This window comes from Dipodomys spectabilis, unplaced genomic scaffold, assembly GCF_019054845.1.
Source record: "Dipodomys spectabilis isolate Male_0828 unplaced genomic scaffold, ASM1905484v1 ptg000416l, whole genome shotgun sequence".
In the NCBI taxonomy this organism is placed as follows: domain Eukaryota; kingdom Metazoa; phylum Chordata; class Mammalia; order Rodentia; family Heteromyidae; genus Dipodomys; species Dipodomys spectabilis.
This window is the reverse complement of record NW_024871093.1, coordinates 363099-924716: the sequence shown is the minus strand read 5'-3', so window position 1 is coordinate 924716 and position 561618 is coordinate 363099. Positions and strand designations below refer to the sequence as shown.

The 561618-nt window shown below is 43.5% G+C and overlaps 2 protein-coding genes across 3 annotated transcripts; both read left to right on the top strand.

Moving 5' to 3' along the window:
- The first annotated feature begins 115495 nt into the window (after nucleotides 1-115495).
- On the top strand, nucleotides 115496-463857 carry Ttc28 (tetratricopeptide repeat domain 28). The gene is made up of 21 exons (XM_042667697.1): nucleotides 115496-115815; nucleotides 238375-238522; nucleotides 246559-246831; nucleotides 248021-248151; nucleotides 345443-345950; nucleotides 400149-401490; nucleotides 402678-403201; nucleotides 407474-407583; nucleotides 409140-409269; nucleotides 410974-411192; nucleotides 412961-413126; nucleotides 442383-442523; nucleotides 447675-447819; nucleotides 453682-453861; nucleotides 454406-455126; nucleotides 455793-455917; nucleotides 457564-457795; nucleotides 458694-458770; nucleotides 460356-460485; nucleotides 461313-461420; nucleotides 462281-463857. The coding sequence occupies exons 1-21, from the start codon at nucleotides 115789-115791 to the stop codon at nucleotides 463846-463848; spliced, it is 7005 nt and encodes a 2334-aa protein (XP_042523631.1). The 5' UTR covers nucleotides 115496-115788; the 3' UTR covers nucleotides 463849-463857.
- A 41483-nt stretch (nucleotides 463858-505340) lies between these two features.
- Nucleotides 505341-561400, top strand: Pitpnb (phosphatidylinositol transfer protein beta). 2 transcript variants are annotated; one of them, XM_042667660.1, is made up of 12 exons: nucleotides 505342-505399; nucleotides 512004-512034; nucleotides 515046-515191; nucleotides 522801-522892; nucleotides 523395-523402; nucleotides 523861-523935; nucleotides 525490-525573; nucleotides 544111-544188; nucleotides 554361-554471; nucleotides 555986-556108; nucleotides 558597-558681; nucleotides 559653-561400. In XM_042667660.1, the coding sequence occupies exons 1-11, from the start codon at nucleotides 505380-505382 to the stop codon at nucleotides 558642-558644; spliced, it is 816 nt and encodes a 271-aa protein (XP_042523594.1). In that variant the 5' UTR covers nucleotides 505342-505379; the 3' UTR covers nucleotides 558645-558681; nucleotides 559653-561400. The 2 variants fall into 2 exon arrangements, with proteins under 2 accessions (XP_042523593.1, XP_042523594.1); XM_042667659.1 differs by lacking the exon at nucleotides 558597-558681 and having other exon boundaries at nucleotides 505341-505399.
- Nucleotides 561401-561618: the final 218 nt, after the last annotated feature.

Below are 561618 nucleotides of genomic sequence, written 5' to 3'. Positions count from 1 at the left end.
TCTCTTTCTGGTTCCACTTATTGGTTAGCATATTGGATACTCCATTCCTCATTCCAATCCCTACATTTAACTTTTTTTAAATCCAGTTTCTGTGTTCTTTAAAATTTTTGCAATTGTGTGTGTGTGTGTGTGTGTGTGTGTGTTTTGCCGGTCGGTCGTGGGTCTTGAACTCTGGGCCTGGGTGCTGTCCCTCAGCTCTTCAGCTCAAGGCTAGCACTCCACCACTTAAGCCACAGCGCCACTTCCAGTTTTCTGAGTGGTTTATTGGAGATAAGAATCTCATGGACTTTTCTTACTCGGGCTGGCTTTGAACTGTGATCCTCAGATCTCAGCCTCCTGAGTAGCTAGGATTACAGGCGTGAGCCACCAGCACCTGACTGTGTGTGTATTTGTGTGTGTGTGTGTGTGTGTAAGTAGTAGTATAAAGGAGTTGCCATTCACCAAAGCAGTTTATGAACACAGTAAATCTTGTTCATGAAATACTACATTCACATATTCACCCCACATATTATTTATTTATTTATTTTTTTTGCAGGGCTTGAACTCTGGACCTGGACATTGTCCCTGAGCTTCTTTTGCTCAAAGTGAGTGCTCTACCACTTGAGCTATGGCACCACTTTGGCTTTCTCTGAATAGTTTATTGGAGATGAGTCTCATGGAGTTTTCTACCCAGACCAGCTTTGAACCACGATCCTCAGATCTCAGCCTCCTGAGCTAGGATTACAGATGTGAGACACTAGTGCTCAGCTTACCCTGTATACTTTTAAATATTACCCTCCATACTTAGAAAAGAAAAAAGACTGCCGGGCGCCAGTGGCTCACGCCTGTAATCCTAGCTACTCAAGAGGCTGAGATCTGAGGATCATGGTTCAAAGCCAGCCCGGGCAGAAAAATTCGTGAGACTCTTATCTCCAATAAAGTACTAGAAAACCAGAAGTGGTGCTGTGGCTCAAGTGGTAGAGCGCTCGCCTTGAGCTGAAGAGCACAGGGACAGAGCCCAGGCTCAGAGTTCAAGCCCCACGACCAACAAATAAAAAAAAAAAAGAAAAGAAAAAGGAAAAGCTGGGCTCTGGTGGCTTATGCCTGTAATCCTAGCTACTTAGGAGGATGAGATCTGAGGATCACAGTTCAAGCCAGCCTGGGCAGGAATGAGACTCTTAACTCCACTAAACAACCAAAAAATCTGGAGATGGAGCTGTGCCTCAAGTTGGTAGAGTGCTAGCCTTTAGCAAAAGAAGCTCAAGGAACAGCACCCAGGCCAAGTTCAAGCCCCAATGCCTGAAAGAAAAGAAGATAAAAGAAAAAATAAAAGAAAATGACTGCCAGGTGTTGGTGGCTCATGATTGTAGTCCTAACTATTCAGAACTCTGAGGTCTGAAAATCTTAGTTCCAATCTAAGTTCTTGAGTTCATGCCCCTATTCCTTCTGCTTTTTAGTTATCTTTTGTCTTTCAAATAGAATTGTTTTTGTTTTCTTTGCAAGCCAGGAAAAGGGTGGAAGGAGACAAAAGTCAGGTGAGACGTGAATAACTACTAGATTTTTTTTTTCTCATTTACTCATATGCTTGGTTCCTTATTCACTTATTAGTATTTTAATCCCAAACTGTTAATTATCTTTCTGATTATTTTTGCCCAGTGCTAGCATTGGACTCTGTCCTTCTACCAATGCTCCCACTTATCTGGGATTACAAGAGTACACCATTGTACTTGGCTCAAAACTGTTTTTAAGTCAGGTGTCAGTGGCTCATACCTATAACTCTAGCTACTCAGGAGTCTGAGTTCTGAGGACTCCTGTCCCTGGGCAGAGAAATCTGTGAGAATCTTATCTCTGATTAAACAGCAGAAAGCAGAAGTGGAGGTATGGCTCAAGTCTGAGAGCTCCAACCTGGAATGAAAAGAACAAGAGCTTGAGGCTGTGAGTTCAAGCCCCAGCACTGGCACAAAAACAAACACACTTTAAACTGTTAGCTATGCCGTGTATATCTCAGTCTACAAACCTAATTGTTTTTAATCATTATAAATATGTCAATTGGAATTATTTTGAGTTTTAGATAAAAAGAAGATAAAAGCTGACTTAGAAACGAGTGCTCATTTGGCAATTGGTGAAGGCCAGCCTCTTCCACTTGTGTACTGTAATCAACCCTGAGGTAAAAAGTGGTAGAAAAGGCACATGTAAGGAAAACAACAAAGTAGTCTTTGTTTCTTTTTACCTAGGAAAAACTGCAAACAAAAGTTTTCTTGGTAGTTTTTTTGTTTGTTGTTGAAATGAGTCCCAGGCCTACTTGTCATTGCTTAAAATAGTTATGCATTTAATTTTTATTTTATTATTGCCGATCTAAGAGGAGAGTCAGTTTTTCTTTCTTTCTTTCTTTCTTTCTTTCTTTCTTTTTTTTTTAACCAAGAGGGGTTTTCCTAAGAAATGTCAGCCTAAAAAAATGTGAGAGTCTAGAACATCTCCTTGGAGACCAGCCTTTTGTTGGATGGAAACTACTCTGAGATAGATATAATGTCCTTAAGAAATGATTCAGGGAGTCTGGCAACAAGAGAAGTATTGCCATAGGAAATCTAAGAAATAGAAGCTCATTTGTTTAATTTCTCTGTTTTAGTTTGTCATAATTCAAGAGTGGTCTATCCTAGTGACCAAGTTATAAACAAACATGTAAGTAACAAGTATTACTTCTAGCTTTTGGATTATGTCTTCCTCCTGAATACATTTAGTTATTGGTTAAATTTATGATGTTTTTACAGAGATGGGCTATATTTTAGAAGTGATACATTGTTTTTATTTTGAAAAGGGTTCTAGAAGCAGTTTTTTTTTTTTTTTGGTTGTGGGGCCTGAACTCTGGACCTGGGCACTGTCTCTGAGCTCTTCAACTCAGGGCTAGCGCTCCACCACTTGAGCCACAGCACTTCTGGCTTTTTCTGATTATGTGATGCTGAGGAATCGAACCGAGGGCCTCATGCATGCAAGGCAAGCACTCTACCACTGAGCTACCTTCCCAGCCCCTAGAAGCAGTTTTTGTATTATCATAGTTTAAAAGTAACTTGCAGATAACTTTGTAGAAAGTTTGCATTATTGTCTTTATTTGGGTTTTCTGAAGGAGCACCTTCAAATTGAATTTAAGGGAGATAGTATTTCTTGCTAGTTGAAATCCAGTGAAGTGTTAGGAACTAAAGTTAGAGTGCTTCATATATTTATTAGTGTAAATGATGTTTTGAGTTGTACTATACTGAATTGTGAAAGTATTTATTTTTTGAGCTTTTTATTATTTTGAATTAACTCATTTTATTAGCTTAGATACATTTAAATAATTTGTAAAAGCATTTAAGATTTTATACACAAAAACATATATATATATATATATATATATAGCTTTAAGATGTGAAAATAAAGAAATGATAGGGTTTAAAGGACTCTGTATGTGTTTTGTTTAGCTCCCTTACTTATTAGCATTTTATTGTTTTATTATTATCATCTCACTTTTGGCATTGTTGGGTTTGTTTATCTTTGGCCTGGGCACTGACCCTGAGCTCTTTCGCTCAAGGATAATACTTACCACTTTGAGCCACAGCTTCACTTTTGGTTTTCTGGTGGTTAATTGGAGATAGGAGTCTCATGGACGTGGCTGCATGGGCTGGCTTTGAACTGAGATTCTCAAATCTCAGCCTCCTGAGTAGCTAGGATTACAGGTGTGAGCCACCAGCACCCAGCTGAGCATTGGCATTTGTTCAGACAAATAGAATAAATTGTAGACCTGGTGTCTCATCACTCTGAGCCCTTCTGTGGATATTGAGAACACCAGCACACAGTTGGTTCAGTTGTCCTGAGATAATAAGACAAAATAGAAAAAAACCAACAACAAAAATCCCATACTGGGGTTGGAGTTGTGGCTGAGTTGGTAGAGCACCAGCCAATGAATGAAAGCACCAGGTACTGAGTTCAGGTCCTGATCTCGGTCCTCAAAAAAATAAATAACCCATTGCTGGGAACCAGTGGCTCACACCTGTAATCCTAGCTACTCAGGAGGCTGAAATCTGAGGATTGAAGTTTGAAGCTAGCCTTGGCAGAAAAGTCCCTGTGAGACTCTTAGCTGCAATGAACTACTCCAAAACTGGAAGTAGAGCTGTGGCTCAAGTGGTAGAGCACTAGCCTTGAGCATAAGGAGGCTCAGGGACAGTGCCCAGGCTCTGAGTTCAAGCCTCAGGACCAGAAAATAAGTAAATAAACAAACAAACAAACAAATAAATAACCTATATCTCCTTATGTATATGACTAGTTTTTGTGTGACAGTATTGAGGTTTGAACTCAGTCTGAGTGCTGCCCCTTTGCTTTTTTTGCTTAAGGCTAGAGCTCTACCACTTGAACTATAGCTCTACTTCCAGCTCTTTGGTGGTTAATTGGAGATAAGAAACTCACAGACTTACCTGCCCAGCTGGCTTCTTACTGTAATCCTCAGAACTCGTTCTCTGGAGTAGCTAGGATTATAGGCATGAGTTACTGGCAACTGGCCTGTGTATATGACTTAAACATTAGTTTAAGCCACCTTTCTGTACTATTTTGGCTTGGAAGATCACTTTAGAAACTAATAACTCTTAAAATGTTTATTTTCAGAATATGATTGGAACTTAGCCATTGAATTAGAATTTGATAAACTTGTAGGTGACTTTTAGAAATTTATGCAAATGTGTATCATGCTGCTGTCAGATAGAGGTAGTGGGGTATGAACACAGGGCTTAGTTAGTAGGCAGGAAGTCTCACTTGAACCATATCTCAGCTCCTGTTATTTAATTCTTAAGCCACAGATATCCTCCCTATAATGTTTTACTCTTGAGAATGCCTGTGATCCAAACATCAGGCCGTGATTCATTAGTTTACTCTCCCATGAGATAGCAAGCCATCACCTATCAGATTGTACACTAAGATTATTGTATACTAAGATTATAAAGCCCACAGGCAGACTTGAAAACCCAAAATTATTCTGGAGTACATTCCATGTGATCTTAAGATTCAGAATAGATCATATTCTACATACATGTAGGCTCATCACATACACAACCACACCTACATATGAGTAAGTTCCAGGTGTGTGGCCCTCTTCAGTATGTATTTTATAACCTTAATGCTAACAGGGCCTATCAAATTCTCTTCTTCTTTTCTTTTGTTTGGTTCTAGTCCTGGGGCTTGAACTCAGGGCCTGGGTTCTGTTCCTAAGCCTTTTTACTCAAGGCTAGCTTCCTACCACTTGAGCCACAGCTCCATTTCCAGATTTTTTGGTAATTAATTGGAGATAAGAGTCTCATAGACTTTTCTGCCTGGGCTGGTTTTGAACCATGATCTTCAGATCTTGGCCTCCCGAGGAACTAGGATTATTGGTGTGAGCCATCAGCACCTGGCCCCTATGAAATTATTATAACTGTCAACTCCTATTTTAGCATTTTATGCCTAACCCCTGTAAAGAAGCACCAGACACGAAGACTCTAGATGAACATAGCACAAAAATACTACTCATCCCTTTAAGCTATCAAGTTAAGGGAAAAAAAAGCACAGAAGGCTGGGAATGTGGCTTAGTGGTACAATGCTTGCCTTGTATGCATGAAGCCCTGGGTTCAATTCCTCAGTACCACATAAACAGAAAAAGCTGGAAGTGGCACTGTGGCTCAAGTGGAAGAGTGCTAGCCTTGAGCAAAAGAAGTTCAGGGACAGTGCCCAGGCCCTGAGTTCAAGCCTCAGGACTGGCAAAAAAAAAAAAAAAAGAAAAAGGAAAAAGAAAAAGAAAAAAAGAAAGACTAGCTGCTATGAGGAAGAGATTTAAGTAGGCAATCTGAGCTAGAAAATGAGGCATTAATGTGTGAAGGTCAAGCACAAAGGATAAGAAGTATGTCATTATAGTGGTACAAGGCACCAAACAAGGAAGTGGCAGTCAGAATCTCAAGAGTGGCAAAACTGAGTAAATTTTAAAGTCAAAACATGAGCAGGTGGCATGGATCTGGTACTGACTAGAAAGTCCTTATCTACTTCTTGCCAGCTAATTCATCCTGGGCCAAAAAGGAAAAGGTGTCCATAAAAGTCAGTACTAGAGGGCTGGGAGATGGTAGAGTGCTTGCCTTGCATGCATGAGGCCTTGAATTCAATTCCTCAGCACCACATAATCAGAAAAAGCTGAAAGTGGCACTGTAGCTCAAGTGGTAGAGCTCTAGCTTTGAGCTGAAGAGCTGAGGGACAGTGTCTAGGCCCAGAATTCAGGCCCATGACCGACAAATAAATAAATAAATAAATAAAGACAGTACTAAAGCAGTCACTGATATTTGAGTGAGGTTTATGGACAGCAGTATTTTTTTTTTTTTTTGTCGGTTGTGGTGCTTGAACTCTGGGCCTGGGCGCTGTCCCTCAGCTCTTCAGCTCAAGGCAAGCGCTCTACCACTTGAGCTACAGCGCCACTTCCGGTTTTCTGGTGGTTTATTGGAGATAGGAGTCTCAAGGTCTCTCTTGCTTGGGCTAGCTTTGAACCGCGATCCTCAGATCTCAGCTTCCTGAGTAGCTAGGATTAAGGCGTGAGCCACCAGCACCCGGCTGACAGCAGTATTTTTTATCAGTGTTAATATCCTGAGGGTTTTGTTGTTTGTTTGTTTATTTATTTATTTACTTATTGTGGTACTGGGGGGGGGTTGAACAAGGTTGCCTCATGCTTGCTAGACAGATTCTTTACGTTGCTTAGGTTGATCTTGAACTCCTGGGCTCAAGTAATCCTGCCTCAGGCTTCTGAGTGGTAAGTACAAGTGTGTACCACCACACCAAGCTCCTCATAGTTTCTTTTAATGATAAAACATTCAATTTATGTTTAAAGTCAATTTAGATAAGAAATTTGGGATTTTAGAGTGATTTGAGCTCTGAAGAGCATACTGAGAAAGAGGAATATTTTTAGTGCTATGTTTCAAATATGTACAGAAAGAATCTTTTCTTAAACAATACATGTGCCCATACATTAATAAGAGTTGCAAATTATTAAGTAAATGCAAATTGGCTTTGGCTGTAGAAATAATTTCTTAGACTTGTACGCCCTCTGGTGTTCAATTTATAGCCAAGATTCGTATGTGGCTTTTCAGTAGTTCTATAGTTTGAATTGCTACATGTGTTTTCTTTGAAGAAACTATAAATTTTGAACTAATAATGATAATTGTTCAGTACATATTTCTTGATCTCATTTTTGTAAGATCTTATAGCGTGTTTGTAGAACTGTGTAACTGGAAAGAATAATGTTCCCCTGGTTATGTTAGCTACATTTACTTTCACATACTCTATATCAATACTGGTTATATTTAAAACATAAATTCTTTCCCAAAAGTCTATGATGAGGCTTAATTATAGTATTTTTTCAGTACTGGGAATTGGACTATAGCAATTGGACTGGGAATTTTCTGTAGCATTTGAGCTATGGCTACCAGCCTCCCTCCTCCCCCCCAACTTTTTTTTTTTTTGGTGGTTCTGGGGTTTGAAGTGAGGGCTTCATGTTTGCTAGGCTGATGCTTTACCACTTGAGTCACACCTCCAGCCCTTAATTAAACTATTATTTTTATATGGAGGTTTGATAGCAGTTGTAAATTATGTTGAATGGTCAAGCTAGCATACCTGGCATATTGTAGGCCCCAATAAATTTTTCAAGGTAAATAAAAAGGAAAAATAGAAAAATTTGAGGCTGACAACTTGTATTTTTAAATGATTGAATGGATTGAAATAAATAGAATGGTTGCCAACCTTGTGAGTTCTGAGGCATAGTTTGTTAACTAAAAAACCAAGAATTTTAGGGGAACAGATGACTTTTAACTTTTGAGACAACATTTAATTGGAGAACTTCTGCCTTTAGAGATTCTTATAACCAGTTAGAATATCAGTTTAAGCTGCCTGCAGCTCATTCCTAGCTACTTAGGAGGCTGAGGATCACTGTTCAAAGTCAGCCCAGGCAGGAAAGTCTATGAGACTCTTATTTCCAATTAACTAGCAAAAAGTTGTAAGTGGAGTGGTTTCTTAAGTCGTAGAGCATTAGTCTTGAGCAAAAATGCTCAAAGACAGTGTCCAGGTCCTGAGTTCAAGCCCCACTACAGGTTCTTGTGCGCGCGTGCGCATGCACACACCCACACCCACACACACAACTAGAGCCTCCTTTTTTACAAGTTGGATCATGGACTGAATCAATTTGATTCTGTGGATCTCAGAAAAATCATACAAATTTGGTGCAAGTTTATAAGTCACTGTGACTGATTGTAGAAGTTTAGTAAATGAAGTCTTAGGCAAGCATCTCTTTCAAATGGGGGAAGAATTTAAAAGGCCATTCTAAACACAAGAGTTTTCCTGTCTACCAGATCATTGGCTCAAAAGCAATAACCTCGGGGAAAAGTTACTTTTATGTAGTATATTTTCCTAACGATTTGTTATGTGTGTCATAAATAACCATATCCAAAATCCTGTTCCTGCACTTTTTCTGGTTATATGTGTCATATAGATTTAGATTGAGATCATCTTTTAGCTTTGGCATCATCTAAGTAGCAGAATTAAGAGTTTGTTTTTATGTCCTAAATCAATAGAGGAAGTTCTACTGCCTTTTCACATTAGGGTACTCTATAAATTATTTCACAGATATCTAGTAAATAATTGAATGCATAGCAACTTGTCACCTATTCTTTAGTTGTAAAGTAGTGCTTTTTTTGTGGGTATTGTACTTGCTAGGTAGCCACTCTACCACAGCCCTGCCTCCTGCTCCTTTTTCCACTGGCTATTTTATGGTAGGGTTTCCTTTCCTGCCAAGTTACATGCCTAAACAGTGATCAGACTATTTGAGGTTTCCCATTGTTGCTGGGGTGCCAGGCACACACACCTGCATCCCATTTTCCTCTGTGGAAATGGCATTTCAAGAACTTTTCTGCCCAAGCTGGTGTGAAACTGTGATCCTCCTGATCTCAGTTTCCTATGCAGTTTGTGATCATAGGTATATGCCTATCACACCATTGAGAAGGGTCTCATATACTTTCCTGCCTAGGCTGGCCTTGAACCCTTATCCTCCCATTCTTGGCCTTCCAAGAAATTAGTATTATAGAAGTGAGTCTAGCAATGGGTTTTGAAATCTGTGTTTGCATAATTTACATAATCTACAATGTGGGCTGGGAAGGTGGCTCAGTGGTAGAGCGCTTGCCTTGCATGCATGAGGCCCTGAGTTCGATTCCTCAGCACCACATAAGCAGGAAAAAAAAAAAGCCGGAAGTGGCAATGTGGCTCACAAGTGTTAGAGCGCTAGCCTTGAGCTGAAGAGCTGAGGGACAGCGCCCAGGCCCAGAGTTCAGTCCCCACGACCGGACCCCCCATAATCTACAGTGTTCAAATTGTGTTTACATTTATTGTCTCACCACTCCTCCACACATCAGTTTAATCCTATTAGATCAGCATGGTAGGTATTTTTATCCCTGTTTTATAGATAAAGAAAACTGAGTTATGGGAGGGATTGTGATTTGCATAAATAAATTGTATATGTGGAAATTCCTTAAAACATAAAAAGCCTAAAAATGACTTTTTTATTATTGTCTGTTAAGCGTTTTTTCAATCATATTCTTCTCCCTATGAGTTTTATTCTTTTCCAGATTCATACCTCATACTGTATTGGCTAGTTGCCATACAGGTGGTTAGCAATAGCTCCTCTTCTCTGTAATAGTTTGATGGTATTCAGAACAGGTTGGAAATAGTAGTATTACAGTAGAGTTCACAATTACTTCTTTGTTTTTAACTAAATATGGAAGATAATTTTTAGCCCTTCCTGCTATTTTATTTTGGTTAAGAGAACAGGTGAAAATGTATTTAAAATATTTAAACTAAACTCTACATATATAGTATATGTTTAAAGTATGTAATATATACTTAGTTTATATATGCTATATAACATATAACATAGAATATATTATATTATAGCCGGGCGCTGGTGGCTCACGCCTGTAATCCTAGCTACTCAGGAGGCTGAGATCTGAGGATCGCGGTTCAAAGCCAGCCCGGGCAGGAGAGACTGTGAGACTCCTATCTCCAATAAACTACCAGAAAACCGGAAGTGGCGCTGTAGCTCAAGTGGTAGAGCGCTCGTCTTGAGCTGAAGAGCTGAGGGACAGCGCCCAGGCCCAGAGTTCAAGCCCCACGACCGACCAAAAAAAAAAAAAAAAGAATATATTATATTATAAACATAGTATATGTTTAAAGTTTTAATTTTTTTTTTTTGATCCGGTCGTGGGGCCTGAACTCTGGGCCTGGGCGCTGTCCCTCAGCTCTTCAGCTCAAGGCTAGCACTCTACCACTTGAGCCACAGCGCCACTTCGGGCTTTTTTTTTTTCCTGCTTATGTGGTGCTGAGGAAGTGAACCCAGGGCCTCAAGCATGCCAGGCAAGGGCTCTACCACTGAGCCACCTTCCCAGCCCAAAGTTTTAATTTTATAAGATGAAAAACGCTGAACATCTGTTACACCCCAATGTGAATATACCCAACATTTAAAATTGGGTATATTTAAAGATGGTAAATGTCATGTGTTTTTATGGTAATTAAAAACCATATTAAAATGGTAGAAAACACAAGAAATTTAACAAATGTGAACAATCTGCCATCTACACTGAGAAATGATCATATTTTCTGCAGTTATTGTGAGATGCTGAGTCCTAGAGTCATGACTTGGCACAGCCTTGAGCCTTCTGCAGCCTATGTCACACAGGTAAAATATGAATCTGGCTTTAATTTTTAGTTAATATGGTGAGAAGGAGCTCAATATGCTTCTTTTTCATTCGTATTTCCCTGGTATGAGAGGAAGATTTATTATGTTTAATGATTCTTCCATACTTTTACTAGAACCTCCTCTCCAGATGTCTGCCTGGCACTCATTGTGAGCTATTTGGAAATCTCTTCAGCTTTGCAAAATTAATAAGTGATTAGCGTAAGATCCTAGGATAGTCATCTATAATGTACAGAGGTTTATTCAGGAGCTCTTCAATTTCTTCCAGTAATGACTGTCCAAATCTCATTACTCTGTCTTCTGCTAAAATGTTAGTAGACATTGTGGTTTTATCCTTGAGTATGATGATTTAATTATAAAATAACTTTTCACTGGAAAGTAATTTATTAAAACAGAATCTCCCTAACAAATAGCATAGTAATTTCCCCAAGTATTATTTTTCCTTTTAGAACTACCTACTAGGAAAATACAGCAATCCAAATACACAACTGTGTATGATGGAACTTTAACTATCCTATCACTTACAGTAAAATTCTTTTTTTTTTTTTTTAGTAAAATTCTTATCATGTCCCAAGAAAGCTTGATTTCAACTTTTCTTAGTTGCCCTTTTGCCTACCATACTTTAGTTATCCTTTTCTCTGCCTATTCCTTATATATTTTCATTTTGTCCTCACTCTGAGTCGTTTATACTTGCTACCTGGGATTGTTTTTTTTCCCCATGGAGCTACAGCTAGTTCTTTCTTAAAGTCAGTTTGACTATTACTGCCTAATCTCATGTAATCACTTAGGTATCTTTAGTTACATTTTCTATTTGGACTGTCCCTGTGGCTTTTCTTCCTGAGTTTTTTTTTCCTGAGTTTTTTCAATCTACCTTTCCTTCTAGAATAAATGCTCCAGGAGCGTGGGGGATCTTGGCTTCGATGTCTATCACTGTTTCCCCTGTACCTAAAATAGTAGGGTAGATACTTAATAAATAGTTTGTTGAACAAATGAGTTAGTGGTTTTTTTTTTTCTGTGCCCTGCTATGTTCTAGGACACTGCTACCCCAAGTGGGAGAACAGAATTTATTCAGGGGATTGGCAATGCAATAACTGTAATGTGAGAGTGCTAAGTCCTATATTAGAGCAACCTATAAATGCTGTGGGATCACAGATAAGAGAATAATTAATCTCTCCTAGAGATAGGTCAGGGGCTATTAGCCATGAATTAATGTATTGCTGCTTTATATTTTACATTAAATCATTCTCCTGAGGCACTTTGCTGATTAGTTACTGACTAGTTCTTGAATTTCTGGTACTTCACTTAACCTTGCCATTTGCTCTTCTGTAAAAAGATGGTGGTAATATTGACCTGGAGAATGCTATAAAAATTAATCGTTTAATGTTGACTAAGTGCTTTGGAAATATAAAATGCTGTATAAATTCGGTTGTTCTTAATCATATTAGCAACCACTTTCTATAATTAAGTTTTACCATGTACTTAGTTTTCAATTATTCAGATAAATATACATGTCACTTTAAAAAAGAGGTTATTTTGGAAAGTCTTGCTTTTAAAAGGTTGACATGGTATTTGAATTGTGTTATTAGTGGAAAACAATGTATACATTCTGTATTTCCTCTATTATTTTCTCAGAAGAGTAATAACGTACTATAACCCCCAGGAGGCAGTAGTATACCATGAAGAGCATATGCCTGCTGAGCAGGGGCCAGTCTGTTAGTGATTAGGGACTTGATTTAATATGCAGAGACTGTCCTTATTCATCAGATAGGGAGGAATTCAGGAGATAGTTTAACTTTCCTCTTCCTATAGCATTATATAATCTTGTGTTTAAGAAGTTTTTCCTTCCTTAAAGAGATGATCTTACCTTTTTCAATATGCAGAGTATAATGATGTCTAGGGATTGTTTTGTATGTAAGAGGACCTCCCTTTATTCTATATTGGTCTTGAGATAGATTTCCCTCTAAAAGTTATGAATACATTAAAATTCATATACATTGAATCTTACTTTATTTTTAAAGGATTTTTATTAACCTACGTTAGTTGTACAAGGAGAGTTACATTGTGACATTTTTGTATATGCATACATAAACCTTACCCCCTCTATCACTCTGTTTTATCTCCCCTTCCTCTTCCCCTTCTCCTCCTTTTCCTCCTCCTCCTCCTCCTTCTTCTTCTATTTTTTTTTTTTTTTTTTTGGTTGGTTGTGAGGCTTGAACTTAGAGCCTGGGCTCAGTCCCTGAGTTCTTTTTGCTCAAGGCTAGTGCTCTACCACTTTGAGCCACAGTGCCACTTCCGGCTTTTTTTTCTTTTTGCTTATGTGGTGCTGAGGAATCGAACCCAGGGCCTTATGTATGCAAGGCAAGCGCTCTACTACTGAGCCACCTTCCCAGCCCATCCTTCCCCCTCTTAAAACACTTTCAACATGTTTTTTTTTTTTTTTTGCCAGTCATGGGGCCTGAACTCTGGGCCTGGGCACTGTCCCTCAGCTCTTCAGCTCAAGGCTAGCACTATACCACTGGAGCCACAGCGCCAATTCTGGCTTTTTCTGCTATGTGGTGCTGAGGAATTGAACCCAGGGCCTCATGCATGCGAGGCAAGTGCTCTACCATTGAGCCACCTTCCCAGTCCTGATTTTTAATAAGTTTTTTATTGTGAAAATACTGTACAGAGGCGTTACAGTTACATGAGCAAGGTAATGAGTACATTTCTTATCCAGCATTGTTGCTTCAACATGTTTTATTGTTCTATTTCCTTTGCTCCTTCCCTTCTTCCCTCCCTTTTTCCCTCCCTTCTCCCTCCTCTCTCTCTTTCTTTATTGGTGTGGGGCTTGAACTCTGGGCCTGGCACTGTCCCTCATTTCTTCAGCTCAAGGCTAGCACTTTACCACTTGAGCCACAAAGCCATTTCTGGTGGTTTATTGGAGATAAGAGTCTTATGGACTTTCCTACCTGGGCTGGTTTTGAATTGTGATACTCAGATCTCAGCCTCCTGAGTAGCTGGGATTATAGGTGTGAGCCACTGATGCCCAGCTTGTTCCATTTTCATACATGTATATAAAACACTTCAACTATATTCACCCTCATTTACCCTCTCCATTCACCTTTCCCTGTTGGAGTCACCCAACAGTGCCTATTTTAATCTCCTGCCATTTATTTTTTAGCATGTAGTAATTGTACTATGGTATTTCCATGAGCATATGTCATATTTTAATCAGAATGGCCTTGTCTGTTCCCCTCTCCTTCCCTGCTCCCCAGTTGTTTAACAGCTTTCAGTGAGATTGTTTTAATGCTATCTTTATACTTAAGATATACTTTGAGTTGTATATTTATTTGTTTCTGCTACAGGGAATCTAATTTATGGCAGTTTTTCCTCAGATCTCAGAGGATTTCATGTTACATTGTCTAATTAAAGAGTCTTGCTTTAGAGAGTCAGAATTAACTGTCTATGTGGAATTAATAGTCTTTGAAAGAATATGATTCTTAATATTTAACCCTTCCATATCACTTATACTTGAGCTTTAAGAAATTAATATACTAGCAACAGTGTTTTCCTGAAGTGTGGAACATTTATAGGTTATCTTTGTGAACCCCTCATTTCTCCCATTATTTCTTCTCTAAACACTGACCTATCATACAATATTAAAACAGAATATTAATGTTGTCCATGTCCCTACACTGTAGTTTATTGAAGATTATGACTTGATCTTGAACATGAATGTGTTCAGGTTCAATTTTTCAACACATATAAAGTCTTCAACAAGTATTTAAATAAATACTGGATAAACTGAAATAAAAATCATATTATTTGGATAATATAGAGATTAGAAGATTGAGGACTACTGGTAGTTTTGTCTTTGAGGATTTCAAAATGCTTGCAGTAAAATTGAAGCATCTTATTGCAAAAAATTTTAGTGCTATTTTATTTTCCTTGACTAATAAAAGAAACTGGGCCTGTGAAGGCTTATTTATGGCATCCGTATTAAGTTAGGATGGTATTCAGTGAAAGATATATGGCTCTTATCTCTAGGACCTGGAAACATGAAATTCATATATTAATATCTCATAAGTCATTTTTTGAAAAGATAACTTAAAAAATATTTGCTTGAAGACTCTATTGTCTGGAAGAGAATAATTAACCAAAAGGCAGATTTCATTATATAGATATTAACTTATAAGATGAATTCTCTCTCACACTCTCTCTTTCATGCGTGCGCGCACGCGCACACACACACACACACACACACACACACACACACACACACACACACACTTTTTTTTTTTTGTCGGTCGTGGGGCTTGAACTCTGGGCCTGGGCGCTGTCCCTCAGCTCTTCAGCTCAAGGCGAGCGCTCTACCACTTGAGCTACAGCGCCACTTCCGGTTTTCTGGTGGTTTATTGGAGATAGGAGTCTCACGGTCTCTCCTGCCTGGGCTGGCTTTGAACCGAGATCCTCAGATCTCAGCCTCCTGAGTAGCTAGGATTACAGGCGTGAGCCACCAGCGCTCAGCCCTCCCTCACACACATTTTTGGGTGCTAGTCCTGGAGCTTGAATTCAGGCCTTAGTCCTATCCCTGAGCTTTTTTGCTCAAGGCCAGTGATCTACCATTTGAACCACAGCTCCATTTTGGCTTTTTGCTGGTTAATTGGAGGTAAGCATCTTCTAGACATTCTTGCCAGGGCTGGCTTTGAATCACAATCCTCTAACTTCAGTCTCCTGAGTAGCTAGAATTACAGACATGATCCACTGGCACCTAGCAATGCTGTGACATTTTAAAGCTTATGGATATATAATATTTTCAGTTCCTGAACTTCCACAAGATGGGCCTGTACTGAAGGCAGCAGCTGTAAAGTGAAGATGCTGACAAGCGGGAAAACAAAGAAATTTCACAAGGAATTGTGGGTATTTAAAGTAGTCTAGCTCACTGTTCAGTAAACATACTGTTTTGTAGTAGTGCATTCTACACTAACCTCTTGTCCTATCACTCAGCTAATTTTAAGGAAGATAATGCAACATTTGTCATCATCTACTTGATGTCTTGTGTTTTAACTTTCTGTTCTCAGGCCTCAGGAATTCTACTGCTCCAGCACAATTTAATCTATTTTTTTAAAAGTTAGCATCATATAGTTTGTAACTTTTACTAACTGATTTATATGAAAGCTTGTCTTTTATCCTGATTGTGAAAGTAAAAATAATTAAGAAATCATGAGTGAAATTAATCTTTTATTTACATTTGTTTTATATATGTTTTCATGATGTCCTTTTAAAAAATGACTTTGTAAAGTGAGAATATTGAAGTGCTGCAGGAGGAAGGGTGGGTGAAGGGCCAGTGCTGAGATCACTGGGCAACCGTGGTGACTGTGGAAGAACTCGTGGAGCCTGACCTGGCATTTCCTTTAATCAGGTTCAGCTGTTGGTCATGTGATCATCTCCTTGGGACATTAAGGGTGCTTCCATCTTTTCTGAGGCATCTTATTAAATGGCTTACTTCCATTTCATTGGGAATAGAGTCCTGTACTTTAGGAGCCCCTCTTACACTGTTCACTTTTCTTAGTGAATCACAAGTAAAATGCTCACCCCAACTTGCATATAAAAACTTCAGAACAAAGAATGTGACTTGAACCATAAATATTATTATTTTTTATGAATAGAGTTCTTATTTTTAATTTGATGAGCATGGAACTTTCCAACTCTAACTCTCTCTTTACAATCTGTCTTTAATTTGCAAAAAAGATACATTCCAATTTTCCAAACATAAAACTGTTTAATGGATTTTTTTTTGATTTGCTAGTTCTGCAGTCATGCAGGGTTATCCTGGAATTCAGCATATATCATTTCACGGACATCAATATCCTTTTCTCATTTGCACATAAACAGTTACTATTTTGATAGTAAGAGTAATTCAGTGATATCTGTCCTTGGTCTTTCTTTTCCTTTCCTTCCTTTTTTTTTTTTTTTTTTTTTGGGGGGGGGGGGGTCCGGTCGTGGAGCCTGAACTCTGGGCCTGGGCGCTGTCCCTCAGCTCTTCAGCTCAAGGCTAGCCCTCTACCACTTGAGCCACAGCGCCACCTCCGGCTTTTTTCTTTTTGCTTCTGTGGTGCTGAGGAATCGAACCCAGGGCCTCAGGCATGCAAGGCAAGCGCTCTACCACTGAGCCACCTTCCCAGCCTCCTTTCTTTCTTTCTTGCTTGCTTGCTTGCTTGCTTGCTTGCTTGCTTGCTTGCTTGCTTGCTTGCTTGCTTGCTTGCTTGCTTGCTTGCTTGCTTGCTTGCTTTTGCTTGCTTGCTTGCTTGCTTTTTGTTGGTTATGCGGTATGAACTCTGGGCTAATGCTGTCCCTCAGCTCTTCAGCTCAAGGCTAGCCCTCTACCACTTAAGCCACAGCACTGCTGCTGGCTTTTTCTGTTTATGCGGTGCTGAGGAATCCAACCCAGGGCCTCATGCATGCGAGGCAAGACTCTACCACTGAACCATCTTCCTAGCCCCTGTCCTTGGTCTTTCTTAAAGAACACACAAGTAAATAAAAAATAATAAAAAAAAAACACATACAGTTGCATATATTAAACTATCTCTAGATGCTACTCCAACCATATCTTCTTTGAAAGAAATAGGAAAAATTTTCCTTACCCTCTGTCAGATGTAATCCGTTTGCTCCTTCTCTCTGTGTTAAATATACAGATCTTCTGTTCAGCTATATATACATTTTTGGTAGCACTAAGAAACAAATATTTTCCTTTTGTTGTTTAGGATATACTTCCTTCTATTGCCGTTCAATGCTGTAGCAGTGTGGCATTCTATTTCTAACACTAGGCACAGTTTTGTTAATCATCCTACTATATAAAATAAATCTGAGGAAGTAGTGCTGTGGCTCAAGTGGTAGAGTGCTTGCCTTGAGCTGAAGAGCTGAGGGACAGCGCCCAGGCCCAGAGTTCAAGCCCCACAACTGACAAAAAAAACCAAAAACCAAAAACCAAAACAAAAAAACCTTCTCCTTGCTAAAATAAATCTGAAGACATATATGATAATGATCTCTTATTTGCTGAAATTTTGCTTTGTAGACCATAAAATTATTACAATAGTGTGGCTTTATTATTTTTTAGAGCAAAGAACTTTATTTATTTTCTTACTTATTTATTTATTGTGCCAGTTCTTTGGCTTGAACTCAGTGTCTGGATGCTGTCCTTGAGCTTTCTTTGGTCACCTTTGGTTCTATACCACTTGAGCCATAGCTCTACTCTGGCTTAAAAATTTTTTTTTGGTGGTTAATTGAAGATCAGAGTCTCACAAACTTCCCTGCCTCGACTGTCTTTGAACCCTGATCCTTAAATCTCAGTCTGCTATCTAGCATTTTAGGAGTGAGCCACCATTGCCCAGTAACAATTTTATTTTGAGATTTAAAACATTGTAGTGCTGGGGTTGTGGCTCAAGTGGTAGAGTGCTAGACTTGAGCAAAAGAAGCTCAGAGACTGTGCTTATGCCCTGAATTCAAGCCCCAGGACTGGCTGGGTGCTGGTGGCTCACACCTGTAATTCTAGCTACTCAGAAGGCTGAGATCTGAAGGTCATGATTCAAGGCCAGCCCAGGCAGGAAAGTCTCCATGAGACTCATCTCTAATTAACCACTCAAAAACCCGAAGTGGTGCTGTGGTTCAAATGGTAGAGAGGTAGCCTTGAGTTGATGAGTTGAGGGAAAGCACACAGGCCCAGAGTTCAGGCCCATGACCTACCAAAAAAAAGAAGATAATTTGACTTAGTGAGTGTACAGGGCCTCATACCTGTAATCCTAGCTACTCAGGAGGCTGAGATCTGAGGATAAAAGTTAGAAGCCAGCCCAGGCAGGAAAGTCTGTGAGATGCTTGTTTCCCATTGACCAGTAAAAAGCTGGTAGTGGAGCTGTGGCTCATATGGTACAGTGTTAGCCTTGAGCCCAAAAGTCAAAGGATAGAGAGACTCGGAATTCAGGCCCTAGTACTGGTACCCTTGTGCACACACGTACACACACACAAAATTTGATTCTATTCCTTATTGGTATCATTATTCTTCTGTTTGAAAATACTAAGTATGTATGTGTTTGATAGATATTCATGGTTATTTACATCCTTAAATATTCTTTTTTCCCCCCTTTGGTCTTGGGGCCTGAACTCAGGGTCTGGGTGATTGTACCTGAGCCTCTTTGTGCTCAAGGCTAGCACTCTACCACTTGAGTTGCAGTACCACTTCCGTTTTTTTTAGTAGATTACTGGATATAAGAGTATTATGGGGACTCTTCTGCCCTGGCAGGCTTCAAACCGCTATCCTTAGGTCTCAGCCTCCTGAGTACCTAGGATTACAGTTGTGAGCCACCAGTGCTCAGCTTAAATATTAAATATTCTTTATTTAGACTTTCTCTGTTAAATCAAAACATGCTATTTGTTTATTCCTTGGAATTTCTTGGTATAGTTTATTCACTATGAAACCTCCATTTTGTGACATTCTGTAGTGTAGCAGAAATACATAAAATTATTTAGAAATGTTGGGTGCCTTGAGCAAAAAGAACTCAGGGACAGTGCCCAGGTCCTGAGTTCAAGCCCTACGACTGTCAAAAAATTACTTAGAAATTAGCAAGCAGTAGTGGCTCACACTTGTAGTCCTGGTTATTTAGGAGAGTGAGTTCAGAAGAACCTTGGTTCAAGTCCAGCCCTGGCAAAAATTCACAAGATGCCCATCTCAACCAAAAAAAAGCTAGGCACAGTGTTGTATGCCTGTCATCCCAGCTATGCAGGAAGTATAAATAGGAGGATCATGGTCTAGGCTGGATGGGTCAAAAGTGACATCTTATTGGGAAAGTAACCAAAGAAAAAAGTCTGGGGACACGATTTAACTGCTAGATCATCACCTAGCACACTTGAGTCCCTGAGTTCAAACAACCAAAAGTAATTAATTTTATCTTATTTTATGTAAACATTTTTCTTAATTATTGAGGAAGAGTACTATTGAAGAGTTAAGCCATTATAGAATATTTGAATTAAATATATGCTAATTTTATTTAGTCTTAGAATATGTAGTTTGAGCTAGGTGCTGGTGGCTCAGTCCTGTAATCTTAACTACTTGTGAGGTAGAGATTGGGAGGTTACAGTATAAGGACATTCAGGGCATAAAAGTTTGTGAGACTCCACTTTCACTAATGGCTAGGAGTGTGGTGTACACCTGTTATTCCAACTGCAGAGAAGGCACAATGGCTGGGTACAGTGGCATGTACCTGTCATCCCCTCCAGTAACACAGGGAAGCACATGTAAGAGGCTCACAGGTTAAGCTGGCCTGGGCATAAAGCAAGACTCTACCTCAAAAATAACCAATGGAAAAGCGACTGCAGATGTCACTCAAATGGTAGAATTCCTGCCTAGTGATGCTGAAGCCCTGAGTCCCAGGTACTGCCTGAAAAAAAAATACATAGTTTGAAACTCTTAGGATCTATCTATCTGTCTGTCTGTCTGTCTGTCTGTCTGTCTGTCTGTCTGTCTGTCTGTCTGTCATGGGACCTGAACTCTGGACCTGGATGCTGTCCCTCAGCTCTTCAGCTCAAGGCTAGCACTCTACCACTTGAGCCATAGTGCCACTTCCAGCTTTTTCTGCTTATTTGGTGCTGAGGATCAAACCCAGGGCCTCATGCATGCGAGGCAAGCATTCTACCACTGAGCCACCGTCCCAGCCCCTATTTATTTATTTTTATCATACTGAGGCACCTTACTAGGCAGGCGTTCTACCACTTGAACTCCACCACACCCTTATTTAGTTTCTTTTTTTCAGGTAGGGTTTTGCTTTTTTTTTTTAAACCAAGGACTTGCCAAGGACTTTGATCTTTCTACCTGTAGTCTCTCACGTAGCTGGAGTCATAGGCATATGCCACAATGCTTGACTTGTTGGTTGAGTCTCACTAACTTTTTGAATGGGTTAGCCTCAAACCACAATCCTGTTTATTTCCACTTTCCATATAGCTAGGACTACAGGGGTGAGCCATTACTTACAGCCATTTTAACTTCTTAGTACAGTTTTAAGTACTTTTAGAATAAAGCAGCTATCTGAAACCCGAAGACTCAGTTTTCTCCATAAATGTCATATTGTATGAATTGCTTTGGAAGTTAAAAGTTTACTAGATTTTAAAGGAAGACCAAATAGACTCAGATAAAAATAATTATACTTAATAGAAAGTATTTAATTTTTGATTTTATAACCTGTTTAGTAAGTTACTGATATTTTGAAAGTATTTTTATTTTTCGTATAAATGTTTAAAATAACATTTGCGCCGGGCGCTGGTGGCTCATGCCTGTAATACTAGCTACTCAGGAGGCTGAGATCTGTGGATCGAGGTTCAAAGCCAGCCCGGGCAGGAGAGACTGTGAGACTCCTATCTCCAATAAACCACCAGAAAACCGGAAGTGGCGCTGTAGCTCAAGTGGTAGAGCGCTTGCCTTGAGCTGAAGAGCTGAGGGACAGCGCCCAGGCCCAGAGTTCAAGCCCCACGACCAACAAAAAAATAAAATAAAATAAAATAAAATAACATTTGCTCTAAGCAGATAACTTAAATTCAAATAAATTAAATATAATCTAAGTAAATAAATAAAGGACATCTCTATAGAAAGGTAAAGAGATAGTACAAGGCAGAATGGTAATACAGAAGATTTGGAGAATAACCTTATAAAACAGTGAACTGTAACAAAAAAAATTAGGAAAGTGCAGTTCTATGTTCAGCCTGTATAATCACCTATTATTTGGAAGAGAGAGAATATTAAATCAGAAAGTACCTCTGGGTTGGACATTGCCTCTTCTCTTCATTTCCTTATGATGCTTCCTTATTACTGGTTTTATAACACAGCACACTGAAATGATCTGTTTACCTACATTTGTATTTTAAAGAAATAATATAAAATACAGGCAAAAATGTTTCAAAAAGACATTTGTTATAAAATTATTTTTTATTTATTTATTTATTTTGGGTCCGGTCGTGGGGCCTGAACTCTGGGCCTGGGCGCTGTCCCTCAGCTCTTCAGCTCAAGGCTAGCGCTCTACCACTTGAGCCACAGCGCCACTTCCGGCTTTTTTCTTTTTGCTTATGTGGGGCTGAGGAATCGAACCCAGGGCCTCAGGCATGCAAGGCAAGCGCTCTACCACTGAGCCACCTTCCCAGCCCTTGTTATAAAATTATTTAAAAATAACAATAAAATCTGAAAACAACCTCAATGTTCTATGCTAGAACATGGAATAGATGGTCAGATGAACTTTCCTAAATGAATGTGGACTTATCCTCTGGCCACAGCAATTCCAGGCATGATAATGTCCAGAGAAAGAAGGAAAAGCTTTCTTTTTTGGTCTTTCCAGTATGTCAGAGACATACTTTCGTTTTTGCTATAGCCAGGATAAGGAATTTTGTAATGACCAAGATAAGGAATTTACTTAAATGTTTATCAACAAACAAATGGATAAAAAGTGTGGTACAAGTGCTCAATTAAAAAAGGAGAAACCTTGTGTTTATAACAACAGAGATGAACCTGGGGTATATATGCTAGATGAACTATGACAGGCATAGAAAGATAGGAAAACACATGTCCTCATATAAGGAATCTAAGAGAATTGATACAGCCCAAGAAAAAAAAGCCAGCTTTAAAATTCTGTGACGTGGTTTTTATATTGGGTCCTCAGTTTTATCAAGGTCATAGACAGACCTCTTTTCAAAATGTAGGAAGCCCTGTGCCATTGCAGTGCTCCATCTGTCTGCCTTCCCCCCCCAGCTCACATCTTTGAAGTTTTGCTGCTACCTTCTGTATGTTTGTGCTGTTCCTTTTCCTTTCTATTGTGCTAAAATATTTCTAAGAGAAATTTACCATTTTAGCAGTTCTTAAGTTCTGTGGTATTATTGTGCAGCTGTCACCATCTCTGCTGTTACTTCTTTGTTTTAAAGTTTCTGTTGTCTTTTCACAGAGACACATTTTACTCTTTTTCTACTTTTTAGAACACATGTATACTTTCCAATATCATTATATTATAATAGTGTATAGATTAGAAATGGTTAGCATTATTCTGAAAAGGTAATTCACAAATGAATTGTCTGGTATACTATGATTGCTTTTCTTGTGAAACCTTGAGTTAACAATAATTATTTCTCCCCCCTGCCCCATTTCTTTCCGTTCCTTTTTTTTTGCCAGTCCTGGGACTTGAACTCAGGGCCTGAGCTCTCTCTGAGCCTCTCTGTGCTCCAGTCCAGTGCTCTACCACTTGAGCCATAGCACCACTTCTGGCTTTTTCGGTTTATGTGGTACTGAGAAATCAAACACAGGGTTCCATGCATGCTAGGCAAGCACTCTACCACTTAGCCACATTCCCAGGCCCTTTCCTTTCTTTTTAAAATCTTCCTTATTCAATGCCTTGTGTATAGTTAAGACATTCTGTATCACTGAGCCACATCCCATGGATTTGTCACTAATTCATTTCCACATTACCCCAGTATTACCAATTTCCTCCTCTCATCCATTTCAGATGCATTGAGAATTCACTGTTTTCTACCTTCCTGAGGACATCTTCTGACTTGGTTTAGTTGGATTGGCTGCTGTTCCCTGTTATCTTGGAATCCCTTTGTCTGAGTGTCTTTTGTGTATGTTTCCTGTGAAATGATCTTTTGCATGTTGTTTGTCTTCTTCATTCATTTCTTTGTTTTGGTGATGTACTTCCTTCACCAGCTTTCTTAGAAAGTGGACAGGGGAGGCAAATGGAGACTCAGGGAGTCCAAAAAAATACCTTTTTCTTCTGCTTTACACTTGACTGGTATGTCTGTCTGTCTGTCTGTCTGTCTGTATCTATCTATCTATCTCTTTTTTATTAGGATACATTAGTTATATGGGGGATTATTGTGACATGCTCATTCACATATACAGTGTGTTCTAATCAATTTTATTCCCTCTATCATTTAGTTTGACTTATAGAATGATATATCATAAATAAATTTCCCTTAAAATTTTGGTTGTTTTCTGCTTACTCTTTTACCAGACTTGCTCAATCTAAAGTCTGGATTAAGTTTGTTTATAACTTTATTGGCATATTATTTCTCTTTCTGTCTGTGCTGTAAATTATTAATCTTTTAATCTGTACTATATATGAATGTTTAATTTGTTGAATACTAAAATATTGCATTATTTTATGTAGCAAATGCTTGTTGTTTACCTGTTTATAACAGAGCAAATTTTCTGTGAAGGGTTCAATAGTAAATGTTTGGTTTTGTGGACTATGTGGTCACAAGTACTCAATCTTGTGGTAGTACAGAAACAGCCACAGACAACACAAAAACAGATGAGCATGTCTATGTTCCAGCAAACTTTATTTACCAAAACAGACAATGAGTAAGATTTGACTCATGGATTGTAGTTGGCTGACTTTTGCTTTAGGTACTGGGTATTGATGGGTTCAGAACATGCTTCTTCAAAATATGGTACCTTGGCATTTGAGAACACAAGGGCAGCAGTAAGGTTACTCTCACCTTCTTCCTGTCCTTTTGCCTAGAAGTAGGTTATAAAACCTAGGAAGGGCTGGAGTTTGGCTCAAGTGTTAGATTGCTTGCCTAGCAAGCTCAAGAGTTCCAATTCAAGTGTTACTAAAGCCAAAATAAAGAAAAAATCTAGGAAGGATTTGCAGAGCTTTTACTGAAGCAGCTTATAAGAGATGCCCTTTCTAATAAGGTCTGTCACCGAGGAAAGATGGTCCTTACCTCTGAGAATGAAAGGCCTTCTAAGGTCTCTAAGTATATGGCCATCAGATCACATCCTTTTGCCCTATTGTATTTCTCCCAGCATAAAAATGCTCAGGTTGGGCTGGGAAGGTTGCTTTGTGGTATAGTGCTTGCCTTGCATGCATGAGGCCCTGGGTTCGGTTCCTCAGCACCACATAAGCAGAAAAAGCCAGAAGTGGCATTGTAGCTCAAGTGGTAGAGGGCTAGCCTTGAGCTGAAGAGCTCAGGGACAGCACCCAAGCCCAGAGTTCAGGCCCCACGACCGACAAAAAAAAGCTCAGGTTTTCTTAGGAAGGCTCCTTTGTTATGTAGAACTGGTGTTAGGTAAATTTGGCAAGTGGTAGAGCACTTGCCTAGCATGCTTGAGTCTCTAGGTTCTATCTCTTAACACTACAAGAACAAAAAACATACACACAATTTTTCAAAATGCTTTGTCTTGTTAATGTCTTTTGTTTATAGGTGCCTTAGTCATGAGTCTAGGCTTTGTGAGGGAAAAGATCTTTTTGTTCTTCATAGTATTGAGTAGTGAGAAAACATACAAACATCCCACTGTAATGAACCTTACATCCTAGCAGGAATTGGAATAGTTCTGAGTTGAGGGAAGAGGTCCTACATCATCAAGTTGTTTGGAAGGAGAATTAAGATATTAACACTAGATTCTGTTGAATTATGTGTGTATAATTTTATTTCAATGCTTACAGCTAAAGAATAGAAGTAATTGAGGGAGGAGTAGGAAATAAGAAAAAAACAAACAGAACTCTTTATTTTATCTATAAAAATAACATTTGGATCAGGAGTAAGTTTAATGGATCTTTTGGATGTCCTACCAAATGTTATTTATATCCAAAAAGTATTCAATGTAGACAGATGTTAACTTTTGAAAACTAATAACCTTTACTTTCCTGGAATAATTCGAGTTTAATCAAGGAAATAAACACTATTGTATTTGTTTCACAGTAAAAAATGTTGCTACAACCAATTTGCAATCAGCAGAGAATTTCAGAAATACATATGGATGTATGAGTGTGAGGGATCTTTTAAAACCAAAATATGAATGCAGGAAATATGTATAAATATATTTAAAACACTTAACAGCCAGGAGCTGGAAGGTCACACCTGTAATCCTAGCTACTCAGGAGGCTGAGATCTGGGGATTGCAGTTCAAAGCCAGTCTGGGTAGGAATGTCCGTGAGACTCTAATCTCCAATAAACCACCAGAAAACTGGAAGTGGCTCTGTGGCTCAAGTAGTAGAGTGCTAGCCTTGAGCTGAAGAGTTCAGGGACAGCGCCCTGGCCCATGACCACTACCAACAAAAAAACCAAAACAAACAACAAAAAAACCCACTTAACATAGGTATATTTAGTTTGTCATCATGTTTATTAAATATATAATTACATATTAAATATAATATTTGAAACAAGTTTATATTTTACTTACATTAAATAACTTATTTAACTATTAAGAACTACATGTGTTGGGACTGGGAAGGTGGCTCAGTGGTAGAGCGCTTGCCTTGCATGCCTGAGGCCCTGGGTTCGATTCCTCAGCACCACATAAGCAAAAAGAAAAAAGCCGGAAGTGGCGCTGTGGCTCAAGTGGTAGAGCGCTAGCCTTGAGCTGAAGATCTGAGGGACAGCGCCCAGGCCCAGAGTTCAGGTCCCATGACCGGACCCAAAAAAAAAAAAAAAAAAGAACTACATGTGTTACCTAGTAAATCTATCTATGGGATTCTGTCAAAGCATTATATCTCTTGTGGCAGTCTAGGTCTTTTAAACCTTTGCATTGATATTGTTATACAATAAAATGGAATTTAAGGAACATGGATACTTGTTATTTTTTAATTTATTTTTATTTTTATTTTTTTGTCAGTTGTGGGGTCCCTCAGCTCTTCAGCTCAAGGCTAGCGCTCACCACTTGAGGCACAGCTCCACTACTGGCTTTTTCTGCTTATGTGGTGCTGAGGAATCAAACCCAGGGCCTCATGCATGCAAGGCAAGCGCTCTACCACTGAGTCACCTTCCCAACCGGAACAGGGATACTTGTTAATGCTTCATTCTTCTCTTTTTAAAACTTTTCATAGAGAAAAAAAAAAAAGTTTGAATTCACTTTCTGTATTAGCTTTGCTTCTGCCAGCAGTGTGCATTCCTGGTGGAAGTGTGGCTTTCTGGAGCTTGAATGTCATTGCAGTGTGGCTTCACTCACGGCTAGCGCTCTACCACATGAGCCACACCTTCACACCCAGCATTTTGGTGGTTAATTAAAGATGAGAGTCTCATCGACTTTCCTGCCCAGACTGGCTTTGAACCATGAGCCTCAGATCTTAACCTTCTAGTAAGCTAGGGTTCTTGAAGTGGAAAATATCTATTGAACTGTTGTATCTCAACACTAGACAAACCCCTTTTCATTGAGTGACTATAAAGAAGATGGCTATAGAAGATCATAAAATGGATTGCACACATCTTTCTTGCACTCAAAGTTTTTTTTTTTGTCGGTCGTGGGGCTTGAACTCTGGGCCTGGGCGCTGTCCCAGCTCTTCAGCTCATGGTGAGCGCTCTACCACTTGAGCTACAGCGCCATTTCTGGTTTTCTGGTGATTTATTGGAGATAGGAGTCTCATGGTCTCTCCTGCCCGGGCTGGCTTTGAACCGTGATCTTCAGAGCTCAGCCTCCTGAATAGCTAGGATTACAGGCATGAGCCACCAGCACCCAGCTTTGCACTCAAAGTTTTGAAAATTAAAGTATAGACCTTATTTTATTGTGGGCAAGAAAAACCTAAATAAAAACTAAAAGCTTTGGTTTGCTAAATATAGAACTGTGGAAATTTGGGGTATGAGATAATCATTTACAATCATATTTTATGAAATCAATCATTTCTAATCTAGAAATTAGCAAATTATTCTCATTTTAAAGTAGCTGAACTAAATAAGTCTTGAACTACATGCTCTGTTTTTGAGTATAGGATCTAAACTGTAAGGCACAATTGTTATGCATGTATAATTTGTTTTTGTGCCAGTCCTGGGATTGAACTCAGGGTCTGAGTGCTGTCCCTAAGCTTTTTTGCTCAAGGCTAGCACTCTACCACTTCAGTTACACCTCCATTTCTTGCGTTTTTGGTGGTTAATTGTAGAGTAATATCTCATGGACTTTTCTGCCTGTACTAGCCTCAAAACGTGATCCTCAGCTCTAAGCCTCCTGAGTAGTTAGGATTATAGGTATGAGCCACTCATGCCGGACTTGTATTTATAAATTTAAAAATGTTCTTATTCAAGAATTGGCAAATAAATATCAATATTGTACGAGGTTGTATATAGGATTCCTAATATAATAGGAAGTAAGACAGGCTGCAGGATGAATAGGACTTTGAGAATGGTTTTGTTCTTAGTGTGGAAGGCCTGGCACCAGTCAATGTTCCTTAAATGTCATTTGAATGAAGAGATGAACTGGAAGGACCCAATAGTGCCCTCAAGGAACTTAAAGGCCTTTGAAAGAATAACAGAAAACCAGAGTGAAGAACAGACAATAATTCTGTGCTATTTAAATAATGAGAGTTTAAAGATATTGGAATTCAGAGGAAGAATTAGTTTCTAAAGTGGTATTTGGAATATTATTAGAGATTTGGGTTGAAGTGAAGTCTTCTGAAAATGTGGGATTTGGTGTAGACGTAGGAGGCATTCATCATTGTACGTGAGGAGGACCTCATGATTAACATGGGGGTGAGAAAGCCTATTTATATGGCAATGGGAAGATGACTGAAGGGGAGTACAATGAACTATAAAGTTGGATTGGTAGGTGAGTTTAGGCCCTAGAGTTTAGATTCCTAAATGGTACTTTTGCCATTTACCACCAAAACTGAGCTGCTGAGTTCTTCCAGCCACTTTTATCTGCCAGGAGCCAGCTTGGCATATTGCCTGTCAGCTGTTTGCTCAGATGGTTTGACAGATGCATAGGTGGTAGGAGACAAGGACTGTTAATGTCAGTAAAGCTGCCCTCTGTGAAAGCTAGCAAATCAGCACAACTTTGAGCTTCATAACTAACAATTTGTAGTAATGTTACAATAAAAATATGTCACTTTAACTGCTGTGTGGTAGCTGGGCTTACCCTTAATTATTCAGATATTACCAGTGTGGTCTGATACCAGGCTAGAAGATCTTTCTGCTTAACCTACTTCCTCAGCACCCTGAGGCTTCAGAATCAATTGTTTATTTTCGATCACTGTTTTATATATATTATTTATAAATAATATGAGTAATATATATTATATGTATCTTCAGAGAAGGGTCCATGCTTGACTTCTCATGAGTGCATTTCGCAATCTTTCCTGAAGAGCAGGATTTAATAGAAATATAGACAAAAAGGAGAAGAAGCAAAGAGGAATTAGGTAAAACAGTATGGGAGGATCACGGGATGGGGAACAGGGCAGAGAGTGGGCTGAAAGAGCCAGTTGAAAGTTTCATCCGTATTACAGTTTTTCTCAGAGCTTCACCCTGGAATTATAGCCTGGCTTAATGTTATCATATATATTTGACGTATGTTAGGATTGAAATTTGTGATTGGTTAGAAAGATACGCTATGAACTAGTTCTTTGAGTCCTCTTTTATTCCCCAGTGTTGTGAATCTGTGGGCAATAGAGAAGTATAGCTGGGAGTTAAATCTATAAGTGTGCATAATAAAATGCCTGACAGTTCCAAAGTGGAAAAGCCACTTATTTTTCAGGAAGTTGGTGACGAGGTCTACATTTTTATAGGCAGATGTCCATCTTCCTGCTGTGTTGCTCAGCTCCTGGGTAGCTTTTGGTATTTGTAATTTTATTGATGAGTCTATTTTTAATTTTTAAACTATTTATATGAGCTTCCCAGGTTCAAAGTATTGCTGATTGATTTGAGTTCTGTACTAATTTTTAGTCATCTGATAATAGAATTAAACTGTGGGGTGATTTCTTTTTTTTCTTTTTTCTTTTTTGTTGGTCGTGTAGCTTGAACTCTGGGCTTAGGTGCTGTCCCTGAGCTCTTCAGCTCAAGGCTAGTGGCTCTACCACTTGAGCCACAGTGCCACTTCCAGCTTTCTGATGGTTAGTTGGAGATAAGATTCTCACAGACTTTCCTACCCACCTAGATTTGAACCGTGATCCTCAGATCTCAGACTTCTGAGTAGCTAAGATCACAGGGGTGAGCCACTGGCACACAGCTGTGGGGTAATTTTTAAACTGAATGGTGAGATACAGTAAGAATATAATACTGAATATACCTTTCAACAGATACTTACTTACAAAGTCTGGTTCATTTGATAGAGCCTCGGGAATGTTGGTCCATGGTAGACTAGGTCTGGGATGCTTCGAGGAAGATGTTTTGGTTGGTTACTGAGCCTGGGTGATTGTCCAAGTTTACTATAAATTCTTTGTGCTGGAGTCTCTTTGTTCTGCACCAGAGCAGAGTTCAGTCCCCCCCCCCTCCCCCGCCATTTGCTTTGGAGTTACTTTGTTATTCTAAGATTCTAAGGAACCAGACTGTGTCCTTTCATTCTGTAACTCAGTGTTAAGAGCATGGTGCTGCTGCTGCTGCTGCCAGGAAGAAATCAAATGCCACTTTATAGATATGTTCTTTTAGGACAATATTATTTAATAATAATAATAAAAAACTAGTATGGTAAAATCATATGACATAAAAAGAACTCCAAAAGAGAGCAGTGGTATTGCATTATAGGTATAGATTAGAGACCTTCAGTTTCTCAATAGTTTTGAAAAGTGCTAAGAAATTAGAATTAAAAGGCTGGGAAGGTGGCTCAGTGGCAGAGTGCTTGCCTTTCATGCATGAGGCTGTGTGTTTGATTCCTCAGAATAACATAAGCAGAAAAAGCTGGAAGTGGTGCTGTGGCTCAAGTGGTAGAGCACTAGCCTTGAGCTGAAGAGCTGAGGGACAATGCCCTGGCCCAGAATTTAGGCCCCACGACTGACAAAAAAAAGAAAAAAAAGAAAAAAAAATTAGAATTAAAGATATTCTTACTTAGAATGAATTATTAGTGTTTAATTGTTAGCTCTGGTTTTGCATAGCTTTTATTTTACTAGAAAATGTTAAAAAATACATGTCTCTAAAATGATTTTATGAATGGGGCACCAATGACTCATACCTATAATACTAGCTAACTAAGAGGTCAAGATAAGGAGGATCGGGTCTGGGAAGTTGGCTCAGTGGTAGAGCGCTTGCCTTGCATGCCTGAGGCCCTGGGTTCGATTCCTCAGCACCACATAAGCAAAAAGAAAAAAGCCGGAAGTGGCGCTGTGGCTCAAGTGGTAGGGCACTAGCCTTGAGCTGGAGAGCTGAGGGACAGTGCTCAGGCCCAGAGTTCAGGCCCCACAACCGGACCAAAAAAAAAAAAAAAAAAAAGATAAGGAGGATCAGAGTTCCAGACCAGCCCTGGTAGAAAAATTCACTAGATTCCATCTTCAAAATGACCCGCAAAAAGGGGGCTAGAGTTGTAGCTCAAGTAGAATGTCAGCCAAGGAAGCTGAACAAGAGCTTGATACCCTGAGTTCAAACCCTGGTACTGGAAAAAAAAATATTTTAGGATACTTTCCTTAATGTGCCTCAGCATTGAAGTATCTTTTAAATTATTGCATTGTATCATAGGAGTCTGACTGTGGGCGGAATGCATATTACAAGAATATATTTTTCATGACTACAACCCATGGATGTTAAATAAAAAATGACAACTTCTTGGATTTGGTTGCAGTGCAAAACTGTGACTCAGAATCATAAATTCTTAGATGAGGGGTGGGGGAAACAACAGATAGGATACTTGGTATGAGAAGCAGAAAATATCTTACAGACTTTGTAAAGAAAGGAATGAAAATATTTCCCCCTTTTAACTAAGTAGGTATCTATTTCTCATTCATATAATGCTCCTCCAACACCCTCCCCCCAAAAGAGGGAAGGTTTAGGGATGGAGGTCTCTGCTCGCTCCAGTTTTCTTCTTCTGTCTTAAATCATAGTGATTTTTTTCTTGCTTGTGACTCCTGAGGTTATCTGCAGTTCAGTCCCAGAGATGAGAATCTTGTGTGTAATTTTGCATCTTTTATTAATAGTAGAAACATTTTGTGGAAATGGGTTAAATGTGGAGGTATATATTCTTTCATCTTCATTCAGCTGGAGTTGAAGAACATGAGTATCTTGACTATAAAATAGTCAAGACTTAAAAACAAAAATCTGAAGCTGGGTTCTGGTGGCTAACATCTGTAATCCTAGCTACTCAGAAGGCTGAGATCTGTAGACAAGAGGTTCAAAGCCAGTCTGAGAAGGAAAGTCCATGAGACTTATCTCCAACTAATCATCAGAAAACTGGAAGTGGAGCTGTTCCAAGTGGTAGAGTGTTAGCCTTGAGCAGAAAAGCTCAGGAATAGTGCCCAGGACCTGAGTTCAAGGCACACAACTGTCAAAACAAAAACCAAACAAACCATAAATCAGATTATACAGATTAGTATATGTGTTAGGTTCATTGAAATGTGTTTTAAAATGGGTATTTTATTTTATTTTTTTGGTCTTGGGGCTTGAACTCTGGGCCTGGGCACTGCCCCTCAGCTCTTCAGCTCAAGGAGAACACTCTACTGCTTGAGCCATAGTGCCACTTCTGGTTTTTCTAGTGGTTTCTTGGAGATAAGAGTCTCACGGACTTTCCTGCCCAGGATGGCTATGAACTGTGAGTAGCTAGGATTGATTACAGGGTGAGACACTGGTGCCCGGCTAGGTATTTTATTTTTTGAGACAGAGTCTAACTGTGTAGCCCAGGCTTTCCTCAAATGATTCTGTTGCCTCACTGTCCTAACTAGCTGGCTCTACAGATGTGCACCACTGCACTGAGCTATAATAATAAATAATCTCTTCTTCTTCTCCCTCCTCCTTCCCCTTTTACATCTATGCCCACACCTATGGGGACATGGTATACACACATACACGTGCACATGCACGTGTGCATGTACGCACACACAACAACATTCCTAGTTGTGCTACAACTTTCTACAGTACAGAGACTGAGACTGCCAATAAGTGTTCCCCTTGCCTTGTTGCACTGGCCAGAATTTGCCAGCATTGAAGAAAATGCCAGTAACATATATACTTGCCTGTTTCTGGCTGTTGGGGAGAAAACTTTCAATCTTTCACCATCAAGTATGATGTTGATGGTAGATTTTCTTGTAGAAGCCCTATAAGATGTCCAGAGAATTATCTTCTATTCATAGTATGAGGATTAAAATTTAAATCATGAATAATCTTTTTTTTTTTTTTTGGGTCTGGTCGTGGGGCCTGAACTCTGGGCTTGGGCGCTGTCTCTGAGCTCTTCAGCTCAAGGCTAGCGCTCTACCACTTGAGCCACAGCGCCACTTCCAACTTTTTTTCTTTTCGCTTATTTGGTGCTGGGGAATCGAACCCAGGGCTTCATGCATGCAAGGCAAGCACTCTACCACTGAGCCACCTTCCCAGCTCCGATCATGAATAATCTTGAGTGCTAACACTTTTAACTTTTTTTTTTTGTCGGTCGAGGGCTTGAACTCTGGGCCTGGGCGCTGTCCCTCAGCTCTTCAGCTCAAGGAGAGTGCTCTACCACTTGAGCTACAGCGCCACTTCCGGTTTTCTGGTGGTTTATTGGAGATAGGGGTCTCACGGTCTCTCCTGCCTGGGCTGGCTTTGAACCGAGATCCTCAGATCTCAGCCTCCTGAGTAGCTAGGATTACAGGCGTGAGCCACCAGCGCCCCGCTCACTTTTAACTTTTATTTGATTGATCATGAGGCTTTCTTCTAGTGTAATAAGGTAGTTCGTAATTGACTCACATTCAAATGTTAAACCAGTTGTACAAGAAACATTCCAGGAATGCAAGTTTTGTTTAACATTTGAAAATCAGTTCCACCTGGTCATGGTGTAGTATTGCTTTTTAGATATTATTGCATTTGATTTGCTAAAGTTGCACTCAGAATATTTTCATCTGTGTTTGTGAGAGGTATTAGTTTGCAATTTACTTTTTTTTTTTTTTGTCAGTCAGGGGGCCTGAACTCTGGGTCTGGGCCCTGTCCCTCAGCTCTTCAGCTCAAGGCTAGCGCTCAACCACTTGAGCCACAACACCACTTCCAGCTTTTTCTGCTTATGTGGTGCTGAGGAATCAAACTCAGGGCCTCATGCATGCAAGGCAAGCACTCTGCCACTGAGCCATCTTCCTAGCCCAGTCTGCAATTTACTTTTATTATATGTATGTTAACTGGCTAAAGGAATTTGGCTGGTGTTCTACCACTTGAGCCATGCCTCTATTTCCTGTTTTTACTGGTAAATTGGAAAATTGTCTGCTCCAGCTGGTTTTAAACCTCAGTCCTCAGATGTCAGCCTCCTGAGAAGGATCACAGGCATGAACCACTAAAGAAATTTGAAAGTATTACTTCTTATACATTTTCTTTCTGAAAATGTTTATGTAGCATATTTATTATTTAAATACTTGGTAGAATTAACAGTGAAGCTGTCTGGATCTGGGCTTTGTTTTTGTGAGAAGACTTTTAGATCACATATTCAATTGTTTTAATAAATAGAGGTTTCTTTAGATACTCCATTCCTTCTTGAACCAGTTTTGGTAATTGTGTCTCTCAAGGCATTTGTTAATTTCCTTTTAGATATTGAATTTTTGGCATAAAATTGTTTATAATATTCTAGTCATTTTAATGCCTATGAGCTCTGTCATAATGTCTGCTTAGACATTTCTGATATTGGTATTTGTGCCTTCCCTGTTTTGCTTAATGAGTTCAGTTAACATTTTATAATTTTTTATTGATGTTCCCAAAGAACAGCTTTTGGTTGAATTGATTTTTCTGTATGTTTTTGCCTGTATGATTTTTCTGTATGTTTATTTTATTGACATTGTTCTTATATTTTACATTATTTTTTCTATTTATTTTGAGTTTACTTTGCTATTAATTGTGTATCACTGATTTTGGATCTTTGAAGTTATAGCTTTTTCTTCAACAGGGGCTTTAGCTGCATTCAAGTGTATCTTAATTCAAATATTTCAGGAACTTCTGGAAAAAAGTTATTAATTTGATAATTTTTATTGACTTATATTGATTATACAGGGGGGATTTCATCATTACATCTTCATACGTGTTTATACTGTTTTCTAGTCACTTAATTGGGTATTTTTGATAACTACATATTGTAATTTGGGCAAAATATACATAACATAAAATAACTTTTAACCAGTTTTAAGTATAAGGCTCATTGGAAGGTGGCTCAGTGGTAGAGCGCTTGCCTTGCATGCCTGAGGCCCTGGGTTCGATTCCTCAGCACCACATAAGCAAAAAGAAAAAAGCCGGAAGTAGCGCTATGGCTCAAGTGGTAGAGCGCTAGCCTTGAGCTGAAGAGCTGAGGGACAGCACCCAGGCCTAGAATTCAGGCCCCACGACCGGACCCCCCCCCCCCCCCAAAAAAAAAGCATAAGGTTCATTGGTGTTAAATACATCCAGATTATAATATCACATAACTACCATCATATCTAGAATTTCCTTGGTCTTGCAGAAATAAAACTATACCCCTCAGCAAGATTCCCCACTCTAGCATGTATTATTCCATGGTATGTTTTTTCTGGATCACAGTGTTGTACCAAGGTCAGATTAGTTGAGTTGGTTGATTGTGAGAATCAAGTCTTAGATAGCCTATTGATTTTCTTTGTCACTGCTCTATCATTAGTTTGAGAGACAGGCTGAAATATCTAACTGCAACTGTAGATCTGTCCATTTTTGCTTTCAGTTCTGTCAGTTTTTCCCAGGTCTAATTTGAAACTTTTTTTTAGGTGAGTATCCTAATCTAGTATTGCTCTGCCTTATTAGTGAATTGTCTCTTTATTGTCTTTTCTTTTTGTCAAATGCTGTTGCCTTTTCCTACTTTCTCTGATATTAATATATATCTAATATTAAGTAAATGGCAATTTACTCCTCTTCCCCCTTTTTTTTGGTGCCAGTCCTGATGCTTGAATGTAGAGCCTGAGTGTTGTCCCTGAGCTTTTTCACACAATACTGGCAGTCTACTATTTGAGCCATAGCTCCACTTCTAGCTTTTTTGGTGTGGTTAATTAGAGATAAGAGTCTGTCTGGGTTGTCTCGCAATGGTGATCCTTAGTATCTAGGATAACAAGTGTGAGCCACTGGTACCAGCTTCAATTTTTTTTTTTTTGCCAGTCCTGGGGCTTGAACTCAGGGCCTAGGCACTGTCCCTGAGCTTCTTTTGCTCAAGGCTAGCACTCTACCACTTGTGTCACAGTGTCACTTCTGGCTTTTTCTGTTTATGTGGTACTGAAGAATCAAACCCAGGGCTTCATGCACCTAGGCAAGCACTATACCACTGAGCCACCTTCCTAGACCAATACATTTTTTTTTCTTTTCAAACACTTTTAGTTTCCTCATCTCCTGATTTTGTAATTTCTATCAATTTTGGCTTTTTTTTTCTGCTTTTTCAAGTTTCTGGGATTAAAAAATAGATTATGGGCCTTGTTAACTATTTCCTTCTGTGTATTTATTTTTTATTGTCTTCCTTTAAGAAGTATTTGGTTGATTTGTCAGAGGCAGTTATTTGCAGATTTGTGGGTCTCCTTCAGTGTGTATCTTCCACTTTTGGGGACTCCCCCTGTGATTACAACTGCCTAGTCTTCCACTCTTGACTTCTGACTCTAGATTAACGTCACCTTTGCTTTCTTTTGGATTTCCTTTTTCAGAATATTCCTAAGATGTAGAATATCGAAAAAGACAGAAAGCCAGGGTCACCATTAGGCTCACTTCTTTTATATTCTTTCCCTCGGTTATCACAGTTTTGGGCTGCTTATTGTTCAATTTCCATAGATTTTGCTCATTTTGTAGTCATTATGGCAGAGCACAATGTGGTCTCTGTTATTTGCTCATGATCCAAAGTGGAAGTCATGCTAGTTTTAATGTAAGTAAGTCCTTACACTAATGAGGGTGTGGAATAATAGAAACTTATTGAATACAATTTTTTTTTTTTTGGGTCCGTTTGTGGGGCCTGAACTCTGGGCCTGGGCGCTGTCCCTCAGCTCTTCAGCTCAAGGCTAGCATTCTACAACTAAAGCCACAGCACCACTTCCAGCTTTTTTCTTTTTGCTTATGTGGGGCTGAGGAATCGAACCCAGGGCCTCAGGCATGCAAGGCAAGCGCTCTACCACTGAGCCACCTTCCCAGCCCCTTGAATACAATTTTTATAAAGATTTATCGTAGGCAATGTTTATGATGATAGTCTGATGTTTTTGTTGCTTAATTCTCCATATTTTGTGGAAATGAGGCCAGGAGTGGGAAGACTGAGCATGACTTAGAATGATGTGGGATCTGAAAATCACATTTGGCTACTGACTTTTTCTGTGTGTCTTCAGACACACACTATTCAGATATTCATCCTGCCTCTGTAAATGAGGGAAACATGTTAGACTGAGTTGTGTCTCAAGTTTTATTCAGCTGTCAAATTCACTGATTCTGTATTATGTCCATAAGTGTTACTGAAGGTTGAATACCAAAGTTCTGGAACTAAACATTGTTTAGTAGTGAAGAATCTGCATTCTGGCAAAGTATGTTCCTAATTTGATCTAGTTAAATAATAAATCAAGGTTGAAAGCATTATTAAAGTACTGGAATTTATAGTACAAAGGATATCTATTCATAAATATTGCACATTCTTGCAGTGTTTTATGCAAATAGATAGTAAAGTCTTACTTTGATATCTCTGGGTTTTTGTGGGACCTCATTTAGAAATAGCTTCCTACAGGGAAAAACATAGCACAATTGAACATATAGATGTTAAATTCTTAATCCCCATCACAAATTCCACCCTTGTCCTTTTAAATATTAACCAGTTTTGGTTCTTTAAAATGTGAGCATAGCTCCAAATATGAAAAGTACTAAGGGAAATTCAGGGAAATACGTTTATTTCCTTACCATATCATCTCACTCCTTGGCATCCTGTTTTCCCTCTTTCCTAGACTCCTTCTCAGAGACAAGTCTTATTATTAATATTATTATTTTTTTGTGGGTTGTGAACTCTGGGCGTGGGCAGTGTCCTTCAGTTCTTCAGCCTAAGGCTAGTGCTCTACCACTTGAGCCTCAGCCCCACTTCCGGCTTTTTCTGGTTATGTGGTGCTGAGGAATCAAACCCAGGGCCTCATGCATGCAAGGCAAGCACTTTACCACTGAACTATCTTCTCAGCCCCATCAGAGATAAGTTTTATGACTAGCTTCTTGTTTATACTATCACAGATAGTCTGTGCATTAAAAGATAGATCATGATGGAAGTGGCGCTGTAGCTCAAGTGGTAGAGCGCTCGCCTTGAGCTGAAGAGCTGAGGGACAGCGCCCAGGCCCAGAGTTCAGGCCCCATGACCAACAAAAAACAAACAAACAATAAAATAAATAAAAGATAGATCATGAATATTAAAATTGTGTGCTCACAACTACATACAAGCACACATATGCAACTGAAGTTATATGAAGTAGTATATACATTCTACCCCATATCTCTTTTCCTTCCATAGCTTTGTTTTTATTTTTTGTTTCTGTTGTTGCTTTTTGGCAGTACCAAGTTTGAACTCAGGACTTTGTGCTTAGTATTCAGATGCTCTCCCATTTGAGCCATGACCCCAGCTCCTTCTATGCCTTTATTTTTTTCTATAATTGCTTATTAAAATAATTGCCTGACTATTAGCTGCTTGATTCTTAATAAAGTATAATTTAATCCATCAGTGAAATATTTCTAAGCTTTTGCTGTTACAGTTAAGTAATGGATATATTTCCCTATAAGTTTTTTTTTTTCTAAAGATAGACGCAGTTTATTGCCTTTTTTCCTCCAAAACTTTTTTTTTTCAAAATTTTTATTGTGATTAAGTGATTACATAATTCCCCAAATTTCACAGTATTGTGGGATAGTGAAGCTTAGTTAAAGTCACAAACACATTCTAACTTTCATAGGACAAATTGTCTGTCATGGTCTATAACATTTATGAGTTCTATGAGCTTTGCAATACAGTTATTTCTTCCACATTGGGTGGTATGTACATTTCTTTTGTTTTGCATAGCATCAGCTCTTCCCTCTTTCCCACTTGTTCCCTCCTTCCCATCGCTGCCATTGAGTTGCTTAGTTCATTTTGATTAATGTCCAGTGCAGTTGATGGGTCCCGCTGTTGTATGTTTTTCCCTGATTCTCTCTAGTTCTGTGTTGTCCTCCTGGTTTCCCTCTGGTTTGCACATATACACCATACATGTGATCAGCAGCATGGGGGTTATTTAGTAGTGATTCAGCCAGATGAGTGGAAGTCCTCTGTTAATTTTGTCGTATCACCTAACGTTTCGGATTTAACATCCACTTATCAGGGAGACCATGTGCCATTTGTCTCTTTGCACTTGGCTTACTTCGCTCAACATGATTTTTTCTAGCTCCATCCATATCCCTGCAAATGCCATTATTTTGTTGTTTCTAATGGCTGCATAATATTCCATTGTGTATAGATACCACAATTTTTGGATCCATTCATCTGTGGTGGGACATCTGGGTTGTTTCCATATCCTGGCTATTGTGAACAGTGCTGCAATAAACATGGAGGTGCATGTATCCTTGTATACTGGTTCCTGTTGTTCAGGATAGATGCCTAGAAGTGGTATGACTGGGTCATAAAGGAGGTCAATATTTAGCTTTCTGAGGACCTTCCAGACTGCTTTCCAAAGTGGTTGTATAAGTGTACATTCCCACCAGCAGTGTAATAGGGTTCCTTTTTCTCCGCATCCCCTACAGCATTTGTCGTTGGCTAACTTGAGGATGTGGGCCATTCTGACTGGGGTAAGGTGCTATCTCAGAGTTGTCTTTATTTGCATTTCCTTCACCACCAGGGATGGTAAACATTTCCTCATGTGTTTCTTTGCCATTTTTATCTCTTCTTCTGAGAAGTCTCTCTTTAGTTCCCTTGCCCATTTGGTAATTGGTTTGTTAGGTTTGGGAGGGATTAGTTTCTTGAGTTCCCTGTATATACTGGATATTAACTCCTTGTTTGATATACTGCTGGTAAATATTTTTTCTCAGTTAATTGGTTGTCTTTCTAGCTGGGTTGCTATAGCTTTAGCTGTGCAGAAACTTTTTATTTTAAGGTAGTCCCATTTGTCAAGGCTCTCTCCAATTTGTTGTGACCCTGGGACTCTGTTCAGGAAGTTCCTGCCTGTGCGTATAAGTTCAAGTGTCTCTCCTACTCTGTCCTCCAATAGTTTCAGAGATTCAGGTTTGATGTTAAGGTCTTTAATGCATTTTGAGTTGATGTTGGTGCATGGTGAAAGGCTGGGGTCCACTTTTAGTCTTCTGCATGTGGCTGCCCAGTTTTCCCAGCACCAGTGGTTGAAGAGGCTTTGTTTCTTGCACTGTATGTCTTTGGCTCCTTTGTCAAATATCAGCTGACTGTAGGTATGTGGTTTTATTTCGGGATCTTCTATTCTATTCCATTGGTCCTCGGGTCTGTTTTGTGCCAGTACCATACTGTCTTTGTTATTATGGCTCTATATTAGAGTATGAAGTTTGGCATTGAGATCCCTCCCATGTTGTCTTTTTTTCCTAGAATTGTTTTGGCTATTCTAGGTCTTTTGCTGTTCCATATGAATTTTTGGACTGTTTTCTGTATTTCAGAAATGTACATCATTGGGATTTTAATAGGTATTGCATTGAATTTGTATATTAATTTTGGCCATATTGCTATTTTCACTATATTGTCTGCCTATCCAAGAGCATGGAAGGTCTTTCCATTTCCTAGTGTCTTCTGTAATTTCTTTCTTTAACTTTTTATAGTTTTCATTAAATAGTTCTTTTACATCTTTGGTTAGGTTAATTCCTAAATATTTTATTTTTTTGAGAGGTTATTGCGAATGGGGTATCCCTATAAGTTTTTTTTTTTTTTTTTTGGGTCCGGTCGTGGGGCCTGAACTCTGGGCCTGGGCGCTGTCCCTCAGCTCTTCAGCTCAAGGCTAGCGCTCTACCACTTGAGCCACAGCGTCACTTCCGGCTTTTTTTCTTTTTGCTTACGTGGTGCTGAGGAATAGAACCCAGGGCCTCAGGCATGCAAGGCAAGCACTCTACCACTGAGCCACCTTCCCAGCCCCCCTATAAGTTTTATATTCATATTAGATTGTTTTTCTGTCATTTGGCTTTGTTTTTGCTGTGTATTGTCTTCGGACTTTCTCCTATATATTTGTTTTTAAATTATACTCATCATTATTATATGATATATACTGTAATGAAAAAACATTTTTTTGGTGGTGGTTCTGAGGCTTGAACTCAGGGCCTGAGCAATGGTCCTGACCCTTTTTTCGCCCTCAAGGCTAGCAGCACTCTACAATTTGAGCCACAACTTCACTTCCATTTTTTTTTTTTTGCCAGACCTGAGGCTTGAACTCAGTGCCTGAGCCCTGTCCCTGAGCTCTTTTTGCTCAAGGATAGTACTCCATCACTTTGAGCCATTAGTTTAAGCTTCTGGTTTTCTGGTGCTTAATCGAAGGTAAGAGTCTCACAGATTTTCCTGCCTGGATTGGCTTTGAACCATGATGCTCAGATCTCAGTCTCCTGAGTAGCTAGGATTACAGGTGTGAGCCACCAGTGCCTAGAAGACCTGTGTTCTTTTTTTTTTTCCGATCCTGGGGCTTGAACTCAGGGCCTTGGCACTGTCCCTGAGCTTCTTTTGCTCAAAGCTGCACTCTGCCACTTGAGCTACAGTGCCACTTCCTGCTTTTTCTGTTTATGTTGTACAAGGAGTTGAACCCAGGGGTTCATAAATGCTAGGGAAGCACTTTGCCACTAAGCCACCTTTCCAGCCCTTCACTTTGATTTTTTTGTTTTGTTTTGTTTTTAGTTTTTTGTCCATCATGGGGCTAGAACTCTGGGCCTGGGCCTGGGCACTGTCCCTGAGTTCTTCAACTCAAGGTGAGCACTCTACCACTTGAGCCACAGCACCACTTCCATTTTCTGGTGGTTAATTGGAGATAATTGGAGATAAGAGTCTCATGGACTTTCCTGCCCTGGCTGGCTTTGAACTATGATCCTCAGATCTCAGCCTCCTGAGTAGCTGGGATTACAGGCATGACCTACCAGCACTCAGCTGTAACATAATTATTAAAAATTAGCAACAGAATTGTACATAATGTAAGTACATGTCACTATCTAAATTGGATACATCTTTAGTACTCCTTCTTCTAATATACCAGTTTAGAATCAAGTTACCTAATTAAAAAATTCTACTGGTATTACAGGCATGAGCCACTGGCACCTGGTGATAACCTTATTCTTATATCACCTACGTTGGGGCTCTCATATTTAGAATATGTAATTTCTTCCTTATATTTTCTAAATAGTGTTTCTTATATATTTTAAGGCTGTTTTTTGTTGGCTTTAAAAATAAAGCTTAAGGGGCTGGGAAGGTGGCTCAGTGGTAGAGTGTTTGCCTTGCATGCAATAGGCCCTGGGTTTGATTCCTCAGCACCATATAAGCAGAAAAAAGCTGGAAGTGGCACTGTGGCTCAAGTGGTCGAGCACTAGCCTTGAGCTAAAGAGCTGAGGGACAGCGTCCAGGCCCAGAGTTCAGGCCCCACGATTGACCAAAAAAAAAAAAAAGTTAATTTCAAGTTAGTTTCTCTGTTTGCCATGAACTCAATCTTTTCTTTTCTTTTCTTTTTGGTTGGTCATGGGGCTTGACCACTTTGAGCCACAGCTCCACTTCCAATTTTCTGCTAGTTAATTGGAGATAAGAATCTCACTGGACTTTTCTGCCTAGGCTGGATTAGAACCATGATCCTCAGATCTCAGCCTCCTGAGTAGCTAGGATTACAGGCGTGAGCCACTGGTGCCCGGCTATGAACTCAATCTTACTATTTGGAACTATAGATTTACTTTCTTTTTCCCATGTTTTATACTTTTATTCTCTTATTCTCTTTTCTAATTGCTTCAATGGTTATTTTTTAGAGCAGTGGCAAATAATCATATTAAAGATGGATATGTTTTAGCTTTTTTTTTTCCTGATTTTGATGGGAATACTGGACTTTTGTTATTAGATGTGATGCTTGTTTTTAGGTTGAGAACTACATCTTTAATTATGTTAAAGAAGTAGATATATCCTTTTAATTTAAAAATTATAATATTATTAAGATGTGTGCAGAGTGATTACTATTTCATAAGTCAAATAATGAATACATTTCTTTTTGGGGGACAGTGTCATCCTTTCTTTCACTTTCCCCCAGTTTCTCCCTCCCATCAAGTTGTGTAGTTCATTTGTTACAAAATGTATACTGAGTAGCATCCTTACTGCCACAACTGCAAAGTGTAGGGCCACTGGAATTTGACCCATTTGCTTTAGTGGGCACTTTATCACAAACAAGCACAGGTAGTATTTGATTAATTGTGATGACATTCCATGACATGCCTATCAGCATCTAAATTCTCATTATATATCCCTCAAACCTGTGTTCAACCCTAGCAATCTCAAAATCTCTTCTTTTACTATTTCCTGTGACTAAACCCCATGAAAGGTATTAATTACATCTGATACATACTGAACATTTACTATATGTCAGATGAGATATTTTTATTCTGTATCATTCTGTGTCCAGTTAGATTCATTTAAACAAGTGAAGTTTGGTAAACAGAATTATGAAGCTATCATGTAAATTTATTAATAAAATTTAAAATAACTTTCTAGGGTACCCTAAAGCTTAGTGAGTATCCAAGAAAACACAAACTTGGGAAGATATCTCTTATTCAAGGTATAAACTTCATTGGAAAAGATGTAATTGTAGGTCATAGGATGGAAGAGAATTCTAGTTTGTCTAGGTCAGAACTGATGTGAGGTTGCTTAGCTGGCATAAAGCAACTCTCTGGGGCACAAGCCAGCCTCAGCTGATGAGTACATGGGCGTGCAGAGTAATCATTGCAGAGCACTACCACACAAAGGAGGCTGGAGCACACGATGTTCATGGCAATGTTGCCGGAGCTCCAGTGTAGTGTGCATGGTATCCATGGGAGTGTGGCCGAGCACCGGTGCATGCAGGAAGCTGGAGCACATGGTGTCCATGGTAGTGTTGCCATTATATGTGAGGGTTGCCAGCGACAAACCACTAGGAGGAGTTAGCTTAGTGAGCCAGGCACCAGTGTGGGTAGGAGGCCTGGGTAGGAGGAACATTCAATGACTATATGGGCGGGGTTACAGGAAAGTGACCACCAGGCGGAGCTGGAATTGTGAGTTTGCTAAAGTTCTCAGCACTTGGCTGACACACTGCCTCCACTGATACCCCTGATCTCATGTCTAGCAGCCAGAGACAGCTAGGAGAGTGAGCAGCTGCTTCCTACAGTGCCCTCTGCTGAGGAAGGGCCATATCATGTTCATTGTAAAGAAGCATCCCATCTACTATAGAGAAGCCACCAATTGAAAGATACATCCATCACCTAACCCTCCAGGTCTGAAAGACCATGGCTTTCTGCCAGAGGTCTAACTTCCTCATACTGTACTGGGAGAATTGGGAATGTCACAGACATGTAGCTACCTACATACAGTTCTTGCCAACTGTGGTTCCATCCTTTCAAGGACTGAGTCTTTGACCATTTCTCATTGGTTTAGGTTGTCATTTTTTTTTTTTTTTTTGGCCAGTCCTGAGGCTTGAACTCAGGGCCTGGGCACTGTCCCTGAGCTGCTTTTGCTCAGGGCTAGCACTCTACCACTTGAACCACAGCGCCACTTCTAGCTTTTTTTTTTCTTTCTGTTTATGTGGTACTAAGGAATCGAACCTTGGACTTCATGCATGCTAGGCAAGCACTCTACCACTAGCCATATTCTCAGCCTGTCCATTGTCTTGAACTAGTTATTTTTAAACATTTTGTTCAGGGCTTATAAAGCTTATCTTTGGAGGATCTACATAAGCCACTCTATCATAATTATAAGTGGAACCTGCATTTTTATGATGGAAGAGAAAAATCAGGCTGTTTGAGATACTAGATTAATTATATCTAATACATTCTGAACATTTGCCATATATTAGATGAGATATTTATCTTATTTCTAGTCTAAAACTAAGTAGTTATTATCCTTAGTAATTTTATAGATGAGAATGTCAGACCACAGAGCAGTCCTTATTTTTACTGTGCTCATATGGCAGGGCTAGTATTTGAATGCAAATGTGGCCCACTCCACAGCCTGTATCCTATTTGGGAATAAGGACACCTTTGTTCATAGTGTTAGTATAAGACGTAAAAAAAAAAGTTCTTGGTTTTTCATTACAATTCTGATTCCTCAAGGGTAGAAATGGTGTGCCATCTTATTGTGATGAATTCATACGTTATATGGACCACAGCAGATAGTCTAGAGTCATTTGCAAAGCTGAATTAATTTTAATCTGAAAAGCCATACAAATACTTATAAGTATTATATTATGAAATTACTAAATAAAAGTACTGTAAGGTTTTTAATAGGTAAATTAGTTCTTAAGTTTTAATTTTGTCAGTTTTAGACTTACTTTCATGTTCATGTTCAAGATACAGCTGGGTGGGGTGGGGTCTGTAATCCTAGTTACTTGGAAATAGGAGGTTGGGAAAAGCATGGTTCAAGGCCAGCAGAGGCAAAAAGTTTGTAAGACCTCCTTCTCAACCAATAGATGGGCACGATGGTGCATATCTATCATCCCATATATGTGAGAGGCTGAGATCAGGAAGATTAGAGTTCCAAGCTGGCATGGGAAAAAAAAGTTTGTGTGACTTCATCTCAACAGAAGCACATCATCTCAGCTGTCACAGGAATCGTAAATACAAGAATTGTGGTCCAGGCATGGGCCTGGGAAAAAGGCCAGATCCGATCTCAAAATAACCAGTACAATATTCAGAGACATAGCTCAGTGGTAGAGCATGTGACTAGCAAGTTCAGTGTTCTGAGTTCAAACCCCAGTACCATCACACATAAAAAAGATTCAAGGTCTAAATGAATTTCTTTTTTAAAAAACATTTTATTATTATTATAATCTTTAAGTAGTTGTACAAAGAAGTTCCCATTCTACAAAACAGTATATGAATACAAGGTGTCTGACAACATTGTCACCCACTAAATTAATTTCTTATATCTGTGTTGTCTGCACAGACTCTATTTTGTAAAATTTATATAATCTTTTCTTAAACTTTATGTAATACATTTTATCAGGCTATTCATAAGAGAAACAGCTGGGTATTGGTGGCTCACACCTGTAATCCTAGCTACTCAGGAGTCTGAGATCTGAGGATCACAGTTTGAAGCCAACTGGTGCAGGAAAGTCTGTGAGACTCATCTCCATTTAAATCACAAGCAAAGAAAGCTGGAAGTAGCCTGTGGCTCAGGTGGTAGAGTGCTAGCCTGGAGCAGAAGGAGCTCAGGGACAGTTCTTTGGCCCAGAGTTCAAGCCCCAGGACTTTGGCGGGGTGCAGGGTGGAGGGTTTTGGGGAGGAAAGAAAGAAACAGAATTCTAGGCTGGGCTCCATGGCTCATGGCTCATGGCTTATGGCTCACTCTTATCAATTAACAACCAAAGCCTTACGTGGAGCAATAGCCTTGAGAAAAAAAAAAAGCTCAGGAATAGTGCTTAGGCCCTGAGTTCAAGTCACAAGACTGGCACTACAATTCCACTTTTGGCTTTTGGTAGCTAATTGGAGTCTTATGGACTTTCTTGCTCAGGCTGGCTTTGAACTGTGATCCTCTGATTTCAGCTTCCTGAGTAGCTAGAATTACAGGTATGAGTCATTGCACTTGGCCTAATTTAACTCTTTCGTCAATAATCCCTGGAAACATTGTTTTTCTATTTCCTATGTCCCAAGCACTTTTTAATGGCTATAGAAATATTTGAGAAATCTGATTTTGAACGATAAAGTATTATCTCATTTTCATTATATGGGAATATAATTCTAATTATTTTGCCAATTAGGGACTTGAACATTGCTTCAGATTTCAACATTAAAATAATACTTGCATGAATCTTTGCCTATGATCATTCCTTAGTATAAATTTCCAGAATTGGAATTACATGGTCAAAGACTCTTACAGTTTTCTTTTGGCCAATGATATCTAATTCCAAATTCCCCTCCAAAAGCATATATGTGAATTTATATTTTCATCAGAAACATATGAGAGTACTTATTTCACCATGTGTTTGCCAACACTGGAGTTTATAATTAAAAAACAAACAAACAAGCAAAATGAGACAGGCGCCGGTGGCTCATGCTTGTAACCCTAGTTACTTGGGAGTCTGAGATCAGAAGAATCATGGTTTGAAGACAGCATAGGCAGAAAAGTTAAGAGATCCCTTCTCTACTCATAGTTGGGAACAGTGGCACATGCCTGTCACTCTAGCTCTATGTGGGAGGCTGAGGTTGGGAGGATTTTAGTGGTTCCAGGCCAGCCTGGGGAGAAAAGAAGTTGAGTGTGTGCCTACCATTCTGGCTCTGATAGGAAGCCAAAAATAGCTGGATGTGGTCCAGGCATATGCCTGGGCAGGAAGTGAGACCACATCTCAAAAATAATAAATGGCTGCGTGTTGGTGGCTCACACATACAAACCTCATGAGAATGGGGATTATAGGTATGTACCACCATACTGTGCTCTGTCATATTTCTTTAGAACCCTGTGTGTTAAGATTTTAGCTCTTTGGCAAGGGATGTAACTTGCTTTAGAACACTTATCTACCATTCACAAGTCCCTAGGTTTGAACTTAATAACACAGCAATCAATCAATCAGAAAAAGAAAAAAGAAAAAACCCATAAAAGTGTCACCTATTTTGATTCTGAATTCAGGCAGATACAGCTGCAGTTCACTACTTAAAACTATAACTTTGAACAAATTACCGCATCTGAGACTCTCTCTAAAATGGAAATAGTGCGTGTCTCAGGTTTCTTGTGAAAGTTGAATGTGAAAATAAATAGTTTAGTGCTATACCAGCACGTTGTATATGACCAATTCATGCTTGTGTTTTAAAAGATAGTCTTAATTTAATGGGCTAAATCTCACTAACCATATGTTTTCATTATTACTATTGTGTCTTTCTGAAAACTGTGCTTCCATCCAAGGAGAAACTTCAGCAGGAGGGCTTCAGATATGTGGCAGGTGATAGAGGAAGCTGAATAAGCAGCACTATCACTTTTTTACGTGATATTCATCCTGAGGATCAAGTATTCTTTCTCTGTCTGGTGAAAAGGAAAAAGATAATTCAGAGAAAAACATCATGGGAAAGCTGACTTATTTCTGAGCTTACGATGGCAGGAACATGATAAAAAATGACAGCATAGATAGATAAGAGGGGGCAAAATTTACAAATTAATGGTCTTGGTAGTGTTTTTTTACTTCATTTTTATTGTTATAAAGGGGATGTACAGAGTGATTACAGTTACATAAGTCAGGTATGAATACATTTCCTTTTTGGGCAATGTTACTCCTTCCCTTACTGTCTTGTTTTCTTTTTCTAAAGCAAATCCTCTAAGGAGGTTACTTGCTAACGAAGCTGGACAAGATGAATTATCTTAATCTAGGCTCTGATATAATAGATTATAATTATTCTTCATATATCTCTGCCACATAATATTATAGATGTAAAAGTTTTTATTGATAGTAGCTTCTAAAGGACATAGGGAGATTGTCATATCAATAATATTTGGCTATTTAATACAGCTTCTCGTGATACTAAACAGACCTCAGGCCTTGGTAAATTATAAAGGACTGAAACAAGTGAAGAAAAAAGAGGAATGAAGCTCATCATTAGCCAGTTTCTTATTAAATTATTATTTTAATTAGTTTTCTGCATGATTTTTATTAGATTTGATGGGCTTTCAGTCAAGGGAAACCGGTCAATTCTTGGTGATTTTCCTTTGTAAAAACATACTTTTGCTGGGTGCTAGTTGGTGGCGCATACCTGTAATCCCAACTACTCAGGAAGCTGAGATCTGAGGATTGTGGTTTAAAGCTAGCCCAAGCTGGCTTATCTCTAATAAACCACTGGAAAAATTGGAAGTGGAGTTGTGGCTCAAAGTGGTGGAGCATTAGCTTGGGGAAAAGAGCTCAAGGACAGTGCCCAGACCCTGAATTCAAGCCTCATGAATGACAAAACAACAACAATCTTATAATTTTAAAGCTGGAAATGGTGATGGGGCATGGTGATGCAAGCCTGTAATCCCAGCACTTGGGAAGCCAAATCAAGCTGGGTAGGAGAATCAAGAGTGCAAGACCAGCCTGGACTACATTGCAAATTCCAGGTCAGCCTGGGCTGAAGGCAAGAATTGTCTAATTGTCCTTCCAAGAACCTCCCAATAAAATCCCAAACCTTACACTTAGATTCTTTATCCTTAATTTCTGATTTGCTATATTTACCAGCCAGCTTTTAAAATTCTGTACTTTTCTGTTGAGAAAATAATAAGATAATAAAGACCATTCTCCCCTTTCTCTTACTGCACCTAAGATTTTTACTTAAGATAAATTGTGTGTTTCTCTGATTTTTGTAAAAACATAGTTTATTACTTCCTCTTGGGGAATTTATCCAGAGCTGGCTACTGTGACTGGGAAGATTCTTTTCATGTGAATTTTGCATTTTACTTACCCATAACACATTGGTATTTGTCTTAATAGCATGTGATTCAGATTAGTTTTCCAGAGGATAAAACTGATACTACAGTAAGATGCACCAAGCTTTTACTGTGGTCTAGGTTTCTTCTCCACCAATGCATTTTTTGCTAAGCCATTCAGTTTTGGAAATATATACATATATATACATATATATATATATATATGCATACACACATATACACACACATAATGCTGGTCCTGGGCTTGAACTCAGGGTCCTGTCCCTGACCTATTTTTGTTCAAGGCTCATCCTCACTTGGCTTGCTTAATTCACTGGCACTGTACCATTTGAACTACTCCAGTCCAGTATTTTGCTAGCTACTTGGAGATGGAGTCTCTTGGACTTTTCTTCCCAGGCTGATTTCACACTGACATGCTCTGGAACTCAGCCTCCTGAGCAACTATATATAAAGCCTGGGCTTGTATGCTGGATTACAAGTATGAGCCACTGGTGCCTCGCTTGATTTGAGTTTTTAAAAGGCCATCTTGGAATTTGGGAGAATGAGTATTGGCAGGGAAGGGCTATGAATCTATGCTAGTATCTAAGTGAAATGTAGGCTGGAGTGTACTGTAGTATCTAAGTGAATGCCGATCTTTGTTCTAGGGAATGGTGGCCCCAGAGAAGATGAGCTGCAGAACATCTGCTCACCTATGTGTTGTTTTCTCCACTTTGGTATCTTGGCTTCTAGGTTTCAAAGAGGAGTTGCTTAATCACCTCTCTCTGATGTCTTTAAATGGATTGTTTAAAAAATATATTAGTCGATTTAGGCAGATAATTTTGGTGGGAGAACTGGTCTGCGATAAATACTCTGTCATACTTAAGATCAAGAGAGTTTGACCTAAGTGGATAATATTGTGCTTTTGCTTATGAGGGAGTTGAACAGTGTAGTAAGGAATTCATGAGCTTTTATAATTTATTCCTAACTATGTAGTCGGCCTCCAGCTATTCACTTTTGGGAAAGTTTTTTTGTATGAATTACTAAGGCCTTGGAGATTTATAAGATGCATGTATGAGGCACTAGTTTGTGAAAACCTTTTTATGTAATTACAAAACACTTTCACAGATGTTAATTCATTTGATCCTTCCAGTTTTGCAAGGACAAGCATTATCATCATATTTAATTTTCCAGTTAAGAGTTGAGTTTGGAAAGACTGACTTGCTTTCTGTCTTTCATTTGCTGCGTTGGGGGAGAGTTAAGTTTCAAACAAATCATATTACATTATATTTAGTATTTTTTAAAAAATATCTGCATCTATTTGGAAGTTTAGGAACTGTTTTTGGCCATTTCCCCTATGCCCAGTCTTGCAGTGTGAAGTATTAGAGCCATAGAGGAGGGCATCAGTTACAGGTATTCTCTGGAACCTTCTCTCTTTCTCTGTAGTTTGTTCTAAGTAAGAACAGAAAGCTCACAAATTGTTTTGTGTTTTTTGCTTTAACTGTTAGCATTGAAAAGGATACATTTTACTCCTATTTTCAGTTTTCCTCTAATAAAGTGATTAAAGTAAAATTGAAGTCAGAAGAAGAAAAAGGCCCTATAATAGAGAGTTTACTTCTATTTCGGAGTTGGGGGCATGGCTCAGTTGGTAGCGTGCCTTGCTAGTGAGCGAAATGTCAGCTACCAAGTTTGAGTCTTGGACTGAAAAGAAAAAAGAAATAGAGAGGGCTACAGAACATCTGCTCACCTATTTGTTGTTTTCTCCATTTGAAATAGTGGCTTCTAGGTTTAAAAGCAGAGTTGCTTAATCACCTCTCTCTGATACCTTTAAATAGATTGTTTAAAAATTATATTATGTGGATTTTTAGGTAGATAGTTTTGGTTTGAGAACTGGTCTGCCACAAACTACTCTGTCCTACTTAAGATCATGTATTTCTATTTCTAACAGATCCAGGCAGGCTCCTGTGAGACTCTGATTTTTAATGTTTACAGCCATTAGTTTTCCTTTATCAGTGATTCACATTTCATTATGCCTCTCCCCTCTCTCTCTTTCTTCTTCTTCTTTTTTTTTTTTGACTGGTCATTGTTGGGAAAACTATATAGCCATGGTCATGAAAGTTGTCTTAAAAAAATAAGAATACTATCCTAGAACTTTAGTGAGTAGAGTACCTTTTTGTTTTTTTAAACATTTTATAGGTAATGAAATTGAGGCAACTTATCCAAGGCATGTAATCTTCTTAGTTTATATAGTTGGAACAAGAACTCCATCTTCTTGATGACTTTTTTAGGTCCTGGACGGGAACTTAGGATATTTTAATGAATAAAGTCTATTGATCGTGAATGATTAGAGATCTTTTTACTTCTTTCCTAATTGATAGATAAATTCTGCCAGAGTTGTAACTTCAATGTGTTTGGCTTGTTTGTATATGTAAGTGTTTACACTTACTTCATTTCATATACTAAATTTTAGAAATTTAAGCCAATCATCTCTAATCTGTTAACACAGCAAATCAATTAACTTCTTTATTTTTCATTATTTTGTTTTTGTCCGTTATGGGGCTTAGACTCTGGGCCTGGGCGCTGTCCCTGAGCTCTTCAGCTCAAGGTGAGCACTCTACCACTTTAGCCACAGCCCTATTTCCGGTTTTCTGGTAGTTAATTGGAGATAAGAGTCTTGTAGAGCCTTTCCTGCCTGAGCTGGCTTTGAACCATGATCCTCAGATCTTAGCCTCCTGAGTAGCTAGGATTATAGGCGTGAGCCACCACACCCAGCTCCATTTTAAAATTTCTGCTTAAAATTGCTAAACAAAGTATATATAGTATTTGTTGTTGATGTATCATTAATAATAAACATTTGCAAAAACGTCTGTCTATAAACTTTTTTTTTTTTTTTTTGAGTCCGGTCGTGGGGCCTGAACTCTGGGCCTGGACGCTGTCCCTCAGCTTTTCAGCTGAAGGCAAGTGCTCTACCACTTGAGCCACAGCACCACTTCCGGCCTTTTTTTTTCTGCTTATGTAGTGCTGAGGAATCGAACCTAGAGCCTCATGTATGCAAGGCAAGCGCTCTATCACTGAGCCACCTTCCCAGCCCTATAAACTTTTTATAGAAAGTTGAAAGAGAAAAGTTGCTTAGCAGTCACTTTGAGTTCATGTCGAATATATCATGAAGCCTTGAAGCAATGTTGAAGAAAAGAGTTGAAAATATCTTACCCTGCAGTCCTAATTAGAATAGTCAGAATGGTGCCTTAATAAATGTTTTTAGCTAGCTTATTCAAGGAATTTAAATGACTATGAAGTTTTTCAGGTAGGATATATTATAGACTTTAGGTTAACCTGCCTGTTTGGAAAATAGCTTTGCTTTAGATTTGTATACTGGACCTAACTGGAAGTGTACTGGTGGTAGTTCCGTGTACCCTTACCATCTGAAGAAATATCCCTTGTCTGCATTCCTTTGGGGGGAGGTAGAGGCAAGTGTCAGTATTTCAGTACTTGACTTTTTTGTGTAGCTTTCCCTCTCCTTTTTTTTTCATGTTGGGTATGTCAAGTCTTTAATGATGCTCTACACTTTGTCCATAGTTGGGCAAAAGCTGATTGGAAGAAATGGTTCAGTCACTTATTTATATTTGATTGTTTTAATTACTAGATGTGTTAGTGTTAGGTGACTATTGTCCTCAAACACTGGACAATAAATTGACAAGATTTCAGAAAAGGGATCTATCAGGAAACACAGCAAGCACTATGAGTTGACGAGTAGTTTATTATTGAGTAACTTATTACACAAATATTCATTTGTTGTATTTTCAGAGATTTCCAAAGGATTTCTACTTTAGCCTGTGTGCTTTTAATTAGTGAAGGTGTAATTTTGGTCTTGTATCCTCTATCTGACTACATTGGTTTCTCCTTATCTGTGCTTTTTTTCCCCTTGATTTAATCAACTCTCAATCAACTGGCAAATTCCAGAAACAATTTGTTAATTTTAACACACTATTCTGGGTAGCACAATGAAATTTTGTATGTCCTGCTTGGAAGTGGTAGTAGTTGTGTTGGTAATTTCACTACACTGCATTTTTGTGGCTGTTTTATCTTACTATTAGTGATTCTATTAATCTTTCTTTGTGCCCAACTCATAAATTAAACTTCATCATAAATAGGTATAGAAAAAAACCTAGGACAGTTCTGTGTCACTTAAAGATAGGGTACCTTCTGAGCAATGCACCACTAGGTGATGCTGCCATGGTGGGAACCTTATAGAGGGGGGGCTAAATAAACCTAGCCATCTAGATGGATCACATGGTGTGGCCTCTAAATGCAATGAAAACAGGTGATAAGAGGGGTAGGGCTATGCCAGTGTAATGTGAGTGGAAGGACTGTACTTTAAAATAATGATGGAGGGGCTGGGAAGGTGGCTCAGTGGTAGAGTGCTTGCCTTGCACGCATGAAGCCTTAGGTTCAATTCTTCAGCATCACATAAGCCAGAAAAAGCTGGAAGTGGCACTGTGGCTTAAGTGGTAGAGTGCTAGCCTTGAGCTGAAGAGCTGAGGGACAGCACCCAGGCCCAGAGTTCAGGCCCCATGATGAATAAAAAAAAAAAAAAAAAAAAAATAATGATGGAAAGAAAGTATAGTAAACATGGTTGCCTATTATGGCTATCAAGTAATATGAGATGTGTATAATTTATATTTGTGCCTTCATAAGTTTGTTTATAGGAGCCTTGTCCCAAACATTGAACTCTAGTGTTAAGATGTCAGGAATTTTTCAGCTGCTTTATAATTTTTTCTCTTTTCTTTTCTTTTTTCTTTTATTTTCTTTTCTTATCTTTTCCCCTCCCTCCCTTCTTTCTTTCTCTCTCTTCTTTCTCTCTCTCTTTTCTTTCTTTCTTTCTTTCTTTCTTTCTTTCTTTCTTTCTTTCTTTCTTTCTTTCTTTCTTTCTTTCTTTCTTTCTTTCTTTCTTTCTTTCTTTCTTTCTTTCTTTCTTTCTTTCTTTCTTTCTTTCTTTCTTTCTTTCTTTCTTTCTTTCTTTCTTTCTGTCTGTCTGCCTGCCTGCCTGTCTGCCTGTCTTTCTTGTTCTTTCTTTTTTCTTTGGTGGTAATGGGCTCTGGATGCAAGACTTAGCACATATGAGGCACTCCTCTAGCCTTCTTTGCTTCAGTTATTTTTCAGATAGAGTCTCCTATTTATTTTTACTTAGGGCTAGTTTCTGACAATGATCCTTGTAACCTGTGCCACTTGTATAGCTGTGGACAACCATAAGTACTGAGACCTTTGTTGGTATGGGATCTTGTTAACTTTTGTCAGGGCTGGTTTTAATCCATAGTCATCTCACTATTCACCTCTCAAGTAGTTGGGTTTACAGGAATGACCTATGCTTGGTCTCCCTTATAATTTTAAGGGTTCACCATTGTATATGTATGTAGTCTGTTGTACACTGGCAAGTTCTATAAAATATGACCATACAGACAGATTTCTTTCTATATGTAGCTTCAGGCATCCACTGGGGGGTCTTTGAATGTAGCCATTATGGGTTAGGAAACTATTTTAGTCCTTTGGAAACTTCAGAGCTTTATATACTTAGTGGCTTTTTCAGTGTGGGCAGTTTGATTTTAGAAGGCTAGCTTTGCCCCTCACAACTGTGCATCTCTGGGTATAATACTGTCTGCCCAAGTTCATCAAGAGTGTGAATAAATATTATTTACTCACTACAGGGCTTTGCATTGTGTTACTATTATTAATTAGTTCAGTAAAAGTGAGAAATGAAAACTTTATATATTTGTGGCAAAGAGCATAATTTTTTTTTTTTTGGTCTGTCATGGGGCTTGAACTCTGGGCCTGGGCGCTGCCCCTGAGCTCTTCAGCTTTTTTCTGGTGGTTAATTGGAGATAAGAGTCTCATGGCCTTTCCTGCCCGGGTGTCTTTGAACTGTGATCCTCAGATCTCAGCCTTCTGAGTAGCTAGGGTTACAGGCATGAGTCACCCTCGCCTAGCCAGTGTAATGTTTTGATACATCGTACAGTCATAGTGTTTTGGTATATCATACATGTGGAATGGCTAAATCAAACTGATGAATGCACTTTGTATTTTATGTACTCATTGTTTTGTGGCAAGGAGTAATTACTGGTAGCCTTACTCTGGAGGTTTTACAATTGAATCACTGATTTTTCAGGACCATTTTTGTTTCTTTCATTTCTGGTTGAAATGCTTAAGTAATCATCCTTCTTCCCCTCCCCCTCCCCCTCCCCCTCCCCTCCCCTCCCCTCCCCCTCCTCCTCCTCCCCCTCCTCCTCCTCCCCCTCCCCCTCCTCTCTTCCTCTTCCTCTTCTTCCTCCTCCTCCCCTCCCCCTGTTCCTCTTCCTCTTCCTCCTTTTTTTTCTTTTTTGTTAGTCCTGGGCTTGAACTCAGGGCCTGGGCACTGTCCCTGAGCATATATAGTGACTAGCAGTATTCAAGCCCCTGTGAAAAGGGTTAACTGAAGGGTGCTGGGGCCTTTCAGAGAGAGAGAGAGCTCTGCTCTGTTGAGTTGCCCAGACATTAGGTTTCTTGTCATTTATCTTAAAACCCTGAACACTTTGTGCCACAGAGCTCTGCTATTTGCTCAACTACTTTAGAAAACACATGAAGGAAGACCCTTACCTGAAACCTTTCAGGAACATTTTCTTATTTTAGTTTTCCTATGGTGTATTTATATTGTAGACCACTGGGGGAAAATATTTGATGTAATATTGCTTTTTCTTCAAAATTTTTACTGATTTAAAAAGTAAAGAAAACCTTTAATACATCTTTGAAATAATCATCTACACTTTTAACTATTTTGTAGGATTATAGAGTCTATTGTATAGTCATTTAAAAATCTTTTAAGTACACTGTTTCACTTTAAATTAGAAAATCAGAACATTATTGAAAGCCTTTCTTTGATAGAAAGGCTGCTTTGATTTTTATTTCATAATCATTAATGGAAAATATTAGTTACATGAATTAGGTTTTATGACTCACATAGTAATTTTCATCTGTCTTCATAATAAAAATTCAGCCTGTAATCTCTGCACAAAAACACAGCAAACAGCACCTGCCAGAGCACTGTCGCTACAAGAGCCATCAGTTTATATTCACTTGATTGTGTGAAACAACCCTGAAAGAGTTAATAGAAGCAGAATACATTACAGCATTACAAAGGTTTTTATTTATTAGGGGATAGGGAGGGTATGGAATATATGGGATGAAACATTAATAACCTCTCCATTCTGTAGCACCGATCTATTGCCTTGGAACTACTCTCTTAGCCCCACAGGGACGGTGAAACTGTGTTTTGGTGGTCTAGAGGAGAGGTTAAACTTGGCAAATGTAGTGGTGAATGATGTCATTGAATGCATACCATATGTACTGAGAATTGGTGAATGCTATTCTCACTGTTGTACGCAGGCATATGTAAGTGTTGGAATGGAAAAATCATTTTAATGAAAATATAGAGAAGTAAAACAGGAATGTTCTGTCCTGAACTTGATCAGATCACCAGTAGCTGCCAAGTATGAATACTCCCTGTAAGGTTTTCCCTTCTTAATTTTCCAGCTTCCGGCCTTTAGTTGGCTCTCAAAAAGTAGTCCATTCGGAAGGCCTTATTCAGCATGTTCTTTCCATTGATATGATATGAACACCGAATGAAAGTTCCATTTTCTCAAAGTAATGCTGGCGAGTATTTCGGTATGCATGTTTGCAGCAGATGGAAATGATTAATTGATTTAGCTAACTCACCAAATTGTTCTCTTTTTTTCCCAGCAGAGCAGGGCTGTTTCAGAACCATACTGCTAATCATTGTTCCATTCATTAATATATCAGTAAGAGTGGAATTGTTGTGTTTTAATGATTCTTGTTACTATTATTTAAGATGCTATATTCTAATGCTGCACTAATGGATACATCAAGTAAAGTCATTTCTTTCTTCCCTCCCTCCCTTCTTCCCTCTCTCCCTTCCTTCCTTCCTTCCTTCCTTCCTTCCTTCCTTCCTTCCTTCCTTCCTTCCTTCCTTCCTTCCTTCCTTCCTTCCTTCCTTCCTTCCCCTCTCCCCTTCCCTCTCCTCCACTTCCCCTCCTCTCCCCTCCTCTCCCTTCCCTTCCTTCCCTTTATTGGTGGTATACTTTTTTATTTGCTAGGCAGGTGATAAACGACTTGAGCCACACCTCCAGCCTATTTTTGCTTTTGTTATTTTGGAATAGAGGCCCACTTTTTGTCCAGGCCAGATTGGAATATGATCCTCCTATTTATACTTCCTGCATAGCTGAGGTAGCAGGCATATGTTACCATGCCCAGCATTTATTGGTTGAAATAGGGGGTGGGTTTCAGAAACTTTTTGTCCAGACTGGCCTCCTGGCTATCTTCTCAAGTTGCTATGATTACACATGATCCACTTGTCCTGGATCCTTCCCTCCCTTCCTTTTTTTCCCTCCTTCCCCCTCCTCCCCCTTCTTCTTCCTTCCTTGTTTTTTTTTTTTTTTTTGCCTTTCGTTCAGCCTGAACTCTGGGCCTGGGTGCTGTCCCTCAGCTCTTCAGCTCAAGGCTAGCACTCTATCACTTGAGCCAAAGCACCACTTCCAGCTTTTTCTGCTTGTGTGGTGCTGAGGAATCAAACCCAGGGCCTTATGCATGTGAGGCAAGCACTCTACCACTGAGCTACCTTCCCAGCCCTCTTTTTTTTTTTTGGTCGGTCGTGGGGCTTGAACTCTGGTCCTGGGCACTGTCCCTCAGCTCTTCAGCTCAAGGCGAGCGCTCTACCACTTGAGCTACAGTGCCACTTCCGGTTTTCTGGTGGTTTATTGGAGATAGGAGTCTCACGGTCTCTCCTGCCCGGGCTGGCTTTGAACCGCGATCCTCATATCTCAGCCTCCTGAGTAGCTAGGATTACAGGCGTGAGCCACCAGCGCCCGGCTCTTTTGTTTTTTTTTTAAGACAAGTTTTGCTATATATCCCAGGCTGGCCTCAAACTCATCCTCCTCTTGTTTCCACTTCCTAAGCACTGTGATATAGGCTAGTGTCTTTTTTTCCAAACTTGAAAAGGTATAATTTTAAAATCTTAAGCTATTTTTATATTCTATAGAAAGACTATCTCATATAATAGTATGATTTAATAATAGTAGTTATGAAAAGAAAAAAATTGTCCATTGTAGAACATTAAAATATATAACTATAAAATTATATTATTAGAATGTTATTAACATTTTGATACCTTTTGGGGGTTTCAGACTAAAAGATGTTTTCCATACACACATAAATGTATCTATATATATTTAGATAAAAGTATAGAGATGGTCCCTGATTTATGATTAAGTTACAATTTTTCAGGTTTATCATGATGCAAAAGTGATACATTCAGCCTGAATCCCACTATGCAGTTTGGATTTTCTTGGTCTTGAAACATGGTATTTGGTATTATCTGGGGATGTTATAGCTCCTAGTCATCCACAGGATCATGAGGCACAGGCTCTGATACTCCAGAGTATACTAGTGCTAGTGGTTTTTGGATATTGCATTCAATAAATTATATGAAATATCCAACACATGGTTATAAAATGGATTTTGTATTAGATACTTTTGTCCAAGTATATGTTAGTATAAGTATTTGGAATATGATTAAGTTATGCCAGGCTAAGCTCTGATGTTTAGAAGGTTTGTGTTTTTTGCTTAACACTATTTTCAGCTTATGATAGATCAAAACATATAAACCATCCTAAGCAGAGGAGAACCTGTATGCCTATCTATCTATCTATCTATCTTTTTTTTGGTTAGTTGTGGGGCTTGAACTCAAGGTCTGGGTGTTGCCCTTAAGCCTCTTTGTGTTCAAGCCTAGTGCTCTACCACTTGAGCCACAGCATCACTTTTGTTTTTTGAGTGGTTAACTGGAGATAAGAGAAAAGTCTTTTCTGCCTGGGATGGCTTCAAACCACGATCCTCAGATCTCAGCATTTTGAGTAACTAGGATTATAGGCATGAGCCACCAGTGCCTGATGAACCTGTATATTTTTATTTTTACAAAATCTGGAAATTAGCCAGGCTTATGTCTGTAATCCTAGCTACTCAAGAGGCTGAGATATGAGGTTCATGGTTCAAAGCTAGTCTGAGCAGGAAAGTCCATAAAACACTTATCTCCTATTAACCACCCAAAAGCCAGAAGTAGATCTGGGGCTTAAGTGGTAGAGTGCTAGCCTTGAGCAAGAAAGCCCAGGGGCAGCACCCAGGGCCTGAGTTCAAGCCCCAGGACTAGCACAAAAATGAAAAATCTGAAAACTGTCTGAGGCTAACCTTTTCTAGATGATTTGTACTTAATATTATAGCTTAGTATTTCCTCAAGTTATTAAAATGCTTTCAGAAATCTTGTATTAATGATAAATGGGATTTTGTTTTAAAAAGAAAATACTTTTTTTGAACTGAAAATATCCACACATTTCTTCCATTTTAGCTTCTACAATTTTAACAAGGAAGTAAGGGTAGAATTAGTGGCATGACTTTTCATTCTGTTTTGAGCATGACTTTTACTGGTAAAAAGCAAGAGGAAATATTTTCCTGATTTGGCATTAGAAATTCAAAATGCAGGCTGGTTAACAAACACTACTTTTTTCCTTCCTTCCTTCCTTCCTCCTTCCTTCCTTCCTTCCTTCCTTCCTTCCTTCCTTCCTTCCTTCCTTCCTTCCTTCCTTCTTCTTCTTTCTTTCTTTCTTTCTTTCTTTCTTTCTTTCTTTCTTTCTTTCTTTCTTTCTTTCTTTCTTTCTTTCTTTCTTTCTTTCTTTCTTTCTTTCTTTCTTTCTTTCTTTCTTTCTTTTCTTTTCTGTCTGTCTGTCTGTCTGTCTGTCTGTCTGTCTGTCATGGGGCTTAAACTCTGGGTTGCTATGCCTCACCTCTTCAGTTCAAGGCGAGCATGCAACCGCTTGAGCCACAGTCCCACTTCTGATTTTCTAGTGGTTTATTGCAGTCTCACGGACTTTCCTGCCTGGGCTGGCTTTGAGCCATGATCCTCAGATCTCAGCCTCCTGTGTAGCTAAGATTACAAGCGTGAGCCACCAGCACCTGACAACAAACACTACTTTCTATATTGTCCTGAGATGAATATTGAGAGAAAAATTTCACAGTGGTTTTTGTTGGTCATGGGGCTTGAACTCTGGGCTTGGGTGCTGTCTCTTAGCTCTTCAGCCCAAGGCAAGTGCTCTACTACTTGAACCACAGTGCCATGTCTGGTTTTTTGGTGGTTTATTGGAGATAAGAGTCTTACAGACTTTCCTGCCTGGGCTGGCTTTGAACCGTGATCCTCAGATCTCAGCCTCAGCTAGGATTATAGAGATGAGTCACTAGTGCCTGGCTTGGAAAAATATTTTTTTTTAGTTTTTGACTTTTATAATTTTTTTCATTTAAAAGCAAATAGTTGAAATATTTCAACCATATAAAAAGTAGACTTATATAATAAAATCTCATATACACATATCCATTATATACATAAAAATAGTGAACTAAGGAAGTGGCGCTGTGGTTCAAGTGGTAGAGCCTTGAGCTGAAGAGCTCAGGGACAGCGCCCAAGCCCAGAGTTCAAGCTCCATGACCGACAAAACAAACAAACAAACAAACAAACAATATATATTGAACTATATGATACAAATATATAATATTCAATATACATAAAATATTAAAAAGTGAGCTTATATATGATCCCATTTTAACTCTAAATGTCCCTGCCATCTCCCTCAGGATTTGTTTGAAGCAAGTAACAGACCTTGTATCAGGAAATTAAATTTTTTTAGGACTCTTCCTTCAGAGCTAGGAATGGACAGCTCCAGAAGCCAGCTCTTGGGTAGTGTGAGGTAGGCATCAGAAAGATGTTAGAATGGGTATTAGAATTGTAAAATCACTTAGCAGACTTCTTTGAATCCCTAACATGTTTAGCAACTACAGTATGTACCAGTGTTCAGATGGAAAAGACAGTGATTGCCACATACAATTCCACTTTCTAATGAGATTGCAGGTTATACAATGAAGCAAGTTTAATCTTTCATATATATGCATGTGCGTGCATGCACATGCAGACATGTGTATATACTGATATATCTGTATATATGTGTAAGTATATATGCACAGCTACACGTACATACACACCTATGTAGGCTACTAGAGGAATACCCAGGGGAAGTATATAGTCCTGGGAATACAATTATATGTGATTTGTGATTAACCTGTGTATATCTGCCTTTGGTTCATTACATATGCTTTTTTTTTTTTTTTGATTGGTCATGGGGCTTGAACTCTGGGCTTGGGTGCTGTCTCTGCACTCCAGCTCAAGGTGAGCTCTCTACCACTTGAGCCACAGCGCCACTTCTGGTTTTCTAGTGGTTTATTGGAGATAAGAGTCTCATGGACTTTCCTGCCTGGGCTGGGTTTGCGTTCCTCAGATCTCAGCTTCCTGAGTAGCTAGGATTACAGTTGTGAGCCACTGGTGCCTGGCTACATATGCTTTTGAAAAAAAAAATCTACCTATGAAGGCAGTTACCAGAGATACCTGAAAAATGTGAATGAACATTTTAGTGTGTATTTATTATACAGACAAGAGGAAATCAGCTTTTTCCTCTTTACTATATTCAGGATTAGATTACTGTAGAACACAGGAAAAGAGATGTGTGTTGGTTTATAGCCAGGTTTATATTAAAGATCAAAGTGTGTGTAGCAAATATAACAAATTATTGATTTACATGAGTCTATTGACTCAGGCGTAGTTGTGAGTGAATTGGAGAAGCTCATCTTTCACTATTGATCCACACATTAACTGGTGTATTTGTTCATGCAGCTGACTCCATAGGAAATGCTTCTTTCTGAAGCATGAATTATACTGGGCTGGCCAGGCTTTTATGTGAGATGGACAATTATTATGAAACTGGCAATCATTAGATCAGTGTTTGGAATCTGTCATGGGCTGCTGCTGACTGGAACTAATGACTGCTTATTAATTTTTGTCAGATCTATTATTTATTAGTATCTTTATAATCAGTAATATTTTTAAGATCTTAGTTAATCTTATTAAGATATAGCTAGAACCATCATTAAGTGTAAAATATCCTTGCTGAGAATAATGAATAGTTTTACATAAAATTTTAGATGCACCATAAATCCCAACAACTCAATGAGGCTGTGTATTTATTATCCTTTTTTCATAGATATGGAAACTGAAGTCTAATGATAGTAATTTGCCTTTTCAAATTTACCTAGTAAGTTGTACAGCTACTTTAAAACTCAGTTATTCAACACTCATTTTGAGTTGCTTTCTAAAAGTCACTCAGGATAAAGATGTGACAACTGTGGCACTTACATCCTAAGGGAGAGCTAGATATTAAAGCAATCAGTCATGGAATTAATTATTTAATTACAGTGGTGATAAGTGGAGCTAAGGAGGACAAGGCAGGATGAAAACATGGAAAAGAAGACAGGAATGATCTGGCGAGTCCATGAGGACATATTTCATTTGAGTTTGGGAGAAGGAGGAAGAAGAGGAGGACAAGGATGAGGAGGCAGAGGATAAGGATCTCAGAAGGAATGGCATGGGTAGTTCTGGGGGAAGAATATTATTAGTTTTGGAAACTAAAATTAGGCAACTGTGTTTGGAAGATAAGGAGTGAGGGATCAAAATGTCTGTTGAGATAGTCAGAGACCAGTCCAAATCTCATGCTTTTTGTAGAAAAGTTCAACAAATTGTTTAGCAACTACTATGCCTCAGACACTAAATGACCCAATATGAAACAACTTCCAGGCTAAATTAAAGCACACACAGACAAAGCTGACATGTAGTGGTCAGGGCATGAGGTAGGTATATTGCATTATATGATTATTTTTGGTTGGATATATAACCCAAACTCTAGGAATTGCTTGTTTTTATCCTTTGTTTTTAGGAGCAATTCTTTTTCCTCTTTTGTGAAAACTGGAGATGTGTGTTACTTGCGTTACTCTCCAGTGATGATCTAGGACTAGAATTTTGTGGAAAGCTCTTTAAGAAGGCCTTCAGAAAGCTGCCTTCACATTTTCTTTTTATAATCTCTTCAAAAAGGAGTCTACCTGATTTCTACTGTGTGGGTAGTCAGTAAGTGATGTCTTAATGGTATTGAACATTGTCTGAGCTTCAAACTCTCAGGTGCAGGGAGAATGGGGATTAAAGTCCATTTCTTAGATATTAGTGCTTCACTTTAGAAGTGCCATTATCTCTTTGCTGATTATTATCAGATGGATTTTGAAGGCTTTGCTTATACAGCATCATCAAAAATAGTAATTCTGTTGTACTTGGGAAATATGTATGAAAATACTATGTTCTTTTTTGGGGGGCGGGTACGGTCGTGGGGCCTGAACTCTGGGCCTGGGCGCTGTCCCTCAGCTCTTCAGCTCAAGGCTAGCGTTTTACCACTTGAGCCACAGCGCCACTTGTGACTTTTTCTGCTTATGTGGTGCTGAGGAATCAAACCCAGGGCCTCATGCATGCAAGGCAAGCACTCTACCACTGAGCCACTTTTCGCAGCCCCATGTTCTTGATGTAATCCAATGTTTTTTTCCCTTAGTACTTTTTATTATGCTTAAGAAACTTTTGGAAAGGGATGTAGTTCACTGTTAAAGTGTTTGCCTAGCATTTGTGAGGCCATGTCCACACATAAGGGGTTGGGGTTGGTGGGAATGGTGAAAAAAGAGAGAATGAAGAAAAGAAAACCCTATTCTACTTCATGTTCATGAAGATGTTACTATTCTAAAGGTTTTGTTATATTATCTACTTTTAGATCCATAATTCACCTCAATTGATTTTTTTGTTAGAAAGTTAAAGAAGTTTTATTTTTCCCAAATATGAATATTTATCTTTTCTCTAAAATTTTGTGGGTGGCATTGCTGTCATAAATATAGAGCCCACAGATGTGTGGGTATGTTACTAGATTTACTTTAATAATTGATCTTGCCTACTCTTACTTTGAAACTATGCTATCTTATTCTTGCTTTAAAATATGTCTTCATATCCAGAAGAAGTGCTCTACTTTCTGCTCCTTCAGATACCTGTGAACAGTGACATTGTATTTTTCTTTTACATACCTAGTGCCCGGTACAGTACTAGCATGTAGTAGATACTCTGTAAAAAAAGATACTCTTTTATACTCTGTATAAAAGATCTGGAAATGTTCTTCAGAATGTTCAAATTTAATACCATAAATAAATATCCTTGGGCTGGGAAGGTGGCTCAGTGGTAGACCACTTGCCTTGCATGCCTGAGGCCCTGAGTTTGATTCCTCAGCACCACATAAGCAAAAAGAAAAAAGCCAGAAGTGGTGCTGTGGCTCAAGTGGTAGGGCGCTAGCCTTGAGCTGGAGAGCTGAGGGACAGCACCCAGGCCCAGAGTTCAGGCCCCACGACTTGACCACCCCCCCAAAAAAAAGAAAGAAATATCCTCCTAGACTATGAAATTTTATCAAATAAGTTTGCCATGTTCTGCCATTTGCAAGCAAATATAAAAGAAGTATTATGTTTTTCAAAAATTTATTCAAATGATTCAATGTCTCCAGTGATTGACCTGTTTCTGGTGTTTCTTTCTTTTTTCTCAGTTTATGAAACCTTTATTTTTGTCTTTATGCTGCTTTATGAAACTCAGGTTATCAGGGACCACGTAGAAAATTGTTACTGCTAATAAGTAGATATTGTTACTGCTAATGAAAATTATGGGATTACAGTGATAAGGAATTGTCTATTATAAATGTTAAGGTTTCTGCATATCATAGACTTTAATGTAATTAGCTATATCTTAGAAAGATTATATATTATTCAGAAGATAACGCTAATCTGAATATTAAGGGCAAATGGAACTTACATACTACGTCTACTATTACTGTAGTATGTAATCAGTTTCTCTTTGTACTGGTGACCTCTTATATAAGAAAAATATTTTTACAAGATTATTACATGTACCTAACATGCAATCTTGACTTCCTGTTTTAGGAAATTCTTAACTTTTTGTTTAGCAGAAAGATGGATAAAGCAGATGGGCATAATGGTGAAAACAAATTATCTTAAACACACTGAAGTTCAACAGCAAACATTGGAGTGGGGCTAGTAGATGCACCACAATTATCAGACTGCTCACGGCAGGCTTTTAGCTTAAGGTGATGATGCTATTTCTAGTATTGATGTGATAGATGTACAACTCTGTGACAATACTAAAATCACTGAGTTGTATATTTTAAAAAGGTGAATTTTATGTTGTGAATTATATCTCTTTAATAAAGTTATTATTTAAAAAAAATCATAACATATTGGAGTTTACCTACTGGGCTAATTTAAAACTATAGTCTTACTCTGTATCTTATCTTTACAATTACATTTTAATTTCATTCAGGATAAGGACAATGAATTTGTGCTTCCTTTTACTTCTTGGACTTTGAAGTCTCCATGTTTTAGCTCAGTGAATTTTTATTTAATGAGATGACTATTACTTTATTGTATTGCACTAAGGGAAAATAAAATATTGTTATAATGTAAGTGGTAATTTTAAGATGGAGCTAAGAGATGGACAATCTCCTTGCCAGAAGAAGGCAACAGACATTAGTCAGCAGATGTGGTTAATGAACAGTGTGAACATTAGTTTCCCTATAGTTCGTATTCTTTTCATAGTTTATGTAGTTTGCTTTTTCTTTTAGATATTTAAAACTTTTGAAACATCTTGGATCATCACTTTCATCTTTGCCTTCCTTTGCAGTCACATCTTCCTTATCAGTGGTCTTGCAAGGAATAAGGAAAACAGTTATTGAGCATGGAATAAATTGTTGATATCTTATGTATATTGGCCCACTAAGGAAGATCTTCAACATTTCCTATAAGAGTTTACATTGGAGCTGCCCATATGGTAAATCAACAGGAGTGAACTCCCACTAAGTATATGTTTGTGGTAGAATTGTGTAGAAAGTTTTCTGAGGGCTTTTTGGAGCTCAGAAGAATGGTAGATACTCTGCTTCCCCAAAGGAAGGCTGTTTAACAAATGGAATGGGACTTTTTACAATGTAGTAGTTCTACTGTGATACCAAGGGAGCCGCTCACAGTGGCTCACAGTGTTTATCCACTGTTTGTCTGACACTCACTCTTTGAGTCTATGGGAGCAGTAGAAATACAAGGGGAACGCTTCCTTGAAAATGCCCTTCTCTTCTCTTGGACACCTTGCTTAGGGAAAAATAGGTCGTTAGTTATGCATGTGTACTTCTGATTCCCAGTGTGCTTTTGAAAACCTTCACACTGGGCCTGAGATTAAATTTAAAATTTCCCACATTTCCTTTGTCATCTGATAAGAACAAAGGTGGAAAACATAGAAAAGTATACAGCATTTATTGTATTCCTCGCTGTGGCCATAAGAGAAATTCCTGGCTGGGTAGGGTTTCATTGAGGAGCCTCCTGCTGTTGGGAGAGGTGCAGTTTCCCATTACCACCACCACCACCACCATTACTACCACAGGCTTTGGCATTTCTGTTTATTTATTTTTTTAACTGAAGGCTTGGGTCATATTCTTTTATTCCAGGTGTCTTCAGATGGATTGTAAATCCTTCTTTCCGTAAATTATTTGCTATTCTGAAATTGAAGTCCAAGAGTTCCAAGTTAGATTGGGCCACGTGCCCCCATCTGCCAAATTAAAGAGACATGGTGAAAGGTAGAGAAAGGGGATTTATTACCTGGTAGCCATGGGAATTCAGGACTTCAGCACAACTTCAGCCATCTTCTAAGGAATAGACTATGGCCTCAGGTTAAGAGAATTGGGACAGAGGAGTAAGAAAGACATGCATAGTTAAAACAGTCCTAAATCTTCCCATCACTGGTAGCTCACCTGTAATCCTAGCTGCTTAGGAAGCTGAGACCTGAGGAAAGTCTCCATACTCTTATTTCCAATTAACCACCAAAAAGCTGGAAGTGGAGCTGTGGCTCAAATGATAGAGCAGTAGCCTTAAGCAATAAAATAGCTCAGGGACATCCCATAGGCCCCTGAGTTCAAGCCCCCAAGACCATCATAAAACAAACAAAAACATTCTCAGGTATGGTCTGGCTTTGTCTCTAGTGGAATTCCAGAGAAATTATCCCTTTACCCTTGGGACAGATCAGAACAAGTTACCTGGCAGGGAGTTTCCTGAGTTTTTTGGCTGTTTCCTTTAAGATGATAAGAAGACATTGTTTGTTTGGGGGTAGTTTGCCTTTCACACAAGATACTTGCAGTTAATTTTATTTTTCAGAGCTCATGGTAGTTGTAGTGACCTCAGCAGAGGATAGTTCAGATCAGAGAGCACAGATATGAAATTGGGGGATTTTAGTTAATTCGCAGGATCAGCAAAAAAGCATCTTTCAGTTTGCCTCTTGCAAAACTGGAAGTTTGTCTCTTTTCAATTCTGAACTTCCTTGTCATGTTACTTAGACCTCACTCTCCCTTTTCTTCCTTTGTTAATTAATTCTTCCAACTTAAACATTTTGTTCTTAAACTCTTTTTAGCTTATTAATAAAATTCATATGAATCCAAGTCTAAAAGTCAAACATTCAAGTTGGCTTTTTTTTTTGGGGGGGGGGGGGGGTCTGGTCATGGGGCCTGAACTCTGGGCCTGGGCGCTGTCCCTCAGCTCTTCAGCTCAAGGCTAGGGCTCTACCACTTGAGCCACAGCGCCACTTCCGGCTTTTTTCTTTTTGCTTATGTGGTGCTGAGGATTTGAACCCAGGGCCTCAGGCATGCAAGGCAAGCGCCCTACCACTGAGCCACCTTCCCAGCCCCGACTTGGCTTATTATAAACAGTAACCTTTCTCTGTCCTGTTTCCCATTTCTTCCCAGAAACAAACACTTTTCATCTCTTGCAGCTGATTATTCTTGGATAATAGTATTATTTATTTATTTATTTTTGCAGGTCCTGGAGCCTGAACTCAGGTTTGGGCGCTGTCCCTTAGCTCTTCAGTTCAAGGCTAGCGCTCTACCACCTGAGCCACAGTTCCACTTCTGGCTTTTTCTGCCTATGTGGTGCTGAGGAATTGAACCCAGGACTTCATGCATGCAAAGCAAGCACTCTACCACTGAACTACCTTCCCAGCCCCCTGTTATTTCTTTTTCTTTTTAAAATTTTTCTTTCTTTCTTTTTTTTTTGGTTGGTTGTGGGGCTTGAACTCTGGGCCTGGGCACTGTCCCTCAGCTTTTCAGCTCAAGGCTAGCGTTCTACCACTTGAGCCACAGTGCCATTTCTGGCTTTTTCTGCTTATGTGGTGCTAAGGAATCGAACCCAGGGCCTCATGCAAGCAAGGCAAGCGCTCTACCACTGAGCCACCTTCCCAGCCCCAGTGTTATTTATTTTTCAATTTTGACATTATCTATTGAATTTGGATTGTGGAAAAATGAGGATTTAACGCTTATTCACACCCTTTCTTAACACCTATATGTTTATATAGATGAACACACACACACACACACACACACACACACACACACACACACACACACACACACACACACACACACACACACACACACACACACACACACACACACACACACACACACACACACACACACACACACACACACACACACACACACACACACACACACACACACACACACACACACACACACACACACACCCTTCCTTCCTTGCTGGAAAACTCCAGCCAGGAGTTTATGATTTTGGTTGGGTGAGTAATTCTCAATCACTGTGAAACTTTAATGAACAAATACAGACACTTAAGGTTCACCTTCACTAATTTTCCTTTTTATATTAGGGGAGGATCTTGTGTATCAATGTTTAACTGAAACTTCTCTTTGCTTCTAATGTGCAGTGAAGTTTGAGAACCATTGTGTTCTATCAGCAGTTATTTATTATGGTTGTATAAATACTATTCATAGTTGGGCCATGAATATGTCATTACTTTTCTTTCTGGCATATATTTTCCTTCTAGTATTAATAAGTGCTTTATTTTTGTATTTGTTTAGCTTTCTTTGTACCTTTTTGTTCACTCAATAAAAGTATATCAGACATCTTCTGTGAACAAACACATCAAATTTTCCTTGTCCTCTCAAAGCCTGTATTCTAGGAGGAAAGATGTTTACTAAACAAGACAAGTCAAATGCATAATATATTCAATGTTGTTAAATTCTGTGGAGAATATTAAAGCAAGAGATAGAGACCATCAGGGGAAACCTCATCTGGAAGGTTATATTTGAGATGACCTGAAGACTATGCAAGTGATCCTTGCAGATGATCTATCTAAGGTTGTGGGGATTCAGACAGAGGTCAGCAAGAACACAGGTTTGAGAACACAAGAGCCACCTGTGTTCTCAAAGTGGCCAGAGACAGAGTGGCTAGAGCAAGTAAGGAGGGGAAACTAAGGGTTAGGTTGGCTAAGAATTTACCAGGCTATTGTGGTGATTTGGTTTTCATTTGAGTTAGATGCAGAATGATTATGGACTTTTGGGCAGAGGAGCAATGTGATCTGATTTTTTTTTTGTTTGTCATGGGGCCACTTCCTGTTTTCTAGTGATTAATTGGAGATAAGAGTCTCAAGGGGACTTTCCTGCCTGGGGTGGCTTTGAACCATGATCTTCAGATCTCAGTGTCCTGAGTAGCTAGGATTACAGGTGTGAACCACCAGCACCTGGCTTGTGATCTAATTTTGAAAAAGACTTCTCTGACTTCTGCATGGGCTGAGTCATCTTGGCTGGCTAAGAAGAACCTAGACAGAGGCAGTGATGGTCTGGACACAGTGGTATTGGAATTGGTATGAGGTGAACATCTTTGAGATGTATTTTTGAGGTTAAAATAACCATATTTTCTGATGAGTTGGATTAAATATATGATTCCTGCTTAGAACCAAAGTTGTTAAGAATATTTCTTATTCTTAACATTAAGACAGAGATAACAAATTTTTTTTAATAGGGCCATTTTAAAATCAAGCTTAAACTTATGAAGCATACAGATTTTTAAATGCTTTAGGTAAAATTTTGGAAGAATATGTTCCTAACAGTCAATAAGTACTGTTGAATTATAAGACTAAGAAACAAAGGTTTTGGGGGCTGGGAAGGTGGCTCAGTGGTAGAGCGCTTGCCTTGCATGCTCGAGGCCCTGGGTTTGATTCTTCAGCACCACATAAGCAAAAAGAAAAAAGCCAGAAGTGGTGCTGTGGCTCAAGTGGTAGAGCACTAGTATTGAGCTGAAGAGCTGAGGGACAGCGCCCAGGCCCAGAGTTCAAGCCCCACGACTGGACACCCCCCCCCCCCCAAAAAAAAGAAACAAAGGTTTTGGATTCTGGCCTTGTGTTAAATAATGATTATATATATATATATATACATATATATATATATTATTGTAAAGATACTGTACAGAGGGGTTACATTTATATGAACAAGGTAATGAGTCCATTCCAATCAAGCATTGTTACCCTCTCCTAAATAATAATTTTTTAACATTGAGAGAAAATGTATTTCTCTCTTGGGAAACTCTTAGTCTATTGGGATTATTTTTGGGGTTTTGTTGCTTATAGTAGCTTGTTTCTTTTTTATGGCCTAATGATTTTCTTTTTTAAATCCAGGGAACTATTTGAATTTTGTGAGAACCTTAAATAGCTGAATTTGGGAATTATTTATTTCACGAAGATTTGCATTTAATTCTTTGAATACTCAAGGGTTCTATAGACCAATCACTACTTTGTCTTAACTGGGGGGAGGGAAGTGTCTCATTCAGTGTCGTTATGCACCCATTCTGTTTCAGCTTACTGTTCCTCTTAGCTCCCTGGGGTGATCACCTGTTCACAAGCCTAGATAAGTCATTAAAACATGTCACCAAAATTAAGATGCTGCTGGGTACCAGTAGCTCATGCTTGTAATCCTAGCTGCTCAGGAGGCTGAGATTGAGGATCAGGGTTCGAAGCCAGCCTGGGAAGGAAAATCCGTAAGACTCTTATCTCCAATACACTACTCAGAAAAAGCTGGAAGTGGCACAGTGGCTCAGGTGGTAGAGCTTATTCTTTTTTTTAATATTCATTTTTTTTTATTGTGAGAATACTGTACAGAGGAGTTACCATTACATGGGCAAGATAATGAGTACATTTCTTTTTTTTTTTTTGGTCCAGTTGTGGGGCTGAACTCTGGGCCTGGCCGCTGTCCCTCAGCTCTTCAGCTCAAGGCTAGCGCTCTACCACTTGAGCCATAGCGCCACTTCCGGCTTTTTTCTTTTTTGCTTATGTGGTGCTGAGGAATTGAACCCAGGGCCTTATGCATGCAAGGCAAGCGCTCTACCACTGAGCCACCTTCCCAGCCCATGAGTACATTTCTTATAAGCATTGTTGTCTTCTAGTTATTTCCCCTTCCCTCCCCTTCCCATACTCCTCCCCTAGAGCATTACTCTTGAGCACAAAGAGGCTCAAGGACAGCGCTTGAAGCCCTGAGTTCAAGCCCTAGAACTGGCAAAAAAAACAAAATTAAGATGTCTTTTTATAGAACATCCTGGATCTAGTTGTTTAACAAAAAGTATTTGCCCATAAGAAACAGATGTTATACATAATAAAATTATTGTAATATTCTTGTATAATATATTGTGTTCCACTGACAATAATAGATGGTAGAATTACATAATTTAGGGTTATACACAGTTTTCCCATATTTTGTCAAGTTTAGCCTACACATCAACAAAGTATGAAAAACTTAAAAGAAAAGGTCGCAGTATTTGTTATTAAGATATATCATTTCCAAGAATGGGGAATTGGCCTGGTAAATCATGATCAAGAAAGATATTTTGATATTATTATTTAATATAATATATCATCTTCATTATCATAAGATGGATTATTATTGGATATTATTATTGTAAACCACATCATTTGCATTATTTGATTTAAATACTTTAATGTGGCAGCATAAAACATGCTTAAAATGAATAAAAGAATATAAATTGTATCTTTTATGATAACAATTGCATAATTTTAAAGTCACATGGGTAACCAGTAGAAACAGACATGGCAGAAATAAAAACAATTGTTTTTGATATAAGAATTTTGGAAATGTCATTATATTCTGGTATTCTTGTGTTTTTGTGCAGTTAATAAAATACACACAGTCTATTCAATAGGCATTAATCTTCTAGTTTTTATTAAAAATCTAAGTATGCATTTATATAGAAAACAGTCTGTGTATTAATGTATGCATTTATTTGTATCAAAACCTTAAACACAAGCATGTTTATTTCTCCATGGTAAAATTTCAAGTAATTAAAAAATTATCCTCTATTTTTGTAAATTCCAACTTTTGTTTTTTTTTTAATTCTATTTTTATTATATTTTAGTTGCACAAAGGAAGTTACCATTCAACTTGTCAGTTTATGAGTACAATGCATTTTTATTAATATCACCCAAATTCCAACTTTTAAAAGCTAATATTATTTACTAATTTTATAATTACAAAAATGCTGAAGCTATTTTTATTTTGGAAAAAAGTTTCATGTGCTATGAAATCAAGGCTTGATTAAAACATTTATCTTTCAGTAGGCTGTGTGTGGGGAGAAGATTATGTCTCAAGGGAAAAGGTCATAATGATCTTTATATGAATCTTAACTCTGTGAAGTTCATGGAAGCCTGAGGACCATACACTTGATTCCTCAGTTAAATGATGAGACTCATTGGCTCAGAGGTCTCATACTGCACTCCAGTTTAAAAAATCGCTTCACAGAAAGGCAACCATTTAAGTAAATTGGCCTGGCTTTTGTATTTATTAGAGGACATAATATTTATTATGTTAGCAGAGCTGGGCTCTTTCTATACAATGATGTTCCATGTCCCAATGGTCTTTCCCTTCACAGCTGCCTTGTTGTTCTTGTATGTCAGCCATCGTCCTGAATGTATGAGACAGCTGGGCTGCAAGAGAAATAAGTGGGAGTTATGTAACAAGGTGAGGAAGAGGCAGAACTTAAACCCAGCCCTGGAAAACTTCAGAGGCTTTTCTCAGTCCATAGTATAGCATGGCCTCCCCTGAAGAGTTGGCCTTTCCTGCTCTCTATCTTACTCTGTTTGCTCTATATTTATACAATTTCTCTTTTTCACTTGGTTATTTCAACAATAAGTAAAAAGATAGTGAAAAATTCACATAAAAGTTGATTAGTTGTAATCTTCATAAGATTTGAGGAATCCATCCCCCTCCCCACATAAACTTTGGCAGTCTGCAAATGGTTAAACTTGATGAAATACTAATGAAGAATTACAGAGTTATTTGTTTGACTTTGCCACTTGGGACACTTGGCAAATGAGACAATTCATCTCAGTGTGCAGCTAGTCTCATTTCTTAAAGAAAATTAATTAATGCAGTTTGTCTTCCTCCATATCTCTGATTATTGTCCTTCTTTACTCCTCCAGTTTCCTGCTTTACTTTCTTCCCCAGAAAGAGTGGCTTTTCAAGCTTTTCTTGTTTCTTTTCATCTTATAAGTAAAAGAAATTTTCCTCATTGTGAATGTGTATTTGTAATTTTAGAACACCTTAGATAAGACAAAGACATTCACATGATATTTCATAGGAAGGAAATTCCATACTGAAGAATCTTGCAGGCACCAATGCCTTTTTTGAGGTGACTCAATCAACTTTCCCTGTCATTCATTGTCTTTATTTCTGTCTGTCTTTTCAGCAAGATGAGTTAGTATTGTGTCTGTCTTACCAGAACAGCTCCTAACTTACATTTGTTGATACCATAATTTTGCTCTTAATACCTTTACTCTTCTCATAATAATGCCTATGATTTTAGAGCTATATTTTAGTGGTTTCTGAAGAACAAGGAGTTGTTTTCTGTAATTTTAACAGTTACAACTTGAAATGCTATTTCTTTTCAGGAAATGGCTTGAGCAGTTTGTTTCTCTATCTTTGAATATATTTTTGTCTATTTTCACAGTGTGGACTTCTCTTTTTAAAGGTAGAATGACTGAGGGCTCATTTTCTTTCTCTTTTGATACTTTTCTGAAAAGTAGGATTTCAGAAAATCTAGCTTTTAAATCACTTTTAACATTTTTTCCATCCTACAGACCTAGCAAGAAATAGTTTGAGAAGAATAAGATAGTTATCAATCATCTCCTATACCAATGTTGTATAAAAAATTTTAATCATACTGGCAAGAACATGGAGAATTGGCATGAATATAAAGCAAATGAATGAAAAAAGATCTGGGCAAGAAAGGATGGAAGCGAAGTTAATTAGAAATAAAACAAATCCCTCTTGCTAAGACCTCATGTTAAGGTAGCATTTTGTACATATATATTAATATTTAAATAAAGGCAATATAAAATCACTGCTATAGGTTATTTTATACGACATATACAATATTGACCTCCATGTAAATAAGAATGAAATGACTCTATTCAGTTATGATATTGGAAGCATTTTATTTTTCCTGAGATTTTTTTTTTCTCATCAGACTGGTTTTAGAATTTTCAAGATTATCTCATTCACTCACAACCTTTAAAAATGTTGGCTCCATGTAGATTACAGAAATATTATTCTATTATTTGCTATGATGATAGTTGATGTGTGGCAGCTGAAAGGATGGTAACCTTTAGAATGAAATAACCCTGTCATAATACCATGGCAGAAAGCTGACAAGATAGTAAAAATACACTGGACTTTGTGGGCCATCTAGGGGAGCAGGTTATAGATGTTTTTATTAGGGAGATTTACAGATGCTGTGCTACTTGGCACACTTAGTGTCAAGCTGAGGAGATAGATCAGACATAAAGCATGTTTGAGAATTTTAGTGATAACCCAGAAGGGCTTTCAGATATCAGAGAATGGTCTTGAGGCTGGTTGGTTATTCTTTTCATATTTTGCTTGTTTACTACTCTTTTTCTTTCCTTAAATCATTTTAATGTAGGTCTATACAGTTTTGCCATTCTAGGTTCTTCAGGAGTTGAATTTGTAGAAGGTTTTCCCTGGTGGTTCTGTTGTATTCGGGAGGAGACATCTTTGTAGAGGACCTGGGATGCACAGAAAGAAAAAAATAGTAGAGGTAGCACATGAGTACAGGGGACATTTTGAGGTTGTGTGCCTTAAGGTCTTCAAGGAGGACTCAAAAGGAGTTCTAAATAAAAAAAAAGGCAAGTCCCAGGTAGAACTTCCAACGAACAAGAATGGAAGTTATTATTTATTAGACCTTATAAAGGTGTCATGTGTACTGTTGTCCCTTGGTCTCCATAGGGGACTGGTTCTATGACCTGCTTCAGGTACCCAAATCTGCAGATGCCAATTCCTTCCTATAAAATGCCACAGCACTAGCATGTAACCTATGCACATCTCCCATAGACTTTAAGTCAGTTGTTGTATAAATAGTTGTTATAGTGTATTGTTTAGAGAATGATGACCAGAAAAAATAAATCTGCATGTTTTTCCCAAATATTTTCAATTCTTGGTTGAATCCATGGATAAGGAACCCACAGACACAGAGAGCTGACACCAGCCTTTTGTGAGGTGGTATATCACCTCTTCCATCCAGAGGAGAGGTTGAGGCATGAGGTACAATGTGGCAGTTGTACCATGTAGATGGTAGGACTGAATGAATCCACTTGGGGAGGGAATGCAAGCGGAGAATGTATCAGACCTACTATATTTCTACAATGGAGAATTTTGTCCCAACAAGCTATGTGGGCTCTGAAATAAAGAAAAGCCAGTTACATAGAGGGAAACTGGAATTTGTAATTTTCTTGGAAGAAACAACAGAGGCAACTTTTGAGTGAAGAAAATTAGGAAACTAATTTCATTTTAACTAGGATTTTTTTCTGCATCTTGGATTTAGTTATATAAATAAAATACCAAGAACTCAAGTAAAGAATGATATCATTAGTAGTTCTATTAAGATTTTCATTATAATAGTAGACTTTGAATCACTCAGTTATCTGGCTTAGGATCCTGCTTGTACTGTGTATGTATGTAAGACCTCTAAGTTTAAGTCTTGTCTTGATTTCTCATGTGTACAATGGGAATGCTTACTCATCGAAGATATGCATTTCCATGTGTGTCTTATACTTGTATAGTATGTATGTAATATATATATTTTGCCTAACTGTTTTGGACATACCCTAGGCACTGGAAAGACAATTTTATGATATTCTGTTTGAAATTAGTATTTTTCTTTATACAATTGCCCTTCGGTATATGTTTAGCCTAATCCAGATGGTGATCCTTGGGTTGGGTAAATTTCTGACTTGTCAGCTTCTTAACTGGGGCTATCCTCCAGAGTAGGGTTATGAGTAGCCATCTCTTCACTAAAATAAAATAAAATTGGCTTAAAGAGTGGCAAGGTTATGTGGTTACAGCTGTGTTTGAGTCTTTAGCCACCCTTGGGGCTTGCAAATGTATTGTTCAAATTGTATTTGTTGTACTTGGCACTGGAAAGATCTTCCTACCTTCCCACCCAACTCCCACCCCTACCAGTTTTTAAGAATTGAGATCTAAACAAGGTAACAGACTTACTTTTTTTGGGGGGGGCAGGGTAGAGCAGAAACTAAGACTGAAAGAAATATTTGCTTCAAATTTGGGGTTTAATAGTTTATTTTTACACTTTGTGACTTCTGGCTTTGAAAAAGGATCCTCAGATCTCAGCCTCCAGAATAGCTAGGATTATAGGCATTAGCCATGGGCATCTGGCTTAACATTTTTTTTTGTTGTTATTGTTGGTTGTGGGGCCTGAACTCTGGGCCTAGGCACTGTCCCTCAGCTCTTTAGCTCAAGGCTAGCGCTCTACCACTTGAGCCACAGTGCCACTTCTGGCTTTTTCTGCTTACGTGGTGCTGAGGAATCAAACCCAGGGCCTCATGAATACAAGGCAAGCACTCTGCTACTATGATTACAGGCATGAGCCACTGGCGCCCAGCTAAGCACTCTGCTACTAAGCCACCTTCCCAGCCCCAATAAATTATTTTTTAAATGCTTGAGGAATGTGATTATTTTGTTTTGAGTGCTTGACATGGGTAGGTTATTGTGTGTAAATGTAGCAATTACTCTCTGTTATCTGCAACAAAGAATGGGAACAAGCATTGATTATGCTAACATATCTGTTGTAGTGTAGATTCTTATTTGAGGAGGAAGACCCTTGATTGACATGCAACACTCTTAGAAATAGTTCCTAAAGTCTGATGTAGTTTGAGGGACAAGAAAAGTAAGATTGCTGATGCATGTGACTGCTCTGTGCACGTGATGTTCACTTGTCAGATTCAGAAATGCTAATTTTTTGGCTCTTTCTTTCCCGTGGGACTGCCTGCCTGTGTGACAGAACTCATTTTACCCATTCCTCCTTACTTTATCCAATTGTGGATCCCACATCAGAGCTGAAATCCTTTCAGCTTGGGGGTGCTGTAGAAACGCTGCAGCCCCAAACCAACCTTTAATTGGTTAGAACTATCACTGCAGAGTGACATGATCATTCTTCCTAGGGGAATGAGGCGAGAACAATACCAAGAAATTAATCCAAATTCGGTATCCCATCGCCTCACTTAATTTCATTCTATAGATTGCTTGGGCTCCGCAATGATTGTCATAAACTGATTTTATGCATGTGCTAATCAGAATCTAGACAAATTTGGACTACTGTAAATGATAATAAAATGAGGACTTGCTGTTTTACTACATAAGAAAATGTCCTTTTCGTGTTCTTTTATGTATACTCTGCAAAGCCCACAAAGTGATTGTTAAAAAAAACTTTAAAAATTTACCCTTGTTCTCAAAATTTGCAGTTTGTATTCCCATGTGTTTAATTATTAGCAATGTTGTCTTTATTATAGGCATCTTTGAAAATGAGGAGCCATCTAAGCAGTAAGCCCAGAATTATTCCCAAATGTAGGTTGCAACTGCTTTTGTGGAAATTAATAATGAACAACAAAAATATCTATGATATGGCACCTGTCATATTCTTTTAACAGTGCCTGTATTGATACTTCCCCCCAGTACTGGGGCATGGACTCAGGGCCTGGGTGCTGTCCCTTAGCTCTTTTGCTCGAGGCTAGCGTTCTGTAGCTCTACTTTCAGCCTTTTGGTAGTTAATTGGAAATAAGTCTCACATACTCCTGCCTACGGTGGCTTTGAATTGCAGTCCTTCAGTACTCAGCCTCCTGAGTAGCTAGGACTACAGGCGTGAGCCACTGGTGCCTGGTGCAAAATAACTAGATTTTTATGTTGAGTAAATTTTATAATGCAATACAATATATAATAAAGTACAGAACAGCAGAGCAGCAGGGAGCATGGTCGTGCATTGCTGTAATTCCAGCACTTAAGAAGCTGATTAAGAATTGTGAGTTTAAGGCTAACCCTGGCTGTAGAGTGAGTTTAAGCCTAGCCTGGGCTAATGTAGGGAGACCTTACCTCAAAAAAAAGCAAAACCCAAATAGAGTAACAGAGTGCATAAGGGATGGGAGTTTTAGAATCAGTCTTCCATCTGTGCTATTTGCTGGCTGGAAAAAATTTATCCCTAATTGTCTGTAGTTTACCCATTTATAAAATGAGGATGATCAACCTCTTTGATAAGCCCTTTAAAAGGTAGGACTTGACTTACAGTCAGAGGTGATTATCCTTTTAAGTTCATGATTCTGAAAATAGAATGAGAAAATTTGTCAGATAACTTTTTTTTTTCAGCTGTGAGCACTTGACTGTGTCTTTCCTTCTTTGCTTTCTCACTGCAGACTTGATAGAAACTCTTAAAAAGCCTCTTAATGAGATGCCCTTCCTCCCCGTCCGCCAGCTTCTGGAACCCCAGCTTTTAACTTGTTCTTATATGTGCATGTAAATGAAGCGTTGAAGAACTGTAACGGGGATGTAAATAAAACATTGGTTTACAATCATCAGATTGTTAGTATGCTAGAGAAATGTGCCAGACTGCTTTTGACAGAACCACAATGAAACCTTTTTAAGAAGCACGCCAAATACTAATTAATTTTCTGAACATTTCAAGATTCCTACTGAGTTTATATTCCTGAATCTGTAGAGTCTGTGACCTGAGATGAGTGCCAGAAAGTAGATGGTGAGGTCTCAAGTGCAAAATTCCAGTTTTAAGGCAAGATAGTTGGCATAGGATCTATGCATAGCTTAGTTACAAGAAACGAGTGGCTGAGAAACAAGAGAAAGAGCAAATTGTCGGAAAAGCATTTGTGAAAATCTCCCCAACTCTCATTAAACCAATGCTTTTAGAATGAATGCTTGTAGCAGCACTCTGGTTTCCCATATAGAGCCATTGTGAGATTGCTGTGGTAATCATTGTGACTGACAGTAAAATCTGCATATTGATAACCCCCATTTGGCTTTGCCTGGTCTTCTGTGATGGAAGCTTGCTGCTTGTCTTTTTCTCTCTCAGAGGAGGGGGGTGGGGAAGAGATGCTCATTCTGATGGGTAAAAATGGCATTTCTTTATTTTTTGTTTTTTATATTATTCAATAAGCCTTCTAAAATTAGGAATGATTTCTGTTATACTCTAGGCATGGGAATGAAGGGAAGAGAGAGGGGGTAAGAGATCAGAATAGATGTGGAGAAAAGGAATATGAGATAAGTTGGGAATGCGGGGCAGTTGATGTGATAGGATGTGGGATTTAGGGACGGGGAAATGGGAAAAGAGAACGGAAAATTATTTTGAGTTTGGTGTCAGTGAGCATTCACACACTTTGGTTTATTTAATTTTTGAGATTCGGATCATCACCTATTATCTACTGTCCTTTAAAATGCTTATTAATTAATTATGACTCATTAGATCTAATATTTAAGTCATTAAAGGTTTCATTTCACATGGGAGAATCAGAGTAGCCTACCAGAATGGAAATCTTGTTAGATGTAAAATCACGTTAAGGTCATATTTATCACCCTTAGATGGTTAGGTACATCTTAATTGTTCCAAAGAGAAGCAACAATTTTTTTTTTGGGTCCGCTCGTGGGGCCTGAACTCTAGGCCTGGGCACTGTCCCTCAGCTCTTCAGCTTAAAGCGAGTGCTCTACCACTTGAGTCACAGTGCCACTTCCGGCTTTTTTTTCTGCTTATGTGGTGCTGAGGAATCGAACCCAGGGCCTCATGCATGCAAGGCAAGTGCTCTACCACTGAGCCACCTTCCCAGCCCAAAAATTTTTTTTTGTTTGAGCATTTATTGTGAGAGTTCTAACAGAGCTCTGGAAGTCCCCCTCGGTGGGCTGCAGTCATTCATCCTGCAAATATTGAGATTTACTAGTTGTGAAACCAGCCTGTGGTTAGCCACCTGTGCCTAAGTGGCTTTCTTCATCCCATTGACTGTGTGTGTAAAGGAGAGAATTTGGTTGGTTCAGCCTACTGCTTGGTGCTGGATACCCTTCTAGTTGTAGTTGAGTGAGGGCATCTCAGACATGTTTACACTCCTTGTGTTTAGCCCACATACATTGCTCTGACCTGTGCATTTGAACAGTAATTGTGTCCTGGTTTCTTTATTTTTTCAGCATTTACAATGAGGCACAAGTGTGCTAGATGCTGGGAAATCAGGAGTGAATGAACAAGTCATTTCAAGTGTTTTTAAGTCTTAAGAAAATCAAGTCAGGATGAGGTAATACAAAGTGATTTAGAGAATCTGTTTTAGACAGGGTGCTCAAAGAGCTTTCTGAGAAAAGATTTTAACTGAGGCATCAGTGAACTGAGGCAGAGGAAGCAGCAGTAAGTACAAAGTCCCTAGAGTTGGATGATTTGGGATTTTCTCCTTTTTTTCTACTTTTTGTTATGGAAAATACTAAACTTGTGTTATTATCTGTTTCAACAGTCATCAATTCACATCCTACCTTATTTCATTGATGAATCATTGTGCCCCACTCCTATATTATTTTAACATATCATTATCTAGACATTGCAATGTCTTATCTAGTATATTTCAATATATATATCTAGAACATTTTTTGAAAATATATTATAATGCTATTGGGATATCTTGAAAAAATTAACAGTGAACAGCTTAATATCAAATACTAGACTTTATTCAAAAGTCTTAATTACCTCAGACATATTTTTCAGTGGTCTATTGTCACAATTATTCACACAACCTAAACCTAAACAGTATATAGTATATGAGAATAAGTAGGGAATCTAGACCACTGGGTGGTTATTTGAAGTAGGGCTCAGAGGGACTCACTCAGATATCTTGGATCAGCCGTGGACTAGGTGGTGGTGTGGGTCTTGGTTAGACTCTCATATGTCTGGGGCTTCAGTTGAGCTGAGTTGATTTTGCCTCATGTCTTTTCCCTTAGTAGGCAATCTGGTTTAATTTAGTTCTAGCATAGAAATTATTTTTCCTCAGAATTCTTTTTTTAATAAGTTTTTTATTGTGAAAATATTGCACAGAGGGGTTACAGTTACATGAGCAAGGTAAGTGAGTACATTTCTTATCAAGCATTGTTGCCTCCTCCTTTGTTTTTCCCCTACCATCCCTTCCCTCCCACCTCCACAACTACACTCCCCCCCCCCCCCCTTCCTCAGAATTCTTAAGTCATTGATTTATCTTTTCCAGTTTTCACTGTGCAATTGAGTAGTCTGGTGCTATTTTGATTCCTAATACTTTGTGTGTAAGTTGAGTTCCCCTCCTTTCTCTTTTTTATTCTTATCCTCCTGTAAATTCATGACAATTTAATATGGATCTGTGTTGGCTCTGTGTCCAGGCAAAACTTTACAGAGTTTACAGGTTAACTATAATAGTTTGCCTTTTGCTATTTTTCCCTAACCATCTTAGAATTTCTTTTTTTTTTTTTTTGGGTCCGGTTGTGGGGCCTGAACTCTGAGCCTGGGCGCTGTCCCTCAGCTCTTCAGCTCAAGGCTAGTGCTCTACCACTTGAGCCAGCGCCACTTCTGGCTTATGTGGTGCTGAGGAATCAAACCCAGGGCCTCAGGCATGCAAGGCAAGCGCTCTACCACTGAGCTACCTTCCCAGCCCCAAGAATTTCTTTTCTTTCTTTCTTTCTTTCTTTCTTTCTTTCTTTCTTTCTTTCTTTCTTTCTTTCTTTCTTTCTTTCTTTCTTTCTTTCTTTCTTTCTTTCTTTCTTTCTTTCTTTCTTTCTCTCTCTCTCTTTCTTTCTTTCTGTCTCTCTCTTTCTTTCCTTTTTCTTTTTCTCTCTCTTTCTCTCCCTTCCTCCCTCCCTTCCTTACTCCCTCTCTCCATCCCTCTCTCTGTCTCTTTCTCTCTTTTATTCTTTCTTTTCCTTTCTTTCTCTCTCCCCCTCTCTTATTCCTTCCTCCTTCCCTTTCCTCCTCCTCTTTCCTTTTTTTTTTTTTGCCAGCACTGGGATTGAACTCAGGGCCTAGGTACTTTCCCTTATCTTTTTCACTCAAGACTGGCTCTGAACCACTTGAGCCACACCTCTGCTTCTAGCTTTTTGCTAGTTAACTGGAGATAAGAAGTTTGTCTCTTTGAGGTTGACTTTGAACCACAATCCTCAGATCTAAGCCTCCTGAGTAGTTAGGATTACAGGAGTGAGTCGAAGTTACTGGGCTTATTAGATTTTCTGCTCCCATGATTCTAGACTTATTTTTAGTTTCCTTTTGCTTTCTCCCTCTGCTCCCAATATCATGTCTTCATCTTTTTTTTTCTTCTGTTTTTGGGAATTTTCCTAAGCCTTGTTATAAAATCTACTATTATATTTGTTCATTTCTTCTATTTTATTCATAATTTCAAAAAGTCATTTTATTTGTTGAGATTTAATTCACTTGCCTTAAAATTCACCATTAAAATGTACAGCTAATTGTTTTTTAGAATATTCACTGGGTTGCGCAGCCACCACTACTACTGAATCTAGAATAATTCCATCATCCCCAAAAGAAAGTCTCACCATTAGTCATACTCCATTCCCTGAGCTCCTGGGGTAGCCAGCAGTTGGAGCCACTAATATATTTTTCAGATTAGAACTAATTTACTTTTTGCCTATGTGGATTTGCATTTAAATGGAACCATAAAATATGTGGCCTTTTATATGTGGTTTCTTTCATTGAGTATAATGTTTTGAACATGAATCCATGTTTAGTTATATGTCTTGTTTTTTGAATGTTATTTTTTAGTACATCCTGTTTTTGTGTCATTGAAGCATTATTCTTTATTATCTTTGAGGGTTTTAATCGAATCTTTGCATATATTCTGTTTTACTCATGGGTTTTGCTTCCTGTCTTTTATATTAGATGTTTTCCAGAAAATGTTTGCCCTCCATATTTTTTCTACTTAGGCTTAAAAGTAAGGAGCAGTGAAACTTACTCCAAGTTCTCTGAGCAAAGGGAAGATTTGTTGACTAGATTACCTCACTGGGATCTGACTGGACTCTAGCCCTCAGAGAATGTCCCTCCTTCCCTATTCAGATTTTGTTTTATTCCCTCTCCACTTGTACCATCTTCTGGCCCAGAGACCTTTGTGTCCCTTTCTCCAGCCTTCTGACCCAGAGCAGCCTCCTGGTAGTGTAACTGTTCTCTCACAGACTTCCAATTTGTCTTCCTGTGCCTAGCCTTGTCTTCATCTTAGTGCCACAGGCACATGGGCTTGCCACTTCCTGAGCCCATAGGAATTCATATATAAGTCAATTTGCTTCTCAGCTTTCCTCCCTGGCTTCAGTTTTGCCTCTGTTGAGTCAGTTACTACTTGTCTGTGTGCTGTCTAGCTTTGAATTTTTTTTGCAGTTTTGGCATTTTGATCTTTTTCTGCATAAATTTATAACTTTTATAAAATCATTTGAATACTATTTTAGAAGAGAAAAAAATTTAAAAGAGAAAAAAAGTATCTAAAGGCATGTGCTGGAACCATTGTCTTTTAACAAGCAGTAATTATTATAACAGAGTATATAAAGAAAATTTGATTAGTTGCTGGGGCTGCCATAACAAAGTACCACAGATTAGGTGGATAAACCAGAGAAATTTATTTTTTCAGTCTGGAAGCTAGACAACCAAGATCAAGGTATAAATGGGATTGATTTCTTTTGAGATCTTCTCCTGGCTTAGAAATGACTGTCTTCTCACTTGGTCTTCATGTGGTCTTTCCTCAGTATGTCTGTGTCCTCATCTCTTCTAATGAAGACATGAGTCATATTGGATTAGGACTTTTAGGACACACCTGTCCCCATTTGCCTTAATTATCTTTTCAAATGACCACAAACAAGGCCATACTAATGATACCAGCACAAACATGTTCATTGCAGCATTATTTACCATAGTAAAGATATGGAACCAACCCAGATGCCCCTCAGATGAATGGATCAACAAGATGTAGTATATATACACAATGGAGTTCTACGCTTCCATCAGAAAGAGTGACATTGTCCCATTTGTAAGGAAATAGAAAGACCTGGAAAAATTATATTAAGCGATGTAAGTCAGGCCCAAAGAAACGCAGGTTGCATGTTTTCCCAATTTTGTAATAATTAGAATATGTCTATGATATTCTTAACAAGGGATCTCAATAGCACAATTGTTAAGTGCATAGAACCATATATAATAAGGTATATCAACATGAACCCCAAGAATTGGAAAGAAGAGGCTCTTATTATATCCTGTATGCAATTATTTCTTTTTTTTTCCTGTTTTAGTTTTCTGCACCCTTTGTCTTGTATATAAGTTTATCCAATCTATGGAAGGGAAAGGGAATCACAGAGACAGCAGGACAAAGGATGATCTAATGCAACAATGATGCTCACTTGACACTATGTTGGAAGTGAACTATACAACTTGGAGGAGAGGGGAGTTGAGAGGGGTCAGCAAGAGAAATGAGGGAGGGGTGTTTAAAAAGAAATGTACTCACTACCTTGCTTATATAACTGTAACCCCCTGTTCATCACCTTTATAAAAAATATATAGAGACATACATACACACATATAAGTCTAAAGAAAATGCTGAAGAGGGTGACACTGATTAAAGTGCATTGTATTGATAAATTGCTTTGTTACATGACATCTCCTTTGTACAACTACTTAAAGATAAAAATAAAAAAGGCCCAGTCTCCAGGTACTATAGTATCCTGAGGTCCCAGGGATACTTCAACTTGGGAATTTAGTCATAACAAGAATACTTTTGACATTTGTTAAGTTAATGGATTTTTGTTATATTCAACCCATATAAGTTTTTCATTTTAATTTCATTAGAGTGTACAGATATGTTTTCTTTTTATAGGAATGATTGTGAGTCATTTTCTATTTTTACTTTTTGAGTTATGCTTTTTTCAAGTCAATGAGATTAATAGTATTTTTGCTAAGACTCTATTGGTGGTAAGGGATAAGGAACCTAAACTAGCTTAGAATATTCCTGTTTACAAGTCTGAAGTCATTCTCATTTCAAGTCCATTTTTTTCATGACTTTTAATATCTTGCTTTTACTCAAGGCTTGTAAGATTTCCAGCATTTTGAAATTTATGGACATTACACAGTCTTAATGTGAGTGTATGTTCGTCCATTGTGTTAGGTACTTAGTGGGTCTTTTTAATCTGAAAATTAATAACTTTTGAAAGTTTTCTTGAAACATTTCTTTGATAATTTCTCTCCTAATTTTTCTTTGGTTGGAATGATTGTTAAGAAGATAATGGCTCTGCTGTGCTGCTGCTTGAATTTTCCCCCTATCTTTATTTATTTATTTATTTATATTGTGAAAATACCGTACAGAGGGGTTACAATTACATGGGTAAGTTAATGAGTACATTTTTTATCAAGCATTGTTGTCTCCTCCTTTGTTTCCCCTTCCTATCCCTTCCCCTTCCCATCCCTTCCCATTCCTTCTCATCCCTTCCCATCTTCCTCCCCCTGCTTCCCCCCTCCCCCCCTGCTTCCCCCCTCCCCCCCTCCCCCCCTGCCAAAGTTGTGAAGTTGGGTTTTCGACATAATATCTTGTACATCTCATTGTTGCAATGGGTCCACCTGTATCCTTATTTAAACAATTTGTTTTTTTTCCCCTTCCCCTCCACAAAGTATACCAACATCAAATACAGTGAAAACAGGGGTTATATCGTGGGGGAGGGACATACAAAGCAACAAATAAATCATCTTATAAATGTGTTAGAAACAATCTCAAGAAAGAAAAACCATTTGAATCCTTATCTTGGGGTTCATTTCGTCTAACATCAACTTACCTGTCTGTTTCTGCTTGTCTCAGACATATACTAATAATTACAAATAAGGGAAACCATGGGACCTATGTTTCTTTGGGCCTGGCTTACTTCACTTAATATAATTTTTTCCAAGTTTTTCCATTTCCTAACAAATTCCCCTATCTTTAATTTCTTGCTTTCAAGTTCTTTTCTGTTTCACTCTATTTTCTGAGACTTTTGTAGTTTTATCTTACTATTCTTCTAGTGATTTTTAGTTTATTTCATCTTTCATCTTTCAATTTTCCCTAGACACTGTCCCTGAGCTTTTGTGTTCAAGGCTAGCATTCCACCACTTTGAGCCACAGTTCAATTTCTGGATTTTTGGTGGTTGGTTATGGATAAGAGTCTCACGGACTTTCTTAACGGGGCTGGTTTGGCACTATGAGCCTAAAATCTCAGCCTCCTGAGTAGCTAGGATCGCAGGTGTGAGCCACCAGCACCCAGCCTGAAGTTGATAAAGTAGTATGCTCTTATTTCACGGTTGCAGTTACCTTTTTATATCCTAGAGGGGACACGCATACACACATTGTCACAATGCAATCTACACAAAGGTATACAAAATAAGTTGCATAATTTAGTGATTTACCAATAAGAAAATATCCGAAACTACCACGCAACACAATAATAGAATGCAATTCTCCTTTCCTCTCATTTTTTGGCCTGCAATTCCCAAAGGACTATTTTCTTGCAGCTTGAAGCTTATACCCTACTGATTGTTTAGTCATCATTATTTATTATAAAGAGATAGATCCCAAAAGAAGTGTCATTGTACTTTTTTAATGATAGAGACATCAGGAAGAAAATCATTCAGGGTGGAAAATTAGAAATAGAAAGGTTAGATATGATATCCGATATAAGTTAATAGAATCATAGATAGAAATAGATGCTGTTTGTGTTTCTTTGGTTAGTATGTGATTGTATCTGGTGATTTCGCTATAAAGGAAAAGTAGAATCTTTGATGCTACTTTGTGCCATTCATTTTTCAATCAACTGCACATCATTTATTAAGCACTGAAGATTCAGAGATGCACTGACACAGTCACTGCCCTCTAGATGCTCAACGGTATTCTCCAGCTTCAAATGGACCTTTTCTAAAACGCATATTTTAATAAAGGTCAGAACTTGAGGCATGTTTTTATCTGAGCAAAAGAGATGTATCTGAGACTGGCCTGACAAGAGATTGGAATATTATGTTAATATTCCCTGTGTTCTTTCTGGTGTTATATAGAAATCACACTTCACTGCTTCCAAGTCTGAGTGGATTAGAGGAAAAATCTTAAACCTGGGAAGATTAATTCAAATCCTGTATTAACCTATTTGATCACTTCACAGTATTACTGGGTAATTTGTAATTAGTGACAAGCATTTAGAGTTCACCAATAATCTTGTTTGGGTGATTGCTCCCTTGGTGTGACCTTCCATATTCCCTGTTGTTTCCAGGTGATAAATGAGTACCTTAGTTATCTACTGTTCAGAACAATTCTTTTTCTTCACCAAATAGTATAATATCTTTCCAGTTTATGTTAAGCATGCATTCGCCCTCTAGGTCTTTTCTTTTGTCACAGAGTTTTCTAGGTAAGCATATCATTATTTCTTAGGACATAGCTGTCGCATTTCAACCTGGATTAGATTCTGTTATGCTGGGATTTTGCTTTTCTGCATCACCAATCAAACAGCTTCTAATAATATTTTGTCTTTTGATGTGAATAGAAGACCAAAGTACTTACTAGAAGTTCTAGCACATAATTATCTGTCCCATAAAGGTATGTCATGGAAGGAGAACCTCTTTTGGGGAAAAGAATTGTGCTACATACTGTTATGAATTTCTAAAGGCAAAATGAAGACTGCTAGAATTGACTAGGTGTTCACATAAGTTCAACTTAACAAGCTTTGAATCAAAGGACAGGATTGAAAAACTTGTCCATTTCTTTTGTTGAAAATAGAAGATGGCTTCTCTCATCCTATTGTGTGTGGGATTCATGTTTGGAGAGAGTAATTTCTGTACTAAGCTTTTAAGTTAGGTTTGATTTGTGGAGTGTATTTTGGTTTCTCTCTTGGTCCTCAGAACCTGTAGCCCTCAGGCTACAATGTAAAAATCTGTTCCTGTCATTTCCATGTTTTGAATCAAGCCCCTCAGTATCCTTCTTCTTGTTCTTTCCCTGTTAAAACCTCCTTCTTTTATATCTCCACTTTTGCCTTTGCACATGACTGCTTTACATTCTAGTCTTCCAGTTTCCCTCTTGCGAATGTACCTTTTCTTTGTTGTTTTTCTTTAGGGGAAATACAAAATTTTATTACATTATTGACAATCCATGTGTTTTGATGCAATTATATTTGAGAGTTGGTAAAAATGGTGTTACATTTTAAGGCAGTATTTTAGAGGCAATATCTAAATCTCTAAAGCTGTGAGAGTGATTCATGTGGTAGAAATTCTGAGCATTGTTTTCACATTTGGGAACAGATATGTATTTTCTGGAGATCATGAGTTATAGTACTTTTAAATTATACAGTATAACTTTATTCTTTTACTTTATTGAGTTTGAATGTGTATTAGCCAGGACTCTAGCTGGCCTAAGCAAAATGTTGTGTAATGAACAAACACAGGTGTCTCATGGGTGCCAATGGCAAGACATCAAGCTGAGCATATGAAAGAATAAAGTAGAATGCGGCAGGGAACCCAGCTGCCATTTGCCAGTCTTTCTGTCTAAGGCCACATGATCTCTGTTAGTTTACTATTGCTTCTGTAATGAATTACCATACACTTAGTGGCTTTAACAACACAGATTTAAGCTCATAAAGATCTGAGGGCTCAAAAGCATAAAATGAGTTTCTGTAGGCTAAAATCAAGGCACCTCGTCAGGACTGCATTCCCCTGGAGAACGGGAGGAATCATAGCCTTTATCATCTTTGAAAGCTATGTTTTAATGGGACAATGTTACTATTAAAAATCCTGAAATAAAAAAATATTTTGAGCTAAAATATGAGAGATCATACCTTGGGAATACAAACTCAAATTACCCAAAGGAGTATAGGCTCCTGAGGAACATGGTCTCTGTGTGAAGACATTATGTAAGTTTTCTGTAGTTGCTAAATAATAAATCATATGAGACCATCAGGAAGGCAACTACAGAGTCGAGCAAATCTTCCACAGGATTCAGCTGTTGTTCTCAAAAAGGCAGGGAAGTAAGCCAGGCCCAAAGAAACAGGTCCCATGGTTTCCCTTATTTGTAGTAACTAGTATACATATGTCTAGGATAATCTTACCAGACAAGTAGAAAAGGTCAAAAGCTATGCACATATGACCATATAAGATAGTGCTAAGCAAATGTTCTTATAATGTACTATGTGATGTATCCTGTTTCTTTTGTATGTTCTCCCATGGTATAACCCATGTTTTCGCTGTATTTGATTCCCAGTACCCTGCATCTTGTATATACATTTTTCTAACTTGGGGAGGGGAAGGGAAATAACAAAATGCTGAAACAAGGATACAGATTGACCCATTGTAACAATGAGATGTACAAGACACTGTGTTGAAAATGATCTTCACAACTTTGGGGGGCAGGGACAGAGGAGTTGGGGAAGTGGGGAGGGAAGGAATGGTAGAGGAAAAACAAAGGAAGGAGTAACAATCCTCAATAGGAAATGTACTCATTACCTCACTCATGTAACTGTAACCCCTGTGTACAGTGCCTTTATAATAAAAAAAACAACAACAAAAAAAAAAGGCAGAAGAACTTCCTACAAAATTCAGGTGTCAACTCATTCCCAGCCTTATGTTGACAGAGGCCAGAGACCTGTCAGGCCTGTCATATATTTTATCCAGTAGTCACAAAAGTGCTAGGCCATACACAGAGGTTGCTAATAAATGGTTGTCAAAAGGAAGTAAAAATAGCCCAATGCCCTTTTGGCTTCCTGATCTCCATTTCATCTCTCCACAAAGTCACGCTGCTATAATCAGTGGAATTCAAACAATCTGGAAGGTCTTAAATACAAACGCAGCCTCTCTGAGAACCCCGGGTCGCTCTTTCCTCACCTTTCTCAGCTTCTAGGATGAATGTTTCTTGCCTTTTTTGCATCACAGCCCTTTTTCCTCCTTCCAAGCAGTGTGGCATTACGTTGCTTTCCTGCTCCTACAGTAAAATCTCTGCCTCCTTAGAAGGGCATAGATGATAGATTTAGGATATCCATGTGGATAATCCTGAATGTTCCCCCTTTAAGGAGCAAAAAGAAAGAAAGAAAAGACCCACAGATTGTAGGGAGTAGGGCCTGAATATTTTTATGACCATAATTCAGTTTACCAGTCTCCTCCTGCTCCCCTCTGTGCAGTTATTCAGGCTTCTCTTTTTCTCTGAGGACCAGCTTTCTCTATTTTCATACAGGTATCAAGACTATTATACAGGAGAAAGGTTTTCTCAACCCGCTTAGGGCTCCTGGGTAGGCCTAAAATTAAACTGGTGAAGGCAGAATAACAGATGAGAAGCAGAAAAAATTATTTCAGTAAAGGTTTACATATCATGTGAGCATTTAGAAATGAAGACCCAAAGACGTGGGAAAAATTCTCTGTTTCTCTGCTTGGATGAAGAATAACAGCCATGGAGAAATGTGATTGCACAATAAGGCACAATCTAACAGTAATAATAGACTTGGGTGCAAGGGGACCAGTAAGGCCTGTCTGTTCTCTTTAGCCTCTGTGTTCTTCCTTCTTTCTTCATGAGCATAGAGCAGGACTCCTTCTGAAAGGTGTGTCTTGTGATTTGTGTTCAGACAAGATAGGTCAGGGGCTGGGAAGATGGCTCAGTGGTAGAGCGCTTGCCTTGCATGCCTGAGGCCCTGGGTTCGATTCCTCAGCACTACATAAGAAAAAAGAAAAAAGCCTGAAGTGACGCTGTGGCTCAAGTGGTAGAGTGCTAGCCTTGAGCTGAAGAGCTGAGGGACAGCGCCCAGGCCCAGAGTTCAGGCCCCACGACCAGACCAAAAAAAAAAAAAGATAGGTCAGAGAAATCTTTATGGCCATCCCTTATACAGGAAGGCAGGGGAATAAATGGAACTGTGGCTCAAATGGTAAAGTGCCAGCCTTGAGCAAAAAACCATGATAGCATGAGAGAGTGTGTGTGTGTGTGTGTGTGTGTGTGTGTGTGTGTGTGTGTGTGTGTGTGTGTGTGTGTGTGTGTGTGTGTACATGAGCGTGCACGCATACACACAGGGAAAAGGCAAGGCTAGAGTAATTTTTTTTGTGGCTGACGTTGAATGTTCTGGTTTCTGTAACCTGCTATGGAAGAGGAATTCTGCTTTCTATGGCTTGACTTGGGAAGGAGAAAGAAAGGCAGGAAGCTGTGAGAAAGATCTTGTTCTTGTGTTCCTTTCTTTCAGTTCAAAGTATTTAGATTGCTAAGGCACTAAATGTCAAGTTATCATGTCCTGAAACCTCAACAATATCTAATTCACAATGGCAGCCTTAGATCCTGGGTTCACAGTACATAGTTCAGACTAATAGGATAGTGGAATTTCAATCCCAGATCCTCATGAGATGTAGTCGGAAGCCCTTACGTGGTGTTTGGTTCTGGTTCAGTTATCAAATGCAACTTTAGATTTCTCAGTCTTACTTGGAAGGTACAGTACAGGTTTAAGAGAAAAACAGGGATAAGCAGGAGACCTCAGCTGAGGTTATTTTGGCAATAGCTATAGACAAAATATATATGTGTTCTTGAAAATTCTAATTGAAGCATTTTGCTTGAATCAAACAAGGTGAACTTCATACAAAATAATAGATGATGATTATTATCCCTTTGGCCTCAAAATGATAGCCAATCCTGTAATCTTGGTGTCTTAAAATAGCAAAGAGGTGAACTATTCATGTAGGAAAGAAGAGGATGAAAGGAATCCTGATTAGCTGAGTTTAGAGGAAAAACAAGACAGAATCTGAGAAACAGATAGTTGTGCCACTCTTGTTTGTTTTCCTCGGATTGTTGAGTTAGGTAGCTTGTGCTACCATCATTCACATAGATTGTGTGAGTCTTGGGACTATAGGCTTGGGCCTAAACCTGAAGATCCCCTTCCATAACTACTCCCACCATTTGTAGTCCAGCTGCAGACTTGTCCATGGGGATCCAGTTGGCTTCTTTTTAGGGAGATTTATGGCTGTAGCCTTAAATCATGCTTGCATTCTTTCAGGATATTTTCTTCTCAGACATATGCTCATATTTTCATTTCATTCTTACTTTGTACCTTATTTCTCTAACAAATAGATCTCTTCTGGGATCTCTCAGATGTGTTTCACTGTCCTGATATAATAACATTTCCAAGATTGTTAGTGCTTGAGACATGTCTTTATTTTTATATTTGTCTGTCATGTACTATCTGTAATAGAACAATTCCATAGTGAAGACTGGCTTGAGGGTCCATTAACTGATGACTTCTGAGATAGAAGAAAATGGCCATATTAAACAGTACATTGTTAGTCCAGAAATAAATTGCACTTCAGCTGACTCACTGGCCAGGCTCACATGATGTATCTGCTTGGAGCTAGATGCCACAGATTAATAAGCATAGCATTATCCTAACAGTATTAAATTAGTATTAAAAATTAATAGATAAACCCTTAGTTTAGGACTTTCATTAAATTTTCAAGAATTCCAGGTATTAGTATAGACTTATTTTTCAAGATAATAGGATTTACACTAGCAAAGTATATGATCCCATTTTTTTTTTTGATAGGAGGAATTCAATTTTCAGGAACAGAGCAAAACACTCAGTTTTCAAAGTTAGCTTCCTAATGTGTTCTAAGTTAGAACAGGAGTTGCCTGGCATGATTTCCTAGCCAGGACACAACAGTTATTGCCACAGGTACATGTGCTGGGTGAAAGAGTACTGGGTCTGGGAAATTGGGAAAAATAACAAAATGGTTTATGCTAGGAAACTAATGAAGGATGGAGGTTAGGTGCTACTCAAGCCTAGGCACCCATACAGTGCAGAAAATGTGAGTGCTGACCCACAAGTATGTGCAGAGTGCTAGCCATCTGGTGTAATGCATTTATATGAGCCAATTAGAGATGTAAATGTGGCCATGCAGGATTAATGGAACAGTGCATTGCTCTTTGCCAGTTCCAGTGCCACACCACACTCACATTCCTAGTAGTCTGTATGAGTTGTTTAGATTTATTACTTTTGTTTGCTATACCATCTCTTATACAGTATTAATGCTCTGCAGTGGAATTTTTCCATGTCTGTACCTGTAGCACAGAGGAAGGTCTCATGGGGAAAGAGGAAACAGAGCTTCAAATCAGCATTGTTGTATTTCCTTTCATTCTTTAACGCTACCTAGAATCCCTCATAAATTTACAGCTACCTCTATGCCAAGAGAATCTCTTGGCATTCTCAGCATAACCCTATGTTTGCTGATTTTTTTTCTACTTGATACTCTTCAAGCAAAGTTTTTGTGAAAAATGCAAAATGACTTGTTCAAGTTTCAAGTTAGGTCCTGGTACTCAAAACCAATGAAATGTGATTATCACTGTGGCAGAGATTGCTAGCTGTTCTGAGTATTCACTTCTCTTTTCACATTTGCAATAAGTTGTGCATTTATTATCTGGAACTTGGTCTTCCAAAATAAGACTACATTTCTCAACTTTGTAGCTGGTATATAGTAATAAAGCTAAATTTTAGCCAGGGCTTGTGAGCAGAAGTGTCAAGTATAATTTCCAGAATATATCTTTATAGGGAAAGGTTTGCTTTTTTTCTTTTTCTTTCCTTCTGGCTGGAATGTAGATATGACGGCTGGTGACTAATAAGACATATTGGACTGTAGGCTACAACTATGTGTTCATAAGATGAGGGCAAGGGAGGAGACTAGGCCAGGAACCAGTGGATTATGCCTGTAATCAATTTTAGCTGTGTAGGAGGCTGAGATTAGGAGAATCTCAGTTTAAGGACAGAAAAGTTCAAAAGCCTCCATCTCCAAAGATGGAAGCTGGATGTGGTGGCTATACCTGTGATCTCAGCAACCAAAGGATTCCTAAGGTTGGCAGATCAAAACTCTGGCACACATAGGAACAGGATGCAAGATCCTATCTAAAAATAAAAAATGAAAACTGGAGCTAGAGACTTGACTCCAGTGGTAGAGAACTAGCTTTACAAGTGTAAGGCCCTGAGTTTAAACCCCATTACCACCTTTATCCTCAAAAAAGGCCTGGGATGTAGTTCAGTGGCAAAGCACTTGCCTAGCAAGTGCAACATCCTGGGTTTGATCCCAAAAAGAAGACAAAAAATACAGTTAGAAAGAGAGAGAGAGACAGACAGACAGAGGCAGAGAGACAGAGACAGAGAGAGAACTGGAGGATAGGTCTCTGATGATAGTTTAGATGATAGTCTTGTTGGCTTCTGATATAGGGACTTCATATAGAGGAAATGAAACTGCTTCCTTAGTTTAGTCATTGTTATTTCTAGCTATGTCTAGTACCTGCTGCTAAATCTATAAATCTATTTTTGTGCCTAATTGCCATTTCCTGGAACGTACACACACACATACACACACTCACACACTTAAAAATTCCTCTTCTAGTTCTCTGCTTCTTGTCCATGTCTAACCTGTTGTAATCCTGCAGCTTTCCTCTCTGCTGAATTCACCCTGATAATGGTGTTTCAAGAAGTCAGATGAAAGCTAATACAGTGGTTCAGGCCTGTAATCCCTGCCCCGAGGCAGAAGTGTTCATGGCCAGCCTGGGCTACACAGCAAGACCTTGTCTGAAATAAAGGAAAAAAAGAGACAGCTGAAGAAAATAGTTTTTTTTCTAAACTGAGAGAAACCAGAGTTCATAAATGTAAGTCAGTAACCAGAAAATGTAAATCTCTGTTTTATAGTTCTGCTGGCTGTCTGTGATCATCGGACACACAGAGGTACAAAAATGCAGTCGGAAATCGAGGTTTTTGGGGAGTCTGTAAAATGGAAAGCATCTGGTGCAAAGTCTATAAAAGACCATAATATCAGGCCATTTCAGGTTCTTTTGTGCATTGAAGTCTGGCCTCACATGAATGGCTTCCAAGTGGTATGGCTTCCCTCTGTTCTGGAAGAGAACAGGAGAGCCATGAAAAATGTGTAGATCAGTCCTGGGAGGGTCAACACTGGGTAAGTGCCCTCTCTGCCTGAAATGAAGACGAGGTGATGACAGAGAAATGCCTAGAAATAGGACAGACTTTAGAATTAAAATACAAGCCTGGATAGGGACAGGTGCCATGCGCTCCTTCTGGGGGGAAATATGGCTCCTCTAATAAACCTTATAATAATCTTCAAAAAATACAAGTCTGGATAACTAATGAGGATATTTCACTTTAAATTTTGTTGTAAAGAAAATTCAAGTCCTAGCATTTTAACCTTTCTGAAGTGGGGACAGTCTTATCATAATTTAGTTTTTTTTCATAATAAGAGAAACCTCTTCTACAGAAAATTTAAAAGTAAGTATAAACAGATAATGAAAGATAGGCACACAATCAGGAAATCAATGGTGCCAGTGTGGTAAGTGGGCACCTGAGTTCCTCTCTAGTCTTACGATGTACAACTATGACATGCTTATCTCCCTACAGTCAGGTCTTATAGTTATGTACTGCTTGGCTAGACCCCTCTCTCTGGACAGCTTCCAGATTCTACAACTTTCTTGTCTTTTAGATTCTATAGTTTTTATTTTGGGCTAATTTAAAACTCCAGTTTTGCATTCAATGTAAAGTTCTTCTTTTCTCAGTTTTATAGAGCCAGTGGCCATTCAGTCTTTAATATGAGGTAACTTTAAATAAAAATATCTCATCCCCCTCACTTCTAGGTCTTCAGCTTTTCCAGCTGATTTGTGTGTGACGGAAGACATTGGAGGGGTTAGGTATCAGGTATCTTTCTTCTCAATGCTGTTGTTGTACTTCAGTCTTTTGTAGTTTTGGGGGTCAACATGGGCAGATATCCAAATATGATTTCTCTTACAAGAGCATGGATATTCATTTTCTAGAGGACCCTTTAAGGAACCTCCCTATCACAGTTTCTCCTGCTTTCTTTCCTTCTTTCTTTCTTTTCCTTCTTTCTTTCTTTCTTTCCTTTCTTCCTTCCTTCCTTTCTTCCTTCCTTCCTTTCTTCCTTCCTTCCTTCCTTCCTTCCTTCCTTCCTTCCTTCCTTCCTTCCTTCCTTCCTTCCTTCCTTCCTTCCTTCCTTCCTTCCTTCCTTCCTTCCTTCCTTCCTTCCTTTCTTCTTTTCTCTTTTTCTTTCTCTTTTTCTTGGTCATGGGTTTTGAACTCTGGGCTTGGGCACAGCCCAGTCTTCAGCTCAAGTTGGGCACTCTACCATTTGAGCCACAGTGCCTCTTCCAGTTTTCTGATGGTTAATTGGAGATAAGAGTCTCACCGATGTTCCTGCTTAGGCTGGCTTTGAACTATGATCCTCAGATCTCAGCCTCCTGAGTAGCTAGGATTACAGGTGTGAGCCACCAGCGCTTGGTGTCATCTTAATGTGAGAAAGTAATTTTCAGTTGTCTCTTCTACTCTCTTTTAGTATCTACCTTTAAAGGATAACTGGAAGTCCTCTTTGAAGTCTTCCACAATCTCCTAGTGCTCAGATACTTCTCTTGAGTAAGGTCCCAGGATGGTGTTCCAAGCATCTTCTGTAGTATCTGAATTTTAGAAATCTAAACCTCTTTGCTATGCCAAGTGATAGTTTAAACTCTCCACTATTGTGACCATTCTGCCAGTTGTCTCAAATTATCAGGGCATATTTCCTACTCAGGAGTTCTCAAGATGTGGTGTCTAGACCAATACCTGGAAATTTGCCAGACATGTAAAATAGTTTTCAATCTCATGCAGTGATCCTTTGGCATGCTAAAATTATAAAACTGAATATCAAAATGGTGACAGAGATACCAGGTCTCTCTTGCTATAGGTAAGCTGAATAATTTAAAAAAAATTTTTTTTAGCAATACTGAGATTTGAATTCAGAACCTCAAACTTGGTAGGCAGGTATTCTACCTCTGAGCCATACTTCTAGTTCTTTTTTGCATTGGTTACTTTTAGATAGACTCTTACCTTTTGCCTGTGCTTAGACTGAAATCCTACTACTTTACACTTCGTACCAGTGTTAGATGACAGGCATTTGACTATCTTCTTTCAATGAGATAGTCTCTTTGCCAGTGCTAGTCTGGAATAACTGTCTGCCTGGTCTCAGCCTTCTATGTAGCTGGGATGACTGGCTTGTACCACTACACCCAGCTATATATTGGTTGAGAAGGGGTCTTCTGACTTTTTGCTTGTGCTGGCCTGGGCCATGATCTTCTATTTACATTTCCCATGGTAGCTAAGGATGACAGGTGTCCACCATCATATTCAGATTATTTTTTTCTGTTGTAATGGAGTCTTGTGCACTTTTTGCTTTAGGTCAACCTCAAACTGTGATTATTGTTATCTCTGCCTCCCTAGTAGCTTGGATTATAGAAGCCCTACTGGGCCTGCCTTACTCTAAACTTTTTGAGTTCATCCTTTTACACAGAAATACATATTTTCATATGGCATACAATATACTATGTTACATAAATACATATTTATTATATGCACTATGTGATACTATATATAATATTAGAATACATTATAATGTTATCTAAATATACATATATATATTTTAAGAATAACTGGGACCAGTAAGCTGTAAGTGGATGGATTTAAGCTTAAGCATGCACCTAGTTGGGAAGCAAGACACTATTCTGAAAATAACCAGTGAAAAACAGGGCTGAAGATGTGGTTCAGAGGTAAGCAAACATGTAGCCTGAGTTCAAAACTCATTACGGCCAAAAAATTGAGACAAGAACATAACATTTATATTGCACCTAGTAAGTTAAAATAAGTTAGCTTAGAGTTGACTTAGTAAGAATTCAATAAATAAATAGCATTTAATTCACATTCTAACAGCATCCCATCCATTAGAAAATAGAAAGGAGCTGAGCACTAGTGGCTCATGCCTATAATCCTAGCTACACAAGAGGCTGAGATTTGAGGATCACAGTTCAAAGCCAGTCCTGGTCAGGAAAGTCTATGAGACTTTTATCTTCGATTAACCACCAGAAAACCAAAGTAGTGCTGTGGCTCAAAGTGGGAGAGAACTATCCTTGAGCTAAAGAGTTTAGAGACAGTGCCCAGGCCCTGAGTTCAAGCCCCATGGCTGACAAAAAAAAAAAAAAAAGGAAGGAAGGAAGGAAGGAAGGAAGGAAGGAAGGAAGGAAGGAAGGAAAGAAAAAAAGAAAAGAAAATAGAAAGAGAAAAAGTCTCATTTACAATGAGCAAAAATTTCTTTTTTTAATTTTAATTTTTATTGTGAAAATACTGTACAGAGGGGTTACAATTACATGAGCAAGATAATGAATACATTTCTTATCAAGCATTGTAGCCTCCTCCTTTGTTTCAAAAATTTCTTAAGAGTAACTCAAATAAGAACTATGTATGACATTATATGATGTAATTTTTTATATAGAAACTTCATTTACAGATCTAAAGAAAACCTCGAATGAGTGGATGTGTTCTCTATCTTTTGGAAATAGATTGTGCTATAAAAATTTCAACTTAATTTTTTATTGGAATTTTGCATCATTCATTTGAAATATGTGTAGAAGAATAAATAGATAAGACTATAAAATTATTTTAAAAATAAAATGTAGAAAGGGATTAGTTCCATAATATATTAAAGCATAATTTAGAAAATCAGTAATAAAAATTTTACTATTTAGCCAGGTGCTGGTGGTACATGCCTGTAATCCTAGTTACTGAGATCTGAGAATCATAGTTTGAAGCCAGCCTAGGCAGGAAAGTCTGTGAGACTGTTACTCCAATTAATCACAAAGGGAACTAAAAGTGGTGCTGTGGCTCAAGTGGTAAAATGCTAGTCTTGAGCAAAAGGAGCCCAGGGACAGCACCTAGGCCCAGTGTTCAAGCCCCAGGATTTGGGGAAAATGACAAACAAAACAACAACAACAAAAACAAAAACTATGCTATTTGGAGGGATTGTTTGACTTTCCAATTTATTTCAATAGAAATAACTGTGATAAGAAACTAGACATTTCTGTAGACAACTTAGGGTTTGGATTTTCAGATAAAGAGTTGGTTATCTGGGGCTGGGAAGGTGGCTCAGTGGTAGAGTGCTTGCCTTGCATGCACGCTAGCCTTGAGCTGAAGAGCTGAGGGACAGGACAGTGCCCAGGCCCAGAGACACACGCACGCACACAGGCACGCACATGCACAGAAAAATGAATGGGTGGGTTATCCATGAAGATGGAATTGTGTTTCAGAAAGCAGTTTCCTGAAAGGTTTCCTTTCTTCCTTTGTTTCTCTCTTTGTTTCTCTTTCTTTGTTTCTCTTTCTTTCTCTCTTTTTCTTTCTCTCTCTCTTTCTTTCTTTCTCTTTCTCTCTTTCTTTCCTTCCTTCTTTCTTTCCTTCCTTCTTTCTTTCCCTTCCTTCCTTCCTTCCTTCCTTCCTTCCTTCCTTCCTTCCTTCCTTCCTTCCTTCCTTCCTTCCTTCCTTCCTTCCTTTCTTTCTTTCTTTCTTTCTTTCTTTTCTTTCTTTCTTTCTTTCTTTTTGTTTGTTGTTGTTGGTCATGGGGCTTAAATGCAGGGCCTAGGCACCCTGAGCTTTTTGCACTCAAGACTAGCACTCAATCACTTTGAGCCACAGTGACACTTCCAGTTTTCTGGTGGTTAATTGGGGTTAAGAGTCTCACAGATTTTCCTGCCCAAGCTGGCTTCAAACTGTGAACCTCAGATCTCAGCCTCCTGAGTAGCTAGGATTGCAAGCATGAGCCACTGACACCTGGCTGTGAAAGGTTTCTTTTTAGATTAAAGATGATTTTGAAATGTAGGAGAATCACTGTGTTTTACGGTAGGTTTTTACATTGTACCTTTGAGGTGATGGTGTTAAATTTATTGGGGATTATATAAAATAATTTCTACCTGCTTTTAAAGGAGAATTAAGGAAGGGTTATACAGTTTTTAGTTTTAAGAGTTTATGGTTATAGATGAGCTAGGTTAACATGTGCTGTTATTGTGGTCAGGATTATCTCTAGATGCTCTAACTAGCCTTATTCTAATCAGACACCATGTAGAGCCATGGTGTTCTTAGAAGATAGCTTAAAATACTGGCATATTTTATTCTGTCTTTCAAATGATAATCATAAAAAATTAAGATACATACTACAATAAATACATGCCATCAGCCCACATTCATGGATAAAACAAAGCTTTCATCTAAGAATGTTGCTTTGTGTCCCCTATGTTTCATGCCAACAGTAGTTTACTACAGAGTGATTTTCATGGTCTAATATAGAAGAAAGCAGAAGACAAATGGAAGCTTAAAACTGTGATTCCAAATATATAAGAAGTCAGGTGGAGGTTCATACCTGAGGCAGGAAAATGGCTTGAACCCAGCAGTTCAGGGCCAGCCTGAGCGGCATATCTCTTAAATAAATAATTAATGAGAGAAAAAATTTTAGTTGAGAGAATTAAATGTAAACTTATTTTTTAATGAATTGAGGAACAATGAGTGCATTCTTCTTTTTCCTTTTTTTTTTATTGTGAAAATACCGTACAGAGGGGTTACAATTCTTTTTCTTTTCTTTTCTTTTTTTTTTTTTTGGGTCCGGTCATGGGGCCTGAACTCTGGGCCTGGGCGCTATCCCTCAGCTCTTTAGCTCAAGGCTAGCGCTCTACCACTTGAACCACAGCACCACTTCCGGCTTTTTCTTTTTGCTTATGTGGTGCTGAGGAATCGAACCCAGGGCCTCATGCATGCAAGGCAAGCGCTCTACCACTGAGCCACCTTCCCAGCCCCTAATGAGTACATTTCTTATCAAGCATTGTTGCCTCCTTTGTTTCCCCTTCTCATCCCTTCCCATCCCTTCCCATCCCTTCCCATCTTCAACCCCGCCCCCCCAAAGTTGTAAAGTTTGTTTTTCGACATAATGACTGTATATCTCATTGTTGCTATGGGCATTCTTTTTATATACTCCCTTCCTTCCCTCCCTCTCTCCCTCCCTCCCTCCCTCCCTCCCTCCCTCCCTCCCTCCCTCCCTTCCTGCCTTCCTTCCTTCCTTCCTTCCTTCCTTCCTTCCTTCCTTCCTTCCTTCCTTCCTTTTATTTTTGTGCTGGTTCTAAGTCTTGAACTCAGGGGCTAGGCACTGTCCCTGAGATTAGCATGCTACCACTTGAGCCACAGCTCCACTTCCAGCTTTTTGGTGGTGAATTGGTGATTATCACTTCCTGAAAGCCTTTGACACTTCTATCTTGGTGAGTTCTTCACTGATCACCTATCAAATTCTAAAATTCAATCTTATAATGATTTTTCATATTCCTCTAATATTCTTTTAGTTTTCTTCTCCTGGATAGTTAATTATTTTATATTGCATGGCTTATTTATTTAGCTTATTTTTTAATTTAAAGGTGATGAGGGGGAGGTTACAGTTACATAAGTAAGGCAATAAGTACATTTATTTTTAATCATTGTTGCCCTATCCCTCATTATCTCCCACTTATCCCTATTCCCCTCCCCTACAGAATCACTAAAGAAGAGGAGGAGAATTAATGGTACTCACTAGATATTATGTTGGAAATGAACTTTACAACTTGGGGGGAAGGGAATGGGGGGAAAGGGAGAAAATGAGGGAGGGGGTGACACTGTTCAAAAAATATACTCATTATCTTACTTATGTAACTGTAACCCCCTGTATATAACCTTTTTAATAAAAGACAGATCACCCCCCCAAAACAAACAAACAGACAAAACAAAGAGTATCACAGTCTTGCTGCCTGAGCTGGCTTCGAACTACAATACTCAGATCTCAGCCTGCTGAGTAACTAAGATTACAGATGTTAACCACTAGCACCTACCTTCAACAGCTTTATTAAGATCTAATTCATGGGTCTGGGAAGGTGGCTCAGTGGTAGAGCACTTGCCTTGCATGCATGAGGCCCTGGGTTCGATTCCTCAGCACCACATAAGGAAAAAGAAAAAAGCTGGAAGTGGCACTGTGGCTCAAGTGGTAGAGCACTAGCCTTGAGCTGAAGAGCTGAGGGACAGTGCCCAGGCCCAGAGTTCAGGCCCCATGACCAGACCCCCCCCCCCAAAAAAAATATCTAATTCATATAGTATGTTATTGATTTATTTATTATGATTTATTTATTATTGAACTCAGGGCCTGAGTGCTGCCCCTTGGTTTTTTTGCTCAAGGCTTGTGCTCTATCACTTGAGCCACAGCTCCATGTCCACCTTTCTGGTGTTTAATTGGATATAAGAGTCACAGGACTTTGCTGCATGGACTGGCTTTGAACCACATTCCTCAGATCCCAGTCTCCTGGGTAGCTAGGTAAGTATGAGTTGTTGGCCCCTGGTAGTAATTTAGCTGTTTTAAGTGTATAGTTAAGATGTGTTGTGTGTGTGTGTGTGTGTGTGTGTGTGTGTGTCTGTCTGTCTGTCTGTGATCACAAAGTTGTGTAACCATTACTGCTATCTAGTTCTAGAACACTTTCCTCACCTGGAAGAAAGCCCAGGCCCATTACCAATCAGTTCCCATTCTCCTCTCTGTCTTACAGATTTGCCTATTCTGGGCACTTCACATAAATGTACTCACATAATACATGGCCACATTCTTCTTTTTGCAGCAGAGTATTTGAACACCAGCATTCTTACCCAGGCAAATTGAACAGAACTTGGCAGTTTTATTGCTAGAGTGAATTCTGCATTCCAGAAAGTGAGCCCCGAAAGTGTAGCTATAATGAATTCATCATCAACCAGGTGGAGAGAACATTTCAGGGAAATATACTTTTGTTTAGAATTATTACTGTTGCAAGAGGAAGGACAGCTTGGGGCAGAGTGTGAATAAGAGAACCTTTGAAGTATGAGGGATGTAGCTTAGTGGTAGAGCCTGTTTTACTTGGGGATCTAATTGGAAATAATATTTGTACATCTTATTTAAATCTATAACCCTATTGTGATTATACAGCTAACCCCAGACACTAACATGTAAAGTTATCTCTGGTGTTGGGGCTTATTCCTGCATGGGTCTTATTTCTGCATTAGTTGGGATTAGTAATAACAGTATTATTTCACAAGCAAGTCAATCCTCTTATATGAGCACTCAGAACTCCAATAGGAAATTATGACCTAAATTGTTGTTGCTAATTTGGTAATCAGAGTGTCCACTATCTGGCCCTTGTAAATACCTTTGAACAAGGAAGAAAAAGCCCTCTCCTGTTTTTATTGGGCGGCCTGATAGCAGCACTTTAAAAATTAGCATATGAATGTTTTGACTATCTCACTTAAGACAGCCTGTCAGTTTGGCAGCTTTGAGCCAGTTATTTCTGTGTCTTCTCTTTTTTCAATTTCATGTTTTGACAAATAAGATTGTACTTTTGACAAGTGATTTGTATTTCATCTAAGAATTTCCAAGTGTTTTTAATTTATTTATTAAACTGTCTAAAGATCACTTTATCTACTCATCTTTGGGTAATATGAAATTTTCCCTAATAAAAATGAAGATAGAAAGTGAAGGAACTGGAGTTCTACAATAAAAACATTATTGGACAATAATTATTTTTTCAGATTAATTATTGCTTGATTTTTAAAAACTCATTTCTTTCCATCTAATGCAGATGCAGATCTGTGTGTAGTAATGATTTATGAGAAATGGCTTCTTTTATTATCAATTGAGAGTATGTCTTCTAGAAACAAAGTTATTTTTAAGTATTTCTTCGTTTTTGCTTTTTGTTTGGTGGTACTGGGGCTTGAACTCAGGACCTTACACTTTCTAGGTAGGTGCTATACCAGTTAAGCCATTATTTAATTATTTATTTATCATTTATTTATTTATTTACTGGTGCTGGTCTTGAGGCTTGGGCACTGTTCCTGAGGTTTTTTGCTCAAGGCTAGTGATCTATTACTTGAGCCACAGTGCCACTTCTGGCTTTTTGTGGTTAATTGGAGAAGAATCTCAGGGACTTTGCTACTGGGCTGGCTTTGAACAGCAATACTCAGATCTCAGCCTCCTGAATAGTTAGGATTACAGGCATGAGCCACTGGTACATGGCCTTTAAAAACAAAAATTATTGTTAGTATGAAGATGATGTACAGAGGAATTATATTTACATGTCAGGTAATGGATACATTTCTTTTTTCTTTTTGTCAGTTGTGGGGCCTGAACTCTGGGCCTGGGCGCTGTCCCTCAGCTCTTCACCTCAAGGCTAGTGTTTTACCACTTGAGCCAAATGCTACTTCTGGCTTTTTTCTGCTTATGTGGTGCTGAGAAATTCAACCTAGGGCCTCATGCATACAAGGCAAACATTCTACCACTGAGTTACCGTCCCAGCCCAATGGATACATTTCTTTTTGGATAATGTCACCCTTTCCCTTGCTCTCTTCCAGTTTTTCCCTCCCATCCTGGCCCAAAAGTTGAATAATTAATTTCCAACATAGTACAAGAAATATCAAGAAATATTCTTGATAAGTAAATTAATGACATATGGAAGGTCTTATTGAAAAGTAAAATCTTATGTATTTTAATCTTACCATAAAACAGACATTGTATTTATCCACTTATCTAACAACTATTTAGTAAGTACCTAGTATGCTGGGATGTATTTATTGTAGGGACTAGACTTACAACAGCAAACTGGTACTAGCCCAGTTATAATCTGTTGGATGATATGGAGGTTAAATATTTCCATTTTTTTTTTAGATTTACTTATTTATTTAGATGGTGCCTCAATGTGTTTCCCAGGCTGGTTTGAATTCCTGGTTTCAAGTGATACTCTTTGTCTTAGCTCAGTGTCAGACGATAGGCAATAGTCATCACTTACAGCTCTGTAATTTCAAATTGTGATAAGAGGTTTGGAGAAAACAAAGAAAAGTAATAGAATGTATGATGTGATGGTTTATCCTGATTGTGAATTTGATTTAGATTAAGAAATGCCTTGGAGATTGCTTAAGCTCTTTTCTCTGAGTCTATGAGGAGTTTCTAGAGATGATTAAATCCTAAGGGCTCTGACCTAATGAATGGCATAATCTCTTGATGGATTGGAAATTTGAATATATTGTGGCTAGGTGGGGAATTGTGGATGGTGAGGCTTGGTTGGAGGAATTGTGTTTAGGGTGAGGTAGGCCTTGGAACTGTATCTAGCCCTGACTCTTCCTGTATTCCCTTTTCTCTGCTCCCTGTTTGTCAGTAGGAGAAATGGGGAAAGTGACACAGACCAAAGCCTCTGAAACTTTGAATCAAAATAAATCTTTCCTCCTTTAAGTGGATTTTGTCAGGTATTTGGTGACAGTTCTTCACAGCAACTAACACACATAGTGATTGAGGAGAGGAGTTAATTTTGGTCAGGGATGGCTTCTCTGATGATTTGCTACATGAAAAACACTTGAATATGGCTGGGAATGTGGCCTAGTTGTAGAATGCTTGCCTAACATGCATGAAGTCGCCCTGGCTTTGATTCCTTAGTACCATATAAACAGAAAAAGCCAGAAGTGGTGCTGTGGCTCAAGTAGTAGAGTGCTAGCTTTGAGAAAAAGAAGCTCAAGGACAGTGCCCAGGCCCTGAGTTCAGTCCCCAGGACTGGCAAAAAAGAAAAAAAACAAGAAAAAAGAAAAACCCTTGAATGTAAGAAGAAAGGACCTGTCTGGAGGAAGAACATTCCAGGCAGATTAATTGCAATTGCCAAAGGTCATGAAGAAGGTAGCACAGTGAGAAATGAGGGTAAAAAGTAGAGGCCTAGATGGTGTAGGACCTCATAGGGCCAGAGAAAGGCATTGGCTTTTATTTTATTTATTTATTTATTTTTGGGTCCGGTTATGGGGCCTGAACTCTGGGCCTGGGCACTGTCCCTCGGCTCTTCAGCTCAAGGCTAGTGCTCTACCACTTGAGCCAAAGCACCACTTCCGGATTTTTTCTTTTTTGCTTATGTGGTGCTGAGGAATCGAACCCAGGGCCTCATGCATGCAAGGCAAGTGCTCTACCGCTGAGCCACCTTCCCAGCCCATGGCTTTTATTTTTTGTACTAAGGAAATACTTGGGTGGATCTTCACTAGGGGAAACTGATTTACATTATGGAAATATGATTGTGTTTATAACCAATACCAATCACAGGAAACAGAGGCCATGACAACAAGCTGTGCAAATGACATTGATGGCATTTGTGGCTAAAAGGAAGAGACAGAGGGATGAAAAGTGGGAGGATTTGGATTCAACTTTATGGGGAGAAGGTGAGGGCCAAGAAAGAAGATGAATCAAAAATAACTGCATAGTCTCTGACCTGAGCTGCTAGATGAATAGAGGGGACATTAATTAAGAAGATGTACTAGAAGAGGATCAGATTCTTTGGTTTTACATATCAGAGATATATGCAGAAATTTTAGCAAAGATACTGAGTAGGAAGTTATTCAAGTTTGGAGCTCAGTAGAGAAGTATTTACTTGAGGCATTAATATAGAAATGATCAATTAAGAGATGGCATTTGGATACCTGAGGCTGGCTCAGATCTCTGAGGGAGTATACAGAAAAGAGCAGAAGACTGCACCATATATATGTATGTATATATACATATACACACATATGTATATGCATGTATATGTATGTATATATGTATATGCATACACACATATATGTATGTGTATATATGTGTTGTATATACATATACATACATATATATGGAGTGAGAGAGCAAAGAGAGAAGAGAGTGTGAGAGAGGAGAAAGTTGATTAGTTAGTTTGTTATGGATATGTTCATGCAAGAAAAATTGCATCCCAGTATAAATAAAACCAATCATTCTGTGAGTCAGCTGGTTTCTGAGTTTCAAGCAACAGAAAGCAACTGTGACTATTTTAGTCATAAGGAGATTTTATTGACATGATGTTGGTGGCTTATACACTCATTTAGAAAATGAATAGAAACTGAGGACCAGGTGTGTAATGCTTGCTCTTAATGGTGGCTCTAAAAAGGCTATTTCTCTACCACAGCTTGACTTTCAGCTTTTCTGGTAGTTAATTGGAGATTAAGAGTTTCATGGACTTTCTTGTCTGGGTTGGCTTAGAATTGTGATCCTCAGATCTCAGCCTCCTCAGTAGCTAGGATGACAGGTGTGTACCACTGGTGCCTAGATCAAGGTAAGTTTTAATTAAAGATTACATGTGGTGAAATTTCTCATGCACTGATAAATCATGTAACAGCAAAATTATACATGCTCTTTAGCTATGACCATTTGGCGGAGTAAAAATAGTAAGATTCTAGTCCAGAATATTATAGCCCATTGTGACTTGATTTACAGAAGACCATTCTTAACAGTCATAGCCTTCTTATAAGAAGATTAACTGCTTACTAGAGAGATAACTAAGTATTTTTAGGCCAGCTTCCATGACCTTTTATAACAACATCATTGGAAATGAATGCTGGACATTTCCATTGAGTGCTAGATTTTGTTGGCTTCCTTCAAAAATGATACATATTGTTCTGGCTAATGATTAAATTATTTGCAGGTTCAGTTTTTTCCTTTTAAACATTTTCAGGCTTTGTTAGGATGATTTTAGAATTTACTTTATTATGGAAACAGGGTCTTCTGCTAAGACACGACCTTCTTGAAGTCTCTACTGACTGTCCTAGGTGTTTGCTGATGTCCCTCCTACTTACAGTTAGTGGATGAGAGTCCTGCAGCCCTAATGGCAGTTGTTTAGATTACAGCTTCCCTTTGCTTTGCCTTCTGGTTTTCCTTTATATTGAGGGAAATTTATATTTAGCCAAAGATTGAAGAGACTGTGCTATTCCTTGTCTCTCTGGCTTTCTGCAGTTGTCTACTTTGAGTGCTCTGATTTCTGCCTTCTCAACTCTGTAAGAGCATGGTGATCTTGGAATAGCTGCCCTGTACCCTGTGCCATAAGACAGACATAATAGTCCTGAATAAATGTGTTAGGAAGTTGTTATTTCAATCAAAGTTGTGAAAAATTTAAAATATTGCTGAGCTTGGACATAATAATTGATAGCTATTGTCATAATGGTTGATAAAACAGCATTCATGGCCTTCCAAACTTAAATGCACTTAAATACCTTTTGTTATAGATTGCAGCTCTATTAGATGACTTGTAAAGTATGTGGCTCACATTATCAGACTTACAGATTCTGGCTCTTGCTCTGTTCATTCGGTCTGGAATACTGTGCTCACATTCATTTTCTGCTTCTTGGGGAATATTGTGCTACTTCTGTGAAACTTCTCAGTTACCACAGTCGAGACTAACACTCATTTTAGAAATTTTGCCGGGCGCTGGTGGCTCATGCCTGTAATCCTAGCTACTCAGGAGGCTGAGATCTGAGAAACGCGGTTCAAAGCCAGCTTGGGCAGAAGAGATCGTGAGACCCCTATCTCCAATAAACCACCAGAAAACTGGAAGTGGCGCTGTAGCTCAAGTGGTAGAGCGCTCGCCTTGAGCTGAAGAGCTGAGGGACAGCGCCCAGGCCCAGAGTTCAAGCCCCACGACCGACAAAAAAAAAAAAAAATAGAAATTTTGCCAGGCATTGGTGGCTTATACCTATAATCCTAGTTACTCAGGAGGCTGAGATCTGAGGATCACAGTTTGAAGTCAACCCAGGCAAGAAAGTTCATGAGACTCTTATCTCTAATTATCTACCAAAAAACCTGAAGTGGAACTGTACTTCAAGTGGTAGTGCTAGTCCTGAGCTAACAAGCTCAGGGCCAGCATTCAGGCCCTAATAAGGTCAAGTCCCAAGACTAGCCCATGTCTGTGCACGCGCATGCACATGCACACATACACACAATTTTATCTCTTAGACATCTCGAACATAGTGAATCCAAGACAAAGATGCTGTCTAATCCTGTCCTTGGTGAAGGGTTTCTCCCTGACTTGTAGTCTTCTTGTAGAACTAATAACTCTTTAGGGCTTCTTTAGTCATAGGGAGAGAACATGCATTAGATATTCCATTCCTTGGAGTTTGGCTTGGGCTCTTAGAGTCAAATAGCAGATTCAGTCAATGTTAGCTGCTGTGGTTATTGTTATTTTCATTAGCTGTGTGCCCATCTTCTCTGTCCCCTTCCCCTGGACTGTTCGCTCCTCGGCACAAGAGCCTAGTAGACACGCTGTGGGTTTTTGAGTGTGCAATAAACAAGTGTGATGTTAACGTGGAACCTCAGCCTCTCTGGGGCTCCTGCCAGAGGGAGGAGGTAGAGTGAGCTTAAAGGGGGTCCTCTGGACACAGTGGACCCTAGGATGGACAGGGCAGGTGACAAAATGCTTATTGTAACAACTTACTTTTTTTTTTTTTCAAGAAAAGAAAGGTCTTCACATTTTTTTTTGTTGTTGTTGGTCATGGGGCTTGAACTCTGGGCCTGGGTGCTGTCTCTGAGCTCTTCAGCTCAAGGCAAGTGCTCTACCACTTGAGTCATAACACCACTTCTGGTGTTCTGGTGGTTAATTGTAGATAAGAGTCTCATGGACTTTCCTGCCTGGGCTGGCAGCCTTCACATTCTTTTTTTTTTTTTTTTTGTCCTGTCATGGGGCCTGAACTCTGGGCCTGGGCACTGTCCCTGAGCTCTTCAGCTTAAGGCTAGCGCTCTACCACTTGAGCCACAGTACCACTTCCAGCTTTTTCTGCTTATATGGTGCTGAGGAATCAAACCCAGCGTCTCATGCATGCAAGGCAAGCACTCTACCACTGAGACACCTTCCCAGCCCAGCCTTCACATTCTTAAAGCCTCCGTTGTGTGAATTATCACTAATGAGGACATTTTTTTTTGGTATTAAATATACTTCAACATTTGTTCCTTTATTTTCTCTACATCTCTTTAGATACTTGAAAATAATTTAGTGGTTTTTAGGAAAATTAATGTATTTTCCAAATACAGTTTCACATTGAGTTTAATATTCTGCTTCTAAAACACAATAAAGGTAAATAAGTATGAGGCTAACTGTTCTGGCATTTACCCTGTGATCAGTGTCAGACCTATCACTCCTTAGGAAATCTTGAAGAAATTCACAACAATGAAAGAGGTGTGTTTTCACCATTCATTTCCTCTTTTTTGCTTTTGTTCAGACTTGAATAGACAAGTAGTTATTGAAGAAAATACTATTTTAATAGGCTGTTTTACAGTATCTACTTTTAGGAAAGTGATTTGCAAAGTGCTATGTTAAAAATCAGGAAGTTGTAACAATGCCTTTTAGTAGCTGCAGTTCTGGGAAAATATGTTCTTACTGTTGGATATTTGAAACAATGTTGAATGACAACATTTTGAACTGTGCTAACTTGGTAGCTCCACATAAATAATTCTTAATGGAGAAAGTGTATTGGTATGAAAGAAAATCAGTAAATAGTGCATGTACAAATACCAATGGATTAAGCCATATAAGTAAACAAAGATACAAAGATGAAAGAAAAGATTTAAGATGGTGTTGCTATTTAAAGTCTTCTAGCTCATGGTTCTCTACAAAAGGAAAGCTGAAATATTCACCAGACAGCAGGGGAAGAAGGGCCATTAGATTACAAGTGATCCATAAGAAATATCCTTAAAACCAGAAAACTAGCCTTGTATCACTTTGTAATTTTAGATGGATTCTGTCTTTCTACAGAAAGACAAATGTATGGCTGTCCCCTCCCCTGATATAGCCCATGTTCTCTGACCCCTAACTCTGCTCCCAATTTAAATAATGCCGTTAAGTCCAGCTGTACCTGAGCCAAGAGATGGCTCTTCAGTTCACAGAGCAAGCCTGGTAAGCCTAAGGCTTCCACCATACTTACAGGGAAAACTGGCCTACAGTTTGGGAACTGGTCACTTCATTTACATGTGAAAGACCTTGAGTGGTTAAGACAGCAGTCACACTTTAGGACCTGCAGATGGAATTTAGTCATACAGCTATGTTTTGGTTGGTCTCTTATGATGCTTTCAAATGTTTGTGCTAGCCAGGAACCGGTGGCTCACACCTGTAAGGCTAAGATCTGAGGATCGTGGCTTAAGTGGTAGAGCGCTCGCCTTGAGCTGAAGAGCTGAGGGACAGCACCCAGGCCCAGAGTTCAAGCCCCATAACCGACAAAAAAAAAAGTTTGTGCAAATAGTTAGAAATGAAATTTGTAGTTTCTCTTGAGTTTAGAGGAGCTGACACTGATGGATTCTGGTAGTTCTACATTTCATCAACTCATTGGAGGTAGGTAGTGGCTGCCCCTATTATATGATTTCTATATCTCACAGTCCTCATGGTTCTTCCTTTTGTCATAGACCTTTTACATTTATTCATGTCACTGCATTGCTTTTCTCAGAATTTTAGGGGCAAGGTAGAAACTTTTCCTTTGACTCCAAAAGCAGCTGCAACTGCTATCACTCAGGCAATGGTTTATTTGTAGAAGAAGCACTTGTCACTTGAATTGCTGCTTCAGGCTGGGCTCAGTGACACATGCCTGTAGCCCTAGTTATTTGGGAAGCTGAAGTAGGAGGGGATCCCTTAATCCTAGGAGTTTAAGATCAGTCTGGACAACATAGACTTTGTCTCAAAACAAAGTAAACAAAAATTTAAAATATTGCTTGACTGTGCTCCTTTCTTATTGTTAATACCCTTATATATTTTCCTTCTATAAGATAACATCCAAATTCCTTTGCCTATATTTCCATCCTCTGGTTTCAGTATCCACAGCCCAAGTAGCCTCTACATCCTATGAAATAGAATAGAATTTCTTTTCTTTATTGTTCTTCTTGCTTTTCCCCAACATTTGTGCTTTTAGCCCATAAACACCAAGTACCTTTTCAGTCCTAGCTACTGTTCTAGGTACAAAGGTGATAAGACAAAGTTTCTGTCTCTAAAATTTTTATTCTTAAAGCCTTTTAATTAAATTTATTAATTTAGATCAGCAGTGCTGAGGGTTGAGCTGTATCCTCAGATCAGGTCTTATATTTTAGTCAGGTCAATATTTTGTATTTTGAATGCATCTTCTATATGCTTCTTTGCTCACACTGTCCTATCTTTTCTCTTTCTCTCACTGATACATTTAACAAATATTTATTGGTTGCCTGCATGTCAGGCTTTGGTCACTGGGTGTAGGTGTTTTAATAAAGTCCTCCCTCACTTAGAATTTATGTTCTTGTGGGATGAACAGACAATTTATAAAACAAAGAAACAGAAGTGTGTAGAGCTATGAAAGGAAATGGAGCAGGGTAGGGGGGGATAGAAGATATGGGCTATATTTTAGGAGGAATTGTGAGAGACAGATTTCTAATACAGTATTTGAACAGAGCCCTGCAGGAACCAAGGGAGGAGGCAAGAAGGTACATGGGGAAAGATCCAGGCAGAGGACACACATATTCAAGGGACAGTGAGGCAGTGATGGCAGGGGCTTAGTGAGGGAGTGGAAGGGCAAACTGTGATTTCTGAAGGGTAGAAGGATCCAGATCCTGAAAGCAGCACAACCACTTCTCACCCCCTGGCTTGTGGTTCCAGAATAGGTTGTATCACCTCAGAACTTTCACCTCAAGTTCCTTTGTGAAGTCTGTCTCAGCCATGCCTGTTTATGGTTTCTCCTCCTAACTCCTAGAACACCAGCTGACATAATTTATCAGTTGCTCCTCTGGCTAAGGCAGTAAGTGCCTGGTTGTCTTCTCAGAGGACTTCTTTCCTAACTTCTTGTAACCTCCCCTAGCTTAGGGGCTTAGTCTCTTTCTTCTTTATCCTGTGCTTTGTGAGGCTCTGTTTTCAGATGTCAGCAGGAGGAATTTGATGTCTAGGAAAGACGTGAGAAGACTTGCTGATAGATATGAATAATGATGTTAAAGGTTTTAGTTTGTGATCCTGGAAGAATAATGGTATATGGACAGGAAAAGGGCCGCTAGGAAGAGTTGCTCATGTTAGGATAGATTGATGGCTTTGGAATTTGTTGTTTTGGAATTTGTTAAACTTGATGCTAGTAGGATTTGTATGTGAACTTGTCTATCATAACTTGGGCATGTCAGTATACACACAAGAGAGTGCCAAAGTTCTTTGTGATTGCTACCTGAAGTTAGAACAAGACAGCCTCTGAAAGCTCTTGTGCCTAAAAAAGGGACTGCAAACAGTAGCTACTTAAGTGGTTGTATTTAATAGGCTTACTAAGGTTGGCATGTAGCCATGTTGCTCATTGAAGATACAGCAGAGGCTCTGGGGTCACGTCACCCCAGTCCCATGTGTTCTCTGTGTCTTGGTTGAGCAAGTAACCTCAGTGGTCTCATCTGGAAAATGGACAAAGTAATCCTTCATGGGTACTGAGGGTTGCCTGGAATTGTGTTTTAATTATGTGGTATAGTTAGTGTTCAATCTAAATATAATTCTCCATATCAGTCAATTCTGAAAATGAACACAGAACTGTGAGATAGGTAAACAATGTGGGTACATCAATTAATATTCTAGTAGATTACATTACATATTTCCAGCTACCAACAGCTTCAAATTGGATTGGGAATTGATAGACTTGTTGGATGATAACCAATAGAATTGCACAGTATTTGTAGACTAATCTTCTATAAGATGGGATCATGCCACACAAGATAAATGGAACTCAGTGTCCACAGCATTTAAGTGTGTGTGTGTGTGTGTGTGTGTGTGTGTGTGTGTGTGTGTGGTGTATGTGTATGTGTATGCGTATGCGTGTATGTGCGCACATCCACTGGTTCCAGGACTTGAATTCAAGACTTTTGTGCTCCAGGCTGGCCTTCTACCACTAGAGCCACAGTTCCATTTCTGGATAAAAAACCCTGGCTGGCTTTGAACCTCTACCCACAGATCTTACCACCTAAGTAGCATGGATTATAGGCATGAGCTACCTACCAGTGCAAGGCCTATAGTATTATTTTTTTTTTTTTTGCCAGTCATGGGGCCTGAACTCTGGGTCTGGGCGCTGTCCCTCAGCTCTTCAGCTCAAGGCTAGTGCTCTACCACTGGAGCCACAGCGCCACTTCCGGCTTTTTCTGTTTATGTGGTGCTGAGGAATCGAACCCAGGGCCTCATGCTTGCAAGGCATGCACTCTACCGCTGAGCTACCTTCCCAGCCCTATAGTATTATTTTTATAGTATAAAATTAGCACTAACTAGACATGATGATAGGTGCCTGTAGTTCCAGCTACTTAGGAGGCTGAGATGGGAGGAGAGCTTGAGCCCACAAGTCCAAGAACAGCCTGAGCAAGGTAGCCAGCAAGCACTAAGTTTGAAGAAGCAAATAAAATTTATAGTTAAATGCATTGGGCACAAAATTCTTGATTAAAATTCTTTATCTCGTTAGATACCATAATCTTTTCTTCAAATCAGTTTGTTTTTTTTTTTGATCGTGGGTTTGAACTCTGGGCCTGGGTGCTGTTTCTGAGCTCTTCAGCTCAAGGCGAGCGCTCTACCACTTGAGCCACAGAACCACTTCCAGCCTTCTGGTGGCTAATTGGAGATGAGTCTCACGGGGACTCTGCTGCCTGGGCTGGCTTTGAACCGTGATCCTCAGATCTCAGCCTCCTGAGTAGCTAGGATTACAGGTGTGAGCCACTGGCGCGGCAAATCATATGTTTTGGTAACCTTTTTGGCCTAGAGTCTATTTCTTTCCCCCATTTCTTGCACAGATCTCCATATGTCTTTTGAGAAGGTTTCATGATGACTTTGTGGATGACTTCTGACTGTCTCCTTGGGTGTCTCTGGAATTGCAGCTTTCCTGTCTGCGGTGGAGCAGATCAGAAGTCGTGGCACTAAGACCCAGAAGCTGTGTGCTCTGTGTGGCTGGAGCCGGGCAGGCCCAGCTCGCACTGAAGGGAAGGAAGTCATTAGTGCAGACTGAGCTGTGGAGTTGGGTTCTTGCAGGATTTCCTTCCAGCCTTTCCCCACTAAGGTTCTTGGGAATTAAAAGAAAAAAATCTAAACACACAAACCAAGTTTTCCTATTTACAGTGCTCAGGGAACATAGGCATTTCGGGAAGGGCAGATCCTTTCTCCCAAGTTATCCAAGAAGGAAAGAGAAAACAGCGTAAAGAAGCTCTGATTACTGATTTTTGGAATTTCCTTTGCTAAATTTTACAAACGAGAAATCCACTCAGAATGTTGGCAGTTGCTCCAGGCAGCTCGCGAGGGTTTGACTGCCTGTCTAATCTCTTTTGAGAAGAGGAGAATTCGCCGAGCGGGGCTCGGAGGGCCGGAGCCCGGCTGGGTTTCCCTGGCCGCGTGCGCTCTGGGTCTCGGTCTCAGGCTCTGCTCTGAGAGAGGGTCTGCGGGCGGACGGACGGACAGACGGCCGACCAGCTCCGAGACCCCCAGAGGAACGGACGGACAGACAGCTCTGGGACCCTCTGCCGTGGACTCCAGGTTCCTCCTGTGGGCGCCAGCGAGGGAAAAATGCCCCGCGGCCGGAGCCCGCGGGCGGCTGCCGGGGCGTCCTAGCCCGGGCTCGGGGACGCTCCCTCTGCGCGGCCGGCGGCGGGAAGACTGGACGGCGGGCTCGCTCCCCTCCCGGGGACATGGGGAAGCCATAGGGGCGGGGAGGCGGCAGGACTGGCGGCCGCCGCTGCCCCGCGTCCGCCCCGAGCCCCCAGCCGGCGCCTTGATGCTCCTCGCCCCGGCGGCACAAATATGATGAAATGGCAGCCCCGGAAGAAGGTGAGTGTCGGTTCGGAGTCCGGCTCTCGGTGGCCCCTTGTCCCGCGTCGCCGCCCGGGTCCGGGCCCCGGGGACCGGCGGGGCCCCGTAGGGCGAGTTGCCAAGTGCGCCCCCGCCCCCGCCCGAGTTCCCTCGGGCGCGCGGACCCAGTGACAGCCCGGGCGCCGCTCGCTCGTCGGAGGCTGCGGGCTGGGGGTGCAGCCAGCTTCGCCCACAGCCAGCCCGCCGCTCCCGGGGCTCCCGGGCCGGGGGCGCGGCCGGGGCGCCCCATCTCTGGGGTCCCTGACCCACTCGGCGGCCCCGCAGGTGGGTGTCGTCGCACCTCTGTCCCCAAGGGGTTAACAGGCCCCGGCCGCCGCTTCCCCAGGGCCCCGCTGGGGGGCGAGCAGCCCCAGCGCAACCGCCCCGCTCGGGCACCGGCGCTGGGCCGGCCTCGCGCCGCGGTGCCCGGGGCCGCCCGCCCGGACCCGCCCGCGGGCTCGGCCTTTGTGCGGGGGGCGGGGGCGTCTTGCGCCAGCCAGCGCCGCGTGGGCATCAGCGTGGCCGGGGGCACTTCGCTCTTTTCCAGATTATTTCCTAATATGGCTCCTTTGTTGAGAACTCAAGGGGAAAAAAATCCAGTGGTTCTATCAAAATACACTGCCATTGGTCCCCGAATAACGTTCCTAAATGTGGGGCCGGTCCCTACCCTGGGGGTGTGTGCTGGGGGAAGGACAGCTTTCAGCAAGTTGTTGGCAGCCCTACCTTTGGCCGGGGCTGGCTTTGGCTAAGTTGTCTGACTGCTGCTAACGTTGGGGGAACCCAGTGGTTGGCTTCGCGGAGGAACTTCCCCACCCCCTCCCTGTACCTCCTCTGGCCCCGGTTTTTATTGACATTCTTCTGAAGGGAAACGGGCGGACTCGAGTGCTGTGCCCCTCCCCAGCGCGACCTGTCTGGGTTAGCAGCCGTGTGCTGTTTTACTTGAGCTAGCGAAACCGACTCTTTCTTTGTGCCGTGATGTGCGATGCCGAGTTTTACATAAGAACTGAAGTAGACATCGTGTGCGAAGTGCTGGAGAAGGTTCAGTGCATTTGTTTCATCTGCAGACTGCTTCCCGATAGCCTGGTGAACTGAAAGGTTTTTCTTGGTGCCTAATCGATATGATTTTGTCCTGTGACATTGTGTTTCCCGCCTCATCCCGAAGCCACACTCTCTCAGATGTTCTCATAGGGCTTCTTCCAGTGAGGCTGAGAGAGCCATGGATTCCCCACCCCAAGTCCCCCATAAAACAGAGTTGGGACGAGGAAAAGCCACCGAAGAAACCGTTACAATTAAGCAATTTAAACAGATGCATATTTTTCAAGTCCTCCATTTCTCCTGTACTTGTAAATTGAATATTTATGAGAAGTTTAAAGATGTCTGCAAATTGTACATTTATAAATGTCTGCTTTTTCTATTTTACCCAATATGCAGTAACTCATGTGGTTGTGTTGGTGGAGGCCCCTCTGGGTGCTGGTATTGCTTGAACCACGGAAGTATTATTCTTGGCAGTCAGGTGGATTTTTGGACTCTGGAAGATTGTGTTTCAAGTGTTAGGATTCACTCTGTGGCATTTACGCACTCTGTGATGCTTAAATTGCTATAGCAGAAGGTTGTGTTTATTCACTGTGCTCATAATCTCAAATCATCATGTTATGAGGACCCAGATATAATTTTGCAGAGTTCATAGAAGATTGAAAAAATAAGCTGAGCCATCAGATTCAGCACAATTGTTTGGTGGTAGCTTGAGAACAATTTTTGCTCCTTCTGCATTGGATATGGAAGCAACCCTGGGAAAGGGCTTGATACCACTCCCATGCCAGTGAAGCACCCATAAGTCTTCACAAAGATTGGGGTTATTTTCTGGCTCTTGCCAGAATGCTCACATGAGCACACCATTCCATGGCTTCTGGCTAGGTCTGCTAACACGTTTGTAGTGGTACAGTCACATGCCATGTGTTTTACCAAACTGTTTCATGAAAACCATTTACACTCCAGATGAAAAGTGATACTGCACTGATGTGATTTTAACAACAGTAGGAAGATCGTCTACAGAATACTGCCGCTAGCAGTGTTTTGTCTGCAGCTGGGCTTCAGCATTAGATTGGTTAGTAGCTTGCTGTCATGGTGTCCTGTAGGCCACTACCAGTTTGGGTTCACTACAACACAGTGATTAGATTCCAGATTTCTTTGTTCCTGACTGAGCATGCGGTGGGGTACATGGCTGAAGGGGAGTTCTTTGCTCTTCTTCTCTTCTTGGTGGGCTAAACTAAAAACCCAACATAGGCTTTTAAAATATGAGTCTGGAATATTCTATGAGGTTAGGATACTTTTTCATCCAGTAGCCATCAGAACATGATTCATCAGATCACATCCCCACCATCAGTGAGGAACTTAGGACCCAGTCTTCCAAGCACAGTGGGTCTATCTCCAAGAGCCATGCTAAGTATTCTGAAAAAATTCACAGGTATATGTTTATTTCCAAATGCTTCAAATTGTTCCCACTAGATGTGAAAAGCTTTGTCTATAGCCAGCTATGCCTCAATAAATAAAAAAAAGCAAGATTCTAAGTACTTGTGCTGATCTCATCATGGTAAGAATATTTATATGCAGGTAACATTTATTAGGCATCTGCTCTATTGTAGACATCTCCACTTAGTCTTTATTATGCTTTCGTGTAATTCTTACCCACCGAAGTGGAGAGTTTTAACTTGCAACTTAGAGATAAGGAAACTGAGATTTAGAGTGATGAAGTGACTTACCTCCAAGTCATACAGCATGGCAGGATCAGAACTAGGATTGGGCCAGGTCTTGTGCTCAGACCTTGTGTTCTTTGCTGTTATGCCTGGGAACCTTTCTAAGGAAGACACAGTAGAGAAGTCAATACTGGATATTCAGCAAGAGATTTGCTCCCCTAATTTGAGGTACCATCACTAAGATGCTGTCCCTTCACCCCTGGCAGGCATATATATATATATATATATATACCTCTTAAAGAAACACAGTGATTTTTAGCTACTTCTGAATTCATAGAGCACTTAAAGTCTAGCCACATAGGCAGAGAGTTGCTTTATTGATTGGACTCTTCCCCCCCCTTCTTATGCAAATAACTCTAATCTCTTCATTTCTGTATCTAGCCTCTTCATTATATTTCTAGCTCCTTATATTCAAGAACAGTAATCTCCTCTTTTCTGGTACCAAGGTAATACAGTTGCTCAATAAATATTTCATATAAAAGTAAATAATTACAACTGGTGGTTTTAGACTTATATTTCAGTTGATTCACAGGTACTGAGCAGTAGTGAATTATTAAAGAAAACCAGAATATTTGTGTCTCACTTCTAATTTTGTTTGCAGGCAACATCAGGGAGCCACTTTCCACAAAATCTCCCTGAAAGACCTGATTAAGACACCAGGCTCCATAGGCCTCCTGCTCTGGTGTTGTGAACCAATCCTTTTATTCCAGTAACCTAATCCAACTGGCTAAATATGCTTTCCCAGGTTTTCACCTTCAAAGCTATCCTGCATTACATTATTTTTTTTTATCTTGTATTTGCAGAAATGATAGTAATTAAAGTGCTCATCTCACAGGAACATGTTTGTTTACAATTCTGAAGAGATTTCTGCTCTTTAAAATCCAGGGATTAGTATCAGATAATGCTGTGTAAATAAGACTGCAGTCTAAACCTTCTGGAAGGCTGCCGCTGATGGGATTTTTTTCATTGCTTATCTGATGTTATTTTACTGTTCACACAAAATAAAAGATCATTAATAGGAATATGTCACATAAGCTACATTAATTATGTCATTTGAGAATCATATGATGTATTTATCTTGTAATATTTGTCATGTTAAGAAAGTGTGAATCTGGCTTCTTAAATGTCTTCTCTAATGGAGTTTCATTTGAAAAGCTTGTTTGGAAGCTTACTTGTAAGGATTATGTCCTGCAAATTTGTGTTTGGAAATAGCTTATTACTTTTATGAAAGAGTGTATTTCAAATCTCTCTACTTGCTCTCTGATGAAGTATTATTTTTCTGGATAATAAGGCTAAGTCTCAACTTTTAATATAGCTATCCTAAACTGGTTCCTTTCCTGAATGCTCTGCAGCTGATGTTGCTATATTATTCATTGTAGGCTACAGTTTATTTAATGGCATAGACTCAGACATGAAAATAAGCATTGTGGATATAGTTAATATAGACATCTTAGAAATTTCATGCTATCAGTATGTCTGTAGATCCATCCTGTATACAGTTCGGAGGTCAGTGTAACCTGGAGACCTGATTTTTTGGTTCTGACAGCTCCTTTGACTCTTGTCCTTGGGCAAGTCATTTAATCTTTCACATCTGACTCCCCACTGTGGTAGTTTAGCGCCTCATTATCACTTGCTGGATCTATTGCAAATGGCATCCTAATGGTTTTCCTTTCTTTGCTCTCTTTTTTTCCTCAGCTTTTACCTTCTTATTCGTTCCAAGTAATTGTTTAAACAGCACAGATCTGCTCATGTTCCTGACCTTGCTAGAGCCCTTCCCTGTCTCTCCATGGTCTAGTAGAGGTCTGCAGAGTGGGCCAAGCTCATCCTGGGCTCTGCAGGGTCAAAGATGCTCTAGGGGAAAAAGGTGAAGTTTGTCCCTTGCTCAGCAGCTATGGGGTTTCTTAGTGATGCCCACCCATTGTTCACACTGGCATTCACTCACCTCCAGTGCATTTGCATATTGTAGCTTCCATCATGAAAGGTCTGGCTTCAGCAATTCATTTTATTAAAGAGAAGAAAATTGCAAAAGGCAGCTGTAGTTTAGATTGTATAGTGGTGAGGAAAATGGACTCTGAAGCTAGTCGAGAAATTTCAGAAAAACAGACATATCCAGCTTTTAGTATGACTTTGAAGATATAAAAATGCTTACAAGAGTGCCTGGCTTGAGAAAAACACACTTACTATGCTTTTCCTCATAGCATGATGGTGCCCTACAATATAGCTGGATATGGCCCACTAGGTTTCTACCCTCTGCCTGAACACTTACTATTCTTAATTCATTGTGCTCTTGGGGCTGTCCTGTCTTAACCATGGAGTCAGACTTCTCCTTCTCACTCAATCCCATCAGCTGTTCTTCTGTTGCTAGACAAAGTTGGCCAAACCCTCCTTTGACTGTAGTTGTATTGGTCACAATCCTAGCTCTGCATTGTAGCTGTCAGTTTATCTGTCTGTAGTAATTTAGATTTTGAGAGTACCAACACAGGAGAGGAGCTGAGTGAATGAATGGATGAGACGCCCAGTAATCTTCAAGCAGTTGGCTATATCCTTTAATGAGTCCATTGTTGGGAACTTTTCCTAGCAAATTTTATCTCTATCCCTACCTTAGCTTTCTAGAATATTGAATAGAAGATAGGGAAGTACTGAGTTATGCAACTATTAAAAATAAAGCCACAGACATGAAGTGGTAGTTACATAACATTGCAAATGTACTAAATCTTTCTGAATTGTAAACTTTAAGATGATTAATTTATGTTATGTGAAGTGAATTGTATGTGTAATGTTATGTGAATTGTAAACTTTAAGATGATCAATTTATGTTATGTGAAGTTAGCCTCAATTTTCAAAGAAGGGCAAAAAGTCCTTTAGTGACACATCTCACACTGGTCATCCAGGACAGCAGTGCCATGACTGTAAACACCACAAAGCTAGCCTTGATTCCTTTCAGCCCCATTCTTCATTCTGGAAATTTCACAGGATTAGTCATCTATAGAAGACTACTTCCAGGAACATTGGAGAGGCTGGGGATAGTTGATGGACTTGATAAGAAGTGGATGGAGCTGGTGATTAGGAAATCTGGGCTGGCACCTTTACAGTTCAGGACTAGCCAGTAAACATTGCCAGGGTGAGAGGCTGTAGGGTTTAATTGGCCCAACTTCAAGAAAGGGTGCCAGCAGCCACCTTCACTTTGCTAGTCAGTCACCGTGATGACATGCTGTGAAAACACAGTGGAAGGAGGTGAGAGAAAGCTGAAGTCCTGGTTGGTCCTGTCAGCTCCAGCCTCCACAGTGAATTCATTATATCATTAATAACCATGTGTGGCTCAGCTTAAGACTCTGCTTCTATTGATGTGCTAAAACCATGTAGTTTTATTGAAAGCTATAAAAATTATATCATTTAGCTGACATTTTTAGATTTATATGAAGCTTTTGTCCTGAACTTTCTTGTTAGTCCCCTGCCCGTTTTCAGATTTCTGTCCCTAGGAGTTCTCACATGCTCACATGACTAATCCTTTGACTATATTCTCCTTGCAGAGTATGCTGTCCTTTAGAGCATGCCATTAGATTGTTTTGTCTTTGTTATTTTGAACATTCTGTGCTTTTTTGCATACAGTTTAAGAAAAAAAAATAGGAAATGGTGTCCCTGGACTTACATTTTTTTCTAGAAAATGCTCATGAAAGAAGTTTGATGGGCTGTCAGCTGCACATAAGCTCCTGTGCTGGGAGGGATCTCTCAGTTTGGATTATTAGAGAGTGAGATTTCTCTAGCATATGTCTGATTATGTCAGCCAATGTCCACTCGTAAATGCCCCCATATTTCCAGCATCATTTCCTTTGCGGGAGGTAATATTTCAAATTTACAGTACGTTGGGGGACTGAGCCAGGCGAAGCTCAATATTAAGGCATACGTGGTGTGGAGCAGTTACCATTTGGAACAGAAGCCCAATGGAAGAGGGAGCCAGAGGTCATCATGGGAACACGTTCTGTCTGGATATTCTCTCTCAGACATGCAGTAGACATAGACCATAGATATGGAAAGCAGGGAAGGAAGAAATCCACTGGGAAAATTTGTTACACACCCTGGGACCACTTTGCTATGGTTACATATTGTAACAAAGATTACAGTAGAGATTCACTGATAAGTAACTACATAATCTGATTTGTTCAGTGTGTGTGTGTGTGTGTGTGTGTGCGCGCGCGCGCGCGAGTGTGCTCGTGTGTGCGTGTGTGCATGTGTGCGTGCGTGCGTGCGTGCATGCATGCTGGTACTGGTGCTTGAATTCAAGGCCTGGGCACTATCTCTGAGCTTTTGTGCTCAAGACTATCATTCTAGCCATACCTCCAGTTCCAGCTTTTTGATAATTAATTAGTGATGAGTTTCACAGACTTTTCTGCCCAAGCTGACTTTGAAACTCTATCCTCAGATCTCAGCTTCCTGAGTAGCTAAGATTACAGGCATGAGCTGCTGGCGCCTGATTTATCCAACATTTTAGGGAAAATAAAGATACAAAATATTTAGTTGAAATATTTGAAAATAGACTGAACACTAACTTTTTTAATAATTGAGAATCTTCATTGTCCTTTATATCTGTCTGTCCATTATATTAGTTTATTGTTCTGACAGTTATTGTTCTGCATTTTGAAATTTTATTTGTCCATATGAACACAACTAGAATACGCACATGCACACACACATACACATATTTACAGGATTACTATGATGTCCATGGAAAATTGCCACACTGATTTTTATCTGTGGTGTTCTTGTGAATTACCTGGTAACTCAAATGAGATTCATTAATTGACAATCTTAAAAGTTTCAACCAGTTTTAGTGTGAAATTTTCTAAAATATATTTCATACTTTATGTTTTCTTAAACTTAAGGTGCTAAACACACTTTAAGCCTCTCTGGACGACCCAGGATTGTGACCACAAATGTGAATGATTCTTCTAAGACACACTGACCCAACAGGAGCTTTTAAAGAATGATTTATTCTTTGTAGAATGATTTGTTCTTATACCAAATAGCTCACATTGATGTTTTACTTCTTTCTACATAATTTTATACCTTATTTGTACAGTTTGCACTTGTGTTGTTCAAAGTTATGTTGCTGTTGTATAGATTCACCAGTGCTCAATTCATTAAAGAAATACAAACAGTTCAGGGAACCAACACTTTTTTTTTTGTCTTTTTTTTTCTGGGCCTGGGCCCTGTCCCTTAGCTCTTCAGCTCAAGGGGAGTGTTCTACCACTTGAACCACAGGGCCACTTCTAGTTTTCTGGAGGTTAATTGGAGATAAGAGTCTCATGGCCTTTCCTGCTTGGGCTGGCTTTGAACTGCAATCCTCAGATCTTAGCCTCCTGAGTAGGTAGGATTACAGGAGTAAGCTACCAGTGCCCACCAGGAACCAACACTTTTTTTTTAAATTGTGAAAATACTGTACAGAGGGGGTACAATTACATGGGCAAGATAATGAGTACATTTCTTATCAAGCATTGTAGCCTCCTCCTTTGTTTCCCCTTCCCATCTCTTCCCATCCTCCCCCTCACCCCCTCCCACCCAATCTCCCCGCCCCCCCCACCAAAGTTGTAAAGTTCGTTTTGGACATAACGACTTGTACATCTCATTGTTGCAATTGGTCCACCTGTATCCCTATTTAAACGATTTGGAACCAACACTTTTATTTTTATTTATTTTATTTTAGTTTTTGCCCATCCTGGGGCTTGAACTCAGGGCCTACACACTGTCTCTGAGCTTCAATTTTTTTTTTTTTGCACAAAGCTAGCACTCTACAATTTGAGCCATAGCACCATTTCCAGTTTTTTCTGTTTATGTGGTACTGAAGAGTTGAACCTAGGGCTTTATGCAGGCTAAGCAAGCATTGTACCACTAAACCACATTCCCAGCCAAGGATTTTCTTTAATTTATTTAAATTTTTAAATAGTTATTATAAAGGTGATATTCAGAAGGGTTACAGTTATATAAGATAGGTAAAGAGTACATTTCTTTTAGGACAATGTCACCCCTTCCCTCATTCTCTTCCTGTTTTTCCCTTCCATCCCTATCCACAAATTGTATAGTTCATTTTCATCATAGTGTCTGGTGAGTATCGCTGCTTCATTTGGAACAATGCTTTTAAAAAGCTGACTAGCCACTCACACCTAATTGTATCACTAATTAAATCTATTCAGATGATTTGAAATTTAAGAAGGCCCAGTTTTAGTCAGTGGTATGGCACAAGTGGTACAGCACTTCACATGCCTGATACTTGGGGCTGAATCCTCAGTACTGCCCCAAACAACAAAACCAAATGAAAACAAAGTGCCCAGTTTTAAAGAAAGAGTTTGCATTTGTTCTCTTTTTATTCTTTTTGGTTTTAGGCTGTGTTCTAGGTAGTGGAGGTAGTGATCTTTCTATGAGTGAACTTTTTATTCTTTTTGGTTTTAGGCTGTGTTCTAGGTAGTGATCTTTCTATGAGTGAACTATTATTTATTACATCATTAATTACCAAGGGTTAGATACATTTGAGAATGCATCAGTGTAGGAACTAGAATTTTTTTTTTTGCCAGTTCTGCGGCTTGAAATCAGGGGCTGGACATTGAGCTTCTCTGTGCTCAAGGCTAGGCTCCTACCACTTGAGCTACAGCCCCACTTCTGGCCTTTTCTGTGTATGTGGTACTGAGGAATTGAACCTGGGGCTTCATGCATGCTAGGCAAGCACTCCACTGCTAAGCCATATTCCCAGCCTGGAACCAAAACATTTTGAATGATATGATAAATCATATTATTCCCCTGTATGAATTTGTTTTCATGTATCTGGCTTGGCATTTTAACATTACCTTATTCTAATACACAAATAACAACAGAAATATGGTAATATTGGGTATAGTAATATGTGCCTATACTCGCAGCTACTCTGGAAACTGAGGCAGAAGTATCATTTGAGCTAGGATTTTGGGCATATAGTAGGACTCTGTCTCAAACCAAACCAGAAAAATCTTAACAGCAACAAAACCCATTGCAGAGGGAACTTAGGTTAGTGTTTATGTGGAAGGTAGAGTTGCATAGCCTAGGGAGTGTACATGACCGACTTTGGGAAGAAATGATCAAGGAACCCATTATTACTAAATAATTAAACTAGGCCTGGAGGTGCACACCTGTAATCCTGGCATGTATCCCAAAACTTAACAAAGAGAAGGGAGGAGAATCATGAGTTCCAGGTCTGCCTGGGTTACATAGCAAAATTCTGTCTCAGAAGGCCAGTAAGTACATAAATAAGTAAGCAAATAACTTTAACAACATTAAGTGGGAAGGAGTTGCATGCTGTGGACAGGACAAGAAGGCATTCAGGAATAGAGAAAGAGAGTGTGTGTGAGAGAGAGAGGGAGAGAAAGGGAGAGAGAGGATGTTTACCACAAACTTCTCACACTTCATAACTTCAAGACTATCATTAGGCCAGTGGACGTAATGCCAAAGGACTGAGTAAGTGGGGGTGGGACTATAGATGACCCTTTAAGTAAAGGCAGAATAACCTTTGTGACAAGTAAACAATGTCTGTCAGTTTAGACAAACATGAAAAAGACCTCATTGATGAGTAACTCATTATCTGAAAATATTGCCATTGTTCTAATTATGTCTGACGTTAGCTGTGGCTCTCAAGAAATTTTAATGAACCATAAAAATGCTATCTTGTTTATAGTGTTTATGAAACAAACAATTTAGAATAACTGGGCTATTATGGAACCAATGTTTCCCATAAATAACTGTAACTGTGTGCAAATTACCCATGTTGATTTGAGCAGAACTCTGTGACTTTATTTCTAAAAGTGAACCTGTGATATGTATTTTCATTACCTCAAACTGGACTAAGAATAAATCAGTAGAAGGTAAACTCTTAGAGCTATTTTTTTTCCCAATACTGGGGCTTTAACTCAGGGACTTGTGCGCTTATTTGGCTTTTTTACTTATGAGTTTTGCTTTACCACACGAACCACTGCTCCACTTGCAGCTTTTTGCTGGTTAATTGGAGATGTTTCACTGATTTATTTAATTGGGCTGGCTTTAAACAGTGATCCTTAGAGCTCAGCTTTCTGACTGCCTAGGATCACAGGCATAAGCCATTGGTGCCTGGAAAAGCTAATTTTTAAGGTATTTTAAATCTATAGAATGTAGTGCTGATGCCTAAATAATGATAAAATAGGATGAAAATATGGGGAAACAGCATATTTCTTTTTTTGGTTTAAAATTAAGTAAAAAATTTTAACCTTACATATCATTTAAAGGTAGGATTATAAATGACAAGTGATTGACTGTGTAAACACTTGTTTAGGTATACTTAATATTTACACTGCCCTGAGTTGGGGGTATTCATCCCAGTAGTGGAGCGCTTGACTAACATATATGAGACCCTGGATTAATCCTCACTGCTGGAAAAAATTATACTTACCAAATAAGCCAGGGGAGACTAATAGACTGTACAGAGTTTATAATCTCATTATAGACTTTTAAAGTAAAATTACCTTGAAATAGTTGTACAAAGAGGTTTCAATTCAACTTATCTATTTATGCATACAATGTGTCTGATCAATATCATCCCTTGCATTGTTCCCTCCATTGTGCTTTCTCTCTCTTTTTCTCTAACTCTACCCATCTCCTCATGTTTTCTTAGTTCATATATATGTTGAGTTATAATTGTTTTTAAACACTAATATAAAAATGCAGTTTTTATTTAGTAAAACCAAGTATTTATTTATGCTCTGTAGCCATTTTGTCTTCTCAATAATATGTTTCTAAGTAGGATTTTTTTAGTACTAGTGTTTGAACTCAGGGCTTTGTGTTTGCTTGGCTGCTGCTCTACCATTTGAACAATGCCTCTAGCATAAATTTTTGCTGGTTAATTGGAGATGGAGTCTCTTGGACTTTTCTACTTAGGTTGGCCTCAAACCAGGATCCTCCAGATCTCAGCCTCCCGAGTAGCTAGGATTCTAGGTGGGCACCATTGGTGTTGATGGGGAATGTTTTAAATGGATAACATTTGTTTTAACTGATTATAATATTAACGCTAGCATTGCAGGAGATGCATATATGAATGAAATACATTTTCAACTTACAATCTAGAAAAAAAGGATGTCATAAGTGTATACATATTTGAAATATGAGATGAGATATACCAAGTGTTGCCAGAGATGCAGAAAGGGTATTCTCAGGGGAACGAATGAAAGGAGAAGGCTGAGCTGGGTGGAAGAAGAGGACGGATTTGGAGTTTTTGTGGGTAGGAATGACTTGACTAAGAATCTTCATGGTGCAATAGCATTCAACTCAACTTGAGGAGTCATATGATTTTTACTAGGCAGAGATGGGGCAGTGAAAATAATGTAGGCAAAGGCAAGCTTTGGGTATGTCATTTACAATGGTAAGGAATCCCAATTTGGCTAGAGAATAAACCTCAAATGCCAGTTGAAATTCAGATTGTAATTGGCCCCAAAGATGGTGACATTAGTTTTCCACATGCCTCTTCTCCTAATGCCCAGTGAGTAACTGGTTTTTCCCACATTCTCATATTAAAGCAAAATGAAAAACTGAGTAGGCTGCAAACGATGGGATTTTATTTGGCCCAGCAAGGACTTTATAAATACTGCAGCAGCTGTTTACATGTTTCCATGATTGCCCCATGCGTATGAGAGTGATTTTCCCATTGTTTCCTGCGTAAACCCACATTCGATGCAAGTCTGTCTTTGAACATTTGCCATTCTCATTTTGCCTGCACTCCTCTGGGCAGTATTAGTTACCTGATGAGGGCAATATCATAAATTTTGAATTCTAAGCTCTTCCAACTTCAGAATGCCATCTCTTTACTATACAGATTATGCAGTCCTGATGATCAGTTTGAGCTCTGTAGCACAATTCACAAAGCAACAATCTCTCCTGTATTTCCAAATAAAGTATTTGAAGGGAATGATATTTGCAGAATGTGCTATAGTGGTAAATTTAGAGAGTACAAGATAATTACTTGTAATTATGGCAATTTCTGTAAGGGAAATCATCTTAATTTGTTCCCACTAAGAAATAGAATTGCTCTACTCATCGCATTTGAATCTTTTTAGGAGATTAATGCCGTGTGCCTTCATTACTCTGAATGGACATTACAGCTTTTCACTACATCTGAAATTACCCCTTTAATTCACACTTCTATTTGAATTTCGGTTAAAAGCAACCTTCACTTAAAAAAATAATATTCCAGAGTCCTTGTTGGAGAGAACTTTAAACACCCATCCTAAGAGAATGATACATCACTTCTAGGAGAATAACCCAACAAAGAAGTTATAATCTGCATAGTGAAAAGAGTCTTTAACTCATGTTTGGAGTATTCTCCTGTCATGCTATTCCCAGTAGACTTTAAAATTGAGAAGGCCTTTAGGCTGATGGGTAATTGCTGTGGCTTAAAAGGAATGCAGGGTCTCTGGGCATTTTTATGAAGCTAGAATTCTGACTATTTTTTCAGTTATTTAATTATACCATTTGGGAAAGGTATCCTGTATATATAGGATAAGACAGAGAAGGGGAAGAACGGGTTTATGGTAGAATATAATTAACTGGGAAGAACAATGAAAAAAATGATGGACATATATCTAGACAGGTGACTCAGATGCTAAATATAGAAAGTCAACTCTTTGTTAGGGTACAACTGTCTGCAAGAATAGATGATTTTAGGCATTGGAGCTGCTGGAGTTGTTTTTAAAAAGCTGTGGGATTTTATTTTTCGGTGAGCACCTCCACACTTCGTGTGTTCAAGGTCCAAGAGGAAAATTGTGTTACGGTGTTACTTCTTGGGAGGAACTGGAAGTCATGCTTTCAGCTAGGGTGGTGAGGCAGAGCTGTTGAGGCACAGAAGCTCAGATGATGCAGGGGCTCTTCCCCAAAGGGTCCACTCCTATGAAGGTATATACATTAGTCAAACTTAGGTGAATAGGTTGCACAATTGCTTTAATATGGATTCATTCTACAATGTGCTAATTACTGGCTATTTATATCGTAACGAGTAGGAAAATTGAGTGACATTAATGGTCACTCCATTGCTTTAAAATGTGTGATTCTTACGCTTACCCTTATGAATGTTTGCTGAATTTAAGAGAGCCAGCTAATTTTCTAACTATAAGCTACCTAATAATTTATTCAGTGTTAGATATTAGAGATGAAGGTTCAGATACAATATCATCTCTATTCTCAAGGAATTTACAGGTTAGATAGCAAGTTGATGAGAAAATCTGAGTAGGAAGTTTTTGGTTTTTGTTTTTTTTGGGTCCGGTCATGGGGCCTGAACTCTGGGCCTGGTTGCTGTCCCTCAGCTCTTCAGCTCAAGGCTAGCGGTCTACCAGTCGAGCCACAGCGCCACTTCCGGCTTTTTTCTTTTTGCTTATGTGGTGCTGAGGAATTGAACCCAGGGCCTTGAGCATGCAAGGCAAGCGCTCTACCACTGAGCCACCTTCTCAGCCCCTTGTTTTTTTTTTTTTTTTGTTTTGTTTTGTTTTTTTGGGTCCAGTCATGGGGCCTGAACTCTGGGCCTGGGCGCTGTCCCTCAGCTCTTCAGCTCAAGGCTAGCACTCTACCACTTGAGCCACAGCGCCACTTCCGGCTTTTTTCTGTTTGCTTATGTGGTGCTGAAGAATCAAACCCAGGGCCTCTTGCTTTTAAGACAAGCGCTCTACCACTGAGCCACCTTCCCAGCCCTTCCCCCCCCCCCCCCCCCCCTTTAGCATTGGTTATTTTGAGATAGGGTTTTGCTTCTTATTGGCCTGTGTCTGGATAGTGACTCACCTATTTTTAGTTTCCTGTCATGGCTGGGATGGCAGGCCCATGCCACAATGCCCACCTTCTTTCCATTGCAATGGAGTCACTCAACCTTCCCTGCCCATGCTGGCCTGGAACCACAATCTCCTGATCTCAGCCTACCAATTATCTAGGATTACACACTGAACCCCTGGTGCTGGAATTACAATTGGGTTCTTAATTCATATTGAATGTCCTTTATCCAAAATAGTTGAGACCATGTGTTTTTAGATGTGAGATTTTTCAGCTTTTGGAGTATTTGCATACACATTGTGAATTAGCTCAGAAATGGGGTCCAAGTCTGGCCACAGATTCACTTCTGTTTCAAGTACATTGTACATCCAGCCTGAAAGTAATTTCATACAACACCTTGAGAGCACCTGCTTTTTGGCAGTGCCTTAGCACTTAGGTCACTTTTCTCCTTGTGGCATCCTATCTGTGCTCAATTTTGAAACTTCAATTTTGGAGTTTAGATTGCAGATTTTTGGATGGGGGAATGCTCAGTGTCTAGTCTGCAGGCTATTATAACTTTTTTCTGATGGCTTTTTTTTTTTTTTTTTTTTGGTTGTAGAGCTTGAACTCAGGGTCTGGACTCTGTCGCTGAGATTTTTTTCTGCTCAAGGCTAGTGCTCTACTACTTTGTGCAACAGCACCACCTCTGGTTTTTTAATCGTTAATTGGAGATAAGAATGACAGACTTTTCTGCCCTGGCTGGCTTTGAACTGTGATCCTCAGATCTCAGCCTCCTGAGCAGCTAGGATTATAGGCATGAGCTATTGGTGTCCAACTGGCTTAGTGTTTTTATTCTCAGCAGTTTAATTAGTAAGGCCACCCTCTCCCCCTCCCTTTTTTTTTTTTTTTTTTTTTTTTTTTTATTGTCCATAATTTTTTTTTTTTTTTTTTTTTTTATTGTAAAGCTACTATACAGAGGGTTACAGTTACATGAGTGAGGTTATGAGTACACTTCCTCTTGAACATTGTTACCCCCTCCATTGTTTTCCCCCTACCATCCCCTCCCTCCCTCCCTTCCCCGAGGTTCTTTTTTTTTTTTTTTTTGATTGTAATTAAATGATTACATAATTTCAAAGTCACAAGTTCATTCTAACTTCCCTGGAGCAAATTGTCTACCACAGTCTGTAATATATAACAGTGTTCACATGTTATATACCATATTTGTGATCAGCAGCATGAGGATATTTAGTAGTGGTTCAACCAGATGAGCGGGAGTTCTTTGTTTCTTAAGTCCTGTTAGTTTTGTCGTATCACTAACCTTTTGGATTTAGCATCCACTTATGAGGGAGACCATGTACCGTTTGTCTCTTCGTTCTTGGCTTACCTCGCTCAACATGATTCCTTCTAGCTCCATCCATTTCCCTGCAAATGCCATTATTTTGTCATTTCTAATGGCTGCATAATATTCCATTGTGTATAGATACCACAATTTTTGGATCCATTCATCTGTGGTGGGGCACCTAGGTTGTTTCCATATCCTAGCTATTGCGAACAGTGCTGCAATAAACATGGAGGTGCACGTGTCCTTGTATATTGGTTCCTGTTGTTCAGGGTAGATGCCTAGAAGTGGTATGACTGGGTCGTAAGGGAGGTCAATCTTTAGCTTTCTAAGGACCCTCCAGACTGCTTTCCAAAGTGGTTGTATAAGTGTACATTCCCACCAGCAGTGTAATAGGGTTCCTCTTTCTCCACATCCCCTCCAGCATTTGTCGTTGGCTGATTTGTGGATGTGGGACATTCTGACTGGGGTAAGGTGGTATCTCAGGGTTGTCTTTATTTGCATTTCCTTCACCACCAGGGATGATGAACATTTCCTCATGTGTTTCTTTGCCATTTTTATTTCTTCATTTGAGAAGTCCCTCTTTAGTTCCCTTGCCCATTTAGTAATTGGTTTGTTAGGTTTGGGAGGGATTAGTTTCTTGAGTTCCCTGTATATACAGGATGTTAACCCCTTGTCTGATATATTACTGGTAAATATTTTTTCCCAATTAGTTGGTTGTCTTTCTAGCTTAGTTGCGATAGATTTAGCTGTGCAGAAGCTTTTTATTTTAAGGTAGTCCCATTTGCCGAGTCTCTCTCCAACTTGTTGTGACCCTGGGACTCTGTTCAGGAAGTTCCTTCCTGTGCCTATTAGTTCAAGTGTCTCTCCTACTCTGTCCTGCAGTAGTTTCAGAGATTCAGGTTTAATGTTAAGGTCTTTAATCCATTTTGAGTTGATGTTGGTGCATGGTGATAGGCTGGGGTCCACTTTTAGTTTTCTGCATGTGGCTGCCCAGTTTTCCCAGCACCAGCGGTTGAAGAGGCTGTGTTTCTTCCATTGTATGTCTTTGGCTCCTTTGTCGAATATCAGCTGGCTGTAGGCCTGTGGATTTATATCTGGATCTTCTATTCTGTTCCATTGGTCTTCGGGTCTGTTTTTGTGCCAGTACCATGCTGTCTTTGTGATTATAGCTCTGTAGTAGAGTTTGAAGTTCGGCATGGATAGCCCTCCCATATTGTCTTTATCCCCTAGAATTGTTTTGGCTATTCTAGGTCTTTTGTTGTTCCATATAAATTTTTGGACTGTTTTCTGTATTTCAGTGATGTACGTCATTGGGATTTTAATAGGAATTGCATTGAATTTGTATATTAATTTTGGAAGTATCACCATCTTTACTATATTAAGTCGGCCTATCCAGGAGCATGGGAGGTCTTTCCATTTCCTAGTGTCTTCTGCAATTTCTTTCTTTAACTTTTTATAGTTCTCATTAAATAGTTCTTTTACATCTTTGGTTAGGTTAATTCCTAAATATTTTATTTTTTGGGAGGTTATTGTGAATGGGGTTGCTCCCTTTATTTCCCTCTCTTCCTGTGCGTTATCAGTGTATAGGAAGGCAACTGATTTTTGTGGGTTTATTTTGTATCCTGCTATTTTGCCGAAGTGACTTATGATTTCTAAAAGTTTGGGGATGGAGTTTTTGGGATCGTGGAGGTATAGTATCATGTCGTCTGCAAAAAGGGATAGTTTCACTTCTTCTTTCCCTATGCGGATCCCTTTAATGTCTTTTTCTTGCCTTATTGCCCTGGCTAAGGGTTCTAGGACTATGTTGAAGAGGAGTGGAGACAGTGGACATCCTTGCCTTGTTCCTGTTTTTAGGAGGATTGGTTGTAGCTTTTCCCCATTAAGTATAATATTGGCTATTGGTCTGTCATAAATGGCTTTTATTGTTTTTAGAAATGTTCCTTCTATTCCTATTTTCTCCAGAGCTTTTAGCATGAATGAATGTTGAATTTTATCAAAGGCCTTTTCTGCATCTGTGGCGATAATCATGTGATTCTTGACCTTGGCTCTGTTGATATGCTGGATTACATTTATTGACTTACGTATGTTAAACCATCCCTGTGTCTCTGGGATGAAGCCTACCTGATCATAGTGTATTATTTTTTTTATGTGTTTCTGGATTCTGTTAGCTAGAATCTTGTTAAGGATCTTTGCATCTGTGTTCATCAAGGAGATTGGCCTGTAATTCTCCTTTTTGGTTGGGTCTTTGCCTGGTTTGGGGATGAGTGTGATATTGGCTTCGTAGAATGAGTTTGGGATAGCTCCCTCCTTCTCTGTTTCTCTGAAGAGCTTGAGGAGTATGGGTATTAGTTCTTCTTTAAAGGTCTTATAGAATTCTGCTGTGAATCCATCTGGTCCTGGGCTTTTTTTTGTTGGAAGACTTTTGATAGCTTCCTGTATCTCATTATAGGATATTGGCTTATTTAATTGGTTAACTTCTTCTTTGCTCAGTTTGGGTAACTTGTATTTCTCTAAAAATGCATCCATTTCCGCCAGATTTTCTTCCTTTAGAGAGTATAGCTTTTGAAAGTAGTCTGTTAGAATTGTTTGGATATCTTGGGTACGTGTTGTGATGTTTCCCGTGGCATCCCTAATCCTATTAATATGGGTTTCCTCTCTTCTTTTTTTAATTAATCTTGCCAACGGGCCATCAATTTTGTTTATTTTTTCAAAGAACCAGCTTTTTGTTTGGTTTATTTTGGTTATGGTTTTCTGATTTTCTAATTGGTTAATCTCTGCTCTCAATTTGGTTATCTGGCTTCGTCTAGTAGCTTTAGGTCCCATTTTTTCCTGTTTTTCTAGCTGTTTTAGTTGCAACATGAGATTATTTACTTGGTCTGTCTCCATTCTCTTGATGTGGGCACTGAGGGCAATAAATTTGCCCCTCAGGACTGCTTTTGCTGTGTCCCACAAGTTTCTTTGTGAGGTGTTTTCATTTTCATTGAGTTCTAGGAACTGCTTTATTTCTTCTCTGATCTCTTCTGTTACCCAGGCCTTGTTAAGGAGTGTGCTGTTCAATTTCCATGTATTAGAGAAATTTCTGCGGTATGCTTTGTTATTGAGAGCTAGCTTGATTCCACTGTGGTCAGATAGGATACAGGGGATTATGTCGATCCCTTTGTATTTGCTTAAGTTCCTTGAATGAACTATGATATGGTCTATTTTGGAGAAAGTTCCATGAGCTGCTGAGAAGAATGTGTACTGTGTTGTTTTAGGGTGAAATACTCGGTAGATGTCAGTTAATTCCGCTTGAAGTATGGCCTCACTTAATTCGGTAGCTTCTTTGCCAATCCTCTGGTTGGTAGACCTGTCCTTTGGTGAGAGTGGCGTGTTAAAGTCTCCTAGTATTATCGTATTGGGATCTATTTTATTCTGTAAGTTTGAGAGCATTTGTTTAACATATCTGGGTGCACCGATATTTGGGGCATATAAGTTGATGATGGTTATATCCTCCTCTTGGATTGTTCCCTTTATTAATATGTAGTGTCCGTCCTTGTCTTTCTGTACTGATTTTAATGAAAAGTTTATTTTGTCAGATATCAGGATAGCTACACCTGCTTTCTTATTGGGGGAATTTGATTGGTAGATCCTTTTCCACCCCTTCACTCTGAGTTTGTTTGTATGTTTGGCTGAGAGGTGGGTCTCCTGAAGGCAACAGATGGATGGGTCTTGTTTTCTGATCCAGTCCTCAGTTCGTTTTCTTTTAATTGGCGAATTCAGCCCATTTATATTAAGAGAAAGTATAGAGAGATGCATTGTTGTCCCTGCCATTCCGTTTTCCTAAGTTTTTCTTCTTTCCTTTCCTCCTGTGCTTGCTCAGTTAGACTTTGAGTAATGCCTGTTTGGGGCAGGTCCCAGTTCCTGGTTGCTTTCTTCAGGTTGTGTCCCCCCTCTTAGAATTCTTTGTAATGCTGGCTTAATGTTTATGTATTCATTTAGTTTTTCTTTGCTATTAAAAGTTTTCAGTTCTCCATCGAATGTGAATGCTAGCTTTGCCGGGTATATCAGTCTGGGTTGGCAGTTATTGGCTCTCAGGGCTCGTATGGTGCTTTCCCAGGCTTTTCTTGCATTCATTGTTTGTGTGGAGAGATCTGCAGTGATTCTAATTTTTTTCCCGTTGTAGTATAGCTCCTTCTTCATTTTTGCTGCATGCAGGATTGTTTCCTTATTATTCAGATCCATCATTGTTACTATTATGTGCCTAGAAGTGTTTCTCCTGGGATCTTGCTTGTTGGGTGTTCGATAAGCTTTTGTGATGTAGTTAAGATGGTCGTTTTTGAGGTGGGGAAAATTTTCATTGACTATCTTGTTAAATAGGTGTTGCATTCCCTTGCTCTGGAATTCCTCACCTTCGTCCACTCCGATTATGCGAAGGTTAAATTTTTTAGCATTATCTGCTTGCTCTTGAATTTCCCTTTGGTTTAATTTGAGTGATTTTTCCATATCTGTCACTTTTTGGTCCAGTTGGTGTATTCTGTCTTCTGTATCTGACACTCTACCTTCCATTTCATTCACTCTGTTGACCGTGGCTTCTATTGTGGTTTGCATGGTGGAAATGGATCCCTTTATGGATTCAATGTTGGTTCTCAGAGTACTGATCTCACCTCTCAATGAGGTGATATCAGTATGCATTACCTCTAATTTGGCGTTTATCTCACTTCTTACTGAGGTTTGTGCAGCTTCTATTTTTGCATCCAATTTTTGTTTGATATCCTGTATATCTTTTGATAGTTCATCCTTGTGCTCTTTCAATTTCTGATCCATTTCTCGCTTTATTTCTTGAGTCATTGCCTCCAGCAACCCTTGGATGTAGTTTTTGTCTTCCATTCCTGCTTTGCTCCCACTGGGGCTCTCCCCTGCGTGGCTGCTGGCTTTTGAGGTGAGCTTGCTGTCCTGGGTAGTGGTAAACCTTGTGATTTTTCTCTGTGATTTTCGCATGGGGGTTCAGGAGACTGCTCTTCAATCTTGTTTTGGTGTGTCTGTCTTTGCTTGGTTGCTGATTCTGTATTGGTAGAGAGAGTCTGTGCCTGATCTGGATTCTGTTGGGAGCCTATTTCCAGCTGCTATTCACTTAGGATTCTCAGCTCTCTGCTGTAGCAATTCCCGCCTTTGGAAGGGTTGAGCAGCCTAGACTGCTTGTGTTTGCTCTTGCGGGTGCTCTTGGGAAGATCAGATGCTCTGGATGCACTCTCCCAAATACTGGAGTCTGCTATGGGCTCCTGATGTGTTTTTGTTTGTTTGTTTTGGGCTGGTTGTGGGCTTGAACTCTAGGTTTGGGTGCTGTCCCTCAGCTCTTCAGCTCAGGGCTGGCACCCTACCATTTGAGCCACAGCCCCACTTCTGACCCTTTTTGCTTTGTTCAGGCGCCGGTCCCCTGGCCTGGTTCCGGCCCCAGCCTGGAGCGCGCTCGTTAGGCCTGTGCTAATGTGTATACCACCTTGGTTATGCAGCCTGGAGGACACAGTTCAAATTTCTTCTACTGTTGGTAGTCTTGACCCAGGGGCACTGTTCCTGGCTTGAGCATTTAAGCTCCCTTCCAGGGTCGCTCTTGCTCTGGCCTGGCCAGCAGAGTGTGCTCCACCGGCTGGTGGAGCTCTCGAACAGTTCCCAGTTTTAGTGGGTCCTGTGGTCCGGGTGTTGGGGTAGGGAGTCTAGGTCAGGGTCTGGGGATTCCCTCCAGCTCTGGTCTCCCTTGATGGATTCCCTGTCCCCTGATGGGTACTCACCCTGTAGGTCGTCAGTTGTTGTTGCAGTCCGTCAGTTGTTGTTGCAGTCCGAGTTCAGTTGGGGTGGTTGCGGGCTGGGTTGGGCGGCCCCCCGCCGGGTCGTTGCGATCGCGATTGGGCAGGTGGTCTGCGGACAGGTCCCTTTGTGGCGCTGCTGGTGCCGGGCGGCTTTGGCGGGATGGAGCCTCTCCGCTCCGGTGGAGAGTGATGGGTGGGGTGGGATCCTCCTGGAGACTCCCGGCTGGTAGGTTTCTCTGTTCCTGGCGATCCGCTGTTCTGCCCCCCTCCCTTTTTTTTTTTGTTGGTCATGGGGCTTGAACTCTGGGCCTGGGTGCTGTCCCTGAGCTCTTCAGCTCAAGGCAGCGCTCTACCACTTGAGCCACAGTGCCACTTCTGGCTTTCTGGTGGTTAACTGGAGATAAGAGTCTTACAGACATTGCTGCATTGCTGCCTGGGCTGGCTTTGAACCGCAATCCTCAGATGTCAGCCTCCTGAGTAGCTAGGATTATAGGCGTGAGCTCCCAGCTCCCAGCTTAGTAGGGCTTTTGAGTGAGGCTTACATTAATTCATTTATTCTTGAAATTTGTTAAAATTAGGTATGCAGTCCCTAAAGAATCTCCACAGGATTCTCTGTGAAAGAAAAATATTAATCGTTTAAAAAAAAGTTTAGAAGAGGTCTGTATACTCTCTCCTAGAGATTTATCCAACACATTGGGAAGATTTGGAGTTGTCCTACTCTCGAGAGATGTCTTTACCTTTATGCAATCAAATAGTAGATTCTTGTTCTCCTCCTCCTCTCGTTTCCTTCTCCTTGTCTTCCTCCTTCTGCTCTTCCCCCTTCTTCCTTCTCCTTCTGTTCCTCCTCCTCTCCAACTCATAGTCTCAAGCTGCTAGCCAAGGGCTCTATACCACTTGAGCCATGCTCCCAATCCTTTTGCTTTCATTGTTTCCTTCCTCCCCTCTCCTCCCCCCCCCCCCCCCCCCAGCTGGACCCTTCTTGTTTCTGTACTCTGATTACTGGCATGAATCATATACCCAGCTTATTTTTGAGGTAATGGCTCACTAACTTTTGCCAGAGCTGGCTTTGAACTGGAATCAATCTTCCTCTCTCCGCCTCCCAAGTGGCTAGCCACTGCCTGGCCCTGAGAATTGCTTTTGTAATATATCTTTGTTTTGGATTAGATATGATAATTCATACATATAGTCAAGATAAAAATATTATTTTCCTTTTGTGGTTGCAATTAATTGGAAGGAAATAAGAGGGAAAAAGACAAGAGAAAGGCAATGAGAAGACTTCACTGTTCATATGGGAAAAAAATTGGGTAGTGACAGAAAGTTGAAAAGAAAATGTATCTTGTAAAAGTACAAAATGTTATTAAAATGTAACACAGTGAAAATCCATTTATCAAGTTTCTGGATTTACTGTTTCCCCAGAGACATAAAATATTGCTAAGTGCCAAAGGTTTTTTTTTTCTAGTTTAATTTTTCACAGTTCTTAAAACATGTCCCTACTGTTTTTCCTGCAAAATAATATCTGTGGGATTTGCTTTATTATTAAAGGACTAAAATTTTAACAATATAAAATGAGATAAGAGGGTGTACTTCCCTTGGCAGCTTCCATAATCAGATAAGCACTTTTCCTTCCTGCTTGTAAAGGGTCGACAGGCGAGAGGTGCCATGAACAGAGCCCAAGCGAGGTGCTGGCTGTGCCATTGCAGCCTGAGGGAGAGGCTCTAGTGTCCAATGAGGGCACAGACTTCGGTTTGGTGACTGTTTTTGGGAGGTGTTATCATTGTTTTGGACCTCTCTTGAGAAAAAGGCCATTTCTGAACTTGTGTAGAGGGAGTCCAGGGAGGTCATTGAGTCTTGTCTGTTGCAGTTCTGCTGGTTACTAGCTCACGTAAGAACAGGAGCCAAGAGGAGGACAAGCTCCAGACCATCTTTGTTAGCTCTTGCCTGCTGAGTCACCAAGTGATCCCCTAACATCAAAACAGCCCAGGAAGAAAGACACAGGAAGTAGTACAGATCTCACTTGAGTGAGAGTGTGGTTATTTTTTAGGAATTTAAATGGCTGATCCAACTCTTAGGGCAAATCAATAGGAAGATTTAGAAAATTGTGTAAGCCTGTGTGTGTGTGTGTGTGTGTGTGTGTGTGTGTATGTGTGTATGTGTGTTCTACCTATTTTCTCTCACTGAAAAAACCCTAAAGCAGAGTGGGTTTTCGTTCATCTTTTCTGTGTACCAAGAATAGACGTTGGCTCGTAAAAGGCATTTATGTAAGGTATGGTGGCATAGGTCTATAATTCCGTACTTGGAAGGCTGAGGGAGGAGAACTGTGAATTCAAGGCCAGCCTGGGCTATTGAGTGAGTCCATGACTCACAACAAAAACCAAAGTAAAACAACAGAAAACCCACAAACAACAACCTCTCCTCCAAAATACATTTTCCAAGTACCTTTGACTACATAGAACTTGTTTTTCTTTTACAAACAGAACTGAAGGTCCATGTATGTTGGTCCATCATGAATTTCGATAACAAGCTTATACTGGAGGAAGCTGGGGGGTTGTGACAGGTTATATTAATTGATATATCTAGTTCTATTTAGTAAGTCAGCAACAGATAAATATATATTCTGATATATTTTATGTCACTTTTAAAGCCACTAAACGATTGTGTCTTTAGCTTATTTAAAATAAACTAGGTAACTGATGAACTGTGTTTTAGAAATATCATTTGTAGTAGAAATGAAAAGTGGGATTTTGCTTATGTGTATAATGATTTAGTAAGCAATAGAGTCAGATGTCAGAACGCTTTTAGGTCATTGATTGAATAGTGTTGTGGTTTATTATTTACCTTTTGCCTACCACACATGTTCTCCTAATCCAAGAACCCAGAGTAAATGTTTGCAGAGAGTCTCTGCAATGCCTAAACAATGAAATATTCACATGCTTTCATGGTAGCAAAAGTGAATAACAAACAGCTGCCAGCCTCCGTTCTTCATTGATCTAATCCAGGAGGATTGTATGAGGAGAGCATATGGATGGGGGTGACAAGAAACTAGCAATGATCTAAATATCTCACTAAATGTGATTATAGTTTGGTATGGTAAAGCCCAGAGGTGAGAAATCACCAAGTGGTCAGAGAGAACAAAAAAAAAAAAAAAAGCAAAAAACAAACAAACAAAAACCCAACAATGTAACAAGCACAGGAATGGGCATGAGATACTTTTACCTGGAACTGATTCAAAGGACTCTTAGACAGACTGAGAGCCCAGGGAAAGAGATGCTGCTTCAATAGGACCTGGAGAGGTGCCATCCTGCACATAGAGACAGGGAAAGATTGAGAAATGTTGAGTTAAGATATAGGGCTCTAAGCATGCTGATGGCAATGATGGAAACATAGGAAGAAAGAGGGAGGAAGAGGAGGAGATGATTTCAGGCAAAGGCAAAAAGTTGTGTACAGTGGAACAGTTTTTAAAAATTGACACATACTTGGGCCTAGGAATGTGGCTTAGTAGTAGAGTGTTTGCCTAGCATGCATGAAGCCCTGGGTTTGATTCCTCAGTACCACATAAAACAGAACCAGAAGTGGTACTGTGGTTTAAGTGGTAAGAGCGCTAGCCTTGAGCAAAAGAAACTCAAGGACCATGCCCAGGCTCCGAGTTCAAGCACCAGGACTGGCAAAACCCCAAAACAGAACAAAAAAACCACAGCAAACAAAAAGAAATTGACACACTTGATTTTTTAAAAAACTGGGAGTATGATATGATGGGCAAGTAACTATTTTTATTTACTTGGTTTTTGTGCCAGTACTGGAGTTTGAACTCAACTTTGAGCTCACATTCTTGCTTGGCTTTTTTGCTCAAGGCCAGCACTGTACCACTTGAGCCATGCCTCTAGTTCCAGCTTTTTGATGGTTAATTGGAGATAAGAATCTCTCAGATTTGTCTGTCCAGTTTGGCTTTGTCAGATCTCAGCCTCCTGAGAAGCTAGGATTACAGCCACTGGCCATTATGTAATTATTAAGAGTCTAATTTTTGGACTGAATTCACACAAGTAGTAATGATAGTAATCCTGCCCAGAAAGAATGAGACCCTGAGTTAAAACCCCAGAACTGCCAAGAAGGAACATCTAGTTTCTATATGAAGAGCAAAATTGTACATGTTAGTTATATATTCAGTTCCATTTGCCAGTCCAACCCCAATAAGGCTGTAAAAGCAAAGAGCCTAGTTGCCTATCTCCCTTGATATAACTAATTCCAAAATGATACCTAGCCAGGAAAATGATATTCTTTGGTCTTTATAAGACTTTCTGATATTTAATGCAGCATCCACTAAATGAATGAAGTACAAACTTCTCTTTTACCCTTTTTATGTCCAGGTGTGTTATTAGATGTTTCCCAAGTTACTTCATATGGTTAATTCATATGAGTTCAATTTAGTCATCTCTCTACAACTGTAAGTACCCCGTCCATGGCTTCAACCAACCATCCTGAAGGGTTGGTTCCACAATATTTGGAAACATTTTTGTTTAGTCTGGTATGAGGCTGCATGCCTGTTTTTCCAGCTGCTTGGGAGATGGAGATAGGAAGATAGAGATCTGAGGCTAACCCAGGGCAAAAGTGAGACTGTATTTGAAAAGTATAAAGAAAAGGACCGTGAATGTTGATCAAGTGGTGAAGCCCTTTCATGGCAGGTGGATGGCCCTGAGTTCAAACCATTGCTAAGAAGTTTTTTTTTTTTTGGCGGTCATGGGGCTTGACCTCTGGCCTTGGGCGCTGTCCCTGTGCTCATCAGCTCAAGGCAAGCGCTCTACCACTTGAGCCACAACACCACTAGAAGTTTTTTTTTAATTGTGTTTACACTGAATATGTACAGACTTTTCCCTTGCCATCACCATTCCCAGTACATAACTATATAAGCAGCATTTACATTGCACTAGTTGTTATAAGTAATGTAGAGATGATTTGAAGGATATAGACATTGTATGACATGCTACTCCACTGTGTATAAAGGCTTGATTTTAGTATCTGCAGGAGTCCCAGATGCAGTTCCTGCAGACATTGAAGAGTGGCTATATATCAGAGAACTGTTTCTAGATGTAACATTCAAGGTTTAAATTACTGTAGCAGTCTTTAGAAAGTGCTGTGGACGTGGTAGAGCGCTTGCCTTGCATGCATGAGACCCTGGATTCGATTCCTCAGCACCATGTAAGCAAAAAGAAAAAAAAAAGCCGGAAGTGGCGCTGTGGCTCAAGTGGTAGAGCGCTAGCCTTGAGCTGAAGAGCTGAGGGACAGCGCCCAGGCCCAGAGTTCAGGCCCCACGACCGGACCACCCCCCCCCAAAAAAAAAAAAGAAAGAAAGAAAGAAAGAAAGTGCTGTGGTAGTTTGCAATTTTGCTGAAATATACAGTGTGAATTGGTTAGCCAATGAGTGGACATAGCTGGCTACCCAGCGAGCTCACATGAATCCACTTTCTAAATGAACCACTACTGGGCTAGTGCTAGTGCAATCTAACTTCCTCTTGCTCTGTAGGGCCATTATTGTCTTCCTTATCGGAGCCCTACTGCCGTTACTAGCGCTCAGAAGCATCGCTCTGATTCTGCACAGGTAAGGTTAATGTAGCTCTGTAATGATATAGCATAATGGACCTTAGTGTTTATTTGCATAGCCTGATTTGCCTTAATGGAATTACATGTTACATTAGTCCCATATTTATAGACTGAAGTTCTGAAAAAGGTTACCTAAACTTTTGTCATACTTTAGTGAATTTGTGTTGTATTTATATCTGTGGGGATGTCAGCGATCTATAGCAGTTTCTAACATTTTTAAGTACTTTTTTTAAAAAAACTATTAAGTTGGAAACTTTTTCATAGCAAATTCATGGTGTATCATATTTATTACAAAAAATAAACTGAGCTTTCATTAGTTTGAGTGAAGAAGAAAGTGCTGGAAATAAGAAAATGGCAACTGTATTATCAGTTAATTGTTAGGTACTGCTAACAATGTTAACATGTTTAAAAATACTACTTTGAATTTTAAAATAAAATTAGACATTTAGATGTTATCACCTAAGGACTTACCGTTTGATTTTTAAATGTTTTTGAGTTCATATAGTCATTAATATAAATTAACTTATTTAAATGTTATTGAATAGCAAAAAGTATAGGCCAAGCAGAACTTATAAGTATATGAAGTTTAAGTTACAGTGACAAGATGTGAGGATCAGAGTGTTTCTGGCACTGAGTTACTTGTATCTGAAAAGGAACCTTGATCATTCCTTTCTGTAAAACACATGTAGTTCTCCTGTCTACAGGTAGAAACCTGTACTGTAAATGGAGGCCATTCCAGTGGAAAGTGGGAGGAGGACCTCTAGTTGCCTTTTTGTGCTTTTGAGTGTTACACTATTACTCTCTATTGTTTCAAGTTTACTGTTTCATTCTCTGTGGAATCAGCAGAGGTCCTTATATTCATCTTTCCCTCTCTTTTTCTTTAAAAAAGATCATTAGAATCTTTAAAAATACAACCGGAGATCGTCACATCTGCTTCAAATGTGTTTAAAGCTTATGGTAGGTTAGATCACAAAATCCTCTTTTTTTCTTTCTTTCCCTCAAGATCCTCCCTTCCTCCCTCCCTTCCTTCCTCCATCCCTTCCTCCCTCCCTTCCTCCTCCCTCCCTCCTCCCTTCCCTTCCCTTCCCTTCCCTTCTTTCCTGCCTTTCCATTCTCTCTCTCTCTCTCTCTCCTTCTCTCCCCCTCTTTCTCTCTTGTGGCTTTCTCCCTTCTTTTGTACTGGTCCTGGGGCTTGAACTCAGAGCCTGGGCACTGTCCCTAAGCGTTTTTTACTCAAGGCTGGCATTTAACCAATTGAGCCACCAATTCAATTCCAGCTTTTGAGTTGTTAATTGGAGATAGGAATCTCATAGGCTTTCCTGCCCAGGCTGGTTTTGAACCATAACCCTCTGATCTCAGCCTCCGAGTAGCTAGCTACTGGCATCTGGCGGTCCCCCTTTTCCTTTTCTCCTCCCCTTCCCTGCTCCTCTTCCCTTCCCTGCTCCCTTATCCTTTCCTGGTCCCCTCTTTCCTCCCTTCCCTTTCTTTTTTCTCCCCATCCTTTCCCCCTTTTTTACACTTCTCCCCTCCCCTCTCCTTCCCTCTAGTAAAAAGTGGGATGCTATATAGTTTCTTTTCCAAGCATGTCTCAGGTAAAATAATGTTTAAAATATTGTATGTTTTGGTTTTGTGACTGTAAAAACAATTATAATTGCTTACTTTCTACTGCTTGGGGTGAGAAAAGAAGCCAGAAGGTCAGAGAGCTAAGACCCACTCTTAGTGATTTCTCACTAAGTGTAATAACATTAGAAATAACACTTTTTTCCCCAAGAGATAAGCTTGAACTTTGGTATTGTATCCAATGCTTTCCTAATGACACCCTCACTATTAGTTAATAGCAAGTTGAATAGATTTTTTAAATATATATAGAGAGCACTAGGCATGTTTATTACTCAAGATGAGCACTTAGTCATCTTGCCAAAATCTTTCATCTGTCTTCTTTTACAATTAAAGCAAAGTTTATTAGTCTTGTCACTCAGCAGTCATCTGGGGTGATGACAAGGGCTGTACAAACACGAGGAGCAGCTGCCAAAGCATCAAACATGAAACTTTTCAAAATCAAAGTTGCTGTATGGGAAAGACACCAGATTTTCATAATAAGATCGCTAACTTGATTACTTAACTTCCAACAAATCTGTAAGTGAATGTCCTGCAATATGGACAGTTTGCTTTTACTTATAATAATCTGTACCCCCTCATTTTCTGAATATTCAAGCAGTCCCAGTGTCACTGGGTGCTCTTGGTAAAACAACACTCCAGGGTCCCCACTATCACATGTGAAACTAAAGGAGAGCAAGTCTGCAGTTGTGCACTTACAGCAGGGCCCTTGATTTTACCTAAAGTAAACTGGATCTTTTATTGTGGTCAGTTTGTTCATCATGGACAGAATCCAACATACCATGCTCTTTTTTTAAACTTAAATTGTTGTTTTGTTTTACATAATACATTTTTAGCAAGAGCTCTAACTCAGCAGTGTTTGTTAGCATTGATCTTAGACAGTAAGAAAAAGACTAACATTCTCTTTTGGTGTCTTAAGTTTAGTTCAATTAAGCAAGTATGTATGAAGCTTTCACTTCATGGCATTAGGTGCTGGAGTAAATGTAGAGATGTTATAGAGGAGGGTCCATCCATGCAAGAGGTTAACAACTTACCAGGTACCCACCATAAATAACCTGGTGTGACACAAGCAAGGCTGAGTAGGAGAAGCATAATTACAGTGCTGGAGAACACAGAGGAGGGGGCAGTCTCTGCCTGAGGGAGCAGAGAGGATGCTGGGAAAACAATAGTGTTTTAATTTGGCATGAAAAATGGGCAGAATTTCAACAAGTGTGGACCTGGGGTGAAAGTATTTAAAAATGATACATTGTTTTTTCAAACACTGCATTTGAAAGAGGGAAATTATACGAAGAAAAACTGGCTTCAGATAACTATACAGGATTGACTCCCAAACCTGGCTGGTCATTACAATCATATAGAATGAGACATTTTATTGAAAAACATAACCCCATTGCCATATTTCTAGGCTCTGTTCCTATAGAGTTTGTCCTAGTAAATAAATCTTGAATAGGACTCACAATTCTGGTTTAATATCACTATTAATTATTATTTACTGGGATTGAATTCAGGGCCTTCTGCTTGTTAAGCAGGTACTTTATCAGTCTAACCACACTCCCAGCTCTTTTTGCTTCATTTATTTTTTAGATAGAATTATACTTGTGGTGTGTGCCACCAAGTGTGGTTTGTTTGTAGATATGGGGTCTACTAACTTTTCAGCTAGGCTGTCTTAGAATGATGATCTTTCTGATCTCTGCCTCCTGAGTAGATAGGATCACAGACATGAGCCACTATACTGGCTATGATTCTGCTTTTTAAGTTTTCTATGATTCTATTCAGCCATGTTTGGAATGTAACTGTCTTTGTGAGTCCTCATTGCCTACATGAACACAACCCTTTTTTCTTCTGACTTCCCAGATCCTAAATCCCAATGAAACAAATGGCTGTGTTCCAGTTCTATGTTTAGTTATTTGATCCTTGAAATTTCAGTGTTCAAGTGAGATTGGAATTTATTGTTAGCTATTAAAATACAGGTACTCAATAACTATTTGTTGAACAGATTGGTTAGATTAAGAAATCTTAAGATTTTATTGAAGAGTATTCCATAACAAGTTCTTTTAAGGGTCTCTCTCTTTCTCTCTCACTTGATCTCATTTGATCCCAGGATAGCATGCTCTTAGATTTTCTGCAAAGCCCTGCAGCTTCCTTGTGGCCCATCCTTTGAGTACAACTGAGAGCCAAGTTCCTGTTGCATACTGAAGGGCAGCTAGATAAAGCAGTTATGTTACTGAGGATTTCTGTCATTGTAAGCCTCTTTTGTGGCCTGTCTTTCTAATGTCTATTTCTAGAGATTTGAAGAGGGAATGTATGCTGATGAGTGTTGTGAAGTTCTGAGCAGTTCAACTGCTGTCATTGGTGGTTGAACTGTGCCATATACTTGATTTGTTATAGCTTCTTTATTCTACTCGCTCAGCATTTTCCTGCAATTAATTACACAGTGGCTTTAGGGTGCATTCCATAGATGCTGAAGACACAGCTTTGCTGAAGTCTGACATACTTTCCTCCTTGGTTGCATAGCTAATGGCCACTCAGGGATAATTAGTGAGAAGAAACTCCAGTGGCCCAATTACTGTCTTCTCAAGGTGTTCCCTCTTAAGTCTTCTTTGCTCAAATCTGGAGAGATTTTTTTCCACTATCAGTTATATTCATGTGCTATTTAAAACTGGGTTCTATTAGTTACAATCAGACAAAAGGGAAGAGATCTATACTAGTGTGTGGAGAGTACCATAAGAAGATGTTTTATTTTAGAGAAACTATAGCATTGTGCTATTCAGAGCAAGAGTACAAGCCAGAGTAATGCCTGGCTTTGGATTTCTAGGTTAATACTGGAACCTGCTGCCCTAAGCTGTACCCAGAGGGTTTATGCTTCTAGGTGTACAGCTATTAGGGCATCCACACTTTTGCCTGATATGGAGATTAGGAATCAAATGTGCCATTTTTCTGTCAGACTTGGGCTATGGTTGCTAGTGATGTAATGAAAATGCATGCACATATGCCTCGGTAGGAGAACTCTGAATGCGTCTACCGCAGTGTTGGTAGGAAGGTAGAATCTAAATCTTGTAAACCTCTAGTCATCTGAGTTGGCCAGATGGTGTCCATCCTACATGGAGCACAGTGACTTCATTCTTCCTCCTAAGCTCCATGGCAGCATCAGGCACCTCTCACTGGACCCAGGCTAGCAAGCCTCTATGTCTGAACTTTGTCCAAACTGGGGGAAAAAAGTGACTGTTAAGAGAAAGCCCTCTGAGCAATTGCTTTGTGGGGTTATTAATATTGCAGCCATAATGTGGGTGTGCCGTCCTCCATGAATGTGCTCTTTATATAGGAGGAAGGGGCTCGCGAGACTTTGTTGATGGAATGGTTGTAATGAAGGTTTATCACAGGATTCTAAATCTTTCCTTTCACGGCAGCCTTCCTGTTTGGTTTAAATGTTCCCAGCTCTCCTTGCAGAGCACACTACTGTCTCATTGAGCCTTGTGTGCTGGGCTTCCCCAAATGCTGGTGAGGCTTGGTGGAGGCATTCAGAATCATGGCACTCTGAAACTCAGCCAGGTTTCACTGAAGCAGCTGGACTGATGGACACCAGAAATCAAAATAGTTAAGAGCACAACCACAATGACAAAAGACCCATTTTACAACCTGGCAAACCTCACTATGGTTTGTCTTTAGAGAAGTAAACTTTTTTTAAGGGTGAAGATGAGAAAGCTGTATTGGGTAGGTAATGTGCACATGGTATTCAAATTTCTATCACTTCAGACTGACAGATCTTTAGGCTGAGACTTCAAAATTCAAGAGGAAATTGTGACTTATATTATTTCCCTCTAACAGTCTCTCAATGAAGAAATATTTTTGGTGAGAAAAATTTTTTAAAGATAAAGGAAAAAAAATCAATGCATTTTATACTGCTTTCTAGGTTAGCACCCTCCTGCTGTGCTACATCCCTAGTAGAATATTGCTTTCAAAGACATTGAAGTAGTTGGAAACTGGTGGGAAAGAGGATCATCAGATGTACTCCTTGTAACTATGCTATTTTTTTCTTCAGTGTATTTTTTAGGGTTCAGTGTATTTTTACAGAAGAATCTGGCAATTTTCATAGTGTTCTTTCATAGAGATGTCTAGGAAAATTAAAAGTTCAACATTGAGATGTTGGCATCTCTTCAGAACAGAACTTTATAAAAGTCTTCCTTGTTCTGGCTAGATGTAGTAGCACAAGCCTGTAATCCTAGCTACTTGGAAAGGGAAGATCTGGAGGATTTGAGTCAAGGCCAGCTTGGGCAAAGTTTGTGAGGCTCCATATCAATCAATGCCTGGATGTGCTGGGCTATGCTCATCATCTCCCCATGCTACATGGGGAAGCATAAATAGCAGGACTGTGGTCCAGGCTGGCCTGGGTATAAAGAGAGATCCTAGCCTGAAAATGATAAGCACACTAAAAAAGAGCTGGTGGAGTGACCCAAGTGATAGAGCACTTGCCTAGCAAGTGCATGGCCCTGAGTTTTTCAAACCCCAGTACCACCAAAAAGAGAAACATAAAGAAAAAAGATCCTTAATCAAAGAATTTTCCATATATATATATATATGTGTATATATATATATATATATATACACATATATATATGTACACTGGATTTGAACTCAGGATATCACACTTACTCTACCTCTTGAACCACACCTCCAACCTTTTTTTTGCTTTAATTATTATTATTATTTTTTGTCAGTCAGGGGTCTTGAACTCGGGCCTGGGCGCTGTTCCTCAGCTCTTCAGCTCAAGGCAAGTGCTCTACCACTTGAGCCACAGCACCACTTCCAGTTTTCTGATGGTTTATTGGAGAGAAGAGTCTCACGGACTTTCCTGCCCAGGCTGGCTTTGAACCATGATCCTCAGATCTCAGCCTCCTGAGTAGCTAGGATTACAGGCACGAGCCACTGGCGCCTGGCTGCTTTAGTTATTTTTCAGGTAGAGTTTCTTTTCTTTTTTTTCTTTTTTTTTTTTTTTGCCAGGACTAGGCTTCCAATCATAGTCCTCCTACCTACACTTCCCCATAGCTTGATGAAAAGTGCTTACCATTGTGCTGGGATTATTTGTTGAGATAAGGTCTCATTAACTTTTTGCCTAGGCTGGCCTCAAACTGTGATCCTCTCTGTCTTTGCCTCCTGAGTAGCTAGGGTTATAGGCCTAAACTACTGCTCCCAGCTTCTTTGCCTTTTGTAGAGATAGAGATACTTACATTTTTTTTTATTGAAATTTGCAAAAAAGTAGAAAATATATGAGTTAAGTGTTTTTAAAAAAACTTGAAAATTTACTTGGCCCTTTTAATAAATTGCATCATTATTTGGATTTTGCCCAAATTTGAGGCAAGTTGCAGTATCTAGTGGCCCTTGAGGAAGTTGAAGTACTTGGTGGAGCACTGCAGGAAAGTGAACAACTGTAATATCATTAGCTTTTCCCCAGTGATGTGATTCCTTTTCTCCACTGGAACAGAAGTTAGTAAGTTTATGTGTGCTGCAATGGTGTGTCTCACCTGTGTGGCCATGGAAGGGCACACATGCCCTCATTCTGAGCTTGGACTTCTTAACTGTTCAGCTGGTTATGGAGCCTTGTCTGCCCCATAGGCTGTTGTGGGGGCCTCATGGATAATAAGCATTTGGAAACTGAAACAGTATACTGTTGTTATCATGTTTCCAAAGGTGGTTTCAAATCATATTTGCCTTTTGGTGGTCTAAGTAAGTCTCTACGTTTATAAATTTCCAAATATGATCTCATCATAATTATAAGTCACACTGAAAATGTGTTTCATGCTAACTTAATAAAATAATAGATCATTCCCATAAATGTCAGAAAGTTTTTTTGAAAATAAAAGTTGGAATTGCTTACCTGCATGTCTCTAAAGCATAGTCTCCAGTTTTCTATAACTGTTTCTTATTTAAATTTTCTTTTATTCATCTCATGAGGCTTTCATTCATGTGGTATTATCTTACTATTATTTTCTGTCATTTAAGGATTATGTTAATTAAGCTGAGACCCGGTACTAACCTGGCACATGCTACAGACCCTCCTCTCATTTGACATATTTTCCTTGATCTTTTTCCTATGTGATCTCAGAGCCACTTTTCAATCCATCTGGCAGTGTTCATATTGGGCCAAGTTTAATTAAGCTTGTGAATTAGACTGTGAGGCCTTGTCTCAGATATTTTATTAGAATACGGTTTTTGGTCATTGGTTTTGCCATAATCCAACAAATTATATGATTAAAATATTAAAAGTAAATTGATCAAGTCTATTCAACTTGATAATGTCTTTTTTAAGAGTCATAAATATTGTTCTGATTATTGCTTATGACTCCATTTGTTTCAAAGGAAGATTTTTTTTTTAAGTTTCTATGCAGAATTGGAAATTGAACTATACAGACTGAGCTTAGTGGACAATTAGCAGCATTTTTCCCCTCCCATTTTTAGTGATAAGACTATTACAGAGTTGTGGGGAACACAAGCAGCAAAGTCACTTCTCCTTCCTTGGGGGTCTGGCTTGCGTTCCTGTCCTGTTTTCTGCTCTTCCTCCCTTTCTTTGCCTAGCAGTGGAGGGACAAACTTGGAGGGACAAGCATGGATCTGAGATGATGGTTCCTGCTGCTCTTTCCTGGCTACCCACACTAGCCTTCATCATGGACACCTATGCCATGCCTCTGGGTCACTTGTCTTAGGTAGAGTGAGTTTCTCACTGTAGGCCATCTCTGCCGTGTTTGTCAACTAAGAACCAGCTCCTCAATCCTGAGCTACATCAGTCTGACAAGAACCATCCCTCTCGAGTGTGGGCTCTCCCCACACTCCCTATCACCTTACATTATTTTAGAGGGCTGCAGCGAACTTACAGATGTTTCCAATATCCCTTCCTGAACGCACTCCCCAGTTGTAGTCTGATCAAGTTCAGATTTACTGTTGCTCTCTTGAGAGCCAGGCTGCATCTGTACAGGGTGTTTGTTTCTGAAAGGTCATTTCCTGGTGTGAATTCCAGCCCAAGGAGAGTAGGCCAGGGGACATCCCTGTTTCTCTTGTGTACTCATTTTATTTGGAGCAACGGAGGCTCCTTTCAGATGTGCTGCACAGCGCATAAAATTACCTGATGATGTGACACAGCAATGATTGACAGAAATAGATGAAAATAAGGATATTTAAGCTCATCTAAGCTTTGACAGGTGTCTAGGTTTCATAGTGAATTAAATAGAGAATTGTTTCTGACTTTGGATTAGTCAGTAGTTTCTTCTCATTGTTTATAGAACCTTGTCAAAGGCTTAAAGAAAACATAACTTTCCACCTCTCATCTGAGTTTAACGTCATTTGGCTGTCATCATTCTTTGCTTCCGGAGAACCTGAGGGAAGTGACCTTATTTCTTTCACATATCATCATTTAATGGCTTAGACCACAGCTTTATAGCAAAGGTGGGAGCACTTGCCATTTTGTCCTTGAACTCATAGTCTTAATTAAAAAATTTTGCAGGGCACTGGTAGTTCATGCCTGTAATCTTAGCTACTCAGGAGACTGGGACTTGTAGGATCATGGTTAAAAACCAGCCCAGGCAGAAAAGTTTTTGAGACTTCATCTCCAAGTAAACAGCAAAATGCCAGACTTGAGGTGTGACTCAAGTGGTAGAGTGCCAGTTCTGAGCAAGCAAGCTGAATGGGAACACAAGGCACTGAGTTCAAGCTCTGGTATAGGCACATTTTTTCCCCTGAAAGTAAAAGGCTTGTTTCTTTGTCATTCTAGATAATTTTGACAGGTTGCTAGAAATGCAAGATATTTCTACCAAATTATAAATTTTAAATAAGTTTTCCTGTAATGAAACTGGCTGCCTCCCCGGCTGCTTCTGGTATTGGCATAAGTACCAGAGTTAATTGGGACATTGAAACCTTTATTATTCAATACTCCATGAAAGTAAGACCCAGTTTGCTTTGTTTCCTGTAATATATCAGTGACTGGAAATAGTCTGATCCTAAAGGAGAGGCAGAGCATGTCAGTGCCTGAATCTTTCATCAAAGTCCACCTGAAGGGGCTCCTAGGTACCAAGGATGTAAGCCAAACAGCAAATGTGATTTTTTAAACCAAGTTGGTCACCAGAGGCTTAGGCGAAGTGTTGTAAATGGAGAGCATTTGCTCACAATTCTATTTTGCATTCCTGTCTATTTGCAGCCTACTTGCCCTGTGGCAAACTATTTTGTTACATAGCATCACCTTATCATCATCATGCTAAAACTGTGAAATGAGCAGAAGATTAATAAAGTAACTTTAAGAGGAATATCAGGTGGAAGAAGGGCAGAGAATACGTCTATCCAGCACGGAATTGTAAAGCACATGGTGTACCCGAGAGGTAGAGTATCAAATCTCATATATTTGGAGGGGCATTATATAGAAAACTAAACTGGCTCATATTGAGAGTCACACTAAGGAGTTCTGGGTTTTTAGAACCAGCAGATATTTTCCAAACTTGACAGAGAAGTTTTCTGATCCTCAGGTATCTTCAGCTGATTACTAATATGTGTGTAGGATTCCTCTTCTTTCATGCTACTCCAACTTATTTGTGTTCCCTCTCACAATGAAACATTTACTAGCATTCATAACTGATTTTGATTCATTTTTTATTTGACATGTTTGTGATAAAGTGTAAGAAACTTTAAAATGAATTTAGATAAACTGATATGTGTTCACAACAGCCATGAAGGCCAGCAGAGTGGCTAAGAGGGGTAGCTTTTAAATTCTTTCAAATGAGGGATGATAGAGGCAATGGACGTTTAGTAGTAGGAAAGGGCCTATAATACCTTTCTCAAGCAATTGAAGGATTGCTGCATTGTCCTAAAGGTAAATTGCTAGGGGTAAATTTTATTTTGTGGAATATATATATATATATATAAAATTATGTGGCATATATAGTGCTTTGAGGACCTGTTGGCAGAAATGGCTTGCTTGTTTATATTTAGGAAGGCTTTCAGTAAGTTCAGAAGTCTCCAGAGGTGATGTATTGCCTCTGCAAAGAGTGAGTTTCTGTCACTAAGTTTGACCAGCTATGTGCTGCAGGACAGCTGCTGGTGCAATTTATGCACCTGATAGTAGGATGAGATGGATGACTCCAACACTGTGAGTCTGTAATTCTGAAAGGTTCACTTTTCTCAGCCCTTGAGACATATAAGATTGAGTAAACAGTTGGCTTGATTATTCGAATGGCCTCTTTTGAAATTTTAAGTTATAACTGTGTATAACTAAACAATTGTTAGTTTTCTTCTCCTAATTAGATGTTGTAGAATGTTGCATGGAGGCTGCAGAAGCCAGGGTAAGAGTCATGAATTGCAGCTGGAAGCTTAAGGCTGATTCCTGTCTGCTGCAGTAGCTCAGGAAGGATTCAGCTTTGAGTTTACTGAATAATGAAGCAGGATCAGAAGAAATTGTGTGCAGGAAGTACTCTTGCCCGGGTCTTTGGTGACCTCTAGTAAGGACACCACCTGCTCCACAGGAGGAGCAGCTCTCAGAGTCAATAGTGGCAGTTCCAGATTTACTTGAAGAGCCTATTGTAATTGCAGGCTTCTTTCCAACATGGGTTCATGGCCTTTGGTCAATGCAGGACAGATGTAGAAAAGCCTTGCTCTAAGACTGAGCTTTAGAATAAAAGTTAGGGCAGAGGAATGGAGAGAGGAAAGGTAAGCAAATGTAGTCATAATATTATAGTCAATGTGAAAATAGAGCTAGGGGTGATACAATAGAATAGGGCTGACACTGATCAAGATGCATTGTACTCATAAACTGACTTTGAATTGAAACCCCTTGTATACTACTTAAAGACAATAAAATAAAATTTTTAAAAAGTTGGGATTTTGCCCTCAGAGTGTCTGTTGATGGTATGTATGAAGAAGTGACCATTATTCTGAGATGCATGGAATCTTCTAGGTGGGACTGATTTTAGAAGACCCTTGGTCTGATCTCCTTGTTCTTCTTGAGGAACTAAAACAACCTATTGAGAAACAGAACTGGAAAGTTTTGTATTTGCCTCATACAATAGTGGTATATTAGAAATTTTCTTTATTATTTTTCTAATTCTTTGCAACTTTTAGAAAGTATGATTCCTACCATCTTAGTAAGTCTGTTCTATAAAAATGTGTTTACAACAAGGAGCTATGGGAATTTATAGTAGTTCTTATCATAATGTACCTAAAGGAGAGATTATTAAAGTATCAGTAAAGTTGCTAAGATTTCACAGACATCCCTTCTAGACTGCTCTTCACAGAACCAACTATACCTCTTCTAGCCAATGTTAACTGACATTGAGTAGCCTTAACTTTCCTCTCCCTGATTTGCCTCACAAAAGGATGTTGACTCTGTGGCAGATGACTCTACGTCCAGTTCCTTGGTTTGTGTATTTGGCATAGTGACCAGTCGAATGGCCCTGAGCACCAATGTAAGTGACTGGACACGTGAGAACTAGAAGAATAGAGGAAAAAGAATTTGTTCCCAGAGCAACTCAGTCCTTCTATTCATTATATGTACAAGTCACAAAGTCTGCCCAAATGCCCAGACTGCAGATGTTATTGTACATAACAACTGTAATTTTTTCTTTCCTGTAAGATTAGATTAGAGCCTTGAAAAATTTAATCAGTGAGGCAATTAAATGGATTACTAAGCCACGCCTTCCTTGACCCCCAGCCTTATAGTCAACAAGACTATCTTATCCAAACACCCAAACCTGTATAAGGCAGTATGTGTGTGTGTGTGTGTGTGTGTGTGTGTGTGTGTGTGTGTGTGTTTTGTAAGTAACAGTTCTTCCACATTCCCAAACTACACAGTCCAGTCTGACATGCTGGGAAAAGATTAGTTTTTTCTTTTTCTTTGTCCAAAGGCTTGAACTCAGGGCTTGGGTGCTGTCCCTGTCCTTTGCTCAAAGCTAGCACTCTACCAGTTTGAACCAGAGAGCTGGTTTTCTGATGTTTAATTGGAGATAAGAGTTTCATGAACTTTGCTGCCCAGGCTGGTTTTGAACTTCAATCCTCAGATCTTACCTGTTGAGTAGTTAGGCATAAGCCACCGGCGCCCAGTGGGAAAAGATTTCTTCATTGCATCATTGGAGAAATACTGATACAGAATATAATAAATGCTGGAAAGTAGTATTGCAGTAGTATTGCTGTTTTTGTTTGCTTTCCTCCCTCCCACTCTCTGTGGAATTATTTTTGTTATATGTCTAGGAAAAGATTAGACAGATTGGAAGAGATTTCTTTCTCTTCTTTCTAATTAAGCCAGTAAATAAATTAGAGTGAATGAAATTCCAGCAGTGTAACATGCTTTTTGGAAGTGGGAAATCATCTAAGAAATATCAAAAAGGATAGTACTCATCTAGTTGCTAAAACACAAAATGTGTTCCTTTTAGTTGTTGCCTTTCCAGATATCTGTCCTGCTTCAGACTGATCAAATGCCTCTTGAACATAGGTCAGGTCAGGATTCCTAGGGCATTAGTCTCCTCAGAGGGCCAAATTAGCCCTCGAACTTGGGTATTAGCCATTTCAAAGTTTTAAAGCAGTTCATGAATGAATAATAAATCATATACAACCAATTTTCAGAGGAATTGAAGCACAGGCTGGAGTTACCTTTGAGTCCTGGTTCTTGTCAATGAGTGGGTCTGTGAGTGTGTGCAAATGCACCAAGGCCAACTAGGAGGTTAGAGGCCACACCGTGGACTTCTGATGTTGGTATTGGGTTAGGAGACAGTGAAATTTACACACTTGTATCTGAGGGAAAGCATTTTGTCCCTTAATTGGATAGGTATCAGTGCCAGGTTTCAAACTTTTAATGTAGCAGATGTTACCAAAGTTTATGATTGTCTTTCTGGGTGTCTGTGGGATTGCTTTGTTGGGTCCCAGTGGAAAACTTGTCTCCAGGCCCACAAAGCTGCTCCTCTGCTACACAGCAGGGCCAGGCTCTTCCCCATCTGTCTCCGACATAGATTTCAGCCTGAAATTGAGGAGAACGTTTGCCGTGTTAAGTCATTAACAACTGTTTCAAAACAGTCTGATTTCTAACAGTTGGTGCATGTGGAGATACCTAATTAAAATAATTCCAGTCTCGTTAATAAGATAAGTGTGTTTTCCAGTTGCTATGGGATTATCACTATCAGATACAAAGGGCATCAGGCTTAGCTGGGTGAATTAAACTTGTGTTTCAGTGCTCTTACTAATTTCATTGTAATTCAAGAGCTAAGTCTTCATGTTTTTTTCTTACATTTTCATTTTGGTGAATGGAAGAGGTGACTGGAGAGCTGTTATCCCAAGAACCCTAGCAACAGACAGGACCTGTGAGTTTCAGGAAATTTATCTCCCCAGAGAGTCACCCATCACTGCAATACCATTCCCTGATGAAATTGCTAGCCACTGGTTGGCACCACCTACCACTGTGGACCTGTGTGTGGGTCCCTCGCTGATGTCCATCTTTCCTCTTGAACCCAGAGTGCTATCCTGTGTCCTTGTGTGATGCTTTACTCACCACCTTTTCCTGTAGCCATTTGGTCACACGGGTTATATAAATGAGTCATCTTGAAGGCAGGCTCTGCAACTACCCACTTTTGTCTCCATGAAGCCTAGAGTGAGGGCTTGCATTGTGTTAGCTTCACAGTATCTGTTGAGTGGATAATAGGGAGAAAGAAACAACATATATTTTAATTTTGTTTATATCATCATTTCAAAGTGTTAAGAAGAGTCTTAGGAACTACCTGATTTTAGGCTTTAGAGATGCTTTGATTTTCAAATGTGAAATATTTAAGTTAAAATCATTAAAAAAATATATAAAAACTTAAGAGGATGGGTGCAGTGGCTAATAACTATAATTCAAGCTACTCTGGAGGCAAGATGCAGGAGATTGAACTTAGAGGCTAGCCCATGCCAAAGAGAAAGGAAGGAAGGAAGGAACGAAAGAAGAAAGGAAGGAAGGAAGGAAAGAAGGAAGGAAGGAAGGCTCACATCGGTGATCCCAGCTTCATTAGAAGCCATTGATAGGAGGATCAAAATCCAGGTCTGGTTCTGAGTAAAAATGTGAGACTATCCAAAAAAGTAACTAAAGTAAAAAGGCTGGAAGTGTGGCTTAAGTGGTAGTACACCTGCCTAGCAAGGGTAAAGCCCTGAGTTCAAATTCCAGAACCACTAAAACAACAATGATAATGATGATGACAAAAACTTCTGCATGTTGAATTGCATCTGCAAAGAGGCTGGCATATGATCCTCTTCGCTAAATTAACAGTCTTATACAATGAATACAAAGTAAATCAAGCCATCTAGGAAACCCCATGACAGAATTTTGAGCTAGCTATCACTCAAATCTTTTGTCTTGAAAGCACATATTATGAAATTGTGACCTAATGAATGAACAGAACAGCCATGCATTTTAAGTTACTATAAAACAAAACATTCAATCCAACCCTGTTTCCCTCAGCCACAAGTCATTCCCAACCTGGTATGACTGGAAACAACTTCGCATCACCACTGTGTCACACCTTTGCTGGCACAGGGCATTGAGATCAGCATTCCCACTTTCTTAGACTCATGTCTCTCAAAGATCTGTCTTGCCTTATTACTGTCACAAATAATAGCATAATGTGGACTTAGGCACCAGTGATAAAACCATTGTTGATGCTTCTAGTAAGCTGTTACCTGGATAACCTGGAAAGAAGGTGAGGCAATCTGGTGGCTGGGCGAGCAATAAGGAGCGATTGGCTGGACAGAGGGAGGAAGCTGGGGCTTAGGTGCTGGGAGGACACATAATGGAGGAGCAGGAGAGGAGGGAACAGTAGGCAGGTGGGCCTGCACCAGAGAGAGGCAGGAGAGCGCCTTCCACACCTGCCAGCACCACCATTTCCTGTTCTTATATGCTGTGAAAAGCAATGCAAAGATTCTGTTTCCATCTTATCCTTACTAACTGTGGGCTTTTTGCTTCTGGAGCCTGTTATTTGAGAAGCAAAGAGATCAAAAGCCAAGTACGTTTCATGAAGATGGAAGCTTGTTACTTAAGCTTTTGGGGGCAGATGTTTCTTCACTTTAAAGAAAGCCTGTCTTCCCCATTGCCTTTCCAGCTTGACTGACCTTAGACTTGTACTGTGAGTGGCTGCAATAGATGGTTTTTAGAGGGAATATAAGACCCATGACTACTTTATACTAGTCAAAGCTCTTTACCTCTCATGACAAGAAGCCTAGTAAAACCTATTTACTAGTTTTCCTGTAGTCTTCACCTCTTGCTATGTGTGAAGCAGACTAAAATGGGGGCAGTTGTGAGACAGGATACTATGTCCAGCTAAGAGACAACCAGCAGGTATGTTGGGAGTTGTAGAAGCTTGTATTTATTTATTTATTTGGTTGTTTTGGTCATAGGGCTTGAACTCTGGATCTGAGCACTGTCCCCGCGCTCTTCAGCTCAAGGCGAACGCTCTACTGCTTGAGCCACAGCACTACTTTCTAGTGGTTTATTGGAGATAAGAGTCTCACGGACTATTCTGCCTGGGCTGGATTTGAACCGTGATCCTCAGACTCAGCCTCCTGAGTAGCTAGAATTACAGGTGTGAGCCACTGGTGCCCGGCAGAAGCTTGTATTTAATACTTGTCTTGAAGCACCAAAGTGAGGAAGCAAGGAAGGCAAGATGAACCATCATGGAGACACTAGGCTCAGGGTAGTTAGTTGAATCAGGACATGAAATGAGGTAACATGGAAAAATGTTAGCAAAGCTTTTACTTTAGAAACCAGTGTCATGTTTAACAAGAGATCAGGCCAGTTGATGGTTTCAACCTGATGGTTGAAAGAGTCATTATGGAACTCACCTGCCCCATTTTCTTTGAATGTGCCATTCTAAATTAGCTTTACTAAGATCATAAGGATAGCTTCCTTAGCACAGTCAACCATGGCTGAAACAAACTGGACCAGTTGTTTTTCCATGTGCCAGCCTACTAGGTAGCTGTGTTGGGTGTCTAGTGCCAGTTGGAGTAAAGAACAAAGAGCTATGGCTGTTCTGTGTTTCCTCTGGTAAGCTTGGCAAGAGTCACTTGGGGATAAACTTTTGTGTAATTCTCTTGCTTTGCTTAATAACCAGACCAATGTACAATTAAGAGATATAAAAGCACACCATCTGCTCTCTTTGAGACTGGCAACTTCCATGGGTTGTTACCTTCTTGGGACTGGGAAATTACATAGGTGTATACGTCTCTTACTAAGTTCTGACTCAAGAGTAGATCGATCGATCTGTCTGTCTGTCTGATATAAAGAACATTGAAAAGGAAACTAAATTCTTTTCAGTTTGACAGATGGAGCTAAACAGAGGCATAGACAAACTAGAGCAAAGTTGTCAACACTACTGATAGTAATAGCTGCCATTTATCAAGTGCTCCTGCATGCCAGGCATGATGCTGGCATCATTACATTTTATATTCTAACAGTGTTGGGAGAGTTGTGCAATGACAGTTTTACAGGGGAGGACGCTGAGTCCAGGGGGAGTTAGTCACTTTCTGATAATCACAGAATTCATAAGCAGTGGTGTAGAATTAGAGCCTGGATCTGTCTCATAAATGTGTGCTTTAAGGTAAGGAAAAAAAATTACAGAGATCTAGAAAGAAGTTGTGGCCCAAACTTCTAAGGCATAAAGTCTCAAAAAGCAGAGCTTTAAACATGTTACTGAAAATCATAAACCAACATTACATATGATCGTTGAAATGAATGAAGAAGTTACTTAACTATAACACTCATATAATTTCAGGTAAAAGTATTAATAGGCCTTATTATTTTTCTATGTGCTATATAGGATTTTAAACAAATTGATTTTCTCGGCTTCATGGAGCAATTCTTGTAAACCAGTATCTCCTTTCACTGTGTGAGTCATTATTTAGAGTAAACACTAGGAACTTGTTTCTCTCCTTCTGCCATCTACCACTCTACTACAAACTGATATTCTGCTAAACCTACCATTGCCAGCTTCCTAGATCAGCTCGTATACGTAATGGAATATGTGTGCTATTTCTGGGGTTCACCAGAAGACTTCAGTCTCCAGGACACCAGTTCTTCTTGAGTGATGTATTATTTAGAAAACCATATTTAAGCGCAATTAATGCTGAAGTCAGACTTTAAATTTGGACTAAGGATAGGGAAACTTGACCAGTTAACAGATGGAAAGGAGATCTAAGAAAAGAGTCAATTACATTTCTACTGTATGAAACATAGCAACTGTTAATTAAGTGTACATGTCTTTCCCAATAAACTGATAGTTAGATTGACATGGATAAATAAATTAGTTGATTTTTATCTAAGTTCTTCTGTGGGGCTAATAGTCTAGTTTTTGTTTTCCTTATTTGGGGGTGCTGGAGCTTGAACTCAGTGCCTTGCACTTGCTAGATAGACAGGTGCTTTACCATTTTCTTTAGTGATTTTTTGGACAGGGTTTTATGATTGTGCCTTGGGCTGACCTTGAACAGTGATCTTCAAGGCTTCTTAGGAACTGATAACAGGTGTTGAGTCACTGCACCCAGCCTAGGTTTTTCTTTTTTCTTTCTGAGTTCATATATTTGTTTTTTTGTTTGTTTGTTTGTTTGTTTTTTGCTGGTCGTGGGGCTTGAACTCTGAGCCTGGGTGCTGTCCCTCAGCTCTTCAGCTCAAGGCTAGCGCTCTATCACTGAAGCCACAGCACCACTTCTGGCTTTTTCTGCTTATGTGGTGCTGAGGAATTGAACCCAGGGCCTCATGCGTGCAAGGCAAGCGCTCTACCACTGAGCCACCTTCCCAGCCCGAGATCATATATTTGTAACATGAGGGGATTTTGTTATGTTATTTCCATATATGCACACAGTGTACTTTGAACAAATCCACCCCTTTCCATCCTTTTTCAAACAGCATTTGGTGGGTTTCATTATATTATATTCATGTACACACACACACACACACACACACACACACACACACACACACATGCACACATGCACACACACGCGCGCACGTGCTCAATGTCCTTCTATCCTTTTTACCCTTCAGTATTCTCTCCCTTCTCCCGCCAATCCCCTACTAAACAGCCTCCCCTTTTATTTATGTACCATTACAAATATTACTATCATCATCATTTTTTTAGGTCTATACCCCACAAATGAGCAAAATCACGAGACATTTGGCTTTTTGAATTTGACCTACCTCATTCAACATGATGATTTCCAGATACATCCATTTTTCTGCAAATGACATGATTCCATTATTCTTTATGGCTAAGTAATATTTCATGGTAAATTTATACACTGTATTTTTCTTTCATTCATCAGCTATTGGGAACCTTGGTTCAGTTCAGTTTGGCAATTGTGAATAGAGCTACAATAAACATGAATATGCAGGTATATTTCTTGTAAATTGATTTGCTTTCCTTCAGATATATGCTTGAGTGTATGATAGGGTCATAAGGTAGGTTAATTTTTAGTTTTCTGAAGATCTTCCATACTGATTTCCATAGTGAATATACTAGTTTAAATCCTACTGGTAATGTATAAGGGCTTCATTTTCCCCACGTCCTCTCTAGCATTTATTGTTGTTTGTTTCCTTGATGTATGCCATTTTGACTGGAGTGAGATGGAATTTTAGTGTGGTTTTTGATTTGCATTTCCTTTACAGGTAAGGATGTTGAAATTTTTTTTCTTGTCTTTATTAACCATTTGCATTTCTTCCCCTGAGAACTGTCCAGTTCATTTGCTTACTTACTAGTTGGATTATTTGTTTTATTTTGTTTTGTTTTTGGAGTTCTTTGTATATTCTCATATTAATCTTTTATCTGTTGAATAGTTGTCTCTTAATTCTGGTAATTATTTCTTATGATGTGAAGAAAATTTTCATTGGATACAGTCCCATATATTCAATCTTGTCTTTATTTATTGGGCTATTGGAGTCCTATTCAGAAAATAATTATATATCTTTTAGAGTTTTCCTGCAGTAGTTTTAAGGTTACAGGTCTTGCATTAAGATTTTTGATCTACTTGAAGTTGATCTTTGTGCAGACTGAGAAACAGTGATCTAGTTTCATACACCTGCAAAGTAGATCACCAGTTTTTCCAGCACTGTTTGTCAAAGAGGCTATCTTTTCTCCAGTTTATGCTTTCAGCTCCTTTGTTAAAAATCAAAACAACTGTAGTTGTGTAGTTTTATTTCTGGCTCTTCTGTTTCATTGGTCTTCATGTCTGTTTTTGTGCCATTGCCATGCTGTTTTTGTTACTATGGCTCTGTGGTATAATGTGAAGTTTGGTACTGTGATACCTCCAGTATTTATCTTTTTGTTCAGGATTGCTTTTGCTATTTGGGGACTTTTATACTTCCATACAAATTTTAGAATTGATTTTTCTATTTCTGCAGAGAATGGCATTGGGGTTTTGATTACATTGCATCTGTAAGTTGCTTTTGGTAGTATGGCCATTTTGGGGGGAAATCAAGTCTGCCAATCCACCAGCATGAGACGTCTTTCCTTTTTCTGGTATCTTCTTCAATTTCTTTAAGGTTTTATAATTTAAAGTGGTCTTTGACTATCTTGGTTAAATTTATACTTAGATATTTTATTTTGTGATGCTATTATGAGTTGAATTGTTTTCCTGATTTCTTTTTGGCCTGTTTATTGTTAATATATAAAAAAAGTTACTGATTTTTGTATGCTGATCTTCTGGGAGGTTTTTGGCAGAATCCTTAAGGTTTTAAATATAAGATTATGTCATCTGTGAATAAAGATAATTTCAATTCTTTCCCTCTCTAGATCCCTTTACTTTCTTTCTCTTTCTTTCTTTGCTTAGGGATTCCAGAACTATATTGAATAAGAGTGGGGTGAGTGAACACCTCTGCCTTATTCCTGACTTCAGCAGAAATGATTTCAATTTTTTCCAGTTTAGTGGGATGTTAGCTATGGGTTTGTCATATAGACCTTTATTCTGTTAAGTTACATACATTACCTCTATTCTTAGTGTCTCCAGAACTTTTATCATAAAAGGACTTTTGGATTTTGCAAAGGTTCTTCTATATCAGTTGAGATAATAACATGATTTTTGTCCTTGCTTCTGTTTATGTACCACATTATGTTTATTGATTTTTGTATATTTAACCAGTCTTGCATTCCTGGAATGAAACCAACTTGATCATGGTGTATGATTTTTAATGTGTTGTTGAATTTTGTTTACAAGTAGTTTTTGAAATAATTTCCATCTATGTTTATTTAAAAGACTGGGCTCTAATTCTCTTATTGTGTTCTTGTCTGGATTCTGGAATGAGAATGATTCTAACATGGATTTTATAGAACAGTGTTTAGTGTTCTTTCCCTTTCTACTTCATGGAAAAGTTTGAGGAATATTGGCATTTAGCCTAGTTTTAAAATGGATGACTCTGCTCTTCATTTGGAGACATTAACTCACTGAGAATGTTATTTGAACTGGTAAAGGATGTTGTGCTTTTTTATTTATTTACAATCTGAGGCACATTTTAAAAAATTCAAAATGTTATGGCTAAGCTAACATACAACAACTATAACAACAACAACAACATGATAATAATGTGAAGATAATTATCTTGGCATTAGGAATGTTGTAACACACTTGTATTTATTCCTCAGCACAGTGTTCTACATTGGGAGTCTCAAAGATACTTGGTGAGTGAATGAAGGAATAGAAATACAAATGTGTGTGTGTGTGTGTGTGTGTGAGTGTGAGTGTGTGTGTGTGTGAGCCTGGCCTCCCTGAGTGTCTTTTAAGCTTTTTGTCTGAAAGTTTTGATTTCTATTTTGCCATATGCCTTGAAGGATCACTTAGTGAATAGTAGCTCTGTTGCTGTTTGTCTAAGGAGTTATACTCAATGGAAGGCTCAATTCAGCCATTGTGCATTTGTTCCCTCTCACTGATCCTTGCCTGACTATAATAAATATTTGAATTTTTCCTTGTTTCTGCTTCTCTCTGGCTACCTACCTACCTTTCTGTTTTCTTTTTATTATTTAATTTTATTCTGGGTATCAAACCCAGACCCTTGAACATGGAAGGCAAATGCTCTACCACTGAGCTATATCCAGTTTTTGTTTTTTTGAGCCATGCTGTCACTACATAGCCTAGGCTGGCATTGAACTCTCAGTCCTACTGCTTCTACCTCCCTCATGCTAGAATGACACAATGCCCATCTTTGCTTCTTTGTTAGACTGTATACTGCTTTGCATTATCTTTCTTATTATAGACCTCCCTGGTCCCTATTTTACCTGCCCTTACTAGCACTATCTTCCTGGACAGCCACTGCTCTCCAGGTGGACTAGTGTACTAGGGCTCAGGGGAGGGGTGGCAGGCTGGCAAGAGGAAGAGGGCATATCATTCCTAATGTGAGAGAGAGCGAGCTTCATTTGAAAAGTGGTCGAAGGTGGTCTGATTTGATCTAGTTTGGACAAGGCAGCTGAGGTCTACCACGTGGGATATTTGGATTTGGTTTAGGAATTAGATGAGATCAGAACTATCAGGAGTGGAAAGGTAAAGACTTTTGGCTCTAAACATCAAGTTGCAGAAAAGTTTGTAGAGTACATTATTGTTCTGGTGAAAGCATATAATACAAATATGCATAGACGGAGGAGGGGCAGAATGAGCAGCTCGTACTAAGATGGGGACAGTGCCCATCTTTGGATGATACGAATGGGGAGCATTAAGTATAATTTTTTTTTACCCAAATGTATTTTCTAATTCATGCTACTATTAACATTATAGAAGGTTACTGTTCAAACACTGGCTGTTGGAGAGGAATATATGGTGAATCTCCTCAGCTATAGATGAGGATGAGTTATCAGCTTGTTATTGTGGGTAGATAAGGCAAGGCAGGTGATGGAGTGCTTTGAAGGCTAGCCTACAGATAAATAATATACGTCACCAGCAAAAAGCTTAGTGCAGTGGCTCATGCCTGTAGTCCTACTTACTTGAGAGGCTGAGAAGATTGTAGTTCAAGGCCAGCCTGGGCAAAAGTTCATGAGACTCCATCTCAACTAATAAAAAGCTGTGAGTGATAGCAACTACCTACCATCTCAGTTACTCAGGATGTATAAGTAGGATTGTTTGGGTCAGCTTGGGTAAAATGAGAGCCCAGGAAATACCTAAAAGTAGCAAAAACAAAGAGGGCTAGAAGAGTGTCAAGTGGAAGAGCACACACCTACTGAAGGCTCTAAGTTTCAAACCCCAGTATTCTCAAGAAAAAAAGGGATAAAAACTTCTTACCTTTGAGCTAATAGTATTTAAGATAAAATTATCAACTTGTGTGAATTTAGTGACTTACTTTCCTAATTATGTCTTACATTGATAATAAAATGTTTCTATTCTCAGATTATACACAGATTGTGCTGGAAAGAGCTCAGAAATGAGCTGCGTGGCTGGGGAAGCCAGCCTGGGATTTAAATTTTACAGAGATAATGCTGGGCTCATGGTATTAAGAGTTTGGCAGAAATCCCCAGGAGTTAAGAAATTTCAAACAAAGGCTGACAGGAGACATTTGGCTGGAGAAGGAAAAAGTCTGGTAGAGCTGAAATGCATCATACATTAGGATCATCACCAATGCAATGACTTTTCACTGCCAAATCACTGCAGAGAGAATTAAAAAAAAAAACAGTTTTGTTTGTTATAGCTCTGTTTTTCTAAGCTTAAGTACGGAGGAAGCTATAGAAGTGATGAACTAGAATCACAGCAAAAGCAGGGCATACACAGGTGACCAGGTAATGAAGCTGTATCTCATGTGGGAGGTGGAGTCCAAAGTGAGTAGCAAAAGTAAAAATGGGATGCTCAAAAATTCCCTTGAAAGTTTCCTCTAGCAATTCCATGTTACAGATCATCAGGTTGAACCAGTGTTGTATGAGACCCAGGCATGCTTGGTTTGTATTTAGGGGGCCATAATATTTAGGTATCATGTATTTAGGGGCAAGGAGTACTTTATATCCTGGACCCGCCTTCAGCCTGTCTGGAGGCTCATAGAAACTTAAGCCAATGTAAGGAAGAGCAGATAACACATCTTCCATCTCTACTTAGGCCCACATTTTTCCTCTTTGTTCCCACATTTTCTTTCTCATTGCCGCCATATGCATTCTGTCTCTTTTCCTCCTCTTCAGTCCCCACCTGGTCTCTATCTCTTCTGAGTGAGTATGTGGGGGCACTGTGCCATTTGGATTGTAGGCACAGGAATCACTCCTATGTAGAATGGGGTGGGGATAGTGTTCTGTCCTGTGTAGATGCACAGTCTCTATTTTTCTGGACAAACTCAGTCTTTTTTTTTTTTAATTGCTTTAACCACATGTATTTAAATATACTCTTAAATGCTTTACAATTTTGTTATTTTCAATAGTTCCACTAATCATTTCTTTTTTTATTTTTATTTTTTGTGAACATACTGTACAGAAGGGTTACAATTACATGGGCAAGATAATGAGTACATTTCTTATCAAGCATTGCAGCCTCCTCCTTTGTTTACCCTTCACATCCCTTCCCAGCCTCCCCCCCCCCCCCCCCCCCCCCCCCCCCGCACCAAAGTTGTAAAGTTCGTTTTCGACACGATAACTTGTACTTCTCATTGTTGCAACGGGTCCACCTGTATCCTTAAATGACTTGTTCAAACTTAGTCTTGAGAGGACTCGTGTCACCTTGAAGATCACATCTGAACAATGCCTGAGGGCATCCAATATGGTGTAGATGCTTTTAAGATATTCAGGCTTCATCCACAAATTCCTAGATTTCCTAGTTGTGTGGGTTTCTGGGAGTTGTTATGAGCCTGTTTGAGATGTGGGATACACTGGTGAGTCATGGACTGAGAGCCCTGTGGAGTTTCAAAGGAAGGTCTTCCAAAGTTGAGTGGATGAGACTACAGCTGCCTTTGTCCACTTCAAGACACTTGGAGACCCTGTATTTACAGAAGCAAGATCCCTGGATGAGGGTTGTGCTGACACTTAGCCCAGCAAGAGCCCTGGATGAGGGGTGTACCACTGTTTAGCCCCAGACAGAGCCATGGATGAGGGGTGTGCCACCACTTAGCTCCAGCAAAAGCCCTGGTTGAGGGGTGTACTGCCCTTAGCTCCCTGTTCTTCAGATGGACTTTCCCAGCTTTTATGTTTGTGGTATATTTTGTAACAGACAGTTTTGGTAACAGAGTTGAGGGGAGTAAAAGACTGAAAATGGTAGTAGCAAATCAATAGCTGCTCAGTGGTTATAGTCAAGAGTCTCCAGAGTCTAGGTGCCGGGAGCTATGTCTCTGGTTGTAGACTGTTTATCTAGTCACCCTGCCAGCACTCCCTCACTGTTGGGCTGTTCACTCCTGCCTGTGTTCTGTATTATAACTATAATCCAGGAGTATGTGGGGTTTCATGAAACACACTTAGGCTCTGGTGCTCTCTTTGGGTATGTCAGTTCTTGAGTCTTCTGCTTAGTACTTCTGGGCCTAGAATCTGTGCTCTTCTTTACCAGGTGGGAACTAGCCCTGTCTTTCCTCCTCAGGACTCTTGTAAGGAACAGTGAGCTCTGAAGGATGCAAAGGCTCTATAAAGTCTAAAGGGCTAGAGATAGACAGGGATTTTTGTAAGAATTTTATTTGTTCTTTATTTCTAGTGTTGAGAGTTTTTTGCCCCTTCTTTTCTTTGTCTCCAGCATCCAACTCAATGTTTGGCATATAAAAGATAGTCAAGCAATGAACAGTAAATTTAGCTTCAAAAATATTTTTTGTCTTTAGCATTGCATCAGTTTGCCACCCAGCCAGACTTCTCTGCAGAGTAGTATCCATGATGCAGAAGCCAGCCCAATTGTGGTCTGGCAGCACCCATCACATATGGGGACAACGGGAGCATTCCGTATCTCTGGTTTGGAGCATGGACTGAAAGGCAGTCATGTTTAGGTGCTTTCTTTGGGACACATTCTTCCCAGTATGCACAACTGGATTACCACATGGCTGTGTGCAAGGAGCATTTTGTTCAGTCTGGTTTGAGATCTTCTGAGGGTTTTCATTATTATAATACTATAATATTATAGTGTATCAATGGGCATCTCTTCCATAGCCTTACAGATTTCATTTTCTTTAATTGGGGTGGGGAAGGAGGATGAAAATAGCATTTACTTGGCATTCTTGCCTTTTAGAGCTGTGGGTTATTGATTCAGGGCCCTAAAATGGTAATGCTTGGAAGTTAAGTTTCCCCTGGGAAGGCCTAGTGTTAAAGGGCAAAGGGAAAATGATTAGAATTTAAATCTCCAGACTCCACTGAACTTGTGGCTTCATTAAAACACGGAGGGGAGGAGGAAATGATCTGGCTGCTGCAGTAGGCTTTGTTTAACACTTGCATCCAGAAACTGATAACTCAGGATTATAGCCTTCACAAGGGGAGCTACTCAGCCAAGTGCAAACAGCCAGCCAGTAGACAGGCAGCATTTACTGCCAGGTGTCAGTTTGGGCCAATCAATACTAGTGACGTATCTCTTATTTTCTAAGGGAGACCATAACTCTTGGCTCTGGCTTTCTAGTGAAATCTTTTCTGCCTGTTTTGGAACATGTAATCACCAAGTGACACACACTCTTTGTTCTTTGATGTATCACTCTTTAGAAATTTGCTTTTCCCAAGTTGGTTTTCCTTTTAGACTACTTATCTGATACCTACCATTACTACTTTAAATACTATATACTCTGATCTGTTTTTAGCAGAGGGGAGCAATGTGGAATAATAGGAAGTAGACTGTAATGACAAATAAACTTTACCACCAAACAAATGTATGACCTTGGACAAATCACTGGGCCTTCCTGAACATCCACTGAGTTATAGAGAAGGGCTTGGATGAATGACTTTTAAGGTTTCTTTGAGAGTTGAAATGTTACTCTTTATAAAAGAAGATGCAGTGTGTTAGTTTTCCAACCTTCAGCTAATAAAAAAATCATAACTATTTACATTTGGTCTTTTTGGGGGGGTACAGTATTAGGGTTTGAGTTAAGGGTCTCATGTTTGCTAGGTTAAGTACTCAACTATTAAAGCCACATCTTTATCCCTATTTTTATTTAGAGTGTGTGGAGAAAAAGGCCCTGTAGTGTGGTGTGTTTGTGCAGGAGTTCTGGAGTAGAATGCTTGGTGTGGGATCCTTGCTCTGAAGCTTAGTAGCTGACAGTTGATCATGGCTAAATATTCAATTTCTGAGTTTCAGTTTTCTCATCTATAAAATGAGAACATTAACAGGGTTAAATTAGATAATAAGTGAAAAGCACTGATAGCCTAAGTATATAGTTACTGCTCCTATCAACTTGTTTCCCCAGGGGTTTGCTTTTTACTGCTTCATTTTAAGTATTTATATATATATATATATATATATATATATATGTATATACGCACATATACATATATATATGTATGATGTTTAAAAATGCCATTACTTCTGTCTGAATATGTAAATAGCTTGGCTGAGCAGAATATGTGAGGGGAAGGAATAGCACTACAAAGATGTGGCGTTGTGTACCCAGTAATACATACTGGATTGTTGCTGTTTTATAAAGGTACTGCTTCTCTTGCCTGGAAGGGACAAGAATTGGAAGAATAGAAGACAGAAAGGAGATAGAAAGGAAAGAAACAAATGAAGATAGATTAATGTGTTCACCAATTTTTTTTTTTTTTTTTTTTTTTGGGTCCGGTCGTGGGGCCTGAACTCTGGGCCTGGGTGCTGTCCCTCAGCTCTTCAGCTCAAGGCTAGAGCTCTACCACTTGAGCCACAGCGCCACTTCCGGCTTTTTTTCTTTTTTCTTTTGTGGTGCTGAGGAATCGAACCCAGGGCCTCAAGCATGCAAGGCAAGCGCTCTACCACTGAGCTACCTTCCCAGCCCTGTGTTCACCATTTTTAAAGAATCATGCAACAGATTTTGTGTGTTGATAGACCCTGTTGCTGTGTCTATGAAAACACACATGCCACAAATTGCTAAAGTGTGGTAAAACAGCATTGTCCCCCTTCATTTGGGTGTACAGTATAATGTACTTCAGAGCTGCAAGCTTCAAATTGAAACCCAAGTCCTTGTTTGGGGACTTGTAATTAAAGACAAAGGTGTGTAGGTTTTCACTTAAAATGCTATGTTGGCTAGTCATCTTATTGTCAGTAAGTAGCTAGCTTACTTGAGCTAGCTGGTTCATGTGCAAGTACCGGGTAGTGTTATAGCTCCAGAGGGTTTCTGACAATTCTGGGAGGGAGAGAGACAAAATACTGAGCAACTAGGGGTACCATAGTGTCTTGAAGGCTGATATTCAAACAATTGAAGTACAGTGTGTTCTACATGGTATAGGTTTCAGGAAAACAAAGCAAGAGACCACCCTCATGATGGAGACTGGACAGTAGCCCAGGCAGCTGTGGAAGTGAATAGAAAACTGTCCCTGTTGATCTTGGCTTTTCAATTCATTTTGTTCCAAAGTTTAGCATCACAAAGAAGAGAGCCACCTTGCTTATTGGGGTTTGATAGTCACACTGACACTTGCACACCAGATCATTTTAAAATGCTAAAATGAATCTCTTATCAACATAACCTGTCTAGTTTCATTAGTGATTTTGGTGTGTTGAATGGAAACCTTAGCAGGAAGGTCTCCTTAAGAGGGGCAGAAGAGTTTTAAGAATTCCAGATTTGGATAAAACAGATTGATTTTGGGAATAGTGGGAAAATGAAGTGTTTTTAGTTTTCCCAAGACTGAATGTAATAAACTTTAGGTGCTATATATGTTCAAGGTACTATACTATTTTCCTTATGTAATCAGACATTTTACTATGATTGAATGTTAAGAAATGGCCACTTAAAAAAATAACAAGGTGGGGCTGGGAAGGTAGCTCAGTGATAGAGTGCTTGCCTTGCATGCATGAGGCCTTGGGTTCAATTCCGCAGCACCACATAAGCAGAAAAAACCGGAAGTGGTATTATGGCTCAAGTGGTAGAGCACTATCCTTGAGCTGAAGAGCTGAGGGACAGTGCACAGGCCCAGAATTCAGGCCCCACGACCGATCCCCACCCCCCAAAACAACAACAACAACAACAAAATAAAGGTTATAGAAACAATAGGGTTAGATACCAACTGCGCAACATCATTGTAGCTTTGAAACATAGAACCAAAAAAACAATACAGGAACCCTGTAGGCAAGAGGCTTAGCATGGGTACAAGTGCCAGAAAGATGTTGGAAATGCATACACAAACTAGAGGGGAAAATGCTGGCTTGCAGAAAGGTGAGATAATGCATTGAAGGTAGAGAGCCCTGAGCCAGCAGGGTTGCCATTAAGGTGCCGAGGAAGGAAGGAAGACGATTGAGCTGAGAACCAGAAATTACGCCTCTCTGAGCCTTGTGTGTAGGCATTCATTTAAGGTTTTCCTTAACTGAAGTCAAGGGATCTGTCTGTTCAATGTCCTGCTGATGCTGTTTTATTTTTCTTTCTGAATTTGATTACATTATTCCATTCCTTTTGCCTTGGAAGAAAAAAATCACATATGAGCCAGTCCAACTTCTATGTTCTTTTGACATGAGCTAAGTGGTGCAGTAGAAAATGTGTGTTATAGCAGAACAGACTGTGGACGTGCAAGATACAAACTCAGCACACATGGGATTGATCATGGAACTGATGATATGAGAAACAAAGTTAAATGATGGGAAGTTTGAAAGTGGCTGAAGGAAATCCCACAAGAAAAGACAAAATTCTTAAATGAGTAATTAATACTAGCAGACTGCCCTAGAGATTTATAATGGGGGGGGGGGGACTCTTCAGAGGAAGAGATGGTTAGGGACAACTTAAGACAAGGTTGAGCCCTTGATTTCACTTTCCTTTTCTAACCTTTACTTTGAAGGTGAAGATAAAATCAACATTTTAGTTATGCTTTGAGATGTTAAACAACTCCTAAGGATTCTATACCTATGAGCTAATTAGAGTTCTTGCCTTCTCATACTTCTTTGAACTTCTAAGCACTTAAAAAAAGCTCATAAAGTAGACTACTTTATGGATTCTTAGTACAAAAAGAATACATGCACCTGATGCCATACACGTTCAAAGATACATATTCCAGGGATCGATCTTTAGATTTCTAAGTGTTGAGTAATTTGTGATCGTGTTGTCAGTAAATTCAATCTGATCCACTTTTATCATTTCAACAGATCTATGTAATGTATGTATGTATGTATGTATGTATCTACCTACCTACCTACCTACCTACCTACCTACCTATCATTTTCTGGGCATTGAACACAGGGCCACACATATGCCAGGCAAGTACTGTACTACTGAGCTACAATCTTAGCCCTCAATAGATTTTTTTTCCCCTGAACACCAGGTATCATACAGCACTGTGCTAATCGCTAAACAAGATGTAGTCCCTGCCTACCTAGAGGAGCAGAAAAGAGGCATAAACAAAGTAACATGAAAGTTTAGGAGAGTCAGATAAATGCCAGCTGGTAAAACTAGGAGAGTCTTGCAGAAAGTCATAAAGACTGGGAGGGCTGAGCAGACATGATAGAGGGGAAAGTATTTCTGGCAGAGATGGAACAAAATAACAAAAGTAGGAAAATGCTGAACGTGATCAGAAATAGTGAGTACAGTTGTGGATGAAGTAAAGGTTCAGTAAGGGTTTTAGATGGATGTTTAGTGAAAGACAAATTTGGAAAAGAGATTAGACCCAAATTGTGGAAGTCTTTGAAAATCAGACTGAGGAATATGATTTATTCTTTGTATTGTAGCAAGCCAGTTAAAGTTTTGAAGCAGAGAATAATTTAATCAGTTTGGAGTGGGGAAAACTCACACTATTTGTGTGCCTACTATGCACGCTGTTATCAAACAGCATAGATTTTGCATTGTTTTATTTGTTTTACATACTAATCCTGAGTGTAGATATTATATGTGCAGAGGAAGTATGTGAGAGCTCTGACTTCTGTTCTGTCTTGCTGTGAACTTATGAAACTATTTAAAAAGGAGTCTGAGGAGAGCTATTTGGGAAAAGGGCCAGCCAGCAAGAGTAGGCAGAGGGACAAAAGGGGTATTGGGATGAGGTGAACATAACCTCACATTATATGCATTACTGGTGTAATATGCAGATGTACATTGTGTACAATGTATGAATATATCATAATGAAATCCATCATTTTGTACAATGAAAAATAAATCTATAACTTCACTTCACATTCAGTAGATTTGTTATAATAAAACAATTTAGAGAAAAAGAAGTGTTGGTGAGGTGAAATGTTGGGTGCTGTTGGCTCTCAGGAGACTGAGCTCTGAGGATTGTGGTTCTAAGCCAGCCTGGGCAGGAAAGTCCATGAGACTCTTTTTTTAAAAAAAATATGCTTTTTATTGTAAACATACTGTATGGAGGGGTTACAGTTACATGAGCAAGGTAATGAGACCATTTCCTAAGGAGCATTGTTACACCCTCCTTTATTTATTTTCCCCTATCATCCCTTTCCTCTCCACTTCCCCAACTCCTCCCCCTCCTAAGTTGTAAAGTTCATTTTCAACATAGTGTCTTGTACATCTTGTTGTTACAGTGGTTCAACCTGTATTTTTATTTACGCATTTTGTTATTTCCCTTCCTCTCTCCAAATTAGAAAAATGTATATACAAGATGCAGGGCACTGACATCAAATACAGTGAAAACAGGGATTATACTTTGGGGGAAGAACATATAAAAGAAACAAAAAAAATCACATAGTACATTTTAAATATGTTAAAAACAATAGTAAGAAAGAAAAAAACCAGTTTTGTCCCTATCTTGGGGTTCATTTCGCTTAGCATCAGGTCATATGCTACATATAGCTTTTGACCTTTGATTGCTTGTCCTAGACTTATACTAGTTATTGCAAGTAAGGGAAACCATAGGACCTATGTTTCTTTGGGCCTGGCTTACTTCACTTAATATAATTTTTTTCCAGGTCTTTCCATTTCCTAACAGATGAGGCAATGTCATTCTTTCTGATGGAGGCATAGAATTCCTATATATATATATATATATATATATATATATAATATATATATGTATATGTATATATATGTATATGTATATATATGTATATGTATATATATTATATATATATATACATATATATCACATTTTCTTGATCCATTCATCTACTTAGGGGCATCTGGTCGGTTCCATATCTTAGCTATGGTGAATAATGCTGCGATAAACATAGTTGTGCTGGTGGCTTTAGTATAGCCTTGTTTGTGATTGTTTGGGTAAATGCCCAAAAGTGGGATTGCAGGGTCATAGGGGAGCTCTATGTGGAGTCTTTTGAGGATCCTCCATTCTGCTTTCCAAAGTAGTTGGACAAGTTTACACTCCCACCAACAATGCAGTAGGTTGCCATCAACAATGCAGTAGAGTTCCACCAACAATGCCATAGGGTTCCCCTACAGCATCTGTTGTTATTCGATTTCTTGATTCTAGCCATTCTAACTGGGGTGGGGTAGAATTTCAGTGTTGTTTTGATTTGCATTTCTTTTATGGCTAGAGAAGTTGAACATTTCTTCATGTGTCTATTGGCCATTCTTATTTCCTCTTCAGAGAAGTTTCTCTTTAAGTCTTTAGCCCACTTATTTACCGGGAAGTTGCAATTGTTTCTTTGAAGATTTGTTGTAGGGGGATTTAGTTTTTTGAGTTCTAAGTATATTTTAGATATGAGATACTTGTCCATTGTATGGCTAGTGAAGATCTTCTCCCAGTCCATAGGCTTTCTCTTGATCTTGCTAGCTATGTTCTTTGCCATGCAGAAACTCTGCAGTTTCCCGTGAGACTTTTGTTTTGTTTTGTTTTTTTAATTGTGAAAATACTGTACAAAGGGGTTACAATTACATGAGCAAGGTAATGAGTACATTTCTTATCAAGCATTGTTGCCTCCTCCTTTGTTTCCCCTTACCATCCCTGCCCTCACACCTCCCTCCCCCACTAAAGTTGTAAAGTTAGTTTTTTTACATAATGTCTTGTACATCTCATTGTTGCAATGGGTCTACCTGTATCCCTATTTAAACAATTTGTTTTTTCCCTTCCCCTCCACAAATTATACCAACATCAAATACAGTGAAAACAGGGGTTATACCCTGGGGGGAGGGACATACAAAGCAACAAAGAAATCATCTTATAAATATGTTAGAAACAAAAGGAAAAAAGAAAAACCATTTGAGTCCTTATCTTGGGGTTCATTTTGCCTAACATCAACTTATCTGACCATTTCTGCTTGTCTCAGACATTTACTAGTTATTGCAAATAAGGGAAACCATGAGACTTATGTTTCTTTGGGCCTGGCTTACTTCACTTAACATAATTTTTTCCAAGTCCTTCCATTTCCTAACAAATGGGGCAATGTCATTTAAAATATACTTGGAACTCAAAAAATTAAATTCCCCAACAACAAATCCTCAAAGAAACAACTGCCCAATAAATAGGTGGGCTAAGGACTTACAGAGAAACTTCTCTGAAGAGGAAAGAGGGATGGCCAATAGACATATGAAGAAATGCTCAACCTCCCTAGCCATGAAAGAAATGCAAATCAAAACAACACTGAGATAACACCTCACCCCAGTTAGAATGGCTATAATCAAGAACTCTAATAACAACAGATGCTGGAGGGGATGTGGAAGGAAGGGAACCCTACTGCATTGTTGGTGGGAGTGTAAACTTGTTCAGCCACTTTGGAAAGTAGTATGGAGGTTCCTCAAAAGACTCCACATAGAGCTCCTCTATGACCCAGCAATCCCACTTTTGGGCATTTATCAGAATGATCACAAACAAGACCATACTAAAGCTACCAGCACAACTATGTTTATTGCAGCATTATTTACCATAGCTAAGATATGGAACCAACCTAGATGCCCCTCAGTAGATGAATGGATCAAGAAAATGTGGTATATATACACAATGGAATTCTATACCTCCATCAGAAAGAATGACATTGTCCCATGAGACTCTTATCTCCAATTAACCACCAGAAAACCAGAAGTGGCACTGTGGCTCAAATGGTAAAGCACTTGCTTTGAGCTGAAAAGCTGAGGGACAGCACCCAGGCCCAAAGTTTAAGCCCACGACCAGGAAAAAAAATGAAATTGAGGCTGTTATAAACAAACAGATGAGCAAATAATGTCTATTGAGCCAGGTATGGTAGTATTCACATATAATTCCAGTACTTGGGAGACTGAATGAGGTGGATCACAGTTTGAGGCCAGCCTGAGCTAAACAGCAAGATCTTGTTTCAACAAAACAACAAAAAAGAATGATAGTAGTAAATATATACATGTATGGAAAGGTCATAATGAAACTTACTGTTTTGCACAATTAATATTTGCTCATAAAGTCTTCTAACTTTTACACATGGATATTATATCCCCACTTAACAATGAACAAATTTCCTGTCTTCTTTCCACCTCCATTTGACAAATATTATGTGCAACAGGGGTGGGGGTTGACCTACCATAGACAACAGGTGATGAGGGGCTTAGATAGCAGGAATAATGGGAATGCATTGCTTATGGATACAGACTTGGGAGGCTCATGACATTCAGATGACAGCAGGAGTACTGAAGTCCTTGGTTACTGGGAGAATATCTTCATTGGGTGACCAAATATTTAATGTGCACCCATCATCTATCTACCCAATACTGGTTTAGGCAATGAGGCTTCTGCATTAAATAAAACCAGGTCTCTGCTTCATGGTGGTCATGTCCTAGTATAAGAGACAGACGATAAGTACATTGTCTGGGAAATGATGTTAAGTGCTTAGAACAAACACAATTATGATGAAGGGATAGGATGCAATTTTATCTTGGGTAGACTAGAAGGTTTTGGTGGAGGAGAGTTGCGTGAACAGAAGCAAGAGAGAGAGAGGGGAGGAGGGGAGGAGGGAGAGAGATAAGGGTGGAAGGAAGGAAGGAAAAAAGGAAGGGATGGAGGGACAAAGGGAAGAAGGGTTGAAGGGAAAGGCCATGTAGCTGCTGGGGAAGAATAGCCAAGCAGAGGGACACTCAAGGGTAAAAGCCCACATTAGGGACAATCTAAATGAACTGCTGACAGGCATAGTGGTATAAAATAAGGCCAATGAGGTCAAACAGGTGGCTGTGGGGAGGACAGATCATGTAGGAGTGGAAGGCCATAAATAAGAATACTGTTTTACTCTAATGAGAGGACATCAGGTTTTGAGTAAAATAGTGACATAATGGGACTAGTGCTTAGAAGGTTCCTCCTGGCTGCTGTGTGGGAATAGGCTGTATTAGACAAGGGCCAGACCATGAGGCTATTTGAGAGATCCTTGTCATCTAGGAAGAAAAAAATGCTGAATCCTAAGAAGTGGTTGGTTTTTCTTTTTTTTCTTCTTCTTCTTTTGTCTTTTCTTGATACTGGAGATTGAACCGGGCAAATGCTTTGCCACTTAGCAACATCCCAGTTCTTTTTTTTCTTTTGCCTTGCCTTGCCTTGCCTTCTCCCTCCCTCCTTCTTCCTTTCCTCCTTCCTTCCTTCCTTCCTTCCTTCCTTCCTTGCTCACTCGCTTGCTTGCTTTGCTTTCTGAATTGTGTGATGAATGGGATGTAAAATATGAGAGAGATGGTGGAGCCAGCTGGTAGACTGGAGTTATCATTTATTGAGAGGGACAGGGTGTGGAGAAAGAGGGTTTAGAGAAAGGATTAATGGTTAAGTTTTTGATGCCTATTACATATTGGAGTGGGATTTGAGTATATATTTGGAATTCAGTGCAGTTGTAAAATTTTGAGTTGTAAATGATAACTGTGCCATTTGCCTTGAAATCACACAGTGTAAGTGGAAGGGAGGGAATATAGGAAGTTTGAGATAGCACATCACTGCTGTGAGCAAAGGAAAGTGTCTCAGACTTAACAATACCATAGCTAAGAATGTGCATAGATTTTACAAATAGGTGTAATAGATAGAAAAGAGGTCTGAAAACCCAAGTCTTAGGTACTCTAATATTTAGAAAGATAAGGGGAAGAACTAGACAGTGAAACCAAGAGATAACAGCTGGTGAATGGGAAATGATGAATAGATGCATGACTTTTATTGCTCTTTCTGTATCCAGCCTCTTGCCTCTGCCATTCCTGTATGGAAAGATGATAGACTTTAGAAAACTGAAGAGGATGCAGCTTTTGACACCAAAAGAAAAACATGTTTCCAGGGAGAGGAAGGATCAAGTAAGATGAGACAGAAAGTTGATCAATGGTCATTTGTGATCTTGCTTAGAGAAGTTTTGGTCAAGATGCTTCATGAAAAGAAAAGCGGGAGACACAGTAGTAAGAATATGTAGTTTCATGTACTTTGAGATTCTGTTATTAGTTAGGCTTTTGGATGAATTTGTCCATTAATAATTATAAAAATCTCTATTATTGCAGAGGTAACAATGTTACCTCTGTATTCCTTGCTGCTTTTTGGTTTCAAGACTGCTTTATTTGATGTTAATATTAAGGCTAGTTGCTCTAAGTCTCTGAAATAGGATTTGGTCTTATGTTGTACTTTTTAGCTCTTATTCCATTAGATAATTAAGACTCCAAGCTGAAGGTATTTACCCTGGATGTAGATGTATTTGCTCTGTTGTTAGGCATTCTTAGCCTCTCCTCATTAGATTGTTAACTGGTGTTGTATAACCAATGAACAATTATAAAAGGTTAAATCAACAGACAATCCTCCCAAAGAATCTAATCTATTGTGTTATCTATACTTTGAAGATGGCAGGAGGGGAATATCATATTCTCTGTGCCTCATTTATATTAGAGACAGCCTCGAGATTCAGTGGGACTGCTTCACTGATGATGTGGGAAACATCAGTCTAAATAATAATAATAATAACAACAACAACAACAATATGCCTGGCATAGTTGTCATAATTGCAACTCTGGTACTGTGGATTACTATATTCATATTTATATCTTGAGGGAAGGTGCAGAGAATTTACCTTGAAATTTGATTGGTTTGGATGATGGTTCATTTTCTTTCTTTTGATGGCTTGGATCAGACCAATAGTCACGTTCTCTCAGGACTCCGGTGCCCTTCTCCTTAGGAGGCTCATGTCGTTTGTTACAATGGACTAATTAAGCTCTGCCATGGGGTCTGGGCTGGTTCTGCAATGCTGATCTTTTAGCTGTAAGTCAGAATGTTGGCTGCCTACTGGTATCCAGTTTGCACTTTAGCCAAAGCTTAAAGAATGGGCACATTCTCTCTCTGTGCCTCCTGCCAGGATACCTCTAGAATGCCTTAAAAATAGATGGAAGGAATACTTTGATTACTTTTTAAAAAATCTAATCTATTGGTGTGTCAGAGAAATATATGTTTGCAAATATAAATAGAACGTAATTTTTTATCAGAAAAAATAGCCTTTAAATCTTGCAGTTTTCTTTGGCAGAGAACTAGTATTAACATCTGGTTACCAAACTGTGGTACCCTTAAGAGAATTGGAGTTGGTCCAGTTTCTAATAAAATATTGGATTAACTGACTTCACTTGAGTTTTTATTATTTTTAAGTACATTTTTAAGCCTCTGTTCTCCCTGTAATTTGCAGTTTGCATTTCCTTGTAAGCAGTGATTTTAGTTTACATGATGAATCACTCTCTGTACCAACATTTGTAGGATACCACAAAAAATATCATCAGAGTGAAAAATGCCAGGTTACTGAAATGCTGCAGACAGGGAGGCTCCATCTCCTAATAAGGCAGCTCCCTCCTGCAGTCCTTCTGGGGGCAGGGAGGAGCTGCTCTCATTGGACACTGGTCTTGTACCAGGAACTTTACGTGAGTTCCTTCAGGTTTGCCAAAAGCCTCCTAAGGCAACTCATTAATTTCTCATAACAATCTGCTGAATCTAGAAGGGCAGATGTTTTAATTTATATTGGACTAGCTGGGAATCTCAGATAGAGAGGGATGTGTAGATTGCCACTCTGCTGATCGTTGGTGGAGCCTGGGACCAGACCTCAAAGTCTACATTTCTAGTTTGTTCTTTCCATTGCGTTTCCTTATGCATACTTAAAAAAAAAAGATCGTATCACTGTAAAAAACTTTTATGGCTTGTCTTTCTAGTTTAGTCCTTCTTTTGAACAACTTTGTCTTGTGCATGTATGAGCTAGATATCAAGTTTGTTTTTATCTTGTAGGAGTTTGTAGTAGGTTGGATAAGGTAGGTATGAAGCAAAGGCTAGAAGTAACAACCTACAGGTGTTAACTTCTTAGATCCCAGCGAAGTTGTAATTTAGGTAATCCTTCCTTGTGACAGACTGGAAGAGCCAAGACTAGAGCACACATTTGTAAAAGTGGGGATAGAAGATTATAAGTGAGGATTAAAAGATTATAAGGCAGACAATGTGTCAAGTATTTTGACAGGACCTGGCCCAGAGTAGCTGGTCAATAAATATTAGTTTCACTTTCATGCTTTTCTGTTTCAGAGTAAGTGGGTTAAGAAGGTTGAGAGTTATCTTTAATCTCATTGACAGGAACTGTAGAGAGGAGTGAGAAAAAGTAAATAAATCACACTCTTCTTTTATGGAAATTTAACCAGAAAATTATTACTCTTTTGCAGAAAGGCTCACTTGTGACTAGATCTTACACTTAGCATGTAGAATTGTGCAAGCCAATACTTTATTGCCATGTTTCTTATTCTTAATTTCTCCCACATTCTTTAGTATCTGAATTCCTATAATCATGGGGTTAGTTTGGGGATTTGTTTTACTGTCATATGTGTTTAGGAGGTATTTAATTTTTTTGTGTGAGTGTAGACCCATAAATTTACACTATTCCAATAGATTTTGGTTTTTGTATTTTGTCAGCTGTGGGGCTTGAACTCTGGGTCTGGGTGCTGTCCCCAAGCTCTTCAGCTCAAGGCTCTAGTGCTTGAGCCATAGCACCACTTCTGGCTTTTTCTGTTTTTGTGGTGCTGAGAATCAAACCTAGGGCCTCATGCATGAAGGACAAGCACTCTATCACTAAGCCACCTTCCTTGCCCTGTTCCAATAGTATTAACTGACCTTATTATCCTGCATATTCTGTTGCATTTAGACAAATAGACAAAACATTTGTTTCTCTTTCTATGAGTTCTACCTAGAATCCACCACATCTACAGCACACCAAGTGTGCTTACTTTGGTGTTTGCTCATCTGAGTTAGCAGTAGAGCTTTGACTTTTGTCAGAAGTGGAATCTTTACCATACATTCTTTTTTATTTTGAAATAATATGAGGCTTATAGAAAAGTTTCAGAGTTAGAACAGCATTCCTGTATACCCTTCACCTCACTTCCTTGAATGTTAACATCTGTGCATAAGTATAGTATAATTAGCATAGAAACAATACTATTAACTAAATCGCAGCTCATTTAGTTTTCACATTCTCCCACCAATGTCCTTGTTTGATTCTAGGATACAATTCGGTATTTCACATTACATTTCATCATGATGTCTTTTCCCCTTAAGTGACTTTCCTTGCCTTCCTTTTTCAGTCTTCATTTAGCATTTCTCTTGGTGAAAGTCAGTTGTTGCTGAGTTCTTTCAGCTTAAAAAAATATTTTGAATGGTGGTAAAATATGCATAACATAATTTACTCTTTTTTGTTGAGTGACTTATTGATTCCTTCTTTATCTGTAGATCTGTTTAGTTTGTTTATATCCTCTCGATTTTGATAGTTCATATAGAAATTTAGCCTTAGCTTAAACTTTGTAGTAGATCTGTGTGGTACCTCCCCTGCCCTGTCTCACTCCCTGACTTGAGAATCCACAGAGTTTCAAACAAGAAGTTCCTCTCAAATGGCACCTGGATATGACAGTCTGAGAAGTAATAAAAGTAGAGTCACTGTCAGATCAAATCCCCACACCGAATTCAAGGCTTGTGAGAGCTGCAGTTTCTTTTGTGCTAGGACTGCCAGCCTGCTGTCACCAGGGCTTCTTGCACCTTCTGGTCACCTTGTGACTATAGCTCTGGCTTCCACTCCCTTCCATTGTTTTCTTAGTTAATATGTAGGTATTCTTGTATTAGGAAATACTTTTGAACTTGGTTGTTACTAAGTTGCTTGGAAATGGTCTGATCTTATGTCCTGTCTATTGTACAGTATTCTGCCCTTGAACTTTAGCCCCCTCAGCCTCTCTGAGCACCCAACTCTGTCTTCTCAACCATCTGGACCTCTAAGCTCTTTTCTGGGTTACCCTTCCAGAGTTGCAGTCTCAAAACTCTCTAGGAGGTGAGCTTGGGTGGTCATATAGATTCCTGCTTGCTTTCTTCTTTCTCAGGGACATCAGTCCTTTGTTGCTTCTTGTCTAGTGTCTCAAAACTGTTATGTTTTCTTTAAGGTTTTGGTTATTTAAGACATTTGGTAGGTGAAATTTTGTTCCTGTTATTCCATCCTGGCCAAAGCAGAATTTGAGCCATTTATTTGATCTCCTTATAAGTTACTCATCAATAGAATGAATACAACACTGCGGATTTTGAGGACTGAATAAGATAATATCTCAGGACAGTTATCTTAGCACTTAGAACAGTTGCCAGCACATACGAAATACTTAGTATGTTGGTTGCTGTTACTATTAACACATAAAAAAGGAGGATACCATACATGGCTCATAGCAGTCTGGGACACCAGGATCAGTGGACAATCTGTTTTATTTTGATTTTCCTTCTCTGATTTGTAGTATAAAAAGCAAGTACTGTTAGTGGGACTATTTTTTCACCCTTTCCTTCCATGTCCTATTATTTTTTTACAAGGACTAATCATCATTTTCAATATTTGAAATAATATAGAAGTAGTAATTTTCTTTGAGATCATCTTTGATGTTGGGTCAGAAGAAGAGCTCAGCAGTTGGGATCTCATACTGCAGTCAAACCTGGAGGCAAGTCCTTGTTTTCCCTGTCAGTTTGTAGCAGCATGCTCATTCCACCTGCCCAGTCCTCACTTCTGCAACAAGGCAATGCCTCAGTCCACAGGGATAGTGGGAGAATTAGGTCAAGGAGGTATACATAAACTCTTTCACATGGAACATGTCACATACCTGGAGCTTAATAAATGCTAACTGTTGTAAAATTCATCTTAGAGATCTAAAACTGAAATCACTGTAGCTAATGCCAACTTCCTAGGCCATGCTTTCCCTTTTGTGGCCTTTATAACATACAACTTGCTTAATATCAGTTTACAGAATGTATCCACATATGTTTTTATCTGTGTATGTGTGTGTGTGTGTGTGTGTGTGAGAGAGAGAGAGAGAGAGAGAGAGAGAGAGAGAATCTCTGCTTGTTAGATAGGCACTCTATCTTTTAGTTTATTTTAATTTTTTTCCAGAGAAGGTGTCTCCTTAACTTTGCTGAGCTAGTCTCAAACCATGATCCTTTTGACTTTGCTTCTGGAGTAGCTGGGATTACAGGCATGTGCCACCACACCTGATACTTTAAATACATTTGTGTCTTACTCATTATCTGAATCATTGTTTTTAATTTCTAGTGAAGAAATAGAAACTCAGAGATGATAAGGAATGATCTGTCCAAGCAGCTAGTAAATGGCAGGGCTATAACTAGACTAGGTACTAGAGAATTCTTGTTTTAGGGTGGTACCAGTAATTCTAGGTTTCTGTGGTATATATATTATATTAGTTTTTGTCCCTGACCTGGAGCGTGAACTCAGGGCCTGGGAACTGCCCCTGACCTGTTTTGCTCTAGGCTAGCACTCTACCACTTGAGCCATAGCCCCAATTTTGGCTTTTTGGTGGCAATTGTAGATCAGAGTCTCATAGACTTTCCTGCCCGGGTTGGGTTGGTTTTGAACCACTATCCTCAGATCTCAGCTTCTAGAGTATTACAGGAATGAGCCATTGGTGCCCAGCTTATATTATTTATATAATACCTATTTTGCTATTTAAATCCCCAACTTGCAGATTACTTATTTTATTATTAAGTAAGTAATACACATTTAGTTAAGGAATTGCTTAATAGTAATTCTGTCTTTACTATGTTCCTGAGAGATTTTCATTTAGAAACCGAGTATCTTTTTTGTAGAAAAATGTACTACCTTTTCTTTTTAGACCAAAGCTTTCTAGAATCATATGAAATGGAGCTGCTATTTGCCAATTTCATGGAAGTTGTAGTAATTCCTTTAGAAGATTCCATTTATAGATCAAATGTCTATGACTAAATATAATTACTTACAGCTAAATCTGATCAAAGCAGTAAGCTCAAAATAGCTTACATGGAATTTAAAAACAAAGAAAGGAGTTGAATGTTCACGTGATGGATGTCCTCAGTAGTTTCTTTTGAAAAGTAGCCCCTTTGAAAAAGATGCTTTCCCCATGTTTGCTTTTCAGAGAAAACTGAACCAAAACAAAAGCACCTTCAATTTCTATTTCATGGCTTTGCCTACATGATAGTGTCTTTGCAGGGAGATGTTCTCTTTGGGGTATTGAACTATGGTTAATTATCATGGTTAATATGTGGCCATTGATTGATTATATTTTTTCTTGATTTTATTTTTAAATTTTTAATTTTTTTTAACTTTTAAATAAGGGTGATATACAGAGATGTTACAGTTATATAAGTCAAGTAAAGAGTACATTTCTTTTTGGACAATGTCACCCCTTCCCTTGCTCTCTCCCAGTTTTTCCCTTTCATCTCCACCCACAGGTTATGTAGTTAATTTTCAACATAGTGTCCAGTGAGTACCTTTGCTGCATTGGTTCACCCTTTGTGCCTTCCATCTCTGTGCCTCTCCTTATATTCCCAAAGACATATAAATGACCAAATGGAACAAAAAGAAAATAAAAACAGCAAAAAGGAAAAAAAGCTCTTGTTTTCATTTCCTGGAGTTCATTTGGATAAATATTATTTTGTATGACAAAAGTTGCATTCCTTCCTGGGGTCTATGCTGATGAATTTTTATTTTATTTTATAGTAAACATGCTGTACAGAGGGGTTACAGTTACTGTGTTGATGAATTTTGATTGAGATTTATTGCTTGTGGACTTGGACAGAGGGTTGCTGTCCATATTGTTTTGGTCAAATCACCATGTAAACTCAGTACAGTTCTTTGGTAGTATTATTTATTCCCTTGGCTATGATTATGTGCTTCATAATTACCTGTTAAACAAGCTTATTTGCAAAACCCATTTCTTTAGAGATGACTGTTTCTTCAATGGCACTTGCTGTCATAATTAAGATACTTAATACAGATATGATGTTTTTGGAGATGAGATTGTAATGTGCAGACTCTGATCTCGTCTTTTTTCCCCACCTTCTGCCAGTAGCTACATAATGAACACCCAGGATGCTAAGTGCTACTCTACAAGGATCTAGAGTCTCCTTGATGTGTTCATTCCTTATAAACCAAACATTTGTGTATCATATGAAGGGCTTCATAAAGCGCCTAGAGGAGTAAAAACAAATCAGGTAGCCCACATGCTCCATTTCCTTTTCACTAGTAAAGTAGGAATAAAATTTAGCATGTATTTTGATTTCTTCTGCATCTCAAGTAGCTGGCACAGTACCTAGAGGTACTAGATCAATTTTTGTTCCTAGAATAAGTAAAAGGAGTCAGTGCATAGTGTGAAGTTCATTCTAGAATGTAAAGTGATCTTTAGGGACAAACAGTGTTTCTTACCCATTGTCTTGCTCTTCCTGCTTTTCTACCTGTGTGTGGCATTCTTTCCCCCTGGACCTTTGCTAAGTTCAAGATTGTTGCCTTCGTAAAAGATGGAGGCATCCCTAAGGTTGGAAATGACTTGTGCAAGGTCATTTGGTCATTCAGTATGAGACTTATAGCCTCATTTTCCTAACTGTGTTTGTGCCTTGACAACACAGGTCTTGTGTTTTTTTCCCCCACTTTAGATATTTGTTACCTGGGTTGTGTTATCAAGATTGAGGGGCTGTTGAGATTGGTTGACCATCAGCATTTGAGAGGCTCTGTAGTTATTGTAACCTGTATATATGACAGAGGGTGTACACTTGGATAAAGTAGACATCAGTATCTCATACTTCTTTCCTTCCAGTTTATAAAAAAATAACATGACAACTATAAACAATAGAGACATGGGAAGGTAAAGTGGTAGCTGGTGGAGCGTTCAGGGAACTTGATTGAGACATTGCCTTGTGGCAATGGGAAATGCTGGAGTTTCCAAGCAGCAGCAATTTTACATTGAAGCTCCTCTAATTGCATGCCTGTTTATTTAAACATCCTGTAGTGAGGTTGCTGTACATTTACTATGTTTGAAATGCAGAGATTTAAAATACATATGTCCATGGGATAGGTCTACATCTTAAATTTAAAAAAAGGAAATTACAAGTTCTTAGTACTAACTGCTCAGAAATTTTCCAATAAAGGATGATCAATAGAATGATCTTTTGTCAGTCAGTCTTGATTTTCTTGTTTTCTGAACTCTGGAAAAAAAATCTCTATAGAAACAAATGGTTCTATTATTAACTCTACGTGTGAACCCAAAAGAAGGGTGATTAGGCTGGATGTGTGCAGACCTATGGGCTTTCTAGCCTGAGATAAAGTTAGTGTATCTTGGGGTTTCTAAGTATTGGATCTTGTGGCACTGCACATAGCAGTATCTCTTCCACTGCTTTCATGAGAGCTGTAGTGTCACACCTGAATCCTATAGTAATAGTCTGAAAAGGTAAATTCATAGAGCCAAACCTGAACCTCCACCTTCTAACAAACTGTCATTCAGTGCTGATACCACTGGGCTGGACAGTATTGGGCAAGACTCTCTGCTGTTGCTTAGCTACTTATTCCCCTCACTCTCTTTTAGTTTGGTGTCTCTGGTTCTTGACGCATAGATGCTGCTGTCTCTGTATCTCTGCTTCTATCACTCCTGTTTCTTTCTTTCCTTCTCTGTATGTCTGCCTTTCTCATTCTTTTCTATTTCTCTCTAATTCCAGCATCTCTGTCTTTTGAGGCTTCCCTTCCATCTTAAGTCTTCAATCTTGTTTTTGTTGCTATAACACAGAGTACCCAGGACAGGTTATTTCAAAGAGAAGATGTTTATTTTGGGTGATAGTCCTATAGCACCAGCATCTACTCAACTTCTGATGAGGGCCTTATATTGCTCTGTACATGGTGGGAGTGGGAGGCAAGTGGGTACTTGGAAGAGAGGAATCAAGAGAAAGCCTGCTTTTGCAGCAGTTAACCCAAGTCCATAGAGAAAAGCATCAATCCATTTGGGAGGGCTTTGCTTCTATGACCCAAATACTATATGTGCTCATCACCTCCCAGCACCATTACAGCAGCAGTTACATTTCGGCTTGAGGGAGAGACAAAGCACATCCAAAGCATCTCCTTTCTTCCCTTTTTCTCTTCTGTGTCACACACACGTGCACACACATACACACACACACACTTTATTCAGAAAATCAGATGATTTAGGTAAGTCATTACTTTGAATATTTGCTCATTTGTAGCCAGAGACAGTGCAAGCTTCAAGGAAGAAGATTGATGACAATGGATTTCTGTCTAAGTCAGTGTCTCTTTCAGTGTCTAAGTCAGTCCCTTCCTTCTGTCTGTGCTCAGATATGAGGAACAATGCCAGGCAGGCGGGGAATTGCCTGAACTTTTAAATTTTTAAAAATTATCTTCAAGTACACATACAAAGGAGTTGCCATTCAACAAAACAGTTTATGAATACAATGCATCTTGATCAATATAATTACTTTCATCATTCTCTCACACCCCTCCCAACCTTACCCCTCTCAGTTGTCTGGATTTTAATTCACATTGGACACTGCCATCTTTCTGGAGGCAATCAGGTTCCTTTAAATGTACTAGAAAAGCACATGTGTGATCCCACAGGCTGGCTTGGTTATTACTAGGCATGACAATGCTAGTTCAGAATCCTTAGGATTCAATTCCTCCACCAGATTTAATCCTTTCCTTGGAAGAAGCTATACTTCTGTATTCCTTCAAGACTTAGTCTTGATATGATTCTTTGAACTACCTGTTTGATCCTTCACCTATGAAACAGGAATGTTTAGCTAGCTGGTTGCCAAGACTCTTGTTAACTGAGTTCTTACCATTAGCTATGGAATGTTTCAGATATCAGCTGTTTGGGTCAAATTCTTGGTTGCAGCATTTCCTCACCAAAATATAAATTTCTTTTTCTGTGACATAGGGCTAGATCTGATAGGTTCTGAGTTTAATTTGAAGATTCATTGATGTATTACAATAATCTCTTAATTATTCAAACTAATGGATATGAAGAATAGTCTTTAGAACACACTACTCATTTTTCTCCCTCATCATTATTTGGTTGGTATCTGATGTAGTTTGCATTTTGGAGCCTTCACTACCTGAGTGCAGAATTCAACAACACATTTTCTGAGGTTGAAACTGCCCAGCTGAGAGCCTTTGGCTTCTTGGTACATTGGATACTTTGGATACTACTTTACTTTTTGTTGTTGTTGTTGGTCATGGGGCTGGGTGCTGTCCCTCAGCTCTATCAGCTCAAGGCAAGTGCTCTACTACTTGAGCCACAGCACCACTTCCACTACTTTACTCTTAGGATCTCTAAATGGACATACTGTTAATTCGAGTGCAAGACATCACGGTCTTGGAAACATATGTGGTGCTTACTCTTGGTATTGCCTTCCATTAGCTGAGCTCAGCCAGGAGGCAGGAGAGTCTAGCTGTCCACTGAGGCTGGCCTCCTGGGCCAAGACAAAGCTGACAAAGGGTATGCATTTAGAGATATGGGGCAGGGGGCGGGGAGGGGGTGATGGTGGTGGTGAAAGCAGTAGGACCAATGCAAAAAGGATATCTTTTGATTTTCAGTGAGAATTCAGCCCTAATGTAAAAGAAAGCCTGTCTATGATTTCTTCTCATGTCCATGATGTGTTCATGGATATCCCTTAAGCTTTTTACAGGCAATAATTTTCTCTGTGCCTTGTGAATTCCTTAAGGAGAGAGAATTTTATATAATTGCTAAAAGCCAAATCCAGCTTGTTCTCTAGGTTTTGTTTACTTCTGTAAATCTTTATTACATTCTAGAAAAGGAGATGAGCTAGCTGGCAGTGTTGACATTTCTTTCAAGGCTGATGAAAGATATTTTAAATTAAGCATGAATCTTTGAAGAACCTGCTGCTTCATTTTTAAAACATGACCATTTCTCTGAAGTACATGGACTGTATAAAGAGGGGAGTCTATTTTAGCCCCCAATCTTTTCTTTTGAATGGTCTAGTACTAATCTAATTATAGTACTTGTTACAAGGGATCACACAGGATAATCTTTTTCAAAGAGTTCTGTACAAATGACAAAACTTGGCTTTTTTCATCACCAGCTACCCAGCTAATGGCTTTCAAAGTCAGCTTTATTGGGGACCTATCAGAGCACATACCGAGCTATTCCCTAAGTGAGAGAGTTCTATGTTAAAAATAAGTACGCCCCTCCCCAACTTGTAGTATATTTCTGAACTCTGTGAATGCAGTTCTATAGCCAGAGTGGTTTCTCTTGAACTGTCTGCTCAGGGACATTTATCTGGAAAAGAGAACTTGAAGGGAAAAAATGGGGCCAAATATCTTACCAGTATACCAGATCATAGTACTGTCAATAAACACTAGAGCTATATTAGCTTTCCACATTCTGACTTTTACAAAAAGGTGGGTGTTTTTTCTCTTTTGCCAAGAATGGTTTAGGGTAGACAAGAAACAATGGATACTCTATGAAGTAGTTCTTTGAAGCCAGGAGCTGGTGGCTCATGCCTGTAATCCTAGCTACTCAGGAGGCTGAGATCTGAGGATCACGGTTCAAAGCCAACCCAGGCAGGAAAGTCCCTGTGAGACTCTTATCCCAATTAACCACCAGAAAACCGGAAGTGGTGCTGTGGCTCAAGTGGTAGAGTGCTCACCTTGAGGTGAAGAGCTGAGGGACAGTGTCCAGGCCCAGAGTTCAAGCCCCATGACTGACCAGAGAGTGACAGGGTAGGGGGAAGAGGGGGGGAGGGCAAAGTAGTTCTTTGAAAAGTCAAAGGACCTTTTTTACCTCTTGATACAGACCTAAAGTGCATCAGCTTGTTACTGAACTATTAGACTACAAGCCTAATCTAGGGGTTCCAACAAATTAGATGTAACCCCAAAAATCAAATGAAGAGACAATAGTGAAAAGCAGGAAAGGAGCTTTAATAAGAACTGTCAGGAAGACAGAAGACCCTCTTCCTTAGCCCTGTCTTCAGGGCCCTGACAGGGAAGAGACAAAAGTGGACTTGAAAAAAGCATACACAGTTAGTCATTCTGTGTACCTAGGAATACTGTGACTGGGTTGGTCAATGTCTTAGGTTGGGAGGGGTGTTTGTTGTTTAAAAAAAAAAAAAAAGTTGTAGCTCCTAGTGGTTATTTTGATGGTTGTTACAAGATGTGTATCTATCAGACTTGTTCCTAGAATCCAAGGTGATAGAAGGAGCAAAATGAAGGCAGAAATGCCAAGATTTTAGTTACTCAAGGATCATCTTCAGCCTAAGTGAAGAGACAGTTTGTGTGTGTGTGTGTGTGTTTATAACAGCTACCTCTAAGTCCTTCTTTTAGGTCACCTTTGGAGTTCAAGAAAGTAACTTCTAAGGCTTGTATCCTGGCTAGGGCAAGACCTCATTGTACGCTATTGGAGCTTCATATTATTAACAGTTATCTTTTTCTTTTTCTTTTTTTTTGTCGGTTGTGGGGCTTGAAATCTGGGCTTGGGTGTTGTCCCTCAGCTCTTCAGCTCAAGGCTAGCGCTCTACCACTTGAGCTACAGCACCACTTCTGGTTTTCTGGTGGTTTATTGGAGGTAGGAGTCTCACAGTCTTTCCTGCCCGGGCTGGCTTTGAACCGCGATCCTCAGATCTCAGCCTCCTGAGTAGCTAGGATTACAGGCGTGAGCCACCGGCGCCCGGCTTATAGTTATCTTTTTTTAAACAGTGTGTGTGTGTGTGTGTGTGTGTTTGTGTGTGTGTGTGTTGCAGTACATACAGATGGAAAATGGAAGTATTGAAGGGTATTTACTTTGTTAATATATTTTTGTAAAACACTGAAGTGGGTGTTGCTAAGCACTTTTAAGTCTCACACTCTCTTAAATGTTTCATGTTGTTCTATCAGTTCAAGTATGCATCTTACTAGACATAGTATTTGCATGTCATGGTGCACCTTTTTAAGTGTGATTCACAGTACTACTGTAGCATCCTGTTACCGTCATGGGACAGAAACATTCTTTGCAGTCTTTCATTACTGTAGTGAAAAGATTTCAAAATAATGATTTTGGGGCTAGGAGTATAGAACATTTGCCTCACATATGAAAGGCCCTGGGTTTGATCCCTAACATTGGAAAAGTAATTGTTTTAAAAAGAAAGCTACTGTGAATTATTACAATTTTCCAGTCATGGAACATCAAGTTATCAGGATAGCAACCTGCAGCCCACCTACCATATTGACAGCAGATCTCTACCATACAGATACTGGATTTCTACCATATATAAACCAGATTTCTTTTGGAGGTATCTATAGAGCATGGTCCCTGCTAAGCTGCACACTTCTTCCTTGTCTACTCTCTTCACTTCATCTTTGGAATTTACCAAAGATACAGAAAATATCTGAAGATGCAGACTGTATGTACTGTTTTACTTATTCAGGTCTCTTGCAAAGAAGAATGTAAATAGGGTAGAAATGACAATCATTGTTAATACTTTAGTATAACTCTTAAAAAGCTTTATTGAGCTTTAATGTGTGTGTACATATACAAACATATATATATATATATATGTATATATATAAAACACTGTATACATTTAAAGTTACAATATGATAAATTCTGACCAAGGTCTATGCTGATGAAATCATCATCTCCATTGAGGCAATGACCATCTGCTACCCTCCAAGAGTATTTTGTGTACCTCTTGGTCCTTTCTTGAGATCCCTCTTAATATGTCCTTCCAGACAACTAGTCTCCTTCCTGTCACCACACATTGGCTGTGTTTTCTAGATTTTTATGTAAATGGAATCATGCAGTATGTATTCTTTTTTGTGTCTGGCTTCTGTCCTTCAGCCTATTTATTTTGAGATTTGTTTCCTTATTGTTCACATAACTCTGTGTATAGATAGATAAACCACAATTTATTGACTCATTCCTTGGTTAATGGGCTTTTGTTTTTTTTAAGTTTGAGGGTTCTTACAAATAAGACTGCTGTTAGCAGCAATGTCCAAGTCGTGTAATTTTAGCCATTTTCATAGACATATAGTCATATCTCTTTGCGCTTTTAATTTGCATCTTCCTAATGACTAAAAATTTTCAGCGTATTTTCATGTGCTTCTTTGGTATCTATATATCTTTTGGGGAAGTATCTAAATCTTTTACTAATGTTTTTCTGTTTTTTTTCTTATTGTTGTATCTTGAGAGTTCTTTGTACCCTAAACATAATCCTTTGTTAGACATATACTTTGTCAAGCTGTTTTCGTTTTCACACTGTGGCTTGTCTTTTTATTTGTCTGATTGTCTTTTAAGGAACAACAATGTTAGTTTTAAATATTCTGCTTTATTATATTGAAGCACTTATAAAAGGAGTTGCCATTTAACAAAACAGTTTATGTATACAATGCATCTTGATCAATGTCACTCCTTTCAACATTCTAATTGTTAATTTTTATGGTGTCTAATTTATTGATTTATTATTTTATAGATTGTGTTTTGGTGTTATGTGTAAGAAATATTTATCAACCCAAAGTCACAAAGATTTCTTTTTTCTCTTCTAGAAGTTTCATACTTTTAGGTTTTATAGTTGGTCTGTGGTCTTATTTGATTGTGTATTTTGTATGAGGTATGGATCTCTATTCTCTGTCATTCACATTATTATGTTATTTTTATTTTAGGTATGTGGATATCGAATTGTTCCAGCACTCTCTGTTGGAAAGCCTGTCCTTTCTCCATTGTATTTGCTTTTGTACATTTACCAAAAAGTAGATTTTCTAATTTGCACATCTAACCTTTTGCTGTGCTGGTTAGTATTGTAAAAACAAAGAATAGATAAACGCCAAGATCCTTTAACAAACCAGCCCTCATTTGACTCTCCATATTCCTCTCCTGTCATAACTTGTCTCTTCCCGTTTCAGCAGAGTGGCATTGCTCTGTTTCCAACTGTGCCATTACCTTACATACCTCTGCCTAGGCAGAGAAGCAACTCCTTTGTTGGGCCTATTAACCTCCCACTGCCTAAATTAATTAAACTCTATTGAGTCACCAAAGCACTGGAGACTGACCTCTCTATTCACTATTTGTTACTTTTTATTGAGATTATCTTTATACCTAACTTTCCTAGTAGCTATTATCTAAGATAGGACAAGGGATCATGACTAATTCATTTTTGTATCACAGTGGCTAGACATGAATAAGAAAATGTTGAAAGTGGTGACTGAAAGAAGGAGGAAATTATAAATGACTGTCTCAAGAGAAAACTGTTAGCTGGGTGACAGTGGCTCACACCTGTAAACCTAGCTTCTTAGGAGGCTGCGTTCTGAGAATTGTGATATTAAGCGAGCTCTGGCAAGAAAGCCCAAGAGACTATTTCTAATTAACCATCAAAAGGTAGAACCGGAGGTGTGGTTAAGTGGTAGAGCAGAGCCTAGTGAAAAAAGCCCATGAGAACATATGTGAGGCCCTGAGTTCAAGACTCAGCATACACACATACACAAACACCCCCCCCCCACACATTGTTGTTTAGATTGAATTGAGTTTGCCTTTCTGAGCAGAGTACGATATAGCTATAGGCCATCTTAGATGGAAGTGAAGAACTTTGCCTGAGTGTCAACTTCATAGCATAGATAGAAATTTGGCATTGTTTCTGTGTGTTTCTGTGTGTGTCTGTGAGTGCTGGTTCTGGAACTTGAACTCAGGGCCTAGGTGCTGTCCCTGAGCTGTTGTGCTTAAGGCTAGTGCGCTAACACTTCACTTGAGCCACAGCTCCACTTCCAGCTTTTTTTTTTTTTTTTTGGTATGTGTGTGGGGAGTTGGGGGAGGGAAGGGAGTAATTAATTGGAGATAAGAGTCTCACAGACTTTCCTGCCCTGGCTTTAAACCACGATCCTCAGATCTCAGCTTCTTTTTTTTTTTGCCAGTCGTGGGGCCTGAATGCTGGGCCTGGGCACTGTCCCTCAGCTCTTCAGCTCAAGGCTAGCGCTCTACCACTGGAGCCACAGCACCCCTTCTGGCTTTTTCTGTTTATGTGGTGCTGAGGAATCGAACCCAGGGCCTCATGCTTGCAAGGCAAGCACTCTACCACTGAGCTACCTTCCCAGCCCCAGCTTCTTGAATATTTAGGATTGCAGGTATGAGCCCCGAGCTCCTAGCAGTTAGCAAATGACATGGGAGAGTAGCAGAAGACAGTACTTAAGAACAGTATGTTGAGAATGGTATTTTTAACCCATCTGTATAGAGAGAGAATGGAAGGAAGTGGTTGAGTTTAGTCACTATGCTTTCCTTTGGGGTCCATTTTTATATCCTATTTAGCGTTTAACCATGTGCACATAGATGTTTAAGAAGGAATATTTGGTGGCATGTGCTATGTTTTGTTTATTGTTTTAGGCAACTTCAGGTGAATGATATTCAGTGTTACTGCCCTTTCTAGATAACCCCTTTTTAAAAATCCCTAATATTGATGAAAAGAGATTTAATTAAAAATGTGTATAGGATCTAATTTTGGTTCTTTTTGTAATGGAACTGATACAATTCAAATGAGGAAGAGGAGAAGAAATACACAGATATGCATATGTACATGTGTTAATTTCAACACATAGATTTCATTCACAAGAATGGACTTATCCAAAGAGAACAAGATTGTGCTCTTCAAACATTTGCAGAAATAGCCTCTAAATAGAGGCCTTGAGCCCATTAGCACTAATGAAAAGAGTCACCCAAGGGAAAAAGATGGATGGCTTATGTTTGCATGTGGTAATCTCATATATGTTTTCTGCTATAAATAATTTCCCAAAGCTTGCTTCTGTGTTTTGAGAGTAGTGTACTTTGTTTTTGTTTTGCTAGCTAAGCTTTTTGGAATGATGCTTCTGTTTTATAACTTTTCATCAGTTCATGGACCTATTTCCTAATTTTGAATATCAGCTAAGTAAGTCACACAAGAGCTGTTCATTTGTGCTGAGTGTATTGAAAAAAAGCTAGTGTTTATGTGCCTTAGATTGAATACTGATTCTTACTGAGAAGGTTAGCTCTGCACCAACCTTTGAGAACATTGGACTTTGTTTAAAAATTAACATGAAGCCAGGTGCCGGTGGCTCATGACTGTAATCCTAGCTACTCAGGAGGCTGAGATCTGAGAATCGTGGTTCAAAGCCAGCCCGGACAGGAAAGTCTGTGAAACCCTTGTCTCCAATAAACCACCAGAAAACCAGAAGTAGCGCTATAGCTCAAGTGGTAGAGCGCTCGCCTTGAGCTGAAGAGCTGAGGGACAGTGTCGAGGCCTAGAGTTCAAGACCCATAACCGACACACACACACACAAAATTAACATGAAAACTAAGTAGAGGAATTAGCTTTCAAAAGCATCTGCTACCCCAAACATATATTCTATTGATCTTTTAGAGGATAGTAACTTCATGTAAAAATGCTGTGAGTCTAAATTAGTGTTTAAAGCTAGAATTATTGCAAGCTCTCAAGGAAAGAGATCTCCATGTTTCAGACATAGCTCACAGTCTTCTACCCAGAACCCCAGAAGAGGCTCCTGACTCAATTAAGTGGGCAGGATGCTGGCACTTGTGTTTTGGTGATTGTGCAACTTGAACTCAGGACCTGTGCTAAGCAGATGGTCTTTCATTTGAGGCAGACCCCAGGCTCCTGGTACATGTATTTTTGTCTTCCTTTTCACTTTGATTTTTTTAGAGCTGGTCCTTTTAAATCTATTTTCCTGTCTTGGGCTTGTGACTGTGACTTTGGGTGAAGAAAGCTACTGGTACTTCATAATGATGATGTTGAGGATGAGGATGAGGATGAAGGAGAGGATGGTAGCAGGGAAAGAATGGGAGAGAGTAGAGAGTTGAAAGGTTTAGATTAAGATTCCAATATGTTTGAATGAGACCTAACTGTGCTAGCTTCATGTCACCCTGGGCAAGTGACTTCTGGTCCCTAATTTTTCTCTTTTGTAAATAAATAGGAGAGAGGTGAAGGGAAGCTTTAAAAATGGATGATATTGGGGCTAGGAAGGTGGCTCAGTGGCAGAGGGCATGCCTTGCACGCATGAGGCCCTGGGTTCGATTCCTCAGTGCCACATAAGCAGAAAAAGGCAGAAGTAGCGTGGTGGCTCAGGTGGTAGAGTGCTAGCCTTGAGCTGAAGAGCTGAGGAGACAGCACCCAGGCCCAGAGTTCAAGGCCACGATAGACCAAAAAAAAAAAAAAAAAGGGTGATATCAAGGCATATGGTTACCTCAGTAATCACCTGTACATTGCTGCCTGAGCATGCACCTTCAGGCCAAAGCTATGAACCAGCACTCTCATATCCTGGGCTAGATGGTTTTGAAGGCACAGGTAGGCCTGGTGCTAACAGAATTTCCCCTGTGTTGAATGGTGACTAGTAGTGTGGCCTATGGTAACCCCTAAACATAGCATCCTTGGTTACCATGGTATACTTCTTGCTGGTTGGCAAGTGGCACCTGGCTGTACCATGAGTCATGTTGTTTCTTGGTACTACCATATACTCACTACTTGCTGTCTGACAACGAGGTGTTTGTGGCTGGATCCAGAAAAGGTTTCTCCCTCCTCTCCAATGTCTTAGTTACTAAGAAAAACTCTGAAGCATATATAAAAGCATTTGCTTTCTAACTCCAGTACAATATGTCTCAGATGAGGAAGAATGGACTTCCAGACATTGGCTGGGTGACTGCTGACTGTTTTCCTTGACCCAATCACTACACCAATTTACTCAAGCAGTTTACAATCTGATGGAGAGGCGGCATAGGCAAAGATGTTGTGTAAATGGGCAAAGTACAAGACCCCAGTCAAGCCGCTGATATGATTCCCTCTGACACCTAACCTAGCCACTAGGATGATGCAAGAGAAGTCCTTTAGACTTCTTTTATTACTCTTTAATCATTGTGATCCATAAAATTCACTGCATAGGCTTAAAAATTTTTTTTTCCGGTTGTGGGCTTGAATTCTGGGCCTGAGCACTGTCTCTGAGCTCTTCAGCTCAAGGCAAGTGCTCTACTACTTGAGCCACACTGCCACTTCCAGTTTTCTGGTGGTTAATGGAAGGTAAGAGTCTCACAGGCTCATACCTTAAAACTTTTACTATTAAAATTATTTTACTTTTAAAATTATTTTTATCCTTATGGGGGTATGTTTTAATAGAATTTTATTGTCATTTTTAAGGTGTTATACAGAGGAATTACGTCATGTAATGAATATATTTCTGTTTTTGGTGTTTTTCTTTTTCTTTTTTTTCCAGTCCTGGTCCTTGAACTCTGGGCCTGGACACTGCCCCTGAGCTTCTTTTGCTCAAGGCTAGCACTCTACCACGTCAGCCACAGTGCTGTCATTTATTGGAGACAAGAGTCTCACGGACTTTCCTGCCCAGGCTGGCTTCAAATCCCAATCCTCAGGTCTCAGCCTCCTGAGTAGCTAGGGTTACAGGCGTGAGCCACCAGTGCCTGGCTATGAATACATTTCTTTTTGGACAAGGTCACCCCTTTCTTTGCTTTCCTTCAATTTAACGGGGATATTCTTATTAAGATAATCTGACATTGGAGCTATTGCTATCAATGTCTCAGGTATTTATTTTGTTGTGTAGCTTAAATTAACTATGTAACGTAAGTGGGCAGAGAACCAGGGTACTTCTCAAATACGACCCCATCCTAGGAGCTGGGACAGGGCATGTGAATGCTGCATAGACAGTGGAGAAGTGGGATGTAAACCAGGACCAAGTCAGAAGTAAGAACCCATGGGGAGCTGCACGGGCCACAAGCAGGAGGTCAGGACTCACAGTGCTCCTCACCCCATCCCAGCCTGGGGGTTCTCTGCTATGGACCACTGGGCCATGGGGAGCTCAGGCTGAATGCAAACAATTACTTCAAAATAATAAGTTCCTGGGAATGAAATATTTCCTCTATTGAGTAGGAGGATGAATTTTGTGATAGATGAGGATATAATGGCTCAGGTCAAGGCTTTCTTTCCTAATTGGAGGGGCTTGGTGGATCACTATTAGCACAGCAGTGATTCCTCCTTGTGTTGCACTGCAAATTGCTGATTAACTGCTTTTATGTATGCAGAGCTGACAAGTCGCCTCATTTAGAAACAAACAGTAGTGCTCTAAGGAACTAGTCAGAAGTTCAAACTGACATTTAGAAATTGTAAACCCACAGACTTCATGACAAGTAATGCTGTCAGTTTAAATTATGGCTTTTCTACCTAGAGATAGGATAAAAAGAGCTGGTAATACAGCCTGTGACCAGTGTATTAGTGAAATTCTGCTCTAGTGAGCCGAGAGATTGTGCCATTCGGATCTAACATGCAATTGCACTTCCTTTTCCTTGGATATTTTCTGGGTGATCAGCCAGTGTGAAGGGTTGACACCACGAAAGCTTGTAACAAATGCGTATTAGTTCAACCAAAAAGCACTGCTCTTACTTTTAGGGGAGAATGTTGTATGACTGAATTAGGAAATTGAAGTGAGTGAAGAGTTTAATTCTCAAAAGAAGGTACTTTGATAACACAAGGAAGATCAGCTGCAGTTTCACTGTGGGGAAACATTGAACTATAGAAATATGTGGCCTGGGGTAAAGAAGAGTTTTGCTGAAGAGAAGAGTCATTTGGGTAACTCCATCTTACCAGTTCTTCACTCTCTCTGGCATGCAAATAGGCTTTCCCCCAATTCAATTAAGGAACCAGCCCTCACATTGTTTCCCTGTGGAGTATGGCTCATCTGCTGGCTCTACAATCCTTTGTTCCCAGCTCCCAGCGATGGGAGGGCCAGGTTGGTGATTTAAGGTGTCTGTTGAATGAGAAATTGGGGAACAAAATAAGTTTTCAACTATTAATTCCTCTTCATTTATATGTTAATCTATGGGCCTTGAATTTTGGACTGTTAAACAAAATTGATTGAGTTAAAAAATATCTGACAAGAATTGACAGAAGCCATTTCCCTCTAACAACTAAACTAGTGGCCCAGGTACACAAATGGTCATTGTACATCCTGCCCTGCCTGCTGTTTCCTTGAGAAGGACATTGCAGTGAGAGCCCTGGCCCACCTGCTCTTTAGGGCCTTGGGGAGTGTGCTTCACTTCTGAGTTAGTGTCTCCACCTGTACAATGTGTTTGTAAGTTTATTGTGAGGCTAAAATGAGACAAAGTATTTTTGGACCCTGCTGTTTTATGCAGACATGATTGTGATTATATGTAGCCTGGCTAGAAGAGTAGTGCAGCTACAGGAGGTATCCTACTTAGAAGGGAATCTGTATTTTTTTTAGTTGTTGTTGTTTTTCTTGGTATTATTATTATGCTAGGGTGGGACCCAGGCCTATGGGAAAGGTAGATGCTCTAACACTAAGCTACATCACTAGCCCCAGTAGATGGATTTACTCTTGTGTGCTTTCCGTCTTGAAATTCTGAATGGCTTAGGTCTTTGTATTTGTAAGTGAAATTGGATGGGACAGAGGCATGTGCACCATGGTCCAGCCACTGGGCACTTCTTACTTTGTTAGGACAGGATCTCAGCTGACCTCCTGCTTCTGTGAAGCCTGGGACTGCTCTTCACCCTGGCAATGTTTGGGTACTATACAAGAGAAATAGGATTGAGCCTATACTCTACACCTGGGCATCTTGGGTACCAATGAGAGTCTACACAATAAGTAGCAAATAAAACGTGGAAAAACAACATAACTTGTTGAGGGAGATGTAAGTCACAGAACAAAAATGAAAAAAAAAATCCTTTTCTTCTAAGACAAGATACTTATTCTCAATTTGTATTTGTTCCCACAAGTTATGGAACTGCCTTAGAAAAATATCTAACCTCACTTGGTCTGGCCTTCAGAGCTTTTGGAGTTCCCAGGCACAAGTAATAATGACCTTGACAAAGGCACTTGTCCAGTTGAGTAGAGAAGTCAGTGCATGGAGTGAGTGAGTGAGAGAGAGGTCAGGAAGTGTGATAGCAATTTTAAAAAAAGCTCGTACGATTGATACATGTATCACATTTTTATAATATATGCCATAATTAAATTAATTTAAAAGTTTTTATGTGCCAAGTAAAAATAAGAATTAAAAAAAAAGCAAACAAAAAAGGCTGTCTTCGATGAATGGTAAGCAGAGTGGGAGTTAGAGGGAAAAATATTTTGTTTTTTATTTTTAATAAGCACTGAACATATTTAAATGTTAATAAGATAAGGGAGAAGTTAAATATAATCACTTCCAAAATATTTATTGAAAATGTACCAGAGAGGCTTTGCTAAAGTTCATGCTTGGGTTTTTGTTTTTCCCACCAGAAGGTGCCTTAGATTCTATTCTTTAACCCAAGAAGGAGTGGGCCGGGTGAGTTCCTCTTCTGTGTCTGGGCACCATCCTCTCTTGTGGCTTTAAGCTGCATTGGGCTGGTGCTGGAGCAGAAGGCTGCACAATCATTCTTCTCCATGGCACAGTGAAGCTGGTGACCTCCTGCCCCAGCCTTGTGTTGGGTGTGAGATCTGTAGGGCTTTTTCATCCTCAGCTGTGCAGCATGCTGGGACAGCTGTCATATTGGCTCTCTCCAGTCTTTGGGACAACTCTTGGCAGTGCCAAAGATTCTGTCACTCCCTGAGGAATTGAAATTAATTGGCTCCCATTTGAATGTAACATCTATCAGAATTTGAAAGCTGAGAATAGAATTATTTAAGATTACTGAATTGGGGGATTTTTGAATCTGTAAAATGGGAGTAATAATCCCTATCTCACAGATTGTTCAGAGTAGATGGAATTAGATAAAATGTACAACAGGCCTGGTACCATGTGTGACACGTGACTAGATACTTGATAGTTTATTACTTTGTCATTGCTTGATTGACTGATGGGAATGGAGCCCAGGGCCTTGTGTTTGCTAGTCAAATGCTCTACTGCTGAGCCATGTCTCCAGGCCTTCTATTGTATGTGAGTTAATACTGTTTATGTATGTATAACTATTCTGATGTAATAGAGATGGTCACAGAAATAATGTATAAAATCATTTTAAGGTTAACGATGCTAGGTGGACTTGACATTGAAAGAAAGTTTCTAGTGATAATTTCTTTTCCAAAAGGGGACATACTTTGTAAAGAAATTAACTTATTTTTTAATGTTTTTTTCTCCTTTGTGTTTATTTTTTAAAGGGCAAGTAGTTTTTAGTCTTTGTGGACCACTGTTTTATTTATTCATATGAAATCTTAAAGGATCCATATGAATTTTAGTACAGTACTTTTTACCGTATATGCTTTATATACCTTCATTTAAATTTAACAATGGTGAATTGGCCAGGTACCTAGGGCTCACTCACACTTCTAATCTTAGCAACTCAGGAAGCTTAGATCTGAAGGTCAAGATTCTTGTAGCCAGGCAGGGAAAAATGTCCGAAAGATTCTATCTCTCAATTAGCCAGCAAAATTCCACAACTGGAGTCATGGCTCAAGTGTAGAGCACCAGCTTTGAGTGGGAAAAGCTGAATTGAGCAAGAGGCTCCAAGTTCAAATCTCAAGACACACATACACACATAAACTGAAAAATTTGTGAGTACTCAAGAATATAAAATCTTCAAGCCTGCTTGTGGTTTTCAACATATAGTGAAATATAAAAGACATTAAATTTGAGCTATAATACTTAAAATATCATACTCCAGCATATATTGAGACTAGGCTGTAATGTAATTAATCTTTGTGATTTTTAGGAATGTCTTATTATTGTAAAGTTCTATCAACATAGAGACATAGTTATAGAACTATGAGTATTTGCTTTGGAATTAGACACACTTTTTTTTTTTTTTTTTGTCGGTCGTGGGGCTTGAACTCTGGGCCTGGGCGCTGTCCCTCAGCTCTTCAGCTCAAGGCAAGCGCTCTACCACTTGAGCTACAGCGCCACTTCCGGTTTTCTGGTGGTTTATTGGAGATAGGAGTCTCACGGTCTCTCCTGCCCGGGCTGGCTTTGAACCGCGATCCTCAGATCTCAGCCCCCTGAGTAGCTAGGATTACAGGCATGAGCCACCAGCGCCCGGCTAGACACACTTTTGTTTGCACCTTGGCTTTGCTATTCATTACTTGTGTGACTTTGGACTACTACCTTCTCTCAATAGTAAAAATTAGCAATAGAGTTATTTTGAAAATGAAATGTACCTTGGGAGGGTAATATGTTAGCAATGTAAATAGTACTCAGAATGCAAGGTAGCTAAGAGACATTTGCAGGTGAGTGTGGGATTCTCCTTTTGGGTGGCTGTTTGATGATGGAAGGGCAGGCAGTAGATGACTTGTGTCCTACCAGTTTTAGCTATAATTCTCCACTTAAGTCTTTCTTTGTATCCAGCTCTTTGGAACTCTTGTTTGATACATTTTGAACTTTTTAACTTCCTTGTGTCAATTTCTCTTTCCTATATTTATCTCCTTGTCTATCATGCATTTGGGAGTTTTCAGTGGCTTTAAGTTATCTCCCTAGCCTTCAGCTGACTCACTGTGCATTGCTTGGGCTATCTGGTTAGTTTTCCCTGAAGGTACTCTCTTTGATTTCAAATCTGCCTAGCTTGGCTTCTCTTCTCTTCTCTTCCTTCTTTCCTTCCTTCCTTCTCTCCCTCCCTCTCTTTCTCTTGCTTTATTACATATCTTCCTTTCTTTGTTTTCCTCAACATCTTAGATGTAGTTGTTTTAAAGTTGTTTGTTGGATTACATCTAACTCTTTTAAAAAATTTTTATTTTATTATAAAGATGTTGTAAAGAGGGGTTATAGTTAGTTACATGAGTAATGAGTACATTTCTTGTTGAGTATTGTTACCCGCCCCCCCTTTGTTTTTCTCCTACTATCCTATCCCTCCCCTACCTTCTCTACTTCTCCCCCCTCCCAAATTGTAAAGTTCACTTCCAATATAGTGTCTTGTGAGATCATTGTTGCAATGGGTCATCCTGTGTCCTTGTTTCAGAATTTTGTTATTCCCTTTCCCCTCCCCAAATTAGATAAATGTATATACAAGATGCAGGGTGCCAAAATCAAATACAGTGACAACATGGGATTTGTTAAATTACATCTCTTTTTTGTGTGTGTGGGGGGGATCCGGTCGTTGGGCCTGGGCGCTAGCCTTCAGCTGAAGAGCATCACTTCCGGCTTTTTTCTTTTTGCTTATATGGTGCTGAAGAATCGAACCCAGGGCCTCAGGCATGCAAGGCAAGCCCTCTACCACTGAGCCACCTTCCCAGGCCCTTACATCTAACTCTTGTGGTGCAGATTTCCCCTTTACATCACTGCCCTTGTGCTAGGTGGAGTTTCCCAGTCCTTATTCCATGGTCAGACCTGGGTGACTCCTAGTTTTATTTAGATAGCTTCAAGCAGTGAGCATGTAGCCTTCAGCTTTGGCACCTCTGGCCTAGGGAGCATCAACATTGCTTCTCCCACCCCATCAGTGGCTGCAGACATGCCTTCCTGGTAGCTCTTTTGACTTCTTCCCCAGCTCACCTTTCTGGCTTATTTATTTCCTGATTGTTTCTGGAACTCGGTGACTTCCCTTCCTTGGGTAAAAGCTCAGCCATGTAGCCTAAAATTACTCTCATATGTGCTTTCGTTTATTCTGAGACTGAGAGATGTATCTTTCCACATAACTCAATACCTTATTGACTAGAAGTCTGCACACATCTGGATGTGTGTGTGTGTGTGTGTGTGTGTGTGTAATAAGTCTTTAGAATCTTTGATTAAATAGCTCTTTGTTTTCATCCCTAGTGTAGCAGTTTGTACATACTCAAAACTCAGTTACTAGCTGTTAAATGAGAGAATAAATAAATGAGATCTAAGACATTGGCTCCCAGTGTTATAAACCATTGATGAAACTTTAAACTTTATTACTGCCTAATGTTTTAGTATTCTGTTTTATTTTCTTCTTAAGCAAATAGCATAGTTTATATTAAAATAAAGTACAGGAGAGGGTAGGTGATAAGGGAAGAATATCCAGTAGCCAAAACACTGTAGTGTTTAAAGTGGCACCAGGAATCAGTGATGCAAAGAGGGAGGGAATATCAATAAGCCAGTAGAAGATCTTTCTAGACAAAATCAGCGGAAAGCCCCTGGGAGCTTCTGAGAGTACCGAGCCATGTTATCGGCTACTCTTTTCACCGCCCTCCCTTCGTCCTTTGTGTTTTTCCCAGGTACTCTCCTTCTTATCGTGGTAAGCAGACTTTGATAAAGGATAACCCACTAAGTAGTATGTTTTTTCCTTGCCATCTAAAGCTCCTTTACTTCCTCCTAAACACTAAGATAATCTCACTTGACTAAGTGCTTTCTCCCATCTGAGGCAGAGCCGGTTTTGCTACTCTTCAGCTTGAGGAGGGTTAATATTGGCTCTGAATGAACATCTGCTGGCCTCATATTGACACAGGAATAAATTATTCAGCATGTAGTATTTGGGAATTTAAAAGCTCCGTGATGAATTCTACAAAACTATATTATGTCTCTGACATTCTAGGGTTTCATTATTTTGTCTTCAATTATTCACAAAGGCTTTTCACCTCTCAGAGTGTATATGGGATTCTTGAGATCAAGTGAGCGCACGGCTGCAATGATGGGAGTCTGTATTAAGACATGATCTTCTCTTTGTTTGGTACTATTTTTCATTTTTTTTGGGAGGGGTACTCAAAAGCCCCTTCTTGTCACATAAAGCTGAGCTCCGTTCTCTCTGACAGTGAGTTCTTTTGTTTATAGACACAAACAAAAGATGTTTTGTTTTGTTTTGTTTTTGGGGTCCGGTTATGGGGCCTGAACTCTGGGCCTGGGTGCTGTCCTACAGCTCTTCAGCTCAAGGCTAGTGCTCTACCACTTGAGCCACAGCGCCACAGCACCACTGCCGGCTTTTTTTTTTTCTCTGCTTATGTGGTGCTGAGGAATCGAACCCAGGGCCTCATGCATGCAAGGTAAGAGCTCTACCACTGAGCCACCTTCACAGCCCCCAAAAGATGTTTTTTACATGAGATGTGACCAGTCCTTTCCTGGCCACTCTGGAGAAATGCTTCTTTTGCATTGCAGAAGGCTTTTCAAACTTCATTTATTATGAAAACTAGCTGGGTTTCCAATCTGTGAATTGAATGGCATTGAAGACTTAATGTCAAGCCAAGTTTCCTAGCATCCTTCTGTGTCAATTTCCATGTTAACTCCTGCCCTCTGTTTCTGGGAGCTTGGTGTGTGGGGTGTTCACTAGCCCAGGAGTTCCTAAACTCATGTATGTACTCCATGGACCCCTGCAGCAGTCTGGTGGAGCCTAGAATTACAAAAGAAACTGATTACAGAAATACTGTCTCATCTGTGTCCTGTACCACTTCAAGTGTGAAATATCTTGTAGTTTAACCTGATCCAGACCTCAAAAATATTCCATCAAAGCTAAAATTTTCCACTCCTACAATTAACCCCAAGGGCAAATTTTTAGTTTCAGAAAAACAACATTGAGCCATGAAAATCCAAATTTTTGATGACTGACTAAATGCTGTTAGTTCTTTGAAAAGGCTAGAAGCTAAGAATAGAGATCCAGATTTCTTCCTATGGCTGCTCACATACACCATGCATTGTATTCTAAAATTGCTTGTGGGTCGGCTAGATGCACAGAATATATAAAAGGAAAATAAGCCAACCGAGCTGTGTAAAAAGTGCACCTTATCTGAAATGCAGTTACTATTTAAACTTGTTACTTACTACTGCTTTTATAGCTGTCTGCAGTTACTATTTTATGTTCAGTATGTGAGGAAAAGGACAAAGAAAGGTGAGAGGTTATAGACCTGTGTCCTCCAGTGCTCACCTCGTCTCTACTAATGCCAGGGACTGGGAAGAATGCATTTAATCCTACACTCTCCTAGGTGTGTGCTGGACAGGTATTGCTGATTTTGTACAAGATGTTGATATTCTGTCTCCTCATAACTAATGTGATGTGTGTTAATTTCTTTCAAGTGGACACTCTGAGGAGCTTGCAGTACTGCACAGGGATTATGTCATTCATTCACTTTTTAATTTGTCAATTTTAGTGTAAAGTCAATTTAAATGTGTTTTAGGTTACAGTAAGAAACAATTTGGGCTGGGAAGGTGGCTCAGTGGTAGAGCGCTTGCCTTGCATGCATGAGGCCCTGGGTTCGATTCCTCAGCACCACATAAGAAAAAAGAAAAAAGCCGGAAGTGGCGCTGTGGCTGAAGTGGTAGAGCGCTAGCCTTGAGCTGAAGAGCTGAGGGACAAGCGCCCAGGCCCAGAGTTCAGGCCCCACGACTGGACCAAAAAAAAAAAAAAAGAAACAATTTGCTTTCATATTTTGACCCAAATATATAATGACATATTTTAAAATAACTACTTATGTTTGCGTGTAATACGTAAAAAACATTTTAGCTTATCTGACCTCCATACACAGTGTGTGGGCCCAGGTATGGCAGGGATTACCTCCACTTCATAGCCAAGGAGACCTTCACAGAGGCAGAGACCTGCCTAAGGTGCCCTGTGCAAGAAGTAGAGTGGAGTGGAAACTTGGGCCTCAGGGTTCTTTTCAGTAACTGCAGGCGGAGAAGCCTTTCTCTATGTCTTCTCCACTCTGTTCTTCCACTCCAGGCAGATGGATGGGCGTCGTTCAGCTTGGTAACAGACATAGATTATGTCCCCATCTGCTTGGTAGAAAATCAGTGACTACACTGAGCAATGGCCACTTAAAATATTAAATCGCATCAAAACTTATGACATTTAAAGTGCTTTCACAATTTAGTTAAGATAACAATTTCATCTGTTTCCATGTAATTACAGAGGTTTTGAGTCATTTTAATTTAGCATGCTGGAAAAATTTGACCTCTAGGTGCATGGCCTTTCCATTTCATTTCACTTCAGTGTGTGTGTGTGTGTGTGTGTGTGTGTGTGTGTGTGTGTGTGTGTGTGAAACTTGGGAAGGTTTCAGTACTTTCTGTTCTGCTTTTCCAAGGACTCTAATTGTCTTAACTGCAGCCCCAAAGGCCCTCATCATGCCCGCTGGCCACAGTCAGAATCTCCATGTGGCACAGAGCAGTAGATGATTGATTTTGTTTTGTTGGGGCACTGTGTGTGTCACTCAAGGTGGTCTTGTGGGCATTTGGTTCACCAGTGATTATGCATAGTACCCACTTTAGCTTGAGTGAGGAAGGAAATGTCAGCAGGGGAGGACTAGGACAATTCTTTCAGGAGTGCACATCGGGGAATTTACACTAGAGAGAAACCCGGAGCTGTCACTTCTCCTTCAGCATGTCACTTTGATTTCCACTTGGCATGTTTAAAGAGCCTGACATTTCGTTTCTCTGTGTTCACTTGAGCAGGGAGTATGGGATCAGAAGCCATCGATTGGTTAGCAGTAGTCTATAACTCTTAAGTAGCACTTGGCCATGAATGAAAGCCCCGTGTGTTTGGAAGTCAGCTCCCAAATAATTGGGTGCCTGCGCATCCTGGTAGAGCTGTGTCTTGCTCTGGCTCAAATGTGGGGTGGTGGATCTGGTTCATCCAGGCTGTTGTAGTAGGAGACTGTGCCTGCTCCTGGGTCAGAGTTAGTCTTTAAGGGTTTTAGGAAAACTGTGTTTGTTGTCTTGGGCTCCGATTCTCAGCGCATGGGGCTTACCCTGGGAAATTCCATGGTCTTCACAGAGTACTCAGAATTAACCTTGGGAGACCTATGTAGAGCTCTACTGAGTCCAGGATAGCAGCTCTCCCCTCAGACCCTCAGCTGCAGCACAAGATGATGAGCAGCACAAGAAAGGACATGCGGGCCACCGTGCAATGGCTAGTGCCACCTATCCCCTTAGCTTAGGTTGACCACAAGCTTTGCAGTTTCTTCTACTGCCTTAGAGAATAATGGTTGTTTTCTTCTCTAAATTGTACCTCTAGAGATGTCTTACCCCAGTCCTCAAGCACTAGGTGAGCTATTGGACACCAAGTTTTGATTCTAGACTGACTTGAATAACAGAAGAGCTTAATAAAAAAGTGTCTGCCTTTTTCCTGCTTGTTGTAGCTTCAAGTGACAAGTCTGCTTTTGGCTTTGACTGGTTGATACTTACTTGGTTTGAGAAAAGATGTCCAAATCCCCCCATATGCAAAATGATGAGGGTGTTGCTCTTTCTACCTCCCTCCTCCAAGAGTCTCACCTGTCCTGCATTGGAGAGGAGTAAATTTGATAGACTCGGTCAATAGCTGCTTTATGTACCTATGTAATTGTGACTGAACTATACACAGACCATTGCTTCTGAGGAACCAAGGTGAAACTCCAGACGTGAGATGTGAAGTTGAATAGCATGTCCTGAAAATGCAGAAGGATAGCCGACGCAGAGAAGGAGCCAAAGCAGTACAAACTGAGGAGAAAGAAAAAGGCACCGGGTTTCAGGGCTTTAATTTACATGCTTGAATCTCTTGCTACCCTAGTCATCTCAAAAAATAGTTTTTGTGTTTGGTTTTACTTGCTTATGAACATTAAATGTTTATGTTTTCCCTTTTTCTCTTTAGGCTGTTTCTTTCTCCTGTGCTGTGCTGTATGCTTTTCCACAGCTCTCCCCACTTTCTGTGCCCTTGCCCAGAACAATGGATTGAGCACAGAACAATGAAAGGGGCTCAGAACAATGGCTTGGGCTGGCATCTTTGTTTCCTTCTTCCTCACCAAACTGTCCACAGAATCTCGTGTGTTATGGAGATGATGCTCTATTAAGTGAACAGTAAGGATGGCTGTTAGGCAGTTTTCATGGATATACACAAGAGCTTTTGGCCACCACCTGTCCCGACAGAGGATAGCTGTGGCTCATTATCAGCCAGTACGGGTCTCTTGTTCTCAAAATCTGGTGAGAGTCTAGAATTGTCACCCCTCCAGCTTTTGAAAGTTTCCAGTATGACTGGAAGCTATTGTCTTCTAGTGTATGTCTTCATCCTTAGTTGTTCAAGTTGCTATCCCCTGTCCATTCTGACACATTGGAAGGAGAGCAATGCAGAATGTTGACAGTACATCTTGATAAGTCTGGTGTGATACCTGGTACATAGGATGATGGATGAACCCTGTGGGGAAGGTTTGTGTTCAGAAGTTGCCACTGCTACTTTAATGGCCTTGAGCAGTTCTCTTACTTTTCTGAAGCTCACTTTCTGCTCAGTAAAAATGGGCTACCCGTGCTATTTCATAGGTGATATCATAAGTGGCAAAGCATCTAGGATAGCTCTCCATGTTCAAGAATACTTGTTTTCCTTTCTTCCATACAAACTATCCCACCACCTACTTCTGCCCTGAGGACTGAAGGCAGAAGGTGTTAATCAGATAAGTGTAAAGAATAACTTCTGGCCTGGAATGTTGACGTTTTGCTGTTCTCTTTTTCTTTCAGTACTGGGGGTTGAACTTGCTAGATTGGACCTAATTGGTTGTTGTATCCTTCACCACAGTTCTTGAACTTTGCCCAGGCTGCTCTTCCTATTTCTGCCTCACAGATAGCAGGGATTACGGATTATACCACCAGTCCCACCAATGCTGACTTCTTTCTGGAAGAAGATCTTAATATTGAATGAATTACTATTTTTCTTAAACATTTTTATATGATTTTGTTCGAAATGGAAAAGATAGACTATGTAACTGTTTAAGATCCCCTTAAGTCCTGTACTTTTATGATTCTTGGTTGTTTTTGTAAAACCAATATAATATGCCTTTCTGGGTTTTAAGTTCTGATGTCTATGCAGTAAAAGACTTAGAAAAAGAGACTGTATTTCATAAGAAGTATTTCTTGTTTTTGTAACCGGAGCATTAATGTTTTTGTGATGATGTTTTCTCTTAAAAATAAAAACAACTAGAAATGAGTTTCTTTGCCAAACCCTCCAAGTTGCTTTGCCTTGGGCTCCTTGAGCAAGCACAACAGACCCATAAAAGGTCATGGCAGGCACCTCAGTGAGGCAGTGCCTCTGCCCTGTCAAGTGGGCTCAGGGCAGGGAGGGCAGAGGACTTGGGAAGCCATGGTCTGGGCCTGAGGGTTTGGTATGGTCCCTTGTTTTGTGTTGGGATCTTTAGGGAGTGATTGTTAGAGTTTGGCAGCAGATTTTTCCCCCCTCTTTCCTGTGAGTTTTTATTTCAGGGATCTAGCTTTAGAAGTACTGTGAACTAGAATTTTATTGGCTGTAGCATGACATATTCCTTTGTGGTTCCAAATATTTGTGGCTGTTGTGGGTTTTTCTTTTTTAATTTCAGTTCCTGTGATATTAAGACCAGCTGGTTAAAGTTACTTATTTTGATACAGAAAGGTATTATGACCAACCTGTGCCAAATAAAACTTTAGTTGAGGAGGTGGCATGCTCCAGTGGAAATGCAGGGGGTTGAAGTAAGATCAGAGTTTACACCCCACCTCAGTGCTTCAGGAAGTCAGTTGCTCCAAGAAATCAGTACTTCAGGAGTTTGTGCAAACAGCCATGGGGCAGGCCACTCCCCCTGGTGAGGCTCCTGGAAAAAGTGGGTTAGTTTTTGTGTTGTTGTTTTTTAAAAATATATTTTGGGATAGTTGGTATTTATTTCTTCAACATATCTGAGATGTGAAGGCTTCTCTAGGTTGGGTTCCCTATTGTTTCTTCTCTTTCCTCTCCCATTCCTAGTTCATAAACACTTCAACCTCTGACCTCCCAAGCGGGTAGAGAAAAACCCTGCCTTCCTCCTCACTGCCCACCCTTCAGGAAACTAATGTAGCTTGATGTTGGACTCTACCTTGATACAGGGTACAGAATCAAAACTACTCTAAAAGAACATTAGGATTGGGGAGGGGGGTAATGAAATCCCCATATGGTCCTTAGTTGTAACAATTCTTACCTTTTTTTTTTGTTCCAGTTCTGGGGCTTGAACTCAGGCTTGAGCGCTGTCTCAACACTTCTTTAGCTCAAGGCTAATGCTCTACAACTTGAGCCACAGCCCCACTTCCAGCCCTTTGCGGATAGTTTATCAGAGATAAGAGTCTCACAGACTTTTCTGCCTGAGCTGGTTTTGAACCATGATCCTCAGATCTCTACTTCCTGAGTAGCTAGGATTATAGGCTTGAGCCACTGGAGCTTGGCTTGATTCTTACCTTTAATAAGACCAGTCAGAAAAGTAAGAATATGATTGTCTTTATCTTCCCTTTAAATTTTCCAGGTCTTCCAGCAGGTTAGGGAGACATTTCTATAATTTTCATAGTGCTTTTTAGATCCTTGGGTTTGGCTAGTGAGGATAGGTGTTATGATTCAGTACTAATCGGAAAGCATTTGTCATGTCTCAATTCTTAAATATATTCAAAAAATTAATCTGAGATTCTCTGATCAGGAGAGGAAGCTAAGTAAATTTTATTTGTGAGATTGACTTAAGGAGAGCTTGGTAGGTTTGCTGTTTTTTCTTGGTGATAAAGAGTCTATCTTCAGACACAGCTTGAAGACACTTATTCTGAGCTGTGTTGTGAGATACCTCACTGGATTGCCAGCCCAGTAAGCCCAGGGTCAGTATCTGTGTGGCTAGCACAATCTGTCTTGGGCATAGACCAGATTCCAAATGGCTAGCAGAGGAAGCTATTTTAGAATCGCAAATGTTATTTGTGTCTGTTAAAATTTTATACTATTACTGAAGTGTAACAGTGATGTGTATAACAAGGCTATCTTCATATTAAACAATAGGGTATATTTAATACCCTATTTAATAATAATATTTTTTCTTTGTTCTTTCTCTAGGCTCCCCAAGGAAATTAAAGATATCAGGTTAAATCCAGGTTTTTACTGCTTGTGCAATTTTCAAAAAGGTAGAGAGAGGCCAGTTTCATCCCCAGTTTGAAGGCTGTGGGGCACCAGTGCTGGGTGAGAACACAGGATGCAGTAAAGATGTCATTGCATACAGGGTGGGCCCAAGGAGATGTTTGTAGGTGTTTGTGTGTGTTCATCTCAGTGTCATATCCTCAAATTTCACCAGAAGGACTTCCCTGGGCTCCATGAAAGCAGTTTTTAGAAATGCTTGCATCAGACATAGAACAGCACCACCCCTGTGTGCCAGAAGCTCTAAGGGATAGTCTGATCATTTTTCTCTTCAATTGCCATTGTATTGTATCTCCTTCTATAATTAAACACCTTTGCGGATTCTATATTTTGGAGACAGTTGTTACTTTTAGGTAAAACTATGAACAGGATATATTATGCATAAGGTGGTGTGCTTTTTCACTATGTGTGCAGGTTTGTACCTGCCCTCTGCTATCACTGCATGTCACCATAGTGAAAACATTTTTGTTCTTTTTTCTTTTTCTATTACCAGTATTAGAGCCTGAACTCAGGGCCTCATGCTCTTAACCAGCTTTTTCCATTCATAGCTAGTGATCTACCACTTGAGCAACACCTTTACTTCTGGCCTTTTGCTGTTTATTTAGAGATAGGAATCTTATGAGTTTGTCTGTCCTAACTGCCTTCAAAGCTCAGTCCTCAGATCTTCTGAGCCTCTTGACTAGCTAGGATTATAGGTGCAAGCCATGGGTGCTTAGCTCTTACTCATTTTTTGAAAAATACTTCGTGCTCTAAGCTAGTGTAATTTTACCTTATCTGGTTATTCTCCATTGTATAGTTATAATGTGATCAGTTTTAAAAATTAAATATGCTGTGTGGATACATTTATTTGGTATAATTATGCTGTGAGTTCAATTCTAAAATATAAACTTGGTTGAGTCTGTCTGAAAGGTGAGCATCTAACACATGACTTTCATATGCACATATGTAAGGACGTATATTTGTGCATAACAATACATATATGAAATCATAACTAATTTGCAAATCTACTTTTTAAACTTTTATTTACAAGGATTATGTAACTAAATTACCACTTAACTATTTTAAGCAAAAAAGTTAAAGCAATTCTAAATCTTTTAAAATCGGTGTAAACAAGACAAAGTATGAGCAAGACATAAAGAAAAATGGGAGTGGTGATTCTGGGTAATGGAACAAAGGATGAATTTATTGTGATTTTTGTGGTTTTATATTTTTTACTCAATTTCCCAGAATGAACATATATTCTCTAAATATGCTAATATATATATACATATACATATGTCTTTAACATTAAATAGATGTACTTTAAACCTCTGTGAAACATTTAAACTTATTGATTGTAACTGCAATTGAGAAATCTATTAGCATAAATATATGAGTCCAGATCTCAAACTCAACTGTAAAGGAGTTATTAAGATTGCCTTTTTCTTCCACCATTACAAGAATATGTTAGTCATATACTAGAGAGTATGGTTTTCTAACCAAGACCACATGCAGCAATTAGGAAATTAAACACACAGAATAATATTAGCTCTTGTAAACCAAAGATAGAGATAACTCTTATTACAGAGTTTCAGACTATATTTATAGCATGAAGATCAACATTTACTAACATTGACGTTTCTTTCTGATACAGCCGAACTAGTTCAAAATTGTAAAACCTGCAAGAAAATGATGAAGTCTGACTGATTTCAAAAGAAATACTGAATTTACCCCTGTTATTATGACCTTGTAGTTAATTGAGCAGTTTTCCCCTTTCTCTATTGCTTTGATATATGGCTCTCTGAATGCCCACAACTCCTGTTTGCATTTATCTTCAGTTCATCATCATTAGCTGGCTGGATGTGGAACAAAGGCAAGATCCTTTTGACCTCAGAAATAGATTCATCTTAGGAGCCACAGGATATTAGTCATCTTTGGGGTGGTTCTACATTTCTCAAAGAGGCTGCTGGGTATACTGGAGTCTTTAAAATAAAATATTCTCTCTTCTGCATCACCTAATTTAATCAGTATTTCAGGGTATGTGGAACACTGGAAAAAGTCATGTGAGCAATAAAATGTGGTATTTTTCAGAGCATTCATTAAATCTACAAAATGTTATTTTCTCTACTTCGGTCATCTAATAAAGGACTTACACTATAGACCCTGTTTATTAGAAGCTCCTGTAGGCATAAATCAATTTTGACATTTTCTTTGGTCTAATGATAATGTGAGTTGTTAATAATTACTGTAGTAACTTCCAATTAATGAGAATTGTGACTCAGATTAGGTTCCTTCTAATTAGTACTTTGTCATTTTACATCATCAGAAAATGGTGCGTGCTGGTCTGGAATTAAGGAAAGAGTTCCACTTGGCAATAGGTGGTTCATTAACACATGGAAAGAAGTAGATTGGCTCACACCCTTCTTGCCAATTGCATGTGTTTTGTTAAAAGGAAAAGCTTGCCCTGTGGTGGCAGATTTTTTTATCCATGGCTTTTCTTTTCTCCTTTGTTTTTTCTTTTTCCTGGTACTGTGGTTGACACGTGCTGGGCAGGTGCTGTACCACCTCAGCCATGCTCCCTGTCTCCTTAGGCAAGACTTTGTTAGTTAGATTTTTCCTTTTAAGAAAAAAGATATTTGAAATAAAGGTAAGTCAACGTTAAAAAGAAACCAAGTATAGTAATCACAGGTTCTACACGGTAGCAAATTCAACACAAATGATGGTGAATTTGAGGAGATAAGGGTAAAATTTGGAGTGCTGTGGAAATTAGTCACTGTGAATATTTAAAGACAAAGATTACATTTCCGAGAATAGTATCAGAAGGTTATAGTTGTAGAGAACCTTGGGAGACCCCTTGACTCAGCCCCTCACTTTAGAAGTGATGGGACTGAAGTGCCGAGAAAAAGTCACCAAAGTTCTTTAACTGGCCAGGACCAGATCTGGTTAGTATTAAGGCCAGGATGTGCCTGTTTCTTCCCTCCCTGTCCCGTGCAATCCAGAGGATTGGACAGAGCCAGTGTAGGCTAGAAAAATCAAGTATTTACCTTAGGTATGTCAAAAGTTTGGTATGAATGATACCAGAGAACTTGGATTTAACTTCTCCGAACATAATTAACAAAGGATGTGCTGTGCAACTATTCAAGCTTTTTGAAAGTTGACATACAAAATGCTTTTTAAGATCATCTGGAAAGGGAGCCCCAATGTGTAAATCAAGAGGCATTCTTGGGGATGGGTATAGCTCCTACAGAAGGAATTATTTTTCATAGAAAACTCCCCCCACTCCCACCCTGCATCCCAGGGCAAAGGGGCGTTCTTACCTCATCTCTCAAAATGCTTCCTGTGCTGTTGCAACGTCAGTCAGCAGCTGAAAGGATCATGTTTGAGTGGATGTTGATGTCTCCACGCTATTTTGATTTTAAGTGTACAGATACTGGGTACTGAGTTACATCTATTTATGTTGACATCAAGAGGTCTGCACTGAAGGGAGGATGAGGGCGAGGAGGCATCCGGAAGAGATCAAGTCTCTGAGCCTCCCTTTCCTTTCTTACAAGGTACATTTACAGTTCTTCCTCTGTTCAGTTTTTTTTTTTTTAATTCAAATTGTTTGAAATGAGCACAAGAAAATCTAAATGATCTTCAAGTAGACTAAATTGGCTCTTGTAATTTAAAATCATTTTATCTTTGTTTGTACTGGCTTTGCTTATTGCACTTAAATATTTCTCACAAAAGAATCTCTTCTGATCTGTGGTCTCCCTGGCAAATGAAATGAGTGTAAGCCCTTGAGTGTGTGTGTGTGTGTGTGTGTGTGTGTATGTGTGTGTGTGTGTGTGTGTGTGTGTGTTACATTTAAGTTGCTGTACTCTGCTTCAGGAAGCGCTCATGAAAACCATCATAGTTCATAAGGGTGGACTCTTGTAGTGAAATTAGAGGGCATTACAACTATTGGTCTTATTTTCAACTGAATTAGTTAACTGCCTTTTAAGGTTCGGAGTTTATTGACCAATAGGCATTTATTACTCCAGCTATAATGACACAATAATTTCCATTAGATTTCAGAGCTTATGGAAACAAAAAGATCTTGAAAAGAAAGTGGCTCATGGTTACATTTACTTATTAGGATTAATTAGGCATTTAGATGTGGATATAAAGTATGTTTTAAAAATGACTATTTCTGTTTCATTGCTCTGAGCCAATTGTACTGAAGGGAATGAAGATTTTGTTGTTGTTTTCTTAAAAGTCCTGTTCCTCCAAGTGTACCCACTGAAATTGCTGAGCCAGGCCTTCAGAGGCCGCTTATCAATGCCACAGGGTGTGTATGGAAAACATTTGCCATTCATAGTATTCAACACCGTTTTGGAAATAATCAACATGGTTGGTATAGAATAGTAAATATACTTGTATGAGATCTTCAGAAGGCTATTTGACTTCTTCTCAAGGACTTTTAATGTGAGAGATTAAAAACTTGTATTTCTCTTACTTCTATATTTTATTTAATTATGGTCATGATTTTATAACTAACAGGGATTTTTTACATGAGATACCAATTAATACAAGGGCTTTGTGCATCCGTTTTGAACTGGTAGTGGTTAAAAATGTGTCTTAGGAGCTAAGTTAAAAGAACTTACTAAAAAATTAATATTTCCTGAAAGAATGTAGAGAAGATGACAGATTATGAAGTGGAACCTAGTTTTTAAGCATTTGGGATTCTGTTACATTAAAAATGGATGTGAGATGTGAATATTCATCTCTAAGACCATTTGAAATGATAAGCTGCAGAATCAGAGCTACTTTTTGCAGAAGACTCATTTGCAAGTGTCAGCCAACATTCCTTTCAAACAACTGGAAATGAGTTTCTTAATTTGTTTCAGAAGTATAGTTTCAGAAAGTTGATGCAACTGAGTTTCATTTGCATTTCCTTTGGACAGGATAAATCTACTTCATTGATATTAGTTTGGATAATTTCTCCCCAAGGGGCAGTGCATCTTTTTAAAGCTTAAAGCCTTATGGGTAAAACATTCTATGTTAAATTCATATCTGTCCTGGCTGGGGAGTATGCTTGGCTACATAAAAGATGTAAGAGTGGATTTATTCTCTTTGCATTTCAGCATCATTGTAGGAAAGGGAGAGGAAAGAACTCAGAAATTTAAAAACACTAAGTTTAGGTGATAAACTTGGAAATGGTTAAGATTGCATATTTAGAAAAAGCACAATGAGAACTGTACAAGTGGGATGGAGTTCCTCAATTAATAAAGTACCTCTTAATGGATAAATGATATATCTGTTAGGTCAGCAATCATTATGTAACTGTCCAGTATTGCTCTAGAGATGTAATATGAAAAAACATTGTCTTTGCACTCTGGGACCTTTGGATTGTGAAAGTAATTTTTAACCTCCCATTTGGAATGTGGAAAAAGTTTCCTTTATAGATGATGTTTTAAAAGGAAGCTGCAGTTTGTTGGAATGGAGTCATGGCTTCAGGGAAAGATGGCTCTGGGTTTGAGTCTCTTTTCTGCCAGTTACAATCTATTACCATGGGCAAGTTACTTAACCTTTATTTGCTCTAGTGTCCTTACCTTTAAAGGAAGACATAGTAATCAATCCTTGTAGGGCTATTAGAACTGAGTAAGATTATTGTGAATAAGATTACCTTCTCCTTCTTGTAACATTGCTAGTTCTATAATCTAGTGACATTTGGCATGAATGAGGCCATTGTGAACTGGCAAAAGAATATATAACCAGTCTTTACGGCACCATCTTCTAGTGGAAGAATGCTTAAAATGATCCAAACAACTGACTTGAAAATGAACCTTTAGAACAATGCTTTTGTAAATCAGGAAGACCTATGTTAAATTTTTATCCGCACTTATTCTAATGTAGTCTTGAAGCAACTCATTATCTAATGTGCTAGGATTATTTAATGTGTAGCTTTTTTGAATCTCTCCAAGTTGATATGCTTTTTGGCTAAGATTATTTCTTGTTACATATCCCAAAGCACAAATTAGATAGTCAACTGAGAACACATTGCTGATGAGGATGAAATACAGAAGTGCCGAAGATGTCTTTCCTCAAAAATATCAGCTCATTTGAATTTTGCCACCTGCAATGTTAGAAAATAACATGGTTCAGAGTGTGTGTGTTTTATGGAAAGGGATCTTAAATGACAGAAGGAATCACATTAGTAATTTGTGATCTTTCAAAAAGTGCAGAAATGTGTTGCTGCACAAGACAGCTATCAATCGGGGCACTGGAATCCTGTGGCGCCAAGGACCCACCCAGGTCAAAGACCTGCGTGAATCTGTTTTGCTAGCAGAGGCACCAAGTGCCTGCGAGCATTACTTTTTATGCAGACCACCAAGATCTGGATCATCTAAACAGTTACCCATTTGTGTTTGGTAGTTGTTCTTTTTCTGTGTGTCTTTTTCTGCCAGTCCTAAGACTTGAACTCAGAGCCTGGGCTTGTCTGTTAGCCTTTTTCCTTAAGGCTAGTACTCTACCATTTAAGCCATAGCTCCACTTCCAGCTTTTTGGTGGTTAGTTGGAAATAAGAGTCTCACAGAATTTCCTGTCTGGGCTGGCTCCAAATTGTGATCCTCCGATCTAAGCCTCCTAAGTAACTAGGATTACAGGTGTGAGCCACTGGCACTCAACAAGTTGTGCTTATCTCAAAACAATTTTTGAAAATACAAATAGTCATTTTTAACTACTTTGGTATTATACCTGAATAATATTTCTGAACATTTCTCAATCAAAACAATTTATTGTTTCTAGTTATATAGAAACTGCTTAAGTTGTTCTGATAGCTTTTTTTTTTCCAACGCCAATTCATTTGCCCCATCCCCCCCTTTTTTTTAAAGAATGGCTGTCATAATTCTATAGAAATGCATTGCCAATAGGACTATTATGCTATTGAATGAAAGCTTCCTGTGCCTGTTGGCAGGCACTAAGTAGGCTCTAAGCAAAGTAAAATTCATTGAGTCTTAGCAGAGCTATTAAGAAAATCAGTGCAAATTGTCAGGAGAAGAGAGATTTGTTCCTCACATTGTCACTTGACTCTTGGGTAGAAAGAGACGGTTTCAATTTGTCATCCCCCTGAGACCTCAAGATGTTATCTGCAGTGCTGAAATAAACCATTCCTTTCTATAAGCAGAGAAAATGAGAAAATGGTTTATGCCCAGATTGGTCCATTTAGTTAGGCGGACAGTCACATAAATAACTACCTAAGAAAACAAAAACAAAGAAAGAAGATGAGAAACCTGAGTCCCCAGCAGAGAACATTTCATGATGAAAGGAGCCCTTAAGTAGGATGTGCAAAAAAGAACTGCTTGTTGGAACAGCTGGAAAGTGTAAAGAGGAAGGTATGCTGAACTCTACCCTTTCTTTACCTTCTCTTATAGAAATCAAAGCCCTTTTCTATTCATGTCTCAGGGAAAGCCATATTAGTTAGTGATTGAGAGGAAGCCTTAGCATCCAGGGGTTACAGAGACATGAGGAGGAGGAGGGTAACGTGATTACTGCATGTATCAGCAAGACCACGTGACAAGTTAGAAGTGTGTGAGATCCTTAGTGCACCCTGCAGAGAAACAGCATAAACCTACTGCACTTGCTGACATCCACCTCTGCTTATGAGGTTTCTGTACTTTGCTCATTTTTTCTTTAAGCTTTATTCATAAATGTATTTAGTACATGCAGTTTGCAAGAGTCACTGAGGTGGGTGGTAAGATATCAGGAAGAATGTGATGTAGAGGAAAAGAGCATGGGTTTTAGAAGCAGGCCACCTTGAACTAGAACTCTGGCTGTGCAACCTGGGCAAGCTCCTTTAACTTTCTGAGCCTGGATTTCTCTTTTTAAGAGTAGGGATAAGCCAGGCGCCGGTGGCTCACGCCTGTAATCCTAGCTACTCAGGAGGCTGAGATCTGAGGATCAAGGTGCAAAGCCAGGTAGGAAACTCTGTGAAACACTTATCTCCAATAAACCACCAGAAAACTGGAAGTGGCGCTGTAGCTCAAGTGGTAGAGCACTAGCCTTGAGCTGAAGAGCTGAGGGACAGCGTTCAGGCCCAGACTTCAAGCCCCAGGACTGACCAAAAAAAAAAAAAAAGAGTAGGGATAAACAATAGCAAGAAAGAAAAAAGATATTTGTGTTCATATCTTGGGGTTCATAACCCCTGTTTTCACTGTATTTCATGTTGGTGCCCTGCATCTTGTATATATACTTCTCTAATTCGGGAAGGAGAAGGGAAAAAAATGCTTAAATAAGGATACAGGTTGACCTATTGTAACAATGAGATGTACAAAATACTATGTTGAAAATGAACTTTACAACTTCAGCGTGGGTGGGAAGGGGGTATTTGTAGGGGAGGGAGGGGGGGATGGTAGGGGGAAAACAAAGGAGGAGGCAACAACGCTCAATGGGAAATGTACTCATTACCTTGCTCATGTAACTGCAACCCCTCTGTATAGCATTTTTATAATAAAAAATGTACAAAAAAGAAAAAGAGTAGCTAGCTTCTGGAGCATCTATGGGAATGAGCTAACGCCTCCTCCAGTGTTCTTTCCCAGAGCAGTGGCTGTCTTGCTGTCTTTGACATCCCTGAGTGCACCAGCCTTTCCTGGCCTCCAGCTTTTGTACTTTTTTAAAAAATAGATTTTTATTGTAAAGGTGATATATGGAGAGGTTTCAGTTATGTAAGTCAGGTACTGAGTACATTTCTTTTTGAACAGTGTTACCTCTTCCTTTGTTTTCTCCCAGTTTTTTTCCCCTCCCAACCTTCCTCCCCCGCTCTTCCAAGTTGTGTCATTCATTTTCAACATAGTGCCTAGTGAATATCCCTGCAGCTTTTGCACTCTTTTCTCTAGGGCTTTCTCCTTGCCTGGCTTGGTCCCAACATACTTACCTTAGCTCTAATGGTGCCTTTTCTCAACATGGTCTTAAATATCCATTTCTGTTTTCGATTATTCTTTGTTACAAATATATTTTGTTTCATTATTGAACTTTCACAGCTTATTTTTCCTTGTGTCTGTTTCTTTACTTACCACTTGTCTCTTGACAGCATGGAGGCATTATATGCAGGGAACATGTCTGTTTCTTTCCCTGAGAATTTTCACTGGCAAGATGCTTAGCACAGAACTGGCATGCAAGTATTTATGTAAATGACTGAGTAGAGCACTTGAAGACTTGGTAAATCAGCAGACTCTTTTGGTGGGCAATACTGAGGTATGAACTTAGGGCCCTGTGCTTATGAGGTGGGGCTGTACCACTGAGCTATGTGTCCAGTCCTTTTTTGAATTATTTGAGATAGGATCTTCCTTTTTGCCCAGGCTGTACCTGGGCCACAATCCTCCTATTTTACACCATGGCAGGTGTGTACCCAGCTTCTTCCATTGAGATAGAGTCTCACAAATGTTTTTTGCCTGGGCTGGCCTGAAACTGTGATCCTCTTGATCTCAGTATGATAGGCATACCCTACTTCACCTAGCTTTCGATTCAGAAAGAGGTTCCACGAACTTTTCTTTCTCAGCTTGAACTGCGAGCCTCCTGAGCTCGCCCTCCCAAGGTTTATTGGCATGAGACACTGTGCCCAGCCTAGCAAGCCCTTTTAGTAACTCCTAGCTAGTATGGTTATTATTACTATTTTACCTGTGTTCATGAATGTATCCTGCCTCAGAGCCATGGAAGACCTAATATCACAAAAGAGGGCAGTGAACACTTGCCACTTGCCACTTCCCTGTGAGTCAGAAGCAAGAGGAAAGGGTTTACTCTCCCTCCAATGAAAATATGCAGTTGGTTCTCATTATTCCAGGTAGCACTGTCCTATAAAGACTTGTACATACTGAGTTACTCCTAGTGGAAATGTAGGATTGGGTCCTGTGAGCCTCTGGTCATGTTTTTATGTCCTGATGCATGTGAAACCTCAATTTCACATGCTTTTCTTAAAAAATGTTTCTGATTTAATATGTACTGCTAACTCACTAACATTGAACTCATGACCAATAGTACCACTGCTTATCCCTGAACAACCTACCTACAGGGTGTTGGTAGGGTACAGCACAGCCTTCTTGCACTTAGGGCTGTGCTTGGGGATCATTTTAAACAGTGAAACTGTTCACCAAGAGGATTCTTGTTTACAATATGAGAGTGGACAGAAGAAGGCAGGATGTCAACTTGTTTGATCTCAGCTGGGAACTTGTAGGTCCTGAGACTTAAATTTTTCATAGTTGATTTTAGGAATTAGGCAGATTAACAAATATAGAATCTGTGAATATTGATTATACATATCCATTGCTAATACTTATAATCTTTTAACTTAATTTTAAAGCTTTACTTTGAATAATACAAGTTTATATAAATATAAGGAAAGAATTTATATGAATATAATATTCTTATAAATCACTGATTTCTTTTAGTCTATTATATCACACTTAATTTTTATTTATTTTCATTTCACAGGCAGCCGATGGTGTGTGTATATGTGCATACAAACATTTTTCATTGAGATGCCCAAAGCACTATTTTGCTTTAAAAACCTCTTTAATTGCCGGGCACTGGTGGTCCATACCTGTGATCCTAGTACTCAGGAGGCTGAGATTTGAGGATCATAGTTTGAAGCCAGCCTGGGTAGGAAAGCCCATGAGACTCTTATCTCTAATTAAGCACCAAAAAAATCATAAGTGGACCTGTGGCTTAAGTGGTAGAGCACCAGCCTTGAGCAAAAAAGTTCAGGGACATTGCCTAGGTCCTAAGTTCAGGTCCTAGGACCAGCATACAAAAACAAAAACCATCTTTAATTAAAACAAAATTATCTACAAATCTCAGAAATCTCAATTATCCATTATAGGTTTACATTTTGGGGTTTTGGGTTGACCTAGTTTGGAGAAATTGACACATAGACTAAACGCTAGTAACAAGAATCAGTCTTGACAAAAAGTTGATGCAAACTGGCAGAGATCAAGAGATCAGTTCATAAAGCTTTTAGCAGTGCCCTTGACCTTGACCTTGCTGTCATAGAAGTGTCAGTGTATTCTTCTGATGGTGTGTGTGTGTGTGTGTGTGAGTAAAGCATCTGTCTTTTGTTCTCAGCCTTTGGCTGTAATGAGCATTCTTGTACAGCTCTTTCATTTAGTGAAAGAAACATGTGCCTGTGCTGTGATAATGCACCTACTGCACTATTCCCCATTTTAACCATGTTTGCTTATGCAACTCAGCGCCATTCATTATACCACAAACTTCTGACACTGTCACTGCTATCTGTTTTCCAGTCCAGTTTTTGTACTGGCACCAGGGCTAGCACTCAGGACCTTGCATTTTTACTTGTTCATACTTTAACTATGCTTCCATTTTTTTTCCTTATTATTTTGGAGATACAGTTTCACAGACTTTTTCTGCCTGGGCTAGCCTGGAACCATGATCCTCTAGATCTCAGACTCCTGAGTAGCTAGGATTATACAGGTGTAAGCCAGCATATTTCTCAGCCTCTTCCAATCAAATTGGTGTGTGTGTGTGTGTGTGTGTGTGTGTGTGTGTGTGTGTGTGTGTGTGTGTGTGTAGTTCTTTGAGTTTGAAAACATGAATATATTTAGTTGTATTTATCTTCTTGCATATGCCTTCCACATACCTGGGACCATGGGTGTGTTCTCCTGCCCCCAGCTTGATGGTTAAGCCCCAGGGTCTTATTAATTTTGCCATAGGCTGGCCGGGAACAATGATCCTCCTGATCTCCCCCTTTCATGCAGCTGAAATTACAGATGTGTGTTACCATGCCTGGCTAGTTGTAAAATCTCTTTATTAACTTAAAGCACCATACTCATTGAGTAATTACTGACTGTTCTGTCCTTCTACAGACTGATTCTGGAAATCTCATGTAAGTAGAATAATACAATTTATAACTTTTTATGTCTTTTTTCACTTAATATGCTTTTGAAGTTTATTCATATTTGCATATGGCAGTGCTTCCTTCATTTTTTTTCCTTTCCAGTCCTGGGGCTTGAACTCAGAGCCCGGGCACTGTCTCTGAGCTTCTTTTGTTCTACCACTTGAGTCAAAGCACTACTTCTGACTTTTTCTATTTATGTGGTACTAAGGAATCGAACCCAGGGCTTCATACACTCTAGGCAAGCACTCTACCACTGAACCACATTCCCAGCCCTCAGGCATTTTTTATAGCAGTATAATATTTTTAAATATATTTCTTTATTGTAAAGATACTGTACAGTGGGGTTACAGTATGAGGTAATGACTCCATTTCCTATTGAGCATTTCCTTTGTTTTTCCCCTATAGCTGTATAATATTTTCTTCATGTCCTCATGCATCAGTAGACATTTGTATTGTTTCCATTGACTATTGTGAATATTGCTGCATTGAATATACCTGTAAAAGTATTTTATTTAATTCGTTAATTAACTAATTCTATATTAAGGGTTTTTGGGGGGGCTGGTATTGGAGCTTGAACTCAGGGCCTGGACACTGTCTTTTTAGCCTTTTTACTCAAGGCTTACACTCTGCCACTTGAGCCACAGCTTTACTTCTGGCTTTCTTTGGTAGTTAATTGGAGATAAGAGTCTCACAAACTTTCCTGCCTGGTCTGGCTTTGAACCATAATCTTCAGATCTCAGCCTCTTGGGTGCTAGGAATACAGGAGTGAGCCGCTGCAGCCAGCTGTGTGTGTGCCTGGTTTTTAACCCAGGGCCTTGTACATGCTAAGCATATTTTCTACCATGCAGCTATATCTAAGTTTAACTCTTTAAGAACCTCCATATTGTTTGTATGGCTAAACTATTCCACCTGTGATGTATGGAGGCTCCAGTTTGTTCACGTTCCTAACAATACATTTTGTCATTTTCTTAATTTAAAATAAAAAATAAATTAAAAAATTAAAAATTATGAATTTTAAAATTAAACAGTTTTAAATAAAAAAATATATCCTAATTATTCCAATGTGTGTGAAATGGCATCTCCCTGTGGTTTTGGTATGCGTTTCTCTAATGACTAGTGATGTTGAGCATCTCATGTGTTTGTTGGCATCTGTGCCTCTTCTTTGAAGAACGCCTCTTCCAATCCTTTGCTCATTTTTTAAATTTAAATTTAAATTTTATTGTCAAGGTGATGTACATAGGGGTTACAGTTATATGAATAAGGCAGTGAGTGCATTTCTTATCGAACTTGTTACCCCCTTCCTCATTTTTCTCCCACTTTCCCTCCCTCCCCCCAGGTTGTACAGATCATTTCCAGCATATTGTCTTGTGAATATCATTGTTGCATGGGTTCCTTTGTCTCACTATTTTTTGTTCCCCTTTCCTTTCCTAATTCAGATTAACACATATACAATACCCAGGGAACCAAATTCAAATACAGTGACAACAGGGGATAAACCATAGGGGGAAAAACACAAAAGAAAAAAGAAATCACATAGAATATTAAAAACAGCAACAACAAAGAAAAACCTCTTGTGTCCATGTCTTGGAGTTCATTTCTAGCCTAGCATTATCTTATATCGTCATATGTACATAGCTATTGAGCTGTTTTGCTCATCTGCTAAGATTATCCTAGATGTATACTATTATTACAAATAATGGAAGCCATGGGACCTATGTTTCTTTGGGTCTGGCTTACTTCATTCAGTTAGTATGATTTTTTTCCAAGTCCTTCCATTTCCTTGCAAATGGGGCAGTGACATTCTTTCTGATGGAAGCATAGAATTCCATTGTGTATGTGTATGTTTGTGTGTGTGTGTGTGTGTGTGTGTGTGTGTGCACGCACGCGTATCACATTTTCTTGATCCATTCATCTACTGAGGGGCATCTGGATTAGTTCCATATCTTAGCTATGGTGAATAATGCTGTGATAAACATAATTGTGCTGGTTGCTTTGGTATGGCCTGTTTGCAGTCATTTGGGTAAATGCCCAGAAGTGGGATTGTTGGGTCATAGGGGAGCTCTCCTTTGCTCACTTTAAAAATTGTTTATTTTTTATTGTTGAATTATAAGAGTACTGTAGATATTTGACCCATATCAAGAATACAATTTGAACATATATTCTCTCATTTTTGTACTGTCTTTTCACTTTCTTGAGAGTGTCCTTGATGCACCAAACTTTTGAATTTTGATGAAGTCCAATGTATCTACTTTTTCATTTGCTGTCCATACTTCCATGTTAAATTTATGAATCAATTTATGAATCAGCTAAATCTGGAGCCATACAGATTTACCTCTCTTTAGTTTAAGCATATCCTTCTCCCTTCTGGCCTTTATTCACTTTGTTTGTTTGGCAGTCGTGAAATTCAAAATCACAGCCTCACAATTGCTGGGCTGGAACTTTACTATTGAGCCATGCCTTCAGTCTTGTTTTTCACGGATTATTTTTTATGATAGGGTCTCATTTCCTGCCTAGGTAGGCATCAGACTATAATTGACCACTTTATGGGATTATTCTCATGAGCTCCCTCATATTTGATCTCCCTGACACTTTCCAGTTCACCATCTTCCTTTCTTCCCATTCTTTGCAAAAGGTAGGACTTTGGTTTCCTTGTGCTACAGTGTGTGTCTTGTAATTCCATGTATACAAGGAAGCAAGCCATACAAGGGGAGAAAGGGAAGGAGGGAGGGAGAGACAGAGACACAGAGAGAAAGAGACAGGAAGAGAGAGAGAAGAGAGATAGAAATAGAGAGCCAAGAAGGAATCATGTTGAGCGAGGTAAGCCAAGAGCAAAGAGACAAACAGTACATGGTCTCCCTGATAAGTGGATGTTAAATCCAAAATGTTAGGTGATACGACAAAATTAACAGGACTTAAGAAACAAAGAACTTCCACTCATCTGGTCGAACCACTACTAAATATCCCCATGCTGCTGATCACATGTATGGTGTATATGTGTACACCGTTATATGCTATAGACTGTGATAGACAATTTGCTCCAGGAAAGTTAGAATGAACTTGTAGCTTTAAATGAGCATCATTATTCCACAATACTGTGAAATTTGGGAAATTATGTAATCACTTAATCGCAATTAAAAAAAAAAAAAAAAGAACCTCGGGGAAGGTAGGGAAGGAAGGGATAGTAGGGGGAAAACAATGGAGGGGATAACAATGCCCAATAGGAAGTGTACTCATTACCTTACTCTTGTAACTGTAACCCTCTGTATAGTATCTTTACAATAAAAAAATAAAAAAAAAAGAAATAGAGAGCCAGAGAGGAGGGAAGGGAAGGGAAGGGAAGGAGAAAGAAGGGGAGGGGAGGAGAAGGAAAGGGAGGAGAGGAGAGGAGAGGAGGAAGACAGGCATTGGAGCTCCTCCTGTATCCTAGATACTACAGACTGAGAAGAATATTCTGCACAATTTTAGGTGTCTGCTCAGCAGCTGTTAACCAATGCTGCCACAGCTGGCTTGCTGGGGTGAGGGCTAGGAGGTAATGTGAAGGAGACTTGAAATAGTGTTTTCTCTACTCTTTCTGGCCCTTAGGAACTCCCTCTCTTGCTTCTGAGCAGAGAAGACTTGATTTGACTTGACTTGACTTGACTTGACTTGACTTGACTTTTCTTTTGTTTGAACCCAGTGCCTGCATTTGAGTCCATGTTGGGCAATACTGGATGAAAAAGACAAAATAAACCAAAACAGCAAACCCATTGTTGGTTTGGTACCCTTTGCTATTTTGAGTCCTGGGCTTATTTTTTTATTCAACTGCCAGCCTTCAGAGACCCTCAGCGAGATGTTGCAACTGTCTTACTGGGTTGTGGCTGGTTGTGCTCAGTGGGTTCCCCATCTTGCTTAGAACTGGAACCTCTTTCCTCCTGAAAAGATGTGCATTAATGTGTTTTTGTGCTAGTAACTACTGAGCAGCAATCATTTTCTTTTTTTTTTTAATAGTGAAAATACCGTACAGAGGGGTTAGAATTACATGGGAAAGGTAATGAGTACATTTCTTATCAAGCATTGCTTCCGCCTCCCCCGCCCTGCCAAAGTTGTAAAGTTCATTTTTCGACATAATGTCTTGTTCATCTCATTGTTGCAATGGGTCCACCTGTATCCCTATTTAAACAATTGGTTTTTTTCCCCTCCCCTCCACAAAGTATACCAACATCAAATACAGTGAAAACAGAGGTTATATCGTGGGGGAGGGACATACAAAGCAACAAAGAAATCATCTTATTAATGTGTTAGAAACAATAGCAAGCAAGAAAGAAACATTTGAATCCTTATCTTGGGGTTCATTTTGCCTAACATCAACTTATCTGTCAGTTTCTGCAGCAACCATTTTCTTGTTTCTCATTTTGGCATTTGCTATCTAATACCAGGAGCCAGTATAGAAGGATTATGCAAGACAAGAAGTGAAAGAGGTAGTATCCAGAAGGTTTATCACTTAGAAAATTGTGTTTATCAATAGACACATGAAGAAATGCTCAACTTCTGTAGCCGTAAAAGAAATGCAAATCAAAACAACATTGAGATACCACCTCACCCCAGTTAGAATGGCTATAATCAAGAACTCTAATAACAACAGATGCTGGAAGGGATGTGGACAGAAGGGAACCCTACTGCATTGTTGGTGGGAGAGTAAACTTGCTTAACCACTTTGGGAAGTAGTATGGAGGTTCCTCAGAAGACTCCACATAGAGCTCCCCCATGACCCAGCAATCCCACTTTTGGGCATTTACCGGAATGATCACAAACAAGACCATACTAAAGCTACCAGCACAATTATGTTTATTGCAGCATTATTTACCATAGCTAAGATATGGAACTAACCCAGATGCCCCTCAGTAGATGAATGGATCAAGAAAATGTGGTACACAATGGAATTCTATACCTCCATCAGAAAGAATGACATTGCCCCATTTGTTAGGAAATGGAAAGTCTTGGAAAAAAATTATATTAAGTGAAGTAAGCCAGGCCCAAAGAAACATAGGTCCCATGGTTTCCCTTATTTGCAATAACTAGTATATATCTGAGACAAGCAGAAAAGGTAAGATAAGATGATGTTAAGCGAAATGAACCCCAAGATAAGGACACAAGTGTTTTTTTCTTTCTTGCTATTGTTTCTAACGTATTTAAAGGTACCACGTGATTTTTTTTTTTTGTTGCTTTGTATGTCCCTTCCCCATGGTATAACCCCTGTTTTCACTGTATTTGATGATGGTATAATTTGAGGAGTAGAAGGGAAAAAACATTGTTTAAATAGGGGTACAGGTTGACCCATTGCAACGATGAGACATATAAGACACTATGTTGAAAAACGAACTTTACAATTTAGGCGGGCGGGGGCAAGGGGGAATGTAGTTGTGGAGATGGGAGGGAAGGGATGGTAGGGGAAAAACAAAGGAGGAGGCAACAATACTTGATAAGAAATGTACTCATTACCTTGTTCATGTGATTGTAACCCCTCTGTACAGTATTTTCACAATAAAAGCATTTAAAAAGGAAAGAAAAATGTATTTAATATTGCTATATCTACTCTAGCCTGTTGGTCCTGCTGCCTGTGAATGTCCCTTTCCCAATGCATGTTCTTTTCTGGGGACTCTTTTTTTTTTTTGTCGGTCATGGGGCTTGAACTCTGGGCCTGAGCGCTGTCCCTCAGCTCTTCAGCTCAAGGCGAACGCTCTACCACTTGAGCTACAGCGCCACTTCCAGTTTTCTGGTGGTTTATTGGAGATAGGAGTCTCACAGTCTTTCCTGCCCGAGCTGGCTTTGAACCACGATCCTCAGATCTCAGCCTCCTGAGTAGCTAGGATTACAGGCATGAGCCACCAGCGCCTGGCTTCTGGGGACTCTTACCACTGGCTAGCCATGAGAGATATAGAACTGTCAGGAATATAGGTGCCATTTCTCAACATCTATGTTCAGGAGAAAGGTGTTGGGGTTCTAGAAAGAGTAGAAATGGACATTTCTTTTCTTTTCCTTTCTCTTAAAAATGTGAACTCATTTTACTCTATAATTTTTATATATAAACATTTCTCTATACAGTATAGCAAAATACACACTTTGGTTCAGGACAGACAGGAAGGTGGTACATGAGGACAGACAGGAAGGTGGTACATGACTTGGGGGAGAGGGGTGAGGAGGCAGGCCACATATTATAATGAATGGAGAGATGGGATATAGTAAACTTGTACTTTTTCCTCAATTTTGCTGTGAATCTAAAATTACTAAAAATTATTACAGAAATATTCTCTTCTCCAAATTTCAAATAACTTTGATATTTCAGATGTGTGGCTTTGGACTTCTCTTGGGCACACTGCCACTCCCCTTTGAATGATACTTGGAATAGAAAAGCAACAGTTTTTAGCTGGAGAATTAATCAAACAAGTGAGTCACTAATGATGGAACTTCATCTGTCAGTGAAGCCTTGCGCAGAGCCCCAGTCCCCCAGCACATGGCTGCCTGCAGCAGTAATTCTCATAGACTGCTTTGTGGAGTCCTAGAGTGTCTAATATGGCAGGCAAGATGCTGGGGGTACTTCCAGTGGTTTTAAGGCCTGCACCATAAGCAACCATGTATTTCTTGTCTGCTGTTTTCTCTGCCCACCATGATTCTTTTCCATATTTCTTCTGGCCTTACCTCATGAGTGCCCAAGACCAGGCTGTGTGTGTGTGTGAGAGAGAGAGAGAGAGAGAAAGAGAGAGAGAGAGAGAGAGAGAGAGGGAAGGAGGGAGGGAGGGAGGGAGGGAGGGAGGCGGGGAGGGAGAAACAGAAAGTTCTATGTGTTGGGGTGGAGGGAGGGGCACAGGGGCCAGGGCACAGAACTCATGCTGAAACCAGATGATCTCTTGGAGAAAGTTCAGGAAATTCCCTGGCTTTCTTCTTGGCATGACTTTACACACACTTCCTATGCCACACCCATGGAAAGACAGCATCTGATATGGAAAGTTCAGAACCATTACTCTTAGGCCCTCAGACTTCATTCATTGTTTACTTTTAAAGCTTGACAGAGAAACTCCAGACGATGCCCACACATGTTATAATCTAACATACACTGGAACTTGCGGAATCTCTCCTACAGAGTTATTTAACTCTTGGTTAGCATTTTATCTTTAACATCTTACCTAGTTTTGAATTCCTTTCAAACTGTGATTTCCCCATAAATGTGTCACCTTTTTAACAACTTTGATACATTTCACTTACAATTAATTGTGGGAAAAGAAATTGCTGATAAATGAAACAATCAGAACTGAGAGCAGACTTCCTTTATAAATTGATCTGAATGTACTAAAAGCCAACAGTGGAGAGGAAAACAGTTTGCAGCTGCAGATTTGGTGAGAACATTATGTATAGGCCATTGGGCCCTCTGACTCTGGGTTCCAAACTAAATAATGATGGTTTCTAAAATAGCCTTCAATCTCCTGCATATGCTTTCAGCACACAATAAGACAGACTAGAAAAAAAATAGTGAAGAATCAAAGTGTAGTTTTCTGGACAGGTAGAAATGATTACTCCTAGCTGAGCAGGTAAAACACATTGCCATGTGAAAAATGTGTTCTTCGCTGATTCTCAAGTTGTTTTTTTCTTATTTTTAATATAAAGTGTCAGCAAATAGAAGCAAGAGAAAACTCACTTGAAAATATCAGAAGATAAAAGAAGCACAGCAAATTGTATTGTAGCCAGTGAACAAGCAAGCACTGGCTAAGAAGCTTGCTGACGGCTCCTTTGGTTTCTCTTTGATTTAAAGCCTAGTCCTGTAATCTAATTAACATCGAACTGAGTTGCAAGTACAGTGGCCTGTTTGGTTCAATAATAATACATTTATATGAAAGGTTAATGAAATGAATTTTCCTTCCATCTAATTCATTAAAAATTGTTCTACAATCAAGGGTTGCTAATGGAATAGAGATTAAATATTCATGTTCATAAATTTTCTGTGTCATTTCTGATTTTCCTTCATTTCTGCCTGTATAGTTGAATTTTACAAGTACAAGAGTTACCCACAAAAAGCTGGTTTAGAGGTTAATTGCACACTATTAATTCTTTATCAAAGAGGTGGTATGGACTAGTGGAAAGAGTGTGGTGGAAAGGTTGTCTGGGTTTGTGGATGTGTGATTTGGAGCCAATGTTGTAACCACCTCTTTTCAGGGAATTATGAAGGTCAGTGATGGACTATGGAAAGCACCTAGCACACTTTCTGATACAGAGTAGTTCAATAAATGGATGACTTAGAAAGGTTTGGGGAAATAAAATATCTGCATATCTGTGCAAAAGATGTATGATAATTTATATAATAGCAAGACTAATATGACAATACAGGGATTTTTTTATTTTTTATTTTTGGCAGTAATGGAGTTTGAAGTCAAAGCCTTGTGCTTGCTATAATCTTTGCCATATCTTTCACCCTTTTTGCTTTTTACTATTTTTGAGTAGGGTCTTGTGGTCTGATAAGGCAAACCTGGGCCTCAGTCTTCTTATTTATGCTTCCTTTGTAGCTAAGATGATAGACAGGTGCCTGTCACTGTGCCCAGCTTTCATTTTTTGGTTGAGGTAGGGGTCTCATGAACCTTTTGCTGTCCTCAAGCTGCAGTCCTCCTGATCTCCATCTCCTGAATAGCTGGGATTACACAAGTGAGTCACTGTGTCTGGCTGGCAATGCCAGGCTCTTTGTTGTTGTTGTTGTTCTTCTTTTTCTTCTTCTTCCTCCTCCTCCTCCTCCTCCTCCTCCTCTTCTTCCTTTAGTCAGTCTCTGGGCTTGAACTATGGGCCTGGGTACTGTCCCTATGCTCTTCAGCTCAGGACAAGTGGTCTACCACTTGAGCCACAGCGCCACTTCTGGTTTTCTGGTGGTTAATTGGAGATAAGAGTCTCACAGACTTTCCTGCCAGGACTGACTTTGAACTGTGATCCTTAGATTTCAGCCTCTTGATTAGTTAGGATTACAGGCGTGAGCTACTGTGCCTGGCGTGGGGCCCTTTTTAATATTAAGACAAATGTCAGGCTTAGACCTCAGATAATTTTGTAATAATTCTAATAAGTAGCGATTAGGATTAAGTCTCTGAAAGGAAGATGTGTTCCATAGTCCTACAGATAGATTCCTACTGATAGATTCTTGTTTTGCATTTTCTGCTACTTTTTTCTTCATTTCTACCAGGCCTATTTGATACAGGAGTGTGACAACTTAGTCAGCATATAGATTCTGGCTGTCTTTTTATGTGTAAAGAAGTTTATATTTACATGTGTATATGTACAATTTGCTCATGATTGGTGTTTGTTTTAGGTAATACAGGTTGCCTTTTACTTGTCCATGTAATACCTTCCTAACAAAGGCCAGGAAAGTCAGCTATGTAAGATAACAAATATGCAAATATGATAGATGCTTTCAGTAAGCAAGGATTTTAATTCTCCGAAAAATAAAAAAATCTCAAATTATGCATATGCATTTCTTTGTACAATGACCTTTTTTGTTCTCTAATTTTATTGTCTTCCAACACAGTTGAACATAGTTGTACACACACACTGATGTTACAGTGGTTTGGGCCTTCTGTATTCATTTTCATTTTGGCTTGGTTGTGGTAATTTATAAATCATTTCCATCTTCACCATGTCTATTCATTTTTTTAAGCAACAAAGGGACATTTGGTAAACACTCAAGGGATTTACAAGCATTGATGGAGAAAGACAATGATGATATAGAAAGCATACAATGGCCCCCTATTGGTCCACATTATAGCTGGAGGTAATTATTCTTCAGAAGATGTAAAACAAGTTCAAGCATAAATTGTAAAAGATAGCTTGGAAATATTGAAGTTTGACATTCGATTAGATCAAAATCAAAAGGCACATTATTAGCAAATGCTTTAACTAGGAAATAGACTATACAGTGCCCATAGGAATATAGGATGTCAATCCTATGAATCATTACATCTTATCTGTACTTGTTAAATAGTTCCTGTTAGAAATGCAAATGCCCCTCTGAGCACAGTTGTTTATTTTCTCACTCATTTGGACCCAGGTGAGTAGGTGTTGGGCTATTGTTGGTTCTATGACATCTGAAATTGTGGCTAGAAATAGGTACTAGAAGCAGGGACTTTGTTTCCAGGGGCACTTGCAGGGTGAATAGTTTACTGTTTTAGCTGTTTACTCTCAGTGTTTTTGCCCTCTGGATGGCCATGTAATAAAAAGCAAATGCTACTAATATTAACAATTTTAACAACAAGTTGTAAATGTTTTAGCCATTAGTTACATTTTGTTACTGCTGAAGTATAACTAGAGTTGTCTCGGTTAGCATTTACTGCAGCCAGCAGCAAAACCATTTCTAACTTTTATATCCTTCCCCTATAGACTGGCACCAGTCCTGCCTTTGTTTCTTGGTATTACCTCTGTGGCTGGCACTATAAGTTTTTTAAGGAATGGTAATTGAAACAAAGAGGAAAGGAATGAAAACTCATTCTTGTAATTGGCTTGTCTTTATTTCATTTGTGAGGCCACTTGGTTTCTTGTTTTGCTTTTGTAAACCACAGAAAGTAAATGAATGACCATAGAACACTTGAAAACTCAGGCACCCTACCTTCAGTCTGCGCATTAACTAGCTCCCTGTGTCTCTCTTCTTCCTGTTCTCAGGGCAGAGTGCTCTCACTGGTTGATCCACAGTGCCTTTCCTTCCCTCTCTGGCACAAGCAGTGCCCAGCACATGGCAAGGGTGTGGTGAGCTGTGTATACAGTCAGAGGCTGATCCAAGCTACATCATGTGTTGGCTTCTATAGCCCGTGACCCAGTGCTCAGCCCCCTCCCATATGATCCAAGTTTGCCCCTCTCTCACAGCAAGCTACTGTCCACGAAAAACCTGTGACGGTAAAAGAAACAATGAGCCAGCAGAATCCACGGGGAGGGCAGACAGGAAACAGGACGTGGCATCGATTTTCTCCAAGCCATGGTAAACAGCCGTGAGTCTCAGCACATCTTACCTCTGCTTTGGAGGAAGCTGGCAGAGGCATCTCCCCAGATTCCATCATGGCAATTACTTTTAGTCAGGTGGTTTAGATTTTGTCTGGGAGCCTAGAGCAAGGAGAGGTCTCAGTTATTCTCCAGTTGCCAGGATCCTTTTTTAGGAGGGTAGGGAGTAGGTAAGTACTGATATGACCCAAGTAATATTCTTTGCATATGAAAGTATTTATTGGAATCCCCTTGTACTTTGTGATATAATTGTGTGCTCTTGGTAATACTCCTGTCTTATTACCTGAGAATGAAGATAGCTTATTATGAGTATGCAGGCTAGCAGATCCTGTACTAAGTCATAAGAACCCATAAGCCAGATTTTATTATCAGCAGTGTAAATTCCACAATGGTACCTCTTTCACAAAAGTAAAGGAAACTAACTCACTTTTATTAGATACTTTTTGTACAAGCAAAGAATAAGTTTGGGGAAGAGTTGGGAGAGCCCACTCTGAGTCTGGAGCCCCTGGGGGTTTGTCAGAACTTCACTCTGACAGCACTGAGCTGTTAACTGGTAATAATCTTTTAAAGTTGGATAGGGGATCCTGGAAAGGGTAGGAAGACCTTTGAGTCTTCTCTCCTCTACCTCCTTTTGTTTTTATTATTTCCTGAAGAGAGGAAGTGAAGAATGAGAGGCCTTACCCCTTCTCGCCAGATTTCTGAGAAAGCAAAGCAGGTCCACTCTGTGGAACGTGGCATGAACATTGAACATGGCACTGTGCTTACGTACTTCTCAGTGCTTGTACTTGGCACACAGGGGAATCAACTGCTATCTCAGTGAACTCAGGACTGATAAAGTGTCGTTACAAATATGTGAGAGACTATCAAAATTGAGACTGTAGGATTTTTTTGTTTCTTATAAAATACGCCTGAAATCAGTAACTATAGACATCGTTTGTCTCTCTATAAATAATAATTACCATTTATAGATATTTGGCATATTTATATACATATATAAGTAGCATGACATAAATATATATCATATATGTATATGCATGTATGTCTGTGTGTATATATATATATATATATATATATATATATATATATATATATATATGTATGTATGTTAACACTAAGATAGCAATTCCAGACTTAGGTAAGCCATAGTTCTTTTCAACTGGAATGTACACTATACTGCTTCTTGGATTGCAGGAACCACCTAAAGTGTGAAATGAAAAGGGTAATGAAAAATGTCTGTAAACACATTAAAGATTAAAACAGTGGCTGAGGCCAGTGAAAGGAAGTGATCTTATGAATTAGTAATGAAAGTGCATTTGCAGGTTATTGTCTGTCTGGGGTCTGAGTTTTAACAGCTGCTGGCAGTTTAAGCTAACAGAAGCCAGAAGAGCTCATAACAATTTGAGTATTCGTTCTGTGTATGGATTGTTTCTCAATAGAAATCCTGAGTTGTGTGGCCTGTCTGAAGTCCTCAAAGTGTTATTTTAAAAAGTAAAATAAGATGTTATAATCCTGAAAGGTGTCTGCTTTTTCTCATTGGCTATATGTGTAATAGTGGTATAAAATTATACTTTAAACTTAGTAGTTTTAAGAAACTTCACTTATATCTTATGTACGCAATTTATGTGTATGTTAGACTGAAAAAGTTGAGTTTGTGTTGTAAACAGTACTGTGAGCAACAGTATTTAGGTTAAATAAGAAGCCAGTAATTTCATTTTTTTTATTTGCCAGTACCAGGGCTTGAACTCAGGGCTTCACGGTTGTTTGGCTTGCTTGCTTGGCTGGTACTCTACCTCTTGAGCCACACCTCCTTTCTGACTTTTTAGTAGTTGTTTTGGAGATGGAGTCTTATGGACTTTTCTGCCTGGGTTAGCCTTGAACCATGATCTGTTGAACCTTGTTTCCTAAGGTTAGCCCAGGCAGAAAAGAATGGAAGTTTTAAATATAAGCTACTTGAAAGAAATATGCTTACCTTTGTCTAACCATTTTGTTGTTCCTCTTTTCTTCCCTAATTCAAATGAACATATATACAATACCAGGGTACCAAAATCAAATACAGTGACAACAGGGGACATACCATAGAGGGAAGAACATACAAAAAAAACAAAAAATTGTATAGTCCATTAAAAATAACAACAAAGAAAAACCTCTTATGTCCATGTCTTGGATTTCATTTTGCTTAGCAAGAGGGGAACCAATGCAACAGTGGCATACACAAGACAATATGTTGGAAATGATCTGTACAACTTGGGGGGAAGGAATGGGGAGAAGGGAAAGTAGGAGAAAAATGAAGGAAGGGGTAACAAGTTTGACAAGAAATGTACTTCTTTTTTTTTTAATTTTATTTGTGAACATACTGTACAGAGGGGTTACAATTACATGGGCAAGATAATGCATACATTTCTTACCAAGCATTGCAGCCTCCTCCTTTGTTTACCCTTCACCTCCCTTCCCAACCTCCCCCCCCACCCAATCCTTCCCCAGAAATGTACTTCTTACTTTACTTCTGTAACTGTAACCTTGACAATAAAAATAAAAAAAGAAAATATGCTTACATCCTATGATACCAGAAGAAACCAGTTGCTTTTATTCATTCTGGTTTTGAGCCAAACTCTCCTCTGTTAAGAGTTCTGCTGGTAGCCGGGCGCTGGTGGCTCGCGCCTGTAATCCTAGCTACTCAGGAGGCTGAGATCTGAGGATCGCGGTTCAAAGCCAGCCCGGGCAGGAGAGACCGTGAGACTCCTATCTCCAATAAACCACCAGAAAACCGGAAGTGGCGCTGTAGCTCAAGTGGTAGAGCGCTCGCCTTGAGCTGAAGAGCTGAAGGACAGCGCCCAGGCCCAGAGTTCAAGCCCCACGGCCGACCAAAAAAAAAAAAAAAAAAGAGTTCTGCTGGTCTTTTGTTGTGAAGAATCCCACCTGTCTTCCTGAGTGAAGGGTGTTAACACAAGCCTTTTCTTCCCTTTGTTTCCAGGCATACTTCCGACAGGGTGTTGCCCTCCAGTACCTAGGACGTCATGCCGATGCCCTGGCGGCCTTTGCATCCGGACTGGCTCAAGACCCCAAGAGTCTCCAGCTTCTTGTGGGGATGGTAGAAGCCGCCATGAAGTCTCCTATGAGAGGTAAGGAGGATGAAATTACTGGATCAAATATTAATTTAAAGTATTTCTAAGATATTATAGTCGAGTATCAGGGACTCGAAGGTTACTACTATGCAGACATCTGATATTTCTGACAAAGAAAGATCAAAATTGCTGCCAGTGACTGTTGTTAAAGAGACAAAGTAGTATGGTGGAAAGACCACTTGCCTGGACACTAGTGGACGTGGGTTACATTCAGATTTTTTTTTTAAATTAACGCCATGGCCATGGGTAAAGAAATTGACTTGTCTAGATTTTAGATTATTTAGATAATTCCACCTATCCCTTTATTTTTTTGTAGTTTCAAGATTCTATTGAACTGTATAAGTAAATTGATTTTCTTGGATGGACCAATTTGCTGTCTAGACATAAATACGAAAATTAAAAGGACAGAAAATTAAGACAGATACTAGTTTAAATAATTTCTCTGTTATTCTATTTTATTCCAAATGATATTCTGGAAAAAGAAGAGATTGGATTGAAAATGGTACCAAGGAAGTTGGAGGAGTTTTGAGGCTTAGAATAGATTGGTTTTCTTTTGATGACCATTACTTTTTTTTTTTTCCCCTTTTCTCTGTACTGGGGCTAAAATGCAGGGTTTTATGTATATTAGGCAAGTGTTCTACTGCTATATACTTAACCCAGAACATTTATTTATTTATTTTTTTATTTATAGACAGGATCTCCTTTGGTAGCCCAGGTTGGTCTTGAACTTGGGATTCTTTAGCCTCAGCCTCCTGAGTGCTGAGGTGAGAAGTATATACTATCATGCCCAGCAGGAATATTGCTTTTTGAGGAATGAGCTCTTGAGAAGATTTGAGGAAAAGTGTGTACAAATTGTTACCATTGGATTGATAGTCAGAAGGCAAGTTCAGAGATATAGAAGATGCTAATAATGCCTCACAATACTTAGGTCAGGTCAAGTGAATCTTTAATGGTATCCTTTTGAAATTTATATATGGGAAAATGAACTTAAAATTTTTGATGGTGGTATAAGTGAACATTTTTTATCTAGTTTAAAACATGTTTGCAGCATTAGTTAGTTTTAATATACTGGCTAATGTTAAACTTGGCTCAAGGTATATGCTAAATGAAAATTAGTTGAACTACATGGTATTCGTTTGGTCTCTGGATAATTCATAGCTATAAAAGATATTTTCCTGACAGCTAGGGATTTCATGGTTTTTTTTTTTTTTGTGGGGGGGAGATGTAAGGAAAGCTCTCTTCATGTGATTTTATAAGCCATGCAAAGCCAAGTCTTTTCTGCAGGAACCTAATGGTTTCTCCCACTGTGGGGCCTGCTGTTAATAAACTCTGACTCAGAGCAGATGCGCTGTGGACCTCCAGGGCTGGGCAGGGGGAGGGGAGACAGGGAAGGGAGAGGAGGAGGGGGGTTGCCAACAACAACACAATCAACCTGTCTCTTTACCAGTTTTCTAGAATTTTCTCATTTCTTCCCCACTCTCCTCTCCACAGAACATGTTTTATTTAGTTCATAAAGTTATCACTTCTTGATTCTGAGGTGTGTCTGCTGTTGCCTTAGAATATGTGTTGATATCAGCAGAATCATACTTACCATTTTGCCTTTGAAGCAATTTGTTTAGATAAATGTAAAGAAATCCCCCCTGTACTGCAAAAAGTAGCTGAGAGCTGCTACCACCCTAAGGGTTTTTTTTCTGTGCCTTGTCTCTTCCCATCTTAGAGTGGGATGACCCGAGGTTGACCCTGGAGAAAGCTCCCTACAGGTGCCTGGGGCGCTCCAATATTATTTTTCTTCCCTCAAGGCAATTTAATTTATCTGGTTTATTTTTAGCCTTGCATTCACTGTGCCTATTCCAGGTGGGCTTCCCTTAATTACATTTTATAGAGACTGCTGCTTGTCAGGGTTCTTGGCATCACCCACATCCTAATGACCTCTCTGTGTTGTATGGTTGTAATTCACAAAATCTGTCATTTGCTGCACAATTTTGCCCTCTGTTTATTTTAGCCTCCTGCATCTTTCTCAGTTTCTGCCACTACTGCATAGCTATGTGGTCTGGGACATTCCACAGATAGATGGGATCTGTTGTGTCAGTTGTTTTTGTTTTGTAATTCTTAGATGTAACAGAAAGCAGACAAAATTCCCAGGACTTGCAAGCTTTGTAAAGTTTCAAAAGATTTTATTTTAGGGCTGGGGGTGTGGCTCAGTGGTAGAGCCCTGCTTAGCTTGTGCAGGTGCTCAGATCTGCATGTGTCCATGTGCACACACTCATACACACACAAAATCATTTTTAAAGACAGAACTTTCTTTTGCTGGTACCAGGGTTTGAACACAGGGCCTCACACTATCTATTGTAGTTTTTTTTTTTTTTTCCAGGGCTGAGGACCGAACCCAGGGCCTTGTGCTCGCCAGGCAGGCGCCCTTCCGCTGAGCTAAACCCCCAGCCCCTGCTCTCTACTATCTAAGCCTCACCTCCAGCCTCTGTTTTTGCTGGTTAATTGGAGATAGACTCTCATAGAGTTTTCTATCTACTTTGAACTAAAACCCTCCAGGTTTAAGCCTCCAAAGTAGTTAGGATTACAAGACATGAGCCACTGGTGCCTGGCTATAGAAATCTACTCTTGTTTTTATATAAATATGTGCTATTTATCCATAATAAAGCTAATTTTATTTTTTTATTATTGTTCCTATATTTCTAACAATTAAATATTTTTTCTTTTATTAATATTGTTTCACTTATGCTCACAAATGAGCTATCAGTTAAACTATTTCTCCTGTGGATACAATTGTGTTACCATATATAGCCTATTTCTCTTAAATCATTAATGAAAATATAAAATAAGTATATATATAAATCTGGACTTTGTTTCACGTGTTTTCTCATTATCCTTTGGTATTTTCCATTTCTCCTTTAGGTAGTCTTTCAGCAATTTCAGTTCATTTTATCTTATAAATGTTTAAGCAAATTTGGATAGCATTGCACACCGCCACTGCCAGCCATGGATTTAATAATATAATTACGAAGTGAGATTGAGTTTACCTTTATTTGTTCCTCTAATGATGCCAGGCAGGGCTGCTTCTTGCTGAGGGTTCTCTTGTGTGTATTTTCTCTTCTCCTGTTAATTTGGTAATCTAAAGACTATTACATTTATGGGCCATCACCTGTTGTTTCTGTGAGCTCCAGAGGATCCAGGGGCGTTGCTTTTATGAGCGGGTGGGTAAGGGCTAGGGATATGTGTTTCTCTCGGGGTCAGCTTGTGGGGATACATTCCTTTCTCAGGGTCAGCTGGGCCCACTTAGATTTACCAGATTGTTTACCCTCACTGAACTCTTTCAGCTTGTGTCTGAAATGGTGTTAGAAAGGTAGGCTTTGCCCCATGAGACTGGAGTCTCGTTCTAGCTCTGCCATTTGCCAGTCTATTGAGTATGCATGGATTCTTTCTCTGTAGCTCAGCCCTTCCCTACCTGGGAGAGGTTAGTGCCTACTGCTAATGTTGTTGGGGTGCAGGCCCTGAGGAGCAGGCCAGGCCTCTCCTTTTCACTGGGGAAAGGACACATACCATCCAGCTATCTGGTGTTTATGGTGGAAAGGGCTGGGCCGAGAGGCACTGACACACCTTTTCTATGACTTTCTCTCAGTTTTAGTGTCAATGATCTTGTTTCTTATTCTCTTCTCAACTAAAACTCTGGTATTCCTCTCTTCTCAACTAAAAGTCTGGCATTCCTGAAAATATCCATGTTTTCTCTACCTCCAATTTCTAAGCAGATGTTACCTTCCCTAGATGTTACCTCCCCAGACCTACCGCCGGGGTAGGCGGGCACAGTCAGGTCCAAAAACTCAGGATGAAAAGCTGTGCCATTATTTCATATATTACCAAGACCCAAGAAGGAAGAGAATGGTGAGCAATTGCTGACCCAATTCTTCCTATCATGCAGCTTTCTGTAACATTGAAAGCTCTTATAGGGAAGTGGTCAGCCACTAAAATACCACTGAGTTCAAGATATTCAACCCCCAATTCAGACGCAAATGTGAATAACTGCATCTTAGAACCAGTGAAATCCATGTATCTCTTAGCTGTGGGATTTGTGATTATTTGTTATTAGCCTTTACTGCATTCTTAAAAGCTCTTCAAGTGTCAGGAAATGGAACTTGTTCATCTTAAACTCTTAAAGCCTTTACATTTCAAAGGCACAGAACAACTGATCAATCAGTGTTGTAAAGGGCCTTTATGTTCCTATGGACTTGGTTTAACATTGGCTCTTTCATACATTATACATGGATTCTAGAAAGAAAAACAATATAATAGCTACTGACTGCCAAAATCCTGTTTTTTTTCTAGCCTGCTGAAATTCACAAAATTAGTCCATTTGCTAATAGCCCAAGTTTCCCCTAGAATAGGAATTAGAAAATAGAACAATAGAGTTGGGAACAATCTTTTCAATCATTCATACATTAAAAATTACCTTTCCATCTTTATTCATCAGAAGCAAGTACAATTGTTGGGTGTGGTGCAATGTGCCTATGTAGTCCCAGCTCCTTGGAAGGCTGAGGCAGGAGGAGTGCTGGAACCTGGGTGCCTGTGACCAGTTTAGACATCACAGAGAGACTTCCATCTTAAAGAAAACAAAAGCATTTGAAATGGGAATTAGAGCTTCTGATTAGTGAATGTGGACTACTGAGATTATTATAGTCCATAGCAAGACATTTGGCATTGAAATTTAAAGAAATATTTACATATAGTGAAAATGACATGTGTATTACAGTAGAAGAGTATATATTTACCACATAAATACATTTATATGTACGTAGGTATACTTACATACACATACGAACACAATTAAATACATGGAGTGTGTGCATTTGTGAACCATTGCTGCAACTATGACCCGTACATTTGACAAGCAAAGAGACAGAGGCCATGCAGCTTTGAAATATGGGCCTACCCTAGCTCAGTGTTGACTCCATTACTACCCTCAGCTTCCTGTCCTGCAGACCTCTTTGTTCCTATCCCCTGCCATTCTCTGCACCTGTCTTCCCCTGGCTCTTTTGTTTAGGGTAAAATGAAATCTGTTTCTCCAGGGAAGAAACCAAAACCCAGGTCTTACTTTTTCCTCAAGTTCTACCTCCATGAAGCCTCCTAGTTTCCCTTTACACCCATTGCCTTTATACCAGTTTTATAGTTATTTTCTTTTAATGCACTTGTATTCTTTTTCTTATTTATTTTTTATTTGCTTACATTAGTTATATAGTGGAGTGAAATTTTATTGTTACCTTTTCACACATGTTTACAATGCATTCCAATTCATTCCAGCCCCTCTTTACTCTTTCCTTTCCCCAAGCAATTTCAACAGGTTTCATTGTTCTATTTTCATAGTTGCAATGATCTATTTTGGCAGTGTTCATCCCTCCCATTGTTACCTATGTTCTCTCTCTTGTGAACTACAGATGGGAATTTGATTTTTTTTACCTCTCAGATTTTTAATTTCATATTCATCCAGTGAAAACTTTTCCCATCAAATATTTTCTTTCTGGGAATTTCTTTTAGGGAGTTTCCCAGACATCTCTTTCAGGCGCCGGGTTCCCTCTTCTTTCTGTTACTTGTGTCCAGTTTTAGAGGCTCCGTTGACTCGTTTTCTAACCTCACCATGTTGCTGTGGAAAGCATGTCTCCATCTGGAGCAGCCATCAGTCATTTGGGGAAGAACATCCAAACACACTTCCTACATGTGGAATTGCCCATCTCATACCTCTGCTCCTGCTTCCTGCCACGAAAGCTGAAAACTTGAAGGCCACATTTTCCCTCCCTCCTTTGCAGCTTGGGACTTGGAAGCAAGTGCTAAAAGGTTCAGAGAGGGTAGTGTAGAATTTATTTTATAGGTGGTAGGTGCCAGCAATGACATCCGTTTTCGAGTGTTGTGTTCAGCCATGGAGCTGGCATTGCCAACTGTGATATCCTGTGTCCAGTTGCAGTGATTATGCTGCCTTCACTAAACCGCTTTTATGGCATGGTTTTGGCTATGGGTTTGGAAGCCTGGATTTTTCTCCTTCCCAGTAGCCAGCCATGCAGTGTGTTTCTTTTTACTTATAAGCATCCAGAACCACTTTCTGGTTTTTTGTTTTTTTTTTTAATTTTTTTTTCAGAACCACTTTCTATAGCTGGCAACTTAGAATCTTGCCTGGCACAGTCTGGGCTCAGAGCCCTGCAATGGGTCTTATCTTGGGTTTGGCCCAAGCTATCAGACCTTGGGTGAATCACATAAGTACTCATTTCTAAAATTAGGGTATTTTCAAAGTCTTTTCAGCTCTAAAAATCTATTATTTTTGTCTGGTTAATTGGTCAGTGGGATGCTGATGTGTTCACCAGTGGCTGCCAAACCCATCAGCAGGCACCACCAAAATTCTGCTCCTGGTGGGTCTCTAAGGTATTGTTCTATTCTTGCAATTCCTGAGTGCTTGGGCCTGTATTTAACCCAATTGGTTAGCTGGCATTTACTGGTTCTATGCACTGCTTGCATCTTGACAGGTGTAAAAATGTTCTTTGTTCTCTGTTTAGTGATCTGATTGAAGGAAAAAAATGCTTTAGGCACCAGTAAGTTTCAAGGTTTCCCTGGTAATGTTGATTCAGAGCTCCTTACTAGAGAGTTGAGAAGTCATAAATTGTAAAAATTACATTTTAATGCAGTACTGTGGACAAGGAGATTAAGGATTTAAAGAGACCAGCCTCTTTTTAGCTTTTTACATGTATGTGGCAGAACAACTCATCTGCAAGAGATTTTCAGGAAAGCTAACAACAAATGGGTCAGAAAGGCCATCTTCTTACAGAGCAGTAGTTCATAGTTCTGCAGTTGTCTCTAAAGGAGAGGGAGAAGAGGAATAAAAGCTTGGAGGTCATCATCATTCAGGCCTCGCTGTAAGTGGAAGGAATTTGTGTGGCCCTCTGACCTCTGACCTTGACAGAAATGGCTTATAATTAAACTGAGATCTACGTTAACTCTGTTTTCTCTCTTACTTTAATAAACCTTATGGTTTTGTTTGGTAATATTTTTATTTGGACATACTGGTTTCAGAAGCAGTGATGGACCTTGTGTTACCAGGAAGAATGATCTGGTATAGAACTTACATTGCATCTCCAGGAGCAAACAGGAGCAAATTTCATTGATCAGTAATTCCAATTTAGTTTTAGCTGACATTTATTGAGTGCCACTCACATTAAAGACTTCCACCTATATGGTAATTGTAAAATAATTTTTTATGTGCCATGTTGTGCTATTTGCTATGGGGTTATAATTGAGTATTAAATAGTCCTTCGGTAGCCTTCAGAGTCAGCTGGGAAATGACAGTTGTGTAATAATTCTAAAATAGTTGGCCAAACTATACAATACTAACTCTAAAGTGCAAACCAGTTTAGACATAAGAATTGATGACAAGCTGGGAGCTGAAAAGTCAGACATGTCACTAACTACAGGAGGCTGAGATCTAGAGAATTGGAGTTTGAAGTCAGCTAGTCTCGAAGCAAAAAAGATTGGGAGACTTCATATCTAATTAACCAGAAAAAAGCTGGGCAGCAGTAGTGGCTCAAATGGTAGATCATTAACTGTGAGCAAGCAAGCCAACTAAAAGCACAAGGTCCTGAGTTCAAGGCTCAGTACTCACAACAAAAATAAATAAATAAATAGATAAATGAATAAATGTATTAATTCATGAAAGCTAGAAGAGCTGAGAAGACTTGCCAGAAGTGTGACTTGAAGGGAAGATACAGGATGGGAGAAGAGCCTTCAGGGATGATGGTACATGGAATTTGAAGAAAGCCAGGAGAAAGGCCATGCATGGCCTATGTGCTTGGCAGTGACAGAGGACAATGCTGGATGGGCTAGGTGAGAGAAGCTAATCAAATTGGTGAGTGGGCAGTCAGAAGTGCTAGATTGAAGAGTTTGTACTTGAACAGGTCATAAAAAGACAGAAGTCACCTGTTTCTAGAGCATATTATAAAAGATTGTTTGTATATCAACCTATATTCCCTTGTTTCCTTTTCCTTCAGATTCCCTGGAGCCCACTTATCAGCAGCTTCAGAAGATGAAACTGGACAAGAGTCCCTTTGTGGTTGTGTCTGTAGTGGGGCAGGAACTCCTGACAGCTGGCCACCATGGCGCCTCAGTGGTTGTCCTAGAAGCTGCTCTGAAAATTGGCACCTGCAGCCTCAAGCTGAGAGGCTCCGTCTTCTCTGCCCTGAGCAGCGCTTACTGGTCTCTTGGAAACACAGAGAAGAGCACTGGGTACATGCAGCAGGATTTGGATGTAGCCAAGACCTTAGGTAGGCTCATGCTGCTCTTCTTTATTTCCATGCAGGCACAAAACAAACAAAGCTGACTAGCCTGGCATATGATGAAGAGTGACTATGTCTCTAGTATAGTCTCCATTTTAAAGTATGCAAATCTAAACAAAAGAGGAGGCTACAATGCTTGATAAGAAATGTACTCATTATCTTGCCTATGTAATTGTAATCCCTCTGTACAGTATTTTCACACACACACAGAAAGCATGCATAAAAAAAAGAAAAAGGGGACTTCAGCCAAATAACAAACTCGAATAAGCAAATAAAATAAGCTTAAAGTGAAAAAAAAAAAAAAGGTATGCAAGTCTTTAAGCCTTCTGGTATAACAAAGTACCAGAACTCCACAATGGCCAAGAGCTGTGGATTCACATACTCCAGGCCTTCCTTAGAAATTTGGGCTCACAGATTTAATATCTTGAATTGTAGCTCTGGTGCGTGAATTTTTGTCTTTTTTCTTTTTTGGTACTGGGATCGAACCCAGGACGTAGCACTTGCTAGGCAAGCCCTTTGCCACTGAGCTACATCCCAGCCCTGGTGTGGTGAATTTTTGTCTCTTTTTTTGTTTCATTTTTGCCCAAGGTAGTAGAGTGCAGAAGTTAGGGATGTAAGGTCTCGCAGGGAAACCTTCCTAGCCTCTGGGTCCCGGTTTCTGCACTTTTAGAACAAGTGTGGTTCTGATCATGATGGTCATTGTGATGATTGTCAAAGGTCTTAGAGGACTATGGCAGAGAAGTCTGGCACCAGCGGGCCTGTAAAGAAGGAATGCACAGGAGGCTCCAAGACAAATGTCACAACCAGCAACTGGTAATTGTCCAGCATCAGGCCATGAGCAATGAGACTTGCACAGCGTCTTCTTTAGGTCAAGATCTCCAACCTCACATTGCACAGCATCTTCTTCAGGTCAAGGTCTCCAACCTCACATTTCAGGGCTTCACCGAAGCCCTGACTGTGGTTGTAGTTATAACAGTAATAGTGGTTGCCCAGAAATGGAAGTTCTAGGATCTTAACTCCCCACATGGCGTCTTGGGAAGAAGCAAATGCTTTTCTAAAAGAAGGTGAATGGCATCATAGCAGGCAAATCTGTGGATGTTAAGATGATTATTTTATATGATGAACAGTGCTATAACTTAGAGACATTTTGCTTCTTTTATTTTTAAATCCAATTCAGGTGACCAGACAGGAGAATGCCGAGCTCATGGAAATCTGGGCTCTGCATTCTTCTCCAAAGGAAATTACCGGGAGGCTCTCACAAACCACAGGCATCAGTTGGTGCTTGCCATGAAGCTCAAGGACCGGGAGGTAAGGTGCTTACCTGCAGACAGAAGAAGGTCTTTTGGTATCTCAGAAAGTGTTTTAGGATATCACTTTCAGAGGGTGATCGACATTGATGCCATCTGTACTCATCAATCAGGTGTTCAGTGGACTGTGGCCTTCATGGGTCCCCAATCTCAGGATCTAACAGCTAGGGCACATGTACTCTCTTATTCTCTTCCAGTGGACTGTGTAATAGTCATGTAAAATTATCAGAAAGCTCTATGTTATGACCTAGTCATAAAACATACTTTATTTGAAAGCTGGTATTGTTTCTTTAATGGATTTTTGACTCTTCTGAGAGAAGCATGTTAAGTTTACTGAGAAACCTGCATTATGGTGATATTGAAGAACCATATTAATCTTTATTAATAAGATGGAGTATAATATTCTCAAACAATTGATGTAATAGGAGAAAGTGCATGTCCTGCTTTGTGGAAAGAGGGTGGAGTTTGCACTCAGTTAGATCTAGCTCTGGATCCATTTCTAGCACTTCCTGGCTCTGGGTCCTCAGAGAGGTTATTGTTCTTCTTTTTTCCTCAGTTTTCTGATTCAAGGAATGATTAAATATTGCATGCATAGTTGTGGAATGATTATATGTAACCTATATGATGTGCTTGGTATGGTGCTTGTGATTCCATAAAGAAATTTTGTTTGACTAGGCACAGTGTCTCATGCTTGTAATCTTAGCTACTTGGGAGGCAGAGATCAGAAAGATCGAGGTTTGAGCCTAGCTTAGGCAAAAAGTTAGCAAGATCTCATAACAACAATAACAAGAATACTTGTAGTGAATACCTGTTATCCCAGATATGTGGGAGACACATGTAAGGTTGTGTCTGGGAAGCGGATTACAGTACAGGGCAGCTTGGGCAGAATATTCAAGACTAACTGAAAAATAACTAAGGACCAAAAAAGGGCTGGGGTTGTGGCTCAAGCAGTGGAGTGCCTTCTTAGCAAGTATGAGGCTCTGAGTTTAACCCCTAGAATTGCTATTTTTCATAAATTATATTTTATTCTAATATTAGTGGAGAATAAATGGTTAACATCAGAGGAAACAAGCTTATTAATTTATGTGCTAAGAAATATGTTTAGTTACATTTACATCTCAGAATTCCAGTGTACAACATTATAAATATCAGTTCTATTATTGAAATGATTCAGTAACTTCAAGTCTCTGGAATATGGCCAGGCAGCAATATCATAAAGAATCAAGAAATTAAGAAAAGCTTATAAGAGACAATAAGATCTGGGTGTGTTACAAGCCTGAAGTAACAGCTACCTGGGAGGATGAGACAGGAGGATCACTTGAGCCCAGAAGTTGGAGGCCATCTTGAGCAACTGATTGAGACTTAGAGAGAGAGAAAAAGAGGGAGAGAGGAAGAGAGAAGGGGGAAGATGTGTGCAAGAGAGGGAGACAGGGAGTAGGGAGAGAGGAAGAAGGGAAGGAAGGCTGGAGGGAGGGAGAGAGGGAAGGAAGGAAGGAAGGAAAGAAGGAAGGAAGGAAGGAAGGAACTGTTTAAAGTTTATAGACTTTTGGTGATTGTATTCTCTGGAATGAACTTTTTTCATTGCTTATTACTCTTAGTTTATCAGCAGTTTTTAAGAGTCAGATAATCTATTTATTTTTCCTGGAACTGGGAATAGAACCTAGGGTTTTGTAACTTGCTAACAAGAGGTTTACCATAGAGCAGCTATCCCTAGCCCTGAAATTCTCTCTTGATGCTGATATTTAGGCAATAAGAAGAGGAATCTAGAGAGATGTGGCACTAAGAAGTGAGAGCCAGGATTAAGATTTAAAATAGCATAGTCGTCTAGACAGGCCCATTTGGTGAAGAGATGAGTAACTCTCAATCAGTCAAGACCTGCATTTATAGTCCTTTGCCATATCTTTTGAAATGTATGCTAGCCCAGTTGTTGGAGAGGATGGAAAGACAGTTTAATTATGGGGCATAGTCATGTCATAAGTATTAAAAAGGAAGAATGAAAAATTTCTGCCTTTTTCTGCATAGGGTGATGTATCACTTGTGTTTTCTGAATTTTGTAAAGCACTGAGGTGCAATGTATTTAAGAAATTACAGAATCAGAAAGATAGAAGGAATCCTGGAGGTAATACTAGTGCTTGTTCCCCCAGCCTTTTCATCTCAGAGTTGCCACCTACATTGGCTCCTTGGTCCCCCGCTGTTATCCTTTCTGTATTCACTCACACAGTGGCTGCTAGGAAGTCCTCTCTGTGTAGAAGAGAGAGACCTGGGGCTGGCTTTCAAACCCACCCCACTCTCTGGGAAGATAGAGAAGGTCCAGCTGCCACAATTCTTTTCTGAGTTGAATAAGTTCATCCATGTCCCCTGGCGGTTTCTAGTCATCAGACCTTTGACAATGTTAACAAGCTCCTCTGCCTGCTCTCTTTTCATCTTGGCTGGCTTGGGTTGTCTGTTACTCAGCCACAGATGTTGTGTTTGCCTCTGGAGTTAGGGATGGTATATACTTTCCTGAAAGTTGACATAATTTTATAATATTTTCTCCATAAATGTATTTTCAAATCAGATGTAAGTGTTCATTAATAGCTGTTCCTTCCCTTCTCTTTCCTCCTTCCCATCTTTCCTTCCCCTCTTCCTTTTTTCCTCCCTCCTTCTTCCCTCTCCCTCCCTCCCTCTCTTTCCTGTGCTTGAGAACATTTGAAATCTATACTCTCAGCAAATCTCAAATATACAATATGGTACTGTTAACTATACCTGTGTTATATATAATGACTGTAAGCCTGCTCATTCTATATAACTGAAATTTTATAGTCTTTGACCAAGATCTCCCCTTCCTTCCATCCCCCATACTGGCAGCCACCATTCCATCTACATTTTGCTTCTATGAATTTGACATTTTTAGTATCCAACTATTTGTGAGATTACAGTTGTGTTTTCTTCTGTGTCTGACTTTTTTTGCTTAATGTAATGTCTTCCATGTTCATTCAGGTGTTGCAAATGGCAGGGTTTATTTCCCTTTTAAAATTAAGTAATATTTGTATGTATATACCATGGTTTCTTTGTTTATGGGTTGGTGGACATGTAGGTTGTTTCTATATCTTGGCTGCAATGAATGCAAGCCTTTCTCTTAATTTAAGAATTTTAAGAAGCCAATGGTGTTTCAACATTTCTTTCTTTTTTCTTTTTTGTGCTGGTACTGAGACTTGAACTCAGGGTCAGGGCACTGTCCTTTGTCATTTTTCACTCAAGACTGGCACTCTACCATTTGAGCCACACCTCCACTTCCAGCTTTTTGGTAGTTAATTGGAAATAAGAGCTGGGTTCTGGTGGCTTACTTCTACGAGCTACTCAGGAGGCTGAAATCTGAAGATTGCAGTTCAAAGCTAGCCTGGGCAGGGAAAGTCTGTGCGACTCTTATCTCCAATTAATCACAGAAAAACCTGGAAGTGGCGCTGTGGCTCAAGTGGTAGAGTAGTAGCCATGAGCAAAAGAGCTCAGGGACAGTGCCCAGGCCCAGAGTTCAAGCGGTGGGGAGGGGGAACCCAAAGCAATTGGAGATAAGAGTGAGACTTTTCTCCTCAGGCTGGCTTTAAACCAGGGTTCTCAGAGCTCAGCCTCTTAAGTAGCTAGAATGACAGGTAAAAGCCATTGGCACCTGGCCCTCCATATGTTCTTTTGTCTTCTCTCATTTATGTACTTCTGTGAGATGTTTTTCCTATATGCTTAATATATATCATTAGAAATGAATTTTTTCTATTGTGATTTCTTTTTTGAAAAACAAGTTAGTGGGGTATAGAAAGAGTGTTTATCTTACATGTTTTGATATTGGTCCTATGAAAATAATCTTATAGTAATTTTGTTAGGTTGTGATTTCTTTTGTTGATTCTCTTGAATTTTCATATAATGCAAATTATCACCAAACAGTGATCAGTTCATACTTGTGTGTCTTTCTTCCATGGCCTTGTGTTTTTTCTTTCTTTTTTAAAAAAAAAATTATTGTGAAAATACCGTACAGAGGGGTTACAATTACATGGGCAAGGTAATGAGTACATTTCTTATCAAGCATTGTTGCTTCCTCCTTTGTTTCCCCCCCCCCCCCACCATAGTTGTAAATTTCGTTTTTCAACATAAAGACTTGTACATCTCATTGTTGCAATGTGTCCACCTGTATCCTTATTTAAATGTTTATTTTTGCCCTTCCCCTCCACAAATTATACCAACATCAAATACAATGAAAGCAGGGGTTATACCATGGGGGCGGGACATACAAAGCAACAAAGAAATCATCTTATAAATATGTTAGAAACAATTGCAAGAAAGAAAAAACATAAACATGACAGTTACACTCACTAGGGTGTTGGGAGCTTGCAAACAGCATGCGCCCCTCTTCAGGAGAAGTTTAGAAGGTCTTCTTTTTCCTCTTGACATTGTAGCTTTACTTACACTATTCCTTGGGCACTTTGCATTGTTTATATTGAAAGAAATGTAGCAACCTGCCTTTAGAAGCAAAAATTAAGCAGCAGAAATACTGTGAATGGCAAGGATGGGAACCTTCAGGTCCTGCCTTTCATATCTTGGGTTGTAATAAGTTTTAGAATTTTCCCAAGTAGTATGATAACAACAAAACCAGTTTATCTGCTTACATTCGTGAAGCAGTAGGCATTTCTCTTGTACAATTACTCTCAGAGGCTTAACAGGGGAGGTGATACCTTCTCCACGGGAATTTTTATTCTGACTAACCTCCTGTCTTCTTTAATGGTTTCAAAATTAATTTCAGGTACCCACAGAGACCTTCTTGTGAGTGAATATTAATTGTCAGAAGAGTGCATAAATTACACTGTATTAAAGATCTTGCTCTCCATTCAGGACATCTGAGATGCAAATACCCTGATGACTTTGAAGTTTTTCCCAGTCTGATTTATCTCCTGAGCTCCATATTTCTATATGCAATGGCTCTCTGCCCCTGCCTTAGCCCTCCATCTGTGCCTGCTTCTGTGTTACCTAACTACCTCTCCCCCTACTCTCTTTTCTGCTTAGTTCCCAGATTCTCTTTTTTTCTGTCACCTAAGTCTGTTTTCCACTTCCTCCCTTCTGTTATAAAACCATTTTTTGTGTGTGAATAACGGCAGTAGCCTCTTGTCAGAACCTTTCTCACTTATATAGGAATAGTTGAGAAAAACAAAGGAGGAGGCAACAATGCTCCATAGGAGATTTACTCATTATCTTGCTCACGTAACTGTAACCCCTCTTTACAGTATTTTTACAATAAAAAAAAGTACAAAAAAAAGGAATAGTTGAGGAAAAGTATGTATTCCTGGGTCTATGAGCATAGTCCAGAACATTTACACACTTCTTTCTAGCACTGTTGATTCTCTTGAATTTTCATATAATGCAAATTATCACAAACAATGATCAGTTCCTACTGTGTGTCTTTCTTCCATGGTCTTGTGTTTTTTCTTGACAGTTGCACTGACTAGGGTGTTGGGAGTAGTAGTGGACGGCAGTGTAAATTTAGGTGTCCTAAAAACTTGTACTTGAGTTATGCCTCAGGGCCTGTGGCCCTGAAAATTATCTAACTCCCTTATTGTGCTGTTGGACACATGAATTGTGTCTTGAGTTTTGACACATCTTGTTTATAACTGTTTTTGTATGCTGGTCATGGTGCTCAAATTCAGGGCCACAATTTTTTTGTGTGTGCTGGTCCTGGGGTTTGAACTCAGGTCTGGGCGCTGCCTCTGAGCTTTTTTGCTACCCCTTGAGCCACAGCTCTACTTCCAGCTTTTGGTGACTAATTAGAGATAAGATTCCCGAGATAACTTTCTTGCCCAGGCTGTCTTCAGTCTTGGAACTGTTATCTTCAGATCTCAGCCTCCGGAGTAGCTAAAACCACAGGCTTGAGACACTTGTGCCTGGCTTTGCTTATAACTTTTGATTAGTATTCACACTTATTCCTGTTGGTGTTCAGTTGTACAAATATTTAGATTTAGATCTTTGCCAGTTTTCTAAAGGGATTGTTCCAAGGTACCTCGTTAACAATGCAAGGGATTGTTAATTGAAAATTAACAATTAAAAAGTAGCAATTCAAATTAAAATTAAAAATTAGCAAGTAAAAACTAAAACAATAATATAGAAACACAAATACCTGTGCATTAACCCTGCACACATAGTTATGTGTGTGGCTACTTTGCTTGTGGCTCTGAGAATGGAATGTGTTATTTCATAGAAAGTGTGTGCATCATGCAGGCCTGAAACCCAGTGAGCAGGCATTGCCCTCATCATTTAACAGTTCATGTGGATGCTGTGTGGCCACATAGTGTTGTTGTTCATTGTAGTGTGAAATATTCCTTCCCCATGCCGTTCTTCAGCTTGTTTGTGTGCCATCCACTTGGATGCTGTCTGTGGATAGACTCTATTGCTTACTTGTCTGATGCTTTCATCCTCTGTACATTGCTCATTCTGGGCCCTCTGCATAGAAGACCAGTCTGACCCCTAGCTGCTCCTACCCTTCACAGATCTTGGTGAATCATCTCTTCCTCATTGAACCAACCCTTTCTCAGTTCCCATCTTTTTGCCTTGAGTAAGTACTACCTATTGACAAGGGCCACTTATCAGTCTTTTTGTTACTGCCTTTTGTGTCCTGTCTAAGAAAATATTTGTGCATCTCAAGGCCATGAAGTCATTCTCCCTTGAGGCTTTTCACCTTCTGCATGTAGAGCTACTGCCACTTGGAACTGATTTTTATTTGCTTTGATGTTTGAGTTCAGGTTTTTCTTCTATGTGTATATCCAGTTGAGCCAGCACCGTACTCAGAAGACTGCACTGCCTGCTCTTTGTCCTGAGTAAGGTGTAATGTATTTAAGGACTCTACATTCCATTCTGTTGATCTGTTTGCCTTTCTTTATGTCATTGGCCTCTTGCCTAGCTGCTGTAGCTTTTCAATGAATCTAGAGATCTGTTACTGTAATTCTTTTGGCTTTGTTCTGGTTCAAGATTGCCCTGGCCATTCCAGGTTGCTTATGGATGTGTGTGTAATATATTTTATATTTTACAACCAGCTTGTCAGGTTCTCCTTGCTCTACTCAAACATCCTGCTGGAATTTAACTGAAATGATATTGACTTCATAAATACATTTTATCAAGATGGAATATTTTTCCATTTAATTCGGTCTTATATAACTCTACCAACAGTGTTATACTTTTCAACATAGAATTAATGCATATATTTCTTTATTTCATTCTTAGGTTTCTGTAGGTATTTACTATTGTAAATCATTAGTTTGCATATTCATTCACTCATTTATTCATGGTACTGGGGATTGAACCTAAAGCTTCTTGCATGGTTGGCAGATGCTCTACCACTTGAGCCACACCTTTAGCACTTTTGTTTATATTTGTATTTAAGATGGAATCTCTCTAACTTTATAGTTGACTGGCCTCAAACTCCTGCCTTTACTTCTTGAATAGCAAGGATTATTAGTGTGTGCCACCTGGCTGTAAATGTTATTTGTGAATTTTATTTTTTTCTGGTTGACCTTCTCCTTGACTCACTAAAATCAGCACCCAAGGAATAGGATTGTTTGCGCAGCCATCTGTGTTCCCATACTGCTTTGTTTTTTACTGTGTAGTCTTATCATTACTTAGGTCATATGTACTAGTTCATGGTGCAATATGTTGAGCACTGTCTATTTCAGCTGGAACCACAGTGTGTCCTTCAGGATCCATTCTGTCCACTGTGGTAGCTTATGTGAGTAGTGTGGATTAAGATGCGCTGTAAGGCTCACATACACTGTGTACTTCAAGGCTTGGAACTAATAAAATGGACATGAAGTATCTTATTACTAAGTTTTTATATTGATTATATATAGTGGAATGTTTTGGGTTAAAAAAATAATGTTATTAAAATTTACTTTTCTCTTTACATATTTTTATATGGCCACTAGAAAGCTTAGATTTCACTTATGGCTTTTATTTTTATTAAGCAGTGGGGTTTTAACCCTTTTTCTATGCATTTAATATCCATATATGTATAAAATATGTGGCTTTATTTGTCTGTCTTCATTTTTAATTCCAAGAAAATGAATATATGCTGGCATTTATTTTTTTATTCTTGTTTCTCTGTTTTTTGCTAATGTAATTTTGTGCTTATTTATGGGATACAGTACAATAATTTGATGCATGTATTTGAAGATAATGATCAAATCAGAGTAATTGGTATTTCTGACTCCTTTCAAATTACCATTTCTGTGTGTTGGAATCCTTCAGACTCTTCTAATTATTTTGAGGTTTATAATAAATTACTGGTAGACTGTAGTAGTTCTGCTGTTTATAGAACATCAGGATGAATTTCTCTTATCTAATTGTATTTGGGGCCTGTTAACCAAGCTTTATTTGCTCCTTTAGCCCCTCCCCTTTTAGCTTCTAGAGACCACTCTTATACTGGCTACTATGTTATATGTTATTAACATTTTTTAGCTTTTACTCCCTCTTGCTCCCCCCAAAACTGCGAGAGCATGAGGTATTTGTCTGTCTTTGATTAGTTTATTTCATGTGTTACAATATCCCCTAGTTCCATCCATGCTGCTGTAAACCACAGGATTTCCTTTGATGGCTAAGCAATATTCCATTTTTATACCACATTAAAAAAATCCATTCATTCATTTGTTAATCTTGGTTGAGTCCAGATCTTGACTATTGTGAATAGTGCTTCAGTAAATATGAGTATGCAGTGTCTTTGACAAAATTACATATATATATATATATATATATATATACACACACACACACACACACAATTATATGTGTGTATATATTGTATATATACACTATATCTATCTATCTATCTATATATCCTTTGGAGATATACCTAGTAGAATTACTGAACCATTCTACTTTTAGGTTTTTAGGGTTTTTTTTTAAAGGAACACACACACACATACACACACACACACACACACACACACACACACACACACACATTTCCAAAGTATCTACTCAAGTTCTTGCCAGTATCTTAATAGGGTTGTTTTTTTGTTGTTTGATATTGCATTGTATTTGTTTTATACATTTTGAATATTAGGCCCTATCTCACATGATTTGCATATTTTCTCCCATTCCATTGTATGGGTTGCTTTTTTGCTCTGACTGTTTCTTTTGCCTTGCAGAAACTTCAATTTGATAATAGTCCCATTTTTTTCCTGTTATTACCTGTGTTTTGCTGTCAGATAGGCTGTTCTAAACATAGCAACACTTAACTTTTTAGATTTTTCTTCAAATTAATGGGTAAACCTATCCCCAGTGGTCTGTCAGTCACAGCGCTTACTGTTTACTTGCTTGTAATGGTGATCTTTTCCCCACTGTATAACTAAGCACTTGTAGAAGGAAAGGGCCAAAGTTCATTTATATTAACAGTCATTTTCATGCATTTGTTTTAATAGGTGCATCCTGTGCCAGGTGTTGTAACGCCCTACTACAAAGATGAATGTGCTATTGTTCATGCCCCCCTCCAGGAACTCAGACCTCCTGGCAAGCATCTGGGTGTTGCAGACCAGGATTGATGAACACTTAAGGCCTGGAGGAAAAGTAACCAGGGAGACAGGAGGAAGAGGTTTCTCCCGTCCTTGGCATTTAGAATGCTGGTCTTTGTTCTTCTACTCAGAGCTGGAGTAGGCAGCTACTAAACACTGACTTAGTTTAGTTGTCTTTTCTTTTTCTTTGTCTAGTTAGTAACTAAAATCTAAAATTCAGTAAGGATACCTTTTATACCCTAATAATGCCTCTCATATAAAGATCATTTAAAGCAAAATTTGATTCTTTATTATTATGAGGACTAAAAGTGACTCACTATCATTATTGCTTTATGACACCTGCATGAACAGTTACTAACCAAGATAAAAAGACTCCTTGACTTGGGAGAATATTGAGCCTCTGGATTTCCTTTAGGATGTGGCTGCAGGAAATTAATTAGATTATTTCTTATGACATCATCGTAACCACAGTACTTTCTCCAAAAACAATGCTATTTTTCTTGGAACTTTTTTACAGACATTTTCTACACCATGTGTATTATTACATAATTTGTGGTAGTGCTAATATGAAACCCATATAAATGCTTCTGGTATGTGTGTGTCTGTGTATGTGTGTGTGCCCATGAATACATGAATGTGTATGTATGTGTCTATGTATGTAAGGCAGAAGCAGAGACAGAGAAGGAGAATGTTGTTGAAGTAATTATTTTACTTCTGGTAGTACAAGGGAGTGGGTTAAAAGGTAGAAAGCATTCCATCTGAGCAGAGCTATTTCCTCACAGGGAGTATTAAGTTCATGAGAGGAAAGCTTGGCAACCTTTTCTGGGCTATGTATCTTGCAGGCTTTTGAGAAACAAATAGGATTGTGAAAACTGTAACTCTCAAATCACTGAAGAGTGGAGGACTTAGAAAGTAGACACAGGCAGAATGGAAACAGGACATCAATTTCTTGGTTGTGCTCTTTGTATGATTATAAATCAGCTGATTCAGACCTTTCAGACCTGAAATGAGTTCTAAGAAAGCTCTTTTTCACCTACTGATAAAATGGTTATCGCCTCAGAAGAAATCGCACACCCAGTGAACAAGTGTGAATGTGTGTGTAATGCATGACATGTTTGCAAATCACTCTGCCCTCAGCTGTGCCATCTTTTCCAACTGTATGTTCTTGAGTTCTAATTTATCATCACTTCACCTATGATGTTTTTAGTTGCCCTCTTTTGGCCATGATATTTTGTAGTTTCTTCTTGTACCAAGCAGAAGGAACTTCAGATTAAGGATTTAGGAGACATAAATTCAAATCCTGGCTTTCCACTGGAGGTCGTAGATCAGAGGCATGTCTCTCTTGGAGGTGCCTGTAAAAACAGGAAGCCCACATTAGATCATTTTCAGAGGTGAATCACCCAGTGCAGTTGCCATTAGCCACATGTGATTCTTAATTAAAATAAAAAAGAGTGAAAAGTTTTGTTTGCCAATCCAATAACTATATTCTGGGTGTTCATTGGGGTTACCTACCTGCTAAAACACAAACTCTGTGTTCTATAAAGTAATATAACAAAATCCTAAGTGTCCATATGCATCACTTGTAATGTCCAGAATAAATTCCCAGATTGACCTATGAGGAAACAGGATAATACAACCCAGATACACTGGTGTAAGTTAATGAAGAGAGAAATCTTGAAAGCTTTCACGGAAAAATGGCATATTCCAGATACACAAAACACTGGTTTCCTACCAGAAATAATGGATAAGAACAAAAGTTTTAAAGCCCTGAAAAAAAATCCACCAACTTAGAATGTAATAGCAGCACCAATAATTTTTAAGCATGAAAGCAAAGTGAAGGCATTTCAGAGAGGTGCAAATCCAGAAAGATGACCAGTAGGCCCATGCTCTGAGAGATGCAGAGGCTGATTTTCAGGTTGAAGGAAGAGAGCAAATGGAACCATAGACCTTCAGCAAAGAAGAAGAATGCTATATAATAGGTATAGTGGTAAAGGAAAAAGGCTACATTTATTATTTTCATTGTAATTTCTTTAAAACTCATGATTGCTTAAGGAACAACCATCAACATCAAATTGTAAGGTTTATGGCAAACATAGATATGTTATGTTTTATTCTCAGATGTTTTTGTTGGGAGCATGAAATGGTATGGCTACTTTAGAAACAGGTCTTACAGTTTCATTAAAATCTATACATATACAAACTTGATGGCCTAGAAAGAAACTACTTGGTTTTTACTTCAGAGAATTGGAAACATATATTCACAAAGGGGCTAGTACAGCAAGGTTCATGGAAATTTTATTTTTAATAGTAAAATCTGAAAATGGCCCAAGAGTCCTTCAGTGGAAGAAGAGATGTGTGACCTGCTGTGTGTTTATAATTATATGCAATATTGAGAATAAATCTACAAAACATTAGGCTCTGTGAAAAAGTCAGGCACAAAAGTGATCATGGACTATGCTTCCAGAAGTAGGAAGTTCTAGATCTGGCAGCAGGAATTTGGTGAGGAGTCAGGTCAAGGGTCACCATCAGGGGCAGGGACTGACCAGGAAGCTTGGAGTGGGAGGGGGCGACTAACAGAGGAAGGGGCTTAGGGCACTTTCTAGGGTGAATATTTTACCTCAGTATGTGTTAGTTACCTAGATATCTGTGTTTGTCAAAACTACATTTTCACTCTATGTAAACTTTATGTGAAAAACAAATGTTGAGTCCTAGTTAAGTAATGTTCATGCTGGAATATCTAGGAGTAAAGTATGCTGCTTGACACATCAAATTTATGAGGAAAATGGATGGTTGAAAAGATGCACAAATAAAAATGGAACAAAATCCTGTATCTGTTTTCTAAAAAGATAATCTATGGAAGCAAAAATAACAGCAGAAATGATCATTTCCTGCAGGCTGCTTTAATTCTGTAAGGGCACGACTGAGGTTTGTTTAATTTTGTATCATTGTAGGTTAGAACAATTAAATTTTGATTAGGATAGATTGTAAGAACAATGCCCTTCCCATTCACTACTACAGATGATCCAAATTAAGAATCCTTTCTTATTTTCAATTTTAGCTCACTAAAAACAATCTGTTTTTGAAGCGGTAATCAGGATCTTTTATTCTCCTTGAATAAAATCATTTTTGTCTAATTACCATAAAACAGATACAAATCCCAAAGTTCTCCTTTCCACAGAGGAATCCCATTCTAAAGAAATCACTATTGATTTGCTTATTGCTTTAATTCCTTTACCCATATTCTGCAGACCCTGTAGCCAGGTGTCTACTAGGTTATGCAAGCTTTGTTAGAGCATCTTCCAGCCTTTTCTGGAAGATGGAGCTTGAGCATGCCAACCACTTTCTAAATTTTTATCATTATAACATTTTATTAACTAGTTAGTTCATTGTATTGACTGAGATTTTACTTAGAATTCGTGATACTTGGATAAGCCTAAGTTTTATCTTGTAATTACCTTTTAAGAACTTTTACTAGGCAAATCAAGAGGCTAAAATGATTATGAGAGGAATAAAGTATTCATAAATAATTCCCAACTAATCTATCTAGAAAATTCACAATATAAAGAATCAGTTCTAGGGGGCTGGGAAGGTAGCCCAGTGGTAGAGTGCTTGCCTTGCATGCATAAGGCAAAGTTCAATTCTTCAGCACCACATAAGCAGAAAAAGCCAGAAGTGGTGCTGTGGCTCAAGTGGAAGAGGGCTAGCCTTGAGCTGAAGACCTGAGGGACAGCGCCCAGGCCCAGAGTTCAGACCCCACGACTGACCAAAAAAAAAAAAAAAGAAAGAAAAAAAAAAGAATTAGCTCTCAGGATTTGTCACAATGTGGTTGAATTGTCACCCTGATGCTTAGGTAGCTATGTGATCTTGAATAAGTTACTTGGGTTAGTTCTGCCTCTTGATGCATAAGAATCAGAGATGCCATCCCCCACACCAGCCTGTACATCTGCCTCCAGCCATGAAACTCATTGGAGATGTTCTACATACTATTGCACTTGACAGTAGTATACCTCTAACCTATTTAGACAGATCTCATTGCTTTTCTCCACTTTTCTCCCAACCCCAAAACATTGAGGTACTTAACTTTCTCTTTAGTATGCAATGCTATTCTGTTACTTTGGCTGTATGCTCATGATCTCATCTCAGTTGCTTAGGCTAGCCAGCATTTGAGTGTTGATTCATTTGAAATGTCCCTGTAATAAAAAGGGTAGTGACCATATCTGTTCTGAGGTTCTCTTGGCCATCTATAATACTGTCCTCGAAAACCTTTCACTTCTGTGGATCAATTACTTTGCTTGTTTTAGTCCAGTGATGCTTCAACTTAGAGGTCAGAGTCATCAGACCCTTCCAAGCCCCACATCCCATTCACAAATCACATCTACTTCCTGCTTCAGTGAGTGAGTAGAGGCCTGGGCAGCATGGATGGTACGGTATGTGTGTGTACATAATCTGATTAATAAATATTTATTATCATTAATAATAAATGTTTATTAATTAATATTAATAAATATTTATTGAGAAATAAATATTGACGGTCACAAAATGAATTCCTTACTTCAAGAGATCTTTTAAAAATGAGCAATCAAGCCGGGTGCTGGTGGCTCACGCCTGTAATCCTAGCTACTTAGGAGGCTGAGATCTGAGGATCGCGGTTCAAAGCCAGCCCGGGCAGGAGAGACTGTGAGACTCCAAAAAAAAAAAAAAGAACAATCAATAACTATTTTAAAAATAATGATTTTTATTAGCATTGAATAATCATTATAAGATACACTGTGTTTCAGTGCATAATATAATGTGCATATATGCATATATATACACAGTATGGTATATAAATATAGAGTATACAAAGATACATACACGTATAATGTAAGTATGTACATATATAAAACATATAACACATATATTCTTTTTCCCTCTTATCTTCTCTCACTGTGAGTTAAAAGCACAATTGCTTTTCTCTACTTCAGCAAAGCAGCTGGAATGCCTTCTTTCCTAAGAGAGGAGGGTAAGGATGTTGATGTAGGAGTCTACATCAAGCCTCCATCCAAGACTGTCTGAGACTTATCCAAGTCTGCCAAATTACTGGCATGGAAAAATATTCACAACCTGAAAGCCTAAGCTGGGTTTCTGGTTCCTAACATTGCTTTAAAGCCACCTTCGCTGCATGTGAGATTCTGTAAGAAATGATTAGGAGAAACAACTGCCAAATCAATAAGATTGTTTTATTAACAGTCTGCATCACAAACTGTGCACCGGTTTTATTGTTTGAGGCAAACTCCTGATAGTGGTGAGAATTTCATTTAAAGGCCCTTTGTCCTAGTCCAAGTGCAATACCTGTGAGGCTAGAAAGGCCTTGCCAAAGCTCTTATACAAGACAATGGATTTTCTGAATTGCGGTAGAAATGTAGACTTCCTTACAGAACCTATAATACAGCTTGCTTTAATGTTCTGTGCTTACTAAGCATTCCTTCCATCATAAATGTACTCCTTACTCTAGGGCTCAAGATTCTCTTCCTAGCCAGGTGCTTGTGGCTCATGCCTGTAATCCTAGCTACTCAGGATGTTGAGCTCTGAGGATCATGGTTCAAAGCCAGCCTAGGCAGGAAAGCCCGTGAGACTCTTATCTCCAATAAACCACCAGAAAACTGGAAGTGGCGCTGTGGCTCAAGTGGTAGAGTGCTCCCCTTGAGCTGAAGAACTGAGAGACAGCGCCCAAGCCCAGAGTTCAAGCCCCATGACCACCACCACCACCAACAAAAAGTTTCGCTCCTTGGCTCTCTCTCGCTGTAAAATTTTTTTAATTGACTTATATCAGTTATATGGGGGGAGGGAATTTCATTATTACATCGTTGCAAATTTATAATATATTACAATCTATTTTGTCTCCTTTATCTTTCAGTAACATTTTTAATATTAACATGTAATAATTGTTATAGGATACAGAGTACATTTCTATACATGTATAATTATCAAATAAGGATTTGGGGCATGCTTATTACTCAGATATTAAAATACCCCACCCTCCAGTGCTAGGAATTGAATCCAGGTTCTCTGAGGTATTATGCCAGTACCCTACCACTGAGTCCCCCTCTTAGACCATAACACTGCTTTGTATTAGAGTCATTCAAAGCCTCTCCACTAGTTTTGTTGTTGGTGGTGGTGGTTGTGGGCCTGAACTCTGGGCCTGGGTGCTCTCCCTCAGCTCTTCAGCTCAAGGCTAATGCTCTACCACTTGAGCCACAGTGCCATTTTCAGCTTTTTCTGCTTTTGTGGTGCTGAGGAATTGAACTCAGAGCCTTATGCATGCAAGGCAAGCGCTCTCACTGAGCCACCTTCCCAATCCATGGGTACTTTCTTGTGTTACAGAAATATATGCTAACCCCTTAACTATTGTTTACCCCCTTCCTTCATGTATTTGTTTTCTTTATCTGTTCCATCAGATAAATGTCTCCTTGCCTAGTGTATCCTTAGGACCATGCATCCATCAGTACTTCTTTCCCCTCCATTCTTAAAAAACTATTTCCCTCTTAGACTCTTTTTTTCTGAATCTTTAAAGTTAGTTCTCCTTATAAATGTTTTGAATGAGATCAAGTTACCTGTATTGTCTCTCAATATCTAATTCTATAATAATAACTAATAGGTGACTTCAAAACTTTAAGCTCCTATTTCTGAGACTATCTTATTTCTTAGCTTATTCTTTCAGACATAAAGAAAGAGTGATTGAGTAGTGAGGAGAAAGGAAGCAAGTTGTATAAAGATCATTTGTAAGACATATTTGCAGTGTAAAGCCTGTGGGTATACAGTAATATACATGTGTGTTTAAGAGAGCTTTCATTGAATTGTAGCACACACATGGGAACATATACAGATAATTTGAAAGTTAATTTTTTATAGATTTGTTTACAAAGTGAATACTTCTTTCTAACTTATACTCTTAAAAAAATTAAAAATATTGCAACAATGAGATGTACAAGTAGTTATGTCGAAAAATGAACTTTACAGCTTTGGTCAGGGTGCGGGAGAATTGGGTAGGGGGAATCTGGGGGGGGGGATGGGAAGAGATGGGAAGGGGAAACAAAGGAGGAGGCAACAATGCTTGATAAGAAATGTACTCATTATCTTGCCCATGTAATTGTAACCCCTCTGTACGGTATTTTCACAATAAATAAATAAAAGAAATGCAAAAAAATTAAAAATATTTAGGTGGTGGCTCTGTAGCTCAACTGGTAGAGCACTAGCCTTGAACACAAAGAGGCTCAGGGACAGTGCCCAGGCCCTGAGTTCAAGCCCCACAACCGGCCAAAAAAATTATTATTTAGTAGTTGAACAAAGGTTATAATTCCATAAGCCAAGTTATGAGTATAATGCATCTTGATCAGTGTCATCCCTTCCATCATTCTCCCCTATTTTCCACCTCCCATTTCTACCCTTAAACTCTGCAATTTTTATCTAATGCACATTGACTATAATGACTATATTTTCCTCACTCTCCCTTCATTTCTGTGGCTCCCCTTTTTACACTCCGCAAAATATGTTTTCACTTCCACTTCTACCCTTGTGGAAGTAGAATGGTACTGCTAATTCTGAAGTTCACTTCTCTCCTTCCATCATTGATCACCCCAGGAATAACCACGATTCTGACTTATTATAGCACTGGTTAGTTTTCCCTGCTTTGTAAACTCTATTCAAATGGATTCATGTAACGTACTCTCTTTTGTGCCTGGCTTGTTTAGCATTGTATTTTTCAGTAGTTTTTGTTGATTTTTGTAGCAGTAGTTCATATTATTTTATTTTCTAAATGCTATTCTATTCTATGAATTTCAACACTATTCTTTTGAGTTGTTTCCATTTTCTACTGAAAATTCCATCCCATGTTTTTGTTATTGTTGAAGATAATTCATTTCTGCTTTCTTCTTGTTTTGTTTTCTTTTGTTTCAACACTTTTTTACCAGCAAATTGCCTGAGTATGCTTTGCTTTTCACTTATTCTGTGTAGGTCCACCGAACTTCTTGACTTTTTAGTTTGATGCTTTCTATCAGTATTGGAGCATTCTTAGCTATTTTCTCTTTAAATATTGTTTCTACTCCATTGTTCTGCCCTCCTAGTACCTGACTCCAGTTGTATGTAAGTTACATCTTGGTGCCACATTCCCTTTGTCTCTAATGCTTCCTACTGTGGATCTCATCTTCCTATCTCTGTATTTTAACTTGGAGATTTTTCACTGTTCTATCTTTTAGATCATGTTTTCTCTCTTTTGTTACTTGCCACTAAATCTATACATCACATTCTTAATTTTAATTGGCTTTTTCCATAACTTCTATTTTTAACAGATTTTAGTTCTTTAATGAAGTTACCATTTAAAAATTGAACATATTAATAGCAATCATCTAATAGTCCATCTCCAGTAATTTGTGGGGTTGTTTTTATTTTTATTCTCTTGATCCTATTGTTGTGTGTTTTTTCGTGTTTCATTGAGTGTTGGCCATTGTGTATAAAAACATATTAAGTCTGCTTTTTGTGAGTTCATTACATGCAGTTTAAGCAAAGCAGGATAAAAAAATTAAATCAAATTCCCCAAACAAAAAATTTTAACACATGTAGTACATAGCCTTTCATCATTGTCAATTGTGTTTAAATCATTGTGGATCTGCTAAGGGCTTTTAATTCTTAGACTCTGCCTTCTAAGAAACAAATGGCACCCTAAAAGCAAGGTAAAAGGTCAATTACCATGCTTCATTGAAGTGATAAGTGGATATTTGAGATTTACTGAAAGGTGGCATATCTTTAGTGGAAGCTGGGCAGCATTATGGGAAAAACAAATCAAACGTCCGTAGGCCAACACCAAGCTCTGTACACGCATGATCTCCTTGGAGCCACATATCCACAGACCCCAAAATCTGCTATATTGAGATGGTATTATCTTCTTCTCGTAGCAATTTTTTTTACATCTGGTAGCTAGAAGTAGACCATCTTCTTTCCTCAGTCTATGTGTGTGTGTGTGTGTGTGTGTGTGTGTGTGTGTGTGTGTGTATGTGTGTGCAGGTGCGTCCGTCCGTGTGTGTGTGTGTATGTGTGTGTGTGTCTGTGTCTGTGTGTCTGTGTGTGTATGTGTGCTGGTAGCAGGGCTTTTACTCAAGGCTTCATGCTCTCACTAGGCTTTCTTACTCATGGTTGGTGCTCTGCATTTTGCTGGTTAACGGAAGATGGAATCTTGCAGACTTTTTAGTTTGGGCTGACCTTCAGGTCTTAACCTCCTAAGTAGGTGCATGAGCCACTAGTACCCAATAGAGTAGATTATCTGAAACCAGACAAGAGAGCTAGTTCAGTACTGGTTACAATCACACTAGTTTCTTACTGGTAGGCCTTACCAGGTCTTACTGGTAGGCCTTAGTCTTTCAACATTCCCAAACTTAAGCCTGAGGTGCTTTCCAGGCCTCACTACACTGAGCAGTTCAGAGTTCTAAATTTTGTCTTTCCAGTGCCATGAGAATGCCAATAATATGGCTTTGGGAGATTATTTTCAATTTGTCTTCTTATAAAACCACACAGTAAGATAAAGGTCTATGCTGTAATAAGGTATGGAGTATATATTAGCAATATGGTATAGGTGGCTGTTACTTAGGCACGTGTTGCAGTAGTGCCAGTCTTTATGTAGTAGTGGCAGTTTTGTGTCTATAGAGAATCTTCTTTGTCTAGGATCTGGACCCCTTCTGGCCCCAATGCCTGCATATCACCTAACTACCTTTATAGGGATTAAATAGAGCCTTTTCCTTTTCTTTTTGGTACTGGTACTGGGGCTTGAACTTAGGACCTGGGTGCTGTCCCTGTGCTTTTTTCACTTTTTTCAGGCTAGCACTCCACCACTTGAGCCACACATCCACTTTTAGCTTCTTGGTGGTTACTTGGAAATAAAGAGTCTTACAGACTTTACTGTCCAGACTGGCTTCAAACTCTGATCTTCAGATCTTAGCTTTCTGAGTAGCTAGGATTATAGGTGTAAGCCACAGGAGTTTAACTAAATGGAGACTCTTAATTTCAGTTGCTCTTAGTAGACAAATTCCTCTGCTATAAACTAGTCTATCATGCCTTCAGTTCATTCATTCTGTGCTTTTTATTAACAAATACTTTGATACTTTGATATTTACTGACATAGCTACAATTTTGAATTTGACACAGACCTTTGAGAATTCTTGGCCCTCCTTTTATAATTGAGGCTGCGGCCACTCTGACAGAGTCCTACCCAAGGACAGAGCCAACTATTGGCTTCTATTGTATTAAAGGCTCCCAGCTCCCAGCCCATTGGCTTTTATACTGCATCACTGATAGTGTAGTATTTGTGTCTTCTACTCACTTATTGTGGTCATAAACCATGCCTATCCAGCATTCTATAAAATCAACTCAACCCTGACCTGGCTAAGTGATAACAGTACTCTGGCAGATTTCATCTTAGGAGAAAAGATGTGATTTGAAAGTTGTGAGCATGTTGTCAAATTTCAAGGACATCTATGAATACCTACATCTGCTAGATAATGCACACACAGTTAATACTCTATGTTTGTATTCCTTTTGTAAGCCTCTACATGTAAATGAATTTTTTTCTAACTAGAGAGAGATTTCCCAAAGAGCGCTCCAGATTATGCCCATCTGGAAGGCCATAAAGACATTTATCGAACACAGTAGCTCAGCTCAGTGAGCTTGCAGAGCATAAAGTATCTTAAGTTACAGAATGGCATGCAGTCAGAGTGATAAGCCAAAGAATATTGCCTTGCTCAGGGCCAGCGTTTCATACCTGTGAACCTAGTTACTCAAGAGACTTGAGACCTAGAAGAACAAGGTTTGGGTCTGGCATAGGCAGAAAAGTAATTGAGACTCCATCTACAAAATAACCAGCAAAAAGCTGGGCTAGAGGCATGGTTGAAGGATAGAGCATGAGATAAGCAAGCAAGCTGAGCAGGCATGAGGACCTGAATTCAGAAATTGATATCAGAATATATTAACTTGAACTTTACTCCCAGTTTACATAGAGAATGTTTAGATAACCTTAATTTCATTTCTTCCAGTAAAATTAATAGTTTCTCTACAAATGGTAGACTTATTTGTAAATTTAGAGGCTATAATATAATGATCTGGCTTGGTTTGTGGATCTCACAGCGGCTTTTCTAGTAACATAGCTCAATTACCTGCTTCCTCCTGCTTATGCAGGATATACAGATAATGCTAGGGTTGCTTTCATCCCTTTTGCTTTTAATGTTAGGAAAAGCTAAACATAGACAATGGAAACAGGTGAATGGAAGTTGACATTAATGGGAAATAAATATCACTAATGCTTGACCTTTGTACTTGTAAGTAGTACTTTAAAATTTGTGGGTTTTTACAAAATTTTATAACAGTGTGTAATCTATACTGAGTGACAATCTGGAAAAGAGCTGTGCATCTGCTTGTGTTCTCATCTTCTCCAGACAAAGTGCTGTTGTTAGGCAATGTCTGACTCAGGGATTGCTTCTACTTGATAGTATTGCCAGACTCATAATTTTTTTGTGCTTGTGACTTTTCTCATTTCTCTGTTTTGCAATATTTATTTCTTTGTGTAATTGAAGTTTTAAGATTCAGATACCTCAACATTTCTTTGTATCCTTTGCACCTTCTTCCCCTCAACAAGAATGAAAGACACCCTAAGCAATATAGTTAAAGAACAGGAACAAATGCAGCAATTTCCTTCTATATTGCCTGGTGGCCATATCAAAACTTTAGAACCAGAGGTTTAGTAATGGGAGGTCTCAGGGAGATGATGTATAACACACACACACACACACACACACACACACACACACATACACACACACTCATATACACACACACATACACACATCCTCTCCTCTTCAGTACTGGGATTTTGTACTTGAGGCCTTGTATTTGCTAAACAGGTACTTTGCCACTTGAACCACTTTACCACCAATGTTTTTGTACTGGCTGTTTTTGAGATAGGGTCTTGCTTCAGCAAAGGCCAGCTGGGACTGCGGCCTTCACCTTTGTGCTTCCCTTAGCCACTGGGATTACAGGCACACTTCTCTGTGACTAGCTGTTGGTTGAAATGGAGTCTTAAGAGCTTTTATGCCTCTCGGCTGACCTTGAACAATAATCTTCCAATCTCTGCCCCCTAAGTAGCTAGGATTACAGGCACTACTACACCTGCCCATTTTGTAGATAAAAAAACAAAAGGAGCATGAGCTGTATGTGACTGTATAGGCTGGACTTCAACCCAGCATTTCAGCTGGTAACCTCAACCTACCATGATCTCCACTTTACCACATGCGCTTTCTTCTACCCAACCTCAGGGGCAGCGTGGGCTATAGCATGAGCTGTACCTGGAGCTTTCCCTCCTCTTCTGCTCTCAGATGGACTGGTATGATCTGGTCAGATCAGGACATTTAGTTGTCACTGTCCCATGGGGGACCTCTGCTTATCCTAGCTGTTGGAAGTTAGCCTGGTTAGAAATGCACATGGCTTCCTAACCCTCTGCCTCTTGTCATAAATGTCTTTCTTCATCCCAATCAACTGTACTTGTAAATCACTCTACTCTGAACATTTTTTTCTGATGAGCCAGGATTTATTTTTAAAACATAACATCCAAGAACTCTCTATGGACTGACCCCAAGTAAGCTTGGCATTTTTAAATGCAAGGCATTATTCACATCATAAGCTGTTTCACTGTGTTGAAAACGTCAGTACTGGTATATTGTGCTAGGTGTCAAAACCAATTCCCAAACCAATGTTTTTTGAGGGAGTTACTTTTGCTGTTATCAGATTTGAACTCAAGACTTTTGCACTTGCCCAGTTGGCACTTTACTGCTTGAACTTGAGCCACACCTCTAGCTCAGCTTTTTACCAGTTATTCTTGAGATAGTTTCTAGGACTTTCATGCTTGGGTTGGCTTTGAACTGTGATCCCCCAGATTTCAGCCTTCTGAGAAGTTAGGATTACAGGTAGGATGAGGCACCAGGGCCAGGCTAACATAGTGTTATTAATTATAACTAAATAGGTCTGGCTAGAATGGTAATGTACAAAAATAGTTTTAAAGAACAGAACTGGGGAGAGTGTTGAGAGACCACAAGGACTTAAAAGCAGAAATTAAAAGTAGAATAAAGAGAGCAAAGCAATATGTTTCTGTTTGGGCAGAATTTCCCTGAGGGACCCTATGTTCAAATTCTTTTTGACATTGTATTTGAATCTTGAGCTTCCAAAGGCCACTGACAGATACCACAGAGGCCCAATGGCGTGTAATGATTCCTTCATCTCCACAGAGGCCCAACAGCGTGTAATGGTTCCTTCAGCTCCTAGGCCTCCAGACGCCTCCTGTTACAGCCTCACATTTAAAAATAGCAAGGAAATAAGAGAAAATCATAAACTAACTGTAATAAAATTAGTGCTTGCGTGAAAGACTATTGCCAGAGAACAACTTTTAGAAGCCCAGTGCTGCCAGAGGCCGCTGGATGTTGGCAGAGTTCAGACATTCGCTGGCCAGCACACTGAGACCTGAATCAGGCGTTTTATTAAAGATGTAGTGGCTTTTCTTTATGATCATGTGCTAAAGGAGTCTTTTAAGTAATAGAAAATGGGTTTGAAAAAAATAGATTGCTGCAATAAATAAATGTTACTTTTTCTCACCAAAATAGAAGTCAAAATGAAGTAACTTTGACTGGAAAAGAAATATTACTGCTTTCCTCAGAAAGACCATGATGAAGTGGAGTCTATGTCTCAGCAGCTAAGAAACAGGGCCTGTTCCTGAGCAAAACTACCACCAGCCTCCCTCTGTTAATCTGCAAAGGGGGACAAGTAGGAATTAGACACGAAGGTCTGGCGAGGATCATTGAGTTTCCCATTAAACGCATACTTGTAGAGAATCTGGAATTCTCATTACCACTTGAAAGGAAAACTGATTCTGTTTTAGAATCTGATATTTTCGAACTAGTATGTCACAGAGCCCTCTCTGGTTCACTGGTTCTTGCTACTAAGTGTATATTACCATGGCAATTGGCTCTAGTTCCCACATATATCATTAACAGAGATGAGTCTCGAAGTCAGTCTGCCTTCAAGGATGTGTTTCAGTGACCCGGAAGGAAAGGTTTTCACCTCACCTCATGAATCAGTCTTTAAAAGGATGTTTGTTGGCATGCTTACACTGTCTCTGCTGTTGAACCTGTGGTACCCCTTTCCTGTGCCCACTGTAGGCTGTTGGTTGGATTGCATTTGTCTGCATCGTTCTTGTTTCTAGAAGCCCTGGAAAAAATAACTGGGAGGATTTTTGTACTAGCATTGTGAAGGCAGTTCCAGTGAGAGCCTTAGTTAAATCTCAGATGTTGAATCGGTTTATCTTGCTTTCATTTCAAGTACACTAAGGATCCTCCACTTCCCCATCATCTCCTCCATTTGCTTTGAATCCCTCGAGGGTACCGAGCACGCATCCCCACTCTAAGCAGACAATAAAGAACCTGTTCTGGACGGCACTCTGCGCTTCCATGTGCCCTTTAGGTTTAAATAAGATAAAATACCTGATATTAAACTTCAAAAATGTCAGGAAAAGGATTTCACTGCAGCTGACCAGCCTTGGTCCCGAAGGACTTGATCTTTGTCCTGTACCGTTACATGGGAATGTGGATATAAATCATCTTGCAGAGATTGCAAAAACAATTACAGAAACCTTGAACAAAGACATTTGAATTTATAAACCCTTTAATTGATGTTATTGGCTTTTATATGTCTAGGGAATGCCCACTTCTGATTTAGGTATCTCCAGCTTAATCTTCGTGTTGTGATTGGATAAATAGGACTATTAGTCTAGGTTTTGTTTATACAGTGATCTTCTGAAGAGCTTAACATAATTTATATATTTGTCTATTCAGTATTATGATTCTCAAACATCTTCCTTTTGCAAGTGAATACATGAAGATAATGAGTTAACTCTTCCTCCTGAATTTCAGAAACATATTTTGGCTTGCCCTCTTCTTATTTGCAGCAGGGTGGTTTTCCCTGGCTCCTAGCTGTTTTAGTGTCCTGGATCACTATGAAAAGGAGTGGATTTCATGATCTCTTCTAGATTGACATGCCAAGATTAGATTCTGGTGAAGCCTTGCCAGGAAGTAGGAATGGAAACCAAATACCTTTTCTTTCACCAGATACCAGTATATTTGTTTAGTTAAGTGGCTGGCTTCTTTCAAGGTATAAAATAAGAAATCACAGACATGGGAAAAGCCTTCTGTTGTAGGAAATTTAGCCCAATGTTTAGAACAGTGACCTGCTGCTCCCCAACATGTATGCTGGCTGCCCATGCTTGCAGTCTTCTGAAATGGGCATCACCTTAATAGTTCAGTGTCCTGAATGTCTTCTTGAGTTTAAAAGTAGTATAGTGGGAAAGGTTCTGTGTTTGAGGCAGCTGTGTATTAAAAGCTGATTGTGTGTAAACACCCAAGGAATAGAGGCTTTTCGGCCTTGTCCTGCACATGTAGCTCAAGTCCTTGTCGAGATGATATCCTGTGCTCATTCTTCTGGAGCCTGGGCTGTGTAGAGCTTGTGAGCAAACAATTTTTCAAATGCTTAATAATCATGTCTATCTGTTTAACGCTGTAAGACCACCACAAAACCTCAGTAGCATAAAACAATTTGCATTCATTTTTGCTTACATAGCTTTGATCTGAGCTGGGTTTAGTGGGGCTGACTTGTAGCTGCTGCCAGCTGAAGTCAGTTAGGCAGGGGCTGGCTGGCTTCCCTGGCCTTGACTCTGTCCCTGTCTGAAGTCTCCCCTGGGACACTGGTGCCCATCAGGCCCTTGTCCTGGTCATGCTCTTACGACGGAGAGGGACAAGTGCTTATTGACCTTCTGCTGACATTCTACCTTGTGATGTTCAGAACCCAGACTCACCACCACATCCCCAGTGGGGGATGGGAGAAGTTGGGATTATCAGACTGTGCCACAGTGTGGTGGCTTCATCCTGTGATAAATGAACATAACTGAAAATGATGCTGCCAGGCTGTGGACACGTTCAGGTGTGCTCTTAACATGAGTCCTTTGAGGAAGTAATAAGCTTGCCATGCATGTTGCCAGAAGGAACAACAAGGCAAAGGGTGACCAGAGTCAGTTTATCTGACAGTGTCATTTTCTTTTCATTGTCCCACAAAAACCTACAAGAACTCATAATAATTCTGTAATTATTGTTATTCTTGAAGTGTTTATACTTCCTTAACTCTGAGTGCTGTTAAAGGATATTGATAACTTCTGACAACCACTTTTCTTTGCTAACATGATCTGGTGGTTACTTTTCTGAGTATGCATCTCATTTACTATGTTGTCTTGGGCAAATGGCTTTGGTTTTTTGTTTCAACATTACCCTTTCTAGTATTTGTCTTGTTCCAAGAATTTTAAGTGTACAAATAAGATTGTATAGTCAACCATCAGCAGCTTTGCATAGGATATGATCACTGAGTTACAACTACTGGTCATTTGGGAAATCTGACAGTAACAAAAATCACCAGTTACTACACTTCTAAATTCCTCCTGGCGCCTGTAGTGTCTCCCCTAATTTCTTCAGTCAGCAGGGATAGGTGACATTTCCTCTGCTCTGTCCTCTCTGAAGACACATTTCAGAAGGTGCACTGGTCTCTTCTCATTTTCTCCCTCTGCAAAGACAGAATTATGAGGAATAATAGCCACATGAAAATCCCTAGTTCCCGGTCTTCAGACAGACAGCATATCACAAGTCATGGCCTGGATTCATGGTGTGCATGGACCCACAAAAGACTTTCTCTGAAAATTATAGTTGAGCAGCCTTTTAGCTTTAGAGTTCCATTAGTTGTATATTTTGTGAAAGTTCTAGAAATAATAATTTCACAAAAGATTATCAAAACAATGACACTTAAATGTCTGCTATTCCCTTTATTTTTCTAGACTAACTAGAGATACCTTTCGTAGAGTCCATTTTAGAAATAGTTATGTATTTACACATTGTTTTATTTTCAAGGAACTGTGGATAAAAGTAAGTTATATTGAAATAATTTTTGTAGATTGAAAAATAGAATATTAGTAATTTCATAGGGTCAGCTTAATGTTCAACGCCATTTTCTGTGTGAAATCACTGAGAGATCACTGGAGTTAGACTTTCACCCTGGACCTTGATCTTCAGATTTTCACATTTCAGACTTCTTTCTCTACAACTCAGTGTATGTCCTAGGTGTCTTCAGTTCAGCAGGTTCAGCAGTTCAACTCTTCATCTTCTCTCCTCCCGTGCTGGGCTTTCGTCAGTACTCTGATGCCTTGTTCAGAACCCAGCAGTCAGACCTCTCCATTCAGCCCAGCCAGGTCTATCCCAGGCCTCATCCCACCCATATGAATTTATATATGTATGTGTTATATAGGAAGAATGTGATGCATCTCCATTATAACTATCTTTCTTTCTCCTTCCCAGAATCTGTGGTGGTCACCCTCATCACCATCTCCTGAACACATGTAAATCTTTAAACTTATGTTTTCTGTTATTTCAAAAAAGTTATTTGAGAAGAGGCATGGTCACAATAGCCCCTCAAACTTGCCTGTCTACGTCTTCACTCTCTTGGCCCATTCACCCTAAGACCTTAGAGCAGAATTTCAAATCTAAACACAACATTTCCTGTATCAAATCCACCCGTAACTCCCTAGCTCACAAATCAGTCTAAACCTGTCAGCTGTGGCCCATTTTCAAATTGCATTCTTGTTATCATTTACTACCACTATGTTTGTAGATCCCATTCTTTTAGCTTGACTGACTGACCTCCTACTCCCTTTGTCCTGAGATCCACATTAGATCAAGCGTCATCCTCTCTGGTCAACTTCCTTAGATGCTGGGGCAACAGGATCCCTTGCCAAACAGATTCTGAGGACCCATCTATAAACACTGCCTTGCCTCCCCCCCCCCAGCATGCCAGGCATTACATTATTTTACTTTTGTTTTGTTTCACATGCATGTAAATATTGACCCAGTGAACAGTGTGCTAAAGGAACGTAGGATGACTATATGGAATGAAAGACAGACATCCTCTGTGTGTATTAAGGTTGTCTTTGTTCAGACTCAGATGTTTGTTATTAAAGAATAAAGTAGGTAAATATTGCTGACATCTTAATTTTTGCTTGCTATCATTTGTGTCACTTGGTATGAGATGTTTACTTTGGTCTGTGATATTAAATGTATTGCAATTATGTGAATAACAAATGTAATCGTTTTGTTGCCTTATAAAAGTTGAGGTAACTGTTCAACCCCTCTAAATCTGTTCACTCATCTGTAAAGTGGGGATAAACCATACCATAGTTTAGGAGGCTATTAAGTTTAATGCATGGAACATATGACTTTCATATGTGGTTCACAGTAGAAATATGGTAGCTGATAGGCATTATTCTTGGTGATTTCTTATTGCCAGGAACTGTCTTATCTCATTTACCTCATAACAGCTTCTCCATGAAAGCCCATGTTAAGTCTCTTCTTCCTCTCCCTTCCTTTCCCTTGTCCTCCTCCTCCTTTGTCATCATCATTTGCTCTTTTTCTCTTTTATGCTAGGGATGGCACTCAGGGCCATGTGCATGTTGGGCAAACACTGTATCTCCACAGTACACCTTGGACACTACATCTCTGATCCTGGAATACTTCTAGACTCCCTTTTTATTTTGCTTGCTCTCCTAGTCCTTTCTTTGCCAGTCTTAACTCACAGCCTCTCCCTCCCACTCCTGAGTTATATTATATAATTTGGCTTTCACTATGCAACTGATGTGCTGTCTTGCCAACCATACTGGACCTCCAATGGTCTGTCTTCTAAGAACTTGACTTCTGAGAGTCATTCTTGGGTCTCATGAACTGCCTCATTCCATAAGGAAATCCCTGGTTCTCCATTACAACTAGGGACTTCCCAGTGACCCATTTGTTGCCATTATATTTGTGATAGATTAGAGGGGCAGTCTCTAATCTATTATATTATTTCTGGATCTGTCAGTATAAGTTCTTTCATTACCCCTGATTTTAATATATGTATTTTTATGATTACATTTTAAGGATTATTTCTATAGTTTGTATTTTAACTTTAAGTGGGAAACCTCATAGTGATTGTATTAGAGGTGAAGCTGTAGAAATAAGCTCTTGGTTTATATTAAGCTTCAGATACAAAGACATTATGGATATACAACGCTTATTTGAAGTACTTTGATGTGAGTAAGAGGAGATCAAAGGAACAAATTGGGTAATGAATATATTGCTTTGAAAGATGTAACTTTAATTTAGATTCTTGCAGTGTGGAAAAGTCTATTTGTCTAGTTTAGTGGCTTAGAACTATTGTTTGTGTAAAGTTTAATTTTACAAAGTCAGTAGCTGAAATAAACATTTGTGTCAGATATAAATGGCTTCAGGGTAGTATTAGGAGTTCAGGCTGTAGACCTAGTGTTACGTGACAAGCCAGAGCCACTGAGGGCTCTCCTGGAATGTATGGCTTCACTTCGCCTTTGCCTGATTTTATAGAATGTTACTGGGTATTTTGGCCTTAGTTGTTGTTAAGTCCCCAATCCCCTTCTCTTTGTTATTATTTCAGCAAGAGAGAAAGGACTATAGCTAGAGCCTGAGTTGTTCCATCTATTTTTTCATAGCTTACTTAGTTGACTTAATCAATGTGTCAATTTAGTCAGAAGTTTTTTTTTTTTTTAATCAAAATGTTTCTGATACAGAACCTTAGAATATTCAGTCCTGAAGGACCTTTGGATGGTCTAGCCACTATTTTCTGGCCTGGGTTCTGAACTGTATTCTGTAAAGAGTTAGATATTTCAGTGGTAAAAGGATTCTGACCCCCTTTCCCTTCCTCCTCCAATGATGGGGTAGAATCAGGCTTCATGCCTTAGGGGTAAATAGTCAACCACTGAGCCACAGCCCAGTCCTCTATGATAAAAAGATTCTATGAGCTTAGTGGACAGTATTTAAGGTTAAAAAGTAAGCTTGGCCAGTGCCAGTGGCTCATGCATGTAATCCTAGCTACCCAAAGCTGAGTTAAGGGAATCCATGAGACAGAAACACACCTCTGAACAATCAAGTAGTGGGGCTGGGAAGGTGGCTCAGTGGTAGAGCGCTTGCTTTGCATGCCTGAGGCCCTGGGTTCGATTCCTCAGCACCACATAAGCAAAAAGAAAAAAAAGCCGGAAGTGGTGCTGTGGCTCGAGTGGTAGAGTGCTCGCCTTGAGCTGAAGAGCTGAGGGACAGTGCCCAGGCCCAGAGTTCAGGCCCCACGACCAGACCAAAAAAAAAAACAAAACAAAAAACCAATCAAGTAGTTTTTCTTTTGTTGTTATTGTTGGTGGTGGTGTATGTGTATGCCTGTACTAAGGGGCTGGGTGTTGTCCCTGAGCTTTTTGGCTCAAGGCTAGAACTCTACCACGTGAGCTACATCTCCACTTCTGGCTTTTTGGTGGTTAGTTAGAGGTAAGAGTGTCACAGACTTTCCTGCCCAGCCTGGCTTCAAACCACTATCCTCAGACCCCAGTACTAGGAATAATTTTTTTCTTTTCTTTTCCAAGTCCACCACGTTAAAAATGAGTTCCTTTTGTTTTGTCTTTCAAAAACAATGGGAGACAGGTTGCAGGCTTAGTACTATAATGGTAATTTCAGATTTTGCTGCCAAGAAATAGAAGTGTGTTCCCCAGCTGTCTGGCTGTTGAGGTTTCTTTCTGCTATGATATACTTACCAATCCAAAACAAGAAGAATCATTCCAGCCTCACTCTTCTGTAGATGGATAAAATGCACTCCACTTCCATTAAATAGAATGGGTAATGTTCTGGAGAGTTAGTATACAATTTGTCCCCTGAAATGCAAAATGTTAAAGTACAGAATCACAAATGCTAGTGTTCTTTGACTTCCAATTTTGTTGCATAAAAACTGATTGTTCAGAGGTGTGTTTATGTCTCACAGATTCCCTTTAGGATGTGTGCTTGCCCTGAACAAAGCACAAGCACTGATTCCTAATAAATGATCCCGCCCTCCCTATCAGCTCTTGTCGTTGCTCCTGAAGCATCCATCCAAGAGAACACAGACTCAACCGAAAATAGCAAAACTGCAGGGAGACATTTTCCTGATAAACGTGTAGACAGTTAATTTGTTGTGAATAGAGGAAGCCTCTGTAGAGGGTTTAGGGCTGAGAACTGACTTTGTGCCTCTAGTTCCAGACAATGTCTCTCCCTGCCCTTTCCCCTCTCCTTGCAATTTCCTCTGAGAGAAATCATATGACCATGTCACTATAGTTTTTAATGCCAAATATCTAACTGTCTTTAAAATGCAGCCCAACACTTTTAAAGGCAAATAGTGAAGTAGTTTCATCTGACATTTCCATTATAGCTGCTCTTAGTGGATTCTAGACATCATACATAAATGTGGCCAGCCAGTTCTTTTTTTAAAAAAAATGATGCAAACCCATTGAGCTGTCTTTTCTTATTTGATGCTTTATCCATTGAGCATGCAACACATTTTTTCCTTAGAGATGTGATTTGATCTGAGGATATCCACATTGCCTGCACTAGATTTTTCTAGCATTTTGTTATATTTTGGAGATGCAGCCTCTTCTGAGAGTTTTGTAACATAACTACCATCAGTCACTCTGTTATCTGCAGTACTCTTAAGTCCAAACTGAAAATAATGAAATGTTACATCACCACTATGATTATAGTTTCTGTCAAACTGTCATTCTATATGGAAATGACAATTGTCACAGACTTTTGTGAATACTGGTTTTGCATCTCCAAAGAATTAAATACATTAAAAAACTTAATGTTTATTAACATGGACTAGGAGTGGTGCACGGGGGCTGTGAGTATGGCCCAAAGAGCTCACAAGTGGGAGTGAAATGCCAATAAGGACAGAGTCAATACATCACAGGATCTCCAACTGCTTCGAAGGGACTGTTGTGTGTTCATAAATCTGCCCAACCCCTGCCTTTTACCTGCTTTCTCCTTTATAGGCAGGCACACAACCAGACTACCTCCAGCTTCCACTCCACAGCTTGCTTCACATATCACCTGATACTTGTTTGCTTGTGGACCCATCAGAATGTTTCTTCAGAGTATGTTCTCAGGGGTGTAAGAGTGAGGTCACAGGTGCAATACACGTAATGTAGTCAAACCCTGCCTGGTTCCTTTGGGATCTGAGAATCGTGGTTTGAAGCCAGGCTGGGCAGGAATGTCTGTGAGACTCTTACTCCAATTAACCACCAAAAAGCCAGAAGTGGAGATGTAGCTCACATGGTAGAGTTCTAGCCTTGAGCCAAAAGCTCAGGGATATCACCCAGCTCCTGAGTACAAGCATATAACCCCAACCCTAACCCTAACTCTAACCCTGACTGTATAGGCAGTTCCTGCTGTCTGTACAGGAACTCCATATCCAGTGACACTCAGCCCTTCTCATGGAGGGAAAGGAATCTCCAAAGGTCTTGCTTTATACACAAGCATAAGTTCTGGCTCCTTGTCTCCTCTGAACCTCAGGTCATGGTTCCCATATTCTGTTGTCGTTTTTTAAGCCATAGCTGAATCACATGATTAATAGCTTCCTTTGGGGAGAGGCAGAAATGGATCTCAGCTTGCAGGTGAGTTAACTGCCATCATACCTGTCCTTGTGGTCAGGTTCTACCAGAGGCTGATGCCTGATATTTGGTGGTCTTTGAACACAAACTTGAGGCTTGCCATTGATGTCTAACTTAGTGCAAGCAAGTTGTTCTGTTTTCAACCACTTCATTTATTTATTTATTTTTATGCACTTTAATTTTGGGGGGGCGGTCTGGTCGTGGGGCCTGAACTCTGGGCCTGGGCGCTATCCCTCAGCTCTTCAGCTCAAGGCTAGTGCTCTACCACTTGAGCCACAGTGCCACATCCGGCTTTTTTCTTTTTGCTTATGTGGTGCTGAGGAATCGAACCCAGGGCCTCATGCATGCAAGGCAAGCGCTCTACCACTGAGCCACCTTCCCAGCCCATTTTCATTGTTTTTTTTTTTTTTTTTTTATTGTGAACATACTGTACAGAGGGGTTACAATTACATGGCAAGATAATGAGTACATTTCTTATCAAGCATTGCAGCCTTCTCCTTTGTTTACCCTTCACATCCCTTCCCAGCCTCCCCCCATCCCCCACCCAATCCTCCCCCCACCCCCACCAAAGTTGTAAAGTTCGTTTTCGACATGACAACTTGTACTTCTCATTGTTGCAACGGGTCCACCTGTATCCTTAAACGACTTGTTTTTCCCCTTCTCCTCCACAAATTATACTGACATCAAATACAGTGAAAGCAGGGGTCATTATTTTTTTTTTTAAAAATTTAAGTTTTTTTAAATTGTGAAAATACGCTACAGAGGGGTTACAATTACATAAGCAAGGTAATAAATACATTTCGTATCAAGCATTGTTGCCTCCTCCTTTGTTTTTCCCCTACCATCCTGCCCCCCCATCTCCACAACTATACTCCCCCCCACTTTCATTATTATTATACAGAGGGGTTACAGTTATATAAGTCAGATAAAGAGTACTTTTCTTTTTGAACAGTCACTCCTTCCCTCTCTTTCTCCCAGTTTTTCCCTCTTGTCCCCACCCACAAGTTGTATAGTTCATTTTCAACATAGTGTCTAGTATCACTGCTGCATTTGTTCACCCTTTGTCTCACCATTTCTGTGCCCCCACCTATTACCCTCCCAAAGACAGATAAATGATCAAACAGGAGAAAAGGAAAAGAAAGCAAAACAGCAACAAAGAAAAAAACCTCTTGTTTCCATTTTCTGGAGATCATTTTGATAAATATAGGTATCACATATAGGTATTGCATCTGTGTGTTCCTCTCCTGAGAATATCCTCCTTTCAACCACTTCATTTAGATACCTGTTTTTAGGAAGACAAGACCACATCATTTGCATTTATAGGTTTAATTGTGGCAGTTTCAGTCCACCTAGATCTAGTTCTGTGAAAGAATGTACCATCATCCATCTCTCTCTCCTGAGAGTATCTTAAAGACACACACAACACACTTCAGTACCAGGGCTGGAGACCAGCAGGTATGGCAGGCATGGGTAGGTTAAAAATGGATCTGAGACTTCGTCACCATATTTCTCCCAGTGATAACTAAAGCTCTATTTTGTTAGGGAGTTGTAGCTGGCATTTCCCAGTGGCTGTAGCTACTCCTGGATAATGGGAAAAAAGCTGTTGAAAACCTGCTGGAATTGCTCTATCAAATGAGTCAGAGTGTAAGACAGAAATGAAATTACTCCACGTTGGCCCGGGGCTATCCTGGAAAGACAGTTATAGCATGTTACCACACGCTATGCCCAATAACTGGTCATTCTGAGTGGTGTACACACTGTATAAAATATAGACTAATTTCCTCACCTGAAAGTAGCTAGTTGCTCTGGCTCGTGACCAGCTGTCCTGAAAGTCTAGGATAGCATTTGTTCCTGGTTTTCATGTGTTCTGCCCTTAACCACATTGTGTTAGCATAGACTCTTGGTAGACAGAGAATGCTTCTGATTCCAGATTGGTTTGATGGACAGTAAAATGGAACTGCCTTATAGCTCTTTTAATGTTGCGAGCATGTGTTTTCTCAGGTTTCCATATTGTTGGTTTTTGAGGATAAATATGCAATACATTAGACTGAAACATTTCTCAAAAAGTTTACATTAGGAGCTGGGGAGGTGGCTCAGTGGTAGAGTGCTTGCCTTGCATGCATGAGGCCCTGGGTTCCATTCCTCAGCACCACATAAGCAGAAAAAGCTGGAAGTGGCACTATGGCTCAAGTAGTAGAGCACTAGCCTTGAGCTGAAAAGCTGAGAGGCAGTGCCCAGGCCCAGAGTTCAGGCCTGATGACCGACAAAAAAAAAGAAAAGAGTTTACATTATTTTATAAGATCACAAATTAATTGCTACTAATCTGTGACTCACTTTTCACTTGTGTGGAATTTATACATAATATGCTTTTACTTCTCCCAACATTGCTAGGGTCAGATACAGAATTGACCTCTCTTATTTCTGAAGCCAGTCCTCTTAACCTACTGGTGGCAAACCTTTTCTGTAAAGAGCTGGTGGCAAACACTTTAGGTTTTTTGGTCCCTACAACCATAACTAATAAATGCTGTTATTATCACAGGAAAGCAGCCATAGATAATAAGAAAATTGGTGTGACTGTGTTCCAGTCAAAGTTATTAACAACAGTAGGTGGTGGGTAATATTTGGCCAAGCTCTGCTCTAAACAGTACAGGAGTTTCCAAATTTCTTCTTATAGTTCCTATCTGTAATTTTCTTTTACTTCTCTGTTTTAAAAGTTGAATTTTGTGTGTGAGTGAGCGAGCAAGTGAGTGTGTGTGTATGTGTGTGTGTGTGTGTGTGTGTGTGTGTGTGTACTGGGCCTTGAACTCAGGGCCTTATGTTCTTGCTCAGCTTGCTCATAGCTGGCACTCTACCACTTGGACCATGCTGCCAGCCTAGCTTTTGCTGGTTATTTGGAATGGAGTCTCAAAGACCTCTGCCTGGGCTGGCCTCAAATAATGGTTTTCTGGATCTCAGCTTCCTGAGTAGCTAAGATTGCAGGTGTGAGACATTGGCACCTAACTGGAAGTTAGGCTTGTAAACAAATTCAATGTTGAATAATAATGAGTTTGTGCTCCCAGCTTTTAATTAATCGGAAGTGTAAGTTAATGCCCATTATAGCCATATTTCCCCAAAGCAATGATCATTGACTCATAAGGAGCCTTGTGATATGCCATGTACAGCTTGAAAGTCAGAGAATGGTATAACTCACACTCTGACCAGTTGACTACCTTTCTTCAGCTTCGGCAGTCTATGACTTGCTGACTGCAGCAGGCCTGCCACCAGGCTGGAGGGCAGTCCCTGGATGTCTGAACCTCAGCCTCTAGTCACTATGTAGCCATACCAGCCTTGAGAAGTTCACCTTCAAAATAGCTTGTATGAACTAGGTTCATGCCTACAATCCTAGCCACTCAATAGGCTGAGACCTGGAGGATCATTGTTTGAAACCAGCCAGGGCAAAAAGTGTATATGGTGTATATGACTCAATTTCTAAGTAAACACAAAAACCAGGAGTAGAAGTTTGGCTCAGGTGGTAGATCTCCAGCTGAGGTAGTAAGAAGCTTAGTTCAGACCCACTTCCAGTACAAAAGAAAAAAAAAGCAAAAATATTGCATGTGTGAGCATTCCTCAATACTGTTCGTAGAGCATATACACTTTCTCACTGGACATCTTTTTAGAATTATGTAACCCACATGTTAATTTTTTTTTAGGGAACATGTACTTTCAGTATTTAAGAGAATTTGTCTATTCAGTTAATGAATCAGCCTTGTGAGTCTTAACATATATAGTTGAGTAGTTGTCTAGACTTAAGATTTTGAGTTAGGATTCTTTAGGTTTGTTAAAAATATTGGAATTTTCTAGAGAACCAGAGAATGATCATATTTGAACATGGAATAAAAATAATTCCCTACATTTATTTGAAAGGGATTGTTAGATTACTAGAGTACTTAAAAAGAAAATGGAATGTACTAAATTAATAAGTGTAAGCTGTTATGGTAGACTCACTTTAAAATTGAGGATATAAAGAGAATAATGGAAAAACTAAACTTAGAATCTGGAGAGGAAAGTAGCATTTTGAATTTTGAAATATAATCAGTGGATAGTGTGTGTGTGTGTGTGTGTGTGTGTGTGTGTGTAAGTGCTGGGGTTTGAAGTTAGGGCCTGTGTTATTGTTGGCTTTTTGTCCAAGATTGGCACCCTACCACTGAACCACACCTACACTTTCAGCTTTTTGCTGGTTAATTAGAGATGCGTCTCTTGGATATATCTGCCCAGGCTGGCTTTGAGTCTTTTTTTTTTTTTAAATTGTGAAAATACCATACAGAGGGGTTACAGTTACATGGGCAAGGTAATGAGTAAATTTCTTATCAAGCATTATTGCCTCCTCCTTTGTTTCCCTTCCCATCTCTTCCCAATCCCCCCCCCCCACTCCACTCTATCCTTCCCCAGTCCCCCGACCAAAGTTGTAAAGTTCGTTTTTCATCATAACGTCTTGTATATCTCATTGTTGCAATGGGTCTACCGGTATCCCTATTTAAACAATTTGTTTTTTTCTCTTCCCCTCCACAAATTATACCAACATCAAATTCAGTGAAAACAGGGTTTATACCGGGGGGGGGGGGGGGGGGGGGGGGGGAGGGGGGGGGCAGGGAGTGGCTTTGAGTCTTAATCCTCAGATCTCAGCTTCCTGACTAGCTAGGATTATAGGTGTAACCAGTGCTCCAAATAGTCTTTTTGGTGTATAGCCATAATATTGGAAAGAAAAGCTCATACTGAAGGAATCGTGCATGTAATTGTATGTCTGTGTTGTAGGAATGGAGCTCTAGGCCCAGCAAGGGGATATGACACTTTCGTGAGACCATATATTTCAATTTCATGGATCCCATGACTTTTGTAGGACCCTGGTTTGCCCCTGCCCTCTACCAGTGACCTCTCTTTCACATAAGGAATTCATTTCTTAGTTGGGTGTTAATTGAAATTTTATCTGTAAGTAGCTGGGGAGGGAAACCCTTAAAGAGGCTGCTCAGAGAAACGGAGCCTGGGTCTCAACATGAATCAGAGCAAGTGGCAGGGCTTCAGGCCTGACCTCTGAGGTAATGTCTCAGAACTGAGTTTTCAATAAAATAGATAAAGAATTGTTATTAAGTTTCCTGAGCTGGAAACACATCTATCCTCTCATGTTGCTGGACAATATGTTTACCATTAAGCACTTGCCCGTCTGTCTCTGGGCAGCTGTGGAGGGCATGCAGCCCTGCCTCGAGGGGAAGTGGAGCCTGGCTCAGTCCCAGCTGCCCAGAGTCCTGGTGGAGGCGTGCCCTTCTGCCCTTGTCCTTGGGAAATTCATCATTCTCTAGTACTACTAGAGACTGCAAGACGTTATCTCATTCAGCCCTCTGACTCTAAGTTGGAATTCACTTAAATTACCCCTGGCAAGGCAGAATGTCTTCATGTATGACTTGTATAATTAAAAATTAATTTAAAAGATTTTTAAAAAAAAGTACCATTGGGGGATTTTGTGCTACCTGTTCTAGGATCTACAGGGGTGGAGAGTAGCCTTGCTGTGCTGAGAAATAATGGTGATGAAGACAATTAGAGCCTGCATATGCTGAGCATGTTCTGTGTGCCACAGACTGAAGGAGAGGCTTTTTATACATTCGCATATTTAATCCTCACAGCTGCCCAGTGGGGCAGATACTGTTCTTGTCCTCATTTTGTAAATGAGGAAACTCAGGGTCAGAGCCCCCAAGAAGCAGAGTTGGGATTTGAAAGCTGGGTTTGTCTCACTCAAAGCTGCGCTCTTGACCTCTGTGATACTCAGTCTCCCCCAGTTAAGGTGCTTAGTTTGTCTTCTTATTGTGCTTCTCTTCAGGGAATAAATTATCAGGATATATACAGAATTATAGGACACGGTGCCAATAGAAGGCTTGGGAGGATTAAGGAATTAATGCTGTTCCCTTGAGTCTTACCCATTATGAATTAACCCATGCATAATTTCTGTTTAGAGGGAAGTTGGAATCAAGGGCAGTGTGCATAGTTCTGCATTTCTCCTTTTGTTAAGTAGCCCACACTTTGCTCATTTTAGTCCGATCTTACTTTGTGGAAAAGTGAAGTACCAAAGAGCTAGGAAACAAACCTGCAAGAGAACTGTGATTTGAACTTAGAGTGTGGCCCTTTACTCTTGGTCCATAGGGTGGAAACCTTAAAGGTTTAGAAGGGACTTTGGGCAGACACTTTCCTTCTCCGTAAGTAGCCTGAGTGTGACTTCCAGGGAACATATTGTGAAGGACAGAGCGATACCCAACAATGGGATCCCCTTCTAGACCTTTCACCTTTCACTGACTAGGGTACTGAAGCACAATCACCTGTGTGTTGGAGTGGTACATGAGGGTGGACATATATTGGTTATCTTCACTCTATTTTTATAACTGACAATGTTGAGAATTGTCTTCTATTCTGAATTCTTACATCCTCCTTAATTTAATAGCAGTTCTGCAGTTAACTCTCATGTTTCCCTGTGGAAGAAGGCCTGAGAAAGTTGTGCAGTTCACAGTAAATTCAGCCCCAGCCTGGCCCCTGGTTTCCATGCTGCCCACACTGAACTGTCAGAGAGATAGATGGAGGCTCTAAGGTTTCCTGGAGTCTCCAGCCATGTGTGGGCACCACATGTGGTGTGTTCAGTGAATACAAATACAAGAACACATGCTGTTTCCATTAGGGACACTTCAGACCCCTCTCTGTCCCCAGCCTCACTGCTGAGTTGAATGGGTCATTTATCATAAGCCATTTACTGATAGTGACTGGGCATCAGGCCCTGGTACAAGTAAGCAGCAAACAGTGTGACTTAGTTCTTTTAGAATGCCATCATCCAGTGATGCTGTTTCCTAACACTTCACCCCATCATTTGCAAAGAAGCTGTTCACTAGCTGCTTCTAGAAGGGATTCTTGGTTTAAAATGCAAAGCTGGCCAGGCATCCCATGACTCAAATGGTCCAAAGGACTCAAGGCTGGGGACCCTTCTAAGTCACCTCTCTCACTTCTAACTTCCCCTAGAAGGCTGAACACACTCATCTTACAGTGTTTTTAGCCTTTTTCTCTCAACCTCTATTTCTCTGTTCTCTGCCTTCTTTGTCAAGGTAAAGTACTGCCATTTTGTAACTGTTAAGTCACTCATATTCCCTTAGCTCCCAGAGCTTTCCACTTCTCCACCACAGCGTGCCTCTGTTCCTCCCTTGTCTCCGTCATGGGAAGCTCTTATTCCATTGTACCAAAGTGGTCTGTTCCTCTGTCTCATGCCCACACAGGCTGCACTGCTGCGTTTGCTTTCTCACCCATTCCCAGGTGCCCATCCCAGGCCTTGAGCAGCACCTAGGCAGACACAATGACTCCTGAATGGAATTGAGCTGCCTACTAAACAGCTCTGAACCATATAGCACAGCACAGATGATTCTCATTACGGTCCTTATCCCAGTGCTCACACACCCATTCCATGACTAAGTTCATACTGAGCAATTGGCCAACAGTGTGACGCCCTCCATTTTCCGTGATTGAAGAGCTCAGATAAACAAACTCAACAATCTGTTTTCCTTCATGAGGGTTGTCACTAGAGGCTCTCCTACTGAGTGTTGTCCTCAGCAGTCCTAGCAGGCACCAGGAGCCACATCATTGATTATTTACACTCAGGAGAAGAGTCTTAGAGCAAGGGCCTGCTATCTTGTGCTCCATCATTTCCTGTTTTATTTGGCATAGATGCCTGGGGTTAGCCAGCTCTTACACTTAGCCAGGTGCTAGACAAGCTCCTCTATCTCTTATGCTCTGTGGACTTTCACTTTCTTCTTTCTCACCTGGCACTGGGTGTACAGTCACTGCCTTTAAAGAAACTTCTCATTGAAGCATAGTTCGTCCTGTTTTTTGTTCTAGTCTTTCTAATAGATAACACGTGGCCTTCCTTCTGATCTGTCTTCTAGAGACCATGTAGCGCAGTGATGGTAACTGGCGTATTGAAGTCAGAGCCTGAGATGAAGACTGACCCCTTCCTCATTTACTAGATTATCACCTTGGCCTGTTCTATCACCCTTTTGATCCTCAGTTTTCTCATTTGAAGATGGAGGTGGTTCCTATGGCATTAGATTGGCAAGAGGAGTCCATGAGATAATTTATATACAAGATGCCAAACACTTGGTCACTGTAGTCATTACCACACACAGTTGTGCCTGGATCTCTATAGGACACAGAGTACTGAAATGTGAAACAGGTAAGTAGTAGTATGTAAGGGCTTACGTGGGACATAGCACCATTAGCCCTTCCAGGAATCACAGGACCTTATGTAGAGGAGTCTGTCTAGTCCTGCCTCTGATTGGTAAGATTTAGCACATAGTTGTTGAACATCTATCTTAGACCTATTTTCGGCTGGTATGCTGGCTCCTACTCCTCAAAGCAACACCAAGGGAGATAGGTTTCTTTCCTGTTTTCTAACTAAAACCAAATGATCTGCCTGGTAACCAGCAAGCAAGATTCAAAACCAGAGCTCCTATGTCGTAGAGCTATGATTTTCTGTCCCATTATACTATTCCTTCTATTTAGCAAACACATGAAGGCACCATGTGGGCTCTTGGAGGTAAAGTTCTCCTGCCACCACAGTTGACAGTGAGTTATGGGAACTGAACTCACTATTTGCTTTACACTTCAAGGACGAAGTAGATTGAAGCTGTGCTGGGTAGCAGTTTAATAAGAGGAGAATATGGAAAGCATTTCAGATCCAGTAATCAAAGGTTAGGAACAACTGAGACAATTCAGGACACAGTGTGAGCATTTACTAGTTCTCTGGCTAGAGTAGAGGGCTCACAGAGGGAGCTGAGGCTGGAAAGGATCCTGGCTATGTCAGGTCTTCTGGCCAGGAAATCCAACTCTAAAGACAGTATGCCACATATTTATTTGTTAGCAGCATTTCTTTTACTGTATGATATGGAAGCACAGCACATGGAGAGAGTGCTATGTTTAGACACTAATTATGACTCGCAAGGTTGCAGCACAGTGAAGTGTGCATTTCTTTCAGGATGTTTCAGAGTCTCCCTAAGAAAACAGGACCTGGCCATCCCTTTATGACCAGGTTGGATATGACCTCAGTTTTGGCCTCCTCATCTATAAAACTGGGAACATCATGGCCCTAGTACAATAGCTAAGATAGAGGGGCAACTAAGGTGAATATTGATGGATGATTGGATAACAAAAATGTGGTATTAGCTGGTGCTGGTGACCTGGAGTCTGAGATCTGAGAATTGTGATTTGAGGCCAGCTTATGAAGAAAAGCTCGCTAGATTCCATCTACAAAAATAACCTCAATGAGCAGGGCTTGAGGTGTAGATCAGGGAGTAGAACACCAGCTTAAAAAGCTCAAAGCCATCAGTTCAAAAAGTGGAGGAAACAGAAAACGTGGTATTTATATACAATGGTGCATTATCCAATTATAAAATCAGTAAGTTTCTGTTACATGAACTAAGCCAAACACAGAAGGACAAATCTTGCATGTTCTCCCATGTGGAGGCTAACAGGTTGATCTCCTGGAAGTACAGAGCAGGGCAATTATCAGAGCCTAAGGGCTGCTTGGGGAAGGAAGGTGAAGGGAGGAGGGCTAGGCTTTGGATAGGAGAAATATCTTCTCATGTCCCATAGCACAGGATAACTATGATTGACCACACCTAAGTGCACAGTTTGAAATACTTTGTTAAGGGGATTGTGAATGCTTTTAACACAAAGAAATTATAAATGTTGGAGGTGATAAATGCAAGTGATCTGATCTCATTACACATTGAATACAGATAGTAAAATATCCCATGCTGTACATATAAATATGTACAGTGATACATGTTTATGAAAAATATATATAATAGTCTTTAAAAATGTGCCCCCTCAGTTCACAGGATTGGCTTAAGGATAAAAGGGAAATCATTATCATGAGCTAGTGGATAATGGGGTTGGCATTACTATAATGGTTAGTAATAGAGGCTGTGAAATCTTCCTACTGCATTTTGGTTTTATACAAACATAGTTGGAAGTCTGTGATTTTCCTTCCATCATAAAGCACAGAAAACCATTAAAATAGTTATTCATTTTCATGCATCTGTTACATAAAATGCCTGCTTCTAAACATTATCAAAACCCCAAAGGGAAGCTACTGCTCCCCGCTATTTGTGAATACAAGCATGATTTCTGAAAAACAACTTTCCATGGTGTCAAAGTGAAAGTCTGGCTCTGCCTTCTCCCTGCACTCTGTACTAGCAAGCTCTAAGGGCATTTGAATGATAACTGCTTTCCCTCTTGATACATAATGTCTCCACTTGAACTTATCTTGCTTGTAGGCATGATACAAGCAACATCAAGGCTGGGCGCTTGCTGTAGACCCCCTTCTAGGTGTGTGCGGATGGCCGGCTAGATCACTTTCACTTCACTGAGCTGTGAAATTGACACCAAATTGTGCCATTAGCTTGTTTCTGAAGGGTATGTCGTGCTGGATGTTCTCTTCTTGCTTGCACGGTACATGAAAAAAGATGACAAGATAAAAATGTCCCATAAATGAATATGAGCAAGAAAATTTAGATGCAATTTGTCATGAATTAAAAACATTGAATAATGTATCAAGAGCCTGGCAGCAGAGGTGCTGAGCATTCTGAGCAGGTGCTTAGTACTTGGGGACAGGAAAATAGAGAGCTTTAGTGTTCTCTTTTGAAGCCTTTTCAGATTTTCATTAGCCTTTCTTTTACCCTGCTAGCAAGAGGACAGTCTTGAGGTCAATTAAATCATTCAGTGGCAACTACCTGTGTGTTCCTGGTGTGGACGCACTGGTGTGTTTACTTCAATCATTTTCCTCTCCACAGTTAAATCACTCTTTGCCTTCTCTCAGATTAGAAAACCAAGATAAATCATTCCTTCCCCCATATACGAAAGGAGGTGAAGGGTAACTTCACAGGTGGTGGTTGGAAGAAATGGGTTTGAGTGGAATCCACGCTGTTCTCTCTCGTGCAGGTGCTCTGCATGTTAAAGGAGGGGCTTGTCTCCCTGGCCTTTCTGGTCTTCCTCTGCCCACTCTAGGTACTGCTTAGCTCATTGCTCATGTCTGTCTACAGGGCTGTCATTCATACCCACCCCTAGCCTGTTCAGCCTCCTCCCCTGCTTGGTTTTCCCCTCAGAGCTTATCACTGTCTAACTTTTTGCCATATTTATTGATTCATGGCACATGCATTTCCCACATTTTGATATCTCTGAAATCAAGATGTATCTGACAGTCAGTGATATCTTAGCTTCAGTCAAATAAGTAATTATAAACTATGTCTTTTTCATCTTTAAAATGCAAGCCCCACAGGGCAAAGATTTTTCTTTGTATCATACATTCTCTACTTCTAGTGTCTGCCAATAATAAGTGCTCAAAAATTTTGCTGAATGAATAGAATGGTCCTGATCTAAGAAAAACTATGCTGTATTGACTTCTCTGCAAATGTAATTTCTCCCCCAACTCCTATTTACCTCATCCTGCCCCATCTGTCTTATGTAGCTGCAGGTTTAGAAGCAAAGACCAATCTTCATGGGACATACCTGTTCCATGTCCTGCTGGATCAGCTGTGATTTTGTCTGGGCCTGTAGTTGTTAGCAAATAATAGAATTAATAGAACTGACACAATCGGAGGGGAAATGGCAAATTCTATGTGGCTAAGAATCAGCCTTAAATATCCAATCCATCACATATTAACATTATTGTAAAATACAAAAGAAAAAAATGAAAAAAGTATTCAAGTCTCAGTATTTAATTAGATTAAATGGACATAAATTACTCTATTAAAGTGATTTTCTTTCATTTTTTGGCAATACTAGGATTTGAACTCACGGTCTCATATTTCCTGGTCTAGCACCTTACCACTTGAGCCACACCTAGTTATTTTCAAGATAGGATCTCCATTCCAGCCTGGGCTTGCACTTACGTTGTGATCCTCCTATTGAGACTTCCTGTTGTTGCTGAGATCACAGGTGTATGGCACTGCTCCCTGCTTTGGTTTCAAAGAAGTAGTCTCAACAACTTTCCTGCCCAGGCTGTCCTTGAATCTTGATTCTCCTAATCCTAGCCTCTCAAGTAGCTAGGGTTGCAGTTGTGAGACCTGACTGTCAAAGTGGTATTTTGAAATTCTTAAAAACTCTCAATTTCTGTGGCTGGGAAGGTGGCTCAGTGGTACAGCACTTGCCTTGCATGCCTGAGGCCCTGGGTTCGATTCCTCAGCACCACATAAGCAAAAAGAAAAAAGCTGGAAGTGACACTGTGGTTCAAGTGGTAGAGCACTAGCCTTGAACTTGAACTGAAGAGCTGAGGGACAACGCCCAGGCCCAGAGTTCAGGCCCCACAACCGGGCCTCCCCCTCCAAAAAAACCTCTCAATTTCTGATAAACATATATGTTTGTTCTGATATATGAAAACTTTGAGAAATTCCATTTGAAAAGCAATGTATCAGGCCGTGGTTGCCCAGATTCATTCCATGAATCTGCTCATTATTCCTTGTAGCTATGTTATTGTCACAGGGGTTAAGTAAAATTGAACTTTATCTGCTTCAGTCAGCACCAATAATTGGTTGGCTAATGGGAAAAATCATTTGAAACAGGGATCATAACAAAGATATGTACATATCCAAATATATTTTATCAACTGAAACAGGGCAGACTCTGATCCAATAACCATAAAATGTTGAATCAATGTCTTGTCTTTAACACTGGTCTTAGAGTTCTGCAGTTATTCTTGCATGAACTGTATCTGTTTCTAAGTCTATTTTCTTCAAAGAGGTGTAAGAGTTTTGTACATCACTTGCAAAGCCATCTAAGTACATAATTTCTCTAACTGTTTACAGTTATTTTACCTATATCAAATTCACTTTGGTTTCTTAGCTTTCTCCTGTGTTCAGTGTGGTACTGAAAATGAGAGCTTGCTTAACTGCACTCACTCTGGCAGCCCACATTCATCGTGGCTTGGAAGCAGTCTGAACCTACTCTTGGTAAGCGTGAAGGGTCTACTGAAAGGCATGAAGGGTCTGCGAAGGCAACAGTAGGCACAGGAGGGAATTGCTCTGGCGCTGAGCATTGTGTTCAAGTAGGAAAGTGTGCAACAGAGGCTAATCTAGGAAGATTCTTGAAAACAGTTTCTGCTTTGGAGATTTATCAGTCAGTCAATGCTTCTTCAAACAACTATGTTTTAGCTTCCAAGAGGACTCCTCCCATAATCCCACTGAAGAATCCGTTTCTCAGCCAGCCTAGTTTTTACTATAATGTTTCATTCATACTCTCACTTGGCTTTCCTTTTTTTTTTATGTGCAGAGAGCCTGTCTTTTCAGGTTGTAGCCAGATGAGACAGCCCAGTCCTGTTGGTTATTACCATTTCCTTTCTCTGTCTTACATTGTCATAACCAACTGACTTTAAATCCTATGTCCAAAACAGGAGGGGGTGGGAAGTCTACTTTGGTGATTTCTTTTATGGAATTCCAAATTTACAAGGAAGTTGTAGGAGGAGAGGAGTTCACAGAATTCCCATGTGCTCTCTACTCAGATTCAGTTATTGCTTTGCCATGTTTTCTCCTTTTTTCCCATATATTTTTTGTGTCTTTGGGGAATAAATTTACAGTAATTCATCTTTTACTCCCTCCTAAGTACTTGAATTTGTACTTACCGAGAAAAATGACATTCTCTTATATAGCTATAGTAAAATGATCAAATTCAAGCAGGATTATCTTTTAAGTGCTGGGGACAGAATCTAGATCCTGGCACATGCTGGACAAGTGCTATACCACCATACTGTCTCCTCTGCCCAAAATTGGGAAGTTTACATTGATTCAGTGCTTCAGTGCTGGTATTACATCTATAACTCATACTGTTCCTGTCACATTTATCTGGCTGCTTTTGTCTTGGTCCAGGATCTAACCCAGTATTGCAATTTGCATTTACTTTAATTTGAATAATTCCCCAGCCCTTGACTTTGGTCTTTTTTGAAGAAAACAATGTAGAACACCCTCAATTGTGGCTGGTTGGGTCTTGGGTTTGTGTTAGGGGAGCACATGGAGGAGGTGTTGGCTCTCAGTACATTGTGCCAGGAGGCTCATGATGCCAGAGCCTGCTTCACAAGAAGGTAGATGTTGTCTCCATGGCTACTTGGGTTACCCTGAGTTTCTTCACTGTGCAGTTACTGGTTTTATCCCTAGTAGTTTATAAATAATTTTTGGGGAGACACCTTTTGGAGACTCAATCTATAAGAGATTCTTATTAGCATATATTAATTGTCTGAGGGGTTTCATTGTGCCATTTCAGTGTATCTGTCTAAATATGTTGAGCAAATTCACCTTTCTGTTACTCATATACTTTCCACCCCCTTTAAATCAGTATTGGTTGGTTTCATCATTATTGCATTTTTGTATGTGTATACGTCATATTTATGCTCTTCATCTCCTTTGCCTCCTCCTGGTTTCTACTCCCAAACAGTTGCTGTTAAAAGATTACTTGTATTGTTCTTCCATTTGATTTAATACTGAAATTGTCACAGACTGGGAGCTCTTTTTAACTGGTGTCTGTATCTTTTGATATGTCTCCACTGTCCTTAAGTAGTTCATTACTTCCTGGTGCAAAGTGTTCCAGGCTCATGCTCAGATCCCAGAGTCATTAATTTCCCTGGATGCCGTAAGTGCAGATGTGATATGTTGCTGGTGATGTATCAATGTTTAAAGGCCCTCACTGCAGCTAAACTAGGGGGGGATATATATGTACACCTACACAAATATATCCATGCATATGTATATACTGATGTACACATATACATACCTATTTATATTCTACACCACTACAGATATGTGCACATACATCTATACCCATTTCTATAGTTAAATGTATTTTAAAACATGTATAAGAAATCTAATTCCGGTGTAACACTACAACAGAACATGTCCTGTTTTTCCTTTTTCCATTTCTGTCACTCCTCCAACAGTGAGAAACCTGCCTTTCTGTTATTCTCAATATATTTTATCAGTCCTCTAATTTACAAAAAGTCGTCCCTGAAGTACTCATTTATACCACTATAAAAATAAACTCCTCCACTGGAGTTCAGTAATTGTTTAGTATTGGCTTTGTGTTTGTCTGAGAGCATGTTGTCAAAACACTAGGTTCAGAGGTTTCATGGGTTAGCTCCCATTCTTTCCTATGATTATGTTATTCATCTGAAGCACAGACAGGTCCACTTGTTCTGTCTTCTAGCGAATAGAGGTCCCAGATGCTGCTAAACCTCCCACACTGTACCCCAATACACAATGAACAGTTCTATACCTGTAAATGTCTGTTATGCTAAGACCAAAAAGCAGTGAAAGATGATGAATGTGGGGGTCAGTCTAGGGAAGAGGAGCCTCCTCCTTGCAGTGTCAGCTCAGGAACTGACACTCCAAGTTCTCAGCAAGGTGAAGCTCACCTTGGGCTTCACAGCCCTCAGCTGTACCACAGCAGCCCGTATCTCTTTGTCCCCCTTTCAGGGGACCTCTTCCTGTCCTTTTAGTCTTTCCTGTGTTGTTTCCTATGTTTCTACTTGGAGTTCACAGAGGAAAAGCATGTGTTTGACTAACTTCTCTATGCTTGTGTTCCCTGGGACTTCATCTAGTTCTGATAAACTACATGCAGCCAATAGCAATCTATTAACATTTTAAAAATTTATCTTCCATTGGGCTTTATAGTATTTAGAAGTATCTGCCTCTCGGATAAGTAAATGCTCAGGTCCTGTTTCTCCCTGCAATTTCCTGTCTTTCTGTAGACCTTAGGTTAGTTGTCTACTTGGATTTCAAAGATCTGATCAGGAGTCATTGGTTTGTGTATTGTCTAACTCTTCTTTCACATGTTTTAAAACTGAAACCAAAAGGACTAATAGTATTTAAGTTCTTGATAGCCACATGTAGCTAAGACTATCATAATGGACAGAGATTATAGAATATTTCCTTGAATAGCACTGGTTAGGAGGAAGGAAATGGAAGGAAGCAAAGGAAAGGTCCTGCTACGGTCATGATGGAATAAACAGCTACAATGTTGATCTAGCTCTAGGAAGAACCTGTTTTCAGACATTGGGTAAGAAGTGTGGGGCTGTGAGCTCTGAGCCTTGCAGTTACTGGTTTTATGTATAGATACTTCCACTGTAGGTCATGGCAACCCAAGTAGGGGATAGTGGTTTCACTGAATGAATTTGTGGACAGACACCAGAAGGGGCAATCAAGAGAAAGACTTCCAGAAGGTTATATATGTGTTGTATGTATATAAGGCTGATTACCATGGATCTAAGAATAATTATTGGGAGAAAGCAAGTTAAGTGACTACGAGAACTACAAGGCCCAGTAGAAGCCCTAAAACAGACTGCATTGTGGGAGTGGGACTGGAAATCCTAGTGACAGCTGTGTGATGTTGGATCAGGAGACTGAGCTATATAAAGGGAGTCAAATGATGAAATTAACAACTACTTGAAAACAACTACCATAAGTATAACCAAGGTGTTAAAAAAGATGGGGGATTATGAAGAATGAAATGGAAGCCATAAATAACAAAATGAAACTTCTAGGTGGTAAAAATTGGCTTTCTCTAGGGATGAAGAATCACTAGCTAGGTTTAATAACAGATTACACACAGAAAAGATCAAAGAACCTAAACATGCCACAATAAATACCATCCATATAGGAGCAAAGGGAAAATGACCTTGGAAATTATATAGAACTAGGGGAGTCTGTGAGACACTGTTGGATGTTCTAACGTATAGGGAAATACATTTCCAGAGTGAGGGCTTACATATGTTTGAAGAAATAATAACCAAGAGTTTTCCTACTTCATGTGAAAGTAGTATACCCAAGCATCTCAGTGCAGGAGAACACAGAGTGAACTACACTCGGGCCCACCATGAGCAAAAGCTAAAAGTAAATGATGAGAAGAATGTCTGATGAGCAGCCTGGTAGAAAAGACACTGCATACTGAGGAGCAAAGATAAGAATGATGGCTGACTTCTCAGAAGAGATATAAGCCAGAAAACAATAGGATCACTTCCTGAAACAAAACAGTTTTCCTAGAATTCAAAATCTAGGGAAAAGGGGGGAGAGAGAAGCAAAAACATAGACAGACAGACAGATGGGAGACATGGCTTGGTTGGTAGAATGCTAGCCAATGAACAAAAGCATCAAGTACTAAATTTGAGTCCCAGCCAAAAAAAAAGGAGGAAGGAAGGAAGGAAGGTGGGAAGGAGAAGGGAGAAGGGAAGGAAAAAAGAATGGGAGAAGGGAAGGGAAAACTATAGGAAAAGAGAAAGAGAAGGGAAAGGGAAGGAAAGAGAAGGGAAGAGAATGGAAGGGAAAGAAAGGGCTCAAAGGATAAGATGGGGAATGAAGGAATGCTGGTATAAGGCTCTAATAGCTCACATGGACCTTGTGATATGATTGGAAGTAGACTGTAATGCATTTGTGCTGTGTGCTGTAAATCTTGCATTCTCTCTCAACCAGGGCTCCTTGTCTCAACCATAGAAAATGAGTTGTATGATTGCCACCCCATTTCCCTCAAAGACACAGTGTTGTTTCATGATGCACAGGTATGGGGCTAGATCACTCCTTGCAAAAGCCATTTTGGCCCTTAGGCTTCATTCTGTCATACAGCCCCTTTAGGAGAACAGGCAGAGGAAGGGAGCTGGGAGCTAGAGATTGAGAGAAAGGCCCCTTTATGAACACTTGACCTTCAGCAACTGCAGGAACTACCTACTTGAATTGCTTGTGTGAAGAGCACCATCGGTGCCTCATTCACCTCTGCAGAAGGGCCATTTCCAAATTCCCCTCCTTACTACATGCCTTGGAACTCCATCCCCAAGACCAGGAATCATGTCAGGCCTCCAAGCAAATCCACAATGAATGTCAGAGGTTAAGGGAGCTAATACAGAGATTAGACCTTTTGCAAATGTGGGAATAGATAAGGACACAAAAGTCCAAAAGAGACACATGGGAGATCAGTGGGAAAGTTACTGGTCCCCTCCTGAGACGCTGACCCAGGTGCCCATATTTAAAATTTAGACTCTATTCTCATCTCACTTTGGGTAGAATCTCAAAGCAGTTCCTCATCCTGAACCTTAAAAACTCTAATGGAAAGGAGAAATTTGAGACTTAGACATCAGTTAACTTTGTTCCCAATATTGGAGTTTTGGTGGATGTCAAAGTGGTCATCCTTCCTGTGTGGCTGAGGGAAAGCAACAGATCAGGAGTCATTGCTAGTGCACATGCCAATTGCTTCTTCTGGTCTATTTTAAAGCAAAAGAACTAAAACCAAAGCAATGATTACTGGCAGAGCTGTCAAAGCTGATAAGAAAGAGTTAATGTAGGACTGGTGCTGGCTTTGCCACTGGTGCTTTTGTGGTTCTAGGGCAGTCCTCTTTTTTCTCATGCTTAATTTCCTACCTGCCACATGATGGGCCAAAATCCTATACCCAGGTGCTCCTTCTCTAAGGCAGCATGGCTGATCCCCACAATGCTGACTGTCGCAAGCTTGGGCTAGGAAACATTGCAATCCCCAGTAGTCTTAGAGAAGATTGTCCAGGATCACAGCTCACACTGGAGGTAATCCTTGCTCATTGTCTCTCTGTGAGTATATTTTAAGAGCTTATTACATGTAAGTTTATGGTCTCACTGGAGCAATTCAGCATTGTAATTTCAGCTTAGAAGCAAATTCTGTTTTTCAGGTACTTCCTTATTAGCGTGTCTCTGAGAGTTCAGGGCTTTTGTTTACCCTTGCTTTGTAGTGTGTTGTTAGAGACATCAGGGGACTGCAGCTCCCCCAGTCTGTGTTGTGAAACTGGAATAATAGAGAGTGGAGCTGGGTCTGTTTTCCCTAATTCTTCCATTGTAGTTTAGCCAATGGTATCCCCAGCTACACAGCGCAAGCTAGGCACTGTGTGTACCCTTGTAGCACACACAGCACATGACTGGAGTGGCATGTGTACCACTGGTGAATTTTTAATGTCTGAATGATATCGTATATGTAGGCAATCAATCCATGGTTTTTTTTAAAATAATCATTTGGTTTTTACGTTTTCACTAGTTCACTAGCTATATAATGGACAGATATTCACATGTTTAACAAAATGGCAATGGTCCTGAAGATTTATAAATCATGCATTAATGAAAATGGGTGTATCTTGTGAAGTATAGAGATATCTCCCTATAGTGAAGGAAAATCAAAACAATTTAAATATAAGCAAAATGAATGGTAATATATGGTTCCATTAAAAAGCACTGAAGCATGAAAAAGAAAAATCACCTAAACTTCAAATGCAGACCAATTGGAAGAACTTTAGACTGATGTCCTACTGACATACTTGGTTTTCTTTATAATAATTATCAATGGGAAAAATCCAGAGTTTTAGTGCTCAAATAATATTTTTGTATTAATAATTATAAAGCAATAAAGGAAATATTCCAAAATTAAAAGAAAATATTTTAAAGCTTTTCAGAAGTAAAAAATTAAAAACATCACCAACATAATGCCATAAACTTAGAAAAAAAGCATTTTTAACTTTGTAAGTAATGCTAGTCAAATTTTTTCATTTGTTCACATTACCTTTCTGTTGGAGCCACACTAGGGTTCAGTCCTAGCCTAGGACTCAACTGACTACTGAGGTTGGTTTCTTCATGATAAAGTCAGGCTTCTACTTGTCTACTTTTAGTTTTAAGACCAGAAACTTGTGGAAAGCATATTGAGGGAAATGCAGTGTGTTGCAAGCATGCAGCTGTCTAGGGATAGGACAAGCAGCCTCCTCTACTGGCCCAGCCACAGGGAGTCTCTCCAGAACTCTGCTGAGGACTGTTCCTCCTCATCACACCTTGCGAGTGCTCCTGTGCGCAAAGTCTGCCTAGGAGACCTCTCAGGCATTCTCCCACCTTCAGATTCACTCCAAACTGTCTCCTTCTCCTAATACCTACTTGTTTAAATTTCTGAAAATGGACGCCAGGCCCAAAGCAGGAAACTGGTCATCAGCAAATTTGCTGTCTTTCAGTTAGGTGGCCAACTGCCATGGACAGGTGAGGGTCTTCCTGTGGTAATTACATGGCCAGTTGTGGCTCTCAGTATGTGGGAATGAAGCAACGGTTTCATGAGAAAATGATTACCTGGTAGGTGGAAGATTAATCCTTTAGAAAATTATCCATGGTTCTCAATAGTCTGCTGGAAACTTCAGACATTATGAATGTCTCTGTCCCTACATGCATAAGTCTAGTATTTAAGCCTTGTATCAAACCGAAAGAACACTTTATATTAGCCTTACATTTGTTTCATATAAATAAACCCTATCACTTCTCATTCTTTCTTGGCTATTATCAAAGCTGGAATAAATGTGTGGTTAGAAGGGCAAGTGGCCTGATGTTTAACTTCTTAGGTTTTTTAGAACAACAATTGTCTTTCTTCCAGACATTTATGTCCATGGATATTGCTAATGGCTGCCTGGTCTGTTAGGACTGAGTTTCTGATGGCTCTTGAATAGCTTCTCTCCGTCAGCCATGTGTAAACTACTAACATTCCACAGCCTCCCATAAGACTTGTAAAGCAAACAGAACCCAGAGCTGTTCCCAGCTGTGATCTACAGACACCAGCCAGTCTTACACTGGCTTTATCTTGTGACCCTAGAAGGAGTTACAAGAGTTATAGATACAAGCTGTGCATTTTGACTTCTGCAGGGATTTGGACTAAAATTCAAAAGTAGGACTGGAGACTCACTCCCTGCCCTGTGTTTCAGATGTTATGGTCTTTTCTTTGAGTTTTATTACCCATGTATTAAGGTACTGAGAATATTATTTTTGCCATTAGTTTACAGATAACCTCCTGCTAGGACAGATGTTCAGAAATTGTGGCATCAAGAGAGGGTTGGAAGAATAGCTGTAATATTGATGTTTGAACATGTCTATACATGGGCTGGAGACATGGCCTATCAGTAGCCTGCCTTGTAAGCTTGAGTTCCTGAGTTCAAATCCCAGAACATCCCCCCACCCAAAGAACATATCTAAATACACACAAATGGAAAGATCACCAAAGTTCCACACTAATATTTATTATAATTAACAGCAGTAAAATGCTTGATGACCTTTTTTTTTACCAGTACAAACTACTCATCTTAATTTCAAAATTTTTTTTTTGCCAAAAACTCACACAGAGAATTGAATAATAGCTTAGACTTCCTGTTAGATCATTTCTCTTGGCTGAAGGATGAAAATCCTGGGATTGGAATGAATGAGAACTCAATAGTTTATAGTTCTGGGAAGAAATTTTTTTCTGTCTTTACAAAAATCTTTGGTACAACTCACATTTGACTTCATGTTCAGACTTTCCCAGCTGGCAATATAGGGTAAACTTTGAAGGGAGAACATCCTGTTTAAACCCCTCCCAGGCTAGCTGCTTCTCAAAAATGCTGGTATAACAAAAGAGAAGCCCCTGGATGAGTCTGTTCTGGCCCATGAAGGGTTGCTGTGGAGAATCTTCTTTGAAGGTTTTTCCTATGCAGGTGTCACTAGAGAATAAAATGGATCTTTTTATTGTGAGCTGTGAAGAGACAAAGGACGCAGCTTTTCATGTAAAGGTGGGGTCTTACTGCAGCAGCCAATGAGTGTGTTGTAATAAGTGCTGTCTGCATCTCTTGAGGTAGGTTTAATAACCTGCAGAAAGCTCCTGCAGGATCAATAAGCCTTTTACAGCTAACAGAGCTCTATATCTGTCCTCAGGAATTCTGCCTTGATGAGCTGTAGGGGGTCTTTCTATGGCCAGGACTACTTGCTGGCATTCTTGCTGTCTCTCTTGTATGTCCCACTGCCACTTGGGCTGTGGTGACCATTTCAGGGAGAAAGGAGTGGGGATATTTCTTCATATGCCTCTGTTACCTTTCAGAGAGGAAGCCATGCCAGCCGAATTCTTCAGTTTCAGCATGCTGGTGACTGTCACTTGGGTTTTTCCATTTATTCATTCCAGCTGGTGTCTGTCAGCTGGGGCCAGGTTGGAGCACAGGTTCCCAGTATTGGACCACTCTGTCTAGAGCCCGGACACAGTGTGGTGTGTGCATCCAGTTTACTACTACGGCGCATGAGGCTGTCATTAGAAATGGAATTTCCCCTTGAGATTTTTTTTTAAGTTTAAGCTGTTCAAAATGTTTTTTAAAGAACTGCACTTCTCAAAAATCTTTTCCCAGAGAAGGAAAAGTATCAGCATTTCGTTCTGGAAGAAGATATCCCTGAGGGCTCATGAGGCCCCAGACTTGTTGCTCTCAATCTGGATGTCCATTCTTAGCCTGATCCACACACTTGTAGAATTGTGAGGGCTGCGGGGAAGAAATGCTTAAGATTGGCAGCTGTTAGGCACCTGCTTGTTGCCTCTCATCCCATTGCCCTATTGTCCTGAGGGCCCCTTAACTTCCATTCAAATCTCAAATATATGAGTAAAGAGTGAAATTCATTGAATCTGGAGTGTTCCGAATGGTTTCTTGGTTTTATCTGTCTGCACTGGAGTAGGGCTGTAAGGTTGAACTGAAATGCTTTGGAGTCAATCTTTGCTTGGAACACTTTGCAGCAGTTCGTGGTGGTAAACTGTCAAAAATTACTTACCTTCTTATTTATTTATAAAATTTCTATTATCTTTAAGTAGTTGTACAAAGGAGATTCAAGTCGACATGTCAGTTTATGAGTACAATACATCTTAATCAATGTCACCCTTTCCATCATTCTTCCTATCTCTCCCAACCTCACCCCATCCCCTCAAGTTATCTTCTTGACTCATTTGGTCTCTATTTAACCTAGTTTAACTTAACTTTTGATAGGTATTTTAAGGCCAAATGAAGGACAGAGAAAGAGAGAGAGAGTGTGCAGTACATGTATGTACACAGTACATATATGGTGGTACTAGAGTTTGAACGTCGGGGCATTCTTACCACTGAGCAACCTCTCCATCTCTGATTTTTGTTTGTTATTTTTGAGATGGGTTATTTTTGAGATGGGTTATTTTTGAGATGCTTTCTGCCCTGGCTGTTTCCCAGGTGCTTTTCTCCTGTGTTGTACTTCCCTATAGCTAGGATAAGAGACCCAAGCCACCACATCCAGTTCTTCGTTGAAAAAGGGTCTCACAAACTGTTTCACTCACCAGGCTAGTCTTGAGCTGCAATTCCCAAACATCTCAGCCTCTAATTAGCTAGAATTTTAGAGGAGGCTCAGTGGTAGAGTGCCTACCTAGCAGATTCTGCAATGAGCATGGGAGCACAGGTATCTGTGAGATTTGGTTTCAGTTCTTCTGGGTAATAGCTAGAAGTAGATTCAGTGGGTCATAGGATGATTTTGTGTTTAGTTATTTGAGGAATCTCCATATTGTTTTCCATTATGACAATGTCATTTTACTTTCCTAGCAGCAGTACATGGGGTACAACTTCTGTCTGCCTTACCAACATGGGTTATTATTTTTTTAATGCCTTCTATCATTCAAATGGATATAAGGTGATATTTCTTGGTGGTTTTGATTTTCACTTCCTATTGACTACTGATGCTAACTTTCATGTGTTTATTAGCCACTTATATATCTTGTACTGAGAAATACCTTCACGTTCAATGCCATTTTTAATAGGTTTAATTGATTTTTGTTGGGTTTTAAGAGTTCTTCATTTGTCCTAGATATCCCATTATCAAGTGTACAGTTCACAAATGCCTTGCCTCATCCTGTGTATTGTCCTTTCCCTCTCTTGGTAGTGACCTTTAATGGACAAAGTTTTTGTTTGGAGATTTTGGCGTTTTTGTTTTTTTAGTTCTGATAAAGTTTAGTTTACTTTTAGTTTTATTGTTGGGATTTGGGGGTCATTTAGGAAATCACTGCTAAATCCAAGTTGGTTTAGTTCAGTTTGAAGAATTGGAGGTATTTCCTTGGTGAGATGAAGATTGGCTAAATTGGGATAACAACTAGAACTTTAAGGTGTGTTATTTCCAGTGAGGTATGGTGTAATTTGTGAGGTTGTGTGTGTGTGTGTGTGTGTGTGTGTGTGTGTGTGTGTGTATGTGCTGTGTGTTACTGGGGTTTGAATTCAGGGCCTTGCACTTACTAGGCAAAGAATCTACCTATTGAGCCATGCCCCTGACTCTTATGTCTTTAGTTGTTGGGTTTTTGTTTTTTTCAGATAGAGTCTCATGCTTTTTTCCTACACCAGCCTTGAACTAGGATCCTCTTATCTTTGCTGCACTGTAGCTGAGATCACAAGTATGAACCACCATAGCCAACTTTTTGAGATACATAGTCTCACTAACTTTTTCCCCAATTGGCTTTAAACAATGATCTTCCCAATCGCTACCTCTCTATCAGCTGGGAATGAGTCATCATGTCCAGCATACCTATTATGGGATTGTTAAGGGGCAGCCTGTTTAGTTTAAGAAGTACATAGTTCAGAAACAAAGAATGACTGGGCAAGTCACTTAATCTCTGAGCCATAGTTATATGTTTTAGAGTTGCACACCGTCATTACGAGCATATTTTGTTCAGGAGTCAGGTTTGTTTTGTTTTGTGGGAAATGAGGGTGGGGATGAACCTAGGGTCTGTGAGTAGACAATCACTCTACTACTGAGCATTACCCCTGGTCTAGGAATCCTTTTTTTTTTTTTTAAGGTGCTGGTCCTGGGGCTTGAACTGAGGACCTTAGTTTTCTTGCTCAAGGTTGGTGCTCTACTACTTGAGCCACAGCTCCACTCCTAGCTTTTTGGTGATTAATTGGAGATAAGAGTCTCATGGGCTCTCCTGCCCAGGCTGGCTTTGAACCACAATCCTCAGATCTCATCTAGGATTACAGGCTAACCCACCAGCACTCTGCTCCAGGAATCTAATGTTTTAAGTAAAAAAAAAAACAAAAAACAAAAAAACTCCTTAGTTTAAGCAGTGGGGGGAAAAGGAATATAATTTCAGGATCTAGAGGGTAGCAATACAGTGAATTCTAGACAGGAAGTACAGCTGGAGCCTCAGGGGAGACTTGGGGTCATGTGGCTCTCATCAGGCAATTGTTTTTCTCCTTCTCCTGGCTCACTTAGTGCAGAAACTTTTACTTTTCTGTGCGCAGAGGTGGGACACATGACCATTCTCATCCTAGTCCTGTATAATGACCTGAAACTGATTGTCAACTTGTAGCTGTCAGAGAAACTCTAGTCTGAAGTCCCAAGGCCTGATAACCAATCCTCAAGAGGGTACATCTGCATGGCTCAGCTGAGTTCTGGGGTCTGCTGGGGTATAAAGGGCTGTGGCAGGAACAGTGAATCCCACTATCTCTAGCCCAGCCCCTGAGAAAGGCTGTCTATGTAAGACACAGCAAACACTCCCTGTGCTGGCAGAGTAACCTGGGTGTTCGTTCCATGGACCAGTGACTTCAGCCTCCTTTGGGAGCTGGTGAAAGCTGCAGATGCCTGCCCTGCCCAGATGCCCTGCATGCTATGTCTACACAGCCTCAGGTGTGCCATGCCTAGGAGCTGGAGAAACATGCCTAGGCACCGTCAGGCTCTCACTTCTGCATCACTGACCCAGGGTTTCTTTGTGGTGGTGGCTACCCTGGGCACAATGCAATGTGGCCTCATAGTTGACCCAACTGCCAGTGGCAACTTTTCCCAAATGGTGATAATCAAATGTCTCCAGAGACTGCCAGATGGCCTGAGGGAGAAACTAACCTCATGGGGGAACCCTTACTGTGGAAGATTAAGCAAAATAATGCATGAAATGTTTTATAAACCAGTAATATCTGCAGACATATTACTCAGTCTGAGGGAATTCGCCCTCTGAAACCTAAAGCCTGTGCAAAAAGATTGGTTTTTAAAAAGGCTTTTGGTGAGTTTTTATTTCTTCTTCATGTCAAGTTTTATACCATTCTTGTAACATAACTGTATTAATTTAGAAAGCCATTTCTTTTTACTTTGCATTTCTCAGCTAGAGTAAGATGTTTATTCATGTAGCTATCACATCCACACATGTGCCCTTGTCCTTGTTTTATATAAAATACTTCTCGATGAACAGTAAGATGTTTCAAAGAAATCTTTTGGGGAGGGTTGGACTGTAAGTACTCAGGAAGTTCCACTGCTGTGGCCAACTGTGGGGATGTAAAAACGGGTCAAGTCCAGAGCACATTATTAAGTTCTGATGCACAGATGTTTGAGGCTCATTGAAATAGATTATAAAAGCTGGGATTGTTATAGTAGCTTCCTGTAAATTTTTCACAATGAATAGTGGAAGTAAATATCTTCTCAATTTAAATTTCTTTGTTTTAGAGAAGAAAGCTAAGTTATGCTTTCCAAACAAACTTGGCTGGCTTCACTCAATGTGGCTTAAATGTTCCTTTTTCATGTCCTCCATTTCCCATTTGCGCAACCACATGAGCCCCTTCCCCTGCCCCAAGTGGAAGAGGGAGCACATTGTAGTGACACCATCAAGTGGACTCTCAAAGTATGTGTGTCGCATGGGAAGAAGGAAGGGCAGGAGAGCAGGCGACATGCCAGCATGTGCCCAAGATGTCAGCTCTGGCCTGCTGGCCCCATGGCTCACACCTGCTGTGTTCAATGTCATGTTGAGAGTTTCCTAACAGAAGGGCTTTCCAGTCCTGGACATGTTCTCTGCACAAGCCAGACTCTAAGGACATATTAAGCAAATTAATTCTTTTTTTTTTTGTCAGCATATCTAATGCTTGTCCCTCATTACAAATGGAAGTTCTTTCATTGTCTTAGGCCAAAGGGCCATTTAAAAGCATGGATCTGTGCATATTTTAAAATAAAATGAAAAGATGTATGCATAATTTGTTCCCATTTCTAGAGTTTAATATCTATATTAAAAATCTAGGGGGGAGGGGTGATGCAAATGGGTGGAGGCCTCATTTCCAGCCATTCCTGAGCATTAACTATCAGATTTGAAAGACTCATTCCAACTTAAAATCTTTCACCTCAGAAGAGAATGGGCAGATACTGTCATGCTTGCCTGAGGATGATGAACAGCCCTTGCTCTCTGCCCAGCAGAAGGTAGACAACTCCAAAGGCTTCCTAGCGCTGAACTCCAATAGCCCACCTCTGAAGTAATTTCTGGGTCTGCAATTTGACTCTGTGCTTGTACATTAGGTTTAGTCATTAGGTCTCACATGCAAGGGCAGAAGGAAGCCATTCTCACATGCAGAATGAATTGTGAAGAGGAAATACTTTTACTGTAGCTTCAGACACTAAAGATAGCAAGTGCCAAGACTGATGTTTTTCTTGTCAGCAAAGGGAGAGGGACTGAAAATCACCTTCGGGTCATGTGGATTTTCTGGGTTACCCACAGTGGCAGCTGTGAAGTACACTTGGGAGTTTTTCCCTTTTGAAAGCATGTGGGTGTTATGCTCTGCTCTGCCTCTCACATCTGGTGATCAGAGCTCAGGGTCAACAGGGGAAATGTCTGACTGTGCATGCAGATTTGCAGTTTGTCCATAAAAGATTTAGTGCTGTTTTTTCAGCCCTCTGTGTCAGGCTTCAATTGCATGAATGCTCATTAAAGAGCAGCAGCTCTGTGAGCCCAGGCATATACACACAGCTTCCATCAATACTGCCAGAAGTGGGTGTGTAGCAGGGGGGCGCAGGATGGGGATAGGGGAACAAAATTAGGCTCCTAAAGCAAGATCAATAAAGCACAATTTATCTGCTTCCTGGGGTTGCTGTTTCAATAATTTTCACTGAGTAACCACTAAGTGCCAGCCACTATTCCAGGTGTGAAGGAGTCAAAGTAGAATGGATATTTATGGTTCCTTCCCTTGCCTATAGTCAGTTAGGCAAAGACACCTGGGATAGACAGTCATAACAACAAGAAGTGCTAGGGTAGAAGGCTAGCCACTGGGCACCTTTCAGAGAGAAAGTAGCATTTAAGGCTGGGCACCAGTGTCTCATGCCTATAATCCTAGCTACTCAGGAAGGTGAGATCTGAGGATTGTTGTTCAAAGGCCAGTCTGGGCAGAAAAGTCCCTGTGAGACTCTTATCTCCAATTAACCACTCAAAAACCAGACGTGGAGCTGTGGCTTAAAGTGGTAGAGCACTACCCTTGAGCAAAAGAGCTTAGGGGCAGTGCCCAGGCCCTGAGTTCAAGCTCTATGACCCCCCCCCCCAAAAAGAAAATAAAACAAAACAAAACAAAGTGGCCTTTGAACCAAGTCCTAGGAAGAGAAAAGCAATTCCCCAAACAGAGACGAGGGTGACAGGACATTGCAGGAATAAAAACAGAGACCATGTCAGTGCATGCCATGTCCTGTTCTTGGAGACACCACTAGACAGTGGCTCAGACCAGGCTCTGGATTTTGGTTTCACTCAGTGTCTTGAGCAATAGGAAACTATCCAGCCATTTCCTGTCTTCTTTGCTGATCTGTCTTCTTTGTCAGTCCCTGATCAAGGCAATCTCTAGAGCAAAGTGGTTATGGGTTACTTGTAGTAGAATCTAGAATTAGTCTTGCTCTCATAAGCAGTGGTATGCCTAGACCCTCCCAAGCCCCATGAGCTTTGTACCTGGGCCCTCTTTTTATCCTTGCTCACCTAGCCCTTGAGACTGGGCTTTTGCTTCATTTTCAGATTAATCTTCCTATCCCCAGTACAAGAGGTAGCCCAGACACTGAGTTTGTCTCTTATCTATCTACCTCCTCCTGGGGCCTGTATTTTCTCCACATTCCAGCCACTCATTGGGAGTCTCTGACAGCTTTCCTAGTCACACCACTGTCACCTGCTCATTGTGCATGCCTGCAAACACTCACAGTTATATCCAATCCACTAACCAGACCTACAAACCTATTCTATCTCAGTTCTGCCTGGATCTACTGCCTCTCTGGAGGTACAGGTTTAGACTGATAGTGGTTCTGTACTCTTCTTCCATCAATAAGTTCATGAAATCCAGGCTCAGTTTCTCCCTGTTCCCCATTAGCCATGTTGCCTGCCCAGCATGTCTGTGGCAAACACACTTTCCTTATATGATCCCAAGATTCCTGGCTGCTGTGTCTGTGCCCATGTTAGGCAGACATGTGTCACTCTAATAAAAAACCTAGCAGAACAACCTCAGGGAAGAAGCGCTTCTTTTGGCTCACATATTCAGAGGTTCAAGTTCATTGTGGCAGGAGGCTTGGCAGAGCAGAGCATCTCCCATCATCTTGACCAGGGAGCAGAGAGAGGGAGAATGCCTGCCTTGTGGGATATTTCCTTTTATCCCTTTGTATCCCATTTGGTCCCCAGCCCTAAGGAATGGTGGTGTCCATCAGCAGGGTGAGTCTCTTCCCCCTCGTTAGTGCTCTGTGGAAATTTACCATCACAGACACACCCAAAGGTGATCTTTATCAATCTCCTAGCTCCTGCTCAATCCAGTCAAGCCCACCATCAGGATGAGCCCTTATATGTACTTAGATGATCCTCTCCTCTGGAGTGTGGGTGGGCCTATGACTTGCCTTTACCCACAAGCCAATTATTTATGTGCATAAAATGTAGCACCTGCCTGGATGAGGTCTCCTTCTCCCTTGCTGGATATAAGGGAACAGGTAGTCCTGTTGGGGACCCCAAGCTCAATTGAGGAGCTGAGGGCAGTCTCCACTGACAGACATCAAAACAGAACAAAACATGACAGCACCTTGAAGCTCATGGTTCTGCTACTAGTAACTTTCCCCAAACGACACAAACAGTAAGCTGAGTCTTTGTATGACGCTCAGACCTGGTAGGTGAGACCAGTTAGGTTATACCTGGACTTCTCATGCCCCCAACTGTGACATAACGAATGAGTGTTGTTTTAAGCTACTGGAACCTGTGGAAATGTTACCCAGCAGTAGATGGCAAATACAGTGTCTCAGCAGAGCACAACAAGATGTAGAGATTAGCGTATCCGTTCTGGTTAAACGCTTGGCATCTGGTAATTAGATGTGTAATTGTGCTTTATTAAACATTTTTCTCTTTCCTAGCACTCCTAAGGAAATGGGACATTTTCATTTCCTACAAGGAACTGGTTCATCACCTTAATTGTCTCTTTCCTGAAACAGGTGTCTTGGAGGAAGGACAGCAGATGGGATCCAGCAGCTGGAGCAGAAGTCTGAAATTGCAGAGATTAGGTTGAGTGCAACCTCAGTGCAGTAGAGAACAAAGGACAAAGAAAAGCACTCTTGAAGGCTTTCTGCAGTGTGGGAGGGAGTCAGCAGGGTCTCAAGTGCAGTAATAAACGGTTCTGGGAGAGTGTTTACCATTCCTGTAGAAACCCAGACAATTTACAAATGTTTACTGGTAGAAAGATGAACATTTGTCCAAAGGATTTCCAATCTCTTGTTTTCATAGCCATATGAAATCGATGTTATTTGTGTGTCATTCCCACAGCAATTTTCCCATTTATTGTTAGTTTTTCTGGTCGTCAATCATTGAACTTCAGTTGGCCCTGGCATGTGTGTGGAACAGGATAATCTCCATTTTATGTAGAGGAAAGAAGCTAAAGAAAACATTCGCTGAACACCCACTGGATACACTGCCACTTGTTGCATCCTCCTGTGACCTCCACAGTAGGTCCATGAAATGAGCGTCTTTATCTCTGTTTTGTTAAGGCAGCAGCTAAGGCCAAAAGAGGTCAAGTGATGTGTCTGAGAGTGCACAGCAAGCCAGTCTCAAAAACAGAACCCACACCCTACCTGCTTCAAAACTGCCTGCACTCCAAATCGGTGGTTCTCAAAGTGCCCAAGAGCTTTTCAAGACATCTCTGAGTTAAGACTGTTTTCATAAGAACGCAGACAGGCAGCCTTTTGTTTTTACTGTGATATTTGCACAAAAGCAAGGATGGGGGAACTGCTAGAATGAGCATGGATGCAGGCAGTGCAACCAAACCATACTACTGCCATAGAATCACAGTAAGGGCAAGGTGCTCTCACATAAGAATGTCCTCGTGATGTAACAAGGTCTCAACTCTTGTGTTTGTGACTTCTTAATGTTCTCCATGGTCAAATGGTTGTCAGACATAAAGCACTTCTGCTTTCTACCTACTCCACTCCCTGTGGCCATCTCTAAGGAAAGTCTGTTGTGGTCATTTGCATTGTGAGTTGTATTGAGAGAGAGAGAGAGAGACAGAGACAGAGACAGAGACTGGGGATTGAACTCAGAACCTTGAGCACTCTAGGGAAGCATTCTACCAATTGAGCCACACTTTCAGTGCATTTAATTTTAGTTTTCAGGTTTTTTTTGTGTTTTTTTTGTGTGTTTTTGTTTTGAGATAGGGTCTTGCTAACTTTGTCCAAGTTTGGCCTGTCCTTAAATTCAGGATCCCTCTGCTTCCACCTCCTGAGCAGCTTGGATTTCAGGTGTGTACCACCATGCATAGCTGAGTGTTTTTCGTTTATTAGTATATGCTGATCATACAAAGGATTTTTATTATATTTCCATACACATGTATAATGTACTTTGATCAGCTTTCCCCTCATTCCCTTTTTAAATAATTTTTAATGAATTTCATTATACTCTTTTCATATATATCATGTTGTATAAGGAAATATGTCAATGTGGGAAGATAGGTAGCCTCAGAGAACAATGTTTTTCAAATAGCTGATGCCTGCTGTTATATAATCATGAGTGGGACAGTCTAAGCCCCACATACACCAGTGCATTTTAAAGTAACAGCATGAAAAGTTCACTGATGGAAGGTTCAGCTTCTAAGCTTTTAAAGTTTATGTTGAGTTTTGGTGTAGTAGTAAAGGAAAAATACGTGTCATCTTTTTCTACTTGTGAGGCTGGGTTCTCTTCATGTATTTCAACTAAAAAAGTCCATCTCCGCAAACTGAATACAGAAGCAAATAAGGTACCCTATTTGCTGTTGTTTTTGTGCTGATGCCAGGGCTTGAATTCAGGGTCTTGTGCTCTCGCTCTGCTTTCTCACTCATGGCTGGAACTCTACTATTTGAGTCCTTCAGTTTCAACTGTAGGTTTTGTTAAGCAAACATTAATGAATTTTTTAAAAAGTAAACTGATACCATTATTTTCATAATTTTGTTGTTGTATTAGAGGATATCATTACTTTTTTAAAATAAAAAATATGTTATTAGCCAAGTGCTAGTGGCTCATGCCTGTAATCCTACCTGCTCATCAAGTTGGAATCTGATGATCGCAGTTCAAAGCCAGCCTGGGCAGGAAAGTCCATGAGACCCATCTCCAGTTAACCACCAAAAAGCCAGAAGTAGAGCCGTGGCATAAGTGGTAGAACACTAACCTTGAACAAAGAACCTCAGGGACAGCATGCCCAGGCCTTGAGTTCAAGCCCCAGGACGGGCATAAAAACAATAAAAAGTATAAAAATATGCCATTTGTTTTCTAATTTTTCTTATATTAAATACTGGTATTATAATGCACATGAATTAAAGCTCTTTGGATTTATTTTTAAGTATATAAAGGGATCCTGAAACCAAAAGAGAATTTTTATGTTAATCAATTAATTCATTAGTTGTTTGTGTGTGTGTGTGTGTGTGTGTGTGTGTGTGTGTGTGTGTCTGGGGTGAAACCCAGGACCTTGCACATGTTAGGCAAGTGTGCTACCACTAAGCTTCACCCTCAACCCACCAAAAAGTGTTCTTGGAATGGATACTTCATGCTAACTTATTTCTAGTCCCTGAATGCCTGTTCTGAGCCTAAAATGAAATGTTGTAAGTAGGCCAAACTTGATAAGGCATTGTAATAGTGCTGATTCTTTTCATAAATGAAAATGATGCCGTTTTACCTTTATTACTCTTGATCTTGCTGCTGAGAAAGAAATCTCCTGATGATAGTGGATTATACACAATTATCACTTGACTCCATCACCATAATTCCCTTTTACTAAATGGAATTCATAAATTAGGCATGACTTTGCTGAACTGATATAATACGGGAAAACATTATATATTCATGTCTGCATTTATTATTAGGTAATCTGTAGATTTTTTTTCTTCCAAGTTAATGCTCAATTTTAGTGATGTAAAACTGCAGACTGTTTGCTGACCAGTTAAGGTAATCAAACTTGCCACTGAAACAATTGCCTAACCTTGCAGTCTGGATGCAATGTAAATTTTTATAGATTGCTCATTACCTCACCCCCATCATTCCTGTAGAATGATTCTTGGGACCCAAGTGGTAGGAAGATACATACCTTGTGTTGTCAATCATCAACACTGAGTTGTCAGGAATAATGAGTTCTCTGACATGGACCATTTAAAAACACCTAACAAATGTACTATATGTGACCACAGCACATCTCTTGCCTGTGGTTGATAGTGTTTGATATTTTTTATATACTTAAGCTAAACATTTTCATTCTTTGAATTTTATTATTAAAAATAATATCTACTTGGCATTAACATCAGTAGCAGCCCTCAAAATCCATAATGACTGGACCTTTGCAGAAACTATCAATATCCTTTCTTCTTCCCTGACTGCTCATGATTTAATGTAAAAATTTTCCTTCACAATAGAGACATTGTATTAGTCAGTTTGGTGGTCGTACAATTAAGTGGGTGAGGCGATTAACTTATAAAGAGAAAAGAATTATTTAGTGTACAGTTTGGGAGTTCAGATCCAAGATCAGGTAGCCCAGTTAGTTCGGGGGCATCTACAAAGGCAGCACGTGGAGGCAAGAGTATGTTTTGGAACCCCAGTGAGACACCCTCCCCCTCCACATACACGGCGTTTCACCCTCCTAAGGCCCCATCACCTCCAGTAGCACCAATCTGGCCCTCAAGCCTTTACATTTGGGCCTTGGGGGACATTCATCCCACCATAGGCACCTTTAAGTTCAGTTGAGACAGGATCTATGTCTCATTGGCTCATTCTGCAAATGTGTCTCTCTCTGTCTCACTGCTGTGCTGGGAGGTAAGAATGTAGGGATGACCCCAAGTCAAAACTCACACCAGAGTCTGTCCCTAGAGCCTGTCCTGATGGGTCTGTCATCATAGGGATTAATAAAAAGGCCTATTGAAGGGAGAGCATTTCCTCCTCCCCGATTTCAAGAACCCCTTTTGTGTATAAGACTAAGTTAAAAGCATGGCTTTATTTGCACTATAATAACTTACGAATTCTTTCCCACACTTCTTTCATTGATTGTTATTGTATCTCTAGGGTAAGAAAGATGGTTTTATCTGTATTTGCACATGGCTAATGAGAAGCAGGACATCATTAGGACCCCAGGTCTATACCTCTCACAAACATCTATCTCTGACTTCTCCCCTCCCTCTCTTTTTCTCTTTCACTCTCTCTCTCTCATATATGAATACATGCTTTAAAATAATTTTAGAGATTTATCATTTGAGATTGCCTTGCTTTTATTTCCATGGAGGTATATTCCAGAATTAGACCCCTGTATAAGAAAGAAATCACTAAATAAGGCAGTGAAAAACAAAGGGACACTTTATTTTCTATAGCAAAACCCAGTTGATGTGGCCAGCACTGAGTCTTTTCCTTTTGCAGTGTATAAAGTGGTAACAGCATGGTGCATAGGTGTGAATGTGGCATTTCAGTGCTGCTGGGTGCCACATGGGCAAGTCTCTCCTGCAGCTCAGAGGCTCAGGGCAGAGAGGACCATGTTTCACTAGAAGTCCCTCAGCTAGTTTAGTGATGGTCATCTTAGTGTGAAAATCTGAATCTCTAAGGATGATGGTCCCTTGGCACATGCTGGGTCTATTTACAGGGCATGTCTGAGGTAACATGCAGGTCAGCTGACCTGTTCTGAGTCATCTGCTACAGTCATTTTCTTTGGCAGAAACCACATGGTCCAATGAGAAATTGTTCTTCTGAATGAATGGAGAGTGACTCTGTAATATGTAGAGCAGCATCTAAAATCTGAGCACACAACTCTCTGACAGACTTCATCTCAGAGCCTGGGCCTGGGCTTTGTTTCTGTCAAGTCTCAGCATCAGCTTCTAGAACATCTTAGAAGCATTGAAAAAGAAAACAAAACAAACATCTATCTATCTATAAAATACAACAGATACATATAATATATGGCTATATATTATATGCCATATATATTATATATATATAACTATATAGTCTAGAGGTTAAAATACTATGTATTACAAGAGCATGGATAGGGGTAGCTTGAATTCATAGGTTATTAATTTGTAGAGGAAAAGGTAGTTACTAGTGTGTATTCAAGGGCTCAATCTGTGCCTACTAAACTAGCAGAAGCCATGTGTAAATGTTGGACTCAATTTTTTAAATCTAGATTCTCAGAATCATTGAACTTCCTTGTTTTCTGGCTCATGGCACAAGAGGTTAGAAGCTGTCTGGGCTTAGCCAGGGGACTCGAAGCTGGTTTTCTTGATTTCTCTAATGTGGATCTGTTTTCACCCTGAGAGTTTGTAGCAATACCAGGAGTTTCTGCCATTTGAATGGTTTTAGTCACATGCTGTATGTAAGAAGACCCCAACACAGAATGAAGTTATGGCCAGGGCTGGCAAAGGAGAATGAGAAGCACACAGAACACCACTGGGCTTGGATAACTCTAAGCTACGTAATCTGTAGTTGTTAGAGCACCAGGATTTGTGGGTGACAGCAGTGCTTCTTAGGAAATCCATGCATCCTTTCTTCCTCAGTAAGTGTTTCAGTACTTTGCAGCATTTGTGGACTAGTGCCCACACAGAGAGATCACACTCCATGTAGCATTTTGCTTCGTTTAGCTTTTCAAGACAATCCTCCTACAAATCTTGTGCCAGCCTGGGTACCTCCTCCTTTACATTCTTCATTTCAGGGTCTCATCATTATTCCAGAAGTGCTCCCATTACAGTCTCTGCACTTTACCTTAACACACGTTTCCTGAGAGGGAGAAAACAGAGAATTCTCCCGTCTCTGACTCAGCTTCCCATGTCTTTGAAGTCTACGTTTTGATTTTGATGATATCAGAATCTGTATCGCAACTCTGGTGCAGAGTTTAGGAAAACTTTTTTTTTTCTTCTGCAGTCCTACTGTGTTGTAGGTGACTCACTGTGGGTGTGCCCACCTCCACTCTTTGTGGGCTGCTATGATTGCCCTCATCTTATCACCCTGAAAAAGTTGAGACCCAGAGGGTTAAGCAGTGTGTCCTCAGGGTCACACCACGGAGCAGTACCACCTCTTTCTAATTCCAAAGTGCCCCCTTGCCCTTTTCAGTATGCCATACACTAAAGATGGTGTTTCAGAGCCAGTGTTTTCCAGATCCTCCCATATTCTCCCAGAACTTGTCAGTGCTTTTCAGAATAAATTGACCCATGGTGATTTCACAGCATCACTTTCAGTTATTTAAAGAAGGTTTTTTTTGTCTTCCTTTTTACAGCTTTAAAACAACAGCAACAACAGGTTTCATGAAATCAAGTAGTACTCAGTAACTCAGACTTTCCCCCTGATCCCATATTATATTTGTAGATAACCTTGGTGATAGATGGCCCTTACCTGGGATTCTCTAAAGGCCATTTGTATTTGGGGGATCTGTTCCACATTTTCCTTCCCACTAACGGTTTATATTACACAGTATTGAAACATTGGGGTGAATTACTTGTCCTGCCTAGTCCTTCTCTTTGTCCTTCAAGTCTCACTGCTTTTGTCTACTCTACTTCTGTCCAAAGCAGACTTTTCCTATTATCTGATCCAACAAGAGCAAGCAGCACTTAAATTACTTTCAAGAGGCTATTCTTACAGTAGTGCTGAGTAAAGTACTAATGAGCACATGAACTACACTGGGGCTCTCAGTGTAGAAGTATTTCGGGTTCCTCTTCCTGGCTTCCCCTGGCCAGGATTCAGTGACTTTCCAAATCCCTAATGAGAGGACCATCTCTTTTGTTTATGAAACTCTAGTGCTATTTAAGGTGGAGTACAGCTCCCAGATCTTAAATGATTTAACAGAGAAAATACTAATCAGAGCTCATCGACTACAAGGGACATATTAGCCAGATTTGTGCCTTGGTAGAGTCGCCTAAATCGTCCTTTATGGCCTGGTGTCTGAGCAGCGTGATGAACTGGGTTCTCCCACACTCTCTCTGGACACTTAACTGCTGCTTGGGTTAGCACAAATTCTGTAATTAGCATCTAGGGTTATTAAAGTTGAAAGATGATTAGAAAGTGGATGTATAATATTGTCAGTCCTGCACAGAATTAAACAACAGAAGATCTTGAAGTGCCATGTGGGATGGAACCCACAGTGAATGAAGAAATCTGAGGGGTGACAGCAGTCATTAGCCAAAATCTGAGGTTCCCACTTCTCTTCTTTAGCTGTGTGTATTCATCATTGACCAGTCTGTGATTGTAGATGTCATATTTTAATTAGCAATTATTATAGAATCACAGTCTACCCAATGTATGATTAGAATAATCATATGAAACTTTGCAGGCTGGTTTCCAGGGATCTTAGGCAGAATCTTAAAAATAATGTTTTGCTTTTCCTCCTCAGCTCTGCCCTCTCCCTTTCCCAATTTTCAGAAACATTCCCCTTTTCAGGCCACATGACCACTTGGTGTTTGTGCAGACAGAACTTGCATTAGCCCTTTCCTCCCATCAGACCCTTAAACCTTAATGTGAACCGTGGGGTGCAATCAATGTTAGTTCATGAAAATCAATGTGCTACTTCTTCCAAGGGATTATTTCCACTTAAGCTTCTTCTCTAATGGTGACATAAATGGTTTTGTGGTTTGTAAAAGGAATTTAGCACAGGAATAGGTAAAAATTTGGGTATGTGTGGGTGCCTTTTCCCCTACCTAGGGACACATATCTTCATTTCAGAATAGGCTCTCCACTCTCTAAAATTTAATTTGCATGTATTTATTCTATCATCTGTTTCATTCTGTTGTTCTTTCAACATCATCATTGAAAATGCTCATTTAATTCATACAGCCAACTAAGCCAGTCATTCACTAGTTTTCTATGTTAATCAACATTTCTCTCAGTCCTTTGGAATCTACTAGATAGAAGTGTCACTCTATTAAAATTTAGCATCAATTTGACCCTGGAGTGTGGGCAGTTGGGTGGAATTATCTCAGCTGTAAGTTGTCATCTGGGCTTCATGTGTACACGATTGTTTGATTTTGTCACATGCGTTAATTACTGTGTTATTCTACTTCAAACAGAGGCTCAGGTAAAGACTGGTCTTATAAATTCAGGGCTATTGTTAAGGAAAGAAATCAAAATGAAGAAGGAAATGAGGTGGGGACCCCCCCCATACACATTCCTCCCATCTCTTCGTCTGTACCATATTCACCTAAAAGGCTTAAGTCCTTTTTATTCTCCATTTCAGTCTGAGAGGGAGCAGAGAAACAGGAAAACACTGTAGGTCATATTTCACGAGGACCATTATGATGGAGATAAGGCCGACAGAGAGTGGCTTGTGTGCTCCTCGGCTCAGGCCATATTTTACCTGGAACACATATTAGTTTTTGGCATTTGGTGTGAAATCCAAGAGGCTAAATAAATAATAAACAGTTTCAAGAGAAGGATAGGGAGAATGCAAGTAATAAAGTAGTATTTACTGCTACCAGGAGCCCTCATCATTTAGACACTTAATTTTCTTTGAATGAGAGTATAGATACATAGCTGTGTTTTTCTAGTGCTCCCTGAAGCCCCTAGCATTTATGAGTACTTAATAAATTTTTATCATAATTAATATCCCAGATGAATTGGGACTTGGCCTGGGGGAGAATAGACTGGAGGCTTGGGACCCTGTAGGAAAGGTGAAGTATGTCTTGTGAGTTCCTGTTTGCTCGTGTCTGAGAGCATCCTGACTTACTCACTTTGTTTACTACCTCAGGCCCACTTCCACGTGGCTGGGTAGTCTTCCGTAGAACTGGGAGCCATGTTAGCATGTTGGCCACACACAATGGGAAAAGTGTGAGCCTCAGCATTAGATAGGGCTGGATTTCAGCTATGGTTCTACAATAATCTGGAAAATGGGGGAGAGAGGAAGGGAGGAGAGTGAGAGTAAATGCACACTGGAGGCAGATATGGGAGAATGTTAAAATCTATTAAAGCGAGGTCATGGGTAATCATTATATTTCTTGCTGGCTGCACAGGGCCAGGCATGGCAGAGGCTGCTGATAAGGAGAGCTATTTCCATTGCCCTTGACAGAGGTGCTGAGTCCTCGTGGACAGAGTCAGCAACTTGCCGGCCTCCCAGTGACTTTACTATTTGCCTAATGGCTGAAACCCCATCTCACAAGTCCTAGCAGTCCTTTGTTCTATTTGGCACATTTTTTTCTCTCAGTACTGGGGCTTAAACTCAGCCTTGCACTTGCTTGGCAGGCACTCTACCATTTAAACTCTGCCCCTTAAAAAAAAAATTGTACCAGGCACAAGTGGCTCATGCCTGTAATCCTAGCTACTTAGGAGGCTGAGATCTGAGGATCTCAGTTCAAAGCCAGCCCAGGCAGGAAAGTCCGTGAAACTCTTATCTCCAGTAAACCACCAGAAAAACCGAAAGTATCACTGTAGCTCAAGTGGTAGAATGCTAGCTTTGAGCTGAAGAGCTGAGGGACAGCGCTCAGGCCCAGAGTTCAAGCCCCATGACTGACAAAAATAAACTAAAATAAAATTGTGAAGCCAGGCACTGGTGGCTCATGCCTGTAATCCTAGCTACTCAGGAGGCTGAGAGCTGAGGGTTGCAGTTCAAAGCCAGCCCTGTCAGATAAGTCTGTGAGACTCTTATCTCCAATTAGCCACCAGAAAACCAGGAGTGGTACTGTGGCTCAAGCAGTAGAGTGCTAACCTTGAGCTGAAGAGCTCAGAGATAGCACCCGGCCTAGAGCTCAAGACCCAGAACCAACAACAACATCAACAAGGATTTGAACTCAGGGCCTTGAGCTCTCTCTTGTTCACTTGCTAATGGCTGGCTCTCTACCACTTAAGCCATACTTCTATTCCAGAGTTTTTCTGGTTCATTGGAGATGGAATCTCTCAGACTTTCCTGCCTTGTCTACCTTTGAACCTAGATCTTCTACACCTCAGCCTTGTGTATAGCTGGGATTACAGCTATGAGCCGTTAATACCTGGCTCCATTTTTGCTTTGCTTATTTTTCTGGTACTGTCTCACATTTTTGCCTCACACTGTGATCCTCCAGTCTCCGCCCACATAGCTGGGATCACAAACACATACTGTCATACCTGGTTTATTTGTTGATATGTAGTCTCACTAACTCCCCCCTTCCCACACACACACATATACCCTAGCTGGCCTCATACCTCGATCCTCCCAATCTCTGCTTCCCAAATTAGCTGGGATTAAGGTGTGAGTTACAGTGCTCAGCCTCCCATTAGTCATTGGACACTTTTTTTTAAAACAGAGATTTAGGCTTTCACGGGGGAAGCTTGCATTTTAATCAGGATGCACAGGCTGTCTGCTTGTTCAGAAGAGTGTTGTCCCATGTGGGGGCGGGGGAGGGGAGGAGTCAGCCAGGGGCCTTATAAGAGAATTGTCCTGTGAAATGGATCCATGTAGAATGGAGGTATCTAGACACTGAAAGTAAGGTCATGAGTACACTCTGTTCTTTGCCTTTGTAGAAAGCTAACACTGGCATACGCTGTGTGGTGCAGACAGATCTGATCGCGTCGGTCTGCTCACAATGAGTGTGGCAGAGATGACAGATGCTCGGTACTTCTGCTCCTGCTGGTACTGTGCCCAAGTTCTGCATTACCGTTATTGAAAACACACGTGAATGCTCATTACATTATCTGTCTAGTGTCCTGGTTGTTTTGAGACAGGGTGCCTCCAGTTAGCCCAAGCTGGTCTGGAATTGAAGTACTCCTGCCTCAGCCTCCTGAGTGCTGGGAAGAGAGGTGTGCACCACCACGCTTCCTTATGTTTGCACCTCACAAGATTGTAGAGGACAGTGTGAGTATTCAGAGGTGGGAGGAGAGAAGAAGCCAGGGCTAGGGACAGTGTAAGCTTTAAAAAGGCGAATGCAAGTTAGACTCCCAACTGCAGCCATACAGGATGGCATGCGGTAGAGCTCCCAGAATTAGTTTAATTCTGCCATTAAAATAAACAAGCCAAGCCCAGCTGGATGGACAAATTCATAAAAATGCACAAAGACTTGACCTGGAAATAATCACACTTCCTTTTATATGAGCACAGTCAGGCACTGGGGACCTTAAGGCCATTCTAAGACTTAGGTTTCCTAAACAAATGTGAAGAACTTTTATAGGTTACAATAAAAATAGCTACCATTTATTGAGTGTGTGCTATTTTATTGTGACAAATAATGGTTACCATTATAGATATTTGCTTTGTGCCAGACCTGAAGATAGCCTCACAAGGTAGGTCTTTAGCCTCATTTTACAAATCAGAAATGGAGTTCTGAAAGGTTAAGTAACTCCCCTGAAGGCCTGAGAGGAAGCCACAGTTCCTGGCTGACTCTAAAGCCTGTGTTTGCCTCATATCAACATTTTGTCTTCCACCCACAAATGCAAATATGTGCGCAAATGTAGAAATCAAATCTGCTACATGATGTGTGCAGTTTGTTACCATTTACATAAAATTGGAAAACATACAGAAACCATCAATTTTTATGGATCCATAATATACAGTAATTGTATCAAATATACGCAGGAGTGGTGGACATCACATTTCAAATAATAATTACTCTGGAAAGGGAATGGGGACTAAATTGTATGTGCAGTGCTTATTTTCTGGGGGGGCGATAAGGGGGGGAAGGAGAAAGAAAACATTTGAGGCTGATATAAGAGAATGATAAAATTTATTAAAGCTAGGTCATGGGTAATTATTATATTATTTTCATGCATTCTATATTTGAAATATTTCAAGAGATGAAGAATACAAAGCCCATCAGGCCTAAATTACAGGGAGAAAGCTTTAGTGGCTCTTGCATGGGAAGGGGGAAGCGCTAGACAATGCATGGACCTCCAGAATCCTCCTAGGCAGCTATAAACTCTGTGGTTCTCTGGCGACCAAGGCCTCTGCTAGTCTGACATCTTTATAGCTTTATAAATCTAAGATGCAGAATGATGATGTAGGGAGAATTCTTACCCCTCCTTGTCTCTCCTGCTTTTAAGTTCCTGAACTAAAAGCAGGATTTTCTGCACTGACTGAGTCCATTCAGAGGCAGTATGATATTTTGTAAAGAACACTGAAGTCAGCCGCACAGAGGTTTGAATCCCAGCCCTGGGGCTGCACACCCCTGATGCTGAGGGCAGGTGCTAACTCTCTCTGAACTCTCCTTCTCAGATAAGAAATGAAGAGCATTTCTCCTTCCAGGGTTGCTGTAGGCATCATACGGGGTGTGTGGAGGGTCAGCACACAATAGGCATGCCTGGTAGGTTATGTTATTTGGCTTCTGAAACTTTATGCAATATATCAGCCACATTCATTCCTAGGACCCAAATATTGGCCCAGGGCCATTCATTCTCCATGGCTGAGCTTGATCGCAGCCTTCCTGCATCCTGTCTCTCTCTGAGGTTCTTCGCTTCCCTGTAGTCAGGGCGTTGAGAAGCCTAAATCCGACAGTGCCTCTCACCTTGCTTACTCTTGATGTTCATCTTTCCTGTTGTCTGCTCTTCTGCTGTCACCCCCATTGCCTTTTTCTCACCACTATCACTGCTAAGGGGGTAATGTTTCATGCCTCGTGTATATTGAGTCCTCTCTTGCCTGTTCTTGCCCTCCCCCTGGACCTTGCTCTACCTCATCTTTCTAATTCCTCCTCCTCCAGGCCTCATTTTAAAGCTGTTTCTTGGGAGCATCCTAATGCCTCGAGGTAAAGTTGGGCCTTGCTTTATGTCCCCTTCACCTGCCTTTTCATCTTTATCGGGTGTGGTCTTGTCCTTTCCCATTTGAAGTCTGCTCTGCTCTAGGTGAAGGCAATGTACTGCTACTTTTGCACCATCATAGGCAGGTAACAGGGTGCTCCGTTATTGCGGTTGGGTTGTTTGAATAAATGAATGAATGGGTTAATTTTCAAAGTGACCAAGAACTCCTATACTTCACTCACTGTGAGCTATAAGTGAGCCATGGACAAAACACCTTGTTATAGAGTCGATGCTGAAGGAGCATTGCTTTTCCTTCATGAATAGATTGGCCAAAACAATAGAGAACTTCTAAGAAACATAAATATGCTTTTAAGTATAAAAACAAAATCCCTACATATTTAGTAATTCTATATATATCACTACATATATAGATAGTAGCCCATGGTGCAATTTTGTACTTATAAATCAAATAGAACACATCTCTGAGAACCTGTTCTCAGCAGAGGTTTTCAGTCTCCTACCAAGCAGTGACCCTAGGTCACTTCCAGCTCGCTAGCTGACTAGCTCTGACCACTGCCCTTAGCTGCTGGCTGGAACAGGAGTGTTCATGTGGCTGCCTGCTCTCCTATGGAGCTGATTTTATCTCTCCAAGTCTACTCCCCATTCTGAACTCCTCTTTCCTAGACATGGTATTTTTTTAAATATTTTTTTTATTTTTATTGTAAAGATACTATACAGAGGGTTACAGTTACATGAGTAAGGTAATGAGTACACTTCCTATTGAGCATTGTTACCCCCTCCATTGTTTTCCCCCTACCATCCCTTCCCTCCCTACCTTCCCCGAGGTTCTTTTTTTTTTTTTTTTTGATTGTGATTAAGTGATTACATAATTTCCCGAATTTCACAGTATTGTGGAATAATGATGCTCATTTAAAGTCACAAGTTCATTCTAACTTTCCTGGAGCAAATTGTCTATCAGTCTATAACATATAACGGTGTACACATATACACCATACATGTGATCAGCAGCATGGGGATATTTAGTAGTGGTTCGACCAGATGAGTGGGAGTTCTTTGTTTCTTGAGTCCTGTTAGTTTTGTCATATCACCTAACATTTTGGATTTAGCATACACTTATCAGGGAGACCATGTACCGTTTGTCTCTTTGCTCTTGGCTTACCTCGCTCAACATGATTCCTTCTAGCTCCATCCATTTCCCTGCAAATGCCATTATTTTGTCATTTCTAATGCCTGCATGATATTCCATTGTGTATAGATACCACAATTTTTGGATCCATTCATCTGTGGTGGGGCATCTGGGTTGTTTCCATATCCTGGCTATTGTGAACAGTGCTGCAATAAACATGGAGGTGCACGTGTCCTTGTATATTGGTTCCTGTTGTTCAGGGTAGATGCCTAGAAGTGGTATGACTGGGTCATAAGGGAGGTCAATCTTTTCTAAAGACCCTCCAGACTGCTTTCCAAAGTGGTTGTATAAGTGTACATTCCCACCAGCAGTGTAATAGGGTTCCTCTTTCTCCACATCCCGTCCAGCATTTGTTGTTGGCTGATTTCTGGATGTGGGACATTCTGACTGGGGTAAGGTGGTATCTCAGGGTTGTCTTTATTTGCATTTCCTTCACCACCAGGGATGATGAACATTTCCTCATGTGTTTCTTTGCCATTTTTATTTCTTCATTTGAGAAGTCCCTCTTTAGTTTCCTTGCCCATTTAGTAATTTGTTTGTTAGGTTTGAGAGGGATTACTAGACATGGTATTTGATCTCTGTAGCTAGGATCATAGAAAAAGACAAGCCAGGAGCCAACACCATTCTTCAGTCTATTTGTACCTCATTCCTTTAAAGCCATTATTTCTAATTCAGTTATAAGGCAGGGATTTTTTTAATCTAGAAAATAAAACTTTTTTGAATTACAAATGCCTGAATGCTGCTATAGAATGTTGGAAAGCAAAGATCAAAGAGGCAAACTGATCATTCCATCCCCATCTGCCCATGCTGTTAGCACTGCATTTTCAGCCTTCGTTCTTCCAAAATAAAGTTCATTTTAGTTTGAATTTTCTAGCATAGTACATATTTATAGCAAATATATAAACAACAAATGTCACCCGTAGATTCACAACTCAAAGATAATTACTCTTAATATTTTTATGTTTGTTTCTGACATGTTTAAAAAGTAAAATTTATATAAATAAAACAAAGATTGTTGTGGTAAACTTCTAGAAGATTACAGGTAAAATGAATGTTCCCTTCACCTCCCCCATTCTTCCCTGCAAGAATGGTCTTGCTCACTTTGTTTTGTTTTATTTCTGCCAGTCCTGGGGCTTGAACTCAGGGCCTGGCCTCTGTTCCTGAGCTTTTATGCTCAAGACTAATGCTCTACCACTTTAAGCCACAGCTCCACTTCCAGTTTTCTGGTGGTTAGTTGGAGATAAGAGTCTCAGGGACTTTCCAGAACAGGCTGGCTTTGAACCATGATCCTCAGATCTCAGCCTCCTGAGTAGCTAGGATTATAGGTATGAGCCACTAGCGCTGGGCTGACTTGCTCACTTAGCATCTATGAATCCTTGGACAGGGGATGGGCATTGTTCTTGGATCCAGTGGGCAGAGGCAAATGATGCTGCCAAATACCCTATAAAGTGCCAGAGGCCCGTCCCAGTGAGAACTATCTGACCCCAAAGGCTAATTAGATGATGAGCAGCCTCACTCTCCCTGGTGTGCCCTGTCAGTACTCACAAAAGAATTTAGTTTTAGCTGGCCGCCAGTGGCTCATGCCTGTCATCCTAGCTACTCAGGAGGCTGAGATCTGAGGACTGCGGCTCAAAGCTAGCCCAGGCAGGAAAGTCCGTGAGACTCTTATCTCCAATAAACCACTAGAAAACTGGAAAGTGGCACTGTGTCTCAAGCGGTAGAGTGCTAGCCTTAAGCTGAAGAGCTGAGGGACAGCGCCCAAGCCCAGAGTTAAAGCCCCATGACCAAAAAAAAGAAAAAGAAAAAAAAAGTTCAGTTTTGTGGATTTTTAAGAGGCATCGTCCTAAAGTCTACTGTTTTGGGGCCTGTCTCTTTCTTTTTATGCTCAGCATCATGTCTGGTGATATCCCCAGCTCAGTCCCCACAGATCTGCACTACTCATTTTATGCATAGTACTCCATGCCAAGGGTTCTATATTTTACTTAATCAATCCCCTGTGTAGCCCTAGGCTATTTCTGTTGTTTTAAAATTGTCTTGGTCCATGTTTCTTTAAGTATATTTTCTCTAGAGGGCAGATTTAGAATTGCTAAGTTGCAAAGTGTTACTTCTGGGATTATGTGTTTTAAAAAGAGTTGAGAGTATACTATATGTACATACTATATTAAATCACTTTTTTTTTTTTTTTGGTGGTACTGGGTGTTGAACTCAGAGCCTGCTTGTAAGGTAGGTACTCTCCCACTTGAGCCATGTGAAACCATTGTGTTGGTTATTTTTGAGGCAGGGTCTTGCTTTATGCCCGAGCCAGCTTGGACTGTGCTCCTCCTACTTGTGATTCCCTGTGTCAGTGGGGATACAGGCACGCATCACTGTGCCACCGTATTTCTGGAACAGATGGGATAACAGGCATGTGCTGCCATGCCCAGCCATTGAATGAGATAGAATCTTATGAACTTCATTTTGCCTAGGTTGGCCTCCGACCTGGATCCCCTGATTTCCATATTCAGAGTAGCTATGATTATAGGTTTCAGCCACTATACCTGTCTTAAAATCATTCTTTTTATTTAACATTCTATCATAGCTGTGACAGAGATTGAACTGTTTACTAAGCTTGTTTTCTTTCTTTGGATCCATGACTAGGCTGCATTTCCCAGCACACTTTCCCATAACTCAGCTCTAGACAAATGACTGCTTGGAAGAGATTTCTGGCGCTGGTTAGGCCTACCCCACACAAAGCTTCCAGTCTTCCTGGGGTCCTTTGTCTCTGTCTCTGTCTCTCTGTCTCTGTCTCTGTCTCTGTCTCTCTCTCTCTCTCTCTCTCTCTCTCTCATTGCTGAGCCAACACTGATACTAGGAGTAGCTTTGGACCCTGCCTGGCTGTGGGGACCAGGGCCCCATCTCCATTCCATTCCTTCCTGTCAGTCTGGGGACCTTGGAGAGCTTGAGGGATAACTGAAGTTCCCTGTCCTGACAGTAAGATGTTGGTGCTCATTGTAGCAGCTAAACACTGCCCTATCAGTAGAGCAAACATTTCTCCATCTCATGGAATAACCATGTGGTATCTCTTAACATAGCTGTGCTAAAATTCCTTTATGAAGTCTGCTGTTGCTGAGTATTTAACATATTTATAATTTTCCCTCTATAATGTTGTGAAATGTTCTGAAAACTCTCTTTCCTCCTTTCCCGTTGCAGATGTGGGAACCTTTTCTTGGCTGGATATTTATAATATCATTGCAAGTCATACAAAATTATCAGCACAGACAGACAGGCTATGTATGAGCAGCTGACAAGTGGTGTCTGTTTTGCCATGTACTAAATGATTTCAAGGGCCTTTGGTCTGGTGTTCTCCACCTGTGATTATGATGGCACTCCTTGCTTTCTTCTTCCTTTAGTATTTTCTCTTTGTCTTCAACAATAGCCGGTGGAGTCAAGCTTCTAGACAGGAAGAAGTTGTTCACCCTCAGCTGATCCCTTTCTGTGCTCCATCTTCATCCATCCCTGCTGTGACTGTCCTGGCTCAGGCCCTTAGGCCCTCATGCAGACTCAGTCATTCCACATCCCCCGCCCCACCCCATGTCTGTCTTCAGTCTTGTCCTACCAGTCTGTTCTTCCTGTTAGCTCAGTGACCCTTCTCTGTTGCAAAACTGCAGTTAATTGTTACTTCCATTTTTGTGGTTGTATAGTTTTGTTTGCTTTTCTTTGTCAATCACTATTGTAAGACCTTCCAATTGAACTGTAAAACTCCCTTCGAGAGTATGAAACATATCAAGTAATATATATATCCTTTATATTCTCTGGAGAAATCCATCCTTTTTTGTTGGGCCTTTATATACTATGCCAAACTTGTCTGTAGGACCCTATCCTTTGACCCTGAGAATTCCTGCGGCCTCTTTCCCATGTGTAGACCAGGACACACAGTCTTGTGACATATAGTCTGTGTTCCTTTGTCTCACACCCATGCCTTACTGGAACACATCCTGCTAGTTCCCTGAGAAAAGGTACAAGGTAGGTAGGTGATAGCTCTAGACTTTGAATGTCTCCAGATTCTCTAATTCTGTCCTCATCTTGATAGTTGGCTTAGGAATGGAATTCCATTTGCAATACTGTTCTCTCAGTACTTTGATAATATCTGATGCATTGTCTTTTAGCTTTCAATTACTGTTCTAAGGTTATTCTAGTTCCTAAATACGTATATGTTACCAGATTTTTTTTTCCCCTGTCTGGAATGTTTTGGGATCTCTTTATCTCTGATATCCTGAAATTTCCAAGTGCTTTTTTTTTCCTCTGTCAAAGGCTGATCCCTTTGGATGAGCTGGTATTGACTAAATGTGCAGCTCACTTAGAGGTCCCAGTGGGCATTGTTACGTAAAGGGTTTATTAAGTACCTGATGATGAACAGTCTCCCAAACTCTCATTACCAAACCCCTGAAGCACATCCTTAAAACCCCAGCTGATTTACTCAAATCCTTGCTCTCAAGTACCCAACACATGATTAATGCTCCACTCTGGCTTTGGGCCTGATGGTACTCAGGAGAAGTGTGAGGACCCATATCATATTTATCTAATGAGAGGGAAACGATGGGAGAGGCTCTCCAGGGGAACTGTAAAAGACTGGAAAGTCCTGAGGGCAGCCTAGAGTGCAGGCTATGTTGTGGGGATAGGAGGTCTCTGACCTTTAACCATTTGTTTAACAAGTTTAACTTTTATGCCTAAAGTTAGGCTTAAAAATTAGGTCTGACTGGGTGAGGTGATTCATGCCTGTAATCCCTGCTGATCAAGAGGCAGAGATTGAGGGGAGGGTGCCTGTTTGAGGCCAGCCCAGGCAAAGAGTGACCAAGATCCTATCTCAACAAACTAGAAGATATGATGGCTTACACCTATAATCCCATTATGTGGGAGACATAAGTAATAGAATCGTAGTCCAAGGCCAAGCAGGCTAAACACAAATAAACAGGCTGAGAACGTGACTCTAATGGTTGAGTGCTTGCCCAGCAAAATGTGAAGTCCTGAGTTCAAGCCCCAGTAATGCCAAACAAAACACCCAAGTTTCCCTCTCTTAAACACTCATAAATGCAAATCAAGATTCTGTAGCAGGAAGTCCAAGTTACTAAAATGGGAATTTTATTTTATTTTTTAATTGTTTACAAACATATACTTTTAATTTTATTCTGTTTGTTTATTTATTTATTTATTTTTGTCAGTTGTGGGGCTTGAACTCTGGGCATGGGTGCTGTCCCTGAGCTCTTTAGTTTAAGATTAGCACTCTACCACTTGAGCCACAGCGCCACTTCCTATTCTGTTTATTTTTAATGTTATCTTTAGTTGTACAAAGGGGCTCTGATTTAGTGTGTCTCTTTATGAGTACAATGTATTTTGATTGATGTCACCCCTTTCATCATTCTATCCCAGCCGTTCATCTATCCCAATCTTACCCATCCCCTCAAGTACCTGGTTTCATTTTCACATAGACACACTGAATAGTAATAAAATGGGAATTTTAGATCCTAGGTCAGACTCTAGGAGCTCTATATGCTGGGTCTGGCCACTTGCCCTATATGCCAGATTGAGACATGGTGAAGGGCAGAGTAAGATGATCTCTGATCAATATTTTATCTCCATCAGTAATTGATCACTGATCCATTATCTTTGATGTTTCACATTTTTTCCAGCCTTCATTTTTTATGCTTTTTAGCCATAAGAGATTAACATTAGCTTCTGATCCTCACTTAGTGTGGTCCCTCTCCAGCATTTACACCTGGTTTCCTTAGATTCCAGCCCTGAGGCAAGCCTAGAATGATGTCACTACCAGTAATTTTCAAACTTGGGAAACAAGCTTACCCTCCTATTTTCTCCTTCCTTACCTCTCACCGGCTCCCTCTTCTGAACTATAAAATTAGGTAAAAGAAGCTTTAGGTATAATCAGACAAGACCCAGTGTATGCTTATGATGGGGGAAGTGGACTGCTATTCCTTTGAAGAGAAGCTAGCACAGCACCAGAATGGAGATAATCGGAAGTGGCCTGGCTCACCACCTCACTGGCTGCCCTGCTTTTCTCTTTAGTGACCCAGCCACCACCTCCTTTCCAACCCCTTCCCAGGAGTGAGGTTCAATCTCTCCCTAATCCTATACGGTTTCAGAAAGAAGCTTTAGGGTTTCCATAAATCTCCATGATTTCTTACAGCGTCTATTTAATACCTTAATACTTTGAAAGGAGCTTTCTGGAAACAGGCCCTGCCATTGATCTCATTCTTCTTCCTGTGGAGATCCCAGCACACATGCTTTACTAAGGTAATGTGACCCACAGCCTGGCATCACTGCTAAAAGCATGGCTGCCCCTAGGTGGAATAAACTACCTGAAGCACAGCCTTGTCCTGAATGGAAGTCATTACAAGCACAAAGCGGCTTTTGGGGACTTTCTAGACTTGCCAGGAACATTCCCTAAACTCATCACTCTACATCTTGGCATTTACATATAATCCTGGGGAGAATATTCATCCAGTAGTACACATCTCTTTCTAGACTTATAGGTTGACAAATGTAAAGACTTCCAATGGTAGTTTTTATGTCTAGGTAGGAGGGAGTCAAACTGTAAAATTGTTCAAAAATCATCAGTGCAATTAGATTGCTGCAGGTTTCTCTTCCTCAGTCTTAATAAAATTCTGAGTCAGTGTCCGGTTTATGATGTAGTTTGACAGTAGCTATTTTTATGAGATACTGCAAATTAGAAACACCTGCCTGCTAAGCCACTGTAAGCACTTAATTGCAAGCAGCAGGGTAAGCAGGTGCCCTCGTCTTCTTCCTGGTTATCTATGAGCCATGCAAATGATGGAAACACACTGGCTGGCAGTCAGGTAGGCTTGCCTTAAATCCCAGCCCTGCCTTTTATTAGTTATTTGACTTTGGACCAGTTGCTTAATGTTTGGTTTCTCATCTGCAAATATGGGTAAAAATCCACACCATATAGGGCCCTGTGGGCCTGGAGCTAATGTGGACAGATACTTCACATGTCGTAATTCATTGACTCCAGGATTCACATTTTAATATCTCTGAAGTCAGGATGGTCCTACAATCAATAAATAAGCCCATTGTCACTGTTTAGCCACAACGATTTTTCCTTTATTTGTGGTATATATTGAAAAGTTCTTATAATTAATAAGGATTTGATCTTATGAAATACAGTCTGTTGAGCTCTCAGTGAATTGTAGTCATATATATAATTAAATTTTTTTTCTAGGAAAGATTTTACCCATACTCAGACAAAAATCTATATTCTACTGATTTGCTCAGACTCTGATTTGGGGTACTGTTACACTTATTAGAAAAAAGTATGAAGTGAAAAGTAATGGCAGCTCCTGTTAAATAGTTTCCTGTTGCACTGTGCACAAAACAGAGGTGAAAGGGAACAGATTTCCCAAGTTCCCACACAGTGTGGGATGAGGAGGGGCAAGTAAAGAACAAGTATCATTATGCTAAGAATCGTGAGTTCTGACTACGCAGACCAGCATCAAGCCGAGACCAGGGAGTGCCTGTGTCTGTGAGTTCCCTACACTTGCATATGTGGGGACAAGTCAGCACAGTCAGCATCAGTGGAATTGATTTTTGCTAAAGAGAACTAGGGATCAGAAGGTCTTGAAGGATGGGGTTTTATTTCCTTACACAGAACCGAAGTCCCTTGGCTCCTGAGTTGGTTCTTCAGGTGTTGCTGTGCTCCTGCTTGCCTGTCTGTCAGTTATCATGTTAGACTCAAGTGTCAGAGGTGAAACCCAAAGACTTCAATAGGCTTTGTTCTCCTTCTCGCGCTAGGTCCCTCTTCCCTTCATGTTACCTTTAAATGTGTTTTCCAATGGTATGCTTGTTTTAGATGAAAATAAAGGTAACATGACAAATGATTTGATGATACTTATAATTAGGAAATGTATCTAACAGCATAAACTATGTTTAATGCCAGTGTGAATATTTTTTTTTTTTCAATATTTATTTATTTATTTATTTATTTTTTTAATTTAATTTTATTTTATTTGTGAACATACTGTACAGAGGAGTTACAGTTACATGGGCAGGATAATGTGTACATTTCTTACCAAGCATTGCAGCCTCCTCCTTTGTTTATCCTTCACATCCCTTCCCAGCCTCCCCCCTCCCCCCCTAATCCCAATCCTTCTCCTTCCTCCCTCCCCCCAGCCCCCCCCCCACCAACATTGTAAAGTTCGTTTTGGACATGACAACTTGTACTTCTCATTGTTGCAACAGGTCCACCTGTATCCTTAAACAACTGGTTTTTCCCCATCTCCTCCACAAGTTATACTGACATCAAATATAGTGAAAGCAAGGGTTATACTGTGGGGGAGGGACATACAAAGCAACAAAGAGATAATCTTATAAATGTGTTAGAAACACATGCATGAAAGAAAAAAACATTAAAATACACATCTAAGGGTTCATTTTCCTGACATCACATTATCTGACCTTTTCCGCTTGACTCATACATATACTAGATATTACAAATAAGGGAAACCATGGGACCTACGTTTCTTTGGGCCTGGCTTACTTCACTTAATATAATTTTTTCCAAGTTTTTCCATTTCCTAACAAATGGGGCAATGTCATTCTTTCTGATGGAGGCATAGAATTCCATTGTGTATATATACCACATTTTCTTGATCCATTCATCTACTGAGGGGCATCTGGGTTGGTTCCATATCTTAGCTATGGTAAATAATGCTGCAATAAACATAGTTGTGCTGGTAGCTTTAGTGTGGTCTTGTTTGTAAACATTAGGGTAAATGCCCAAAAGTGGGATTGCTGGGTCATAGGGGAGCTCTATGTGGAGTCTTTTGAGGAACCTCCATACTGCTTTCCAAAGTGGTTGAACAAGTTTACATTCCCACCAACAATGAATTAAGGTTCCTTTCTGTCCACATCCCCTCCAGCATCTGTTGTTGTTAGAGTTCTTGATTTTTGCCGTTCTCACTGGAGTGAGGTGATATCTCAATGTTGTTTTGATTTGCATTTCTTTTATGGCTAGGGATGTTGAACATTTCTTCATGTGTCTATTGGCCATCCTTCTTTCTTCTTCAGAGAAATTTCTCTTTAAGTCTTTCGCCCACTTATTTATTGGGCAGTTGTTTCTTTGAGGATTTGTTGTTGGGGGGTTTAATTTTTTGAGTTCCAAGTATATTTTAGATATGAGACCCTTGTCCGTTTTATGGCTAGTAAAGATCTTCTCCCAATCCGTGGGCTTTCTATTGATCTTGCTAGCTATGTCATTTGCCCTGCAGAAGCTCTGCAACTTTATGCAATCCCATTTGTCCAACCTTTCTTTGATTTGTTGTGTTTCCAGGTCTCTATTCAGAAAATTTCGGCCTGAGCCAAGGAGACCTAGGGTTTCTCCTATTCCATCCTGTAATGTTTTCAGAGTGTCTGCTTTGAGTTCAAGGTCTTTGATCCATTTGGAGTTGATTCTGGTGCAGGGTGATATATAAGGATCTAGCTTAAGTTTTCTACATGTAGTTAACCAATTTTGCCAGCACCATTTACTGAAGAGGTTGTCTTTCTTCCATTCTATTGTTTTAGCTCCCTTATCGAAGATTAGATGGCTATAGGTCTGTGGGTTCATTTCTGGGTTTTCAATTCTATTCCATTGGTCCTGAGGTCTGTTCTTATGCCAATACCAAGCTGTTTTGATTACTATGGCTTTATAGTAGAGTTTGAAGTTTGGTATTGATATTCCTCCAGCAGTGTTCTTTCCATTCAGGAGCGTTTTTGCTATTCGGGGTCTTTTATTGTTCCATATGAATTTTTGGATTGCCTCTTCTATTTCCTTGAAGAATGAGGGTGGAATTTTGATAGGTATTGCGTTGAATTTGTAGATAGCCTTGGGAAGTATTGCCATTTTCACGATGTTAATCTTTCCAATCCAGGAGCATGGGAGGTTTTGCCATTTTTTAAGTTCTGTGTTGATTTCCTTTTTCAAGATTTTAAAGTTTTCATCATAGAGGTCCTTCACTTCTTTAGTTAAGTTAATTCCTAGGTATTTTATTTTTTGTGGGGCTATTACAAATGGAGTTGCTTTCCTAATTTCAGCCAAAGTGTGAATATTTTTATAATAAGCCAATTTTAAATTTTTAGAATATTAATTAAAATTTTAATTTTTCTTCTGTGAACTTACTATGTTCCATTTTTAGATCTTGGTGTAATGCCTTATTTCTTTAGGGATTTTCAAAAAGGAATATTTGTGTATCCCCGAATAATTCCTGTGCCTAGGAACATGACAAATGCCCCCCAAGGGAAATAACATTTTCAGGTTTTTAATTGATATAAAGAGGGCACTAATTTGGTACATTTACATAAATGTATAGGACAGATTAAATTAATACCAACATGTGACCTTTAAATAACAACTAGTAGTAGTTGAGTACTTCTATGTACCAGGCACAGTTCTGAGTTCTTTAAACAACCTCATGCAATGGGTCTCATGACCCCTTTCATAATAAGGAAGCAAGGACAGAGAGAGAAATTTCCTTAAGGAAGGTATCCGGCAGAAGCAGAACTCAAACCTAGGTCATTCAAATCACTGCACTACCCTAGATTTGCAAAGTATATTATGATTCAGGGAACAGAATCAGTAGTTCTTGGGAAATTACTGATTGCTATTATTGAAGTTTGCTATTGAATTTGTCACCAAATAGCTGCCTATGATTTCAAAGCGCAAAACAGTAGTATATTAAATGTACTATAAGCCCCATCTGTTAACACTGTCACATTATTCTTTTAAAAAATATTTAAATCTGGGGCTGGGAATATAGTTCAGTGGTAGAGCATTTGCCAAGCATGCATGAAGCCCTGGGTTCAATTCCTCAGTACCACTTAAACAGAAAAAGCCAGAAATGGTGCTGTGGCTCAAGTGGTAGAGCACTAGCTTTAAGCAAAAGAAACTCAGGGACAGTGCCCAGGCCCTGAGTTCAAGTTCCAGCACTGGCAAAAATAAATAAATAAATAAATCTATCAGTGGATCTATATTAAATCTACAAGTGGATTTTAGTATCCAAATAATTGACATTAAGATAAAGATTATTAAATAATTAACAATTTCAAGGGCTGGTCTTGGCTTCTAGATGCAGAACAAAGGAGATAGGAGGGGATGATAATGCTAAGCTTGTGGCTTTGAGGTAATGACAGTGTTTGCTTCCTATGTAATCATGGGAGCCACACGAGTGTTTGCTACCCAGGTAATCGTAGAGCCACATGAGTAGTGAGACTCAGCACAGGCCAAAGGGAGCTTGACTGTGGTGGCTGGGGTGGCCTCACGCGTGCCAGCAGAGCAGAGTAAGGAGGATGCCCACTAAGCGTGCAGGCCTGCCCTGGGCTGGCCTCCTCTGGCCATTAGCAGGTCAACCTTCAGCCAGGATAGCTGACCCTCTTTGCCACATGTAACAACACTGAAGGGTTTTACTGCTAATGGCCTTTCAAACTGCTCCGAAGGGTCCTTCAGGGGCCACAGACTGCCTTCAGGACTGCTTGGGAGAAGTTAACCTAAGCAGATTGGTTTGTTTGTTTTGGATCTCAAAAGGAGGTCTTGAGTGTTTCCCAGGTTGTGCTCAAATTCCTGGGCTCAAGAGATCCTCCTGCTTCAGGCTCCTAAATCTAAATATTTGGGACTACATGCATGAGCTTGGTTTTTGTTTTGTTTTGTTTTCTAGCATTGATGTTTGAAATTAGAGCCTCCCTCTTGTTACATAAAGCACTCTACCACATGAATACTCCCTTTTGTGCTTTAGTTATTTTCAAATAGAATCCTGCTTTTTGCCCAGGCCAGCATAGACCGTAATTCTCCGATTTCCGCTTCCCATGTAGTTGAGATGACAGACCCAAATCATTACATCAGGTTTTACATTAGTTGGGATGAGTTTTTTGTTTTGGGTTTTTTTTTTCCCTCAGGCTTGGCCTTGGACTACAACTCTTCTAATCTCTGCCTTAGGTTTATAGGTGTGAGCCAGACATCCAGCTCAACAATGTATTCTTTGAATCACAGGAATCGCACGTTTACAATTTTATTTATAATCTATAAGGCTATAAGGTGATCTTGTAGCTCTAAAATTCTCTTGTTTCTTGCTCTGAAGTTGGGTTTGGAATTGTTCAGCAGGGACGAAGGTTGAACCTGCAGAAATGAATGTCTTGACAGGGAGCTGGGGTCATTTGTTCCTTAACATCCAGGGGCCATGCATTTCGGGAGGTCTCTCCTTCATTAGGACCTACCCTTTATAGTGAGGGGATGTAATGCCATTCCCTGTGGATCGATGCACAAGCTCCCAGTTGTTTAATTCCCTAACAGTTCTCCAGAATACCTGAGGGTTCTTTTCCTTCTAACTTAGAGATTTCTTGTTTAAATTGTTACCTGTTGGCACCTGCAAATAAGCTACTCTTTCCTTGGGCTTTCATCTTTCCAGAATTTTCTTCTCTGCCTCTTGTTTGTGAACTCTTGCACATGTGTGTTTCTCATCTCTCTCCCTCTATGTGTCTCCATTATATCCTGCCCTGCCAAGGCCAGGCTTTATGACTCAGTGTAAATACTGCCTCCAAGGGGTGATTGGCCACATTCCAACCCCCTACAAAATAATGTTTTATAGCCCACTGACATTCAGGTTGGCTAGCAAGTATGGGATGGAACAGCTTTGGTTGGACTAACACTGCATTGGGGTAGAGTATGTGTCCTGATCCAGGTAAAACTATGACATGAGAAACTTGAGTGAATTATGTCTTAGAAAACTCATATGAGAATGGACTGCTTTCTACTTCAGTAAGCTGAGAGTGAAGGATACATTTCCACAAAGAATCCTAACTGATTATTTCAAGCAAGAGAGGGACGTGACCCTAATCAAACTTCACTCTCTAGCAGAACCACCAAGATTGGAGGCATTTTGCTTCACCATCATTTTGTGGCCAAAGATCTACATAGAATGAGGTTCTTGTCCTGTCTTCCTAGATGGCAGCCTGGCTGGGATGGGAGATGGGAGTAAGAGAGAGAGGACAAAGCGTCCCTAGGAGATGTGGAGGAGGAAGGAGGGGGCAAAGAGTCCCTAGGAAATTCAGAAAAGGTATTAGCAAACCATACTTCTCCCTAGTATACGTCCGCAGCCTTCCAGGCAGGCAGGCGCAGCCCGGCTCTGCCACTGGCTGTAACTTGGCGTTTATGGCACATAGCACAGATGCCTGTTGTATTGCATCAAGTGTACACGGAGCATCAAGTTTTCTAAAAAATGAAATCATTATAAATTCTGGCAGTTTTTATGGTATAATTAAAATGTCTAACAGGATACCTCTGGGAAACCAAATGCAGTTTTGCTATTTATAGAACCAGTGGAGGTAGTGTTTCTTGCCAACTTTCATATCTTATGACCTATAAATTGCTCTTAATAGCTAATCTGTCATCCCAGCTTCTCATACCAGAAAGCTTGTTTCCTTATTAATCTGTTAATTTGCATCTGCAAAGGACATTTACAAATCCTTGGTTTGAAAACATTGCAACATTAATGCTGGGCATTATAAATAATTTATCACCTGTGATAGCAAGTCTTAAGTCTAGGTAATAGATCTTTTTGACATTGTATTATTCTTCCAACCCTAATATAATTTTGATAAAAATAATTATTATGAAAGCTCCTCTCTCCCCCACCCCACATAAGAAAGGGCTGACAGGTTACCATGGAGAAGCTGTAGCTATCATTCATAGTTCGCTCAGCTCATACTCAAACCAGGGACTCCTCTATTGTGGTAGAAGAGAATCAGACAGCACAATGTTCAGACAGCTGAAGAATGTTCCTCCAACCCTAGGTTTAGCTGTTGGGACAAACTGGGTGTATTGATTATGGCAAACTTGACAGCAGTTGTTGAGAATGTAGAGCCTGAAAATAATGTAAAACTTCTCAAGACCTTGTAATTGGAGGTTTCTCTATGTGGCAGTTAAATACCTCTTTCTCCTCACTCCTTCCCTCTCCTTCTCTTCCTCTCCCTCTTCTCCTTTTCCTGCATCTTAGAGATTCCATTTAGCAAACTCTCTCCACCAAGATCCTTAAAATTGAGCTGTTCAACATTTGTAGTTTATTAATTTGTCTACTTTATCCCAAGAAGCATTTGTGAAAGTAGGAAGGAAACTATGAAGGGGAGAGATCAGAGTAAGGGTCAGGTCATTAGTGGGAGGCACATTTTCGGAGTCTATCTGGCTGCTAAATGCAGGCTCTGGGTCTGCCCATAAGCTTTCCAGTAGCCAGAGAGAGGGGTGAATCACATCAGTGCAGACAGAAGCAATGGGAACTGTACATTTTTTTTCTAAAACATCTTTAATTATATAGATTATAAAATTTGCTTGTTGTAATTGTCTAAATGGTCTTGTGTGTCTACTGAGTGAGCAATTGCAGGAGTTTGTGAGCATCACTTAACCTTTGAACAGAATTACTTATAAGTCCAGATGCTGATGAGGTCAATTTTCAGGTATACCCATTAAACAGGGATCATATGTCATTTAGGACAAGTCTCACAGAATGTGGTTCAGTCTTCTGTGTCTACTGGTTTATGTTCCAGTGGCTTTTGGTTTCCCCCAAATGACCCAGTGATTTGGATAAAGATTAGCTAAGTCTGATCTGGGTATCCAAGTATTTTCAAATGCAATTTTTCTGTGAGAATGCCTAAGATTTCATCATATAGAAACTATAGATACCTGGTGCATAATTAGATCACTAGATAGTTAACTATCCATAGGTAACTCTACCTAATCTGTTTCCTGGAGGAGGAAATTACTAATTTGTGTTCAGTGTGGTTATTAGTCAGGACTGTTCAGATTATGCTACAATAACAACCAATTCCAAAATTTCAGTGGCTTAAAACAATGAAGGTTTACTTTAATGAATATACAGGAATCTATACCATATTGACATGTGTCTCACTTGATATCAATTCTAATGGAATGGTCCATCTATCAAAGAGAAAGTAAAGTATGGCAAAGCATGCACTGGTTCTTACATGTGCATCCTGCGGTCCTGGAAACAATCACAATAACTTAACCAAGCTAGGCACACAGTCATCCACACTTGACTTCATGCAGGCAGAGTTGCCCTGAACAAGATAGGCCAGCATACAGATCAGTGACCCCAGAAACTACCCTTGTTGTAATTACAACTTAAAATATACCTACTATGTTCTAGGGATTTTTCTTTTTGGTATGTGTGTGCTACTCCTGCGGTTTGAACTTAGAGCCTGGGCACTGTCCCTGCTACCATTTAAGCCACAGCTCCATTTATGGCTGTTTTGGTGCTTAATTGGAGAAAAGGTTTTCATGCCTAGGCTTGCTTTGAACTGTGATCCTCAGCTCTCAGCCTTCTGAGTAGGTAGGATTCCAAGTGTGAGCCACCAGCACTGGCTCTAGTCATGATTTTGTTAAGCATGTTGTTGCTATTTTTGCCTATCTCTCAGCTTTTCAGCTGATTCATAGAAATAGGAAACAATCCCACCACTCCCCAACGGAAACCTGCAGTCACTCCTATGGCACTGTAACTGTGAGTTTATCCATAGAGGCTGAGCTCTGTGGAGCCAATCGACCCCAAGAGTCTGATGTGTGTGGACCTAACCCCTGTCACTGTTATTAATTTGTTCTTTGAGTCTTTGCCTCTTTAAATGCAATTTTATCTCACAAGTGGGTATAATTATGTGCACTTAAGAGATTTTCCTGAATGATCAGGTGAAACTGTTTATGTGAAAAATGATTGAGATTTTTCAAACTGGTGGACAGAACGTACCTCCCCAGGCCCTCCTCCTATCACCAGCCCTGCTCTCTGCTCTCCACCGAGCAGCTCCTCCTCCTCATGACAAGCTCCGTCAGAGTTCCCCTCTTTGTGAACAGTTTCCATTTCCTAAAACAACCCACTCCCCCAAGGAAGAAAACTCAATTTATTTATTTCTTTTGTAATAGTAGGCTTTGGAGCAGAAAAAAGAAGAAACAATACAGAGAATTCTCACATATTACTCTCACGCTCAGTCAGCTTCTCCTTTCATTAATATGCGTGCATTAATATGCTTCATGTATCTCAATTGACGAGCCAAGATTGATAATCTTGCTGTTAGCTGAAGTTCATTATTTACATCTGGCTTCACCATGTTGTACAAGTCTATACAATGCCACACACCCACCTTATAATGCCATGAAGAATAGTTAGATTGCTCTGAGAATCCCTGTGCTCCACCTACTTCCCCCTCCTACTCCCAGATCCCCAGACCCACTAGTCACTGTCCCTTTCCACTACACACAGCATGTGCCATTTTAGACTGGCCTCTATGAGTAGCAATTCCACAGTATCACTACACATTTAGGGTCTTCTCCATACCTTTTCCTGGCATGGAATTGATAGGAAATTTCTTTTTAGCACTGACATGTATATGTTCTACTATACTTTATATCCATTCATCTCTGACTGCCCGGTTGCTTCTAGTTTTTGTTTTTGTTTTATTGAGACAGGGTCTTACTGTGTAGCCTAAGCCGATCCTCTCCCCCCCACCTTCTAAATGCTGGGATTACAGTTATGTACCACAGCCCCTACCAGTTTCCATCCATTATGAATAAAGTAACTATAAAGATTTGTGGGTAGGTTTTGTGTAGACACGCATGTCCAGCTCACGAGGGTGAATACCTGGGACCAGAATTGTTGGGTCAGATGGTAAGACTAGATTTAGAGCTTTCCCATCTGTCTTCCATTCCTACCAGCAGTGAGTAAGAGTTTTTCTTGCCCCACTTCCCCATCAGTATATGGAGTTGCCTGGGCTGTTCTAATAGGTGTACAGCAGCACCCAGCAGCCCATGCCCTTCTAACACATGTATGTTGACACCTAGCAGCCTGTGCCATTCTCACACATGTACAGTGGCACCTGGACGCAGTGTGCAATTTCCTGGTAGCAGGCATTGTTGACCATCATGTGTTTCACATGTTTCCTTGCCATCTATATCTAGTGAGCTGACTTCAGATTGTTTGCTCTTTTAAAAATTACTTCCTTTCTTGTTGATACTTTGTGTTTAGGGCACAAAGATTTCTTGTCATGTATGTGTCTTGCAAATCTTTTCTGTAACTTTTTTTTTCATTCTCTTAACAATGCTTTTCATAGAACACAAATGTTTAGTTTCAATTAAGTGTAACTTATCAAATTTTTTCATGCTTTTGGTATAATACCATACAACTCATTGTCCAAACCAAGAAAACAAAACTTTCTCTTATGTTATCTCCTAGGAAATTTATAGTTTTGCATTGTATATTCAAGTTAACTTCTGTGAAAGGTGTAAGGTTGAGGTCTCAATTCTTGTCCTAACATGTGAATACATAAGTGAATGAAAAAATGAATTAGCCAAGCAGCAAACTCAAAACACTCTAGCTCTTGAGCCAGTGTGTGCTCCAGAGTTAGTATTTCTGTTTGTGAGGCCTTCTGTCTGCTGGGCTGTGAGCAGTGTACAGAGATGTACAGAGACATGGGGCTGTGTGTCCACTGCATGGTTGGCAGTAGATACATGGCACATGTGGGCTAGGTTAATTAGAAGGAACAGCAGTATTTCTGCTACTAGCTGCAGATACATTTCCCCTTTTTTCCAACTACATGCAATTAGTCAATCTGCAATTATATTGAATATTGACTCCTCTCACAAAGTATAACCCTTATGAAAAATACAGCAAGGTGAAACCCGTGCTAGATAGAGGAAACTATGTAAGCTAATAGTGTCATCCAAGTGGTCATAGTTTGGATAGTTTAAACTTTTTATTTTTCAAGGTAAAAAACTATACAGGTGCTTTGAAAAAAAAAAAGATGAGCAAATTTCCAGCTCTCGCTTTAGGTTCCACAAAGCTAGCTTACCAAATGTGGTTCTTCTGCAAATATTTGGGTCACAGAGCAAGGAATGCCTGACCCCATGTGCCCAAGTCTGCAGCTGGAAGTGATGTTTTGGCAAGAGCATGAGTAATTAGTCTTGTAGAGAGAGAAAACTATTGTCTTATTCCAACCAGATAGTTTGTTAGCATAACTGTGTGTATGCATTTTAGTATTCAAATACAGATGTTCTAAAATGTTTCCACTGTGGGAAGCAGCTGCTGCTGTTCGAGCACAAAACTCTCAGAGAGATTAATACACCACGCAGCATGAACCTCAGCAGCAAACAGCATCTGCTTGAGGTGGGCCCACGATTCCCGGGCACAGTGAGTGTGGGTTTTCAGATCCTCATTAACAATCCAAACCCCTGTTTCAGATCTACGCTAATTCCACAGTAGCAAGAGCAAAGACAAGTGATTAATTTGTAATCCACTCAGTTGATAAATACCATCTCATGTTATTTTCCTGGGGGCATTTTGTAAATAAAGCAGGCAAGGGAGAGGTAAAATGTCTTATCAGGGAGGCACAGCCAGGGCTTCTGATGCTAAGTCCTATTCCACCCTTACCCTCTTCCCAGCTGCTTCTCCCATTCTGGAAGCTATGATGTCTGCATCATGAATTATAGTCCTTCCCAGAGATGTGGGTCAGCAGGACCCCCACCATCTAGATCCCCCCACCAGACAGCACTGCCTGGTGCCTGGAGGAGGCCAGGGAAGAGCTTGTGTTCTCATCCTCCCCACTCCCCACATCTCAGGAGAGAGGTGCCCCCATATTCCCTCTCCTTATGTTCAGAGAGCTTGCTAAGCCAGTTCCCGTGCCTCCCTGGCATTTAGAGAAACAAAGAAACAGAAGCAGAGGATCCCAGGGCCTTCATTTGGAGTTGCCATAAACCAGGAGTTTCTGAGAACAGTGATGCCTGGGGTTCCATGCCCGCCCCAAGCCTTATAAATCCGTCCCCTGCAGTGCTGAAGGCCTCATTGCCTCCAACAACATCTACTATTTGGAGCTATCTAGTGAATTATTTATGGTTCTCACATTTGACAGGGGCTCAGAGCTGAGTTTGAAACAGCTCTTGGCTTGTGGCTGGAGCCTGGAAATGTCTGGCTGACAAACAATGGCTCAGAGAGGTTCCATTGCTAAAGATCCCAGACTTGAGAATGGAGTAGTGCCACCCTGATGCAAACACATCCGATTCTGGTCTGCCCTGGCTTCGAGTGTGCAAGAGCTTCTGCATTTTATCATGAGGGCATCCAGAATTGGTGGTGGAAGGTTTGTGGACTGTGGTCCCCTAGCCAGGCTTGAGTGGAAATGAACCAAAAAAAGAAGGAAGGTGGGAAGGGCCAGGTTCTGAAGAAGGGGACAGAAGTCACATCTCTGGGCCTGCAGCAAGGGAGGAAATATTATGGGAGATGAGCAGAGGACAGCCCCAGATATGAAGTACTGACTTGAAGTTTTAAGGCAGGCCTAATGAGACGCTCCAGGTGGGAGCTCTAGGCCATTATGGGGCAAGTGGTTGCTGGTTAGTGTTGCTGCTGCTGTGTTGATGGCTCTCTCCACTCTGGACAAAATAGAAAAGTATCAGTTTCCTGTCTTCTAAATCTTTTTGTTAGAACATCTGTGACATGATAAAAACAACTTTGAACAATTCTCAACGCTTTGCAAATATACTATTCACATGTAGTGTAGAAGTAAGAATGGTCTCTCAGCATTTGACCAAAACTGCTAGTTCATAAGGAAAGAACATAGGGTGGCACGTCCTTCATAGGTATAAACTATGACTGTCTGTGTTCTGAAGTTCACAGACATAGAGCACAGCGTGTACAGAGATGCCTGTCCTCGGCTAGGTTGGTATTACCTCATTGCTATTCTCTAGCCAGGGGCCGTTGGAACACGGCTGCCCTGCATGTGATAGCATGCACCCTTGGTTCCCCTAGGATCACATGTGCCTGCTGCACAGGGGAGCATGGTGAAGAAAGGTGCTACATAGCCCTTAGCTGCAGATACAAGTGAGAAAGGGAAAGAATCATCATGCTTCCGATTTTTAGAATTAAAAAGAAGGCAGAAAAAGCCCAGAAAAACTTCCCTTTTGTATCTCAACAAAGGAGTTAGAAACTAAAGATTAAAATGCACGGCTGTGGGCACTGGGTGAGAGTCTATCTTTGATGTCCCTGTGTGGTGCATGACACTGACATAGGGTGATTTTCACTAAGAACTTAAGGCAGAAAGGATTTGTGTTCTTTGAAGGAGTTGGTGAGTGGCAAGCAGCAGGAAGGGTCTGAGGAGGGAGCATCCCTGGGCACAGAGGAGCTGGGGTTAGGAAAACCCCTAGGCAAGATGGAAAAGGTAAAAGCCTGGAGAATGGGGAGGCTCCCACACCCACTCAGAATTATCACTGTGCAGCAATATTTTCCTCTGATTCTCATCGAAGCTGAAGGCCTCCCTGGTCACCAGCACTGGTCATGTCACACTAAAGGGCCAAGGTAAAAGCAGGACCCCTTAATGGGTCATAGGTCATCATGGAAAACATCTTCTTCCTCATTAATACATCCATTTGCTTCAGAGGACCAGAGTGGAGAAACGTGTAGGAGTGCAACAGCCAAACAGGGATTTCTCCTAGAACTGTCCTGGGCTCTGTCATATGTTATGAATTAATTTCAGCTTGCTCCAACATTTCTTTTAGACTACAGAGGTTAATAGGTGTTAACAGAGCTGAACTATCATAGAAAATACTAGATATATCAGTAAGCCAGCCAGCCACTAGTAGCTCATGCCTATAATCGCAGCTACCCAGGAAGCTGAGATCTGGCAGATCACAGTTGGAAGCCAGCCCAGGCAGGAAAAACTCTGAGAGACTCTAGCTCCAATTAACCAATAAGAGAGCTGGACTATAGTTGTGACTAAGGGGTAGAACACCAGCCATGAGAAAGAAAAGTAAGCCAGAACTTGAAGTCCTGAATTCATACTCCCTTATAAGAAAAAGATGGATGGATGGATGGACAGACGGACAGATGGGCAGGCAGGCAGTCAGACAGACAGACAGACAGAGGGGAGAGCAGAGAGAGTATATCAATAAGTCTTTAAGATGAAAGTTGCATGCAGCACTGCCTGTTTCTGTGAGATTGGGTATGGAACGCTACTGATTAAGTAGCCATTGTCTTCTGCTGGAAGCTAGCTCTTGGAAGTCCCGTTTATCGCCTCTGCTAGGTCTGTAGCCCACTGATAGAAGTACCATTAGGAACTAGATTGATAGTTGCAGGCGAACTCGGTGAAACTTTATCTGCTAAACAAACCCAAGCCACTGTCTGATGTATATTTGTTTCTCTGCCACATCCTCTCTCTCCAGGCAGCTTCATCAGCCCTGAGCAGTCTGGGCCATGTATACACAGCCATTGGAGACTATCCCAATGCCCTTGCCAGTCACAAACAGTGTGTTCTTCTTGCCAAGCAATCCAAAGACGAACTTTCTGAAGCCCGAGAACTTGGCAACATGGGGGCTGTGTATATCGCCATGGGAGACTTTGAGAATGCTGTGCAGTGCCATGAACAGCACCTGAAGATAGCCAAGGACTTGGGGAATAAGCGAGAGGAGGCCCGTGCCTACAGCAACCTGGGCAGTGCCTACCACTACCGGAGGAACTTTGACAAGGCCATGTCTTACCACAACTATGTGCTAGAGCTGGCACAGGAGCTGATGGAGAAGGCCATTGAGATGCGGGCCTATGCCGGCCTGGGCCATGCTGCCAGATGCATGCAGGACCTCGAGAGGGCGAGGCAGTACCATGAACGGCAACTGGGCATCGCTGAGGACCTCAAGGATCGGGCTGCAGAGGGGCGCGCATCCTCCAATCTGGGTGAGTGCAGGGTTGCTTGCAAGACCCCAGGTAATATATGGGTTGGAAATAGTGGGAGTAGTTCTCTGTCTTTACAGGATTCTGTGTTTTAATTCAACACAATCTGCTCATTGTGTTCATCTTCCCCTCAGCTATATTCCCCCAGGAGCCTGCCTGCTGTAACTCACACGCTCTTTCCTGTCATCATAGCTCTCTAAGCACTAGAACTCTGAAGTACTGGGAAAACAAAGCACCCAGCCTTTTAATCTGTCTAGAGAGAAGAGCACAGATTTATCTAATTAGAGAGAAGGGATGAAGATGATATAAGGCTATGTTTGGTTTAAGTGAAGGAGATACTGCTAGAAAGTCATCAAGGCGAGAGAATTGGAGAGAATTTCTGCTTCCAGAGATTTCTCGACTTGGCAAATTAGCTTCACAGGATATTTTTTCTTCCAAATTATACGTATTCATAAACAATATTGATGTTAGTATAAATGCAAAATGATCTTTGTGAAAGATCTCCTTAAAGAATGTCTATAGTCATTGTTTTGTTAGTACTTGGTAGCAATTAAGACATTGACAGTTTGGGAGTTCCTGCGAGGTGATAAGCATAAGTTGGTAACCCCCAATCTTCTAGAAGATAGTGTTAAATTGTCTCTATGTCCGGCTGGATGCAGTGGGTACTTAATGAATGGACATAAGGATGTGTTGGGAAGTATGGATGATTCCGTTCTTGTGCCCAGAGCTTCTCATTGTTCTGTGCCCACAACGACTCAAGGTGAGGAAGGACAAAGAGGAGGTGGTCTTGGTTCACAGCCAGGATGCCTGTAGAGTTCAGCCTCCTTTTCTTGTGTGAACTACCAGACCAAGGCGACTCCATCTCCACTGTTGTCAGCATAACACTTCTGCTCCTACCCCCTCCTCTGATCATTTTAATCATATATGTCTTGAATAGTTGTTAGAGAAAGACCTTCATATTCCTAGAGTTGGCTCGAGATGTGAAGATGGCACTGAGTCCAGAATGTGGTCTAGAGAATCTGGCAAGCCAAAAATAGGTTCCTGCTTTAACAATTCATTTAGCAGATGACAAGCGCTTATTAAACCTTTACCATATGCTCAGTCCTGAATAATTGTTTAAGGGGGGACAGATAATCCTTACCTTCAGAGAGCTTATAATTGTGATAGGATGACAATGCAGGATGGTGGCAAAAGCAACTTCAGGAATGTGCTAGAGAGTGACAGAAGGTTAGTGTGAGGTCTGGACAAGGATATGTCTATGAACAAGAGCCTCAGGAAGTTGTGAAGTGAGAAAAAGAGGAGGAGTCAAGCTGTGGCATGTAGGAGAGATGAGAAGGCCTGGGGCCTCCACTTGAAATAGTTGTGCATGTTAGACTATTCAGGTTTTCCTCTTCCTTTTGTGTCAGCTTTCACAAGTTGTATTTTTCAAGAGCTAGTCATTTCATCTAAGCTACTGCATTCAGGGGCCTAGAGTTGTTTATAATGTTGGTCTATCATTCTTTTAATGATCATAGGCCATATGGGGAAATACTCTCCTTCATTCCTGAGAGTTTGTGTTGTGTTCTCCATATTCTCTCTCTCTCTCTCTCTCTCTCTCTCTCTCTCTCTCTCTCTCTTGTCAGTCATGGGGCCTGAACTCTGGGCCTGGGCACTGTCCCTCAGCTCTTTAGCTCAAGGCTAGCGCTCTACCACTTGAGCCACAGTGTCACTTCTGGCTTTTTCTGCTTATGTGGTGCTGAGGAATGGAACTCAGGACCTCATGCATCCAAGGCAAGCACTCTACCACTGAGCCACCTTCCCAGCCCCTCCATTCTCTTGATACTTTTAAAAGAACCAGCATTTGTATTTCCTCTGAATACTCATTTACCTATATACCACAACTTTAATTGACCTTAAATTTTTAAATCAAATCTAAGATTTTTTATCCATTTTATCCATTAAGAATTGTTTAATTTGAAAACATTTTGGGACTTGTATGTATGATATAATTGGTTTTATCTTATCACTGTAGAAAAGAATTAAAAAACATTTTTTCTTACTAAGCACTGGTGGCTTATACTTGTAATCCTGGCTACTCAAGTAACTGAGATCTGGAGGATCATGGTTTGAAGCTAGCCCAGGCAGATATAATCCTCTAGATTCTATATCTAATTAACCAGCCAAGAGGTGGGCTTAAGGAATGGCACAAGTGGTAGAGTTCTAACTGTGATTTGTTTTAAAGAGGGAATGTGTTGCTAGATACTGTATTGTTGTGTTATCAGATTTTGTTTAATTTTATTGTGATCAGAGCCTATGATCCATAGCTTTTCAGAGGGTGTGGCATAGAGCTGTACGATGACATGTGAGCCCAGGTAGTATATACTGTTGTTCATATCACCCATGCCTTTATTATTATGATGAATCAATTGCCAAGAAAAAAGTTGTTAAAAATCTACAAATTGCTGGGCGCCAGTGACACACCCCTGTAAGCCTAGCTACTCAGGAAACTGAGATCTGAGGAGCACGGTTCAAAACCAGCTCAGGCAGGAAAGACTTTGAGACTCTTATCTCTAATTAACCACCAGAAAACTGGAAGTGGCGCTGTGGCTCAAGTAATAGAGCACTTGCTTTGAGCTGAAGAGCTGAGGGACAGCATCCAAGCCTAGAGTTCAAGCCCCACAACACTCCCTCCTCCAAAAAAATCTACAAATTATTGTGGATTTGTTTGTTCCTATTTCTAATTCTGTGAAACTCAGCTTCACATATTGTGATGCTCTCTTATTGGGCAATATCCATGTATAAACAGTTGGTTGTCCTGATGGCTGGTCCTTTTGTCATTATGGACTGTCTCTTATCTTTGATGATACCCTTCTGTCTTGAAGTCTGCTTGATCTGATTCTGATATGCCTACTTCCACCTTCATGTGCTTACTATTTCTGTGGTTCATCTTCTCCTTCTATTTATGTTGTTTATTTTTCTGTGAGTTATTTGTGTGTGTGTGTGTGTGTGTGTGTGTGTGTGCTTGTGCGTGTGCGCACGTGCACATGCATACTGAGGCTTGAACTGTCCGTTAGCTTTTTAGCTCAAGTCTGTTGTTCTACTGCTGAGCCTCAGCTCCATTTCTGGATTTTTGCTGGCTAATTGGAGATAAGAGTGCAGGGAGGTCTTTTGTGCCTGGGCGGGCTTTGAACCTTGGCGCTCAGATCTCAGCCTCCTGAGTAGCTAGGATTACAGGCCTGAGCCACCAGTACCCAATTATAATTGTTCTAGTAACTCTGGTATCACTGAGACAGAGTTCCTGACAACTAGTTAAAGGAAGCAAGATTTACATTGTTCACAGTTTTGGGGCTCTGTCATGGTTGCTGGCCCTGTGTGTTTGTTTGGGGAGAATGAAATGGCAGTGGGAGTGCATGGTGGTCACCTCATGGTGGACACAAAGCAGAGAACAAGGAAGGGACCAGGTATAACCTTCAAAGGGACAACCCCTAGAACCACTTCCCCTCACTCAGCTGCCCCTCCTAGTTTCGACCACCTCTCCCAGCTGGGACCAAGCATCTAGCATATGGGCCAGCCCATCAGGGAGTGTTACACAGCCAAATCATAACAGCTTTTTTTTTTTTTTTTGGCCTGTATCAAGGTTTGAACTGAGGGCTTTGTGTGCTTGCTTACCTTGCATACTCAGCTGATGCTCTACACTTGAGCCCTACTTCTGGTCCAGCTTTTGATGATTAATTAAGTATAGAGTCTCTCAGACTTTTCTTCCCTGCTGGCTTCAAACTGCTATCCTCTGGATACCTCCTGAGTATTTAAGATTACAGCTATGAGCCACCAGTGCCCAGCTTGCAACATAGCCTTTTAACTAAAGAATTTCTTCCATTTAATATGTAATAATTAGTTTTGTTAAATTTAGATTTATTCTTCTATTGGATTTTCATTGGTCTTATTTGTATTTTTCCCTTTTGTTTTTCTTTTTCTGCTTTCCTTGGGTTAATTTAACCTTTTAGACGACATTTTATGTATTTGCTTTTTAGCTCTACTTCTTTGCATTGTTTTTCAGTGATTTCTCTAAAGATTACATCATGTAACTAGGCATACTGATGCTCATCTGTAATTCTGCCATTTGGGATGTAAAGGCAAAAGGATTGCAAGTTCAAGATCAGCTAGGAATAAATAGATAGTGAGTCTAGTCCAGTCTGGGTTATGAGACTAGAGTTTTAAATAAGCAAAGAAGTCAACAAAAAAGATTACATGCTATGTTTTCTGTATAATCTACTAGAAGCTAGTATCAGCATGTTTCCTGTACAGTCTAAGCATCTTGAACTTTGTAAGTTCATTTGTTATACCTTCTGGACTTCATGCTTTAGTTGGCACATATATTCCTATCCTTTGCTTTTTTTAGACCCTACAATACAATGTTAGAATTTGTCTTAAACCATTTTAAACCATCATTTTAATGATGTAAGAGGAAAAGCAATGTTATATGTTTGTCACTTAAGAGTTATGTCTAGTTCTCATTCATTCCTGAGGATTTGAGTTTGGTGTGGTCTTACTTCCCTTCATCCTAGACGACATTACTTACCACGGATGATTTTTTTTAAGTTATGAAAGTAATACATACTTTTATGAAAATAATTCTTACAATACCAAATGTATAAAATTTAATGTTTATATTCCCCCTGTATTAGTAATTGGTTTGGATCTTTACAGACCATTTTACATGCCTGTACCATCCCTATGCTGACACACGCGTGTGTGTAGCAGTCCCGAGGCCTGGATCATTGCATGCTCTTCTGCAGCCATCTCCACACTGCGCTTGCCTGCTCTCTGTGGTCAGTTACCTCCATTACTGTCATGACTGCCTTCCACCATGGAAAATGTGGGAGTTCTGTGTTCTGTTCCATCCTTGATTCTATTCTGTTCTTTCTGTGCTCATCTTCCTTCATCATTCCTCCTTGCCCCTTGACTTCTGCTTGGTTACCTGCTGCTTCTAAATCTATACTTAGCACTCTGACTTCTTTTCATCTACCTAGTGGCTCTTCCATCTGCGTCTCATGCTGAGCTGTCAGCACTAATGATTCCAAACATGAAATATGCAATTTGCAAAATGAAATGATTCTCCTAGCTTTCCTACGTCTGTTGATGACAGCCCCACCCCAGGAGCCATCTGTATTAGTTTCCTATTGCTGCTGTAACAAATTGCCATGAATCCGATGGCTTAAAGCAGGGCAAATGTGTTCTCTTCCAGCTCTGGAGATCAGGAATCTAAAATCAGTCCCATTGGGCTACAGTCGAGATGTTGGTAGGGCTGGTCCAGCAGTATGGTTTGGGAGAGATTTAGTTTCTTTCCTTCAGCTCTTTCCGGTGGCTCTGTTCCTCCTCCAGAGCACCTGGCTCTGCTCTCCACTTCTGCAGTCCCATTGCCTTCTCTCAGCCCAACTCTGCCTGACCCCTCTAGCAGGCAGAGCTCGAGAGTGTGAGGTTCTCTTCCTGTCCCAGGTCCCCTGACTTACTCACCCCTGCCACATAAAGTAGCACTCACAGGTTCTGAGGTTCAGATGTGGACATATTGTGGGAAGATGTTGTTGTTGTCAGGCCTGACTTGCACATTACTGATTTCTTCCTTCTTTCTAACTGACTTAACATCAACGTGATAAGTAACTATCCTCATAGCCATCTCTCCTTCGTAGGGCCCAGCTTCTTGGCTGGGTTTGCTTCTTTGTTGTTTCCCTCCCTGTCTCTACTCCATACATCAATAGTAAACTGATCTTTTATTTATTTTTTTAGCTATAATAACAGGTACTCTACACCATAACCTGCTTATTATTTTGAGATAGAGTCTTGAAGACTCTTACTTGAGCTAGTCAGGGACCATGATCCCTCCCGCATCTTGGCCTCCTACATAGGACGAGGTGTATGACTTTGTACCCAGCTATTGGTCAAGAAGGAGTCTCATGTATGCCTGGGCTGACCTTTACCCTGATCCTCCCAATCTCAGCCTCCCAAGCAGCTAGGATTTCAGGCATGAGCCATTGGTGCCCAGCTTGGACTGAGCTCAATGTTTTGTACTTACTCTAGTTCTGGGTTGTCGCATGGTTTATGCCACACTGTGGGCTGTGTCCTCTCCTGGAAATGAAGCCAGTCACAATCAAGGCACAATTTTCTGTCCTTTAATTCCACTATATCCTATATGTTGTCTGAACCGAAACTGGGCTCTTCCATCCTGACTGTATCCCTCAGCCCCACTCTTCTTCCTACCTCCTGGTTGCTACCTTCTTGTCTGAAGTTTACCCATCATTTTGTGATTACTCCAAATACTGTTCACTACTGGAACCTCTCTGGTTTATGTGCTTGCTTGTTGTTTGGCAGTAGTGGGGTTTGAACCCAGGACCTCGTGCTTGCTGGGCAGATGCTCTACCAGTTGAGCCCTAGCTCCCAGTTAAAACCTGTCTTGACAGCAGATAAGTTCTTTTGCTTAGCTAAGGCCTGATGACTTTTTCATCTTTTTTGTTATTCTATTTCTCTTTGAACCTAGATGGTTGCTGTTTGGCTGCCTGTGTAATCACCCCTGCTGGATTAAACCTCGTGGGTAGTAGGAGCTGTGACACAAAGTGGGCTCCTAACAAATATTTGTACAGCTTGATTGAGCAAGACTTGGGGAGATGTAGAGAGAATGGTGGGGGCTTTGGGAAGAAACTGGAAAACTAGCACTGAGGGGAAAGGGCAGGGAAGTGGCCTGCGAGAGCCCTGGTAAGTAACTGGTCACTCCCCGTGTGCAGGACCTCAGCTTGCTCTACCATGGTATAACAGAACTGGGGCCAATTGTACCATGACACTCTGGTGACATCCAGGGGGCAGGAAGGGAGCCCAGCCAGAGAGGAAGAGCCGGCCCACCTGCAGAGCATGAGGGACTTGGGTGGAGTCCAGAGAGAAGAGCCCTGGGATGTGGTAGGATAATGCTGCTGTCACAGAAGACAAGGAAGGGGGTAGGGGGCAGGGACACTAGGGAGGATCTGGATCCCAGAAGTGTCCGTACACATTGGAGGGTGACTTAGAACTTTTTGAGACACAGGGACAGATGCTGAGGTCTAGGTATTGTTTTCCTTATGAAAATTGTGTTCATATACATTTGGCTTGGAAAATGGTCCCCCTTTTTGTCAGAACAACTGTAGTTGTTGCATAACAGCATTCCTTCCCCTCTCCTTTCCTCCTCTTCTTTCCTCCTCTCCTCTTCCTTTTTCTCCCCCTTCTACTTCTCCCCCCCCTACTTCTCCTCCTCCCCTCCCCTCCTTCTTCCTCCCTTCTCCTTTCTTTTTTTCTTTCTTTGAGGTTCTAGGGATTGAGGCCAGGGTCTCACAAAAATTGCTTGACAATCACTCTACCACCATACCCTTAACCCTTTTGTTTTATATTTATTTCCAAGATAGAATCCCACTCAAACTCTCAGTACTCCTGCCTCCCAAATATCTGGGATTAAAGGCATGTACCAGCATACCCAGCTGTATGGCAGTATTTTTGTTTCCAGGGGTCTTGTTGTCTTTGTCTTTGTTTTGTTTTGGTGGCCTTCTTTCTGGTCCCAAATTAAGCTGTTTGAAATTGAGCCTCAGATGTGCTGCAGAACAGGTTTCTAGACTGAGATCTCAATTAAATCTCAGAGCTGAAGACAGGGCAGAATTGCCTTTCAGCCCATTCTGGAGTAAACTGCAGTTAGGAAAGGGAGGAGAGAGATAATGAGGAGGATGGTAACACCCGCCCCCCCAAACACACACTCACACCCTGAAGGTGACCCCGAGCTCCAGATGGATGCCCCCGCAGTAGATACAACAGGAGTCCACCACAGTTGCCATGCAGCTCAGCCTCAGGCCCTGGGTTCTGCTCTAAAGTGAGAGATGGAAAGGCTCCAATGGAGGCCTGAGGCCAGGCAGGATCTAGAAATCCTAATCCCCCTGTAGGGATGACCACAATTTAAAGGAAATTCTCCTTTTGTGGTCAAAAAGATACTTTATCTCTGAAAAGTAGCTTATTTGGGAAGGAAAGGAAGATGGGACTAATGTTTGTTCATTTGTTTACTTATTCATTTATTCTTCGCTCCACAAATGTAGGTATGTGATAGGCACTGTGCTCTTTTGTTGTTGTAATTGTTGTTGTCAGTCATAGGGCTTGAACTCTGGGCCTGGGCACTCAGCTCTTCAGCTCAAGGCTAGCGCTCTACCATTGAGCCACTACGCCACTTCCAGCTTTTTCTGCTTATATGGTACTGAGGAATGGAACCCAGGGCCTCATGCATGCAAGGCAAGCACTCTACCACTGAGACACCTTCCCAGCCCAGCACTGTGCTCTTTTATGTGTGTATATGTGTGTGTGTGTGTGTGTGTGTGTGTGCGTGTGTGTGTGTGTGTGCGTGTACGTGTGTGCATGTGTTCTTATGTGGAGTTTGGACTCCTGGCCTCATGTTCTTACTCAGCTCTCTTTCTCACAGTTGCTACTCTATTACTTGAGCCACGCCTCCAGCTCAGCATCTTTGCTGTGCCCAGCTGGCATTGTGCTCTTTTAATGAGTAAAACTGACTGGGTTCCTGCCCCCATGGAGCTTTCTGCTTTTATTCAAATCTTGTGTGGAACCCTGCTCTGTGCCACATTTATAATCTATATCATATTTAATCCCCTCTACACTTAAAAGGTTGAGAATATTCATTGATTTTATATAAAGAAAATGAAGGCCCAGGTAAGTTAAAAAAAACAAAAACCCCTGAAACTTGGCTGGGTGCCAGTGGCCAGGGTTCAAGCCCCACAACCAACCAAAAAACAAATTAAAAAACCCTGAAACTTGAAGCTGAGCACCAGCACATTCCTGTAATGGTAGTCACTTAGGAGGCTGAGATCTGAGGATCATAGTTCAAAGCCAACAAGGACAGGAAAATGCCAAGGCTCTTATCTCCAACTAACCAGCAAAAAGCAGGAAGTGGTGGAGGAGGTATGGCTCAAGTGGTAGAGCATCAGCCTTGAGTGAAAAAGCCTGAGAGGCCCCAGTACCAGCACACACACACACACACACACACACACACACACACACCACACACCACATGCACACCACACACACCACACACACTACACATCGTGCACATATACCACATACCACACACATCATACACCACACACCACACACCACACTCACACCACACATCATACACACATATCACACACCACACACACACGCCACACCACACAACCATACACCACACACTACATGCATACCACACATCACACACACATGCCACACACCATACCACACACACATACCACACACCACACACAACACCACACACCACACACATGCAAAGAACACAATGCACACTCAGCACACACACACCACACAAACCACATACACACTACACATCACACATCACACACCACACCACACACACCACACATGCTATACATATAACACCACACACAAACAACACAAGTACTCACATACCACACACATCACCCACACATGCACACTTACCACTCACATGTACACATACCACACACAAGCACACGTACACACTACACATGCTACACTACATACACACCACATGCGCACACACCACACCCACATGTACACACACCACACACCCACACCACACATGTACACACACCACACGTGCATACACACACCACATATACCTGCACACATACCCCACATACTACCCACACACAACACATACCCATACCACACACACCATATGCACATACTCACACCACATATACTTACACCACTCACACACAACACACATGTACACACCATACATGCACACACCACATATATGCACACCACGCACACCATACAGGTACACACAGCACACACATGCGCACACACCATACACACACCACACACACATTCACACATGGACCCGCATGCACGCATATCACACACACACACACACACACACACACACAGAGCAAAAAAAAAATTTGTTTTTGTTAACTCTTTGAGACTCAGGAGACTTGTAGCCTTAGGAGTTTATTAAGACCTCATAAAATGATAGCTGGTCTCTTTTTTTAAACCCTTTTTAAAGCTCCCTGGAAATCACATTGGAGTAAAAGTTTAGTGGCCATTGTGGTGGGCAGGTATCATTCCTCCTGCTTCATGTACAGCAAAATGGTTGTCACAGGAATGGTGGCTCTAGGCTGTGCTAATTCTAGAATATAGAGGAGGAAAATCAACTGTTATAAAAACCACACATAAGATTTAATTCTGGGCCGGGCGCTGGTGGCTCATGCCTGTACTCCTAGCTACTCAGCAGGCTGAGATCTGAGGATCGCAGTTCAAAGTCAGCCCAGGCAGGAAAAGTCCGTGAGACTCTTATTTCCAATAAACCACTCAGAAAACTGGAAGTGGCACTGTGCCTTAAGTGGTAGAGTGCTAGCCTTGAGCTAAAGAGCTGAGGGACAGTGGCTAAGCCCAGAGTTCAAGCCCACGAACAACAACAACAAAAGATTTAATTCTGGCATCTGAACCAGAAAATTCTGACTTCCCCAGGTCAGGTGGAACAGCGCTACACTCCACCTCCTCGGTGTGTGCACACACTGCACCATACCCTGGGTCAGGTAGAGCAGCGCTACATGCCATCTCCACCATGCATACACACACTGCACTATAGTTACGCACTACTCCCCAACAGATGTTGTAAATTACATCACTACTGGGGACACATATGAATTTTGTATACTGAAAAATCTTATGGTAAATTAGTTTTGTAGGAGAATTTTTTTCCATAATGTAACAATCATTCTCTTATGTTTTTTGGGTTTGATTTTATTTTTTCCTTTTGGTGGTCCTGGGGTTTTAACTCAGGGCTTTGCACTCACTAGGCAAACATTCTACCCCTTGAGCCATAATGCTAGCCCTTTTTCGGCTTAGTTATTTTTCAGACAGCGTTTCCCTTTTCACCTGGGATGCCCTGAACCATGATCCTCCCATTTTTGCTTCTCACTGTAGCTAGGATAACAGAAACACACCACCATGCCCAGCCCTTCCTATAGAAATGGGGGGTCTTGAGAATTATTCTGCATGGGCTAGCCTTGAACCATGATCCTTTTGATCTCTGCCTCCTGAGTAGCTGGGATGACAGGCCCATGCCACCATGTCCAGCTATTCACATCTTAATTTTTATATATTAGATTTTCCTTAAATGGAAAGAAACCTAGTTTTACTCGTAAAATGTTTAATTCTTATAAGTAGGAATTAATTTATACCAATTGTGTTTTTCTCTGGAAAACCTCAGAATGATATTAAAAAAATCATCTCTCTCTCAGCCGGGTGCTGGTGGCTCACACCTATAATCCTAGCTACTCAGGAGACTGAGATCTGAGGATCGCGGTTCAAAGCCAGCTGGGGCAGGAAAGTCCGTGAAACTCTTATCTCCAATAAACCACCAGAAAACTGGAAGTGGTGCTGTAGCTCAAGTGGTAGAGCGCTTGTCTTGAGCTGAAGAGCTGAGGGATAGCGCTCAGGCCCAGAGTTCAAGCCCCAGGACCGACCAAAAAAAAAAAAAATCATCTCTCAAGGTGTTCAAAAGTGAGGTGTCCACCTCACCTAGAATTGATGTAGCAATGTAAACCCATGATATTTGTGTTTTAGAGAACTTATTCTCTAACACCAAAACCTTCAAGCAGCCAGCTATTCTGTTTCTCTGGTAAGTATCCAGGGGCTATGGGATGTTTGTGGCTCACCTGAGATTATTGAGTAAGAGGACAGATTTAGATTTCAGTTCCCATGTTTCAGGTGTTCCCAAGAAAGAACATTCCCACTGAGACTGGCTATCCAAGCAGGAGCTGTGCTAGAGTCACCTGACCAGGGTTAAAGGTCAAATGGCTCCTCCCACCCCATCCCACATTTATCCCATGCACAAGAAGATGAAGGCAAAGGCCTATAGGCTGCTCTGAGCAGCAGTTCTGCAGGACCAGCTCCCCTATTCCTGGAGAAGCTCTGATCTGTTGGTTAGTCCCACTGGACCATACCCTTTGCATAGATTTTCTTCCTCCTTGCTGCCCGGCCACACTGCATGCATAAAAGTATTGGCCCAATGCCATGCAGGTCACACACCACAGAGGCAGACTCTAAACTCAGATCTACTGTCTTCTGGCAGCCCACAGCCTCTGTCTGAGTCCCGTACTTTGTTGAGCCGTTAGTTCTACTTGAGACCAGAGACAAGACCACACAGATTGTCCAAGCCTAGTAATGCCGCTGATAGGCGAAGCCAAACCGCACACCTCTGGTTTTCATCTAAAGCAGGAAAAGAAAGAATATAAATGTAAAAAGAAAAAAAAAGTAATATGTCCCAGACCCTAACACAGACTTTTGTAGACATCTAAAGGCAAGGAAGGAGAATGTCCTATATCCCTGTGGATAGGGAGCCATGAGAAATGGACAGCTTCAACCAAATCAGGAGAGTGTCTATCTAGCACCAGAGGACTCCTGGAGAATGATTCAGACCCTCATTAAGGTTATGACACGCATGTCCTGTGCCAGGCCCCACACCTATCAGTGCCTAATAAATATTAATAATATTTATTTGCTCCTTTGGGTCAAGATTTGTCACCCTGCTTGTCTAGACATTGCTATTTGAAAGGAGCTGTGATTTGCTTACATATTGGAGCGTCTGTAAACATGGGAGCAGAGGCAGACAGGGCAGTAAATCTCGCTCAGTGCTGCACTGTGGACTGTTGCAAGAGAAGCTGCAAAGCTGTTGTTGGAATAATGAAGTGGGTGCCTGCTGCCAGGTCCCGAGCTGTGTCTCCAGCAGGCAGAGGCTCGCAGTAAATTAGCTTATGTTTCAGTCTGGCAGTTGGCACTTGGTTCATTTGTAGATGCTAATTGTAATCTGATGTTATCAGCAGCAGGTAATTGAAATGGGCTTGATGAATTACTTAATTTCTTTTAATAGCTGAGTCTTCAAGAACTGAATAAAGAAGATAAGGTGATCGGGAGGAAAACACAACAGCTCTATCTTTCTAATTAGTGCTTGGAGGCTTTTTTCTTCTTTACACAAATGATTATGAACATGTGAGGCTGAATAGGTTTATGAGTTCAAAGCCCCCGTGGGGGCTTTTCCCATTAGACAACCCGGTCCTGAGCATTGATAACACTTCTGGTAGGACTTCAGAAAGGAGCACTTGGGGAGCGCTGATCTCCAAACACTCTGGTGTTTTCTAACTCAGGTGGGCACTGTCTGGCGCATTGCTTCCGCCCCTCCTGAGTTCCTCTCTGCAGCTCTTTGTGGGAGCAGTGCTATCTGGCGTCATGCACTTAGAGTGGGGCCTCACCACGGGGTTAGGCATTGGCTCCTGCCACCCACACCTGGTGCTGGCACCTCCCACACCTGCCTGTCTCTAAGTTGTTCCATCTGCAACATCTCCTGTGTTGTCCTCCGCATTGCCAGCAATGGTGGGTCCTGCCATCTGTGCTGGACTTTGCCCACTGGACCCATGCCACGTGACTGTGTGAAGCTTGGGGGTCTTTCTCCTGGAGCCATTTGGCAGTGCTTTTACTCTTGCATTCATTCCTTAAGGGATCCATCTGTTGGGTTGCTGGGGTGGGGGGAGGGTTAGGAAGAATGTACTTTTGAGTGATTTTGGGAAGTGGAAATAACAGCAGGAATTGAAGTGCATTAAAGTTAAGTCTTTTCCATAGACATTGGGAGAGACATAGTGAGGGAATATCCAGAGCTTCTATGTGGTTCTACTCCTCTTGAAGGCTCTGATGATAATGTTTCTTGAGCAGAATGTTAGTTATATAAATGTCCTGACTTTAATAATTTGTCAGTTGTACAAGTATAAACATATACCTTTCCAACTATATTTAATACTTTCATTCCCAGTTCATTTTAGGTGGGCACCAGTGACTCATGCTAAGCTACTCAGGAGGCTTAGATCTGAGGACCATGATTCAAATTCCATGAGACACTTATCTCTGGTTAATCACCAAAAAGCCAGAAATGGAGCACAAAAGCTCAGAGACAGCACCCAGGCCCTGAGTTCAAGCCCCATGATTAACATACAAGAACAAAGTTCCTTTTTAAAAATACCCTTGGGCTTGGGAAACTGGAATGGTAACTTTTTTGTTTTCCTTTTCTTTTCTGTAACCTTTAATTTATAAATAATCATTATGTATTTATGGGGCTCAATGTGATATTTGATACATGTATACATCTTATTAACATTAGATCAAGCTAATTAACCTCTATTACCTCACCTACTTTCTGATGGTGAGAATATTTAAAATCCAGTCTTTTGGCAATTTTGAATTATATAACACCTAAATATTAAGTGTAGATTCCATGCTAACTGTGTAACTGATCACTAAAACTTAACACTCCTATCTAATGGAAATGGCCCACTCTTTGGCCAGCATCTCTCCCTCCCTGCCCCCACCTCTGTAATCCACAGTCTTCCCCTCAGCTATTGTAAGTTCCATTTTTTTTAAGGTTCCACAAGGAAGTGAGACTGCATACTACTTGCCTTCTTTGCCTGTCTTCATCCATGTTTCAGACGACAAGGTTTCCTACTTCCTTTCAGGTTGTGCAGTATTCCATTGAGTATCTAGGCCACAATTTTTTTTATCCACTATCTATGGTGGACATAATGCTGAGAAGATCATGGAGTATCTTAAACAACAGATCCATTCATGCTCATGGTTTTCTTTCTCATATACCAGCTTCCCAAATCCAGACTTCCAATCCAAAACATCTATCTGGTTATTTCTCCTCGAAAACTTTACCTGCCCTAAGCCTACAATTTCTCATAGCTTTTCTACATTCTAAGAAATCTCAAAGTTGTCCAGAGATACCCCCACCTCCTTTCCCTATAGCCCAGATCCGGGTGGCTCAAAGTCCTGAGCATTTGTCTTTTGACTCAAGTTCTCACCCTGAACCCCACCATTTCTACTTGGGTTGTTGGGACAGATTCTTCCACAGTCGTTTTCCAGATTCTTTTCTTTTTCCAAGGGTTTCCATAGTAACCCTCCAAAATCAGCCGCTCATGCCATTGTGTCATTCCTGTGCTTTGAACGTTCGTCCTCAGGAGGAAGCCCAAAGCCCTTGACTTGCAGTGTACATTCCTCACCAACCCTCAGCATGCGCCAAGAGTCTGCTGGTCATCTACCATGTGCTGGAGGCCATGCCAGTGCCAGTTTGGAGACAAAACAAGTGTTTGTACTTGCAGGAAGAGCACTTAGTGATTCCAGAAAGTACTGCAGGGAAGAAGAACTCTTCTCCCAGGCACTGGCCTCAGTTAATTTCCTTTTCTGCCCCTTTTGCCTCTCACACTGCTCTTCTTGGAATCTCTGGGCCCACTATTTTCTGTCTGTGGCTCCCCTCTTGCCTTTTCTCCTGTCCCAAATACCTTTATCTTCTGTCAAGCTGTAAAGTCTTACTTATTCTTTTGTACTTTGCTCATTACTTTGGCCACATTACTGTGAAACCTTTCAGACTCTTCAAGAAGATTTGGTGCTGGGCTGGGCTAGCGTCTAAGGGTGGACAGTTTTACTTCTTCTGCACTCATTGTGCTCCTGCTTTGGCAGCTAATGAGGTTGCTGAGTCCAGGTTTCATTCCAGCTGCTTTGGGGCTCAGAGCTCATAGGGCTAAGGGCTGGGCCCCAGTAACAATTTTGCAGAAGTGTGGGTTCTGTCCAGTCATCATTGTTGGTGTCATTGATCCTTCAAAAATACTTCCTCCTGTAAAAGCTGAGTTCTGTGGTTTGGTCCCCACTGTAGAAAGACAATGAACATGAAGCTGGAACTTGATTTCCAAAACTTTCTAAAATGAACTAAAAATATAATGAGCTTGAGAAATAGTTAAACCAGCAGGCAGTGATTAGATTTTATGATACCATTTTAATTTTATTCTTTTCAGTTAGTAGGAATACTGAATTGAGTCCATTTTTCTCCTTCCTTTACACAGGCCTTTGCCCTATAGAGAAATGAGACAGTCTGATTAGCAGGCTAACTAAATAATATATTAACCTTTCGGGTCTTCATCCAAGTTTACAAAGCATGGCTAACATGAGACCCTTTGTGTGGGTTTGAAGAGCACTAATATTTATGACTTTTGGATGAGAAAATCACTAGGATTGCACACTGTTTCTTCTTTTAAGTACATGAGCTTAATAGTCTATTCTCTATACTTAACATGTAGCTTTAGGAGACTGGTGCTGGCTTTGCTTTTTGAGGTATTCAGATAATGGGTTCCACAGAGAATGTATGAAAAGGTCTTTGTGATCTCAACACACCTGGGAAGCAGTTTAGAATAGAAGAAGTGACACTTACTGAATGCCCCAGTGTGGGAACACTGCTTATGCATGTTCATTATTTCATTTAAAAATTCAGAAGATGAGACCTATTCTTTCCATTCAGAAAGGGAAAAGCCAAAGAGGTTAAGTTGTCAAAGGTACCATAGCAAGTGTGTGGCAGGGCTGGGGCTGGAGCCAGCGCTGTCTGAATGTAGAAATGATATTTATGTGGTATGTCTCTAAAGAAAATGGCTAACTTTCCTAAAAGCTTTCTGGAGCTCTGATATCTCTAGGAAACTAGGACCAAGTGACACTGCAACTGAAGAACTGAGAAGTGAACATTACTCTCTCAGCTTCTTTTTGTTCTGATTCACCAGTCCCTGACTCACACTGGGTGTGTCGACGCACCCTCCCCTCTTCCCCCCCCCCCCCCGCCCCCCCATCACCACCCCCTTGCTGGACACAAATGTGGCTGCTCAGATACCACAGCCTGGTCTCCCCTCTGTCAGTGTGAAATCCACAAGAGACTCAAGTGTTTAAGACTCTCTTCAGCATAATTAGCCATTTCATGGTGACTTCAAAAGTAGCTATTCACTCAGAACCATTTTCTGCGTGTTGTTCCAGAAATTCCTCTTAAGGCTCTCTCTGACACAGCAGAAAATACATTTGTTGAGTTGGATTAAAGCCAGAATGCAACTTTTCATTGGTACTGCTGATTCAGCCTGTCCCCACTTGACTTTCAAGCTGCTTTGTGAGCTTTGTGAGCTCCTGAACGCAGGCCCTTGGTTTTCAGCACCCTCCTCCTGAAGAGTTAAGTTCCTTTTGGAAGTGAATACTCGCTTCCGTTTTCTAGTAAAATTGCATTGCTGCCATTTTGAATGTTTCCAAGAGCAATTAAAAAGTGAAGCCGATGCTCTGTTGTTTTGTGTCCAGCAAGCCCTCGTCAAAGCAGCCCCCATGGCTACAATGGAGCCAGACCGCCGGAGTTGGCCACTTACTTGAAGCAACAGCAATTCTGTAATTGCATTTCCCTGATTCAAATGGAAGCTTCACCAAATCCATTATCTAATACTGAGTAAGACAAAGACAGCTTATAACATGGCCCAGCTGCTGGAGTGCTCTGGAGGGAGATATAATATGCTCTGTGACTCAGTAAGCAGAAGGTAATGGACTAAAAGTTATCAAGCCCCTCACAACAAGGGGAGCTGGAGTTGAACCAGGAATCTCAGACTGTCAACCCTAACAAAGCAGATGGCATCCTCCAGTTCATGGCACCATCAGGCGAGCTGGCATGTCTGCCCTGACAACTCCTGGTACTTCTTAAATGCCTGATGTAGGAAGATACCTTCTTTGTCATCTGTGGAGGTCTCACACCTTTTTGCTTGGGATGAAGAGAACAGGACACACCTCACCACTAAGCCCGGAATGAAAGCTTCCATGATCTCTCTCTTCTGAGGTTAGGGCATTCTATACAAGCCTCCTGTTTGATCTTCTGTTTAATTCTTGTAGCAAAGAAACTATTCAACTCATGTGCTGATTTTTGTTCATTTCCATCACTAGAAAGCCCCATCCACAAGTGACACCTACCAAGCAATGTGTGGGTCTGTACAGTGTCATAGAGCTGGAGTTCCTATAGGGTTTGCCCTCTCTTAGTGACAGAGTCACTTACATATAGCACACAGTCTGGATCTAGATCCTAATTATGTGACACAGCTGTCTCTGGGCACTCAGACAAGGTGTTGATCTGTTCTCCATCTTGGCATTGTACAGCTGGCCACAAGGACTGGATTGATGTATGGAGAGCCCTCAGAATAATGCCTGAAACAATATCACCTTAGTTTAGTATTGTGTGGGAAGAATATATCTTTTCTTAACTCAAAACTAAGATGCTAAAAACAAGATGAACATGCTACTGAAATCCAGAATATGATCTTCCTTCTATAATGTTGTGATTATGGAAGGTTATAGGTGGTGTTTGGGCCAGTGGTAGTGGTAGTTATCTGACAGCCATACTCTCTATTGTCATTGGCCATATTCTTAGATAAGAAATATTTCAGATGAAACATACCCATAAAAAATGGGAGCCAAAGCTGGGCACTGGTAACCCTAGCCGCTTAGGAGGCTGAGGATCTGGATTCAGAGCCAGTCCGAACATACAAATCTGAAAGATACTTATCTCTAATTAGCCATTAAAACTAGAAGTGGAGGCATGGCTCAAGTGGTAGAGTGCCAGCTGTGTTCAAAAAAGCTCCACAAGAATGAGAGGCTCTGAGTTTAAGCCCCAGTATTGGCACTATGTATGTGTGTATGTATTGTGTGATATGTGTGTGTGTCTGTGTGGTGTGTGTGTATCTATCTTTATAGATAGACATATAGACATATATATAGACATATATATATATGTATATATACACATACACATATTTTCTCATCATGGGTGCCCTCAAGGAGAGGCTCAGGCAGGTGCATAGCTCAGTGAGATAGTCTCAGCCTTACCTTCTGTGGGACCTTGAACAAGTCATTCCTTCCTGGGCCTCAGTTTCCTGATGCAAAATAGGGGCAGCACTGATATATGTGTTCTTCTTCAGAAGACTGCCATTGTACCCCAATGGGAATGCCAATGCAAAACTGCTTGGGAGTCAGGTGACAGACTCTCTGCAGCTGGTGTGGTTTTCTTGGTGATCACCTTCAGAAGCTTTTTCTATAGGCCACATCAAGGAACACCAGCATGGCTCCTGAGAGAGGCCAACATGGCTGCACTGAGCTGTAGCACAGGGTCAGCGTCCCTCCCAGGTCCTTAGGTTGTTGTGGAGTTGTTGTCACTACCCACGAGAATCCTCTTAGATCCCTGTTGTACTCTGTGCCTGGCTGCTGGGGCACCCTTCTCCCTCCCTTGCTTGTCTGTCTCAGCTTCAGACTGCCAGCCCCCAAGAAGCTCAGCTCCCAGCTGGTAGGTTTGTATTCTCAGTGTGTAGCTCAAAGCCCACTTGGCCTTGGTGCCTGGGGTAAGTGCTCTTAGTACATAGCAAGCACTTACTGCTGTCCCTACACACCGAGAGAGGTTGGGATCTTTTAAAATAAGTGTACAGATGTCTCCACTCATGCCAATTAGCTGCATGTTAAAATGCAGACTTGGGGAAGGAATGACCCAATTTTGGCTTTCCAGAGGGTTTTTTTTTTAAAAAAAAAAAAAAACAAAGAAAGACAACTGCCAGTTGTTTGCAATGGCAAACCCAGAATTTTGAAACTGACTGCTGATCTCAGATCATAGTCTTGAAAGCAAATGAAGGCATAGCTGGGAGGTGTCCAAACCATCTTCCTCTAGCAGGGCTGGGGAAGCCCGGCATCCTGGGATTCTTGTGAAGAAGGACACCATGGTGCCCAGGTGTCGGGGCAGACCTTCATTGCACTGCCCTTTCATTTGAGCTGGGTGGTCTGGAGAGCATTATGGGAGCTAAGGATAGAAGCTCCAGGGTGGGCATGAAGGGTGCGGCCTGTTACAAGGCCTGGCCCACAGCATGGGCACAGCAAAGAGTGGCTGGGAATGGAGCCTCTGTCCTGGAGCACTGCTGGTACCCCTCATTCTGCTCCTTTCTCTCCACGCCCTTCCCCTCCTCTCAACCATGCCAAGTTCTGGAGAAACTTAAAGTAGTGTCTCTTTGTGAGGAAAAAAAACTTGAAGATTCCTGACCTAGACAGAAGATTGGAACTGGTCCCTTTTGGGCTGGGGAGTCGCTACAAGTTCCTTCCTAGCCTGGTGAAAAAATAACTTTCTTCCCTTATATGGCTTTAACTTTTACTGAGCCCTTCCCCCGTCCTGTTTTAACATTTTAGATCTTCTATGTGATCTTGAAAAACATTTTGTTTTCTTCTAAATATGTTTATAATAATTGCAAAAGCAGTGGTGCACTCCTAAAGTATATACTCCTGGCTTTTTGCTCCGCTCTGTCCTAAGTACCCCCGCATCACTCTCTTTGTCCCCCGTCATTTGTGGGGCACCTTGGAAAGGGGGGTCATCACAGGACCGTTCACTCACCTTCTCACACTCACACTGACTGGCCCCTTGGGTATCTCTAGGTATGAGTGCTTTCCCACACGAGGTTACAGTTGAAAAGAAAGGATTTCTGGAGTCAATAATATCTTCTTGAAATGGCTGCCAGACACAATTCATGTGGGTCTTCACTTTTCTATTTTATCTCTAAACTCTTTCAGTGACACATGCCATCTGACCTTTTTGAACCATGAGCCCAGAGGATGGCTCCCTTATCTAATTCTTTTGTTCATTTATCCTCTTGCTGTTCCCTCCGCCCATTCTTGTGTGTTAACCCATCAGATCATTTTCAAACACCTCCCACATTGAAGGTGCCTTGCTGCAAAGCAAAGCTCAGAGAGGCTGGGAGTCAAGAGATAGGGGTTCTGGTCCCAGCCTGACATTGCTCCAGCTTCCACAGAGAGGGACAGTGACTTGGGCAGAACATGTGTAACACCAAGCTCTTTCTCCCTCTGACATTTAGGATGACACAGCCAGTCCTCCAGCTCCATGCTCACAGGACATTTTACCCCCTTGGACAGACATGAAAAATGTTCAGATGGCTCAGTTGTATGCACGTTTTGGCACTTTTTATGTCTATATTCAGGGCTTCTTCAAAATGCTCTTTTTGCCATGGGGTTTCTTGCAGTGATAGTATTTATGAACGACGGCATGCCCATCAGGTCATTTTTGGCCTGGCTGGTAGTTTCCCAAATGTTACGTTTTTATTCTGTGAAGCCATTTACAATGGTGGACAAGGCATGTCAGAAAAGTCCAGCTATGATTTTTCTTCCTTGCCTTCCTTTGTTCTGTTTTTATGGCTCCAGTAACAGGAGTTTTATTACAGCAGTTTGTGTCCTCAGCTCTTTTGCTGAGGCTCTGCATAATTTATGATCTAGATTCCAAAATGTTAGTGAATTGCTCCACCAGAAATAATGGAATGTGACAGCAATGGATTCCACATTCTTGGCCCAAATATTTGTGTCTGTGGTTTACAAGTCATTTCAGAGCATGATTGCTACATTGCTCAAGCTGTTGCTGAGAATGAATTCTGACAAAAGAGGAGAATTTGGGTAATTATGAAAGCACAAAACAGGTCTGTGCACCCGTATTCTGCTTATGTGTGTCAGAAAGATCCTATCTCTTCCCCACTCACCCATCCCACAGGCATGCTTTACCCTCCATGCTAGGAGCTGTAATAGATTTGTGAGTTTGAATTTAAAGTATTGAATTCATTATGTGAAAGATACACATGATCGGGTAGACCAACATTTGTGAGCACTTGTCCTACCTGAATGAAGTGGGCCTCTGCCTTCTAAGTGCACCTTGGGAGGGTCCTCTTGAATGTTTTGTTTCTTGCTGGGTGCTGGTGCCTGTAATCTTAGGGATTCAGGAGGCTGAGATCTGAGGATCATGGTTCAGAGCCACCCTAGGCAGGAAAGCTCATGAGACTCTCATCTCCAATTAACCACCAAAAAATTGGAAGTGGATTGTGGCTTAGCACCCAAACCCTTAGTTCAAGCCCTATGACCAACAAAAAAAGAAAGATGTGTTTCTAGGAAGAGAGTGTCTAGTGAGACAGTAAATGTTGAGCCTCACAGAAACCATACACATCAAAAAATAAGTGCTGGTGTTAAATATGCAATCAGTTGTTTGAAATACATTTGTTTTTGTTGTGATTGTTGTTGTTGTTGGTGGTGGTGGTGGTACTGGGGTTTGAACTCAGGCCTCATGCTTACTAGGCAGGCATTCTGCCACTGAGCAATGTCTTTAGCCCTTTCTTACACTGGCTATTTTGGAATAGTGTCTTGTTTTTTTGCCCAGGGCCACACTTGGAAACCTATCTCAGGTTTCCTGTTGGAGCTAGGATGACAGATCCTCACCACCATTCCCAGCTTCTTCTGCGAGATGGAGTCTTTCAGAGTTTTCTGCCTAGGCTGGCCTCAAACTGTGAACCTCCCATTCTTAGCCTCTTATGTAGCTAGGATGCAGGTGTGAGCCACAAGCACTCACCTTCAAATTTTCTTTTTAAGAAATACATATATCTAGTATATCTCCCAACTGTATCAGAAAGATATGGAAGAAGAGCCTACTTAAATTAGGAAAAAAATCACTTAAGATGACAAAAATGTCATAGATATTCAATTCCTGAGGAGACTTTTTGATTTAATAAGTGAATCCTTGCCTCTGTGTTGATGTGGCTTTTGTGGATGAGTCATAAGAAGCATTGTGGTTGTGGGATTAACTGTATGAGAGCCTGGGAGGTTTGTCTTGGTATTAAATTGTCCTTCCTATGGTAAAATTAAGACCAAAATCATCTGACCAGATTCCTGGGTTCCTCACGAAGAGTGCTGTGTCTTGATTCTTGTAACAGTGCCCATGGCATGGAGCAGGTCATGTGGCTGCTCCATTCTTAGTAAAAGTAGTGATGACTGGCCAGGCGCCGGTGGCTCATGCCTGTAATCCTAACTACACAGGAATTTGAGATCTGAGAACTGTGGTTCAAAGCCAATTTGAACAAGAGTGTCCATGAGACTATCACCAATTATCTACCGAAAAGCAGGAAGTAGAACTATGGTTCAAGTGGTAGATGGTTAGCCTTGAGCACAAAAGCTCAGGGAGAGTGCCCAGGCCCTGAGTTCAAACTCCAGTTCAAATACCCACACACCCACCCACTCACCCCTTCCCCCCACACAAATACTGATGAGTGACTTTCAGCTTGAACTTATTCTAAGATCATCCCACTGTACAGACAAGGAAGGCTGTGTACTGTGCAGAGTACTTAGGTAGGCATGTATCTGCTTTCCTGCTGGTCCATCAGGGAGATGTGACAAAACGTACCTGGGCTTCAGGGTTCTTTCTTCATCTGTTTATTCTGTACCCACTATGTCTCAAGTGCTATTCTCGGAACTGAGAGAGAAAGCATGATGAAGAAAATAGTCTCTGTTCCTGTGCAGAAACAAACAAGCTCCTGACAGAAGACAAAGCTGGTTAAAAGATGGAAAGAAGGGTAGCACGGTGTTAGCTGGGATCTTATAGGGGGTGTGGTCAAGGAAGGCCTCTGGGAGGCAATGAAGCACAACAAGCCAGTTTTGGATTTGAATCCTGATATGACCTCTCTTGGCCCTGTGCTAGTCTGTTTAATTAGATGTGAAAATGCAGCTTATAAGCCTATTTGCATGACTGGTAATATAACTTCATTTTCTCCTTCTTTTGCATTAAATATTAAAGACAGCTTTATGTTCTTGGACCATGCTGATGAACCCAGAATTTACAATATTTACAATAACCTTATTTTCTAAGTTGAAAGATCAAATTTCAAGCATTTGAGAAAAAATATTTGTTTTTGATTTATGAGTTTGTTTATATGAATAAATATCCAAGAGAGTTATAAAAATCACACATATTCCTTGTGCATGGTATTGATCTCTGCCTTTATTGATGGGATTGGCCTTTACTGGCAAGCCAGGCCCGTGGTTAGCTTTGCTTGTCAAATGCCCACAGTCCCAGGGAATTGCACTGGGGAATCAGACATCAGTTTGAACAGATGGAGGCTGTAACTCTGGAACTGTTGGTGTGACCTGGGTGGCATGAGTGTCCACCCAAGGAGGGGTGGCGGGACAGCTGGGCAGGCTGTCCTGGGCGAGTGTCCAGAGGCTGTGCTCTGAGAATGTGTACTCCATAACATCAAAAGCTTCGTTAGAGAAAGTCCTCTGGGGCCTTATTAGTTCTAGAGTGATTCCAAGGCAGATTGTGAAGCTGTGTCTGCTTTATATCAACGTTCCTCTGGGGGAACAATACAACACACAGCTGTGTCCTGGCAAGACTTTCAGGTGAAGGCCCAGAATCTAGAGTGTTCAAAGAGTCCTTCATCACTGTAGTACTCTGTACTAGGACAGTACTCTCTGAATCTGAGAGAGTAGACCCTCTCAACCAGACAGGTAGGGAGCGACATGCCACCATCCACCTTGCAGCCAGGCCTGTACCCAGCGCTAGGAACATGCCACTGTCTACCTGGTAGCCAGGCCTACTCCTGTCCTGAGAAAGACCACTTCCTTACACAGGAGCAGCTAACATGTGGCTGTTCTACACAGAGTGTCTGGGTGGTGATATTGTGCCCCTAGGTAACATTGTGCCCCTGGACATTGTGTGAGTTAAGTCAGAGGAAGAGAAAAAACAAAAGCCAGACTTAGAGCCCAGAGTGGAACAGCTATTCAGGGACAAAGGGCAGAGGATTTAAGGGATTTAAATTACAGAGTTGGTTCGTGACAGGTGACAGAGTCTGGGTGTTCCTAACATCCAGGCAACTGGGCTTCTGTAGTGTTTCTCTTCCTTTCATTGGCCTTATTCTCCTTACTTTGATGGAAAACCCTTAAACTTTCAACAGCTTCATATTTTAGAGTTGTTTAACTACTGCTCCTGGTTCCTAAAGCAGCCCTGACTGGGAGGCACTAAATCGACAGAGGTTCTCCTCTTCTTGTTCCTATGGGCTTGTCCTCCATGGCTACCCACTGTCATCATTCCTCAGAGAGGGAGCTTGGCAGCCCTGTGTGATTGTACATGCCTATAATCCCAGCAACTCAGGAGGTAGAAGCAGCAGAGATTGGCCCAGACAAAAGTACAAGACCTTATCTGAAAGGCAAAAGCTCTTGGGACATATACCTAGTACCGCTGAAGAAAAGAAAAAGAATAAAAAGAAAGAGAAGAGAGGCAGGAAAAGAGGGACAGTTTGGCAGGAGCTGGAGGCAGTTGCTCATCTCCTACAACCATGTTTTGTTTTCTGCTGATTTGTGTATCACATGTGTTATTCTTATTGCTTTCTGTGTCTTCCCTCTCATTTCAAGAAATCACAAATGAAGGCCTGGCCGCAGGCCCTTTGCACCTGTGAACTGCATTTCAGAAGCATCTTTATACTCTATCTCCCTCAATCCTCCATTTCTCCACTCCTCCCCACCACACTCAAGATGAAAGCAATTGCTCTGTAATCCTAACACTTACAGACAGGAATGCTTGGAGACCCGCCATTCATGCTCCTGTACATCTCTGCGAGGGTCTGTACTCTGAGGACTAGTGGTCATTGTTATTCTCTGTTCATTTGAACTGCCCTCTATTCTTTGAGTTCAGTTCAGCAATATTGATTTCCTTTTAATGGGCTAGAAGCTCCTCAGATCTTTCCTGCATGTAGAGTTATATGTTTGTGTTTGGAGAGGCAATGCTGCCTAGCGATGCAGAGCCCTGTGTGGAGACAAAGGTACCCGTGTCCCCAGACCTGTCAGGATATCTACAGGCAAGTTGTTTGGACTTGATAAGATTCAGGGTTTTCCCAAATCAATGTCTCTCCTCTTTCCTTCCTTCCTTCCTTTGCTCCCTCTCTTATCTTTTCTTATTTTCTTTTTTCTTTAGCAGTACTGGGCATATGTCCCCAGAGATTTTTGCCTTTTGCTATTAAAGCCAGAGCTGTTAATGGTACCACTAAGAACTGTAATAGTACCAAAGCAGATATCATTACAGTTTTTTTTTTTATTGGTTGTAGGGCCTGAACTCTGGGCCTGGTCGCTGTCCCTCAGCTCTTCAGCTCAAGGCTAGCACTCTACCACCTGGGCCATAGTACCACGTATGGCTTTTTCTGTTCATGTGGTGCTGAGGAATTGAACCCAGGGCTTCCTGCATGCTAGGCAAGCACTCTACCACTAAACCACATTCCCAGCCCACCATTACAGTTCTTAATGGCAGCATTGTTTGTGGCTCTAGCCATCCATGCAGGTGGGTGGAGGGGTTTCTGCCAGTGGGCATCTGGATGGGGACACTGGACAGATGGCAAAATACAGACTCTTCACTCCTTCTGCCCTCTTAGTCCATTGGTTACTAAAGCCTTCTTTGCACAAAAACTTTGTAAACGTGCTCAGTGGGGGAGATTTGTGGTGGAAAGAAATTTATTGGAACATTTGAAGATTTTTGGATCTCACTTTCCAAGAGTCTAGCAGTACATATCTTTACCCATTATTAAGCATTCATAAAAACAAAGAGTTCTAACAGCTTTGACAATAACTTGAGATTATAACGATGTCTGCATCAGACATGTTTTTGCTTCAGACTCTGGCTAGTTGAAACATCATTTATTCCTTAGAATGAATTAAACATATCAGTAAGTGTTGAAGGAAGATAGGTGGTTATATATCCACAAATTCCTCCACATTTTTCCCTTCAAGATGTAGAGCCTAATTCTCCTACCCTTGAATGTGGGTGAGGCTTAGGGACTTCCTTCCAACCAACAGAATGTGATAGAAAGTCAATGCAACTTCTCAGCAAGGTCACAGACAGCTCCTGCTTGGCCTTCTCCCTCTCCAACCATTCAGTCTGGAAGAAGTCAGCCACTCGTGGTGTGGGTGCTCCAGCCCAGGCTCTGCACCAAGGACAAAGTAGTTCTCCCCTCCCACTTCACACCCTCAGGGCCTCCGAAGACCACTCGAAAAAGCATTTCAAAACAGCAACTGAACACTGCAATGGCATGTTGTTGTCTTGTATAAATAGCATCTGTCTGCAGTGGATTATAAAAGGGAATGTCTCAGAAACAGTTCTGCATTAAAGTAGACTGAGAAGCACAGTGCTATAGTATATTCAAGCTAGCGTTACTTAAATATGATTAAATGTTTGAGTGATTTTTTTGGTACTTATTCCATATGCCCCTTCTGTTCCTTTGGCTTTCTGATTTTTCCTCTGAAATGACCCTGTTATTCTAGCAGTTGGAGTAGTAGCAGGACTGTAGAAGCCACCAGAAGGTCTTTCTTATATTATCCCTGTCACTTTCCAACTTGGTTCTTCATCTGTCTTCCTCGGCTCCTATTTCCTTCCCAGCGGCTGCAATCTGGCTTCTCCTCTACTGCTCTTTTACATTGCTTGTGCCATCATTGCCATTTGGTCATTTAGATGGCAAATCAGTTGGGGGTCTCATCAGACCCATATCCTTGAATTTCCTGCCCTGTCTGCCACACACCCCTCTTGAGCTCCTCCTTCCTTTGCTTGTAGATCTTGTCTACACCATGGAGTTTCACTTCTCATCAACTCTGGTAAAAATCTGTGTAAATCACTTGGAAGGTAAAATTTTCAAATTTAATTCATGAATGGATTTAATAAACCATTTATTGTTTATTTTGTAAAGAACCATTCTATAATATGAACAAGCATTTCATAGTCACAGTAAAGAGAAACTTCTGATTATGATTTTGTAAAGGAAAAGGATACTAGAAATTAGACATTGCTACCCAGTAACATGGGCTGGTTATTTGTAGTTTCTCTTCATCCCTAAACACCATGGAACTTGGTCTCCATTTCAAAGCCTTTCCATTTCATTTGGTTTGCTTCAGTCACTATTTACTGAGCTACTTTCCATTTGGTAAGCACTGGGCACAATAGTTCTTTCTTGGTGAGCTGAGATGACTTGCTCAGGTTTGCACCCCAAGTTCTCTTCCTAGGAAAATTAAACAGATGAGATTCCCTAGTTGTGCTTGCTAAATACAACTAAAAACCTTGGACATAATATGCTAAACAAATATAAGAAAGGCAGAAAGAAGGGAGGACAATTAGGGGCCTCAGGACACAAGACATAGTAGCACAGTGATGAGTTTCCTAGGTTTTATCTGTGCTTGAATATTCCAGATTAGAGATCAGAGAAACCAGCAACCTGGAAACCCCTGGATACAGTCTCCCCCCTCCCCCAGCTGTCACACCCCCCGCCCTTCGCCAAATGCAATCTTGAGAAAAGCTTGCTTTCTAGGCAAAGGAATCCAAAAAGGGACAATCTGGCAAGACAGGAGACTTACACAATCTGCTTTGCTCCAGCCAGAGGCCACAGGAAACTCCCCACCAACAAAGGCCAAGTGTGAGCCTATGCCTTCACTCTCAGCAGAAGCAGGGAGGGGCTCTGTCTGAGCAGTTTCTGGATGTTGTCAGAGAAGCTGAGTAGGAAGCCAAGAGAAGCCACTTGGCCCTGCCTAGTGTGCCTGAGTCCTCCATCAACCCAATAGTAATAGTCCACAAGGAAATCATGGACTTCTAACCCCCAGGACTCCTACCCACAGAGTGGTAACCAGCCCCTACCCTTCTCTTCAGGGAGTGGAATCTGAGGAACCAGAGTAGAGAGTAAGGACTTTGATTGGCAGTCAGTGGTAGTAAAGCCCACCCTATCCCTAGATCCATGAAGAGCTCAGGGTCTCTGACATACCTAGCAGTAATTAGACGCCACCTCTCTATGCTCTCCAGTTGGTTAATGGAGAGTCAGGACAATCACTGATTCTCAACACTGTCTGTAGAGGCAACAGGGGAAGCAGTATGGGGCGTTCCTACTTACCTCAGCCAGAGTGGTATTAGCAGAGGGCCCCTGGGGAGCCCGTAGCCCCACCCTCATCCAGCAAACAAAGAAAACAAAGAGCATTTCTTAACCTGCCAAGTACAACTGAAAATCGTACACATTATATATAAAACGAATAAGGTGACATGAAAAGGTAAAGAAAAGGTAGTCTAAAAAAAAAAAAAAAAGGTAGTCTAGCTGGAGACTCTGGGGCCCCAAGTATGACCCACTGGTAACCTCTCTTGCAAAGACCACATAGGGAGTCTGACTTCCAGGTAATGATAAGATGGCAACCCCAACCCACTTCCCTTACCAGAACAATGCTAGAAGAGACCAGATAAAATACAATCCTCATATAGGATCCAGGCTTCTTTCACTTGTCTTTTAGAGTTTTATGTGTTTTGTTTTCCCAGTGGTAGTAGAGTTTGAACTTAGGGCCCTTATGCTTGCTAGACACTTACACACTTCTGGGGTTAGGGCCCCCCAAGATCCAGTCTTAAAAGTCAAAAATATCCAAGTTTCAACTAAGATGATCTCAACTTAATCAAGAAAATCGATTCAATTATTAGATGCTAATACCAAAATGCCTCTGGGGTTAGAATTGCCTGATAACAACATTATATATGTTATATAAATGCTTCAATCACAGTGAATATGCTTAAAACAAGTGGGAAAAAATGGACAGACTCAGAAATTTCCAAAAGGCAAATTTCTTAGAGAATTAGAAAGTTTCTAGAAGAACCAGATGAAAATTCTAGAATTAAAAATATATAACATCTGAAATAAAATGCTAGACAAATAGGCTCAATAGCAATATGAGGAAGATACAAGGAAAGAACCAGTGAACTGTAAGAAAGGATAATAGAAATTGTCCAATCTAATCAATAGAGAAAATACACTGGGAAAAACTGAATAGAGCCTTGGGGACATGTGGAACTATCAAAGATACAAAAGTCATGCAATTTGAGTCCAACAAAGAGGTAAAAACAATCTGAAAAAATAAATTGAGGAAATAATGGCTGAAAATTCCCATATCAGCAAAAACATAAATATACAGAACCAAGAAATTGAGCGACATTTCTCTCAAGTGGGATATACCCAAAGAAATTTACTCTTAGACACATTATTTCCCCAAAGTTGGGGAAATGAAAGATAAACAACCCAAAAGAAACTGAAGTGTGGGGAGGGAGGAACCATTATAACAGCAGCAGAATTCCTATCAGAAAAGGCCAACAAGAAGTTGAAGAACATTTTTCAAGTGCTAAAATAAAAGAACCATCTCAACCTAGAATTTGGAATCCACTCAAGTGGAAATCAAGATGTTCTCATCTGAGGAAAATCAAGAGCCTTTGTCATGACCAGACCTACCCTAAAAAAAAAAGGCTTAAGAGGCTGGGAAGGTGGCTCAGTGGTAGAGCTCTTGCCTTGCATGCATGAGGCCCTGGGTTCGATTCCTCAGCACCACATACACAAAAAGAAAAAAGCCGGAAGTGGTGCTGTGGCTCAAGTGGTATAGCGCTAGCCTTGAGCTGAAGAGCTAAGGGACAGCGCCCAGGCCCAGAGTTCAGGCCCCACGACCGGACCCAAAAAAAAAAAAAAAGGCTTAAGGAGCTTTTTCTTTTCTTTTTCTTGGTTAGAAACTGGGACTCAAACTTGGTCATTGACTAGTGCTTTTGTTCTACCAATTGTGTCACACCTCCAACCTCAAGAAGGAGTAACAGAAAGGAAATAAGACTTTTGGAAGGAAGGAAAGAACATGGCAGAGCATAAATATGGGTAAATACCTGAACTTTCCTACCTGTGGTAATTTGCAGAAATACTCAGCTCATGGTTGACCAAGAGAAGCCAACTGGCATTTATGAAATAGTCTATCCAACAGTATCAGAATACAAGCAACCATAGACCATTTATCAAAGTGGGTTACATCCTGGAAATTAAAACAAATTTCAATAAATTCATGATCATGAAATTCATACATATGTTTTCTGACCACAGTGGAGCTAAACTAGAAATCAGTATTAGAAAGAGAACTGGAAAATCCCTATATTTAGGAGTTAAACAACACACTTTTAAGTAATCCATGGATCAAATAGAAAGCTTCAAAGCTGGTGCTAGTGGCTCATGCCTTTAATCCTAGCAACTCAGGCGGCTGAAACCAGAGGATCAAGGTTCAAAGCCAGCCCAGGCAGGAAAGTCTGTGAGACTCCAATAAACTACCAAAAAGCTGGAAGTGGAGCTAAAGCTCAAATGTTAGAGAACTATCCTTAAGCAAAAAGAAGCTTAAGTCCTGAGTTCAAACCCCAGGACTCATACACACACACACACACACACACACACACACACACACACACACACACACACACACCTAATTGAGAGTAAAAATATATCAGAATATGTGACTGTGTGGGATTTAACTAATGCAGTACCAAAAGATAAGTTCATTCCACTAGCTGCTTATACTAGAAAAGAGAAAGTCTCAGATTGATCATCTAAGTTTCCACTGGAAGAGCAAAGTAAATATAAAGCAACTAGTAGGAGGACTTGGTACAGGACAGGACAGAAATCAGTGGAATTGAAAACAGTAAGACAACAGAGAAACAGAAAAAAAATAAGTGAATGAAAGCAACCACTAGTTTATTGAAAAGATCAATAATATTCAGACTTTCAGAGAAACAAATGGAAGGCATAGATTATTAATATTAGGAAATCATTGACCCTGTAAGTATTAAAAGGAAAATAAAGAACTACTATGAACAACTCTACACACAAAATATTGATGACTAACTTGACATGGATTCCCTTGAAAAGGTAATCATTCTAGGGCTGGGAAGGTGGCTCAGTGGTAGAGCACTTACCTTGCATGCTCGAGGCCCTGGGTTCGATTCCTCAGCACCACATAAGAAAAATGCCGGAAGTGGCGCTGTGGCTCAAGTGGTAGAGCGCTAGCCTTGAGCTGAAGAGCTGAGGGACAGCGCCCAGGCCCAGAGTTCAGGCCCCATGACCGGACCCCAAAAAAAAAAAAAAAAAGAAAAGGTAATCATTCTAATAGTGCCATAACTACTAAGAAAATTAAGCTCATAGTTAGAACTCTCTCCTCCCAAAACAAATCTCTAAAGTTTTATGTTTTTGCTGAAGGATTCTACCAAACATTTAAAGAAGTGTCAACACAAACTCTGCAATATCATCTAGAAAATTAATGAGGGGAACTTCCAAACTCATTCTATAAAAATCAATATTACCCTGATACCCAAACCGATCAAAACATTACAATTATCTAAATCATTCCTAATGTAATATTTTATGTACACATAAATAAGACTCATGAATATGGATGTAAACTTTCATCCATGAATATGGATGAAAATATTATTTCAGCATCTTCAAAACAGAACTACATACTGTGACCTGGTGGATGTCATATCAGGAAAACAGACTGGTTTTGAGATCTTGAAATCACACAGTGCTAGCTACTTTATTAAACAGGCTATACTCTAGACCTCAAAACAGAAACAGACAAACTGACTACACAGGGTGCTGGTGAACACGAGAAGTGACGAGAACGCCTGCTATTGCTTAGAGAAATGCAAAGCGGTATAGCCCCAACAGGTCTGGCAAATGAAGACTTACCCAGTGACCCTGCAGTCCCCTCCCCTCTTAATAAATAACTATCTTCTCAATGTCCTAGGAACCTAATTATTTCAAAGTAAAAGTTGGTTTAAAACTATCATACAATCAACTAACGTGAAGAAGATGAAGACCGGGATTGAAAACAGCATCTTTGGACTTTTATCAAGAGCTTAACTAGCTATCGATACCTCAAGAAATGGAATATTGTCCTTGCGATTGCCAAATGCCACATTTAGCTGCCCAAACTGGTGAACTCTGCTCATTTTTTTGACCTGCTTGGATTGCAGGGGTCCCTGGGGCCATATTCAGTAGCCCAGGGGCCCCAGGGTGCATTCTGTAGTTCATCACCATTGTGTTTGCTGAAGGGGTTCAAGCAGCCTCTTCCCTTTAGTATACTAAGCTTGTCCCCCAAATAAAGCTGTTCCTATCCAAGCCATGATAAGAAACCAGAATATTAGTATATGCAGAGTCAACAGGACCCAAGAGCCACACATGGCTTGCTAGCCCTAGTGTGGCTTTTGATGAAATAGCACTTTAATTCTTCGACTTTAGTGATGGGCAGAGTTGTGTTTGGTAGGACACTGAGGCATATGTGAGATCACAGCATACACTCATGCTGTGCAGAAGGAGAGTTCTGTGCTGTGGCACTGAGGCACGATGTAGATGTCTTCAGGCTAAGAACTGTGCTTGATGGGACTTCTGGGTGACAGGCAAGGAACACCACCCTCTACTCATGGTTAGGAAGATTCAGATCTGACCATGGATAATGGCTTTCTTATCCATGACCTCAGCACAGGTATCTGAACATTAGATTTTAAGATCTCAACTTTTACTCTTCTACACATTGTAATTCTATTACATTGTAATGGCTGAGTGTGCTTTGTTTTTCCAAAACTGTGGAGGTTGTGGTCACTAAGATGCTGCAACATCAATGTTGTAGTGCACTTAACCATAAGACACATATTTGTGAAATCAAATTTCTGAACCTGGTATGAGTAGTGTCTTCTCCCAGTGCTGTAAGGATTAGTTCAGGGATGGAAGAACATGGTACCAACTAACTAAATCTTCAGACTATATAGGAAAAATCGTAATTGCCACTTACCAAGCACAGTTCTGTTCCCAGCACCATGTTAATCTATAGGTTTGAGTACTATTGTATAGATGGAGAAAATGAGGCTCAAGGTCAGGGTTGGTAGATAATCTGTATGTCACAAAATTGACCAGGAAACTTATCTTCAGCCACAAATACTGTAGAAAAGTTTTCTTTTTTAAGCTTAGAAACAACTAAGTCTCTCAGTATAGTCACAGTAAATCGTTCAAATAAGAACCTCATTAGGTATTTTATTCACAGTCTTTACCTGATCACTTTTCAGGGTTCCATATCAGGTTCTGCTTTCAAGATCAACCACTGGATTCAAAATACTTGGAGAAGAAACTGAATTTGTACTGAACTCGTGCAGATTTTTTTTCTTATCCTTATTCCCTAAGCAACATAGGTAGTATACTAATTATTCACCTAACCTCTACATTATATTACAACAGGTAAATTAGAGATGACTTAAGGCAGGCAAGAAGCTAAGTTTAGGGGTTCTATATAAGTACTGCACCATGGCATACAAGGCACTAGGGCGTATTGGGCTCCATCAGTGCTGGCTGGTCATGCTGGAGATTACCATTGGAGTCACTGCATGAGAGAAGGCACATATAAACATGATAACCAAGTGTCTTCTGAGGAATTGACAGACATGACTTTTGGCTCCCCAGGAAGAGTTTGTTTTAGAATGGCAATTTGCAGGAAATGATAACTAAACTCCCATCTTCAGCTTATCTGTTCTTTTGTGGTGACAATGTTTTATCCACCAAAAAAGCCAAAATAAACAAGAAGCCAAACCCTAACCCACAGTCTAGGACAACCTCTTATAGGGAGATCAAGAACAGAAGTGATCCAGTCCACGTATGCAGCAACAGGAAAATCCAGATTTTCCATAAGACAGAGGAAATGTTTATGGCTGGCTTTCAAAATGCTCTTTCATAGAAGACCTTCAATAGGCAGCTATATTTCTGCATCTACAGTCTTTCTACATCTGCATTCACCCAGAATTTTCCACATTCAGTTTTAGAAGACATATTTATATGTGAAGCTGTTTACCTATATGAACACTACTCCAGCTAAGCAAAAAAGGCTGGGGGTGTGGCTCAAGTATTAGAGCACAAGGCCCTGAGTTCAGACCCCACTACTTCCAGAGAGGGGTGGGGGGAGGGAGAGGGAGAAGAAGGCAGCCATGGAAGGAGAAGAAGCAAGGAGAAAGATGGGGAGAAAGAGAGAGGCAGAGAAGCCCAAAGTTCATTGGGGTTTGTAATGAATCTTCTGCTTTTCCTCAGGAGCACACAAAGGGAGACATATCTCTTTTGTTTTTAAATTTTATTTTGTTGCAAAGGTGATGTACAGAGGGGATACATAGTAAGGTAATGAGTGCATTTCTTGTCAAACATTGTTACCCATCCCTTCATTTTTCTCCAACAATCCCTCCCCTCCAACTCCCCCCTCCGCCAACCTCGTGTCTTGTGAGTATCACTGATGCACTGGTTCACCCTTTGTCCTTGTTTCACTGTTTTGTTATTCCCCTTCCCTTCCCCAAACCAGATAAACATACATACAAGACACATGGTACCAGAATCAAAAACAGTGACTACCGGGCATAAACCAAAAGGGGGAAACAAAGAACTTGATACAGCACATTAAAAACAACAACATCAATCCTAGGGTAAAGGTGAGCTCATGTTTTCCACACTCTTGTCATTCAGGCATGTGTTTATTAAGTTGGATCAATTGTTGACTAATGGTTAAAAAGGGGGGAAGGATATCAGATAAATAATCAGTGTAAACTTTGAGTGTTGTATATAGACTGATTTAGAATGACTCCTTTATAGGTGTTAAGCTTCCTCAAATATCTTTCAAAAGTAGCTTGAAGATTCCACAAATTATGTAATGTGATGCTAGTTTCCAAAAGTGTGTTAGGAAATACTATCAGTGTTTTACCTCAGTAAAGTGCTTCACCATTTACAGTGCAGGTACTCAAAATGTGGCCCCTGGGCCACTTGAGTCTCATCACCAAGAAGCTTGTTAGAAATTTGGGATCTTGGAGGGTCCCACCGTAGGCCTAGGCTGTCAGGCTTGGTATGTTAACAAGGTCCCCTGTGATTCTCTCACTCTTCAAGCTGAGAGGAGCCTCTGGCTGTGAAGTTTTCTTACGAGTATCATCTACTGGTCAGGTAGCATGAACACAGGAGGAGGAGATGGCCCACGCAGGAGTCACTTCCCACATGTGAGGGGAAGTGCTACCGGTGATGGACCCTGCTATTCAGTCACTCCACACAGGAACCATCTTCTCATCTTCCACTTCTTACAAGGTATGGGTAGCTCTGCCTTATAGTTGAAGGAAATGAAGCTCAAAAGGATAGTAGCTGCCTACAAAATGAAACACTAGAACGAGGGTAACCCCATGACCTCCCAGCTCCCCCCCTTTCTAAGTGTTTCCAGAACATGCTAAAATGGAAAAAGGATGACAGCAGGGTAGCTTTCAGTTGGGGATTACCTGGGGAGCATTTTAAACACAGATGCCACCTGCAGAGATCCTGATTTAATTGAGCTGGGCCTGGCAATGCAGTTTGAAAATCTCCCTCAGCAATTCTAATTTGTACCCCAACACTGAGAACCTCTTTGATTTACACTCTAGCTAAACATTTGGCCTTGTTTGTGGGACCTCCCTGGAGAACAGCTCACCTTCCTCCATTCACCTGCTGCTTCGAGATTGCCAGAGCACTGGCAGAAGTGCCTAAAACATTTGTTATCTAGATAATCACATTGTGTTCAGCCGTCCAGATCTGGCTAAATGTCAGAAGGCAGAAGTGCATGTTTTGCAATCCTTATGATTACAATTCCCTTGACCCAGTGACATCCTTAGCTGTCTCACTGCACACAGCCAGCCCTTCCTGCAAGGACCACTCACCCCGCATCTTCCTAGGTATGCAAGTGGTCTCAGCCCACTCCCTGAGGTGGAAAACCGATCCCCAAGTTCTAATTCTCTCCCATCACTTGGTGCCAGGAGTTGGCTCTGTATTTTATTTGTTAATTTTTTCATGTTTAACAGTCTTTAAATGCAAAAGTTCAATACAAGCCATTTTGTAGGGCTTTGGAATTTGTTCTTTTAAGAGCAAGAATAGGGGAAATGCAATAAAATGATATTTCTACTTTTCAAAAACTTTCAAAGAGGGCTGGGAAGGTGGCTCAGTGGTAGAGTGCTTGCCTTGCAATGCATAAGGCCCTGGGTTCGATTCCCCAGCACCACATAAGCAAAAAAAAAGAAAAAAAAAGCCGGAAGTGGCGCTGTGGCTCAAGTGGTAGAGCGCTAGCCTTGAGCTGAAGAGCTGAGGGATAGCACCCAGGCCCAGAGTTCAGGCCCCACAACCGGACCCAAAAAAAAAAAAAACTTTCAAAGAAAGGGTAGATCACAAGGCTGTGAAAGACCCATTTAACAAACCCACTTTCTCCCCCTACCAATAGCTTACACCCATTCCACATACGTATTCCTGAATGAAGATTTACAGTTCTGGCTCTGTATTTTATACATATCAAATTATTTCTCACCTTACCCTACTTTTCAGATGAGCAAATTGAGGTTTATAGCAACTAAGTAATTTTCAGCCATTTCAACTCAAAATAATTCCACACAGCCCACCTCATTACCACATTTTGTCATAGGAAAGAGAGACTAGCCTACTGGAGAGTATTCCCTGGGAATTCAAGATAGCTCAGCAGAGGTTGGCAAAGCCTCTGGTGTAGACCAGATGTCATATAAGCTAAAGCTGGGGCTATCCAGTGTGAGCCACATGGGTCCTTTTCCTAGTGCTAGTGACTACATATTTAAAAGGTTGAAAAATTAATATTTTAGTAGCCTGATATACCAAAAAATATCATTTCAACCTAAGATCAATATGAAAATTAATGACATCTTACATTCTTTTTCTCATGAGAAGCCTTTGAAGTCCATGTCTGTTTCATTTCACAGTGCATCTCCATTCAGACCAGCCATATTTCAAGTGCTCTGTAGCTAAATGTGGACTGCAGTCACCATCTTGGACAGCAGCATTTAGAGTACAGAGAACACATCTGTGTGGGTGAGCAGGGGTGGACATGATGAGCATTGGCAGTTCCATTGGCTCCTGAACAGAATGCATGGAGTCCCATGTCGGGTGAATGTACTTTTGTAATTCCAGGCCCCGCAGTGAACCATGCATCCTTTTTCTTAGGGATAGACCATCTGTTGTGGATCTAATGTGTCAAAGTTTTAGTACAATGACTCAATCAAAGTCTTGACCAAGATCCCTTTTTTTTAACCAAGTCTAGGTAAAAATGCCTGTGGCTCCAAGGCCCTGTGACTCACTGCTTCTTCTTGTCTCTATCAGGGCTTGACTTTGTAATCATTGTATTGAGCCTCTTAAGAATCACTACAAACAATAAGTCTTGCCTCTTATTAGGGTATTTTTAAAAATTCAGCTAGATCACAAAACTGTTCTATAGAACCCCTTTCCAAGAAATGTGGATAAGCCATCTTTCTGTAGTGAGCTTAATGGGGATACTAGGTTCCTGTCCTTGTAAACCTTGACAAGTGGCGTATTTTCATGCCACAGTGTGCACTCAAGTCATTCTGTACCGAAGTGACCATCATGTGGAGAGGCGGGCCGACCTCAGACACCGCGGGGTGGCGGAGCTCTGACCATTGCCAGGTCACAGACCCTGGAGTCTGTTTGTTCTGCTGGCAACCTCCTCATGGTTAAGCTCTGACTTTGATCTCTCTGAAGAACACATCCAGAGTCTAGCCTCATAATCGCAGTAACATTTCGTGGTTGTGTAGTTAAGAAAGGGCTACTTACTTTGGGGGGGGGGGGGGGAACACATTGTATTTCAACGGCTACCCTTAGCACCATGCCCTTTAGGAAATGTAATCAGGGTGGGGTAGTCGTTACCTCAGGGAGTGGATTCTGGTCATGAAGTAATCATGTCCCACATGAATCGTTAAACATCTTGCAGAAAATGAAATTCACTCCCCTCCTCTCTCTTCCCCTCTCCTTTTCTTTCTCCTCCCCTCCTTTCTATCTCTTCTCTCTTCCCCTTTTTTCTTCTCCCTTCCTCTCCTCTTCCTCTTCTACTCTGCTCTCTTCTCCTTTCATTTCCCCTCTTCTCTTCTCCTTTCTCCTCTTCCCTCCCATTTCTTCCCCTTCAGTGTTTCCCAGGGCCACAGCTCTCTGGACTTTCCAGGGCACAGTGTGTTAAAGCAGTGACTTTTCTGCCTCCAAGCACTGAGTGGCAGGTGCAGGCCCAGCCCAAGCGTATGCGCTTCTCACCTAATTCATGCTCTGCCTCAGAGAACACTTAGCCTTTTGTCTCTTCCCAGATTTTTGTAATGAGCTGTGTAACATTCTTTTTATTTAACGAGTAAAGCATTTCTGAATTCCTTATGAACATATTTTTATGCTGAATAAATTTCATTAATGATTTTTTAAGAACACCATTAAGTCAATTGATGTATCTTGTTAATAATGGGTGATCATCTTTTCTTAACAGTCCTGTATAAACCATCTCATGTCACTAGAGAAATCTGAGGCCTTTTGCTATGCGCCTACCTGGCATTGATCCGCACCATTTTGTGTTACAAAACTCCAGGTGTCAAAGCATTCTTGATTCTTTCTTTTCCTTCTGCTCTGAGGCGCCTTTGGCAGCTCGGGAATCATGGTCATAAGAGCCAGCACTGAGCTGCTGGGGGACTTTTGTGGGGCTTCAGGCATCTGTCTCCACACCTGTTGCCACAGCTTGTCATCCTGTCTCCCAACCCTTTGGGAGCCTCAATCCATGCTACTGTCTTTCACCCTGGTTACCCACTAAAGTACTCAGTAAATGTTTGCTGAAAAATATGCTAAGAGGGGCTGGGAAGGTGGCTCAGTGGTAGAGTGCTTGCCTTGCATGCCTGAGGCCCTGGGTTTGATTCCTCAGCATCACATAAGCAGAAAAAGCCAGAAGTGGCACTGGCTTAAGTGGTAGAGTGCTAGCCTTGAGCTAAAGAGCTGAGGGACAGCGCCCAGGCCCAGAGTTCAGGCCCCACAACCAACAACAACAACAACAACAAAAAAAAAATGCTAAGACATTTTAGCAGATTTTGTCCAAGCCCATGGACATGAATACACCAAGGTATATTTCACTTCAAAGGGCTTTGGGAAGCAGACTCTGAGGAGCAGACAGGGGACAGGGCCATGGGACTCCTTTTCCTTCCATTTCTCCATGTGGAAAGTGAATGATAATCATTTTGCATCCCCAAAAATAATATTGTAAAGCTAGAGAGAAGCAGGGTGAGCTCTGGAACATTCAATCACTGTGATCGTCACTGCTTCTCTCTATGTGCATGTATATACATGCATGTTTGTACACGTGTGTGTGTGCATGTGTGTGTGTGTGTGTGTGAGTGAGATACTGATTCAGCCTATTTCCTGAGGAGTATGGAGGAAGCTGGCTGGAACAGAAGGCTTATGCTTGTGACCTGGAAACTGAGTTCAACTTTAACCCATCCTCCTCAGTACTGGATCCCTTCGGGGTCTTCTTCCTGAAGTTACCTCTCCCTTCTTCCCCCTCTCCAGGGACGTGACATGACAGCACAGGGCAGAAATCTGTGGCTGGGCCTCAGGGGAGCAATCTAGAGCAGATCTGGGAGCCACTGGGCATGTATGGTGTCTCCCACCTTCCTACCTATACCTGTGGCTTATTGCCTAGGTATCATTGAAACTACTTAATGTCCTGCTTAGGAGTTTGAAACGCTACAATCAGATTTCCTGGCTCTCCACCTTTGAGATATGTGACAACACACGAGTTCCTTAACTTCTCTGTAACTGGTGTGGAATAAGAGAAAGATTACACCTGAGCTCTCACCTCTGTGAGAACTCAGCCAACATATATAAAAGGTCTAGAATAGCACCTGACATGTAGTTAGGCTTCAGTAGTTTTAACTAGTAAAAGTATTAAACCTGGTTGCTGAGCTCAGCACTGTGTCTGTCACCCTTCCAAACAGAGCTGTTGATCTAAGAGATTTCGTTAGTGCCTAAGCACTCTGGAAGGGGACCCAGCCCCACTGGAGCTTAAGCAGTGAACCCTTCTTATAGGTAGCCACTGGGTCTAGGTACTCCTTGCTTTGTTGCAAGACTAACAGGAAAATAAATGAAAAGTTGCTACATAACATAACAAGAGAAAGGCAACAATGGTTCTCAAGATAGGCAAATATATATATGCAAATATATATACATATATATATATATTTGTAAAGATACTGTACAGAGGGGTCACAGTTACATGAGCAAGGTAATGAGTACATTTCCTATCAAGCATTGTTACTCCCTCCTTTATTTTTCTCCTACCTTCCCTTTCCTCCCTACCTCCCCAATTCCTCCCTCCCCGACAAAGTTATAAAGTTCATTTCAACAGTATCTTGTACATCTTGTTGTTACAATGGGCCATCCTATATCCTTATTTCAGCATTTTGTTTTTTCCCTTCCCCTCCCCAAATTAGAAAAATGTATATACAACATGCAGGGCACTGGAATCAAATACAGTAAAAACAGGGGTTATACCATGGGGGAAGAACATACAAAAGAAACAAAAAAATCATATAGTACCTTATAATTACATTAAAAACAATAGCAAGAAAGATAAAACTTCTTGTGTCCCTATCTTGGGGTTCATTTCACTTAGCATCATCTTATGTGGTCATATGTATATAGCTTTTGACTTTTTCTGCTTGTCCTAGACATATACTACTTATTGCAGATAAGGGAAACCATGGGACCTAATGTTTCTTTGGGTCTGGATTACTTCACTTAATATAATTTTTTCCAAGTCTTTCCATTTCCTAACAAACTGAGTGGTGTTATTCTTTCTGATGGAGGCATAGAATTCCATTACACACACACACACACACACACACACACACACACACACACACACACACACACATACACACACACACACACACACACCACATTTTCTTGATCTAAGGGTTATCTGGGTTGGTTCCATATCATAGCTACGGTGAATAATTCTGCAATAAACCTACTTGTGCTGATAGCTTTAGTATGGCCTTGTTTGTGATGGTTTGGGTAAATGTCTAAAAGTGGGATTGCTGGGTCATAGGGGAGCTCTATGTGGTCTCTTTTGAGGAACTTCCATACTGCTTTCCAAAGTGGTTGAATAAGTTTACACTCCCACCAAAAATGTAGTAGGGTTCCCTTTTGGTCACATCCCCTCTAAAGATAGGCGAACCATTAAGAATGGTTTACAAAAAGAAAAATGTAGAGAAGTTTGTCATCCCTAGTGAGATGCAAAAACACAGAGGAGAAGTAGAAAGTAATAGGGAAAAGATAGTGGGTGATATAAAGAACATAAAGGTCTGCCACTGTGGTGATGCTGAGCAGAGCAGTCTCCATAGGAGGCTTGCTCTGCTCAGTGGCATGGACTCTGTATGACATAGAACAAAGAACAGAACCAGAGACAGGGGAGAGGTAGCCCGCTCTCCCTCATCTTGCTCCCGTGTGTCAGCTGACTGGTGTAAGGAGCCTTTTGTTGCCAGGAGAAATTTGGCCCTGCTTCATGAGCTTGCCCAGCTTGATGGATACTTGCACCCACCAGCTAGCTGCCCACCTTGAGCTCTTTTGTCAATACGAGCATCCTTGCCTTCCACATCAAATGGGATGGCTTGTCCAGTGTGACATATCTGTTGGGTTCTCTCCCAGGCCCCTTGAGAATGGCTTCATTGTTTTCACAAGGAAAGAACACTAGCAGCATTATTAACCTAAAACTGTTTTTGTTCAGTACAGTGACTATTTTCATTATTTAAAAAAAAACCCTAAGAAATGACTGTTCACATCTGAATCCATAAAGAAGGGCCCGAGTCTGAGCAAAGCTCAAGTGCACAAAGCTGCCATCAAAATCCTTTTATCTTAAGAACCTACCGGTGTTTGAAAAACAGCACATATAATGTGATCTCAAGATGTAAATAAAACGCTCCATACTGAAAGTGTTAATAATTATTACTTCAGTTGGACAGAGAGATAGATAGATAGATAGATAGATAGATAGATAGATAGATAGATAGATAGATAGATAGATAGATATACATGCATAGGTTTTCAGGGTTTTTGTATGTATATGTGTGTGTACCAGTCCTGGGGCTTGAATTCAGAGCTTGGGTGCTGACCTTGAGCTTTTTCCCTCAAGGCTAGCACTCTACCAGTTGAACCACTGCTCCACTTCCAGCTTTGTGATGGTTAACTGGAAATAATAGTCTCATGGATTTCTCTGCCTAGGCTTGCTTTGAACACCAGTCCTCAGATATCAGCCTATTAAGTAGCTAGGATTACAGGTATGAGGCACCTGCACCAGGCTTATATATAGTTATTTTTGCCCTTCCTTCCTTCCTTCCTTCCTTCCTTCCTTCCTTCCTTCCTTCCTTCCTTCCTTCCTTCCTTCCTTCCTTCCTTCCTTCCTTCCTTCTGCCTTTCCTTTCAACAGTGTCTTGCTGTGTACTATAGGCTAACTTCAGGATTCTAATGCCTCAGCCTCCTGAGTACCATGGTTGCAGACATGCACCATCATACTCAGCCTATTTTCCGTATTTTAAACATTTTCTGCATTAAATGTGTAACTGGAATCTATAAGCCATAAGAAACAGAAAATATTGTTTACAATAGTTTAAACAAATAAAGGTTTGGGCTGTTGTTACAATAAGTATGAGATATGTCACACAGACCAAAGGTTTAAAACAAGTTTGTTTTTCTGCAATTCTCTTGGTTTATAAATATATATACCCTTTGCTACATGCTCACAGGATGGCAGCTGAAGCTCCAGACTTCATGGCCCATTCAAATCAGTAGAAAGGATGTGCTTTTGTACCCTTTGTCAGAAAAGCAAAACCTTTTCCAGACATCCCAGAAGACTACTGTTTTTTTTTTCTCATTGGCCACAGTAATGTCTCTTGACAGCTGCAAAGAAGAGTAAGAAAGTAAATATTTAGCCTTCCAGTTCCACTGGCAATGGCAAGCAAGAGGAAGCAGAAAGTTGAAAATGAGTGTTTGGGGGTGGGGATGTGGCTCAAGTGGTAGAGTCCTTGTCTAGCACACATGAGGCCCTGGATTCTGATGGTAATGGCGGTGGTGGTGAAGAAGAGAATGATAATGATGACAGTGATAAAGGAGTGTTGGATGAGCTGACGCTGGCTGTCTGCATTGGTCTTATAAGCAAGGAAGTTTTGATATTAATGTGTTCAATTTTAAATCTAGCATAAAATCCCAGTAATATAAAAGTAGGCACAAGGAAAGGAGTGAAGACAAGCCACAGAAATGTGAATGCGATCTGCTGTGGTCCTGGGAGAATGGTCTTAGTGCCCTCCACTGGCTACTGTGGTCAGGGGAAGGGGTCAAGGGCTCCTTGCTCAGGTACGTGAAGGAAGTGGTCTAGAGGACAGGCCATGCAGAATAGACTGTCAGGCAAAGCACCCAGCCCCTTTTGGTGTGTTACAGCATGTCAAAGCATGTGGTGAACGAGCAAATGCTTGGAGAGTCCTAAGTCCAGGTGATTTCTACTGATCTTGTGATTCTACAACATGGACAGAGGAGGTACCTGGATTTCTGATTGAAAGTGGATCACAGGCTTTCTAGGGAAATGTGTTTTGGTAGCATTGCTATGTGAATGAGCCAGCATCAGAAGCCTCATTTCCCCAGCAAATCCCTGGGAGTCAGTGATTCACAACTGCAGTTCCATCCTGCTCTTTTCCATGTTTTTGAAATTTCCCTTAACCAAAGGCCCATGTACTAATAGAAAAATGAGCAGAATATACGAATCGCTTGTTTTGATAGCATTATGTTTAATGTAGCTAGGAGACTCACACAATCATAGAGTTTGAATTCTCAATCCAGTGTGAATTTTTAAAATGGAGCTTTTCAGACCTGATTGCCTTGGGAAAGCAGATTTCATAATTTGCTCTCGAGCCTTGCCAGAAAATCCGTTTGTCTTTGCAATTGAACTCACAAAGCAAAATCATTTCGAAGGGCTGCTCTTGCTCTTGGCCAGCTCTCCCATCTTGCGCGGCTCTCCTGTCCATTTCCAGGGCTCCCATTGGTCTGGGTACACTCTGCCACCCTCACCCTGTCTCGGCAGAGGTTTCCGATTTGCTGAGGGTAGCTTCAGACTCGCCCACACTGCACAGTTGAGTTCTGTGGTGGCTTTGGCTGCAGGTGCAGAGGGCAAAATCACCCAAGGAAAATGCTGGGCCTGAGGTGGTGGGCAGTGGGTCAGGCCCTAGATTTGTAGCTGTGTGACCCCGACACTTCCGTGAGTATCTTCAGAAGCATTCTTGGCCACCCTGCCTGGATCCTAGAGTCAAACAAGACGTAGGGGACCCAAGAGCTTTGAAAACAAAACAAAAATGTTAGGATTTATTTATTTATTTTAATTTATTTTTTTGGTGCTGATAAGCTTGAACTCAAGGGCCTTATGTTCTCTATTTTTTATGGCTGATGCTCTACCATGTGAGCCACATCTCCAGTTCCAGCATTTTGTTGGATAATTGGAGATTTGTCTGGCCAGGATCAAACCACAGTCCTCAGATCTCAGCCTCCTGTGTAGCTAGGATAGGCGGCTAGGTTATTTGGGCTATGTCTAGGTAGAGCTAGCCAGGAGACAGTGAGTTTTATGAGATCAATGCTTAGGAGACATGTCTGAGCTGGCACTGGCTGGGAAGGACATGATTGCCCTTGGAATCATGGCATTAAATGAATTCATGACAGGGGAACTGTCCATATTATTGTCATTATTATTTGTCTTTATGCTATTTTATTATTTAGGCATATTCCTCTCTCCCTTATTAATAATAATGAAATTGAGAGAAATCTCATATATAGATGTCTTTTAATTTATCTTCTTAATGAATTATATCTCACAGATAAGAAACCAGCGAAGGGTTACTCAGTAAGCCAGATTTTAAAAGGAAGGTTTCCAGTTTTGCTTAAATTATTGGATACCAGCCAAAAGACTTCCCAATTAATTAGCTTTGATGATTTATTTTAACAACTTCCACCGGATGACAGAACAGAAATGAAGTTGTTTTCCAGGGTATTAATTAGTAGTTCCCGAGTAGAAAATCCTCTTGGAGCATCCCATGTCTCCTGTCATTTGGGGTGTGACAGCTCCTCCTAGTATAGAACCTGTCCACATGTAGGCTGTGCCCATCCACTCTCTGTGCCAGAAACAAAGAGCCACAGGCTGGGCACGTTATGAAGGAAAGAGGGGTAAAATCTGGTGATGGCCTTCTGGTTGGAACAGTCCTGGGCAGCACTGAGCATCCCAGAGCAAGAGACAAAAGCATAAAGGTATGTGTGTGGTGTCACTCCCTTTTTAGGACCAGAGGCCCCACCTCTAAAAGCCATGGTGGGGTTAACTTTCCTCCCTCTGAATACCTCAAAATGGAGACAAATGTCAGCACATGAAGCCGGACCCCACAACCTGCCAGGGTGTTCTGCTGGACATTGTGACAACCTGGCCTGCCCTGCTGGGGGTTCCCCACAGAGCCTGTGTGGCCAGTGAACTGGACAAAAGCATGCATGGAATGATGTATCAGAGTTCCCCAGGCTGAGATTCAAGGATCGAGGTTCAAAGCCCAGTCAGACTAATCTATGAGACTCTTATCTCCACCTAACTAGAATAAAGCCAGAAGCAGAAGTGTGGCTCAAATAGTAGAGAGTGCTAGCCTTGATTGAAAAAGCAAAGGAAAGTGGTAGTCCCTGAGTTCAAACCCCAGGGAGAGAGAGAGAGAGAGAGAAGAGAGAGAGAGAGAAATGGATGACTATGAGCATACACACCTGTAAGGAGTAGGTAGTATTGGTAAGGTCTGCTAGAATAGTAAAGAAAGGCAATCCAAGCCAAATAAATGGGATTCAGAAAAGACTGGATGGGAGGGAGCTGCCAGGTGGGCAGCACAGCTCTGAGAGCGCCTACAGGGACTGGAGCTGGACCCAGAAAGCAGATAAATGCCACTTTTGCTGGCCAGCATGGTGCAGGCTGGAGGGGCCCCCAGAAGATGCTCAGGGAGGTGGGACTGGTCTAGCCTTGGAGGTTCAGCCCAAGTGAGGGGCAGAAGTGGCTATCTCTGCCTGTCAGTGATTCTAGTGTGCCTTGAAACAATGGAAATGTTTGTTTCCTATTGAAATCGCCTCCCTGTAACATTCTCTGCAGGGTTCCCTTAGGAGGGCACCTCCCACCTCCCATTGTGATCCAGAATGAAAACCAGGCTTGCTTTTGCCTTTTCCAAACAGTGACTAATGGCGGGCCTTGGCCACACAGGCTGGGCATATTTTTCACTCTGCTCTGGGCTTCCCACCAAGTGCTCTCACAGTGGCCGGCCAGACGGTTAGGGATGGCAGTGCCCAGCACTTCCCACCTCCTCATCCATCACCAGAGAACCCCTCTCCAGCCACTTCTTTTTAATAGCTTTAATTATTACTTCTCCTACTTCATGGCACAGTTAATCTTCCCACTGCCTCCAGATTTACAGCCTCCCCAGCTCAGGGAATTTCTGAGGAAGCTGCCTGTAGCCTTGGGCTTTACCTACCAGAAGCAGGAAGTGGGACCATGCACCAAGCCTCTGGAATCCTCATGGACTCCGGTCTGGCATCTTGTTCTGCTCACCTAGCCCCAGCTTTTAGGGTGGTGGTAGCAAGGGACCCTAGAAAATTAGTTTGCTACCTTCAGGCTTAAGAGGCAGGGCTGAACAATCAGGATCTCTGTATTTCCCCAAATTTGGGCAAAAAGTTAGCATTTCTAACAATGAAGAAGTGGGATGTGTGGGTCCCCAATGGCTCCTCTAGTTTGGAATGGAAGGAAAGGGGTCTCGGAGACTGCCGGTGACATCATCCATAACTGTTGGGAGGCAAAAGAAGATCACAGGTTGTCACATCACTCATCCTGCAGAGGAACCGCCAGGAATAGTAGACAGGTGTCACTATGCTAACGGATGGCAGGATAGATGTGTGATAGCCCAAGAGTTCCCTGGAGATGGTACCCTCTGCCACTGCTCTCCGGTCTCATGTTTCCTGGGGTTCTGAACTCTGATGTCTGCTTCTCTGTTCTCTAGATGGATTTAGCTGAATACCACCCTGTTCAGATAGAGTCATTGCCAGCGTGGTTTGCACAGCAGTGTGCTGTGTTGATGAAGAAGAAACTGGGACAAAATCATGTCCACCATTCACTACAAGACATTGTGGAAGCAGGAAAAAGAGCCTAGGCTCATGAGTCAGGCTGGTCCCAGTCACCAACCCAACCCAGACAAGATCTGGAACCTTCCCTGACTCTGAGATCTGTGTTAGCCAACCTTTTGTTGCTGTGACAAAACAACTTCAAAGGGAAATGGATTTACTTTGGCTCATGGTTTCAGAGTTGCAGTCCATCCATGGTGAGCAGTCTGCATGCCTATGCAGGTTAAGCCTGTGCTGAGGCATAATCTCGTGGTGGAGCAGAGCTAGTCACCTCCCAGAGGCCAGGAGCAGAGAGACATGGGAAAGGGGCAGGGGTGAGGTAGACCCTTCACAGACACATCCTAGTGACAAGCTTCCTCCAGCTGGCTCTGAACTCAGCAAGGAATTCATCCATTCATCCATCCATGAAGTGATCCAGTCACTTCTCAATAGCGCCCCCAGCTGGCAGCAAGCCTCAACACTGGACCTTCTGGGGCCAGATAGCACATGGATCTCCTAGGATCGTGAAAGAGATTGGAGAGTGCAGAGCCAGACACAGAAGAGTCTTTCAAGGAAAGCTTACCCCTTAGGAAGATGCCTATCTCTAAAGTCATGTGATAAGCAGTTTTGAATTGATCGGCAACTTGAAAATATCATGCCTTTGCTGGTTCTCCCTTGGTAAAAGAATAGAGACATGTCCAGGGGCATGAGTACCTACCTGGGAATGTCAGCTCAGACATGCGGTTGGTTGCTTTTCTCACACAGAGCATTTTGCTCTCATGCCTTGGACTCTAGCCATCTGTTTACTAGCTAGTCCATTCCCTCCTCCCCACCCCAAGCTTTGAGGTATTTTAAGCACAATGTGGAAGAGACATGTGTGGGATCCTGAGAAGGAATCTAAAGATGACGAGGGTCAGAAAATGGTTCTCTGGGCTACTTCTCCTGGTGCAAAGGATGGTGGAGCATAGCAGCCTAGATGTGCAGGGAGCGCTCTGTGTGCCCTCCCACACTGGGAAAGTTCTTTTTCTAAGACCATTCAGACAGGCTCAAGCAGAGATCAGTGCTGCATTGCTAGGATCCCCAACAACCTCCTCGCTCCCTGGAGCTAGAGAGCTGGTGAGCAACAGCTCTTTCTGTATCGGGGCCCCAGAGACAGAAGAGTGGACTTAGCCATCCACAACCAGCCTTCACTGTGTGCAAGAGTTTCCCCATCCAAAAGGGGCTGCACAGAATGCACACTGGAAAATGTTTCTGCCTAGCTTTGTGTTTAACTCTACTTTATACATTTGCACAGATAGAGAGGGTATGTAATAAGCCCACATGATTGTAACCCTGTTATCAAGATTTGCTAAGCTTATTGCATTTCTCTTTATAAACATTGCTCTGTCTCTTTCTCTGTCTTCCTCCTTCTCCACCATTAAATATTTTTAAAGCAGCTCTTGGATCACAAGCAGTTTCGTTATAAATACTTCATATGCACTTTAACCAATGAGACCTTCATGAAGCCAGCTACTGTCCAGCATACCCCATGTGACTGGTGTCACTCCTTTGTGTCTCCTGCTTATTCAAAAGGAGATGGCTGGACAGCTAAGAGCTGGAGGAGAGGGATGTGTCCAAGAATTCTTGCTCTGTGATCCTCCACTAACTCCCCTCCTCTAACTGGGCTTTTCTCCTGTCACTCACAGAGTGTGGGAGGGCCTCCTCCCCTCCTGAGCCTTCTGACTTCCTCGGAAAAGCTGGCAGTTCACCAGGACAGAGCAGCACTTAACCTGCTTGAAGACTAGGTCAGCTCTAAAGCCTCATTTGGGTTTGTGGAGGTGCTAGGAGGCACTACCCTGAGAAAGAGGAGAAAAGGCAGGTGGAATTCACTGCTACATGTTGCAGTTTTCATAGAAGTGCCTTCTGCTTAGCTGGGTCTTCCTGACTGTGGTGGCTAATAAGAGCAGAATGGACTAAGCCCCAGGCACTAGTGGCCCGAAGTCCTTGGCCCTCACCACAACCCCTTGTTCTACAGCCCTGGCTCCTAGGCGGAAGCCTGCTGTGGCCCTGTGTGCTTTCTCCGCGTGCCTTGAGGAGACTGGCCTTGCGAGGGTCCCCTGCCCCACTAATCATCATTCGCTGCCCCTCCCTGCAGCACATCGTCACCTCTTGCCCTGCTGACAGACTCTCTGTAAGTCTTCATCTGAGTGACAGTCCTGGAGAATCCAGCTGCGGGCTTGAAAGGGAAGGAGGGCCTGCACATTATCCCCTCAGCGTGCGCAGTCACTTGCTGGCAGCTCGCAGGACACTTTCATGTTGTCTCAACAAAGAGAAGGGCTGCCAAGAGTGCGTAACGTTCCGTTCACAATCCTCAGGCTGGCAGTGTGGCACCCACCATGGGAGCAACCCAGGGCAGCTAAAAATGCCCCACTCAGCTGGGGCCTTCTCCTCCACTCTTGCCTGTGTTCACGTTGGAAGTCTTTGTAGCATTCTTTACAGAGCATGGAAATGTAAGATGAGAGGGCGGAGGAGGGGAGAGAGCAGAAGCTGGCTGGAGATCAGGTCATTTTGCCATAAGCAGCAGGCAGCTAGCTCCTTCACAAATGAGTGAACACTGGGTAGCCATTACCTTCCTGCTAACTAGGCCAGAGTTCCTGGCCTTCTTTCCCTCTCTAATCACTGGTCAGACCATGTTATAGGAATAGTTGACAAGGCATGTTGTCACAAGTATTCCCCAGTCTGTTTCTTTTGGATGATTATAACCTGACCTTAAGGTAAGAACATAAAAATTTCAGCTAGATGCTGGTGGCTCATACCTGTAATGCTGGCTGCTTAAGAGGCTATGATCTGTAGATCATGGTTCAAAGACAGATCTTGGACAGAAAAGATCATAAGAGACTCTTATCTCCAATTAACCAGCAGAAAGCTGGAAGTAGAGACTTGGCTCAAGTGAAATAGCACCAGCCTTAAGCAGAAAAACCAAATGAGAGCATGGGAGGCTCTGAGTTCAAGCCCCAATACAGACACATGCACGCACACACACGAAAAAAAATGCCAACCATTTTCGAGAAAGAAAGGTCAGACATTGAGTGACTGTCTCTAAGACTCTCAGCTGAATGTGATGGGCCCCAAGCTTTTACAAGAGGGCATCTAGTGCTGTTTCTGTTTTAGCTGTTTCTGTTTCTGGTGCTTAGCTAGACCCCTGCAGGGTGGGAGATCAGGACTCGGGAGGGACTAGCAGGAAGACCTTTCTCTGGTGCAGGAGAGGCAAACATGAAAACCAGGCTGACGGCTTGCTTTTTCTGAAGGTCTCTCCTGGCTTGCTTCCACTTATTATTTCATCAACCAACAAATGCTTCTGTTGGCTTAGCAACATCATGGTAACAAAACCCAAAAGCTCTCAGGGAAAACACTGCACAGGCGTCCATTGGAAGAAAGAGCTCAGGGGTGCAGGCACCTGCTGCCCTCACTCCCAGCTCCTGCTCCATCCCTGCAGATGTTGTGGCCCCACTGTAGCCATGTCGAAGCTGGGAAAGAGAGGGTATAGATGATCCATTTCCAAAGCCCCAGAGCTTTCTCTTTAGATAGATATAGTTTAGGAATGCTGGGTTTTTCTTTAGCTGCTTTTCCATAATTGAAAGGTTCCAGGTACAGCTGAGATATTATTCCCTGTTCAGAAGCTTAGAATCCCTAACCTTGAGATGAGTTCTGAAGAGCCATGAACTTCCAGCTAGAAGCTAGTGACATCTCCTGCCCTGCTCAGGAGCTAGCCCCAGTCCACAGGTATGTTACTACTCATATCAGATCGGAGCTCAGAACCCTTGTGTGTAACCAAAGGTGATGTGTTCATTGTAGAAAGAAAAAAAATATTTAAAATACAGAAAAGCCAACAGAAAAAAAACTGCAATCCTACCAAACAGATGTAAACATGTATGCATGCATATGAACTCTATTGCAGCTTTTATTAAAATGCACTGTATCATACCCATATGTATCCACTAAACATTTCTTCCCATGTTAATATATAACATTGTACTTCACCATTTTTAATGTTCTTATGTTATTTCATTATGTAGCCATACCATGATTTATTTGGATGTTTTTAAAATTATGAAGCCAAGTGCAGTGATCAATGCCCTTGATCTCAGCTACGTGGTGGGGAGGAGACCAGGAAGATTATGTTTTGGAGGCTGGCCTAAGGGGGGAAAAAAGTTGAGATCCCATCACAACAAATAAGCCAGTCATGGAATTGGAAGCCTGTCATTCCAGCTGTGCGGGAGGCATAAGTAGGAAAGCTGTGGCTGAGGCTAGACTTGAGAAAACAATGCAAGGCCTTACCTGAAAATAGGTAGAGCAAAAAAGGGTGAGGCATGGCCCCTGTGGTAGAGCATGCAAGGATCTAGAATGCAAGGACCAAGTTCAAACCCCAGTAATGCCAAAACAAATAAACTAAATTGTGAAATATTTTACTCATTAAAAAACAGAAGCTGGGCGCCAGTGGCTCACGCCTGTGATCCTAGCTACTTAGGAGGCTGAGATCTGAAGATTGCAGTTTGAAGCTATCCTGGGCAGGAAAGTCTATCACCAATTAATCACTCAAAAACCAAAAGTGGTGCTGTGGTTCAAGTAGTGGAACGCTGGCCTTGAGCACAAAGAGGCTCAATGACAGTGCCCAGGCTCTGAGTTCAAACCCCATAACTGACCAACACACACACACACACACACACACACACACACACAATATGACAGTTTATTTAGTGACTAACATAAGTTATTTTATTCACACAACCACCTTCTAAGTCAGTGTCACACTCAGTTTCCTTGTTTTGCAGATAAGCTAAATAAAACCTAGAGAGGCCAAATGATTTCTCTAACACCTGAGGTACAGGTGCTGTCAAAGAGGTCGCTGGCATACCTGTGCAGCAGCCCTGATTCTGCTAGTGGCCTCCATGGCTCTGTGCTGGATGAGGGTGGCATCTCCTGTCTTTACCTCTCTGCCCTGCTGCCCATCTGCAGTGCCATAAGGTGCCAGGTGACTGTTTTTCTGGGTTCGGGGGTGGATGGGTGGATGAAGGGTATAGAAGCTAAGCTACTTGCAGGGGCTGGCTTCTGACCACTGGCTTTCCCAGGTCAGTTCAGACATTTTAACAAGCACCACACTGGTGGTCTTAAATCTCTGAACTTCTGTGGATTTTGGACACCACATATATAGAAAAATGCTCAAAAACAAAGGTGAAAGAGAACATGTTAGCACATCTGGGCCCCTCTGCCTTCTTGAGAGATCCTAGCTCCATTAGCGTGAACCGCCACCCAAGTTACTGTTACAACTTAAAACTCTACGATCTGTCTCATCTTGAATTGCTATAAGACAACAGCTTAGGTCCGAGTGTATGGGACTAGTCCTAGCTACTCAGAAGATGGAGATCAAGGAAATTTTAGTTCCAGGCTAGCCAAACAAAAGTACCTACAAGCAATGGGGGGGTGGGCACAGCAACATGGCTCAAGTAGTAGAGCACAAGGTCCTTAGTTCAAACCTCATACCAAAATAGAAAAAAACAAAAGCCCAATAGCTTAACTTGGTAGCTATAAGTGTAGTTTATGAGGTTGCTGAAGTACTATTAGAGTTGATTGTAGAAGCAGTATAGAGGAATTATAAAACATTTGGGGACAAACTCACTAAAATCCAATCACCTACAAGACAGCTGAGGTTCTCTTTGCCTGGCTCCCTCCTGGTCTTGTCCATTGACACGTTTACCTAGCTGTCACACACAGCAGGTATCATCATCATCATCATCACCATCTCCTGAACGTTTGTCCCAGTTTTGTGTATACCACAGCCCTCTCTCAAGTTCACATGATCCCCCAGAGCTGGGTATTTATGGTGTTTCTGACTCACCCTCTTCTATACCATGGGAAATTGTAAGCAGCTAGCTATTGCGTCTGCAGCTGAACTCCTTGATATTGACTGAGGGTTCCTTGAACTGAAGTGTCAGGGCAGGGCAGGGCCACACCTGTAGCTCCTGCCACACAGTTGTGCAGAGTTGGCTCCTGGTTAAGTCCCTACCAGTAGGTGTCTTCCCCGATTTCAGAGCCAATGCTACTAAAGGGGGTGTTGACATTTTTATTTGCTACTTTAGGAGGAGTAAAAATGGCACTTGAGCATTTCTTGATTTTGTAGGTTTTTTTTTTAATTATCAAAGGAAATTAGCATTTTCTTCCTTCTTTGTATTTCTTCTTTGTGAGTTGTATACTATCACTTCTACTTTTTTGCCTATTTCAGTAAATTGGGGTTTTCTTTTTTCTTTCTTTTAAAAATCAAACTGAGTGAAATGTTATCCACGGTAGCCATTAAACATTTTCATATGGTGCCACACGCTTTCCCATGTTGTGTTTGCTTTTTAATTTTGGATATTTATTTGTTGTATAAAACTTCTCATTTTTGTAATCAAAATCTGTCGATGTTTTGTTCCTGTTACTTTGAAGCTTAGGAAAGTATCCTCTCTCTGGAGAGTTGGTAAATATTTAACTCTACCTTCTGTTATTTTAAATTCTTGAATTCATCTGGATGGTACTTGCTATAAATGGAGTCGCAGATGACATTGCTTTCTAAATTGTTCACCAGCAATTCTACTCTTCTCTGTCTCAGGTATCATCTACCAGATGAAGGGTGATTATGATGCTGCCCTGAAACTCCACAAGACACACCTGTGCATCGCACAGGAGCTGAGTGATTACGCTGCCCAGGGCCGCGCCTACGGGAACATGGGCAATGCCTACAATGCCCTGGGCATGTATGACCAGGCCGTGAAGTACCACCGACAGGAGCTGCAGATCTCCATGGAGGTGAATGATCGGGCCTCACAGGCTTCCACACACGGCAACCTGGCTGTGGCCTACCAGGCCCTGGGCGCCCATGACCGGGCCCTGCAGCACTATCAGAACCACTTGAACATCGCCCGGGAGCTGCGAGACATCCAGAGCGAGGCTAGGGCCCTCAGCAACCTGGGAAACTTCCACTGCTCTCGGGGGGAGTATGTCCAGGCTGCCCCCTATTACGAGCAGTACCTGCGGCTGGCTCCAGACCTGCAGGACATGGAAGGAGAAGGGAAGGTCTGTCACAATCTTGGCTATGCCCATTACTGCCTTGGAAACTACCAGGAGGCAGTGAAGTACTACGAACAGGACCTGGCACTGGCCAAAGACCTTCATGACAAATTGAGCCAAGCGAAAGCCTACTGCAACCTGGGCCTGGCATTTAAAGCTCTGCTGAATTTCAGCAAAGCTGAGGAGTGTCAGAAGTACCTGTTGTCCCTTGCCCAGTCCTTGAATAATTCCCAGGCTAAATTTCGAGCCTTAGGGAACCTGGGCGATATATTCATCTGTAAAAAAGATATAAATGGTGCAATAAAATTCTATGAGCAACAGCTGGGCCTAGCTCACCACGTGAAGGACAGAAGGCTGGAGGCCAGTGCATATGCCGCCCTGGGCACTGCTTACCGGATGGTCCAGAAGTACGACAAAGCCTTGGGGTATCACACGCAGGAACTGGAGGTCTATCAGGAGCTGAGCGACTTGACGGGCGAGTGCCGGGCTCATGGGCACCTGGCTGCTGTCTACATGGCCCTTGGGAAATACACCATGGCATTCAAGTGTTACGAAGAGCAGCTGGATCTGGGGCAGAAGCTGAAGGACCCGAGCCTGGAGGCCCAGGTCTACGGCAACATGGGCATCACAAAGATGAACATGAACGTGATGGAGGATGCCATCGGCTACTTCGAGCAGCAGCTGGCCATGCTGCAGCAGCTCAGTGGGAATGAGTCGGTGCTGGATAGGGGCCGAGCCTACGGCAATCTGGGGGATTGCTACGAGGCCCTAGGGGACTACGAGGAGGCCATCAAGTACTATGAGCAGTATCTGTCAGTGGCCCAGAGTCTGAATCGCATGCAAGACCAAGCCAAGGCCTACCGGGGTCTAGGGAACGGACACAGGTAACAATGACAGAGGACAAGCAGTTGTGAGAGTGGTAGCAGCTGCATCTGTGCACAGAGTTTGCTAGCTACCTGGTTCTTCCCACATAGTTCCCTTGATTCCTTCCAAGACCTTTGGGGTTAAGCAGGTATTATTGTCCTTACTTGTGGCCCACAGAGGGTGGACTGAGGCCTGAGATTACACAGCTTAAACGGATAACTGAGAGGCAAACTTGGGACTCTCCAACTCCAAATGCAGGACTTTTGGGACTGCATTAGAATGAGCAGAAGAAAAGAGTAAATAAGGATGGGAAAGCAAATTGATCAGTCTTTCCTGAGGGCCTCCCACCTGTTCTGGATGTTTATTAGTACGACATTCCCCACATACCCACCAATTACTGCGACCCTGTTGTGTTGCTCTTAGCAAAGCCATTGGATAACAGAGTAAATAAATGTGGCCCATGTACCATGCATCATCCTGGACACCCTGTCTGAGCAATCCTGTGTTGCTGTGCACACACCTCCACCTGCTGTGAGCTGGGATTTAGCTCTGCCAGAAGCTGAGGCTCAGGAGCACTGTAGCCCCACAATGTGTTTGGTCTGTTGCCAAAGCCCACATCCCCCCCTTGATCCTGTCATCTCAGAGCGGCGCAGACAGACACACTGTGGGCCAAGAAATGCTTTCCTCCAAGTGGGGGGACCCCAAGAAGGTGCCTGTGTCTACAGAATATATGGCCTTATCAGAGAGACAGAGGATTAGGGCTCCTGGAGTGAAGGAAGGGCAGAGGTCAAACTAAATCATCACCCAGAGTGCTCCGAGAAGCACAGAGAGGAAGATTTACAGTTGCTATAAAGTGATTTCAAAAACATAGTCTAAGCGGTAGTGGAAATTGGGAGGCCCGGAGACCCAAAGCGTTCCTCTGCTATCATTGTGCCTATTAATATATTTTATGCTCCCTCTGGGTGCACATCCCGTTGAGTCCCGAGCTCTTGGGAAGGTCATCGAGGGATGACTTTTGAATTGCTTTCCAGATTATGAAATTCCTGTGCATCTCACTCTGAGGGCACATGATAGATTTTAGCTAGAAGAGGAGTTAAGAGCCTCTATAGTAAGTGACAGTGACAAATGCTTTTCATTTTCTCAGGGGCTTTAGCATGTCTGCACCTGCACCGAATGAGACCATTGCTTCTCTGTCTTCCTCCTACAGGGCAATGGGGAGCTTGCAGCAAGCCCTTGTGTGCTTCGAGAAGAGGCTTGTGGTCACCCACGAGCTCGGAGAGGCCTTCAATAAAGCCCAGGCCTATGGAGAGCTGGGCAGTCTACACAGCCAATTAGGGAATTATGAACAAGCCATTTCCTGCCTTGAACGTCAGCTGAACATTGCGCGAGAGATGAAGGACCGAGCCCTGGAGAGTGACGCGGCCTGCGGCCTGGGAGGTGTCTACCAGCAGATGGGGGAGTACGACACAGCCCTGCAGTATCACCAGCTTGACCTACAGATAGCAGAGGAAACCAACAACCCGACATGCCAGGGCCGAGCCTATGGGAACCTGGGCCTGACCTACGAGTCCCTGGGCACCTTCGAGAGGGCTGTGGTCTATCAAGAACAACACCTGAGCATCGCCGCACAGATGAACGACCTGGTGGCCAAGACAGTGTCCTATAGCAGCCTCGGAAGGACCCACCATGCCTTGCAGAACTATTCCCAGGCAGTCATGTACCTGCAGGAAGGTAGGTGAAAAGGCCCAGTGTGATCTCTCAAACACAGAGGGGAAATGCAGTAGGAATGACCTCTGTGTGGGGTAGGATCTCCCCTGTGTGGCCACCCCTGTGTGGGGTGAGGGGCTCACAATACCTTCCCCTGTGGGGGGTGGGGAGGCTCACAGTGCCACCTCTGTGGGGGGGGTCACAGTGCCACCTCTGTGGGGGGGAATCTCACAGTGCCACCTCTGTGGGGGGGCTCACAGTGCCATCTCTGTGGGGGGCTCACAGTGCCCTTTCTGTGGGGGGGGGTCACAGTGCCACCTCTGTGGGGGGGTCACAGTGCCACCTCTGTGGGGGGGAATCTCACAGCGCCCCTTCTGTGTGGGGGGGGTCAAAGTGCCACCTCTGTGGGGGGGTCACAGCGCCACCTCTGTGTGGGGGAATCTCACAGTGCCACCTCTGTGGGGGGGCTCACAGTGCCCTTTCTGTGGGGGGGGGCTCACAGTGCCACCTCTGTGGGGGGCTCACAGTGCCCTTTCTGTGTGGGGGGGCTCACAGTGCCACCTCTGTGGGGGGGAATCTCACAGCGCCCCTTCTGTGTGGGGGGGCTCACAGTGCCACCTCTGTGGGGGGCTCACAGTGCCCTTTCTGTGTGGGGGGGCTCACAGTGCCACCTCTGTGGGGGGGAATCTCACAGTGCCACCTCTGTGGGGGGGCTCACAGTGCCACCTCTGTGGGGGGGGTCAAAGTGCCACCTCTGTGGGGGGGTCACAGTGCCACCTCTGTGGGGGGGAATCTCACAGCGCCCCTTCTGTGTGGGGGGGGTCACAGTGCCACCTCTGTGGGGGGCTCACAGTGCCCCTTCTGTGTGGGGGCTGTGTGGGTTCACAGTGTCTGCCACCTCTGTGTGGGGTAGGTAGGGGGCTCACAGTGCCACCTCTATGTAGGGTGGCGGGTCTCACAGTGCCACCTCTATGTATGGGGGGGTGTCTCACAGTGCCACCTCTCTGTGGGGTTGGGGCTCAGGGTTCATTGTCAGCTCAGTGCGAGTCTTGATAGTGCTAAGGTGCTTCGCTGTCTGGACCCCTGGCCCAGAACCAGCTTGCCATGCTGCCTTGGTGATTGTGTCCATGGCAGGCCAAGAGCTTTGCAACCCGAGACTGGTGAATAGATGGCATGTCCTCACACAGATGAGTCAAGTGAGATCTGATCACGTGAAACCACAGGGTTGAGAGTATGGCTCCATTGGTAGAGAGCTAGCCAATGAGTGAAAGTGTCAGGTATATCAGGTACCAAGTTCAAGTCCCGGTCTCTGATCTAAAAAAGAAAAAAAAGACTGTAGGAGCCAAAATTGGGGAAATGGCTATCTGTTCCAAGTCTCATTGACCCTCTAGAAAATACTAGAACTATATAGATGTCAGATTTGACATGGCAGCTGAGGTCCAACCCAGAGGCAGCTGTCTGGGGATCACTGAGCAGCAAGCCAGGCGTCCTGCCCGGTGCTTGTACAGGGCTTGGGCTAGTGCCACAGCACTGTCTTGTTCCAGGCAGGCCTGGAAATTGGCTACTTCTCTTCCACCAACACCACCAAGTTCCACAAGCCACCTGCGCACAGTGGGCCTAGGATGAAGTCCTAGGCCTAAGTCCTGCAGCATCATGCTTGCCTTCTACCCTCAGGCTGGCAGCCTCTCCTCACAGGCCTCCTGCCTCAGGCATGAGGGGCGCAGGGGATCCTGCACTGGCTGCTGAAGGCAGATGGTTGCAGATTTAAGCAAAAACTGTTTCCAAGGGGCTTTGCATATGTAGTTTATTCAACCTGATTTATTTCTCACAACTGTCTTGAGAGAAGTTTCTGGTTTTTTCAGTGCTGGGGTTTAAGCCCAGGGCTTCGTGCATGCTCTAGTGCTCTACTTACTGAGTTGGTATGCCCCTACCCCTGGAGGCAAATGAGATTATCCCCATTATTATTTTGTAGCTAAGTCACCAAGACCTGGAATACAGTGGTTTGATCCTGCCCCTGTGGTTGGTTAGGCACAGAGGGGAGCTCAGCCTGAGTTTTCTGACCTCAAGAACCCCACAATACCCCATGCCAACATGACTGTGCTAGCACAGACTGAAGGGCACACAGAAGCTACAGGCCACTGCCCGGCCCACCATACCTGACTCTTCTCCACACGTACGGGGCTCTGCCTGGCCGCCTCAAGTGCACATGCTGGCTTTCAGTTTCCAACCCTTGGCAGTGGTAAAATCCCGGCATCCCAGGAGTGACTGTCAGTTGAATCTGTAAAACCCATTCAAATCAGGCCCAGCATCTGACAACCTGGCCACTATGTTTGTTAGTCCTTCCTGAATCAGTTTCTGTGTAACAGCTGGTTTGCCTGAGATGTTGCAGTATAATTCTGTATTTATGGAAAATTCCCTCATGCTTATTGTTCCTTGTGATAAATCTCGCAGAGATCATTTTGTGGACAGTCTATAGCCTGTACCTCTCCTAGTTGGTCTTGCCAGGTACCTTTTTTCTTGACCTCTGAGCAGGCTCAGTTGCAGAGCACCTGGAGGGGGCATTCTGTAGCCTCTTGTTAAGGAAGGGCCAGTTCAGCTGGAAAAAATCTGCCCTCCTCCCCAGGTGTCTCTGGCTTTCAGGGGAGGGGCTTCAGTTTGGCATCCCCCCTCTCTCCTCCGCCCCAGTGCCATGCAGCTTCCGGGGCAGGGTGGATGGATAGGATTTGGTGATTTGGGTGGATACTGATGGTGAAAAACCACAGCTGTTTCTCATTTTGCAAATGAGGGAAGAAGACTGGACCCATTTAGAGATTTATCCTGGGCCAACAGCTCTGGAGATGTTGCAGGAGGAGGGGAGGCAGGGACAAGGAGATAGGTCAGGTATGTGGATAGAAGCTGGGCACTTCATACCACAACTGCCCAGTGTTTTGTGAAGTCTTCATTGTTGAACCCCTGGCTATTTACCAGTGGTAACCTGAGTTCCAGGGACCCAGAAGGAGCTGAGTAAAGTCCCTGCTCTCATAGGTCTTGCTTCCAAGGGGGGCTTGACCCAGAAGTGAGGGCACTACTGGAGTGAGGGTCTGTGCCGAAGATGAAAAGTGGCATCTCCTGGTTTTCTCTCAGGAGCCATCATCTTTCCTATCTTCACGTGGGAATTGTTTGCAAATATTGTCATTACCCAGGACATGAATTGGATTCAAAATGCAGTTTGAATTTTCCACTCCTTGTATATTTTGAAGTACAAGATGTTTAGGACCTTGAGCCTGAGCCTCACTTTCCTTAGTCTCCTGCTGACTCAGCTGTCTTTGAGAGGTCAGCGTTGCAGGGGCCCAGCCTGCAGGGAGGCCACTCCCAGGTGCTGATCAGAGCAGAAGGAAGCCCTGCCTTTGTGTGCTGGTGCTGCTTCCACACAGGCTGCTCTCCGTCCAGGCTGCCCTCCACTCTGGCTAGCTGCTTCTGCACAGAAAACACAATAATGAGAGCAAAATGACTGAGAATGGCTTATTGACAATACAATAAACCACTGCCTTCAGGTTTGGCTCCCACAAAGCCCTGGAGGTGGCTGGTGTCCCGAAACCCAGAAGCTTGCTGTGGGTAGGTTACCTAAACTGCAGGTGCCTATCTGAAGGCCACTGAAATGAGGACTGTCTCATCTCAGGCTTTTCACTCATAACAGCAGTTGTTTTGCAACCCCACTGAGACACATCACATTCTCGGGCATGCAGGAAGGGAGATTGACGAGAGATGTGTCGGTGTCATCAGTAACAGCAGCAGGGCCGGGCTGTGTGCGTACTCCGCCTTCCGGAGAACCTCAGAGTCTTCTGAGCGCTGATTGACTGCTGTGTAGCTAGATAGGACGATGGGAAGAAGTATCTAAGCATCTCTACTTGGCTGTCAGGAAAAGCTTTTTCCAGTCGAAGAACCAGGTGAGATAAATTTATCAGCCCATAGTTTTCATTTGCAAAGCTAAGAGTTTATGTCTGGGAGGACGGCCAGGTTAGTTTCATTTGTCTCCCGTGTTTGTGCCTGCCCTGCAAGCGTGTCTTCTGCTGATGGTCATATCTCCTGCTGATTGCTGCTGCCTCAGCTCCTGCTGGGTATTTCCCACTGTCCTGGAAACATCACCACATGGTGGGGTTTGGAAGGCATGTGTATTCTGCCTTGGCCACTGGGCTCTGGTCCCATGATCTCTCTGGCTGTGTTTCAAACACCTGAAGCAAAATTAACCTTCCCAGACTCAGCAGGGTGGAATTATCTGTCTTCTGTTTCTTTGAATTTTTCTCTCTCTGGTTTCAGGTTTAAGGTTAGCTGAACAACTGGGCCGAAGAGAAGATGAGGCAAAAATTCGCCATGGTCTTGGCCTCTCCCTTTGGGCTAGTGGAAACCTGGAAGAGGCCCAACACCAGGTGAGTAGAAGAACCTGAACAAGTACAGATGTTTCTCAAAGCCTGGAAGGCCTTGGAATGCTTGTCTTTGTGGTGGTGGCATTCCCCAGACACGTCAGCCTCGTCCCTCAGGTTGATGCACAATATTTCCAGCCCGCACCAGCCCAGAAGTGCTGAGCTTCCCGTCAGCAAAGATTCCCGCTCATGCTGTGATGAATTTCTCAATAATTTTGTTAGAATTCTTGTAATATGTGCTGCTGCTCTGCATTAAACTTTAATGTGAAATTACATTCTTCATAACAGAAGCAAAATAAGAATTCATAGTCACTGGAGTAAATGTCTTTGTAGCTTTACAATAGATATAATTTCTCTCTCCCCCTCTCATGGTAATTCCTTGTGTCTGCACTTGTACAAGAAGCTGGAGTGTACAAGAAGCTGGCATTCTGGGCTTCCTCTGTTGAGCTGAAGTGATAGAGACTGCCGTGTCTGGGATCATACTCACCTCTCTGTAGTGTGAAGGGTGCTGTGGACCCTGTGCCAGGCAAAGGGGACCAAGGATAAACACATGGCTCCGTTCCAGAGGTGCCCCTGAGGGTGGAGGCTGTGACATGCCCGAGTTTGTGCTTAGTTCCTCCAGTGCTGGGCACTATGCTCTGCTCCTAATCTATTAAAGGCACTTTAAAGGATTAACTGTGATTTCCTGGTTGTAAAAATTAAGACATACACTGATGTAGTGACATGTCCTTTCCATTCACTGAATTTATCCCTCACACTACCTTAGCAAGTCAAATAATAACTGCCTGTTCTAGATAGATAGGAAGAAACCGAGGCTCCAAAACCTGTTAAATAAGAGGTAGGGTTAGAGGCACCCTCCTCTCCTGTGGCTCTCTCCAAGTCTATGTATGTGTACCAGTCTTAGAACTCTGCTTTCTCAAGTTGGCTAAACAGAGCAGTGGGGCAGGGTCTCCATTCAGAATGTCAGTCACCTGGGTCTCCAGATGTCTCCCTGTGTGAGGCGGGGGGGGGGGGGGGGGGAGCGGAGGAGGAGGAAGGCACCTCTGAAGGCCTGTCCAGCAAACCTCTGGTTCCAGAAAGCAGTATCTGATTGGGCCACAAAGGTCCTACTCTCCAGCAGAGTGGCTGCCTCTGTCTCCTTGTCCCAGCCTGTCCATTTCCAGCTCACCCATTACACTGGTCCTCACCAACATCTTTGTACCCCAAAAACCTGAGGTGGTGGGTTATGGTCATCTGGTGACAAGAGGGAAGGCTTTTTGTTCTAATCAGAGTCAGCCCTGTTGGGATTAATACTTGAGTTCTTCACAGACTTCATAAATCCATAACCCATATCTTAGATACCCTTATCTATAAGTCAAAAATTGATTACACAAATTATGGTTTACTGGGTATAGCAGGATACCTCATCAAGTCTACAAGGACCCACTGGAAATGCAGCTTGATCTTCTAAGAAATAAAAACCATGTAGGTGTGTGCCCAAGTGTGTGCACATGTCATCTCTACTCTGTGAGCAGCTGGACCCACTTTGTAGACATGGTGACATTCTCTGCCTTTCCTTACAGCTGTACAGAGCATCCGCTTTGTTTGAAACCATCCGGCACGAGGCGCAGCTGAGCACCGACTACAAACTCTCCCTGTTCGACCTGCAGACATCATCCTACCAGGCCCTGCAGCGGGTGCTCGTCAGCCTAGGTGAGAGAGAGAAGCTGGGGTTGCACGCATCCAAGTTGTTTAGTGACTCTGATGAAGTAGGATATGTCACAGGAGACCGTGGAGCCATGACCACACCCAGTCATTGTGTCCATTTGTATACTGGACGAAGTTGGCAGAGAACCTACTGTGTGCTGATTGCACGCCCTAGGGATTGTAGTAGACACAGGTAGCTCATAGCCACATCAGGCAGGAAGCTTAGTATGGGGAGATGGGCTAACCAGAGAGGCTCGGGACAGGAAGCCACGTAGCAGGCCCAGGAGCCATGGCAGGTGTCCCCTCTCTCCACTGACACCTGCCACATGTTTTTGGCATCAGAAAAGTGCCTGAGAGTTCACTGGCCTCTGCTCTCTTCTCAGCCACATGTCCTCGTTAGCTGCTGCCTAGTTAATGTTTCTGCCTCTGGGTCTGCACCCCAGGGTCATGACACACACCGGGTCATGAAGCCTGTGGCCCCCTTTTCCTTCTCATTCCCCTGCCTCCTGCCTCCTGTCTCTTTCTCAAAGGTATTCGCTGAAACAAAGAAAGACAGGTTGGTGTTGAAGCCCTTTACCAACTTGCCCTTAGCTGTGGAAAATGCGAGTTGCTTTTGCAGAATTTTTACAAATTGCCTGGGATTGTAATTTATTTCCTGTTATAGTCACAATGTTAAGTCTGTCTAGCACTTTGGGGCTGATTTTCCAGTGTACATTGAAAATGTCCCTGCTGCTTCAGTTAATAACTTAATAGAAGAAAGGAAGACATTTGCATGCACTCCCATAAACTCCACTTTCTATGCATGCTCAAATGGCAGGAAGCAAGACAGCTTTGAAGCGCTGTCAGAGCCTAGCATCTGCTCCCTGCCTCTGCCTGCTCTCTCTTCAGGCCCCAGCTGCAGTTTATATTTACAGGGCAAGTGGTGTCCCCCCAGCACTCACAGAAAAGCCTCACCTGAAAGTAGGTTGCCTTCAGTTTGTGCTTTTCTGCAGGTGCATCAGCTTTTAAACTAGATTACAGACGGCCTCTTAGAGGACATGGAATTAGACCCTGGGTTGAAAGGCTGAGGAAGAGCTTAAAAACAGCAGTTCTAAAGCAATCATGATCCAAGATCTCAGGGGTTTAAAACCTTTGCCCAGGGTGCTAGAAAAGAGGGAAGCTCCTGGGAGTGCAGTAGACCTTGATGTCAGCTCCTACAGAAACAGCTCCTGGCATACAGGAGGTGATTAAGGGACACCTCTCAGCCTTTTGTGGTAGGCTGAACAATGACAGTTGTTCCTTTTGAGCCAAGGTCAGTGGGAAGTAAAAGGTCCCAAGAGAGGGCCAGGTAGGTGGGATGCACAGGAAATGGGAGATGGGGGTGTGTCTAGGAGGGCTGTCAGGAGAGCTGCCTGCAGATCTCATCCACCAGCTCTATGGCAAGATCAGAGATGAGCCGGGAGTTGATAGGATAACCAGAGTGGCAAGCATCTGTCCAGGCAGCCAAGGGACTGCAGCAGGAGGCCACAGTCTGGTTAGGGAGCTCTGTACAAGTGGGATCTGGTGGTGCTGGCAGAGATAAGGGAAGGCCAAGTAATTTAAGTGGCATGGGGTCAGTCTTGCAGAGTAAAACATGGGGTCCTGTGAGTGGGCAATGTGCCCACTGTGGCTGTGGCTCATCTGAGTGAGCATGTGCACACTGGTCTCCTCAGCCTACTCTTTGTCTCCTAGGCCACCACGATGAAGCCCTGGCTGTGGCAGAAAGGGGTCGGACAAGGGCGTTTGCTGATCTTCTGGTGGAACGACAAACAGGACAACAGGACTCAGACCCCTACTCCCCAGTCACCATCGACCAGATCCTAGAAATGGTTAACGGGCAGCGGGGCCTCGTGCTCTACTACTCCCTGGCTGCAGGCTACTTGTACAGCTGGCTGCTTGCTCCTGGGGCAGGTGAGGTCTCTCTGTGGGCCTAGGGAAATTAGGACATGAGCCCAGTGAAAGTCTAATGCGGGGAGGTCTCATAGAACAGATTAAGGAGCGATGCCTGGTGCTAGGGGTAGCAATTCTATGATGAGGCACTCAATTAATAATCCAGCCCCAAAAAGCATTGCCCCTGCCAGGAAAGGAAGACTGAGAGCTGGACCATGCGTGTCACTGGAGCTCTATTTGTCAGGCGCTGCTGTTTATCAGCTAATAAAGCCAGGGCAGCCAGGCCTAATGAGTTCTTTCTTGATAGGACTTCATAATTGTGATCTGTTGTCACATAAGAGACCAGAATGATAATGGCAACTCTCATGGCTTATAAATAAGTCTTAAGCTTGGAATTCTTTAGTTTAAGGGACCCCACTTTTTTTTAAAGCCAGTTCTGTTGAAGATCTGTTTTAGAAGTAAAAATCCCTTTGATTAATCCAACATTAATTGTTGAGGACGTAACAGTTTCACTGAATACAGAACCACTAATTGGCTGCCAGGGCCATATTTTTTGCATAATAAAATGCTGATGGCTTCTCCATGTTGGAGACACACCAGATCCAATTAGAGTTTATTGACTGGGGAAGTGGGTGTTATAATTGGGAATCTTGAAGAATGGGCTTCTTGAATATCTGTAAAAAGTTCAACTGCCAAGAAGAATTGACAAGATTTTCTTGATTGTGTTTCTTTCCCTTTGGGTTAAAAAAAAATGATGGCTTGGATGACAGCTCCCAGATGCTTCCTGGGTTCCGAGCATACATGCCTACCTGTCCTATGTCAGCATTGTTTTTCAGAAAACCTTTCCTCTTTAATTCCATGTTCTCATGGGCTTTCCATGAGGAACTTCCTGACCTCTGATCCTTAGATTGTATGCTAAGAGTTTCAAGTTGTGGTTTTCATGGTGACCTGGTGAAGGATGTCAGCTTCAGCAAGGCCCCAGAGGGACACTGGCACACGTGGGTGAGGTTGGCGATGGCTGGGTAGCTATCTCTTTCTGTGATTGCTGCGTCTTGGGGACATGATTTGACAGGTGGTATATCCAGAATCCTGTAATAATGAGCCATTGTGCAGTGACAGTCCCATTGTTTCTTCTTTTGTTCCTCTTTGCTCTTAATGAGACTCTGAAGCTTTGGCTGGGGACTGCAGTCCAATCAGAGAGCATGGCGTTCCCGAGGGCTGACACACCTCATTACCATTCGAGAATATGTCCTGTGCTTATTGCCTCCCTTTCAGGCAGACTTTGATGGTGTGGTTTTTTTTCTCCTTTAATATATTAATGGTCATTGACCAGTTAGTTTTATTTAAAAATGGTTTCGAATGTCTTTATTTGGCCTTTGTACTCTATACTTATTTTGATAAAATAGAAGTCCTTGGTGGCACAGTTTCCTCTAGGCTAGTTCTATTTTTGCTTGTGATTCAGTCTCTGGAGAATCTACCTGGGCACACTTGTGCAGGGGTTCTAAAAGCAGACTGTAGGAGCCAGTGCCCCTGCAAAGCATCAGAATAGGCTCCACAGGACGCAGTCCTACCTCCAGGAGCTCCCAAAGTACCTTCAGAAGCCAAAGCTTATATCTTGGGTTACCTGGCTTCAGTCATTGAAATTCAGCCCCACCTCTCCACCAGCCCTGAGCCCTTAGATTCTGAGCATTCTACACAGTCCAGTAGTATTGGCATTCCTGACCCCTTTGTTGGAATTGTCTTTGTTGGAATTGCATGCCTGACATTGGCTGTGCCTGCCTTGTTTCAGGAATTCTGAAGTTTCATGAACACTACCTGGGTGATAACACGACAGAGAACCCCAGTGACTTCCAGGCAGGCAGCAGCGGGACCCTTCCACCAGCCACCAGCTCAGCCCTGGAGCATCACATCACCAGTGTCCGTGAGGCCCTGGGGGTAGAGTCTTACTACTCCAGGTAGGGAGTAATTTCCCTTGTCTGCTCTCTGTGTGTTCCCTGCTTGTGGTGGTGTCAGTGTTTTGTTGATTGGGAAATATGCTATTTGAACTAGTAGATGAATGCTTATGGAATTCATACTTTTGTGCTCAGACTACTTATAGTTGCTATAGTAGAGCCAGGTCTGTATGCAAGACCAAGCATAGGAGAGTAGGCCCTATTTGTTCCTGGTAGTTTCCATTCAGATGTGAAGGACCTCCATGAGGAGCGGGGGAGCCTGCTTAAACATGCCTGTGAGTGTACCACACCAGCTCATGAAAACTGAGACCGGGGTCTGCCTGTAAACAGACTGCAATGTGTGCGATAGCTCATGGCCTGCTTATATGTAGCACTGGTGACAGGGTTTGTGCATGGATAGATCTTCATAGTGCGGTCTGAGGTAGAGAGGAGCTGCTTTCTATAAAGATTGTAAGAGCTACAAACCTAGGAAATGTTTTAAGACAGTGATTGTCTATTTTGCATATGAAAAATAATTTCTGTAACGAATCACAAAAGAATGTGCCCAATGCTGGTTGTAACCAGTTTTTCCAGGTGTCTTAGTCCTCCAGGCCATGATGGTCAAGTGTCTGGAAGGCCTGGTGACAGACATTCCACTGTGGTGGTGGAGGCAGGAGGTCCCAAGCACAAATGTGTGGTTGTGTCCTGAATGATTCTCTATAGTCACAGAGGGCCTGAGCTGCTTGGTCCCTGCAGAGATGCTGCACTCCATATGTGAAGAGCATTTCCAGCAGTGGGACTCCTTGCTGGAGTGCACATGAGGCTGGAAAGAGTTCTTAGGTAAACAGCAGCCCTTGGGTAATGGAATGGTGATATCTGAAAGGACTGAAGTGGTGCTGGGCACAAGCCTTGTATTCAGCAGAGCTGGCAGTGAAGCGGGGCCTGCTGACAGCCACGCTGGTGTCAGAGCCAGGACCCCAGCCTCCATCTCACCCAGACTCCAAGCCAGCGCTTGTTCTGTTTTTAATTATCAAAATTAATATCATGTTTTGAGAAAATAGCGAAGCATGTTAGGATGTCATTTCTAGCTTCTGTTTTTTATGAAGTAAGAATATGCTTTGGCCATGTGCACACATGTGACTGCTGTACCCCCAGTCCGGGACCTGGGCAGTGCTGTGGACATTACAGGCTGGGGAACCTCACTGGGGATTGAAGAGGCTTCACAGGACTGGGGCGGGGCAGGGGTGGAGGGGTGGAGAGGGAGGTGGGGAGGGCTAGGACAAGGAACATACTTCACCTGGTATTTAAGGCCTGAGCACCATAGCGGGAGCCCTCTCTGCAGCTTTCCTGCCCTTCCTTATTGGGGACTGTGTGTTTCATCATCTTCCTGGTGGTTTGGTCTTTGAATGACTCTCCTTGTAGAAAGCCTGCACAGTACCTGCATTCTGGCCTGTGCCACTCTCTTCCAGTATAGTTCATGGAAGCTCCTCCAAAGAGGCAAAGCCCTCAGGCATGTTAGAATCATCAGTTGACTTTTTAAACTTAGAAGGTTACTGTCCAGAACTTGAGCTAAGATCACAGGGTATCTTGATGTGCATCCTATACAGTGGTTTCTGTGTCATTTCCCTCATAGTGACAAGGTCATCGCAGTGCAAACCAGCCATTGATGAAGCTCAGCCTGTGTGGAAACAAAGATTTTTCTTGATCTCATTGGTCAGGTGACTACATAAAGCAGGTAGAGGAGCTCCCTTTGACTCTCTCCTCATTGGACATCACTTATGCACAGCACATCTGAACCTCGAGGCTGAGTAACTCTGTTTGCAGTAGAAGACTGTGCACTGGGGTTAGTGCAACTCCTCATCAATGGCAGGGAGAGAAGAAAGATTGCCAGTTGCTGTGGTCCCTGAGTTACATAAACATGTGTGTGCACACATGTCCACACACATGCACGCGCGCACACACACAGAGGTTACATCCACAGGATCTCTGGCTATTGGGCTGATGCACACACAGATCTGCTCACCAGGACATTTGCCATTATAAAGTCAGTGAGGAGTTTAAAGGCTGTATTGCTTCCAGGCCCATTGGCGGGCTGTCCTTGGAGTTTAGCCTCCCACCTTACCTATGAGGCCGCCCCTGTGGCAGGGAGCCGTCTTGTCAGAAATCTGTTCCAAGAAACTGTGTTCTTGGTTCTCATCATTGAGTTGGCAATTTCACCGGTAGAGTTTGGTTTGCTGGATTGGAGTTGTTGTGGAACTGTTTTCTGCCTCAGTTTTGTGAAGACAGTAAGAAATCTCAGTGGTATAGCTCTTTTCATCTGTAAAATTCATATTTTGAAGGCTCCTTTGCTTGGTGACATAAGAACACAGGAAATGAACAAGCTTACTCCAATAGCATCACAAGTCTTTATAATGTTCGTGTCTGCTAATTTAAGAATTCTCTATCTTAAAAGTTGCAGGACATAGCCAGGTGCACACCTATAATCCTAGCTAGTCAGGAGGCTGAGATATGAGGATTGCAGTTCAGAGCCAACCTGGGCAGGAAAGTCTGAAACTCTTATTTCACAAAGCTCAAAGTGGAGCTGTGACCCAAGTGGTAGAGCTCTAGCCATGAGCACAAATGCTCAGAGACAGTGCCAACGCCTGGAGTTCAAGCCCCAGAACCAATACACAAGAAAAGTTTCAGAACACACAATCAACACACATTATTTCTTTACACTAACCACACTGAGTTATTAGTTGAAGTGTTTTGTGTCCCTATGAGTGTACCTCGGATTCTGAACCCCCCACCCACGCCCCACAGTGCCTAGTAACAGCACTGACTTTGCTCATCTGGTTTCACAGTTACACGATTATGCATCTTCCAAGTAGATGGCAATACTCTGGAGAGCCGGGGCTCTGTCCTCCTCCCCCCTGCTCTACCTCACACAGCACCTGACCCCTAGTGAACGTCAGTAATTTGGAATGTAGTCACCAGAAGATGCTGTGAGCAGACTTAGTTCATGCTGGGCTGGGTTACCATTACTGAGGCTCTTTCTCAAGTGCTTGTGAAGTCTGCCGTGCCCCTAGAAATTGAGTCTGGGTGCCGTGGGGGATACCTTCATTCAATTACCGCCGCCTGGCCGCCACCACGTCCTTGTTATTCTGCAGACCGGTTCTGCTCTCCTTAATGGCATCTCGTGCTGAAAGGAAGTCAAATGCTACAAAGGAGTTTCTGAAAATGGATTTCAAAATAAAAGAATTGCTTTTATTAAGTATTTAATAAGAACTTCCAGTCCCTTCCTCCCAGATCAAAAGAGGTGGAGATTGAAGCCACCGTAGAGAACACGAGCCTCCTGGGAGGGCAGTTTTATGAATGTCAAACACGTCCTCAGCTTTTAACTGCAGCATGGAACCTGCTCCCTGGGCACCTGGGACAGTGCAGTGGCACTTTGGGGACCCTGAGATGGGCAGGGCTGTGCTCTAGCACAGGCCAGATCTAAGAAGAGGGCTCCCAAAAGGCCTTAAATAAATTGCCATTGTAGACTGTCCTTTTTTTGTGGGGTAAATATTGCTTCATTGTTAAGGAATATTAAGCCTTGTTAAACTATTGCTATTATGTTCTTCCCTTCTTTAGTGCTTTTCTATGTTCCCAAATGTTCAATGGGAGACGTTACTCTGATCAAATGGTACTACTGGTGAATTTAAATTGCACTAATTCTCAATGCTGATGACCCCAGCTGGTTCTAAACTGCTAATGAGTGGCCAATATTAACAACTCTGATGACACCAGCTATTAGAGGGGGTGTGGATCCTCTAGCTGCCTTACACAGGGAGAGCAAGGTGTCAGGAGAAGTTGGCATCCCCTTGTAATGGCAGGTCATCATGCAGCTCCCACAGGTGTGGTACCCAAGGGAGGGTCCTGGAAGGGAGAGGACTAAGGCTGTGTTGTGAACCGCAAAGTCCTGAAATCCCTGTCATCAGAGAAAAGGGAGCACAGCCCCCAGTGGAGTATTAGGCAGTGTTCAGCAATAGACAAGTATAGCGAACCCATGGAAATGCCTAAGTCTTAGCAATTCAATATGAGAAATGAGGTTCCCTAATTCACTTAACAGCACAGTGTTCCTTTTAGGAGAGTTACAAAGGTAGAAACCCTTTCAAGAAAGCAGAGAGAAGCTATTAAACTTGTTTAGAAAGGAGAGCCAGAGGTGAGGGTTCTGAAGCTAGTATGATCCCAACTTCAGTCTCTTGTGGGCAGATGAGGAATGAATACTACTATTGAGAGCCAGGCCTTTGGGACTGGAGTATTGTAGATGCTAAAGGTGTAATTAAAAATTACTAAATAGCCAGATACCAGGGGCGCACACCTGTAATCCTAGCTACTCAGGAGGCTGAGATTTGAGATCAAGGGTTAAAGCCAACCTAGGCAGAAAAGTCCATGAGACTCTTATCTCCAGTTAACTGCCCCCAAAAAACAGAAGTGGAGCTGTGGCTCAAGTGGTTAGAGTGCTAGCCTTGAGCACAAAAGTTCAGGAACAGTGCTTAGGCCTTGAGTTCAAGCCCCAGGACTGGCACAAAAATAAAATAAAAATTCTAAATGAAATTAAAAAAACTAAGTATATAAAATAAAAACAAAGGATGCTGTAAACCAGAGATTATGTTAATACAATTCCCAAAGTGCCCTTCTTTCTTTAATAGAGGAGAAGAAAGGCAAGAGTTAGGAGCAAATGAAGAGCAGAAGTGTGCTTGCAAGCAGGACATTGTGTCTTCTTGCTCTGTTCAAGTATCAGTGGGTCCTTGCAAGTTCTAACCCATCTTCACAGAGGTCTTTTCTAAGTCTGGCTTTTGCTGATCAAACTGATCTCCCTGTTATGGTTTGGACATGAAATGTCTCCTCAGTCCCATGTACAAAACACTTTGGCCCCAGCCAGTATCACTATTTTGGGAGGTTCTGGAAACTTCCGGAGGTAGGGCCCAGTTAGAGGAAAGCGATCACGAGGGACATGCCATTGAAGGTTATTCTGGTCTCTGGCCTCTTCCTGTCTACCATGAGATAAACAGCCTCCCCTACCACTTGTTTCTTCCACCCAACTGCATGGCCAAGCATCCATGGGCTGAGCCCGCAACTGTGAGCAGAATAAATCTTCCCTCCTTTAAATTATTCTCACAGGTAATTTGGTCACAGCTGTTTAAAAGTAATTAATACACTTCCAATTAATCCAACTAACAAGGTTTAACTTTGTAAGAGGAAAGTTTTCTCTTATCCCAGATGCTTTCTAGAACATTATGGAGAAAAACTGAAGGTAATTTGTTTTGGCATTTATATTGTCCCTCAAAAGAGAGTTGCCAGTTTCACTCTGAATTAGAGCAGTGGCACTTTAAAAATACTTGATGAGCATGTAGCTTGCTCTAGGCTGAGGCTGAGCCTAGAGATGCAGCATAGGTAGTAGCAGAAACTTCTGGCTGACAGTAACTCACAGATGGGGCAGGTAAGCAGCATATGGAATATTTGTCTACCACACAAAATGGCCTGTGAAAACACTGTGAGCTAAGAAGACTTGGCCTGACTCCACCTGACTGGAGTAAAGGCAATGGTTGGAGAGTCTCTAGGAAGGCAGGGGAAAAGGGCAGGAGCTCTTCAACCCTGTATCTGGAGATTGGCCTTTCTTAATCTGAAGTCAGGCTTCTTCTCAGATGGGTTGATTGCTGACAGAAGTTCTGTGTGCCAGTCCTGGGGCTTGAACTCAGGGCCTGAGCACTGTCCCTGAGCTTCTTTTGCTCAAGGCTAGCACTCTACCATTTGAGCCACAGTGCCACATCTGGCTTTTTTTTTCCTGTTTATGTGGTACTGAGGAATCAAACCCAGAGCTTCATGCATGCTAGGCAAACATTCTACTACTAAGCCACATTCCCAGCCCTCTGTGTGCCCTTTTTAGCAGTGGCCCAATGTGGCTGGATTCCAAAAGGCAGGCACAGCCTTATGTATAAAGGCACTTAAACAGGCACAGCTGTATCAATTTGAGGAATTTTTTTTAAAGCAAGACGCCACAGTTTAAACCAGACCACTGAGGACCTGAAGAAGACCCAGCTGTAAAACTAACTGCTCTTTTATCTCTGATTCTCAAATTTGGATTCCTTCCAAAAGGCTCTGAGGAGAGAGTTAAGTAGGCGTTAGAAAGTATCTTGGTGTAAGTGCACAGCTTAGCCAGGAGGATGAGAATGGCTGATCTTGTGGAAACAGCCGAGTGGATCCTATCTCGTGTTTCCCCTGACCTTTTTAAGAACAGAAGCTTAAAACACGAAGCATGAGTTTTCCCTTTGCCCATGGGAAGACAGTCTGGTGAGTGGTGGAGCCAGCCTGAAGACAAAGCAGCCAGCATGGATGTAGAGAAAATCATCCTGTGGCTGTTACCAGGTATCCACGGGGCATGGGGCTCAGACAGGGAGTTTGGTAGATGCCTGAAGACCTGGCAGAAGCGCTGAAGACCAGATATTTCTCCTCATATCTCTATTCCAAAGCTTGGAATGGCATTTCTGCAAGGACAGGATCTGGAGAGAAAAGGTAGGATGGATTTCTGAAGCTGTGATCACTCCGGACATGTGGTCAGTCTCTGCTGGCTGTTGCCACAACCAATTGTGTAAAACCTCTTTGAATTTACCAAGTCTCCACATCCATGGCTTTCTATGGCCTGTCCTCAGCAGCAGTGAAATCCCTGCTCTTGTCTTTGTTCATTTATTTAACAATCAATATTTAAGTCATGTACTATGTTACTCTTGGCCTTGAGAATATAACCGTGCTGCAGACTCACCAATGGTGACTGTGGATGGTGAACTACCCAACCAGGTATTGCCTTTCACCATGACGGTTCCCTCCACCCACTCACTGCCAGTGGGAGAGGACCTGCATCCCAAGAGAAATGTCTTTCTTCTCTCTCAACACACCACACACCCAGGAGTGAGTGAGGAGCTCCTTCCACCCCTCCAATGCTGCTTATCTTCCTCCTGCTCCAGAACTGTGGGCACCCTTGGCCATTGGACTCCCCCTAAGAACCTTAATATGTCTCCAGACACAGACCTATGTCCCTGGCCCGCATACCTTAGTTTCTAGGCACACCTTCCTCCCAGATACAAGCTTTCCCCTGGAGCTGAGCTCACCCCACACTCAGCTGAGCTCACTTCATACTCCAGGCCAGACCTGTGCTCAGGCAGCCCCTCACCAGGCATGCCTTAGTTCCAGCCTTTTCTTGGGGGGTGGGGGGTTGGTCATGGGGCTTGAACTCTGGGCCTGGGCATTGTCCCTCAGCTCTTCAGCTTAAGGCAAGAGCTCTACCATTTGAGTCACAGTGCCACTTCTGGTTTCTGGTGGTTTATTGGAGATAAGAGTCTCACGACTTTTCCAGTCTGGGCTGGCTTTGTACCGCAATCCTCAGATCTCAGCCTCCTGAGTAGCTAGGATGACAGGCATGAGCCACATGTACCCAACCTAGTTCCAGCCTTTTTAAATGGCACCATCTTTCCCCCCTCCCTCTTAGCTCTGAGGCCTCTGAATCACTTTTCTGAAACCTTTCTTCCCTGACTTGATGCTCCTTGGTCAATCTAGCCTCAATCTGATTGTACCATCACCATCAGCTCCAGGAATCACCTCTTCTCCTCTTCCCCCTCCAGCCCAGGGTCTAACCAGTATTTGCATATATGAGCATCTGCCCTCCCCCCTCCCTACCTGCTCCTTGTCTCCTAGGAGCTTCTGGCCCTTGCTGTCTGGCACTTTTCCTAAGAGTTCACTACCTTCCACCTGCTCTCACATGCCAGCCATGGAGAGTGGAGGTGACACCTGACCTCAGGCCTCATTTTCCCATACTAGCTGTATTGCCCTCGCCCTGCTCCAAGGTCTGTTTGCTCTTCCCTCCTAGCAACACATTCCATAGAGCTTGCTTGCTTCTCCAGGGTTTGAGGGGAGATAGTGAAGGGAGATAGGCACAATGCCTGGCTGGTCCTACAGTGCCACATTAATGCATGTATTTAACTCTTAACCCCAACACCACTGTGTACACCCTTCTTCTGGGCAAGGAAGAGAGGAACAGTCTCTGTGGGGCCCTTTGTGTGCAGCCACAGGTGTGTGAGCCTGGCAGGGTGGGTAGCTCCCTCTGAGGTGCTGCTGGCACCAGGCACTGCAAACCAGTTGTCTAGAATCTCAGTGTACCAGGAATCCAAATATGGGCCTTAACGTGTTCTCAGCGCTACCTGGGACTCAGGACTTCCTCCTCAAGTGATCTTGTTTCAGGGTGAAGAAGAGATGAAGCAATAATGACTAATTCTCTCACCTCCCACCTTTACTGTCCTTTGAAAATTCTCATGTACTTGCTTTCTCCTCTTCTGGAAGCTCTCTTGGTCTCTAGATATAAGTGTCTTCCCTTTCCATTGACCTCAGGAGTATAACACTACAAAGAAAACTGTTCCATAAAATGAAATAAAATAAAAATGAAAAAGTAGAGGAATATCCCTTACTGGATAACACATCAAGTACGATTTTTCTTCTGGTTAATTGGAGAGAGAGTCTCTCAAATTGGTCTGCCTGGGCTGGTTTTGAAGGACAATTCTCAGACCTCAGCCTCTTGAGTTGCTACGATTACAGGTGTGAGCCACCAGCACCTAGGCAATTAAACAATCTCATAGTAAATTTGAGAGCAAGGACAATGGTTTCTCATTGAAAAGGAAGAGTTCTTTAGTTAAAAGGGTTTTTTTTTTTAAAGAAAAATAATCCATTACCCTAGGTATTTCCAGAAGTAAAAATCGTTCATCGTTCATACCAGGCCACATCATGAAAGGAGCAGTTCACAGTCCTTGAGAATTTACCTATTTTCCACTCCAACATGAAAGTGATCGTTTAATCTTACATACAATTCCCTGAACTCCCCCTAAATAATTGCTTTGGTGATTTTAGCTCAGCCTTGAAACAGACTTGGATCTGTGGCATATTTGACTTATTTGAAAGACAGAAGCAATTTGAAAGCAATAGAGACCTCAGAGGTCTGCCCTCAGGGACTAGAAGAGAAAGGAGGGAAGGGGGGGAGCAGAATGGAATGAAGCTTCAGCACTTAAGCGACAGTGCCACCCGTCACACAAGTGGTTCTTAAATAACCCGTGCCAAGCGTCCTCACCTACTGCAGCGGCTTCTTCAGTCCACAGTAGCCTGTGACAAAGGCAGGCCAGCTCTTATGATCCCTATTTTTGCGGTAGACACACTGAGACTAATCAAAGATTGACTGATCATTAGATTGGAACTTGAACCCAAAACTCAAGGATCCAGTCTTTCTACTGGGCCATCTTTCTCTCTTGTAGGGCAAGCAGTGACTGTGGGTTAGAAAGACCAGCAAAGCCAGTCACCAGTGGCTCACGCCTGTAATCCTAGCTACTCAAGAGGCTGAGATCTGAGGATCATGGTTCAAAGCCAGCCCATTCAGGAAAGTCTGTGAAACTTTTATCTCCAACTTGCCTCCAAAAAGTGAGAAGTGCAGCTGTGGCTCAAGTGGTAGAATACCGGCCTTGAACAAAAAAACCTCAAGGATAGTGCCCAGGCCCTGAGTTCAAGCCTAGTATTGACACACACATGCACATGCACACATACAAGCTGTAAGTATAGGCATGTCTCAAGAGGGAGAGCACCACCTTTGAGTGAAGAAGCCAAGCAAGACCGCATGACCCTGAGTTCAAGTCCCATACAGGCCACCAGAAAGGAAAAAAAAACAGTCACAGAAGAATAATACAGAATGGAGTCATCTGCAGAGGTCAGCCTGCTCTGGGTAAAGATGCTAGCTGCTTTGGGCATGTGCTCAGGACTCAGTACCCAGGACTGAGCTGGGGCAGGGTACTCAGAATTTGGTAATCAAGACTTAGAATCCAGCACTGAGCTGGGGCAGGATACCCAGGATTTGGTGCCCAGGACTGGTCTGGGGCAGGGTCCTCAGAACTCAGTACCCAGGGCCTCCTTTGGCATCCCCAGGTCTCACTTCTTTCTGTGGAAGAATCTTGTCTTGGTGTAATTACCTTCACGCCCACCTTGGGGAGGAGACTATGCTTGTAATCACTGGAAGTTAACCCGGTAGAGCAGGGCCTCTGCGCTGGCTGACCTGTGAGGTTCAGCGCTGTGGCCTGGCTTCTGGCACAGGGCTGCTGTCTGCATGCCATGTCCCAGCCCAAGTGGGGTGCATCTAACACTGAATCCATGCATGTGCAGCTCTCCTATGCATTTCCTCATTTGCAATTTACATCTCATTTTAGGCTCTGGGTGAGCAGTGCTTGCCCTGTACTTGTTCCCTCCCAGCTCTTTCTCATTAATTGCTACCCAGTTCTCCCTGGAGTCACCACTAGGACGGTTCTAGAGACATTTCCAGAGATGTTCTCTTCTTTATTCTTTTGAGATAGGGTCTCACTATGTAGTATAGGATTGGCTGGAACTTGCAGTCCTCTGCCTTAGCCTCCCACGTGCCAGGATTATAGGTGTGCACTACATGTCTCATTTTCCCTCTACATGTCTATCCCCTTGCTTCTTCAGTGGTGGTAGTGTTTAAGAGTGAATATGGTGCAGTCTTACAAAGAAAACTTTTACCAAGAGAAGCACCTGAGGCCTTCCATGTGCTGGCTATTGTGCTGAGGGCTTACCACCACCACGACAGTGAGGTGAGCATTTTACAGTTGAGGAAACCAAAGCACTGAAAGAGAAAGCAAATCCTCATGACTGTACAACTGGAAAGTGTCAGAACTGGAACTCAAGTTCTCATCTGTGACTGTTTCTGCCAAGCAGAGCTGCTGCTCCAGGCATAATAGATGTGTTATGTATTTAAAGATCTACCTAATACATATGGCCCTTAATTATGAACAGTCATTAATGGATTCTAAAGACTCAGGCTGGACTGTTTAACATACTAGAGAACATTAGTTTTTAAAATGAAAGTGTAGTTCCTGCTTCCAGGAGGCTGGATGGGCCTAGAAGGAACACAGCATGCATCAGGAGATGAGTCACATGGTCTGAAAGTCATGCTCAGAAATGGGACCAGGGAGGCATGAGGCTGGAGAGGCCTAGAGGTGTCATCCAGGTCTGAAGTCATGCTTGGGTTGGCACATCAGCAATACCACCACACTCCCAAAGATCCCAAACCCACAGACAGGGATTCTAGGACATTCCTTCCATTCCTCCTCCTACTCTAAGTTTAAAGTGGCCACCAACTACCGCACTCCTCCACAGGAACACGAACAAGCATGCACCATTGCTCCCATGGCCCATCTCCACCCTCACCAACATGTGTGTCCTACCTCCTATCCCATGAAGCTGGCCTAAGCAGAACATGAACTCAGAGTCCTGGGGCTGGGCGGCTGCCCACCAGGGCCTCGTTTCCTTTGAGTCCTGAGGAAGCCCCTCCTCAGCACTCACACCCCTCCCCATAGCCAAGCAGCCCTCCCCCATCTGCTCACAAACCAGGGCCACATGCTAGCATGTTGGCTTTTGCTTGGGACCAAACCTTCCAGAGGCCTTCCCACCACAGAGACCCACCACCAGGAGCAGGGAGCTTGTTCATGGGGGCAAGGAAGGGAGGAAGGGGCTCACCCTGAGCTGTCACCATGGTAGATACACAGCACCAGAAAAGATGGCAGTGAGTTAAGTACCTTTTAGCATAATTACCCCCATAATAATAACTGAACACAAGGAGACAGAGAGAATGGGCAAGCAGATGTTCTGGAGGGTCTGAAACCAGGAGGAAGACTGACTGAGAGACGTCTGCTGCTGCCATGTCTATGGCTTGAGGTCAGAACATGGTTAATGGCCACTTGGGTCATTTGAAATTCCAGTAGGAAACCTTAGCCTTTCTGTTCTGAGGAACCAGGAAGAGTTCAAGGAAGCCAAAACTGCAGGAGAATGGGGGTGGGGGGAGTAGCACACGCACCCTGGGGTAGAAGACCCAAATTTTATATATACAACTCAGCCCAAATCTCTACTGATCCCATCATCAAACAGATCCAGACAGCTTTTAACAACTACATTGAGATATGAGTTGCCACCCAAAAAAAAAGCACAAAAATTAAATGCTTAAAAAAGAGAAATAGAATCTCCCATTTGAGTCCAATCAAGCTAACTGCCAAAACCAAAATTAGTATGTTTTAAAGGAATATAACAGAATCCACAGAACGGTTTGACACACAAAGAATCAGGAAAAAGTGACTCATTTTTTTAAGGGAAAAGCAGTTAACTGAGAGGCCTACAAGATGACTCAGATGTTGAAGACAGCAGACACAGAGTTCTGAAGTCGCTTACAACAAACACAATATAAGACACTTCCTCAGAGGAGTAGAAACTTCTAAAATAACTCAGTGGAAATTCTGAAACTGAAAATATCTGAAATTAAAACTTCCCAGGATGGGCCTGTCAACATACAGAATAAGAAGGGAGAAAAAAGACAGGAATGAATAGACTTGAAGACAGATGCATGGAAAGCATCAAAACTTTAGAACAGAGAGAAAGCAGATTCAGGCTTCACAGATCAACAGGACAGAGATCTACCATGCATGTAAATAGATTCTAAGAATAAAAGGAGAGAGAGAGAAAAAAAAAATGAGGTCAGTAATACCCTAAATAACCCCAAATTTGGTAAAAGGAATAAGCTCAGAGAACCCCAAGAAAACGAAGAAAAAAAACAATATGCTCTTGGCACATCATAGGCAAACATTTATAAACAAGACAAAGAGTCCTGAAAACAGCTGAGACCTGAGTGCGGCCCAGAAGAGAGCAGTGGCCATGATGGACTTGTCACCAGCCTGGACACGGGGCAGAGCCTGGGGCGGGGGGTCATTCAGATGTTGACTTCTGTACTCAGCAAGAGAGTCTTTCAAGAACCAATGCAAAAGCAAGATGCTTTAGATAAAAAGAAGCCGAGGGGTTTGATCATCAGAAAACCCACTCTGCCAGAAACACAGCAAGTTCTTCACATTGACAGAAAATGCTCAGTAGAAACTTGGATCTTCAAGAAGGAATCAAGAATGTCAGAAATGGAAGATAAAAGGGTAAACAAAAAAGGCTGGTGTCGTCCTTATTCTTTGAAAGCGTATAAGATGACATAAGATAAACAAGTGAGCCTCTTCTATGGAGTTCATGTTGAAAATATAGTGAGGCCAGCTTGAGCAGGGGGAAGACAGGCAGAGAGGAGAGAGAGACAGAGGCAGAGACAGAGAGAGAACGAAAACAAGGTGTGGCTCTAGGGCTACACAAAGTCCACTCTGAAGACTTGGGGGGTGGGGAGGAGAGAAGAGAAGAGACAACTTTTTGTTGTTGTTGTTGGTGGTGGTGGTGGTGGTGGTGGTTGCCGTCACCATGGTGCTTGAACTCTGGGCCTGGGCATTGTCCCTAAGCTCGTCAGCTCAAGGCAAGCACTCTACCACTTGAGCCACATTGCCACTTCCAGTTTTCTGGTGGCTTATTGGAGATAAGAGTCTCAGGGACTTTTCCTGTCCAGGCTGGCTTTGCACCGCGGTCCTCAGATCTCAGCCTCCTGAGTAGCTAGGATTACAGGCATGAGCCACTGGCTCCCGGCTACTCTAGACAACTTTATACCAGTGCACCCACAGCTAAGGCACGCTAAAATTGCCTGAAAATTCAGTCTACCAAATCCAATACTTGATTCAACAAACTATGAATGCCTTGTATCTATTGTAGAAATTAGATTCCTCATCAAAACCTATTAACAACTATAAACTCCCTTCAAGCCTGGGTGCTTTCACTAATGAATTCTGTCAAATATTTAAGAAAACCCACAATTTTATACAAACTCAAGAAATAGAAGAAAAGGAAAAGACTTTCCACACACTTGTATTATGAGATGTAAATCACCAAACCCTGCACAAAGATTAAGGAAGCACAGAGAAATTACAAACCAAATCTGCTGTGAACACAGGTGCCCAGATATTTAGCCAATTATTAGTACATCACATACAACACAAACAATAGGTTTATGCTAGGACTATAAGGCTATTTTGTTTTGGTCTTGAGATAGAATCTCATTATGTAGCTCAGACTGGCTTTGAACCTCTAATCTGCCTGCTGAGTGCTGGGATTCTACCCACCAGTGGGTATTCACCACACACAGGCACCCATCCATTCAACTGGAATGAAGGGGTGTGAAGGCATCACCTTGTCCCCACATGGTGACTTACATATGATGCGTGTCATTCAGAATCCCCCACTGGCATGCTGACTGTAGAACCAATGTGGCAATGGGAAAGAACCAGGTAGAGGCTCACAGATGGAGGCCTAAAAACTGGCTTCTGCGTTGCAAACCAACATTGATTGGTGTGCAGCAGAACCCATGTGTTCTCACAGTGTTTGTGGTGACTTCCATGCTGCATTTACAGGGCTTGGTGGTTATGATGGACTCAGTATGGCCTGAGAGCCTCATAGAAAGGATTACTGACCTTGACCCAGCATAGCCAGAGCAGATCAGATCAGGATTTAGTCATTGCTGAAGAGGGCCTCCAAATAACACTGAGGAGAGTCAGAGAAACAAGGAGTGGGGAATGTGAGGGTTTTAGGGTTTAAATGTCAGTATAAGAGTTTTTCGGAATGTCTTTGTAGTTGTAGCAGACTGCTCTGTTTGGGATTTATGATGTCCTTCTTGCTAGAGTGGCTCACTCTGTAATCGTGCTACTCAGGAGGCTGAGATCTGAGGATCACAATTGGAAGACAGCCCAAGCAGGAAAGTCTATGAGGCTCTTACCTCCAACTAACAGCAAAACCAGAAGTAGAGCTGCGCCCCAAGTGGTAAGGTACTAGCCAGACCCTGAGTTTAAGCCGCAGGACCAGCACAAAAAGAGGAAGGTTGGGTGCCAGTGTCTCACGCCTGTAATCCTAGCTACTCAGGAGGCTGAGATCTGAGGATTGCAGTTCAAAGCCAGCCCAGGCAGGAAAGTCCCTGAGACTCCTATCTCCAACAAACCACCAGAAAACAGGAAGTGACTGGCTCAAGTGTTAGAGCACTCGCCTTGAACTCAAGAGTGTGGGGACAGCACCCAGGCCCAGAGTTCAAGCTCCATGACAAACAAACAAAAATAAAGGAAGGAAGTAGAAGGAGGGAAGGAAAGAGAAAGAGCAGCTGGAGCACTTAAATCACCTGGTCTTACGTCTCACTACAAACACAGCAGTCAAGTCAATAGGGCCCATAAGGGCACTTGTGAGGTGGAGGCAGGAGAATCTTGAGTTCAAGACCAACCTGGGTGAGATACTGAAAACAAAGAGCAGTGAGTTCATAAGGACTAACATCAGATTAGTGGAACAGAGCAGAAATCCTAGAAACAGGTAGTCACTTCAGCAAGTGCTGCAGGAACAGCTGAGTGTCTCCATGGGAAAGCAACCCTTAACCCTTAGCTGAGCTTGTACCACTCTCACACACATTTCAGTGAGGATCATAGGCTAAAAGTATAAAACTTGCAGAAGAAAACATCAGAGAGTATCTTCCTGACTTAGGAGTAGAGAAGTCAGGGAAAACAATAGCCATAGAAGACAACTGCGAATTACTAGACATTTCATGATTTAAAAGGCTAATCCAAGTATATAATGAAGAACATGAACAGACAAGTATAAATCATACGTGAAAGAAAAGACTACAGCCAGAATTAAAGAACCCCTACAACTGTGTAAGATAATCTAAATTGAAAATGTCAAAGGTGTGTGTGGTGATGCATTCCTGTAATCACAGCCACTTGGGAGGCAGAAATGGAGAGGATCTTGATTCAACCCCAGCCCAGGAGAAAAGTTCATGAGACTTGCATCTCAACTAACAAACTAGGTGTGGTGGTATGTCTGTAATCCCATCTCAACAGGGGACATGGTTCGAAGGATCACAGTCAGCAAAAACACAAGACCTTATTTGAAAAATGACTGAATAAAACTGTGTGCCTGGTGCAAGTGGTAGAACTCCTGCCTAGCAAGTACAAAGCCTTGAGCTCAAACTTGGCCAAAAACTACAGGAAAATAAAATGTGGGAGGGTTTGAATAGAGACTTACTTTAAGAAGCTATGTGATGGCAATGAACATACAGGAAGTATTTCCTATCATTGGTCATTTAGGAAGTGAATTTCACCAGGTACCAGTGGCTCCTGCCTGTAATCCTAACTACTCAGCTGAGATCTGAGGATGGAGGTTTGAAACCAGCCCAGGCAGAAAAGTCCCCATGAGACTCATATCTCCAATAAACCACTCAAAAACCAGAAGTGGCACTGTGGCTCAAAGGATAGAGTGCTAGCCTTGAGCACAAAGAGGCTCAGGGAGTGCACCCAGGCCCTGAGTTCAAGCCCCACAACTGACCAAAAAAAAAAAAAAAAAAAAGGAAGTGGATTTCACTGTACGAAGAAACCTACAGAAGGAAAAGGTTGGAAGGGATGGCACGGACCTAACTGGAAGTCATGGAGGGCCAAAAAGCTCTTGTGCCCCTGCAGAGACAAAAATGCAAAATGCCCACCCTGGAACACCTTCCATACTTCTTATGAAGCTCAATATGGACCTCCCCCAGAGGGCCAGCAGCGTCGAACAAGGCATTTATGCACAAGAAATCAGGTCCATGTTAACAAAAAGGAATTCCAGGTAATGAGCAGCGTTGTTCCCACAACTCCCCAAGTGAGCGCAGCCCGGGGTCTGGACAGGAGCAGGCACACACTGGGCTGGGGCTCCGTGAAAAGCCATAAGCTGCAAATTCAAATGGCAGCTTGATGGCAGTGGTGGAGCAGAGTCAGCACAGATGAGAGGAGCAGCTCCACTGATAGATACCTGCCAGAAACAGAAGGCTGGCCGCAGGGGTGGTGGGGAGACAGCATTGCTGGGAAGGATCCTAAAGGAACTTTCTGGGGATGGAAGCTGTATTTCCTTTCTTTATAGGCTTTCTGAGCAAGAGAGGGAGCGGGGGAGAATGTGTATGTATACAATGTGTACATGTGTGTGTATGTACATGTTGTGTCTTGGTCAGAACTCTAGCTGGAGGTATGGCTCAAGTAGTACAGTGCCCGCTTAGCAAGTTCAAGGTTCTGAGTTCAAATCACAGAACTCCCCCCTCCCCCCCAGCAAAAAAAGAGCCAGCCTCAACATATAAAAAGTTCAACTATTTGATTTATTTAATTTCTTACATGTAAAGTATAGATTAAAACCTGTAAGTGAACATTGTGTTCTAGCTAGTAATATGACGTCTGAAGTATGTAGGGGGGCTTTGGTTGTAATTTACTTTCTGGGGATAATTGGCTTTGAAGTGCATCCAAATACAAAATGAAGAGATGAATGGAAAGGGGCATATATGCAGGGAAGCAATTTTATTGAAAAGTTAGTGGTTGTTAATGCTAGAACCAAGACAGTAGGCTACGGGTAGCCACATAAAATTCTGCAAGCCTTTTAGTATGCTTTATTTTTTTTTTCATAAAATTTTGGAGCAATGTGCAAAGCAGCATGGACAAATAGATCCTCAAAATGTAGGGTAAAGCTGAAAAATGAGAGGCTAAAATGATATCACATGTGGGATTAAAATCACTGTTTGCAAATCTGGGGAAGGCCCATAGTACAGGGGAGTCGCTGCCAGTGTGCAGAGGATCTAAGGTGACAGAATGGGTGACAGATGGGTAGTTGCTAGACAGGCCTGGACCAATGGAGGGAGGAGGAGGGGGAGGGACAGGTGACCCATGGAAAACGTAAGAGTCACATCATGGCCCAGGTTATACTACCCACACCTTACTCCCCAGTTTCTTACGTGCTAGGCCATGTCTGGCTATAGCACCAGCATTCAGAAACTCACTGGACTCTAAGTGTAGATGTGCTTTCAGTTCCTCTGTTAATCTGTGGCCAGCACTTGGAGGCCTAAGAGATGATGACTTCAATAATCAAACCCCGGTCTGCTGAACGTTACATAGAACTGGGTATTCAGAGCCCACTGGGATTAGCCTGTGTGGACAGAGCGCACGGTGAGCAGAGCTCCTCACGGGGAGGTGGGCAGAACTTTCCAAGGGTGTGGAGTGACACATCCTGGGGACTGGGGGGTGTCAGCACATGTGAGGGGCACCCCTCTTCAAGAGAGGAGACAAAGGTACCCTGCCGTGCCCTTCGCTGGACCCCTGCCTTGTCCCTGATCTGGTCCTGACCCCTTATCCTTTTATCTAGGTCAGAGACACGGCTCAAACACTGACTTTGAAGTGAAATCCAAATGGCACATTACAAGTCCTACATTTCAGCCCGGAAATGTGGGGTTTGTGTTTGCACGTGGTGCACATAGCTGCCAGCTGAGATGGCCCCAAACCCAGGGGGGACCTTTGGCATGGCCTCGGCCTGATATTAGCATGTCTTCAAGTCAATCTGAGCTACTCATTAGGAGGCCTCAGTTCAGCAAGCAATCCGCTGCAGGGACCATGCGGGACCCCGCAGCCCTCCTCCCTGCGCTCCACTCCCCCACTGTTTCCTGAGCCTGAAAGGAAGCTGCAAGAAGCTGGCCTCCTGACTTCTTTGCTGGGCGGGCTCTTTCTTCCCCCTTGGCTGCTGTGTTGGCTAACACACATCAGATTGCATTTGTATTTGAATGAACAGTTCCTGCATACGTTCTACAAAACCCTAAAGTCAACCCAAAAGTCCCACAGCAGGCAATACCCTTTGCCCCAGAGGGCACCAATGCATGCTTCCTCCAGGTTAAAAAGGCTTTTCAGAACCCTTCTTTCTTTCCCATGAATTGTTGGCTTGCCTTTCCTTCTCTTTAATGATTAAAGAGGAAAAGAGGAAGCTGGGCACTGTGGTACAAGCCTGTAATCAAAGCATTTACACTACTAAAGCTGGAGGAATCCAAGAGTGAGGAGGGTGAGAAGGAGGAAGGGAGAGAAGAAGGGAAAGGGAAAGAAAGGGAGAGAAGAAAAGAAGGAAGGAAGACTCTACAATCCATCATTTCCGGGCCCCTGAGTATGTACAGTTAAGGAAGGACAGGTGGTCAGCCAAGCACTTCCGGGCTAAACAGGGAGAGGACATAGTCTCCTTAATGGGTAGCAGCATTCCTTCATTTAACATTGCTTCCAGATCCATGGAACAAAATAAGTTCAGGGGCTGGGAAGGTAGGTCAGTGGTAGAGCGCTTGCCTTGCATGCATGAGGCCCTGGGTTCGATTCTTCAGCACCACATAAGCAAAAAGAAAAAAGCCAGAAGTGGCACTGTGGCTCAAGTGGTAGAGCGCTAGCCTTGAGCTGAAGAGCTGAGGGACAGCGCCCAGGCCCAGAGTTCAGGCTCCACGACCAGACCCCCCCCCCCCCCCAAAAAGAAAAAAGTTCACAGAAATCTCAGCTGTGATTATCTTTGCTCTTGGAATTTTCCAGAGTTCCATCTCAAGCCCCAGCCATGTCCTCCTACATACAGTTTGCTACTTCTCAGGACACAGGTAGTCAATGCTGGTCCCGCCATCTCTCACCCTGTCGTGTCTCCAGTGGAAGCGTCTTTACTTACTGGGTATCTCAGTAGCCCCTACCTTGTGGTGCTTCCTCTGGGATGGGAAAAATAGGGCTCTAGTAGAAAAATCTGGATCTCTACACAGACCCAGGGGGAGAGGACAGGCCGTCCTGAGCCTGTGCCTTACAGGTTCACTGAGGATGGGTTTTCAAGTCTGACAAAGCAGGAGCCATTTCATTCCTGGCTCCTTTATGCTGTCGTGCCAAGGCCCGGGCTGAGCGGTGCAGACAGCGGCTGCAGCACCAGCAGCTTTCACTCCTGCGCCTGTCCTGTTGTAAAGCAGAAACAAATATTTAGCTGGCTGTGGAGAGCCATCCACACAAGTGCTGCCCCAGGGACCTGCTTCACACCGTGCTGGGCTGGTCCTTTCCCGTCACAGAGGCCATATAATATATTTACGTCTCGTGTAACCATAGAAACCTGTTGTGTCGGGGAAGACTTTATGATTTTGCTCTTCTCCAGAAAGAGATGAATAAAGCCACGGGGCAGCCTGCCACCTCTGGTTTAGTTACTTTGTAATCGTTTAGCAATTAAGCTGCAGAACATATTTACTACGGTTTCACATCTGTAGACATTTTATAAAGTACTGAATAGACATGAGGAAATAAAAACACTTGAGATGTGATTTTAGAAGCCTCATGGCCAAATCAATTTATTTTGCATCAGCTACATGATTTGTACTTCATTAATTATTCTTGAGAAGAGCTGGTCATTTTCCCCTCCGGGATAGTATTTCCTTTAGGGAGTCCTTAGCATAGGAATATATGAATTTTGTTATGATGCCTATACAATAGAAAAATTCTATCAGGTAGCTGAGTTGGGCTGGCCAGAATGTCCAGCTGTGGCCTAGACTCTGCCACCTCCTGGCTAGGCTGTCTAGGGCCAGTGGCTGAATGTCACACAGCTTTGGGGCTTTTATAAAAGACATGGGCAGAACAGAGGCATCTGCCTGGGTAGCTCTAGACAAGGTCACCATGGGGCACTGTGGAATCTCTTTGGTTCTCAGGTCTTCTGATCTCACAAGGAAAGCACACAGGTACATCCTGATGCCTAAAAAGGCTTGTTTTGCTTAGCATATATATGGTACTTTATACTTATCAAAGGCTCCGCAAATATTTATTAATTACAAAACCCCCAAGGGAGCTGAGGAATACAAATTCCATCTCTTTTCCAATTAATTCTGCACCTTTCCATTTGGCAAATACATGTGTTTCAGGGCTTTTAATAGAGCTAGGAACCCCCTTGGCTCTTTTGTCTGTGCCTTGGATTGTTTAAAGGAATTAATCCACTATGTCGGGAACGCAGCCCATCCGCTGCAAGATGACTCGGGCGCCCCCTGCTGACTGGATGCAAAACCAGGCATGCCCACCAAGCCAAGAGCCGTGCCAAAAAGCCGTGCCCTCTCCCAGCCCCTCATCTGTGTGGTACACCAGGCCTGGTGGCCTGTGGGTGGTAGGGTATAATCATGGCTGTGAAGGCATGGTGCTTACTCTTATTGTTATTATTTTCTTTATTATTGTTATTTAAATGGAGGTGTTAGAATGCAGGGGACGTTTCCCACCAGCTAATAACCATTTAAGTTGCATTTGGGGGCTTTCTCAACTTGACAACAGCTTTTCAGGATCTCAGGCTGTTAAGCCCCCTACCGGGTTAATGTGGCAGAAAAAGACAAGAACGACACCAGCCAGCAGCTTTTTGTGCAGTGCAGATCTCAAGCATCTGGAAGAGAGGAGGAAGGGGAAACATCCTTCCAGAAAGCCCCGTCAGGGTGAGAAGGAAATGCCCTGTGCTGCAAGAGCAGGTTCTCCACAGCGGTGATGAACTCCGGAGTACCGGAGGAAAACCCCACAGCACTTTGACTTCTTCAGAAACCAGTGCCTTTCGGCCTGCTTCAGGGGGCTCAGGCCCTACAGCAAGCAGGGCCTGTTCCACCCCAAGTCCCATTGCAACAACAGACGCAGCCATCCCGGAAACAGGAAGCGTGGGTGGGATCTCCTTCTCCCCCTGATGGTTTTAGGAAGACTAGGAAATGGGGAGTGATTTTAGAAGTCACCCCCGGCCTTTAGGGATGGCATCCTCGATGCAAAAGATCTCCCTCTGCCCAGGCTTGGCCCAGCCACGGGCACACCCTGACTCTCTCTGTTAAGCCCTCTCATTATCCAGGCCAAATACACTTGTTCTCGTAGCTCTTGGTGACATTATTTGTATAGAAAATTTAAATGTGTGCAATTTGCCTAGATTTCAAGAATTATAAATAAAGCCACCGTGCACCTCCTCCAGCTTCCCTCATTAACGGGATCACGGTGTATTGGAATATGCGTTTGCATTATGACAGATTGAGGTTTGTTGTATGAGAGCAGCTCGGAGGGAGGCATTCTCCCAGCATTCCATGGAGATCTAGCCATGGGACTCCCATTAGAGGCAGCCACGGTGTGAGCTTTGCTATAATATTCTCATTATCCTAAGCCCTCGTCTCTTTTTCATTTGCTAACGGGGTCATTCAGCTTTCTAATATAACTTGCCTCTGTGCGGTGGTAGAGAGAGGATTTAAACAGACGGATTCCAGCAGGCCTCTCCTGAACTGCTGGAAAGAGCAGGGCCCATCCTCCACCCCACTGCCTCCAAGGGGAATGGCCCCTCAACACTATACACCACGCACACCCCCTCTGTGCCTCCCGGAGGTCCTCCCAGTCCTTGTGGGAAGAGATCTTCAAAGACCAGCTGTGGGGCTGGGAAGGTGGCTCAGTGGTAGAGCTTTTGCCTTGCATGCCTGAGGCCCTGGGTTCGATTCCTCAGCACCACATACGCAAAAAGAAAAAAAAAAGCCAGAAGTGGTGCTGTAGCTCAAGTGGTAGAGCACTAGCCTTGAGCTAAAGAGCTGAGGGACAGCGCCCAGGCCCAGAGTTCAGGCCCCACGACTGGACCCAAAAAAAATAAACAAAGACCAGCTATGATGGTACCACCTTGCACGGAGACACAGCACGCAGGCACACGGGAGCTGGCGCCGCTGCCTTGGTGGGTGAGCTTTGAGCTTCCGAGCCCCGGTTATCTTAGAAAAGGTGAGTCTGGGCCGGTGGCTGCACCCTCGGAGGATGGAGAGTGCCTGGGAAGATGCCAGCCTAGGCTCCAGCCAGGTCTGCTGCTCACTTTGGTTGGGGCCTCAGGCAAGTGCCTGACATCTTTATCAAAGTGCCAAGCATCTCTTTAGCATGTCTTTAACAGAGAGGATGAGCTCTTGGCTTTGATTACAAGGGTTGGTGATGATTCTGGAGGAGGCCCTGGCACTGTCTAGTTGACCTCAGCTGTTACTGATAATGTGTTGGACCCCATGCCCTCTGGGTTTGGAACCGGGGCCTACGAATCGGTGCCCACTCACCCTCTCTCTCACCCATGCCGCCCCACCTGTGCCTCTCCCACTCCTCCGCCCCCATCGCCCTCACCGTGTGCACAGCGCACACTGCCCCTTCTGAAGCACAGCCACCAGGAGCCCTGACCTGTCCCCAGCTCAGGTGCAGAAAGGGAAGGCAGCTCCGAAGGACAATCCCTCTATGCCCGGAAGCCTGACCCAAACCAACTTCCTACAAACTAATAAATCCCTCTTCGTGGGAAGAAAGGTCAGGGGGGAAATGAAAGCATTTTAACAATCACTACAAAACCATTTCCTGGAAACGTGTGTGTGTATGTGTGTGTGTGTCCCCCAAAAAACTGATTTTTCCCCCTGAAGAGGCCAGACGGTGACCTGAGTGGCAGGAGTTCCACAGCTGTATTGATCACACAGTACTGGGGCCACACTGAGCCCTCCTAGCCTGACTGGGGGTGGGGAAGGAGACTCCCTCTGTGGGGTTCAGGCTCCCTCACAGCTCCATGGTGCCTATTTCAGAAGCTCTTGACTCTCTGGCCCCTCTCTGCCCTGTCTAGGTAGGACCCCAAACCCCAGGATTCTGAGCCCTTTCAGGGGTGTGTCCATATGTGGGAGAGGAGGAGGGGCCTCACTTCCACCAGGGTACTGTGCTGCCTCCTGGGAGAGAGATCCCACATCTGTTCTGTCTCCTGAGTGCACGCACACACACACACACACACACACACACACACACACCTACCCATCGGGTGTGAACAGGTGACAGCAAAGCTACTTGTGGAAGGGGAGAGGGCATCTGCTGTTGTGCTTTGAATCAATTTGACAATTTGCCCAGAGAACTAACTTACAGGAAAGTAAGAAGATGAAATGTCTGTGCTAGTTTTTCAGCCTGTGGCATTTTCACTTCGTTTTTGAGGGAGTTGCTCCCGCCGAGCCTTGGTGCAGCTGATTGCCATAGTACAGCAGCAGCTGATTGCTGATAGTACAGCAGCTGCCTTCCCTTACGCCCACCCGCAGCTGCCCTCTGCCCCAGGCCTCCACGTGTGGCCCCGCCCTGTGCCCTGCCCTCTGCCGCTGGGGTGACTTTCTCCACCGGATGATGGCGCCTGGAGGACCAGGGGTGTCCAGCTCTCAGGCTGCACCCAGGTGGAGCCCCAGAACTCGGAGGGGCGGATGAGGCCACTGAACGCCTGCCAGGTGCTGACATCCACACTTATGCTCCCCCTCCCAGAACCATCCTGCTTCACCCATAAGAAAGAGGGCTTGGCCCTGAGGTAGCGTCCAGGAAGAATGGTTCTCTACGTGTCCCAGACTCTGGGGCTTTGCACCTGTGACCCATGTTCACGTGTCCATGCTGGGCTTTGACAGTGAGTGCACTGTCGGGGGAGAACTCTTGCCAGCACTTTGCCAGCAACAATTTCACAAAGACACGAAGTAAGGAAGCCTCGGATGCATTCGTCTTCCTGCATTTCGCAGGTAGGCTGAGGAGTAGCTAGGGGAGAAAACCTTCCCTTTTATCTGATCACTGTTTACTGAAAGCAGAACACTGAGAAAACCCTGTGATGCTCCTTCCAACCCTTACAGATGAGCTGATTCCTGGCTGCGAGCTCCGCTGGGCACTCACCAAACACTTCCAAGCGGAAACTACCATTGTTCTGGATCCCAAAGGCCAGGCTTCTCTCTCACTGCTTTTTTCCCCCAAATCAAATGATTTTCTTCAGCATTTTGGAAGAGCATTTCTCTTCTTTGGCCAGCTGAGCAATCAAAGAGCACAGCAGAATGTATTGATCATTGCTACGCATGCACACGTGTCGCTTCCTGGCTGGTAAATGTAATCATTTACCTTCAGACAACAGAAGGTTTGCTCTAGAAATCACAACTGGGAGATAATAGTATGGATTACAGTCTTGAGAGGATACAGAGAAAAGCAATTTTTGGAGTGACACACTGGAGCAAGGAATTAAACCTAGTTTACTCCGAACACCAGCGATTCGAGAGACGGCTGATGCCTGCAGTGCAGCCGAGGGCACCAGGGCAGTGTGGAGTGGGTGCTGAGGGCCACTGCCAGCGGGGCTGGCCAAGCTGGAACGTGTTCCCACGGGCCACGCAGTCCGTGAGGAAGCTTCGGTGGAGAGTGGCCTTTGCAAGGTCCTGGCCTAACGCCTTTCTCTGTGAGCTTGCAACTCTTTGCCCACTAGCTCTGCTACATGGCTAAATGGCTGAATGGAGCCGGATCATAGGCTCAGCATGGCAAGGCCACACATCTCTGAAGACATTCTCAGTGCCCTTTCCATTCTCTCAAACACCTGCTTGAACTGAAGAGAGGGAAGTCTGTGAGCTTCAACTCTGCCAGCGTGGACACTGGAAGCTGGGCTCTAAATGCTCCACGTGCTAAGTCCCAGGGACAGTGCCGGAAAGCCGTGCCCCTCCCCTGGTGCCGTGGCTTCTTCAGATCCCACCTGGGAAACTACAGTTGGCTCTGCCTGAATCCCAGTGCCCCGTCAGCAACGAGGGGAAAGAGGACTGCTAGTTATAAACATGCTGCTTGCAGGGCTGGGAAAGTGGCTCAGTGGTAGAGTGCTAGCCTTGCATGCCTGAGGCCCTGGGTTCAATTCCTCAGCACCACATAAGCAAAAAGAAAAAAAGCCGGAAGTGGCACTGTGGCTCAAGTGGTAGGGTGCTAGCCTTGAGCTGAAGAGCTGAGGGATAGCGCCCTTCAGGCCCCACGACCGGACCCCCCAAAAAAACCCAAAAAACAAGTAAACATGCTGCTTGCAGCCTGCGACCCTGGGGGTCCGCAGCCATTTCTAGAAGTCAAAGTTTTACACATCTGCTGCACCATTCCTTCTCGCTCTCAGGCCTCAGCCTTTCCCCCCACTAGTCCCGTCCCCATGGAGCCAGCCCCAGTTCTACGATGCTCCACCAAAAGGGACTTTATTCTGTTCTCTTAATAGTTGCTGGACTGATAATTAAGGTCTCCGCAATGACCAGTTCCCAAACCTCACGCCTGTAGTTTCTGATGCTCTTGCAAAGTGGCTTCTGGAGGAAATGGATTTAGACTGACAGGCCATGTGTGACTCAGGTAATTCCCCCAGGTGTCTTCTACCTCTGGGAGATTCTCTGCTGCTGGTGTAGAACCCACCACTGGGGTGCCGGTGCACCGGCCTGGGGTGCCGGTGCGGTGCCGGTGCACCGGCCTGGGGTGCCGGCATCGGAGGCTGAGTGGTGGCAGCAGCCATGGGGAAGGATCTCACCTGGTGTTTGAGAGGTGCTGTGGTGCGGCCTGGGGCCGGGGGGAGTCCTGGGGTCGCTTCCACGGAGCTTGTGGTGCAGAAGCTGTTTCCAGTTGCAGGTTGTCAGGCTGGTCTTTAGCAAGAGAAGCTTCCAGATGAGGGTGGGATGAAGAAAGAATGAGTTAGCAGTGGATGCAGAGCCATAAATAACGGCGTGCCTGCGTGGAGCCCCAGCCCTGACTGTCAGGCGGATGACAGAGGGGAGAGCGTGGAGTCGAGAGATCAGGGGCTGTGCTCACAAATGAAAATCCTCTCCAGAACCTCCTGCCAGGACCTGGCCCCAAGAGTGGACAACAGACAGACAATGAGCTCTACTCGCACCGCTCTGCAGGGCTTGATTCATGGCTTCATGGCCCTATTCCGGCAGAGGGGGGGGGGGGGCAGTGAGTAGCATCCTGGAGCCTGCTCCTGATGCCCAGTGATTTCTATTCCCCAGAGCCCTGGAGCAGATGTGGGCAGGGCAGGTGGGCACCGAGGAGGGGGCTGCCACCTCTTCACACAGCTTCCTTCTGACACTCCCCTGCTCAGGCCAGCCTGGTGGATTTTTTGTTGTTGGTCGTGGGGCCTGAACTCTAGGCCCTGGCGCTGTCCCTCAGCTCTTCAGCTCAAGGCTAGAGCTCTACCACTTGAGCCACAGCACCACCTCCAGCTTTTTCTGCTTATGTGGTGCTGAGGAATTGAACCCAGGGCCTCATGCATGCAAGGCAAGCGCTCTACCACTGAGCCACCTTCCCAGCCCTCCTGCTGGACTTTGACCCGCCACCCTCCTCTTCTCATGGGCTAGTGATTTAAATCCCAACCGCATATAATCCTGGGCATACAGAGTCAGGTGGGGTGAGTGCTGGTGGATGGGCAATGCCACCCTCAAGGGTCCAGGGGTAGAAAGCACCAAAGAAGGAAGTCCAGGCCAGAACCCTCAGGCTAGAGAGCTGGAGGGAAATGGTGGTGGTCCAGCCCAGGGGAGGACAAAGACGCAGCATCCAGGGGCCAGAGCCTGATGGACAGACAGATACACCAGAATGTAGATGGGACAGAGGGAAAAGAGAGGTGTGCCAGGTGTCAGACACACGGGGTCACTGACTCCAGGTGGCCTCCTTCTATGCTTCATGGCCCCAGGGCTGGCATCTCCTCTTCCCAAGGCCTTGGGTGCTCCCCAGCTGCATCTGCGTGCCCAGCTCTTTCTGCCGAGCCCGGACGGCATGTCCACGGGTGCGCTCCTGTCTCCCTCCTCCTCCTCCCCGCCACGGCTCAGCAGCCTGTGCGGCGTGGACACTCCTGTGGGCACTGGCATGCCCATCCAACACCTCTCAGCCAAAGGACTGAGAAGCTTTTTTTTCTTTTTTGGAGGTATTGGGGTTTGAGCCCAGCCTTGTGCTTGCTAGGCAAATATTCTACCCCTTGTTGCGAAGGTTCTCAAAGGCAGAGGCTTCTGGACTTTAAACCATCGAGGCTTCGTTTGGGGTTTGGCAAATGCTTGCTGGATAGTTAATTTGTTGTCTGAGACAGGATCTCGCTATGTACCTCCCTAGCCTTGAACTTGAGACGCTCCCTCCTCAACTTGCCCAGTGCTGGGATCACAGGCTTGTACCTTCACAGCTGGCTTACAGTGAGCATGTCTGAAGTCTACTCTGCTGAAATGAGCGAGTCACCAGCGAGTAACTTTGTTTTCTTAGTCTCTCTCAGATGTGTAATATCGGGATTTGTGTTCCTTTTTAAGCTCAGTGTATCAGTCTCAACACAGCCCTGCCATCCCAGCATGGCACGTAAAGGTGGAGAAGTGAAGAGCCATTAGCCGCACTAGGGAAGGGATGCAGGTAGTGAGGGTAGTGAGAACGCCCAAGGGTTGTTGTGGTCTAGGAAGCAGGTGTGATGTGTCGAGGGCGGTGAGTTGAGCCAGGGCTCGTGAGGGGTCATGCCCAGGACGTCACCGGAGGTGCAGATGTGGCAAGGGAACCGGCGGCACTGGTGGCACCCCTGGACCGGCTGCACAGGCCGGACCGTAAATGGCGATGGCCTTATCAGTGACATGGCGTGTTACTCTGGAGGGTCAGGAACTAGGAAACCCACCCCATTAAGCTTGGGCTTCTGAGGGCTCAGGGTGCGGCTGACAGCTCCAGCAGAGCTGGAGATCATGGAAGCGATACAGCCCAGCCAGTCTGCTCCCTCCACAGAGCAGACTCCTCAGCTCTAGGCAGGCAGCCGCGTTCACATGACAAATGTGTCCCTGGACAGAGGAGCTGTGGAGTGATATTTACCAGGGTCTCCGTGAAGAGTCCTCTGCTGGCTCCCAAGAGAGCTCCAAGCCTTGGCCGGCTCAGCTCGGGCCTGCGGAGGCATCCAGAGCCTTCCAGCACAGGGAGCCCTGGTGATTTGTTTCTTGTCCTCAGCTCCTCCCTCTCCCATTGGGGGCTGGGGGGGTGGTGTTAAGGGTGAGGGGGGTGGGGAGGAGGTCACTGTGTGTGTCCACACAGGAGGAAGCTGGCCTAGGACCGGTGACTCTCATACCCAGTGCTCAGACCTAAGATGATAGGCTCTGTGCTCTGCACATTAGAAAGTTCATCTCACCGCAACCCTGCTGTGTGTGCCAGGGACTGGAGGGGGCTGCCCAGAGCCCCAGCAAAGGAGGGGCTGTGAACCAGACTCTGCCTCTGGCAACCTGATGCCTTCCTGGTAGCTGTATACTTCTGACATGCTGCCAGGGGCTGTGTTACTGTGTGTCACAGAGAAAATACACATTTGCTCAGAAATGGACATGCTCAGCTTGTCGAAAGGGCTGGAGGAGCAGACTTGGTCTAAAGTGCCCACGCCACCAAATGGCAAAGCCACTTGTGGTCACATCTGTGTCCTGTTTTTGAGTGCCATCTGGGCTGTGTCCCCCAGGTCTGGGGTTGTCCGTGCCACCTTCCTCTCTGCCCAGGAATGGTCTGGGGTGGGAGGGGCACGTGATGGGCTTGGGCACGCTCCCAGCTGAGCCGTGTGACAGACTACAGACCTTCAGAGCAAGAGGAAGAAAGCTGTGTGGGAGGAGCCTCAGGCCTCGGAGGAGGGCAGGGCAGGCAGGGAGACCTGGCCCAGGAGGCGCAGTGCGCGGTTGGCTGGGCGAGTCCCGCGGTCCAGCGCTGTCTTTATGAGTGGCGTCCCTGCCTCTTCCCGCAGGGCCTGTGCCAGCAGTGAGACGGAGAGCGAGGCCGGAGACATCATGGACCAGCAGTTCGAAGAGATGATCAACAAGCTCAACTCGGTGACCGACCCCACTGGCTTCCTGCGCATGGTGCGGCGCAACAACCTCTACAACAGGTGCGGGGCGAGCCCAGCATGGGGGTCCCGGGAGGGAGGGGGTCCCGGGGAGGGAGGGGTCCAGGGAGGGAGGGAGGGAGGGGGTCCCGGGAGGGAGGGGGTCCCGGGAGGGAGGGGTCCAGGGAGGGAGGGGGAGTGGGTCCCGGGAGGGAGGGGGTCCAGGGAGAGAGGGGGAGGGGTCCAGGGAGGGAGGGAGGGAGGGGGTCCAGCACAGGGCAGACACCTGCCCGCTGCGAGGCTGTGACCTGAGCCAGGCAGCTGCGGAACAGCCCACACTCTCCTGGGCTTCTGGGCCTCCAGCTTGATGTGACACTGGGCTGGTTTGGCGGGACCTGCACAGTGAAGCCGCCCAGCCTCGGAGCTGAATTCCTACAGCCTGGACAGAAGCAAAGCAGCCACACATACACGTTCCTCACCCCACCACCACCACCCTGCCACACCACCAACCCCACCCCACTAACACCCTGCCACACCACCAACCCCACCCCACTAACACCCGTCACCACCCCGCCACACCACCACCAGCCTGCCACACCACCAACCCCACCCCACTAACACCCGTCACCACCCCGCCACACCACCACCAGCCTGCCACACCACCAACCCTCACCCCACTAACGCCCATCACCACCCCGCCACACCACCACCACCCCACACTACCACCCCACCATACCACCACCCCTGCCACACCACCAACCCCACCCCACTAACGCCCATCACCACCCCGCCACGCCACCACTACCCCACACTACCACCCCACCATACCACCACCCCGCCACACCACCAACCCCACCCCACTAACGCCCATCACCACCCCGCCACACCACCACTACCACCACTACCACCCTGCCACACCACCACCCTGCCACACCACCACCCCTCACCCCACTAACGCCCGTCACCACCCCGCCACGCCACCACCACCCCACACTACCACCCCACCATACCACCACCCTGCCACACCACCACCCCTCACCCCACTAACGCCCGTCACCACCCCGCCACACCACCACTACCCCACACTACCACCCCACCATACCACCACCCCGCCACACCACCCTCACCCCACTAACGCCCATCACCACCCCGCCACACCACCACCACCACCACTACCACCAGCCTGCCACGCAACCAACCCTCACCCCACTAACGCCCGTCACCACCCCGCCACGCCACCACCACCCCACACTACCACCCCACCATACCACCACCCCTGCCACACCACCAACCCTCACCCCACTAACGCCCGTCACCACCCCGCCACACCACCACTACCCCACACTACCACCCCACCATACCACCACCCTGCCACACCACCCTCACCCCACTAATGCCCATCACCACCCCGCCACACCACCACCACCACCACTACCACCAGCCTGCCACGCAACCAACCCTCACCCCACTAATGCCCGTCACCACCCCGCCACGCCACCACTACCCCACACTACCACCCCACCATACCACCACCCCGCCACACCACCACCCCTCACCCCACTAATGCCCATCACCACCCCGCCATGCCATCACTACCACCACCCCACCACACCACCACCACCCCACACTACCACCCCACCATACCACCACCAGCCTGCCATGTAACCAACCCTCACCCCACTAACACCTGTCCCTGTCACCACCCCTGCCATGCTACTACTACCCCACCATGCCACCACCCCACACCCCAATACCACCCTACCACCCCCCACACACTACCAACCCACCATACCACCACCCCGCCACAGCACCACACCACCCCATCATAGTTCACAGGCTGCATCCACAGGGCCTCTGGCCGTTGGGCTGATGCGCAGGTCTGCTCACCAGGACATCTGCCATCATAAAGTCAGTGAGGAGTTTAAAGGCGGTATTGCTTCCAGGCCCATTGGCGGGCTGTCCTTGGAGCTTCGTCTCCCACCTTACCTGTCAGAGATGAGGCCGCCCTGTGGCAGGGAGCCGTCTTGTCAGAAATCTGCTCCAAGAAACGGTGTCCTTGGTGCTCATCGTTGACTTGGCCGTGTCACTGGCAGCATCTGGTTTGCTGGTTGGAGTTGTGAGACTTCCCTCTGCCTGTGGTTCTGTGAAGACAGCACAGGCTCTGATGTGGCCTGGGGCCACCATGAACGAGAGGGTGGCGTGTGTGGTCCCAGATGCATCCTTGGGCTCAGCGGGGCGAGGTCCGGGCCTGGCAGCCGAGGAGGGAGAGGCAGGCAGTGCGGGTGACAGAGGCCGTCCCGCGGAAATGCCGTGGCGATGTTCACACGACTCGGCTACAGGGGTCAGAAGTGCGTCTCGGTACTTGAATGTGCTGTTGCCAGCTGGCTCTTCCACTGGAGCTCCCACCCTCGGGAGCCCCTGCCCGAGCAAAGCCCGGCCCATGGTGGCACATTCAGAACAGGAGCCACCTTCGGTCTGTCCCCGCGCTCCCGTGTGTCCCGCGAGGCACCCCGCGAGGCAGGTGGCCCAGTGGAGAGGGCCCAAGGCTGCCTGAGCCAGAAAGTGAGAGGGGGTTGGGCAGGAGGCTCACAGGCAGCCGCTAGGGCAGGTGCCTAAGGAGGGGGAGCCCCGAGCAGAGACGCAGCGGCCCACCCTCGCCAGGAGGAGCAAGCAGCTCAACTCCCACCCAGACACCAAGCAGGGCCTCCCTCCCCACCTGCCACCACGAGGCTCTGTGCTGCTGAGAAGACAGGCATCTCTCTACAACAGAAGGACGAGCCGATGAAGACATTGCAGCATGATAAACTTCTGTCACTTAGCGCTAATGGAGCCTGCTGGAAAGGGAATTGGAAGACAGCGGGACAGCGCCACCTGCTGGGGCCCTGGGGTGGTGCGGCTGCCAGTCTTACCATGGTCACAGTGAGGCCAAGCACACAGCAGATGAGATGTCAAACCCGGCCCTGCCCCTAGCTCTGTGCAGGTCTCTTGCCTTCTCTGAGTCGCTGGGCCTCTCTGGCCCTGGGAGGGCTGATCCATGGCGGGGACGAGCTCCCCTCGTCTCAGAGGTCAAGGGCAGCCTGGTACCACGCCCACCCGGTGCCATAGAAGCACGAGGGAGGCCCGGGTCACACCTCTGGCCTCTGAGCAGCCTCCCAGCTGAGACGCGAGCTCTGTGCTGCACTTCCCCACTGGTCTGTGTCCCTTCTGGGCAGGCGGTGGCAGCCCCCGATGGCCCCACACCTAGTCGGCGGTGAGGGGAGGCAGCGGAGGCATGGCCGGGGCTGCAGGCAGTCCCCGCTGAGGAGGCCTGCCGTTATGGTAGCCCACCCCTAGCTTCACCAGCAAGGGGCCCCCTGCCCCTCACAGGCGGTCAGTGCACAAGGCTGCCGGATCAGGGCTGGGGCTGGCTGGCTGCCTTATGAACAGCCCACTTGTAGCTGCAGGCACCCCCAGCAGGGTGGCTACGACGGTCACTGCAAGCATGCGGCCAGCCTGCAGCCCCCGTGAACACGAAGTGTGGCAGAGGGGGGCCGTGTCCTGCCAGGTCTGCCTCCAGCCCCCGCCCACACCTGTGCGGGGCTCCCAGGGACCTGGAGTGGCTCCAGGCCTCTTCCTGCCCTGCCCTGTGCTTCTGGGCTTGGCTGTGGGGGGCCAGCTCTCCCGTGGGGACAGGCCACACTGGTGTCAGGCCATCAGCATGGAGGGGGAGGTGGCTGGCTGAGAGCTGCTGCTGCTGCAAGCCAGGGCTAGAGGCGGAGCCTCCACACACCTCCTCTGTGTGCAGGACCCGGCCGGCGCTCTCTGACTCACGTCACGGCTTCAGGCTGGCAGGGCCTCCGTTATTCTAGCTGCTACCTGTTTCTGCGCTCTTGGTTTTACTTGGAAACAGACACCTCTAGGGTGAGGGCCCACCACAGGTCCCAGGGGCCTCGGGCCAGGGGTGCAAGAGATGGATGGTCGCGCAATGGCCAGGTGGGCCAGTGAGGGAGGCTGAGCCATGCTCTGTGGCTCCCAGATCAGAGGTCAGCACGCATGCAGGGCGGGTGGGCTTGCTGAGAATGCATACAGGGTGACAATGCGTGACAGACACCGTGTGTCATGATGCGTCTCCTCTAGAGACATGGCAATCCCCCTTCAGGGAAGAGCTGCCCTTTGTAGCGTGCTCTGTGGTGCTCAGTGGGCCCGGGTCGCTCCAGGGCCATCCGCGCTTCATTGCCTCTGCCAGCAAAGTGTCCTGTCGCCTGTAATGACACGCTTCCCGCGGAGCCGGTGGACAGGGCGGCTCCCCGGGCCTCTCCGTCCTGCTGCTCGGCCGGCTCTGCACGCAGCTCGCTGTGCCTCTGGAATGTAGGTCAGGCGGGCGCTGCACAGCCCCCATGTTTGCAGGACGGAAAGTGGAACCAGACAGCTCCTCTTCAGATGCGCATCCTGGCTGGGCTCAGCAGGAATGCCCCTTTTAGGCTGCTAGGTAGCCGGCAGGTTGCTGCCAGCAGGCGGCAGAGCCCTTCATGCAGCGCCTTGCTGGGCCTGGTATCAGACACAACGGTCCCTGCCCCTGAGGCCGGTGGCACGCAGCACAAAGACAGAGCGGGGTCTACATCAGCGCTCCAAGGACCCACGGATCACCTGGCAGCCCCGGGCTTGGCTAAGCCACACGGCCAGGCACAGGGCAGCCTGTCCCTCCGCTTCTGCCGCGGGGCGCGCATCCCCACCGGCCCGTCCCCCGCTGCCCCTGCAGTCCAGAGACCACGACCACACCTGGCTGGCGGCAGCGTTGCCAACAGTCTCCAAATGAATCCGCCAGTGTCCTCAGCCGGCACGGGCAGGGTTGACACCTGTGTGACACCCACTGCCGGCCCGCCCAGCAGCTCCAGTGCCCCCCATGAGACGGAGGGAGCCCTGCTGGGGCGCAGGCGGCCCCGCATGCAGCTCCGCCAGCAGCGCTGCCCTCAGCCCCGTCTGCCGGGGTCCCCACGTTCGCCTGCACACAGTCACCCCACGCAGGATGTAATTAAGTCCTGTGAGCAGCACTTGGGGACATTTGATTATGTAGGAAAATGCCACAGAAGTGTGAGCTGCTGTGCACAGCGGGTTTAGCCGGCAGTTTCTGACAGTGCTCACTGTGGTGTGGAAATTACCTGCCAGGGACGGGGAGCCGGGCGGGGAGGGCAGCAGGCCCCCTCCCCCTGACTCCCCTCCCCACCCTCTCCCCAGGAGCTGCCAGAGCATGACGAGCCTGTTGAGCAACACTGCCTCGCCCAGCAAGGACGGGCCCTCCTCCCTCCCCAGGAGGCCGAGCGCGCTGGCCAAGGCGCCGCTCCGCGCCCTCTACGACCTGCTCATCGCGCCCATGGAAGGGGTGAGTGCGCCCCAGCACGCAGCTCTGGGCTGTGTGGCTTCTGAGACACAAAGACGGGCTGAGACACCGCCCCAGCCGCGGCCTCTCCCGCCTGGGGAGGCTCTCCCTTGCCCAAGTGGCCTTGTCTTCTTGGCAGGGCCAGGTTGGAGTCGTAGGTCGGCTCCACACAGGCCAGGCGCGTCTGGCCTCGGCGCCCTCCCGTGCGCCCGGAGACAGGGACTTTGCCTGTGGGGAAACCTACCCAGGCGCTTCCTAAGACCCAGGGATGCCTCTGTTCCCCCATCCCTCATCCCGGAATCTCCCCGAATGGCCTCAAGCCAGGGCTGTGCTTGCTGCTAAGAAGGGGCCTCAGACCCATCAGGAACACTGATTCCGCAGCGGTGGCGGCGGCCCGGGCACAGGTGGCCTGCCAGGTGTCCTGTGGCCACACAGCCCGCCCGCCTGGGCTCCGCGCGGCACTTAGTTCAGACAGTTTTTGGTGAGGGACCTTCACAGACCAAGTGGTGAGCCCGGTCACGCCGTCTCCCTGCTGTGGAGGCCTGTTCAGCCACATACTTTCACCCTCCCTCCCCTCTGCAGCACACCACCCCCATTCAAGCCCGGCCCCCTGGCGGCCTCTCTCCCTCCCTGCGTCCCCTCGCAACGAGGGGAGAGCACAGTGCTGTCACCCACCCTCCAAAGCAGAGCTGGAGGCCGCTGCCTTCACCGCCACCCACTGTCGGCCAGCGAGGAGCAGCCAGCCCTCCCCTGTGCACCCCAGCCCCCCACTGCGCCCCGGCATCTCCCGGGGCTGCATTCATGGATGCCGAGGTGGTGGGTGAGAGCAGAGGGGACCAGGGGAGCTGGCTGTGACTGGCATCCTGTGCTGCGAGGCCACAGCCTCTGCGCAGGAGCCTTCCAGCCTCCTCTCCCGCCTGCCACGGCAGCGCTTACTGCTGCACACTGGGCGCCTCCAGCACTGGACACTGGACTGGGCTCAAGACGGAGCCCCTCAGTCTCTTATGATGACACGGGTTTGAAATCAAAGTCTCACAAGTGCCAGACAGGTGCTCTACTTCTTGAGCCACATCCCCAGCCATTTTTGCTTTCCTAGTTTTTTGAATAGAGTCCCACATTTTTGCCCACATTAGTCTCAAACTGCAATCCTCCTGCCTGTGCCTCCTGCGTAGGTGGTATTACAGGCGTGTATCACCACGCCCCACTTACTTGTTGGTATGGAAAGTCTCAACTTCTTCCCTAGGCTTGCCTCAAAGCGTGGTCCTCCCGGTCTCTGCCTCCCAAGTAGTCAGGATGCCTCTGATTCTCCACCCACACTTCAACCTTTGGTCCCTGAAGGGACTGTCTCTTGGGGCCATCACAGGGCCCGGTGTGTGGCTCATGAAATGACAGGTGTTCCCGAGCTGCTTCTGTGTTCAGTCAGCCGCTAGGCTTTGCCAGGTCTCCACAGTGAGTCTAACACTCTCCCAGAGCGGGGGCAGGATGAGGCTGGGCCCCGGACACACCGAGGGGCCCTGGGTCCCCAGGCAGGAATCAGCAGAGGAGTCAGAGGCCAAAGGCAAGAGGCCCTAGAGCTCCCCGGGGAGGGGTGGAAGGCCTGGCATCCCTGGGCACAGGGAGTGGGCTGCCTTCCAGTCTTTCAGGACTCTCCTGTGGTTTAAAGAATAAGATGTGGGGCTGGGAAGGTGGCTCAGTGGTAGAGCGCTTGCCTTGCATGCTCGAGACCCTGGGTTCAATTCCTCAGCACCACATAAGAAAAAAAAAGCCGGAAGTGGCGCTGTGGCTCAAGTGGTAGAGCGCTAGCCTTGAGCTGAAGAGCTGAGGGACAGCACCCAGGCCCAGAGTTCAGGCCCCACGACCGGACCAAAAAAAAAAAAAGAATAAGATGTGCTCACTGGCTAGTGCTAGCCAGGCTGGACAGCCAGATGCCCTTCCATGGCGCAAGGAAGGGGCAGCTTAGGGATCCGAGCCTAGAGCGACAGGAAGGTTCTGCCAGCTGGTGGGGGAGTTGGAAGGAGGTCACGCTGCCCGATACAGAAGTTTCCTACAGCATCCACCATGGGGGGAGGGCTGGAGGAAGGGACGGGTCCCCGCTGGGCATGCTGGGCCCATCTCTAGGGTGAGAGCCGTCTCTGGGTCTTGACAGCTACAGATTTTTTGTTGTTGTTGTTAATGCTGTCAGCCGTGTGTTTTAACAGTGGAAGGAGTTAGGCTTCTTCAGATGAATCCCAGAGTAAAACTTTGAAGCCATGAAAGTAACCAAGCAAAGCAGGGGCCGCCGCTGGGTGCCAGGGGTGGTGCGTCGCCTGTGCCGGGCATGCTGGCCAGCCTGGCAGCACAGAGAGACAGGTCTCAGCCAGCCGCTGATCTTGGCAATGCGGTGCCCCCACTGGAGCTGGAGTGCGGAGGAAGTCCCCTGTCTCCGGCTGCATTCAACAAGTGCTTACTGGCGTGTGCCGAGGTTGGGGGGCGGGGGCAGCTCAGCCTGGGTGACCCCCATTCTCCCCTGGCCGGTGGAGCAGGGAACCCGGGTGCTGCTTCCTCCTCCTGCTCCAAGCGTGCTGCCTCTTGAGGCCACCAGAGGGCGACAGGACACCACTCTCGACTGCCAGGCACAGGGTCTCACCGAGGCCACCTCCACATCAGCACCTGGGGGCGCGGCGCGGGCACGCAGCGTTTGAGCACGCGACTGCCTTCGTGTGGCGGCTGCCCCACTGCCCGGGGACTAGGCCAGCCAGCACGGAAAGTGGGGCAGGGCAGCAATTCCACCGCTGGCGCCCACTGGCCTTTGATGTGATGTCCCGCTCTTCCCTGGAGCGCCGTCCTTTGCTGTCAGGACGGCAAGTGCGCCTTACATCAGCACTCCAGCCGTCACCAGCCGTTAAGTCACATCCTGTCTGACACCCCGGGGAGATGTCAGAGGGAAAGTTGCGAGTGCTTGGTGTGAAAGGGCCTGGCGTGTGTTTGTGTCTGTGGCGTTGTTTTAATCAGATCAGAGTGAAGGATGCCAGGGCAGATGGGACCAGTCCCAACCGTGCAGAGGCACAGCCCAAAGGGCTCATTGTCGGCTGCAGCAGCATGTGGGTGACGGGACCTCGGGCAGGAGGCACAGCTGCTCCTCCAGCGTCCGGCTGCACGGGCTGATCCGGCTCCAGCCGTGTGGCCTCCAGGCTGGGTTAGCGCCGGACGCCCAGGTTTGCTCATGCGCCTCAGATGCCCAGATCTGAGCACACTCCCGGAGGCCTCGCTTGCTTGTCGGCTCCACCAGGCCCATCTTTAGTTGACGTTATTAAAGTTCCATCTTCTATCAGCAAGTCTTACAAACAGAAGTTTCAGACTGCAAACGAGAAACCTGGGCTGAGAAAGGAAGTGCAGCCCATTCACCTGCTCTGGGGAAGACTCGGCTAACCCACAGCCCATTCTCCACCGAACCCGTGGCCCAGACCTCCCACCCGGAGCAGGCAGGGTGTGCCAGGGCAGGCAGGCGCCAGGGCTCTGCCAAGGATTTCCTACAGGGACTCTCTCGTGTTGCAAAATGGCCCCTGCACAGTCGCGTAGCATGAGGCGCACTCAGCCTGGACGGGAGCAGCAGGACAGGCTGGCAGGGTGGGGGCTCAGAGGGGCTGGATCTGTGCTGTGTGTGGAGCGGGGCTGAGGCCCTGGGACCGCAGCCCCCTTGAGTCCCAATGGAGACACGGGTGGTGGCGCTCACATGAGGACAGCAGCTACCCCAGGCCGCCCATCTCCACAAGGAGGCGGCCACCACAGGCGACAAGGACCAACGCAGCGCGTGAGAGCCAGGAGGCCGCGCTTCCAGAGGGAGGACCTGGGCCTCAGCCTCGCGGACGCACACTTCAGCATGCGTTTCTTGAGCCAAAATCTGGGTGCACACAGCCTGGTAGTAGACACTGTTGCTTTGGAAGCAGCTCAGAACCCCAGGCACCATGCGACCCCTCCTCCCCCGCCGTGGCCCTCCAGGGACCAAAACACAGCTACCACGCGACCCTTGTGTGCCCCCGGGGCCAAAGTAGCTCCAAGCCTGAGCTCAGCCCCTGCGGAACATTCTGGCCTGAGAGAGCGCAGGTCTGGATGCTTGGCTCAGGGCAATCCCAGGGCCTCCGCAAACAGCTGTGAGCAATGCTGGGTGAAGATGAGGTCTCCCCTCGATCCTGGGTTGAATTCTGGAGCTGCATTGCGATGGAGGTCATTTCCATGCTTAACTACGGGGACAGCTGCCAAGGCCAGAGAGTGGGGGGACCGAAACGTAGCGATGAGGAGACAGGAACGGGGTAGCAGCGGGGCCGCATCGGCTGCTTGCGAGCAGCTACCCCGAGCACCCCCCCCCCGGGCTGTGGCAGCTCCCGGCCTCAGCTGTGGGAAAGGATGTAGCTGCCCTTGGGATCGACATGTGCCCCAAGCTGCTGCCCCACCTCCTCATGCCCCCCATGCCCAGGAGCACCCCACTTTCCACTCCACAACGCAGCTTCCCCTCCTGGCCCACGGCCCAGGCAGTGGGCAGCTCTGTGGGCAGAATGAGGAGGCAGCGGGAAGCCCTCACCTCTGGGTGGGGACTGATGGGCGCGGGGCGCGCAGGCGGGCCGCGGGGCTGGGAAGGCACGGCAGCTGTGCGTGTCCTCACGCTGGGAGGGAGGGGCGCCAGCAAGATGGCGGGGGCACCCTTGGACCTGTGCAGGAGGCTCTGGGGTGTCCTCACCCTTCTGCAGGAGGGCAGGCTTTGTGTGTGCGCGTGTGTGTGTGTGTGCACACGCGCGTGTGTGTGTGCGCCAGTACCAGGCTTTGAACTCAAGGTCTCTGCGCTCACTCCGCGTTCTTACGCACAGTCCGCTACTCAAGCCTTGCCTTCAGTTGGACTTTTGCTGGTTATTTTGGAGTCTCTGTGTCTTTCCATTCAGAGCTGGCTTTTAACCACAATCCTTTAGCTCTGAGCCTCCTGGACAGCTAGAATTGCAGGCTTCACTCTCTTGACAAAGCTTGGCACCCAGTGCCTCTGACATGAGAAATGCCCACCCTCACCCGGCAGATACGCAGGACTGGGCCTGGGACAAGAGCACTGGAATGCCCTCCCCGGCCCTCGAGCAGCAGCCCCCCGGGCAGCTGTCCCCCTCACTGCCACGGGCAGCCCGCAGCGCGCCAGCTTCCCAGTTCATAGGAGGATCAGCCTGTGTGTTCTCTGGACACACGGGGGGGGGGGGGCGAACTCTCTGACAGGGCTGGCTGGACTCTGCTGGCTGCTCGTCAGCTGACAAATCTGCAGACAGCGCAGGCCGCTGCTGTCATCTGTCACGTGCAGCGTGGGTTGCTGCATTGTGTGGCCGCTGCCCAGCCCTGCCTTGGCCGACACCCACCAGCCAGCTCCACAGACCCCCCAAATATCTGCCTCCCCAAGTTCGCAATCGTCTTCAGAGCTGCAGTGCCTCTTGGGGTCACAGTGGGGCCTTATTGGAGAAAACGGTGGCTGTGCTCCTGTGGCTTCTCAGGAGGGATGGGGTTCCCATAGCCCACGTTGTCTCCTGGGGACCCAGTGCAGCCGGGGACACCCACCTCCGAGGTGGGTCACAGAGGCCCTGGAGTGCAGCCCTCCAGCCCCACCGACGTCGTGGCCCCGTGCCCGGCAGGCCAGCTCCCGCCGGCTGACGCCCAGGGTGCCCGCGCCGGCCCTGCCTTCCCGGCCCCACCCCGCCGCTGTGCTGCCAGCCTCCTGCAGAAACTTGCCTCTGCAGACCATCCCCTTCGTTCCTGGCCCAGCCTGCACACTGCCCTGGCTCACCAGCAGACCCCGCAGGCCTCCCCGCAGCGGTCAGCCGCCGCCCGCACGGCAGTCACGCGCGCTTGCTTCCCCCGCAGGGCCTGATGCACTCGAGCGGCCCGGTGGGCCGGCACCGGCAGCTGGTCCTGGTCCTGGAGGGGGAGCTCTACCTCATCCCCTTCGCCCTCCTCAAGGGCAGCGCCTCCAACGAGTACCTGTACGAGCGCTTCGCCCTCATCGCCGTGCCCGCCATCCGCTCGCTGGGCCCCCACTCCAAGGTAAGGCGCCCAGGCCGGGCGGGGCTGGGGGGGGGCAGCCCGCCGCCTTCGGTCCTCGCTGCCCACCCAGTTCACGTGAGGTCAGTTTCTGCTTCTCCGGTTTTGGAGATCTTCATGTGGACTCTGCCACGGAACAATGTTCCAAGAGGCGAAATGAGTTCAAGCGGAAACCGCATGAGCGTGTCTCCGGGGCTGAGTGCATCTCAGGTGCGAGGGAGCGGTCTCCCGCACGGGCCCTGGGCTGGCAGCACCGGGCACGGGTGCGGGCGCGGCAGTCTCTGTGAGCCTCTGCCGCGAGCTTCCCGATACTGCGGGCAGCAAGGCGAGCGCGAGACCCCGGACATCGCTGCTCCCCAAGAACAGCGCGAGTCCCGGGACCACAACCTGCTCCTCCGCGCACCCCAGAGCTTGTGCTGGTGCCTCTGTGTGCCCCTCGCGGCCTGCTCCCCACGCGGCCAGGCCTTGGCACACTGGCATCCCACCTCTGGAAGCCACTGAGATGCCAGCCGCGCCCTCCAGCAGCCTCTGCTGTGTCCCCTCCTAGGGCCACCTGAGGAAGACCCCGCCCACCTACTCCAGCTCCTCCTCCATGGCGGCCGTCATCGGCAACCCCAAGCTCCCGTCGGCGGTGATGGACCGGTGGCTGTGGGGGCCGATGCCCTCGGCGGAGGAGGAGGCCTACATGGTTTCCGAGCTGCTGGGCTGTCAGCCCCTGGTGGGCAGCATGGCCACCAAGGAGAGGGTCATGAGCGCCCTCACCCAGGCTGAGTGCGTCCACTTCGCCACCCACATCTCCTGGAAACTCTCCGCCTTGGTGCTCACCCCCAGCGTGGACGGCAACCCTGCCGGGAGCAAGAGCTCCTTCGGCCACCCCTACACCATCCCCGAGTCGTTGCGGGTGCAGGATGACGCCAGCGATGCGGAGAGCATCTCGGACTGCCCGCCCCTGCGGGAGCTGCTGCTCACGGCCGCCGACCTCCTGGACCTGCGGCTGCCTGTGAAGCTGGTGGTGCTCGGGTCCCCGCAGGAGGCCAACGGCCGGGTCACAGCCGATGGGGTGGTGGCGCTGACACGGGCCTTCCTGGCTGCCGGTGCCCAGTGTGTGCTGGTGGCTCTGTGGCCGGTGCCCGTGGCCGCTTCCAAGATGTTCATCCATGCCTTCTACTCCTCTCTGCTGAACGGCCTGAAGGCCAGCGCGGCCCTGGGCGAGGCCATGAAGGTGGTGCAGAGCAGCAAGGCCTTCTCCCACCCCTCCAACTGGGCAGGTAGGCGGCGGCCAGGGGCCAGCCGGGGGAGGCGGGCGCATGCGCCAGGCAGGGAAGGCTGCGGCCCCGAGGCCCGAGGTCTGCTCAGGGTCTCCCGTGGTGCCAGTCGCCCTTTGTGTCACAGTGAGAATGTGGTAGTTGGTGAGCGCTGTGGCCACTTCACAACACTCCGTTTGGGACCCATGCCAGGGGGAGCCCGGCCAGTTGGCCACTGGATGACAGGAAAGCGCCGGTGCCGGTCCTGGCTGCGTGTCCCCGGCCTGTGGTGGTGCTGGCCCCACTGCCCCGGCCATCATTTGGTCGTTGTGGGCAGAGGGGCTGGGCTTCATACGGCAGGCGTTCCTGGCCAGAGACGGGCTGTTCCCAGTGGCAGCATTGCTGAGTGGCGAAAGATGGCTCAGGCAGGGGGCGGGGGAGCCTCTCGAGGCCTCAGGGAGCAGCACCCAGAGGAGCCCAGGGAGCAGCCCGAGGCTCCCCGGAACACCCCAGCACCGCACACCGCACCGGTGGCGTCCACATGCCGCACAGCTGGGCAGTGTGGGCTCTAAAGGGCCGGGGACCGAAGGGCCGGCAGCGGGTGGGCACCTGGCCTGCGCCTGGCTCTCCGCTGGGGCCAGCGCAGGGCTGTCAGCTGCCCGCTGAGAGTCTCCTTGCTGCCCTCCACAGGCTTCATGCTCATTGGGAGCGATGTGAAGCTTAACAGCCCCTCGTCACTCATCGGCCAGGCGCTCACAGAGATCCTGCAGCACCCCGAGCGGGCCCGAGATGCTCTGCGTGTGCTGCTGCACCTGGTAAGGCGGGGCGGGGACGGTGGGGGGGGGCTGGCATCCCCCACCTCGATGCGTCCTGGCTGGGCAGGTCACTTTGGAGCTCCCAGCTCCTGGCACACAGCAGGGCCCGCACTGTCATATCTGCTCTCACAGCTGCTGCCAGTGTCTCCTCGCTCGGGTGGGGCAGAGCCTGATTTTGCCTTGGCTGCACCCACATCTTCAAGGCCTGCTAAGAGGCCGCGCATCATGCCCGCAAAAGTGAAGCCATCACACACCAGTGGCTCACGCCTGTAATCTAGCTGCTCAGGAGGCTGAGCTCTGAGGATAATGGCTCAATGCCAGGCCAGGCAGGAAAATCTGTGGGACTCTTATCTCTAGTTAACCACCAAAAAAGCCAAAAGTGGAGCAGTGGCTCAACGTGGTAGAACCCTAGTCTTGAGCAAAATAAGCTCAGGGACAGCGCCCAGGTGCTGAGATCAAGCCCGGGACTAGCACACAAACACACAGTTATTAAGTCAAGAACAAGGAGGTGAAAGCCATTCCCTGCTTCCTCCTGGAAGTCAGCTTCCCATCCCATTCGACCCTTGGCGGCAGTGGGCTGAGGGCCAGCAGGACCAAGGCCGACGCTGACCGGGGCCCGCCACGCCTCCTCCACCTCTTCTCACAGCGGCCAGCAGTCCCTGAAGGGCGGGGGCGGTGGCCCCCCAGCTCCAGCGCCCTCACGCAGGACCCAGGGGGCCAGGCGGGCAGGCTGCACCTCTGCAGGCAGCTGCGGCTCCTCGCCAGGACGAGGAGAGAAAGCACTCACCGCAGGGCTCCCCAGGGACTTGGCAGTGGGCTTCCTGGGGTCTCCATCACCGCCAGGCCCCGTTCCTGGCTGCTGCCCGACTGCGTCTCTCAGATGGCGCCTCTGCCCCAGCCCTCAGGCTCATGATGGGCTCTCTTCCTCAGCTTCATCTCCTGGGGAGGGTCTGAGTTCTCTAACCAGCCCTGGTGCTCCTTGACCCCAGGGGGCAGTGTCTCCAAGGCCCTCTGGCTGCAGGGACAGCGGGGCCAGTCATTCCTGCCCATGACGCGGGCATCTAAGCCCAGCATCTATGTTGCACTTAAAAAAAAAATTGCTGTTGTTACAAAGGTGACGTGCAGAGGAGTTCCAATTACATACGGCAGGTCAAGAACATATTTCTTTTTGGGCAATGTCACTCAGGTCCTCAAATGCCCCCTAGCCCAGAGTCTTGGGCAGGATCCCCTGGGGAGAGGTCCTGTGCCGGCTCAGTGTGGTTTCAGGCTCGGGGGCTGCTGGTGGGGTCCAGTACCGGCCGTGCCAAGAGCAGAGAAGGGGTGGAAGAAATCCAGGGAAGGGCACTGCCAGCCGAGCTCTGGGATGGGTGGGCCCTGCTGGTATGCCAGAGGTTTTGAAGGATGTGAGGTTTACCTGCAGCGGTGGCAGGAGCGCTCTATTGGGGCAGGTTGGTCTGAGAATTATTTGTGGGCAAATTGAGTTGGTGTCTGTGGAAGAGCGGGGGAGGGACAGAATCCCCCCGCCCCCCCCTCCTGCCCAGCTCCAGCCCTGCTGCTGGCATCAGACCCTGCCTGCATCCGCGCCCGGTGATGACGGCAGCACCACATCCTCTGCCTGGCCCGGCCTCACGCCCGTGTCCCCACAGGTGGAGAAGTCCCTGCAGCGGGTCCAGAACGGGCAGCGCAACGCCATGTACACATCCCAGCAGAGCGTGGAGAACAAAGTGGGTGCCGTCCCCGGCTGGCGGGCCCTGCTCACTGCCGTGGGCTTCCGCCTCGACCCCCCGGCCAGCGGCCTGCCAGCGGCCGTCTTCTTCCCAACCTCAGACCCAGGCGAGCGGCTGCAGCAGTGTAGCAGCACCCTGCAGGCCCTGCTGGGTGAGCAGGGGTGCGGGCAGTGGGGGCAGGGGTGGGGTGCTGCGGGGGAGCAGGGGTGCAGGCAGTGGGGGCAGGGGTGGGGCGCTGCGGGGGAGCAGGGGTGCGGGCAGTGGAGGCAGGGGTGGGGCGCTGCGGGGGAGCAGAGGTTTAGGGCAGTGGGGGCAGGGGTGGGGCGCTGCGGGGGAGCAGAGGTTTAGGGCAGTGGGGGCAGGGGTGGGGCGCTGCGGGGGAGCAGAGGTTTAGGGCAGTGGAGGCAGGGGTGGGGCGCTGCGGGGGAGCAGAGGTTTAGGGCAGTGGGGGCAGGGGTGGGGCGCTGCGGGGGAGCAGGGGTGTGGGCAGTGGAGGCAGGGGTGGGGTGCTGCGGGGGAGCAGAGGTTTAGGGCAGTGGAGGCAGGGGTGGGGTGCTGCGGGGGAGCAGGGGTGCGGGCAGTGGGGGCAGGGGTGGGGCGCTGCGGGGGAGCAGGGGTGCGGGCAGTGGAGGCAGGGGTGGGGTGCTGCGGGGGCCACACTGCAGGCAGTAGGGGTGGTGCGGTACAGTGGGGGCCGCAGCCCCAGTTAGGCCAGGTCTCAGAGCCAGAAGTGGCAGGGTCCCCGTGGCTACTGCACTGACCTGGGGCCCCCAAGCCAGCCAGTCTCCCCATCCCTCATGTGCACGGTCTGAGTGGCATGGCTCCTTTCTGGCGGCCGGAGGCGGGAGGGGGAGCAGCACAGCCAATGCTGGCGGCCGAGCATCTGAGGGGTCCTGAAGGGGAGCCACGGAGAGCAGAGAGGAGCAAGGCCCCACGCACCCCTGTCCTCTGCCCGTCTAAGCTTCTGATCAGTGGCACCAGCGCTGAGCTTTAGGGAGCCCCCTCCCCTCGAGGGGAGCAGCTGGTGCTGAGGCCCCTGTCCTGGCCAGGTCTGCCCACTCCTGCCCTCCACGCGCTGTGCAAGCTCATCACGGCCTCGGAGACGGGCGAGCAGCTCATCAGCCGGGTAAGCGGCCCAGAGCCTTGATTGGCGGGGGGGGGGGGAGGGGGGATGCAGGAGACGGGGTCCTGTCCTGCCGGTCCCTTGTCGTCCCCAGTCCTGTGACTGCAGGGAGAGGGCGGGTGAGGCCTGAGGCAGTTGGCGGAGTGTTCTCTAGACACAGCCCTGGAAGCACAGTGGTTCCCAGGGTGCTCATGGGCAACTCTGGGGTTCCCACGTCTCCTGAGTGTCCTTCCGCACCAGCACCCCGCCCTGGCCAGGCCGAGTGACTGGCGTGACGCCACTGTCCCCGCACCAGCAGGCGTGAGCAGCTCCACCACGCACGCGCCGCCGCTCCCGAAGCCAAGGAGCCCGGGCACAGCAGAGCGAGCGAGCTCTGCTTCCGGAAAGGCCGACCTGGTGCAGGGGTTTGGGGGTGTCCAGTTGGAGACCAGGGAGGCCCAGCCCAGCCTTGGAGCTTCTCTGTACCTGCCGCCCCTCTGTGGGCTGGCGAGGGGGATCTGGGGGGGCCGCCAGGTGTGGGAGGGTGTACCATGGCGCCACCACCTGGCGGGGGCACAGAGCAGTTGTTTCCGGTCATCTTGGAGGTAACAGGAAAACAGAAGGCACTAGTGTGAGAGGCCTCAGCCCACCTCACCTCAATCCACCTCGTTTCCCCAGGGGGGCCAATGCCCCCCTGCCTGTCCCAGACTTGTTCCCTCCTGGAGCCTTGCAATTCGCCTGCCACCTCTGCTTGGGAACTGCACTAGGAGACACTTCCGAATATCACACGCTGAAACACGCAGCGCCCAGGAGGCCTCCAGAATCACGCTAGAATCACAGCCCTGCCCCCGCAGGGCAAGGCAGAGGCCGGCGCGGGAGCTGGGCGCTCCTGGCTCTGGGGCGGGAAGTGTCCTGGGCGGAGCTGCTGCGGCGGGCCTGGCTGTGCATCTCCTGCGTCCCTGCCTCTCGCTGCCTCCACCGCCCGCGTGCATAACTGCTGAGCTTGAGTCTAAACTCTTCTTTCTCTCTTTTTCTTTCTTTCTTACAATCTGCTGGCGGAAGGCTGTTAAAAATATGGTGGGAATGGTGAGTACAACTTTAAGTAGCAACTGCTGTCAGGTGAGCGCCGCACCCGCCCCGCTGGCCCGGGGGTCTGTCCCTTCCTCTGCTCTGACTATCCACCCTTCTGTGTCCTTGATGTGACCCTTGACCTTCCACCCCAACAGCCGGGGCCGAGCCAACACTCAGCGATCACAGGAAGGTCCCTGGGCGACCGTGGGGCCCCCAGGAGCCCCGCGGTGCAGCGTTCATTCCAAACATGAGTTATTTAAATTCATAAAGAAAAAAGGAGTGAGGTGACTAGTCCCCCAAATCCTCCAGCGCCCAGGCAGAGGCGACCACAGGGCCTGTGCTGCCACAGCCTGTGGGCCATGGCGCCCCACAGAGGGCAGGCGGCGTGAGGCACTTCCAAACCAAAGCCAAAGGCGGTACCGTGAGGGAGGCAGCAGGCGAGAGGCTGGCCAGGCCAGGCCAGGCTTGGCTGGCGGCAGGCGGAGGGGAAGCTGCAGCAGGGGGGCCGGCGGCACGCTCACGTCTGTCTCCCTCTCAGCTTCACCAGGTGCTGGTCCAGCTCCAGGCCGGGGAGAAGGAGCAAGACTTCGCATCGGCGCCCATCCAGGTGTCCATCAGCGTCCAGCTGTGGCGGCTCCCGGGGTGCCATGAGTTCTTGGCCGCTCTTGGTAGGACAGAGCGTCCGTGGCTGCATGCTTCATGGCTTCTCGTGGTGCTCTGGGTCCTACCTCCGTGTTTCCGCTTAGAGATGGTGCACTTGGAGTCCAGTGCTTTTGCCTGACTCCCTCCAGCTCTGGCCACCTCCCCCGCATCAGGCATCACCTCTGTCGCTCAGGCGGAGCAGTGTGTCTGTCACAAAGGCACGGCTGTCCCCGCAGGGCCTGGGTCCCCTGGGCAGCCCCCCTGTGGGCCTCTTCCCTAGGGGACGTCCCGGCAGGCCCTGGGCTCCTGCGCTCCAGCGGCCCTCCGGCCTCAGACTCAGGCAGGCCGCGTCTCTCAGCAGGTCGTCTGGCCAATGGCCACTGCTCTGTAGCCACGCCAGGGCTCCTTCAGAAGGGCTGCGGCCTGGGCTCCACCAGAGCCGCCAGCACAGGTGGCTGCAGCTCCCTTGGGCTTTGGCTAAGGGGGACAGAGAGCCCTTTGGGGGGCCCCAGAAAGGGAACTGGTAAGCACTGGCTCTCAGCCCATGGTGGAAGACACAGACTAGGGGTGCTTGGCAGACCCCCACCCCCCTGCAGGGCCTGTTCTGTCCTGGGCGTGCAGGTGCACAGGCGGGGAAGCCAAACATGAATGAGCTGCACACCCTGGCTCACCAGAGCCTGGCTGGGGCAGGACGCGGGCGCTGTGGGGAGAGGCGGGAGAGGCGGGCTGCGTGGGGCAGCGCCATCGCGTCAGGCCGCAGCCCGGCCCTGCCCTGGCCGGGCCCCATGGGGGTCCGGTGCCTGTGCAGGCTTCTTCCTGGGGAAGCAGACATTTCTATCCCATGGCTCCCCAGGCTTTGACCTCTGTGAAGTGGGCCAGGAAGAAGTCATCCTGAAGACCGGGAAGCAAGCCAACCGACGGACCATGCACTTCGCACTGCAGGCCCTGCTGTCCCTCTTTGGTGAGCGCTGCCGCCGGCCCCGCGGCGGGCGGAAGAGCAGCGACCGCTGGCGTGTGTTAGAGAGTCCCAGCAGCAAGCAGAGCGCTTTGCTCTCAGGGTGTTCGGTCCCCGGGCGGGGGAGTTGTGTGCCCAGTGCTGATGTGGGCTGGAGGAACACAAAAGCGGGGTCCAGGGCTGGGGGAGGCAGGGGAGCGGACGGCGTAGTGACAGGACACACCTGTCCCTCGCAGGCCCCGAGGGTGAGTGTGGCTGCGGAGGAAGCGCCCTGGGCCGCCTGGCTGAGCCAGTCTGCCACGGGGGCAGGCCGGCCGTGGGCAGGGCAAGTGCCAGCTGTGACAGGGGCCGTGGTTTGGGGAGTTTGGTCCTGCTGGCTCACCAGGACAGGACGGTTGACAGTGGGGCAGCCGTGGGCTGGAGGTCAGGGAAGAGCAGAGGCTGGGCTCAGTGGTGGCTTCTGGTTGGAAGCTTTGACCCACTTGGGCAGCTGGCTCAGTGTGCTTATCCACACCCCAGGGGTCCACGCACACACACACACACACACACACACACTCAGGCGGGGTGGGCAGGGCAGGTGTGAGCTGTCGGGATCTGGCACATGGCCGAGTGCCCACAAGCCTGGCGGGTTCACAAGGGGGCCGCTGGCACGGAGTGGGCTGGAGCGGGCACAGGGCGGCCCACGCACCCGGGAGTCCTGGGCGCTATGGAGGCCAGGAGATGCCCTGGATAGGAGAACTGCCTGCCGTGGCTGGGCCCTGCCGGTCACTTGGCTTTTTGGTTATGGTGTTCTGGTTATCTGGTGTATGTACTGGTGGTTCCCACGCCTATTAGAGCTAACTGCCGTCGCCATGTTTTGTGCTTAGATTCCACAGAGCTCCCTAAGCGCCTCAGCCTCGACAGCTCGTCCTCCCTGGAGTCCCTGGCATCGGCCCAGTCTGTGTCCAATACCCTGCCCCTGGGCTACCAGCACCCCCCCTTCTCCCCCACGGGGGTGGAGAGCATCGCCTCCGACGCCATCTCCGTGTACAGCCTGAGCTCCATCGCCTCCTCCATGAGCTTCGTCTCCAAACCTGAGGGCGGCTCAGAGGGCGGGGGCCCCCGAGCACGGCAGGACCACGACAGACCCAAGGCAGCGTTCCCGCAGCGGGCGACCCTGCCGCGGCGCCAGCTGTCCCCCCAGGCCCGGCCTGCCGGCGGCGGCGACAAAGACGAGGAGGAGTATGAGGGCTTCTCCATCATCAGCACGGAGCCCCTGGACCCCAAGCAGCCCCGAGCTGGTGCAGCAGGAGGCATGAAGGTCTCGGTCAGCTCCAAGGGGAGCATCAGCACCCCCAATTCCCCCGTGAAGATGACTCTGATCCCCAGCCCCAACTCACCCTTCCAGAAAGTGGGCAAACTGGCCAGCTCGGACACCGGCGAGTCTGACCAGTCCAGCACCGAGACTGACAGCACCGTGAAGTCCCAGGAGGACAGCGCCAAGCTGGACCCCCAGGAGCTGGCCCAGAGGATCCTGGAGGAGACCCAGAGCCACCTGCTGGCCGTGGAGCGGCTGCAGCGGAGCGGGGGCCCAGAGCGGGAGGAGGGCGGCCCGGCGCCCAGCGGCGCCACCGTCTTCCGCGCGTCGGAAACCAGCGCCTTCAGCAGGCCTGTCCTCTCCCACCAGAAGAGCCAGGCGTCCCCTGTCCCTGTCAAGCCAAAGCCCCCGGCCCGGAGCTCGTCCCTCCCCAAGGTGAGCTCCGGGTACAGCAGCCCCGCCCCCTCGGAGCCGTCCAGCAAGGACCAGAGCCCGGCCAGCGGGCGCCCGTCGCCCGGCTGTGACACCCCAGCGTCGCTGACAGAGCCGCCGCTCTTTCGGCTCAAGTACCCCAGCTCCCCATACAGTGCTCACATTTCTCAGTCACCCCGGAACGTGTCCCCCTGCTCAGGACCCCAGTCCCCGGCCTGCAGCGCTCCGTCCCCCGCGCTCTCCTACTCCTCCACCGGCTCCGCCCGCTCCAGCCCAGCCGACGCCCCCGACACCGACAAGCGGAAGCTGGCGGCCATCGACGAGAAGGTGCAGGCCGTGCACAACCTGAAGATGTTCTGGCAGAGTGCTCCCCAGCACCCCACCGGCCCCATGAGAATATTCCGTGGCGCGCCGGGCACCCTGACCTCCAGGAGAGATGTCCTGAGCCTACTCAACCTCTCGCCCCGGCACAATAAGAAGGAGGAGAGCGTGGACAAGCTGGAGCTCAAGGAGCTGTCTCTGCAGCCCTGCAGTGAGGCGCCCCCCAAAGTCCCTGCCAACGGCCACTGGCGCCCCGAGACCTCCGCACTCCCCCTGCCCAGCGGGCCCCCCGCGGCGGCCCCCACTCGCCCTCTGAGACTGCCCACCGCCAACGGCTACAAGTTCCTGTCCCCCGGGCGCTTCTTCCCCTCTTCCAAGTGCTAAGTCCCCCCCCCCCCCGTGCCCTCCGTGCCAGGCACGGCACCACAGGGGCCCCGCTTCCTCGGCCCTCCCCGCCCCCGCCCCGCGCCAGCCAGCCGCACACAGACTGGCCCGCTGCGGGAGGGGCACTGCCGTGCACACGCCACCGTTCCCGCTCGTGGCTCCTGCGGCCACATTCGCCAAAAGCCAGGACTCGGGTGGGCGGGCGCCCGAGGCACGCGGCACTTCTGACCACTGGGCCACTTCCCACGTTTGGTGTGATTTCACAGAAGGATTCTGCACGTGTGGTCACGGTCCTGGGTGGGGAGAGGAAGGCACACATATTTTGCTACAAGGTCTACATGAGTCTTTTTATACACAGAAGTACAAAAGGCTTTTTTAAGGCTTCAGGTGCTGGGGTGTGGGGGAGCAGGTTTACATAAAATCTAAGTTGAATTCTACATGAAAGCGTTATCTTAGCCAAAACCAGAATGATGGTGGTTAAATGCCAATGACTGGAACTGAATTGTAGCAACTTTGGTCTCCTGGTATTGGAACCCCACAGCCAATGCAATAATTCACCTCCAAACGCTTCTGTCCGCAGCTGCGCTGTCTGCCGGCCTGGCCAGGGTCCTCTGGGCCCGGTGTCAGCCACACTTGAATCTTCTGTAACTCTTACACAGGCATTTTAGAACTATGCAATTGTGATTTAAAATGCAACTTTGTGCTTTTAAACCATTACTGACCTTTTTTGTACACGGACAAACATCTTGTTTTATTATCAATAGAACTTTGCAATTTATAGCTATTATTTTTAAAAGCTCAAAAACGTTTTTACAATGTCAAATTTTGAATACTCATCCGTAAGCAATTATCAAGTTTTGGGGGAAATGACTGAAGTCATTCTGTTTCCTTATTGAGGAGAAAAAGAAAAGGAAAAAAGGTGCCACGGTTAGCTAGACTATAGCAGAACCTCGCTTTCCACTCCCGTCCCTTCTACTAGCAGCTCGTCTATAACCCCGTTTCCCAGCCCAGACCCCAAACGCTGCCATCCAGCGTTTGCCATCCAGTCTGGTCAGGGGAACTAGTAACTTATTTTAATAAGAAAAGGAAACGCTGAGAATCACCAAGTCCTCAGTCTTTAGCTAACTCGACAGGTAAGATGCGTAAGATGCTCGCATCCCCTCTGGGCGCACGGGGCCAGCGGGGCAGCTGCAGTGCCCCAGAGAGGCGCTCACTCGGCCCTCCCCACGTCCTCTGCGCTCCCCTGAGCTGCGCCCACAGGCAGGGCAGCAGTCACGGGACAGACGAGGCTGGCACGTTCTGCCCCGGCCCCAGCCCTAGAGGAGCTGCTTCCTAAGGAACGGGTCTCTCATGTTATAGAGGAAAGGAGCGAACAAAGCCACAACTGTAGCACTGTGCATTTAGATAGCCAGGAACCAACCTCACAGCAGACCAGCGGACGCAGGAGCCAAGGCCAGGCCGCCTCCTGCTCAGCCGCCCTCAGCCTCAGCTTCCTCCAAATGCCGGAGCCACGCAGGCCCCGCTGGCCACCTCTAGCCAACACCCCCGCCCCCCCAAGCCAGCACGAGGACTCACAGACTGCCCTGCCCTTCCACTGTTTTAGGTCTCACACTGCACACACAAATGATACATGGGATTATTGGGGATTGGTACGATAATCTTGTCAATCTCAAGGTCACCACAATCACCACGTCACGTTTACTGTCAGTCTCGGGGTTTCTGTACAGGTGGAATGGATGTAAACCAGAGTGGGAGAAAGTAGCCCCGACCGTGCAGGAGAGTGGACGGCCAGAGCGTCTCTCCGCAGATAAGACTGGCGGTTGTGACCCACAGGCTGCTGGCATCTCTGCCCCAAGCGCCTGTGCGGTTCCCACCCCTCGCACCTTCCAGTCCCACCGCAGAAGAACCTACATGCTAGTCCTGATTTTGCCTCGGCCTTTACGAGAAAGTTTGCCAGTTCCTGGTATAGAGGAGAAAAAAAAATGCAACTGGAACGTTGTTTCTACGGAACGCTCCCAGACCAGTCGGGAGACGGACAGGACCGGCTGGCCTTGACAGTCTGTGGACACCCCCAAGGCTCTGCTCCCAGGGCTCTCACCCCACCTGTGCGGGCCGCTGGCCCAGGTAACAGATACTAAGTGTCTTTGCTTTCCCTTTGCAGACTGCATTGGATCTCTACCCTCCCCCCCCCAAGGGAGATGCCACACCCTGCCCTGTCCTGCCCTGCCCAACAGACCACACACATGAACACAAGCAATAAACCCCTCTCACAGCTGCAGGAGGACTCAGAGCCAGGCAGCCAACCCGCCCGCACCATGCACCAGATCCACTCCCACAGGAGACCAGCTTCCATTCTGACGTCGGTGTGCAGCAAGGCGCTCACAATCCACATGGTTACGTAGGAGGCGAGACATGATCCTGACCCCTTGCCCACAGGCACCAGGGCCTTGGAGGGTGGCCCGGTCAGTGCCTGGCCTAGCCGCCCCCAGGCCCTCGGGCTCCAGGTGGAGCGGAGCAGCTCGCTAGCTTCAGGTCAGGCTGGACAAGGCACATGATGACTTGGTTTGCTCTTAGGAGGCAAAAGGTAGAGGCTGCCATTTCTACCCCGTTTTGTTTTATCCCAGATGACTGAATGGCTGTGCGCATGGTCTGTGAGCCGGGCCTGCCCCTCAGCGGTGCCCAGTGAGCCCCTCCCCCTCCCTCCCACACCCCACTTGGCATTCACGCTCCTTACACAGTGTTAAGCCACCTTTGGCCTACATGGACATATTTTGTAAATGACAGTTTCCAGACAGTGTTAAACTTTTTATATTCCAGAATTTGCCATGTAAAAAGAACGTCATATTTTTATTGAGGCTTGTGGGGCACTTGGCCCCTCCCTTTGTGATTTCTGTGTCTATTAAAGCATGACGTCCTTGCTCTAACCACCGTCTCTGTGTCACCCCCACGCCGCCGGCTCTGCACGGAGCACTCGCGGCCGGCGTGCAGGGGAGGGCAGCCCGGCCCCCTGCCTGCCCTGTGGGTGGCGGCCTGGGGGGCTGACACCTTGGCCATCAGGAATCACAGTTGGAGGGCTAGAAAATTCTAGAGATCCTGATTCTGCTATATCTCTAAGGAAACTTGGGAGGTGTTTGAGAAGGAAGGAAAGCAATCCTGTCTGTGAAAGTCTAGAAGGCACGAAGGATGGGGAGCAAGAACTGGCTAAGTGAATACAGCAAACACTGTAAAACAGAGATGTCCCACGTGTGCAGCAATAAAAATAATGCGCAGACATATGTAGAACAAGGTTAAAATGCTGGAAACTTGAGGGCAGAAAAGAGATTTTTAAAAATAAGTTAAATATGCATAATCACAGAAATAGAAGGATTATGCCTCTAAATTGGCAGAAAAGAAACACAATGATGTTTTAAAATGTCATTTGATCCAGGCACTGGTGGCTCACGCTTATAATCCTAGCTACTCAGGAAGCTGAGATCTGAGGATCATGGTTTGAAGCCAGCCCAGACAGAAAAGTCCCCATGAGACTCATCTCTGACAGTTAACCACTCTGAAGTCAGAAGAGGCGCTGTGGTTCAAGTGGCAGAGCACTAGACTTGAGCACAGAGTCTCAGGGACAGCGCCCAGGCCCTGAGTTCAAGTTCCAGAACCAACAACAACAAAAAAAGATAAAACAAGACAAATCAATGAAAAATTAGGACAAATGTAAAATGAAAACTAAATTATTAAGAACAATCAAGTGAACTAAACAATTACAAAGCAGATTTGACAGATGACGGCAATATACCACTCTTTAAACACCTTGTGCTGTCTGAGAAAAACTCCACCAAGGCCCGGAGTGTCCATGATAACAGCTGAAGGACGGCGTGGTACGTGTTAGACAGGGCAGATCCACTGCCTACCTTGATAAACTTAGCAAAGCCAACATTCCATGCTTCGATTCAGCAGCTTTAAAATACAGAAGTAAAAACTGCCAGACCTATAGGGTCTGGGACAATAGATACCGTAAGAGATTTCTAATCCTCTATTGGCAATAATTGATAGTACAGACAAAAAACAATCCAAAAGCATGTGTGGAAGTTTAAGCAATTCAGCCAGACATGGTGGCACACACCTGTAATCTCAGCTACTCAGAAAGTGGGAGCAGGAGGATTATGGTTCTAGATGAACACAGAGTAAACACCAAAAAGAGGTGCTGAGGATGTGGTTCAGCGGTAGAAGTCTTCCTTAGCATGTGCAAGGCCCTGGGCTTAATCCTCAGGACTGTCACACAAACAGAATTCATGGGGCTGGGAGTGTGGCCTAGTAGAGTACTTGCCTAGCATGCATGAAGCCCGGGGTTCAATTCCTCAGTACCACATGAATAGAAAAAGCTGGATGTGGCGTTGTGGCTCAAGTGGTAGAGTACTAGCCTTGAGCAAATGAAGCTCAGGGACAGTGCCCAGGGCCTGAGTTCAAGTCCCAGGACTGCCAAAAAAAAAATCAAATTCACAATTCATCAAATAAGCTTATTTTTCACTTCTGACAGTGAGGCCACATTCTTCACATGTCACACAGGGTGCTTTAGGAAATGTCACAGTCCGAGTAGGTATTCTTGGCAAATACTGACAAGTAGGGATCGCTACCACCATGCAGAACACAATACAAAGAAGGCAGTCAGGGGCTGGGAAGGTGGCTCAGTGGTAGAACGCTTGCCTTGCATGCCTGAGGCCCTGGGTTCGATTCCTCAGCACCACATAAGCAAAAAGAAAAAAGCCAGAAGTGGCGCTGTGCCTCAAGTGGTAGAGCGCTAGCCTTGAGCTGAAGAGCTGAGGGACAGCGCCCAGGCCCAGAGTTCAGGCCCCATGACCTGACTGCCCCCCAAAAAAAGAAAAAGAATAAGAAAAAGAAGGCAGTCAGAAAGAACTGCAGGTTTATCTTGATTCAGCTCTCCCTCAACGAGTAACCACTCTACCTTCTGTTTATATTTATTTAGAAAAGAAGGAAAAGTGCATTTTAAGCAAATCAAATATATAATCTGGCCTGTTTATTATTTCATGGCTGTAACAGGCAGTGGAAAACTCAAAGAAATGGTCACTTTTATTATTTTTGCTTTTGCTGCTTGACACCTTAATGTCCTAATCACACAGTTTTTCTTATAAATTAAACAGCTTAAAAAAAGAAAGAACTACAGGGGAGTGGGTGGTGGTAGTGTGCTGCGGTGCTGTCCCTTAGCTTTTTTGCTTAAGACTGGCACTCTACCATTTGAGCTGTGCTTCGGCTTCTGGCTTTTTGCTGATTACCTGGAGATAAAGAAGAGTCTCTTGAATGTATCTGACTAGGCTGAGTTTTTGTTTTATTTTGTTTTTTGCCCCAGTCCTGGGGCTTAAACTCAGGGCCTGAGCACTGTCCCTGAGCTTCTTTTTCTTTTTTTTTTTTGGGGGGGGGGGGTGGGTCCGGTCGTGGGGCCTGAACTCTGGGCCTGGGCGCTGTCTCTCAGCTCCTCAGCTCAAGGTTAGCGCTCTACCACTTGAGCCACAGCACCACTTCCGGTTTTTTTCTTTTTGCTTATGTGGTGCTGAGGAATGGAACCCAGGGCTTCATGCATACTAGGCAAGCACCCTACCACTAAGCCACATTCCCAACCCCACTTAAAAAAATTTTTTTTTGTCTGTCATGGGGCTTGAACTCTGGGCCTTGGCGCTGTCCCTCAGCTCTTCAGCTCAAGGTGAGCACTCTACCACTTGAGCCACAGGACCACTTCCAGTTTTCTGATCCTTTATTGGAGATAGGAGTCTCAGGACTTTCCTGCCCAAGCTGGCTTTGAACTGTGATCCAAAAGATCACAGCCTCCTGAGTAGCTAGGATTATAGGTGCCGGCTTCACTTTTTTTAACATAGGAATTTGCTTTACTCAGGCTAACCTCAAATAATAATCCAATCATCTTACAGGTGTGAATCACCATGCCTGGCCTAGTTATTATCTTATTATCTTAGTTGGCAGTCCAGAGAGGGGGCCATCTGGAGTTCTAGGATTCCACCCCCACAAAAGAGGATGGCAAATTACAGCCAGGGGCATTTCCTTGTCCATTCTACCTAGCTGCCTACGTTAACATATATAATACCATTGTAAGAAAACTGGCTCATAATTCCAGCAAATGAGTTGAAGATAGCATTTTAAAGGAAAATGTATAGCTTTATATGTTTGTTTATGGGCAACATTCAAAAAGCACTCGGATGGGACAGCCAAGACTACTGAGGGAGGTGACCAGTTCAAGAGTCAGAAAAAAAACAGCACACCAGACACAAAGGAGGCAGCCGACAGGACGGACGGGAGACGCGAGGCTTGTTGAAAAGGACAACAGAGCGAGAGTGAGGGTTGGCCGCGCTGTGGGTGGATGACCAGGAACGAGGCGCAGAGGCTGTGGTTAATGGTGCAGCAGAGGCTGAAAACTACGCAGAAGAGCTCGAGATCGGTGCATGTGACAGTGCACAAACAAGCTTCGTGGCTGGAGGTTCCACGCCGACTGAGGAGCGGGGGACATGGGAACAGGGCAGGGAAGACTGTGCAGCGAGAGGAAGGCCATGGACTTGTCTCCCCGCCCCCCCCCACCCCCGGGCCACAGGTGACCACACAGCATCACTCGGTGAGGCACGGCGGGAACAGGCAGCTGGGATCGCTCAGCTTCGGCTTTCCTTCTAGGACCTGTGGTGAGGCAGCCCACCATGGTGGGCGCACGCGTGCACGGGGATGAAAGTGTGCCCACTTGAGGCCGAGACGTGAGGAGGAGGCGGAGAGGGCACCAAGGCCCTTTCTCAGTGACATCCTGCCACCCGTCCCACCTCCCGAGGTTCCCAGCGCCTCCTGAAGGCCTGGGAGTGGGCACCAAGCCCTCAACACAGGGGTCTGGGGGAGACTTGCAGACCCAAGCCTGTGACTGACCCAAGGGATCTGGGGGAGACTTGCAGACCCAAGCCTGTGACTGACCCGAGGGATCTGGGGGAGACTTGCAGACCCAAGCCTGTGACTGACCCGAGGGATCTGGGGGAGACTTGCAGACCCAAGCCTGTGACTGACCCGAGGGGGATGCCCGCCCAGGGTCTGGCTGTGCAACCCTCACGGGCCTCCCACTCACAATTCTTGTGAGTGCTGGGACTGTGGGTGCGTGCCGGTGCACCTGCCTAAGTTTGCCATTTATGAAGACCGAACATAAGAAGCTGCCACTGCTGTTAACGTTGAATTTTACTTGAGCACAGTAACAGGTAGATGAAGCCAAAGCAGGAAATAAGAATGAACACGCGGGGGCTCCTGAGCTCCACGGTGGCCGTGTCCACACGGCCCCACACAGCAGCGCCCCGTGCTGCACACCCGCCCGGGGGGGGGCACGGCGCCTTCCTCCACCTGCCCCACCTTTCCCGCCCTGTTCCCACGTCCTCCACGCCATGGAACCTCCAACCACGAAGCTTGCTTTTGCACTGTCACATGCACCAATCTCCAGCTCTTCGAGTAGTTTTCAACCTCCGCTGCACCAGGGCCTCTCTGGGTGTGGCCCTGGGAGGGAGAATCATCGTGAATTTGGTCAAGCGCGTGTAGCGGATGTGAGGATGTGAGGACAGGTACAAGGGACGGCGGCTGCATCGCGGACAGTGCTGCTCCCCACGTCGGGACATTTTGGCTTTAGACATCCCTGTTGGGCCTTGTTTCACTCAATGTTCTGGACACGGACACAGCTTGGTACTGTGCTCAATTTCAAGCCCTTCTTCCACTTTCCCAAGGAGATGGAAACGCGCAGCCTCCAATGCCACTAAATAATGGCGAGCAGCAGGGGACCGACAGGCTAATGCTGTCGCCGCCCAGCAAATGAGGGCAAACATCTGGATCCAAACGCATTACGCAGGACGAGTGGGCATTAAGACAGCATTCTGCTGCTCAATGGCTCCCACCCAGTCTCAGGATCTCCATCAAAGTGTGTGTCTGGGCTTCGGGGAATAATAATACTCTTAAATATATAAATATTCTCAATACATTTCTATTATGTGGAAAGTTTTAGAATTCTAAATGAACTTGTCTCCCAGAAGTAGAATGAATGCACAAGCTCCCTCACAGTCAGCCAGGACAGATCTGCCTGCCGGCATTTCATCCCCCCCCCCCACACACACACCATAGACAGATTTTTGTAGTATTACCACTTTCTTTTTAAACCAACAATACAAAAAGTAAAATTGGCGTGTACTCAGGAATAAAAAAAAGCACATCTTAGCTGTCATTTCAAAAATATGACCTGAGAGTTCATACTGTTGTAAATCAACTCTAGCAAATAAAATCAAACAAGTAGAAGTTACAGGGGGGCTAAAAGTTCCTGCAGTGAAGCCTGGGGATTCCTGGGGATTCCCGCACAGTGGGACACTTCCCGGCCCCTGGGCCAGGCGGGTCCAGGCAGCACCTGTGTGCTGAGCTGATGGCGCTCCTGTTTCCAGAATTTGACTCAGGACACCTGAGCAGACCAGGGCTCTGCCACTGATGAAGAGCCCCAAGGTGACAATGCCAACTGAGGTCAGAGGGCCACATGGCCACCAGCAGACAGGGTGACATGCGAGGACCAGACCCCAGCAAAGTCTTGGGAGCAGCCAAGTCCCAGGCAGGGCCAGGGCCGTGGCGTCGCCTGTGGGGAAGCCTAGCAGGACCCAGGAGCGCTGTCCTCCAGTGAGTGGGCTTCACTGCGTGCCGGGGGGGGGGGGGGGGGGGGTTAGAGCAGAAATGGGGCAGGAAGAAGCTGCAGAAACTACCAGGAGGAAATCGAGGTACACATGATGTGGGGGCCTAGAGTCCTACCAGCTTGGGTGGGGGTGGAAAGTAAGGACACAGAGGACGGTGTCCCTTCTTGTCCCTGCCCGCTCCCCCCCCCCCCCCCCGCTTCCCCTTCCCTCTGCAGCCCGTGGGGCCCGCTCTCGGGCCGGCTGCGGCCAGTGCACTCAGGATGCACTCTTCCCCCTTATGGTCAGCGCAAGAACATATCCATGCTCTCTGGCTCCTCTGCCCGTCCCTGGTGGGCCCACTGTCTCCCCATTCTCTATCCCGCAGCTCAGGACTCAGTCTCCCTTCTGCTCCTGCCCTTCTCTCTTGAAACATTCCTTCAGAGCAGGCATTTGCCCCAACATGAAAGTGATGGCCCCGTCCACTCTGCTCCCGGCCTCCGGAGGCCAGCACAACAGCAGTTGTGATGCACAGTTTAATTTCCATTAAATTAAGCTTGTGGATAGGGGCCCCTGGCATGTAGTCATCTGCAAGTACAGGGATTGTTTGAGCAAGTTCCACAGCACCAAGAATATAGCGATAGGAGCTGACGCCAGGCAGAGGCCCCTACACAGTAAGCTTCCCCACCACGAGCACGCCCTGTGGTCAGTGTGACCAAGGGTATGGATTCAAGTGGAAACCTAGTTTCCATCTACACACATGAAACTACACACGTCCAGTGCCATGGGACAGCCCTCCAGAACACGCGGCTCTAACGAGCCCGGGTAACGCCATACTGCATTGCTCAAAAGCAAAAGGAACTTAAGTAGATGTGGTTGTATTTCTACATGCTAGTAACACTGGAAAACAAAATGCAATCCAATTCTGCTTATCATCATGACCAAATGCATAATAAACATTGAACTTATACTTGAAATGGTTACATTTATAAGTCGATATCTAAAGTATACCTGACAAACACACACACACACACACAGATGAATAAATTTAATGAAAGACCTGCAAGAAGCAGTTTTCCCAATGCACACCTTTTGGCACTGGTGAGGAAGATGAAAGAGGAGGTACACAGCTGGGGAGCTGACCAGACAATCACCATTGCTGACCCCCAGACCCTGGCCATGCTTCCCCCCTCCCCCACTGACCCCCAGACCCCAGCCATGCTTCCCCCCTCCCCCACTGACCCCCAGACCCTGGCCATGCTTCCCCCCTCCCCCACTGACCCCCAGACCCTGGCCATGCTTCCCCCCTCCCCCACTGACCCCCAGACCCCGGCCATGCTTCCCCCCTCCCCCACTGACCCCCCAGACCCCAGCCATGCTTCCCCCCTCCCCCACTGACCCCCAGACCCCGACCATGCTTCCCCCCTCCCCCACTGACCCCCAGACCCCGGCCATGCTTCCCCCCTCGACCCACTGACCCCCAGACCCCAGCCATGCTTCCCCCCTCCCCCACTGACCCCCAGACCCCGGCCATGCTTCCCCCCTCCCCCACTGACCCCCAGACCCCGGCCATGCTTCCCCCCTCCCCCACTGACCCCCAGACCCTGGCCATGCTTCCCCTCTCCCCCACTGACCCCCAGACCCCGGCCATGCTTCCCCCCTCCCCCACTGACCCCCAGACCCTGGCCATTCCCTCCCCAGCCCTGGGAGGCACTGCAGGAGGTGCCAGAAATGAGGAGTTGTTAGAAATGAGGAGTCAGGTCTAAAACTTATTTGGAAACATAAGAATACAAAAGAGTCAAATCAAACTTGAAAAAGAAGCCAACTTTAAGACTAACTTTAAAGCTACAGGAAGTAAACTGGAGGATAGTGGAGGGGCAAACTAGCACACATGAGGGTACGAAACAGGACACAGGATGCCTCTGCAGGACGGGACGGGTGATGCCCGGGGCCGGGAAACGAGCATTTTCATCAAGAGGTCCCCAAACAGCCAGGCATCACGAAGAAAGAGCTAAACTTTGAGAATTGCCTCAAATCATACTCAAAAGCACCACTCAAGCAGGAGAGCACCAGCTGAGTGGAAAAATCCCAGTGAGAGTGACAGCCACACACACACAAATAAAAAAACAAATAAATGAAAGGCAGAAAGGCGGACCACACACCAGATGTAAAAGCTGCGGCCGTGGAGCTGGGGGTGCGGGAGGGGGCGAATGCCCAAGTATTCGCTGAAGAGACATAAAAGGCCCACGAAAAGCCGCGCGATCTAGTGCAAGTTTACACAAAGCCCTAGAAGATGAAAAGCAGCGATGGTGACAAACCAAAAGCATGTCTGCCCTGGCGGGTCCAGAGGAGCTGCCCTCGGAGACGGAACTGTTCTGTACCGTGCAAGGAGGACACGCCACACCCGAGGCCCGGTCCCAGGCCCCCTGACCGGGTGACGGGGACTTCCCGGCCGGGCGGGACGGCGGGGCCCGTCCCCAGGGGAGAGCGGGAGCCTGGCGCGGCCTCCTCCCGCTGTCCGCTCCCGACCAGGCCCACGCAAGCCCCTCCGCGCCACGGGGCAGCGCCGGAGCCTCTGCGCCCCGGCCTCGCTGGTTTGCTCCTTCACTGCCCGCACCCTCGTCGGGACAGGCCGGCTTCCATGTCGGGTCACACCGGCTTCCATGTCGGGTCACACCGGCTTCCGGGACAGGCCAGCTTCCGAGACAGGGCCACTTCCGGTAGCGCCGGTGGGGAGGCCGCGAGTCCAGAACCAGCAGCGGGGGAAAAGGGCCTTGCCACGCATGCGCACTGGCACCAGGGAAACCGCAGCGCGGCGGGGAACCGGCTTCCGGTGCTCACGACGGAAGCGCCTCAGGCCTGGCCCCCAGGACGAGCGGAGAGCCCAGGTGGAGGCGCTTCACCCACGTGAGCGGCGCCAGCGGCCGAGCACACGCTTGGCCCGGACCGCAAGTGAGCCGAGCCACCACCGCCCAGAAAGTGACGCGAGCAGAGCCGGCGCGCCCCAATGGACGCGAGCAGAGCCCGAGTGCGCCCCAATGGACGCGAGCAGAGCCCGCGCGCCCCAATGGACGCGAGCAGAGCCCGAGTGCACCCCGAACGGACGCGAGCAGAGCCGGCGCGCACCCCAATGGACGCGAGCAGAGCCGGCGCGCCCCAATGGACGCGAGCAGAGCCCGAGTGCACCCCAATGGACGCGAGCAGAGCCCGCGCGCCCCAATGGACGCGAGCAGAGCCCGAGTGCACCCCAATGGACGCGAGCAGAGCCGGCGCGCCCCAATGGACGCGAGCAGAGCCCGCGCGCCCCAATGGACGCGAGCAGAGCCCGGGCACCCCAATGGACGCGAGCAGAGCCGGCGCGCCCCAATGGACGCGAGCAGAGCCCGGGCACCCCAATGGACGCGAGCAGAGCCGGCGCGCCCCAATGGACGCGAGCAGAGCCCGGGCACCCCAATGGACGCGAGCAGAGCCCGCGCGCACCCCGAACGGACGCGAGCAGAGCCCGCGCGCCCCAATGGACGCGAGCAGAGCCCGAGTGCACCGCAATGGACGCGAGCAGAGCCCGAGTGCACCCCAATGGACGCGAGCAGAGCCCGAGTGCACCCCGAACGGACGCGAGCAGAGCCCGCGCGCCCCAATGGACGCGAGCAGAGCCCGCGCGCCCCAATGGACGCGAGCAGAGCCCGCGTGCGCCCCAATGGACGCGAGCAGAGCCCGAGTGCACCCCGATGGACGCGAGCAGAGCCCGCGCGCCCCGATGGACGCGAGCAGAGCCCGCGCGCCCCAATGGACGCGAGCAGAGCCGGCGCGCCCCAATGGACGCGAGCAGAGCCGGCGCGCCCCAATGGACGCGAGCAGAGCCCGCGCGCCCCAATGGACGCGAGCAGAGCCGGCGCGCACCCCAATGGACGCGAGCAGAGCCCGGGCACCCCAATGGACGCGAGCAGAGCCCGAGCGCACCCTGAATGGACGCGAGCAGAGCCCGGGCACCCCAATGGACGCGAGCAGAGCCGGCGCGCACCCCAATGGACGCGAGCAGAGCCGGCGCACCCCAATGGACGCGAGCAGAGCCCGCGCGCACCCCGAACGGACGCGAGCAGAGCCCGAGTGCACCCCGAACGGACGCGAGCAGAGCCCGCGCGCACCCCGAACGGACGCGAGCAGAGCCCGCGCGCACCCCAATGGACGCGAACAGAGCCCGCGCGCACCCTGAATGGACGCGAGCAGAGCCCGTGCGCGCCCCAATGGACGCGAGCAGAGCCCGGCGCGCCCCAATGGACGCGAGCAGAGCCCGCGCGCCCCAATGGACGCGAGCAGAGCCCGGGCGCCCCAATGGACGCGAGCAGAGCCCGCCCGTGCGCACCCCGAACGGACGCGAGCAGAGCCCGCGCGCCCCGATGGACGCGAGCAGAGCCCGCGCGCCCCAATGGACGCGAGCAGAGCCCGAGTGCACCCCAATGGACGCGAGCAGAGCCCGAGTGCACCCCAATGGACGCGAGCAGAGGCCGAGTGCACCCCGAACGGACGCGAGCAGAGCCCGCGCGCCCCAATGGACGCGAGCAGAGCCCGCGCGCCTCGATGGACGCAAGCAGAGCCCGCGCGCCCCGATGGACGCGAGCAGAGCCCGAGTGCACCCCAATGGACGCGAGCAGAGCCCGCGCGCCCCAATGGACGCGAGCAGAGCCCGGGCACCCCAATGGACGCAAGCAGAGCCCGCGCGCCCCAATGGACGCGAGCAGAGCCCGCGCGCCCCAATGGACGCGAGCAGAGCCCGGGCACCCCAATGGACGCGAGCAGAGCCGGCGCGCCCCAATGGACGCGAGCAGAGCCCGCGCGCCCCAATGGACGCGAGCAGAGCCCGGGCACCCCAATGGACGCGAGCAGAGCCCGCGCGCCCCAATGGACGCGAGCAGAGCCCGGGCACCCCAATGGACGCGAGCAGAGCCGGCGCGCACCCCAATGGACGCGAGCAGAGCCCGGGCACCCCAATGGACGCGAGCAGAGCCCGAGCGCACCCTGAATGGACGCGAGCAGAGCCCGCGCGCCCCGATGGACGCGAGCAGAGCCCGGGCGCCCCGATGGACGCGAGCAGAGCCGGCGCGCCCCAATGGACGGGAGCAGAGCCCGCGCACCCCAATGGACGCGAGCAGAGCCCGCGTGCACCCCGATGGACGCGAGCAGAGCCCGCGCGCACCCTGAATGGATGCGAGACCCCGAATGGACGCGAGCAGAGCCGGCGCGCACCCTGAATGGACGCGAGCAGAGCCCGAATGGACGCGAGCAGAGCCGGCGCGCACCCTGAATGGATGCGAGACCCCGAATGGACGCGAGCAGAGCCGGCGGACCCTGAATGGACGCGAGCAGAGCACAGCCGGCCCGCACCCCCTCATGCACCCACATGCGAATGGAACCCAACACCTACCTCCACAGCGGCGCGATCAGAACCCCACACGCACCCTCCTGGTGAGGTCACCGGCACCCACGCACCCTGGCACGCCGTGAGCGGAAGGCCGCACCGAATGCGCACGTGCGCACCTCCGCTAGCTGACGCCTCCCGCGCCCGCGCTCCCCAGAGTCCTGGGAGGGGCAGCACGGGCAGATGGTCTCCGCCGACGGTCACCGGACTGGGAAACCATTTCCACACAGGGGCCGGTCCCGCCGGGAGCTGAGCAGCAGGGCCGGCCCGCACCGCAGGTCCACCGGTCCACCGCAGCTCACCGCTGGATCCGAAGGTTTCCCCGGCAGAGCGCCCAGCGGGGCGGCGCCCTGGAGGCGGCGCAGACCAGAAACCACGGCTCCCACTTCCCCAGAAGCCAGCGGAGGCCCTCCGCGCCCGCCAGCCCCGATCCTCCGCTGCCCGACAGGCCCCACCTGATTGCTTTCCGGATGTAGAGCCCCTCCGCAAGGCCTGCCACGTGCGGAGACCCGCGTGGCCCGCGAACCTTCTGGACTCACCTCCAGGAGCTCGGGTTCCTGGAAGGAGGAATTTTTGATGCGTCTTCCTCACCACAAAAGAATACCTGGCGCTCAACACATTCTTCGTGAAAAATACATGGCAAACAATGGCTCTTTCTTTGAAAATTTGTAATCCAAGAAGTCTTTTGGAAGAAAACACTAGGAGTTGCGTAATGCTTTCCATTAACCTTGAGGAACCTGTTCTTATATGAACAAACCCAGTCAGAAACACACACACACACACACACACACACGACTTACCGACAGAAAGGTCTTAAGGGGCTCCAAATAAAGGACAAAGTAAAATCCACACACAAATCAATAAAAAATAAAATAAAATGCACCCCGTAGTAAGGGCCCAGGAGGGCTTCTGTCGGAGGGTATCCGTGGCCGGTCCAGAGCTGCCAGCAGGGCTGCGCCGGGACCCTCTCCTCCCTGGGGAGACCTGGTGTGCCTCTGTTACTTCTATCCCAATAGTCACTACTTTTTTCCCTTTAACCTAGGATGGGAGTTCTGAACAAGCCAACCTGCGGAAGAAGCCAGGAGTCCCAGAGACATGCAGCAACTGGTCCCTACAGTCAGCTGGAATATGCGTCCTACTCTAGGTCAGAGACACAGGCTGGCACCAGCTGCCAAGCACTGCCTGAAATGCAGCTTATAATTCTTGGAAATGTTGTTGAATTTGATTGATACTCCTAGTTCATTCCTTGGGGCTTTCTATATACAAAACTCTGTCATGGGGCTGGGAAGGTGGCTCAGTGGTAGAGTGCTTGCCTTGCATGCATGAGGCCCTGGGTTCAATTCCTCAGCACCACATAAACAGGAAAAAAAAAAAAAAGGCTGGAAGTGGTGCTGTGGCTCCAGTGGTAGAGTGCTAGCCTTGAGCTGAATTGTTGAGGGACAGCACCCAGGCCCAGAGTTCAGACCCCATGACTGGGAAAAACAAAAACAAAAAAAAACTGTCCTCTGCAAGTAAGATGGTTTCTTATCTTCCCTTTTAATGAAGGGGGTAGGGGGGCTGTTTTCTCATGCCTGCTTGCACAGGCTAGAACTTGCAGGACAATGATGAGCAGAAGTGGGAGAGAGGGCACTCTTGTTCCTGATCTTAGAGAAAAGACTCTTAACTGTGGGCTTCCTTGGTTGCCTGTGTCAACCTCTAGCCCAAGTATGCTGATTGAGTTTTATCATAAAGAAGAATTAGTTGTCGAGTGCATTTTTCTATGTCTATTGATGTGACCTTTATCCTACTAATACACAGCATTACACAAGTTGATTTGGGGGTGTTAAACCAACCTTGCATTCCTGCAAAAAAAATTTCTTTGGTCTTGATGCACAGTACCAGCTAGACACTCCTGGGTTTATTTGTTTATTTTTGTGCCAATATTGGGGCTTAAACTCACAATCTAGGTGCTATCTCTTAGTTTTTCACTCAAAACTGGCACTACCACTTGACTCTCAGCTCCACGTCCAGCTTTTGATGTTTCATTAAAAAATCAGAGTCTCAAGAGTCTTTCCAGCCCAAGCTGGCTTTAAGCCACAATCCTCAGATCTCAGTGTCTCGAGTAGCTAGGATTACATACATGACTCACCTGCACCTAGATAGAAAGAGTTTTGACATGGTACCGAGTCTCTGCATATGATCCCAAATAGACAAACGGAATTGAATCAATCTAAAATGTTTCTGCATGGTGGAGGAAACAATGGAGAGTAAAGAAAGCCCACACCATGGGGGAGAGATTTCCAAACCATCGGACATAGGGGAACTCCATTCTATAGCAAGAAAACAACTCAATTTAAAAATGGGTACAAGTGGGGCTGGGAAGGTGGCTCAGCGGTAGAGCGCTTGCCTTGCATGCCTGAGGCCCTGGATTCGATTCCCCAGCACCACATACGCAAAAAGAAAAAAGCCGGAAGTGGCGCTGTGGCTCAAGTGGAAGAGCGCTAGCCTTGAGCTGAAGAGCTGAGGGACAGTGCCCAGGCCCAGAGTTCAGGCCCCACGACCGGACCCAAAAAAAAAAAAAGGGCACAAGTGAACAAAGAAAGGGGTGATATTGTCCAAAAAGTAATGTACTCATTACCTGGCTTATGAAACTGAAACCCCACTGTACATCACCTTTATAGTAATAAAAAACAAAAATAAATGGCCACAGATGAGCTGAAGATGTGGCTGAAGCCCTGAGTTCAAACCTCAAAACCAATACACACACACACACACACACACACACACACACACACACACAGGACAAAGCAATGACCAATAGCTATAGGAATCTTGCTCCTTATCTTAGTTAAGGGGCAATGCAGGCCAACACCACAATGCAAGGCTGTTATGAAAAACAGTATAGAAGTGCCTCAAAAAAATTAAACACTAGGGGGCTGGGAAAGTGGCTCAGTGGTAGAGCGCTAGCCTTGAGCTGAAGAGCTGAGGGACAGCGCCCAGGCCCAGAGTTCAGGCCCCACGACCGGACCCAAAATAAATAAATAAATAAACACCAGAAACACCATGTGATCTAGAAACCCAGTTGTAGCTGTATTTGCAAAAGAAAGGAAGTCAGCATGCAAATAACATCGAGTCCACCTAAGTTTCCCTCAGCAGATGAATGGGTAAGACCATCATGGTATGCACACATAGAGAAATACTATGCAGCAAAGGAATGCAAATCAAAACAGCATTGAGATTTCATCTCACCCCAATTAGAGTGGCTGTTCATAAGAAAACTAATAATAACAGATGCTGGCAGGGATGGGGCCCAAAGGGAACACACCCACATTGTTGTTGGGAATATAAACTTGCTCAACCTGAAAGCAGTATGGAGGTTCTTCAAAAGACTAAACATAGAGCTCCCCTATGACCCAGCAATCCTACTCCTGGGCATTTGCCCAAATTGTAGCCCAGCAATAATTTGTTTATACTCTTTTCATTGGTGGTCCATATGGAGATTGAACTTGCGAATCAGCCTGCACTAAAGACACCAGCAAAACTGTGTTCATTGCAGCATTATTTACCATAGCTAAGATATGGAATCAACCAACCCACCCTTCAGCAGTTGAATGGATCAAGAAAATGTGGTATATATACATAATTTAACTCTGTGCTTTCATCAGAAAGAATAGCATTGCCCCATTTGTAAGGAAATGGAGAGACTTGGAAAAAATTATATCACATGAAGTAAATCAGACCCAAAGAATAATAGGCTGCATGGTTTCCCCCATTTGTAATAACTAGAATATGGCTAGGATATTCTGAAGACCACAGTACCTCAGTAGTATATGAATATGACCATATGAAATGATGCTATTGAAATGAACTCCAAGAAATGGAAAAAAGGGCTTTTTTCAATTGTACTGTTTACAGTTATTTATTTTTTCTTTCTTTTGTCCCTTTGGTTTATTTTGTTTTTGATTTTTGTGCCCTTTGCCTTGTATATAGGTTTATTTGATTTGGGGAAGGAAAGGGAATCACAGAAATGGTGGGATAAAGGGCGAACCAATTCAACAGTGATACTCACTAGACACTATGTTGGAAATGAACTTTACAACTTAGGGGGACAGGGGATTGGGAGGAGGAAAAGTAAGAGAAAAGAGGGAGGAGGTATAAAACAATTTTTAAAAAAGAAATACTATGCAGTCTTTAAAAAGGGATTTCTGTCCTTTGCAACAACATGGATGAACCTAGACAACATTATGTTGTGTATAGCCATCTTGCCCTTGGAAAACAGGTTCTATAATACTGAGACTGTCATCTGCTAACAGAGGTGGCTCATCAGTGACTGACACACAGCCCAGCTATAGTGAACAAGGGCTGATTCACATTTCAGTTCCCATCTGCTATGAGGTCTCAGCACGTTACTCAGAACCACACACTGTAAAACGAAGTGATTATTCACAGGTGGAAGTTGCCACCTAAAGCTTTAGGAGTTCAGTTCACCATGGACACCACAGATAGGAGGGGATGTAATATATGCGTGATCTCATTTACATATGGTATTAAGCACCCTGACTCATAAGCTGTGCACACATCTAGGAAGGGGTGAGAGCAAATCAAGTCTAGAAGATAAAATCAGCCTTCTGCTTTTAACATGGTCCTTTGGGGTTATGACTGAGGCAAGACAGAAGATAGAGAGGCTCATCATTACCTGGAGAAAGGAGCAGAAATGAGCATCTAGCCAAGTTTTTAAAATTGTTATTTTTTAAAATTGATGTACAGAGGGGTGACAATTACATAAGAGGACATAAAGAGTACATTTCTTTTGGACAATGTCACCCCTTCCCTCACTCGCTCCTGACCACTTTTTTTTTTTTTTTTTTTGGTTGTGGGGCTTGAACTCTGGGCCTGGGCGCTATCCTTCAGCTCTTCAGCTCAAGACTAGTGTTCTACCACTTGAGCTACAGCACCACTTCTGGTTTTCTGAGTGGTTTAATGGAGATAAGAGTCTCATAGACTTTCCTGCCTGGGCTGGCTTTGAACCACAATCCTCAGATCTCAGCCTCCTGAGCAGCTAGGATTACACGCGTGAGCCACCAGCACTGGGCTCCTGACCACTTTTTAAAGTGGTAGTAGAGACTTGAAATTGGTGGGAAGAAGAACTCAGTAATTCTTATGGCTAAGACATTTGAATTCGATTTGTTTTAAGGCAAACAGAGGCTTATAGGGCCGCTAACATTTCATGCAAAAACATTTCCCTGCTTACACCAATCCCACTGGAGGCCTCCCATGAGGTCACTTGGGGAGAGAAGAGATGCAAGAAGTCCACGGTCCCCACAAGAAAGGGAAACACCCATTTTACCATGTGTCCTGTTGTTGTTCAGATACTAGGCCTTGAACTCAGGGCCTCTCACCCTCATTTGGCTTTACAGCTGTTGCTCTACCACTTGGGCCATGCCTCCAAATCCAGCCTTTTGCTAGTCATTTGGAGATAAGAGTCTGTGGATTTGCCCAATGGCTGGCTTTGAACAGTGATCCTCAGATCTGAGCCTCCTGAGTAGCTAGGATCCCTAGCATGATCCTGGCCTCCTGGCCTCTTATGTATCTATTTGCATAAGGAAGAACATGCAATTTTGTATCACCACCATTAAAAGAACCATCGCTTTTCCCTTTCCCTCTCTCCCTGTACCATTTTTCCTTTATGGAAGTTTATTGTTCTATCAAGGCACTCTAATGTTGCAATATCTTAATGATTATTTATTGATTGCTTCCTAAGAACACTGGGTAATTTAATCATAATTCTTTAAAAATAACAGTTTCAAAGCAATATATATATTCTTTTCTCTTTTTTTAAGGTTTGAGACCAGGACTTGAACTCAGTACCTGCTGCTTTTGCTCTTTGGCTCGCTTTCTACCCACTGAACCAATACTTCCAACCCCGAAACAGTATAAATTCTTAAATCTCTCTTCTGCTATTTCTTCACCTTAAAAGAGGTGAATTGTAACAAAAAGTAGCAGAGAAACCAGAAAACTTTATTAATTATGAATGGCAAGGCGAGGAGAGCTCAAAAGTCACTGTACTGCTCTGATTTACCAGAACATTCCCTCTAGCACTGGGACTTATCTCTAATTGATAAGATGCAAGGAGATTCCATGCAAGTGAAAACAGAAAATGCAATTACATTTTATTGCAAGACATTTGGAGAACATATCTTTAACAAAGTTAGTTATTCAGAAGTGTTACCTTAGGCTGTCTCTTAATAGCTCCTTCCGCACAAGTGTGAAATTTAATGAAGACAACAACATTTACAAGCAAGACCAAAATGGTATCTTAATTACTAGCTGCATTTTCTTAGGCAACAAGAGATTAAATGGAAAGAGAAATTAGTTTTACAAATGGCACCATACATCTTTATGTTATGCCCTCTATCCAGTCGCAGATGGTTATGTATCTTGAACTTCCTAATATTGCAGGCAATTTTCCTTTCCCTGGGCACACCCAAATCCATCACAACTCTAAATTACATATTATTTTGGAGTCGTTTGCAAGGGCTGAGGCTGTTCATCATAATGATTTAGCACCTACTGACCACTGGGCTCCACATGGATATGAGACTCAGATTTGTTGAAAGCTCACATTTCTTCCCTGACAGTGTCAGGGACCATCTTTGACCTGCCTATGCCGAGCCTGTGCTGTCCCCTGCATCATTTGCAGAGGGCCACCTCGATCTAGTGACACGCTAGCCGTGACAAAGGGCCCTGCTCCAGTTACTTCAGCCAGTGTGGCAGCCAGCCAGAGCACTGGGTTAATATTACCACGACGTGTCTGTCACGAAATGCAACTCGCGTTCTAACCTGTGCTTCCTGTGGGCCCGTGTGGGACAATGGTCTTTGGATGGATGTCTGCAGACCTGCACACAGAGAAGAGCCCCAACACTTCCCATCACAGTCTAGTAACTCCTACAGGATGACGACTCCACAAACCACACCGTAAGCTCCGGACAAAATACTGAACTCCTACCCTGATACCCTCATGGCCTGCGGGCCGGTGCAGCTCAGGAAGACTTGGAGGGGTAGGTTGGGGAGGCCTGGTTCATACATGTTAAAACTTAAGATTTTAGGGCTGGGAAGGTGGCTCAGTGGTAGAGCGCTTGCCTTGTATACATGAGGCCCTCGGTTCGATTCCTTAGCACCACATAAGCAGAAAAAGCTGGAAGTGGTGCTGTGGTTCAAGTAATAGAGCACTAGCTTTGAGCTGAGGAGTTGAGGGACAGCACCCAGGCCAGAGTTCAAGCCCCACGACCGGCAAAAAAAAACAACCTTAAGATTTTAAATTCTTCTGTCCACTTCTTGTCTTGAGGTCATACGTCTGGGAAAATGCAGAGTGAGTGAGGAGGAAAATACCACCAGTATGTGGAGAAATTCACACTGTAGTCATAAGCACTGCCCTGATCCCCAGACACCCGCAGATATACACAAAGGGCTGCTGCTTACTGTGGCAGGTCCAGGAGAACTCAGTCCTGACAACTTAAAGTCTAGTGTTTAAAAAAGAGCAAAAGCCAATATTCCTGGGAAGAACATAACAGCATACCACATGTACCCTTCGTAACGCTAGCACAAAGCACACCACATAAACATGGGAATGTGCGGAGCTGGTGACAGAGCATGTGCCTAGCATGCCTATGGCCTCTACCGGATGCCCAGCACTGCAAGAAAAAAACAACGACCTCACCAGAAACAGAGGACATCACATAAGCAGCGAGGAAAATGCAAACCAGACTCGGAGACACTCAGGGATTTTCTAGAGCACTAGCACAGAAATATAAAAAGACTAAGTGAAAGCGTGAACAAATGCAGCAGTGGCACTCACTAGATACTTGTGTTGAAAATGAACCATACAACTTGTGAGTGGGGATGGGAGGGAAAAGCTGGGAGAGGGTGAAGAAAAGGCTGACAGTATCTGAAAAGAAATGTATTCTTACCCAGGCACCGGTGGCTCACCCCTGCAATCCTAGCTACTCAGGAGATCTGAGGATCGTGGTTCAAGTCCAGCCCAGGCAGGAAAGTCTGTGAAACTCTTATCTCCAATAAACCACTAGAAAACTGGAAGTGGCGCTGTAGCTCAAGTGGTAGAGCGCAAGCCTCGAGCTGAAGAGCTGAGGGACAGCGCCCAGGCCCAGGGTTCAAGCCCCATGACTGACAAAAAGAAAGAAAGAAAGAAAGAAAGGAAGGTACTCTTTACCTGAATATGCAACTCTAATCTCTCTGCATATCACCTTAATAGCAAAAAAAAAAAAAAGACTAAATGGACATATGTTTAGATTTAAAAATTGCATCTTAAATAAGATTTCCAAGGATTGGCTCAGTGCCTCTTGAAGAGGACCTGAGGGGAGACAGTCAAGGGCTGGAGGCGTGGCTCAAGTGCTAGGTGCAGCCACACCAGGAAGCTAAGCCTGAGTGAGGCTCTGGGTTCAAACCCTCGAACTGGGGTAGGAGGGAAGAAATTTAGTTTTTCAGGAGAAAAACTATTTTTAAGAGAAGAGAGCTCCAGGGACTCACAGGAAAACAGGAAAAGGTCTATCATTTGTGTAGCAGGACTCCCAGAAAGAGGAGAAGAAAAAAAATGGAAGGAGTGAATAATGGCCTCAAACTGATTCAAAATGGTGGGAAACATACACTGTTTAGAGGACCAAAGAGATGAAGACAAAAATGCTGTGCCTAAGCCAGGTGCTTACACTTCTGTAATCCCAGCAGCCAGAGGCAGGAGGCTCAAGATTCAAGGCCAGTCTTCTTTATAGGGAGCTCTCAGCCAGCCAAAGCTACACAGGAGCACACTGTCTCAAAATAAATAATAAAATACTATGCCTAGGCACATCATCATCAACTAATAAAAGATTAAAGAGAAAGCAGGTCGAGATAAAATGCAGCAGCACGACCAAGAAAGGAAGGGTGTGGCTCAATGGTAGAGTGCTTGAGGCCTGAGTTCAGTACTACCCCTGCCCAACAAAAAAGGGGGCAAAGTCTAAAGAGAACATATCAATAACTTCAAAGCTCTAAAAGAACAATTAAAAAAATGAAACCCAGAAAGTCTAAAAGGCATTTTGAGATACAATACAAACTGTCCAGGCGCTGGCGACTCACACCTCTAATCCTAGCTACTCAAGAGCCTGAGATCTGAGACTGTGGTTTGAAGCCAGCCTGCGCAGGAAAGTCTATGAGACTCATCTCCAATTAACCACCAGAAAACCAGAAGTAGAGCTGTGGTACAAAGTGGTAGAGCACTAGCCTTGTGTAAAAAAGCTCAGGGACAGTGCCAGGCCCGAGGTTCAAGCCCCACAACTGACAAAAATAAATAACTTTAAAAATTTAAAAATCATTTCAACAGACTTTTATTACAATTAACACTAACATAAGCTCTTCAGGCAAAAGTAACGCAAACCAGATAGAAATACAGATTTTTTTTTTAAAAAAAAAATGATGTGGACCATAAATGGTAAATAGGAAGATAAATATACCCACTTATTTCATTAAAATGCGTGCATGAAAAGCACAACCCATCACACCGTATAGTGCACATAATCACACTGCAGATCCTGTTGCTAAACACATGTGGGAAGACAAGGCAAGGTCATTGAAGCAAACGACACTTGGTGCTGTGAGCTCCGCACACCGTTTTGTGTTGCAATCTCAGTTCCACCGGGTTCTAAACTCGTGCATCTAAACCTCTCTAGCAAGTGCTGGGTGCCCCCACCCAGTGAGGATATGCACACAGACAAGTAGTGCAAAACCTGAACCTCAACCCTGATCTCACACCACCAACAGCAGCTCCCTGTGAGGAACCACAGACCTAAATACAGCAAACCCATAACCCTTCTAGTAGGAGACCTAAGAGGAAATGCTCTGAAACTTTTAGAACCATAAGATCTAAATAACTGATAAGCTAGAATCCATCACAATTAAATAAGCCACAAATGCAAATATCAGAGAACTTATAGCCGGAAATAAAAGGCAAACAAACTCTTAGAACTCAAGACAAAAAAATGGGTGAAAGATTTGAGAATACTTCACAAATGAAGATGTATAGAAGGCCAACAAGCACATTGACCATTAGAGACATTTAGTTAAAACCGTAACAAGTGCTGGTGGTTCACGCCTGTAATCCTAGCTACTCAAGTGGCTGGGATCTGAGGATCACGGTTCAAAGCCAGCCCAGGCAGGAAAGACCGTGAAACTCCTATCTCCAATAAACCACCAGAAAAGTGGAAGTGGTGCTGTGGTTGAGGTGGTAGAGTTCTAGCCTTGAGTTGAAGAGCTGAGGGACAGCGTCCAGGCCCAGAGTTCAGGCCCCACGACCGACAAAAACAAAACAAAACAACAACAACACACACACACAAAAAAAACCCACAATGAAATACTATATCCCACCCATCAGGACAGTTAAAAACCAAAAGACAGAAGACACTAAAGTTAATTATAGAATTATAGAATTATTAGAATGCTCATTTATTTCTGGCAGGAGTAAAACAAAAGTAACTTTGGAAAGCTGGCAGTTTATTAGCAGCAGTTCCACACCTAGGCACCTGGAACCTAGGAATGAGAACGAATGTCACTAAAAGACAAATAGCACTTTTGTAATAGTTGAAAAGTAGAGCTGACTCAAATTGCCACTAGCAATGAAATGGGCATGGTGATGCCATGTCCCCATGCCTCCGGAAGGCTGCTCCCGCAGGGAAGGGAGCCGTGCCCCAGCGGGCACACGGACGCACGGGGCAGACACCTCCCAGTCCTTCACCCCTAGCAACAGCCACAATAAGAACACTTTTAAAAGTTTGAAAATACTGAATGGTTTGGAGGAAATACAGCCTTGGACGTGGCTAGAAGTGTGAACTGGAGGACAATTAGGCAAATCTGTTGAAATGACAACTGTCCGTAACACTAGAGGTTTGTCTCACAGTGACACGTGCATGCTGAATGCAAACAAAGGCTGTACACGCATAGAAAAGGGAACCACCTAAAGCAACCAGCAGACTTAATGTGAACCCTGTCAAGATCCCAATACCCCATGGATTTGCTTCTTTAAAACGGCGCCTCCCTTTGGCACGCCCGTCTAAGTGTACTATCTACCTTTATCCCTCACCTGCACTCAACCATCTCAGTCCCTGTCTGTCACTTCAAGATTCCTACTTCAGTTTTCACATATTTACACTATTTTTACTGTATTGAGCCATCCTTCCTTTTTCTTTAAACCCTCCCCCTCTTTTATTTCCTCAACCCTCTCAGGAAAGACAAGTTTCTGCTTCCAGTATGTGCTCTGTTGAGCTATCTGCTCATTGTTCCAAGGATTACACCGTGGACTCTCACTCCAGCATATACTATCATTCAGTCAGTTTGACTGTGGATATATGTATATGGCCTTGTAGGAGATTTTAAGTATGTTTATATTTTAGATCTAACTTCCACATATGAGGGAAAACATGCACTCTTGGTCTCTCTGAACCTGATTTATTTCACTCAACATTATTTTTCCAGGTTAATCCATTTCCCTACAAATGACATATTGTTCTTCCTTATGGATGAGTGAAATTCTATTGTGAATTTATACCACATTTTCTGGATCGGCTGTCTGTTGTTGGGCATTGTCCATGGTGAGGAGTGCAGCTGTGAGTGTGGGGGTCTTTTCTGCATCCTGACTTGCAGTCTTCCTCATAAATGCCCAGGAGTGGCAATGCTGGATCACTATGTTTAGTGTTTTGAGGAATCTCCATACTGACTTCTCTAGGATAGTACTAGCATTAGCGAAATGAGCTCTCTTCCCATAGCTTAGTCCACTCCTTCCCTTCTCCACAGCTTCGCATGCTCCTAGGCAACACTAGGCCCATGTAGTAAAGGCAGTAAATAATCAGCCTCCAACCCTCTTTACCTTGGGATGGCACTTCTCTGGGGCAGCTACCACCATATACATAAAGCAAAAGAGTCCCCTAGAGTGACCTTCAGATCTGGACAGTTGCAGGGCCCCTTATCTATTATTTGGACAACTGCCATAAATCCTAGTCCGCCATGATGAAGCCCCTGGCCTACACGTCCACACCAGGGTCTCCACCTCCTAGCCCCTTCTAGCCCCTCCTAAACCTCCTAGTTTACATAGGTCACTTCAGTCAACAGCCGGTGCTTCTTCTCACTTCTCCCTTGTGAGGAGGAGTCCTGCTGACACCCCTTCCGGGGAATAAACCTTTCTTTGTTCTCTGTACCTGGATGTCTGCGTGGTTCTCTGAAAGTCTAATGATCTTTCATTTACTCATTCAACTAGCTTACATTCCTACTAGCAGAGTGTGAGGGTTCCTTTTACCTCATCGATCCCCATCCTCTCCAGCATTTGTGGTTGGTTGTTTTCTTGAAGATAGGCATTCTGACTGACATGAGATAGAATTTCAGTGTTGTTTTGATTTGCATTTCTTTTACTCAGGCAAGTGGAGCACTTCTCTAGCTTGCCTAGCTTTTATTTTATAGAAATAGGAAAACCCATCCTAGACAGGCATGGTAACGCACATGTGTGGTTTTAGATATTTGGGAGGCCTCTGCCTGCCAAATCAGAAGGATAGTGATTTGAGGCCAGTTGGGGCAAAGAGTTAGTGAGAACCTACTCTAAACCAGTAGGTGGGTGTAGTGGTGTATTCCTGTCACCCCAGCCCCATGGGAGACACAGCAGGAGGGTCACAGTCCAAACAAGCCTGGCAATACTTTGAGACTCTATTTGAAAAATAACAAAACACAAAATGGGTTAGAGGCATAGCTAAAATGGTAGAACACTGCCTAGCAAGTGTGATACTTTCAGCTCAAACTGGAATACTGACACAAAAAAGAAAAAGGAGAGAGAGAGGAAAATCCTAAACTTGACATGTAATCTCAAAACAGAGCCAAAATAAGCCTTGGAAAAGAACATATTCTCAGGTTTCAAATCTCCTGATTTTAAAACTTATTTCAAAACTACAATAACCAAAACAGTGTAGTATGAGCATGAAAGTAGACATATACAACAACATAACAGAATGGAGAATACAGAAATAAATGACTGTGGAGCTGGGAATGTGGCTCAGTGGTAGAGTGCTTGCCTAGCATGCATGAAGCCCTGGGCTCAATTCCTCAGTACCACATACATAGAAAAAGCCAGAAGTGGTGCTGTGGCTCAAGTGGTAGAGCAGTAGTCTTAAGCAAAAGAAGCTCAGGGACAGTGCCCAGGCCCTGAGTTCAAGCCCCAGGACTGGAAAATAAATTAATTAATTAAATAAAAATAGTGCTTAAAAAAAGCAAAAGGGGAGCTGGGAAGATGGCTCAGTGCTTGCCTTGCATGCCTCTGAGGCCCTGGGTTCGATTCCTCAGCACCACATAAGCAAAAAGTAAAAAGCCGGAAGTGGCGCTGTGGCTCAAATGGTAGAGCGTTAGCCTTGAGCTGAAGAACTGAGGGACAGAGCCCAGGCCCAGAGTTCAAGCCCCACAACTGGACTCAAAAAAAAAAAAAAAAAAAAGGATAAAGCCAGGCACAGGTGGCTCATGCTTGCAATCCTAGCTATTCAGGAGGCTGAGATCTGAGGATCATGGTTTAAAGCCAACCCTCAAAGCTAGTCCAGGCAGGAAAGTCTGTGAAACTCTTATCTCCAATTAACCACCAGAAATTGGAAGTGGTGCTATGGCTCAAGTGGTAGAGTGCTCACCTTGAGCTGAAGGGCTCAGGGAAAGGGCCTGGGCCCAGAGTTCAAGCCCCAGGATGGACAAAAACAAAAAAAGTGTATACAAGTAAAAAAAAAATTAAATAAAGTTGAGCTTCTACCTCACTCTATATACAAAAATAACTAAAAAGGATCCAAGATCTAAATATGTAACACAGGTCTTGACAGAGATTTCTTACATAACAAAAGGCACAGGTCATAGAAGAAAAACTAAAGACAGACAGAATCAATTGAAGCATCAAAAGGAAAATTTAAATAATACAGAAATATTACAAAAGCCCAGAGGACTCTACCTCTGAGTAACCAATCAGGCTGGAGGTGTGGCTAGAGTTGTAGAGCACCAACTGTAAATGCAAAAGCTGAGCAAGAGTGAGAATCCCTCAGTTAAGCTGTGGTACCAGCAGAGAGGCAGGGAAAAAAAGGCACTCAGAAGCTAGAATGGCTTCATTAACATCGGGGAAAGTAGACTTAAGAGCAAATAATATTATAAAAGATGCATGGAGGTATTTCATAATAGTAACAATCACTTCATTAAGGAGATACAACAACCCTGAAGGTGTACATACCTACTAACAAAACCGCAAAAACCACAAAAACACTAATCTGGGCTGTAATAGAACTCACAACGAATTTGAAAGACTTAAGATCCTATCCACTATATTTGGACTGTAGCCATATCAAACCGGAAGCTATAAGAAGAAATATGCAGTGAAAAAGCAGTTTTTGGTTCTTAAAGAACATACTTCTATCTAGCACAAAGGTTAAAAAGAGATTATTGTGCCTGTCATTCTATCCACTCATAAGGCGGAGATCTGAGGATTTTGGTTCTAAGCCATGTTGAGCAGAAAAGTTCCAGAGACTCCATCTCCAATTAACCAGCAAAAGCCAGAAGTGGAGGTATGGCTTAAGTGGCAGAGCGCCAGCCTTCAGCAAGAAAGCCAAGCACAAGGCCCAGAGTTCTAGCACCCACTACTAACACACACACACACACACACACACACACACACACACACACACACACACACACACACACACACAAAACAACCAGTATTTAGAACTAAATAAACATCATTATTGAATGCATAGAGTTTACAGGTGTTCATATCTGCAGCCAAGAAAGAACTAAACCCAAAGGTAGAAGGTACCATATAAAAGCTAATAGAACTGGGCGCTGTGGCTCATGACTGTAATTCTAACTACTGAAGAGGCTGAGATCTGAGGATCACGGTTCAAAGCCAGCCTGGGCAGGAAAGTCTGTAAAGACTCTTACCTCCAACTAACTACCATAAAAGCCACTGCTGCTCAAGGTGGTGGAGTGTTAGCCTTGAGTGAAAGAGCTCAGGGACAATGCCCAGGCCCAGAGTTCCAGCCCATTGAAAGATTGATTCCTGCCTTATTCCCGCAGATCAAGCAAAGCACCAGGTGCTCCTTTACCTGCTTGCCTGCAGGCAGGTCATTTGGACCCCGACTCAGCCCAAAGTCCCATCACCCCAGGCAGAGTGGGCCTGGCCAAGGACACCGCCCTGGGCCCCCACAAAACTATAGCCCATTTTTAAAATTTTCTGCTTGTTAAACCTACACAACCTCCAAACCCGTGGGAAGGTTTATGCCCCTCACCGTTCCTCAATAGACAGTCCTCACCTGTTGATGATTGAGTCTGGCCTATTCCTTTTCTGTTCTCCTCCATTTTCCTAACATATGGTGCAGAAGACCCAGGGGAGGAAAAGCACCAGGAGTAACTGGGTCCCCTCCTCCTGTCTCCTGGCCACCTTGTATTGAGCCTTTCTGCTACCCTTCCTCTCTTTCCAAAGACTTTCTCCATTGGGAGTGCAGAGCCCTCCAAGCTTACTTTGGGCTATCCAGCTGCCTGAAATGACCTCATGGCCTTTGCCTACGTAAGTGGTCCATGCCTTGTGGATGGCCCCCCTGTGTGGCTTGAGGTATTATTGTGCTCCTGTATAAACCCAGAGAAGGCCTTACCTCGCTGCCTCTTCTCTTTCCTCCACCCCGTCCCCAGACTCTCCACCTACCACCTAAAAGCCTTCAGGACAAGGTAACCAGCCTCTTCTCTTTCCTCCACCCCGTCCCCAGACTCTCCACCTACCACCTAAAAGCTTCAGGACAAGGTAACCAGCCCGGTCTGTGGAAGAGGTGCTGTGACCCAGACTCTGGGATTCCCCCCTGTTCCTGTCTGTGGGGTCCCTCACACTTTCGACCCACTGACACCCTTTAATTAGGACCTTTGGGGATGCCCTCTCCTAATTATTGGGATCTATCCGTCTGCCTTCCCAAAGCCCCAGGGACACCTGCAGCAGCAGGATAGGCCCCATAGTCCTTCCAAATGCTTCAAATTGTCTCCCAGACATCCCATTGGCTTGCCGGTCATCAAATCTTAACATTCTCTGGCTGACTGATTTACAGTCTAAGAAAACTGACTTGTTTGTCTACCAAGTCTGGCCTCACTATCATGTACAAAATGGCCACCATTGGCCTGAATTTAGAACCCTAGATTTTACTCTTCCTGGATTAAACAATTCTCCAATGAAATGGCGAGGGGTCCATGGTCCCCTAAACCCAAGTCCTCCTCTATACCTCCACTCCAGAGACCCTCTCTGCTCATTCTGTTCTGTCCACCAAGTCCTTCTCTGACCTTGCTCCAGAGAGACACCCCCCTTACTCTCTTGCCCTGCTCACCAAGTCCTCTGCCATAAGCCTCCCAGCTATCTCCTCTAGAAATTTCCTTTGTCTTGTAGCAAGCCCCATCTCTCCTCATTTTTACTCCTGTGTGTCTCTCTGATCACCTCCAGAGACCGGCAATCATGTACCGTTACATCGCCTCCATTTCTGCGACAGCCCTTCAACTTGTGCCCTTGAGAGTGGGGCACTGGCAGGGTTCCAGGGATCCCCTCTAGGTTCCCTCTTCAAGGCTAGCAGTCCTGGAACAGTGGTTCCATAAGCCCAAGTCTTTTCCCCATCTTTGCTCTTGTAACTAAATTCTTCCTCTCTGTAGCCGGTCTAGATTCTCTAAGTGAAAACTGCATCTGCTCCAAGCATGGGAGCAGTTAGACAAACAGCATAACCCAAAACAAACCTATCGTTTTTTGCCTTCAGGACTTGGACACTAATCCATTCCTTTTCCCTTTCCTGAGCCTACTAATTTCAAAATCTGGTTTCTTAATTTCTCCCTTAAGGCAAAACTCTTCTATGAGGTGGCTATAGGCCCCCTGGAGGAGCCCTTCCCCAATTCTCTGCAGGCCCTGGAGATTGACACTCACCTAGGAAGAGAAAAAGGCAATGTAGTGGGGTTTCATGTGACCTCCACTCTCCCTCCAAGCTTTGCCAAAACTGTCTTAAAAGGTTTTCTGTTCTGGTTATTTTGTTTCGTATTGCCTGGTTTTTGTTTTTGTCGGTCATGGGGCTTGAACCCTGGGCCTGAGTGCTGTCCCTCAGCTCTTCAGCTCAAGGCAAGTGCCCTGCCCAGCACAGATCTGGACCCTGAAGACCCCAGCCACAGTGACTCCTCAAATGCCCCCATGTCAGCAGGAAGTAGCCAGAAGGACAAGCATTGATCCCTTTCCCTAGTCTCCCTTATCGTCCAACTTTTTGTTTGTACCCAAAGACCCTATATGAAGGCCTTGCCTCTCTCCTCTCACGTATCTCATGCATCGCTCACGTATCTCCTTTCTTATGTTTCTAAAGAAGGAATATGAAGGATTGACTCCTGCCTTATTCCCCAGGTCAAGCAAAGCACCAGGTGCTCCCTCACCTGCTTGCCTGCAGGCAGGCCATTTGGATCCGGGCTCAGCCCAAAGTCCCCTCTCCCCAGGCAGCACTATCCACTCTGGGCCTGGCCAAGGACACTGCTCTGGGCCCCCAAGAAACCATAGCCCCCCACCTTTTAAATTTTCTGCTTCCTTGTTAAGACCCATATAAGCCCACCCCAAAACCAGTCCCTTGCACAACCTCCAAACTCACAGGAAGGTCTGTGCCCCTTGCTTGCCTGTTGACAATCGAGTCTGAATCCAGCCTAGTCCTTTTATGTTCTCTTCCATTTTCCTAATACCCATGCCAGACCAAAAGAAAAAAACAAAAAAAGAAAGAACAGAAAAAGGAAAAGCTAATAGAGCAAACGAAAGCAAAAGTACTCAGACAGAAGACAGAAGTAGATAGGAAAATGTGAAAACTCATCCACATAGAAAATAATGAAGAAGGGGCTGGGAAGGTGGCTCAGTGGTAAAGTGCTTGCCTTGTATGCATGAGGCCTGGGTTTGATTCCTCAGCACCACATAAACAGAAAAGGCCAGAAGTGGCGCTGTGACTCTAGTGGTAGAGTGCTAGCCTTGAGCTGAAGAGCTGAGGGACAGACAGTGCCCAGGCCAGGAGTTCAAGCCCCATGACCGACAAAAAAAAGAAAAAGAAAATAATGAAGAAAAGCCAAAGCAACCAGGGCCTTTGGAAACAATAATAAAGTTTACAAGTTCCAGTCACACTGAATTTTGCTTTTATGAACACAGTGCTTGTGGTCCTAACCAATATGAGGCACAAGAAGCAAAGCTCATTGCACAGAACAGTGAAACCTGCCAGAGTTGATGTGGGAGGGGGGTGGAGAGAGGGACAGTAACAGATAGGATGGGATTGACCAAAATATACTGGAAATGTGTGTGGAAATGTAACAATGAAACTCCCCCGCCCCCCCATATAACTATGCCAGCTAAAATTAGAGACTCAAAAAAGACTGAACCAGCCAGGCACCGGTGGCTCACGCCTGTAATCCCAGCTACTCAGGAGGCTGAGATCTGAGGATAATGGTTCAAAGCCAGCCTGGGCAGGAAAGTCTGTGAAACATTTTTTTGTGGGGGGTAAGGGGTCTGGTCGTGGGGCCTGAACTCTGGGCCTGGGCGCTGTCCCTCAGCTCTTCCGCTCAAGGCTAGCGCTCCACCACTTGAGCCACAGCGCCACTTCCGGCTTTTTTCTTTTTGCTTATGTGGTGCTGAGGAATCGAACCCAAAGCCTCAGGCATGCAAGGCAAGCACTCTACCACTGAGCCACCTTCCCAGCCCCGTGTGAAACTCGTATCTCCAATTAACCAACAGAAAAATGGAAGTGGTGCTATGGCTCAAGTGGTTGAGTACTCACCTTGAGCAGAAGAGCTGAGGGACAGTGACCAAGCCCAGAGTTCAAGACCCAGGACTGACAAAAAAAAAAAAAAAAAAGATTGAACCAAAGATATGAAACTGTCTTTAGTTTTATTTATTTTTTATTTTATTTATTTTTTGTCGGTTATGGGGCTTGAACTCTGGGCCTGAGCATTGTCCCTCAGCTCTTCAGCTCAAGGCGAGTGCTCTACCACTTGAGCTACAGCGCCACTTCTGATTTTCTGAGTTTATTGGAGATAAGAGTTTCAAGGACTTTCCTGCCCAGGCTGGCTTCGAACCTCGATCCTCAGATCTCAGCCTCCTGAGTAGCTAGGATTACAGGCGTGAGCTACTGGCACCCGGCTTGTCTCTAGTTTTATGTGGAGAATTGTGAAATGCACAAAATATATAATACTGTGAGCCCTGCAAGGTGAATTTACAAAACTCAAACCTTTAAACATGATCGCTTTTCTAGAAGAAAGCGAAGGAAGGGGTGACACTGTCCAAAAAGAAATGTACTCATTAGCTGAGGTATCAGAACAATTAAGTAAAACATTATCACTTTTTGGAAATTCAAAAAGAAAATGTACAATGAGACAACTTCTGAGGAAGTTGCCTGGCTAGGGTTTGAGCACAGCTAAGGTCTGCTGATTGCACCCTAGGACCTAAAGGCAACCCTCTGATGTTCCTATGTGCCAGCCCTGGGGCCTGAATGCAGGGCCTTGCCGCTCCCACTCAGCTTGTTTATGGCAGGCACTCTACTGCTTAAGCCACATCTGCAGTCCTCCCGTTCTTTCACCTGTTTCTTTTCACAAGCAAAAGCTGTCAATGCCAAACTGCTTGGCCATTTGATAGACAACTGTCAGATGTTTCCATCAAGTCTGGCCACCTTGAGCAGGGAGGGAGCTGTCAGTGGAGCAGCCCCTTTTCTGGCAACTGGATGGGCTGTCATCATGGCAGCTTGGCCACTTTGCATACCCCATGGCTGCCTTGAAGAAACAGTACCCTGGCTGGGGCTGAAACCAAGGCTTATGCTTTAGAGGGAGGGTCCTGCTCCTCACAGCTGCTGAGAGCATGTACCAGCTCCAGGAGAGGTTACCCAGCCACGACAAGCTTCCTTGCCCACTCTACACACCTTCCATCTTGCCGCGTAAAGCAAACCACCACCACCCCACCCCCCCAGCATTATAATTCAGCATAAAGCTGTGACTGGTGCACACAGGAGGCTTGTGATTGGTGGAAGTAGAAGCTGCACAACCGTCCACAGCTCTCTCCTGGCTAGGAAGGTGGTTCAGTGGTAGAGTGCTTGCCTTACATGCATGAGGCCCTGGGTTACAATCCTCAGCACCATATAAGCAGAAAAAGCTGGAAGTGGCACTGTGGCGTAAGTGGTAGAGTGCTCAAGCTGAAGAGCTGAGGGACAGTGCCCAGGCCCAGAGTTCAGGTTCCACAACCAGCAAAAAAAAAAAAAAAAAAGTAGCATGATTCTTAGTTTCTTTGTCTGTCTGGGATACTACTCTCCAGTGTACTATCCCATCCCCCACCCCCTCCAACTTGCAATCACAAAAGCCTCTCTGGAATAGTTCGTGGCTGCACAAAGAGCTTCCAGCTACAGGCATCCAGAAACCCCAGCTAGAAGGCTATTGGATGGGATTTCAGAGGCCTAAGGCTCCAGGAGCTCCTGGGGTGGAAGCCCTCAGCTCACTCCACAGTTAGATGGAGAAGCGTTCAGAGTGGCTGGGGGACACTAGAAAGGATGGCCCCCAAAAGAAATGTGTGCATCACCTGAACTTGAAATGGTAACCCCGCTGTACATCTGAAAAATAATTAAATATTTAACAAAAAAAAACTTTGTGGCTTGGGTAGGCAAAGATTTCTTAAGTAAAACAAAAAGTGTGCAGCACCAAGAAAAAATTATTAATAATGGCAATGAGGTTTCATCAGGAGTTAAAACTTCTGCTGCTCTAAATATACCACTAAAAAGATGACAGGAGCCAGGTATCCATGGCTCTCACCTGTCATCCCAGCTACTCAGGTTAAGCCAGCCCAGGCAGAACAGACCATGAGACTCTTCTCCAATTAACCATCAAAAAGCTGGAAGGAGAGTTGTGGCTTAAGCAGTACAGCACCAGACTTGAGCAAAAAAGCTTGGACAGTGCCTAGCTCTGAGTTTAAGCCAGAGGACTGCACCAGAAAACCAAACAAAACAAAGGAAAACAAAAGGAAAGAAAAAGATGAAAGGGTCAGGTGCTGTCTGGGAGAAAATTCTGTAACACTACCTCTGAGAAGACAATTGTGTGGAATAGGTGTCTTTCAATAAGGAAAAACCAAGCCAACCTAAAAATGGCCAGAACATTTACCCTTGACAGAAGAGGTAAAGATGTTCGCCATCACTATTTCCTAGGGAAATACGAATGGAAGCAATGGTAGGAGAGTCCTGAGCCTGTCTCTCCTGGACCAGTGGGTGGTGATGAGGAAGTGGCCGCTGGGCACCGCCATGGGGAAGGCAAGTGGCACTGTCACTATGTGATCCAATGTGGTACTCTCTCTTAAACACAGACATCTTATAGTCCAAGAACACATTCCCAAGGGAAATGAAAACACATCCATTGACAGACTTCCACACAAATAGCTATAGAAGCTTTATTGAAAATGAGGGAAGGCTGGAAAGAACCATCAAGAGGTAAAGAGATGAACATAAATACTACTGAGCAACGGAAAGGATTACAGAACACTGATGAACCCCAAAATCATGTGGAAGAAAGTCAGACAAGGAAAGAGTATATACCATCAGAGCATGAACAAGGAGTGTTCTTGGCTTCCCAGTTCCCAGGTAAAATTGTGGCAGATTGGAGATTCACACATGAAAAGCATTTCATAATGTCTCCCCAAAACTCTCATATAGAGAAAGTTTTAGTGCAGACTTACCTTAGTCTAACAAGAGAAAGCAGGGGAAAATGGAAAAAGAGAAACATTTCTTCCAAGAAATGGGAGTTAAAATGATGGCTATTCCTTTGATGTAGGCAAATACATATGGTTACGTCACATTATAGCAACTCCTGATCCTTAAACAAGTTTTGTGTGTGTTGTGATTGAGCCAGGGAAGGACAACATGCTTGTCACTTTCCAGAGCATCAGAATACACGCAATAACACATTCACAGACGCATCCATGTTGTTAGTGTTAATTCTCCAAGTTCTGCTGAGGTCGCTGGAGAGCTGGGATGTTACAACACAGTCTCTATTTCAGTCTTTGGGCTTGAACTCCCTGAGTTTCTTTTGCTAAATGTTAGCACTCTACCACTTGAGCCACAGCTCCATTTTCAGCTTTTTCTGTTTATGTGGTACTGAGGAATGAACCCAGGGCTTCATGCATGCAGGGCAAGCACTCACTAAGCCACATTCCCAGCCCCTCTATTGCAATCTTAATCTCTGATCATGAAACAAGGATACTGGGTCTAACTGGTGCCATTTTGGCCACATGGTGGATAGCAGGGAATTGCCATCTTGTCTACACAGTAGAGGCTGGGATGGGGACTTGGACAATAGGTTACTGGAACTGTCAGTCCTGTGCTTCGAACTCATGAGATTCTAGAGTTTCCTGTGACCCAGCACCCTGATGCTGACCCTATTTAGAGCCAGACCAGCTCAGGCACTATTACGCCATGCCTTGCACCTCCTAGCTCTGATCCAGTCACCATGGCACCCCACTTCAGCTCTCCATTGGAGTTGATATGGTTTGTTGTGTAAGGTATATTAAATAGGTAGGTTTCATTAGGTAGCCGATGAAGAGAACACCACACGCTATTCAGGCAGGAAAAGAAGTTTATTTATTTTTTTTTTGGAAAAGAAGTTTATTTACCGAACTGCTGCCCCTGCTGTGCATGGTGGAGAGGCATGGCTGAGAAGGGAAGGGAAGGGGGGGAACCCACAACCCACCCGAGGCCAGGAGTTATCTAGGCCAGGGACAGGAAGAAGTGTAGCCAGGTGGGGGAAAGGTATGGCCACACTGGATCCGGATATGACCTCAGGGCCTGGGACACTCCTATGTTCAGATGGGAGGCTCATGACCTGAGGCCACTCAGGATGTAACCTAGCAGGAGGGTGAAGTGACTGCTTCCTGGTGTGCCAGTTTCCTGGATAATAGATACTGGATGGAGACTTAGACAAGAGGTAGGGAGGTGCTGCATAGGGCCTGCAAGGCATGAGCAGACCTTACATGTTGGTATTGTTTTTCTGCTTTGTCTTTGCTTTACTATTTTCAAATAGTTTTCAATCAGTGTTAAGTGTATTCCAGTGTATTCTTGTGACAAGAGTCCACCTGCAGTTACTGTCTTTCTAATAAAGACTCACAGAGATGGGAATGTGGCTTAGTGGTAGTGTGCCTGTCTAGAAGCCCTGGGTTTGATTTCTCAGTACCACATAAACAGAAAAAGCCAGAAGTGGCACTGTGGCTCAAGTAGTAGAGTGTTAGCCTTCAGCAAAAGCCTCAGGACTGTCAAAAACAAAACAAAAACTAACAAAAGATTTACTGCTGGTGATAGCCACAGAACTCCTAAAAAGCAAATATCTAGTGATGTTCCTCGATGATGATTCTTAAGGGGATTTGAACATAGCCACACCCAAGTTAAGGGTAGAAGAGTTAGCTTTGCCCCAATTTTGGAGATTCCAGTTACTGAAGCCCACTTCTCTGCTCCATTTTGCCTCTTAGCTAAAGTGATGGCAGGGTAGGAAGTTCCCTTAGGTCCAGATGAGTAACAGCCTGATGGAAGAATATAAGGACATGAGGCTGAGATCTGAGGATCATGGTTTGAAGCCAGCCTGGGTAGAAAAGTCCCATAAAACTCATCACCAATTAACCATTAGAAAACCAGAAGTGGCCCTGTGGCTCAAAGTAGTAGGGTACTAGCCTTGAGCAAAAGAGCTCAGGGAGAGTACCCAGGCCCTGAGTTCAAGACCAGCAATGGACCAAACAAAAAAGCTAGAAGTGTATGTGTGGCTCAAGTGGTAAGAGTACTAGCCTTGAGCATAAAAGCTTAGGGACAGTTCCCAGGCCATAAATTAAAGCCCAGGATCCACCCAAACACACACAACTATTCTTTAACCCATTGTAGCTTGAAAATGAGGTCTGTATCATTAATCCTTAGGTAGGAGGGGTCATGAGAACCATCCTTGAACTTGGTGGCCCTGAGGGCTGGTTGGAAAGTTAAAAGTGTTTTCCCTCAGTGCCTTTGTGATCTTATCTTCCCTTTTAAGTTCCCTTTACATTACCCCAAGGCTTGTGACCAGCTGTTACCTTTCACCAGTGATTTAGAGTTCAAGATTTATTTTTTGAAATAGGACCTCATAGTTCAGTCTGTCCTAGAACTTGCTGACTTCAAATTTGTAATTCTCCTGCCTTCACCACCTGACTGTTGGGATTACAGGCATGTGTCACCATGCAGGCTTCTGAGGACATTAGTCCTCAGAAGGGTGAGGTTTTAAAGTACACAGAATCAACAGAGAATTCAAATCCAGAATGTCTCTGAGTGTGGGCACAACACACACACACACACACACACACACACACACACACACACACACATCTAACAATCAAAAAGGAAAAAAAAATAGTAAAGAAAAAAAGTTATGGAGGGAACCTAAGATGCTCTTCAGCAAAGCAGACACAGGAGATGGCATCTTATTTATTTACTTATTTGGGTAGTAGTGAAGCTTGAATTAAGGGCTTTGCATTTGCAAGGCAAGTGCTCTACCACTCAAGCCATGCCTACAGCTGTTTTTGCTCTGGTTTTTGTGATGGGGGTCTCACTTTTTGCCTGAGCAGGCTTGGAGCATGATCCTCTTGCTATGCTTCCCAGTAGCAAATGGATGATAGGCACATGCCATCTTCCCAACTATTTCTGAGGGGGAGGGGGAAGGGGGAGTGTCTCAAATTGGCCTGAAACTTTGATCCTCTCCTCTGCATAGCTTGAGTGACCCGCAGCATATACTAAAAGGTTTCAAGAACTCTTTGCCTGAGCTTGCCTAAAACGGTGATCTTCCTAAATAGCTAGGATTACAGGCCTGAGCCAGAGTGCCTACCATGAAGTGGTATTTTCAAACCAAGAAACTGGAAAAAAATTAAAACTGACAAGAATGGTAATCATACCTGAAAGGATCCTTCACATCCATGCCAGGGGACCACGCAGAGGCAGACAGGCACAGGAGAAAGATTATTACACCATTTATTAGAGGAGCCCTATCTGGCCCGGAGAGAGCGCTGGGCAGCCTCTGCTATGCCTCTGCTATCTAGGTAGCCACAGTGTCTGGGGGACAGGAAGTGAGGCAGATGGAGTTCAGGTGGGTCTGGGTGGAGAGAGAGAGCAGCCAGCTGTTTTGGCATGAACCCAGGACAGGGAGGAGCTCAAGTCTGGATGGAGCTGAGGACCAAAGGTGGGCATAATGCTTACAATACCACTACAGGAAAAGGGTGATTACTGCCAATGGGAATATACACACACACACACTCACAGACGTCTATCTATATACATGCATTCTTTATACATCCAATTAATGAACAGTGATTAAAGATAGTGGGAAATCCCCAGGAACATTCATTTTAGCAGGAATTATGGTTCCCATTCTCTGGATGCCTTTACATTTGTCATTCACATTTATCATACATCTACAATGTATCAGATAATGTGAAACTCAGGTACTTTAAATATTTCACATCATTTTTGTCTTTGTTTTTGGCAGGTACTAAAGCTTTGAATTCTGGCCCTTAGCTTTTTTTCAAAAATTTTATTTTTTTGCTCATGGTGGGAGCTCTACTGCTTGAATCATCCCTTCTGTTCCAGCTTTTTGCTAGTTAATTGGAGATGAAGAGTCTCCAAAGAGAGATCCTCTTGAGTAGCTAGGATCATAGGGAAAAGTAATTGGTGCCTAGTTAAGGGCTTTATCTCCTAACCCTTTCTTTTTTTTTTTTTTTTTGGGTCCGGTCGTGGGGCCTGTACTCTGGGCCTGGGCGCTGTCCCTCAGCTCTTCAGCTCAAGGCTAGCGCTCTACCACTTGAGCCACGGCGCCACTTCCGGCTTTTTTCTTATGTGGTGCTAAGGAATCGAACCCAGGGCCTCGAGCATGCAAGGCAAGTGCTCTACCACTGAGCCACCTTCCCAGCCCCTCCTAACCCTTTCTTAAGCTCTATCTTCCAAATGTTTCACTCATTCTTTTTTTTTTTTTTTTCAATCTGTCATGGGCTTGAACTCTGGGCCTGGGCACTGGCCCTCAACTCTTCTTCAGCTCAAGGCAGGAACTCTACCACTTGAGCCACAGCACCACTTCCGGTTTTCTGGTGGTTTATGGGAGATAGACTTTTACGGACTTTCCTGCCCGGGCTGGCTTCGAACAGCGACCCTCAGATCTCAGCCTCCGGAGTAGCTAGGATTACAGGTGTGATTCACCGGCGCCCGGCCTCCAAACATTTGTTATCTAAACATATTCCTTAAGTCTCTGGTGAACCGTAGGCATCTCCTTTTTTAGATGTGTAAGTTTAGTTTCTGGGAGGTCAAAGTTTGAAGATACTTACTACCCTAAGTTGGAAGCCAGGATTCAGGCCCAGGTTTGTCTATGGCAAAAATCCAACCCTGCCCTTCCCCCCGTGACACAGTACGTGTGACCTGTGCCTTGGTGTGTTATGAACGACCCTGGGAAGATTTCCAATTCTCATGGAAATATCCTCCGTCAAGAAATACCCTGGAAGGGTGGGGTGGACCACATGGGATGACAGAGCGCCGTCCAGGAGGCCGTGTACAGCCAGACCCCGCGCCCCGACCCGGAACAACGTGCAGACGTGAAATCTCGCCGTCCCAGCGGCCTCACGAAAAGATGTCCAGGGTGTTCCGATCCGGGTCGGGTCCCACCGACGAGTCTCAGGCTGGGCCCGAAATCCCCGGCGCCCGACGCCCTCCCTCCCCGGCCCCCGCCCCGAGCCGCGCCCCGGCGGGCCCGGCGGGGCCCCGCGGCCACGTCTAACGCAACCGCATCTGCTGTGCGCCAAGGTCAGCTCGGGGGAGAACCGAGGACAGGAACCGCAGCCACGAGGCTTAGAGCAGGGGTTCTCTGGGTTTCTAGGGCATTCCACGACCCCGCGCCTCCAGAACCCGTCAGAAGTCTCTCCCAGTCGCACTCTGGAAGTGAGGTGTCGCGCAAGCTGGCGGGGTGCCTCCAAGCCAGAACAGGGAAAGAGAACTCCGAACACCACCAACCGCCTTCCAGAGGAGGAACTCGAAAACTCACCGGAAAGCGTAGGCTGCACGGCGCCCCGAGGGGCCCAGGCTGAAGGGAGGAGCCGGCCGGAAGCCACAGAGCGTGCGCGCCCGAGTCTGCGCAGCCGCAGTACAAGCCTCACGGGCTTCCGCCGACCGCGCAGCCGCACTGGAGACCTCGTGTGCCGAGGATGGGGCGTGGGAATGGGCGGAGCTACCTTACACGGAGCGCTGACGTGACGGGCCGCGGCGGAAGGGTGTAGACGCGCAGGCGCAGTGGCGGCTCGGAAGGTAAGAAGGCGGGGCCGCGCAGGCGCCGTGAGAAGCGGTAGCGGCGGCGGCGGCGGCAGCGGCAGCTGTGAGGGGGGTTCCGGGAAGATGGTGCTGATTAAAGAATTGTAAGTGTCTCGGTGGGCACGGGCGACGATCTGGGGCGGCGGCGGCGGGCGACTCCTTGATCCAGACGTTGGGCATTATTCCCAGAGCCGAGAAAGGGCCGGGCCGGCCGCTTCCTGTGAGCGCTCTTCTCCCCGCCGGCACAAGCCCCCGGCCCGCCCGAGGCCCGGACCCGGCTCTCCCTCCCCCTGCCCCGGACCCTTAGGCGTTGCCGTGGCAACGCGGCCGCTTACCACCCCCACCCCCGGCGACCCGGGCCCCGGGATCCGGGCCCCTGGCTGGTGGATCGGAAAGGCGCGGCCGGGAGTTTGCACTGGGACCCGCCTCTCCCAGCCCCCCACCCCCATGCTGGTCTGGGCCCACCCCGGGGCCCGGAGCCGGGGGGCCGGGACGGCGCGGCCGCGCCCGCGTGCGGAGACGGGGCGGCCCGGCTGTGGTTGGTCTCCCGGGATGGAGGCTGCCCCTCAGCCCTGGGAGGTGGGCAGGCCCGCTGCCGGCTGCCCAGGTGTCGGGACGTGGGGGGGGGGGGGGGTGTCCTGAAGTGCCTGCCGGGGCCGGGACTCTCGGGGTTTGAGGAGCAGAGCGAGCCAGTTTGGCGGTGCTCGATCTCGGCGCTTTAAGACCGGAGCGAGACCTGGGGCGCCCGCTGCTCTCGGGGGTCCGGACGGGGCGCGCGCGCGCGCGGACGCCGGTGCGTCCGGCCGGCCAGATGGGGTTGAAAGTTGTGGCTTTTCCGGGACCCTGTCGAGGCCCCCGGAGCGGCCGCGCGCCCGGGTACGCGGCGGGCTCCTCTCCTAGCCCCTGGGCAGATAGGGATTTCTGGTCGGGCTCGTTCTTTTTATGAGTTTTTTTTTTCTTTCTTTCTTCATGTTTTGTCTCCGAAATTACTTTTTCAAGTTAATTCACATACGTATCTCTGTGCCAGTGTCGGGGCTTGAACGCAGGGCCACAGGGCACTCACTGTCTCTGAGCTTTTTCTGCTCCAGTCTAGCGCTCTGCCATTGGTACCACTCTCGGCTAGTTTGGTGGTTAATTGGAGCAAACAAACTCTCACCGACTTTTCCTGTACAGGCCGGCTTCGAACCACAACCCTCAGGTCTCAAGCCTCCTGAGTAGCTAGGATTTACAGGTGGGAGCCACCCGTGCACCTGTCTTTTCAAATTCTTAAACACACTAAAAAAAAATTTTTTTAAAAGACAATGTAACAGTCTCCAGACACGTTATTTTGTGTGTGTGTGTGTATTGCTAAATCTTTCTAAACTTACCCTTTGTGTGCGTCAGACCTTCCAAAGACTTTCTCATGAGAATGAAAGTCCGAAGTGATTATAGCCACTCACAGGCCCTGCACGGTCTTCTTTTCTGCTCTGGTACTGATGCCATTTCCTACTTTTCCTTGGTCCCCTGGGCCCCCGCAAAATTCCTTGCCAGTTCTCCACTGTCTGGAAGATAAGCCAGTTCAGGACCTCTCTGCTTGCATGGCTTGGCTTCTTCCTTCCGCCTCAGGTGCCTCTGCTCGCCAATTCACTTCCAAGTCTGTGGTCCAGTGACAGTTTCCAGGAAGGAATTTCTGTGCCCTTCATGCTTGTGTTCTCTTCATTTGATCTCCGGAAATGTGTCCCTTTTGTGCATGCTCCTATCTCCAGCTTCTAGAATAGTCCCTAGCACTTAGTAGGAGCTCAGCAAACATTTGTGAAATGAATTGATAAAAAATGACAACTTTTTACAGTGACGGAGATCCCAAGAAAAAGACATTTTTGCCTTTTATTGCAGATGACAGGTTTACAATTAAAGCTCATTTGTAGTACTAAACTTTCCACTTACATGAAATTTATATTTCTCAGGAGTTGGTTATAAACATGTACCTATGGTTAAGTGTTATCTCTCATTGCTCTAATGTACATCCATTGTAGGTAGTGGCAGATAACAAGCCAGAAGTGGAATATGAGTCCAAAGGAAACTGACTTGGCCCAAGTCTGATTGCACATTAGATAATCTGTCATCTTTTCTTTTTCTTCCTTCCTTTTTCCCCTCTCCTCCCCTCCCTCCCTCCCTTCTTCCTTCTCTCTCTTTCTCTTTCTTTCTCTTCTCTCCCTCCCTCCCTCCCTCCCTCTCTCTCTCTTTCTCCTTCCTTCCTTCCTTCCTTTCTTTCTTTCTTTCCTTTCTTTCCTTTCTTTCTTTTTTTCTTTCTTCCTCTTTCTTTCTTTCTTTCTTTCTTTCTTTCTTTCTTTCTTTCTTTCTTTCTTTCTTTCTTTCTTTCTTTCTTTCTTTCTTTCTGCTTTTGTTGTTGTTGTTGGTCCTGGGGCTTGTACTTTGTGCCTGGGTGCTGTCCTAGCTCTTCAGCTCAAGGCAACCACTCTACCACTTGAGCCACAGCATCACTTCTGGTTTTCTGGTGGTTAATTGGAGAGATAAGAGTCTTAGCGACTTTCCTGCCTGGGCTGGCTTTGAATTGTGATCCTCGGATCTCAGCCTCCCAAGTAGCAAGGATTACAAGCGTGAGCTGCTGGCACCCGGCACCAAGGGGTGTGTGTGTGTGTGTGTGTGTGTGTGTGTGTGTGTGTGTGTGTGTGTGTGTGTGTGTGTGTGTGTGTGTGTGTGTGTGTGTGTGTATAGTAGCAGCAAGGATTACAAGCGTGAGCTGCTGGCACCCGGCACCAAGGGTGTGTGTGTGTGTGTGTGTGTGTGTGTGTGTGTGTGTGTGTGTGTGTGTGTGTGAGACCGTCCTGTGTGTGTGTGTCCACTTGAGCCACAGCATCACTTCTGGTTTTCTGGTGGTTAATTGGAGAGATAAGAGTCTTAGCGACTTTCCTGCCTGGGCTGGCTTTGAATTGTGATCCTCGGATCTCAGCCTCCCAAGTAGCAAGGATTACAAGCGTGAGCTGCTGGCACCCGGCACCAAGGGGTGTGTGTGTGTGTGTGTGTGTGTGTGTGTGTGTGTGTGTGTGTGTGTGTGTGTGTGTGTGTGTGTGTGTGTGTGTAGTAGCAGCAAGGATTACAAGCGTGAGCTGCTGGCACCCGGCACCAAGGGGTGTGTGTGTGTGTGTGTGTGTGTGTGTGTGTGTGTGTGTGTGAGACCGTCCTGTGTGTGTGTGTGTCCGTCCTGGAGCTTGAACCCAGATCTTGGGCATTGTTCCTGAGCCTCTATGCTTGAAGATAGCACTCTATCATCATTCTTCTTTTATTAGAATTACTTCCTTCAAAATGTGGCTAAGTGTTCAGTGGATAGTGTTGATTGGTGAGTGGTAGCAAGCAAGCCCATTGGAAAATTGTCACCTTTAGAAATCTGTACAACTGCTTTTCCCTAGATGTTTTGCACTGAGATAACAAATGTTGAAATGTGCCCAGAGTAATTATTATTATTATTATTTTATTGGTTGTGGAGCTTGAATTCTGGGCCTGGGCACTGGCGCTCAACTCTTAGCTCAAGGTAAGCGCTCTACCACTTGAGCCACAGTGCCACTTCCAGTTTTCTGGTAGTTTATTGGAGATAAGAGTCTCACAGACTTTCCTGCTTGGGCTGGCTTTGAACCTCAATACTCAGATCTCAGCCTCCTGAGTAGCTAGGATTACAGGCATGAGCCACCAGCTCCCGGCTTATTTTTTAAATGTCTTCCATTAATCTTGATGTTTATACCTTGTGTATATCTCTAGATTTCTGTCAGCCTGCAACTTTTTAAAATTTATTTTTAAAGGTTTGAGGCTGTTATCTAAGTATGGCCAATATCTAGTACAGGATCTGATCTGGCTCAGTGCTGTTGAATGAAAAAAAAAAAATCTCCAAATAGCTTTCTAAAATTACTTTTATTCAGAAGCAACAGATAGGACATTCTGTGTGAAGATGTTGGTAAACAAAATACTTTGCCAAATGTTTGTTGTCTTGCAAAATTTCATCTATTTTTAATGAAGTTTAAAGGTCAGAAATGACTTACCATGTGGGCAGGTTCCGGTTCCCCTCCAGCCTAGTATTTAAGCAATGGGCAAAGTTGCCCCTGGGTAAAGTCCTGGTTTTAAAGAATTCATTGATGGTCGAGCACCTGCCTGACAAGTGCCCTGCCCTAAGTTTGAACCCCAAGTACCACCAAGAAAGAAAAAAGTGACTGGTTCCATTTACAAAAGGACTTCCATGAAAAATTTCAAAGAAGTTTGTCAATCTTTAAAACTCTTAGACTAATAATGGGACATTAGAGCCTGCCTGTTCCTTTTCCCGTTTACTTTTTAGTCACTCCTTGTTCATGAAACAAGGTCTTCTCAAAGTAGTGGTAAGCAAAAGTGGGGATCTTCCAGGAATGGTTGTCAGATGACCCACCTGGAGTCTCTGGGTTTATGAACGTTCAGAGAGGACTTTCTTCCCTGTACCCCACGCCTTCTCTCCATCCCACATCTTGGTTGGGGTCTTTTATTCATCTCCCTTCGCAGTCCCAGAGTACTTCTTTCCTTAGCATTCTCAGCCTCGTATGGATGGCTTGCCCAGGTCTGCTGCAGTTATGTCATCTGTGTCCGAGAACAACCTCCCAGGACTCCTCGTCACCCAGTTAATGAAAATTCCTACCATGGGGTTTCAGGCCCACCTCCAGCCGGGGCCTTCCAGTCCCCTCCTCCTCCAGCGTGTCCTGTTTACTGAGACGCAGCCAGCCAGCACGTGCCCCGAGGGGACCGCCCAGGAGATGCCATGTGGGAATTTAGTCATGGAGGCACACACAAGTTTGTTCTTGATGAGAAGTGAAATTAGTAACTGTGCTGCCTTGGAGAATGTTCCTGGTTCACAGAGACGAGTGTGTGGTGAGGCAGGGGAGGAATAGGAGCGTGTTTGTTACTCATGAAGGCTAGAGTAATGTGAAAAGTGTGGATGTTTGCTGGGTATTTCTCCAGAACATGGAGAGAGGATCTGGAAAATGCCGCTGGAGTGCAAGCTAGATGTGCTGTTCTTGGTTATTTATATTACTCCTATATATATTTTTTTTTTCTTCTGGGCCTGGGTGCTGTCCCTGAGCCTCTTTGTGCTCAAGGCTAGCGCTCTACCACTTGAGCCACAGTGCCACTTAGGGCTTTTTCTGTTTATGTGGTACTGAGGAATCGAACCCAGGGCTTCCAGCATGCTAGGCAAGCACTAAGCCACATTCCTGGCCCTGCTCCTATACTTTTTATAACAGAGATTTAGTCAAGAATGTCTAGGCTTAAAAGATTGTCACTAGTGAATAACAAAATAAACAACTAACTGCAGTTGAAGAGAAACCAGAATAAGTGAAACATGTAGAAATTTCCTATAAAATGAAGACATGTGAATTGGGGTGGGGTTGTTCTCCCCTTCTTCCCCCATATGCCCTCTCTCAAAGTCTCAAAGGAGTTGGGGGTCTGGAAGTTTCTATCTCAGAAAGTACCCATTGTTGTGAGATAAATTGGTAAATAGGGATGGCCTTGCTTTGATGAATTGTTGGTAGAAATAAGGAATCTGGAGATAAAATGCAGTGTTCAGATATAAAATACTGCACTATAATGTATTTTTAAATTCTTCAGTACTATATTGTAGGTAAAATGGAGCTCTAAAAGTAGTATTTTGATGTGTTCAATAACAAGCTCTTACGTTCGCTCTATGCTAGAAGAGGTTATTGTATTTATAACGTTCAAGGTAGTTTCCATTTGGGGGGGTGAGGGGGTGGGTGTTTGGTTGGTTGGGTTTTTTTGTGCTAGTCCTAGGGCTTGAACTCAGGGCCTAGATGCTGTTCCTGAGCTTTTTTGTTCAAGGCTGGCATTCTGCCACTTGAACCACAGCTCCACTGCTGGCTTTCTGGTGGGTAATTGAAGATAAGAGTCTCACAGACTTTCCTGCCTGGGCTGACTTACAGCCATGAACTTCAGATCTCAGCCTCATGAGTAGCTAGGATTGATTACAGGCATGAGCCACCGGCACCCTATGGGTAGTTTTCTCAATAAAAGTTTTTTTTTCCTTATTAATATTAACGAATCCTTGAGTAGCTATAGAAGCTTTCTTTTCTTTTCTTCCCTTCCCTGAGCTTCCCTTCCCTGAGCTTCTTTTGCTCAAGGCTAGCACTCTACCACTTGAGCCACTGCCGCCACCTCCCACCTTTTCTGCTTACTGAGGAATGGAACCCAGGACTTCATGCATGCTAAGCAAGCGCTCTACCACTAAGCCCCATTCCCAGCCCTGTGGAAGTTTCTTGAAGCATTCTTTCTTCAAAGTCAAGATGCATGTTCCTTGAGACGTGCTGTGAAAGCAAGCTGCAAGGCATATAGAACAGGAGTGAGCGGTGCTGAAGGTTACACAAGGACAGCCTGGCCAGACAGTTTACAGAGAATATGCTTGGTACCCTCCAGTTTCAATGAGATTTTCCTTGTTTCTTTACCATTCCCAAGAATTGCTGCACTGTCTCTTTGGGTCATGGTACAGTGAGGACACTTGGTACTAAAGATCGCTGCCATCCAAAGAATGGTATTATTTGTACAGGTAGAAAACACCTGTTTAGGTTCAAAGACCGTCTTCCAGCAAAGATATTCTTGTGTTTTTAGATTTGAGAGTCCTGCTAGGATGTCTTTGGATTTTAAAGTGTTAAGTGCAGGTATCTGACGTCTGTCCTTTTTTCTTTTTAGCCGTGTGGTTTTGCCATGTTCTGTTCAGGAGGTAAGTACTCTTCTCTGTCATTTTATATGTATAGTTTATTTTGATATGTTCATCTGAATTCATGTTTTCATACCATTCATAGAGTACCTTTACACAAGTACTTTTTCCCCCTTTATTTTCTTTCTGTTTTGGGTGAGGTGTTGGGGATCAATGCAAGTATTGTACCTCCACACTCCATCTCAGCCCTTATTCACTTTTTCTTTTCTGTGTATATAATGAAGGGAGCCGAGGTCCCTACCAGGTGGTCTGTTGTGAGCAGATGTCTTGTGCTGGAACAAGGCAGTGTCATCACTAGTGCAGGAATGCCCCCTTCCCACAGCATGCACGTAGGCACTTTGCAGGTGAGGTGGCTCCTGCCTGGAGCATTTTAAACAGCCATCCACTGTAACCCCAGACCTTTCCTTTAACACGTGGCTATTGCTATCAGCCCATTCCCATTAGGATTGAAGCCTGCCCTGTGGGCAGCTCTTTGAGGTTTGTGTAGCTCTCCCTGCCACCCCATCCCACCTCTTAAGACCTTTTGTTCCATTTTGAATGGGCACAAGGTTAGATAACCTGACCTTGTAGACTGTTGCTCTTGTGAGTGCATGTATTGTAGTTGTTGCTTGGGTCTGAAAACAATTCCAGACATGCTCTAATTTTAAGATTTAATTGCTCATTGTCTTTGATCTGCATTGATATAAGAACGTATCAGCTATGGAGAACTTCTGACCTGCAGTTGCTGCTACCTGTAGGACAGCCAGAAATGAAGATAAGAGAAAGAAAGCTGTCTAAGAGGCCAAGACATGTGTAACAAAGTACATGAACCCCTCTGGGCCTTTCTGAACTTGCACACAGTTCTTTCTTACTCATTTGTCTGGTCTCCCAGAGCTGACAGTAGATTAGAAGCAGTGAGTTGGAACTGGGACAAAACAAACTGATAACCAAGAGAAGTGACAGATGACGGAAAACAGAAAAAAAAGTGCAGGAAGCAGAGTAGCTGTCTGGCGCTGGTGCATGTAGATGTGAGCCCAGCTATAGGTTTTCGAGGCAAGCCAGATACCTCTGCTTTATTTGCACAATTGATAGTTCCAACTTACACATGGAACTTGACTATTGAAACCTTAGGGTTTCAGCTGGCTGAATCACTTTGTTGAAATCCGTGAGTCTTGGTATTTGTCAGTCATCATAATCTTCCCAAGCTTTGTTACAGTCAGAGGTAATGAGCACACCCCCTCTGTTGAAGTTATTCTTCACATGAGAACAAGAAAGCCAGCTACAAGGGATGGGTTCATTCATCTTTTCTTGGATCCAGTTGCTTCATGGTGGCTGTGTGGGTTTGGGTTACTATGTTCCCAGTCTGGACCACATGTACCTTCTGACTGGGAGACACTGTAATCCCACTTTAAAATTTTTAAAGATGGCCATGTGGAAAGGCCAACTTTTTAAAGGACTTCATCATTGTGGTGGTTTCATGGTGAACCAAAGCCAGCAGCCTTCTGGAAGTCTGAAGCCCCTGCAGACGCTTAATTTTGGACCGCTTAAGGCATCTGTTAGGGTTCGGCTGCCTAGGCCTTTCCAAATGAGTAAGATTGTAATTTAAAATTAAGTGTGCCTAGTGCTAGCTCTAGTATCTATCTGTAGGAGCTTTTTAGGTAAGATTGCTTCTTGGTAGTACAATGGCCCTTTGCTTTTTCTCTCTAGTGAAATTGGTGGGTTCTTAGAAGAAGGTTTTTAGTGACTTTTCTTTGAAAGTAGCTTTCAAAGACCATTGTGTGCATGGGAAGGAAGAAGTTCAGTGATATTGGAAGGGGCTGAAGAGGTGCTCTGGCTTGGGCTAGGAGTAGGCCTGTAGGAACTGTGCTTTTGCCCTCACTAGAATAACAGTAGAAAGGACTGTCTGCTGTGTCCTACCTTTTATGGCAGTACTCATATAGTTGTAATTCTGTACAGTTTTTGTTTACTAGAGAACTTTGTTTAAAAGTTCTGGTCCTAGTTAGCCAGTCCATGTTTCTGTTCAGCTGGACAACTACCAAATGGTCATGTTCTACACAAGTGGCAAGAAAAAATAAAAAAGGACCCCAAAGTCCTGCTAAATATCAACAATCGTGGTTCTTTAGGTTTTTCAGGTTTTAACTGCACATTCTATTTGTCCTATTTGCTGCTGAGCACAGTGTTCGGTGCTTGCTCTAATGGACAGTGATGATGGGTTTGTGTAGTCAGATGGGACAGAATGGTGAAAATGCTTCAGAGTACAGATTTATATTGTCCAAGAGTTGAACAATGCGACACACAATTTTCTTGAGGACTGGGAAGGTGGCTCAGTGGTAGAGCGCTTGCCTAGCATGCATGAGGCCCTGGGTTCAATTCCTCAGGTCCACATAAGCAGAAAAGGCTGAAGTGTCTCTGTGGCTCAAATGGTAGAGCGGTAGCCTTGAGCTGAAGAGCTGAGGGACAGTGCCCAGGCCCAGAGTTCAAGACCCACGACCGACAAAAAAATAAAAATACACAAATGTGGGGCTGGGAAGGTGGCTCAGTGGTAGAGTGCTTGCCTTGCATGCCTGAGGCCCTGGGTTCAATTCCTCAGCACCACATAAGCAAAAAGAAAAAAGCCGGAAGTGGCGCTGTGGCTCAAGCAGTAGAGTGCTAGCCTTGAGCTGAAGAGCTGAGGGACAGCGCCCAGGCCCAGAGTTCAGGGCCCACGAACGGACCCAAAAAAAAAAAAATACACAAATGTATGTTGTTCAAGGGTTGAACCATGTGATGCACAAATTTCTTAAGAAGTGAGTTGCATATAAAAGCAACAGTGTATTTAATATTCGTTGTTTTGAATAAGGAAAATCTTACACGGTGTATGTAGCTACTCAACGCTGTATATTTATCTTCTAAAATGTTCTGATTTGAGTCATGTTTTCCCTTAGAACACATGCCGAGTGGTTTGGATTCACTTTTTCATAGTGAGATTCTAACTTAGGCAATTTCTTCAGATCCTGCTGGCTGACTGAAGTTCTGTGTCCCTTGTTGACTTCCAGTATCAGGTTGGACAGCTCTACTCGGTTGCAGAAGCTAGTAAGAATGAGACCGGTGGCGGAGAAGGAATAGAGGTCTTAAAGAATGAACCTTATGAGAAGGATGGAGAAAAGGGACAGTACACACACAAAATCTATCACCTAAAGAGGTAAGTGCAGAGTTCACACTTCAATCACCATAACCCAGCTTGCTTATGAACCTCTGTGAGGACACATGTTTATTTCATTGTTGTTATGTGTTGCACCTCATTACTAGGAAGACCCTGCCCAACAATAATTACAAATGCATCTGTTTACAACACAAGATCCAGTGCTGAGAATACTATAAAGTAGAAACTCCATCCATCCAGAAGTTTCCTGTACATATTCAAAGACGTGTGTACAAGCAGGCATATCATCTCTGCTTCCTCCCCATGGACGCACGCTGGATAGGGCTCTTCATGCATGCAAAACGACATCACAAACCTCCTTACTTTCATTTCATTAACAACTGTGTGATTCTCTTCGATGAAAAGCTGAGAAAGCTTCCCTTGAGGGTTCAGTGGAGTTTACCATTTCCTAAATACCAGGTCCATCTACATACTTGAGGTGTTTAGTAGATTTTGTCTGTTGAAATGGTTTTTCTAAACCTAGTTGTACAGTCTTTCTGCCTTAGATATTTGTCCAGGAAAAAGTCAAAAGAGGAGGGCCTGTCATGTTAAACTTAGATGTGATAACCAAATTGCCCTTGAAGACTTTGGTCATGTTCATTTTTTTTTTTTTTACGGTAGTTCTCTTTAATTTTTGCTGCTTTCATAGGTAGAAAATACCCTTTTGTGTACATTTGTATTTCTTCATTAGTGAAGTCTTAGTACTTACTGACCATTTGAATTTCTTTTGTGCCTTGGCTGTTCAAATGGGTCTTGTTCATTTTGTCTTGTCCAGGTTCTTCTGCACATTATCTACCTTTGGCAGTCTGCTCTCTTTGCCATAAATATTTTAAAGTAGAAAATGTATGCCAGGATTTATCTGGGAGCAGGAGACCAGTAATAGCTTTTAAGACTTCACGTTGCCAGTAGCCCCCAGTTTACTATGAGTAATAGGAAATCTCTGCTCTGCTCTTTCTTTATTCTCTTCAGGTTAAAGTAAATTTCTGCTCTTAGTTTGTGGAGCCCCTCAACATTGTGGGAGAGCTGAGGTGATCACCTTTTTTCATACTTTCTCAGTTGAATTCTACTGCTTATTTTAAACTGGATCAGAAATACATTCTTTTCTGTTAGAATACAAATTTTGGTATTATATGTGGCATAGTCTGTGTAATATTGGTAGTATTGAGCTTATTTATGCTTATTAGCTTTCTCTAAAATTTTTTTACTGGCCCATTATTAATTGATACATAATTAGAATTTTATAATTGTAAAAAAAAAATTAGACTCTAGGGGTTCTAAAATGGTGTTTGAAGTACCAATTTTCTCTTGGTCTATGATGTACTTTGTAGATCACTCCCCCATGGGTGAAAATTTGAAATAGATTCATGGTATCTTCTAATTGGAACCTAAAAGTTTGAAGACATATTATGTGGGGAAAGTTGGTTGCTAAATATACTATACTATATATCTACGCACAAAATAATGTGCTGTATTTTTTTTTTTTTTTTTTTAGTAGAAAAATGACTGTTAAGTACCCACATCTGTAACGTCTGACTTAGGTAGCACTTGAGTAAAATGGTGGCTGTTCAGCTGAAGAGGTCTCTTGTCTGAAGGCTTTTTTGGGCATGAGGCTTAACGTTCCTCTCGGGCTCTTAGTGGATTAGATGAAAGACAGTCCTGACTCTAGCGTCCTGCCTAGAAAGAGCTGCAGTCTGCATCCTTTCTGGACCCCCACACAGTCTGAGAAACAGCAGTGTGTACTGTACATGAGGGCACACACCCAAGGTGGCCGGGACCCGACTCCTCTGTCTTTAATTCCTCTTTTTTTCAAAGTAGGTTACTTAAGGTGCCTGACCTCAAGACTCAAACCCCTAGGGCTCCCATGAGAAGGAATGGGCTGGGGCCAGAGAGGGCTGATTCTGGATGATCGTTGTGGTGTGGTCCCCTTCCCCCACCAAAAAACAATGGCAGTTGTGGATGGAAGCACAGAGAGAGCTAGATGTGAAGGATACGAGAGGAGAGGGCAGTCACAGGTGGTGTGGCACATAGTAGCCACTCAGCACAGCATTGGGGCAAGGGCAAGCAGGAGTCTGCATGCACATCTGTCACTGTCACACTGAAGGTACTTAGCCAAGGCTCACTTTATCAGAGCCCCAGAGACATTCAGCAGTGGGTGCTTATGCTTTCCCTCTGCTGTCAGAAGACTTTGACCCAGGGCATTTACAGCAGCGCACTGTTCCTGGGAACCTGAGTCATGTCCTGAATCCATGGTTCACCTAAGCCTGGTGCATGGACCTCATGCCACTTAGAACAGCTCTGCAGAGGTCACTAAGGCCGCTAACACCTTTACTTGGTGATGCTTGAAGTTCTGAGCCTTGCTGTGGGGTCCAGTTGTTTCTCATGTCAGCAAAACACTTCTTGGTCAGACTTATCCACTCTATCTCAACCATCAGATTGGGAAACAGTCTTGGCAAAGCATGGACAGAACTCCAGAGTCAGTGAGTCTTTGTGAAGGCTGTTTCAAATGTCTGCTTTTGGCCCTGTTTCTTGTTTGGCAGCAGAGCTAGGAGGTGAACCAGGCAGGCATTGTGGTTCTGGAGCCCTCCCTCTTAATCCCTTTGCCAGTCAGGTTGAAATTTTGCCACTCCTGAAGTGAGTGAGCTCACTGTAGGGAATTTGCAGGGAGTCTTCTTGAGCCACACATCTGGCTTGTACACGTTGGATCTTCCCTACCATCTTCCAAAGATTGTAACCAGGCACTTGGGGTTGTCTGCCTGACACGTGTTACACTTCCGTCCAGAGCACAACTCCTGGCCTCTCTCAGCCGGTCTCCAGTGGCCTCCAGAAGTCACCTGGGAACCTGCACTTCTCTTCAGAGAACCTGTCCTGGGCAGAGGCCTTCTTTGGCCGCCTCTTCCCTAAGCTCTTTGCTTGTTCCTCCACAGTTTTGACAGTGATCACATATCTGCACGTACTTGTGCTTACACTCCGTTTTCCCCAGAAGCTATGTGTTTCCTTACATGCTCAGTGGTGAGTGAAAGAGGGAAATTACTGGACAGTTTTGAAACTGCACAGAAAACATGGTAGTCTTTGCTGAGGTGGTTCTGAGAAAAGCTGGGAGTGCTCTTGAGACCTCCCTGCGAGAGCCCGCAGGCCAGCCCTGTGCTAGCTAGTGTGCCTTCCTCCTTCTCATGGAAAATCAGCCTTCTTTCTTTTTTTTTTTTGGTTCCAGTCATGGGGCCTGAACTCGGCCTGGGCGCTGTCCCTCAGCTCTTCAGCTCAAGGCTAGCGCTCTACCACTTGAGCCACAGTGCCACTTCTGGCTTTTTTCTTTTTGCTTATGTGGTGCTGAGGAATCGAACCCAGGGCCTCAGGCATGCAAGGCAAGCGCTCTACCACTGAGCCACCTTCCCAGCCCCAGCCTTACTTCTTTTCACTTCCAGTCAGCTTGTGCCTTCACCATCTCCAGTCTTTCTGGATGAGGGAGAGTTTGTAAAGCTTTCCCCTGGTTTTTCAAAGGTTAAAACAGCTGGGCATTTGCAGGAAAGACATTTTAAAATTTCATGTGATTCAAGGCAAGAGATCGTTTTTTTGTGAGCAAGAAGAGTTGTTTGTAGAAACTCATGTTTAAAAAATGAGAAGTTTAAATCACCTGAAAATGAGGAGGGGTTATATAGATTCATATTCACAGAGCAACTTAGAGGAAAGAAGTTACTAAATACCAGCCAAATATAGTAATTCATTCTCGACACAAGAATTGGCCATCATAGAATCAACATGCCATATTTTGTTGCTATTGTTGAGATGTAATTCAGTCTTAAGTTGTATATAATTCTGAGTTTTCGAATTAAAAGTCTTAATCAGCTGTGGTAGCTGTGGTGGCTCAAGCTTGTAATTTTAGCTAGTTGGGGTACATTAAGGATTAAGTTTCAAGGTCAGCCCAGGCAAAAAAGTTAAGGAGATCCCACTTCAACAAATAGCTGAGCACAGTGATGCATGCCTGTTACTCAAGCTGTATAGGAGGCTGCGGTTGGGAGGATCGTGGGGTCCTGGCCCAGGTCTGTGATCCAAGCAGCTACAGGAATCCTGAAGTTGTAGTACTCGGACTGACGGTATGGCTCTTCAGTAGAGCACCGGTTCAAACCCTAGTACTACCAGGAGGGAGGGATTCATTGCTGTATCTATGGCAAATTAATTTGGCCTTCAGATTCTCTTTGGACATTTCAACAGTTTTGTTCATTGTATTTAAAGGGGGATATGTAAAATTTCCAAGGGAAACCATGCAGTTGGAAAAATGTTCCACAGACTGCAGTGTGGGTCATGGTAAAGCACTTGCCAGAATGTGCCAACACCCCGGGTTCCATCTCCAGCTCTTCTGCAAAGCAAGTCTGATGAAATAATCTGCTGAGCACCCAGTGCTCACATCTGTAATTCTAGCGATCAGGAGGCTGAGAGCTAAGTATCATGATTTGAAGCCAGCCCAGCCAGGAAAGTCCATGAAACTTACCTATAGTTAACCACCAAAAAGCTTGAAGTAGAGCTGTGGCTCAAGTGGTAGAGTGCTAGCCTTGAGCTAACAAAAATCTCAGAGACAGTGCCCAGGCCCTGGGTTTAAGTCTCAGGACTAGAACCAAAAAAAAAAAAAAGGGAATGCCTCCAGATCAGAAGTTGAGTCATGTGTCTTATTAAGCCTTGGATACCCTTTAATTTCCTCTTCTGTCTTGACAACATTGCCTTGCCTGGAAAACACACAGACCCACTGCCGTTGATGGGTTAAGGTAACATATATTGTCTCCTCCTGTGCTGGAACTTTATCCTGAGGGTTGGCATGCAGGGGCTGATGGTCATTCTGGGTTTGAACTTCATCTAGGCCATTTGAGCCATGCCCTGAGGCCTCCCCCCCCTATGGTTTTGTTTTTGTTTTTTGTTTTTTGCCAGTTCTGGAGCTCAGGTCCTGGCTGCTGTCCCTGAGCCTCTTTGTGTTCAAGGCTTATGCTCTATCACTTGGAGCCGTAGCACCACTTCTGGCTTTTTTGGGGTAGTTTATCAGATATAAGAATCTCACAGGATTATCTTGCCCATGTAATTATAACCCCTCTGTATGGTATTTTCACAATTAAAAAAAAAAAAAAAGAATCTCACAGGGACTTTTCTGCCTAGACTGGCTTCCAACTGCAATCCTCAGATCTCAGCCTCCTGAATAGCTAGGATTACCAGCTCTGAGCCCTTCTTTGCTCTTAGTTATTTTTCAGTATTTACTCAGGGGCCAGCTTCTGACCTCTGTTCTCCTCCCTGTGCCTCCTGCTTGGGTCGCTGGCTTTGCAGGCTTGCCACCTTACCCATCAGGCTGGCTTAGGATCACAGTCCTCCCAATGTCCACCTCCCCTAGAGCTAGGAATAATGATGAGAGGACAGCGCTGAGGAGGAACAGGAGGAGGAACGGCCTTTGCCTATGTTTGTTCTGAAAGGCCTCACTCCATGTTGTAAATTTGTTGAGTACATGGCCCTTTTCTGGGGCCTCCCAAGCTTCCCAGAGTAGCACTTTTGCAGTTTGCGCAGACTTCTAAGTGGTCATATAATGGAAATGGAAAGGTGTGATTCCTGCTGTCTGCATGCATCCGCCATGTTAGCACCGCTGCTGCTGACTGTTCCTCTCCCGTATAGTAGTGTTTAAACTCAGCTAGTTTTGCTTACTCCATTTATACTTTCAAGCCATTGCCTCAACTCATTGAAAAGAGACGTTGTATCCATGTGTCCATGTTAAATGGAAAAAAAGAGCTCAGAGATAGGGACTTGATTAAGTAAGTCAGAGCCACAAGATGAATTGTATCCAGGTGAGCAAATTGTAGACCATTTTATGAAGATGGCAGAATCCACGAACCACTGGCAGGTTTGCCATATGCAGTTCAGACAGTGTCTTCTAGCTTGTCTCACACGTGTTTTGTATTATACCTTGCTTGATCCTCGCCTGAATTTAAAGGTCTGTTGATTCTAGTTCTTAACAATATTTGAAGGCTTTTGTGCTAGATGTTACTATTCATATTTGGCTTCATATTTTGAAGTTTGTGAATCATCCCACAATTGGATAAGAATAAAGGACCAAAGAATGTGCTCTCCTGCTCCAGGCATCCTCTTCATGCCCCCAGAACCTCCCTTGCTGTTTCTGTGATGTCACGAAGCCCCCAAACTATATCCCCATTCTCCTGTCCCCTAATCCCCCTGCCATCCACCTTGCGTGGCTTCCTGGATCACCAGAACAGTAACTCCAGGCTGACTGACCTTACTAGAGGGGCAGACTGCCTCCTGGGTCTCAGGTTTTCTTAATTTGTTCTTTGTCTTAGTTGAAGAAAGTAAATTGCACTTGACAGTTCTCAGAGTAGCAGCGATGGCACACAAGAAATACTTTGCTTGAAGTTAGAAGCTGTCCGTCTTGCCATGTTATCGCTTAGCTGCTGCATGCCATCTATCCTGCCTCAGTTGCTGGAAAAGGCCCATGAAAGAGCCAACGAATCCTGCCTGTTGAGAGTAACTACCTTTATGAGCACGTACTGTGCCGTGTGCAAAACACATGATGGGCACAGCTGATTGAGTCTTCCCAGCACCCAGGAGTTCAGAAAGTCAGGTGATCCGCTGCTCTGAGGGCTTCTAAGTGGCCAGGTTGGAGTTTGGGGATGGCGGGAGGGGGAACCCAGTGCCATAATGAAGCCACCTTCTTTATAGTAGCCTCCACTTGGCACAAATGGCTGCTCATTTGTTCTTGAAGACCTGTGAGGTTGACTTTTCTGTTTGTTGACGGGTGGTCTCTAGAATGCACTCACGGTGTCCTTTCTCTGCCTATCAGGTCGGTCTGTGAGTTGTTAGGACTTCCGCACAGGCCAGTGGGCTTTCATGTGTGTTATAACACTGCGTTATTGCATGGCTAGGCTTTGTCATCCTCTCAAACTGCTTCACCTTGACACAGGCCTTTCAGTCTGTCCTACACACTTGTATTTCATGACATATTTAAAATGCTCTTTTATTGTTGGCTTTTACCCAGTGTGTCTGTGAGAGAACTTCCCAGCTGTGTTTTACTTTTTTTTTTTCTTGCTGGTCCTGGAGCTTGAACTCGGGGTCTGCACACTGTCATTGAGTCTTTTTGTGCTCGGGTAGTGCTCTACCACTTGAGCCCCACAGCACCACTTCCAGCTTTTTCTGTGTAGTTTTTGGAGATTGGAATCTCAGGAATTTTTCTGCCTGAGCTGGCTTCAACAGTGATCCTCAGATCTCAGCTTCCTGAGTAGGTAGGATTATAGGGATGGGCCGCCTGGACCCAGCTTCCTGACTGTGTTGATGTGCAGGTTGGGCAGTTGCAGTTAACACTTAATTTCCCAGCAGGAGAATAAATCTAAAGCCTATAGGAAAGTATTGCTTGTATTTCAAGACAGCCATTTTTATGGTTAAGCTTGCATACTCATTCTGTTACCTTGTCATTTTTCCACCTGATTACTTTGAGATGGGAATAATCTTAAGAGTCTTGAATGCTAGTGTATCAGTCTTTGATTACAGTAGTCTTTGAATGTGGTCATAGTGGATCATAGTTGGTAGCGCCATTGCAGTTTAAAGTGTGTCTGTCTGATCTGTCTCCTTGCAGCAAAGTTCCAGCATTCGTGAGGATGATTGCTCCTGAAGGCTCTTTGGTGTTCCACGAGAAAGCCTGGAATGCATATCCCTACTGTAGAACAAGTAAGTCTGTCCCCCCATGAGGGCCAGGGGACAGAGCCCAAGTGCCAGGGCCTCCGATGGGTGCTCATCTGCCCCTGCCAGGGTGACCGCAGACTTGTCCGAGCTGTGTGGGTGCATTCACTCCCAGGTGGCGGGCAGGCCTTGTTGGCTGCCTGCTCCAGGGAAGCGTAGGAAGGACATGGAATAAATGATGCACCTTCAGAAAGGCCTTCTGGTGAATTTGCAGTATTTATAATGTTTCCTGATAGAGATAGGTTAGGACCTAGGGGCGACTTCCAGTGATTTGCCAAACTGACTTAGTAAGATTTTGTAACATTCTTCCTAGCATTATTCTAAAGCTAGATGACTGTCCACACTTTATTTGGACTCTACAATTAATAGAAACTGTATTGAAGACGTAAGCTACTAAATGTTGGGACATAAAATATTGGGAGCGATTGTTTTGACTCCAACTAACCTGAGTATTTTCTGTTTTATTGCTCGCCTCTGCATTCTGCCTCAGTTGTAACGGTGAGTAAAACCCTTTTTCAGTCCTCTTCATCTCTAAACTTTATATAGTAATCATTTCCAACAACCGCTTGCTTTTTCACTGAAAATCCATCTCTGCATGACTCCTCCCTGCTCCCTCCACCTGGCTACTGCCACTGTGTTCCCTGGGGCTTAATAAGGTCTGCCTTATCTCGATTATCTGACTCCTGTTTTTGTCTTTTGCTTTTTGCTCCTTCCCTCAGATGTCAAATTTGGCTCCCCAAGCCTTGTGGCTTTCTTCTTAGCCCCAGATACTGCATGACAAGTAGGCCTGCTGAGATTCCTTCACAGCATGTGTGCCTGGCCAGGCAGTGGGCATGGGGGGGGGGGGGGGGAGGGACTGTCACTTGGGGGAGGCAGAAGTGCTTGTGCTGGGATAGGCCCCTGCCCGTGCAGACTCCAGAAGGATCACCATCCTTGTCCTCTTGTGTTTCCTGCAGAATGAATATATGAAAGATGATTTCTACATTAAAATTGAAACATGGCATAAACCAGACTTGGGAACATTAGAAAATGTAAGTTTCACACTGGGCACTTCTAGTGCAGACGCTTCTGAGAACAGGTGTCTGAAATGTGGTCCACCTGATCCTTAGCAGTACCATCACTGGGCAGGCTGTCTGTCTGTGGTGCCATGAGCCAGGCAGGCATCTGGATACAGAGAGGCTTGCCCTGCCCTGCCCTGCCCTGCCCTGCCTGTGCCTGGCCTGGCCTTCACCTTTGTGTGGACATGGGTGTGGTTACTGTTTGGATCTGAAGCAGGTAGCATGTAGCACTAAGTCTTAGGTAGTTTTCAAAGCTGCTCTTCATCACAGAGCGGCTTCATTTTCATTTCCCCTCCACCAGCTGGTGTGAGGGTTGGGGAGGTGCTTTGACTAATGTGCAGCTCCTGACACACACGGTAAGTGTGTTGTATATCCCTAAAGGAAGCTTGAAGAGCATCAGCTCTCAGACTCAAGGCTATCCCTGAGGCTATTGGGGCTCCGGAGGAGGGGAGGTAGGTCTGGCATGTGATGTTGCTCTTGGCCCAGTGCTCCTAAGAAATGGGGTGCTGGGGCCCAGTAATGGTTCCTGGTTTTAGAACTTGGTTCCACTAGGCAACAATACACTGTTACAGGACTCAGTTAATGGCCATGGCACTTGCCAGAACTTCAAGATTTAAGTAGTAGTACTAGATTTTTCTTTCCAGTAATCTTTGACATTTCCTGTTGTTTTTTTTCATGGTCATGCTCTCAAATGTAATCTAAAAGCCATGATTGGGTATGTTTTAATTAGGGTATAAGTGAATGTGCCATTCCCAGCTTTCAAGTGGGCCTCACTGGGCAGTTGTTAAGCAGCTCTTAATTGCTCTGTGGTGCTGCAAAAAGAGACAGTGAGATACCATGCCGTGGAAGAGTTAATCTTGGTGAAGATGAATAGCTGTCAGATAAGGAAGCTCTGGGTTTAGACCAGACCATGTGTCTGTCTGAAGTCCAGTTAATATTGGTCCCTAACTGTTAGCACACTACTGCTAGACTAGGAACTTGTGGCTGAGTATCATAGGCTACACAAAAGTTGAGTACATCCCTAAGGACTACAGAGATGATATTTACATAGAGCTTTCTGCTTGCCAGTGTCCTTGCTCATGCCCCTTCCACCCCTCCCCCTTTATTTGGAGGCCCTATGAAGAGTCATTTAGATCCCTCATGGTTTTAGACTTAATGAGTTGCTTGAATTTAGTGAAACACTAATTTGCATTTTTTTGTTCTTCATAATATACATGGTAGGGGCTGGGAAGGTGGCTCAGTGGTAGAGCACTTGCTTTGCATGCATGAGGCCCTGGGTTCAATTCCTCAGCACCACATAAGCAAAAAGAAAAAAGCCGGAAGTGGTGCTGTGACTCAGGTGGTAGAGCGCTAGCCTTGAGCTGAAGAGCTGAGGGACAGCGCCCAGGCCCAGAGATCAGGCCCCATGACCAGACCCAAAAAATAATAATAATAATATACATGGTAAATGATGCAGGGTAAATATTATATATGTAAATATAATCGTTTCTACCTAAAGTTGGTTTTGTTTCTATTTGTCATTTACAGGTTCATGGTCTAGATCCAAACACGTGGAAAACGGTTGAAATTGTCCACATAGATATTGCAGATCGAAGTCAAGTTGAAGCAGCAGTAAGTACTACTTGATGGCACTGATTTAATACATTACTCTTTACATCAGTTACAGCCTCTGCTTCTGCTCTGAGATGAGCCTGGAGCTTAGATTTGGTCTATAAGTCCAAGAGTTAAGAAAATGAGTTGTGTTTTGTGCAAATTTCGCCCTTGTACAAATGATCCCTGTAAGAATTTGTAAAAGTAAGCTGGGTGTGTTCTCCTAGCTACTGGGGAAGCTGAGAATGGAGGGGATTGGTGTTGAAGGTCACAAGGCCCCGTTTCAGCCAATAAAAAGCTGGGCATAGTGGTTCATGCCTGTCATCCCAGCTTACACAGGAGATGTAAACAGGAAAATTGTGATCCAGACAAAAGCCAAGACCCTAGTCAAAAACCAAGAAAGGTCCAGAGGCATGACTCAAGTAGTACTTTACCTTTACTAGCGATGAGGGCAAGGCCCTGAGTTCAGACTCTAGAACCACCAAAAAAGAAAGTATTTATTTCCTTTGAAAAACCCAATGTTGTTTATGAAAGTATTCTCCTTGGAGCTGCTGTAAGTAATGTGAGTTCTCCTTAGTTTCAACTGTGACTTTAAAAAGCAAAAATGTAACATTTAGAAATATTCACTAACATGGCCTAATTTAAATTATTGTAATTTAACATCTGTTTGGCTTTCCGGTTTCATTTTTATTAAAGGTACGTGTTTGTACTTCAGGCTTTCAGCTTAAAACTGCGTGTAAAGACTCCCCTAGGCCAGCGTACGTCACCTGCTACTTTGCCTTTGCAGGCTGTGGCCGTGGGCCTTCCCCATGCTAAGGCAACCGGGGATCCGCTTTCTGCTAATGGGGGGAGCCAGAGCTCTGGAGAGTGACAGCTCTTGTTTGTCAAGCACAATGTGTGCAGTCAGCATCTCTTTCGTTTCTATTTTTAGTGAGTATTCTCTGAACTTGAGCAGCATTGTTTGCTGAAGCAAACACGAAATGTCCACTTTGCTGTGCACACAGGAGGGGTCTCTAGATTTTTCTCTGAAGTCACCAAGGTTTGCTGCCAGCCGTGACCTTCCCCAGGCCTGGCCCTATTCTGCTTTCAAGTATAGACACTGGGAGGGAGGACTGTTTTGTTGCAGGGGAGAATAGGGAGATATTTTGTTATCCTTAGTGTGTTGTTCAAATGCTGCTGGCCTTGTTTTCCCCACCCCCTCCCCTCCTTAAGTGGTGGGGCTTGAAATCTGGGCCTGGGTACTGTTTTGTCAGCTCTTCAGCTCAAGGCTAGTGCTCTACCACTTGAACCACAGCGCCACTTCTGATTTTCTGGTGATTTATTGGAGATAAGTCTCATGGACTTTCCTGCCTAGGCTGGCTTTGAACCACGATCCTCAGATCTCAGCCTCCTGAGTAGCTAGGATTATAGGCATGAGCCACCAGCACCTGGCTCTGGCCTTGTTCTTTTCTTTCGGACTTGTGCATGTGGAAGATGGTGATGGAAAGAGAAGCCTGGGGGTGCGTATGGAGTCAGCTGCTGGAGTAGCTGGTGTGTGGACAACAGGGACAGCCGTGATCAGCAGTGGGCGCAGGGGATTGGTTGCTCCTGAACAACATTCAAATGTTGTCAGAAATGCCTGCGTGCCACCAATCAAAATGGTCTTCCAACTCCCACCATATAGGCGCCTCTGCTTTCCTGGGGCCTAAACCGTGTGAAGCTGATACTGTTAGAGCCCCGGAGGCTGCATCCTGGTTCCTTACCTGGGCTGCATGGGAGGACTTGAGATGGGGTCCTGGTGGGCGAGCACTGTGCAGGTGCAGTCTGCGGGGAGGGAGCTTAGTGATGGTTCTGTGAGGCACGAGGTACTTGGCGGGTACCAAGTGAGAGAGGCCGGATTGGACCTGGGCATTTTGACCCAGTGATGGAGCTGAGAACACAGTCTGCAATGCCATTGGGTTCAGGTGAGATTTGAGCCTCCACTCATCTGTCCACCTGCTGGGCATATTCATGTTGGACAGGTTAAGCGACCTCTCAGTGCCTGTGTTGTCTTGCATAAAATAAGGCTGGCTGTTCCGGCTGTGGTGTGCATACTACAGCTGTGTGAACCAGTGGTCTGCCCATCCCTCACAGCTCCTGTTCCCATTTAAAAGTTTCACTTTAAAGAAATGCAGACTTGTGGTAAAGTGATTCAAATTTACAGTAGCATTTCCTTATTGTGACAATTTATAGCACAAAACTTAGCATTCCAAAGCTATATAATTCAGTGGCACTGGGTATCTGGATGTCCAGTGTGGTAGAACTGTCACTGCTGCCTAAAACCATGCTTTGTCCACAAGTAGTCACTCCAGCCTTTGGCACACACCAATCTGGATAATGTCTAGAGGGCTTTGTTCATCCCAGCCTTCACATCAGCTCTAGCTAACATCGCACAGTAAATGCCCTGGTAGAACAATGCTGCCCACTCCTGCTAAAGCCAGGACTTGCCTGGGCTCTTACACTGGGTGGCTGCTTTCAGGTCGGTCGTACTGTATGTAGTGTGTGCATCAGTGTTCGCCCCTTGGTGGCGTTCAGCTGTTCCCCCCTCCTGGCTGTGGCAAACGGTGCTGCTGCGAAGCTGGCGCTGCACACCTTTCTGTATGTGTGCTTCTCAGCCATGGTGAAATAACAGCCGATAGCAGATAGGGCCAGCAGGCCTGACTACAGAGAAGAAAATGTGGGAAGCATGTTTCTCTACTACAGAAGATGGAAGGGAGCTGTGTGATGGCAGCTGCCTGTGCGCGCTCTCTCTCTCTGTCTCTGTCTCTGTCTCTCTCTCTCTCTCTCTCTTTCCCCTTTGGTTGGTTCTGTGGCTTGAACTCAGGGCCTGGGTGCTATCCCTGAGCCTTTCTGTGCTCAAGGCTACCACTCTACCACAGTGCCACTTCTGGGTTTTGAGTGGTTAATTGGAGATAAGAGTCTCGTGGGGAACTTTCATGCCTAGGACAGCTTTGAACCGCAATGCTCAGATCTCAGCCTCCTGAGTAGCTAGGATGACAGGCGTGAGCCACCAACGCCTGGCCTGTGACAGTTCTGAAACCTCTGCCAGGGGCAGAGCTTCAAGCTTCGGTGGATGTGTGAGGGGCCTGGAGTGAGTGGCAGGGGAAGGTTTCGGGTGCCGGCCCCATCGGGGTGATGGTGAGACCCTATGGAGCCAGCCTGTGGCTAGAGCACTCGTCCCTCGTGGCCTTGCCATTGATCACCAGAGCTGAATCGTGACAGGTGTGGTAGCTTGGAAAGTGAGATAGCCTGGAAGGACAGCGCCTCCTGCTCTGTGGGAGGAGCCCCCTTGCTTTCTCCTGTGCCTTCCACCCAGGCAGAGCTTTCTTGGCCTCCTCTGGGTCATCAGGGAAGGGTGGGTAAAGTGGGGCTGCAGCGTCCCACCGTCCCCCTCTGCTGTCTGACATTAGTCAGGCCCTAATGAGTTTGAACACACAGTTCAATAACTACAGAAAGTTTGGTTCCGTGCCAGCCTCCTGTTCCATGAGGAAGGTGAAGCCCCGGTAACCTGCCAGGTGAGAGGCACTAGTGGACATTCTGGCCCTTGGTCCAGGGCTCTACTTCCGAGCCACAGTCCTGCTTCATTGCCCACTGGGCCAGCTGCTGCCACTTAGGCATTCTCTTCCTCTCATGCTAGAGAACCCAACCATACCCCGAGGCTGCCCACCCAGAGGAGGAGGGACTGGCCAGTGTGAGCAAGAGTGTACCCTGACATGACCGGCGTGATGCCAGTTTGGTCAGACCTGGCTGCCCAGGGATGGGGGAGGGGACACCTGGCCGTGAGTACTAGAATTTCCAAGTGCATGTCCATTGAGCTAGCAAACAAAACCTTACTTCGAAGAATCCACTGTCCTCCCACTTTCCACGCAGAGCTGAAGTGGAAGTGTTCTCCATCTGTCACTGAGTGGTTTGGAGCACCAGGGTCTTCATGAGTGCTGGAGGTTAGTGTAGTGGTCCAGAGAGTGTGGCTCTCTTTGTTCAAAAAGAAACTTGTCAGAATTTTTTTTTTTTTTCTGTTGGATACAGGGCTCAAACTCTGGGCCTTGGCACTGTCCTCAAGCTCTACCACTAGAGTGCTAGCGCTCTACCACTTGAGCTACAGCACCATTCCAGTTTTCTGGTGGCTCATGGGAGATAAGAGTCTTAGGGACTTTCCTGCCAGGGCTGGCTTTTGAACCGCGATCCTCAGAGCTCAGCCTCCTGAGTAGCTAGGATGACAGGTATGAGCCACCAGCGTCCCGCTTTCTCAGAATATTTTAAAAGAAGAGAACAAGTATATGCCCGTCTGCTGGCTTATACACAGGTCTAGAAGAGTGTAAGGTGCTGCTGGTGGCAGTGATTTCTCCCTCAAGCAGAGAGCAGTGGCTGCACTGAGGTCTGAGCTGTCCTCTCCACTGGGTCTGTTTTCTGTTACTGTCTTACAAATTGCAGTGGATAGCCTGGCTGGCCCAGGGAATGAATGTCCATGGCCTTCACATTGTCTGCTGGCTGGAAGCGAGTCAGAGGTTCCATTAGCACTTGGGGGTGGGGGTGGAGGAGATATTATACAAGAGTAACTCTGGGACAGGGAGGCCAGCCAGACTTAGGGCCGAAAACTTGTTCTGAAAAGTGTTGGAGTGGCTTTAGAATTGAGTGCTTGGAAACTAAGAAGCCAGTGAGGGATGGGGTGCCGCACCTAGCGGGTTGGTTCTCCGGTTTGTCCTAGAGGGTCCACCTGGTCAGGGGCAGACAGTGCTTGTGGAGATGTGGATTGATGGGAAGGGCAAACAAAGGACCTGCTCCTGCCTCAGTGGGAGATGTCAGTCTCCTGCAGCGGTGTCTCCTTGGCCCCATGTCCAGGCCTGTTCGAGGAGACTGTGTCTGGGCTCCACCACACCTAGCGATAGGAGACGATGGTGAGACTGACTTCCGTGTCTGTCCCCTCATCTGCTCCCTGTCTGGTGACCTCAGCCCCAGGGAACACCAGAAACTTGCTTGGTGGCTGGCATGTCTTATCTTATGTAGCTTAGTAGTGCATAGTTGGGGACCTGCCTCTTTGTCCCTCAGATGAAGATGTCAGAATTGGGGAGCTCTTCTGAACTAGTGCAGACTGGCCTTGGGCCTCCTGGAGGGGCGGGTCCCACTAACTCAGTGATTTGTTTTGCCCCCATTCTGTTTGTGTTGAACTGCTCGGGGAATTTTGAGTGAGTTGTGTTAAACTTTTTTTTAAAACCACAACTTTAAGTGATGGAGTTTCTTTCAGTATCACATGCTTATAGGAAATGAAACCTTTGAATTAGTAAATGTGAGAGGAGGAGGCTCCCAGCCCCTCCCTTCAGTATTTGTAAACCAAGAATTGGTGACATTTATCTCATCACCCCACCTGCTGGGAGTTCTCTATCACTGCAGGCTGTTTTGTTCAGACACAGCCCAAACATTAATTCACAGTGACTGTGTCTGTTACTTTCCGGACTTAGCAGCCAGGCTGTCCAGTGGCTCATATGTTATGCTTCTGGTTGACTTGCTAGTTTGGAGTCAGTCTTACAAGTTTCAGCATGTGTAGAAGAGATGGGATTTGACCCCAGGTATAACAGAGTACTTGGCGGGTTGCTTTGATGTGTCGCGTATAATCTAAGGTTGGCATTGTCACAACCACCCCAGGAATGAGCGTTCCTTGTAGTCACCTGTCAGTGAGACCTGGGTTCACAGAATAGTGTTCCAAGAATCACATGTATTTCTGAACCAAGTTATTAGGGATTTGGGCATTAGGATGCCCATAAGGAGTCTTTGTTTGGACCTTTTTTTCCATAACTGTCTAGAAGATACATAATTGGCCTAAAGAAACTAGTAAGCAGTTAGGTTTCTGTTTCTCTGGGGCTGTTGGAACAAATCACCATATAAAACATTTCCTATTCCGGGTATGGTGGCTTGCCCCTGTAATCCTAGCTACACAGGAGGCTGAGATGTGAGGATCATGGATCGAAGCCAGCCTGGGTAACCAATGGGTCCATGAAACTCTTATCTCTAATTAACTACCAAAAAGCCAGAAGTGTAACTGTGGCTTAAGTGGTAGAGTACTAGTCTTGAACACAGAAGCTCAAGAACAGCACTCAGGCCCTGAGTCACTGAATAGAACAGAACACGGCTTTAGCTCCTCCTTTCCTGGGTCCACATGAGGAAGAAGAGTGTTGACATCCCTTATGAGTTGTTAATGAACAAAGATCTTCCCCGCTCAGATGTACACAAGTTCTCGTTAGATCAAACTATAAGGATACCCAGCATAACAGACCAAAATACAAGTTTAAAGGTTTTGGGTTTTTTTTCCTTCTCTTCATTTCTAAAGTTGTAGTTGATACATAACCACAGTAAAAAGCTTGGGATTCTTTAAATGTCCTGATGAAACACACATGCCTATCTGCAGCTTGCTCCCAAGTGTACACAGATGACTCCGCTGACATCTGCTTCTGCTTTCTGAAGGTACAAATGTGAATCTGGCCCCTTTTAATCATCCCCAGCACTTTGTCTAAGTAGCTTTCCATGATTTGTATACAAAAGTCACTTCCCAGGAGAGGGAGGCTCTTTAAAGTGGAAGCCGAAGTGTACACATGATTAACATCAGAGAGACCTGCGTTTTTGGAAGTCATTTGAAAGAAAATGAGCACAGATTTTTTTTTTAAAAAGAGAAATTGGAACCACATTTTAAGGTATTACGGGAAACTAAAAAGGGCTGTGTTGTCTTGCTAGTGGGGTACTGTGTGACTTTATCATTTCCAAGGCAGATTTTTGTAGTAGACATGTTTGTTCTAAATTGGTAGTCTTGCCCATCTAAAAATAATACATTTTTAACATCTGGCTTTTTGAGGTCAGTAATAAGGAAATAGTAAAGTTAGGAAAGCATTTAGGTGTTTGGCGGGTGGCATTTTGAAAAAGGATAGTCCTAGCCTGGTGCTGGTGGCTCATGCCTGTGATCCTAGTGACTCAAGAGGCTGAGATCTAGGGAATCAGGGTTCAAAGCCAACCCGGGCAAAAAAGGCCAAGAGTCCAGTAAACTACCAAAAAGCTGGAAATGGAGCTGTGGCTCAAAGTGATAGAGCACTAACCCTGAGCACAAAAGCCTAGGACAGCATCCAGACCCTGAGTTTAAGCCCCAGGACTGGCAAAAATCAATAAAGTACATCTCTATTCCATACCAAAATGCAACAACTTAAAAGACAGTTTCCCCCTTCTGTTTCCACATCTAGATGTTAAGGTTTTTAATCTGAGGCAGAAGATTTTTCTCAAACGAGCCATGTCACATTCAGTAGTTGGGAGTCCATGGTTGAGGTTCCCACAAAGATGGTGTTCCTGGGGAGGAAGAGGCATGTCCAGGGCGTGTAGTTTTGGGTCTCCAATGGGGGTCTGGGTGAGCTCTTTGTTCCTTGCCTCTTAGGCTTGGTTGTTCTTTGAAGCTGTGGTTTTGTTTATTTTGCTGCTTTCTCTTCTGCTTAATGCCTCCGCCCTGCCCTGTTACTTCCATGTTCCTTCTCCATACCTGCCAGTCCCGGGTGGCTTCCTGGTGGCATTTCCCCAGCATCTTCACTTCTTGGTCCCTTTTTCCATTTGCAAATGGGAATCAGAGGTGCTGGCTTGCTGTGTGGGCTCAGCTCCTCAAGACTCTGTACAGTCCCTTCCCAGAGGAAGCTCGTCACTCAGGTGGCAGCTCGCTCTGTCTCCTCACCAGTGTTGTGATCGGGGCCAGTAGAACAGCCAGCGGGGAGAGTATAGCCTGCACAGCTTACAGGCAGAAGGCTAGGCTGATGAAAACCCTCCTGATGGAAGAGAGGGGTTCAGGACTGGACACATCGTGGCTCCTAACGGAAGCCTAAGGGGAGGAGGAGCCGTGGAGAGGCCCTGCCTCCCTCCGGGCCTGGTCTGTCTTGTCGGGAATCCCATTTGTGGGCAGGCCTTGCCTTGACTCTGCAGACCTCAGATATTAACACGATCGTTCTGGGTTTCAAAGGAGCATGGTGGCTCACTTGACAGCGTATCTGTCAAAGCACCTAGTGAGGACTCAGACCAATCCCTTTCCACTCAAGACATGTTCTTCCCTGGGCATTGTGTTAAAAATGTGGAACCTGGGGTGGGACTGGAGTCTGTCCCGTGGTGACTTTTGCTCTTTGGGAAGCTGCGGTGCCAGAACGGTGCGGACCACAGAGCTGGCACCTTCTGGGGTGGGTAAGAAGAAGGAATGGCAGTCAGCAAGGTCTGCCCAGCAACTTCCCCTCGACTCTCATCTTTTCTGCCAAGGAATTTGCAGCCCAAGGAAGTACTGTCACCTCTGCACTAGCTGTGGGGGGGAGCAGGTGTTCTCAAGCGGTCATCTTCTTACCATAGGGTGCTCCTTCCTTGCATTGTGTCCCTTGAGTACACCCTTCATTGACAGCGCAAACTGCCTGGCGTGCCACCGTGCCCCCAGTCCTCTGAACACCAGCTTCCATCAGGGCCACTAAACACTGGCACACTTTGAAATTTGCATATATGCAATAAAATAAAAGGCTTGAAGATCCGCAGATGTGATTTAACGTGAAAACGCGTTCATTTTATTTCATTTGTTCATTTCATAAATGTTTATTAGAACTTACTATTTACTATGTTTTGGTCTAGTGAGTAGCATAATTGTATCTGTCTAAAGAGAGTGTAAGATTTTCTTAATCACTGGACAAGCCCAGATGTTCCTAAATGACTTGGAGTTGTTTATTCCAACTGTTGCCTGGCTAATGGTGATGCTGGGTGCCCTCACCCAGAGGGTGCTTTTCTCACAACTGTTATGACCAGAGCTGGACCTCAGGCTGCAGTCAAAGTTGGGTACAGGAGCCAGAATTTGGGAGGTTTAAACTTGGCTAAATAAACAGCTCCTACCCATTGTACCTAGAATTGTAGTAGATTTTTCTTCCCAACATACATCGTCCTAGGGAAACCTTTTAACAGCTTGTGATGTCAGGGAGACGGAAGTGGGTTTTAGAGTGGATGCTTTTGCTGTCATCCTACCAGTGGTGCATGATCCAGCGGTGTGGTGAGGCTGTGCCCACAACATGCTGAGCTTAGCTAGTACTTGATTGTCTGAATCCGGTGACTTTTGGAAATCAACATATGTGATTTGGTTTTAATTGCTTTGAACTGTGTGTATTGTGTTTTAGACGACTGGAGAGGATTGAATTTCAAGGCCAGCGCAGGCAAAAGCTCACAGATTTCTCTCAACCAGTATCTGGGTGGGCGCCTGTCATCCCAGCTGTCATTCCAGCTCTGGTTTGAAAGTAAAAATCACAGTTTGGGTCCAGACTAGCCCCATCGCAGGAAGTGGCACAGTCTCAGAAAGAGCCAGAACAACAACAACAACAAAAAGAGCTGGGGGTGTGCTTCAAGTAGAGCCCCTAGTTCAAACCCTAGTACCACTAAAATCAAACGTATTTTGCCTTTCTTTAAAATGCTTTTCCCGGGGCTGGGAAGGTGGCTCAGTGGTAGAGCGCTTGCCTTGCATGCCTGAGGCCCTGGGTTTGATTCCTCAGCACCACATAAGCAAAAAGAAAAAAGCCGGAAGTGGCGCGGTGGCTCAAGTGGTAGAGTGCTAGCCTTGAGCTGAGAGCCGCACAACCGGACCCCCCCCCCCCCCCCAAAAAAAAAAATGCTTTTCCCTAGACATTAGTCTTAGCAGCTGATGAAACCTGGTTTGATTTCTTTAGGATGCACGATGGGCTGTGAGGCATGAGCTTTTAGCCGCCAGGGCTGTGCTGATCTGTTCTCCAAAGGCTGGGCTTGTCTTTGAGCCTCCATAGGACAGCACCCACATGTTACACATTTGAGCGTCTGGCATTGGGAACATGCGTTTACTGTGCTCCCTTTAAATCACGACTCTAAAGATGTGTACAATCAAATATGTGCTTCCTAAATGCTTTGCTTGAGAGTATTTTCTCTTCAAATGGAAAGGAATTACGGGATCTGACTGGAAAGGGCCAAATAGTACATCAAGGCACGTGAAGTTGTTAGTACTTGTCAGCTTTTTAGCTACAAAAATGACACTTTCTCAGCAGTTGACCTAAGATGCCGTAGATGGCCGGCCCGGGTGGTTCTGTGTGGGAGCTATGTTCGGGATGTCTGACTTCCTAAGAAGGCGTTCTGTTTCTCGGTCAGCCCTGTAGTGGCTATGCTGTTCTTTAGATCTGAAAACAGCTTTTGTTTATGGGAAGGCTGTGGCTGAGATCCAGCAAGCCCTAGGGTTGCCAAGCGCTGATTTGCTCAGTTCTCTTTGGCAGGAGGAGACACTGCTCTTATTGGAAGACCTCTTCCTGTTAGTGCTAAAATGAACCTAGATATCATTTCTTCTCTCTTTCTGTCTCTGTCCCTCTCTCTTTCTCTTTCTCTCTCTCTCTTCTTCCCCCGCCCCCCATTTTGTTGTCAGACATAGGGCTTGAACTCAGGGCCTGGGCGCTGTCCCTGAGCTTTTTTGCTCAAGACTTGCAATGCTCTACCACTTTGAGCCATGGCACCACTTACAGTTTTCTGGTGGTTTAATCAGAAGTTTCAAAGACTTTCCTGCCTGGGCTTGTATTTGAACCAGGATTCTCAGATCCCAGCCTCCTGGTAGCTAGGATTACAGGCATGAGCCACTAGCACCTGGCCCTAGGCATCATTTCTATCAGAAATGATGTCTGAGGGAGAGTTCCCTAAGCTCTTTTCTGATGGGTGGACAGGATAATGGTGTGGCAGTAGTGAGCTGGTCCCTAATCTCCCCTGATCTTAGGACAGGATGTGAGTTCTGAGGTCGCCTGACCTTACTTCATGCTGAAGAAGCACACATTTGTCCAGCACTCTGCCTTCGCACCTTTGCTGTGGGAAAGATTTTTCTTGTCACTGGTAGAGGATTTTTCTCCGATCCTCAGAGAAGATATAAATAAATGTAAACACAGTTCCTAGTACAAAGACACGTGAACATGGGTTCCCACTCTACTCTGCTGCCTTACATGGACACGAACTTCCCTGTCTCTTCCAGCAGTGGATTTGAGTACCCGTGTTTGAAGTGTAATTGCACAGCAGTGACCTCTTGCGGGGAAATAACGTATTGCTTATTTCCTGCTTGCTTAAATCTAACAGGGATTTTTAAAGTTTTGTTAAAAAAGCATGTACCAGCATATTTTGCCCTAAGTATTTTCTCACTAGCGCCCATCATTATTAGCTTAAGGTTCATTCTAAATTTTTCCTTTTTTTTTCCCCCCTCTATACTGAAGCTTGAACACTAGGCTCAAGCTCTCAGCTTTTGCATTCATGGCTGGTGCTCTATACTTGAACCACACCTCTACTTTAGGGTTCTTCTCTACCCCCCCACCCCCATCCCCCACCCTGCCCTAGGGGTAGTTGAAAATAAGAGTCTCAGACTTCCAGACTGGCTTTGAATCTTAGTTCTCCGATCTCAACCTCCTGAGAAGCTAGGATTCCAAGCCCCGCTGGGTGGGAGGTGAGGTGTGAATTTAGTGTTTGGGGCTAGTTTTCTCCAGCCCAGAGTCCGTGAGTGTTGCTGAGTTTTAATTTGTGTATTTATTGTCAGGTTGTTTTCTTGCTTTTCTAATTAGCGTACGTTAGTTGTACAGAGGGGATTTTTTGTTGTGACATTTCCACAGATGTACCAGGTATCCGCTCATCCACACCCTAGTTATCACTCTCCTCAGCCCTCCAAGTTAAGCTTTTATAGCCTGTTCCTCTCAAAAGCCCCTTTCAGCAGTGAGAGTGCTTTCTTTGGAAAAGTTCTCTGGGCTGAGCAGGAGCAGAGATTGCTTCAGGTCCTGGTGTCAAGAGCCAGGCAGCCATGTGCTTGCAGTAAGTGGTTTGGGGACCAGCTTTGGTGTCTCACAGGGCAGTGTGTGAGTCTGCTCAGCTCAGCTATGATGATGGTTGGAAGTGCCTTTAGTCCCAGCTGGTGAGGGCAAACAGGAAGCTGTCGCTGCTGGCCCATTCCAAAGCACTCCAAGCAGAATAGTAGGGATGAGGCTGTGCGTCCATTTTGACTCTTTGTGTGCCGAAGTGATGCTTGTTCAGACAGTGTGCGTGGATGCTGTGGGATCCTGGGGCTTGGGAGCTGAGCGGCACCTCAAGAACCAACATTCTGCTGGAGAGCGTTCGAGAATTTTCGGTAGAGTATTTGCCCCAGTTCAGTTGAGAGGTTATAGTGTAGTATGATATCTCACTTAAAGGAAGCATCCGTTGGTAAAACTTTTCCTAAACATGTGTTTGAGGTTTTTGTAACTTAATTTTTAAAGTTAAAACTCTGTTGGTGTCTAGAGTTTAAGGTAGTATTTTTAAATGCTGTGCTAAACATGACTACACATGCTGTATGTTTGTGCTCAGTCACTAACCCAGTCCCGCGAGGGAAGGCGGAAGTATAGGCCCCCTTCCCTCCCCCGGAGTCTGCTGACCTCACCTGACAGTCTCACTGTGGGGACACGGGGTTCGCTTTCCTTGCTGGATAACCACACCACATCAGGTGATTGGCCAGAACTTTTTCAGAGCTGAAGTTCTGACTTCTTTTTTTTTTTTTCCTATTAATTTGTAACCTTTCAGAGGCCTTTGGGGTCTGCCATCATGACCCTGGAGGTGTTGTGACCTGTGATTGTGTAAAGAGCAGATCAGAGAGCAGGATGAAGCCATGGGTGTGCTTAGCCCGCCCAGAGGTGCAGTGGCCTGCGTGAGCACCCCAGGCCAGGATCCCCCATGGCTGATTGGGGAGTTTCCAGGAGAGGAGAAAGATTACGCCGGCGTTGTGTCTACTGTGGATCTGACTTGGGGGGCCCAGCTCTCCCGAGGCTTAGAGGTTCTGCTTCTCAGTCATTGGTGGGAAAAGCCAGTGAGGATTAATAAGAGGGCGGAACTGTAGAATATTTTCTAATGCAGGTTTGTTCCTCTGAGGTACATTCAGTAAGGGAAACTAGGCCAACAAGTTATTGACAATTAGTGGTCCATTGGGGATCTGCTTTAATGAATAGATAAGAATGATTTGTAATTAGCATAATAATTATATGCAAATGAATGCTTCTGAATTGCTCTAAAACACTTCTGAACTGTTTAAACAGCCCTCCGGAGATCTTGTTACTCTATTAATTTGTGTAGCAAATCTTTTTTTCATAGATCATGCAAAGATAAACTTCAGCCCAGCCCCTGTCCGAGTGATTATGAATTCCAAGGTGGTAGGACCTGAATTAATGAGGTTTACTTATACTGTATTAATGGCACTCCGTGGGAACCTGCTTGGGTGAGGAGTCACTGGGGAAATGTAATTAAAAATAGAAGAGAAAGCTGCTGATTAGAAAATAACTGTTGAAATCAGTTTCTTAAGCAAGTTAGTAAATGTTATTTCTTTTTACACCTCTGCTATTTGTTATTGCAACATTTACTGCCGACGTTCTTTTTAGCCTTTGGAGTCTGGCTTGAATATTATTGTCAGCCCAAGTTACATAGTTGGTAGTGGGGTCCTCCCTGACCGGATCCAGGAACCGCCTTGTTCTTCCAAGTGCCACAGTACTGAAGAAATGCAGGGCCTTGCTAGTGGATTGTGTTTGTTGTTTATCTTTGTGTTTGATTCCGCTTTTTCTCCCATCCTGGGCGTTGTTTCTCAGCTCTGGGCTAGTCATCTTACTCTCCAGAAAAGCCTACTAAGTAGCCCTGTCAAGTTTCTATGTGTATGAAGTTTCGGTTGCTGGGGCCCGGGCGGCTGGGGGGGGTGGGGGTCGGTGCTGGGCTTCAGGGACAGGTGTCATGAGCGCCATTGCCTTGAGTGATCGTCTCCTTGGCTTCCACTTTTTCCACTTTTCACCTGTGGTAACCCCCCTGTGTGCTTCCTTCAGCAGCTTCTGGTGTCTGGAGCTCCTCTTGATTTTCACAAGCTGTCAAGACCCTCTCCCAGCATGCCTCTCACCTCCCTCCCACTCCCTCCCCATTCATAATCATGAGCTCAGTCTGGGCTCAGGGACATGCATGCGATGGCCCAGTACAGATTTTACACATGCGTTTTGGGGGGAGGGGGGGCGGGGAATCAGCCACTGTGCTGAAAGATTCATAGAATGAATATTGTTTGTCTTGAGAATGAATGCGGTTTCTGTTGAGCCCCTGCATTGAGAGCTGGGCTGAATAGCAGATGCATACCCGAGAGGTAACGCGACTTTCCGACTCCAGTGATGGCAAAGTTATTTATACGAATCTCATGAATGTATTCTCCAGCTGCAGCATGCAGATTCAGTAACCTGTTTATTGATCATATCATGTTTTTATTTTCTTCTCCAAAGGGTAACTTGACTTCCACTTGCCTTGGCTTTTTTTTTTTTTTTTGACTTAAATCAGTGCTTCTGATGGAATAGAATCATATTAGCACTAACCCAAGCCTAGCTTATGCTGATGCCCTTGTATTTTCATGTTGTTGAGACATTGTTGCTGGTGGAGCAAGTAGTGTCTAGGGACATTGGGATGTTAGACCTAACTTGATAACGATGTGGTTTTCCTCGGCCCTCATCCTGGCCAAGCCTCTGGGCATTATGCAGATAATTAAAATTGGATCATAAAAAAAAACTTGAGCACAGTGTATCCTAGCAATAGCATTTTTCTCCTTTTAAACATGATTTTAAAGCCCATTTTACATAGGCATTTCTGTGGCCTAGTGAATGTGCTTGCTCGTTTTCCCAAGGATTACAGAGAGTGCATGGCCAATGCAGCCTTCAGAAAACCCAGGAGCCGGAGACCCGAGGAGGCTGCAGCTGTCTTCGCCCACAGTATTCTAAGAGAACTAATGAGATGAGAAGTCTGCAGCTGGTGGCGAGCACAATAAACCAGGAGCCAAGGGCTCCTTCCTCATCAGAGCCTCCCTTTCCCCCGGGACCCCGGAGGAGACAGAACACTAACAAAGCCAGCAGGCTGTCTCATTCCACTCGATTGCTCATTTGCAGCTATAATTGGTAGCTGAGGTTGCATTCTGTATGCTGAAACTGTCATACGTGCAGGAGTATATTTGTTCCTTGTGATATTGATATAACCCTGGGACGGTTTGAAATCCACACAAGACAAACGCTGACTAGGTGCACCACCATCAAATTGCAGCAAAACAAGACAATGTTCAAAAAAGTTCTGTGTTTGTTGTGGACACCAAATGGTGCTTGAGATGGCTGTACCCCCACGAGCTGCCTTTCTATATATCCTGTTACTAATTCATCTGATTAAACGTTTATGTCTTCAAACTCACACAAGCCCAGAAATGCCTAGGTTCTGACAGATGCATAGTTCCACTGCTTGCTGAAGGTTCAGATACAGTGGTTGATGACAGGGTTGTATGATACTTCCAGGATAATGTCTGTAACAGGCTCCTATTTTGTGTTCAAGAACAGCACTGGGGGAAGACTCATTGTCCTGTATTCTGTATCGGACCTGTGCGTCTGCTCTACAGGCCGGCCCGCTTGCCACATGGCTGTGAGGTGGTTGGCCTATGTCGATGACCTGGAATTTGTGGGCACTTTGCGGTCCTCTTTTTTTGGGGGGTCCATTTGTGGGGCCTGAACTCTGGGCTTGGACGCTGTCCCTCAGCTCTTCAGCTCAAAGCTAGCGCTCTACCACTTGAGCCACAGCGCCACTTCTGGCTTTTTTCTTTTTGCTTATGTGGTGCTGAGGAATCGAACCCAGGGCCTCAGGCATTCAAGACAAGTGCTCTACCACTGAGCCAACCTCCCAGCTCTGCAGTCCTCTTGTGTGATGTGCAATGTGAATTCCAGACTCCCTAAGAAAGGGGTGGGGGCATTGCACTTCCCCGCCAGGCTGTCCCCTCCTCATCTGTGAGAGGAGTTGGTGTCCCCATGATTCCATGATCCCACACCTCTGAACATGCCCCCCATTGCCTCACCTGCACTGATACAAGGGCCCAGAATTGTGCAGAGGTGCTTTGCCACACAGTGGGTTCGTCAGTATGTCTGTCTGTCACCGACGCCTGGCCTCAGCCTAGCTAGCAGCTAGACCTCTACTGGTGCCACGCTTAGCCTGGCTCCCGAGGTCACGGGTGCCTTGGTTAACAAAAGCTACGCCAGCCTTAGTCATCATTGGGTTATTTGTATAACACTCTTGCTTAATGGCATTGGTTCTGTTCTTTTAGCCCTGCTGGTAGTTATATGTATCGTGCCAGTTTTCTTTCTTTCTCTTGAAATGGGCCAGGTTTAAAATTCACAGTCTTTGTACACGATCCATTCCAAAATTCCAGTCCGCTCTTTTCCCTTCATATTTTAATAAAGGCAGGATCAGAATTTGCCTTTCCGTGATGACATGTTCTGTCAGCTCCGTGTTTTCCTTAATGGCACAGCCTGTAACCCATGGCCTCCCAGATGAGGGAAGTGGCCTGTTTGCTGCTCTCCTCTTCCCTGCTCTCCTCTTCCGCCTTCAGTGGTAAAAACAAACCAGGATGGGAGGGGAGGGAGCCCCGCCCCAGCCTCCAGACACCCCAGTCAGCCAGAAAGGGCGGAAGGTTTTTCCCTCAAATAGAATAAAATGGTTAACCGTGGCTAACCTCCTGCACTTTATAACAGTAATTTGTTTAATCTTTAAAATATTTTAGCCATAATGTAATCCTAACCATAAGATGGTCCTGCTTTCAAGAACTATTTTATACTGGTTTCTAAAATGTGTTCCTTTGTCTGGTTCGTTGGCAGTTGATAAACATGAGCTTCCTGATTTAGTGAGTCTTGTTTGTCTGTGTGTCTCAACTCTACTGCCCTTTTAGGCCCGGGACACCCCCCCCCCCCCCCCCCTCACACACACAGACACACACCTTCACTGGCTGGCCTCCTTCTCAGGCTCCTCCCCTGGCCAGCCTCCTTCCGCTCTGGCTCCTCAAACCCCTGCTCAGGTCTCATCTAGGTTCCAAGAGATTGTGATGCGCAGTTCATGTTTACTTTTGGGAAAAGTGAGCCTGTCCTTGAGCTTTGCCTTGACCTCTGATATAGAAGAACTGGTTTGGGAATTTCTTTGGGTTGGCGTTCATTGCAGAGCCAAGTCTTGAGCCGGCCTTGCACAGGATTCTTTTCTCACTCAGAAATGAGGTGGTTAAAGCTTTAGGGCGGCCATTGTGAGTTGGGACTGACAAATGTGTGCTGGCAGGCAGTGACTAAGCTCTGCATGGTCGTGCCCAGACACATCTGCGCCTGGGGGCTCCTGGAAGCTGCTCCTCCCACTTGGCTGGTGGGGGAAACGCTGACCAGCAGCTCCTGCCCGTGGCCGTGCCACCGTGCATACATCAAGACCTTGTGAAATAAGGCTGGCCCTTCTTGCTTCTTCTTTATTATTATTACTATTATTATCATTCAAAGGCTTCATTTTGCATGTTAGTTCATCAGTACTGTGTATCTGATCCAGCCACCCCCTTCCATCGTTCCCCCTATGCATCCCAACCCCATCTTGTAGCTTCTTCGACAGACTTCACACAGACTTAGTTCAAGTTAGTTCAAGGTCACCTGTTTCCCAATTATCTTTCTTTAAGGTTTGGTTTTCTCCTTAAATCTCACTTTTGTCCCCCCCTCCCTTCACATTATTTCTAACTCTTTTCCCCGCTAGCATGTTATGCTCATTTCCTGGGGAACGTGTGTCTTGAGAGGCTGCCGCTTTGCGTGTTGTCTTTGATTTGCAAACGTCTGTATTTATATTTGAGAGCTTGTTCAGTGTGTGCTCCATGCTTGAACTATTCTTATCTCTCTCAAACAGTGATTTTTAGCCAGGGCTTTCTATCAGACTTGTCTGGATGTTTTCCCCAAGTATGTGGTCCCTTCAAAAGTGATGCTGAGTCCCAGCTCAGAGAATCAACTTGAAAAAAGGCAGGCACGGGTGTGTGTGTGTGTGTGTGTGTGTGTGTGTGTGTGTGTGTGTGTGTGTGTGTGTGTGTGTGTGTGTGTGTGTGTGTGTGTGTGTGTGTGTGTGTGTGTTCGCTGGAGAATATTTATAAAGCAGAGAGGTTAAAGGTTTACTCCCAGAGGACATCGAGGGAAAGAGAAGTTACTGCTTTAAATGTAAATTTCAGGGCCATTCCCATAGGGCATGATGGAGTTAAGGCAGCCTGAGACTCCTTGTTCTCCCTTGGTAGTAAGGACCTGGTAGGAATGCCTTCCCTCTCCTCTGAGGAACTCTTCCATAGCCCTTGGCGCTCCATGGCCGATGGCTCCAGGCTGGCCAGCAGCTGAGATGTCTAGGGACACAGCCTTAGAAGGGGTCAGGCATGCCCAGTCATCCTGACTGCACTTGGTCACTGCAGACACAGTTGTCCTCAGTGGCGTGGGCAGGCTTGGCTCCTATCACAGTCTCTCCGAATATAGCCGTGGTGCTGCAGAGACTTCCCTGCTTAGCATCGCGTGCTGCTACCAGGGTAACACTGCGCGGAAGCATTTTGCCATTTGCACGCAGGAGCCTGGTCCTCCTGACCACTTTCTGTTGTGGGTTTCAGTACCTGCCATGAGCTGTCCTGCAAGACTCCAGAATGTTCTGGTTTTCTTCTCTGCCTCTGACTCTTGTTTTGTTTTTCAGGACTACAAAGCTGATGAAGACCCTGCATTATTCCAGTCAGCCAAGACCAAGAGAGGCCCACTGGGACCCAACTGGAAGGTACTGGCCGCTGACCTTTCTGACAGACAGAGTCTTGGCAACAGAACACTTGACAGGCCCCAAGTCTTGCGGCACGGGTGACGTTTAATCGAAAAAATAGAAGTGATATGGGATAAGGACTTGGGGCTAGATGCAGTTGGCCCATGAGTCTGCCCTGCACAGACAGACAGACCGGCCCTGCCGGCACGGCGCTGCGGCGCTGATAGCTCTCCCAGGCCACCGGTGCTGTAGTCTTCGGGGATTGTGATGAGCCTGTGCACAAATCCATATGAAATGAATGTTTGAAAAATCTGAACAAGTTCCCATCACTGAAGCTCGTATTCCAGGCCTTTTGGGAAAGGGGGCGCTGGAGAACAGTTTGTTACAAGCCACTGCCTTTCCTTCAGTCATGGGAGGACACAAGGCTGGCGGTCCATGGTGAGGGTTTAGGTGGCTGCAGCAATGTAGTAGATTTGAAAGACACCCCTGAACTGCTGGCAGACCCTTGCAAGCAGTATATCACTGCCGTGACTGCAGGGAGGAGCTCAAGGCCCTGCACAGACTCCACCCATGGGGTTGCTTGGTAACCAGCACACTGGGGCCGGAGTGGTCATGGGGCATTGGGGATGTAATCTCTCTTATTTTCATGTTTGTTCTCTGGGCACAGGTCACTTAAAAATTCTCCCAACTTAATGACCATGACTAGACATATAAGACCCAGAAAGTCATCAGTGCCACTTAGAAATGAAGGGCACCGGTGGCTCACACCTATCAGCCTTCGGAGGCTGTGGTCTGAGAATCACAGTTTGAAGCCAGCGCAGGCAGCTGTGAGACTCTTTATCTCCAATTAACAGCCAGAAAACCGGAAGTGACGCTGTGGTTCAAAGTAGTAGAGCACTAGCCTTGAGCTAAAAAGCTCAGGGACAGTGCCCATTCCCTGAGTTCAAGACCCAGGAATGACAGGAAAAAGTAATAATAATTTTTACAAAATGATGGGGTAGACTTAGAACATATGATATAAATACATTGTAAGGGCCAGTCACCAGTGACTCATACCTGTAATTCCAGCTGCTCAGGAGACTGAGATCTGAGGATTGGGGTTCAAAGCCAGCCTGGGTAGGAAACATCCATGAGGCTCTTATCTCCAATAAACCACTCAGAAAACCAGAAGTGGTGAGGTGGCTCAAGTAGAGTATTAGCCGTGAGCTGAAGAGCTGAGGGCCAACACCGAGGCCCAAAGTTCAAGCCTCACGACTAACCAAAAAAAAATTCATTGTAAGGGATTCGCAAAGTGTTCCCACTCTTTTCCATCTTTCTGGCTGTGGACTATAGAAGTCTGAATCAGGAGATGAACAGACACCCCCTGGAGCAGGCCCGGCCCAGGGCTGATGGCTCCTCCAAGGGCTGCAGGGAAGAGTGGGTGTGGCAGCTGAATATGGGATTCAAGCGGCTGCTTTTCACCCAGAAACTGCACTACAAGGCAGTGCGCTGAGACTTCAGGCCACATCTGTCTTGCGGGATCTCCTGCCTCGTCCTATGGCAGTCTGCAAGCATGTCTCATGATGACTTTTACCTAGTTTTCAGTCTCTTAGGAACTTAGGAAAATAGGTGCTTATGTTGCAGAAAGGGAAAGGCCCTTTTACAGTGGATAATGACTATGTGGGAGTGGCTTGAAGTTTTTAGAAATAACGTGAACTTAACATTTGTTAGCAGTCTCGACCCTTGGCCCCGTGCTTCACCCCAGCCCTGGCCATTTTTTGTGTTAAAAATAGTTCATTGGTCTGGCAGGGTGCTGCCAATAGTTACACCTGTCATTACAGATTGGCTGGTTGTTGGCTGTGCACATTAGCCAAACCATGGTGGGCGCAGCAGCTTCTCTTAGAAATCAAGTTCTGCCTAACCGTACTCCAGTGAATGAGTCACCCTGATTCAGAAATAACGAGAGTAATCAAGAATAACTAATTGAGCCATCTATTTGCTGCTTGGAGGAAAACAGAGTCAGAAGGATGACAGTAGGTGACAGCACAACGTAGACAGGCCTGGGCACCCGGGGCCCTGTTTCTAGCAGAATCTTCTGTAAATGTCGTTGCTCTCTTGCCATGCTCGGTGCTGTGGCTGGACTGGGGAGAGGAGAGGTGAGACATTCTGAACTTCTGAAGTCTGAGGAGGTGACGGGGAAGAAGAGATCCTACTCTGGGCTCCCTCATGCAGAGGTCTGTGCAGCAGTGCTCTCGTGCATTTCCTGGCTGCCGGGTGTGCAGCCTCTTCACACAGCCTCCGTAGCCCCATCCCACTCTGCTTCAGCAGAGGCTGCCGCCTCCCCAGTCCATATTCCCGAGTGTGTTCAAAGCCAAGTGCAGAGTCCTTGGTCGCTTCCCTCTTTGGTCTGTTGCAGTAGTGGGAATTGAACCCAGGGCTTCATACAAGCTAGGCCAAGCACTGTACTACGGAGCTACACCAGGTCTCTCGAGTTGTCTTATCCATGGTGGTATTCTCCTTCTCAGTACCAGTGTTTACTTACTGGCTGTCTGCATTAGAAGGCTTTCACACTATGAGAAGTGTGGCCAGAGAAACGATTGATGAGGAAGACAGGAGGACAGGCTGCCTGCCATCTTGGTAGCACCTGCTCACCGTGTGCAGGGTGTGTGGACAGCAGAGTCTCCCCTCACCCCAGAGACTCCCAGACCTCTGGTCCACACCTTTCTGTCTCCACCTGTCCTGCCCCATGCTGGCAGCTTGGTGGCTGTGCATCCACAGCACTTGCAGAATCTGCGTGCTGTGGTTCCATGTCAGAGAATCTAGACAGCAGCTGAGGGAGATCCATCAAACCACAGCTGTGGCTTAAATAACTTAACCCTTTGCTCCCAGCCTGTCTTTGCACGTTTCTAAGCAAGAGCATCGGGGGGTGACCTCAGGGTGGTGGTATGGTTAAATTATGGGGGCATTTCCGCACAGAGCATGTGTACTCAAAAGGGGTAGTGCTACTACCATCACCATAGAGCTTTGTCTTGGAAAACGGAATTTTATATATGCTACATATGCGGTTATGTGTGCGTGGTTCTGACAGGGCACAGCATCCCTGACACTGTCCAGCCGCCCAGGGGCGGATTGTCATATGTGCCACGGGCCCCTTTGCATTTTGTACTTGTTTTCTTTTTATAAAAACAAAACCCCAAGTCCCATAGACCTGGAGATACAGGCCTTGGTTGTCTATTCATTTTTCCTCTGAAGAAAGAATTTTAAAAATCTGAGCACGTGAACTATATTTTGTTACTTAAGAATGCGACACTTGCTGAAGTGACTCTATGCATAGTAATCGGGCTGCGATTTATAACCTGATTAAGATTTTTGCTGCAAGGCAGAGTAGCGGGTTTCTGATGGATGTGAATGCCGTGCTTCTCTGTAGCACTGTGTGTGTGTGTGCGTGCGTGCGTGCGCGTGTGTGTGCGTGCGCGCGCGCACGCATACACATTGTACATGTTTGTTCTGTGTGCGCATGCAAGTGCACTCTGCACATGTTTGTTCTCGTGTGTCTGGTGACCCTGATGTGACTACCTGTGTCATGAGATAAAATCCTTGCACACATGGATTCTCATAGCTTTCAAGTCACTGCCTGTGATCGGGGGAGGAGTTGTCATCTTGACAAATGGAGGCACTATGGAGAAGCTGGTGTCATTTTTACCCAGTGCAAGGCCTCATTTCTTCCTTCATTTAAGCCAACACCTCATGAAAACCCAAGCTTCTGTGTCTCTGTGCGCCACGGTTAATAATTAGGCCTCCGAAGGTCTCTCGGGGAGGCTTTGCCAACCCATCTGTCCCTCCTGGTGCCAGCATGGCTCGCGAGTCCCCCTAGTGCTCTCAGCAGTGACGTGGAAGAGGATTGGGTCAATTTTTGAAAATTTGGGTGGCTTTTGTATTATTTTATGTGCTTGCCCTTGCTTATCATGAGGACAAATGCTGTCTCCAGTCCAATAAGAGCTTCCTCCAGTGGAGTTGCCTCCTTTGCCTCTGGTGCTGTTTATACTGTTCTGTCAGGCTGTAGGTTTACCCAGGAAGGGCCCTGCTGCTATACCAGTGGAGGAGTCATAGAGACACGAATGCATCAGGTGCCACATCACCATGTTTGCTTTCTGTCCTAAATCCATAAGGTGGTGGTAACCTTGGGTTATCAGTGACATAAAGTTTAAGGTTTTAGACTGGACAGGATGTCTCATGCATGTGATCCTGTCTGCATAGGAGGCTGATATCGGGAGGATTGTGGTTTGAGGCCAGCCATGGGCATAGCTTCTCAACCCTCAGTGGTGTGAGGTGGCATCCTAGCTGTGTGAGTGGCTGTGATCAGGAGGATAATAGTTCCAAACTCTCCTGGGTTGGACAGTCCATGAGACTGCATCTCAACAAAAGAGCTGGGCATGGTGGAAGTGAGACCCTATCTCAGAAATAATGCACAACACCTTCAGAGTAACAATAAAGTTACATTTTTTAAAATGGGTGAAAAAAGAGCTAGAGAGGCATGGAAATAAAGTGCCTGTCTAGCAAGACTTCAAGCCCCCATCTCCCTCCCTCAAACAATGTGTGACTTTGTTGTCCAGGAATAGCAGTGATTTAAAGTGGAAGATGAGCAGCAAGCAGAAATCTAGCAGTGGGGTCCTTTGAGATAGATGCTGATGGGACAGAGGCTGGGAATTCCTCCAGCGGCTCCGGAGCCAGCGGCCTCTCCTGGGTAGCTGCCCTGCTGGACAGGCAAGCAGTGCCCTCCCATTCCCACGTCTAGAACACGTCAAGGCCCAGGAAGGATGTGAAGGCATTTGGACATGGGCTTCCTCCTCCCTTGTGATCTCATATTTGAAACCTCATAGTGGGTAACATAAAGGCCTCAAATCCTGGCTGGCTGATTTGGGTGGGAGGATGGGGGTGCCTGGTTTGCTGGCTAGGTTTTTTTCATCTTTAAATATGCATGTGGCATATTTAGATTAGGTAACTAGTGCTTGCCTTGCCTGGGCTGCAAATACCACCGTTCCCGGCAGCGACACACTGAAGACAGTGTCTTAAGTGACAGTCAACAGAGTCAGTTTCTTGTAGATCCCTTGAGATGCCATCAGGAGCAGCAAAGTTTTCTTCGTTTGAATACGAGCATGTAGTTTTGCTCACACAGAGGGACACTCCTGTTCCAAGGAACCGAGGCCGTTGTCAGATGACATACGTGCCTTATAGAACAGGTGTGGGCTGCAAAAAGAAGCCATTTGTGCAAGCTAGGAAATAGACCTATTATCCTCGCACAGGCAGGAGGCTTTCCTGCCTGGATCTCATGTGGCCTACATTTGTGACTTGAGCCTTTGAGCTTCATCTCACATTGACGTCTTCCAGCCCCTGAGCCCCACTGCAGTTCCGTGGCTCGTCGCGTGGCATCCACGTCAGGTCAGCGTGGGAGGAGGTTTGCACTGTCATCCCTTCCCACCTGCTGAGACCCCCTGGGTTTTATACCCTGGGTTCTGTTTCTTACTGTGATACAGGTTGTGGCTAGTGTGGAGGTACTTTCTCTTGGTTAGCTGGGCATCAGTGGCTCACACCACTACTCAGAAGACAGAGGTCTTAAGGATTGCTGTTCAAAGTCAGCATGGGCAGGAAAGCCCATGAGACTCTGACCTCTCCAATTAACCACCAAAAAGCCGGACATGGAGTTGTGGCTCAAGTGGTAGGATGCTATCCTTGAGCACAAAAAACTCAGGGATAGCACCCAGGCCTTGAGTTGAAGTCCCAAGAACAGAGCCAAAAAAAACCAAAACAAAAACAAAAAAACAATTCATAAGCTAGGTGTAGATGGCTCATGTCTGTAATCCTAGCTACTCAGAGTGCTGAGATCTGAGGACCTCAGCTCAAAGCCAGTCAGGGCAGGAAAGTCCATGAGACTCATAGTTCCAGTTAACCACCAGAAAACTAGAAGTGAAATTGTGGCTCGAAGTAGTAGAGTGCTAACCTTGAGCAAAGTAAGCTCAGGGACAGCCTCCAGACTCCGAGTACAAGACCCACTACCAGTACCACCACCACCACCACCAATTCATTTGTTTGGAACTTAGTGTGTATACTTAATTTACAGAGAATCGACAGAGTCTAAAGTTGGCCAGCAGACTCAGCTGCTGTGTCCTGGCAGCTGAGATGATGGGGAGGTAGAGAGCGGAGTTTCCTGAAGCTCACCTGTCTCCTGGAATGTGTATATATGTACTGAGACTCTGGCAGGAGCCCTTACAGGCTGTTTATTTTGAACTCTTAGTGAAATCTGGGCTGCAAACAGACACTGTAAAATCAGCCTCTGAATGTGAGTGGCAGTGTTGCCAGGAGCAGTGAAGTTAACATCCGAGGAGCCGGGGTCCTCAGAGAGGTTACCGAATTTTACAGAGCACTGAGAGCACACACGATTTTAGCTTGGCATTTTAAAATTTGTGTGTGTGTGTGTGTGTGTGTGTGTGTGTGTGTGTGTGTGTGTGTGGCACATGTACAGACTAGAAAAAGTTTACAGAATGCTTCTGAATTCTCCCCTCCCCCCCTTAATTCTCTTTTACCTTTGTGTATCCATTGTTTGCCACAGATTCAAGAACGAGTCTCGTGGCTGATATGAGCTGATTGCTCACCAGCGCTGTGAAACGCGCTGCGTTTGTTTACTCAGGCTGTGTGGTGCAGTGTACGTTACTTCCCGCAGGCCCTGGGCCGCATACCTCACAGTAACCCAATATGCGGGTTTAAATTAGAAACAGGACTTGTGTGGGGGAGCTTCGTTTTATAGTTAGTAACGTGAAATGTAAGGAATCTGGTGAATACACAAACCATTGAGATGCAATTTTGGAAACATTTCATGACTAACCAGTGCTTGCAACTCTCCAGTGCTTGTTATATTACAGATGAAATTTTTTAGTTCTGCAGAAGAAATTTTAGTTCTGTTAGACTATGCTGGTAGCCATGGCTCTTTACTGAGCCTCTGATGGCTTTTTTTTTTTTTTTGTAACCAGCCAGTGTTCACCTCCTTTTAAAAATGACCCCTTTAAAATTGTCATGCTTTAGTCCATCAATATAAAACTCAGGTTTTCACAGAATTTTCATTTACAGCTCAATAGAATTCATCTTAATTGTCTCACCTCCATGGGGTGAGACACTAGATTTCTCCTCAGTCAGAACTGTATGTGAAAGACCTTAATTCAGATTTTGGCTTCATTTGTTTTGGGATTTCTTTGGTCATTTTAGAGACCTAGTTCTCAGTAGGGTGCCCGGGCTAGCCTTGAACCCTGGGCTCAAGCAGTCCTACTGCACCAACATCAGAGTCGCTAAGATTACAGACCCATACCCTGCCTGGATTACTTTGGGGACTTTCTCTGTTTTAAAATCTATTTTGTGCCATTACTTTGAATTGTGGGTCTCTAATTCAGCTTTTTTCACTCATGGCTGAGGCTGTACCACTCAAGCCACACAGGTTTTTGCTCATTCGTTAGTCATAAAAGTCTTCAAGATCCTCAGGTCTCCGCCTTCAGAGTAGCTAGGATTACAGACATGAGCTACTACTGTCTCCTGGCTTGGGGTCACTTTTAAATCCTTAGAGAGGAAGCCGCTGTTGAGCTTTGCCTTCAGCTGCTGTAAGTGCTCTGAGGGCTGAGCACACAGACTGGAAAATAAGCTTTACCCCAAAATTTAACTGCCCCCTCCCAGTGTAACTCTTCTTTGAAAGGTAGGGTTTTACTGTTGCTTTGCTGTTGATTGGAATTTTTATTGATTTATTTTTATTTTTGCCAGTCATGAAGCTTGAACTTAGGGCATGGGCACTGTCCTTGAGCCTTTCTGTGTTCAAGGCTAGCACTCTACTACTTGAGCCACAGCACCACTTCCGGCTTTTTCTGTATATGCACTACTGAGGAATTAAACCCAGGGCCTCATGCATGCCAGGCAAGCACTCTACCACTGAGCCACATTCCTAGCCCTGAGATTTTTGTTTTTGTATTGTAATTATAAAGATGTTGTGCAGAGGGTAGGTTACAGTTGCAAAAGCTTCTTTTTAAAGGCTGTGCATATTAAGAGCCATGGTTTGAAAGCCCATGAAGAATCTTAACCATTTGATCTAGAGCGTAGACATAAATGTAGGGTTTTGCTTTTACAAATAAATTACAATATTTCTATTTCCTTGCCTGGTGAACCTGACACATTTCTTAAAGTGAGAATTCTGTATACTTTAGGATATGAACAGCTATATGCCTTGTTATTGCACAGTGTCAGATTTTAGGCCAGGAAGGGAGGGAAAGGATTCCTGGTGCTTCACTTAACCCCTAGGGCGTTCACATTTTCTGTTTCATCTAGTAGAATTTTAAAGCCCTGTTAATGGAATCACTAGTTTCAAGATGGCCTCCTGTGAGGCATTTTTGGAATTGCACATGACCTTAAATGCCACGCGTGTATTAATAACCGTCACAGAAGCAGAGGGGATGTTTGTGTTTTCTCCACTTGGTCTGGAGACCATTGTAGATGGGTTTCTCTGCCTCCCACTGAGACATTGGTACCAGGAATCCAGCCACCGACGAAAGGCAGCCAGCTTTATGTTGACTTTTTCCCTGAAAGGATGTGTTTTTAAGAATATTTTTGCATTGGGTAGAGAATATGATTGAACTGGGCATCAGTGGCTCATGCCTGTAATCCTAGCTGCTGAGGATCGCGGTTTGAATGAAGACAGCCCAGGCAGGAAAGTCCATGAGACTTTTCTTCACTAAACTACCAAAAAAGCTAAAAGTGGAATTGTGTGGCTCAAGTGGTAGTGTGCTAGCCTTGAGCAAAAGAAGCTCACAGACAGGACCAGTAAACCCCCTCCCCCTCCCAAAAGAAAAAAAAAGATTGAGATTAAATATACATCTTAGATCTGAGAAGATGAACACTGAAAACTAGATCTTTTTGTCCCATTGATTTTTAAACTACATCTTGTTGATCATTGTTGTTGTTTGTTTTTAGCTAGTCTTTTTCTGGTGTTTCTTTTAAAATTGTTATTGGCAAGGTAATGTTACAGTTATGTAAGTCAGGCAATGAGTACATTTCTTTTTGAACAGTTACTAATAATTAGTATGTGAACTAACTGATCTGCACCGCTTGCTGAGCTCACTAAGGAAGCATGAGAAATAAACCTGGAGAGTAGTTGTAGCCGGGGCTCTCTGTGCTTGCAGCCCATGCTCGCCTGGTGTGTTTGTGTTCCCTTTAGCTTCTTCTCTGACCAGAGCCCTGCCCACCCCACCCCTACGCTTTCACTCACAGGAAAATTCTAAAGAGCTAGTGTTCTCCCAGATACACCCAGGGTTCTAGGAAAAAATGTGCAGCCCCTGCACTGCGTGTGCAGAGCTGGGCTTACACACCCCACATTTAGTTTCAGATCATCCTTGTAGAGAAGAGAACTGTGAGAGTCCACCCAGCCTTTCCTCTGCTCGAGGGGTAGGAGACCAGGCCGACAGCTTGTCTTACCGTGGAAGCTGTACCCCTGCTCCTTGTTTGAGTGTGTAGCAGCCACCTCCCACCTCTGCCCACCACGTGGCCCTCACTGGGTTTGAAAGCCCCTCGGCCTCGGCTCACTGCTTGCCGAAGAAGGTTGCTTCGCAGAGCTGGGGCCTGGGAAGCCAGCTGTGTCCTGTGGTGGCTGTTCCCTGCCAGAGCACACTGCAGCTGGCAGCGGGGAGGACCAGGGCTATGGCATCCACGGCGGGAGGCTGCTTCTTTTGGAAGAAATCACTGGTGTCTTTCTGTCCTGTCTGCGAGCCCCTGGTCCCCAGCCTGACAGCGCAGAGCACAGTTGAGGTGTACGTAGGAAAGACGCAGGGTGTGTGCCCACTCAACTCACACAAGATGCTTACATGGTGCTGTCCCCTAGGTGGAGCATGGGTGTGCACGGTGGCTTGAATGGGATGGTTCCCCCGCTGCCCTTATTTCCGTGACCTTTCCTGTGGCAGTGCTTCATTCAGCAGCCACTAGGCTCGCCTCCCCTGGAGGCCCTGGTGGGTGTGGCTAGAATGAGCAGTTGGGCGGGCTTGCACCTGTTCATCTTCAGAATAGAAGCTAACTTCAGGGGGGAGTGCGTGCAGCAAGTGTGACTTCAGCACCCCTGAGGCTCTGATGTCCTCGTGTCACTCCACAGTCCCTCCTGAAGTCACCATTTCCCCTTCTCAATTTTCCTCCTCTAGAAGGAGCTGGCCAGTGACCCTGACTGTCCTCAGATGTGCGCCTATAAGCTGGTGACCATCAAGTTCAAGTGGTGGGGCCTGCAGAGCAAAGTAGAAAACTTCATCCAGAAGGTAAAGCTGAACATCTCAGGCACAAACGGGAAAGGAGGGAAGCCCTTCCTTTCTCCTTTCTGGGAGGGATTACTGTTCCTGCCTACGTCATTTCTGCCCTTTTTATTCCCCAAGATAGAAAGTGAGATGCCAGAAGAGGTTGTAAGGGCTTTCTTTAGGGACAGGCATAGCAAGTTTTGTTCAGAGTACTTCCCTGGAGTACCTACCCTATCTAGCGTTAAAGGGCTCTTTTGTGGAATAGCAGGTCCCCCAGCTTCCTGCCTCTTGCTGGAGAGGGAGCAGACTATGTGCTGAAGGACCCAGCTCAGCTGGACCCTTCTGCAGCCCCACCATACACACACACACACACGCACACGCACCTGTGCTGTGCTTTCATGGAGTACTGTCTTGGGAGGCCCTCCCAGAGAATCAGTGCATTCGAGATTCGATTGCTGTGACCTAAGAATGGAGTACAAGTAAGATGGGCAATCCGATCTCAGAGGGGGAAGCACTGCAGTAGGGTAAATATAGCTCTTGGAGCATTTGCAAGGTCCTGGGCACCCTCCTCGGACCACACACAACCACAAAGCACTCGTGGGTATAAGTACACACGCAGCAAGCTTGAAAAAGCCCCTTGGCATGTTCCCTTCCTGGATGTGCATATAGGCTCCACTGTTAACAAAGATGTCCCCGTTATGTCTCTGAGGGGTTGCCACACACAGTCATTCTGTGTCACCATAACTTTCCTACTTTTAACATACTGTAAACATTTGAAAAATGCTGGGAACTCTGGTTATTCTGGGGCCTGCCTAGAGCTGGCTTGTAGTAAGCACTGTAAATACTGCCTTTCTTCCCCTTGGATCATAGTAATAGATTAATCCAGTTCTGATAAAAAGTCACACATGTAATTAATGAAGTCCCCACCCTCCCTTCGTGGAAGAAACGTTGAAAGGATTGAATAGTGTCCAGAAACACTCAGTGTTCCGTGCAATTTTCTCTCTCCTTGGGAAGCTTGAGTGCTGCTTGTGTACATGACTATACATGCACACATGTATAGTGGCAGTCATCAGTAGCATAGGAAAAGTAATGCGGGGTAGCCACTGATAAAACACAGTGACCACAAAGAGCCCAGGAGTCTTCTTTGAGCACGTGATTGAATTCTGCCTCACAGTATACCTTCAAAATGCAGAGAGGTGAAGAACAACATGCAGTTTCATAGCAGGAAAAGAAAAACTAGTTGACCTTTGCTCGCTGACATTCAGAAAAAGGTAAAAATAGACAGGGTCCAGCAGGCCTGCGATGGGAGCGTGCACATGTGTCTGTCTGCGTTCTACAAGATCATTACACTTCTGCCAGGGGTGATTATTTGCTGTTTTATGATGCTATTGCCTGAATACTAATCCATTTTTAGTGGGTCTTTTCAAAACAAGTATCTGTGCATTTCTTGGGTGAATCGAAACATGTAATACATTAATGTGTCATTAATCTTCAATCTTTTAACTGTCTTACACTAATTTTCTTCTTTGTTTTAAAAGCAAGAGAAAAGGATATTTACAAATTTTCACCGCCAGCTTTTCTGTTGGATTGACAAGTGGATCGATCTGACAATGGAAGACATTAGGAGAATGGAAGATGAGACCCAGAAAGAACTAGAAACAGTAAGGCAGCCGGGCAGGGAGCTCCTCCCATTTCCTCTGTTCCTTAACTGCCTGCTTAGCAAGCCATACTGAAAGCCACTGCTCTGGGTGTATTTATTCATTAGAACAACGTTTCTCAGGTCCTTGCCTCCCTTCCTAGGCTGGGATTTCCTCTTGGTTGGGCACTTTCCTGGGACTCTCTTACTCTACGAGCTGTTCCTAAGAGACGCCCCTGGCTCCATATTCTTTCTCGCACTTCAGCTCTGTGTGGCTCTCGCTTGGTCAGACCCACACAGGGCTGGCAGTTGGCCTCCCAGCAGCACAAAGGGCTTGGGCGCCATGCGCCCACTTCCCTGTTCTTCAGACAGGTAGGGCAGTGTTGTGGTCACCCCCAGCGGTGTCCTTGCCCCTCTCCTGGGCAGCGCTGACCCTGTCATTCTAGGTAAGTTTTAGATGATTCTCCTCGTGGGATGATTCTCCTCCCTCTGCCATGGGCGACTCCTGTCCCACCTAATTCTACTGGCTTCCTCTGGCCTGGGTCTGGTTTTGGTTTTTCCCAGGGCCACGCTTGTCTGCAGTTGGCAGTGAGACCCTATGGGGGAAGGGACCCCAAGGAATGGCCAGGGCCACGCAGAGTTCCCCCCACTGCCAGCAGGCCCGGCTCTGCCCTGCGCTCCCTACAGGTGGAAGGCCAGGGAGCCCCTGTGCCTCAGGAGCCCCATTTCATTGTGGAGAGTGGCTGCAAAGCAGTCTCTTGGCGCAGAAGGAAATCTGTCTCTGGCACACAGCATCGTAAAGAATCTGTTTAAAATTGCTTACTTTGGGTGATTGCAGCAGGTCTGCTTCTAATTAGCTTTGTCCAGACCTGAGAGGACTAGGACATACTTTCTTTATAAGGCAATGAAATACTTCAGCCTTATCTTATACACAAAGTAAACTATAAGCAGACTCCAACTTATGAATGGATCTTGCTCCAAAACTCTTTTCGTTTGATTGATTGAAATCTGGAACCTCTTTCCCCATAGAGACAACACGATAGCTTTGAGGTTTGGCTTTTTAGAGCGATCCATTTCACATAGTAAAAGTGGGCCTCAGGCCTGGCTCCCGGAGGGGAGTCTTCCTCTGCCCTGGTCTTGTCTTCAGGTCATAGGAGCTCTTCTTCTGCCTTCCAAGCCTATTGCCCACCTTAGCCTTTTCCCCTTCTCACCAGTCACAAGCAGCTAATTTCACTCCTGCCCTGCCCTGCCCTGGCCAGGCCTCCTAGCAGCAGGAATCCATGCCCCCCACTAGCTCACTACACACCGCTGCCCCATCTGTAACAGAGAGAGCCTGACAGCAGGACTGTTCCCCAGGCAAGAGCCCATCTCTGGGTTCCCATGATCAGGTGGTGCACACAGCCCACCAGTCCTGCAACCCCCATTTTGGACTGAATGGCTGAGCCCCTCTCCTCCCCCCCTCCCCCTTCCCTCCCCAGTTGTCCATGTCCTGACACCTGAGCACACCCTAGGCCCAGGACCACATGATGAGACCCCTTGGGAGCAGAGATGGTGCCAAGGCGGCATTCCTGGGCCTCCTCCCTCGTGGTAGAGGTGTGCCAGGGAGACAGCTGAGGACCTGCGGCCACACTGAGTGCTGGCATCGGAACACGAGCTGCTTTTTGCTCTTGCAGCAGAGGGTGGGTGTCTCCTCCTGTGGCATCGCAGTGGCTCATGCGGTGGCCAGGAGGCTCCCAAGGAAGCTCTCACCTCCCAGTCAAGAGGGTCCGCCTCTCCCTCTCCACCCTCAGGAGGTGCCTGGTCACCTGATGAGCTGAGAGCACTCTTTGTTCACCAGGATTTTTAAGGATCAACTTCCCACCCCAGATAGGCTTGGCCCTGGAGCAGAAGGCCCCGCACCCTGGCAGCTGATGGGGGAGGGGGGGCGCGGGGCGGGCTGGGGAACTTCAGAAATGTGTTTTGTTTTCTTGGTTTAGTTTTCCCCTCGTCTGTGTCCCTTCTGATGCCTGGCCTTTCTTTTGCGCTTCGCTTCGTTGTGTGCTGTCTGCTGTTCCTGTGCTCGCTCTTCCCTCCGTTCTCCTTAGCAACAAGCTGCCTTTAAAGACCCCCCCCCTCCCCCTGCCCTGCAGCAGCCGCAAAGATGGCCACACACTCATGTCTCCAGGCCTGGTCCAGGGACCGCGGACATGTGGATGGACAGAGTTGGGGCTCCCCATTCCTTGGCCAGAACTTGCCCCCACCCTCTACCCCTTTGGTGCCTTTGGGGAGTTCATGTGGCCTGCCGGCTTTTGTTTCTTGGGTCCAGAAATGCCATGTGTATTTCCATGCTGCGGTGGAGAGCCTTCTGCCAGCCTGTCTCTAAGCCAGCCCTGTTCCCGGGCCCTCAGGCCCCCACTGTCCCCGCGATGGGCCAATTCCAGCAGGCAGTGACTTCTAGGTCTCGTTTCTCTCCTTGCTTGCTAACGCCCTACCTAGACTGATTTCAGCAGCTCACAATTTTATTTTACGTCTAGATGCGTAAGAAGGGTTCCGTCCGAGGCACGTCGGCTGCTGATGTCTAGATGAGCCCCTGTAGGGTCAGAGACAATATCATACTGTGTAAGTGAAGCCCACCCGGGTGCGGAGTCTGGTGAGGGGAGTGAACTTGCTGAGCAGGGGCTCGTGCCAGCTCCGTGCTGCACGCGTGTGGTTTACACGGAGGACTGAGAAGAAAGACATCTCTCTAAGTGGACAGTGAGCACATGAGTTCTCACCTGTGTGAGAGGGACTGGGACCAGCCAGGTTAGAAGTAGGAAGGAAACCCAGACCAGTTCCTAGTATGGCCTCTGACACCGAGAGCCATGCGCACGGTGATAGCGCAGCACTGTCCTGGGGACCGGCCAGCTTCCCACAGCCAGCCGCCCAGTAGGGAAACATGGAAATGAGTGCGAGAGAAATCAAAGGCCTTGGTCCCATGGCCTAGGCCGACCTGCATGAGGTTCCTGTGCCCCACGGGCCATCACAGTGGCCCTCTCTTCCCCTTGCAGGCAGCTTTACTCCACACACACACGTAAACGTTACTCATTTGCAGAATAAGCGTAGTGGTTATTTCTCTTAGAGGACAAAATGCCGTGAGAGTCTTCGGCAGCAGCAGTGAGCAGTCTCTGTACACACGGGACGAACTTGTGTGGGGAGGGAGAGCCAGCGGGACACAGTCCTCCCCTTCCTCCCCGCCTCTCCCCTCCCCTCCTCCTGACTGGGATAATCGGCTGTGGAAAGGAGCCCCTGTGCCAAGTAAGAATGAAGGACTCTTCCAAGAGTCTTCGAAGCTCACGCTTTTAAATTCAGTGTTCATTTAATTTTGTTGTTGTTGTTGCTTTTTATTAAGTTCTCCTAAGTTTCTGCCATTTATTTCTGCTTATTTATTTTCCCCTCTGATGAAACGTTAAGGTCCCTATGAGTAGAAAACCAAAACCTTGTCCATCTGTGAGGTTTGAAGGTATATACACTCTTTCCACTCAGAGTACGGGGCAAGCAGTGCCTGCCCTGCGCGCTCTAACAGCCCGCGCTGTCTTCCGCTCTTCCCACAGTTACGTAATCAAGGTCAAGTGAGAGGAACCAGCGCAGCCAGCGACGAGTGACGGAGGACTGACGGCATCACGCAGACGCAGGTCCCGGCGTGCGCGCACGCGCGCGCCTCTGTCTGTAGCTGTATATAGAACGCATGTAGAGCTACAGACGCCAGGTACACACTCGTGTGTATATATGTACATACAAACACACGGAAGGGATCCGCACAGCTCCCCAGCTCTGCACCTGCATTCAGCAAGAGTGCAGAAGGAAATATTTTCAATATATACATACCTGGGATGGATTTGAGTAATTATCAGAGTAATACCATTAATGGATGAATTGACTGCAATGTGATCCCAGCTGGTATGCTTCATAAATGTCAAATTGTGGACCAATACATATATAGCCTTTTGTTACTTTTCTGTTCTTTTCAAGTCAGTCTCCTGTAAATTTTTTGTTTCAGTCCTATAAGCAACTAGACTCCCCGAAACCGCTTCACCACTTTTCGTTTTTTTTTGTTTTTGGTATTCCAATGAATTTGAAATATAAACCCTGAATGTATTTATAACTATTTATTTCTGGATGGTTGTTATCATCCAGCCAAATTTGACGATCTCTATTAAGTATAAACCCATTTTTACTCGTTCACCCCCAAGGGAAGAGTCCTTTTAAAAAGAAATTTCCCAGTTTTTATTGGATTTTTGTATTTTAAATTTCAAGTATTTTTCTACATCAGACGTAGTTAAAAAAAAAAAAAAACTGATATGACGGTTTGTGATTTCTAATAAACACAAGGTGGTTTGAAGGCTCTTGTTAGGCAAACCGAGGGGTCGGTCCTTGAACCCGAGCAGCAGCGGAAGGGCCGCGCTGCGTGGAGTCTTGCTTGTGAAAGGACCGGTTCCTGCCGCAGCGTGGCCAGGGCGGCCAGTGGGCAGAGCCTGCTCTTCCCACCGCCCTGCTGTTCAGGGGACCCTGGCTCTGGGGCAGGGGCAGTAAGACGCAGCCGGCCGGCCGGCCGGGGCTGGCCTGCGCGAGACCTGTGTGCTCGCAGCAGGGCATTCAGCCAGAACCCAGGGTGGCTGGGCACAGTGGAAGTCGCTGCCGCCTTGTTTTTTCCTTTTTTTCCTTTTTTTTTTTTTTTTTTTTACTTTTCTGTTTTTTTAAAGAAGGAACAATAGCTAGGGAAGATTTTTTTCTTTTTCTTTTTTATCAACTTTCTCTGTCTGAATGCCTGTTCTCCTGTCCTGTCCTGGAGGCTTGAGTTGGCCTCTTGGTCATAAGCTGCCCTCTTTAACCTGCAGTCCCCTCCCTCACGTAAGCTGTCAGTCCTGCCTGCCCCACCTACTTGGGGGTGGGGCCCCGTCCCTGCCTGGAGGCCCGCCTCCCTCTCCTCCGTCCCAGTCCTCCTGTGCCCAGGACAAAGGCTTGTGTTTACTGCCAGGGCCGGTTGCACGGTGGGGGATAGGCTTGGTCAGAGCGGAATCATGGTCCTGCGGGGTGCTGCCTATTTGGGGCATCTGGTGCCATGCAGAGCCTGGCTCTGGCCTCTTCACAAACCCTGTGCACTGGCGTCTAGAGTCTGGCCCAGAGCCTCAGGCACATCAAATGCTTTTCTAACAACTGGAGGTGGGGGGGAATGCGTGGCGAATGTAAAACACCCCGTTTACCTGGCGGCCTCCTGTGTAAATTACAGTAAAGCAAAGCAAACGAAATTTAAACAAGAATAATAATAAATTTGATCACTAAAGCCCCCCTGTGTGCTCGAGCAGTTGACTCCTGGTGCTGTGTCTATTCTCGACTCCTTCGCCAACTAGGCCGGCTCGGTCGGCTCGGCAGTGACGGCCATCCTGCTCTTCAGAAATAAAGACAACAGATTTATCCATGGAATAATGCACCTGTGCCACACACTCGCTTGTCCTGTTTGGTCTCTTACGCCGTTTTCTGTCTTTAAAAACAAAGTGATAATCTAATGACAAAAGGTGG

Bases quoted from the DNA above. Each gene is read 5' to 3' on its own strand.
- Ttc28 (XM_042667697.1), top strand. From the start codon at position 115,789: ATGATGAAATGGCAGCCCCGGAAGAAG. The intron at 238,523-246,558 runs GTAAGGAGGATG...CTTTTCCTTCAG, and splicing joins CATGAAGTCTCCTATGAGAG to ATTCCCTGGAGCCCACTTAT. The intron at 461,421-462,280 runs GTGAGCGCTGCC...TTTTGTGCTTAG, and splicing joins GGCCCTGCTGTCCCTCTTTG to ATTCCACAGAGCTCCCTAAG.
- Pitpnb (XM_042667659.1), top strand. From the start codon at position 505,380: ATGGTGCTGATTAAAGAATT. The intron at 505,400-512,003 runs GTAAGTGTCTCG...TTTTCTTTTTAG, and splicing joins ATGGTGCTGATTAAAGAATT to CCGTGTGGTTTTGCCATGTT. The intron at 525,574-544,110 runs GTAAGTACTACT...TTTGTTTTTCAG, and splicing joins GAAGTCAAGTTGAAGCAGCA to GACTACAAAGCTGATGAAGA.